This window comes from Rhinopithecus roxellana, chromosome 1 (assembly GCF_007565055.1).
Source record: "Rhinopithecus roxellana isolate Shanxi Qingling chromosome 1, ASM756505v1, whole genome shotgun sequence".
Lineage (NCBI taxonomy): Eukaryota > Metazoa > Chordata > Mammalia > Primates > Cercopithecidae > Rhinopithecus > Rhinopithecus roxellana.
In genome coordinates, this window is record NC_044549.1 from 126,616,053 (window position 1) to 127,131,544 (window position 515,492).

The following is a 515,492-nucleotide window of genomic DNA, read 5'->3' on the forward strand; positions in this document are numbered from 1 at the left end:
AAACACTGAATACTAGCTAGATCGCAAACAATTAGGCAACCTGCTGAGCACATTTAATCCTCACAATGATGCTGGGAAGTAGGTAATATTATCTCCACTTTTAAAACTTTTTAAATAAAGGTATCTAATCTAATAAAGGTAACTAACTAATCTAATTAAGATTACATTACTGCATTTTAATCTAATCTTAACTGCTTGATGACTTTTTTTTTTTTTTTTGACAGAGTTTCGCTCTTGTCACCCAGGCTGGAGTGCAGTGGCGTGATCTCCGCTCACTGCAACCTCCACCTCCCAGGTTCAAGTGATTCTTCTGCCTCAGCCTCCCATGTAGCTGGGATTATAGGCGCCCACCACCATGCCTAGCTAACTTTTTTTGTTTTTTGAAACAGAGTTTCACTCTTGTTGCCCAGGCTGGAGTGCAATGGCGCAATCTCAGCTCATCGAAAACTCCGCCTCCCGGGTTCAAGTGATTCTCCTGCCTCAGCCTCTCAAGTAGCTGGGATTACAAGAGTGAACCACTGCGCCTGGCTCTAATTTTGAATTTTTAGTAGAGACGGGGTTTCAACATGTTGGTCAGGCTGGTCTCGAACTCCGACCTCATGTGATCCACCTGCCTTGGTCTCCCAAAGTGCTGGGATTACAGGCGTGAGTCACCATGCCTGGCCAATGATTTTTTTAAAATGTATGTATATACCCATATAAACATTGAGATCAAAACAGAACATTTCCACCACTCCAGAAGTTTGCTTCATGATCCTTCCCAATCATTAACTCCCAAGGCAATCACTATTCTGATGTCTGCCGGTATAAACTCACTTTGAACTTTGTATAACTTACCATCTTCGTTTTACAGAGTGAGAAACTGAGGTGTAGAGAAGTTAATTAACATGGCCTAATGAAATTGCCATTGTGAAATTATAACTGAGAGAGTGAAAGAGATCTGACTTAACCAACTCCATCTTGCTTCTAGTCTCCAAGCTGTCATTGTTCATTCCTGGGCATAGGCAGAAATAACTTTGGGAAGAACTTACTTTATAGTTTAAAACAAAGATGATAACAGCATCCCCTTCTTGCCTGTGACTAGACTGCCTTTATAGGGCTAACAAATTAGCTACAAGATTAGAAATTAAGGTTTAGGAGTCATGCAGCTGAAGACTACAAGACTCTGACCATCTCCAAATTGCTCCTGGGGATAACATCACTATTGTGCTCGAGGTATTTTAGAGACCCTGCACTTGATGGATCAGCTGGCCTCACCCAGATCCATAAGCTGGCTCATATGATCTTGTGGCCTCCACCCAGGAACTGACTCAGTGCAAGAAGATAGCTTGAAATTTCTGAGTTCATTTCCAACCCAACCAATCAGCACTCCCAACTCACTGGCCTCCACCCACCTACCAAATTATCCTTAAAATCTCTGATTCCCAAATACTCTGGGAGACTGATTTGAGTAATAATAAAACTCTGGTCTCCTACACAGCTGGCTCTGTGTGAATTACTCTTTCTCTATTGCAGTCCCCGTCTTGATAAATTGGCTCCTTCTAGATAGTGGGCAAGGTAAACCTGTTGGGCACTTATACCTCCTTTGCTCAGATTGTTGGACCACTCCTTCCTTTGTACAGAATGAGGTGTTGCCCAATTCTAGAATCACAAATAAAATCCATTTAGTATCTTTAAACTAAATTTGTTGTAATTTTGTCTTTTGACAGGAGATATCAGCTCCCAATAAGAGTGGGTTAGATTGCACAGAAAGGGCTCAGAGTGGACAGATGAACCCCCATATGGAGCTGTGAAGGCTATCAAAGACACAGAAAGAGATCATGAGAGGGGCATAATGGTGGAATTCACTAGACTGAGCTTGTCCAACCTGCAGCCCATGGGCCACATGTGGCCCAGGATGGCTTTGAATGCAGCCCAACACAAATCAGTAAACTTTCTTAAAACATTGAAGATTTTGGGGGGGATTTTTATTGTAGCTCATCAGCCATCATTGGTATATTTTATGTGTGGCTCAGTGTGGCCCAGGAAGTGAAAAGATTGGACACTCCTGCACTAGAACCTTCCTGGGATGTGGGGCTTTTGACAGGGTCACATGCTGCCTAGGAGCCTCTCCCTCAGGCTTAGCAGTAAAGAGGACAGGTCATTGAAACAGCAAGAGCAGGACCACAGACCTTACTTTGTGCTTTTTGGCCTGAGCTGCTTTCACAAATTGCCACAGATTGATGGCGTAAATGACAGGTATTTATTTCCCACAGTTCTGGAGGCTGGGAATTTTGACATCTGGAGGCTGGCAAATTCAGTTTCTGGTGAGGGCTCTTTTCTTGGCTTGTAGACAGCAGCCTTCTTAATGTATACTCACATACAGCCTTATCTCCAAGTGTGCATGTGGGGAAAGGGAAAACTCTCTTATCTTTTCCTCTTCTTAAAATTTAATAATTTCATCATGAGGTCCCCACCCTCCTGACCTAATCTAGATCTAATTACCTCCCAAAGACCCCATCTCCTAATACCATCGCATTGGGGGTTAGGACTTCAGTGAATTTTGGAGAGACACAAACATTCAGCCCATAACAGTTTAAGTACTTATAAAATTCAGCACCGTTTTGAAGATTTATTAATATTCATGTATATATCTAATCCTGTGGTTCCCAAACTGTGCACAAACATGCTCTGGGTAGCTGCAGGGAGCCTATAGAGGTGCTCTGGGATACTTTCCATTTTGGTGGGAAACACAGTGATGCAAAACATCTGTCAGGCATCATGTGAACCACTAACTTGAGGCAGTTCACAGTTCCAGCATTAGACTGCTACATTCCTTTCCATGATATCTTATTTTTGCAAAGCTGTATTTTCAGCAGTTGCAGTGACAAGCAGATACTACATGAAAATCAAGGAGAAACAAAATAAGGGCACAGTGTCCAATCTGACCCCAACATTTGAGAAGCCACACGGTGCCCAACAGGCACACACATCACATCCCCTCAGTAAATAATTCTGGTTATTTAAGAATGAAATATTATTTTTTCCTCCATGTATGTGTATACATTTCTTCAAAGAGGTACTAGTGTGTTGGTACATAAATACGTATTAAGCTATTTGGACCATCTACTTAATAACAGAACAGAATGGCTAGCCAGAGCTGTTAGCCATTTCTTTTGGCCTAGGAACACTGTGAAGACATTGGTGCATGAAGTGAGAATGTTTGGGAACCCCTGGTCTAGTTGATCATATTCGTTGGTGAGCCAACACCACATTTTATTATCCAGGCCCCCAGTGAGCGACACCTGGGTGGAGTCCATTTCCATGCAAACAGCATTGCATGGAACGTCCTCCCCCATGGCCCTATGGACCTGTGTAAGAGAATGTTTCTGGACTTTATGTCTGAGAGTAGGATTTATGTGATGTATGCGTGACTGATTGGACCAGAGAGTGCTGGAGTACTCCTGAGAATGGCTGTGCCAGTCAACGCTCCCGCCTGGAATGCATGAGGCTACCCCATTCCTACCCCATATATTTAGCACTTGGCACTTCCATCCTTCTGATTTTTTGCCAGTTTAATAGATGAGAAGTGATTTCCCTTACTGTTGTAATTTGCATTTTTTTCTCATTATTGATGAATTGGAGCATTTCTTCATATAGACTCATTGGCCACTCAGGATTTCTCATTCAGTGAATCCCGTACTTATCCTTTGCTCATTTCTCAGTTGAGTATTTTTGTCTCTTTCTTGTGGATTTGCAGGAATTTCTGGATGTTTCAAGATGTAAACCCTCTGTTCATTTTAGATGTTGCAACTCTCTTCTCCCAATATGTCATTTATCTGTTAACTTATTCCAACTAACCTTTTGTTGACTGGAAATCTTTAAATTGAATATAATAAAATCCATCAATTTTTTTGCCTTATTGTCCAAGTTATTTGATCTTAAGAAGTGCTTCCCCACCCTCAGTTCACAAAGATATAATCCTATATTTTCTACGAAGACATTAGCCTACATTTTTTTCTATTAACAAGATCTTTGAATTTCACATTATTGAATTTTCTTTGAATCTAGGCATTTTTCAGCTGAATAAATTACCATCATAACAAACCAGTGAAAATGAATTCAAGGATAAGCACTAGGTGTAAGCTTTTCAGAGAAAGAAAAAACTTTTCATTTAGTAAATATAATAATGAAAATGTATCAAACATCAATCCAATTCTTACACACTGGTCTCCAATCAAACATCAGAACACTTCTTTGAGGTTTGTCACCATGTGAAACATGAATTTTTCTCAAAGTAAAACTTTATCTTGGCAAAGATCCTTAAGAAAATATGCTTTCTTCATAAAGATGCATTATTTTCAAATTCCAGTATGCTTTATTCTGTTCTTTATTATACTTTATTCTATTAATTGTAGGCTAGCTGTTTTTAGCTCACACATTCCTAAATCTGCATTCATTAACATCGAAAACTATTGAAACCACTCAGGCTTGCATATATTTTTCAGAATGAGTAATTTTATCTTATTTATTTTTACTTATTGTTTTTGAGACAGAGTCTATTGCCCAGACTGGAGTGCAGTGGTATGATCTTGGCTCACTGCAACCTCCACCTCCCAGGCTCAAGTGATTCTCCTGCCTCAGCCTCCCGAGTAGCTGGGATTACAGGCGCGCACCACTACCACCCAGCTAATTTTTAGTAGAGACGGAGTTTCACCATGTTGGGCAGGCTGGTCTCGAACTCCTGACCTCAAATGATCCACCCACCTCAGCCTCCCAAAGTGCTGGGATTACAGGCATGAGCCACCACGATGGGCCAGAATGAGTAATTTTAAAAGTAAAAAGTTGGCAATATATTAGTAGCTTAAATTTTATCCCTTCTACTTCCAAGTCAAAGATAAAATTACTGAGTTAAAAATAATCAGAGGGCAGGCATGGTGACTCATGCCTGTAATCCCAGCACTTTGGGAGGTATATGTGGGAGGATTGCTTGAACCCAGGAGTTCAAGACCACTCTGGATAACATAGTGAGACCCCACCTCTAAAAAATGAAATAAAAATAAATAAGTAATAAAAATAATCCGAAATTAGGGAATGAATTAGACAAATCAATTATAATTAGATTCACTAATTGATTGTATATATCTGAAATTCTATAACACATACACATATAGAAGATTTCATCTTGTGATACGTTGGAAATGAATATTTCTTCTGTCCTTTCTATACCAGAGGCAGTAAAATTCTTTGTAAGATCAGTGGGATGCTCTTACAAGTGAAAATAAATGTTTCGCACTACAGCCCACAGCAGGTCAAATGTTTGAGGGTGGGGGTAGGTCTGCCTCCAGTTAAATAAGTAACTCATGCAGCTGAGGTTAAAATTTTTTAAAGCTGAGTTTGGGTTTGTATCTGGAGAAAAGTTTAATGGACTTTGATATTTAAGCAAACAGATTCCAAAGAGCTCTTAGGAGAAATGTTTTTATTTTCACCAAAGTGTGAATATATCTGCTGTTAATTTGTTTGTACTCACTTTAGGAGCAAATTTGGTTTAGGAAAATTAGATGTGAATATCTTCCATTTTTTTCGTGGTTTTACTGCATTCACTCCTTGGGATCTGCCCTTCTCCCACTCCATGAGTATTTGAAGGACATAATTCAGCCAAGTACTTCTTTTGTTTTGTTTTTTAAAATAAATTGAAGGTATACAAGTGCAGTTTTGTGACATGAATGTATCGAGTGGTGATTGAGTCTGGGCTTTTAGTGTAATCATTATCTGAAGAGTATACAGTATCATTAGGTAATTCCTCATCCCTCACCCCCGTCGCACTGTCCCTAAGCCAAGTACTTCTGTATACATGAACGAAAAGTTTGCAAATATAAACTCCAAGTTATCAATAACAATGATCTGTGAGAGTGGGATTGAGAAACTGTTAGTTAGGGGATGACTTTGCATTTTAATGTATTCTGTATTAATGAATTTTTGTGAACTAAAAGAATAAAGAAGAAGAAAATAAACAAATTAATAATAATTGAAGGACTCTCAAGCTGCTTAGAGCATTTAAATCATTCTTTTAAATAATTAATGGCTCAAAGAGGCAATGATAATACAACACTCTAGTTAGAAAGCAGGAAAATGAAAACATTCTTATCAGAACTTTTAAGATATCCTCAAAGATAAATGCATATTCTTGAATGCTTTCATTAAAGAGTGAAAGTAAATTAACCCCATGTAGTGAGTAGAACTGTGTATCCCAAAAAGATGTTCTCAGGTCCTAACTCTCAGTATCTGGGAGTGTGACTTACTTGGAAATAGGGTCTTTGCAAGTGTAATCAAGTTAAGATGATGTCGTACTGGATTGGGGGGCTCCAATCCAGTGACCAGTGTCCTTATAAGAAGAGGAAAATTGGCTGGGCATGGTGGCTCACGCCTGTAACCTTAGCACTTTGGGAGGCCGAGGTGGGTGGATCACCTGAGGTCGTGAGTTCGAGACCAGCTTGACGGACATGGAGAAACCCCATCTCTGCTAAAAATACAAAATTAGCTGGGAGGAGTGGTACATGCCCGTAATCCCAGCTACTTGGGAGGCTGAGGCAGGAGAATCGCTTGAACCTGGGAGGTGGAGGTCGCAGTGAGCTGAGATCCCGTCATTGCACTCCAGCCTGGGCAACAAGAGCGAAACTCCGTCTCAAAAAAAAAAAAAAGAAGAAGAAGAAGAGGAAAATGTGGACACAGACACATGGGGGGAAGGCCATGTGAAGGTGAAAGCAGAGACTAGAGTTTTGCATCTGCAAACTAAGGAACCCCAAGAATTGCTGGCAACCACCAGAAGCAGGGAGAGTCAAGGAAGGACTTTACCCAGGATCCTTCAGAGAGCGCATGGCCCTGCTGATGCCTGATTTGGGACTTCTAAACTCCAGAACTGTGAGAGAATCAACTTCCTTTTTAAACCACCTAGTTGGTGGTACTTTTCAAATGGAAGCCCTAGGAAATTAATACACTCCGTAATCCAGAAGGTTAGAACAAACAAAGCCAAGACTGGGCATGATGGCTCATGCCTGTAATCTCAGCACTTTGGGAGGCCAAGGTGGGAGGATTGCTTGAGCCCAGGAGTTTGAGACCAACCTGGGCAACACAGTGAGACCCTGTCTCTACCCAAAATCAAAAATAAACTCAGTGCAGCAGTGTGTGCCAGTAGTCCTAGCTACTTGGGAGGCTGAGGCAGGAGGATTGCTTCAGCCCAGGACGTTGAAGCTGCAGTGAGCTGTGACTGCACCGCTGCACTCCAGCCTGAGACCCTGTATCAAAAAGTGAAGATAAAGAAGAGGAGGAGGAGAAAGAGGAAGAAGAAAATGAGGGGAGGAGGAGGAGAAGAAGGATGAGGAGGAGGAGGAGGAGAGGAAGGATGAGGAGGAGGAGGAGGAATAAAAACAAAAGCAGGAAAGCAGAAAGAAGAAGACAAGAAAGGCAAAAACATGAGAAAACAGTAAAAGCACCAAAATGAAATAATAATAAATAACTACAAGAGCTGATCTTTGAAACCAGAGAAAAAGATATCTAGAAGAAAACAAAAACAAAAATTAAAACAAAAAAAACTCATAAAAATAAACCTGTAATGCACAATGTTGAACCCAAGCCCTGACCTAACGGTACTTGGGCCCTTTTACCATGTAGGTCTCTAGAGGAGGCAAAATCAGCTGCTGGGCTTCTGCAGGGCTGCAGAATCCAGTCTAAAGTGACACTGGCCTCAGGTGTCCAGGATACAGGTCACCCAGGCCCTGTCAAGGCTCTGGGAAGTCTGGTAGCTCCACACAGGGCCCTGGATCCAATGCCACATGAGGATGTTTCCTTCAGCTCTTCATCTGGGACATGTTCTGAAGCATCCAGATGTGGAACTTCATAATCCCATCCATGGAAATACAGCACCTTGATGTCTGTAGCTCCTTTGCCTTTGTCTTATCCCTACTTTAGCCCTTTGCTCCCAGATTTTACCATCACTGCCCTACCTCTGAAGCATAGCATCCTCTGCCCCACGCTGTGCCCACCCTTCCACCTCCCCACCCCATTGCATGAGCTTTGAGACCTTATCAAGACCTGTTTAGTGTTTCCTCAACTCACTCCTTTCGGCACTACTTCCTTTTCTAACCAGCCCGTCACTTTAACCACTCTGTTGACATCACACTCAACTCCTGGTGCTTTACAGGCAGTGGAAAAACCCTAACTTGGCATCAACCCAGCCAGGTTTCCCTTTTGAAGCCCACACTACTGGATAATGCTAAAGAAAATTGCACACCCTCCTGGCCTCCAGCCCTACCCAGGGCTTAGGGCTAGTACACTCTGCTCAGCTGCTTCTCCGGTCCCCCACTGCAGCTCTGTCCAGCCTTCACCACAGTCCTCAGGCTCCTGTCCAACATGCTTGCTGGTCATACTCAGCAGAATTGCCTCCTTCTTCTCAGAAAAATGTGGAAGGCATCAAATTCCCCACATCCTCACAACAAACCTATGAGCATCAATACTCACCCACATTTATGCATGCAACAAAAACATTATGGGGCAACCAATTACATGCCGATTTCTGTGCTAAGGCTGGGCTAGAGAGATGAATGGCAGAGTCATTGTTCCTTCCTCAGAGGGGGTGTCAGCAGCTGAGGACAATAGGATGCTATTGAGAGACTTGAGCTGGGGAGTGACTGGTCAGGTCGTGTTTATTTGTTTATAATTGGGAACTTATTTGTTAAAAAACATTTTTTGGCTTTTTTTCCCCAAGGCCGCTTCATGGTTTATGGTGTTCAGATTTGTTTTTGGAAGATCACTCTGGATGGGTGAAGGAGGGGCAGAAACAAGGCAGTGACAGGACTTGTGAAGCTGTTGTGGGTGGGAGGTGATGGTGGTCGGGACCAGGGAGTTCAGTAACAGAGGAAGAGATCAGAACCAAGAGATATATTGGGAGGAAGACTTGACAGGTCTTGGAGATTGAATGCGGAAACATGAAGGAGAGGAAGATGCAAAACTGGGCATCACCCACCTGCCCTCCCAGTTGCAGGGATGGAGGGGTCCTCCGGGTTCTGTGTTTCATGGGAGTCATCTCCGCCCACCTTTCTTCATCTCTGCCCACCTTTCTTCATTATTTTCTGTCTCTTTAACAGCTTTATTTAAGTTGAGCTCTTAACATCTCAGTGAAGTTTTGTAAACCTTGCAAGATCTTCACTTTGTGCCTTGAAATATGGGGACCTCTTCTTACACTCCATGCTCTCCTGGAGGTTTCCTAATAAGAGTACTGCTTGGCATTATCCCCAGGTGAAAGACCAGCTCCTTAGTCTGGGCATCAGTTAGGCCTGGACATGAAAAAGGAGTGTTGCCGCCTTAGCTAACATGCTCCAACGAACTTCACAAGCAGTGTGTGAATTCAGACTGAAAACATTCCTGGAGACTAGCTAAGTCTATCATTTATTTTATTTATGTATAGAGTTTTACATATTTTCTGCAGAGACCATCATGTTGTCTGCAATTATAATTATATTTTAACTTCCTGCCTGATGCTTATACTCTATTTCTCTTATTTCTTTTTCTTGTGTTACTCCACCAGCTTCGATGTCTAGTACTTGTGGAACAGAAGTAGTGAGGGAACAGTACCTGGTCTCAAAGGAAATGCTTTCAACATCTTAACATGAAGTATAATCTTTGCTGTTTTAAGTATAATCAATTTTATATAGATGCCCTTTATTAGGTTAAATAAATTATTTCCCATCTTGAGTTTTCTCTAAGACAGGAAAAAATTAATGTATGTTGAATTTTAAATGATAAATTTAAAGGTATTAATATGATTAACTATATTACTCTATTTTATAACATTAAACCAATCTTATATTTCAGGAAGAAACTCAATCTGGTCACACGTTTTTTTTTCAAAATGTATTTTTTTTAAGTAAATATTCTGCACATTACCAGGGCTTAGGAATAATTTTTATTTATTTATTTATTTATTTTTTTTTTTTTGAGACCGGGTCTCACTGTGTCACCCAGGCTGGAGTGCAGTGACACTATCTTGGCTCACTGCAACCTCCGCCTCTCAGGTTCAAGGGATTCTCCTGCCTCAGCCTCCCAAGTAGCTGGGATTACAGGCATGTGATACCACACCCAGCTAATTTTTGTATTTTTAGTAGAGATGGTGTTTCACCTTGTTGGCCAGGCTGGTCTCGAACTCCTGGCTTCAAGTGATCCACTTGTCTCAGCCTCCCAAAGTACTGAGATTACAGGCATGAGCCACCACACCTAGCCTTGTACTTTTAATAGAGACAGAGTTTTGCTATGTTGGCCAGGCTGTCAAAATGTATTTTTATTTTTTATTTTTTATTTTTATTTTTTTTTATTTTTTTTATTTTTTTTTTGAGACGGAGTCTCACTCTGTCGCCCAGGCTGGAGTGCAGTGGCCAGATCTCAGCTCACTGCAAGCTCCGCCTCCCGGGTTTAGCCATTCTCCTGCCTCAGCCTCCCAAGTAGCTGGGACTACAGGCGCCCGCCCCCTCGCCCAGCTAGTTTTTTGTATTTTTTAGTAGAGACGGGGTTTCACTGGGTTAGCCAGGATGGTCTCGATCTCCTGACCTCGTGATCCGCCCGTCTCGGCCTCCCAAAGTGCTGGGATTACAGGCTTGAGCCACCGCGCCCGGCCTATGTATTTTTATTTTTAAATATCTTTCTGGCTTTGATTTATCATATGTTGCTTAGGATTTTTATAATTATGTTAGTAAATGAAATTAACATCCATTTTTCCTTTATTAAACTGTCCTAATCTGTGTGTGTGTTTTATTCAAGGCTTTGCAAGATTCATAAATTAGAAGTACTTCCTTTTTTTTTTTTTTTGGAGACAGAGTCTTGCTCCAGAAAAATTTCTGTAAGGTTGGATTATATAGAACTTGCCCTTTTACCCATTTTTTTTTGTTTTGTTTTGTTTTTTTGGTCTTGCTCTGTCACCCAAGCTGAAGTGTAGTGGCACCATCATAGCTCACTGTAACCTCGAACTTGTGGGCTCAAGTGATCTTCCTGCCTCAGCCTCTCAGGTAGCTGGGACTTGTCCTCTTTCTTTTTTTTTTTTATTTCCCCTCTTTGGGAATAAGTTTAATGTCTTTGTAAACATGATACATACCTATTTTTTAAAATTCCAACACTACCTTAAAAAACAAATAAGAAAACATTTAAATATTTTCATGAAACCATCTGGTGGAAATCAGTCAACATTTTGATGAATGTAATTCTGAACATCCCTCTATGTAAAAATAAATTTCTGAATTTTACATAAATGGTGTACATACATTACATGTGAGGTTCTGCTAAACTGCTTTCTTCCATTGTGTCATGGACACCTTTTCTTTTTTCTTTTTCTTTTTTTACAGATAGGGTCTCACTCTGTTGCCCAGGCCGGAATGCAGTGGTGCAATCATAGCTCACTGCAGCCTTGAATTTCTAAGCTCAAGCGATCCTTCCACCTTAGCCCCAAAAGTGCTAGGATTACAGGCACGAGCCACTGTGCTCAGCCATGGACGTCTTTTCATGTCAGTAAATATGGAGCTTTCTCGTAAATCATACTGATTACTTCATCTAAACAACAGTGCCTCCTAGCAATGACAAAGTTACTTACAATTTTTCTTTATTTTTACTGTAACAAAGCAATTATGAACATCCTTGTGCACACATATTTTTATATTTGGGTAATTATTCAGGTAAATATGAAAGGGTATACAAATCTTAACTATTCATACATATTTCCAAACTCCCATCTAGAAATGTTGCACAATTTGCACTCCTACACCATTGCAGAGAGAATACCTTACTCTCCACTTCTCCAACCTCTGACTCCTATTCTTACTTTCTTTAAAACTGATGTCCAGGCCAGGTGCGGTGGCTCATGACTGTAATCCCAGCACTTCGGGAGGCCAAAACAGGACAGTCACTTGAATCCAGGAGTTAGAGACCAGCCTGGGCACCATAGGGAAACCCTGTCTCTACCAAAAAAAAATGTTAAATTAACTAGGTCTGATGGTGTGGGCCTGTAGTCCCAGCTATTGGGAGGCTGAGGAGGGAGGATCCCCTGAATCAGGGAGGGTGAGGCTGCAGTGAGCCGTGATCACGCCAGTGCACATTAGGGAAAGACCCTGTCTCAAAAACAAAATAAAACAACAAAACTAATATCCCTATTGACATATGTCACATGCCACATAATTAACCTATTTATAGCATATACAGTTCAATTATTTTTGGTGTATTCACAGAATTGTGCAACTATCATCACAACCAATTTTAGAACATATTTATCACCCCCAAAAGAATCTCCATACCGCATAGCGTCATTCTTATTATTACCAAACCCCAGTATCTGACAACCATCAATCTACTTTCTATCTCTATAGATTTACCTATTCTGGGTATTTCAAATAAATGGAATCACACAATATGTGGTCTTTTGTGGTTGGTATATTTAACTTAACATAATGCTTTCAAGATTCATCCATATTACAGAATGTGTTAATACATCTTTCCCTTTTTTATACCAAAAATATTCTATGGTATGGATATAGCACATTTTATTTATCCATTCGTCAGTTGATGAACATTTGAGTTGTTTTAATTTTTTGCTATTGTGAATAATGCTGCTATGAACATTCATGTACAAGTTTTTGTGTGAACATCGGTTTTTATTTCTCTTGGGTATATACCTAGGAGTGGAATTGCTGGACCGTACAATAATTATGTTTGACATTTTGAGGAACCACGTTCCCTCTTAATTGCTAATATTATTCATTTGTACCTTCTCTCTTTTTAGAAAGAATTAATATTGGCAGGTCCATATAATTAATCTCTCAAGTAATTACCTTTCGGCCTTCTTTATCTCCTGTATTACATTTTTGTTTTCTAGTTCACTGATCTCTGCACTTACCTTTATCACTTCATTTTCTACATGTGTGATGAGTATATTTAACCACTCTAACTTCTTAAACTAAAATACCTAGCTCGTTAATTTTCAGCCTTTTTCTTTGTTAATATAATCATTAAGACTAAGTTTGCCTTCTTAGTATTGTTTTAACTGTAATCCACAAATTTGTACACAATCATTTTGTTATCGTTCAGTTTCAAATATTTTCTAATTTCTGTAGTGATTTCCTCTTAGACCAGCATTGCTTGGAAATATTTCAAAATCTCCAAATCTTGTGGAGGTGTTACGTTTATCTCCTTGTTATTGAACTCTAACTTAGTGAGTCTCAAACTTGAGCCTTATCAAGATCACCTTATTAAAGCACAGACTTCCAGGCCCTGCTCCTAGAGTTTCTGATTCACTATGTCCGGGTAGGAGTCTGCATTACAGTAGCCACTAGCCACATGTGGCCATTTGAATTAAACTTAAGCTAAATAAATTTTAAAATTCAACTCCTCAGTCATATTATCCACACTTTAAGTGTTCAATAACCACATGTGGCTAGTGGCTACCGCATTAAACAACGTTAATATAGAACAATACCACAGAAGCTCCTATTAAACTATCAGTCTAGTTGAAAGGGCCCTGGAGGCATAGTCAAATCTAAGGTCTTAATACAGGGTCTGACTGACTTGCTCGTAACCCTGTATTTCCAACAGGTGCCTTGGGTAAATCTGTTGAGCCAGATCTGCAGGCCTGTGTCTGGGAGCCAGGAGTCCAAGCTCCATCCTGTCCAGCCTCAATTACAATCTTAGCCTCCATTCTGGCAACCTCACACCTATGCATGCTTCTGTAGCCCCTCTCTCCACAGAGCCAAGGACCGCTGTGCAAGCAAAAGCTGACTTGAATGTACACCTGCTTAAAACCTGTCAGAGGCTCCTTGCTGTCCTCAGCATAGGGACCTCTGAGCCTGACCAGAGCCCTGGGCATCCGAGATGGTAAAGGGTGGTTTGTTCATGTCCCTTCTCCTCTAGCCTGTGATCCCTGAGGGCAGGTGCAGCTCATCCCTGGCACTAGCAGGGTGCTGGGCAGAGTAGGTGCTGAGCATCACTTGTGGAATGAAAGTACCAGGTTGGGGAGCGGCTGGGCTGCTGGGCTACTGGCTGGGCAATGCTGGGCCAGTCCCAGCCTGCAGGGGCTGGGCTTCGGAGGGAAGGAGGATGGAGCTCCAGGTAAGGAAGTGGCCACCTGCCCTCTGCAGCCGGAGTTGACAGCATGTCCACATCTGCTCAGGTGAACGTGTCCTTCTCGCTCTCCCTGGAGCTGCTCTCCTATCCAAAGCTCCCAGCCAACCAGATGCTGCCTGGGGTGGACATTCAGCAGAGCACGAATGGAGAGAGAGATGGTGTTCACTCAGAACCTGCTCCTGGAATACGCAAACCAGACCACTCAGGCCCGCCCAAGTCCCGCCCAACATGGAGAGGAGGGCCAAAGTAGGCTGGTTTCTGTTCTGCTGGGGCCAGAGAAGGAAAGACCTGGCAGGGCCCTCAGAAATAAGGAGCCCCTGCCCCTGTCCTGGGGCTCAGTCTCCCCTAGAAGAGGCCCTGTGTGCAGAGAGATGAGGGCCATCCACCCTTACCTGCCTCATGAGCCCAAAGCTGGGTGAGGAGCCAGAGTGTGGGAAATCAGGGAAGACTACCTGCAGGAGTCTTCCCTGGCAGTGGCATGTGAAGCCTGTATACTTTTTAATCAGAGGAGAAGGTAAACACATTGATAGGCTGAGGGAACGCCTGATGGGTGGAAACAGTGAGAGTACCTGACACAGTTGTAAGGAATGAGCACCATGGGCCAGAAGGTCACTAGGCTGTGGTGTGGAGGCTAAGGTGGGATGCAGATGAGGAGTGTGAAGGAGTGGTCCAGGGGAGTGTTGCCTACACAGCTGAAATCACCTTTATGAAGATTATGACAGTGAGAGAAATCTAACAAAGCTGACTCCATCCTGGTTGTAACCGCACAGGCTAACTGTCCCCGTTCATTCCTGGGCATAGGCCAAGCTAACTATGAGAGGAATATAGCTTATAGGTTTTTTGTTGTTGTTTTTGAGAAAGGGTCTTGCTCTGTCACCCAGGTTGCCTCACTGGGACTACAGGCATGCACTCTCATGCCCGGTTAGTTTATTTTTATTTTTATTCTTTGTTGTTTTTTTTTTTTTTTTTTTTTTTTTTTTTTTTTTGAGACGGGGTCTCACTCTGTCACCCAGGCTGGAGTGCAGTGGCGGGACCTTGGCTCACTGCAAGCTCCACCTCCCGGGTTCACACCATTCTCCTTCCTCAGCCTCTGGAGTAACTGGAACTACAGGCACCCGCCACCACACCCAGCTAATTTTTTGTATTTTTAGTAGAGATGGGGTTTCACTGTGTTAGCCAGGATGGTCTTGATCTCCTGACCTCATGATCTGTCCGCCTCGGCCTCCCAAAGTGCTGGGATTACAGGCGTGAGCCAGCACGTCTGGCCTATTTTTATTCTTATAGAGACAGGGTCTCACTATGTTACCCAGACTGGCCTCAAACTCCTGAACTCAAGTGATTCTCCTGCCTCAGCCTCCCAAAATGCTGGGATCACAAGTAAGCCACTGTGCCTGGCCTTATAGTTTAACTTTAAAGCAAGGACGATAATAGCCCCTTCTCAAAACTTGCCCCCTGCTTGTTTGGGGACCAAATCCACCTTTGTAAAACTAACGAAAGACCACAAGGTTAGAATTATGGTAGGGACCTGAATCCTGCTAAGCTCTAAGCATAGTAAAGTGATAACCAGCCATTGTTCCCTAGTTTGCTTACTGCTCAGGAGTCATGTAGCTGGAGGCCACAAGATTTATAACTTTCCCAATTGCTCCTATAGGTAACATCACTATTGTTAAAACCTAGGATTGGTCTTTGAGATATTTTTCTGACTTTTGCATTCAGGCAGACCAAATGACACCACCTAGACCCACGACTAATACCAAGGAGCTGACTCAACAAGTCCTATGACCCCCCACCCAGAAAATGACTCAGCATGTGAAGACAGTTTAGACGCTCTTATGGTTTCATCCCCAAACAATCAGTAGGACCCATTCCCTATCCCCCTGCCAGCCTAATTATGCTTTAAAGCCCTAGCCTCTGAGCTCTGGGGGAGGCAGAGTTGAGAAATATCTCCCATCCTTCTGCTTGACCATCTTGCAATAATTAAACTCTTTCTCTGCTGCAATTCTGCTGACTCAATGTATCGGCTTTTCTGTGCAGTGGTCAAGAATAACCCATTGGATTGTAATACAATGGATGGGTTTGGTCACTTGGCAGGTGACAGTCCAATGACCACAATCAAGGAGGATTTAACAAAGGGACTTTATTACTTGCAACAATTAAGGAGGATGCCAGGGATAGCACCCAAGAACAATGCCTCCCCAAATAATGGTGAAAACAGGGCTTTTATTAGGTAGATTAGCCAAGTCATTGTATGTAAAGGCAGTGCAGATGCAGTCACCGTTCATGCTTCTACATACATAGCATGTATAGAAAATGGCAAATAAGCTCCCCTCTGGGTGGGTGGGGTTTTTAGTATGATAATGAGGACAGTTCATCAAAATTCATCTCCAACTCAAGTATCTCTGGATCCAAGTGATTTTTGTTTTTCCCCAGGAGCTGAGCTACTTCCTAGAATTTTCTGAAACAACAAGATCTCAGGATGCAACAGTTACATGTGGGTACTTTTCCAGAAGGACTCCAGAGAGGCCAGAAACAAGAGACTGAGCAATGGAGCTCGGGGTTTCCAGCCTGGCACCTGGGCAGCTGCTGGGGCTGAGAAGCTGGGGCTCAGGTGATGAGGTTGTACATGCCTGAGGTGCCTGAGGGTGATGCAGGGACTGCCATGAGCTACAGAAGGCAGGGCACAGATAAGGCATAAGGCTGAGGGATGGGGCCAGGTGGCTCAGGGCCTGAGAGGAACTGAAGGCTGAGCCCTGTGGGCCCCATAGAGGCGAAAGGAGGAAGAGGAGGGCAGCCTAATTGACCAGGGAGCAGAGAGCAGAGCTTGGGGGGAGTGAGGGAGGCAGGGATGACAGGGGGAGTAGATGGCATATCATCCTGGTCCTTTGCCTGCACAGACTCCCACCAGCAGCCCTGGCCTTTAAAGGTGGCACTAGCCCCCGGCCATCTTTTGGGCACTTCCCCTGTTCTCCTCAGGAGCATCAGCACTTGGGGTCAGCAGGGTTCCCTGTGTCCCAGAGGCCTTGACTCAGAGCCCACCCAGAATGGACAAGGTTCCCTGGTCCCCCAAGGGTGCTGCTCCTGCAAGCCACAGTGGCCGTGCCTCAGCTGCAGCTCTCCACCAGCTGGGTGGACTTTGGGACCTGCTTTGTGAGCCAGCAACGAGTCTGGGAGGTTTCCCTGAGGCACCTGAGCAGCTGCCGAAGTTACTGGGCCACAGAAACTGGAGAGAAGATGATCCCGCAGGAAGGGTCCTGTCTTAGTCCATTTTCTGTTGCTTAGAATACCTGAAAGTGGGTAATTTATTTAAAAAATAATTTGTTTCTTACAGTTATGGAGAATGAGCAGTCCAAGGCTGAGGGGCTGCATTTGGTGAGTGCCTTCTTGTTGGTGGGGGCTGTTTGCCTGAGTGAACACAGGGTATCGCATGGTGAGGGAGAAAAGTGTTCTAGCTCAGGTCTCTCTTCTTATAAAGCCAGCATCCCCACTCACATAATAACCTGTTAATCCAGTAATCCATGAATGGATTAATTTATTCATAAGGGCAGAGCCTCCATGACCTAATCATCTCTTAAAGGCCCAGCTCTCAATACTGCCACATCGGAGATTTAATTTCACCATGAGTTTTGGAAGAGACAAATGTTTAAACGATAGTGGAGCTCATGTATCATGTCCCTGTGAGGTGGCTCCCCAGGGCTGGCACCATTTGGAATTCCTGCAGAGCAGTCAGTTCTCTAATCCCACGTGATCTCAGGGTTGTCCTGCCCTGTGGTGCTGAGCAAGACCGGAGGTGCACACCTGAGATGCAGGCAAGCCTGGGGGTGACTGAAATCTTTCTGTAGTGGTACATGGGGCCACCTGTGCTCATGTTTGTCCTCCCTTCCTCTTGGAGCTGGCCAAAGACACAGTGACCTTCAAGGTCTCTCCAAACAGTGGGCTGCTGGAGGTGTGACCCACCAATGCACTCCCAACCTCCATCACCTTGTAGGTTTTCTTCACTGCCAGTTACAGCCCCTCCCAGAGTCCCCTGCACTGCCCACAGAGCCTGGACATCCTGCCCAGGGCCCTTCCTAACCTGCTACCTATAGGAGCAGTAAGCTACCACATTGGTGGTACAAGATGTGCTTGGCAGGAAGGCTTGTACCCTGTGGTTCTGGGGCCAAGGGTCTTATGATGATGAGAGATACCTGTCCCCTCACCAGCTCTGAGGCTCTGCCCTATCCCTCAGCCCCAGCCCACAGCTATGGAATAAACATGGCCCAGGGCCGAAGAACAGGTCTGCTGGGCAGGGGGCTGTACCAGGTGACAGACTAGGGTGGTGGGGTGGAAACTGGAGAGGGGATAGGCTGGCACCTCAGGTCTCCAACTACTCTAGAACACCCCCCTGGGATGGAGGAGGCTCTTTTCCAAAACTGCAATATTTGATACAATTTAATATCAAAAGGAGAAGAAAAACTCCTGGAAATATAGAAACAGTAAAGCACTTCCTTAATCTGATCATGGCTATGTACAATACAACAAACTTACAAAAAACATCATGCAATGTTGAAATGGTGAGTGATTTCCCTTTAAAATCAGAGTCAAGACAAGAATTCCTACACATATCACTTCTTTTCCATGTTGTACTGGAGGAACTAGCTAGTATAGCAAAGCAAGGAAGAGAAATATAAGACAAACGTTGGAAAGGAAGAGACACTATTTAACAAGACTGTGGATATAAAAATCAACATGCAAAATTACAATTCTCAATACCAGCAATTAATGGAAAATGAAATTAAGAAAACAAAAACAAAAGACAGTATTTACAAAAGCTTAAAATTGTAAGGCACCCATACATAAGTAAAAACATACAAGGGCTCTAATGAGAAAACTGTAAACTAAAAGTTTACCAATGGACTTTGGAGAAGACAAATAAATGTAGAGATGATTTAACATGTTCTTGGTTTGGAAGACTCAATATTGCAAACTGTCCTTTAGAGTCACCACAACTCTGATCAAAATTCCATCACATTATTTGTTGTTGTGGAACTTCACAAGCTGACTCTAAGATTTAAATGGAAATGCAAAGAGCCAAGAAAAGCCAAGACAGTCTTAAAGAAAAAACAACATGGGAGAACTTGCTGTGCTAGATACCAAGAGGTTAACACACTAGAGCCCTTAAGAAAGTGTGGTATTGACAGAAGAATGGCCAGGTGACTGAAACAGAACAGACAACCAGAACCAGACCCACATGTACAGTCACTTGATTTATGATGGCACTGAGACAAGTAGGGGGAAGACCATCTTTCCAATAAAGGATCCTGGAAAAATCAGGCATCCATATAAAAAAAAAAATGAAGATGAAAGCCTTCTTCACATCATATCTGCACACAAAAAAACCAGTCTCAGGCAGATTAGATATGTAAATGTGAAAGGCAAAAAAAATTAGGTGAAAAGGCAAGCCAAAGGAGGGCAAGATGTTTGCAAAACAGGTAAGATGATAATGGACTCATGGCAAGAATACATAAGGCACTCCAGTGAACCTCTAAGGACAAGAACAGACAACTCAATACAAAAATGGGGCTAGGCATGGTGGCTCATGCCTGTAATCCCAGCACATTGGGAGGCCAGGGTGGGCAGATCACCTGAGGCCAGGGATTTGAGATCAGCCTGGCCAACATGGTGAAACCCTGTCTCTACTAAAAATACAAAAATTAGTCAAGTGTGGTGGTGGCATGCTTGCGATCCCAGCTACTTGGGAGGCTAAAGTGGGAGGATCACTTGAACCCAGGAGGTGGAGGTTGCAGTTTGCCAAGATTGTGCCACTGTACTCTAACCTGGGTGACAGAGCAAGACTCCGTCTCAAAACAACAACAACAACAATAACAACAACAAAATCCAAAAAACAAAAATGGGTGCAAGACTTGACTAGGTACTTCACAAAACAGAAAATCCAAGTGGCCAATGCATTTATGAAAAAGTTCTCAACCTCCTTAGGAAGGGGGGAAATGCAGTTTTAAACTCAAGATACATCACTACACAGCCATAGATTGTGTAAAACTTACATCTGAAAAAAATCAGGTATTATCAAAGATGTGACATGCATGAAGTCTTCTACCCTGCTTTTGAAAAGTGTACATTGAAACACCACTTTGGATAATGGCTTGGCATATCTAGTAAAGTTGAGTGATGTATTCTGACTCAGCATTCTTGCTCCCAGGTAAAAACTCTAGAGAAACCAGGGTGTCTGTTCTCCAGGACACAGTTACAAGAAGGTTCGTACAGGTATTATTCATCATAGCACATTTTCACCATTTGGAAAGCACCAAAGGTTTATCACTTTGGATATGGACGAATAACCTGTGGCCCATTCATACAACAGAATATAGCATAAAAACAAACGACTTGCTGGGCATGGTGGCTTGCACCTGTAACCTCAGCTGCTTGGGAGATGGAGATGGCCAGATCACTTGAGATCAGGAGTTCAAGACCAACTAGAGTGACATAGCAAGATCTTGTCTCTAAAAAAAAAAAAAATTTGAGATGGAGTTTCACTCTGACGCCCAGGCTGGGGTATAGTGGCACCATCTCGGCTCACTGCAACCTCTGCCTCCCAGGTTCAAGCCATCCTCTCACCTCAGCCTCCCAGGTAGCTGGGATTACAGGCATGCATCACCATGCCAGGCTAATTTTTTTATGTTTAGTAGAGAGGGGGTTTCTCCCTGTTGGCCAAGCTGGTCTTGAACTGCTGACCTCAAGTGATCCAGTCACCTCAGCCTCCCAAAGTGCTGGGATTACAGGCATGAACCACTGTGCCCAGCCTCCAATTTTTTTTTAATTAACCAGATATGGTGGCATGTGCCTGTAGCCCCAGCTACTCTGGAGGCTGAAGCAGGAGGATTGTTTGAGCCCAGGAGTTTGAGGCTGCAGTGAGCTATGATGGATGAATCTCAGAGTTGAGTGAAAGAAGCAAGAGTTCAAACTGTGACTGCTCTTATAAAGTTCAAAAACCAGTAAAAGTAACCTATATTGTTAGAAATGAGTAATTACCTTGAAGGAAGGGGAGATGGTGACTGAGAGAGGAAGGAGGGAGCTTTGGGATGCTGATAATTTCCTGTTTCTTGATAAGGGCAATGGGTACCCAGTATGTGCTTTGTGATATTCAAAAAAACAGGGCTGGGCATGGTGGCTCACACCTGTAATCTCAGCACTTTGGGAGGCTGAGGCAGGAGGATCACTTGAGCCCAGGAAATCGAGGATGCAGTGAGCTATGATTGCACCACTGTATTTCGGCTTGGGAAAGAGAGCGAGACCCTGTCTCTAAAAACAAATAAACAAAAACACATTAAATGATTTATGCACTTCTACATGTGTTATTCTTCAATTAAAAAGTTTAAAAGATTACTGTAAGAATGTCAGGTGAAATAAAACTTATGGCAAAAAGCATTAATAGAGACAGGGGAGTTATATTTAATAATAAAAGAATCGAGCAACTCACTCCCTCTTGGGCAGTATCTTATTCTGATTTTACTTCTCTATTGTGTTCTTTAATTCAGCCACTATAGTGTTCATTTCTAGGATTTATGGGTGTCTTTTTCCAAGTTTGTGTCTTAGGAGTTATGTGACTTTATCTCTGAACATTTTAAACAAAGTCTTTTCAGAAAGAGCACTATCACCACTAGTCCACTGATGGCAAACTCTCCAGTGTATTCCTTCTGTTTTCATGCCATTTTGTTTCTTCGTGTGCTCAGTAATTTTTACTTACAAGTTCATTTTCATTGAGATTCATCTTCCTTAGAAGCCCTATAAGTCTTGAGTTGCTGTGGCAACCTTGTTGTGGATTGCTTTAGTGTTTGCTTCTGCCAAGGCCTTACAAGATTCACAACTGTTTGTTTCTGGGCTTGGGGCTTGCATTCATGGGGGGCTAAGTTTTCTACTCATGGTCTGGGGGCCTCATCCTGTACCGAGCTGCTTCACACTCACCCCAGGCATCCCTTCAACATGACCTCAAGGCCTTTGGTAAATGGTCAGCAGCATCCCATGTCAAGGATGGGGATGAAAGGGGATAACCTAGGACAAGAGGCTGCTGCCACATTTAGGCCAGTGCTTGAACAATGGTAGAAATATACAAACAGCTAAAAGAAGCAGGTGAGAATTCCACAAAGGCAAGTAGTCAGTGACCAGGAAATTAGAGCTCCAGAATTCACAGTTCGCAGGCATCCACGGGTACCATCACAAGCTGCCAGATTACTGACTTCTCTCTCTCTCTTTCTGCACACAGGGAGGCCCCTGCCGACATGTCGACACTGTCTATTGTATCATAAAAATATCACATGTGTGAGAAAGAGAATTTATTGACAGCAGACAATTTCATACAATTTTGGCATTTTAGTCATTACAACAAGATACCTGTGTGATAAGAATGATGTGTGAGACCAACAAAAGGAATGTTCTAGTCTAGTACTGTGTAATAGAACTATAATGTGAGACACAGAAGCAAGTCATGTATAGTTTTAAAATTTTTGTTAGTCACATTTCAAAACATTTTTAAGAATAGGTGCAGTTCGTATACATCATGGAATACTATGCAGCCATAAAAAAGAATGAGTTCATGTCGTTTGCAGGGAAATGGATGAAGTTGGAGACCATCATCCTTGCAAACTAACACAAGGAACAGAAAACCAAACACCGCATATTATCAAAATAATAATCATGTTCTCACTCATAAGTGGGAGTTGAACAATGAGAACACATAGACAAAGAAAGGGGAACATCACACACTGGGGCCGGTGAGGGGATGGGAGGAAAGAGGAAGGAGAGCATTAGGACAAATACCTAATGCATTCAGGGCTTACAACCTAGATCATGGGTTGACGGGTGCAGCAAACCACCATGGCACATGTATACCTACGTAACAAGCCTGCACCTTCAGCACATGTATCCCAGAACTTAAAGTAAAATTAAAATAGATAAATAAGAATAGGTGCAATTAATTTTAATGCTTTATTTGCTCAATATATCCAAAATGCTGCCATTTTTACATATGATCTATATTACTGAGATATACTGAAAAATAAGTTCGTGAAGCGTTCCATATTTTTAAAAAAAAAAAATATATATATATATATATAGAGAGAGAGAGAGAGAGAGAGAGAGATGTTTTATGTTTTATGTTGTACTAAGCCTTTGAAATCCAGTGTGTTTTTCACAGTTACAGCACATCTCAAATCAGACTAGCAACATTTGTTGTTGTTGTTTGTTTTGAGACAGAGCCTCGCTCAAGGCTGGAGTGCAATGGCGCGATCTCGGCTCACTTCAAGCTCCGCCTCCAGGGTTCAAGTGATTCTGCGCCTCAGCCTCCCGAGTAGCTAGGACTACAGGCGCCCACCACGCCTGGCTAATTCTTGTATTTTTAGTAGAGAGGGGGTTTCACCATGTTGGCCAGGCTGGTCTCGAGCTCCCAACTTCAGATGATCCGCCCACCTTGGCCTCCCAGACTAGGCACATTTTAAGCCCTCGATACCTACGTCTGGTTAGTGGCTGCTATATGGGACAGCATGGGTCTAGTCCAATAAAATACGTAATGTCAAACTCTAAATAATATTAGCCAGGCCGGGTGTGGTGGCTCACGCCTGTAATCCTAGCATTTTGGGAGGCTGAGATGGGCGGATCACGAGGTCAGGCGATTGAGACCATCCTGGCTAACACGGTGAAATCCCATCTCTACTAAAAACACAAAAAATTAGCCGGGCGAGGTGGCGGGTGCCTGTGGTCTCAGCTATTTGGGAGGCTGAGGCAGGAGAATGGTGTGAACCCAGGAGGCGGAGCTTGCAGTGAGCTGAGATCCAGTCACTGCACTCCAGCCTGGGAAACAGAGAGAGACTCCGTCTCAAATTAATAATAATAGCCATTGATTCAGTAAACAACTAGATAGGTCCTATCTGGAACTGACTGACAAGCCTTGGCCACCTAAGAAAAATTGAAAGCATGTAGGAGTGCAGTTGGTCTTGCCGACAGCCACAGCCTGTACAACCAGCTCCTTCACACCCACACAGCCCCATCGGTTTTCTGTCCTGGCCCCCTTCTTCCTCCTGTCCCCTGTGGCACTAGGTGATTCCTGGCAAAGTAACTTGAGGAGAGGTGTTTAAATAAGGCTAATATGTTGGCATCACAGCTCACACACAGGCCTCTGCCAGAAAGAGCAACAGTGACTTCTCAAGCATCCTGTGGTCCTATGGACAGATACTTCGCGAGATCCCTTTCTGGGCCCTTCAAACCCCACTTTGGAGACCATACTAGGAAACCCAGTTAAGAACAGTAGGCACAGAAAATGACACTGAAAGGGAAAGGCGTGGACACCAGCTTCTTGGTGCCCCAAAGCTTGGGAGCACATGCGCAAAGCAGTGTGCTGGGCCAGAGTGCCAGGAATGCTGGAGGCCACTCCCTGCTTCACTGGACTCCAACCTGCCTGGGAGATCTATGGCCTTGCTGCCCTGTCTCCATGAGAACTGACATGCTTATCTGTCTTCCTCCCTCAGAGGCTACAAGGAGTCGAACCAGAGCTATTCTCTGCAAGCCCATGATCTTCCAATAAACTAGGCAAGCATGGAGGAGGTAAGACAGGCTCCGACTCCTCCTCTCGCAGGGAGAGAGGGGGTAGTGCCGAGGGCCTGACCCAAGGACTTCACAGTCTGGTTGAGGAGTCCTGGGCCCTGCCTGGCAGAGCCCCCATGCCAGCTGAGAAGGGCAGAATCACCTGCAGGGCAGTTAGGATGTGAGCTGGGATATGGGGGCTTATCCTCAGAGTGGTGGAGGCCAGAGGTCAGCTAGGATGGAGCCATCAGGAAACATCCCCAGGGATGTGGACTGATTTGGGTAATTCCCGAGGCCATGCTTATTTGCAGCATCAGTGAAAAGATGGTAAGAAAGCCCTGTACAATGGGACAAATGAGAGAAGTTCTCATTGTTCCTTTACATTCCATCCCTGCCCTGACTAGTGCATAAAATGGAGCTTTGAAATCTGTCCTCAGCCTGTGCTTCAGGTGGAAACCCGCCATGCTAGCGGATGCGTGGGCTAGCAGGTGTGGTTGGTGTGCAGGCACAGTCTTGCCCTCGCTCCACCTCTGGCCCTCATTGACATTGCCCTCCCCACTCCCCTGCCCCCATCCAGAGAGCTCCTTACTGTCCCTGAGTGATTAGACAAAGACACTAAGGAGTCTGTCTAACCCATCCTCCTACAGGCCAAGGGCCTCTGCATTCTCCACGCATGGCCAACTTTGACCCAGCTATCTCAAGACCAACATTGTACCTTTATTGGAATGAATCACAGCAGAGCTCCCGCAGAAGGGGGGCCATTTTTTTTAATGTCAAGGGCTGGTCCGGGAGCAGGACTGATCCTGCCCCACAGACTGAACTGGGCCTGGAATCTGTGGCCTGGAATCCACAACCCCATACTTGGCCACTCAATTCCAACCCAAGATGGTCTGGGGGCCTGGCCCTTGGGGAGCCTGAATGTTTGCTTCCTCTTTATTGCTCCAAGGCAGGTTTGGAGACAGGGTATGGGTCCAATCTCAGGATCTGGGCATTGAGAATGACGTTCTTGGCCGCTTCCTCAGACATATCATCAGACGACATATCATCAGATGACGTATCCTCAGTCGTCATGTCCTTGACCTTATTCCTGAAAGAGCCATCAGAGGATGAGTCCAGGGCCACATCTTTCCAGAAGCTGAGAAAAGCAGCGGCTTGTGCCTTCAGCAGCACCCAACCCTGCGTTCCCAAGAGGTGAACCTTTCTCACTCCGGCAGGTCCCCAGTCGAGCTTTGCCAGGAGCCTCCAGAATCAGGCCTGCTCCAGCTCCCAACCCTCTCGAGACCCTTCTCTTTCCTGTGTCTTTGAAGTTGGTCCACCATCTTCACTGCTAGCATTTACTGAGCACTTGCCACATGCCAGACCCTGTGCCAGCTGCTTTATGTAGCTTTAATCCTCTCAAAAAACCCCATGGGGGATGGCTGGGCTACATGGCCTTACCTCTCTGTGCCCCAGTGTTCTCATCTGTAAAATGGGGATAGTGATAGGACCTACCTTGCATTTGATTGTTTTGGGGATAGAGAGAGATAAGGTATGTATAGAACAGGGTCTAACACATAGCAAATGCTCAATACATCTTAGCTATTGTTATTACTCTGTTCTCATTCCACTTTTCAAATGAAGAAACTGAGTCTCAGAGGTATGAGGTAACTTCTCCACGCACACACTAGGAGATTGCGGCACATGGAATCTGTGCCCATAACCACTATCTGCTCTCCCTGTGCGGCGCTGAACTTCCTCTCTCTACGGTGGGGCAAGTTTCTATCCATCCTTCAAAGCTCTACTCAGATGTCACTGTGACATTTTCCCCGACTCCCCAAATGAACATTCTTCCCTTGTTAGGTTCCTATAGATCCTGTACATCCCACTGTCAGAGTCTGCTAGCAGTAGCTGTTTGCATTATCTGTCTTCACATAAGCTATGGCTTTCTCAAGGGTGGGGAGTGCTGACCTCTGACCTTTGACAGTCAAGCCCTGGCACAGTGCCTAGATGTGTGATTCGAATGAGAGCAGGGCGGGAGGGCAGGAGGAAGATGGTAGGGAGGAGGGCAGAGAAAGGCCAGAGGCAGTGACTCCTGTGGCACAGAGCAGAGGACACTCTAGGGCCTTGGCAACTTCTGCTCCATACTGCTGCTCGGGTCCCCTCAGGTCCAGGGAGAGCATGTTCATTGACCCAAATCCCAGAAGGGATGGTTCTGCCAATCATGACAAGTCTTTTCCAGGGGACACTTGGGAGATCAGAGGCCAGAAGTGCCCACGGAGGTGTTGGGTGGAGCCTAGTTCCCAAATGGGGTCCTGGGCTGCTGGGGTCAAGAGGCCAGAGTCCTTCATCAAGACTGGGTTTTTCATGAGGAACTAGGAGTTCAGACAGGAAAAGAGATGTACTCAGAGTTGGTTCCAAGCCAGTCCTCTGTCCCTGGGAGGAGAGTGAGCCTCTGGGAGGAGTGCCCCTGGAGGGTATGCCCAAAAGCAATGCCCCCATCCAGACAGGCAGGCAGGGGCAAGGAAAGGAGACGACATGGCCCAGCCCGGGTCAGGAGGGGCAGCAAGATGGGAGCTGGCAGAGGCTGGGTAGGAGCAGGTAGGCAGCAGCAGCCAGAGGAGCAGGAAGACTGCTGCAGACATGGCAGCCTTCGGGTCACAGGCTCTCTGGCAGAGGAGCGGGGATGGACAATGCCCCACATGCTCTCTGTACCAAGGCTTCAGAGCCAGGCCCCGTGCTGGCACAGCCCAGGAGGCTCCCACACCTACCTCATCTGTGGGGAGTGCTCCAGGCTGTGGAAGAGGGGCTGATCTCGCGTTTCCGGTAGCAGGAAGGAGAGGGAAAAGGCCACGATGGCTAAGATGCAGCAGAGAAAGATGGGCAGGAGGGAGGGGGTCTGGTTGATGATTGTCAGAGACAAGATGGCTCCAGCCGCCGAGGCCAGAAACACCAGCCCCAGACCTGTCGCCCTGAAAGTGGAGGTGAGAGCTCCTCTGAGAGGTCTGTCGGGTTCAGAGGCTGGGCCAGGCCAGCAGCTATATGAAACCCCACACCCTCCAAGTCTCCACCCTGTCCCGTCCTCACTGTGTGATTCCAAGTAGACAATAATTTCTTCTGGGCCTCTTCAAGGGAGATGAGGAGGGGGAGAGGCAGAAACCATGCAGCATTGTATGGAAGTGCAGGGAGAGGACACAGGCAGTGATGCCAGCCAGGCAGGAAGATAGTGCTCCCATCACCAACCTCAGGGAAGGATCTGAGCCTCCGAGTGGCCCAAACACTTTGCAGGCAGTGAGTGCAAGGCAGGGGCTAGAGTCAGGCTGCCTGGGTCCAAATCCCAGCTCTGCTGCTTGCTCTGTCTGCCCTTAATTGAGTGCCTTCATCTATCTGGTCTTGCATCTGAAATGGGGTTAGCGATGGCATTTGGGGGATTTTGTGGGGTGTTTAAATGAGATCACTTATGTAAACTGTTTAGCACAGTGCTTGTCACCAGGTGAATGCTTGTCTTACTTGCTGCATTAATCTTGTCATTGTCAGTCCCTGCCCATGCCGCCATGGCCCCCTCACCCACCAGACCGCATACCTGAGCACGGTGGGGAGGAGCTCAGCGGTGTAGAGGAAGAACACGGTGACAGTGGCAGCCAGGCTGAACTCTCCAAGTGTGAGCATCAAGATCGTCATGGATTTCCGCTCTGTGGCCGGACAACGTGGCCGCCTGAGTCTGAAGCCATCCTCCCCTGGGGCGGGTGAAGGAGGCCCGCCCATCAGCCCTCCCTTGACCCCTCCTAGAAGGCATCTGAACAGCCTTCCCCACCACCTGCCCAGCTGGCCAGCAGGCTCAGGCATTCCATCAGAGGAGGGGCAAGCTGTCAGAGGCCCAGTCAGTCCAGAAGGCAGGACAGAGTTGGTCAGTCCAGAAGTCCTGCAGAGTTGGTCAGCAGGGGTGGGGAGGTCCCCTGGGACCCCCATGGCCTCTCAGGCCACTGTCTCCCATGCTACACCCAACACCCCCATCTCCGCCTCCAAGGCTGTGTCTTCGCTCCACCTCCTCACCCAACTGCAGCTTCCTCACCCCACTGGGGATCCACTTAGGGCCAGGCCTGTGTCCTCTGGGTTGGAACCCCTGCTCAGGGCTGTACCACCAGGGCTCTGCAAGGTGGTCAGAGTAAGGGGGTGTTTGGTTCCTGGGGCCTGAATGGCTGGGATAGGTCCCAAACATTCCAGGATGTTTTCTGGCCAGCTAGACAGGCACAATGAAGGGGAAACCGGAGAAAGCCCATTCCTCAGACCTGGTGAAGCTGGGGGCTTCAGCTCCTGCCTGCCTGCCTGGCAGCCTCTGCAGGACCCTGCCCCAGCCTCACTCCCATTCCAGTCCTGGCTTTTCTTGTCTCTGGGATGAAATCAGAGATCCAGTTTGATCTACTGGGGAGTCCATTCCTAGTTTATCTCACACTTCCGAGTTTACATATTTCTGCTTGACTCAGCGTAGACCCGCGTTTTTAAAAACCACGAGGCAATAAACGTTCAATAATAAATTTGTTTCCACATTTTGTGTTACCCAATCTACACTGCCAGCATCTGGGAGTGGAAAGGTCCTAATCCAGACACACACAATTCCAGCCCTGGAGAAAGGGAGGGAACCCTTCCAGCAGGCCTGGATCTAGCCTCCGCTGCCCTTGCTGGACTGTGAAAAGGCTCCGCAGGCAGTCATTCTAAGCGAGTGTGCTGCACAGATCGCTCCAGCTCTAGGACCTGTGGCGTATCCACTGTTTAGGGCTCTTTGAGATTCTGAAGATAACACCAGCCCTTCCTGTTTCCTTTTCTAGTGCTGAGCCCGCAGGAACGCAGCACTCAGCCCCTCTGGAAAGGAGGGGCCTCCATACAAAAGCTGTTCCTGAGTGCTGAGCCCCACATTACACTCAGTTTTCAGTGGGCAGGTTATTCCTGGTGAAGCTACAGAGAACAACAGGCATTTCCCAGTCAAAGGGGCTACAGATGACAGATGGGTCCGGGCAGCAGTTGAAGGAATATTTTTGCCATCATCTATTCACATGTAACCATTAGACCTACTTCTAAGGTGGATTGGAATCTGGTGGAAGAAGGCTGCTGCCTGCTGTCCTCTGGAAAGTACACCCTCCTTCCTCAGGTCTCTGAGAGAGTGTGGGTGCCCTGTCTGGGAGACCCCACCCAGGAAGGGCAGTGCTCCAGGGATTGGAGGTGCTGGGGCCTCTGTGGGGTGGGTGGGCTATAGGTGCAGGAGGCTGATTCCCAGGGTGTCTAGGTGGCCAGCCAGGGCAGGTGGCAGTGGGGAGGGGTTTTGAAAAGCAGGAAGGCTGTGGGCAACCCACAGGGGAAGGATGAGCTGTACCTTCAGAGAGGAAAAGGAGAAGCAAGCACCAGATGATGGTTTGGAGGAGAGTCACAGCCAGGCTCCACTTCCTCCCAATCTGCTGGAGAAGAAAGATGCAGCACAGCCGGGCAGACACCTCCATGATGCTGGGGACCACATGTCTGAAGTGGACGCTCACGCCCAGCTCTCTCATTCTCAGGCTCAACGTAAAATAGGTGTAACTGACGGTAAACCTGGATGAAGCCAGGAGGCACGTGCGCGTGCATACATGCACACACACACACACACACACACACACACACACACACACACAGAGCCAGGAATAAAGACAGAGGCAGAGCAGCAAGGGTCAGGGTAGGAACAGAGGAGAGAAGTAAGCACAGAGACCTGTGATCTGTGTCCTTGGGCTGCCTCCCTTGCAGCCTGACCATTCCCATCCTCTCCCTAAAGTTTCCAGCCTGCGCACCTGTTTGCAGTCCCTGCCAGCGAGCCCTGGATACTCACCACACGCAGCTCATCACCAAGATCACCTTGCAGAGCTGCCTATTCTTACAGAAGTCCAGGACAGAGGCCTGAGTCACCTTCTTTCTGGGCAGCTGCACCTACAGAACAAGCAGAACCAGTCAGAGGCAGAGCCAAGACCCCAGCTTGCTCCCCAGCCCCACAGCACCCACAAGGCCTGCCTGTCCCTGAAAGTGCCAGCTGGCTGTCTGGCCTTCCCTGGCAGGGTTCAATTTTGCTGTCACCATTGTCCTTAAGAAGAGGACTGGGGGCACCCTCTGGACCAATGTCCCACCTGAAGGGATGAGGAGGGAAGGGGCCCTTCCACAGCCCACTACTCCGGCCCCACTCCTGGCTGGAAGCCCTTTACCTCGTCCAGCAGATTTGAAGGAATGGTCTTCTTGTTCACACTTGCAGCGTAGCACAGCATCTGCTTGGCCTCCTTCACCTTCCCTTTCATCATCAGCCACCGTGGGGACTCTGGGAGAATCCTGTGTGGCCAGTCCCTCTCTTATCTCATTGTTCTATGATGCCCAGAGACCCCTGCTGGCCCTCTCGTGGCCTCATCTGTGGCCATCCTGTGCCAGCATGAGGTGATTCAGATGTCGGGGCCTTGAAGGCCACCACTGACCTTGAGCTGCCCTCTGCTCCTCCCCGGCAGTCAGGCCTTCCCCTGTCTAAGCCTCACATGGCCTCCACTGCTGCTAAGTGACACCCTGACCACTGGCTGCCTCTGTCTCCAGCCTCCTTGATTTGCCCTCGGTTATCACTGAGAGTTCTCTCCTTTTCTATCTAGGGGGGCCATCCCTATCTGCTCAGGCACGCTGAGGGCTCCGATCTCCATGCCACAGCCTCCTGTAGAGCTCCCATGCTTTTAGTTGGGATTTCTCCTGTTCCCTGTCTCCCCAACAGCCTGAGGAGTGTGAGGGGGCAGGACCCTGGGTCTGACCCCAGTGCGCAGCACTCTGCCTGGGTGAATGGAGGGGTGAGTGAAGGTCTCTACTCTGTCCCATCTCTCCCCAGCCACATCTCTATTGCCTTTGACCTCAGAATAAGTCCTCTCTGTTTTTTCCCATCCTCTCAGGCTGTCAGAATCCACACAGATTGGCATAAAAAGCACTTATGTGTGAAAAATAATGGTGCTCGGTGCCCTTGTATATATAGTCTTGTTTAATCTTCATCCAAACCTGGACCTAGTGTGATTATCCCCATTTTACTCTCAGGCTCGAGGAGTAGAGGCTTGCCCAAGAACACAGAGGCAGAGCTATGTACTTGGGACTGGTACAGCCTCAGTCCCCTAAGGTGGTATAACTTTTTGATAAAACTATGCCTGCTGATTTCTTACACCACCACTCCCTCCCTGACCACGATTCTGGCTGGTTGCCATAAACACACACTCAAGACACTAGAGACAACTTCATTTCTTATACCTGCCCTGCTCCTCCTCTCTCCCACCAGGGTTCAGCAGTCATCATTTTCCACTCTAAGGCTGTCAAACTCTCCTAAAGAAAGTCATTAAACTGAGACTTCTTCAAAAAGATGGGGGATTGGCCTCATGTCCACTGAAAAAACAGGAATAAAAAAAGGATACCAACTCTCAAGGACAAAGAGAATGGGAGGGAGGACACAATGGGAGAGATGTAACAAATGCACTGAAGAGGTCATGAACGGAATGTTGACATAAATATGGACAATAAAGACTTTCTGATGAGGTCTCAGATGCAAATGAAGAACTAGTAGAAACTGGAGAAATGGCAATCCTTGCTACAAAATGGCAAAGAACTTGGCTGAACTGTATTCATGCCCTAGTGTTTGTGAAAGAAGGAACTCGTAAGTGATGAAATAGGACATTTGGTGGAAGAAGTCTCTAAGCAAAGTGCTGAGGGTGTGGTATGGCTTCTCTTGACTACTTACAGTAAAATGTAAGAAGAGAGAAACAAATTAGAATTTATAATTAAAAGGGTAGCAGAACTTAAAGATTTGTCAAATGCTCATGTTAGCCATGTTGTTTATTCATTTTCCATGAATGACAAAGTGTGTTTGGGAGAAAACACCAAGGATGTGGCCAAGCTACTGCTTGAAAAGGAGGCTAGTACAAATCAGCAGAACTATCCATGAAGACACTAAAAGAATAACCCCAAAGATACATTAGAGATCATTGGTACTGCCCCTCCTATCACAGGCCCAGAGTGCCAAAGCCTAGGGGACCTAACTATGTCAAAAGAGGGACCTTGAGCACCCATAGCACATTGGTGCTCATTGCTAACAGCCTACCAATAGAGGCTGGAAATCCAGTTCATGGAAGGGACAGGGTCTTGAATCTCTCCTCCTCACTCCCCATACAGCTCTCATCTACTCAAGCTAGGCAAAGGGGAGTTCAAGAGAACTCCTTAGATAGATGAGGGGACTGCCTTTTAAAAAGGACATCTACCATCCCACTCTGGCTGGAACTTGCTAATTCAGAAACATGGGGGCTTGCGCTGGTATTCCAGACAGTGAGAGAGATTATAGGAGAGTTAATATGTGTCACCTGGAGTTTGAGGGCCTACATAAACCCAGAGAATGATGCCCATCTCTCATCTGGGTATAATGAAGGCAGGAGGTTGAATGGAGCAGCCCACCACAACAGGGTGGAGGCTGGGGAACAGTGGGGTTTTTTGGCCAAGTGGACCCTGCTGTCTTAAAGGCACCCCATGTGCTAGGATGAGGAGACCCCTACACAAAGAGGCTGTGGGGTGAACTGCCAGGGACAGGAGCTGAGGGAGGTCACAAACAGAGCACTGGGCGCATTAGGAAATTCCAGTGCTCAGAAGACCCACGAATGGACCCAAGAGTGATGGCATTTGAATATCTACCCTACAGAGGACCCTGAGAGACTATAATAGCCCCTGCCATGTCAGTCTTTGGTCTATTTTATCTGATGTCCCTATCCCATGCCTAGAACCTGGAAAATCAGAACAAGGAGATAGGAGGAAGAACAATAGGTCAGAACAGACCTCATCCCCCTTGGTCACTATCCTGAGCGAGGAGCCAGGAAAAAGCTGTGGATCTGATGTAAGATTAAAGTTTTTAATTGAACTGGACTGAATTTTTTTTTTTTGAAACAGGGTCTCACTCTTCTGCCCAGGCTGGAGTGCAATGATGCAATCATAACTCACTGCAGCCATGATCTCCTGGGCTCAAGTGATCCTCCACCTCAGCCTCCCAAGTAGCTGGGACTACAAGTGTGTGCCACCAGGTCTGGCTAATTTTAAAATTTTGTGTAGAGGTAGGGTCTTGCTGTGTTGCCCAGGCTGGTCTCAAACTCCTAGCCTCAAGCGCGCCTCCCACCTCAGCCTCCCAAAGTGTTGGGATTATAGGCATGAGCCATTGCTTCCAGCTCCCATGCTGTTAACCCCATCTTTTATCATCCTTACTACATATGGTACAGTTAAAATGCAGGGGCTTTGGAGACAGCCCCTGAGTTCAAATCCCAGGTGCCCCACTTTCTAGCTGTGTGATGTTGGACAAGTTATTTCCACCCTCAGAAGCCTCAGTTCTCCCTCCTCCCCAGCTCCCATGACATGGGAGTAGTGTACTTCTTCTAGAGGGGTCAAGATTAAATGTAATAATGTCAAGATTAAATATGATCATTGTTTCATGCAGAACTGCCTAACCCTTTACACGTGGGTTCTTTCAGCTTCTTCTCACCTCCCTCTCGGCCTTCTCTTTTGTCCCTCTCTTTTCCCCACCTGCCCAAGATTAGCTGTGGCATCTCACTTTTGTTCTCAACCCTTATTCCTCCAACTTTTGCCCCATCAGTTGTCCTCTCCCAGCTTCAATCTCTTAGGTTCCTGTCTGTGACTCCCCTACATTCAAAACATCTGATACTCTTCCCTGACTCTGTCTTAGTTGCCCACGTAAATCATCCCTTTCTCCCTCTTTCTATGAAAGTCTCTCCTGGCTGAATTTCTTCTGCTCCTAGTCACTCCTTAACCCTCTGCCACTGCAGTGAAGCTACCTCAAGAAGGTCACCAAGGCTGGCAGACCCTTTCCCAGCCTCACTCCTCTTGCCTTCAACACTGACCCTTCCCTTGTCCTTAAACCCTTGGTCTTCAACACTCTTCCTCCCGGTTTTCTGACCACCTGTCTGACATCTCTTTAGGGTCTTCTCTGGGTCAGGGAGGAGATTAATGCTGAGGTTCAGAGGCTCTGCCCTTGGTGCCTTCCTATCTCATCCCATCCACAGGCACTTTCTCCCAGGGGAAATCCCACCCATTCCCACAGTTTCAAGGACCCTCCACTCTCATCGACATCCAGCCCATCAGACCCAGACCTGTACATGCCCTGTACTCGCTTGCTCACCAGATATAGGAGATGAGGGGGACCGCAAGTACCCCACCCACCAGAAACAGCAGCCGCCAGTGGGGAAGACTGTAGGCGATCCCCGTCAGCAACATGGCCCCAACAGCGAAAAAGCAGTGTTCCAGGATAATGGCATGGGCCCGGTGCTCGCCCACTAACCACTCAGTGGCTGTGCAGAAGCCAAGAGGACAAAACCATAGTCACTTCAGGGTCCCCAGGGCTGCCCTTGCATTCAGCCTTCCTGGGTATCCCCACCTCCTCTGGACAGTTGAGATCAGGCAAAGCTTCTTCTGCTTGTCTCTGCACTGGGTCCAGAGACAGCCCCTCAGAGCCTGGTAGAGCACTTCTGTTCCCACCAGGGCACACCCTTGTCTCCTAATCATACACACAGCTTCCTTCCCACTCCACCTGGCTGCTCCCTCTGCACACCCCCTGTCTGACCATGTGCCTCTCATAGAAAAGACACAATACCAGACACGTGGCCCGACACATGGTCAGGCAAGGAACCACTGTCCTTGTCTTTGTTCTGAGTGTATTCGTGCTTTGGCCACCTAGGCCTAAGGATCCCAATGAGAAGAGGTTCTCCTGCCAGGAAACCCCGAGCAACTAGGCAGCTGCAGCTATAAGACTGCACTGGGTGCTTTAGTATCTCACAGGCCTGGGTTGAAGTCCCAGCTTCTTCACTTAGTTGCTGTGTGACCCTGTGTGAGTTGGTTAACTTCCCTGAGGCTCAAGAGTCCTCCTCAGCTGAAGGAGTAATAGAATACTGCCTGCTGAAGAGAGTCGCATCAGGAGGAAATGAGGCAATGCATATAAAGGGCTTAGCAGATGCCTGGCTCTTCTTCTTAGCAGCTACCTGGTTCTTTCTTCTTCTTCTCCTTCTCTTTCTTCTTCTCTTCCTCCTCCTCCTCTCCTCCTCCTCCTGCTCCTTTTTTCTTTTCTTCTTCTTTCTTCTTTCCTCCTCCTCCTCCTCCTTCTTCTTCTTCCTCTTTTTTTTTTTCTGCATGGCCTTTCTTAAGGGCTCAATAAATGTAACTCATGGGGCTTGGGGGTACGCAAGGAGTGTGCAGTGGAAGGTGTGGGGTATGAGGGAGTTAGGAAGGAGATGAAGGTGGAAGAGCAGTCAGGGTACTGATTCTCTGGCATCTCCGGGCAGCCAGGAATGGAGATCCCTTCCACTTCTGCCTGTCCAATTAGGCCCCTGACTCTGTGTCCTGTGGGCTCCCAGCAGGTGCTCACGCCACCACACACCTGCAACGCCCTCTTGCAGCCATGCCACGCCCCCTTGCCATCTGGCTATGACATCACGCCCCCTGCCACTACTTCCCCTTGTCACCCGCCTATGCCACCATGTCCCTGTGCCACCCCACCCTGCCCCATTGAGGCCCAGTCTCACCCAGAGAAATGCTGCTGATGGCGTAGCCCACCACTGACTGTGAGATGCCAAAGCGAAATAACAAATACAGGTGAAAGCTGTTCACGAAGGCTGTCCCAAAGCCGAAGATGATCAGCCCCAGCAGTGACAGCAGGATGGCAGGGTAGCGGCCTATCCTACAGGAGTCAAAGGGAGGCTGCACCAAGTGCTGGGATCTCGCTGGCTGGCCCCAGCCTGATATACCTGGGCCAGGCCCTGAGCCATCTATGGGTCCCTGGAGAACCCCAATCCTCACCTCCCTCAGCCTGACACACTCCAACCCTGAATGCCCATGAGGAGGAGGTGGGATGGCTTGAGGGCCAGCAGAAACTCCTGGGGACTCACTTGTCAGTTATGAGCCCGAAGATGAGAGAGCCTATCAGGGGTCCTGCCATGAACATGATATGTGCAGTGTCCTTCTTTGTCTCCGCGCCACATACCAAGTCAAACTGTGGGTCAGACACAGGGATTGGTCACGGGCGCCCACCTTTGGGTCCGGAGACTGAGCCTCATCCCAGGGTGGAACCTATAGGCCAAGGAGACCTGGGGTAGGGGCAGGTAACTGTGTGCAGCGTACCTCAGCTGTTGCCTCTGCTCTGTTACCTCTGCAACCCCTCCGGCACCTGCTCCACCCTGAGAGCTGAGCCTGGAGAGATTGACAAGAGGCACAGGCCAAGATGTGTGTGGGGGACAGGTGGTAACTGAGCAAAGGTAGGAATCAGTGCAGACTCTTTCCCAAAGGCAGATGCCAGGCCCATCCTGCAGATTCATGCTAGTGTGGTCTGTGTTGTAAAGGGCCTAGATTGCAGCTCGGGTTGGGAACCCCCGTACAGATGCCTGATCAAAGCTGCTTCTTTCCCCGAGCCCCACGTTTTGTGAGTTCTAAGGTCAGAGCCACAACTACAGGAGCGATTTCTTGGACAGATGGAAGGAAATCTTGCCATGCAGCACCCATCTCTACCCCAAATTTACTCTACAGATAGGCAGGGCCAGCACTGGGCAGCAGGAATCCTAATTTTCTGCCCAGGCCCTGCCTCTGCAGGGTGACTTCAGGCCAATGGCTTCCCATCTCTGAGCCTCGGTTTCCCCACCTGTTCAGTGAGGGTGGGAGGCACAACTCTGAGCCTGTAGGGTAATTACAGACAACCCATGACACGACATACCTCATTGATCAGCGATCTCTTCTTAGCGTCAGGATAGATCCACCCATCTCGGCATTTGTCTGTGTCGTTGAGGCCAAAGTGGATGATAGAATCCAGATTCCAAGGCACAGGAAGGTACATGAGGCACATCAGGAAACTGCCGTTGGGTGCTCGGGGTATGGTCAGATTCAGCTGCTCAGCTTCAGACAGGTTGGGGCCCACTGCCAGGATCCAGCTGGTGTTGCAATAGGGCTTTTGGGCTGTGAACACGAAGTAGTCAGCAAACATGAAGAAGGCTGACATGATGCTGGGGATAAAGGTGAGGGCCACTAGCCTCTGCTGGAATGTGCCAAACTCCCCCACCGCATCCAGGAGGTTGGCAAACTTGTCATCCTGCTTGGTGTGGTCAGCCCTCAATCTGTGTAACAGCATCTCCAGAGACCAGGAATGTGGATGCCCTGCTGCCTCATGCTGGTTCAAGTTCCTGGAAGCATCCTGGGATCTGAGCTCTTCCTTGAAGTTCTCTTCTCCTGCCATCTGTCCAAAGAAAGGGTGCAGCTCAGTCTCTGCTGACACCACTTCCTGAACATCGGAGACCAGCATGGGAGCCACCGACCAGGAACTGGCCTCTGGCTGGAAGCAATATGGATTCCAACCTTGATATTCTCAGTAGCTCCCTCCCTTGCTTTCTTAGTTAACATGATTTATTCCCCACTGGCCCAACCATCCTGGAGTTTTAGTGTAATTAAGATTTTTAATGTTTTAGAAAATGCTGTGCTTCTGTTGTCATGAAGGTCTGACTAATTCTGAGGAACTCTCCTACAACTTCCCTGTAACTCAGACTTCTTGTTTACACACACACTGAGACACCAATGGTCTGGCAAAAGGTAGGAGAGGTCTCTAGGGACCTTTTCTTCCAAATGAAACAAAGATCTGCATCGGCAGTGGCCAGGAGCTGGGCCCGAGGTGGGGGCTGGAAGCCTGGGCCACAGAGATGGGGCGCCAAGGCTGGGGCAGTGGTGAGGTGGTGCAGCATGGAGCCAAACTGGAAAGACAGGTGGGCGGAAGGAGGAAGGTGAGCAGTACTGACTGTGAGCATATTACCTTGCAACAGCAGCGAGGAGAGGAAACTAAGCTTAAAACTCTGTTTTGAGCCAAAACTCTCAGAAGGGGTAACAGTTCCTGGTGCGGGGCACCCCTTGGCTCAGAGCAGAGGCAGAAGCAAGCCTTCTCTGAAGGAAAATTTCTTCAAGTTGACTCTGCAAGACTCTCACGGATGTACATCAAGCAAAGAGATGACAGCTTGAGAAGACAAGCCACTCTAAGAGTCAACAGAACCCAGCAACCACAGACTTTTAGACTGCAGATGTTGAAACTGTCAGATACAAAATTTAGAACAGCTATTGCATGAACTTTTTAAGGATTTAAAGGTTGTAATTACAAAAATGAACTTACAACAACAATCAGGAAAAAGCAGACACTTTTGGAAGGAAGATTAGGAACTTTCAAAAATGAAAGCTTATTGAATGACAAATTGATGTTGAGATAAAAACACTAAGAGAAACGTTAAACAGATTTGACACAAAGAATCAGTGAACTGGAATAAACTGCTGAAATGTGAGAGAGAGGTAAAGAGACTTGGTAGATAGAAGATTTAACATGTATCAAATTGGAACTCCACAAGGAAAAATGGAGATGAAATAAAAACAATACGTTTTCTAAAACTTTTAAAACAAATTCTTAGATCCAGGAAACGCAACTTATCTCAGGGAAGATAAATAAAAAAGAAAACCATGGCTAGACACATTGCCGTGAAGCTGCAGGGCACCAATGACAAAGAAAAGATCTTGAAAATCAGCTGGAGAGAAGACAGGCCACTGACTAATGAACAGCCTCAGCAGTCTCCTGTTAGAAGCAGGCGCAGGCGCGTAGATCACTTGAGCCCAGGGGTTCAAGACCAGCCTAGACAATACAGTGAAACCCCGTCTCTACAAGAATATACAAAAAAAAATTAGCCAGGCTTGGTGGCATGTGCCTGTAGTCGCAGCTACTCAGGAGGCTGGGAGGTTGAGGCTGCAGTGAGCCATGATCACGCCACCGCACTCCAGCCTGGGTAACAGAGAGAGATCCTGTCTCAAAAAAAGAAAAAAAGAAGATCAAAGTTAAGCAACAAGGAAACCAGGAGAGTGAAGAATATTTTCAAAATGTGGATGGAAAATTATATATCACATAGAATTGTATACCCAGCAAAACTGTCTGTCAAGAACTAGGGTAAAATAAATATAATTATAGAGATAATCAGAAATTGAGAGAACACACAGCGAGAGACCTGATTTGATTGAACGTTTAAAAGATACAAAGGGTGCTGGCTTTGGCAGCACATATACTAAAATTGGAACGACGTAGAGAAGATTAGCATGACCTCTGCACAAGGATGACACACAAATTTGTAAACTGTTCCATATTTAAATAAATAAAGACTAGAAGGAAAATGATCTCTGGAGGACAGCCGGAGATGCAATAATGAATGGGAAAAATGGGAAAAATGTAAGCAAATTCAAATATTGATTGCATTAAATAAATATAATCATTGAGATTGTATTGAATTGATAGTAGAGAAGAATTTATATCTTAAGAAAAATATTGAGTCTTCTAACCCATGAGGATGGAATGAAGACAGATATAGAGATGATAGAGATAGTGATAGCTCCATATGTTTTTAAGTTAAAAAGTTAAAGAAGAAATCATGGTGGGAGTTTAAAAAGATTTATAAATGAATGATAGTAAGAACCACAACATATCAAAACTTATGGGTGGTATAAAAAGTGGTACTTGTAGGAACTTTATAGCTTTAAGTGCTTTATAATAGAAAATCAGAAAGACTGAAAATTAATCAACTAAACAACCGTCATAAGTGGGAAAAAACACAAAAGAATAAATCTAAAGAAAGTAAAGGAAGAAGGTAATAAAGTTAAGACAAAAATAAAGGAACTAGAAACAAAAGTATAAGAAAAAGAATCAACAAAGTTCAAAATCAGTTCCTTGAATAGATTAATAAGATAGACAAACCTTTAGTGAAATTATGCAAAAAAATAAAATAAAAAAGACAGAAGATACAAATAAGTCTTTTAGATATGCATAAAGGAATATACAGATATAGCAAGACTGAAAATATAATTGGATATGAACATCAACTTTATGCCAATGAATTTAAAAACTTAGGTGAATTAAATTTCTAAAACAAAATTACTCAAAACAGATTTAAGAATAAATAGAAAGTCTTAAAAGTTCTATAATGACTAAATTAAAGTAGAAGTAAAAAATCTTCCAACAAAGGAAGTCCAATTTATTTAATTTTTTTTCAGGGAATAGGCAAAGATACATACTCCCAAAGATTTTTAACTTTGATAGCACAACTAGAAAATTACAGTACAAAAAGGAAATGACAGATATGTTTCATTCATAAAAATGGATGCAAAAAACTCTAAATACAATGTTAGTAAATCAAATTTAATAGTGCATTAAGAGAAAATATATCACAGTAAATACAGTTTTATTTTATCTTTGAGACAGTGTCTCACTTGGTCACCTAGGCTAGGATGCGGTGGCACAATCTCGGCTCACAGCAGCCTTGACCTCCCAGGCACAAGCAATCTTCCCACCTCAGCCTCCTTGAATAGCTGAGACTACAGGTGCACCCACCACACTCAGCTAATTTCTATATTTTTTGTAGAGATGAGGTCTTGTTATGTTGCCCAGGTTGGTCTGGAACTCCTGAGCTCAAACAATCTGCCTGTCTTGGGAATCTGCCACCATGCACGGCCAGTTAAAAACAGTTTTAAACAGAAATGCAAAGATGGTTTTACTATTAGAAAATATAAATATGTATATATACATATACATATATGTATACTTTTTTTTGAAACAGAGTCTCACTCTTGTTGCCCAGGCTGGAGTGCAGTGGCATCATGTCAGCTCACTGCAACCTCCGTCTCCTGGGTTCAAGCAATTCTCCTGCCTCAGCCTCCCGAGTAGCTGGGATTACAGGTATGTGCCACCATGCCTGGCTAATTTTTGTATTTTTTAGTAGAGACAGGGTTTCACCATGTTGGCCAGGTTGGTCGAGACCTCGAGATGATCCGCCCGCCCTGGCCTCCCAAAGTGCTGGGATTACAGCCTCCTGAGCCACTGCGCCTCGCCTAGATAATATATAAATACTTATATTTATACAAGTAATAAATCAATACTTAACAGATCAATGGAGAAAACCATATAATCATGTTTATAGATGCAGAAAATGCATTTGATAAAATTCAACAATTTGTGATTTTTAAAGAAAAATCCTAAGAAAAGTGAGAAATTATTTGATTTAATAACAACAAAAAAAACTATCTCTCCCCCCAACAACAACAAAAAAATCCTGAAAATAAAACATTAAAAGTATCCCTTTTAAAATCAGAGGGAAGACAAAGATGCTCACAATTACTTATTTGACATTACACTGGTGGCCCTAGCCAGTGCAATGAGATAAGAAAGAGAAATTAAAGGCGTAAAGATTGAAAAGAAAATAAAACCCCAAAGAATCTACAGAGAATTAGAAACAATAGGAGAGCTTAGCAAGGTAGCTGCGTATAATGTGAATACATAAAAGTCAGTTGCATTTCTCCCAAAACAATTAGAAAATATAATTTGTAAAAGTATTCCATTCAATAAAAAATTCTTCAAACTCACTCAAAATTTGCGGAAATGCTAATTACAGCAATACTGTGATAACATTTCTCACCTATCACATGGGCACATTTTGTTGATGAGGCTGTGGGGAAACAAGCTCTTTCGTACATTGCTGATGGGAATGCAAACCAGCACAACCTTTCTGAAGGACAATTCGGCAATACCTGTTATTAAAGAACGAATTAACCCAGACACCCTGATTTGTTTACGTCTTGCACATGTTAAGAAAGGACTACTTGAGTGATTAGTCTTTGGCTGGCTTCCGGAATTGAACTTTTGGAGTGTTCCCTCTGCTACCATTAAGAGTGTTTGGGGCCAGGTGCAGTGGCACATGCCTATAATCCCAGCATTTGGGGAGGCTGAGGGGGGAGAATTGCTTGAGGCCAGGAGTTCAAGACCAGCCTAGGCAATATAGCGAGACCCACCCCGCATCTCTAAAGAAACAAACAAACAAAAAATTAGCCAGCCATGGTGGAATACACTTGTAGTCCTAGCCCCTTGGGAGGTTGAGACACTCCTGATAGCTTGAGCCCAGGAGTTTAAGGCTGCACTGTGCAAGACCTTATCTCTAAAAAAATGTTTTAAAAGAGTGTTTGGCATGCTTGGAACCTTGAACCACATTGTACCAGCTTGTCTAGATAGCTTGTGCCTTATGTTGAACATCTTTCCTTCTTGGGGTCTGAAATTGGGCAATGCAGTTTCAGTCATGGAAGTTTTAGTCATGAAGGCACTGTGTGGCTTCATGTTCAACCCCCAATAACAATGCTGGGCTCTTAGGCTCAGGGAGATTCCCTGGCAGAAAAGACTTCACACATGTTGCTGCAGTTCATTGTTGAGGGAGTAAGGGCATCCCATGTACTTTCATTGGGAGAAGATGGGAAGATTGTACCCAGTATCCTCTAGACTCCACCCACTGTGCCTTTTCCCTTTATTGACCCTGCATTGTGCACATTTGTTGTAATAAGTTGTAGCAGTGTGTATAATAACTTTTTTTTTTTTTTTTTTTTTTGAGATGAAGTCTCGCCGTGTTCCCCAGGCTGGAGTGCAGTGGTGTGAACCTTCAACCTCCACCTCCCAGGTTCAAGTGATGCTCCTGCCTCAGGCTCCCAAGTAGCTGGGACAACAGGCGCACACCACCACACCCGGCTAATTTTTGTATTTTTGGTAGATATAGAGTTTTACCATATTGGCTAGGGTGGTCTTGAACTCCTGACCTTAGGTGATCCTCCCACCTTGGCCTCCCAAAATGCTGGGATTATAGGCGTGAGCCAGTGCACCCAGCCCTAGAATAACTTTTGAGGCCCATAAATGCTTCTGGTGAATTGCAGAGCCTGGGAGTAGTCTTACAGACCACTGATACACCTAAAAAACTATGTAGACACTTGCTTTTTGATTTAGCAATCCCACTTTGGGAATTTACCCTGGAGATACACTTCCAACAGTAAGAAAATACATGTGTACAAGGTTATTCACACTGCAGCAATGATTGTGTGCAAAATATTGGAAAAAAATAAATATCCATATACATAGGAGACTGGCTGAATAAACAGTGGTATAGCCACTCAGTGCAATACAAGAACTGGCGCGGTGCCTCACACCTGTAATCCTGGCACTTTGGGAGGCTGAGGCAGGAGGATTGCTTGAGCCCAGGAGATTGAAGCTGCCGTGAGCTATGAATGCTCCACTGCACTCCAGCCTGGGTGACAGGGTGAGACTATCTCAAAAATAAAAAAGTGACATTATGCAACTGTAAAAAACAATTAGGAAAATGTCTATTCATTGATATGGAATGATTTCCAGACCATATTGGTAAGTGAAGAAAGCAAAATGCTCGAGTATCTCTAGTAAGCTGCTGTTCATGTAATAAAAGGGGATATAAGAATATACATGTATTACTCATTTGTGAAAAAAATACAGGAGAACAAGTCACAAACTAATGAGACTAATTATCTCTGAGGGTGAGTGGGTGGGAATGGGTGAAAAGAATGAGGGAATGGAATGGGGTAGATGGGATGGGAGGGGAGGGACCATTCTCTGAGTATAGCTTTTTGTGTAATTCTGATTTTAGAATCTTAGTAAGGCTTCACAGACACCCCATCCCCAAATAGGTAATTAAAACCAACCTGTACAAAGAAGTAATCCAACAGCAGCAAATAAACCTAATGTGATACAAATAAACATCATAACTGCATTGAAGAGGATGGGGAAGGAAAGGACTAATCTAAGTAACCGAAAAATAGCATATTGACCACATATTGTAAAGCTAAAGATGAAAAGAACTGTACACAAGTATTGTTATCCTAGTTAGTGAATTTGTTTTTCACAGAAATGGAATTGCAGTTCTGAAACTATGTGTATACTATATTTAAGTAAACGAGTAACTATATTGTAGATAATAAGAGCTAGGTTTTTGTCAGAGAAAGGAGTTACAACAAAGGACAGGGGAAACTGGGCACGGTGGCTCACACCTGTAATCCCAGCACTTTGGAGGCCAAGGCAGGTGGATCACCTGAGGTCAGGAGTTCAAAACCAGCCTAGCCAACATGGTGAAACCCCGTCTCTACTAAAAAATACAAAAACTAGCTGGATATGGTGGCACCTGCCTGTAATCCCAGCTACTCCAGAGGCTGAGGCAGGAGAATTGCTTGAACCCAGGAGGTGGAGGTTGCAGTGAGCTGAGATGGCACCACTGTACTCCAGCCTGGGTGACAGAGCGAGACTCTGTCTAAAACACATGCACAAACACACACACACACACACACACACACACACACACACACACAAGACAGGGAAGACTAGAATGAAGACTGTGGTGTTTGGATTGGAACCAAAGATACCAGAATGAACTCATGATTGATAGATAGATAGATAGATAGATAGATAGATAGATAGATAGATAGATAGAGTGTGCATGTCTATTTTCTAGCTCTGTCCACTAGATGGCCTAGAAAAAATAACAACTTAGTAGCAATGAGCACACCTAGTACTCAGATCTTGGTTCCTAAACAAAAGAATGAGGGTTCGTTGGAGAAATGGTTGATTCCAGCGTTGGAGCAGGAGATGATTATAAAATATCTTGTGGTGCCAGAAAGCAAGAAAGCACCCTAAAATGATGGAGGCACATCAAAAGAACACAGGAGCCAAACTGAAGGCATCCCCAGGGGACAAATCTGGGACAATTTTAGCAACAAAATAAATAATTATAGTAATAGGTTGTAACCCATAGAATAAATATGAGTCCATAATGATATAAATAAATAACTGACTAAGTAGTATCCAAGGGAGAGCTCTTCCTTACTGAAGAATCCCACAGTAACAAGTGTAGAAAAAATGATGAAAATACAAAAATCACCATTTGGCAAGCACCAGTTATAACTGTTACAGGCAAGAATCATTGATGAATATTAAAATTAGAGGATGAAGTTATGAGAAACAGATATTTACATAGTATCAAAGTGTATCTTACCATAAGATACTTATCATTTACAAAGGGGAAAATAATAATTTCATAGTGAAGAAATTTGGCAGATACCATTTTAACCAAGTAATCAAAATTAAAATCACCAGTAAGGGGATGTGATGACATCATACACCCCTGCATATGATGTACTAAGGGTACAACAGCACTTCTGAGGTATTCTTGCCGGAAATACATGCCTTAATATAATCATAAGAAAACACCAAACAAGGGTGGGTGGGGAAGGGAGAGCATCAGGAAGAATAGCTAACGGATGCTGGGCTTAATACTTGGGTGTTGGTTTGATCCGTGCAGCAAACCACCACAGGACACATTTATCTGTGTAACAATGTGCACAGGTACCCCTGAACTTAAAAGTGGAAGAAAAATAAAAACCCACCACCAAACAGATTTAGGGGCATTCTACAAAATAACTGCCAAGTACTTTTCAAGTATTAAAGCATGAAGAAGGCTGAGGAACTTTCCGAGACTGTAGGAGACTAAGAGGACATTGAGAGACAGGACTAGCTGGATTTTCTAGGCCAAATAAGAATCCCTAAGCCTAGCTGGGAAGGTGACCACACCCACTTAAACACGGGGCTGCAACTTAGCCCACACCCTACCAAACAGGTGGTAAAAAGAGCTCACTAAAATGCTAATTAGGCAAAAACAGGAGGTAAAGAATCATCTATCGCCTGAGAGCACAGCGGGAGGGACAATGATCAGGATATAAACCCAGGCATTCAAGCCTGCAACAGCTACCCCCTTTGGGTCCCCTCCCATTTTATGGGAGCTCTGTTTTCACTCTATAAAATCTTGCAACTGCACACTCTACTGGTCCGTGTTTGTTATCGCTCGAGTCGAGCTTTCGCTCGCCGTCCACCACTGCTGTTTGTCGTCGTCGCAGACCCACCACTGACTTCCACCCCTCCGGATCCGGCAGGGTGTCTGCTGTGCTCCTGATCCAGTGAGGTGCCCATTGCCGCTCTGGATTGGGCTAAAGGCTTGCCATTGTTCCTGCAAGGCGAAGTGCTTGGATTCATCCTAATCGAACTGAACACTAGTCGCTGGATTCCATGGCTCTCTTCCGTGACCCACAGCTTCTAATAGAGCTGTAGCACTCATTTCATGGCCCAAGATTCCATTCCTTGGAATCCGTGAGGCCAAGAACCCCAGGTCAGAGCACAAGAGGCTTGCTGCCATCTTGGAAGTGGCCCCCCACCATCTTGGGAGCTCTGGGAGCAAGGACCCCCTGGTAACATTTTGGCAACCACAAAGGGACCTCCAAAGTGGTGAGTAATATTGGACCACTTTCACTTGCTATTCTGTCCTATCATTCCTTAGAATTGGAGGAAAATACCGGGCACCTGTCAGCCAGTTAAAAATGATTAGCATGACCACCAGACTTAAGAGTCAGGTGTGAGGCTGTCTGGGGAAGGGCTTTATAACAACCCCCAAGCCTTCTGGGTTGGGAACATTGATCTGCCTGGAACCAGCTTCCACTTTAAATTTTCCTGGGGAATCCTGGGGCTGACTAGAGGCAGAAAGTTATTGTCCCAAACTCCTGGTCCTACAGCCAGAAGTCTCTATTCAACAGTCGCCCATGTATGCGCCCCTGCCTTTCCTTCTGACCCATACCTCCTGGGTCCTGACCACGACTTTTTTGAAAGTGTAGCCCCAAAATTCTCCTTACCTCTGAATCTACTTCCTCCCATCGCTGCCTCCTAGGTACTAATGGTTCAGACTTTCATTTCCTCTAGCAAGTTGTATCTCCAAAGGGATCTAAGGAAGCTCTACACTGCGTCCTTAGGTATTTAGGCTATAAACACAGGGAGTCTTGTCCCTGGTGTCCCTCCTGATTTAAGGGTACAGCTCTCGACATGGGCAGTTATATGTGGGACCCATTCCCCATCACCCTTGCCAGGGCCCCAAGTTTGTAAATGGCTAAGAGAAGAGAGAGAGAAAGAGAGAGAGACAGAGAGGAGAGACAGAGAGATAGAGAGGAGAGACAGAGAGATAGAGAGGATAAAGAGGCAGAGAGACAAAAAGGGAGTCAAAGAGAGAAAGAAAGAGAAAGATAGAAATAGTAAAAATAATAATAATAATAATAATAATGATGATGTGCCCTATTCCTTTAAAAGTGCCCTATTCCTTTAAAAGCCAGGGTAAACTTAAACCTATAATTGATAATTGAAGGCCTTCTCTGTGACCCTATAACACTCCAATACTACCTTGTTGTCAGTGTAAACAAGGATGTAGCCTGAAAACACTGAGACCACTGACGACCTGTAGCCTTCCTATCAAAAATCCTTAACCCAGTAACCCACAGATGGCCCAAATGCATTCAGTCTGTAGCAGCAACTGCCTTGCTAACAGAAGAAAGTAGAAAAGTAACTTTTAGAGGAAACCTCATTGTGAGCACATTTCACCAGTTCAGAATTATTCTAAGTCAAAAAATCAAAAAGGTAGCTTACTAACTCAAAAATCTAAAAGTATGGGGCTATTGTGTTAGAAAAAGGTGATTTAACATTAACCACTGAAAATTCCCTTAACCCAGCAGGTTTCCTAACAGGGGATTTAAATCTTAATTACCATACAAAGATCCGACCACACCTAGGAGGAACTCCCTTCAGGACAGGTGATTGAGAAAAAACCACAATGGGTATTCAGTAATGGATAGGGAGACTCTTGTGGAAGCAGAGACAGGAGAATTGCCTAATAATTGGTCTGCTCAAACATTGGAGCTGTTTACATTCAGCCAAGCCTTAAAGTACTTACAGAATCAAAAAACTCTATCTCAATCCTGACTCAAAAAGTTACCTAAACCCTCTCTGAAACGAATTTGCATAAGAACTGTTTATGGGAATGCATCTTGATGGGGCAGCTGGGTTGTTATGAAATAGGAACCCAGCCCAGCTCTAGGACTCACCCCTGAGCACAAAGGCAATGTTGGACGAGTTGGTAAAGAACCACTAGAATCCAGCAGCCCAGACCCCTTTCTTTGTGGTCAAGAAAGGCGGGAAAACAGGTGCAGGACTGCTACATCAGTGAGCGTAACTAATCCGATAAGCAGAATTCCATGGGTGGTTACGCACCCTGGAAAGGAATAAACATTAGGACCATAGAGGACGCTCTAGGACTAATGCTCATCGGAAAATGACTAGGGGTGCTGACATCCCTCTGTTCTTTTTTCAGATGGGAAACGTTCCCCCCAAGGCAAAAACGCCCGTAAGATGTAGTCTGGAGAATTAGGACCAATCTGACCCTCAGACACTAAGAAAGAAACAACATATTCTTCTGCAGTACCGCCTGGCCACAATATCCTCTTCAAGGGGGAGAAACCTGGCCTCCTGAGGAAAGCATAAATTATAACACCACCTTACAGCTAGACCTTTTTGCAGAAAAGAAGGCAAATGGAGTGAAGTGCCATATGTACAAACTTTCTTTTCATTAAGAGACAACTCGCAATTATGTCAAAAGTGTGATTTATGCCCTACAGGAAGCCTCAGAGTCTACCTCCTACCCTGGTGTCCCCCCGACTCCTTCCCCAACTAATAAGGACCCCCCTTCAACCCAAACGGTCCAAAAGGAGGTAGACAAAGGGGTAAACAATGAACCAAAGCGTGCCAATATTCCCCGATTATGCCCCCTCCAAGCAGTAGAAGGAGGAGAATTCAGCCCAGCCAGAGTGCATGTACCTTTTTCTCTCTCAGACTTAAAGCAAATTAAAATAGACGTAGGTAAATTCTCAGATAACCCTGATGGCTAAAGTGATATTTTACAAGGGTTAGGGCAATCCTTTGATCTGACATGGAGAGAAATAATGTTACTGCTAAATCAGACAGTAACCCCAAATGAGAGATAGGATGACAACAGAGGAAAGAACAATTCCCCACAGGCCAGCAGGCAGTTCCCATTGTAGACCGTCACTGGGACACAGGATCCAAACATGGAAATTGGTGCTGCAGACATTTGCTAACTTGCGTGCCAAAAGGACTAAGGAAAACTAGAAAGAAGCCTATGAATTATCAAAGGATGTCCACTGTAACACAGAGAAAGGAAGAAAATCCCACTGCCTTTCTGGAGAGACTAAGGGAGGCATTGAGGAAGCATACCTCCCTGTGACCTGACTCTATTGAAGGCCAACTAACCTTAAAGGATAAGTTTATCACTCAGTCAGCTGCAGACATTAGAAAGAAAGTTCTAAAGTCCGTCTTAGGCCTGGAGCAAAACTTGGAAACCCTATTGAACTTGGCAACCTCGGTTTTTTATAACAGAGATCAGGAGGAGCAGGCAGAATGGGACAAACAGGATAAAGAAAGGCCACCGCTTTAGTCATGGCCCTCAGGCAAGCAGACTTTGGAGGCTCTGGAAAGGGGAAAACCTGGGCAAATCGAATGCCTAATAGAGCTTGCTTCCAGTGCGGTCTACAAGGACACTTTAAAAAAGATTGTCCAAATAGAAATAAGCTGCCTCAGCACTATTCACAATAGCAAATACTTGGAACCAACCCAAATGTCCATCAATGACAGACTGGATTAAGAAAATGTGGCACATACACACCATGGAATACTATGCAGCCATAAAAAAGGATGAGTTCATGTCCTTTGTAGGGACATGGATGAAGCTGGAAACCATCATTCTCAGCAAACTGTCACAAGGACAAAAAAAAAACAAACACTGCATGTTCTTACTGATAGATGAGAATTGAACAATGAGAACACTAGGACACAGGAAGGGGAACATCACACACCAGCGCCTATTGTGGGGGTGGGGGAGGGGGAAGGGATAGCATTAGGAGATATACCTAATGTAAATGATGAGTTAATGGGTGCAGCACAGCAACATGGCACATGTATACATATGTAACAAACCTGCACGTTGTGCACATGTACCCTAGAACTTAAAGCATAATAATAAAATAAAATACTTTAGAACAAAACACACAAACAAAATATTATGTAAATTTTCAAAAGCTGTATTGGCTCATAATTGCCCATGTGTAGAAGATAACTTGTCAGTTTTGATCATCCAAACTCCATTTACCATTTCAAATAGAACCACCATTTTCTTTCTTACTCCCTAGTAAATGATCTATACTTCCACAATTGGATTCTATCTTTTGGGGATTTAAATATTGAAACTGTTATGCAAGGATAGAAGAAACACCACTGCTCGTACAAAGTGGCAGCATCCAGTCCGTGTTGTTATGGATCTCTTCCTGGAATTTCTGATTCTTGGGTCCCCAAAATGCCTTGATTGCAATTAATTTTTAAACCTTGCTCTCTAACATTTTCAGTAATTCTATAACGCCCTTAGGTTTTCAACAAATTCACTTATTGTTTAAGTTAGCCAAAAATGAGTTTCACTTGCTTGGAAAGATCCGAACTGATACAGATATTGGTACAAAAATGAGAACGGATAATATCTAGGGAACTGTAGGGTGTTTGGGACTGTGCTGTTGAGACAGGGTAGAAGAGAAATACTTTCCATTAATATATGCATATATGATTCCATGAAAAAAAAATTTGGAGTCTTATGACAAAATAGTCAATTAAATATGTACTTATTATGATCTAGAACAATGTCTTACTGAGAGTAAGTTTCAGGAGGAAAAAGTTGTGGGTACCTTAAAATATTTTGAAGAGCACAAGAAATGTAAGTACCCCTCTGGTAGGGTGGCTGATTTCTATGACATTGCAAAAGAATGGCAGGCTTAAAACCCCAAACTACCAAATTAAAACATGAACTGATGCGCATGCAAAAGTAAGAATTCAACTGATTCTGTAGTTTAGCAAAATATAGCCTAACTCTTTGCTTTTTGTTTGTGGCCATAAGGCAATGATCACAAAATCAGTACTCTTAAGAGGGGAAGTGAAACAGGAGGGAATGACTCACTGCACCATCTCCTATGAGGCACTCTACACCGTCATTACCTAAGGAAGGAATTTTATTATTTGGAAGTTGCTCTTCTTCCCTGGCTTTAAAAAAAAAAAGCTGTTGTTTCCTTGCCTGAGGAGGCTCCCTTATATGTGGTCATTATTCCTTTTCTGCCTTAAATCATTGTCATTAAACCAGTAACTAGAACCAGACTCAAGAATGCCAGGGTGTATATGTAAAATCAAACTTGTATAGAGAAGACTAACAAACCAAAAGAATGGCAAGAATTTGCTGGTTTATACTGTTATAAATCAGCTATTTTGGCCTTTGAGAGTACATGACCAAGGACGGCAAGGTAAATTTAGATTGGTCTGAATTTCTCAAAATCCAGGTACTTTCCAAAAACATATACCTACCATATGTCTTCTGAAACACCAAGTATGTTCCTAAACTTCGTTAGTATTTTTTAATGAACCTAGACTTAACATTGACATTTTCTAAAGAAATGTGACATTCCAGAAATCCTATGGCATACAGGCCAGAATTCAAAGGAATTTAAAAATAATAAAAATGGAGTTTTGCTTTAAAAAAAATAAATAATAAGCTGCCCCCTCGTTCATGCCCCTTATGTCACGGGAATCACTGGAAGGCCCACTGCCCCAGGGGACAAAGGTCCTGAGGCAGAACCACTAACCAGATGATCCAGCAGCAGGACTGAGGGTGTCTGGGGCAAGCGCCAGCCCATGCCATCACCCTCACAGAGCCCCGTGTATGCTTGACCATTGAGGGCCAGGAGGTTAACTGTCTTTCTGGACACTGGCGCGGCCTTCTCAGTCTTACTCTCCTGTCCTGGACAACTGTCCTCCAGATCTGTCATCCGAAGGGTCCTAGGACAGCCAGTCACTGTCTGATTGTAACTGGGGAACAACTTAGTGGCTGATATTTCTCCTAGCCACTAAGTTGTGACTGTGGAACTTTACTCTTTCACATGCTTTTCTAATTATGCCTGAAAGCCCCACTCCCTTGTTAGGGAGAGATATTCTAGCAAAAGCAGGAGCCATTATACACCTGAACATAGGAGAAGGAACACCCGTTTGTTGTCCCCTGCTTGAGGAAGGAATTAATCCTGAAGTCTTGGCAAGAGAAGGACAATATGGACGAGCAAAGAATGCCCATCCTGTTCAAGTTAAACTAAAGGATTCCACCTCCTTTCCCCACCAAAGCAGTACCCACTTAGAATCAAGGCCCAACAAGGACTCCAAAAGATTGTTAAGGACTTAAAAGTCCAAGGCTTAGTAAAACCAAGCAATAGCCCTTGCAATACTCCAATCTTAGGAATACAGAAACCCAACGGACAGTGGAGGTTATTGCAGGATCTCAAGATTATCAATGAGGCCATTGTCCCCCTATACCCAGCTGTACCTAACCCTTACACTCTGCTTTCCCAAATACTAGAGGAAGAAGAGTGGTTTACAGTCCTAGACCTTAAAGATGCCTTTTTCTGCATCCCTGTACATCCTGACTCTCAATTCTTGTTTGCCTTTGAAGATCCTTTGAACCCAACATCTCAACTCACCTGGACTGTTTTACCCCAAGGGTTCAGGGATAGCCCCCATCTATTTGGCCAGGCATTAGCCCAAGACTTGAGCCAGTTCTCATACCTGGACACTCTTGTCCTTTGGTACATGGATGATTTACTTTTAGCCGCCTGTTCAGAAACCTTGTGCCATCAAGCCACCCAAGTGTTCTTAAATTTCCTCACCACCTATGGCTACAAGGTTTCCAAACCAAAGACTCAGCTCTGCTCACAGCAGGTTAAATACTTAGGGCTAAAATTATCCAAGGTGACCAGGGCCTCAGTGAGGAACGTATCCAGCCTATACTGGCTTATCCTCAACCCAAAACCCTAAAGCAAATAAGAGGGTTCCTTGGCATAACAGGCTTCTGCAGAATATGGATTCCCAAGTACGGCGAAATAGCCAGACCATTATATACACTAATTAAGGAAACTCAAAAAGCCAATACCCATTTAGTAAGATGGACACCTGAAGCAGAAGCAGCTTTCCAGACCCTAAAGACGGCCCTAACTCAAGCCCCAGTGTTAAGCTTGCCAACGGGGCAAGATTTTTCTTAATACATCACAGAAGAAACAGGAATAGCTCTAGGAGTACTTACACAGGTCCAAGGGACGAGCTTGCAACCCGTGGCATACCTGAGTAAGGAAATTGATGTAGTGGCAAAGGGTTGGCCTCATTGTTTACGGGTAGTGGCGGCAGTAGCAGTCTTAGTATCTGAAGCAGTTAAAATAATAAAAGGAAGAAATCTTACTCTGTGGACATCTCATGATGTGAACGGCATACTCACTGCTAAAGGAGACTTGTGGCTGTCAGACAATCATTTGCTTAAATATCAGGCTCTATTACTTGAAGGGCCAGTGCTGTGACTGCGCACTTTTGCAACTCTTAATCCAGCCACATTTCTTCTAGACAAGGAAGAAAAGATAGACCATAACTGTCAATAGGTGATTGCTCAAACCTATGCCACTCGAGGGAACTTTTCAGAGGTTCCCTTGACTGATCCCGACCTCAACTTGTACACTGATGGAAGTTCCTTTGTAGAAAAAGGACTTCGAAAAGCGGGGTATGCAGTGGTCAGTGATAATGGAATACTTGAAAGTAATCTCCTCACTCCAGGAACTAGTGCTCAGCTGGAAAAACTAATAGCCCTTACTTGGGCACTAAAATTAGGAGAAGGAAAAAGGGTAAATCTATATACAGACTCTAAGTATGCTTACCTAGTCCTCCATGCCCACGCAGCAATATGGAGAGAAAGGGAATTCGTAACTTCTGAGGGAACACCTACCAAACATCAGGAAGCCATTAGCAGATTATTATTGGCAGTAGAGAAACCTGAAGAGGTAGCAGTCTTCCACTACCGGGGTCATCAGAAAGGAAAGGAAAGGGAAATAGAGGGAACCACCAAGCAGATATTGAAGCCAAAAGAACCACAAGGCAGGACCCTCCATTAGAAATGCTCATAGAAGGACCCCTAGTATGGGGCAATCCTCTGCGGGAAACCAAGCCCCAGTACTCAACAGGAGAAATAGAATAGGGAACCTCACAAGGACGTAGTTTCCTCCCCTCAGGATGGCTAGCCACCGAAGAAGGAAAAACACTTTTGTCTGCAGCCAACCAATGAAAATTACTCGAAATCCTTCACCAAACCTTTCATTTAGGCATTGATACCATCCATCAGATGGCCAAATTATTGTTTACTGGACGAGACCTTTTTAAAACTATCAAGCAGATAGTCAGGGCCTGTAAAGTGTGCCAAAGAAATAATCCCCTACATTGCAGGCCATACATTTCAATCCCTGTCTCTTGTTAAGTTTGTCTCTCCCAGAATCAAAGCTGTAAAACTACAAACTGTTCTTCAAATGGAGCCCCAGATGCAGTCCACGACTAAGACCTACTGTGGACCCCTGGACCGGCCTGCTAGCCCATGCTCCGATGTTGATGATATCGAAGGCACCCCTCCCGAGGAAATCTCAACTGCACAACCCCTACTTCACCCCAATTCAGCAGGAAGCAGTTAGAGCAGTCCTTTTCAGACTGCCACTGCTGTTTCATAATCCAGGGAAGAGGTCTCCAGCTCACCGTCCATGGGACAAATCCAGCCTCCAGACACATTTCCCTTGGCCAGCCCATTTGGTGCCACACTGTATCTTGGAATGTGATTTAACTGCCAAAAGATGATTTCACATAAATGCAACATTTTCTTTTTGAAGTTTGGCCAATAGGACAGCATTCCCATCTGGCAACAATTAGCAAACCTGAGCAGGGGCCCCTCCTTTAGACTGAGAGTTTGCTCTGTTTGTTGTTGTTGTTGTTGTTTGTTTGTTTTTGAGACAGAGCCTCGCTCTGTCACCCAGGCTGGAATGTAGTGGTATGATCTCGGCTCACTGCACCCTCTGCTTCCTGGGTTCAAGCGATTCTCCTGCCTCAGCCTCCTGAGTAGCTGGTACTATAGGTGCACGCCACCATGCCTGGCTAATTTTTGTATTTTTAGTAGAAATGGGATTTCAGCCACTGCACCCGGCTCCCGCTACTTCTGATTTGTGCATGCAGGAGGCCCAGCAGGGTCCGGCACCATTTGCCCTTTTCACTTGTCTTTGCCTCCTGCCTGGCCCCAAGTTCGGGATCCCTTATCCCAGCAGAATTTCGGGTACATAAGAGGCAGGGAACACAGAGGGGGAGCATGCTCAGATGTGTGTGTGCTGGGAGGTCGGGGAGGCTGCATAAGCGCCCCCAGAGGGATCTATGCCTAATCCTCAGAACTCGTAAACGTTTCCTTGTATGGCAAGGGGGGGTTAAAGTTGCAGATGAAGTTAAGGTTACTACTTAGCTGACTTTAAAATAGATTATCTTGGATTGTCCGGGTAGGTCCTATTAATCCCAGGATCCTTAAATTCATAAGACCCAAAGAAACACAGCTTGATAAAGATTTGGGCAGCCCTCGGTGGCTTTGAAGATGCGAGGGGTCCCAGAGCCAAGGAATGCAGGAGGCTCTAGAAGCTGGAAAAGGCAAGGAAGGAAATGAACTCTGCCCTAGAGCCTCCAGAAAGGAAGGCAACCCTTCTGACACCTTGATCTTAACCTGCTGAGGCCCATGTGTTCTTCTGACCCCCAAAACCGTAAGGTAATAAGTCTCTGCTGTTTCAAGCCACTAAGTGTGGGCATTTGTTATAGCAGTGATAGGAAACCAATACAGGATGTATGTGTGTAAGGTTGGAGAGGGCGGAGGTGGATAAAGGAGACTTTCCAGGGAGGGAGGGAGGGAGGGAGAAAGCCTCCGCTCTCCTCTCAGAGATGTGGCTTCTGGACCAGAGCCATCTGTACCAGTCTCCCTCTGCAGGGACTGCTTCAGCATCCCCCAGCACCACCTGATACCCCAAGGCCCTGGAGCACTCACTCCCTCTACCCTTCCCAAAGGTCCTCTGCCAGGTGGACAGACCCCAGGCAATTGGCTGTCAATGTGCCAGAGAGGTAACTGAGGCCTGGGAGAGGCATAGCCAGGAGCAGCACTCCAGCTGCCGCAGGAGATGGCCAGATGCCACACCTGAGAACTCACGCTTTCTGAGAGGGCAGCCCGCTCCTTCCACAGACTCCCCACAGCCAAACAGGCCCAGGCAGGCTCCTGTCCACACCCGTGCTGAGAACGTGGCCGCACAATTGCCAGGTGTCATCATAATTTCCACCCTCCACACCCTCCCAGCCCTGCCTGCCTGGAGGCAGGACCACAAGCCAAAGCCAGGACCCACCTGACCACAATCCAGGCCCAGCCAGACCCTTGGAAGCAGAACCTTTGAGTTCCACTGGTGTCCAGGAAGTAGTGTCACAATGGGGTGGGGAGGTCCTTGGGGTGGGCTGGGAATGGTGAGGGGCAGCATTCTACTCCAGGGGCACAACTGGCCGCAGCCTCCGGGGCAAGGCAGGTCAGGAAAACTGCCAAACGGCAACCCCCGTCCGCCCGTTCCTTTGTGCAGGCTGTTTCCTCCACGTGAGGGCTCCACCTCCACTCACGGAAATTCTCCTGTCCTTGCAGATATCACTCATTTGTCAACTATCCTTCAAGCCTTCCTGAGCCCACAGCTGGAAACAGCTTGGCTCTACCCCACTCACCTCTGCTCTGCCTCTCTGTGACACTTCCCTACCAACCATCCTTGGTCAGAGCTGCTGGTGTCTGATCCATCTCTCCCATAAACTAGAAGCTTCCTCTGCTAGATTGCAGGAACAGGGCTTCAAGCTTCATGCTTGGGGGAAGGGAGGCCAAAGTGGCAGGACAGGAAAATCAGCACAGGGCCTGGTACAAGGCAGACCGTCCTTGTACCAGTATAGCATGTACTCACTCAGGACCTCAGCAAAATTAGGGCATTGCTATGGTTTAATATTTGTCCTCTCCAAAACTCATGTTGAAACTTCATCTCCAGTGTGGTAGTGTGTTGGGGCCTTTAAGATGTAATTGGGTCATGAGGGTAATCTGTTAATCCCTGAATCACCATTCATGGATTAATAGATTAATGGGTTAATGAGTTATGAGAATGGGACTGGTGACTTTATAACAAGAGGAAGAAAGACAAGCTAGCTTGCTCAGTTCCCTCACCTGCGCCCCCTTGGGACTCCCCAACAGCAAGAAGGCCCTTACCAGATGTATCCCCTAAACCCTGGACTTTCCAGCCTCCAGAACTGTAAGAAATACATTTCTTTTCTTTATAAATAACTCAGTTTCAAGTAGTCTGTTATAAGCAACAGAAAATGGACTAACACAGACACTAAGACACAAAAAAACTTAAAAGAATTTCATATATTTGGAAAAAAACAATGAAGTATTAATCACAGGGAAGCCTACTTACAGCTATTTTGCAGTTTCCTGTGACTCAATCTTCACTTGTTTGGGGGCAGGGCACTGCAATCTTATTGGTATCTGGGGCATCAGATCCTTCCGCTTTCACCAAACCTCCCTCAGGGTGTCTCAGTGGCTGGTCCAAGCCCCTCACCCCCCTCAGAGTTCCCCACTCTTGAGCAGCAGCAACTGGGGGCCACAGGGACCAAGCAGACAGCACAGTGAGCACCCAGCAGCCATCAGTGAGACTGAAGAGCAGGGAGGGAGCACCCCTTTGTTTTGGTTTTTTTTGGTTACATAAAATCCCAGAACTCAGCTGGGCATGGTGGCTCACGCCTGTAATCCCAGCAATTTGGGAGGCTGAGGCAGACGGATCACCTGAGGTCGGGAGTTCAAGACCAGCCTGGCCAACATGGCAAAACCCCATCTCTACTGAAAATACAAAAATTAGTCAGGTGCAGTGGTGCACACCTGCAATCCCAGCTACTCGGGAAGCTGAGGCAGGAGAATCTCTTGAACCCAGGAGGCAGAAGTTGCAGTGAGCAGAGAATTGCACCACTACACTTCAGCCTGGGAGACAGAGTGAGACTCCTTTTCCAAAAAAAAAGATCCCAGAACTCTCTGGCCCAATCTGTGAGTAGAGAAGAGCCCCAGTAACAGCTGAGATGAATTTCCAATCAGCTTAATGAGATGGAGGCTCATAGTCTAAAGAAACACTGTGTTTCTTGCAGATATGAGTTTACAGAACAAATATTCATACCAGCTACAAATGTTGATTGCCTTTGTTAAAAATTTAGGAGGTCATTTTTGTTTCCCTTGGTTACAGGTTGATAAAACTCATAAATATGAGGGTCAAATTGTTTCTAGGCAAAAGGGACTTGCTATTCAATGTGCTAGAAGCCAATACTATGACACTGGGTTTTTGAGAAAAGAAAAGCTTTTAATTATAGGCCGGCCGACACGGAGACCGGAGTGCAGCTCGAATCTGTCTCCCTGGGCTGGTGCTAAGGCAGTGTTTTTATTAGAAAAGGTGTCGGGATTCTGAGATTAGCAGGTGATTGGCGGAAGGAAAGAGGAGGTCTGGAAAGTCCTTGGGCATGTGCGGTTCTGTTCATGACACCTCATAGATCACATGTGCAGGTACGGGGGGAGTGAGTATGAAACACGCAGTGGAAATTCAGGCTGTGATGTCAGCTAGCAGGTTCTGCACAGACTCTAGTTGGCCCCATTGGTTCCAACCTATTTTAGCCAGTTTTGTTTTACAAGTCGAGGGAGTTTCAGAGTCTCAGCAAGTTGTTTCTTTTCTTATCTGCCATCCTGCAAACTCAAGAATTTCTGTTAGTCACTAGTGTCTAACTGTTTGGGGCATAGTTGCGCTTTCACACACCTAGACTAAATGTTCAGGACTGATAGTCACCATTGCCCTAAACTTTGAGGAGCAAAATCAAAGAGATACACAACCAGGGTCCAGTGAAGCCACCATCTCTACCCCACAGAGCTAGGGCCAGCCCCAGGGAGGCCCTGGGCACCTGGGAAGCTGGCTTCTTCCTGGTTCCCAGACTAATAACTGTCAAGGCCTGTCCTGGCTCAGACCCCAGACACCTCTGTAGAAAAACGGCGTGGACCATCCATAGATGACACCAATCCTGCTTCATCTGAAGACATCTGGGAGCAGGAAAACCCCAGAAGGAGCGATACTCTTTCATCTCCACAGAAACTTAAGAGGCAAAAGCAAATTCAGTTCAGAGGCTCCCCACCCACATGCCTGCTCCCTAGTCTCCTTGCCTAAGGCAGAGAAAATGGAGAAGAGAGCTGAAGGAGGAAAAGGCCCGACCTTCAGCAGCAACTCCCAGCACTTATAGGGGTAGAGTTAATGGCCTTGCTCAGTGGCTTCACTGCTGTCTCTGAGCAGCAAAAGGGCGGGTGAAGGAGTAGGTTGAAGATTTGGTGGTGGGAAGTTTGGGGAGCTGCCACAGGATGGCTTCTCCGATTTCTAAAAGGAGGAGGAGAAGCGATCCGCTAAAAGGTGGGAGGATGGGAGGTGTGCAGAGTGGAGGGTAGAAATAGCCACGGAGGAGGGCTGGAAAACAAGTGGACTAGAAAGAGCTGGCAGGAACGCTGGGCACTGTTAAAGACCCAGCTGAGGCTGGTGATCATTAATTCATAGCAGAACCGACTTGTCCAGCATGTGACTCTCTGTAGCAATGGCCAGCAGTCTGGGAGGCAGGGAAAGAAAAGGCAGATCACTGGGCTCATTTGCTGCTGTGACTTTGCTAGTTGGGCACAACCAAATGGTAAAAGGTAGAGTATTGGCAACAGAGGCAGAAATAATTGCCATCTCTTAATGGAAATTAAATGATGGCTTTTTAATTTTAAAAAGGGTCAACAGACCATAGGGGCCAATGAGGCTAAGGATGGTATCATGGAAAGAATGTTCATGTCCCTTTCAAATTTACCTATTAAAGCCCTACCCCTCAATATGATGGTATTTGGTGATGGGGCCATTGGCAGGTAAGTAAAATTACACTAGGTCAGGAGCATGGGACCCTCAGGATGGAATTAGCAGCCTCATAAACAGAGGATGAGATGTCAGATATGACTGTGCACGCCTGAAGTCCCAGCTATTCAGGAGGCTAAGGCAGAGCCCAGGAGTTCTGGTCCAGCAGAGAGAAATTCTTTCTCCCTCCACGTGTGTGCACTGAGTAAAGGTCATGTGAGGCACAGAGAGACCAGGCCATCTGAAGCCAGGGAGAAGGGAGAGGGCCCTCACCAGAACCTGACCGTGCCGGCACCTGATCTTGGACTTCCAGCTTCCAGAATTGTAAAAAAAAAAAATTAATTTCTGTTTTTCAGCCACCCAGTCAGAGGTATTTCATTATGGGGGGCCCGACTGACTAAGACAAATGAGCCAGAAGGACAGGGTGCTAGAGTCAGAGCATGAGAAGTCAGTTAGAGATTCATTCATCTATGCACTCATATGCCAGAAATTCTTGAGATTTTGGAGGTGGAGATGGATTTCCCTAAGCTGATGGCAGGGTTGGAGTGGAAAGGACAACTATGAGACAGGTAGTGGAGTTCTGGATGGATGAGGCTGTGATCTGGAGGCCAAGAGGTGGGAGCAGGAAGAGAGACAGGTTTCCATGAGAGGAGATGTCACAAGTGGGAGGGTAGTGGTTGAGAAGCTATAATGGTGGGGAGCAGCCTCCCCATCACCCTCTCTCCTGTGTGAGAGAGGAAGAGGCAGGAGGTAGAGCACCTTCCAAGCAGTGCTGAGGACATGGGAGCCCCTGCCGGCGTTGGAGCCACTGTTCCAGTGACACAGGGTATCGCCTGTGGTGGAAGTGGCTGAGATGGGGGATAGGTCAGTATTGCTGGAGTCAGTGGGGACTGTGTCAATGCAGAAGAGCAGCCAGCTGGGGAAGTGTGGGGGCATCTTAGACTTTAGAATTGAAGTAGAGAATGCAGATGCACAGTACAGTGGTCTTCATCTCAGAGGGTCCTGAAGGGGGTGGCCACTGGGCTGCTCTTGGGGAGAGCCAAGGGAGCCCCAGGGCCAAGCTCTTTACCCAGGACACAGGCCAAGAGAGCAGCCAATCAAAGGGCTTTCTTCCAAACCTGCTCTCAGATCCAGCCACTGCCCGGTTCCACTGCCGCCAGCCCACTTTGTTGTCAGAATGTTGTGAGGATAAAATAAGGTAATAAATGCTTGCTATTAATTAATTTTATAATTGTAATTATGTCCTGCCTGGTTCATCTGCCTCCACTTTCACCCTCCTCCAACTCATTCTTCAGATAGAGAGTGATTTTTAAAATACAAATCTATGGCTGGGCACAGTGGCTCACACCTGGAATCCCAGTACTTTGGGAGGCCCAGGCAGGAGGATCCCTTGAGCCCAGGAGTTTCAGACACGCCTGGGCAACATAGCATCTCTGTCCCTAAGAAAAATTAAAAATTAAAAAAAATACAAATCTTAATGGACCTGCTTAAAGAAAAAAGAAAAGCAGTGGCTTTATTGTCCTCAAAACAAAGTCCAAAATTAAGGCTATGGTCTCACAAGCCCCACCTGTGTCTGATTCCTCAAACTCCCAGGATTCCTTCCAGCTACAGCACCTGCCCACTGCTGGTCATCACCTCAAAAGCTCTTCTGCACCCCCTGCCCACCTTCTCTTCACCTGGTCTCTGGTTCTGTTCTTAGATGCCTGTCCTCAGGGGGCTTTCTGCCCCCATACACTGGGTCAGCTGCCTTGTTTAACACCACGATGTCCTCTCCTCTTCATGTATGGCACTTCTCCCAAAGTTCTGCAGAGCAGTTTGATGGCTACAGAAGAAGTGGCATCTTTGGGTCCAGCATGCAGGGCATGGGATGTGGGATCTCCCTGGCAGATCGGTGGGCCCATGAACAGGTAAGCGAGTGAGCCACAGCCCAGGAGAGCATGAGCCAGGACCAAGCTTGAAGACAGCCTTTTTCTGTGTCTGGCAGTGAGCTGGGGGTTGTTGGGATTTGGGTGCAGGTTGGCATGCCTCTCCTATCTTCTTTGAACTTGGGGGCAGATTGCTGGGCCCCTTTGCCTTTCATCCCCAGCCAGAGTACATGAGATTAGAATTATCATGGATCCATGTAAAGGGAATTATGAAATCATCCATTCTAACATGGAAAGGCTGAGGCCCAGAGTAGGAGGGCTCCCGCTCCCAAGGCCTGAAATCTGAGTCCTCCACTGACCCCACAAAGCTAACCATAGCACTGAGTAATGGGTCCACTGCTAGCAGGTCCCTCAGATCCGAGCTGTTCTGTGTTCTGTAACACCCTCTGGGGGATGGTGGTTCAATATGTGCCGGCCACTGCCTGGCCCAGTAAGGCCCCTTTTCTGTTGTGCTTCTCAGAGTACAGTCAAGAGCAGGCTGCATATCTTCTCCTTTGGGGTCCCAGAGGCCTCAGCAGCTGACCTCCCATTAGTGACTGCTAAAGGACACTTACCCATTCATCAGAGCAAACCACAGGACACTTTTAAATACACACAGAAAAAAAAAATCTTTCTCCCCAACCAACCATAAACCTCCCAAAAAGAAAAGAAAAAGTCTCCAGGGGCCAGGCGCAGTGGCTCATGCCTGTAATTCCAATACTTTGGGAGGCCGAGGTGGGCGGATCACGAGGTCAGGAGCCTGGCCAACATGGCGAAACCCCATCTCTACCAAAAATACAAAAATTAGCCAGACTTGGCCGTTTCGATCTCTTCCTGGGAATGACAATCATTCCGTCTTAAAGGGAGCAAGTGTCCACATCTTAGAGAAGGAAATTGCCTTTAGCTGGGAAACGGCCCTTTCCCCACTTCTATCTGGTTTTCCCCATCCCTTGGCAGTTTCAGCCTGGGAGACATATTGTGCCCAGAAAGACTTGCTAGTATTCCCCAAGAGGACGCCATGAATGGGCACACAGTAGGAAGCTAAATAGAGCTTCTGTCCAGCACTTCAAAGCTGAGAACCGTGAGTGAGAAATATCCACGTGTTTGGAAGAGAGGTGCTGGACACTTCCATGCTGGGTTTACAGGAAACTGGTCCAGCACCTACGCCCAACCCCGACCCAGCCATGTAGGAGAAGGTGAGCAAGCATGAGGGGCTGGGGCGCCTGTGAGAAGAGAGACTGGATCCTTCTGCCTAGTGGGAGGTTCGCTGGGGCAAGGCGGGCGCAGTGGCCAGGCAAGCTCTTTTTCTACCATTTGGTGACACAATTATATATGGTGTTCTTGCGGGCTAAGGAGGTGCTGAGGAAGGCAGTCTGGCTTGAGGTCTCTTTATGGGCGCCCATCCAAGAAGGCCATCTTTTTTTTTTTGAGATAGAGTCTCTTTCTGTTGTCCAGGCTGGAGTGCAGTGGTGCGATTTCGGCTCACTGCAAACTCTGCCTCCAAGGTTCAAGTGATTCTCCTGCCTCAGCCTCCTGAGTAGCTGGGATTACAGGCATGCACCACCACATCAGGCTAATTTTTGTATTTTTAGTAGAGACAGCGTTTTGCCATGCTGGCCAGGCTGGTCTCAAATTCCTGACCTGAGATAATCTGCCCACCTCAGACTCCCAAAGTGTGTGAACCACCACACCCAGCCAAGAAGGTCATCTTCTAAGGTCGGGGCTTCCAGCTGTAGGAGAGGTTGTGGGAGCAATGCTGGGTGGGGCTGGAGAAGGGTCCCAAGAGGAGTGCATTGGGAGCATATTGCTCATTCTAAGGAACAATACCAAGGCCTGAGAAGATCTCTGAGAAGCCCATGAAGATGCCCTGTGGAAAAGGCAGCTTTCAGAATCCTGACAAAATGCGCCAAATGGCATCAGCCAATGTGCACCAGAAAGAACTGCAACCAGCAGCAGCTCGGTGAAAAGACCTCTGCCCTTTCCCTCACCCTGCATGGGCCCTGGAAGGTCCAGAAGCAGCTGAGCATGAGCAGGAGGAGGCGGGGTAAGAGGGGGAGCAGAACAAACCTCCTCTCCTTCCCCAAGCTGGTCCCTGAGCCACACATAGGTTAGGCATGAGCTGAGTGTAGGGCGGGGGTTGGGCGATCTTTGAAGTGAATGCACGGTAGAAATTTTGATTTAGGCTGAGCTGAAATCTTCTCTCTGTACGACCCAGTGACCTATGGGGCCATACCTTAGCCAGAGGGATCTGGTCCATCCCCTAGAAGGAACCATAACCTTCCCTTTTTCCACAGCCTTTCCACCCACGTGCCTGGGTAGAGTCTACAACTTCACATTTGTTTCCTCTCCCCTCCTGTCCCCACAACTTGGAAAGGGCTTACCTTGTGTTCTGTTCTGAGCATCACTGTGTTTTGAGGGCAGGGGACTCCAGATTGAGGAGATCAAGAGAGCCATACCCCGTGAAGATTGTTAGAGGACAAGTTAAGCCCAAGACATACCCAAGATCCTAACCCAGACAGAGTATTGGGGGCGGGGCTCCAGAGATGAGAAACTCAAAGGAGGCCGAGAGGTCCTGTCCCAGATACCTCCGGGATTGGGCTCAGCAGGAGGTGACAGCCATGGGCCAGGTTGTGGTGTGCTGCCTCCATAAGCAAGGCTGGTCTTGCCCTGTGTCCCTGTGGGTCCTGGCCGTATCCAAGGAGGTGTTTAGGCAGCTCCCTGATGCTGACAGTCCAGCTCTTAGAGACCTCAATCAGAAGTATGTACTGCTCACAAAGGTCACTCCTGGGCTGGAAGTTCTTCCTGTGGCTTCTGTTTCCTTCTCTGAGGGCACTGATTTGGCGGACCTAGAGGGAACAGAAGGCTGTCATTGGCTGCCCAGGAATTGGTCCCATGACAGTGTCCCTCATCACCCCCCTCCTCAAGGTAAGGGGAATCTGAACTAAAGCCAGCTAGATGTCTGTGGTTCTGGAGGACCTCATATTAGCCTCTAGGCAACAGTGGACAAGTGATGAGGTGGAGGCCTGGGCATACAGTGTGCATGGCCAATGTGAGACCCAGGTCGTGGTTTCAGAGCAAGCAAGCAGCTCACTGTGGGTGAGGCCCCAGCTCCAGGTCCTGGAGGGTATCTTTCAGGGCCTGGCCACGTGTCTCTGGCAGCAGGGTGCAGAGCAGGCCGGCCACAACGGGGAGGCTGCCGTAGATGAGCATGGGGAGGGCAGCGTGGTACTCTCCCAGCAGGATCACTAGTGGTGCGAGGATGCCCCCGATCCGTGAGAAGATGCCCACCAGCCCCATGGCTGTTTGCCTGGGGGAAGACCAGGGCAAGCTAAGTAGACCTGGGCCCAACTCTGGGCCTCAGCTTCACCCCAGTATATTTTCTCGGGAGAGCCCAGACCCCAAAGGTCTGCAGGGTCTCCAGCCTCACCCACCCCATTCAGCGCTCCTGCTATCTGCTCCTGCCTCCAGCTCCTGCTTTCTGCCTGCTACACCCCTGCTCATCTGTCAACTCTCAAGTCAGGAGGCTGTACATCCTTACCACCCTCCCACCCCAAGACATCCTTCTCTGGGGCCATTCATTCTTAGATGTGTCCCATATTCCTGTCCCGACCGCCAGGGTGTGGCCTACTTGCCTATCCTCCATTATCCTGGGGACAGCTTGGGGGCTTGGTCTAGATTTCTAGTTGTCCTGGACCCCGCCCAGCACTGCTGCCCCAGAGCCAGCCCTGTCAGCTATTTGTGGAACGGGGTGAGGGCCGAGGAGGGACAGCCAAATCAGAGTCTCAGCAGCAGAGGAGCAGGAGTCACACTGCAGCTCTTACCGGAGGATGGTGGGGAAAAGCTCGGCAGAGTACACATAGGAGATGGTGAAGGCGGCAGCTGTGGCCATCTTCGCCACCACAGCCAGCACGGTGACCACCACGGGCAGATCTGGCAGAGGGTAGACAGTCCCATCACCTGGGCCCTGCTGCCAGCCCCATCCACTGAAGCTCCCCACCCCTTCTGTACCCAAACCCCAGGGAAGCCTTTACTCCTGGAAGCGGAACAATGGCCACCGGTCTAGCCCCTGACAGCCGGTGGGTGAGGGGGAATGGGGTGGTACCTGCTGGGATGAAGATGATGATGATACACATAAAGCCACCCAAGACCAAGGTCCCCAACTGGCTCCACTTGCAGCCAAACCTCTGCATCATGAAGATGCTGGAACAGCGGGCAGGCACCTCAACAGCTCCAAAGATGAGCTGCGTCAGATAGATGTCCAGGCCAAAGTCCCCCACTTGGAGGCTCAGGCCGTAGTACCCCAGACTGTCCATAAACCTACAAGGTAATGAAGGGCTCCTGTCGCTGCTGGGTGACGAGACACCACCCAGAGGGAGAGCCTGCCTTGGTCAGCAGTCACAGCAGGGGACACTGGCACAGCCAGGGAGAGACCATCCCATCCAGACAGCCACGAGCCCACCTCTCTGACAACACACACCAGGGAGGCTGCAGCCCTGTGTTTCTGTTCTTGGGCTCTGGGCACTCACCAGACACAGGAGATAATCAGGGTCACCTTCTGGAGCTGGGGGGTGTCTGAACAGATCCAGGGCATTCCCTGAGGGGCCTGTCTTCTCTGGGACCAGCTGGGAGGAAGAAGCAGAGTGAGAGGCCAGGCAGGAAGGTCCATGTGGGTCTGATTCTGGGCCTGGGCCTGCTGGAAGTACCTGGTTCATGAGCTCCGGAGAGAGTTTCCGCCTGTTGACCGAGGCTGCCCTCTGAATCAGTTGTTTCGCCTCGTCCATCCTCTCATGGGTCAGGAGCCACCGTGCAGATTCTGGCAGAGCCCTGTGGGTCAGCAACAGCTATGACCTTGGGGCCTGGAGTCCTAGGGAGCTTTCTGGCTTGTTCCAGTGCAAACTGAATCCCACACCCAGCTGTGACAGGCTTCCTCTCCCAGACTCGCCTCTGACTGTCCCGTGAACGTGGGCGCTGCACTCCAATCCCACCACAACACAACTAACTTGGGGGGGCTTGCTCCTGGCATGTATTTTCCTCACCAGAAGTAGAAGAAGAGCAGTAAGCCAGGTGCAGTGCCAGTGATCTGAAGGAGCCTCCAGTTGCGGAAACCATAGGCGAGTCCCGCAAGCAATATCTGCCCAAGGGAGTAGGCGCACTGGGCCAGGACCACGGCCTGCGTCCTCCATGTGGGCCCCACCCACTCTGTCACTGTGGGAATGGAGAGGTTGAGACAGGGCTAATCCCTGCCATTCACTCCCCATTACTCCCAGGTGCCACCCTGTGGGGGGTGGGCCTCAGGGCCAACACAGGAAGCACCAGTGTGACCACTTCAGATGTGGGGTACCTGACAAGACTTCCACAGGCCATTTGGGGCCATGGCCCTCCCAGACCCCTGGGCCTCACCCTGTGACTGAAGGCTCCAAGGACCAGACACTCACATAGGGTGACATTGCTGAAGGCAAATCCAGCGATGGCAGTAGCCACAGCAAAGTGCAGGGCCATGTAGAGCTCAAAGCTGGGCACAAAGGCTGTGACCAGGCCGATGAGGGTGAAGAGGAGCAGCTGCGCCAGGATCGTGGCCTTGCGGCCAATCCTGAGGAAACAGGGCAGGTCCGTGGGAAGTGTCCCTCCTGGAAGGCATCTGAGGAGAAGGCCGCAAGGGGGTCCAGCCCTGTCCCGGGGTCTCTTTCTGAGGGAGGAGACACGGGCCTTCCCTGAGCCCCATTTGAGGGTAGGGGGAAGAGGGCCTTGCCCTAAAGGCCAGTGTGAGGGGCATAAGGGGGACTTGGGCCTGTGCCAGAGCTGACGAGCTTGCTAGGCAGGGAGTGGGCAGGGCAAGGTTCTTACCAGTCCCAGAGGGGCCCAAACATGAGGGTGCCAACAAGGAGCCCAGCCATGAACACTGACTGTGTCGTGTCCTTCAGATGCTTCCGATCACAAACCAGGTTAAACTGAAGGAGACACAGGCAGATGTGAGTCCAGGGGCTGCACGGAGGGCAAGCCCTACACCACCTGGCCCACTACAAACCCTTCAGGGAAGGAGCTCATGGTTCCCAAACTGTGTACTGAGGCATTCCAGGGCACCATGGTGAACTCACTGAGCATGGCAGGGCATTTCAGGTTTTAAAGGGAAATACAAGTTGACATCTCTCTGACATCACACAAACTACTAGCTCAGGATAGTTCACACTTTCAACGTCAGACCACGCTACTTCCCTTCCAATGACATCATATGTATGTGAAATCTGACATCATAGCTCTAGGAAAGTGCTTTTGGCAGTTTTTGTGAAAGCAAATGCCACAGAAAATCAATGTGGAAGAGAAAGTGAGGGCGGCAGTGTTTAAGGACTGAGAAGTTGTACAATGCCCAGTAAGTGTATACAGCCTATCAGTAAGTTATTGTGTTTAAGAATAAAATTAAAATATTTTTTCCATCAATGTATGTGTTTATTCCAAAAAATAACTACTAAGTTGTTAGGACATAACACTTGTTTGAACTTAATGACTTAATACATAGAGCTGTTAGGTATTTCTTTTGGCCTGGAGATGCCATGTAAAATTATTGACACACTAAAGATGCAAATTTTGGGACCCCGTGACAGACCATTAATTGCTGTTTCCTAACAAATGGGGCTGCTTCCCCATAGCCAGGGCACCCCTGGGACACATTTGGGCCTCTCTATGTTTTTCTACCTGGCTGCAAAATCCCCCTGAAATACCCACCATTAACAGGCAATCAGAATCCTAAGAAGCCCTCACACATGCCTTGAGGAAGGTGATTATATGAGAGGAACACACGCACATATACACGTACAGTCAGAGGGAGGGAGGGAGTGAGAGAATGTGCAGGTGTGAGACAGAGAGAGACACAGAGAATGCTAATCCACCCGAGATCTATAGAGAGAATCTCACAGCCTGAGAAACCAAGAGGAGAAGATATTTAGGTCCATACCACTCTGTATGTGCACTTGACTCACTTGACTGACTCCCATCCCGCCAGGTTGTGGGCCCCTCAGGGAGTCCCACCACGCCTCTTGCACACAGCTCAGTTCCACAAATGTTTGTTGGGGAACCATCATGCAAGCTCTCCTCCAGCTTCCCAGCAGCAACCACTGAGCGCTCACCCTGTGCTAGGTGCTTGCTAAATGCTTTACATGCATGATCTCACAGAATTCTAATAATAATCCTTCACTTATCATTTTCCCGAGAAAGGAAATGTTAAGCAGCTAACCCTCGGTCCCACAGCTGGATGGCAGCTGGTGGGGTTGAGACATCTCTCTTGCCCTAGACAGGGAATGAATCTGAGTGAAGGCTAAGAGGATGTCTGCTGAATGAATGAATAAATGAAGAAATAAACTAATGCCTACAGCTAACTAATTAACCAATCACCATCGGTTAAATACCTTTTGGCAAGAAATTAACCAGTCCAGGAGTTACTGTTGTGCTCATACTTCTGTTCTCAAGGACAGCTATTAATTTTCAAGAACTTTCAACATGTATCAAGTGATGAACTGTTCCTGGGAATGAAGTGGAGAAGGACAGGGGACTTGAAATTGTTGCTCCAGCCAGTTCTATCCTGTTTAGTTTTTGTCTAGCAGCCACAGATTGCCTTTTAGTAAGATGGCATTTAAAATAACTAGTAATAAAGGCCTCCTGTTGCCAGGCTCAGGAGTCAGAATTGAGTGGCTTTGTGTGACCTTAACCCTGTTAGCCCATCTGTCTGTGTCTTGATTTCCCACTTACAAAATGTGAATAAAATATGCTACATAGTATGACCTGATACAGTGAAAGGAACTAACACTTGTAACATGGTTAGCTCAGTGGCTGTGTCACAGGAAGCTCTCAGCACCTGTTATCTAGGGTGAGGCTGTGCTTTGGCCTCTGTGCTCACAGAGCTCTCAGCTGGTGGCCGACAGCTCAGACACAAGGGGGTGAAGTGCTCTCTGGGCATGAGCACCAAGCCACGGAGTCTTCTAAGGCTGGCACCCTGGTCAACAGCCACTATTCACTACCTCTCTTCAGTTTATATACCTGCTATGGCATTAAATCCTCATTCTAACCCAATAATGGCTTATCACTCCCTTTGTGCAGCAGCAGAGGCTGAGGCTTGGAGAGGCGCCGAGATGTGCCCAAGCTCTCATGGTGTTATCATGTTGCAGGTGGTAGAGATGAAGAGGGTTCCAACTTGGGATGCCAGTCATCCTCCTCAGCCCTAACTCCCACAGTGGATGGTTCTGCAGTCTGCCATGGTGGTCTGCAGAATCCCAACCTCATTTCTTGGAGCACTCCCCAGCCTGGATCCCTCCCCTATTCTAAAACCTTCAACAGCTCCCTTTGGTCTCTAGGAGAAAGCCCAAATTCCTTAGCACTATATCTAAGGCCCTTGAAGAGCTAGCTGTTGCCTATTTCCCAGCCTCTTTTGCTATGTCAGCATTCCTAAATATGCCAGGCATTTTCAAGCCTCCAGAACCCAGAAATGGTTGTTCTCTCCGCTTCCCCTTCCCTCCCATTCCTACTTCTTTGGTCCCAGAACAGATCACATGATTGTTGCTATTCACTGATGGTCTTCCCACCTTCCCATTCCAAGGTCCATGTAGACAGGGGAGTCATTTTTCTCTTTTTTTTTTTTTTTGAGAAAGCATCTCCCTAGGCTGGAGTGCAGTGGCATGAATATGGCTCACTACCAGCTGAAATGATCATCCCACTTCAGCCTCTGGAGTAGCTGAGACTATAGGCATGTGCCATCATGTCTGGCTGATTATTTTATTTTTTGTAGAGATGAGGTCTCACTATATTGCCCAGGCTAGTCTCGAACTCCTGGGCTCAAGTGATCCTCCTGCCTCAACCTCCCAAAGTGTTGGGATTACAGGCACGAGCCACTGCACCCAGCCCATTTTTTTTTCTTTTACCAAGGATGGACACGCAGGAAATGTAGGTTGAAAGGAGAAACATTCTGACCTTCAAGAGCACACAGCCTATATGGAAATATACTTTTTTCTTTTCAAATTAGTATTGTTTGCATTTAAGTTTAAATATGAAGTCACCATTTATAATAAGGAAGCTTAGGTGTCAGCTCAGAGAGAGTCTTCTGGGTCAATGGGCAGAACCTTCCTCATGGATGAAAACCAGAGATAGAAGATCTCACACCAAGCCGACTGCACTCTGGAACTAAGCTTGGGATTATCATGTGGTTCAGGGCACAAAGCGTACATTTCCTTGGGACTCACAGTCTTTGGAAGAGTAGGGGTGAGGACAGCATGATAGGGTAGGGCAAGAGGCCCAAGGTCCACCACAGTGCCAGCACTGTCTAGGAAAGAGGTCCTGAGTGCCGCCATGCCCCAGGGAGAGGCTGAGGTCAACATTGAGTTTGAAATATTTAAAGTAAATACAAAACTATTTCAGCAATGCAGATCATTAAGTGTGCTGTTGTGAGCAATGATGCCATTGGTAAAACAGATCTACCGATATCCTACATAACAAACAAATTTACATCTGAAAATATACCAACTACTTCTAACAACTATGCAGTCATGGTTATGGTTGTGGAGAGTCAGATGCTCTTGGACTTTTTGACGCTTCTGGGCAAGAGGGTTATAAAAGATTACAATCGCTAAGTATCCACAAACAGATGTTTTTCTAGTCAGTTTTTCAGTGGTATCTCTGTCCTCATTCAAAAATGTGAAAGAAAAGTGGATGCCTGTTCTAACTCACCACTGTCCAAAGATTCCTTTCTCGCTTGTCAAGGCCCAAATTCATCTCAGAGATGATCCCTCTACTCTTGTGAAACTTGCCAAGAACAAAAAATGGAAGCCTATCACTCCAGACTGGCCTCAGACTGGAAGGCTATTGAGTATGCAGAGCATTCTGCACTCACAGAGAAGGGCCTAAAGAATGCAGTTACTCAAGCCTTCAGAGCCAAAGAAGAGCCTCAGGCGTGTGCTGCTATGAACAGCTCTCCGGAGCCCTTTCAGCTCAGCTTGTGTCGCCATCACAGTAAAAGTAAGGTTTAAGTCAAAATAAGGATTAAAAATTAGGGCGGGCATGGTGGCTCACGCCTGTAATCTCAGCACTTTGCGAGGCTGAGGTGGGTGGATCACCTGAGGTCAGGAGTTCAAGACCACCCTGGCCAACATGGCAAAACCCCATCCCTACTAAAAATACAAAACTTAGCCGGGTGTGGTGGTGCATGCCTGTAATCCCAGTTACTTGGGAGGCTGAGGTAGGAGAATCACTTGAACCCAGGAGGCAGAGGTTGCAGTGAGCTCAGATCTCACCACTGCACTCCAGCCTGGGTGACAGAGCAAGATCCTATCTCAAAAAAAAAAAAAAAAAAAAAAAAAAAATTGAAGTTTATTCTCTGCAATAATGCCAAATGCCTAATCCTACCAACATATACTCTTGCAAGACAAGGCTCATAGGTGTGGTTCCCCTTCCCCATCCCAATACTAGTTACTTAAGTCATTGTTTATCGTCAGAAAAGTGATCAGTACTCGTTTGTTTTGTTGCTTCAAAAAATTTTTTTGTTTGCATAAAAGCAAGGCATGTTTGTGATGACTCTCTAGCACACTAATGCCAATTGTTAAGCTGCTCCTTGGTTCCCCTCAAGAGTAATGTGGGACATCTTAGTGCTGTTCTTTTTTTTTTTTTTCTTGTTTTTGTTTGTTTGTTTGTTTTTTGCAGGTGTTTGTGTGTGAGGAGTTTATTTTTGAGTCTTTTAAAAAATGTATTCACCAGTGGACAGTCCTTAAGGGGAGGAGGACAGATTGATTCCACATTCCACTTCCTAGATCTAGTTTAGAAAACACATTCCCCCCCTGCCTCGTTCCATAACACAGTCCTTTCTGAAAGCTGCCTTTTCTCTCCACCCTTGGGTGTTTGATGAAACTCAAGAATGGGGGTACAGTCTGTCTTGCCCTTCCTCATTTCTTGCACTGTACATGTGACTGTGACTTTTGAGAAAATGTGCTACTTGCTGATTTATTTTTCGAAGTTAATTTCCAACTTCTTTCACTGATAAATGAAGAGAAGTATTGCACCTTTTGAAATACACTAAATGGAGTGAGTTCATAATCTGAAAAAAAAAAGTCTTTCCTGTCATTCTCCCATAAGCTTAGCATAAATGTGCAGCTTAAGAGTGTGTGACATGGTGTTCCCAGAATGCAGCTGAAGACCCAGCATGTAGAAGAAATGTGAGGGTGATGGTATCTATAAGACAGATGTCTACGGAATGATAACACACTCTTTCAAGTTACGCAGGTCTGCTTCATCGAGGAGCTGAGGTTGGAGAAGGAGTGGGGAGAACACTTAAGAACACGGGAACCAGTCAAGGGACTCCCCTTGTTTCTGTTTTGCATTTGAGGAGCCTTCCAACAGCCAATGGAGGCTCTCTAGTTTACCAGATGTCATGAATGAAGGCTCTTCCTAAGTGTTAACAGGGATGTTATCGGCTTATTTTGGTTGCAGTTCCCAATTGCTAAAAATGTTTAGGTAACTTTTTTCCACCTTCTGCAAATCTTAATTATTACCTTAGTGTCAACTAATGCTTTCTCACATGATAATTCTTTGTGTACGCATTCTTTTCAGGTGTGTCAAACAATAACCAAAGAAAAGAGGTCCCAAATCCTTGAAAACATCCATCTAATTCTATACTCCTGCCCCTCCACCCTGACCCCATTGCAGGCACACCCACTGCTCTCCAGACATCCTGCCTGCTTCCTGCTGCCAGGCCTTTTCTGTGCTATTCTTATTCTCTGCCTACAAAGGCCTTCCCCTCTTCTCTAGCAACATTTTTCTAGTATCCTGGTGTCTAGTTCACACATATCACCTCCTTCAGAAAGTTGCCTGCCCATTCCTCCCAACCAGAAGGAAGCAAATTCTGGGCCTTAGGACCGACCCAGCCCTTTATTCCTCTGCAAGGGGCCCAGAACTTTCCTGACCACTAGAGGAATAAGGTACCTTTCCCCTCTGACTTCCCTGCACAGTTAATTCTCAGGGGGCTTTGGCTGAATATGGTTGCATGAAGAGTCCAGCATGGGGTGTGAACAAGACCTAGAGTAGTCTGTGAGCAATCTGGAAGGTTTTCTGGGCTTTGAGAATGATGATATTTGGCCAGACGGGCAGAGAGTTTAATACATATAGGCATACCACAACACGTTAGGGCTGGTGAAGCTGGGACTGGCCATGGACGTGATGCTGGGGAGATGATGGAGAGGACAGTAAGCGTCAGAAGGGGCTAGGCTGACCAGTCCCAGAGCCTGGGAGCATGCATAGGCTCCCCAGAGGTCCTTGTGGGGTGGAGTGGGGTGGAGTTGGGGAGAGTCGGGAGAAGGACAGGCAGGACATATCCACAGGCTATCAGGCTTCTGGGAGCAGTTTTATGGTCACATATTAAAAAGTGAAAGTTAAACTTTGGTTAACACATTGGCCTCTGAAAACCTCTAAAAATAAATACTTTTTCAGCCACGGGCTGGGGGAGAAGTGAATGTTTAATCCCAGATTTTCCACCATAAAGAAGATGAGAATTATATGGATCCCCTCAAGCACCCATGCCCCTCAGGTTTCTGGACTATCTGTGCTGCCTCCCACTCCTGTGGGAATCTAGACAGCAGGTATCTGGCATGAGAGCCGCAGCTCCATGATCAACTCACTGCATTGCCCTGGCTAAGCCATCTCCTCATTCTGTGCCTCAGCCCCACCATCTGGGAAGCAACAGAGTGGGACTGGATGCTTTCACAGGGCCCCTCTTGCTCAGAGGTGGCTAGGGTGGGAAGTTTTCTGCCTGCATCTCTCCTAAAAGAAGGAAGTTAGCAAGAATGAATGCTCAGTTATCCACTGGACAAGTCCTAGAGTCCTGGATGTTCTCCAGCATCCCAAAGGCAGGCTGGCAGAGATCTAGAGAGAAAAACGGAAAGGTTTGAAGCCCAGCAAGCAGGAAGGTAGTGAAATGGACAGGGAAAGTGATGGCATTAGAGAGTTAGGAAAACAGGAACGTAGGCAGACATGCAGGGACAGACTGAAAGACAAAGAGAACTGGACAGACAGATGAGAACACTGGGTAGAGAGAAAGGCACAAAGACGGGAAAACAGGAGAGGACACCAACTGGGTAGATAGCCAGAGAGACAAGGAAAGAGAGGGACAACAAAAGGATGGGCAAAAATGGGCAGATGGGCAGACAGACTGGACAGAGAAGATGACAGGCAGTTGGGTCAATAGGCAGAGGACAAAGAGGAAAATGAGACTGACAAAGTGAAAAACATATGTGCCCATGGTTGACCATATGGGCATGGGGCAGATACAGAGCCAGTGACTGAGGGTGAAGAGTCAGGCACAAGACCTGACAGACCCACAACTGGTGGAGAGACCAGCAAAAGGAAAAGCCTACCTCATTCTTTAGGGATGGGAGCCTGTTCTCAGGATATTCCCAGCCCATATCACAAGGCTGCGTCTCATTGAACTGGTGGCTGAGGATATCCTGCAGGCTGGCATTGGCGGCGGCTGGCCGGAACATGAGGCAGGGCTCTGGGTGGCCTGCAGTGTCCAGGGGCACGCTCAGTGCCAGCTGTTCAGCAGCACTCAGGTTGAAAGTGTGGTTCTTCACCCAGGCCACTGCACAGTGGTGGGGCTCATCTAGGACCATGAAGACATGGGCAAAAAAGTAGAAGGGAGACAGGAAGTTGAGAACACACAGCAGTATCAATAGTTGTATCTGGAAGCGACCAAAGTCACCTATTTCAGCCAGGACCTGGACAAATTGAGCCATGTCTGCCACTTACCACCTCCTCAGCCTGGGAATACTAGGGTAGCTCTGCAGCTTGGCTCTGGGAACTTGCTCCTCTGGGCAGTGGTGATAGCTGCATTAATGTTTAATCCAGCCTTGCCCTGCTCCACCTGTCACTCCTCAGCCCCCTATGTGTGACCTGGGAAGGGTAGAGTATGATGAAAAAATAGTCCACATGGATGAAGCTGGAAACCATTATCCTCAGCAAATTAACACAGGAACAGAAAACCAAACACCACATGTTCTCACTCATAAGTGGGAGTTGAACAATGAGAACACATGGACACAGGGAGGGGAACATCACACACTGGGGCCTGTCAGGGGGTGGGGGACAAGGAGAGGGAGAGCATTAGGACAAATATCTAATGCATGTAGGGCTTAAAACCTAGATGATGGGTTGATGGGTACAACAAACCACCATGGCACATGTATACCTATGTAACAAGCCTGCACATTCAGCACATGTATCCCAGAACTTAAATTAAAATTTTAAAAAATAGAAAAATAAATAGTCCACTCCAGCCCGTACCACCTCTAATTGCAACATCCTAAACAATTCACACTCAACTCAAATGAAACAGGTAGATGGGTCAATCAACAGGCAGAGGTAAAACCACTATAGTAAAACGCTGACAGTAGTTGCAGCACTCAGACGGACACATAATTCCCTTCTAGGGACAGCCCACACTAGGCAGCATGGATAAGCAGGAGAGCAGCAAGCACCTAGCCTGCAGATAAACTTTGCCAGCAGCCCACTCTGGCCTCTTGATCCTGATGATTTTTCTCTCCTGTGGGTGTCTGGTATGTGGTGATATGCAATACCTGTCAATCCTAGGAGGCAGCATGCAGACCAGGAGCCCCACCAAAAGCACAAGTGCACTGCCTTTTCAACACCAAAGACAAACCAAGAATGCAGAGCAACGACAGAGTTGCATTTTGAGCTCTGCTTTCATGAAGAAGGAAACCATTAACACACTCTAAAGATGAAAACAAATGCAAGTAGCCCAGCCTTCCTGAGCAATCTCAGTGACAATGAACACAGGACAAAGTATGCCTCCACCACAGCCCACACACACACCAGGTGCATACACATATACATGTCTGCTTGTGTATGCATAAGAGAGCATTTTCATGTTCTGAATTTTGAACTGTTTTAAGGGATAAGCAGAGGAACATCACTGAAGGGAATGCGAGGAAGCAATGTTGTGTAAAGCAGCCCTGGCCGCCTGACTGGCACAGCTGCTGGTAGCCTGTTAATCAGTCAGCCTGCAGTACAGGTCAAGACAGGGCAGACAGTGGAGGGCAGAAGCAAGGCCTGACATGCTGCTCAGGGAGCATGCTTTGCTCTTTGCCCCACCCCAAGCTCTCCCGCCAGGATCCCCACTGTCCCCGGCTCTTTTTTCCTTCACTTAGCTTCCTTGAGTGTTCTTATTCTCATTGTCTCTATTGAATAAACAGTTGCTACCAGTCACCGCTGCCTAGTCTGGTATTCCCCTTATGGGGAAGAACTGAGGTGGAGACAAGCCTTGTCCTCTGCCCTCATCATCTCCTCACTCCAGTCAGAAAAGGAATTTTTGCTTTGTTTGGCTCCAAGCAACCAAGGAAGCTAGAGCTGGGAGGTAGGAAACGTGAGCTCTGCCAGTGATTCACCCTGAGAATCTGTTCCTTCCTGGCTCTGGCCCTCAGTTGCCCCATCTGGGTAAAGGATGGTCTCTAAAGATTCTTCCACTTCTTGGTGTACAGTTCTAAAGCAGAGAAAGAAAGAATGATTAGCAGACTCCTGACAAGAGTGAGGCCTGATCAAAGACCTTCGTAGAGTCAGTCTCCAGCTGAACGATGATCCCCAAACCTTGGAACTGAGGCACTGAATGTCACTGGTCTCACGTTACCTTACGTTCCCCAAATCCTAATGTTTTGCTTTACTTCTTTCTCCCCTTAACTTTGTCCTCCCTTCCTCCCCACCATATCCTGTAAAGACTGCCAAAGGCTCTCTGTAATGCTTCAAGGCCCATGACCAGGTATCCTCTTTGAAGCTGTCTTCCTCATTTTCCTCTTTGTACCTGCCTTCATTCAAGGCCACAGCTAAGACCAAAGAGGGGTGTAACAAGAGTTTTCTAACCAGCCGAGCAGTTTTAAGTGGAATGAATACACTCTCCATATGGGAAGTATCAGGAAGATCACTGGCAACCATGTCCAGGGAGCAGAGGGAGGTGTCCGTGTGTGGGCTGGAGGGAGAGGGAAGTATTCCTCAAAGATCCCCTGCAGGGATGGACTAGATGATGTCTCAAATCTTTTTCAAATTTGCAATTTAATGATTCTATTAAATAAAAAGTTGTGGTAAGACTTCTGGTTTCTGGTCTGGCACATAAGGAGCTTGGAAATTGCCACTCCTTTTTAACAAGTAAAATGTTGAACAAACTGAAAAATGAATACTCTTCTTAGATCTGTCAGTGAAGTGAAGTCACAAGGCAAAAGACTGCCCCAAAAGTTAGAGACACACAGGTGAATACAGAGAATTACAATTTAGGCCAGGCGCGGTGGCTCATGCCTGCAATCCCAGGAGTTTGTGAGGCTGAGCGGGTAAGATCACTTGAGGTCAGGAGCTTGAGACCAGCCTGGCAACATGGGGAAACCCTGTCTCTACTAAAAATACAAAAATTAGCTGGGCGTGGTGATGCATACCTGTAATCCCAGCTACTCAGGAGGCTGAGGTTCAAGAATTGTTTGAACCTGGGAGGCAGAGGTTGCTGTGAGCCAAGATCGCAACACTGCACTCCAGCCTGGGCAACAGACTGAGACTTTGTCTCAAAAAAAAAAAGAATTACAATTTACTGGACCAGAAATCCACAAGAAACCTCTGCAGGAACCAGTACCAGGATAAGAAAACCTGAACTTTAACTGACAAATTGCTGGAGACGCAATGTAGATTACTTTGAGAGTTAAGAACTCCAGAGAAAGGCCTCCATATTTCTGTGGCTTTTACTTCCAAGAGCTCTATTGGGTTCACACAGTGAATATCAGAGAAAAATTCTCTTATGCTTCCAGCAGGGAAAGGCAAGTAACCATTTGAAATAAGCCAGAGTGTTCTGGTTTTTTTTTTTTTTTTTTTTTTTTTTTTGAGACAGAGTCTCGCACTGTCGCCCGGACTGGAGTGCAACGGCGCAATCTCGTCTCACTGCAATCTCTGCCCCCCGGGTTCAAGCGATTCTCCTGCCTCAGCCTCCCGATTAGCTGGGATTGCAGGTCCCTGCCACCATGCCTGGCTAATTTTTTGTACACTCTCCATATGGGAAGTATCAGGAAGATCACTGGCAACCATGTCCAGGGAGCAGAGGGAGGTGTCCGTGTGTGGGGTGGAGGGAGAGGGAAGTATTATTCCTCAAAGATCCCCTGCAGGGATGGACTAGATGATGTCTCAAATCTTTTTCAAATTTGCAATTTAAAGAGAGGGTGGGAGACTGAGAAGCACTTGTAACGTTCACAGTGCAGAGACACAGGCTCACTAAAAGACCGAGACCTAATCACAGGACCATAGACTGCTTTCCCTCTCCCCACAATTTACCACATCATTAAAGGCCTATTTACTGTAATTCCCTTTACCCAGTATACATCATGTCTAGCTTTCAACAACAGATTATAAGGCATACTAAAAGGCAAAAACACAGTTTGCAGAGACAGAGCAGAGATCAGAACCAGACTTAAATCTAGCAGTGTTTTGCCCTGTGACTTCACTTCTTTGACAGATCTAAGAAGAGTTATTCATGTTGGAATTACCAGACTGGGAATTTAAAGCAATGATGATTGACATGCTCTTAGGAAAAACTCAATTTTTCCTCTGCTCTCACACCAACAAAATAATCAAAAATGGAGACCTCTGTGACCCCCAAATATGTGGGAATTTCTCCCCACCAGCTAGGAAGCAATTAATTCTGTAGCCAACACCAGCTGGGTTTCTTCCAATTCAATTCCAACACTATCTACTTGCAGATAGCATCAGACCCCACAGGTTGAGGGCTAGGTCTCCAAGACTGGTGTTCCCACTTTCAGATACCAGTCACAAGTCTGGGACTCTGGAACTTCTGACAGACCCACTTAAGGTGGGGTTCCCCTGACACCTCTTTGGGTTAATTTGCTAGAGCAGCTCACAGAACTCAAGAAAATGCTTAGGTTTACCAATTTATTATAAATAATATTTAAAAGGATAGAAATAAACAACTAGATGAAGAGATACATAGGGTGAGGTCTGAAAGAGTCCCAAGCACAGGAACTTCTGTCCCTGTGGAATTGGGGTGCACTACCCCCCTAGCATGTGGATTTTTTTTTAAGACAGGGTCTTGCTGTTTTGCCCAGGCTGGAGTGCAGTGCACAATCATAGTTCATTGCAGCTTCATACTCCTGGGCTCCAACGATCCTCCCACCTCTGCTTCCTGAGGTCGCTGGGATTACAAGTGTGTGCTACTGCACCTAGCTTCCTGCACATGGATGAATTATTGTTCACCTTCCCTGTCACCCTCCATGTGTTCAGCTCCCTAGAAGCCCCCAGTCCTGTCCTCTTGGGCTTTTTTGTGGAGACTTCATTCAATAGGCATGATATGAATAGAAGCATGGACAGCCATGTCAAAATGTGATTGTACGAAAAGGGTATGATCTAAACCCAGCAAGCCCTGTCTGTTCAGATTCTTTTTGGCCACTCTGTGTAGCATTCCTTCCTCCAGGATACAGGGCAGGTCCCCCCTCTGGAATGAGGGCCTTTTATGACCCACAATCAGATTAGAGTCCTGCCTTGGGCAGAGAAAAGGAGACTGGAGAAGGTAAGAAAGAGAGATTCTGTTTACTGTAACAAGGGTTTATGGGAGTTATGGGCCAGGAACTATGGACAAAACATACACACATACATACATACACACACACACACACACACACTCCAAAGATGCTAAGGGCTCTAATGGAAAGTAGACAGCATACAAGAACAGATGGGCAATGTAAGCAGAGAGATGAACATTCTAAGAAAGAACCAAATAGAAATGCTAGGGATCAAAAACACTGCAACAGAAATGAAGAATGCCTTTGATGGGCCTATTGGTAGACTGGACATGCCTGAGGAGAGAATCTCTGAGCTTGAGGATATCGCATAAAAACTGCCAAAACTGAAAAGCAACAAGAACAAAAACTGAAAGGTGAAAAACAGAGAATAACCAAGAACTAAAGAAAAACTATGAAAGGTATAACATGTGCAATGGGAATTCTAGGAGAAGAAAGAAAAAGGAACAAATGAAATATTTGAAATAATAATGATTGAGGATTTCCCCAAATTAATGTTGGTCACCAAACCACAGACCCAGGAAGCTCAGAGAACACCAAGTAGAATAAATGCCAAAAACTACACCTAGGCATCTCATTTTCAAACTACAGAAAATAAAAGATAAACTCCTGAAAAAGCCAGAGGGAAAAAACACACCTTACCTGTAGAGGAGTAAGAATTACATCTTTGGGAGGCTGAGGCGGGCGGATCACGAGGTCAGGAGATCGAGACCATCCTGACTAACATAGTGAAATCCCATCTCTACTAAATATACAAAAAATTAGCTGGGCATGGTGGCACGTGCCTGTAGTCCCAGCTACTCGGGAGGATGAGGCAGAACTGCTTGAACCTGGGAGGCAGAGGTTGCAGTGAGCCGAGAGCACGCCACTGCACTCCAGCCGGGCAACAGAGTGAGACTCTGTCTCAAAAAAAAAAAAAAAAAAAGAATTACATCAGCTTCTCAGAAACCACATAAGCAAGAAGAAAGTGGAGTGAAATATTTAAAGTGCTCAGAGAAAAAAGCCCCACCAACTTAGAATCCTGTATCCTGTGTAATTATCCCCCCAAAATGGTAGAGAAATAGAGACTTTCTCAGGCAAACAAAAACTGGGGGAATTTGTTACAAGTAGACCTGTCTTGCAAGAAATGTTAAAAGAAGATCTTCAGAGAGTAGGAAAATTACATAGGTCAGAAACTCGGAAGTACATATAGAAATGAAGAGTATCAGAGAAGAAATAAGTGAAGGTAAAAAAAAAAAAAAAAAAAAGTTTATTTTACTTAAACATAATTGACCTAAAAGATAACATTTTCTTCAAAATAACAGCAGCAAATTAGATTATCTTTGCTTGTGTATATATATATACACACATATATAATATATATGCTTATGTATAACTGAAATGAATGACAGCAATAATATAAAGGATGAGAGGGAGGAAACAGGATTATTTTGTATTGGTACTACCTGTGAAACAGTATAGTGTTATTTGAAAAAAGACTTAAATTAGTTAGAAATATACATTGCAAACTCTAGTCAACTACTAAACAAAGATAAAAAAGGAAGTAAAATTGGTATGCTAAGAAAGGGGAGAAAATAAAATCATATAAAATTCTCAATTAAAACTACAAAAGGCAGAAAAAGAGTAGAAGACAAAAATAAGTTTGAGGAACAAGGGCAACAAATAGAAAACTATAACAAGTGTTAGTCCAACTGTATCAATAGCAGATCACTTTACATGCCATCAGTATTAAAAACATCAACAAAAACGCAGAGGTAGTCAGTGTGGATCAAAAAAACCCAAGACTCAACTGTATGTTTTCAACAAGACACCCCCTTTAAACATAGACACATATAGATTAAAAGTAAAGAAATGGAGAAAAATATACCATGCAACACTGATCAAAAGATAGTAGGAGTCGCTCAGACCAAGTAAAGTTACCAGGGATAAAGAGGGACATTACTTAATGGAGTCAATTTTCCAAGAAGATGTAACAATCCTTAATGTGTATGTACCTAAAAACAGAGCATCAAAACATGTCAGGCAAAAACTGATAGAAGTGGAAGGAGAAACAGATGAGTCCACTATTACAGTGGACACCCATATGCAAAAAAACTTACTCTACAAACAATCTTACACCCTTCACAAAAATTAACTCAAAATGAATCACAGACCCAAACAGAAAATGCAAAACTATAAAATCCTTAGAAGACAACAGGAGAAAACCTTGATGACCTTGGGCATAGTAATGATTTTTTAGTTACAACACCAAAGACGTGCTCCATGAAAGAAATAATTGGTAAGCTGGACTTTATTACAGTTAAATACATCTGCTCTGTGAAAGACACTGTTAAGAGAACAAGAAGATAAGACACAGACTGGGAGAAAATATTTGCAAAAGGCATATCTCATAAAAGACTAACAAAACTATACAAAGAACTGTTAAAACTCAATAAGAAAATTAACTTAATTTTAAAATGAGCAAGTCTATTAACTATAAATGACTCTTTAACCTTCCAACCTCACATATAGAGAAACCAACACCAGGATATAATTTCTCCCCTATCAGTTCAGCAAAAATTAACACGTATAATATATTCTGTTGGCAAGTCATGCTTACATAAGTAAATAATTGAACTCACACATAGTGAGGGAAAAGGGAAAACTCTTCCTTACAGTAGAATTCCAATTAATAAATTTAGAATAAGTGATGGAAACAGAAAATCTTCATTTAGTCAGAATCTGGGACAGTTAATTTAAAACAAAAAAGAAAAAAATTATTTAGCAAATATCACAGTTATAATTGAGCTACGTAAGAATCATCAAAGAATGCTAACGTTTTTGAGCAAAGTTATGAGTAATAAGATTTATATAATCTCAAACTACCTCATCACAAAACATTAATTATAAGAGGAAAAATAGTAACTTTACAGTGGAGAAATCCAGCAAACACACCTTAACCAAGTGATCAGTTAACATAACCACTAATGAGATGTTTACATGGTGTGCTTCCTGATGATCAATTGCAAAGAGCCTGACATCAATTCAGTGGTTTTCTTTCTCTAAATGCATAGCCTGAATTTAATCATGAGACAACATCAGATAAATCCAAATTGAGTCATTCTGCAAAACAACTAGCCATCATTTTTCAAGTGTGAAGGCCATGAGAACAAAGACTAGGAGCTATCCCAGATTGAAAAAGTCTAAGGAATTATAACAATTAAATACAATGTGAGATCCTGAATTGAATCGTGGGACCAGAAATAGTAGTAGTGGGGCAATTGACAACTTTTACATAACATCTGTAGACTAGTCAATAATGTATCAACGTTAATTTCCTGATTTTGATCATTGTAAGTGGTTATGTAAGATGTTAACATTTGGGGAAGTTGGGAGATGGGTATAGGGGAATTCTTTGTACTGTTTTTGTAAATTTTTTTGTAAGTCTGAGATTATTTCAAAACAAAAAGTTAAAATTAGGGGGGAAGTGGGGAGGGCTAAAGACCTGAACACACACCTCACCAAAGATACACAGATAGCAGATAAGCATATGAAAAGATGCAAATGTCATTAGGAAGTTGCAAATTAAAAAGAGGTATCACTACACACCTATTAGAATGGCCAAATCCAAAATACCAGTAACAGCAAATGCTGTTAAAGATGTGGAGTAACAGGAACTCTCATCCACTGCTGGAGGGAATACAAAACGGTACAGCCACAAGGTTTGGTAGTTTCTTACAAAACATAGCCTTACCCACGATCCAGTAATCGCACACCTTGGAGTTTACCCAAATAAGCTGTTGCTGTTTTCAACTGTCTACACAAATATCTGCCCTCAGATGTTTACTACAGCTGTATTCATAATTGCCAAAATTTGGCAATAATCAAGGTGTCCTTCAGTGGGTGAATAAACTGAGGTACAGACTATGGAATATTATTCTGTTAAAAAGAAATGTGCTATCAAGCTATGAAAAATCACTGAGGAAACTGAAATGCATATTACTAAGTAAAAGGAAAATTTGAAAAGGCTACATACTCTTTGATTCTAACTATATGACACTTTGGAAAAGGCAAAAGACAGTAAAAAGATCAGCGGTTCTCACAGGCTAGTGGGGGAGGGAGGAACAGGTAGCACAGAAGTTTAGAGCAGTGAAACTATTCTGTGTGATACTGTAATGGTGGATATATGTCATCACATATTTGTCAAAACCCATAGAATGTACACCACCAAGAGTGAACCCTAATGTAAACTATGGACTTTGGGTGATAATGGTGTGTCAATGTACATTCATCAATTGTATCAAATGTACCACTCTAGTGGGGGATGTAGTGGAGGCTGTTTGTGGGTGGAGTCAGGAGGTGTGTGGGAACTCTTTGTATCTTCTACTCAATTTTATTGTGAAACTAAAACTGCTCTAAAAACTAAAGTCCATTAAAGAAAAAAACAAAACAAAACAAAACAAAACGAAAAACCTTGGGGTAGATGACCTGACTCAAAGGAGGAATCCCTGAATGGATGCACTGAGTATTGCTGCCGAACAAATAAAGCTAAGGAACCAAGCCTAGTGATACGACCTATCTTGTCAGAAATGGGCAAGTGAAGGCTCAATTTGCCCTTGACCCTTTCACTTCCCTCCAGATATACCATGGTCACTTACGAGTAACCAGTACCTCCTTCCTATCCCCATGATAGTTTGATTCCACTTTTATAACTTGCTTATCTTGAAAGCAAAATCAACTAGCTGCAGGCCAAACAGTACTGTCAACTCCAAGGCTCCACAGCCCTGAGCTCTGAAATACCAGGACCCACAAGCAGTGTTATCATGGATCAAAAGCCACTGCCGTTGGGAAGGATGGATGATGAGGGAAGATTCCTCCTGCAGTTGGGAGGACAACAGGAATACAAAGGAGCCTAGAATCTTATATGTAACTTCACCATTGCAATATCAAAGCCAAGAAGAGATAAGTTCAGCCCTGTTCTGAACTTTCAAAAGAGACTCCCAAGGGCTTGAATCTGGCATCCTTCCTTGCCCAACAGCACGAGCAAAATCAAAGATTTAAAAAGATCAAAAGATAAGAAAAGGAGTTCCATATCCCACCCTAATTCCTTGGGCTGACCTCATCCCTCCCTTTTAGGGTTGCAGTTTCCCCAACTATATAATGGCTTTAACGGTTCTAGGTAATTTGTAGATCAACAGACACACTTTATAGTTTATATGTACTTTGGCTTCTATTCACATGAAAAATTAAAGTTGATGGTGATTCCCTGACCCACAACCCACAGCTCTCTGCCAACGGCCACTAAAATAAAGCATCCATACACCACTACGGACAATTTACTCTTTATTGATTAAAAATGAAGAAAACATGCAGTAAAATACAAAGTCCAAAAAAAGGAAGAAAAAGTTGAATATTTTACATCTTCCATAACCTAGCATACATCATAAGGAGGAATCTCCACTTATTGGTACATCATTCTATCCTCCAGATTATTAAATATTATCAGCTGGCTCTAGGGTTTGGTTCAAAACTTAAGCAAAAACCCAAACAAATCCATTAGTCATTTAGAAAGACCAAACATTTCACAAATAGCATTGGCACATATTACTTTGTGCTATAGTTAGTCCCTACTCCAGGGATAAGGGGATCCTGGGACCTAGTGACAGAGGTGCACTCTGAACCAGCATTCCTAGAAAGGAGTACAGTCACTCACTAGGTTACATGCTGTTCCACCTGGGCAGTTTCTGTTCATGTATTTTCTCAGTATCACTGCACAAGCCAGCAAAGGGAGTCTACCACACATCATGCAGAAGAAATAACACTGTCCTGGGACATGGTGTCTGTCTTCTAATTCCTAGCAGGGCAAACAATGAACTGAAAAGAAGGAGAAACCCCAGCCCAATTCTATTTGCCATGACTGCCCCACTGCAGTTCACAGGTAATGATGGGCTAGAGAAAGTGAACAGGGGATGGGCTGCTGCTCACTCCCAGCTGGGCACCAGACCATCTCCACACAGAATGCTAGAACAGAGTGATACTACCACCCCTTGAATTCATAAATAAGTAGATTATGATGGGTTTGTTTGAAACAAACAAACAGAAAGACTCTAAGGTAAGCCACTAGTCTTGTGCCAAAGAGGATGCTATCTCTTTTCTATACCTCATTCCCACCTCCCTGTCCTTTTTCCTCTCCATCCCCCCCCCCCCACCCAAAAAAAGAGAAAGAAAAGCTAAATATTTTTCTAGCAAGCTAGTCAATCTTCTTTTCTCCCTTCTGGCTCAGCAGGCTCCCTCCTTTTACCAAGACTGCTGGGACATTGAACTTTGGTGTCTGATTTTCTCACCTACTCTCCTCCCAACTCCCATCTGAAATTCATCCCCTCTTCCTCCCCAACATCCATCTCTTTCCCAACATGCCTTTGCACCTAGGGCAGGTGAAGAAAGCCCATGACTAAAACTAAAGGCTCAGAATGAAACAAAAGGTGTGACAAGTTATTTGTGGGGAAGGCTTTCAGATATGTTCCAAGAGAAAATAAGGTAAAACAACCTTGTTCATCAGACCAACACTTCTGGAAAGGGCTCGAGTGATTCTGTAAAGGGCAACTCTCCCCCTTTCCAGGGACCCATAGCCCATCTTTGTGTATCTTTTTAAGGCCAGATTGAGTATCCCACTCATATATAAAACTCGACAGGGTTACTAGCAGTTAGACAAAGACTATGAAACGGTAGGAAAAAAGAAAAATCAACCTCACTGATTATTCACATATTGCATTATGAGTGCTCTTTTTAAACCTAAAGAATAATTTATATTATTTCTGTAGAAAATCAAATGAACACTGTCTACTCATAAAACCTAAAAGTCACGGCACATGTGGTTTCACTTTCCATCTTGAGTTAGCTTCAGCACACAGAGACCCCCTCCAAAGGGTCAGTGCAGGAGAGCAGGCAGAAGGCAGGCCTCTCCGGCCCAGTGTGTCTCCTTTATTGCTGTAGAAATCTCAGCCTTGTATACCCATTTCCTCATGACTTGGAGGCCAGGCGAACTGATTTTCATGGGAGGATTGAGTTTTTCTTCAATTTAATATTTGAAAATAAATACTTCTCCAATGATATGAATTATGATTTTCCTGTTCAAAAACCACCTCTTGCAAAATTCACATTTACAAGCCATTACTCGATGTTGTCTGTAAAAACAATCCAAAGTTCCACTTTGAAGGATCCGATGGCTGAAGTTCGGCTACAGTCAGATGTTTTGCACCAGCTGAAGTTAAGGCTAGCAACCCTTTCTGGAGAGAGCAATGAAGAAGGGGGTGCCTGAGGGCAGCTTCAGCAAAACGCTTAGAAACACCATGAACAAAACAAGAACACAGTTTAGGCTGCCTCCATCTGAGGCTGTGCTTTTTCCTAACAAAGGTTGCTAGAATTCACATCAGGTACAAAGAAAAAACACTAAATTAAATTCTCTGGGCTCCAGCTGAACAATCAATTCTACTTCAGTGGTAAAGAGATATCCCAAGATGTCCATATCCTGGCAGGTGTGGGGGAACAGGCGGGATGAGGAAGCCCGATACAGCTGCTACTTTTCCACCTGGGCCATCATTGGAGTAAGGCAAGAATGAGCTGACAGATCTCCCTCCTGGGCCTTGAAGCACATGGGCCACTTCTCAGATGGAGGAAGACAGGGGACATATGAAGTAAGTTTACTAACGGAACTCTGGGGATGCTGGCCACTAGTGATCCAACTTTTCTTTTCCTGTGGGAAAAGGAGGAATGATGGCAGGAAGAACATAAAGACTTCTAAAGCTCCTAGCCGGGAGGTTTGTTGCTGGGTTCTTTGGCAGTAGTGGGTTTAGGCCAATAGAAGCAACAGAGATACGCATGTGTGGAATCTCCTTAGGCCGCCTCTTCCAGGGTTGTGGTTTAGCTGATGCTGAGCTGGGCAAATCCTATCAGTTTACCATCATCAGGAATATCCGAGCCTTCGACACCAGATGCCTAAGAACCAAACAAAATGAGAAACTGTGATTATTTATAAACAAACTTGCAGGTAGCAAATAAAACTGACATGGGATAGTGGGAAGGTAGGCAGTGGGCAACAGGTCCCTAGGATACACATATGAGACTGACGAAAGTATTTATTCCAGAAAAGAAGGGGGCTGGGTAAACAGCTAGAGTCAGACTGGCTAATAGTTTCTCTTATGAATAGCCAAGGGGCTGGGGTCAGAGGTTTCCTGGCATGGACAGAGGAAGAGTGGCCACTCAAAGGGAAACATCAGCCCAGGGCACTGGGGAGGCTAAATGAACACAATCCACCACATTTTAATATTCTCATCACTCAGGGCACATAGAAGCTGGTCTGGAGAAGCTGCCAGTGTGTAAAAGGCAAGATGTTTTCATAAGGAAGAAGGGATGAGTACCAGTTTGAAAGTGACAGATCGATTTGACTGAGGTTCTTCCACAATTTTCTGCAAATTAGCTGCCACTGTAATCATACAGAGAAGGTAATGAATGAGAAGTTACATACATCCACTTTCAACCGTATTTTAAAAGCTTAAATGGTAGTTAAGAATATGCTCTGTACAATCAAAATGGAAGCAGACAGATCAAATAATCACTCCCCAAATGAAAGTGTCTTTTAAACTGATTTCTAAGTAGTACACCTTGAGCCACTGTCAAATTAATTTTCTTTAAAATGTTCTATTGGCCAGGCGCGGTGGCTCAAGCCTGTAATCCCAGCACTTTGGGAGGCCGATACGGGCGGATCACGAGGTCAGGAGATCGAGACCATCCTGGCGAACATGGTGAAACCCCGTCTCTACTAAAAAAATACAAAAAAACTAGCCAGGCAAGGTGGCGGGCGCCTGTAATCGCAGCTACTCGGGAGGCTGAGGCAGGAGAATGGCGTAAACCCGGGAGGCGGAGCTGGCAGTGAGCTGAGATCCGGCCACTGCACTCCAGCCTGGGCGACAGAGCGAGACTCCGTCTTAAAAAAAAAAAAAAATTGTTGTATTAAGCTAGGAAAGACATGCAGGTAAAAGAGGTATGATTTCCTGATTTACGTATCAGAAACCCCAAGGCCAGAAGTCAACAAACTAGCCTGTGGTCTGTTTTTGTTCTCCGGCAAGCTACGAGTGGTTTAAAAGCGACAGACACTGTACATGGCCCGCAAGGCCTAAACTATTTACTATCTGGTCTTTCATGGAAAACTGTGCCTAAGGACATGGTCTTTTCCTTCAGTAACAAGGACCTGTGGCCTCATTGGGCCTTCTCTCTTCCTTCCTGCTTTTCTAGGACTAAATCTCTAATGACTTTTGTTCAACTGGGGCCACAAAAATTAGGTATCCAAAACAGCTCAGATATGGCCAAGCTTACTTTAACTTATTACTTTTGCCATAATTTCTATTAGTCTCCTAAAGACATTGGGTGTGCTTTCACTTACTATCATTGGAGGTCACAAAGCAAACTCAGAGGTGAAATTTTGTGTGTGTGTAAGGAACTATCCCATTACCTATAATTTCAGCAAAGTCAAGAACCATTTCAAGAACCATCAGACCTAGTCAGTGAAATTAAAAACCTGCTTTTCTATGTACTAAGTATACAGAGACACAGGAGCACATGGGCAGAACGCAATGGAGTTACCTATTACTAAATCCCTTCCGTCGACCAGGCCAGCAGAAATGAGTTCCTGAGAGACACCCTCCGCTGTATCTGCAAGGACAAAGAAGACAGTGCTCTGTTTTTTGTGCATACTTGACGCTGTTAACTCTCACAGCTAGTGTGGGTGTCAGTGTGCCATGCTAGGCCCAAGCTGGCTGCTAAATCCACAGAACCAAGAAGGCAGGCAGGGTCTTCCTCCCAAAGACTTTTCCTACCACTGGGATTATCTCAAGTGAGGAATTCTCACAGATCTAGCTAGAGGGCAGAATCTGTATAAACCAGGTGGCAAATATCTGGTTTATACAGCTCAATGTAAAGATAACTTTCTAAATGGTGTAATGTAGATGGGTTCCGGCCCAGTCAGAAGAGCACCTGACACTGATGTTGCAGGGGAAATTCCTATTTCGAGTACAATTCTGGACTGAGCTCTCAGAGCTCTGAGACATGATGTTGAATACTGAGCATCTCTAGGGCTAAAAAACCAAAATGATTTATTCTCAAAAACTGAGGCAACAATTTTTGTCTCAAAAAATTTTTGTCTCTTCTCTTTGGGAATCACACTCCAAGTTTTTTACTAAATTCATTTACTTTTTTATTCTGGTGGGCTTTTCTTCTTATCTAGTTATCCCAGGTGGTACAATCTGAGCAATGGGTATAACTAGAAAGTAAAAAGATGAGGATAGAATATCCCCAATTAACCTCATCTTCAACCGACTCAGTAGTACTGGTTCCCAAGGGCTTGAAAATGAGCACCTCAGAAGAACAGGAGGACTGCTGCAGAGAGTGTCCACACATTCACACAGGCAACCAGCAATTTGAATTAATTCCTGAAAATGTGATGTTGCCTGGTTTTTAAAAAGTAAAACTGGTAACACCTCTGTACACCTGCATCTTTTCTCTTTAGTGGTTAGTTGCTGATGATAGTGAGACAGCAAGAAGAATAAGCATGATACACAGAACAGATACTTGCTGGCTACTCCCCAAATTAGAATCCTGAGTAATAAAGGCAAGAAACAAAACATGCCTTGTTCAAGGTGAAGTTCGACAGCCAGAAACAGTACATGACAGGCCTCAGCTTCTGTCTGAGGAGAGAGGAGACTGCAGACCTTGTTTCTTTACCATCATGAAGGACAACCATGTATAAAGCAAGAACTCTGGATTCTGACAGACCTGGTTTGAATTCCAGCTCTACCTCTTTCCAGCTGTGTGACCTTGAACAAGTTACTTTGCCTCTCTCTAAGTCTTGATTTCATCATCGATAATATGGGGATAATAATTTTTCCTTAGTAGGCTGCTGTGAGAATTTAATACGATAACGCTTAAGACAATGCCTGGCCTATACTAAGCTGTAAAGAGCTATTATATATTTATTACTGTTTGTGTTATTATATAAGGTTTTCTAAATGTGTTTAGTAGTCTACAAACTGCATTTTTATCTCACTTATATGCTCCCCAAAACCGGGAAAATTTTTATTATCCTTTAAAAGCAAAACTTCACAAAGGACAGAAACTTCACAACACATTTCATTGAATCACAAATTAGAAGCTATTTTGTTTTCAATCCGTTTGATGCCTCACCTCTCCCAGGAGTAAATTCAAATCGAATATCATTTAGTTCTTTTTTGGAATTCCTATGAAAGAAAGCAGAAGGCATAAAATAAGAATTTCTAAATTTATGCAAAGAGATTTTGCCAACATGTATTAAGAAAGCTGTGCCTCAAGAAAGACTGTTTTGTTCCCATAGATCATACGATGTATTCAGATATGTTCACACTGCAGAGCTCAGAGCAAAACCAATTTAGAATGACCATCTAATTGTCCTACAACCCTTTGAATCTACGTCCCTTACTGATCAATATAAAAATTTCATGCCTTTGAGTAGATTCTTATATGCCCACTCCCATCCTTATTCCCACTAAGAACATATAGAACTAACAGGAAAATTGTATGAGCACAGGGAGGTGTGATTAAAATGATACAGGATGCCTTTTTCATCCCTATCCCCATTCCTACATGCCCACAATTCATTGCCTACCACTGGTGATCAGTCTTGGCAGACTCATAAAATGAAATACACAATACTCCCTCAAATTCCATAGGAATTCAAACAATATACGAGAGATGGGGATAATAAAGAAAAATTTTAGAAGTAGTTTTTATATAGGACTTAACAGATATGCAGGATTTGGGTAGGCAGAGAAGATAGGGAAAGGAATTGGGTCCATACTGATAGCAGAGTTAATACATGACTCCAGAAATTCAAACATGACTGGTGAGGTACAATTTCAGTGATGACCACACCACGTACTGAGATAAAGCAGGATCCCTGGAGGTTATAAGGTTTAAAGACAGAGAAATGAGAGCATTATATATCTAAGGGCAGATATGCCTGCTCACTTAGGACTCAAATCTATTTTATATAAATAATGGAGAGGGTTTACTTCTATTTGAAGAATAATATACTTGAGGATGTTACTGAAATTGTGCTTAAAATAGAACTACCCATTTCAAATATAACCTGCCCCAAATGATTTTCCCTTGCATTGCATTCTATCTACACAGGTACATACAAACTTATACTTTTGCTTATATACACTACCTGAAATTTGCTTTTAGCTGTGTCAGTACATAGTTCAAATCAACTTCCAACCTAGACTTGATTATTAAGGGAGTCATTTAATTTTCTCTTTTCTCAGTATCCATCTTTCCACAGTACCAAAGAGTGCTATACATAATCTGTGCTTAATACATTTCACAATAATTTTCTTAAAGTGTTATTCTTTATGTAGAATTAAAACAGCATGAGGTTGTCAAGACATCCTAGTAATTCAGAATTTTTGAGATGAGACCAGGTATACTGAGTAGGCTTCTGTAAAGGAAAGGTAACCAAATCTGCTTTTCACATTTATGGCATAAATGCATTGCTCCTAGTAGCAGGGAGCAATAAGATTCTCCTTACCACATTCTCTTAAATAGCTCTTGCTGCCTCTATCTCCAATTATGACCTTACCGAAAGATGACTAGGAATTCATATGTGCAAGGGGAATGCGTTAACGGTAATTCAGTGGAACTCTTTTTTAAAACATGTTAGTTTTAAAAGACCTGAGTTGCCTCAAGTGATACTTTAATACTAATGTTTTTTCAAAGGCATTTATGAGTAGAAAGAGACCTAACTAGAGCAATCCAACAGCCATAGTTATTCTGACAAGAAAGCTCTGGAATTTGAATCCAGCCACTAGTGCTGGTGGTAGCGGTGGAGGAGGCGGGGACGGGGGGCAGGGAGTTAAAATGAACAGATTGCTACCTATGGTACTTCCTGCTGAGCAATCTGTCAGGACCTCTCTATATGTTCCCACCAAGAACCACCAATTTAGGGTACTGGCTGCAAAACAGAAACAGACTACAAAAACATTTAGAGGTTTCCTTTTAATCTTCTAAAAACAAGGCCTTTATTTGATCTATCACAATCAAAAAGTCCTCCCCTCTTGGGTTAGTTGATCTCAGAGTCCAAGGTGCTTACCTGGTCACAATTATAAGACTGATCTTCAGATAAACCAGTTAGTGCTGCTCCCCTAAAAACTGTTCCTCAGTTACAGGCTACACTTCCTGACCCAAACTAGCTACACTGCAAATACACAAACTCATCACCAATTAGCATAGAAACAACTAAGAGAACATGTGCATCAGTTAGTTACAACACCCATTGACATCCAGGTCCTCACTGTTGCTATTATTTCTGAGGAAAATAATATACCATGAAGCAAACAGAGCTTGATGCTGGAGAACATACAATCCTATCCAGTTACTCTCAGGCACAGACTATTACAGCACATGCAGAGTATTCAGAAAACAAAACAAAACAAAAAATGTCTACTTACCTTAATCTTAGTACTAGACTGATTGGGATCTTGGTTTCTTGTGAACCTGATCCTGAAGACAAAGCCTAAAAAGCATTGAAAGGTATACAGTCATTGCCTGAAACATTAAGTGGGGAGGTGACTAATGGTCACTGGCAGAGGAATCATGTACTTGGCAGCAATTTTCTTCATCTCCAGCTGAGGTCGTACTAATCCCCAGGACATTCCCTGCTGGAGGAGGACATGCACTCCAAGGCAGCAACAAAAGCTGAATGTCAGTTTAAGTCCAACACAATGAGAAAGACAATTCTCAAGCCCAGATGAAATTTCACATATAGCCACATTTACATTTTATATTTCTGAGACCCCTGTTCCCCTCTACAAGACTGAAAAACACGAAGCTACATTTCTCATTTTTTAAAAATCTGCCAGTGCACCATAAGGCAATACAAAAGGTAGAGCCTGAACCAGCAGCCTTTCAGGAATCCATCCAACCCATACATAGGTTCCATCTTTTTACGGCTAAACTAATCCTCTCTGAAAATTGTACAGCTATCGCTTGCTTATGGGAGGACATGCATTCAATTTAAGTTGTTTATAAAATGAATCTAATTTTTCCATCAGTTTTCCTAAGACAACTGTATCTTTTCCCATATGCAGGACAGAGATGGAAAGCTTGAGGGATGAAAAAGTTAAATGAAGTAAGTGCCATGACTAATTGGAAACGCTCAAAGCAGTGATCTCCAAAGGCAGAACACAAGATGATCTACTGGGGTGCAAAGAAAAAAAAAAAAATCAGACCGTTAATTTCTATTTCTTTTCATCTAAAACTTTAGACAAGAAAATGGAACTTCTAATATTTAATAAATGAATGGATGCTGAAAGTCTTACTTTAACCATGTACCATAGGGGCCACATGTTGTATGCAGTGTCTGAGGTTCATTGAAGGGAGAGTAGGAGTTACACAGCATGTAGTAGCCCACTGCAGGGCCTTCATTCACTTGGCTGCTCTTAATGAAGTATGATTTGATAAAGTTTGTGTGCACCTGGATAAATGAGGTTACAGATTATAATACCCAGACTTAACAAACCAACCCTCACAAAATTGACAAATAACTTAAAAAGAGTAATAGAGAAAAACCACAGATAACAGAGTATTAATAAAAAGTATAAGCCTGAGTGAACAACAAAAATAGTACAGCCATTGATTCTCCTAGTCTCTGTTGAACTTCATGAACTGCATTCTGAAGTTAAATGTATTATCTAATACAAAGCTGACAAGAAATTAGCCCAAAATTTTTGATGTTTGAAATATTTCCATCATTAACTTATTCTGTTGCGTAAAAACCTGCATGTGATCCTTGTAAAATTCTCTTACCTGTACATGCTTAAAAATGTGAAGACAGAATTTCTAACTTGTTTCAAAATCTAACAAGACATTAACCTGATTACATTACGTTGTGTTCCATATTAATATCTGCTCTTTTCATCTACCCAAAGGAATGACCATGAAAGCATATCCCCGGCTTCACCTGTGCTGTTTTTGCTGGCTCTGCGGTGGGTGGGAGAGAGACTTGAGTTGGCTGTGTAGGCATCTGCCCAGCTGGCTGAGGTAGATGAGCAGAGATCTGTTCTGGAACTTGGAGCAAAGTACCCACAGGATCAGTTGTTGGAAAAAGCTACAACAAAAACACACATACAGTGCTTCTTAAGTTGTGTGGAAAGGGAGGCAGGTCTGCTGACGGCAAGCGCAGCCTTTCAGGGTGATATTTTCAAAGTAGTTTCTGGGTAGTGTACAGGTTTTGTGTCTACTCCGAATACATCTATTCCAAATGGAAGTCAAATATTTTTAGGCTTTTAAACTTTTAACAACTCTGTGAGGTATAATTTATATTCCTCTACATTTATCCACTGTAACTATACAATTTAGCGATTTTTGTACAATATATAGAATTGTGCAACCATCACCACAATCATTTTAGAACACTTCCATCACCCCCAAAAAGTCCTCTCGTGTCTATAGTTAGTTCCTGCTTCCACACCCAGCCGCTATAGGCAACAACTGATCTAATTTCTATAAATTCGCTCTTCTGGGTACTTCACATAAATGGAATCAGATAATACATAGTCTTTTGTGTCTGTCTTCTTTCACTTTGCATTATATTTATTTTTAACGAAATCTATTCCATTCCTTTGCCCAGCAAAACAGCACCTCCAAAATACAGATTTAAGTATGTAATACAAAATTACAGAAGCTATATTTTTCCATGCATGGGGACTTTGTATTTCTTACAAAGACAATCAACCAATAATTCCTTAACATATCTGAAATGCATTTTAAAAGTGAATGTGATGCTTTAAAACTAAAAAAATATATTTTATATATGTTATTCTATATGTCTGAAATAGTTCATAAATTTTAATTATGTAGTTTGGGGGGAAATGACTGACTGTGAGTATAAAAACAAGTTAAACATATTCAAAATTATGCAGTTAGTTGGGGGAAAAACGATGCAACAGCCAAAATGTAAAGTTGAAAGAGAAAAACATTCCAACAGTAGTAATAGAGGCCGAATAGGTGATATTATATAAGCAAAATCAAGGAGACAAGGAATAAAATTTTGTGTTCATTTAACTTCATACATAAGAAGTCATAAGTTACTCACTGGTTCTAGATTTTTATAGAAAAGTAGGCCTTTAAGAGTACTTTTGAAAATGTTAGGCCGGGCGCGGTGGCTCAAGCCTGTAATCCCAGCACTTTGGGAGGCCGAGACGGGCGGATCACGAGGTCAGGAGATCGAGACCATCCTGGCTAACACGGTGAAACCCCGTCTCTACTAAAAAATACAAAAAAAAAACTAGCCGAGCGAGGTGGCGGGCGCCTGTAGTCCCAGCTACTCCGGAGGCTGAGGCAGGAGAATGGCGTAAACCCGGTAGGCGGAGCTTGCCCGGAGGCTGAGGCAGGAGAATGGCGTAAACCCGGAAGGCGGAGCTTGCAGTGAGCCGAGATCCGGCCACTGCACTCCAGCCCGGGCTAGAGCGAGACTCCGTCTCAAAAAAAAAAAAAAAAAAAAAAAAAAAAAAAAAAAAAAAAAAAAAAAAAAAAAGAAAATGTTAATTATTAATACTATTTCAAAAGACTATTTAGCTTCCAAACTGTATGTACTTACATTTATCTATAGTAAAGACGGAAAGGATATATTTTTAAAAGTAATGACAGAATGCACAGGAATTGGAACCCTTGTTGATGAGCACGTAAAATGGTGCAGGCTCTATGGAAAACAGTATGATGGTCCTTCAAAAAATTACAAATAGAAGTACCATATACCCAGCAATTCCACTTCTAGGTATATACCCCAAAGAATTGAAAGCAGGGTCTCAAAGAGATACTTGTACACCTATGTTGACAATGGCATAATGGACCACAGCTAAAAGGCAGAAGCAAACCAAGTGTCCACTAACAGATGAATAAAATGTGGTACGTGTACACACACACACACACACACACACACAGTGGAATATTACTGACCCTTAAAAAGTAAGGACATTCTGACATATGCTACAACACTGATGAACCTCAGAACATTATGCTAAGTGAAATAGACTGGTCACAAAATGACAAATACTGTATAATTCCACTTATATGAGGTACCTAGAGTAGGCAAATTCATAGACAGAAAATAGAATGGTGGTTGCCAGCGACTGGGGAGAATGCAGTTACTGTTTAATAGCCACAGAGTTTTAGTTTGGGAAGATAAAATAGTTCTGAAGATGGATGGTGGTGATGGTTGTACTACCGTGTGAATATACTTAATACCACTGGACTATATATTTGAAAATGATTAGGATGGTAAATTTTACGTCATGTGAATTTTATCACAAATGTAAAAACGAAGTAATGAGCATGAGAATATGAGTATGCAAGAGTTCATGTGGAGATACTTAGGCAAAGGAACAAGGAGAAGACTAAAAATAAAAACTAGATAATCTGTAAAATAGCCTCTCATTCAACTTCTGAGAAATCAAGTATTAGTCAACATAGGTTAAATTAGAAGTAAAAAATAATCCTGAAGTGTCAGTGGATTAAAACAACAAAAGTTGTTTCTTGGACACACTTCAAGTCTATCTCTCACCAGCAGGGGCTAACAAACTCGGTATCATCCTCACTCAGGAATGCAGGTCATAGTAGCAGGAGTAAGGAGACAAAGGGAATCATGAGTGATTCTCACTTCTGCTAACATGTCACTGGCCAGAGTAACTGACATGGCCATATGTAATTTCAAGGGACAGGAAAATGCAATTCCCTTACCAAGAAGAGGAGCCACACATATAGGTGAACAACAGTTCTAATATAAGTTGACAGATATTGGCCTGTTAATATGTGAAAGAAGTAATTTGTTTTTACTCTTAATACAGTTCTATGTAAACAAATGTACATAATCACATACAGAAATGTACTTTATATATACAAAATAAATGAAAAAAAGGTTACTTTTCAGCAAAGAGGCAAAAATAGAATTGGTTTAAGAGCAGGAGATGCGTTTAAACCAAATACTGAGCTCAGAATGAAGATGCTGCCAAAAGTAAGAGTGTATGACAGAATAGACCATAGAAATGATTGTTTTCTCCAGTAATGAGAACAGGGAAACCAACCCAATAAATATCTGCTTAACAGGATTTCCTATCATACTGACGCAGTAACCACAGAAAATAGAATTTATTTCACAAGAGAAGCGGCTGAAAGAAAAAAATTCAAAAAGGACAGGTGGCATATGACAAATTCGCAAACAAATTAACGCAAAAACACTACTTTTTAGCAGGGCACAGTGGCACATGCCTGTAATTCCAGCACTTTGGAAGGCCAAGGCAGGGAGATTGCCTGAGCCCAGGAGCTTGAGACCAGCCTGGGCAACATGGTGAGAGCCCATCTCTACAAAAAACAGGCATGGTGGTGTATGCCTGTGGTTCCAGCTATCCAGGAGGCTGAGGTGGGAGGATCACTTGAGCCCCAGGAGGTCAAGGCTGAAAGTGAGCCGTGATCGCGCCACTGCACTCCAGCATGGGTGACAGAGCGAGACCCTGTCTCAAAAAAATAAATAAATAACTTTTCATTTCAAGTAGCCCAAGCCAAAAATAAAAATAAAAAATTCACAAAATCAAGAAAGCAAGGAAGAACATTCTGAGCCCTTAGCCCAACTTTTAAAATTTGATTGGTATAAAGCTGCATTCCCATTTAAGCACACATATGCACAAAAAAAAAGTGCTTAAAATTGAAACCAAAACAAAAGCACATATACTTTAACAAGGATTCAATAATCACAATTACTTACCTCAGAATTTGATATTGATTCTTTCACTCGGGGAGACTAAAAGAAATACAAAAAGGATGGTTGTTAAGTCACAACTCAGGTTACTTGTAGTCAGTCCCAAACGGCAAATGATGTTAAAAGCAAGTCAACTCCATTTAATTCTGATCCATATATTAACTCACCAGCAAGTCTACTGAAAGTTTTCTGGAAAAAATAACTGTCATGATAGTATTGTATTTTTTGCCCAGGTAGCCTGTAACAAATACATCAATGTACTTATCAATTTTAAAATTCTGTATTTTAAAATTGTAAGCTTTATAAGCATACATAATGGGACTGTCACATTCTCCAAAGTAAAATCTTTCTACTAATGGTGAACATATTATATATATAAGATCCCAGACCAGGCCGGGCGCGGTGGCTCAAGCCTGTAATCCCAGCACTTTGGGAGGCCGAGACGGGCGGATCATGAGGTCAGGAGATCGAGACCATCCTGGCTAATACGATGAAACCCCGTCTCTACTAAAAAATACAAAAAACTAGCCGGGCGACGAGGCGGGCGCCTGTAGTCCCAGCTACTCGGGAGGCTGAGACAGGAGAATGGCGTGAACCCGGGAGGCGGAGCTTGCAGTGAGCTGAGATCCGGCCACTGCACTCCAGCCTGGGTGGCAGAGCAAGACTCCGTCTCAAAAAAAAAAAAAAAAAAAAAAAAAAGATCCCAGACCAAACTTAAACTTTTAAGCTAATTATCCAATATACATTCTCAAAGCAGAGTAATTTTGTTTACAGGCTTTAATGGAGAGAACTCTTGAGCCAAAATTGATCTGAAAGCTGCATGTCAAGAGTCTACTACCCTTATTCTTGGTGTTGGATATTCAAGAATCTGGTATGTAAAGAAACATGGGTGGTCCAAAAATAAAACATGAACCACTAGCAAAAATAAAGGCAGTGGAAATAAAATGATACTTGAGGTGAGGTCTCAAATATCTGGTATAAACCACATTTATTAGGAAATGACCAATTATAATCTGCCATATGAAAATTTAAGCTGTTTATTTGGTAAAATAGTAAAAGTTAGCAGTAATTCTGGATACAGGCACTGTAGTTTACCAAAAAACTTACCTCTAAACAAATAACAATTTATGGTAAATTCTGCCAAGGATGGACTTAGTCAGAATATGTCAAAGATCAACTGACGGTTTTTTTTACACTTTTATCACCATTTCATTAAGGAGTAATCAGAGTTCAGGTAATAGCTAATGTAGCATACCAAGTAAGTGGCCAACCCAAAAGGTTTTTTTTAAAAAAAAAAAAAACAATTTTGTAAATACTGCATTCATCCAGACCACAAGAAAAAAAACTTGTGTAAATAATTTCAAACTTACAAAAAAGGTGCTAGAATAACAATACAAGAACATAAGTATACCCTTTACCCCAATTCATCTATTATTAACCTTTTTTCTCCTTATCTGCTTTATCATTTGGGTGCTCACTTTCTCTTTCTTTCTAAATATATTTTTCCTATACCATTTGAGAATAAGTTGCATATATCATGACTGTTTACCACTTAATACAGAGTGTACATTTCCTAAGAATGAGATGTTTTCTTATATAACTTCACACTATAGTTCTCATTGAATTTAACATGATATAATACTTTTATCTAATTTATAGTGTAAATGTCAGTTGACACTAATGTCCTTTGTAGCCTTTTGTTTTTCCTCCAGTATAGGATAGTCTAGGATCATGTATTGCAGGTAGTTTTCACGTTTCTTAAGATTTTTAAAATCTGGAACATCAACATTTTTGGAAAATACAGTCCCTCCACTCCCACCACATACTTTATTTTAATATACGTCCCTCACTTGGGGTTTATCTGATGTTTCCTTATTATTATATTTACACGAATTCCCACTTGGAATTCTACATACTGATGTGTCCTTCTTACTGTATTACATGTTCATCTGCCCCTTGTTGGTGATGTTAATTTTAATCACTTGGTCAAGGAATTTTCCTACTTCTCCAGTATAAAAAAACCCGATTTTTTTCCCTTGTGGTGAATAGGTAATATGTGGGGACACACTTTAAGACCTTGAAAATATCCTGCTTATCAAAACTTCCCCCTATATTTAGCTTCATTGATGATTCCTGCCTAGTCCTATCCTTACAACAATGATTGTAAAATGATGATTTTCCATCTCCAATACTCGTCCATATTTACTGGTCAGCACTTGGTAGTCTACTGTAATGAAGAACCATTCATTTTCCACCATTTGTTTATCTATTTGCTATTGGTATAGACTCAAAGATACCTATTTTCTAAATTATTTATAATTAATTATTGCACTTTATTTTGGTGGTTAAATTGTCCCAGATTTTGCCAGTAGGAGTAACTTCGAGCTGGCGCTTGTGTCCTTATGAGTTTTTTTTTTTTTTTTTTTTTGAGTATCTTTTCCTTCTGGCAAAAGAAGATAATACTCAAGATTCCTCTTACATTTTCCCTGCCCAAGCCCTGGAATCAACCATTCTCAAAGGAGCCCTGGTTCCCTTTAGTGGGGAATGGTATTAGAGACCATTATCTGGATACAAGGCATGTCATTATTGGGGTTTCTTTGCTTCCGGGTCGTTCAGTAGACAAAGCTGAGAAATATATGCAAGTATAGACATACATATATACATACACGTGCACGCATACATTCACACACACACATACTTTACAAAGCTTGAATTCACACCAATGTCTCCAAACCCATTCCCACCAGATTCTTTCTTACCTTGCCCTGCTCCGTACCTGTGTATATCTTCTTCTATAGTGAGAATCCTGGTTCCCAAGAACATTGAGACATTTACTTATTTTCTCAATCCTACATCTACGAGAGTTTCTGAACTGCTCTGCATATGCAACTATGAAAAATAATCCTAATAAAAGGAATCAAGGTTTATCTTAAGTTTTCTCTTTCCCCCATCAACTCCACCTGAGAACATACAGTCAAATACTATATTCATAGGTTACTTGGATTCTTTCTTTTTATATTCCCCTTCAGTACAGTTACATATTCACTTAAAATATAACTATAGACTTCCACTTCAGGCCATGATGAATAAACAGGGACCAGATTTATCTTTCTGCCTGAAACAACCCCACCTCTGCAAAAAAGACAAAATATATGAAACAAAAATTTTCAAGACATTGGGCACTTGTCAAAGAAAAACAGTGATCCCTGAAAGACAGGGGAAAAAAGTGGTGGGCCTTGTCCCTATATACTGCCTTGAAAGCTTCCAAGCTGTGGCATAGGGAGATAGAACCTAGATGAAATCCAAGGAACTGCCTGACTTGAGGAAACAGAGCTAACAGTCTGGGAGACCAAGGCAGATTAAGTTGATAAAACCGTACAAGGAAGGATAAAGCTAGAAAGAGAGTGAACCCTAGAAAGTTGCAGAGGGTCACTTTCGAATGTTTAACAGAATACTTATCAACGAATGCATGTGAGCAAATGCCTGAGAATAGGGGGGAAAACATCAAAAATGATGAGAGGGAAGAGTGCACAGCACTCACACAGAGCCAGGAACAGTGCCTATTTCCACCAGTCCAACTGGAAAAACTAATAACTCACAGGGGATTGGGTAGTGTTCTCAAAAAGGTCTTATCTCAGTAGTGGGGAATAAATGGCTGTAGGCTGAACACTACTCCAGACCCAACTAACAAATCATAAAAGCAAGATCTAAAAGCATTAAACTATTTCCAACTAACTTTAATGTATCCCAGAACAAAGCTCAAGAAGACTTACAGAAATACAAAATTGTCAGCAAGCAATAAGGTGAAAATTACAATGTTTGGCATATAATCAGATTACTAGATATGAAGAGGCAGGAAAACACTCCTCAAGCCATAATGAAGAGAATAATTAACCAAACAAAACCAATTCAGAATTGACATGGATATTAGAATTAGAAGAGAAGGATGTTAAAATAGTTATCATAGCTGTATTACATATCTCCAAAAAGTTAAGTAGAGACACAGAAGATGGGAAAAAAATTAAACTTCTAGACTACTACAATGCCTGAGATGAAACAGGAACTGGATGGGATTAGCAGAAGATTAGATATTGCAGAAGATGAATAAATTTGAAAGCTAGCATAAAAACTACACAAAATAGACAGAAAAAAAGAATTAAAAAAAATTAAGAGAACCAGTGGCCTGTGAGACAACTTTGAGCTGCCTAATATATATGTTACTGGGGGACAGAAAAAAAAGTTTGAAAATATAATGGCTGAAAAATTTCCAAACTTGATAAAAACCTATAAACCCAAAGATCCAAGCTCAACAAAACCCAAGCACAAGAAACATGAAGAAAAATATACCTAGACATATCACAATCAAATTTTCCAAAACCATCTGTAAAGACGAAATCTTAAAAGCAGCCAGGGAAAAAAGACATGTTACTTATAAAGGAACAAGAATAAGAATATCACAAAATTTCTCAGTGGAAAGATGCAAGCAAGATGATGGTGAAGAAACATCTTTAAAATGCTGAAAGAAAAAAACCTGTCAACCTGGAATTCTATACCCTGAAAACATATCTTCTCAAAACAAAGACATTTTCAGACATAAAACCTTAAAGAAATCACCACCAAAAGATTTACAACACAAAAAATATTAAGGAAAGTTTTTCAGGCATAGGAAAATAATATAAATATGGAAATCTAGATCTACATAAGAGCATTATGAATACTGGAAGAATTCTGTCAAAGCCTTTTTCAGAGTCTATGAAAATAAAAATATGATTTTTCTCCTTAGATCTATCAATATTATGAGATTTCCTAATACTGAACCATCATTGCACCCTACCCCGTTTGGTCATGGTATATTCTTTTCTTAACATAGTTCAATTTAGTTTTAAAAGATTCATGTTCTTAAAAAGAATTCATGGTCTCAAAAATGCTATAAAGATAACATGAAAAATACTGGACAGAAAACTGCTTATTCTGTGGCCAAAGTATGTAAGTTTCTGTGTTGTTTAGATACCAATGTATTAGGGTTATAAGAAAGCTACTATAACTATTTCAGAACTACCAAATTTATCTATAGATAGCTAGAGAGTAATAATTAGATACTGAAAAGCTATAATGTATATCTCCAAATATTTGTTAGTCAGAAGAAAAATAGAACCATCATCCCTTTCACAGGAAGCTAGAGAACTACAAAATTCATGCAGCTTTAGCTTCCTCTGGTAGCTTTAATATAACAATACATGACAGTATCAATTCAGAGAGGAGTCACATGAAAAAGGAAGGATGCCATAGTCTCACATTTATAAAGAAACATTAAACTCATAATTGTATGTAAACAATATTTGCATTTATCTTCTAAACAGTGTTTCCAAGCTTAGAGCTTAATAGATTTGTGCCAACTTCCATGGGCAAGGCCTTTACAAACTTAGCTCTGCAAAAGGACTAGACTCAAAGACCTCATTAGATAAACAAGGTCAACAAATATTCAATGTTGATCAACAGAGAGTCGTAAGTGCTTTCACCAAAGCAGATCCTAAAAGCAGGAAGTGATATACCAGTATACTCACTATTCATCCCACAAAAACAGTCCTAAGCAGTCAAAGGTATAATACCCTCAAATATTTATATTTCCTTATAAGCACTTCCAGTCTTAGGAATGAGTCCTGACAACCTGAGGCAGTGCTTTCAGGCAAGAGTGATGAAATGAACCAAAAGGAAGACTCTTGTCTTCACTGTTTTTAGGAAACACACATACATGTGCACAACAGATATCTAGGATGCACCAACTGAATAAGAGATACACCATTCATCCTTAGAAGGATAACAGACTTCAGGGGAAAAGCTTCCATTACTGCACCTTCAAGTTCACTAACCTTTTCTTCTGCAATCTCTAATTGGCCATTAATCCTATCCAGTGTATTTTGCATCTCAGACATTTGCAGCTTTCATCTCTAGATTTGGGTCACTTTTATATACTCTAAATATTATCATATTCAAACAGATGTCTAAGTCCAACTTTTCATGCAGAATTAACTGAGCTCCTATTATTAATAAGCTGTTCAAGGAAATTCTGTCACAATTGTATTCTTTACATTTTAGGTGGTTAAGCTGAACAAGAACCACACAAAGTTCTAGCTAAAGTACACAGTTTAATAAAATTTACCCTGAGTTGTGAAATTGCTGCTTTCCCTTCCTCACTTTCTTCATCAAATTCATCATCACTCCACTCCCAGCCTCCATCCTCTGTCTTATGGAGGCGGCCACTGGAACCTGGTACTCTCCGAACCTGCTCATTAGAAAAAGAAGTGGGTTATGGTGGTGTTTCATGCTTCCTAAGTATGAAACTCCGTATTTCTCTCTTCTTCTATCACTTCAATCCATTAAGTAGATAATCATTTTCCCCATAAATGTTTCCATACAAATTCATATCCTCCAACCATCACCTGCTCTACTACCTGTCTTTAGTAACAACCACTATACTTCTATACTCTTGAGCCCAAACATCAAAATCCTTCCTATGTAAAATCACAGGTAAAAATCCGATTTTAAATGTCCTGAGACATTTAAGGAAAAAAAAAGAAAAAAAAGGTTTTGGGTGCTCAAAATGAATAAACCCAAGATTTAAAATCTGTTATTTTTTCTTTTTAATTTGTTAAGTCAAAACTATACTTGCCTATGATTTCAAGAGTACTAGAGCTGTGCATGTTGTATTAAGAAAAACAGCAACCTCCTAACCTTCAGCTTCATCTCCACTGGCAACCCTTTCAACTCATTTTAGCTTATCCTTTTGGACATTCATCTCTCGAATATGTGTTCCTATCATTACTTACTGATTTTTTGATTTTAGGAGTTAACTGTGGGACTTCCCACAATAGAAGATGAAAATTTAACTCTGTTATGAACTCTCTATTCTTTTCTCAAGATATACTATAATTTTGGTTAGGTCAATAGTCAGTGTTTACATAACATGATTATATGTATCATATTCAGACCTGAGCCTTGTGTATTACCACTTCTATTTCCCCTGTAGTTAGTATTTATTCTCTCAGCTGTTTATATCTCCTTTTACCAAATTCAAATGGGTATTCTGTCGGTATCATCTTCTTGAAGAAGACTCTCACCAGAACCTCCTGATCTGTTCCATCCTAGACTGGTTTCACAGCACGTCTCCTATTTCAGATCAAATTCTACCATCAGCCAGAGGATTGTGCGTCCTGGATCACATGACTTCTTAGTTTAAGCACCATCTCCACTATTAGCATGTATATTAAAGCCATGCATTTCTGAACTTATCTTGATTCCATCTTCACACTTCATTCATTGTTTGGTTAAAAAGAAAAGGCTGCATCAGTAATTATTTTCTTTCATACCTTTGAAGAAAACTGCCTCGCTGTATTTGGCTTCCAGAAGTGCTACTGAGGTCATCATGACTCCTGATCCTGTCTGTGACATTTCCCCCTCCCTGGAAGACTACAGATTCTTCTTTTTGCCTTCAGTATTCTGACTTATCATGGTAATGTGTGTTAGCATTAGTCTATTTTTATTAATTGTGTTGAGTACTTAAGACTCTTTCAATCTGGAAATTCATGACCATCCAATTTGGATATTTTTCTTGTATTATTTTGTCAATGATTTACTTTCTTCTGTTTTTCTCAGTTCTCCTTTTCTGGAATTCTCTTTACTCAAATGCTGAACCTTCTCAAATGGTCCTCTAATATTCTCAGCTTTTTTGTTTTCTGTATCTGGGCCTTTTGAACTCTTTTCTGGGAAATTTCCTCAACCTTTGTATTGAATTTTTCATTTCTTCTACGTTTTCAATTTCCAAAAGCTTTTTGTTGGTACTGGTCCTGGTTCTCCGAAAGCTCCCTTATAATTCATACACCATACAACTGAACCATTCAACGTATACAGTTCAATGATTTTTAGTATATTCAAAGTTGTGCAACCATCACTACCATCAAATTTAGAACATTTTTATCACTCCCCACAAGACATGCCATACTCTTTAGCAGTAACTGCCCATTTCTCTCCAAAACCCCCAGTCCTAAGTTACCACTAATCTACTTTCTGTTTCTTTATATTTGCCTGTTTTCAACATTTCACATAAACTGAATCATACAACATGTGGTCTTTTGTGATGGGCTTTTTAAACTAGCATAATGTTTGAAAGGGTCATCCACGCTGTAGCATGTATCAGTACTTCATTCCTTTTTATTGTCAAATAATATTCTACTGTATGAATATACCACATTTTATAAATCTAATCATCAGCTGATGAACATGTGGGTTGTTTACACTTTCTGGTTTTTATGAATAATGCTGCTATGAGCAGTGTACACATTTTTGTGTGGACTTACGTTTTCAATTCTCTGGCGTGTGCCTAGGAGTAGAATTGCTGGGTCACATGGTGACTCTGTTTAGGCTTCTGAGGAACTGCCAGACTGCTTTCCAAAGTGGCTGCACCATTTCACATTCCCATCACCAGTGCAGAAGTGTTCCAATCTCTCCACATCTTTACCAACAGTTGTTACTGTCTTTTTGATTATAGCCATCCTAGTGGGTGTGAAGTGGTATCTCTTTGTTATTTTGATTTGCATTTCTCTGATGGCTAATAACACTGAGTATCTTTTCATGTGTTTATTGGCCATTTATATATCTTCAAGAGGTTTCTATTCAGATCCTTTGCTCATTTTTAAAAATGTGTTGTCTTTTTATTATTGAGTTGTAAAAGTTCTTTATATATTCTAGATACAAGTCCCTTATCACATATATGATTTGTAAATATTTATTCCCATTTTGTAGGTTGTCTTTTCACTTTCTTGCCAGTGTCTATTGAAGCACAAAAGTCTTAACTTTTAATAAAACCAATTTACCTACTTTTTCCTTTTATTGCTTGTATTCTTGGTGTCATATCTAAGGAAGCTTTGCCTAGCTCAAATTCCCAAAGATTTATAGTTACATTTTCTTGCAACAGTATTATAACTTTAGCTCTTATATTTAGGTCGACAATCCATTTTGAGTTAATTTTTTGTAGGATGAGAGTAAAAGACCCAACTTCATTCTTCTGCATGTGAATATTCAGTTGTACCAAGGCCATTTGAAGATGATTCTTTAGTCTTCACTGAATTGTCATGACAAAAATGCTTCTTTAATAGTATCATGTTCACTTTTTGTGCATGTAACCTATTTTTTTTTTTCTTTTGAGACAGGGTCTTGCTCTGTCACCCAGGCTGAAGTGCAGTGGCGCGAACATGGCTCCCTGCAGCCTCTACCTTCTGGGTTCAAGCAATCCTCCTGCCTCAGCCTCCTGAGCAGCTGGAACCACAGGCACATGCCACCATGCCCAGCTTTTTTTTTTTTTGGTAGAGTCTGGTCTTGCCTTGTTACCCAGGATGGTCTAGACCTCCTGGGCTCAAGCGATCCTCCTGACTTGTCCTCCTAATGTGTTGGATTTACAGGCATGGACTACCACTCCTGGCAAATATAAACTCTTATCTCTAAAGACAGTCATCATTTTACTTAAATTATCTTCCTATATAGTCTATTTCCTGTAAGTTTCTTTTTTTCCTTCTGTTTATTTTGTCCTCTATTTTTCTCATTAAGAGGTTTTCCTCAGGTATCCTGTGATCCTAGATCTATGCTCATATTTAAGAACAAAGAACTAAAGCACTGGGAAGCACGGAGCTTTTAAGTGGGTGGAGTTTGCTTCACTGCAGAGTGATGTGGGTGAGCATTTCCCACCTCCAATTTCCTGTTAGGCTAGTCAGATTTTCCTCTTAGGCTAGTCAGATTGATCAAATAAGGATTTTTCAATGTCTTGCCTAGGGGGTAATAAGCCTTAATGTTTATGTTCCGGGAGTTGAATGAAGTGATATAAATAGATTCTTAATATTCAGTGTGTAAACAATTACTTAAATGCCCTTTTCAGTAAGTTATTTCCATCTTTAACTGTGCCTGGTGTCCTTCAGACAGAGACCATTTCTTTTACCCTTCTGCAGAATAAACCTCCAGACATCTCCTGGAGTGCTGCATGGAGTAGGGGAGGGAAACCAGAGTCTAACTCTATCTTAAGACTTTCAACCAATCTTCCTGTTTTTAGCCCTACTTTCACTCTCATTTCTGCAGGTACCCGGCACTGTTAATTCCCTTACCTTTTGGGGTTCTGTTGTATATGGTAGCTTCCAAGCTTTTCTTGATACTGGCTTAGCAATTATAGTCCTCTGATTTGCCAAGACTCTTACCACTGATTTATGGGCGTTACAGTTTTGAAAATTTGGTTGCAGCTTTCACTTCTCCCATTTTTTGTCCGCTAGAGGTTTATGCCTTTTTTTTTAATTCTCTTTTTTCTTTTCTTTTTGAGACAGAGTCTCACTCTGTCACCCAGGCTGGAATGCAGTGGCATGATCTTGGCTCACTACAACTTCTTCCCTGCAGGCTCAAACAATCTTCCCACCTCAGCCTCCTGAGTAGCTGGGACCACAGGCACGCACCACCATGCCTGGCTAATTTTAATTTTTGTATTTTTAGTAGAGATAGCGTCTGCCATGTTGCCCAGGCTGGTCTTGAAATCCTGAGCTCAAGCAATCCATCTGCCTCAGCCTCCCAAAGTGTTGGGATTACAGGCATGAGCCACTGTGCCTGATCTTTTTATTCTCTTAACAGTTCTTTTAGTAAATACTTTTTTGGCAGGAGGTATTCACCTAGGCTGGAGTGCAATGGTATGATCACAGTTCACTACAGCTTCAACCTGCCAGGCTCAAGTGATCCTCCCACCTCAACATCCTGAATAGCCGGGACCAGAGGTCTATGCCACCACACCTCATTAATGTTTTAATTATTTTTGTAGATATGGGGTCTCACTACGTTGCTCAGGCTGGCCTTCAACTCCTGGGTTCAAGCTATCCTCCCACCTCAGCCTCCCAGAGGTGCTGGGATTACAAGCATGAGTCATCATGTCCCTGGTATGAGGCTCACTCTTCTTATTTTTTTTTTGAGACAGAGTCTTGCTCTATTGCCCAGGCTGGAGTACAGTGGCACAATCTCAGATCACTGCAACCTCCCTCTTCTGCGTTCAAATGATTCTTATGCCTCAGCCTCCCGAGTAACTGGAATTACAGACATGTACTACCATGCCCAGCTAAGTTTTGTATTTTTAGTAGAGACGAGGTTTCACCATGTTGGCCAGGCTGGTCACGAACTCCTGGCCCCAAGTGATCCACCTGCCTTGGCGTCCCAAAGTGCTGTGATTACAGGCGTGAGCCACTGTACCCAACCTAGTCTTCTTAAATTAATCAGATTTCAGATACTAAATCAACATGTATCTCAGATGGGATTTATTATAAACAATAATAAGCATAGAAATTTTATACATATTATTAATAAGTACAGAAATATATACATATTATTTAAGAATATCCTGTGTGTCAGGAACTATTCTAGGCACACTGAAGATACAGCAATGAAAAAAAGTCCCTGTTCTCATTAAGCTTTTATTCTAATGGTACAGAAAGACTGTAAAATGTCAGATGGTGATAAGTAGGGTAAAGGGATAGAGTCATGGAGGGTACTATTTTAGTAATCAGAGAGTATTATTCTGAGGAAAGGCCACTTGAGTAGACGTGACATAAAGTGAAGGAATGAGCCAAGTGAATTTTTAACCTAGTAGCTATCCATGAGAATAATCTTCCAGATCTCACCCACTAAAGACATGACTTTAATTGGTTTGGGATGACACTGTCTATGTTTCTTTCTTTTTTTTTTTAAGTCCCCAAGTGATTCTGACATGAAACGATGGATTATAGCCACTGAAAAAGATATATCTCTAAAATAGAGACAAGTTAACTGTTTTATCAGTGCTTATTAAGAATATCATTTCCAAGTATTTAATATACATTTCTGGTTCTTTGTTGTGTTAAATTCTCAGAATAATATCAAAATTCCCAAGCAGTGAGATCTACGGAAGAGAATAAGCCACTGCTAGACATAATACTTCTGACTTCTTGAACAGGCCTACCACTGTATTATATAAGGTATAAGACCTTTTACCTTCTTCAAGTCTATCATCAACAGAAGCCCAAACTGCCTCTTTTCCTTCACATTGGATAAGTATGCTTGAGCAGAGAAGTAAGAGTGGGGAAAAGGGAGGATTTTCTTCTCTCTGCTCTCACAGAGGTTCATAAAAGTATCATGGACAGGAAAATTAATATATTCTGCCCAAACTGAGATATTAAAGCATTCTCCATGCTCACATCATGACCAAACTTCTTAGAAATTACATATGCATAATAAGGTTCTTTCAGTCTTTCTGTAAAAGCAGTAGCAAATTTGGAGTTCCAAAAAGGGTACTGTGATTTATACCCAAAGCTATAAATGCTATGTAAAATCACAACTCATTCTGGTAGCTAGAAACAGTTATCAAACAGAGTTTAGAATTAATTTACCAATTACTGTCTAGCATCCCCTTTCATCCTAATAGACAGCAGAGTAATACAAAGGCATACAGTAAACCAAAGATATTTGCTGAATGAATGTATCAAAGAATGCTTTAGATAGGATTGAAAGAAAACCAGTAATTCTCATATACTACTAACAATGTATTACTTAACATATTTTCAAAATGCAAAAATAATTTTTTCAGGAAAAGTGAGTTAAATTCCGATTTACCTTTTTTGCTCTTTCAGAAATGGTTGGTGCTCTCTGCAATATTTTTTCTTGAAGAAATTCTTTATTCTGGAGAGGAAGAGTAAGTATTTTGTTCTCATAAGTTTTTAAGGTACCAAAAAAACCCCACAAAAATGTTCACCATAATCAAAATGTGATATAGTAACTGTTTTGTAATGAAGTGTGAGAAAAACTTTCATTTGTTTACTCTGAAGTTCCTTTAGTACGTTACTACCACAATTTTATAAATTGAGACAGAAAATTAAGATGTAGTACACTGTATGAACCATTGTCTATGAAGAGTTTGCTGTACTGTATGTTCTTTGAGATCATGGTCCTAGATTTCCAACTACAGTAACATCCTACTATCTGATATATTTGGGAAATGAGATGTTTACAAATTCAGTAGTAAACCTTAAAATCAGAGTTTGGTATTTTTCACAAATTATATTTATAATGGCAAAATTTAATAATCATTATTCCTATGACCAGTTTAACCTAATATTTAAAAATTGATTTACTAAATTCTGAAGCAAGCATCTTAATTATCAAAGGCTGTATACATACTGCTTTCCACAATTATTTTATTTACCATCATTTTTCCAAACATAATCATCCAACTTCTAAGCAGTGAACATAATCTGAGTAACTGAGGACCATCCTATAACACACATAATCAAAAGCTGGAATTTCCTACCTTTGCTTTCTGGAAAAATTTGTGCCTTAACAGTTCTGCTGCTGTTGGTCTAAAACCAGGGAGGGAGGGAAGAAAAGTTTTTACAGTTAATTCAAGTGTAATGTAAGATTCCATCATCAAAAATCAGAAAAAAATTTTTTAAACAGCAAAATTAAAACTCAGTATACTCTACTTTCCTTAAACTGCTAAAAAGCAAAACAAACTTGATACAAGACATTGAATAAAATAAAAATCTCAAAACAAATATTCTGATAATAATTATTAATATTCTTTGAAAGAGTCATTAGTGAAATGTTTTTTCTGGAAGCATGATTTCTTAATAGAGTCTAATATATTTGCTAATTAATAATATTAATTTAATATTTAATATTATTTCCCAATAAGTAAGCTAGACAAAATCTATCTAACATTTTTAGCAAGGCATAAAAATATATTTAAACACTCAAAGAGGAAATGGACCAAATCAAGACCTTCACTTCTTGCCACATGGTAGCCTGCCAGCCTTCAATTTAAGGATCTGTGGTTACCACAGATCCTTAAAAATAGATTTCACAATCTCCCTTTAAAAATGAAAATTCTAAAAGTAAAGTATATTCCCCAAATTTAACAAAACTCAGTTTACCGCATTTCTTCATGGTCTTATTTCCTTTTAAGCAAAGACATGACTGTCAATTTTACAAGCTTTTAAAAGAGTAACATGCAGAATATAGAACTTAACATTTAAGAAACTGGACCTGATTTTTTGCCACACACCTACCTGATCCTGAGCAAATCACAACCTCTCTAAGGTTCAGTATTACTTGGCCAAGTCCCTAAGAGCAGTAGTTCTTAAACACTGCTGTGCATTAAACTATCTGGGAAGAATGTAAAAATCCCAATGACCAGTCGGGCACCATGGCTCACACCTGTAATCTCAGAACTTTGGGAGGCCAGGTGGGTGGATCACAAGGTCAGGAGTTCGAGACCAGCCTGGCCAATATGGTGACACCCCATCTCTACTAAAAAAACACAAAAATTAGCAGGGCAAGGTGGCGTGCACCTGTAGTCCCAGCAACTCGGGAGACTGAGAAAGGAGAATCACTTGAACCCATGAGGCGGAGGTTGCAGTAAGCTGAGATTGTGCCACTGTACTCCAGCCTGGGCGACAGAGCAAGACTGTCTCAAACAAACAAACAAACAAAAACCCAATGACCAGGCTGTACCTCATACCAATTAAAGCAGAACCTTTAATTGGCTTTAGTAATTTTTAAAACTCCCCAGGTAATTCCAATATGCATTCAAGTTTAAGAACCAGCACCTCCGATGATTATTATAAAGATTTAAAAACTGAATAAATGTGAAAGTTTCAATTTGCATAGCAAACTGAAATCCTACATTATCACTTTTATTTTTCTATTCACTCAAGATTCCAATATGCTCAACAATGTGATTGCTCAACATTGCTTATTATTCATTCCTTTCTTCCGACTTCATTTCCTTCTTTCTAAAGTACAATTTATGGGTTCTTTAAGTGATAGAATGAGACTGGAAAACTCTATTTCCGTGTGCAAAATAATTTCATACTCATTCTTGAATGATAGTTTGACTAGCTGGAGAACTCTGGGTTAAAGTCACAGTTATGAGCCTCTTAATGCTTTGGCCAACAACATACTATGAGTCTGACAGTAGAGCAACAGGTTACACTAAATAGCCTAGGTATGCAGTAGGCTGTACCATCAAACTTTGTATAAGTACACTCCATGAGGTTCACACAATGACAAAACTGCCTAATACACATATCAAAGAATGTATCCTGTGTCATTTTAAGTGACATAAGACTGCATTTTCTCTGAACATTTCACTAAATGCTGGCCTCAACTGTTGTGTTATTGGGGAAGTGGCTGTCAAGTCTACCTGCTGATCCTCAGTAGGTAATCTTTTCCCTGAGATTGCCTGTAGAAGCTTCTCTTTGTTTCGTGTCCAGTAGTTTCACAACAACGTGTACAAGTGGAAGAAGGGAGATACTGCTTGGAATTCTACAGCGATAGTTCTTTACTCTGAGAATATAGGTCTTTCATCAATTCTGGAAAATTCTCAGCCATTATTTCTTTGAATATCGCTTCTACCACATTCTCTCTAGTCTTTCCTAGTAAGTTCATGTATACGTATACATACATTTGTGTGTGTGTGTGTGTGTGGATGTGCATACACACAGACATATTGAACCTTCTCAGTCTACCCTCCAAATGTTAGTATTTCTTTCATATTTCCCTCTTTGATCCTTCTGTGCTACATTCTGAGCAGTTTCCTCCGTATACTTACTGTAGTCTGATTAAAATGAGCACTCTAGTCCAGTTGTATGGGTCAGAATTCTGATTCCATTTATTAGCTGTGTGACTTTGGGGAAGGTTATTTAACCTCTCTGTGATTCAGTTTCTTCATTTGTAAGATAAAGAAATTAACAGTGCTATCCTCAAAGAATTACTGTAAACAATATATGTTAAGTGTTTACCACAGTGCCTGGTACTTGATGAGTAAATAAATAATCTCCTTTTTGTTTTATTGGTTGTTCTGTTTAACCAGTCCATTGTGTGTGTTATTTTAACTTAGCAATGTTCTAAACAAAGTTTAATTTTGGTTTACAAACTGGAAGAGATTCTCTATAGCTTCCAGTTTTCTTACTTTAAAAGAAAGTTTTACAATAATTTTAGACTTAAAGAGCTGCAAAGCTAGTACAGAGTTCCTACATGCCCTTCACCACCTTCTGCTATTGTTAACCTTTTACATAACCACAGTATAATAATAAAGAAATCAACTAAAATATCAACACTGGTACAACACTATTAACTAAACAACAGACTTCATTCCATTTCTCCAGTTTTTCCACTAATGTCCTTTTTCTGTCCCAGGATATAGTACAGGATACTCTGTTGCTTTCAGTCTTCATGTCTTCTTAATTTCCTCCAATCTGTGACAGTTTCTTAGTCTCTCTTCCTTGGCAGTTTTGAAGAGTGCTGGTCGGGTATTTTGCTGCATATTCCTCGATTTGGGTTTGTCTGATGTTTTCTCATTACAGACTGAAGTTACAGATTTAGAGGAAGAATACCTCACAGGTTATATGCCCTTCTCATTTCATCATATTAAGAGCTGAATCAGTCTTATCAATGTCTTATTAATAGTGATGTTAACCTTGGTCATTGGGTAGAGGAGGTGCATTGTGAAGTTGCTATTTTTCCTTTTTCATACTCTACTCATCAGAAGTGAGTCAGTAAGTCCAGCTCACACTCAAGGAAAGTTTGAAATATTAATCACTGTATTTTTCATTTCTGGCATTGCTATTTGGTTCTTCTGTCACAGTCACAGTCTTTTCTTGTGGGTTTGATTTCTTCTAATTGTAATTATTTTCAATATACTTAATTTTATATCTTTTCAGATTATCACTGCATTACCTAAATCTTTTGGAGCACTAATCCTTCTGTTTGTGTCTGCTAACTAGTTCATAATGTATTGTTTCACTGTGTGTTTCTTAATTTTGGATTGTGACCTTATTTCAGTGGGGTATTATGTTCAGGAATCCAATGGGAGCTAGAGTTGAAAGTGTTCTTCCAGTACAGCTCTGTGATGGCTTCTGTCAAAAATAAAAAGCGATTTGGTGAAGCTTTTTTAACTTTCTAATCCTGTGGGTTCCTGGATAACATAGATAGTATAGACTAAACCTGTGGAATATTCAGGTTGAAGGGCTTGATTATTCAGGAGAGGTTTTTGTTGTCTCTTGGTGATGACATTTTTTATTCTTGTCTATCCTTTTACTAAGGATATAGACATCTGAAGTTCTTAGCTTTAAGAAGAAGAATCTCTGTTTAAACTCCCCACTGGGTAGACCCAAGATCTCAAGTCCAGTCTTCACATGGGAGTTACAAATCCAAATTAGTAGGTTATCAGAATGAATAGTGACCCACTGAAGACAGCCACAGGATTAGTTCACAATATTTCTTCTTTAACTTTGGGGTTCCTCATTATTTCTGGTATCTGAGAATCTTTAAATAGGATAGATTTTATCTGGCATTTCTAGGTATTTGTAACAAGAAAATTTTGTTCCTTTAATCAACTAATTTGGTAAAAGAAAAGTGTTTCCTGTCTTTTTTAAGTGTTTACTCAGAAACAGAAAAAAAATTATAAAAACGCAGGTATAACTTTTGATACCTGTTTTTCTTACCCTTTCCAATATTTCCAACAATAAACTCTGAAGCCCTATTACATATACTAGAGATGTGATCAAGAACATGAAAGTCTTTCCCTTTTAATGATCTTTAGAGAAACAAAAATTAAAGAACTCAGCGCTAAGTAGCTGAGTGGAATATATATGTGAAACAGACAAATAAGATTCAGAAGGAACAGAGCCCTAAATTAGGAATCAGGACTTTTTGAGATTCAAGTCCTACTCCTATGACTAAGTATCAAGTGACCTCAAAAATAAAAGGTTGTACTCAATGATCCCCAACATTCTACGATTCTGTTTAATTCATGAAGTTACTCATATTGGATGTTCTTATTTATTTGCTCACTTGTCATTCAATCTGTCTAATAATGATAAGGAAGCTATTTGAATTTTTGGTCCACTTACTAAAATATCTTTCTAACATGGAAATAAGTGTGATTATTAGACACTAAACCTAATTTTTCTATGTGTCTTGCCTTTATTAATACTGTAAATGCCATTAAGACATTCATTTATAAATTTTAAATGCAAATTAAAAACAAACCTCTCCACTAACTTGGCACTTATTAATGCAGAATTCACAATGTACAACTTTGTAAGAAATTAACAAGAAAAAGGCTGAACTATTTAGGGTATACTGTATACTACAAAGAAGGCAGAAATCAATTCATTTCTGTATACCACAGTATAATGGTCTCTGTATACTTCTTTAAAGTTTATATTTAGTTCTTTTGAAAATAATTTCCTGTACATACAAGTATGTGACTCTTAGACTTCTCATGATGTTTTATTAGAGAGAAAAGTAGATGTTTTCTCATATTTTACCTTTTTTCTGGATCTTTTTGAAGGCACAATGAAATCATTTTTCTAAATGATTTTCCATATTTTTTCAGCATTTCTTTATCTTGAACACCAGTTTCCAAAGAAGGAGGATCATTCTGCAGTGTCAGCATTAAAACCTGTAAGAATTTTCAATATACTGTAAACTTGTGATGACTCAGTAAAGTTTAACTATTGTGGTCAAGATTTTTCAATATAGGCACCCCCCCACCAACATACAAACATTTTATTTTCTTTAAGTTCATATCTGAATCAGTTGTTTAAAATTCAGAGTCATTATGTGTATTTCACATAAATAATATGCTGTAGATGGTTACCTTCTTAACACACACACACACACACAATGGGTATTATTCAGCCTTAAAAAGCAAGAAAATTCTGCAATATGCTACAACATGGATGAACCTTGGGGACATTATGCTAGCCATGCAAAGATAAACACTGTGGGATTCTACTTATGTGAGGTATTAACAGCAGTCAAAATCATAGAGACAAAAATGATTGCCAAGGGGCTAAGAATGGGAATCAAGAGTTACTATTTAATGGGTATAGAGTTCCAGTTTTAAAACGAAAAGTGCTTGGATACAGATGGTGGTGACAACTACACAACATTATGAATGCATTTAATACCATTGAACTATATACTCCAAATGGTTAAAGACGATGGTCAATTTTATGATCTGTGTATTTTACCACAATAAAAAAAATTTAAAAGACTTGCAAATGGCTCTGAAAAGGAACTGGGACTTGAGCTGGGGTAGTATTTGGAATACAAGCCTCACCTTCATTGGTGGATATTTATGATAAGGAGCTGCCCCAGTGGCCAATTCAATTGCTGTAATTCCAAAACTCCAAATATCAGCTTTGAAATCATAACCTCGGACCTGCAAAACAGATTTGCATCATTATTTTTACCAGCACAAAAGGATTTTTAAAAGTTAGCTTCTGGCCAGGCACAGAGGCTCACGCCTGTAATCCCAGCACTTTGGGAGGCTGAGGCAGGCAAATCACCTGAGGTTGGGAGTTCAAGACCAGCCTCACCAACATGGAGAAACTCCATCACTATTAAAAAAAAAAAAAAAATTAGCCAGGCACAGTGGTGCGTGCCTGTAATTCCAAATATTCGGGAGGCTGAGGCAGGAGAATCACTTGAACCCGGGAGGTGGAGGTTGTGGTGAGCCGAGATCATGCCACTGCACTCCAGCCTGGGCAACAAGAGCGAAACTCCGCCTCAAAAAAAAAAAAAAAGGCCGGATGCGGTGGCTCACGCCTGTAATCCCAGCACTTTGGGAGGCCGAGGTGGGCGGATCACAAGGTCAGGAGATCGAGACCACAGTGAAACCCCGTCTCTATTAAAAATACAAAAAAAAAAAAAAAAAAACTAGCCAGGCGCGGTGGCGGGCGCCTGTAGTCCCAGCTACTCAGGAGGCTGAGGCAGGAGAATGGCGTGAACTCGGGAGGTGGAGCTTGCAGTGAGCCAAGATCGCGCCACTGCACTCCAGCCAGGGGGACAGAGCGAGACTCTGTCTCAAAAAAAAAAAAAAAAAAGTTAGCTTGAGGCCGGGTACAGTGGCTCCTGCCTAATCCCAGCACTTTGAGAGGCTGAGGTGGGAGGATGATGTGGGCTTGAGGCCAGGAGTTCAAGACCAGCCTGGGCAACATGGTGAGACCCCATCTCCACACAGAAAAAGCTGTTTTAATTAGCTAGGAGCGGTGACGTACACCTGCAGTCCAGCTGCTCAGGAGGCTAGCTTGAGCCCAGGAGTTCAAGGCTGCAGTAAGCCATGATGGCACCACAGTACTCCAGACTGGGTGACAGAGCAAGACTCTGTCTCTACAAATAAACAAAAAAGCTACCTCTAATGTGTACCAAGAACAATGAAAGTGTTCATAAGCTTTAAACCAATAAAATAAAGTAGGCAAACTCTAAACATATTTGGTAATACAAAAAATACACAACCTGAATGTTCACCAACAGTGAAGAAATTGTTAAGTATATTTTAAAAACTACAGTCAATTAAAAGCAATATTTACTAATTCTATGTGAACATATAAAAAACATTTCTGATAAAACATGAAGAAAAAAAACACAAAATTGCTCATACGTCCTGAAACTTTTACAAACAGTAAAATACTAGAAAGAATTAAAACAAAATGTTTTGTAGTGCAGTAGCTTTTTTGTTTTCCAAAGGATCTGTATTGTGGTATTATCACCTTAATTTCTATAATGAAAAAGTTACAAAGGTTGTGAATACTTTTAAACTTTTTACAGTGAATATGTTGCCAAATTTCTCTACTTATATACTGTCACCAGCACATTACATGGCTATAAATTTTAATTTTCTATCCTAAGCAATATAGGAGAAACAGGTTTGGGGAGTGTGTAGTGTGTAAGACCTAAAATTAAGGATCAATAGTATGAGCTGCCTTGCCATCTGGTAAAACGGAAGGGCCTCTAGTGACCTAAGTACAAGTTCCCCTCCCCACTCTGCTCTTGCAGATAATGTCTCCTAGTTCAACAATCCTCCTTATCAAATGACCAGGTACAGTTCCTGCTTGCCCGACAAGCAGATTTCGGTTCCCTGTCAGCCAGTCTTATCTTCTCAAGGAAACCAAGGGGCATCGCAATCTGCTGGTACTACAAAGCCTGTCTCCAAAGCCCCTTCTCGTTCATTCTGTTAGTGAGTGCAACTCTGCTGGTCCTGCATGGCATGCAGTATCCTACTCCCCTAGGCTGTGAGTATATGTGACTAATAGACAGCTGTCAATCTCATCTGCCCAGTGTCAGGTGTTGTATGTTCAGCCATTCCCATAACTTTACAGTGGGAATCCTTTCCTCACCAACAGAGTGAATACAGCTGATTGAAACAGAGTAAAAATGAATTCGGTTTGTAGCATACTGAGTTTGATATACCTATAAGGCATTTATGTGAAGCATCTATTAAGAACTAGAAACAAGGCCAGGCGCGGTGGCTCACGCCTGTAATCCCAGCACTTTGGGAGGCCAAGATGGGCGGATCACGAGGTCAGGAGATCAAGACCATCCTGGCTAACATGGTGAAACCCCGTCTCTACTAAAAAATACAAAAAACTAGTCGGGCGAGGTGGTGGGCGCCTATAGTCCCAGCTACTCGGGAGGCTAAGGCAGGAGAATGGCGTAAACCCAGGAGGCGGAGCTTGCAGTGAGCTGAGATCCGGCCACTGCACTCCAGCCCGGGCGACAGAGCGAGACTCCGTCTCAAAAAAAAAAAAAAAAAAAGAACTAGAAACAACTATATGGAGGCTTAGGAAACAAAACTGGACATAATTTAGAAATCATTAAACCAATAAATCTGTATGTAAAAATTGGTATAATTTGTACTAACAAAATTATTAAAACAAACCTCAATTATATTATTCCTGAGTTTCATATATCCTTTGCAAAGTTCTAGAGTTTTTGTTTTCAAGGGTGGACTAAAATCCCACCCAAGGAACAGGGACATGTTTCCCAAAGCTAACCTGGTATGCCAAAGAAAAGCAAACACTATTAAGTTTTTTGAGTTTCAAAACAAAGCCCTAACCCATTTAAAATTGAAAAAAGACACGGTACCTGTTCCATAACTTCAGGTGCCATCCAACAAGGGGTGCCAACAAAGGTCTTTCTCACTTTATTTCGAGTAATATCACCACCAGTTGCTAAAAAAGCACTAACCCCAAAGTCTGAAATAGAATACAACAGCAAGGTATTTAAAGTGCATCAACTATCATAAATGAATAGGAAAACAACATAATGTAGTGACCATCCTATATATAAATAAAAAGCATGATAATTTCTTATCTTTTTGCTGAACTTCTTGACTAAATTAAGACATAGCTTAGACTAGGAACAGTGGCTCACACCTATAATCCCAACACTCTGGGAGGCCAAGGCAGGAGGCTCACTTGAGCCCGGGAGTTCAAGAACAGCCTAGGCAACATAGGGAGACCTCATCTTTACAAAACAAAAAAACAAAAAAGACATAGCTTAGCAGGTGCCTCACTCCATTCCTCTCCACCCCCACATATCATCATCATCTCAGATTTTCCCCCTTGCTCTAATCCATTCTACATACCACTATCAGATTCATTCATCCATTCATTTTTAAATTATCACTTTGACATGGCCCTTTCAGCTCAGAAACTCCTACAGAATGAAATCCAACCTTTTTAGCTTAGTATTCAAAAAGAGCTCTCAAGAACTCAGCCCCAAATAAATTAGAGTTCATAATTCTAAATACATATCCTAACTACACCTCTTAGTAGATGTATGACATTGGTAAACTTAGTTCACCTCTCTAAGCCTCAGGATTTTCTCTACAAAGATTTTATCCCACAATGCTGATGCCAAAGTACCAGTCACCGATGAGGAGGACTGCCTGCCTCACCATGATCCCCCCTTTTCTGTAAATAGCCCTGGGTGTGTATCTGTACTCCCTCACCTTGACCCTGGGCATACCTGATTTGAGCCAGGGTTAGACACCTTAATCCAAGGTAGGCCTATCTTAGTCTCCTAGAAATGTGAAGCTTGAATGGAAAGACAAAGAAATTAAGGGTCACTGGAGCTGAGCCATGCTAACAGCATCCTGAAGGTCACCAGCACAACTGGGTTCCTGCCTATTCTGAGGCTTAGCTGTTCAGCTGATTTTTTTAATTCTGTGTACTTCCTAGTGTATTTTTAAAATTCCTGCTTTGTTAAGTCAGCCATTGATAATTCCCAATACAACCAAAAGAACTTTAACTAATATACTGAGGCACACCTTATCCAACTCTTACACACCTTTTCTGATTCCCCTTTTGTTTTGTGTCCATTCCAGAATACTCTGCATTATGTAAAATGAGTGTGTATTTGTCCGTAATTTATTGTATTTTCAACCTGAAAACATAATTATAAAACAGAAATTATGAAATTAGAAATAAATTTGAAAATACAATAAATTATGGACAACCCGATTGTGAGGAGGATAATTTCAGAATGGCAAACTTTAAAATTCCAGATTCAGAAGTCTATGAATTCTGCCATTTTCAAGCAATTATTTAAAATAATTGCTTGTCTATACAGTAGTTTAAAAATAGCAAGTCTATACAGTACAGTTTTAAAAACAATTATCTTGTCTGAATGTACATAGAATTATGGAAAAAAAAACATAATAATCTTGACTGGGCACAGTGGCTCATTTCTGTAATCCCAATACTTTGGGAAGCTGAAGCAGGAGGATCACTTGAGGCCAAGAGATCAAGACCAGCCTGGGCAACACAGTGAGACCCCATCTCTAAAAAAACCAGAAAATTAGCTGGGCGTGGTGGAGTCACCTATAGTCCTAGCTACTTGGGTGGCTGAGGTAGGAGGACTGCTTGAGCCTACGAGTTTGAGGCTGCAGTGAGCCACATTCGCACCACTGCACTCTGGCCTGGGTGACAGAGCAAGACACTTTCTCTAAAATATAATAATCATCATCATCATAACAGTTTTCAATACTCCTAAACCAGCAAATATCTAAGAACTTTAAAATGTTGTTCCATTTGTAATAACAGTAACAAAGTAAACAATCTGAAGTGCATCTGAAGGGGAAAAAAGTACATTTAGTGCATTCAGCTCTGCCACTAGTCAGTTGAACTTGGGCAGGTATTTTCAATCTTTGTGCTACAATTTCTTCATCTGTAAAAAGGAGGCAACAACAGTACTTACTAACAAGGTTGTTGTTAAGGATTAAATGAGTTAATAATATACTTGGAGCAGTCCCTGTAATATATTTTAATACTAAACACTCAACAAGTATTAGGTATTCTTATCACCAACCAGAGAGGCAAAGCCATGCCTTAAAATACTTAAATATGATAAAGACTCAAACAGCTTATGTATATACAACATATTTTTTAGGTTCAATTATGAAGAGTTTTTACTTTTTAAAACCTACTAAAAACCTTCAGGTAGCTTTAAAATAGTCAGAATTTTAAATCCAGAACTTAATAATGATCCAGAATTTTTGTATCTTCAGCTGGTATACCTCCGCTTGTTTCCAAATGAACCCTGAAGACTAGTTAAAACATTTAGCTAAGGAATGTAAGTGAGAATATCCACTTTACCAAAATATTCTTGTTAAATAACCTGCACAGCCACAACACCAAGGAGACATAATCAATCCAACCATAAAGTTAAAAACAGAAACCAAAGAGCAAAAATGCCATTTGCCTTTCGTTTTAAATTGCCAACTAAAGAGAAAGAGTAACTTCGATGTGAAAAAAATCATTTAGTTCCTCCGTTAACAAAATTTCAATTAAAGTACAAGGTGGACTTTGGTGCCTACTATGTGACAGGATCAAAAGTAATGATCAAGGAAGAAAATGTCCCCCAATTTGTGCAACTTCTAATATAGAAGGTGGAATCAGGCAATTATAATACATTAAAATAAGTGTTATCTGTAATAAGGTATGAAAAAACTAGAAGCCCCTAAACTATAAAACACTTAAAACATAGGAGAAAAGCTTCATGACACTGGAGTTAGCAATGATTTCTGAGATATAATACCAAATTTCAGGCAACAAAAGAAAAAGTAGATAATCAAAAATTTAAAACTTTTGTGCGTCAAAGGTTACTATCAACAGAATGAAAGGCAACCCACAGACTGGGAGAAAATATTTTGCAAATCATACATTTGATAAGGGATTGACATCCAAAATACGTAAAGAACTTCTGCAATTCAACAACAACAACAAAAACAAACACTCCAATTTAAAAATGGGCAAAGGAATTAAGGAGTTATTCCTTCAAAGAAGATACACAAATGGCCAATAAGTACATGAAAAGACATTCAACATCACTTAATCAATAGGGAAACAGAAATCAAAACCACAATGAGATAGATACCACCTTACATCCCTTAGAATGGCTACCACCTGAAAAAACAAAAAACCCAGAAACTAACAAGTGTTGGCGAGGATGTGGAGAAATTGGATTCTTGTGCACTCTTGGTGGGAATGTAAAATGGTACAGTTGCTATAAAAAATAATACGGCAATTCCTCAAAAACGTAAACATAGAATAGCTATATGATCCAGCAATTCTACTTATGAGGATATACCCAAAAGAAATGAAAGCAAGAAACTCAGATGGATATTTGGACACTTGTGTTCACAGCAGCATTATTCACAATGACCAAAAGGTGGAAGCAATTCAAATGTCCATTGATGAATGAATGGATAAACAAAATGCAGCATATAAATACAATGGAATTATTATTCAGCTTTAAAAAGTAATGAAATTCTGACACTGCAACATGAACCTTAAAGACATTATACAAAATGAAATAAAGTCAAAAGGACAAATACTGTGTGAGTTCACTTAGGTACTTAAAGTAGTTAAATTCATGGAGACAAAAAGAAGAATGGTGGTCACCCATGGCTGGGGTGAGAGGTGGAATGAAGAATTATTTTTTAGTGGGTACAGTTTCAGTCAAGGAAGATGAACTAGTTCTGAAGACAGATGGCGGTGATAGTTGCACAACAGGAATGTATTTAATGCCACAGAACCATACACTTAAAAACTGTTAAAATGGTAAATTTTATGTTATGTATATTTTACCACTACAAAAAAATAAAAATAAAAGACTGAGCCAGGAGGCAAAGTTGTTCCCAAATTCTTGTTTTGTGCAGGTGGCACGCTATGGTGCCATTCATACTAGACAAGGAAACCCATGTCCATTCCATCTCCTATATTTTTATGATTAATACTTTTGTATGTAGCTGTAGTTCTATTCATTTTCATCATTATATAGTACTCCATTATACAGGCTGGGCATGGTGGCTCACACCTATAATCCCAGCACTCTGGGAAGCCAAGGTGGGAGAATCACTTGAGGCCAGGAGTTCGGGACCAGCCTGGCCAACATGGAGAAACACTGTCTCTACTACAAATACAAAAATTAGTCGGGTGGGGTGGTGCATGCCTGTAATCCCAGCTACTTGGGAAGCTGAGGCACAAGAATCTTTGAACCTGGAAGGCAGAGGCTGCAGTGAGCCAAGAGTGCACCACTGCACTCCAGCCTAGGAAACAGAGCGAGACTGTCACCAAAAATAAAAAATAAAAAAAAAAAGGTATATTCCAGTATATAAATTAACCACAATTTATTTATCCATTCTACTAATAAAGGGCATCGGGATTATTTCAAACTTGTCATGATTATGAACACTGTGGCACACATATGGGTGAGTTTCTCTAGGCTATACACCTAGGAGCCAAAGTCTTACAGCATGTGTATCTTCAAATGTAATAAAATGGTTGTACCAATTTATATTCCCATCATCAGAAATGAGACTTTTTTCCTTGCTTTACACCCACACCAACAATTAGTACTGTCAAGATGTTTTTGCCAGGCCAATCAATTTAACGTGTTATCACAATGTGATTTTACTTTGCATTTAACAAGTTACTAGTGTAAGCTTGAACATCTTTCACTACATTTATATTTGGATACCTTCATTTGAGAAGTGCCTATGCCAGTTTTCTGCCCACTTTTTTAGAGTTTTTTTTTTCCTCAATGAGTTCTTTATACACTCTACACTTGAGCCCTTTAACAATTATTCATGCTGCAAATATCTTCTCTACTCTGTGGTTTACCTTTTTCCTCTGTTAATAGTAATAAACCATTTGTTCCTCTTTTGATAACTAGAAGTTGCTAATTTTAAAGGAGTCAAATTTATCAATCTTTCCCTTTATATTAGAGCTTTATGTGACTTGGTTAAAATATTTCCTTACCTCATGGACATGAAGATGTTCGCCTAAATTATCTTCTTAAAGTTGAAGAAATAATTTAAGATTTGGGTGATTATCTTCCTCCTGCCAAACACCTGACTGTTCTAGCAGTCTGGGACCAAGCTGAGGTTTTCTCAGATGATCTGCTTGCTAGACAATCCCTGGGTACAGTCGTTCTGGAGTCTCAGCCTGGAGGAGGGGGTGTTTCATCAGGATAGCCACTTTTGGCAGGCCCTGGACTGCAACTCTTATCCCTTCAGCTCTGAAACTGCCAAAAGTGCACTTCTACTTCTCAGGCGCTTTTTCCTAATTGACAAATACTCCGTTTCCCCCAAGACAGAAGCAGCTCTGTATAGCCTCTATATAATATATTTATTCTTAAACACAATGAAGATCCTTGACTACTTTTCCTTTAAAGGAAAGTACAGAATGCTACGAGAACCCATAGCAGAAGACCTTAATGGAAGTAAGAGGTGGATAGCTGGAAGGAAACAAGTAATGGTCAGAAAAAAATGTCTAAGAGCAGAAATGAAGGATGAGTATGAGAAGATATCTTGGGAGTCGGTGGCATCCTATGATGTGTTAACAGAGGATCTTGAATAGAGACGGTCCAGGGAACAGGAGAGAATGCTGATTCAGGAAACATAAAAGATAAGTAACGTGGTTCTACTGACCATTACATCAAATAAAAAGAAATACTTATCATTACCTGCAATCTGTACTGAGCCATCTTCTCCAAGAAGAATGTTTCCAGCTTTCACATCTCTTAAAAAAAAAAAAAAAAAGTTATGTATCAAAAAATACCTATTCTTTGAAGTAACATAATTTAAGCAATTGTTGACTTTATTCATGTAATACTAGCAATATTTAAATGTTCTATTTTATATTAAAGGATATTAAGACTAATAGTAAAATTTTAGTCACTGGTACTAGGAACCCAAATATTAAAAAGAAAGCTAGAAAGGTTCTTATCATAATATCTGGAAAACACAAGTGATTAAATATTCTTGATTGTGATAAAAGTGGCCAAAGAATGTGACCCTCGCCTAATTCTACATTTTGAAATATATTTTTTGCTACACCCCAATGAATTATCAAATTTTTAAAATCATCAGTATGCAACTGAAAACAGGGAATATTCTATGCCTGTAACAAAAAGATGGAAACTACTCAGGCATCTCTATAGTTTTAACTACTCATAACAAGTAATATATAAAAACATTCTTGTTTTGAAAACCTAAACACAACTAAAAAAGCCAAAATCCCTTTGACCATCATTCTCATATCTAAGTACACTCTCCAAAGTTTTCAACTGTTATCAGTCTGGTTAACAGAATATATACCGATGACATATCTGGGCTTTTCTCCCAATGTAAACAATATTATACTATCCATTCAAATCTACAACTTAGTTTTTTTTTTTTTTTTTTTTTTTTTTTTTTTTTTCAGCAAAAACAAGTTTTTGGCAAAATTTAAAATCCCCAAATCCTAAGAGTAGCAAAACCATCTCTTCATAACCTAGGATCTCTCACAATTTACAGGGAAAGTACAAGAGGGTTCTACTGCAGCATTATTTGGAATAAAAAACAAAAACTAGTAACAGCCAGCAACAGTAGAAAGGTTAAATTAATTCTATTACATCCATGGAATAATGTCAATCAACATGTTGTGACATGAAATGCTAACATACATTATTAAATGAACAAATCAAAGAGACCAGTGCATTTTATACAACACCATTAATGTTGCACAAACACACCCCTTTCCCTTGCCAAATGGGATTTTTGTGGCGATTAATGGAATTGAAGTCTAGGGAACAGTATTTGAATAACTTGTGGGAATACAGTCATTTTGTAATTAAAAGTAAACGTAATCAAATAAGCAAAAGAAAGGCAGCCCTTGAAGCTACACAAGAAAAGCAAGGCCTGCTCATGGAAGAATGTCTTGTCATGAAAAGGAGCCAGTGAAAAGCACAGCACTTCATCCTATTCCTGTCCCTGTTTTCCTCCATGTTTAGATATAACCATTCCTTGGCAAACAATGAATAAGTTTCACAACTGTGTGCAGAAGCAGCATCATACCACAGTATACAATGCCTTTCCTGAATAAACACTGAAGCATAAGGAAAACATGTTACTGAATATTCTGTACTGCTTATAAACCCAAGCAATTTATAGGTAGTTCTCCCAGAGGCTGACTAAGCAGAGTGCAGGCCAGTCTGTTTTAGTCCATGAATCTAGTCTCAGATTCTAATCACTACAAACAGGAGAGAATAGAGGACATTCTCTTTCCTCTGTGACAAAGATCATCCAACTGAGTCAACCACTAACTTCCAGTTCCCTTTTCTGAGCTCACCTAAAACCCAATGGGGGAAGAAAAGTATAGTGTAGTCACTCCCTCCTCTGTGTTTTTGCAGAAGGCTGTACTATAACGTTAGCAAGGTGTATTATATGATCATATTTCTAGGTCTGTCTCCCTTTCGTATTTCACCACGAGCTAGATCTGGGCCTGTATCTTAATATACTACTATAGTCACCTGTACTTATTTAGCATTATTATTAGTACATAGGTGGCATTATTCAAATAGGAGGAGCTATTCTTCAAATAGATTTAAATAACTATTTAAATTTGTAACAAATATTATATAACCATTGAGGAGATGACCTGCCTCAAATCCTCTTCTGGGGAAAAAAACAAAAAAAGTAGTGTATAAAATAAGAAAGAAAAAATGCCAACCAAACACTAAAAAATACTAGACTATTCCCTCCCTGCTTCCCCAATCCCCACTCCCCACCTCCTAACTCTGTTCCAAACATTAGGGTTATAAACGAATACGTTACGGTAAAAAATGGGAACAATCTAATTTTCCGTCAAAAGGAGACCAGTTATACATCTAAACTATAAATTACTATGAATACTAATGAACATACATGTTGACATGGAACTATCTCCAAATACATTATTAAGTGAAAAATGAATGCTAAATATAGTATGTGGCCATTTGTATTTTCTTTAAAAGAAAAACATGACACAGAGACATACATTATGTTTATATTGACAGAAAATAATCTCTCAAAGGAGTCACAAGAAAATGGCAACAAGTGATTCCCTTTGGACCAGGGTATTGTGGATTCATAAAAGGAAGAAGACTTAATAGTTTATGTTTGAGGACAGTTTCAGATTTACATAAAAGTTGAGATGCTAGTGCATAGGAGTTCCTACACACCTCACACTTAGTTTCCCTTATTATTAACATCTCATATTAGTACAGTACTTTTGCTACAATAAATGAACCAGTATTCATATATCATGATTAGATAAAGTCCACAGTTTACTCAGATTTCTTTACTTTTTACCTAATGTCCTTTTTCGGTCCCAGGATCCTGCCCAGGATACCATACTATATTATATTCAGTGGCCATGTCTCCTTAGGCTCCTTTTGGTTGTGAGTTTTTCACATTTTCTTTGCTTTTGAGAATCTTGACAGTTTTGAGGAGTAATGGTCAAGTATTTTGTAGAATGCCCCTCTACTGGAATGTATACAATGTTTTTCTCATGGTTAGATTGGTGTCAGGGGATTTTGTAAGGAAAACCATAAAAGTAAGGTGCCATTTTCATCACATCATAGGAAAGGTATATTGTATCAATATAATTTAACATCAGTGATGCTGAGAAGACTTATTTTGTACCATACACCATTTTGTGCTGTTTGAATTTTTAAACCCATATATACATATTACTTACTCAAATCATGTTTTACAAGTTTTAGTCTTTTGTAAATGAAGAGACAATAATCCATTTTCAGCAGAGCCTAAAATTCGAGTGACTACTTTTCCTGATCAATTCCCCAGATAATCAATCCATGTTTCCTTTTGAAACCAAAAGTGTAATCTGTAGAACAGCTTCCAGGAGTAAAAGCAGAATAGCACAATTTACTGGACAATAAAAAACACCACAGCCTGCCATCAAACAGGACAACTAACCTTTCAAGGAAAAGATTTGTAACTAAATATCTGGAAATCAATATAGTCCCCAGTTAAAGAACTTTCTTACTCAGCCACAAAGAGTATCAAGCAAACCAGTAGCTCCAAAAGCTAAATCCTCCATCCACTCTTAAGTAGCAAGAAAAGTTTTGCTTTTTACTGCTTAATGTCATTTCTCACATGTCACTGTTGCCCCAAAGTTACACATTCCTTCTAAAATTAAAAGGAATATCGTAGACATGCTTGACTTTTCATTAATACAGAACACAAGTTTCTGCCCATAACATTTTTATTACTCATCAATAGGCACCATTTATGGAAAACTTGAAAAAGGTCAAGAAAAGCAATGAATCAAAACCAAAGGTGTAAACACACTACATTTAAGCATCTTAAACTGACAAAATATTCAACATTTCTGTTACAACCAGCCTCTCTAACGGGAAAAATATTTGGGTAGATACAGAGAGAAAAGTCTGATTTAGAGACCTATTCATCCTACTCAAAACCTCTAAAGCCTAGAAGTCAAAGAGAAAACACAGCAGAGATACAGGAAAATTACTTTACCTAATCCACTAGGGCTGACATACAAATCCACCTGAAATCACAAGTGGACTTTGAAGATATGAGAAGTAGCAAGACATACTAAAAATATCTGCCTCTGCTTCCCAATACAACAACTTTCTCCTAAGCCTAGGTCTCACTGTATTACAGAGCTGGTTACCGCTAAAGTTTAAGTAATGGTCAGCCTTGGCTGCACATTAGAATTACCTAGGTAACTTTTAAAAGTCCCAATGCCAAGGCCTCACTCCAAACCAATTAAATAAATTTCTGGCAGTGGACCCAGGTATCAATACTTCTTAAAGTTTCCCATATTCCAATATGCAGCCCGGGTTGAAAGTCTATGATTTAAAGTATCAGAGAATTCCCATTCCAGCTAAATGGCAACCTGTGCATTGGAAAACAAACTTTCATCACTACTATACAGGCCCTTGACCCAAAACACACTCTTCCCTAGCTACAAGCACAAAGAGATGCTAGATAAATTAGGGGAAAAATACCACACAGCTAGACGCAAAGTAAAGAAAAAATTCTCAAGGTTCAGAAATGAAAGAGACACTTAAGAGGCAGAGCAGTAGGTAAGCCCTGGGAGACAGAACAGCGAAACTGGCCAAATGGCTAGGGGGCTCAGGTTTTCAAATCCACAGGTAATAGAAAACATGGCACTGGGCCGATATAAGGTTAGGAGCTAAAACTGAAACCCCCTAATAAAACCAAGAGCCTCGAAAGATTAGGCCACAATGAAAGATATGCTTACCAAAGGTTAGACTAAGTATAGCTATAGTAAAATAAGATCTTAATTATCTTTATAAAACATTTAAGACCTAATTGTCTTTACAACAAATAAGATCTAATTATCTATAAAACAAAAACATTTCTAGGAGTAAAAAAGGTCATTTTATAGGAGTAAAAAGGTCACTTTATAGGAGTAAAAATGTCATTTTATAGGAACAAAAGGAATAATTCACCAGGAAAATAACAATCCTGAACCTGTATGTACCTACAACATCTATCACAGTGTTCAAAGGAGTCATTATAGCGGTTCCTGGGACCGTGCCACAGATAGCTGGACAAGTTCCAATGCAACCTGATACTTAGAGCCCCGCTCAAAGGATGCTGATTTACAGGTTAGCTGATATGAAGGACCAGACAGAATGCCCAAGTGAGGTACATACTGTCTAATGCCCAATGAGTCCAAATAGAGTGCTAGGCCTCCTTTTTGGTGGCGTGGTGAGGGTAGCAGAGGGTCAAAGAGACAGCAGTTTTTCCTCAACTGTCAAAGGGACTAAACATTGTGAATCTGCCCAAATAGTCTCAGGAAAGTTTATTTGGCAAGCAGGCCTTTGAATTTTGTTGCATCTAACAACTACCCCTGCTGGCAGAGGTGTAATAACAGTACAAGTCAGGGCCACTATCTTGCTAATAAACAGGACATCAAGAGATCATCTATACAGGAAAAGCTTTGGACATCAGAAGGTAAAGGAATTTTAGGATGTAATCTTATCCAGTTCAGTATGTAAGGAGCTTGTCACTTCTGTCTTCACAACAGGAAAAAAGTCTGAAAATCAACAATTCTTCTTAGATACATCAGAGACTGAGGTCACAGGGCAAACTCCTGCCTCCAAAAATGTAGACAGGAAGATAGACTTGCAGTTTAATGGAGCAGATGCCCAGCAGCAGAAGACTATTGCTGGAGTCAGTACTGGGGTATAAAAACTTAAACTGTAATTGACAAATGCCTGGAGGCTCAGTGTGGACCAGTTTGAGAGTTAAAAACCCCAAGGGGACCCAGTCTAAGGGAGACTCATACACTTGGATGGGTTGGATGAGCTTTACCTCCTACAGCCCCACAAGGTTCTCGGGGTATACAGGAGAAAATTCCCCTAATTTCACACAGGAGAAAGAACTAAGTAATTAATTTGAAATATGCCCTGAGCATTCTATTCTCCTTAACGAAAACCTGTCCTCAAGGGAAACTATTTTATCAGGGCTTAATCACCTTGGTTTTACCAGAACTTAACCCATCTATGGGAAGGGAGATACCCAGTCTCAGTCCCATCAAGCCTTCCTGTCTCACCTTGAGGGGGAACTGAGAAGCACTTGTGCAGGTGACAGCCCAGGAGCAGAGGCTCACTAAAAACAGTGAGCTGGGTAGGGGAGATAAAAATCTTCACAGAAAGTCAGAGGAAAAAGAACACCCTACCTATAGAGGAACAAAGGTATGAATTAACATCCCACATCTCAGAAACCATGCAAACAAGCAGAGTGGAGTGAACTGTTTAAAGTGTCAAGAGAAAAAAAAAAACCTAGAATTTTGTATCCAGAAAAACTATCCTTCAAAAGTAAAGAAGTACTTCTCTCAGACAAATAAAAAACTGAGGGACTTTGCGGTGGGCAGAACTGCCTTGCAAGAAATGTTAAAAGAACTTCTTGAGAGAGAAGATAAAACTTGGATCCACATGAACAATGGAAGAGCATTACAGAAAGAATAAATGAAAATAAAATGAAATCTTTTATTCTCTTATTCTTAATTGATCTAACAGTCAACAATTTCTTCAAAATAATAACAACAACAATGTATATAATGATTACAGCTTGTGTGTAAGTGAAATAAATGACAATATTTTAAGGGAGGAATTAGGAATATTCTGTTATAAAGCACTTGTGCTACCCATGAAGGGACAGAGTGCTATTTGAAAGTGGACTTAGATTTCCTGTAAAATGTATACTGTACAGGGCAACTACTAAAAAAGGTTTTTTAAAAAGTATAATTGGGCCGGGCGCGGTGGCTCACGCCTGTAATCCCAGGACTTTGGGAGGCCCAGACGGGCAGATCATGAGGTCGGGAGATTGAGACCACCCTGGCTAACACCGTGAAACCCCGCTCTACTAAAAATACAAAAATTAGCCAGGCGCGGTGGCGGGTGCCTGTAGTCCCGGCTACTCGGGAGGCTGAGGCAGGAGAATGGCGTGAATCCCGGAGGCGGAGCTTGCAGTGAGTGGAGATGGCACCACTGCACTCCAGCCTGGGCGAAAGAGCGAGACTCCGTCTCAAAAAAAAAAAAAGTATAATTGAGGCCAGGCACGGTGGCTCATGCCTGTAATCCCAGCACTTTGGAAGGCCCAGGCAGGCAGATCACGAGGTCAGGAGATCGAGACCATTCTAACATGGTGAAACCCCGTCTCTACTAAAAACACACACAAAAAATTAGCCGGGCGTCGTAGCGGGCGCCTGTAGTCCCAGCTACTCAGGAGGCTGAGGCAGGAGAATGGCATGAATCTGGGAGGCGGAGCTTGCAGTGAGCCGAGATCGCGCCACTGCACTCCAGCCTGGGCGACAGAGCGAGACTCCGTCTCAAAAAAAAAAAGTATAATTGAGGCCAGGCACGGTGGCTCATGCCTGTAATCCCAGCACTTTGGAAGGCCCAGGCAGGCAGATCACGAGGTCAGGAGATCGAGACCATTCTGGCTAACATGGTGAAACCCCGTCTCTACTAAAAACATACACAAAAAATTAGCCGGGCGTCGTAGCGGGCGCCTGTAGTCCCAGCTACTCAGGAGGCTGAGGCAGGAGAATGGCATGAATCTGGGAGGCGGAGCTTGCAGTGAGCCGAGATCGCGCCACTGCACTCCAGCGTGGGCGACAGAGCGAGACTCTGTGTCTCAAAAAAAAAGAAAAAGTATAATTGATAACCTAAGAGAGGAAAGGAAATGGAATCATATGAAATGCTCAATTGAAACCAAAGAGGCCAGATGTGGCAGTTCATGCCTGTAATCCCAGCACTTTGGAAGGCTGAGGCAGAAGGACTGCGTGAACCCAGGAGTTTGAGACCAGCCTAGGCAACATTAGAATTACCTGGGGAACTTTTAAAAAGGTCCCAATGCCAGAGCGTAGGACCCTGTCTCTACAAAAATAAAAAACAATAGCCAGCCATAATAGTGAGCGCCTGTGGGCCAGCTATTTGGGAGTCTGAGGCAGGAGAATGACTTGAGCCCAAGAGGTCAAGGCTGCAGTGAGCCGTGTTCACGCTGCTGCACTCCAGCCTGAGTGACACAGTGAGCCCCTGTCAATCAATCAATCAATAACCAAATAAGGCAAAAAAAGAAAGACACAAAAAGATGTAATCTTAAAAATTAACTATTTAACCCTAATCCTAGAGCAAATAGGAAAGCAAAGGCCCAGAAAAGTAACTGATAAAAGAAAAAAAAAAAAAAATCAGACAACTACAAATTGTAAAGCTGAGGTTTCAATAAGTAATCAGAATATGTTGAAAAAAGCAAGGTACCATACCTCACCAAACATGCACATGCACACGCACGTGCGCGCACACACACACACACACACTCCTTAACTGGGTTACTCTTAGAATAACAGCATTTTTTAAATTTAAATTTAAATTTTTTTGAGATGGAGTCTCGCTCTGTCGCCCAGGCTGGAGTGCAGTGGCGTGATCTCGGCTCACTACAACCTCCACCTCCCACGTTCAGGCGATTCTCCTGCCTCAGCCTCCTGAGTAGCTGGGACTACAGGTGTGTGCCACCACGCCCAGCTAATTTTTTGTATTTTTAGTAGAGACAGGGTTTCACCATGTTAGTCAGGATGGTGTCCATCTCCTGCCCTCATGATCCACCCGCCTCAGCCTCCCAAAGTGCTGGGATTACAGGCATGAGTCACCATGACCAGCCTAGAATAACAGCATTTTAAAAAAATCCATATATGATAGGTAAAAATCAGTCATCTACAGAACCATTCCACTCTAGGAAAAAAATGAGTTATTAATTTCTAGTTGTCTAAATTTTCTAACCTGCTTCAGTCTTACAAAGAAAAAGAAACTTCTAAAAAAAAAAAAAAGAAAAAGAAACTTCTTTTTATGAGGATGAATGAGAACAATTGACTCTAAGGAATAATGTATAAACTAGGAATCCTGGAAACATCGAGGGTCCCCAATTTATGATGGTTCAGTTTTGACTTAATTATATTTTCTACTTGCAATGGAGTTGTGTCCCAATAAACCCATCCTAAGTTGAGAAGCATCTGTACTCTTAAAACAATAAGAATTTCCATCTAAAACTGTACCTAAGCAATTGCTCTTGTACCTGGTTAACATGTTAACAGATCACTAAAAATGAGGTACGGCCAAAGAGGAAACATTTGGGAATATTTTTTCCGGCACTGTTAAGTAGAAAAAAAAGTCCTGAAAAACAGAAAATTCCAGTCCTCTGGATTATGATAAATCTATGTATGCATACCTTGATATTAGCAATTAACATAATTCAATTAACTACCTCAGTTCTGATTCCATGTTCATCAAGTAATCTTGGGGGAAAAAAGTGCCACAGACTACCAAATACTAAATGGCTCTCAATGTCTGGAAGGAAGGAAGAAAGGACGGAAGGAAGGGAGGGAAGGAGGGAGGGAGGAAGGCAGAAGGGAAAGGGAGGGGAGTGGAGGGGAGAGGAGCGGAGTGGGGGAAGGGAGGGGAGGGGAGGGGGGAGGGAGAGGAAAGCAAAGAAAGCAAGAAATTTTTACTGCAGACGTGACCATCCTGATGAAAGGCAACATTTCACAGCCTTCCATGCAAAGTAGATATAACCATGTGACTAAAGTTCTAGCCACTGTGATGTGAACAAAAGTGGTTTCCACAACTTCCTAGTTGTTCCCTTAACCAGGTGTTCTTGATCCCAGCACTACTGATATTTGGGCTGGGTAATTCTGTCGTAAGGGGTTTCCTGGACATGATAGGATAAATTTAGCAGCATCCCTGGCCTCCACCCATTACATGTCAGTAGCACATTCCACTCCCCAACTCCAGCCCCTGTTATGACAACCAAAAATGGCTCCAGGTATTGCTAAATGTCCTGAGAACCACTGCTAATAGGAAATGGCATAACCTCTATTTCCCCTTTCCTTCCTTCCTTCCGCTGGAATGTGGATGTGGTGGAAATCAACTTGGGTCATGAAGCAAGAACTTAGAGCTAGTAGAGCAATAATATCAGAGCCTGAGTCCCTGACTCCATGGAGTCATCATACTGGACTGATGTCATTTATGCTCAGACTATTATGTGAAAGAAAAACAATAATCTTCTATAGCCCTGTAAATCAGAGGTTGGCAAACTACAGCCCACAAACTGAATCCAGTCCACTGCCTGTTTCTGTAAAAGACGCAACCATACCTATTCAGCTACAGATTGTCTATAGCTGCTTTCATACCAGAAAAACAAAGCAGTGGTGACAGAGAACATCTCACCCACAAAGTCTTAAATATTTGCTATCTGGCCCTTTACAGAAAAGGTTTGCCACCCTCTGGTGTACAAAATAATGACAATGACTGTTCACTGATTCTTGTGTGCTAAATACTATTCTAAGTGCACTGTATATATTACCTCATTTAATCTTCACAACTACTTTATGAGATAGATACTATTGCATCCCTATGTTATAGATGAGAAAATAAGGCAAAAGAGATTAAGTAACTTGCCAGAGGTTACCCAATTAGTGACAGGGTTGGGATCTGAATCTAGGCAGTCTGCTTCTAAAGACTGCTAAGAAAGACTGTGCTAATCAATGAAGCTGAGTATCCATCGACTTAATATCTGTTACATTTTTTTGGTCACTAACTCAATACAATTTTAGTCTGCCACTGAGATTAATTTTAAATATATTGTGTTGTCCTCTTTTATTTAGCATATCCATATATCTATTTTTTCAAGTCAAAGTTTTTTTTTTTTTTTTTTTTTTTTTTTGAGGCGGAGTCTCGCTGTCGCCCGGACTGGAGTGCAGTGGCCAGATCTCAGCTCACTGCAAGCTCCGCCTCCCGGGTTTACGCCATTCTCCTGCCTCAGCCTCCCGAGTAGCTGGGACTACAGGCGCCCGCCACCTCGCCCGGCTAGTTTTTGTATTTTTAGTAGAGACGGGGTTTCACCGTGTTAGCCAGGATGGTCTCAATCTCCTGACCTCGTGATCCGCCCGTCTCGGCCTCCCAAAGTGCTGGGATTACAGGCTTGAGCCACCGCGCCCGGCCGAGTCAAAGTTTTTACTTCAGAACACTGATGAAAGTATCTTTTTCCTAAACCTTTACAAATCTAGAATTTCTATAATGAATAGCAAAATTAACCCAAAATACATTTAGGGTCATTGTCTTTTTTTTTTCTTTTTAAGAATGCAATGAGTGGATTCATATCAATTTCAGGCACAAACAAATTCAGTTTCTGCTTTACTTTGTATGACTATAACATCTACTTTGCATAATGTATCAACTCTCATTTAACTAAGTGAGTAACATCCTTTTTAAAAGTGGCCTAAAATGCTGCCATTTCAAAAACATTACCTTGACATAATGTCACTGTTAAAACTGTCCTGGGAATTCCCATTCAGAATTGCCCTCAGTTAGCTTATAAGCCACTGAAAAACTCTATAGACCCATTGTATAAGCTCAGCAAATCCCCTAATAAGACCTCTTTTTTCACCAGCAAAGTAAGATTAATAACAACAATGTATTACCCATGCATGTGATAATATATAAAGTTTTTTGTTTCAAAATTAATTTTACAAATACAAAATATAATAACTTTTTTTTTTTTTTTTTTTTTTTTTTTTTGAGACGGAGTCTCGCTCTGTCGCCCAGGCTGGAGTGCAGTGGCCGGATCTCAGCTCACTGCAAGTTCCGCCCCACCTCCCGGGTTTACGCCATTCTCCTGCCTCAGCCTCCGGAGTAGCTAGGACTACAGGCGCCCGCCACCTCGCCCGGCTAGTGTTTTGTATCTTTTAGTAGAGACGGGGTTTCACCATGTTAGCCAGGATGGTCTCGATCTCCTGACCTTGTGATCCGCCCGTCTCGGCCTCCCAAAGTGCTGGGATTACAGGCTTGAGCCACTGCGCCCGGCAACTTTTTTTCTTTAGAGATTTTCTTTAGGAATTTCTTTAGATAGAACAAAAATGTATTTATTTCTTATGACAATCTCAAGGCAACCAAATGCACATGAAGAGTGGAGTCTTTCAGCTACAGCTGAGTGAAGAAAACAGATAAATCTTCCCCCTTAAAAAGCAATCTTAAAGCTGGACAAATATGATAACACAACCATTTCAGTGCTCTGGAAATCAACCTGAGAAACATTTTATGCTTGAAAAACAGCTGCACTTCAGGTAAGAACACTGAGACTCTATGGTGTTCTGCTCTGGAACTAGCCCCAACACTTCCTAGCCCAGCTCAGTCAGCATGGAGGTTCTAAGGCAGACAGACCATGAAGACTGGCAGCTTCTCTGTCACAGTTAAAAGAGGCTCCTTTGATTGGACATGGTAGGCAACATCTATAGCCAGTGACACTGTCAACTAAAGTGACATTCTGAAGGGTGACTAGCAGGAGCAGGTCAACAGTGGCTCTACTAGCCTGTCATAGCAGTCTAGATAGAGACAAACATATTCTTGGCCAAAGGTACACAGTGGAGACAAAGAGGCCCCTGCTATGGCCTATCCAAAAATGAAACCCAGGCAAACTGGAAAACAGAAACTGAACTTAGAAAATGTTCATTTCTAAACCCACAGAAAAATCCAATGGAAGACAGCCAAACAGAACCCTCTGATCATCTTCCTCACAGAAACACCAAATTGAACAACTACCTACATGAAAAAGCACCTTCCTAAGAACCAAAACTCAGGTGAATGATCACAGTACCTGATTTCAACTTCACATCACTGTTAGAGACACTAACGGTGATAGGAAAGACAGTCTTGAATTGTCAATGCCACCCCTTCCCCACCCCCTGGCAGTAGCTGCAGGACACAGAGGGAGAATCTGTGCTTGCATTGGAACTCAGTGCTGTTCTGTCACAGCAGAAAGCAACGCCAGGTAGAACTTAGCCAGCACCCATGGAGGAAGCACTTAGACTGGCTCTAGCCAGGGGGAATTACCCATCTCAGCAGTCAGAACCTGAGTTCTGTCAAGTCGTGCCTCTGCAGGCTAAAGTGCTCTGGGGTCCTAAATAAATTTGTAAGGCAGTCAAGGCTACAAAGAATGCAATTCCTGGGCAAGTTCTGGTGCTGTACTGGACTTGGAGCCAATGGACTTGCAGAGCACACAACCCAGTGCGACACCAGTGGGGCAGCCAAGGGACTGCTTGTGCCACCCCTTCCCCCCACCCCAGGCAGCACACTTGCAGCTCTGGGAGAGACTCCTTTCTTCTGCTTGAAGAGAATAAAGGGAAGAGTAGAGGACTTTGTTGTGCAACTTGAATATCAGCTCAGCCACAGTGGAACAGGGTACCAGGCAGAGTGTAGCTCCTAGATGACATTTCTAGACACACCCTGGGCCAAAAGGGAACTCATTGCCTTAAAGAAAAGGACCTAGTTCTGGTAGGATTCATCACCTGCTAACTAAGGAAACTTTGGTCCCTGTATAATTAGCAGTGGCAACCAAGCAGTAGTTGCTGTGGACCTTAGGTGAGACTCAGAGACATGCTGGCTTCAGGTGTGACCCAACACATTCCAAGCTATGGTGGCTATACGGAGGGACTCCTTCTGTTTGAGAAAAGAGGGAAGAGTAAAGGGAACTTTGTCTCACAGCTTAGTTACCAACTGGACCATGGTTGGGTAGAGCACCAAGCAGACTCTTGGGGTCCCCAATTCCTTGGCTCTTGGATGGCATTTCTGGACCTGCCCTGGGCCAGAGGGGAGCCAGCTGCCCTGAAGGGAGAGTCCTAGGACTGGCAGCATTCACCCCAAGCTGACTGAAGAGCTCTTGGGCCCCAACTGAACACTGGGGGTAGCCAGGCAGTACTTGCCATGAGCTTGGGGCAGTGGTGGCCACGGGGAGAGACTCCTCTACTTGTGGAAAGGGGAGGGGAGAGTGGGAAGGACTCTGTCTTGTGGTTTGGATGCCAGCTTAGCTGCAGTAGAACAGAGGACCAGGTAGATTCCTAAGGTTTCTGACTCCAGGCCCTGGCTCTCTGATGGCATCTCTGCACCCACCCAGGGCAAGGGTAAAATCACTGCCTTGAAAGGAGGAACACAGGCCTGGCTGGCTTTGCCATCTGCTGATTGCAGAGCCCTAAGGCCTTGAACAACATAAGAAATAACTGGGTAGTGGTTACCATGGGCCCTGGGGGAGACCCAGAGCTGTGATGTCTTCAAGTCTGATCCAGGACAGTCCCAGTGGTGGTGGCCACAGGGGTGCTTGTGTCACCCCTCCCCCAGCTCCAGACAACTCTGCCCAGAGACAGAGAGACCACATTTGCTTGGGAGAAAGCAAGGAAAGAGAAGAAGAGTCTCTGCCTGGTAATCAGAGAATTCCGCAGGATCTTATCCAAGACCACCAAGGTGGTTCCCCTATGAGTCTGTAAGAGTCCAAGACTAGTCTGGGCAACACAAGAAGACCCAATCTCTACAAAAAAATTTTTTTTTAATTAACCAGGTGTAGGGTCCAGCCCTACAGGGCTTAGAGGGTATTCTCCCTGTGCGTGGAGAAGAGAGATTGTAATAAATAAAGACATAAGACAAACAGATAAAAAGAAAACAGCTGGGCCTGGGGGACCACTACCATCAAGATGCAGAGACCGAAAGGCTGGGTGCACTGATATTTACTGCATACAAGACAAGGGGGGCAGGGAAAGCAGGGTGAATCTTCTAAGTGATAAGGTGAAGCAAGTCACGTGATCATAGGATAGAGGGCCCTTCCCTTTTAGGTAGCCAAAGCAGAGAGAGAAGGCAGCATACATCAGCGTTTTCTTCTATGCACTTATAAGAAAGATCAAAGACTTTAAGACTTTCACTATTCCTTCTACCGCTATCTGCTATCTACTACGAACTTCAAAGAGAAACCAGGAGTACGGGAGGAACATGAAAATGGACAAGGAGCATGACTACTGAAGCACAACACCACAGTGAGGGGTTTAGGCCTCCGGATGACTGCGGGCAGGCCTGGATAATATCTAGCCTTCCACAAGAAGCTGGTGGAGCACAGTGTCCCCTGACTCTTCCTAGGAAAGGAGACTCCCTTTCGTGGTCTGCTAAGTAATGGGTGTCCTCCCAGACACTGGCATTACCGCTTGATCAAGGAGCCCTCAAGTGGCCCTTATGGGGGCGTGACAGAGGGCTCACTTCTTGCCTTCTAGGTCACTTCTCACATGCCCCTTCAGCACCTGACCCTATACTCGCCGGTTATTCCTAGATTATATTAGTAATGTAACAAAGAGTAATATTAAAAGCTAATGATTAATAATGTTTATAAAAATAATTGATAGTTGTCCATGATCATCTCTATATCTAATTTGTATTATGACTATTCTTATTCTAACTATGTTCTTTATTATACTGAAACAGTTTGTGCCTTCAGTCTCTTGCCTTGGCACGTAGGTACTCTTTCGCCCACAACCAGGCATGGTGGCACATGCCTGTAGTCCCAGCTACTGTAGGAGAGGCTGGGGCAGGACGATTGCTTGAGCTGAGGAGTTTCAGCTGCAAGTGAGCTACAATCATGCCACTACATTCCAGCCTGGGTGACAGAGAGAGAATCTGTCTCTAAAAAGGAAAAAGAAAAGTCAGTTCCCTTCAAACTCATGCCATCCAGCTTTAATATTATACTTTCTGTCTCTCTTTGTTGTTCATTAAGTCTTGCTTTCCAAGTCATCTTGCCTTATCTCAAGAAACTTTAACAATCACAGAGACAATCCATGTAATATCCTGCCTCTGAGTTCACTGATGCCATCTCTAAAGACCCCCTCCTCCACTCTACCTGGGTCATCTACTTCCTCCGTTTTTTATCTTGTTATCACCAAAACTGACCCAATTATGAAATTACTAATTCAGACACCCCACTCTCCTATCTTTCGAGATAACTGTTCAACTACTCTACTATGACTACTCTGATTTCAAAGATCACTAGTCCACTGACCTGTCTTGATTTTCCATCAGCCTCATCCAGTTTTCAAGATTTTAATCATGCTCTAATAACCTGACTCCCTCTTGTCCCTTTGTTCCACAAGTTGCCTGTTTGGAGCCCAAGTCCCAAACAGTATCTTTAGCAAAACTAAAAGACAAAAACGGAGAGAGTAATTTTTTTTTTCTTTTTGACACAGAGTCTTGCTCTGTTGCCCCAGCTGGAGTGTAATGGCATGATCACAGCTCACTGCAGATTCAACCTTTGGGGCTCACTTGATCCTCCCACCTCAGTCTCCTGAGTAGCTGAGACCACAGGCGTGCGCCACCATACCTGGATAAATTTTTTTTTTTTTTGAGACAGTCTCGCTCTGTCGCCCAGGCTGGAGTGCACTGGTGCAATCTTGGCTTACTACAAGCTCCTGCCTCAGCCTCCAGAGTAGCTAGGACTACAGGCACCCACCACCACACCCAGCTAAATTTTTGTATTTTTAGTAGAGACGGGATTTTACCGTGTTAGCCAGGATGGTCTCAATTCCCTGACCTTGTGATCCGCCTGCCTCGGCCTCCCAAAGTGCTGGGATTACAAGCGTGAGCGACCATGCCCGGCCCATATCTGAATAATTTTTAAAAACTTTTTTGTAGAGACAAGGTCTGTGTTGCCCAGGCTGGTATTAAACTCCTGCGCTCAAGTAATCCGCCCGCTTCAGCCTCTCAAAGTGCTGGGATTATAGGCATAAGCCACTATGCCAAGCTGAAAGAGTAATTTTTAATATATAAAAAGCTCAGGATAAAAAAAGGCAGGAAGATACCAGTAGAAAAACAGGCAAAAGTTGAGCTGGGCTCAGTAACATGTGCCTGTAATCCCTGCTACTTGTGAGACTGAGGTGGGAGGAATGCCTGAGCCCAGGAGTTCAAGACCAGCCTGGGCAACACAGCACGACCCCATTTCAAAATAAAAGAAAAATAGGCAAAAATCACAAGCAGATGAGTCACAACAGGAAATACCAATTGCTTCACATAAATCTGTGTCCAACCTCACTAATAATCCAAGATGTCAAAATTGATACTACTCTTCATATATCAAAATGTGTAAATTAAAAATTTTAATAGGCAAGGCTAGCAAGGGACCAGTGAATCTACATTCTTATGCACTGCTAATAGATGCACAAATCACTACATTTCTGAAAAGCACTTTGGCAACGTCTTTTAAGATTCTTTAAAATGTGTTTTATGGAAAGCCAGATCTTTAAAAATTATAAAAATCACAGAGGAAAGTGTTCATCACAATGTTAAAAGCAATATAAACATAAAATATTTGGAGAATGGTTCCATGTATCATATGAAAACATGTCACACTACACACTCAGAATCTGAACCCAGGAACAAAATAGATTTAAATAAAATTGTCTCCATTCCAAATCCAGGGACTAGTTCTGGTCCCGAACCAAATGGTGTAGGTTTATACTTCCCTGTTCCTCCCCTTTAAATATATCTAAAATTCTCAGAAATAATCCAACAGACAATCATAAAAGAACTCTGAAAGGAGAAAGGAGGAAAGCAGAGTGCCTACGGGCCTTAGAACTTGAACGACAACATGGCATTACGTTTCCTGAGTTTTTCAGCATCATAGGAAAGGTTTAAAAAAAAAGTTTCCTGAGCTTTCCTTTAATCTGCTAAGCCCTGAAATCCAGAACTATTGACTGACATATATCAAAAAGAGCCCCAAGCCTGTTCTCTCTCTGCCTAAAGGAGCAGAAAAGGGGCAGTCTAGCAGAAATCTAATAGGTGGTCCCATCCCTAACTCCATACTTGGAGTTGCAGGAGAGCCCACCATGCCTAAAGAGCAGACAGGGGACTTCATCCCCTCCCCCATATGCAGTATAGCCAGTGGGCCCACATTACCCACATCAGCAGTACCAGTTGGCACAGCTGGCATCTCTTAGCCCTCCACCCAGCAGCAAAGGACTACGCAGGTCCAGTGTTTCCCAACTCCCTACCCAGGAGCAAAGAGTGGTCCAAGGGAATAGCCTTCCATCCCCATAGGCAATATCAACAGGGACTGAATGGAAGCCCCACTGGCACCAGGTGGGAGTCCACATGATGGGGACTAGGAGAATGCTCACAGATCCATGAGTCCTGAGTCCAGCATCTACCACGTATTCTCTACTTGGCAGCAACCGGCCCAGGGAAATCCACTCCACTCCCATAGATGGCATGATCAAGGATTGAATGGAAGTTCCCACAGTGCCAGGAGAAAAAAAAATCAGACTAGAAAAGCACTGCAAGGGCTCTAAAAATCAAATTATCATTGGAATCACAGCTCACAATAGTATGCCAGGGCCTATACACAAAACCTAAACAGAGCACTTAGCTACTAAGACAGATCATTTAGATAGAATCATGAAATATTAAAATGTTCTTATTTATTAAAGAAGAAAAAAAAAGGGCTGGGCACAGTGGCTTATGCCTGTAACCCCAGCACTTTAGAAGGCCATGGCAGGAAGATCGCTTTGAGACCAGGCGTTCAAGAACAGCCTGGGCAACATAGCGAGACCCCATCTTTATGAAAATTACAAATTAGCCTGAGGAGGCTGAAGTGGGAGGATCACTTGAGCCCAGGAGTTTGAGGTTGCAGTGAGCTATGATCATGCCACTCCAGCCTGGGTGACTAAGACAGACACTGTTTAAAAAGAAAAAAAAAAAAGAAAAAAAGGCTGTAATTAAAAAAATGTTATTTTACAAAAAGTTTTTAATAATTTAGGGAAATACTGAAGATATAATGTAAAATTTTAAAAGCAACAGACAAAATCACATATACAGTATTGTTTTAGATATTTTTTAACCATATAAAAGAAAATGGAAAGCAATATTCCAAAATGTTATCAAGTGATTGCCTTTTGATAAGAAATTATGAATTTTTCCTGTTTTTACATTTTCTGGTTTCACTAAAGTACTTGTTTAATGTTTACCAGCTGTATAATTAAGACTCTAACCACAGTGTACTAAAACTAGTGATACAAAGAGCTATGATAACACTCAGAGATCATGATTCTGTAAAAGAGTGGGAATGGCCTTAATAAGATGATATAACACAAGAGTGTTGTCTTTTACATACCTGTGGATCTGTCCATTTTTATGCAGATATTCCAGTCCTTCCAGTACTTCTCGGAGTATCGTAGCAATGGTAGATTCATCTAGGACTCCACTTTTGTGTTCCCCTTTTGCCACAATGTGCTTAATAATATCCAGAACAGAACCTGAAAACAGAAGACATAATTTTCTAAAAATCTCTAAATCATTCAATATAATTCAGATCCATTTTAGAATCAAAACACATGTAAACCTTTTCATAAACTTAATTGTGTAGGAATGAAAAAAACAGCAAATATGAGGAAATACAGAAGTTTAAAATTAGTAACTTATTTTCAATTCCAATCTAAAACAAAAAGTAGCCTGCTAATATTCAAATAGTATATTATGCCAGCATCTCCTCTGGATGTATAGAGAGAATCTGAAGAGGTAGTAGAGAATATTTAACTGCCCCTAAATAATCCCTAAGTAAACCATGCTCGTCAGTACTATTATAAGATACCACAAACCAATGCAGGCTTCTGACACCAGATTAGAATATGCACTGCTGTATGACTAAAGATATAAAAATACAATTGAAATGCCAATCAAATCAGGAGCGAAATACTTGGAGGGTAAGGATCACATACATACACAAACTAACTTAGGACTAAAATTATTTTTCAGGTTAATAAATTATAGAAATAAACTAGCTAAGGCAAAGACAAATACAAAAAGAATAAAAATTACAGTTCTTTTAAAGTAACAGTCCAGACGTGTTATCAATCCTAAACTTTCCAGGATAAGAAATAATGCTCCCACTAAAGGTTGAAGGCAGAGGAGGAAAAGACACCTATATGGTAATTAAAAACACAGTGCTGACTACCAAAACTGAAGATTATAATCAGTAAAAAGTTTGGTGAAAATTTGTAAGATTTCTGGCCGTATAATGGCCCATAACAATCACAGAACCAAAACAAAACAACATTAGCAACTGTGCCAAGAAGTTTAGAACATTACATAGACTGCACAGAAAATATTCAATACCCATTCCTTGGTACAAGACTGCACAGAAATATTCAATATCCATTTCTTGGTACAAGACCTCAATGATCAAGACTAAAATCAAAACAACCACTTACACAGTTCTCTTAAAAACTTGCCCTACTGGGTACTTTTGCTTCACACACTTAACAAGAAAAAATATACTTCCAAATACATAGAAAGAAGATGGAATTCTCAAAAACATGAAGGACTGAACACAAGCTTATTTTAGCTCCTACTTAAAATCCACTAACTTGGTAAACTTAGTTAAAAAGGCATAAACCCATAATTTAAAAAGAGAACAGGAAAGATAACAGAAGAGAGATGGCAACAATATTCTGGAAGATAGCAGAAAAAGAAAAAGTAAATAAGCACAGTGGAGAAATCTGAACTTCAGTGCTTGCAGAGGAGCTATGCCATTTAGGACAAAGTGATCCCTACCCAGAGCTCCAGAAAGGCTCAGAACTACACACACCAAGTACCCTATGTGAGGAAGGAGTGAAGGAAAGGGTTGAAAACAGAGAAACCGGTTGAAAGTTCAGATAAGAGAGAATAAGATTCTCAGATCCCTCTTCCTCCCTGAGGCTTGCCCACTAATACTTTCCACCTCCAATAGAACATAGGCAGTTTATTCTCTGAAGAGAGTGAACCAGAGAGGCTCACTCTCCAGACAGGTCTTCCTAACACATTATTACAGTGGTTCTTTCCCCTCTCCATTACTGGAATTCATAAGTTTGTGATCCAGAAGGGGAGAGACCTCAGGAAGAAGTTTGTTCTGCTTAATCAACCACACATTAATCCCCAAAGCAAAGCGATTATACCAAAGGGCCACATGTTTCACTGTTCAAGAAATCCAGGTCACATAAGTACTGCTTAGTAAGAAAACAATTATATTAACACTGATCATAAACACTGTTTATAATGTAATACCTAAAATTATCATAAACACTGTTTATAACATAATATCTAAAATAGGGAATGCAAAGGAAAACCAATTCCTACTGGAAATGAAAAATTAACACAACTTATTCACTTAACAATTAAGCCATATTACATTACATGTGAGATCTAAGACTGGGTGCCACCAAATATGACAAGATAGACAAGATATACATGACATGATTGCTGACTTTAAGGGAACTTCCAGTCTGGTAGATCAAATAAATGCAGCATCAAATATCTTGGGGCACATAAAAAGTGACTAAGTCTGTAAAGAGTTTGAAGCAGGAACTCCTTTTCAAACTTTTAGATTTTTATTGATTTCACATCATCCAATGATCAATGGGGAGATTAAAGCAATGCACATCTCTAGTGTATATCCAGAACAGACATTGTGAACAAAGTTTATGTAAGAAACCCTTCTTTGGCGTAACAATTTATCTTCAGTTTCAAACTCCTCCCAACAATGTAATTCTCATGGGTGGAGGAATCGTCACTAAGACCTTCATCCTTAACTGAGAGATAATGGTCCTGTAAGATCCCCCGCTTCTTATCCATTTGGTTTTCTAAGTCTCTTGTAGTCTCTAACTCGATGACGGTGTTTATAATCCTCCATCCTCAAACATCAAAATTATGAAGAATTCATGTCAGCTAAGAGAAAGGTGAAGAGAAAATACGCTAAGCAAAAGGGGGCAGATTATCACTGAATGACTCAATTAATACCTAAAGTAGGAATAACAAGAAAAATTTATAACCGCGTATGTAGTATCTTGTCCTCATGCACAATTTGTAAGAAATAGTACATAGGGATAATCTGTTCTCAAACTTTAATGTGTGAAGGAATTACTTGGCAAGCTAGTAAAAATGCATATTCCTAGGCCCTATAAGACAGTTATTCAAGGGAACTGAGGTAGGGCCCAAGAAGCTGGATTTTAAAAGGCATTCAACAACTTACATTACTTTGATGAAAGTTGTTCATTAAAATCCAAACATTTTTCAGAGTAAAAGTAAATAAATCAAATAATGGGAAACAGGGTATTTGGTACAAATTTTGTAACAAAGCAAAAAGTTTAAATGTAGATTATCTATTCCCAAAAAATAATTCCCTGTCAGGCCTGTGGCATGGAACATTTAAAAAGCAATGCAAAACTTTAATTGTCCAATAAAATCATTATAGAATATAAAAATAATATTGACAAAGTAGTGAAGTGGCTGCTGTCTTCAGACACTTGTTAAGTCTGAAAATTATAACTCAAACTAATGACCTCATCAACAAATTAATTTCCTCACTTTACTAGTATGAAAAGATACTCTTTAAATATAAAATCAACTCGTTCAATTTAGTTACTGGTATCTCTAAGAAGTTTTAATCAATCTTTAGCCACTACTATGTCTTCCTAAGCCTCAGAAGGTTTCAAAGGGGCCAAAGTTTGCTTGGTCTGAATATTCCATTTTAGACCAAAAGATGTTATACAAATTTTAAAACCCTGCCATTGTTGCTTGAACATCCAAAGGTGGTCACTATTAATATCAGACATTTTATCTGGGTCCTCCTTTAGATCAAGGAAGTCCCCATGCACTTTATCTCTTAGAAAAAGACAAAGTTGAGGGCAGCCTTAAACAACTATCTCAGACAGTGAATTTACCTTAGATTTCTGCATTTCTACACTTCCTCCCTTTAAGTACTATAGGTAACTCTTTTTTCCTCTCAGAAGTTTTCTTAATTACTTTGATTTCTAAAAAGCTTACATTTGCAGTTTGGTGCTAATAAACTGGAAATAGCTATTTATACCAAAAGTGCTTCTAACTTCTAAAGCTTAACTTCCTGTAGTAATAAATCCCAACATTCAACATGAGAGTTTTAATTAGCAAAGATAGGAATATTACAGTTATAAGGAAGCATCATTAAATGATTATAATATTGACACAATTAAACTTATTTTATCCAGGATGTACACCTGGTTGGTGGGATAAAAGTGACACTCACTATTCATTTTATGATTTAACTAACTTATTAAAGTCTACATCAGTACAATGTTCCTAAATCAAAACTACGCTTTTGTTTTCAATATTCTGACTGAAAAAGTTGATGTGAAAGAAGGTACCCTATACATATTTCTGTTAACTCTGGTTATTTAAATTTTTTAATTTTGGGAGCCTTTGCTTATCAGTAAGCCTCTTCCAAGAGTCCTCTTCTCTCATTCTCTCTGCTCCAACTGTGAATCTGTCAGTTCTCAAGACATATACACACTCCATCCTGTCTTCATTCCCGTTTCCACAGTATTCTCTCTAGCTGAATCACATCTCCCATCCTTCTCCAGCCTCTATTTCACCTGGCTAATTATTAGTTATTCTTTTTAATTTTAATTTTTTTTTAGAGAAGGAGTCTCACTCTGTCACCCAGGCTAGACTGTAGTGGCAAGATCATGGCTTGCCGTAACCTCAAACTCCTGGCCTCAAGCTATCCTCCAGCCTCCCAAGTAGCCAGGGCTACAGGTCCAAACTTAGCTAGTTGTTTTATTTTTGGTAGAGACAGGGTCTTGCCATATTGCCCAGGCTGGGCTGTTGAACTCCTAGCCTAAAGCAATCCTTCTGCCTTGGCCTCCCAAAGCACTGGGATAGCAGGCATGAGCCACCTCACCCAGCCAATTATTACTTATTCTTTAGATCTCAGGTGGACATCATCTCCAGAGGCAAATCTTAGTTAATCCCACTGCAACTGTTCTCCCTCAATAAGGTTAAGTTCTCCTGGAATTTGTTCCCATAGCCCACAAGAGCAAGGATCTGATGGCTTTATTCACCAATGTACTGGAGATCAATAAGTATTTGATGAATGTCATTTTAATTAAGCTATAATCCTGACACATCTTCTTCCTGTTTAAAAAAAAAAAATGTAAGCTGTGCTTAGTTCTAACTTTTGTTTTCTAAATGTTGCCTAATGTATCACCTTGGTTTAAATGTTTATTCATTTTATAACAACAAAAGCAAGATTTCATTTTCCTAAAAAGTGCAAAATTTTTAATATTTAAAAGGTTTAGATGTAATGATCATGTTGACTCATAAAAATATAAGCACTTATAAAAAGAGTTATGACTAACTGGAACACATTAGAAAATTATCCTCCAGGAAATCTCCTGAGGGCTAGGCCAGAAAAATTGGGTAATGTCCCAGAAAACCTAAGACCAAGAGGGACAAAGAGCTACATTTAAAAGACATCCCACCCATCTACATGTCCTGCCCCTTCTATGATCAAAACATATACTCACTGAGAGAGGGACAGGAATTCTAAAAAAAAAAAAAAAAAAAAAAAAAAAAAAAAAAAAAACACACACAAACAAAAAAACAAAACAAAACAAAACAAAAAAAAACAGTCGTTCTGCCTAGGAGTAGCAGAAAGCATAGGCTGGCATACAGGTATGGATGAGAGAATTAAGCAGCAATTTATTCCCACTCATCAGAGGACTTTTTTGCAAAACATTACAAATTTTGTATTACATATTCTTGTAAATTACAAATAAAGAAAATTATGCTATAGGTGATCAATAACGAAAGACACAGTATTACCTAATACTCCCATATCTCTCCATACTGAAAGAACCATGCTTGACCACCATCTTGAAAGGTGGTAGGTGTTAGCAAGGCTTCCAACCATCATATGAACAGGGCCTTTAACAAAGCAATCCAGTTTCTCCAGTGTGTCACTAATGGGATTGAAACAAAAAGGTGATTCTGGCTACACTGAAAAGCATCAAATGGCAAGGGCTTATTACTATTAATGACTAAAATTTCTTGTGCACCTGTTACATGTCAGTACAGCACATGATACATGATTTACATGTATCATCTCATATACTCCTCATCAATACCCTGAAATGCAGAAAGGTATCCCCATTTAACAGACAAGTAAAAAGTTTCAAAGAGCTGAAAGAGTTTTCCCAATGACATACAATTGCTAAGTAGAAAAACTGAAATTTAATTCTAAAGCCTTATGTTGTTTACAGTCTTTCTGGGGAAGTGTGGTGTTCAGTGAGATATAGCAATAAAATTGCAAACTAAACAAATATGGATTATCTTTTCTGTAACTCTACATTCTAAGATGGAAAATCATACTCCCCACAAAATACACATGCAAGCAAAAACCAACCAGCATAGTGATAGGAAGGCCAGTGTGGCTCCATCACTCACTAGTCCTACCAGTCTTGCCATGTGATTCAAATCCATGCCTTGGCAAAATGACTAATTTACCAAATGGCATGAGCTTTTGGGTAACCAAAACAAATGTTCGATCTATACATGCCAAGGTTTCACAGTTTGCAATCAGCAATATTTATATTTTATTGTAAGAATAAAGTAGAAATAATTGTACATATACTGCAAGATAAAGCACTTAAGTAATTATGGTAATATTGGGTAGCAAAATTTTCTGTGTAAAGGAAAAGAGATTCAAGCTTAAAAAATCTATGACATTAAACTTGTATTGGAAACTTGTATTAATGTCAAATTATAATTTTATTTTTAATATACTGTATTTCCAAGCTCTAGAAGCAATTACACTAGAGTAGTAATGAGCACTCCAAGCATCCAAGTTATGCTTTCTAAGTACCATTCCAGAGGAAAAAATACCAAAGCTCATTAGAGTACTGGCTGATTCAGGGTCTGAATAAATGAATACAAATATAACCCTAGGGAATCTTGAACTAAAAAGTTAAGGATGTAATGAAAGACTGATGAGTTCAGGTCAAGAGGACACAAGAGTGACTCTGAAAGGGCTCCCACTGACAATTTTGGACAACCTGCATACCAAAAAGAATAGAGTATAACTGATGGAAAGACACTGAATACATAAAAATCCTTGGATCTATAATAATACTCAAAAAAGTGAAGGTCCTAACCAACTGGAAAAAGGAAAATTTTTAAACCCTCTCTACTACTGGAGACGATTACTAAACAAAATTTTTACTCTAAAACTTGATCCTTAAAAAAGACTCAATTATTTATCTTGCCTTTTCGGTAGGAACTAGAGTACAGATTAATCAGTGTCCCAGTTGATATGGAAAAGTTCTTCATATAAGGATGTCAGTTTATAAATATAAAAGAAATGATGCTGTAAGAAAACTCACCGTTTTACAACCCCTGATGAAATAACTGACTCAAACAAGGATTCAAACAACGAATGTGAAAACCATTAAGATAAAAGACTTATGGAGAACTGGACACTCACTGGATACTCACAAAGTAAAATGTCACAGATTACCTGCTAGCTACAAAGGGGAAAATGTTACCTTTTCCATGGAGAGGCCTGGCTGTCCTAATCTTAAGCAAACAAAACTAACATCACTATTAAAGATACAACCAGATAGCAAATATTTCCTGATGTTATGCAATATGAAATACACAGCATCACTAAGAAGTATCCTCCCACAAAATATTTAACTTGAATTTAACCAAGAATTTAGATCTAATTTTCAATATACAAAAAATAGAGGACTACAGATAAAGTTAAATACCACCAAGAAGAAATAATCAGATAAATCCAGAATATGGCATATTCTACAAGATAACTGGCCTAGACTCTTCAGTAAGTTTACATCATGGAAGGGAGGAAGCAAGAAGGAAGCACCCTAAAATAAGAGAGACTTAGACCAGGCACAATGGCTCACACCTGTAATCCCAGCACTTTGGGAGGCCAAGGTGGAAGGATCTCTTGAAGACAGGAGTTAGAGATGAGCCTGGGCAACAAAGTGAGACCCCATCTCCAAAAAAAATTATATTAAATTAAATAATAAAATTAGCTGAGCATGGTGGTATATGCCTGTTGTCTCAGCTACTTGGGAGGCTGAGACGGGAGGATCACTTGAACCCAACAGTTTGAGGCTGCAGTGAGCCATGATTGCACCACTGCACTCCAGCCTGGGTGACAGAGCTAGCCAGTCTCTAAAAAAAATTAAGAGAGATTTAAGCAGCATGACAACGAAATGAAGCAAATGCAATGTGTGAAACCTGTCTTGGCTCATAGATTAGCATCTTCAGCAGATACTATATTTTCAGTATGTCCTCAAATGCAAATGTCCATGAAAACGAAATCATAATAGAAAAGGAAACTTTTATTAACTTTTCAAACCATGGTACTTATAGCATTTCCTTGTACTCTACTCACCTCCACTTAGCAGCTTCATGACAAGCCACAGCTCATCTTTTACCACAAAAGACGTGTAGTAAGATACAATATTAGGATGATGGCATTGACTCATGGCTTGAATTTCTTTCTACAAAGAAGAGAAAACATGATAATTCACTATATGCAAGCCTAAAACAAATGTTGTGAGTTAGCAAATCCAGATTTTGAAATCTCAAGATTTTGTCACACCTTTCTGGGATCTCCATGACTCTGATTTCTTCAAGAATGGTTAAACCAATAAAACCACTTTGTCTCCCTCAGTCCACTCTGATTCAACTTCTTCCTCCACTCATTACACTAGTAATCTTTCAAACTAGAAACATTCTATTTAACACACCCTGGCACAACACTCCAGGAGGCCTCCTTTGGGACATGTATTTTTGCTTCAAGGTGCCCTTGAAGAACCATCTTGGGAAATCTGGTTTTATAGCTATAAAGGATATTAACTAATAAACAGGTTTTTTTATAGTTTGTGTAGGGACTTTTTTTTTCTTTGCAAAATATTACTTCATTCTGTTTTTGTGAAATGATTAACAATTCTCACACTAAAGATAAACAAAATGAAATAGGACAATGTCAAAAACTAAATCCAGAGTAGAAATCTGAGCCAAAAGTCTAAGCTTACTGTATCTCAGCTTATGATTTTAAATTAGATTTGGTATGACAAAATGCCTTATAAAGCGTTGTGTGATGAGAGCTCTGTTTACCTGCTTCTTTTAACTCTGGACATTTAACCCAACCCTATCGTGCCTCAGTCTCAAATACACTTCCCCTATCATCTCTGCCTAGCTAACTCCAATTCTTCCTTCTGATCTCAGTCTAGACAGAATTTCCTCCCAGCTTCCCGGATTTAGTTAGATGCTCCTTCTCTTAGCTTCCAAGCACCCTGTATATCTCCTCCCATCATGGTACATAAAATACCGGATAGTACATTGTGTGCTTATCTGTCTGTCTCTCCCTTCTAGGCTGAGAGCTCCATGAAGGCAAGTACTTAAAAGTAGATTCTCAATCACTGTGAAACTTATCTGACCATACTATAATTGCGTATTTCTTTTCACATCCCCCACAAAACTGTAAGCTCAGTGAGAACTAAAACTGTTCTTAGCACATATCATTATGCCCGGCACACAGTACACCTTTAATAAATATTTGTTGAATGAATGAAATACTACAGCACTTTATATGGCCTTTCACCTATTAATGTACCTGCGCTATGCCCTTGGGATTTGTTCAGTAAGATCAATTGTGTGAAAGTCATTCATAATCCCTGATTCATGAGGAGTACTCAATAAATGCTAACTTCCAATTTCTCATCTTCTTTACTTGAATTCAACTTCCTTTATGGCAAGGATCTTGTCATATATATCTTGCAACCCCAAAGTCACCAGCACAGTCTTCTGTACTAAAAGCTAAGTAAATATGAAAGAAAAGGAAGAAAGAACTTGATAGCACCTTGCTATCAACAAAGTTATACAGAATTTCAAAGATAAGGTAAGTACATATAAGAGGAAACAGATAAGAGAGCATACAGGTACCAAATGAGTAGTAAAGATGTTAAATGTTGCAAGATGATTCTGCTGAGAAAAAGCATAAAGGAAAAAAAGATAAATGTTAAAAGAATCTATAGGAAAGAACCATTAAGGTAGGCAAGTGTGAACAAAAAAAGCCTTTACAGAAGAGGTGGGAACCAGGTTTAATTCTATAGGATGGGAGAAATAACAGTACAAGATGGTAGGCACATATGATTTTCATAAATGATGAAATACATAAGACATCCAATGAGTAAATCTGTCTAGGATAAGAAGTTCATGTTTTCAACAGATATTTACAATACTAAGCGCCTACTATAATACCTAGTATGTGCCAAGCATAGTGCTAGGTACTCGATCACCATGGGGAGTCCTCATGAAACTTACAGTTTGGTAAAGAAGTTAGACAAATACTACTTTACAATACAGACTAATAAACAGCTTGACAGGGCAAGAACTAGACACTACATGATTTCATTGGAGAGGCACATTAAAAAATAGGAGTCATAACATGGAAGGCTTGGAAGTTTCCTACATTAACACTCCAACAGGAAAGGAAGTAGGTTTTTAAGATTTTTGATTGTTTAATTACCTAGGACTAGATCATAAAGGACCTTGAAAGTATATTAAAAAATTAGGCTTCATCCTAACAGCAATGGAAAGATATCAAAGGTTTAACTATATTATACATTTTCATAAATCACCCTTGGATGCCACATAGAAAATCAATGAAGAAGACAAGACTAGAGACAAGGCTTCTGTTTAGGTTGTTGCCACCACGTGAGTGAGAGATGACGGAGAAATGATAAACAGCTAATTTATCAGTTCTGATTACTGTACTACAGTTATATTAATATCTATAAGTACATATAAGAGGAAACAGATAAGAGAGCATACAGGTACCAAATGAGTAGTAAAGATGCTAAATGTTGCAAGATGATTCTGCTGAGAAAAAGCATAAAGGAAAAAAAGATAAATGTTGAAAGAATCTATAGGAAAGAACCATTAAGGTAGGCAAGTCTGAAAAAAAAAAAAGGGCAAGTTGGGTGGATAGCAGAAGGAAACTCTGTACTACTTTTGCAATTCTTCTGTAAGTTTTAAGTTATCTCAAAATAAAAGGTCAAAAAATTAGTGGCAGTATGAATGAAAAGGGAAGAGTCAAGAGATAATAATAGAGAGGTACAAACAATAGGATTTGGTGACTAACTGATAGGGAAGGTGAAGGAAAGAAAAATCACATGACAGAGTGACAATGCAAAGAGTTAGGGTCAAATTGTGGAAGGTCTTAAATGTTAAGCTAAGGGTTTTGAGCTTTAATCTGGAAAGGGGAGTACTACAAAGGGTTTTCTAGCAGGAGACTATCAAAAAAACACAAAATTCAAAGATGAAAAGGGGCTTAAATATTCTTTTTCTTGCTTCTATTCCTTTAAAGGGGAAGGGGAAATCTTCTTGTACCTTAACTACCAGTAGAGTTATCCTTTCCTCCTTTCAAAAAGAAAAATAAATACATAAATGATTCACAAGAGTGGTATATGAATACTGACTTAAATGACCCAGCAGCTTCCTCAACCACCTAGAAGTGAATTCCTGGGCAGGTACAGTGGCTCACCCCTGTAATCCCAGTACTTTGGGAGGCTGAAGTAGGAAGATCCCTTAAGCCCAGGAGTTTGAGACCAGCCTGGGCAACAGAGTGAGACTCTGTCGCTATTTAAAAAATAAATTAATAAAATAAATAAATAAAGTGAATTCTACCCCTTCTAATGAAACTGCTTTCCTGAAAATCTCTTATTGTCTGCTAGAGCCAGATTTTTTGTTTGAACTATACAGTTCTCCACCTCAAGCTTTCTGAAGCCTTTTTTTTCTTAATGGTAACTTTTTATTCCTTCCTGAAATTCACTCACCATCATTTCTACCATTACTTTCTGGTTTTCTAATTCCCTAAATGTAGTCAGTTTTCCTCCATTTCACACACCCAAATAAAGTTAATTTATTCATTCATTCATATACGATAAACAAAATAAAGTCTCTGCCTTAACTGAGTGCTCATTCTAGTACTAACGTATTTTCCATCCAGGAAATCTGTGTTTTCCTTTCCATTACCACCATCACTGCCTGAATTTAGAGTCTCGATATCTCTGTATAGCCCAGTGTACCTCAAACTATGTGTTATAATTTATATGGGTCATGAAATAAATTTAGTGGATTGTATTTTTAAAAGATGAATAAATAGGATAGAAAATGAGAGTACATTCTACATAATATGAAAATGTTGGCCGGGCATGGTGGCTCAAGCCTGTAATCCCAGCACTTTGGGAGGCTGAGGCGGGCGGATCACGAGGTCAGGAGATCGAGACCATCCTGGCTAACACGGTGAAACCCCGTCTCTACTAAAAAATACAAAAAAAACTAGCCGGGCGAGGTCGGAGCTTACAGTGAGCCGAGATCCGGCCACCGCACTCCAGCCTGGGCGACACAGCGAGACTCCACCTCAAAAAAAAGAAAAGAAAATGTTTCAGTTATAATATTTATGAATATATATCTTTAAATACCAGGTAATGATAAAATATATCTTTCTTAGTGAGGGTCTTATTTTCAAAGTTTTACAAAGTTGTTGGTCTAGACTACAGCAAAGCCTACTAACTAGTCTCTTTGCCACTGATCTCTTACTCCTTTGCAATTCACTTTGCCAAATATTACAGAATTAATCTACTGGGATGGCTATGACAAAAAAGATGAACAATAGCAAGTATTGGTGAGGATACAGAGAAACTGAAACCCTCATACATTGCTGGTGAGAATGTAAAACGGTACATCTACTTTGGAAAATAGCTTGGCAATTTTTCAAAAAGTTAAACACAGAGTTACCATATTACCCAGCAATTCTACTCTTAGGTATACATCCAAGATAATAAAACTAAAATGTACACATGAAGACTTGCACAAAGATGTTCATCACGACATTACTGATAAAAGCCAAGAAGCAGAAACAGCCCAGATGCCCAACAACTGATGAAAGGACAAACAATATGTGGTATATCTATATAATGGACTGTTATTCACCAATAAGAAAGGAAAAAAGAACTGATACATGCTACAATATGAATGAACTTTGGAAACATGCTAAATGAAAGCCAGACACAAAAGGCTACACATTGTATGAACCTATTTATATGAAATGTCCAGAATAGGTAAATCTATGCAGACAGACAGTAGATTAGTTATTGCCTAGGGCTGAAGGGAGGAAAGAATAAAGAATGAGTGGTCATGGGTATGGAGTTTCTTTTTGGGGTGATGGTGATGGTTGCACAACTTTGCGAATATACTAAAAAACATAGCATTATACATTTTTAAATGGTAATTTATGATACATGAATTTTATATCAATAAGGTTATTATGTTTTAAAAAGTATTACAAAACTAAACTTCCTAAAACTCGGTTCTAATGAAGTCATTTTCCTTTAAAAAAAAAAAAAAAAAAAAAAAAAAAACTTCGAAGACATTTGCCTCTATTTCTGCAGCTATCAACATTTCCTATCAAATAAAATCCTAATTCTTTTTACCTATTATTTCTTCTTTATGGTCTCTAGGCTGTCTACTATTCTTTCCTGATTTTAAACCCCTGCCAGGCAGAGTTGCCATCTATGCCTGTTTAAAGTCTACACAGCCCTGGTGGCCCAGGCCACAAACATTTCCACAAAGCCCTCCATTTTCACAATTAGAAGCTCTCTTCCTCCCCTTTCTTTCACACTGCTTTTTTTTTTTTTTTTTTTTTTGGAGACAGGGCCTCACTCTGTGTCACCCAGGCTGGAGTGCAGTGCCATGAACATGACTCACTGCAGCACTGACATCCGAGGCTCAAGCAATCTTCCCACCTTAGCCTCCTAAGTAGCTGTGGTAACAGGCGTATACCACTATGCCCAGCTAATTTTTTTATTTCCCATTCTAGAGACGAGGTCTCACCATGTTACCCAGGCTAATCTCGAACTCCTAGCCTGAAGTGATCCTCCTGCCTCAGCCTCCCAAAGTGCTGGGATTACAGGCGTGAGCAACCGTCCCCAGCAGTAGGTTCTTAAATACTGGATTTTATTTTAAATTTTGTATTATATAAGTTTTGTGCCATTTCTTGTTTGTTTTCTGAGACACAGTCTTACTCTGTCACCCAAGCTGGAGTGCAGTGGCACAATCTTGGCCCACCATAACCTCCGCCTCCCAGGGTTCAAGCAATTCTCCCGCCTCAGCCTCCTGTGTAGCTGGGACTACAAGCGCGTGCCACCACGTCTGGCTAATTTCTGCATTTTTAGTAAAGACGGGGTTTCACCATGTTGGCCAGGCTGGTCTCAAACTCGACCTCAGGTGATCCGCCTGCCTCTGCCTCCCAAAGTGCTGGGATTACACGTATGAGCTACCATGCCTGGCCCTCTTTCAAATTACTTTATACCTCCCCTGAGACATTTGTCACACTCTGCCTTGGTACGACAGGCAAGAACCTTAACTCTTTAACTAGATGTGAAACACCTGATAGAAGGAACATTTTAAGCCTCTTGATGTTCCCCACAGATGTCCAATGACTTTAGTCCTAGCATCTGTCAGACAAGAGAAATATTTCAAAATACTACAATGTGTCTTTCTTAGAGAAAAGCATAGGAGTACAATCTCTGGAAAAAAATAAATGCAGTAAGATTTGATAGCTGATTTTCCCCTCACACTTAGCAAAGGTCATCAGATAGAAAATACATGACAAGAGAAAGAAGCAATACACTGACCCCTCACTAGTAATTGTTATACATGATACACACCTGTTAGCCCAGTTTACATCAGCACTCTTTGGAGAACCCAAAGAGTGTTGCATTATAATAAAGATGGCTTTGAAAATAAATTTTAATATTACATCAAAAGTTTAGTACACTGATCTCACAGACTTTTTTTTAAGAAAACTGAAGGATTTCACATCTCTCAGGAATAGAGCCCCTGGCACTCAGATATCAGTATCCTGTAGAACAGGTCCTGGTATCACAAACAAATCAGGTATTCTCTGCATTCCTGATGTTTCTTCAGTATGTAGTGAGATCTTACCTGCTTACTTCCCCCACCCCCAAAAACCCAAGTATCTTAAACTTGCTTTACTAAAATGTACTTTCCCCCCCTTTACTTATTTGCCAAGTATTAATATATGCAAACTATATTTGCAACACAAAGCTTATTGAAACATGAGCAAAATGTACACATATCTAATCAATTTTCTTTTTAATAAAATATAACAAATTCGCATGTCTTTAAAAGGCCCTAATGTAAGAACAAAAATATTGCTTTCAAGAATGTCAAATGATATTTAAAAGGAAATGTCCAGCCAGGCACACTGGCTCATGCCTGTAATCCCAGCACTTTGGGAGGCTGAGGCAGGCGGATCACCTGAGGTCAGGAGTTCGAGACCAGCCTGGCCAACATGGTGAAACCCCATCTCTACTAAAAATTGAAAAATTAGCTGGGTGTGGTGTCGTGCACCTGTAATCCCAGCTACTCGAGAGGCTGAGGTAGAAGAATTGCTTGAACCTGGGAGGCAGAGGTCGCAGTGAGCCAATATCATGCCACTGCATTCCAGCCTGGGAGACAAAGCGAGACTCCATCTCAAAAAAAAACAAAAAAAAAAAAAAAAAAGAAAAGAAAAGAAGTGTCCTACTTTTGAACTAAGATTATAATCATTTTATTAGTACTATACTAAGTAGACAATAATAGACTTAAGTCAGAAAGACCTGATTTTTAATCCAGACTCTGTCACTTATTATATGATTTACTTCCTTCATCTATAAAACAGAGCTACTACTTAGCTCATGGAGATGTGTGTGAGGTTAAAGCACACTGAAGTGCCTAGCACTGAAAGATGTTTGCTATTATCATCAAGTGAACTTAAGTTATTTAAACTTTGAGCCTCAGCTTAATCATGAAGCAGTAAATAATAAGACTTTCATTTTACTCTATCCTTATCGATTAAATAACTGGCAAATTATAGGTTTTCATACTGGACTTCTCAAGTTCTAGTCTTAATATGTAGGTTAAAATTTTTGTTTTTCTTTAACAGAATTAGTTTGCAGTTTATCAACTTCTTTTATCATCACTGCAGTTCAAGTGTCCAAATGGTGCTCTAAAGTATTATGGTATGTATCAATCCGAGATCTTCAAATAAGATCTTCAAATAAGATTTCAATCAGCATTTCCTTCCAAGAAAGCGTTCTCTCACCAAAGATGGCTCAAGATCATTCCAGCAACCCACTCCTTCAGGTCCTGCTCGTACATTACCAATTGCTAAAGAAATACATTTGTCTTGTCCATCTCACATATAATTATATATTATGCTATATATAATTCCATTACCTCTTTTTCTTTAATTCCAATTATTCCCTAATGCTCAGTACAGACACCACCAGAAATAAAATACAATTTGGGACAGCGAAAAAAACTTCTGGATGGGCAGGTCATGCCAGTCCTAATACCTGATCTTTCTAGCACTAGCTGTACATGCTCTTAAAGAAATTACTTAATAAAATAACAATATTAGTTCATATTTGTATGGCAGTTTAGAGTTTTCAAATACTGTATCATTTGAGCCTCAAGAAAAAGCTCATAAGGTATCCAAAGCAAGCATTATTATTTTTGTTAAGCCAAAGAAACTGAAAATTTTGAAACAATAATAAGTAATTTTAAAAACTAGTTTCCCTTGCTGAGCACTGACTATATACTTAAAACTATTCTGGGTATCACAATGCATAAAAGAAGTACAATACAATCCCTGTATGGTTACATTCTAATGTCACAGAACATCTTACAGCTATTGCTTGGAACTTCCTTTTCTTCTTCCTTTCCCTAGCCTTTGAAGAAGCTAATGCTGCTTGGGGGTTGTTCTATATCTTATATCAACTATCAGAATAAAAGTTTAAAAGGCTAGAGCGTTTTAAAGGATATTCCTTTTGACCCAGGAATCACAATTCCATGGTATTATTTTAAGGGAACACAGAAGTAAGCACTGTTTGTAACAATAAAAAACAGGAAACAGGATAATTAGCAAATATCAGAGAACAGTTAATAAACTGTGGTCTGTTCAACAGAATACTATACACATATTGTAAATGATACTGATCCGTATTTACAGACACAGAAGCAGTTCTATGATAAATGATTAAATGAAAAGAGCAAGCATCTGATTACATATCATAAAAATACAAATATATTCAAATGTTCACTCTGAAAGGTTATATATTAAATGTTAATCTCAGAGTAAGAATATCGTAACTTTTTTCTTTCTACTTCTCCAGACTTTATAAATTTTACAATGAATATTATTTATTAATGAAGAAATCATAAATCTTTTTTTAAAAAAGAAATAAATCAAAAACTTCAAGTTATTTCCCATTGTAATGTGAATATATCTCTCCATTTCAGAAGAATGAGATGTGCATACCAGGAGTTCATCCATGCTAGTTTGACATTTCTCAAGGTTTATCCGTTTGATTGCCACTTTCTCCTTTTTAGGGGCACAATAAGCTGCTTGGACCACAGCAGTTGCTCCACTCCCTAAAAACAAATACATAAAAGAGTAAATAAGTAGATGAATATATAAGAATATGACATTTCTAATTCCCATACAATTTAAACAAGAGTAATCCTTACCTTGTTCCTACAATGCCTAAAAGATACAGAAAAACACTCTAAAGAGTGTCAGTTAAAACAAAAGCCTCAACCATTTCATACGTATTGCCAATAAATACCAGTGCAAAAAAAATGTCAAAACTGCTAGTATTCCAGTTCCAGGATACAATGGCATAGGCTCACATTTCCTCACTCTTCCCCTCCAAATGCAACTAAATAGCCTAAAAATAATTCAACAATCAAAAGAGGACTCCGAAAGGTAGAAAGAGAGAGGCAGACTAGTTAGGGATCTCAAGACTTCAAGAAAACACCACAGTAAGTTCACTGGGTTTTCCCTTTGTCTCCCAAATATCCCAGACTGGACACAAGAGAGGCTTGTAAACTGGAATGAACACTACGAATGGATGGATCAGGCAGATAAAGACAAATAAATAAATGAGAAAACTCTGCTGTCTCTGGCCAACAGTCTATGAAAGGGGCAGCTCAGCAGAGACCTAGTGGAGAGATACATTTTCCAGTCCCCACCCAGGACAGTGGTGAACCCAATCCACCCCAACATCAGCAGGGTCTCCACACTATGCTTCAAACAGTAGCAGGCCAGATTCACCACAGTGCCAGTCAGGTGTCTGCCCCACACACATGGCAATGTCAAGCCAATCTGCCCTTAGCAGCAGCAGAGCCAGGACCCCACATCCACAGGTCAGTCCAGGCAGCTGCAGAGATAGAACGGGAGCTCTAGCGGTGCCAAAAGAATAAAACAGAAAAAAATAGCATTGCAAGAGATCTGAAAACTGAATTACCATAGGATTACAGCTCACAAAAATAGGACAGGAGCTATACACTAAACTTAAATAGGGTAACTGCCTATTAAAAGAGAAGAATAAAAGAGGATCAAGAGTCTCAGCCAGGTGCGGTGGCATGCACCTGTAATCCTAGCTAATCAGGAGGCTGAGGAAAGAGGATCATCTAAGGCCAGGAGTTAGAAACCAGCCTGGGAACATAGCAAGACCCTTTCTCATTAACGAAAAACAAAACAAAAGAGTCTCCTAACATAATAACCTAAATGCCCAAAGTACAATTAAAAAAAAAAAAAAAATGACGTGTCATACCAAGAACCAGGAAAAGCACACTTGAATGAGAAAAGAAAAAAGACGACCATACGATCATACTGATGCCAACACCAAGATAAATCAGATGTTGGAATTATCTGACAAGAATTTTAAAGCAGCCATCATAAAGGTGCTTCTACAAACAACTACAAAATCTTCTGAAACAGGCCGGGCGCGGTGGCTCACGCCTGTAATCCCAGCACTTTGGGAGGCCAAGGTGGGCGGATCACGAGGTCAGGAGATCGAGACCATCCTGGCCAACATAGGTAAAACCCCATCTCTACTAAAAATACAAAAATTAGCTGGGCGTGGTGGTGCACACTTATAGTCCTAGCTACTTGGGAGGTTGAGGTGGGAGATCACTTGAGCCTGGGAGGCAGAGGTTGCAGTGAACCAAGAACAGGCCACTGCACTCCAGCCTGGGAGACACAGTGATACTCTGTCTCAAAAAAAAAAAAAAAAAAAAAAGTTGGAGTTATACAGACATGAGCCAGGGAGCAAATACTGACATATGCTTAAAAACACTGTTTTCATTATGAAAACATACTAAGTGACGCCAGGCACAAAAATCCATATATAGTATGATTTCAATTATATGAAATACCAAGATTATAAAAATCCATTGAAGCAGAAAGTAGATCAGTGGTTACCAGGGTCTGGAGGGAAGGAGAAATGGGGAGTACAGCTAATGGGTACAGTTGACCCATGAACAATGTGAATTTGAACTGCATGAGTCCACTTACATAAGATTTTTTCCAGCCAGGAACAGTGTTTCACGCCTGTAATCCCAGCACTTCAGGAGGCTAAGGCTGGCGGATCACTTGAAACCGGAGTTCGAGACCAGGCTGGCCAACATGGCGGAACCCTGCCTTTACTAAAAATATAAAAATTAGGCTGGGCGCAGTGGCACGCCTGTAATCCCAACACTTTGGGAAGCCGAGGTGGGCAGATCATAGTGGGTCAGGAGATCAACACCATCTGGCCAACATAGTGAAAACCTGTCTCTACTAAAAATACAAAAATTACCCAGGCATGGTGGCATACGCCTGTAGTCCCTGCTACTTGGGAGGGTGAGGCAGGAAAATCACTTGAACCCGGAAGGCGGAGGTTACAGTGAGCTGAGATTGCACCACTGCCCTCCAGCCTGGGCAACAGAGCAAAACTCCATTTCAAAAAAGAAGATTATTTCCAATCAAATGCAGATGAAAAATACAGTATTCACAGGATGAGAAACTCATATATGGAGGGCTGACTTTTCACACAATGAGGGTTCTGCAGGACTAACTGCAGGACTTAAGTATGCATGAATTTGGGTATACTTGGGATTCCTGGAACCAGTCACCCACATATACTGAGGGACAACTGTACACTGTTTCTTTTGGAGTTATGAAAACATTCTGGAATTAATGGTGATGGTTGTACAACTCTGTAAGGATGCTGAATTGTACACTTTAAAAGGGTAAATTTTATGGTGTGTGAATTGTATCTCAATAAAGCTGTTATAGGCCAGAAATAATGGCTCACGCCTGTAATCCTAACACTTTGGGAGGCCAAGGTGAGAGGACTGCTTGAGTTCAGGAATTTGAGACCAGCATGGGCAACATAGCAAGACCCTGTCTATGAAAAATTTTAAAATTAGCCAGGCCAGGGGTGGGATGTGAGTCCAGTACTTTGGGAGGCCAAAGTGGATGGATCGCTTGAGCCCAGGAGTTCAAGACCAGCCTGGGCAACATAGTGGGACTCCATCCCTACAAAAATACAAAATTTAGCCAGGCGTGGTGGTGCACATGTGTAGTCCCAGCTACTAGGGAGACTGAGGTAGGAGGATCGCCTGAGCCTGGGAGGTTGAGGCTGCAGCCACTGCACTCCAGCCTGGGTGACAAAGCAGGACCCTGTCTCAAAAAAAAAAAAAAAAGCCACGTGTGGTGGTGCACGTCTGTAGTCCCACCTAGTCTGGAGCCTAAGGTGGGGAGGATCACTTGAGCCTGGGAGTTTGAGGCTGCAGTGGGCCATAATCACACCACTGCACTCCAGCCTGAATGACAGAGAGAGACTCCATCTCGAAAGTAAAAGAAAATAAAATAAAGCTGTTATTTAAAAATCCTTTCAAATGTGCCAACACATTTCTAATACTAATGTGCTACAAACATTAAAAATTTAACATGAGGCCGGTGTGGTGGCTCATGCCTACAGACCTAGCACTTTGGGAGGTCAAGGCAGGCAGATCACTTGGGCTCAGGAGTTTGAGACCAGCCTGGGCCACATGGCAAAACTTCATCTCTACAAAAAAAAAAAAAAAAAAAAAAATAGCTGGATATGGTGATGCAGGCCTGTAGTCCCAGCTACTTGGGAGGCTGAAGCAGGAGAATCGCTTGAACCCAGGAGGCAGAGGTTGCAGTGAGCTGAGACTGCCCCACTGCACTCCGCCTGGGTGACAGAGCAAGACTCTGTCTCCAAAATATATATATATGTATGTGTATATATATGTATATATGTGTACATATGCGTGTATATGTATGATTTACACATATAACTATATAATTCAACAGAATTTGTGTTTGTTACATTTAAATTCATTTGAAAATCTCTCAGTAAAGCCACACAAACACAACCATAGGCAACACCAACATGGATAAATCCAAATCACAGTTCTGACAAACTAAGTAAAAACTCTGCACACAGCTGGGCGCAGTGGCTCACACCTGTAATAACAGCACTTTGGGAGGCCGAGGCAGGCGGCTCACTTGAGCCAAGGAGTTTGAAACCAGCCTGGCCAACATGGTGCATCCCCGTCTCTATTAAAACAATACAAAAATTAGCTGGGTGTCGTCGCACACGTCTGTACTGCCCATTATTCAGGAGGCCGAGACACAAGAATTGCTTGAAACTGGGAGGCAGAGGTTGCAGTGAGCTGAGATTGCACCACTGCCCTCCAGCCTGGGCAACAGAATAAGGCTCTGTCTCAAAAACGAAACAAAGAAGTAATGGCACAAAACTCACATAATGAAAAATTTTAAATAAAATTCAATATTTAAGAACACACTTCTGGCAGTGGTGGCTCACATGTATAATCTCAGCACTTTGGGAAGCTGAAGCAGGAGGACCATTTGGGGCCAGGAGTTCGAGACCAGCCTGGGCAACACGGTAAGACCCCGTCTCTAAAATGAAAAATAAAAATATTAGCCGGGTGTGGTGGTGCACACCTGTAGTCCCAGCTACTTGGCAGGCTGAGGTGGAAGAGTGCATGGGCCCAGGAGATCAATGCTACAGTGAGCCATGTTCGCACCACTACACTCCAGCCTGGGTGACAGAGTGAGACCTTGCCAAAAATAAAAATAAAAAAAGACAGAGAAAGAAAGGAAATAAAAAAGAAAAGAACATATTTAGCATTCAATAACATCATCCCATAGCGTACATAAACAACTCTGACAACAGTTTAGGAACATTAACTTTTACTGGATAAAAAATCATCCAACAGGCTACTATTGAAATAGTTTGCAGTTGATCTGTTTCTTGGCTGAGCTCCCTTTGTTATGTGTATAAAACAGAGAGACAGAATGGTAGTGCTTGCCATTAAGTTCCATCCCTCTCACATCCTATCCTCTTAATTATTTCTGAATAGAAACCCTGAAGAAAGTTTAACTGCTTTCTCCTGCCTTCAGTGAGATGCCACTGGCTGATTCTTGGAAACACCAGGAATAGGAGAAGTAAGCTAATCATGCTGGTCACAAATCTACAAGAAAGGCATTTCTCAAGTCACAGGAGACATAACATGACCTCTGCAAGGTACCTTTGGGCCCAGATAACAGACATCTTCTAATATGTAAATGTGTTCATTGATTCTTTACAATATTTTTACAAATGTACTATCCAGTGGTATTCTTTTTAACCAGTATTAGTTCTCAAACCAGCTATTCTACCCCTGAATAATCTAACGCTGATTGATTTAACTTACATATACAAAACCTGAAATATATTAATAGCACGTCCTATGTAAACCAAAACCATGCTGGGGTTAAAAATGTAGATAAAGAAATGTTTGATTTTAACTTTAGTTATTATTTTCTAGTCATCAGTAAACACAATCAATTTCACTAATAACAAAATACCAAACATACGTATTAGCAATCATAATTGTTTAGATACTAAAGTATCTTTCTTTCACTCAAAGATTCATTCACTTAATGAACAAATCTTCTCACGAGCAAGATATTACGCTCTGGTGTGATTTAACAAATGGTCAGATGACAAGATGCTAATGTTTCCCACACCCATTGATAAACAGGAACTTGCAGGCTTCAGTTCTTCTATGCTAACAGTCACTTTCATCCATCTTCACATTATCTTCCCAAAACAAATGTTAAAATAATCTTCAGCAATTGAAAAATATTTTAAGGTTCTAACATAAAAGATTTTGGTAACACGGTAAAAACTCACTACTTTCAACACTAATTCAGAATAATCAATGATGTTCTCTCATTAGAAAAAAATTTACTTCATAGAAAATAGCAATTAGTAATGTAAATAAGATATGGAAGAATATCTAAAAGTTTTATCATAATTATTTTAACTATTTTCCAATATTTTTCAATAATCTAATAATATAAAAGGATTAAAGATACAAATAAAAAATTTCATCTCTTCTTCAAAGCAGGGTTCCTTAATACACTTTTTTAACAATTTACTGGGTTTACCATCATTTTTATTGATGTAAATAGGATCAAATAGAAAATATTAGTATACACTGCACACAACAAAAACAGAAGTTATCTGTAAAACTGTTACTTCAGTATAAATATTCATACATACCGGTAAAAGGTATCTGTTAGGAATGGTTTAGTCTGCTATAACAGGATGTTTTAGAAAAAAAAGATTTTAAAAAGAACAAAAGGAATGGTTTAGTCAAAGTGTGAAATGCCCTTGACTAAGCAGTGGCCTAATCTGAATACTAATACCATGGAAAATTTTAAACAATTTGCAATAAAACAACGTAATTCAGCCTTTCACTATTTCACATTGGCACGCATCCTCAATGCCCCATCCTACATCCTCACTTCTTCCTCTCTTCTGTCCTCTCCTAGTTAGTTCTTTAACTGCAACCAACGTTAGCATACATCACACAGCAGAATAAATTAATGTGCGGAAAATATGGATGAACCTTCTCTTTAAATCTTTCAAACTAAGTAACTCTACTTCTTGAGACAGAGAAGGATCTGCCCAAGCATGAGCAGGACTAAGAAAAAATTTCAGTCTCTCTCCGCTTTACTAGACTTAGAAATTTGAGAGAGAACCGGGCCAGGCACTGTGGCTCCCGCCTGTAGTCTCAGTGCTTTGGGAGGCCAAGTCAGGCAGATCACTTGAGCTGAGAAGTTTGACACCAGCCTGGCCAACATGGTAAAACTTACAAAATCTACAAAAACTACAAAAATTAGCTGGGCGTGGTGGCACACACCTGTAGTCCCAGCTACTTGGGAAGCTAAAGTGGGAGGATGGCTGGAACCTGGGAGGCAGAGGTTGCAGTGAGCCATGAACATGCTGCTGCACTCCAGTCTGGGCAACAGAGCGAGACCCCAGCTCAAAAATAATTTTTTTTAAAAAAGAGAGAAATAATGTAAAAATAGATATTCCTGTGAGGATAAAAATGAATTAAATGAATCAAATCAAATGAACACATTTTCCCCAAAATTGTGTCCAGCCATCACTATAATAGGCTTATAGTCTAAAGATTTTAAAGTACATTTTAGGAAGGTTTTGCATTCACTAAAGAAAAGCACTAGCCCAGGCTGTTTGTTTTGAAAGATGACTAAAGCATTGTCACCTGAACCATGCAAAACATCAGAATTTACAATTTTGTTAACCCCTTTTCTAAACAGGGTCTCTTGTCAGAGTCATGTTGAAAATTAACTAGCAAAACAGCTGTAAGAATAGTCATCATCATAAAAATCATGCTATTCTGTCCATACAAAGATGAAAATAAAGACACACTGCCATATGCTTCAAGTAATTATTCAAGCAGCCTGATGGTTTTGCAATGAATCATCACTCACTCTCCTGTTCACTCTGGTGATCTCCCATCTGAGCGGATGACAACTCCATTCTTCTAGATGCTCTAGCCAAAAATCTTGGAATCATCTCATCTTTCCTTTCTCTCACATCTAATCCAAGAGCAAATCCTCTAACTTCAAAAAATATGCTATATCCAGAATCTGATCTCTTCTCACCATCTCCACTACTGCTTCTCTCCCCTGGATAACCTCCTTCCACCCTTGTGCCCTTATAAAACTATTCTTCATATTGCAGCCTGAGGTGTTTGTTTGTTTGTTTGTTTTTGAGACAGTGTCTCATTCTGTCACCCAGGCTGGAGTGCAATGGCACAATCTCGGCTCACTGCAACCTCTCACCCAAGTTCAAGTGATTCTCATGCCTCAACCTCCCAAGTAGCTGGGATTACAGACATGCACCACCAAACCCAGCTAATTTTTGTATTTTTATAGAGATGGGGTTTCACCATGTTGGCCAGGCTGGTCTCAAACTCCTGGAATCATGGGATCCACCCGCCTCCGCCTCCCGAAGTGCTGGAATTACAGACAAGGCACCTCGCCCGGCCTGCAGCCTGAGTTTTAAAATGTAAGTCAGGTCATGTTAAATCTCTGTTCAAGGCCAGGCGCGGTGGCTCAAGCCTGTAATCCCAGCACTTTGGGAGGCCGAGACGGGCGGATCACAAGGTCAGGAGATCGAGACCATCCTGGTTAACATGGTGAAACTCCATCTCTACTAAAAAAAATACAAAAAATTAGCCGGGTGTGGTGGTGGGCGCCTGTAGTCCCAGCTACTCTGGAGGCTGAGCCAGGAGAATGGCGTGAACCTGGGAGGTAGAGTTTGCAGTGAGCCGAGATCACGCCACTGCACTCCAGCCTGGGCAACAGAGCAAGACTCCTTCTCAAAAAAAAAAAAAAAAAAAAAAAAAAAATCTCTGTTCAAAACCCTGCAACGATTTTCAATCTTACTCAAAGCAAAAGCCAAGTTCCTACAATAACTTACAACCTGACAATCAGGACCACGCATCCATACCACCTTACCTTTCTAACCTCTTCACACCTATCTGTCTCTTCACCTTCTGATATACTCTGCTCTAGCTGCCCTCACACCTCCTTAGCATTCCTTAATCCCATCAGCATGCTTCTACTTCAGAACATTTGTTCTTGTTGTCTTCTGCTTGGAACAAACTTCCTGCAGATAACCACGTCATTCACTTCTTCACCTTCTTTGGGTCTTTCCTCAACTGTCACCTTCTCAGAGAGGTTTTCCCTGACCTAAAACTGAAACCCCACCTCCATTCCTAGCAGTCCCTAACCGCTTTCCTGCTTTTTCTTCTTCTTTAGAGTTTCTAGATTATAAACTCTGTAAAAGCAGGCATTTTTTGTGTTTGCTTCACTGTTTTATCTCCAGCATCCAGAACAGTGCCTGGTACATAACAGGAGTTCAATAAATATTTGCTGAATGAATTAATCAAATAGTGGGGTATATTTTCAAGGAAAAAAAAAATCTTGTTTGGGAAAGAACAAACACAGAAATAGCCCAGTCTTCATGGGTGTTATTTCATTGTCACCATCATGTACATTAACATTCACTGAGCATCCATTCTGTGTGCCAAGTCTATGCTGAGTACTTTCTTTACTTACATTTCTTCTTTTCATCTAATCATTACAATAATCCCATGCGATAGGTTCATGGTCTTACAAGGCAATGTAAGTAAAGCAATGTAATTAAGGTAAAACTTAGGTCATACAATTAGTTAGGCAGAGTAGGGCCTAGAAATAAGAACTACCTGAGTTTCAATACTTTGCTCTTAATTGGTAGGCATCTGCCTCTTCAGATTAAAGCTAACATTTATTAATTGAATTTTATGCATCAAGTTAAATTATTTACTTGCAATACCCTATTTAACTATTATCATTTAAAAAAAAAAAAAGAGGCCAATATTCTTAGTTGCTTAGCCAACATACAATTTCCCCTTCTTTAGTAAGAGAATCCTGACCTATTTTGTTTGAAGTAATAATGTGTCCAGCTAAAGCTTCATTTCCCAGCCCCCCTTGCAAATGACCAAATTATATAGTTCTGGCCAGTAAAATAGAAGTGGAAGTCACTGAGAAAGGACTCCAGGAAAGAAAGTCTTTTGAAAGAAAGCCAACTCAGCTTCATGTGTCTTTGTCCTTTTGCCATATTCTTCTGGACTAGAACACAAGCATGAGTCTAGAGGTGGAACAACCATCTTCCAACTATGAGAAGGAGAGTCACCTGCTAAGTGTGGTGGCATGAAAAAAAACTAGGAGCCTGGGTGCCTGACAGCACCTAGGCTGCCACCTCCAGTCTTCTTGTTATATAAGGGGGGAAAAAGATTTTATTAAGCCACTATTATTTCTATTTTCCCCACATGCAGAGAAATGTAAGCCCTAGTTGATAGAACACTATGAGGTTGTTGGCCCAATGCTGGCCTCATAGAAAATGTCACCTTAGCTGAGTCTCCCAATAAGCGGAAAAATACACTATTAAGCACCACTCTATTGAAAGCATGAAGTCCTTCACATTTATGGAGGCGCTAAAGGTAAGGCCCTGGAATCTGTACTTGAAAACCACAACTTTAGACTCAAAATGTGTGGCTAGTAAACAATTAATGAAAATAAAAAGGGAACGTCAAGAATAGAAATATATTGCACTGCCTTCACCAAAGTGTCAAAACTAGGTGAATCATACCTTAAACCTAGTATGAAGTTTTCAATTTTCTAGTCTGAGGTAAACAGTGAATACTCATTGAGACTTTTCACAGTGCAGGGCAATAAAAGCTAACTGGCACAGCCCTCTCTGCCATTATATTGTATTATTAGCAATATCATGGTTACAGTTATACTACCATGTCCAACATAAATCCCTAAATCCATCTAAACCTGAATGAGGCCTGGACTAAGAAAAAAAAAAAGATGCAAAAATAAAATAAAATAAATGCAATAATATTCCAATAAGTATTAAAAACAGATTCAAAATATTGTGTTACAAGATTTCACATCACATAGGATTTCATATTTCATGGCAATACCAAAAATTGGGAAATATGAGGACAAGAGAAAGGGTAAAAAAAGGTCAGAGATAATAACAACTATCATTTTATACAAGCTAAACACTTCCCACAAATAATGACACTCAACCTATATAACAACCCCAATGACAGAGGTGCTATTCTCCCCAGTATACAAAAAGCTGACATGGAAACTAATTACATAATTTGTCTAAGATCACATAACTAGTAAGAGGCAATGCCAGAATTTGAATCTGGGTCAGTCTAACCCCAAAGCCCAAATTGTTACAGCTGCTTCAACACATGCCAAATACAGTATAACACATGCTCAGAAATTCTAATCTAAGACTAAGGGCTCAAAAATACTGAAAGATCAATGATTAATTGTGAGAAGGACACTAACATCTTTTACACATAATCATACTTAAAGAACTTCAAATCTTGCCAAAGCATGCTTAAGGCGATACGATTCTTAAAAAAAAAAAAAAAAGCCCTTGAATTTTCAGTCTACAGGCTTTTAGTATGTTCCCAGGAGGAGATTCTGTTCTCTGTAGGACTTTACCAGAAAGACGAAGAACAAAACAGAATGTGAGAAACAATCCCATAAATAGTATAGTGCTAAGAAGCAAATGTGAAAGAAATTACAGTTCAAATAAACAGATTACAGTTCAAATAAATGTATGTGTTTTGATGGAGATGACACCATTACACTGATTTCTCTAGAAAAAATCCTTTGAAAACAAAATTTAAATGATCCCAAAACCTTTTTTCTAGATTTTAATCATTTGTTTCCTGAAAAAGTTGAGTGTAACCTGAAATCGCAAAGATTCATTTTGAAGACCACAGCTTATTACAAATTACTATGTACCAAACATTTTGGTGTGGAAGCAAAGTTAGAATAAGAATACAACGCTTTACTGAAACTTGCTACTTGTACTAGGCTGTAGATCAAGGAAAAAAATTTTTTTCTCCCTGTTGGGAAAATGGAGAGAGGCTGTAAGGAGTAGACTGGAAGGATGTGACAGGTGTGGAATATCTATCAGATTTTTTTCACTCTAAGGATAGATACTTCCCTTGGCCAGGCACAGTGCTTCATACCTGTAAATCCCAACACTTTAGGAGGCTAAGGTGGGAGGATCGCTTGAGCCCAGAAGTAGAGACCAGCCTGGACAACATATCAGACCCTGTCTCTACAAAAAATAAAACTATGAGGCGGGCATGGTGGCACGTGTCTGTAGACCAGCTACTGGGGAGGCCAAGGCAAGAGGATCACTTGAGCCAGGAGTTCGAACAGTGAGACAGTGAGCTGTGATTGCATTTCAGCCTGGGTGACAGAGTGAGACACTGTCTCAAAAAAAAAAAAGCAGGGCAGATATTTCCCTTAATCTGTGAGACAATGTCCCCCATCTTCTAGTTTATATCCAAGAACCAATGTAGATACAGGAACAAAGATCCTGAATTAGGCTACAAGGAGACATAGATGCCAGTATTGGCTCTGCCTCTAATTAGCTATATGGCTTCAGGCAGTCATTTTACCTTTCTGTCTCTGTGTCTTCAACTGTAAAACAAGGTGGTTCACCTTATTTCACACCATACACAAAAATTAACTCAATTTGTATTAGAGGCTTAAATGCAAGAGCTAAAACTAACACTTAAAAGAAACTATAGGATAAAAAAATCTTCACAATGCTGGGTTAGTAAAGATTTCTTAGATACAACACCAACGGCAAAATAAATAAAAGAAAAAAAGTGATAAACATCAAAATTCAAAACTTTTGTACTTTAAAAGACACCATTAAGTAAATGAAAGAGGTCAAGCGCGGGGGCTCACACCTGTAACCCCAACACTTTGGGAGGCTAAAAATACAAAAAATTAGCTGGGTGTGGTGGCACGCACATGTAATCCCACCTACTCGGGAGGCTGAGACAGGAGAATTGCTTGAACCCAGGAAGCAGAGGTTGCAGTGAGCCAAGATCATGGCACTGCACTCCAGCCTGGGTGACAGAGTAAGACTGCAACTCAAAAAAAAAAAAAAGTTAAAATTAAAGAAGGCTAGGCACAGTGGCTCACGCCTGTAATCCTAGCACTTTGGAAGGCTGAGGCAGGCGGATCGCTTGAGCCCAGGAATTTGAGATCATCCTGGGAAATGTGGCGACACTTGGTCTCTACAAAAAACACAAAACTTAGCCAAACGTGGTGGCATGCACCTGTAGTCCCATCTACCAGGGAGGCAGGGGTGGGAGGATCACTTGAGCCCAGGAGGTGGAGGTTGCACTGAATTTGAGATCATCCTGGGAAATGTGGCAAAACTCGGTCTCTACAAAAGACACAAAAATTAGCCAAACATGGTGGCACGCATCTGTACTGCCAGCTACCAGGGAGGCAGGTGTGGGAGGATCACTTGAGGCCAGGAGGTGGAGGTTGCAGTGAGCCCTGTTCATGCCACTGCACTCCACCCTAGGTGACAGAGTAAGACTCAAAAAAAAAAAAAAAAAAAGGAAATGAAAAGAAAAAAAAAATACTACAGATGGGAAAATATTTAAATTAAATCATATATCAGATAAAGGACACATACCCAGAATGAATACATATACCCACACTTCTATAACTCAAAATAAAAAAAAAAAAACCAGCCAGGCACAGTGGCTCACCCCTGTAATCCCAGCACTTTGGGAGGCCAAGGCAGGCGGATCACCTGAGGTCAGGAGTTTGAGATCAGCCTGCCCAACATGGTGAAACCCCATCGCTACTAAAAATACAAAAATTAGCTGGGCATGGTGGCGAACACCTATAATCCCAGCTACTCAGGAGGCTGAGACAGGAGAATTGCTTGAACCCAAGAGGCAGAGTTTGCAGTGAGCTGAGATCTCACCACTGTACTCCAGCCTGGGCAACAGAGCAAGACTCCATCTCAAAAAAAAAAGAAAAGAAAAGAAAAAAGAAAACAACCCAATGGGCAGTCCAACTGGACAAAAGATTTGAACAGATATTTCACCAAAGAAGATCTATGAAAGCCTAATAAATAAGCACATGAAAGGATGTTCGTCATCATTAGTCATTAGGGCAATGCAAATCCAAACAACAATGAGATACCACTTCATAACCACTAGGATGGTTACATGCAAAAAGACAACAAATGTAGAGAAATGAGAACTCTTATAATTACTAGTAGGAACATAAAATGGTACAGTTACTTTGAAAAACAGTTTGGCAGTTTCTTAAACAGTTAAATTTGTGATACAACCCAGCAATTCCACTCCTGGGTATACATCCAAGGAAAACGAAACAAATTCATGGGATGACTTGATGCGAATACTCAAAGCAGCCTTATTCCAAACATCCAAAAAGCAGAAACAATCCAATGCCTATTAACTGGTGTCCAATAAAAAGGAACCATGTACTGCATGGCAGATGGATGAACCTCAAAAAGCATTATGGGAAGTAAAAGAAGCCAAACGCAAAGGACCACATATTATATGATTACATGTATATGAAATGTCCAGAAAGGGCAAATCTATAGAGACAGAAAGTATATTTGTGATTGCCTGGGGCTGGGGGTGGGAACAGGGAGTGACTGCAAATGGACATGAGGCATCTTTCTGGAATGATGGAAATGTTCTAAAATTGGATTGTGGTGATGACTGAACAATTATGTAAATTTACTAAAAGATTATTGAATTGTACATTTTAATCAGGTAAATCTTACGGTATGTAAACTATATCTCAAATTTGTTTTTTTCAAATGAAAAAATGTTTATGCTAAGCGAAAGAAACCAAACATAAAAGACCACATGTTATATGATCCCATTTACACAAATGTCCAAAAAAGGCAAGTCTATAGAGACAAAAAGTAGATTTATGGTTGCCTAAGGCTGGGGGTGGAAAAGGGGATTAACTGTAAGAAAGCACAAGAGATCTCATGGGGATGTTGGAAATACTCTAAAACTGGATTATGGTGAAGACAGTTGTACAACACAGGGAATTTACTAAAAATCACTAAACGTTACACTTAAAATGGGTCAATTTTATATTAAATTATACCTCAGTAAAGCTGTTTTAAATCTATGAAAGATGGTCAAATCACACTGGAGTTCCTAACCATGGACCACTTTGTGAATGTGAGGAACACTAACCCTATCCAGAAGACTGAGAGGCTACCTTTTGCCCACTCACAGACATCCTTAGGGTCTGAGGACACCAAATTAACAAATCACCAAATCTCTAGCGCCTTTGCAACTCTGAAATTCTTTGCCATCTTAACACCAAAGGCTTTGAGAATGACTACAACCACCCTCTTCACCCTAGAAAGATGGACACACTACCAGAAAAAAAATAAAAATAAAAAATAAAAACTCTTTTAAAATGACGATAGGGAACCTCGTCTTTACTTCTCTGGCATCATTTTGGAATCTTCCATTTAATCCTTTTCTTCAATATGAAACTGACTGGCGGAACCAGAAGCAATCAGTTCAGACCGGGAACCAGCTGTCTTTAGAATCAACGAATACACGTCAAAGACCCAATAAATACGTAGCAAGTACACAGGCCCATGAAGTGGCTTAAACAAAGATGTGATGTCTTTATTTAGTCCAGGTTTTTTTTGTTTTGTTTTGTTTTTGTTTTTCCTACACAAACCAATACTGCTTTAAGCCCAGATTGTCTTAAAACAAGAGGCAAGTAAAAAAAATTTTTTTTCACAAAGTTTTTTTAAACCCACAGTGAAATAAACACCGACACTCCCAAGGCAGCTAAGAAGTCTTCAGTTGGTCTTTGTTATAAAACTAATTTTAGGGCAGGATGCTGGCAAAGTAGACAATTCTCCTTCCTCCAATACACAGGTGTCTGCTCATGTCAGTTTGATTGAGCCTGTATAGCTAAACTCACCCCCCCTTTTGATTTCCAAGGTCACTGGGTTATTGTTGTCCAACAAATACTCCCCTCATCCCCAGTCCCCAGCCTCCTCCCAATCCCTAGGCTTCTGTGAGAATTCCAATCTATGTTTGTGCAAGTTTTGGTCTCTGCCAACTGGTATTCCTGGACCCCCTTCAAATCTTTTCACACACCAGCCCAATTTATCGGATCACGTCAAGGCACTATTTGAGGGCCTCCAGTGATACACAAAATTCCAAAATCTGTAGGAAGTCTGAGAAGATCCCTAAGCTCTGGCTCCTCCCTTCCCTCTCTATCCTTGCCAACCTTCCTTCAGGTCCTAAAACATATGAAGCTTTTCCCCTACTCAAGGCCACTGCATCTCCTCATCCCTCTGTAAGGAAAAATCTTGCTGAGGCTCTTAATCCTCACTTCTCATCCTTCAGGGCTCAATTGAAATGTCATCGCCTCTGAAAAAGAATTTTCCTTGAAATCACCCTACCTAGATCTCCAGGTTATTCTCTATCAGAACATCTTGTTTATCTCCTTCATGGCACTTGCCAAAACCTCTTCTTTTTAATTCCGCCCCACCCCCACCCCCCCACCACAGACAGAGTCTCGCTCTGTCGCTCAGGCTGGAGTGCTGTGGTGCGATCTAGGCTTGCTGCAACCTCCACCTCCCGGGTTTAAGGATTCTTCTGCCTCAGCCTCCCAGGTAGCTGGGACTACGGGCGAGCCCCACCACATCCAACTAATTTTTGTATTTTTAGTAGAGACAGGCTTTCACCATATTGGCCAGGCTGGTCTCAATCTCCTGACCTCGTGACCCGCACGCCTCGGCCTCCCAAAGTGCTGGGATTACAGGCGTGAGCCACCACGCCCGGCCCTTTTTAATTCTTTTTGTCTACTTATTTAATGTCTACCTCCTCGACTGGAAAGTCACTCGAAAGGAGTCAGAAGCTGGGTCTCTGTTGCTCAGCGTGGTTCCTGCAGCTTCACCTGGAGGATCCCCAGCTCGCCCCAGCACGGACCGGGAGGAAAAAACTAAAGCAGAAATCGATGGCTGTGCCCACAACTTCAAGATCCCATTTCTCACACAGCCTCGGTAAGGCCTGTCCCACACCTGCAGTTTCCTTCTCTACAAGACACATGGGTCGCTCCTGTCCACACATCGGAGAATGCTGTACACAAATCTCTCCTGAGCCCCCTCAAGCCCCACCCCATCCCACGCCGCCTCACAGGCGCGCGCCTCAAAACCCCCTTCCCGTCTCACACGCGCTCGACACAAGCGTCCCACGAATTTCTGTGAGGGCTGCGCTCCCCGAGCTTCCGCGGATCCCCACGTTCCCGCGTCCCCCGCCGCCCAGCGCCGCGCCTTCCCCCTCCGCGGCGCGTGCTCTCACCGATCACCTCCTGCAGCTCGTAATCGTCCCTGTTGATGGACCAGGGCAGGGCGCTCGAGTCCTCGGACATGACGGCGGCAGCGGCTCGCGGTCCTCCCTCAAACTCGCTGACCTCGCTTGTCTCCTCGCCGCGCGTCTCCCCACCCCCAACAGCCGCCGCCGCGCCCCCACCAATCGTCTCGGAACAGCCACTGGTCGGACGGCGCCAGGGCGCGGGGTCACCGCGCGGCAGAGCGGCGGGGGCTCAGAGCTCCGGCGGACCTCGCCTCCTGCTCCTCTGCGTCCGGCACTGCCCGGCCCAGCCCACGTCCTGTCCTCGGCCTCCGCAGCAGCAGCGACAGAAGCTTTGCCTGGGCCCAGCCCCTCTGTCCCGCCCTCCACCCCAGCCCCACGCACGGGCCAAACTTTCCCTTCTCCCTCCACCTGCCGACACGCAGCGCGCTGACGTCACCGCGCTGGTCACGCCCCACCTCGGGCTCGCCTCCGGCCGCCATCTCCAGTGTGGCTGGATACAAAGTGAGCGAGCTAGAAACCCGAGAAGATGGGAGTTGGCGGTGAAAGGAAAGAAATGCTTAGGTAGAGGTTCATCGAAGGCATCGAAAAGCCTTACGAGAGCCTCAAATAGCACAGAGGCAGTAGCCACACTAAGCATGGCGACCAAAGGGCCGCAAAGTAGAAGGGGCGGAGCCACTTCTAGCGCCTGGAGCGCGTTGCTGGCTCCGTCGTCGCATTCATTGGTTTGTTTGAGAAGGAATCAGAAAAGCAATGGGTGTAGGTAGACGTCAGTCATAAGTTGGTCCCGCCTCCAGGCTCTTAGAGCGCTTCTCCTTGTTAGGGCTGCAGCCCTTCAAGAGCCCCATTACCCCGCTCGTCTTACCACTTCCTCTGGAGTGACGTCACGGCGTAACCGTCACACCCTCGAGACGTGCGAAAGGCTCCACGGGGTGTGGAGAAGCCCTGAGGGAGCGGCTGGGTGGGGTGGCCTTCGGGTGTGGACCACTGCCAACTAGGATAAAAGGCCTTAGGCCACCGGTCGGAGTGAAACTGGAAGTTTGCCTGGTGACATTTTTTTCAAGGCGGACGTTCTCTCTAAGGCATGCCGTGGCGCTGTCTCTCGCGGTTCCCTCCTGCATTAGGCGGGTTCTGTCCATTCGCAGCTTTAGATCTGCAGCTCAAGCACCTGCCTTGAGGGCCTCGGAAGGTTTTTTCCCCCGAACAGGGCTTGAGCTATTTAAACAAGTCAGATCGACCCACGGATCTGGGGGTTGTCTCACGAGCCTTGGCTTTTGTCACCCCCACTGAACAGTTTTCTCAGTTTGACTTCGTAGTGCCATTGGAGAAATTAGCGAGCTGAAGACAACACGCTTGGTAATTTGGATTTTAAAAAATAAAGAGCATCTAACAGGAATAGGGCTAGGTGCGAAACTGTTCTAGGTTGGACACCTTTCAGTCCAATGGCAATTATTAAGGAAGAGACCTTAGGCCGGGTGCAGTGGCTCAACTTTGAGAGGCCGAGGCGGGCGGATCACCTGAGGTCAGGAGTTCGAGACCATCCTGACCAACATGGTGAAACCCCGTCTCTACTAAAAATACAAAAATTAGCCAGGCGTGGTGGTACTCGCCTGTAATCCCAGCTACTAGGGAGGCTGAGGCAGGAGAATCGCTTGAACCTAGGAGGCAGAGGTTGCAGTGACCCGAGAGCATGCTGCATGCCACTGCACTCCAGCCGGCAACAGACCGAGACTCTAAAAGAAAAAAAAAAAGACTGGGTGCGGTGGCTAACGCCTGTAATCTCAGCACTTTGAGAAGCGGGGGAGGGGGGCCGGCGGCGGGGGTGGATCACAAGGTCAGGAGTTCGAGACCAGCCTGGCCAATATGGTGAAACCCCCGTCTCTACTAAAAAAATACAAAAAATTAGCCAGGTGTGGCAGCACGGGACTATTCGGGAGGCTGAAGCAGGAGAATGGCTTGAACCCAGGAAGCGGAAGTTGCAGTGAACGTTGATCGTGCCACGGCACTCCAGACTGGGTGACAGAGCCAGACTCCATCTCCAAGAAAAAAAAAATTCTTTTCCTGCAAGCCATGGGAAGTTCAGAGGTTTTTTTGTTTTGTTTTGTTTTGTTTTTTGTGGGAGACGGAGTCTCCCTCTGTCGCACAGGCTGGAGTGCGGTGGCATGATCTCGGCTCACTGCAACCTCTGCATCCCATGTTCAAGTGATCCTCCTGCCTCAGCCTCCCAGTAGCTGGGACTACAGGCGCGTGCCACCACGCCCAGCTAATTTTTGTATTTTTAGTAGAGACGGGAGTTTCACCATATTGGCCAGGCTGGTCTCAAACTCCTGACCTTGTGATCCACCCACCTCAGCTTCTCAAAGTGCTGAGATTACAAGGGTGAGCCACTGCGCCTAGACTTTTTTTTTTTTTTTTTTTTTGAGACGAAACCTCGGTCTGTCACCCAAGCTAGAGTGCAGTGGTACTATCTGGGCTTACTGCAACCTCTGCCTCCCAGGTGCAAGCGATTCTTCTGCCTCAGCCTCCTGAGTAGCTGGGATTACAGGCGCCTGCCACCACGCCTGGCTAATTTTTGTATTTTTGGTAGAGGCGGGTTTCACCATGTTGGTCAGGCTGGGGAAGTTTAGGTCTTAAGCTTGAGCACACCAATTCTCCTCTCCTTGCTAGGAGTCCTGCCTTTCTACTGCAGCAAAACCTGTGTGGCAATCTGGCGTTACTGCACTGGGCAAGTAGATCTTAATTTGGTTCTAAAACACCTCCAAGCACTGGAAGCTCTGCGTGAGCTCTGCTGTGGGAGGTCCAACTGACCATGAAACCGGTCAACTAGAAGCTACTAGTGGGTTTCCACCTAGTTGGTAGGATTGGAGAATGTTTCATGAAGAAGGAAGCATTTGTACCAGACCTTGCAAAGTTAACATGATTTCAATACATGCACATTTAGAGGATAAAATAGTCCAGGCCCAGCAAAGGTGCCACAGTTCCAGAAAGCATAGCACAGGCCTTGCTGTAAGTGGTTTCAGCTATTACTACTGACACTTTCTTTACCGTATGTTCTGCCTTTTTCTTTTTGCAGGGAGGAGAGGGATGGGATCAAATGTATCAGAAAGGAGCTAAATCTGATGGTAAGTATTAGCTTCAAGGTTTGTACCAATAGAAAGGTCTACAAATCAGAAATTCTTAAGTTGGGGTTGTTGAGCTGTATGACCCATGGACATACTTCAGTTTTTTTTTGTTTTTTGTTTTTCTCCCTGGCATGGTGGCTCAAACCTGTAATCCCAGCATTTTGGGAGGCCCAGGCAGGTGAATCACGTGAGGTCAGGAGTTCGAGACCACCCTGGCCAATACGGTAAAATCCCATCTCTACTAAAAATACAAAAATTAGCCAGCCATGGTGGCTGGCGCCTGTAATCCCAGCTACTCAGGAGGTTGAGGCAGGAGAATCGCTTGAACCCAGGAGGCAGAGGTTGTAGTGAGCCAAGATCATGCCACTGCACTCCAGCCTCAGCAAAAGAATGTGAGACTCCGTCTCAAAAAAGAAATTATATATATATATATATAATATATAAAAATATATATATAGAAATATAATAGGGTATACTTCAGGGAGAGATTTTGGTAACCTTCCTCCTTTCTTCCCCTTCCCCAGTGAAAAGGAGCTACTAATCTAATAGTGAAAATTCAAGATGTTAATTGGCCCATGTTCTTGGCAGACAGGGTCACCAATGGATTCTGTTCTGCCTCCTCCACAAGCATAGCTTGATGGATTAGTTGAGTCAGAACCAGCTCTGCAGATCTGCTCATTTCATTTATCCTTTCTCCTTGATTTTCTCCATGTAGCCTGATAGAGGTAGGGATTCTGTGATTTTAATATGCAAGGAATTGGCGGCTCTTTGAGGTCAGAATCCAAACCTCAACCTCATTCTCAGCCTGTGGAGTACCTTCCATGTGAAAGAGAGTATTGTCATAAACACTGAGTATAAAGTGGTGACCAAAGCAGACTCAGTTTCTGTTTTCAGGGAACAGTCTCGTAGAAAACAGTAAACAACTAAGCAAATCGTGTAGGAAAAGGCAAGTATACTGTGACAGAGAATAGTTAGGAAGCCAGCCATGTGGTGAGTACAGTTGTCCCTTGAACAACACAGATTTGGACTATGGGGCCTACTCGTAATGATACATGGATTTTCTTCTGTTTCTGCTACCCCAAGACAGCAAGACCAACCAGCCACTCCTTTTCCTCCTTGTCCTCAGCCTACTCAATGTGAAAACAATGAGAAGCCCTTTGTGATGATCCACGTCCACCTAATGAATAGGAAATATATTTTCTCTTCCTTAGATTTTTAAAATTTTCTTTTCTGTAGCTTTATTGTGAGAATACAGTATATAATACATGTAACTACAAAATATGTGTTAATCTAGTTTATGTTATCAGTAAGACTTCCAATCAACAGTAGGCTATTAGTAATTAAGTTTTGGAGGACCCAAAGTTATATATGGATTTTTGACTGTGTAGGTGGTCGGTAACCCTAATGTCCTCATTTTTCAAGGGTCAATTGTATTTTAAACAGGGTACAGTGGGGATTTGGGGCACTTTTGAAACTTTTAATAAATGCTTTTATTCCTGTTATATTATGCTGCTGCTTTTTGTATATAGCTCTGTCAGTAGTCTTCAGGGTATGGGGAAGAGGGAAGGTAGGATGATTCTGGAACTGTGGCCCTTTTATCAGAATTTCACCAAATCCTACCTAGGTTTCTTGTAAGTATGGCATATTTTCCTGAGGCGAGGGACCTTGTTTTTCCTTACATTTTCAAAGGAGCCCTTGTCTTAGTTTGGGTTCCCCTAACATCAGACTCTGAGACCAGGATTTGGGTACAAATAGTTTGTTTAGAAGGTGCCTCCAAGAGGCAACTCCACTTTTGAAGGAGTGGAGAAGTAAGACAGGAAAGGAAGGATAGTCATTAAGGGTGTGTTAATGAGGGGTCACTGTGTGGGCAACCAGGCTTAACCTGCTGTGATCCATCTGGGAAACTATCGAACATACTTCAGAATTGTCTCACTAACAGGTAAGGAAGCTGAGCTATTATCCCACCAACTCTATTCCTCTTTAGGGTGTTAACACTCCTGCACCTCTATCCAGCTCAGTGCTTGGAAAAGCATGCTCCTAAGGTCAGAGAATGCACTCATGCAGACATAGGCAGTCCTCCTCTTGTATTGGAACTCTCTAAAAGCAAACTCCAGAGTAGGCCCAAAGGATATGAGCCCAGTATAGACAGCATCTGCTGCTGTGCATAAACCCAAAAGTTGAGACTCACTGTCTGAACTGAGAAACGGGGAACAAAAGTATATTCATGCTTCTCCTTCTTACTTTATTACCCTTAAGTAACTTACTTGCATTGGGCTTTGCTTTTAGTGCCTGCAGAATAGAGGAAAAAAGACTGATTTCAAGACTAGTGATGTTTTGAAGTGGGGGATTATAGCTGTAACAATTCAAGTTTTATAGGCTCCTGTGATTCAAGTCTAAAAATTAATGTGTACTCTATGTGAGAAACCCGAATATAAAGAAAAACACAACCTTATACCTCTGACCTGAGCTGATTTTCTTAGCAGTTTCATGTCAGTACCAGGACCAATTATAGACTGCTAGAATTTATTCCCTCCCATCTATCTCTTATCACGTGTCACACTTAATGTGATGGGAGGGCGATAACAGCCAAACCCCCTTAGGTGTGCTTTTCACTTTGTGCCTAGAATAGTACCCTGCAGAGGCATGCATTCAGGCATGGTGTTGATTAAACAGATGAAGTGTGAGAGTAGAGGGGACATGCGCAAGCTAGGAGTCTGGAGCCTGGTGACAAACTGACGGCTTGGCAATCCCAGAAAATGAATGTCTAAAGTGATGGGCACTCAAGACCTGCAGAAATGCCTATGTATAAATGTTATTGTAGGGAAAAAAAATCTGTCCATGAAGAAAGTACAGTCTCAGCATCAAGCTGGATTCTGAGCCAGAAAGGAGCTTCAGATTCTCCCAGGCTGGCACCATGCCAATTAGATGAGCTCAAGCTAAACTGAGCAAAAGATGGGAAATACCTGACTGGGGTGGAGCAGATTTCTAAGTGCCTGCAATATTTCAAACACTCTTAAAGGTTTAATATGTCTGATAACCCAATTAATTAGGATGTTTATTGTGGCATTATTGTAAGAGAGAAAATTTAGAAACAGCCTATGTGTTCTTTGATAGAGGACTGGTAATTGCTTGTGTATATTATGTGGAACATCTCAGGACACGTAAGACATTTTCTGTGTTAATGTAATTGATGCTGGCTGAAGCAACAACCTGAAAATCTGGATGGCTTAACCCAAAAGCTTTTTTCTAAAACACATAAAGTCCAGTGCAGAGGTCTCTGGTCCCTCTCCTTCAAGAGGAGAATGAAAGATTTTGGCTGTCTCCATCTTGTGGCACCACCATCTTCTGGGGCCTTCTTGGAGTCTTTGCTGGATCCTCTGCCTTCAGCCAGCCAGTCAGTTGAGAGAACACCACAAAGTGGGCCAAGATTCAGCTGTATCTGTTACCTCTTCCCATATTGTATTGGTCAGACCAAGTCATCTGACTCCAACGTAACTCTAGGAAACTGAGAAATGGCTTCTGTGTGCTCAGGAAGAAGAAACAGATGGGACTGGTGAGCATCTAGCCAATTTCTACCACAAATGGTCATTTTGGCTGCCTCCAGGCCAAAGGCAATAACTTGTTGAGGAAAAGGAGTGAGAGGGATATATCCTTTTTGACATTTTGGATATTATAAATCCATATTACTTGTTTAAAAATTACTTAATTGAGAAAGTGTGGACTGGTAAAATTATGGCTCATCCATACCATGAAACATTACACAACAGTTAGAAGAATGAAGTAGGCCAGGTGCAGTGGCTCATGCCTTTAATCCTGGCAGTTTGGGAGGCCAAGGCAAGCAGATCGCCTGAGCCTAGGAATTCAAGATTAGCCTGGGCAACATGGCAAAACCACGTCTCTACAAAAAATATAAATGTTAGCTGGGCATGGTGATGTGCACCTGTGGTCCCAGACACTTGGGAGGCTGAGGTGGGAGAATCACGAGGTTGCAGCTGCAGTGAGCTGTGATTATGCCACTGCAGTACAGCCTGGACAACAGGGTGAGACCTGTCTCAAAAAACAAAAAAAAAAGAAAGAAAGAAAGCGGGGGGGAGGGAGGGAGGGAGGGAGGAAAGGAAAGAAGGAAGGAAGGAAGGAAGGAAGGAAGGGAGGAAGGACTGTACATACTGAAATAGTATGATCTATGCTAAGGTAAACAAGCAACTTGTAAAATAAATTCAATTTTTACCTGTACATAAATATATAGAATAAGTTCTGGAAGGTACATGGAGGTGTAATACACATTTGCTTTCTGTGTATTGTTGGAGCTCTTTATAAGGAGAAATACCAAAGAACACAACATGACTTAAATTGCTGAAAGCAATTCTCCAAGATTGATTCCACAAAAATATTTTGAGAGCCCATAAACATAAACTTCAGCTGCATTAATCAGGAAAATGCAAACGAAAACTAAAATGTGATATCACTTGACTCTTCACCAATAGGTAAAAACTAAAAAGCTGGAGAATACTAAATGTTGGCCAAAATGAGGAAAACAGAAACTCATCTTCTGACAGTTGGAATGAAAATTGATACAACGTCCCTGAAAAACAGTTTGGTGTTAACTAGCAAAGTAGAACCTGTGCCTCCCCTACAACCCAGCAATTCCACTCCTGGTATACAACCAAAATAAACTTTGTACTTGTATTCCAAATAATATATACTAGAATACCTACATCAGCATATTTTGTAATGGCTAAGTAGAGGAAGTCACCCAAATAGAATGTAAAAGTATTCATACAATGAACAGTATACAGCAGCAGAATTTACCTACAGCTGTATAAAATAGATGAGTCCCAAAACAGGCCAGGCGCAGTGGCTCACACCTGTAATCCCAGATCTTTGGGAGGCTGAGGTGGGTGGATCACCTGAGGTCAGGAATTCAAGACCAGCCTGGCCAACATGGTGAAACTCCATCTCTACTAAAAATACAAAAATTAGCCAGGCGAGGTGGCAGGCACCTGTAATTCCAGCTACTAGGGAGGCTGAGACACGAAAATCACTTGAATCCAGGAGGCAGAGGTTGCAGTGAGCCAAGATCATGCCACAGCACTCCAGCCTGGGTGACAAAGTGAGACTGCCTGAAAAACAAAACAACTACCCCCCAACACACACACACACACACACACACACAGCAATGCTGATAGAAACAAAGTAACAGAAAAATTCATAGAGTATGATTGCATTCACAAAAAATCAAAGTACAATTGAATAAACTTATTGCAAGGAGACAACAAAAAAATTCAAGTTAGTGATTAGCTCTAGGGGGAAGGAGAAAGCTGCAGCCCAGGTAGGGCACATGGAGGACTTAGTAGGTATGGGTCATGTTCAATATCTAAACCTGGATGATGGGTACACACATGCTCAACTATTCATAAATGTTCATGTGCTCTTTCTAAGTATGTTTCAAAATTTAAATACCAGTGTTTATGGCACCCCCACCCCAGCCCTTCCTCTCTTTCACTCTGAGGAGACTCCAACATGATCCATTCCCACCTGGTCTCATTGTGCCTCCCTCAGCCCTTGTGCTCAGCTTATTACTCCTTCCAGGAATGCCACTTTTCTTTGGCTCCACCTGTCCAGATCTTACCTGCTTTGCCCAGTTCAATGGATGACCCACCCTCCCTGCTCCACCCACACCCCTTGGAATGCTTTTTCTGAGATTGTTCCAGCCCTGAGGGCAGTTGTATATGCTTACCACCTCCCTCAGACCATTTCTGGGTACTTAGCCTATGGTGCCATGTACCCATAGTCTTCTCTTTTTGTGAATATTCTGTATTTCAGATTAGGTTGTAGGTCCCCTGTGAGGAGTGGAAATACCCTATGACTAGAAAGGAAGTAAAGCATTTTTCTGGGGTTTTCATTTTTTGCCCACCTTAAGTCCTGTCAGCATAATGACAATCTGAAAACTTATGAAGAGCTGATTTTCTTCCCTTTTTAGGAAAATTTGCGAAAAGATATGCTAGTCAACTCTCAACCTTGGGCAGGAGTATCTCTGAGGGGCAGCTGTAATTTATAAAACATTCAAAACTACAGGTATCCATCACTATCAAACCCAGGAACTGGATATTCATATTTATGTTCAGATAATTTGGTATCCCCCACTCTCTGAACTCAGGATCTGAATAGATTCAGACAGCATGTAATATAATGCCTACTTTCATAACATGAATTCAGATAAAAAGCCCTGAGCAGCCATTAGATTTAAGTGCTAGGCAACACACTAAGGGATATAAACACCTCATTTAATCAGTAAAATAGCCTTGTGAGGTTTTATGCCAGTTTTACAGATGAGAAAACTCAGAAAAGTTAAGAAACTTGTTCCAGAAATTCCTGGAAATGCTTAGCACAGTGCCTGGCTTATTTTAAGTGTTGAATAAGGGATAGCCGGTAATTATAGGTTGATGGAAATAGAATAAAGCATTACAGAGACAGAGATTGGGCAACAATGCTGAATGGTTTGACTCAGGTCTGCTTACTCAGGAAAAACAGGAAAAACAGACATCTGTGTAATGTCATTCACACCATACCACTGCTGCATCATTGCTTGCCCATGGCACTGCCTAATTTATTATTGCAAAATCTGATTATGGAAATAAAAGCTTTCTATTTGATTCCCAGTGGATTGTGGAGCTTTCTTTGCCTTGTTTTCCTTTAGTGCCCAACCTGAACAAATGAATTAGGGTTCAGGGTCTACCAAATTAGAGAGGGCTCTGCCTGTGTAAGCTTTGAATTGGAATTTTTAAGACATCAGGAAATGGGAACTAAAGTGCCCCTTAGTCTCTATCAAATGTAATTCACAATATTTATGAACAATTCTCTGTGTGCACAGCTGTGAGCAATCTACCTAAACAGGAGATCATCTTCCAATGTCCAAAGAGGCCTGGGCCCCTAGAACTGATGCTGTTTTCCTGGTGAATGCCAGTGGACCCCATCCAGCAGGCAGTGAAGACATTATCCTCCTATGATGGGTAACCTGGTCTCTCTTAGGTAAATGCTAATTCAGTTAGCTCTGCAGTGCCTAGTTGAGCATGAGTGTAATAAAGTTCCACATTGACCCCTTACATAGAATTACATATAACTGTCCTACAGAATGCCCTGCCCAAGAACTTAACCCCTACTAATCCTAGATAGAAAAAGAGCTTCCTGTGCCCCATGAAGGTATGGGGAGGTATTGTAGAGGCCTGTACAGAGAGTTGGAATGAAAGCCTACAGAGGTGAGACTTTGTGACTGAAAGAAAATGATTGGAACTGTAGACTTCAGTGCTGGATGCTGGCATCACATTCCTAAGGCCATATGAGGCCCGCTGCATCTCAGCAGGTGACACATAGCAAGTCAGGAATAAAATCAGGTCGGGCACTCCATGGCAGAGCCAGAGGACAGTACAAGGACCTGCTCACAGAGATCCAAGGCAACCCTTTCTTTCCACCACAAGGTCACATGAGCCTTCTCTTTCCCAGACTCCCAGACACCATCTTGGCAAGATGAAGGGAGAAGAGAAGGAGGCCTAAAAAACAGTGTTTGCCTAAGAGTGATCAAGTTACCCACAAAGACACCAAAAAAATCTGATAATATTATTATTGGCAAGCTAAATTTTCCCCGTCCCACCCAGCAGGGCAGGGGTTCACGCAAAAGATTCAATTATAGAAAACAAGCTGCACTGTCTTCACACCTCTGAGTTATAATGTGCATACCTACTCTAATGATTTTTGTGCTTTAAATTAGCAGACATTTGAATTGTCCGGTTACAGCCAGCCCTTCGGTGAAGCTGGATACACCCACAGTTATCAGTAGAGCAGGAAAGGGGACCCTTGTGACAGGAGCAGTAGTGATTCAGGGCAGACTACGGATGGGCCCAGTGTTCAACAGCAAAGTGGGCAGGACCCACAGCAGAACAGGAAGTAGACTATCATGGACATGGAGGGACTGGGGTTGCAGGAGCACTCCGAGGGACTTGCAGCAAACCCATTTTGTCTCGGTTGCTCGTGGCAGAAACCCCAAAGTTCATTAGGATGCCAGCATTCCTGCTGTAACAATGGCCAGATAGAAATCCATTTCACTCTGGCTGGGTGCCTTGACTCATGCCTATAATCCCAGCACTTTGGGAGGCCGAAGTGGATGGACTGCTTGACCTCAGGAGTTTGAGACCAGCCTGGCCAACATGGTGAAACCCTGTCTCTACTAAAAATACAAAAATTAGCCAGGTGTGGTGGTATGCACCTGTAATCCCAGCTACTCGAGAAGCTGAGGCAGGAGAATTGCATGAACCTGGGAGGCAGAGGTTGCAGTGAGCTGAGATTGCACCACTGTGCACCAGCCTGGGTGACAGAGTGGGACCCTGCCTAAAAGAAAAAAAAAAAAAAAAAGGAAATCACTCTGACATAAAAGTCTGAGTGTAAGCAGTCCTGACTGATAGTTCAACTCTGTAGTATCAGGGACCCAGGCTCCACACTTCTGCAGCATGAGATGAGAAGGTTTTAAAAATAAAAGGCACACACCTTTCTGTTGAGGTCACAAACTAAGAGTTGAATATATCACTTCCTCTTACATACCATTGCTCATGACTTAATCACATGACCATACAAAGGGCGTTGGTTAGTTATTGCCACAAAGATGCTATGTGACAAACAACCACAAAATATCAGTGGTAGATAACAATAAGCATTTACTTCTTGTTCAAGTGTTTGCAGATCAGATTGTATTTGGTTAATCTATGTTGGACTCAGCTGGACTTGGCTCCAGGCTATTCCTGATACCAATTACTATGCCAGTCAGGTCCTAACAGGAAACAAATGGCACACTCAAAATGGACAATTTGAGGACAGTTTAATAAAGGAAGTATTCTCTTCCTGCTCTCTGATCTCCCACTGATGCCTCCCATTGGCCAAGCCCAAGAGGAAACCTGTGGGCAAGGGGAGCCAGTCAATACCTTGGGTCACAAAACCTGGTGCAAAGAGCCATGCAGTCATGGGCAAGGAATAGGAAAACCAAATGGAATAGTGCAGTACTCTAGGGCCAGCCACCTCCAGGAGCCATTATCATTCCTAGGCCTGACAGAGCAAGAGGACTAAGGCCTACTAGAAGCAGAGGAAGTAGGAGAGAGAGAAGACTGCCTGAAAGTAGCTGTAGCCTTTTGTAGAGAGGTATAATCAGCCCTCAGCAATCCCACAAGAAGAGAGCCAAGGGAATAAATACCCTCACATTGTTCTCTTCCTGCTCTCTCATCTCCCACTGGTGCCTCCCATTGGCCAAGCCCAACAGGAAATCAGTGGGCAAGGGGAACCTGTTGATGTAATCCTTGAAGGTCATTATCTTGGGGCACAGAGCCTGGTGGAGAACAAGGGAAGATGTGGAGGAGAAGACAGATAATCTAGCACACAACCCAAACTATTTTAAACAGAGAATTTGCTGGCTCACATATCTGAAAATTCTGGCAGTAAGGCTTGAAGCAGGGGCTCACATTGATGTCATCAGTATCTGGTTTTCTCTATTTACAGGTTTTATACAGAAACCTTCATACACAAATATAAATTCTGGAGCCACTTTGGAGCCTGATGGCTCTGCTCCCATCACTCTTCAAAGTGGCTCCAGAATTTATAACCTTTTAGATTCAATCACAGTCGGAGCTACCAAAGGAATCATTGTGTCTCACGTGACGTACCTGAACCAATCATAGTGCTCAGAAAAAGAGAGAGGCGCTCTTTGGTTTTAGTCTGTGTCTGGAGGGAAATCATAGCATGGAATCTAAATGAGGAGATGGAATGTTGATGGTGGGTAGCCAAAAACACTATTATCCTAGGTCTCTCTTCCCAAATGCATGGGGCAACATTTCTTAACCTTTCTATGTCTGTTAATCACTTGGGGCTCCTATCAAAGTACAGAACGTGATGAATTAGGTTTGGAGTAGGGCCTGAGAGTCTTTATTTCTAATAAATGCTGTCAATATTTCTGGTCCAGGGATCACACTTTGAGTAGCAGCGTTCTTTAGAAGCACAATCCAATATATAGTAGCCACTAGCCACATGTAGTGATTGAGCACTTGAAATGTGGCTAGTCCAAATTGAGATATGCGCTGTAAGTGTAAAATACGCAGTGCCTTTTTAAGACTCAATGTGAAAACAATGTAAAATATCATCAATAGTTTTTATATTGATTACATGTTGAAATAATATTTTAGAGATATAATTTTTATGTAAATGATATTTTATATATATTTTATATGTTTTAGATCCTTAGGTTAAATAAAATATGTTATTAAAATTAATTTTGCCTGCTTCTTACTACCTTTTCTAATGTGGTTGCTAGAAATTTTTCAATTATATATGTGGCTCAGATTATCTTTCTGTTGGATAGCCCTGCTTTAGAAAGAGGTAACACCTGAAGCAGCTGAACTTGGTGTTTTTAAAACACATTCATTTTCACTTATGGATGAGCAACCAGAGGAATCTGGTTGAACCAGAGCCACATGAGACCTACCTCATATGGCCTTGGCCTTGGCCCACCCTCATGACCTCAGGGATAGGTCATTGCAAGTTGAATTAATGCATGAGTGTTTAGGACAAGGAACACTGGAATGAGTCATTTGATCTGAGGAAGGAGGAAATTCTGGAGACTACGGATTCTCCTTCCTATCCAGCAGCCACTTCATTTCTCATTTTTGTTTGAGCAGCTGCCTGAAGCAGAAACTACTACTGTGCTTATCAACTTCCTTCATCTATCTTGCATACGACCACTAAACTAATTTTCTCCACACACTGGTTTTAACAATTCCCTCCTAACCAGACACAATCGATGATCCCTGTTGCAGCCTGAGTTCCAGTGCCCCCAGTCATTCCTACTGAACCTGAAGTCTTGTCCTACCAGTCTACTCCCTGCTCCTAAATATGCTTCTCACTTGCCCCTTCTGCTTAAATTATTTCCTTACTGCTTGAATCTCCTTCCTCTCTTGGTGTCTACCTACCAGTTCTGCCACCTTCGAAAGCACCTAAATGTCATCTTTTCAAGACCTCTGTCCCACAGAGGCCTGTCTGCAAGACTTGTAGGACATACTGTTTTTGGAACCAGCCAGCGCATCTGTTATAGAGGACTCTGTTGTCTAACTCTTGAGTTCTTCAAATCTTCTGTGTTTGTGCTTCAATTATTCCACTGGGTTTTAAGTTTCTTGAGAACAGAGCCATGCCTAGCTTAGCTTCATATGCTGCTTTTGACCTGGACCAATATAATAAGTAGGTCCTCAAAAGCCAAGTTGGTCAGTTTTTTCAACATAAAATGAAATTGTGGTTGAAAATACATATTCTTTTACATATGCATATAGTTATCAGCAATCACTTTTTTAATGAAAAATATTCTTCCTTTAAAAAACAAGATGGAAAATTAAGCTTTGGTCATTTCATAAGCACCCAGGGGCTTTTGTTTCTACTTTTAAAATATGTTTAATTAAAATATTTAACATTAATTACATGTTATTAATATAAAATATTATTATTAAATATTAGTAAGCTTCAGTATCAATATTAATAAATTTACTTCTGGTTGGGCACAGTGGTTCATGCTTATAATCCCAGCAGCACTTTGGGAGGCTGAGACAGGTGGATCACCTGAGCCCAGGAGTTTGGAGTTTGAGACCAGCCTGGGTAACATGGTGAAACCCTGTCTCTACAAAAAAAAAAAAAAAAAAAAAAGTAGCCTGGTGTGGTGGTGTGCACCTGTAATCCCAACTACTCAGGTTGCTGAACTGGGAGGACTGCTTGAGCCCAGGAGGCAGAGGTTGCAGTTGCAGTGAGCCATGGCCATGCCGCTGCATTCCAGCCCAGGCAACAGAGCAAGACCCCATCTCAAAAAAAAAAATTTACTTATATATTTACTTATTAATTAATAAATTAAAATTTAATGTTAATACAGTATTAAACTATATTAATTATATTAAATTAAAAATTGTTTGAATTTTTTATTTTGAAATAATTGTAGATTTACAGGAAGTTACAAAAATAGTACAGGGAAGTTCCTATATCCTCAGCACAATTTCCCACAATGAACACATCTTACATAACTATAGTACAATATCAAAACCAGGAACTTGACATTGGTATAACGTGTGTAGAGTCCTGTGCCATTTTATCACATGTATAGATTTGTGTAACCACCACCAAAATCAAGATACAGAGCTACTTGAAAAAAATAAACATCTTTTTTTTTTTTTTGGGATGGAGTCTCGCTCTGTCACCCAGGCTGGAGTGTAGTGACGCAATCGCGGCTCACTGCAACCTCCACCTCCTGGGTTCAAGCGATTCTCCTGCCTCAGTCTCCCGAATAGCTGGGATTACGAGTGTGTGCCACCATACCCAGCTAATTTTTTGTATTTTTAGTAGAAACGGAGTTTCACCATGTTGGGCAGGATGGTCTCAATCTCCTGACCCTGTGATCCGCCCGCTTCAGCCCCCAAAGTGCTAGGATTACAGGCGTGAGCCTCCTCACCCGGCCTGTACTGCAACATCTTAAAGCTCTGCCTCTTTGTAGTCACACCCACTTCCCTCCCTCACCCTATCAAAACACTGGCAGCCACTGATCTATTCTCCAGCTCTATAATTTGGGCACTTCCAAATGAAATGAGAATTTCGTTTTGATTTATTTATAGTGTTTGAGAGTAACTGTTTGAACAGATTTTTTAGTAGGTGCTCTAGGTGTAACATTATACATATGTTAACTTATCACAGTTCTACTTGTGTTGACATTTTATCAGTTTCAGTGAGATATAGAGGCCTTCCCTTGTTTAAGTGCCTTGACTCTCCCTCATTTATAGCTGTCTCAAATATTTCCTGTACATAAGTTGAAAACTACATCAGACAATGCATGGAGTGTTTAAGAGAGGAAGTAACCTGGTGGATTAGATATTTTGAGGAAAGAGGAAATTGTGGGGATCCCAGAGTTTCTTCTCCCAGCCAGTAGTCATTACATTTCTCTTTTCTGTCTGTGAAATTGCCTGAAGCAGAAATTACCACTATGCTTATCAACTTCCTTAATCTGTCCTGCACATAACCACTAAACTGATCTTTTGCTTAAACCATCAGATATAATTTTGGCAATTCAAGAAAATGAAAGCTTACTCAATTTACACATTTTTACTGGTTCTCTTGTTTTTCTTTCTTAGTATTCCAAGATTTTTTTCTTGTATTTCTTTCTTTTTCAAAAACTTCGTTTAGCTATTCTTTTAGGGTAGGCCTGCTGTTGACAAATTCTCATGGTTTTTCTTCATCTGAGAATGTCTTGATTTCCTCCTCATTCCTGAGTAATATTTTAACTGGATATAGAATTTTGAGTTGACAGTTTTTTTTTTTCAGTCTTTGAAAAATGTTGTGCCAATGTCTTCTGACCTCTATGGCTTCCGATGAAAGAAATCTACTGCCATTCAAAAATTTTTTCATTATTGGTAAGGCATCATTTCTCTCTGGCTGCTTGCAATATTTGTTTCTTTGTCTTTAATTCTCAGAGGTTAGACTATGAGGTACCTTGGTGTGGATTTCTTGGGGTTTATAATGGTTGGGGTTTGCTCACCTTCTTGGCTCTATAGGTTTATGGGTTTTGTTGGTGGTGGTGGTGGTTTTTTTTTTTTTTTTTTTGCCATATTGGGCAGATTTTCAACCATGTTTATTTTAATACTTTTTTAGCTCCAAATTATTTCTCCTCTCCTTTTGGGACTCTGATGACATACATGTTAGACTTTTTTTATTGTCCCACAAGTTACTGAGACTTAATTTTTTTCCAGTCTGTTTTCTCTCTTTTGTTCAGATTGGGTGGTTCCTATTGGTTTGTCTTCAAGTTCACTGATTCTTTGCTATCGACATCTTACAACAGAACCCATCCAGTAAGTTTTTTCTTTTCTTTTTTTTTTTCAGTGCTAACATTTCAATTTAATTGTTTATGTCTTCTATTTCTTTTCTGAGACTTTAAAAAAATTTGTTTCAAGCATGTTTACAATTACTTATTGAAGCATTTTTACACTGGCTGCTTTAAAGTTCTTTTCAGAAAATTTTAACATCTGTGTCATTTTGGTGTTAGCATCTGTTGATTGTCTTTTCTTGCTTAAGTTGAGATTTTCCTGGTTCTTGGTATGTTGACTGATTTTCAGCCTTGGACATTTTGGATGCTATGTTATGAGGCTGGATCTCCTTTAGATCTTCTGTTTTAGTTAGCCTTCTTTGACATCAAAACAATGCTGTCTGGTGGAGGTAGAAGTGCAGGTTACTCTATTGACATCCCAGGGTAGAGGTGAGGGAGAACAAGGGAGAGAGTGCCTAGTTACTGCTGGGTCAGGATGAGAGTTCAGGCTGCCCACTAAGCCTCCCCTGATACAGCCTTGGCTGGGAAGGAGAAGGATGCCTTGTTACTACTCCCCATCTGGCTTCCACTGACATGATAGAGGACATTACTGCTGGGCAGTGGTGAAAGTGTTGACTCTCTGCTAGACTCCCTCTGACACCCAAGTGGGTGAGAGTGGAAGTTTAGGTTCCCCATTTGGCCTTTGCTGGCAGGGTGTAGGTAATACTACAATTTTTTCTATGTTTTAGCTGGAGTGGTTATTTTCTACAAATTTTCTTTCTTGCAAGACTGTCCCTTTCTGGTCCTTTGGCTAGTAAGTGCAGGTTTTCCTTTTTTTTTTTTCCTTTGCCTGTACTCATTAGTTTATAGTTTTCTGCCTTCTCCATACTTAATCTGAGATCTATTAGGCATAGGCAAAAACAAAACCCTAGGCCAGTGCCATGTGATTCCACAGGTCCTAAGGTCCCTAACCATTCTATCTTCTTCTTTCCACGCTTCAGAGTCTCCTTATATTTGTATTTTATATAATATCCAGGGTGTTTTGCCTGTACTTAGCAGAGGGAATAAGCAGAAGTGTTTTTACTCTATATTGTCTCAGAACCAGACATCCCCAAGGGCATTTAAAACATTTTGTATCATCTGGCAAATAGCAGCCAGTGGGGACAATGTTCCCCTAAATTGATGATGCGGTCCCTCATCTTCCACCCTTACCCGCCCAGTGTTCTGCTGTGTGAATTTTTTTTTTTTTTTTTGAGACAGAGTTTTGCTCTATTAGTGCAGTGGCATGATCGCAGCTCACTGATGTTCAAGTGAGCTCAGTGTGTTCAAGTGATTCTCCTGTGTTCACTTGTGTGAACTCAGCCTCCTGTGTTCAAGTGATTCTCCTGCCTCAGCCTCCCAAGTAGCTGGGATTACAGGAATGCACCACCATGCCTGGCAAATTTTTGTATTTTTTGTAGAGACAGGGTTTCACCATGTGTGCCAGGCTGGTCTTGAACTCCTGACCTCAAATGATCCACCCGCCTCAGCCTCCCAAAGTGCTAGGATTACAGGCATGAGCCACTGTGCCCAGCCTGTCTTATTTCACTTAGCATTATTATGCGATATTGCAGCATATGTCAGAATGTCTTTCATTTTTAAGGCTAAGTAAAATTCTGTTGTACATATATACCACATTTCATTTACCCATTTATCTGTTGATAGATGTTGGCTTGGTTATACCTTTTGTCTATTGTGAATAATGCTGCTACAAACATGGGTGTACAAACATGTCTTCAAGACCCTGCTTTCAATTCTTTGGGGTATATACTTCCAAGTGGAATCACTGGATCATATGGTAATTCTGTTTGTAAGTTTTTGAGGAATTGCCATACTGTTTACTATAGCAGCTATACCATTTTATATTCCCATCAAAAGTGTACAAAGGTTCCAATTTCTCCACATCTTCAGCAATGCTTGGTGTATATATATATATATATATATATACACATATATATATATATATTTTTTTTTTTTATAGTAGCCATCCTAATGGGTATAAAGTGGTATCTATCTCATGGTGGTTCTGATTTGCTTTCCCTAATTAATGATATTGAACATATTTTTATGTTCTCATTGGCCACTTGTATATTTTTTTCTTTTTGTTTGTTTCTTCTTTTTTTTTTTTAGACAGGGTCTCACTCTGTTGCCCAAGCTAGAGTGCAGTGGCGCAATCTTAGCTCGTGGCAACCTTCGTCTCCTAGGCGATCTTCCCACCTCAGCCTCCCGAGTGGCTGGGACTACAGGTTCATGCCACTACGCCTGGCTAATTTTTGTATTTTTTGTAGAGACAGGGTTTTGCCATGTAGCCCAGGCTGGTCCGCAACTTCTAGGCTCAAGCAATCCACCCACCTCAGCCTCCCAAAGTACTGAGATCACAGACGTGAGCCACCACACCCGTCCCTCATTTGTATATCTTCTTTGGAGAAACGTCTGTCTAGGTCTTTAGCCCATTTTTGAGTTAGGTTGTTTGTTTCTTTTGTTGTTGAGTTGTAAGAGTTTTTTTTAATACATTCCAGATATTAACCCCTTATCAGATATATGACCCAGTATTGTCTTTTTATAATTGGTCAGTTTGAACCAGCAACCAACAAAGTCATACTATATTAGTACATTTGATCTTTATGACCCAAGTCTTACCTCATCTAGAGGAAATCCCTCTCCCCAGTTCTCTCCCTGGTCATTAACTTGTGGTGAAATCCATGTCCATCATCATGCAGAATCGTAGTTTTGAATTTCAACTATGCTGCTGCCCTCCAAAGTTTCCTGCTTTGCCTTTGATAATTTCAGCAGTAAATTTTCCTTATTGATAAAGGAAAGTTCTCTTTTAAATGCTCCTAGAGGACTAAAACTGAAAATGAGAAGAGGAAACTTTATTCACATTTGGGAACCCAGCTAATGGGAAGGAAGGCACTGGAGACAGGCAGGTGTGAGGAGTGTGAGGGTCAGATAGGAGTGGGGAGCGCACATTTGGGTCAACAGCCTGGCCTGAGAGAAGAGAGGCTTTTCCCAAGAGGGGACTGGCCCAGGACTGTCTCCCCAGCCATGGGCAGCACATGGCAGACCCTGGGGGCACCGCCAGGGCCACACTGTGGCTCTGCTCCCCAAGGGATGCTGGAGAGAAAGGTTCAGCCTCAGGAGTTTTCTGAGTACATAGGGCCTTCCCAGGAGTACTTGAGGGCACAGGGGCAAGGCTGGGGAGGCTCCAGCATCCAGGTGGCTCGAGAGCCAGGACATGGCAGCAGATAGACCACTGAGACAAAAGCTACTGTCACTGACAATGTCTGAGCACTCTGAAATGTCACTAGAGTTCTCTCTGGGATTATTATGAGTTTTTTTCTTTATATTTTCCAAATTTTCTTAAACAGTGAAAAAGCAATACATTTGCTTTAAAAATAGATCAGGGCCAGGCGCAGTGGCTTAAGCCTGTAATCCCGGCACTTTGGGAGGCCGAGACGGGCGGATCACGAGGTCAGGAGATCGAGACCATCCTGGCTAACACGGTGAAACCCCGTCTCTACTAAAAAAATACAAAAAACTAGCCAGACGAGGTGGCGGGCGCCTGTAGTCCCAGCTACTCGGGAGGCTGAGGCAGGAGAATGGCGTGAACCCGGGAGGCGGAGTTTGCAGTGAGCCGAGATCCGGCCACTGCACTCCAGCCTGGGCGACAAAGCGAGACTCCGCCTCAAAAAAAAAATAAATAAATACAAAAAAACTAGCCGGGCGAGGTGGCGGGCGCCTGTAGTCCCAGCTACTCGGAAGGCTGAGGCGGGAGAATGGCGTGAACCCAGGAGGCGGAGCTTGCAGTGAGCTGAGACTCCGTCTCAAAAAAAAAAAAAAAAAAAAAAAAAGATCAGTACCTTTAGGATTAACATAGATGTGCCCAGAGAAGATTAATAGGAATAACAGTGTAGTGCTCAGTGGCTAGAGTTGGGGGGTCCTCCAGACTCTTTGGAGCATAGATTAGCCTCTACTCAAAGACTGGGCCAGGGCCCAGGAGCATGGCACAACCCAGAAAAGATTGAACATGGCCGGAGGAGGGCAGTCTCCTGAGTGTCTTTAGCTGAGATCAGTATTCCTGGTTCTGCCTGCAGCCCTGCTGAGGACTTAACCTATGAGGAGGGGGCCCAGCTTTCACTGGAAAGCTGCTGGAACCCACCAAATCCACTGGAACCCACCCAGTGGACCAGCTTCTCTTACCCACATTACTGCTTCCAAACCTCTTCCGCTCAACACACAAAAGATTCCAAGGTAGAATATTCTTTATTATGATAAACTCAGGATGCAGGATGTATTCCAGGATACAGAAGAATGGCAAATATAGGCTTTTCTCAGATATCTTTGAAATTATTATAATGCATACAAAACATGTAGAATATGCTTCTTGAGATTGCTCTAAAATTCCCAATATTAAAGGGGGACAGGTGCATGGCAGCTAAACGCCTCAACAAGATCATGCATAGAGGGGCCTCCATTCCCTCCCAAGATCCTGAGAAAAGACACCTTGCTTCAGCCTGGCTGAAAGTGGAGCAAAGAGATGCATTTTCTATTGGATTTAGGGTCCTAAGGTCTGCCCTGGGGCACAGACACTTAAGACCATGACACCTTCTCCCCAAAGGACAGCTTGAGAGTAATGTACAAATCACTCTGGGAAGGAGAGAGGGACAGAACAGCTGTGTCTGTAGTTCATTGTTGTGTGAGTTTACGCAGCTCTCCCGTCTCTGTGCTTCATTAGAGGTATAAATACCAGTTCACTGGGTCCTTTCCAGAGTTTGGTTTCAATGAGTAGGGACACAAGAGAAAAGGAATACAAGAGTGCCCAATTTTTGTTCAGGGACATGGTTAGGCTCCCTCAATGATGGAACTTTCCCACCTAGCTGTTCTGGGAGCTGTACCTAGAGAAACGTGTGTATGCAGCTGCCTGTGTGTGTGAGAGTGCACGTCTGTACATATGTGTGTGTCTGTGTGTGAGTTTGTATGTGCCCATGTGCCCACAAGCTTTGGGGCAGGAGGCTCTTATATGGTCACTGTTTGTAAACAAATAACTTTGTAAGGCAATCAAGGTACAAAGTTGGTGGGAAAGCTCTCAGCGGGTGGCCCAGGGAGGAAGGCTCCCTGCTCACATCATTACAGTGACTCATCCCCAGAACTCATACTTGATGAATATGCCAGAGGCCAGGATCCCTTCTCATGCCAGGTGGAGCTGAGAGCATGACCACAGGCATCCTGACAGGCGGAAATGAAAAGCAGCTCAAGCTGCTCAGGCAAGTCTCTTGGGGACTCATCACTGCTGAAGGTTGGGCAGAAGCTGGGAGGTGTCCAAGATGCAGATGAGAGGTGGACCCATTAAGAAATAAGGCTCAAGGTGGGATCTCCTTGTGCTGGGCCAACCTGCTTCCCCACCTGCCCTGTGGGGAAGTGGAATGGGAGGTGTGCAGAGAGGCACTGAAGCATCAGTAGGCATCATTGTGGAAGAAGCTGCCCCAGCAGTGTCGTGGTCACAGCAGTGGCCAACATGTAGTCCAGCAACAGCCAGCTCTCCCGCAACCAAGACTGCCCTCCCCCAGGAGACCCAGAGCTATGCTTCACCTTTTCCTACAGGAATTCAAACGTAGCTACTCTCTGTTCTCCCCATCCTACTCCTCAAGTGGGGAAACTGAAGCTGAAGATGTATGAATGGCTCAGAGCAGAGCTGGCTCTGCTGGTCCTTCTCCTAGTCCCAGCTGGTCCTGTTCTATACTGTCCTGGCTGATAATCCAGCAAGTGGACATGCCGCTCACAGCTACTGGTTCCATGCAGAACATGAAATGTGACGTTCAGCTGCTGCAGATGTGTCTGTGAAGTTGGCCTCTCCAGGAATTGAGAGGCAAGTAGAGCACAGATTCTTCCTACAACCAAAGGAGGAGGCAGGGCAGAAGTACATGGATAGGCAGACAGATACACGCACACCCAGGACCTCAGAACAGTCTTCAGGGCAGGGACAAGGCCTTGGCAAGGCGAGTCCAGAACCAAGATTTGGTGCAGGGGTTGGTGTAATCGCAGACAGTGATGAACCTCAGGATGCTGGGGAACTCTTTCTTCATTGCCTTGTACTTGATGGGGATCAGTCGCTTCTGATGGGCACCTGCAAGCCAAGGGGTGCCATGCTGGCATCAGGCCCTTGCCCCATGGTGGGACAAGCCCAGTCTTCAACACAGGGGTTAACAACAGCCATCCCCCATCTAAGCACCCTGGCACACATTCACTCACACAAAAGGCACACACATGTACACATGCTCAGGTGTGCAGAGATCTTCAGCAGTTCTTTGGTACTGCATCCACAGTCCTTGTGGGGGGAAGGCTGACAATCCAGAGGCCCCAACTACACATTCCCTCATTATCTTGCCAGAGCAGGGTTGAGCTTACCTGGAGAGAGGCTGAGTGCAAATTTGGTCTGGAAGTCACATTCCTTGCTTTGCAGGTAATCATCAGAGACAACCACCACCATCCGGCGGCACCTAGGGAAGAGTGGGCAGGCTGCAGGTCCCGTGGCAAATTAGTCACTCCAGATATGCTGGAGCATATCCCCTGGGAATAGCTTCAGGAAGAGCCTACTGTGCCCAGGCTGGACAGCGCACAGCTAGGAGGAGATGCCCAATATCTGGACCCCAGGGCAGGGCTTCATGCATCCACCCACCCACCCCATGGCCTTCTAGCCAACCTCTTTTCGATGAGTTCACTAGCAATGGACCAGACACAGGTGCCAGGCAGGACATCACGGTCAGACACACACAACTTCAGTCGATAGTTTGTCTGTTCCAGTTGCCGGATCATCTCCTGCACAAACTGGATGTCGCTGGGGCAATAGCAGATGAAGGCATCGAAACGCTCAGGCATATGCCCTGTGTGCACAGCACAAGGGTGGTAGTCAGAGCTCCATGGGAAGTCTTGGGAGTGGTCCAGCCAAGAGTCCCCTGCCTAGGCAACCCTGGGCCCTGCACCCTTCCCAAGATGATACTCCTCAGAGAAAGTGCCCTTCCCGGGAGAGGAAAGATGAGTACCTCAGGGGCTAAGCTCTGGATTAACCACGAGACAGACATGAGCATCTCACAGCAATCCAGATGTAAGACTATTATCTCCATTTCTCAGGTGAGGAAACTGAGGCTCAGAAAGATTAAGTGACTTGCCCAAGGTCCCACTGCCCATCTGCTTCCAACACCCATGCTCTTAACGCCACAATGTCCTATTCCACCTATCCCATGGGAACAGTATTGGACCCTTACCCAGGGGGTCGTCAAGTGTGGTGATGCCCGCCAGTTCTGCTGTCCGTGGGACACTGCTGTCTACAGCGGCCACCTGTAAAGGCTTCTCAGCCTCCTCCTGCTGCTGCTTCAAGATATACTTTTGGCAATCTTCCTCTGTGGGGAAGACACAGGGTAAAGCAGGCTCCCTGGGAGTGCCCACTTCTCTACCCGCAGTCAGGATCCAGGCGCTGTCCCACCTCCTCTGGCTGGGTTCTTCTAGAGGGCTTCCCCAGCTCACTGGTGCCATGAGCAGCTCAACAACTCTAAGAAGTTGAGCTCCCACTGGCTCTCACTGACCCAAAGGGATGTCAGTGGTGTTCTGGCTTTCTGGAAGGCCATCAAGGTCAGGTTTGTATCTCTGTCCCTTCCTAGGGATCCTGAGAATGGTACCAAGGTGGTAGGTCTGCTTCTTCTGGGATCCAGGGCAGATGTGAGCAAGGCGCTGGGCATGCTAGAAAGGCTCAGGAGACCCACTGGTTATGGTGCAGTGAGGGCAGTGATTCCAACCCAGCAAGGTGTGCCTGTCTGTGGGCAGCTGTACCCAACGCCTATGCATGTATATTATGTAAGTGCCAGTGAGGAGAAAGAAGGGCTGCATTTCCCCAGGACCTGAGATTTCTAAGAGAGTCCACTGTCAGTCGCCCCACCTGTCCTGTTGCTCTACTTGAAACAGCCCAGATGCCCCCACAGAAGCCTGATTCTGACTCCTGGTCCTACCTGAAAGCCTCTGCCTAAGCTGCTTCCTTCCCATCTCCGCCTCTCCGGACCTTTCTCCAGTCCTTCTTAATAACCGGGACCAGTTATTAAGAAGGAACGGGACCCGCATGGTTCTCCCTCTGCAGGCTTCTCCGGCCCCCGAGGCAGGAAATGGGGTCTCTCCACGGGAGACAGGATGCTGAGGCCGCGGAAAGTCAGCCTCCTCACCCCCCAGGTACGAGGCAAGGAAGGGGACGTCCTCACCAATGCTGGGTCCCAGCTCCAGCAGCACGTCGTCGCGGCCCAGCTTGGTAAGCAGCTCCAGCAGTCGGCCTACCGAGGCGCCAGGGCGTCCCTGCCAGGCGTCCAGCAGCCTGCCAGTGGGGTCGGCGTGCGTCTCCAGTTGCCGGATCTCCAAGTACTCAAAGTCCATCTCCTCTGCCAGCGCGGTCCAGTCGGCCGCCACCTGTGTCCGCACGTTCAAGAACAGAGATAGGCGGCGCCGCACTCGCATGTTGAGAGCAGCCAGGGGAAGGGAGGATGTGGAGGAGACCGGGGCCGCAGACTCAGCGCCGGGACCTCCTGCAGCCATGGCGGGCTGTCCTGGAGCCTCCGCGCGGTCGGGTCGCATTGTCTGCCAGCGCTTCCTCTTTCTCCTACAGCACCCGCCCCGCCCCGCCGGCTTTCGCTTTCCGAGAAGCGCCGCCCTGCCCTACAATCCGGAGCCCCGCGCAAAAGTGCGGAGGCGGGGACGCCCACCTCTACCCTTGAGGTCTCGAGGCGGGCGATGTGGGGGCGTGAGAAGTAGGAATCTGCCTTTTGAGATCTGGAAAGGTCCACAGCACTGCCCTCGAGGGTCTGATGATGGTAGTAGTAGGTAGGCGGCGGAGTGAGAACGACCCTCCTTCAGAGGTTGTAGGAAACGGGCCTTGCTTTCTGGGATCTGGTGGAGCCACAATTCTTCCACCGGGGAATCTGAGGGGTTCATACGGTCCTGCCCTCGAGGATGGCGAGGAGGGGACAGGCGGGAAGGCACCAGCTGTGCCCTCCACTGTCTCTGGGGAACAGGCAATCCTGCCAGTAGGGGTAAGGGAAGACCCCTGCTGTGCTCCCCAGGTGGGAGTGGGAAAGGGACAGCTGCCTTCTGGAGCCTGAGGCATGCCGTGGCCCTGCCATCGAAATGGTTGGGGACGTCATGACACTAGGTTGGGGACCACAAGGCACCCTGTCCTTTGGTGTCTGTGGGAAGCCCAGCACTACTCTCCAGGGTCTCAGGTAAAGACATGGCCCTGCTATTGGGAGTCAAGGGGGCACGTGGCCTTGCTCTTTAGGTTTAGGGACACAGTCCTGACCTAGGGAGCCCTGGTTCATTCATTTACTCATTCAACAAGTACTTATTGATCATCTACTAAGTGTCAAGCCTGTCGCAGGCTCCCCGGATACAAGGTACCTCTCTGCCTTGGCGGAGCCCCCAGCCTAGCACGGGAAATGGGCACTAATAAAATCATTCCAATTGGGTGTAAAACTGGTAAAAGTGTGAAACGTTTATTCTCCAGTTAGAGAGCTTGTCACACCCCGGCACCTCTGTAAAATCTGTTCTCCCGGCCAGTCCGGAAGCCTAAATTCCCTGTCTTCTCGAAAGAATGGGAAAGCCCAACCACGTCGGAGTAGGACTCGGGCGTCTTGGAAGTATTTAGGTCCCCTAGCTCGGGTACTGGGACCGGAGGGATAGCAGAGCCGACTAGGAAGTGGGTAGAGGAATTAGAGCCCCGGCTTCCATCTCCATCCCGCAAGCAGAAAGCGGTCCTAGCGCTCCAGCCTTCCGTTTGGCTGCGGGTAGGAGGCATAGGTTTGGGGGTCGGGTCTCGAGTTTGGCTACAAAAGGTGGAAAGGCTTCCGCTCTGCATTTCTGGGCGGGGATTCGTAAAGATCCACCGTTTGGTTGGCTGCGGTAGGCTAAGGTAGGCGGGGCATTGAGTGGAAAGCTCGGCTGGGCGGTGACTGTGGGCCCTCCTATAGAGGGTTCGGTAGGCGGTGGCGGGGAGGGGCGGGCTCCCAGGTCGACTCACCTTGTGGTTGGCTGCGGCGGGAGGTGGGCGGGACTTTTGGAGGGTCGCTCGCGTCTGTTCTCAGGGCTGTGGGCGGAGTTGAGGCCTTGGAGGCTGAGATGTGGTTCTGCGCGTGCGCGGACGGCTGCCTGTTAACTCCGGCGGTCGGTTCCGGGACTGGTGGCTGATCTGTGGGGTTGAGCTGCGCAATGCAGAGGCTGCAGGTAGTGCTGGGCCACCTGACAGGCCGGCCGGGTTCCGGCTGGATGCCGCAGGCTGCGCTTTGCCTGAGCGGCTCCCCGCAGGCCTCTGCCGCGGACGTGGTGGTGGTGCACGGGCGGCGCACGGCCATCTGTCGGGCAGGCCGCGGCGGCTTCAAGGTGAGGCCCGAGGGTCTGGGTGCCGAGTGTGGGAAGACGCCAGCGCGGGCCGGGGTCCGATTCGTATGTTTGGTTACCCTGCACGCCGGAGGCAGCTCCTCATCCAGCTGTGGTCGCTTTGTCTCCCTGGGGTGAGCATGGGGCACTGGGGGTCACCGCGGCTGCTCTTCCTGCTGCAGGACACCACCCCCGACGAGCTTCTCTCGGCCGTCATGACCGCGGTTCTCAAGGACGTGAATCTGAGGCCGGAAGAGCTGGGGGACATCTGTGTCGGTGAGCGCACCACCCAGGCCCTGCGCTGGGCCCTCCCCGTTTTTCCGTTCGTCCAGAGCTCTCCTCACCTCCCCACCCCGAGTTTTCACTGGGGGAACCTCCATGGCCTTGACCTTTGAAGGGGCCCTGCCCCTCCACACCTGTGGGTATTTCTCGTCAGATGGGACTGAGAAAAGAAATAAGACACATAGACAAAGTATAGAGAAATAACGGTGGGCCCAGGAGGCCAGGACACTAGGCATGGGAGGACCTGCACCAGCACCGCTCTCCGAGTTCTCTCAGTATTTCTTGATTACTATTTTCACTATCTCGGAAAGGGGAGTCCGGCAGTGTGGGGGAAAGGAAGAGAGATCAGACTGTTACTATGTCTGTGTAGAAAAAGAAGATATAAAAAACTCCATTTTGATCTGTACTAAGAAAAATTCTGCTTTGAGATGCTGTTAATCTGTAGCCTTAGCCCCAACCCTGTCCTCATAGAAACGTGCTGTATTGACTTAAGGTTTAATGGATTTAGGGCTGTGCAGGATGTGCCTTGTTAACAATTTGTTTGCAGGCAGTATGCTTGGTAAAAGTCATCACCATTCTCCATTCTCTATTAACCAGGCACACAATGCACTGCGGAAGGCCACAGGGACCTCTGCCCAAGAAAGACTGGGTATTGTCCAGGTTTCCCCCAACTGAGATAGTCTGAGATATGGCCTCATGGGAAGGGAAAGACCTTACAGTCCCCCAGCCCAACACCCATAAAGGGTCTGTGCTGAGGAGGATTAGTAAAAGAGGAAGGCCTCTTTGCAGTTGAGATAATAGGAAAGCATCTGTCTCCTGCTTGTCCCTGGGAATGGAATGTCTCGGTGTAAAACCCGACCATACATTCTATTTACTGAGTTTGGAGAAAACTGCCTTATGGCTGGAGGTGAGACATGCTGGCGGCAATACTGCTCTTTACTGCACTGAGATGTTTGTGTAAAGTCAAACATAAATCTGGCCTACATGCACATCCAGGCACAGCACCTTTCCTTAAACTTATTTAGGACACAGAGTTCTTTGTTCATATGTTTTCCTGCTGACCCTCTCCCCACCATTACCCTGTAGTCCTGCCACATCCCCGTCGTCGAGATAGTAGAGAGAGTGATCAATAAACACTGAGGGAACTCAGAGACTGGTGCCGGTGCAGGTCCTCAATTGCTGAGCACCGGTTCCCTGGGCCCACTTTTCTTCCTCTATACTTTGTTTCTGTGTCTTATTTTCTCAGTCGTCTCCGCCTTGTGACAAATACCCACAGGTGTGGAGGGGCAGGACCTCTTAGGCAGGAGAACAGGGTGAACAGGATGGTGGGGAGAAGGTCAGCAGGAAAACATGTGAGTAAAGGAATCTGCATCATAAATAAGTTCAAGGGAAGGTACTATGCCCAGATGTGCATAGTAGGCTGGATTTATGTTTCTCTTTACCCAAATATCTCAGTGTAGCAAAGAGTAACAGCAGTATTGCTGCCAGCGTATTTTGCCTCCATCCACAGGGTGGTTTTCTCCTGTTTCAGAATAGAACCAATAGTCTTTACACTGAGACATTCCCTTCCCAGGGACGTGCGGGAAACAGAGGCCTTCCTCTTTTACTAATCTTCCTCAGCACAGACTCTTTACGGGTGTCGGGCTGGGGAACGGTAAGGTCTTTTCCTTCCCACGGGATATGGCCACGAGGCCATATCTCAGGCTGTCTCAGTGGGGGGAAATCTTAGACAATACCCAGGCTTTCTTGGGCAGAGGTCCCTGCGGCTTTCCACAGTGCATCGTGTCCCTGGTTAATAGAGAATGGAGAATGGCTATGACTTTTACCAAGCATACTGTCTGCAAACACATTGTTAACAAGACATATCCTGCACAGCCCTAAATCCCTTAAAACATTGATTCAGTACAGCACATGTTTCTGTGAGCACAGGGTTGGGGCTAAAGTTACAGATAACAGCTTCTCAAAGCAGAAACAAAGTTTCTTAGTACAGATCAACATGGAGTTTCTTATGTCTTCCTTTTCTACATAGACACAGTAAAAATCTGATCTTTCTTTTCCCCACAACCTGCAGTCTGTCACACCCCTCACCTTGAAATACTCAACATAATATGGCAAGAGTCTTATCCAGCGGATGCCACCCCTAGGTCAGCAATCACTGTTCCACCTCTCTGGGGTGACAACAGGGCTCAGAGGAGGATACCTGGGGAGATGTGCATTTTCAGAAACTCCCATTTCACTTTTAAGGGCAGACAACCTGCCCATCTCTGCTGATGTGGAAAAGCTGGGTGCGTGGGCAAGTGAGCGTGGGACCCTTAGCGACAGGAGCTGGTGGATGACCAGGACAAGCTGTTGTATGGCTGGCTCTCCCTGCCCCAAACCCTGATGTTCCAGAGCTGCAAGTGAGCCTGCCAAGGGCTAGTGTCCCAAATAAAGATCTGGAATGCCTCATCTCTGGTTTTCACAGCTATATCTTAGTGCCCAGAATACCACCACCTGGCACTGAATGAAAGTTTATTGTCCACAGGAAATGTGCTGCAGCCTGGGGCCGGGGCAATCATGGCCCGAATCGCCCAGTTTCTGAGGTAAACTTTTCTAGTTCTAGCCATGGGTTGGCCGTTTTGATGCTTTGCTGGGCCTAGGCCCCAGGGAACTCAGTCTGCAGGTTGGGGAGGATAAGGTTGGACACCAGAATGAGGCAACCAAAGTCCCTGATTCCCTGCTCTTGTGGACTCAACCTCTCTCCTACTTTAAATTGCTGAGCCAGGATACACAAGACCTTTGGGACTGGAGCAGAAGTTCTCTGTGGCTTGATTTTTAGCCAAAGCCAGGTTGTTACTTGCCTTTTGTAAGTGTGGATTCTGCCCTCATTTGTCAGGTGAGTAACCAAGTAAGCATGCTGAAAAGTGACTTTCAGCCTTTTTACTAGTTGAGCTAACTCCAGTCATATCCCACTAGCAAAGACTTTGGGATAGGGCAGAACCATGGGGAAGGGGGACACTCAGGAAGAGACCTGGTAAACTTTCCTTTAAGCGCCTGCAGGGGAAAGAGTGCTTAAATTATTTTCGTGTGTAGATTTAAGAACTGCTTAGCTTTGTACTTCTAGATGTATGGAGAAGAATAAATAGGAACATTAGCTAGTGAAGGAACAGGAAAACAAAAACCCTCTAGGAACTGGGAGAGGTTTAGACTGCCCAGCCTGTAGTTCAAGGCCCCCTACAATCTGGCTCCAGACTTACCTTCCAGCCTCATCTCCTAGCTGCTTACTCACCTTGACTTTTCTTCGTTCAGCCAGCTGTCAGCCTACTGTCTTCCCTGATATCGTCATTCTGTCTCCTTGAAGTGCTAGCCCTACCTCCTCTTTCTGCCCTAGACAGAAAGACAAACCCTGCCCAAACATAGTCTCACCGTTTTGGCATGACTTATCCAGGCTCTCAGGCTGAAAATGAGAGCCCCTTCCTCTCCAGTAGTAGCTAGCCATGTACTTCCTTCTGATGTGGTTTGCCTTCTTGGCCTATTATTTCAGTCTCTGCTAGTTGATTCGTTTTCTGTGTGTTGGTTGGGCATCCTCCAGGGCACAGTGTTATAAGCATCTCAGCATCCCTCAGATGATGCCTTGTGGTAAGTAGGTATTTAGTGAACACTTGGTGGATTGAGTGAAGGAATGGTAACTACCTACTAGGGAGTTAAGGGACCCTGGAGAGATCAAACAGGCTGCACAGGAGGCTATCCACCTGAGAGAGTCTCTGCAGAGCCTGGCCTGGGCACTAGTTCAGAGACTCCCAAATCTGGCCGTACACCAGAATCACCAGAATGCTTCCACTCCCTCAGGTTCTGAGTCTCTGGGTCTGAGGAGGTCTGGAAATTTCCCTAGGACTTTTTACTGTTGGCTAAGGCAGGTAAATCAAGAGGGGAAGCCCTACTAGCTTCCAGGGCTAAGACCAGTGTGAGAGTCTTGGGGAACCTACCAGAGCAATGGATGTTAGAACACATGATTCTCATCAGAGTGCTTCGTCTAGGTGGGATCAGGCTTTCAAGAGTCCATGGGAACGTGCACGGTTAGCTATATGATTACTGGTAAGGTTGAGGGTCCCTGGCCTCAGACTTTAGGCATTTCTTTTGCTCTGGTGCTCTGTCCTAGCAGCAGTTCCTTTTCTCTGTTCTTTGGGGGAAACAGAGTACACAGTTTTCATTTTTGAATCTTCAAAGGGAGAGAGAGAAGGATCCCTGTGGCCCAAACAGGCTTCCCTTGCCTTTCGGCTGTGCTTGGTCATTGATTGAAGATACTCACAGGAATGGAAGGGAATGTGCTTGGTGGCCCTGGGGAGCAAGTGCCTGCAGAGATGGGGTCTGTCCAGTAGCTGCCCACCCCCATTCCATGTATCTGGCCTGGCATGGGGGCAGGGCTGCTGGGTTTGTTTCCCTGCCCTTTACATCCCTTGAGGGGGGCCAGTTAGAAGCATAGGACTGCTTTCCATGAGAGCCTGGCATGGAATTGGGGGCTGATTCTACTCTCTCACCTTCTGTTTCAGTGACATCCCGGAGACTGTGCCTTTGTCCACTGTCAACAGACAGTGTTCGTCGGGACTGCAGGCAGTGGCCAGCATAGCAGGTAAGTTATGACTGGGTGGGCACCTTGGTCCTGGACCTGTGGGTTTGGGTCAGCAAAGTCGCTGTCTGCTGGGCAAGCAATAACGATTTCTGAGAGGACTCTAACCACAGAAAGAGTGCAAGAGTGCCCCTACCACTGCCCAAAGCCTTTTCTGAACATTCCTGGGTCTTCCATTTCTGAGGCTGGGGCTGAGTCCCATCTAGAGACCAGGTGGGGAAGAGGCTCCACTGCTTCCAGAACAGGTGGACTCTGGCAAAGGATGTTTATGAAATGCTTTTGTTGCAGGTGGCATCAGAAATGGGTCTTATGACATTGGCATGGCCTGTGGGTAAGAATTTTTTTCTGCCGGAGCTTATTAACCAACTTGTGACAATAAAACTAATTTTCATCTGAGTTCTCAGAGGCCATGATTTCAGGATTCCCCCCATCCCCATTAGGCAGCTGGCCGGGAGTGGGTTCTCACAAATGCAGGTTAAGAGTGGCTACCAACTCTGGCTGCTCAGGAATCACTCATACCTCTCAGCACTAGCAGGGGAGGGGAATTGGCCTCTAAAAGCTTACTTTCTTGGAAGTATTTCAGGCTGGAAAATGTGAGCAAGCATTTTGAGAAAATCCAGCATTTGGGTTTCCTTTTGGGGCCCTTGTTGATTCATGATGCTGCTGAGAGAAGTTGCAGTTTGGGTTCTCTAAAGCCAGGGACAGCTGCCTACTGTATAACTAGTTTGTTCATTTTACTAGGCTGTCTGTCCCTTTGTCTCCCTACCCTGGTACCAATGTGGAAACTTCCAGCTGCCTATGGGCTGTGAGGGACAAAATGAGATCTGTGGTGGTTTGGTCACTGTCACCTCCACCTAGACTGTGGCTCCATCGTTGGCTGCAGCAAATGGAGCTGCAGAAGTTGTATTTGGCAGTGCCTCCAGGGAAGGGCAGGGCACTGGTGCCCAGGCTTGGGTGGGCATCTGGTGCTGGGAGGGCAGGGGAGTAAGGGCTTTGGCAGGCTGGGGGAAGTGAGCAACCCCAGGGTTCTGAAATACCCCTGCTGCCTTTTGCATCCTCTTTAGAGTATTTCTATACACATTGCTGGCCCCTGTTCCAGGGCTGTGGCAGCTGGCACTGAGTTGTACTGACCTATGTCTACAGTTGTAAATAAAGCCAAAGACCACTCTACAAGGACTTTGGCTGGGCACGGGCCACTGCCCTTTGATTTCTGTCATGTTCTTCTATTTTACTGGGTGAAAGGTGGTGTGGATAACTTGAGAAGGGCTGGAGCTTTTATGAGTTTCTTAGAGAGTATCTGATTCCCAAGCAGGTTAAGGACCATGGTACTAGGATATTAAGATCTGGGTCGGGCTTGACACCCACATCATAGCCTGACTGTTCTCCATAGGCTTTGATCAGCAAGTATGTAGCACAGGGCACTCTAGTTGGAAGTGGGCTCTGAGGCCAGACTACTTAAATGTGGATCCAGGCTGGGTGACAATTGGACAAGTTATACAGTCTCCCTAGACCTCAGTCTCCTGATCTATAAAATGGGGATACCTAGCTCAGCTCTGTTGAAGTTGAGAAGAATAAATGGAGTAATACCAACAGCTTACACTGTGGAGTATTTGTCTGTCATGTGACTGACACTGAAGCACTCTTAACATCTGAAAAGAATTCAGAATAGTGCTGGGCACAAGAAAAGCACTCAGTCAAGGTTATCTGTTAGCATCCCTTGAGGCGTTAGGGTCCCCCATCGCCTCAAAACCCTTTTTTGACCACACTACGCTGCCGTCTCCTTCCTCTCAGCTCGTAGCACTTCCTTGTCTATGCAGGTCTGATCGCCCTTTGAGCTCAGCTTTGTGGTTACTTTAATTTTATTTTATTTATTTATTTTTGAGATGGAGTCTCGCTCTGTCGCCCAGGCTAGAGTGCAGTGGTGCAATCTCGGCTCACTGCAAGCTCTGCCTCCTAGGTTCACACCATTCTCCTGCCTCAGCTTCCCGCCCTGGCGCCCGCCACCATGCCCGGCTAATATTTTGTATTTTTAGAGAGGCGGGGTTTCACCGTGCTGGCCAGGACGGTCTCGATCTCCTGACCTCGTGATCCACCCGCCTCAGCCTCCCAAAGTGCTGGGATTACAGGCGTGAGCCACCACGGCCAGCCTGTGGTTACTTTCAAATTGTCTCTTCTCCCTTCTGAATTTGTGGGCCCTGAGGGCAGGTCCTGGCTTGTGGATGTGTTTCCTCCTCTGTGGCTGACACCAGAAGGCTTTTCTCTGGAACTGCCAGTTGGCTGATTTAGCAGTTGTATAGGGAAGCATAGCCCTGCCCCCAGGAGTGTTTATTGTGCAGTGCTGTGTCCTGGGGTGGGGGGTGAAATAGAGACAGGGCTCAGTAGCCCTGTACTCACAGCTGGGCCTTGCTGGCCAGGTGCCCTGCCTGTGGCTCCGAGAGGCCCACTGGACTTCCTAGGGCTCCCTGGCTATTTCCTAGCACTTGCCAAGTGTTCAGCTATCTCTGGAGGAGTCCTGCTAGAGCCCAGTTCACCTTACCTTCTCCTCTTCCTCCTCCCCAGGGTGGAGTCCATGTCCCTGGCTGACAGAGGGAACCCTGGAAATATTACTTCACGCTTGATGGACAAGGAGAAGGCCAGAGATTGCCTGATTCCTATGGGGTGAGTGCTCCCATAGCTCTGTGTGCTTGTGCCCTCTCAGCCTGGAGCAGGGAGCCAAGGAACTTTATCATCTCGGCTGGCGGTGCCAAGCCTTGGCCTCCTTCCTTTGGGCATGGTCTGCTCCGCAGGGACTTTGGGGATGACACTTGATGTTGCCCTTGACTTCCATTTCCTGAAGCCCCCAGGTCCTCTCTGTGCCCCCTAGTTTCCAAACATCACCTACCTTGTCACTCCTACACTGAGGTGCTCAGTCATAGGAAGGACGATGGTAGCTCCACTCCAAAGCCTTGGGGGCCTAGAAGGTTGAGAAGGCAGTGGGAAGCTTGTGATGATTGAACATGCTGGTGGGGGGAATTGTGCCCTGTCAGGTGCAACATGAAAAGTATGTGGCATTTGGCCAGGTGTGGTGGCTCACACCTGTAATCCCAGCACTTTGGGAGACTGAGGTGGGCAGATCACGAGGTCAGAAGATTGAGACCATCCTGGCTAACACAGTGAAACCCCGTCTCTACTGAAAATACAAAAAATTAGCCAGGCATGGTGGCGGGCACCTGTAGTCCCAGCTACTTGGGAGGCTGAGGCAGGAGAATGGCGTGAACCTGGGAGGCAGAGGTTGCAGTGAGCCGAGATCGCGCCACTGTACTCCAGCTTGGGTGACAGAGCGAGCCTCTGTCTCCAAAAAAAAAAAAAAAAGAAGAAAAGAAAAGTATGTGGCATTTGTATGGCTTAGCTTCTCTGAGCCTCTGGGCCATCCCCAGGGTCTGTGGGCCAAGAGTCCTGGATCCACTAGATATATGAGGAGACTAAGGCTTGGAGAGGGGCAGTGCCGTGGCTTCTTTCACATACTGTATCTTCAAGGGAAGCCTATAAAGCCAGAAGCCCAGGCTGGAAGGCCTAGCTGTGGCTCTAGGTTCTCAGGATAAGCATAGACCCCAGCCAAGGTGACCAGGAAGCCTAGGTTTGGCCTTTCCGGAGGAGATTTGGGAGTCCTCATCTCCCTACATTGCAGCAGTTTTCCTTGAGGCATAGAAGAAGCTGGCCAGGAGTAGCCAGTTAGTGCCCCCACCCAAGCCCTCCCCTGCTCCTTTTCTCCCCTGCGCTGAGGCAGCTCACCCAGGGAACAAACTCTTTTCTGCAACTGCCCCTATGCAGGCTGCCCTATCTCTTGGAGGAAGTCTCTTTGGTGTATGAGCTTCTCAGGATCTGGCCAGCATTGCTGACTTCCCTATCTGTGCCTTTATATCCACCCTCAGGACAGGCTGTACCATATCCTGAGTCATCACTACTGTGTGTCATGGACTGCCCTTACATCCTCTCCTGCTTAGAGCCTTGGGAATCCAGAGTTCTAAGCACAGCTCTACAGCCTGGTCCCTTCCTCTAGGCTATCAGACCAATGCCCACACTATCTGCTGTTTGTGTTCTAGGATAACCTCTGAGAATGTGGCTGAGCGGTTTGGCATTTCACGGGAGAAGCAGGATACCTTTGCCCTGGCTTCCCAGCAGAAGTGAGTACTGCTTGGGGAGGAATGTTTAAAGGGCTGGAGAGTGAGGTTTTGAGTCTATCCTAAGTGGTCTGAAGTGGCACCGTTTTGTAGTTACCGCTGGGCAGTGAGTGCTTTCCAGGCCTCGTGCCACCCAGGTTGTGGGTGGGAAGTGGGAAGTGTCAGGGCCACTGTGAGTTGGTAGTACTTCCAGGTTCTATTACTGTCTGTTCACCCTGACTTTGCCCTAGCTAGGCCTCAGTTTCCCCCTGTGTTCTTTTCTGGCTGTGGTTTGCAGATTGGACATTGTAGCCTGGAGTGTGGGGCCAGCAATGTTAGGGACCCTGGTCCTAGCTTCTGGACTATGCTGGGTCTGTGGCAGCATCCTGAGGCAAGAACTGGGGATGATATCAGAGAAACCCCAGGGGCTCAGGCAGGCTAAGATTGGCAAGTCCTGCCTGTCCAGAGAGAGGACAGCAAAAGCAGGAGTGGTATCTGGGCCAGGTTGGCTTCCCTGAGGCAGTGATTCTTAGCCACTTTGGGTCACATACCATTTGAAAATGTGTTGGAAGCCTTAGATTCCTTCCACTGGAATGTCCCTGGGCACTTAATATGCTGCACATGTTTGCAAGGGTCACCCTTAAATACCTTGTGCTTTAAAACTGCTTAAATAAAAAATACATGAGTAGTTTAGTATATGTCACTTTAAATAGGTGGAAACTGGGGAGTAGATGACATCGAACTGTTGAGTTTGAGCAGAAAAGTTGGCAGAACCCAGCACAAATATTTCTGGGGTTCCATCCTCAGTTCAGCAGAGAGAGCCAAGCAGGCTTAGTCCCTCTCGGACAAAGGGCTCTAAGTGGAGGCACCACCTCCAAACACCCTTGCCCCTTTTGAGGCTGGGATTGGCCACGATCTGGAGGTCTAGGGCTGATGGTGAAGTAGGCCCTGTAAGGCCTTGGCCATGCCCTCAGAGCTCCCCCAAAGTCCAGCATGTCCCTGAATTTAGCAGCCTAAGCTTGCATCTACCCAAATGGATAGGGGTTGGCGGCAGGGAGGAAGGGAACCCCAAGGGAGCTGAGCCTGGCTGTCCATGGTGCTGGCAGGGCAGCAAGAGCCCAGAGCAAGGGCTGTTTCCAAGCTGAAATTGTACCTGTGACCACCACGGTCCATGATGACAAGGGCACCAAGAGGAGCATCACTGTGACCCAGGATGAGGGTATCCGCCCCAGCACCACCATGGAGGGCCTGGCCAAACTGAAGCCTGCCTTCAAGAAGGATGGTTCTACCACAGCTGGTGAGACTGGTCCGGGGTGCGGTATGAGAAAGGAGGCCATGGCCATGCTGGGTGCTGTACTCTGGGAACCTGGAATAGACCCCTCTGCAAAGTAGAAGTGGGAGGGCTGGGATCTCCTCAGCCCCACCCCGATGCCTTCTTACCCAACAATTTGCCCCTAGGAAACTCTAGCCAGGTGAGTGATGGGGCAGCTGCCATCCTGCTGGCCCGGAGGTCCAAGGCAGAAGAGTTGGGCCTTCCCATCCTTGGGGTCCTGAGGTCCTATGCAGTGGTTGGGGTCCCACCTGACATCATGGGCATCGGACCTGCCTACGCCATCCCTATAGCTTTGCAAAAAGCAGGTAAGGTGGCTCCTTCACATCGTATCTGGGTCCCACCTGGATCCTGCAGCTGCCCTGCATGCTGTTGCCAGGGCCATGAGGGTGGTCCTGTGGGTGCTGCAGAGTGGAGGTGGGGCAGGCTAGTGTCCCATACTCCAAGCCCTTCCTGACCCCACAGCTGAGACTGGCTCACCCTTTTGGAAGAGACACATACCAGGCAGCCTGTAGGCCCATGGATGGGGCGGGTCCCAGGGGAGACAGACTGCCAGTGTGTCAGTTCAGGTCTCTCTACCTTGCCTGCAGGGCTGACAGTGAGTGACGTGGACATCTTCGAGATCAATGAGGCCTTTGCAAGCCAGGTGAGCCCTTGTTTCTCAATGTTGCCTTGGCCCTGGACAGCCGAGGTGGAGTGAGCAGGCAAGTGGTGCAGGGGAGGGGTAAGAGGGCTGTAACTGATGATCTGCCTCCTTCCAGGCTGCCTACTGTGTGGAGAAGCTACGACTCCCCTCTGAGAAGGTGAACCCTCTGGGGGGTGCAGTGGCCTTAGGGCACCCACTGGGCTGCACTGGAGCACGGCAGGTCATCACGCTGCTCAACGAGCTGAAGCGCCGTGGGAAGAGGTAAGGCTTTGCTCCTGGCAGTGGGGTCGTGGGGGGATACCCAAGTCAGGGCACCTGAAGGGCAGGGGATAGAGGTAGGTGGGCTTTGGATCATAATTTCAACAGACACAGTCCTGAGCGCCGTAATCCCAAATGTTGAAATCCCAAAAGATCAAAGTCCCTAAGGTCTTGGCTGGTCCAAAGGTAGTGAGTTATCTTGATTGTTCAGTTACAGATCAAACTCCTTATTCTACTCTTTACCTCCTTCTTACTTCTACACTTGACTAGTCAAGCAGAAAGATCCTTACTGTCTAAAATCCCAAAAAATCACAATCTGAAAAGATTAAAATCTTGAATGTTGAAATCCTAATGTTGAATTCATGTTACGAATTCTAGAGAAGGGATTAGTGCAATTTCCACCGTATGTAGAATAGAACCATTACCTTGTTATTGTCTTTATTTGGAAATTAAGTATGGTTTAAGGAGATGTGAATGGGTGCTAAGTTGACAAGGAATGGACTTAATTTTGGGAATACCTAGAAACCTGACAAAGTAATGTTTTGGGTGTGTCTGTGAGGGTGTTTGCAGAGGAGGTTAGAGTATGCATCTGAGTGGACCAGGTGGGGAAGATCCGCCCTCAGTGTTGGCAGGCACCATCTAATTGCCTAGGGCCCTGGAGAGAACAAATGCAGAAGGTGAACTGTCTCTCTCAGAGCTGGGACACACTTTCTGCCTTGGGCATCAGAAATCTGATTCCATGAAAGTGCATTATGACATTGACTTTGTAAGCCTTGTGCATGTACATAAAAATGTTGAAACTTCCTCAGTAAATGAAGAAGTGTGCTGTTTGTGCACCTGCATTTGTGAAAGATAAAATTTCTCAAGATCTTGGTTCTTTGGGTGACTACTTATGCAGTGCTGACCCATCCCAGGTTGGTTTGTTTTTTGAGACAGGGTCTTACTCCGTTGCCCAAGCTGGAGTGGAGTGACTCCATCTCAGGCTCACTGCAACCTCTGCTTGCCTGGCTCAAGCAATCCTCCCACCTCAGCCTCCTAAGTAGCTGAGACTATATGTGTGTGCCACCACACCCAGCTAATTTTTTGTATTTTTTGTAGAGACAGGGTTTTGCTATGTTGTCCAGGCTGGTCTCGAACTCCAGGGCTCAAGTGATCCTCCCACCTTAGCTTCCAAAGTGCTGGGATTACAGGTGTGAGCCATAGTGCCTGGCTCCGTCAGTTTTTGATCAATCTCATTAAAAGACATAGGTTGTCCTTCATGGTATTCATATGACTGCAGTTATAAAGCTGGGTGCACACGATTACCAGCCATTTATACAGTTTGCTTTTTAACCTATTTATGAATACAGTTTGTCTGTTTATAATTGTTATACTCCTGTGACTATTGTTAGCATACTTGAGTGTTTATGCCTGCAAAAATTTGTAATTATTGCCTATTTTATTGTGTAAAGTAGCCTGTGAAGTGTCCTGTTGTTTTTGTTCCTCAAATAAGTCTGCTTTTAAAAATGTACATTTTTTTTTTTTTTTGACATGGAGTCTCACTCCGTTGTCCAGGCTGGAGTGCAGTGGTGTGATCTCGGCTCACTGTAACCTCTGCCTTTTGGGTTCAAGCAATTTTCCTGCCTCAGCCTCCCGAGTATCTGGGATTATAGGTGTCTGCCACCACACCCAGTTAAATTTTGTATTTTTAGTGGAGACAGGGTTTCACCATGTTGGCCAGGCTGGTCTTGAACTCCTGACCTCGTGATCCACCTGCCTCAGCCTCCAAAAGTGTTGGGATTACAGGTTTGAGCCACTGCACCTGGTCTAAAAATGTAAATATCTTTTAAATCAATCTTTTAAAAAAAGTTTTTTTCTAAAATGGGGGTCTTGCTATATTGGCTGGTCTTGAACTCCTAGCCACAAGTGATCCTCTTGCCTCAGCCTGCTGAATAGCTGGGACTACAAGTAGGTGCCACCATGCCAGGCTTCCAAATTATTTTTTCCAGAATTATATTTTCTGGATTTTGGTCTTTTAGGATTGTGATTTTCAGGATTTTAGACTTTAGGGATTTTGTTCTTCCAGGATTTCAACATTTGGGATGATTGTGTTTGGAATTGTGTCTTTTGGGATTATGATCGGTCCCTGGGGAGGAGAACATGCACACAGAAACACCCTGAACTGAGGATGTAGGGGTATGATCCCTGTTTCCCTGAGGGCCAGCCTTGAAAGGGATACTAGCCTGCAGTGGGCATCTGCCACCGTGTGTATGCCCAAGTGGGAGGCCAGGGTACTGCTTGCCCACAGATCTGGTCTGATGGTTTTGCATCCTACTTGTCCATGAAGTCCTTCTGGCTCAGCCTGGTCTGGAGGTAACTTGATGGGTGCCTTTGCCCAGCCAATTAAGTTTTGTTTTCATAGGGCATATGGAGTGGTATCCATGTGCATCGGGACTGGAATGGGAGCCGCTGCTGTCTTTGAATACCCTGGGAACTGAGTGAGGTCCCAGGCTGGAGGCGCTACGCAGACAGTCCTGCTGCTGTAGCAGCAAGGCAGCAACACTACAGAAGCAAAACCACATGAGAAAACTCAGCACTGGTGGTGGTGGCAGTGGACAGATCAAGGCACTTCAACTCATTTGGAAAATGTGAACACTGATGACATGGTATAGGAGTGGGTAGGGTGTTGAGCCACGCATCAGACCCTCTTTAGCTGTGCAAGACAAAAGCAGCCTGGGTCACCCAGGCCACAAGGTTAATTCTTAGGGCAAGGCGAATTCATGGATGAGAAGTGCAATGGGCATAGTAAAACTGCATGAATTTATCTTAGTGGCTGTGGTTTTTTTCCAAGGCTAATTTTGCCATACTGGTCTGCACTGTGCAATGAGTAGTGATTCTCAATGCGGTGGTCTCTACTGTGGTGTGGCCTATCCTTTGTGTTAGCTCTGAGGACATATCATGAAGGCCTAGGCTGAGACCATTGTGGAAGGGGGTTCTTCCATTCCAGGAGCTGCCTAGAGGTCCCCAAGTCTGTGTCTTTGTGCTGAAGATATGCTCCTAATCCCTGGGCAATGTTTATTTTCCAGCTGGGGCCTAGGGCTGAGGGCTGGGGCGGAGCCTCAGGGCTGGTGAGGCAACATGTATCTCTCATCATAAGAGCCTTGGCCCCGGAGCCGCAGGGTGCAGGACTTCTCACCAAGCACACCTTCCACCACCATCGTGGACTCGTACAGCTCACTACTCCTGTGGGGAGCATGTGGGGGCTGAGGTTAGGAAGGGCCTGGGCAGGGGGTCCAGGCCCTGTGGGCAGTTTGGGGGAGGTTGGAAGGGGCTGTACCTGGCAGTGAAGAAAACCTGCAAGGCGATGGAGGTTGGGGGTGCATTGGCGGATCGTGCTTCTAGCAGCCCACTGTTTGGGGAGACCCCGAAGGCCACAGCGGCCTTGGGTGGCTCCTGCTGGCCTGCACCAAAGGGAAGGGAAGACACATGAGTGCAGGCAGCCCCATGTACTGCCACAGGAACACTTCACCCTCCCCCAGGCCTGTACCTCTGGTCTTGCTCAGCACTGCAGGGCAGGGCAAGCCTGAGATCATGTGGAATTGGGGGACTGGCTGTTCTGTGGAAATTCCAAGTGGTGCCTGCCCTGGGAGCCAGCATGCAAGGACAGGGCACAGGGGCCCCCTTCCTGGGGGTCTTCTCTTGTCACAACCCTGTAGGGGAACAGTGGGTAGGTGGGAGAGTAGGACATACCCATCAGCATAGTCCAGTAGCTTCGGCAGCCGCTCAGGTTCATCAGGTAGACCTCCCGAACTCGCTGCTGGCTCACAAAGCAGGTCCCAAAGTCCACCCAGCTGGTGGAGAGCTGCAGCTCAGGCACGGCCACCACAGCCCGCAGGGGCACCACCTGTGGGAGACCAGACAACCTTGTCCATTCTGGGTGGGCTCTGAGCCAGGGCCTCTGGGACACAGGGAACCCTGCTGACCCCAAGTGCTGATGCTCCTGAGGAAAACGGGAAGTGGCCAGCGCCACCTTCGAAGGCCACAGGCTGCTACTGGGAGTCTGCGCAGGGAAAGGGCCAGGGTGATGCCATCTATTCCCCCGCTGTCCCTGCCTCCCTAACTCATAAAGCTCCAGTCCCTGCGCCCTGGCTGGTTGGGCTGCCCTCCTTCACCCCTCCTCCTCCTACAGTGGCCCCCAAGGCCCATCCCTCAGCTCCTCTCAGGACCTGGACCATTTGTTTGTGTCCCTTGGCTGCAGGCCTCACCTGTGCCCTGCTCTATCTCCTGGCAGCCCCTGCATCACACTCGGGCGCTGCCATGCACGATCCCACGGCCTCAGCCCCAGCAGCTGCCTGGGTGCCAGGCTGGAGCGCCTCTGCTCCACTGCTCAGCCTCCTGTCCCCGGCGTCTCTGGAGTCCTCCCCAGCCCACTCCTTCACTCCTTACCAGTAGCCCCTGCTTAGCCTCCACACAACGACCTGGTGACCTTCTGGTCCGTGGTACTCGCCCTGGTGCTTGAAATCTGGCAAGCCCCAGGGCTGCCCCTCGCAGCTGCCTCAGGTGCTCACTGTCCCCACCCATCAGGCCTTTCTTTTGGCCTGGCCGTCAACCTGTTTCCCTTCCTTGATTAATCGGTGTACAGGCTTCATGTGCTACCTCCTGCAGGGAGCCTTCCCTGATTTCCCACACTCAGGCCCTCACCTGGCTTTGGGCTCATGAGGCAGGTGAGGGTGGATGGCCCTCATCTCTCTGCACACAGGTCTTCTCCTAGGGGAGACTGAGCACTAGGACAGAGGCAGGGGTTCCTTATTTCTAAGGGCCCTGCTAGGGCTTTCTCCTCTGGCCCCAGCAGAACAGAGCCCAGCCTACTTCCACCCTCCTCCACATGTGGGTGGGCCGGGGGCATGCCTGAGTGGTCTGGTTGGTGTACTCCAGGAGCAGATTCTGAGTAAACACCATCTCTCTCTCTCCACTCGCGCTCTGCTGAATGTCCACCCCAGGCAGCATCTGGTCGGCCGGGAGCTTCTGATAGGAGAGCAGCTCCAGGGAGAGTGAGAAGGATACATTCACCTGAGCAGATGTGGACATGCTGTAAACTCCGGCTGCAGAGGGCAGGTGGCCACTTCCCCACCTGGAGCTCCATCCTCCTTCCCTCCCAGGCCCAGCCCCCGAAGGCCCGGACTGGCCCAGCCCTGCTCAGCCAACAGCCCAGCAGCTCCCCAACCTGGTGCTTTTCATTCCACAAGTGCTGCCCAGCACCTACTCTGCCCAGCACCCTGCTAGTGTCAGGGACAAGTCACGTCTGCCCTCAGAGGTCAGAGGCTAGAGGGGAAGGTACATGAGCAAGCTGCCCTTTACCACTTCAAATTCCCAGAGCTGTGGTTGGACTCAGAGGCAGAGGAAGGACTTGGTCTGTGTGCTGAGGACAGTGAAGAGCCTCTGACAGGTCACTGACCTGGCGGGGAGGTAGGCTGCAGACCACACATGAGTGTGATGATGCCATACCAGGGGCTGAGGCTGGACAGGATGGAGCTTGGACTCCTGGCTCCCAGCACAGGTCCTTGGTACAAGTTTATTAGAATCAACTGTGAGGCACTTGTTAAAAATACAGATTCTTAGGCCTCACCCAGACCTTCACATCTCTGGAGGTGGGGTCTGGGAGCTGCTGCCTTAATAAGTTTTGTCAAGGGTACTAATTTGCTGGGAGTAGTGGCTCACATCCGTAATCCCTCCTTCCCTCCCAGGCCCAGCCCCTGAAGGGAGGTTTTGGGAGGCTGAGGTGGGAGGATCGCTTGAGCCCAGGAGTTCAAGACCAGCCTGGGCAACGTAATGAGACCTTGTCTCTGCAAATAATAGCTGGGCATGGTGGCATGTGCCTCTGGTCCCAGCTACTTGGGAGGCTGAGGTGGGAGGATTGCTTGAACCCCCAGGCAGTTGAGGCTTCAGTGAACCATGATCATGCCACTGCACTCTAGCCTGAGTGACACAGCAAGACCCAATCTTAAAAAATAGGCCACTGATTTATTGGCAGGCTTAGAAACCGCTGTCCTAAACCAAGATATGGGTGTAGGGATAAAGAAAAGAGAATAGTGTTGGGAGAACTTTAGGAGGGGGCATCCGCGGGCTTGGTGGCGTGGTCAGAGATCGGTCTACGACAAGGGGTGCCAGAGCTCTGGGCATGAGCAAGGGGGTTGGGAGTGGTATTTGCTGAGACAAAATGCCACCTCAAAAAGGAGGCACAGGTGTGGGGGCAGGACAAGGTGGGGGAGGGGATGGGGAGTTCACTTTGGACAGGCTGAGTTTGGCTCTAGAGCCTGGGAGATAATTCTGGCCAGGAGCCAGAAACCTGAGCATTGTTAGCTCATGGAGGGTGAGATGCAGCACCATTATGTGATGTCCTTTTTGTGGAACCTTTGGGCTTCCCCAGAGCTGCCAAGGACTTTTAAATGCCTGGTGGCTAACTGCCATATCTGCTGGGAAGCTCTGGTGGAATGGAACCTCTGCCTGTGCTCTGAGCCTTCCCCTCCATTTAACTTGTTGAAGGGAGCAAATGCAAAGTGGGTCAAGGGTGCCATTCTGTCTTCTGCAGATCCGTGTGTGTCCCTGACCTCCATGATGAGGTCCTCGGGGAGTTCCATCACCTAGCCCAGCATCTAGTACACAGCAGGCTCTCGCTACACAGTGGAGTATACATTGGATAGAGAGAATATGGCTGTTCACTGAGGCTCTGGAAATGGATGAGACAACTCAGAAATGTGCAGAGTGAGGCTAGAGCCTGGCAGAGCTCAAGGGAGCACAGTATAAAGAGAAGCCCTCCAAGGAGAGGAAGAAAGAGGACCTCTGAAGCAGGAGGGGAAGTAGGAGACAGGGCAGGGCTGTCTACCCTCAGCCTGCCTCTGCACACCCTGGAAGCCCACTGTGCAGATATGGGTGTGCACACACTCAGCCTCCTTCCAGTTGCCTCAGAGACCAGAGGAAGAAGTTGATGGTTTCCACTGAGGTCCTGACATTCCCAAGACCTTCCCCTACCCAACCAACTCTGAAAATACAGGATCCAATTATCACTAAGAATTAGTTAGAAGAGGAAAATTTACATTAGAATCTGGAGTGTCTTACAATTACAGCAACCCCATGGGCTCACCTGAGCTGGGACACAAACCCTGAGCTTGCATAGGAGGACGGAGTCTGTGTGGGAAGGGGAGGTACTCGCAGGAATGCATCAGCCTCCACCAGCATCTCAGCAGTGGGGACTAAGAGGGAAAGGGAAGTCTGGGGACATTTCTGGAACAAGTACATGCATGTTTGTGAACACAATGTCTGGTGTGTCCATGCCCATGTCAGCCACTTGTGCAGCGGTGCTGAATGTGGTGTCTCTGGTGTGAGCACACCCCCGAGTGTTCATGCAGGGTATGGCAGGGTCAGGCATGCAGTTTGCATCTGGGTACAAGCATGTTAGGGTGGCATGCAGGGGTGCTGTCTATACGCATGCGAGGGTGTGCCGTCAAGGCAAGGGCTGCAGACGCCCCCACTGACCAGCATGTTCTCCTGTGCTGGGAGCACCAGCTGCTTGTCTGCTGAGGCTGTCTCCTCCTCACACTCCTGCTTCTGGCCAGGGCCAGGAGCTCTGTGGTCCCGGCTCGCCCCATCTTGGGAAACAGAGAAGGGCCTGGAGACCATGAGCCGGAAGTAGTGTGGGATCTCTGTAGTGTTGGTGAGCTTCAGGTGGTGGGTGATCACCAGCTCACTCAGCACCTGGGCAGCCACAGAGGTAGGAGGCAGGGAATGCATCTTGTCTCTCTCTTCAACCTCACGGCTCTAGGGTAGGGCTGGGAAGGCTGGGGGAGGGGACTTGGACTCAGACTATAAGGCCTGAATCCCAGAAGGGCACACAGAGACATCTGAGGTCCAGGTAAGCTGGCAGGGCCAGAGGGTGGCAGCACACTCACCCCAGAGCAGGGCTGCTCGGGAATGAGGTCACTGGCCTGGCACTGGAATTCCATGTTGCCGCCATAGTCCAGCTCCACACTTAGCCTGCCCAGCAATAGGCATTGTTGGGGCAAGCCAGGCACCTGGGACCTCCTGGCTGCCCTGACTCTGCTCATCCAGCCTCAGGCCAGCCTTTCCCCGGGCTCCTTTGCTGACTTCTCCCACCCATGCCTGCCCTTTTGCTCTGAGAGTCCTGCCTGGCTCCACCAGTGCCTGGTGAGGGTGCACCCCATGGGGATGAAAGGAGATGGGGCACCCCAGCTGACTCACTGTGCAGGCCTCACGTAGCTATGCAGGTCCAGTTTCAGGGGTCCCACCGCAAAGTCCTGCAGGCGATGCCTCTTCCCTGGAATCTCCCTTTCCACCTACTGAGCCCAAGTCTGATCACAGCTGATCCCTGGGCTGAGCAGGCAGCATGCTACCCAGGAGGGAGCAGTGGCTGCAGCCCCCAACCCAGGCCAGAAGAGCTCACCTTGCTGTCCAAGCTCATGAAACCCAGGGCGTAGCCAGTACACTCCACCTTGTGCAGGATCTCAGGGCTGAGCACCATGGGGGTGAAGGAGATGTAGATGGTGCTGCTGCCCCCAGCAGGGACCACCTGGCATGGACACAGCAGCCTTAGCACTGTCCCATGCCACTGGCTGGCCAATGCAGACAGCTCCCAGCCCCTACCCCAACTCACCACCTGCTTGGGGCTGATAGAGTACAGGTGGCCGGATGGCACCCCCTCATGTGCCTGCAGGATGACTGAGATGAGCTTCTGTGACACTCTATTGCTGGCACTGGAGCTGCCCTCAACCTGTCACCAAGGAGTCACTGAGGTTCACGCAGTCACTGAGGTTCAACTAGCCTACTAGCCACACCTCAGTGACCCTCAGTAGCCAGCCTGCCCCGCCCCTCCACCCCTGCTCACCGATGAGTCAGTTTCATGGCTGAATTCTGATGAATTGGAGGGGCTTGGGGACCAGAGGAGGCAGCCACCCTCAGAGGTATCAGGGCACACAAGCTCGTTCCCGGCTTGGTCCCGCAGCGGGAAAGGTGGCCCATAAAACACCAGCAGCTCCACCAGCTGGTCTTCCTTGTCATCTGGAACATAGGTCTCCCAATCCAGGCGGATGTCTGGGGCAGATGTGGGGGGCAGGGTGAGGAATTAGGGAGGTACAGACAACCCCCCCGGGCCCCCTCCTCCTCGTACTCCCAGACAGCGATGACCCGTTCTCCCATACCTGGGTGGAGGGGGTGCCTCTCTGCCTCTCTAATGCCACTTCCAGGCAATTCTCATTTAAAATTTTATAAAAGGCTTTGCAGGCTTATGCCGTCTGGTTCTATCACCTGAAGTCCTCATGGTCACAAGACCAGGTCTCCATGTCCAGATGCCTGAATGCAGGTGCTCTGCTCTCTCCCCACAACTGCTTCTCCTTCTAGCCTGTTTTTGGGCAGGCTGGGCTCTCTAACCCCCATACGCCCTTCCTTCTCCCCATCTATCCATCAGCCTATGTCAGCTTTTACGTCCTTCCCCAGCTAGACTAGTCTTTGGGGGCCGCCATCTCCACCTCTGTCTTGCCAGCATCCTTATCTCTCCTTTTGCACCCACCTGGCAATCCCTGAAAGAACTGAACTGCGCCATCCCTCTGAGTACCACTGCAGGAGGTCCCCCAACTGAACAGATTGCCACCCCCATCAATCTGTCCCCAACTTAAACTGGGGCTCCCCATTGCTCTCTCTCCAGCCTGCACCATGACAATGTCAAGCTGTCCCTGCCCTCCTCCGACACCTCCATCTGCCTCCCCACACCCAGTTGGTGGCCCCACCTCATCTCCCAGAAGCCCCTAAACTGAGAAGTCCCCGAAGTCCTGTCCCAAACATAGACATCTGCCTGCATCGAACCCATCTTCCCCTCCCCTCCTGCCTTCAGTCCTGCTCCCAGCCCTCCTCAGGGGCCAGCGTGGCCAGGGCCCTCTTCAGTGTCACCAGCTCCCTCTCCTAACCCTTCCTCAGGCCCAGAGCACTCTTTGTTCCCACATGCTCCCCTGGCCCACATGGGCTTACCCTTCCTCTTAGACTCAGCCTACACTCTGCCTCCCCTCCGCAGGGCAGTCTGGCCCCTCAACACCTTCCCCCAGCACTCCGGCCTCCCCTTCAGTTGTACACCACACACTCCACACACTGCTCTTCCACACACTGCAGCCTACAGTCACGTCTGTCCCCCCCGTCAGGAGGGAAGCCCCTTGGCAAAGACCCTGCTGTCCTGTCCCCGCTGTATCCCCAGCAGCTCTCAGGCAGCTCAGGTTCTGCCAGCTGGAGGAATGAGAAAGGGATCCCCTCTTATCGTCTGTTCCTCCACACAGCAACCCTGATGAGAGCAGGGCATCCGTGGGCCCATCCACACCTCCATAACTACAGGCCCCCTGGACACCTGGGTCCTGTTCATGGGCCATCGGCTTCCCTCCCACCTTCCCTCCTAGCCTGGCTCACCACAAGTCACAGCCTGTGGCGAGAGTCCTGCTTTCTCTCATGCATGTCTTACCACAGGGACTGGAGTTATTCAGGCGAAGGGTGCGGGTAACTGTGTCTCCTCCGGAGACCTGGGTGCCGAACCTGGAGGCGGACAGACTGGATTCAGTACAGCCACAGCCAGCGTACACCTTGCAGGTAGGGAAGAGGGCTGGGGCTGGGGGCTCAGGCAGGGGGAAACACCACAGTGGTCTGGTCTCACTCAAGAATTAATGAGACCCAGGGCTGGGCTTCCCCAGGTGGCACCAGGTGAGCCGGGCTCTGGGGCTGCCCTGTGCCCTGGCAATCCAACCACCCGCCCTGAGCAGACTATGCTGATTCCAGTTCAGCTGTGCCAGGGGCCCCAGGGCTGATGCTGACCTCGGGCCACACTGACTACTCGCCACTTCTGCCCCCCGAAATGGTGGTGGCCATGTCCCCCGAAGCCACCTTCCCCCAGGGAAACCCTGGCCTGGAACCTTCTTGTAGGTGGCACCAATGGCCCTAGGCCAGCTGGAGAATAACAAGCCGATGTGGGCAGCCCAGCCCGGAGGCCGGAGGGTTTCAGGGGCTACCAGGGAGCAGAGGCTCAGGCTGAGCATGGAGCACCTGATGGCTGGTTCCTTCTGGGCCTGGTCAGTAGTGTAGGAGGTGGTCCTCAGGGAGCTGACAGGGCAGCCCACCACTGCCATATGCACTGGGATGACTGCCAGCGGCAGGTCTCCCACCTGCAAACACACCCCAGCCCTTTGTCACTCCTGTCACCAGTTGCTACCACATCCCCTCTGGGCAGGGCCTCCACTTGTCCAGCCAGCCCAGGAGGGGCTCCACAGTTTGGTCCCAGCCTCACTGTGTACCACTCTGGCTTCTCTCCCACTTCCCGCCATCTGTACTCTCCCTCCCAGCCAGGCAGCCTGCACAAAGCTCCCAGCCTGAGAACTTTTTTTTTTCTTTTCTTTTTTTTAATAGACACAGGGTCTTACTATGTTGCCCAGGCTGGTCTCAAACTCCTGGCCTCAAGCAATCTTCCTGCCTCAGCCTCCTAAAGTGTTGGAACTACAAGTGTGAGCCACTGTGCCTGGCAAGCCTGAGGCTCTTCGGCCTCTGGTATTCCCTTTGACCAAATTTCTGTCTTTTAAATGAAAAGAACTTTATTACTTTTCTCTGCTAATCAAAAGTAATAAATCTTATTTTTTTTAAATATGAGTGTGATAATCACCTCCAATCCCACCTCTGCAGCATGACTTGCTGTTAGCATTTCAGTGTACAAGTATCTACACTTCTTTCCTGTAGACTCAGATATAAATGGGGAGCATGCTGCACGTGCCTTTCTTTAATAATCTTTTCTTTTAACAATATAGGATTATTATTATTATTATTACTGTTATTATTGAGACAGAGTCTTGCTCCATTGCCCAGGCTGGAGTGCAGTGGCATGATCTCAGTTGACTGTAACCTCTACCTCCTGGGCACAAGCAATCCTCCCAACTTGGCCTCCTGAATAGCTGGGACCAGAGATATGTGCCATCACGCCCAGCTAATTTTTGTATTTTTTGTAGAGAAGGGGTTTTGCCATGTTGCCCAGGCTGCTCTCAAACTCCTGAGCTCAAGACATCCACCCACCTCACCTTCCAAAGTGCTGGGATTACAGGCATGAACCACTGCACCCAGCCAACAATATAGGATTAATTTTTACTAATAAAGAGTTTGTGGCATCATGTAACAGGCTGTGCAGAATTCCCTTAGGGATGTGGCCCAATGTCTGTATCCACTCCTCTACTGACAGACATGGAGAAGGGGGCTTAAAGCACCCGTTCCCCTGTACCTTCACCAACAACTTTTAAACCTTGCTAATGTGTCAAAACCAGTATTTTGTGGCTCTTTTATTTTGCATTTCTTTAATCATCAGTGGTGGTGACAGATTTTAATATGTTTATTGGCCGTCTGTATTTGTCTTTCTTGGAGTTGTTTATTCAAATCTTGCCCCCTTGGGATACCTTTCCCCAGCTTCCTGTTATTTAAGATCCCTTTTTATATTAACATGATCAATTCTTTGTCACACATAATACACAATTTAAAGCAAATATCTACTACAATTAATCTGTTCAATTTACTAAATAGTTCATGAAAATCTTCTATTTAAGAACTTAACGGTAGGATAACGTGTGCATGTTTCATCCCTCCAGACTAAATTAGGGGCGCCTTGCTGGTTACCTTATTCTTCCCTGTATCCTCCACAGTACAGTGGCCCACATAGGAACCCACACACAGTAGATGCTCCATTTATGCTGAGTGCTGGAGCAATTAAATGGACCCCTGGGTGAGCCCCACTGAGGGCGGGGCAAGGACGTGGCTCTGGGAGGCTGCTACTGTCCCTACACTCCATACTCCCTACTCCAGGTCTTGGGTCCTAGCCCAGGCAGGCAGCCTACTTACTGTCTCCTCTTCCCTCCTCGATATGGCCCCAGCCCTGCACCTCCTGGGAAAAGGTGTGGAAAGTTCTACTGCTTATGAGGACCCCTCCTGCCTAAAATGCCTCAGCTAGAACACCAGAGGCTGCCTCAGACACGAACGCCTAGCCCAAGCTCGGTGGGCATTGTGTTTCAACCTGGTGAGGTTTGAGAGTCTGAGGGCCAGGTGTTGGAGGGGAGAGAGGCTGAAGGCCAGGGCTGGGCAGACTCCCCACCCCCCCAGGCCACTGCCCTCCTGCGTGCCCTTACCATGCAGATGAGGTTGTCCCAGTACTCGCCCCACATGTTGGCACAGCCTGTGATGTCAATGCACAGCTGCTGGTAGGGCCCCAGCATGCCCTGGGAAATGTGAGGGAAGAAAGCAGCTCCTTTCCCGTGGGACAGCATGCTCTCCATAAAATCTGGGAAAGAACCATGACTCTGGGGGATTCACAGGACTGGGGCTGGGAGTGAGGTCCAAACTCTCGGGTGTGAGCAAAGAACTGCCCCCGACAAGCCATCCTTCAGCCTCTCCTTGGTCAGGCTATATGTGCCCTCCTCCTGGGAACCCGGAATCCAGGGGCAAGCTACTCAAAGTCCTGTGCGGTCAGCCTCTCTATTCCGAGAGGCCAGGTCCCGATGGGAGCCCTCCCTCATGAGCCACTGCCCATCCCAGATGGAGTCCAGGCCCTGTGCATAAGCCTGTGCCCTAGAAGGGAAGTGGCCTCAACAGGAAGAGGCACTGTCAGGTGGAGAGCCTTGGCCATCTGAGAGCGGTCTCTGGTCCTGGTCCTGCTCCCTGGCAGCCTCTGGCCCACATCCACAGAAGGCCATTGCTCTAACCGTGGCCTGGGCCCCAAAGCCCCACCCTGGTGGCGCTTACCCAGCTGCTCTCGCTTGGCCAGATGCTCTTGCATCCGCGCTGTCTTTAGCAGGGCAGGAGGCATGTCGGGACTTTACAAGTGGAGACACAGAAATAGTATCAAGTCAGACAAGCCTGTCCCAAGACCTGAGCCAGGTTCTAGAGCAACCAGCATTCTACCACGTGCCCAGCAGAGGAAGGTGGCCCTGCCTGCTCTTCCCAGGGGAGGGTGGGCCAGTTCTTTCCTTTACCTCCTTCTCTGGTCTTTGCTCCCACTGTACCCCTACCATTCAAACATCCCCAGCTGTAGGCCACCCGCCAGCTGCAGGGATTACCTCCCCAGAAACCCAGGCAGGCTCTGAAGCAGGACTCTTTGCCCACAGGCTCTGTGCCATGGTTACTCCTGGACGCAAACCCAGCCCAGACTCCCCATTTCTAGCCCAGAATTCTGCAACAGGCCCATTTCCAGTTTTTCTTGCTGACATCTGTCCAGCACTGGGTACACACTAGCTTTTCACAATAGAAAGTTAATGCCTTATAAACTGTTCATGGCTCCCCTTCCACCCATAGCAGTGGTTTTGAAGTTGGGCCCTCTTGCTTCACTAGATTAGGTGGTGAGGTGTCCACACAGTGGGGATTCCAGAAAAAAAAGTCCTAAATTATAATGTTTGATTTCAAGTTAGAGATTTGCAAAATTCCTGAATATTTAACAATCAGTTCTCCTGAACCAGTGCTAGCTGGTTCTGGCACACCTCTGTGTGTGTGTGTGTGTGTCTGTGTGTGTGTATGAGCATGTATGTGTGTGCATGTGTGTGTGTATATTTGTGTCTGTGTATGCATGTGTATGTATATGTGTATATACATGTGTGTACATGCACACACGTGTGTATATGTGTGTGTGTGTATATGTATGTGTGGGTATATGTACATGTGTATGTGTGTGTGTGTGTCTGTGTATGTGTAAGCAGCACTCTAGATCTTGCCTCTGTCCTTAAACATAGCAGCATTGCTGATCACTGTCTTATCTACAGGGCACCCTATCTCACTCTCCACATCTCAGCCCAAACATGCTATCAGTGGTCCCTGAAGACTCCCTGCTCCTAAACTCTTCCTCCCACCCCTTGGCCTGCACAGTTCCTTCTGTCTACAGTAACCGCTCCCTCACCACAGGCCCATCTGCCCGGTCCATCAGAAGCCTCCACTCCAGCAGGCCAGGCTTAGGACAGGGGGCCACAATCCCAGCCTCTCCCACAGGCCCACTCTGGGCCTGAGAGGTGGACAGCAGGAGCCATTTCCTCTCTGCCTGTCCCTAAGTCTACCTATAAAAACACACACTCCCATCTCTCACACCGTCTAGCCACTGGCCACCTAAGCCACAGAGAGGCTCAACAGGGTACACCCCATCCAGCTTCATCTGCCCTGGGAAATAAAAGCAGCAAGACTTACAGGCTGGTCTTTTTGCTCAGGCTGTTTTGGGGGCTCCCGAAGTACTCAAACTCGAGGGAGAAAGGGGTCTGTATTGGGGAGTGATTGGTGAGAATGAGCTGGCGATTCACACGGGTCCTCAGTGGCACCGTTGAGCCAAAGTCCAGGCGGAGCTCCTTCGGGTGGTCTGGCCACTGCTCTGTGCTGAAAACACTGTCCTGTGTCCACTGGTACTATGTAACATGCCACCCTTGGCCCTGCCCAGAGCGCTATCTTGGGTGGGTGTGCAGAAGCTGCCCAGACACCAGGCTTCATCCTCAGACTCCTGTTTCATTGAGCTGCCAATCACAGACCCACCTTTCCTGCCCGCCCATGATGCTGAGAGAGGCCTCAAACTGCACAAACTGTCCCTGGCCAGGGGCGGGCTGGCATGGCTCCCAGTTGCTGGGCCTCATGTGGGCAAGCCCAGGATACCTACAGCCCTGTCCCCTGCCATCTCCTGCCTGTCTGGGCACCATGCCTCCAAGTGTGTGGAGGGAGACCACACAGAGGGCAGGGACGGGGTAAAGGGAGCTGTCCCCACAGGAGTGGTGAATGGCCGCAATAACGCTGTGGCGTTTTCCTGGCTGCAGGAATTGGATGGGCGCAGACTGACACCACAGTGCATGCTGGTCCCAGGCGCAGTTGCCTCATTTCTCAGGCCACTGCCACCCCCAGACCCCCAACCCTGGGCTCACCTGCAATCAGAGCTCTCCTTAGAGATGGCGATGGCCACGTGCAGTCCCTGGGGCTTCCCAGAAATGCCTAGAACCAGCGGCTTCTTCATGCCTGACACGTGACAAGGGAGGGCCAGATGGGTCAGCTGTTCCTGTAAGAAAGCCCATACAGGGGTCAGACCAGGGCTGGGGCCTCTGAAGATGAGCCCAGATGGTCTTCCGCAGCACAGGGAATTGCTGTGGGGGGTTCAACGTGAAGGCCTTGACCTCTGGCCAGGCTCATCTCCAGTCCCTCCAGTGAGCCCAGCCAGTCGGCCCGCCCTCGGCCCCAGGAGGCCTGGCCCTTTCCTCAAGGGCTTATGGCTGTCTGAGTCTGCCCCAAATATCTGGTTATGCCCATGTGAAGGGAGATCCCTCAGAGAGGGCCTCTGGAGAAGCTACACACTTCCTCTGATGAAGCTGCTACCCTAGAAATCAAACCCTCCCTGAGCAAGATCTGTTCCACACCCGGGCCTGCCTGTCTGTTGTCCCAGAGCTCAGGCCGGCCATCCCATATTTGCCAGTGGGAACTGAGACCTGAGTCTGCAAGTCTCTGCAAGGAGGAAGTTTCTTTTCCCACAAGAACCACAAAGGGACAGATAGGAACGGCCCTAGGACTGAGCATATTCCACCCTGCTGGCCTTCTTCTGGGCCACTCCAGGGGGAAACCTCTGTACCAGTTAGCCTCCAAGCAGTACCTGGCACAGTGCCTGCTGTGAGCAACAGTTCTGCTCTGGAATCTGGGCAAATCAGAAAGTTAGGCCCACCTGTGGCCACAGAGAATGGCCTGGGGAGGGCAAAAGCTCATGCCAAAGGCCAGGCATGGCCAGTGGGTCTCAGGGCACATCCAGGCCTGCTCCAGGCTCTCTGACCATGTGTCCCTAGCGAGCAGACACAGCAGGAATGGGGACCCCAGAACCAAATGCAAGAAATCTCTTCCCCACCCACAAGAACCAGCAGTGCGGCCTAAGCTAGGGCCTCCCTGGGGGCACAGGTGCGTAAGGTTGGCAGGGTGCCTTCCCAGTCACTCGGGCCCTACATTGCCTTACTCACCTGGGTATGAGCAGTCAACTCCAACTTCAGCTGGCACTCCTCGCTGGGGCCCAGCAGGCCATGTCTAGGGGAGACTGTCACCATGCAGAAATCTGCTTGGTGCCCTAGGAGCTGGCAGACATGAGTGAGACTGTTGGCACTTACTGGGCTCCCAGAATGGACCAGTATCCAGATAGCGCTCAGCACTGCTGCATGCAATGCTAGAGACTGGCAGACTGGGGCCCACAGCAAAACTGACAGGGCTGGGTGCTCACTTCTGGGGATAAACCAGGGGTCCCTTCTCCTCTCCTCCCCAACCCTGGATGGAATTTACCACTTGTTGGGAGGTTGTCTGGACTAAAGAAACTGCCCTTGAAGGCCCCGAGGGATGGGGAGCAGAAGGCAGATGCTTCTGGTGCACATGGACGTGGTCTTATGTCCCACAACACTCAGAGCTCCCCAGTCAGCCACAGGCAGGAGCAGCACCACAACTGGGCTCCAACAGCTACCTGGGCCAGTCATGGGCTATGCTGGCTGGGAGGCTCTAGCTGTGTTCACCAGAAACTCCTTCTTGGGCAGGGAACTGGAATTCCCTAGAGGCAGGGCAAGAAAAAGCTGGACCAGATACCCTGCTCCTTTGAGGAGCTTTTACGCACACTATGGAACAAGGGACAGGCTGTGGGAGGGAGGCTGAGTATCTCTGTTCTGCGAGGACATTTGGGGGACAATGCCCCTCCTCTACATGGGCCTCTGTTGCTGAGGGCTGCAGACTGCTGCCTGATGCTGTGGGCTCACTCACCTTGCCCCAGTGGAACTGGGTGGGCAGGAGGGTGCCATTGATAAGTGTGATGGTTGTCCTCGTGGGCACACCCACGTAGAGATTGCTAACCTCCACCTGGCTGCTCTGTAGGTACACATGGGGCTTCTGTACCTCAGCATACACAGGAAGGTAGCTGGAACACAAGGAAACAAAAGGCATACTGATCAGAAAAGAAGTAAAGCTGTCCCTATTTCTAGATGACATGCAGTCTATGTAGAAAATCCCAAGGTATCTGTATTTTTAGAAACTCTAGAACTAATGAGTGGGTTTGGCAAAGTTTCAGGGTATAAGATCAATATACAAAAATCAATCACATTTTTATACACTAACAACGAACACATGGAAACCGAAATTTAAAATACAGTACCATTTATAATTGCTCACAAAGTAGAAATCTCGGGTGTAAGAGAAATTGTTGCAAGAACACTGTAGGCTTATTTCAAAGTGGCTGAATTTCACTTTTCCTCTGGGCATATTTCAGAATGGTTACTTCCCCTCCCCATCCCACCCTGGCTAAACAAGAGAGAATTTTTTTTCCAGTTTTCATCATGAGAACCTACTGAGCCCCCAGGATTTTTAAACTCTTAAGCTAGCCTATACTCAGCCACCAGGAATTTGTTGAAGCAACCATTTAAGTGCTCTTCTGCTTCAGGTAAACTGATCTGTATTCTCAGTATTTTCCTATATCTCCAGCTTTTGGAATGGCCATTTGTCCTGTAACCTCAATTCTCTGATAGATCTAAGAAAAATCATCGTTTCAGTTTGTTCAGTCTTTTCTTGTTGTGAGAGCAGGAGCTTGATGGGCAAGCTCTTTACATGTCTGAATGGCTGAAGGTATTTTGTAGGTATGATTAATGTTCATAATCAGTTAAGTTTAAGTAAAGGAGATTATCCTAGATAATCTAGATGGGCCTGATTCAATTAGTTGAAAGGTCCTTTTTTTGTTCGTTTGTTTGAGACAGAGTCTCACTCTGTCACTCAGTCTGGAGTGCAGTGGTACGATCTTGGCTCACTGCAACCTCTGCCCCCCGGGTTCAAGTGATTCTCCTGCCTCAGCCTCCCGAGTATCTGGGACTACAGGCATGTGTCACCGTGCCCTGTGAGTTTTTGCATTTTTACTAGAGATGAGGTTTCACTGTGTTGGCCAGGCTGGTCTCAAACTCTTGACCTCAAGTGATCTGTCCACCTTGGCCTCCCAAAGTGCTGGGATTACAAAGGTGAGCTATCATCCCTGGCTACTAAAAGGTCTTAAAAGCAGGAATGGGTTTACCCAGACAAAGAAATTCCATGTGTTTATAACGGGTTCATCTTGTCCCCAAAAATGCCAGCATGCCCTTCCTGAAAACCTGCCCTACAGATTTTAGGCTTGCCTGGCTAGTCCCTATAGTTGTGTAAACTGATTCTTTGTAATAAATTTCTTAATAGGTTATTAAGAAATAAGTATTAAGCATTGACTGATACAATCATATCAAGGTAAATTCAAATGTAAATACAAAAGACAGAATAAATGTATTTTTGCATACTTTTCTATCTGATTTAAAGGGCAACTATAACAACCAATAACTATAAAACTGTCTTGATAGGCCTATAATATATAAATATGTAATTTGTATGACAATAATAGTACAAAGGAAGGGGAGAGAATAGAGCTGAGCTATATTACAGTAACATTTCAGACTATTGAAATTAAGTTGGTATTAATCTAAACCAGACTGTTTGGAAATTAAGATATTAACTATAAAGCCTTAGACAAGCAGTAAGAAAATAACTTTTTAAAAAGTAAAAGAAACATGGAGACTAAAATGGCATACTAGAAAATACCTATCTAACAAAGGAGAAGGCAATAATGGAGGAATGCGGGAACAAAAACACAAAATACATACAGAAAACAAATAGCAAAATGGGAGATGTAGGTTCTACTTTATCAGTATTTACATTAAATATAAATGGATTAAACAGTCCAATCAAAAGGTGGAGATTAGCAAAATTTATTTTTAAAAAATGATCCAAGTATATGCTGTTTACAAGAGACATTTTAGATTCAAAGACACAAATAATTTAAAAGAAAAAGGATGGAAAAATATATATCATGCAAACAGTACCCAAAAGAGAGCTCCAGGAGATATATGAATGTTAGATAAAATAGGCTTTAAGACAAAAATTATTATTAGAGACAAGGAAGGATATTTTATAATTATAAAAAGATCAATTAGAAAGATATAACAATTATAAACATGTATGTATCTAACAACAGCACCCCAAAATACATGAAGCAAAAACTGACAGAATTGAAGGAGAAGTCAACAATTCAACAATAATGGTTGGAGACTTCAACAGCCCATTTTTTAATAATGGAAAAACAACTAACCAGAAGATAAACATTGAAATAGAAGATTTAAACAACACTATGAACCAAACAGAACTAGCAAGCAACACTCTACACAGTAACAGCAGAATACATATTTTTCTCGAGTGCACAAGGAATATTCTCTAGAATAGCCCGTAAAACAAGCCTCAATAAGTTTTAAAGGACTATAATTATATAAAGTGGGTTCTCCTACAACAATAGAATCAAATTAGGATTCAACAGAAAGAAATTTGTGAAACAAAATATGTGCAAATTAAATAACACATTCATAAACAACTCAAATAAGAAACCACAAGAAAAATTAGAAAATACTTTTATATCAATGAAAATGAAAATACGATATATGAAAAGTTATAGGATACAGCTAAGGCAGTGGTAAGAGGAAAATTTATATTTGTAAATACCACTTGCTTTAAACAATAAAAAAAGAAAGAAAGATTGCAAATCAAAAACCTAAGATTTCACCTTAGGAAACTAGAAAGAGCAAACTAAAACCAAAGCAACTGGAAGGACAGAAATAATAAAGACAAGAAAGCAGAGATAAATGAAATAGAAAACAGAAAAACATTACAGAAAATCAACAAAAGCAAAAGCTGGTTCTTTGAAAATAACAACATTGATAAACCTTTAGCTAGACTAGACTGACCAAGACAAATTTGCTCAAGATTCAAATTAGAGAAATCAGGAATCAAAGTGGGGACATCACTACTGATCATACAGAAATTAAAATAATTATCAGAGAACACCACTAACAACTATGTACCAACAAATTACATACCAGGTAAAACTGACAAATTCTTGAATTCCTAGAGTGATGCAAACTACCAAAACTGAGTAAAGAAAAACATCTTTTTCTGGGGAGGTGGGGGGTGGGGTACAGAGTCTTGCTCTGTTGCCCAGGCTGGAGTGCAGTGGCACAATCTCGGCTCACTGCAGACTCCGCCTCCCAGGTTCAAGCTATTCTCATGCCTCAGCCTCCTGAGTAGCTGGGATTACAGGGGCACACCACCACACTGAGCTAATTTTTGTATTTTTGGTAGAAATGGGGTTTCACCATGTTGGCTAGCCTGGTCTTGAACTCCTGACCTTAGGAGATCCACCAACCTCAGCCTCCCAAAGTGCTGGGATTCCAGGAATGAGCCACTGTGCCCAGCCAAGAAAAAAGTCTAAATTGACCTATAATAAGAAATTCAGTTACAGACATACCTCATGTTTATTATGCTCTGCCTTATTGCACTTCACAGATACTGTGATTTTTACAAATTGAAGGTTTGTGACAACGCTGCATTGAGTAAGCCTATCAATGTCATTTTTCCAATTGCATGTCCTCATTTCATGTCTCTGTGTCATGTCTTGCAAACTTTTTTGTTATAGCTGTTATGGTAACCTGTGATCAGTGATCTTTGACGTTACTACTGTAATTGTTTTGGGGTGCCATAAACAGCAACCATATAAGACAATGGGCTCAACTGGTAAATGCAGTGTGTGTTTTGACTCTCTACTTACTGGTCATTCCCCTGTCTCTCTCCGTCTCCTCAGGCCTCCCTATTCTTGAGACACAACAATATTGAAATTAGACCAACTAATAACCCTACAATAGCCTCTAAGTCTTCAAGTGAAAAGAAGAGTCATATGTATCTCACTTTTGATCAATGATTAAGCTAAAAATGATCAAGCTTAGTGAGGAAGGCACATCCAAAGCTGACACAGGCAGAAAGCTAGCTTTGTGCCAAACAGACAAATCGTGAATGCAAAGAAATGTAATATCTAGCAAATGCCCTATTTGTGAAAATTTTCAAATAAAAGATAATAAAGCAAATATAATGCTATGCAAACAAGGAAAAGAAAACAGGAGAAAGAAAGAATGTGATCAGGTTAACTGATAAAACAGAGGAGAACAAAACTGCTGCTTGTAATCCCTGCACAGGTTACATGCAATGCAATCTTTAACGATGGAATGAGGGCATCAAAGGGTAGGGGAGCTGAGCAAAACACTGCTGAAGATCGATTGGCTTAGCCATGTCAGGGCTCCAGCCCCAGAGCTCAGAGCAACACACGGAATAGTGAGCTGCCTCAGGCACAGAAGTCAAATATCACATGATCTCACTCTTAAGGGGGTGCTAAAAATGTGTACATATGGACATAGAGATTGGAATGATAGACAATGGAGACTTGGAAGGGTGAGGGCGTAGGAGCGAAATGGGTGATGAGAACTTCGTTCATGGGTACAATGTATGCTATTTGGGTGATGGATACCCTAAAGCCCTGACTTGACCACTATATAATCTATGCATGTAACAGAATTGCACATGTACCCCATACATTTGTACAAATAATAAAAATTAAAATTGAAAATTAAGAAAAAGACTGGGCTGCCACAGCATTTGCCCCCACTGAAGACTGTAGGTGTCATGCTGGAGAGAGGCCAGGGCAGAGCCTGCAGTAACACTGGACCTCTCAACTGTCACGAGGAAGAAACAACCAAAAAGATGCTATTCCTTCATTCTTATTTATGAATGAAGGCACAGATTGATTTGTGTAGCTGGCCAGTGTGGGTTTTCTCCACTGTTTGTTTAGGGCTGTTTTCCCCAAAGGTCCCTTTCTCTGATGGATTCAGGCTAGCTGTGTGCTCTGAGGGTGGTGACTCACATGTACTTCACCCCTTAGAAGAGGGGTGCTCTCCACATCTACCCCCTTTTACTCAGAAGAAACTTACACCACCAGCTCCTTATGCAAATCACTTTCCTCCTCCATTCAAAAACAGGACTGGACAGAAGCAGAAGAAAGCTCAAAAAGTAAAGGAGAAGCACTCCAACATCTGGGAAAACAGAAATTAGTTTTCTTGGGGGAATCTGAGAGGCTGCTGCATTGATAAGACTATAACAGATTATTATAGAAAAGGAAAGACCCAAGACCAACAAAGCTTGACATTTCAAAGCGTGATTGCTACTTCTGGAGACAGATCCTCCTGCCACCCAGTAGAGGAAGGGGCGGGCACACAACCCACACAAGAGCAAGCAGGGCCTATCTCTGGAAAGAGCCAGATTCGCTTTCAGAGGTTGTTAAGCTGGGAGTGTGTGAGCCTGGAGCTCTAAGTGGCCTTTCCCTGAGGCAGAGTACTAAGGGCCCTTGTTGACAGGGGAGAGAAAGACCCACAAAGAAAGAGCAGCAGATGTGAGCGTTGGGACTGGGATGGAGGTAGGGAAGTGGGAAAGAGGGTAGAGAAAGAGAGAAAGCAGAAGACCAGACAAAGGGAAAGGGTTGGGCCCTTGGATTCAGCAAGGTGGGAATGCCCAGTTACGTGAGCCAGTGCTTCCTCTTTTTTGCCTAAGTTGGTAATGTCTGTGTTTCCATCACCTGCTACTATAAACATTCTGATAATACAAGGTCCTTTCAGAAGAAAGAACAGAGACAGAAAAGGAAAGGAAATAAGCAAAGACTTAATAGAAAGCCCTTCCCCTGAGCAGCAGGCAGACTTAGCCTTCACATCTAATGCCCGCAAAGTGCCCTGAAGGACCAGTGCAAAGACTCATATCTAGACCTGTATTTGTTATCACAGGAGAGGACATTCGAACAACTGTCAACTGTCAGATAGTCAAGTATACAAAGTCCGACAACATTTGTCATGGTAAGAGTGTGGGGTAGTGGCTAGTCTCACACACTGTAGGCAGAAGTATAAAATGATACAGTCTTTTTGGAGGATAATTCAAGAACATCCATAAATATTTAAACGAGCATTTAAATGTTTTTACAATGAAACACCAAATATATGCAAAAATGAGAATAAAACATATATACAGTTTAAACATGTATATAGTTTAACTAATAATAAAACAACATCTATGTACTACCTCCACACAACTTCAGAAACAAAATATTATCACCAGCCAGCTTAAGAAAATGTATGTGTATGTGTATATATATATATATATATATATATTTTTTTTTTTTTTTTTTTTTTTTTTTTGAGATGGAGCCTCGCTCTGTTGCCCAGGCTGGAGTGCAGTGGCATGATCTCGGCTCACTGCAACCTCCGCCTCCAGGGTTCAAGTGATCCTTCTGCCTCAGCCTACCAAGTAGCTGGGACTACAGGCGAGCACCACCACACCTGGCTAATTTTTGTATTTTTAGTAGAGACGGGGTTTCACCATATTGGTCAGGCTGATCTCAAACTCCTGACCTCGTGATCCGCTTGCCTTGGCCTCTCAAAGTGCTAAGATTACAAGTGTGAGCCCCCACGCCCAGCAGGAAAATGAATATTTTATTTGAAAATAATTTGGGAAGGAGTAGGGAGAAGGAGATAGGGGATATGGGTGAAACAGTACTTGCAGTGAGTTGACAATTATTGAAGGGAGAAAAGAGTATGTGGGGGTTTATTACACTATTCTCTTTGTTTTTATATATGTGAGAAGTTTTCCACTAGAAAGAGAGAGAAGGAGGGAAGTGGGGGAGCGGAGGGAGAATAAAGAAGAAAAAAAGGAATACTACTAAAACCTTTGAAACCTCTAGCATGTTCCTCCCAGAATATAATGGTGTGTGCTCATCTAAATATGTCACACTTCTTTTAATGTCCATTCTCCCGTTGACAGTGTTTTTTTCTAGTTTATCCTGTAGGAACAGTCCAGCCTGAGCATTCCTACATGAGCACACATCTCCCACTGTGCAGGTATAAGGATTTCCCTGGGAGTATACTCAGAAGGGCAAACACTAGCTAATGCTAAAGTAGTTTCGAAAGTGATTATACTAATTTACATCCCTTTAGTACACACACCCTAGAAAGATATATACATAATATAATCAGTGGATCATCTCTAGGTCATTTTGAGTTTCTTTTCTGTAATTTACAAATTTTATAGAATGCTAATTTTCTGGATTCAATAGTTTTAAATCCAGAACATCTCTAGATAAATATATAATATAGATAAATACACCACAAATATGCATAGAGTTTGTTGTAGTGGCTCTTCCCACGGCCCCCTTACCTCCAGGCCCCATTTTCCACCTCCAGCTCCAGGACGGTCTCCAGATGCTGGCAGTGCCGGGCCTCCAAGGTGATGTCCACCCTGCACTCCCCCAGAGAGTGAAGCTGGCCACTTGAAGGCTCAATGTCGAAGGGAGACACCTGCCCCGGAGAACACTCAGGAGGATGAGCACTGAGGACACTTGGAATTGCAGAGGAACTGGGGGCTGGCCATGCCCAACCAAGGTCGCCCCTAAGCTGCCCCAGCTCTTCCAAGAACCATCTGGGATCCAGAAACATGCAAGCAGGTGGGGGACCAGAGCCACAAGAGTCTCGGGATTAAGAGCACAGAAACCGAGTCTCCAAGTAAAGGAATACGTAAGCCAGAGGGCCCCATGCCCTGGCCCAGATCTGAGAGATAGAAGGTGGAGGGAGGTGCTCCAGGGAAAATGGGGAGAGCTAGGGAGCCAGAGGAGAGCTGGTGAGCCAAACTAGGGGTGTGGCCCTCTGAGCATCTTCAACTGAGGAAAGCCACCAGGTCACTAGTTTGGGGGTGGGGAGAGGCTGCTGTGGCCACAGATTTCTCCTTTGCACCCACATGGTCTTTCCCCTACCCCCTCCTTCTGTCCCCCACTGCAGGTTCAGCCTCATTTACCACCCCCCTGCCCCACTGTCTGCCCCTCCTCCCATGCCAGGCACACACACAAAGGCAGAGGGGAAGGGAAAGAGCAGGAAGAAAAGTGTCCCCATCTGGGGAGGGCTCTTTACATTCCATTCTTCCTGCCCTGACTGAGAAAGGACACTTGTCCCTGTAAGGAAGGAGCCACTTTGCTTTATTTTGTCTTTGTTGCTCATGTGCATCTCCCTTGGAGCTCTGGAGCTCTGGGGGTGGCTGTAGTCTGGGGTTGGGTTTCAGCAGCTCTGTGTCCCCTAATCTGAGACCATCTAACAAACCCCAACTCCCAACACTCTTTTGAGAACTCAAAAGAATAGAGTGCAGAGAACTGTAGAGACGGGATTCCCATCAGCCTTGCTTATGACATAAATCTTACAATACTATAACATTGGCAATTATTTCCATTATAAAACACAACTATTCTTCACAGTGGGAAAACACCACAGACTGGAAACTAGAGAAGAGGGATCAGGTGTGATGCCGCTACCCATCAGCCGTACACTCTGGGGAACCCCTGCCCCTTCCAGTCTCTCCTCTATCAAATAAGGAGGCTGACTGGGGTCTGTAAGCTTCCAACTGTGCTCTGGAAAATCCCAGGAAATCCCTGGAAGTGCAGGGGACTGGAATGTGGGGAGAAGCAGGATGGGGCAGAGGTGCCTAACAAGGGGGTCTCTGGGTGGCTACAGCATTCACACTTTATTCTATGTACTGGGCTTTTGCATAAAGTTTCATTTGAAGAAAGGGTTCAAACGCCTTGGCTAAGCATAACGTGGACACTAAAGATACTGATGCCACCCTGCCCCCAGCCCCATCCCAGCCCCATCCCAGCCTTAGTCTTCTGTGGGTTCAGGATCCATGGTGGGAGATTAATGAGCCCTGAGGGGGAGAGCATTGAACTCCAAGCCTGTATAACAGGTACTTGGCAATGGCGTTGGCAATTCGATGCATACTGTCATAAACTCTAGGTTTCAGAGTGCCCAGCTATAGGCCATCAGGCAAAGGAGCGAGGCCTCCCCGGAATGGAAAGGAAAGTCCACTTCCCTGGAGAAAGGGAATGTACATTAGCAAAATAAGGTATATGCATGGCTTGGATTGTCTTCCCTGGGCTCCCTAATACAGAAGGAGAAGTGTGCGGTGTTCTGACTTGGAAGGCAAGTGGGCAAGCAGGATGGGGACCTTGGTGGAAAGCAGCCAGAAGGAGAGTGCAGTCACCAAACAGACATGGCCAGGGTCTCACATGTGTGGTCCACCAGGGAGCTGCAGCCATACCATGGTGAAGGCGCAGTGATGTACGACTCACTGTGGACACTTTGTGAGTAGCTGGTGCTTTGTGTGACTTATGTCTTGTTCCAGATCACCCATTGCATTTAAATATGATTATGATAATACTTAGCTGCTTTTTTTTTTTCTACTTTTATCATGAAAAGAAAAGTGCTATTTGAATGGAAATAAATCTTGAATTTTCTTTTTGGAGCCTTGGGTTTGGGCTGCCAGCCTGTGACCAGATGCCATCTGGTAGCAGATTTCTGGGAGGATCCGAACCTTTCAGAGAGTGGGGAGGAGGTGGGAATGTGGCCGGAGCAGCAGCAGCCTTGGAGGCTTCCTGCCCAACCTAGCTGCCCATTTCTTCCTGCCTCGGGCGGTTCTGATGAGGCAGAAACCCATGCCCTATTTCTGAATCCGATTGTAACAAAAGGCACAGGAAATGTTGGTGGGGGATTACATTTGGCTGTAGAGAGGAGCTGAGCTGCCTCAGCGATGGGGAGAACTGGAGGCACCACCAGGCGGAAGTCACCAGGCAGGCTTTTCCTCCCCCAGCCTCGAAGTTCTGATCTAAATGCACCAGGGCAAGTTTGACCAGGGCAAGCTAAACGGGCTCATTGTGGGGGCACCAGAGGAACCAGCAGTGCCCGACTTACATCCTCAGGCCTTTCTTGGAGGCAGACTGGGCTCTCCTTCATGCGCCATGTGGCTGGGAGCTGGCTGATGTTCCGGATCTGGATGGAGTTTGTGGCTTTCTGCCCCAGGCGGAGCAGACCAAACTGAAGGGCTGAGACGTTGATGATGAGGGCAGGCCCCTGAGACACCCAGAGGGCCTGTCACTGGGCCACCTGGGCATGGCTCTGTGTCCCAGCCCTGCCACCTCCCTGGGCCCACCCCGCTGCCCAGCTCCACCTGCAGCACCTTAAAGGCTGCCTCAATGTGTAACACCACTGGCGAGGGTGAGTCTTCGATTTCACACAGCAGGTCCTGGCTTGTGGGGCCAGGGACACCCCCAGTAAAGTTCAACTCAAAATCGCCGACCTCACTGGGCTCTGAGAGAGAGAGAGGGAAAGGGAGAGGCGGAGAGGAGAAGCAGGGACAGTTTCCTCCTATGGCTGGGCCCAGACATCTGGCTTGCAAGGACTTCTCATCTCCCTCACATCCCAGGCCTCAGCCAGAGCAGTCACAGGACACCAAGAGCCCTGCACAAGCCCCTTTAACTCTGAAGATTTCTACCTGAGCCAGCAGGTCACAACCCCTCCTGCAGTCCCCAGGGTACCTATGACCCCCGTGCCGGGCTCCACTTCAACGATGTGGCAGTCGCTGATCTTCCCCCACAGGTATCTGATGGGTGACTTGCTGTTGTTCCACATCTGAAAGACACCCGAGACCGGGCTGCCCATTTACTGCCCCTTCATGTCAAGTCTGTACCTGCTGAAGGACTGTAGGGTTGTGGGCTCGTAAAGAGTCCACATGACACTTCCTGGCTAATTCCTGGCCACCCAAAGCGATGGGCCTCCCAATCCAAAAGCACCCTCCCTCCACACTGCAGTACACGTGGCTGACATATTCTACCAAAGACGGGAATGCGCTCCATATCCCTAACTTTTAGAGGATTCTGGGAGGCTGATAAAATAAGACAGCCATGCCTGGCCTACACATCTGTGCAAGTCAAGTTGGGTTCAAGGCCCTGAGAACAGCCTTAGCCTTCATGCAGTGGCTGCTGCCATCTGTCCCTCCTGCTACATCCTCCCTACACTCGCACCCATGTCAGCACAGCCTCGGCCAGCCTAGGCAGGAGAGAGACAATGACCTACCTTAAAAGTCTTCTTCACATTTATGCCAATGTAGTTCTCCCCTGGGATGATGAGGGCGTATGGCTCTAAGAGAACCTGGAAAGGTTCTACTGAGCCTTTCACCTCGATTTCCAGGACGATCACATCATCCACAGAGTAGGAGGAGTGCCCCAGGTTCTCTGCTTCTGAACTAAACACAAACCCACCATGAGCTAGGAGCCGACACACCTGGAAGCACGTCCTAGCGTGTCCCTGTCCCTGTCCCACATGTTTGGCCTTGTGAAAAGAAAACACTCCCTAACCCACAGCTCCTGAGTCCCCTAAATCAGAGGCATTAGCCAGTGCCTGAAAGGTGATGAGCACCAATAGCTGTGACAGTGGGTTAGCCGAAGGACTGGGACAGGGGCACTCCCCTGCTGCCTTCAGGGACCACTCTGCAGCCTCCAGCCTGGGATCTCTGCACCGGGCTGGCTGGAGCCCCAGCCTGAAGGTTTACACTGTGGGGGCAAAGACTTCCCTCCACACTCACCACCCCCCCATTTGGTTCCCCAAGAGCAGCAATGGGCCTGGAGCACACCTCCAAAGTTCCTGGGGTGGCCTCATAGTGAGTTTAGCGAGCTTAGTGTGCTCAGCCCATTGCAGGGCTGGGTTGCAGGGCAAGGCAGAAAAATGCTCCCACTCCCCAAAGCCTGCGGAGGCCAGGCTGCCCACTTCCCCTCACCTGATACCTTCCCCAGGAGAACCCCCAAGGTGGGGGAAGGCCCAGCTGAACACTTCTCATCCAGGGCCCAGTTTCTCTCACCTTACAGGCTCTGGGACTTCCTCTAGAACCATCTGGAGCACACTGTGAAAATCTCTCAGCTGCAAGGCAAACACAGTGCCCTGAAAACACCACCGCGTTCCAGCAGGTTGTCCTGGAGAAGGCTGGGGCATGGCAGGAATTCTTCCTCCCCTTAGCCTAGAAGGACCTTCTGAAAACCCAAGAATGCTTCCCTGCTGCCTCTTCCCCTCCTTAGGAAAAGTGAAGTTGCTGCCAGAACATGAGCCAGGACTCACGGGCCTGTCTCAGCTGGGCCTGGGGGCAAGAAGGAAAGGAAAGGCCTTCCTGATGCTGACAAAGCCCCTCAATGTGTCTGAAGCACCACACCTTCCCAGGACAGACAATGAGGCAGCTGGATGCTGGGACTAGAGGCAGAATCACTCATCTCAGCCCCAAACCCACTAACAATGGCCCTGGAGCATCCTTTTCATGCCCAGCTTGAATTCCCCCCTAGCCTAACTGTGGCCCACAGGGCTTCACTCCACGTTGGGGCCAGCGCTGTGCTAACCTGGCCCTCAGGTCCCTGCAGCTCACTCTGTCTAGTGGCTGCTGTGGTATGGGTGGGGATGGTAATGTTTTTTGCCATAGTAGACATGTGGGAGACACCCAGAGCTGAGGAAACTGGCCCAGGGTCTTGCTGCAGACAGGGTGGGTCTGGGATCAGGACCAGACAAAATGAGCTGCTTTGCCCCGCACACCAGGTGTGTACTCCAGCCCAACTCAGCCAAGTGCTGGCCTGGGCAGGACGGCACCTCAGTGGGCCCAGCTGTGGCTTCAGTATGATTAAAGAACACAGGTTGGGGGTCTAAATACACAATCCAACCACGTGTGGCTACTGAGATGACACCATTTGAACCTCATGAGGAGAAAAGCTCAGGATGAACTCGTGGTCTGTGTGGGGGCTGAGAACCCCCTTCCTGGGCATGATGGAGAAGGCAGTCTCCTTGTCGGGGTGGCACTTGATGCTGTCCATGCTGAAGGATTCTCCAGGCATGAGGGGCTGCAGGTTGGGCTTCATGATCTGCCAGTAGAAGGCCAGCTCCACGTGCCTGTGGAGGCAATGCATCCAAGGCCATGTCCCAGTTCTGCTGGGAACAGGTCCCTCCACCCCATGCCTCCCCACCCTGCTCCAGGAGGGAGCAGCAAAGGACCTAGGAACAGGAAGAGACCAGGTCAGCCTTCACACCCTTCCAACGGAGGAGCCTGGGGTGGGGGGAGCCGGGTGAGGGGTAGCAGGTGGGTGAAGGAGTCTAAGACAGAGACTATGTAGGAGAGTCCCTCACTTTCCAGCCATGGCAGCTGGAGGTTGGAACTACCATGACTCAGAGGACATGGTAAGTCAGGAATTCATGCTCCAGTCATTAAAGTGGAGGAGCCTATGCATCACCCCCTAATATTGGGAATATCTTCTGCAGTGTCTCTCACCACATGAGTTTCCAAGGTTTGCCACATCAACCCCACCCCTACCCTCTGCCTTTCCTGCTGTGGGCTCCCAGGACACTGTATCCAGAAAGATATGTGCCTACTGGCTGCCAATAGGAACAGTGGCAACTCCACAGCATGGGAGGGGCAGGACTTGCAGCTATCCTGGGTGACAAGAGTCCTGTGTAATGCCTGGGGTCCCAGGGCAGCCCTGGTTGAGAGGCTCCCTGAGATTTGTCCTGGTGTCATGGTGGTGCTCAGAGGTGGGTCAAGAAATAAATGGCAAGGAGAATGAAACGCACAGACCACAGTCTGTCTGCCCCTGGGACTTGGATGGATTCCCCTACACGGCATGGTATGTCCTCTCTGGAAAGCTGTGGCTGGCTAGGGAGGGTCCAGGATGATTTGGGGCAGCACTGTCTAACCTAACTTCCTGAAAGGATAGAGATCTCATAGATCTGCACTGTCCAATATGACAGCCACTAGCTACATGTGGCTCGTGGCACTGAGGAAGTGAGCTCTTAATTTAATTTTAATTGATTTAAATGTAAGTAGCGAAGAGTGGCTACTGGTTTCCATGATAGACTGTCAATCTGGATCCCTCAATTGAATCTGGATATCCATTCTGTGCCCAGTCTTCCCTAGGCCCTTGGAAGGACCTCCTGTCTCACTGGGACTCAGGGCCAGGTAAGCAAGGAGAAGGGTTGGGTATTGGGGCAGACACAGGGGTTACCCACGTAGCATTTCTAATAATCAGCTGCTTCCTAGCTGTGGACCGAAGGTTTTCAGGCTCAAATCGTATGAAGTGCTGGGCTGTTAAGTCTGTGAGCTCTCCAGGGTCTGGTTGGCTTTTTTCACCAGAAATATAGATCAGATCCAAAGCAATCAGCTGCCCAATTCCTGCCAAAGTAGGGTAAGTGAAGTTAGTGAAGGCTCACTAGGGCTGAAATCTGGCCAAGGCTGCTGCAGGACCCGTGCCTCCATCCACATGCAGCTGGCCTTGACCATGATTCTTGCAAGCCCACACTGGAGGGAAAAGGAGGATATCCGCACACAGGTTAACATTCTCACATCTTTGAAGACCAAAAGGAGGCGATTTTGAGAACCTAGCATATAGCAGGCACTCAATGAGGAAGGGAGAGAAGGGAGAAAAGGAGGGAGGGAAGGAGTAAGGAAGGAGGGAGGAAAGGAGGGAGGGAGGGAGGGAGGGAAGAAGGAAGGAAGGGAGGGAGGGAGGGAGGAAGAAAGGGAGGGAGGGAGGGAGGGAGGGAGGGAGGGAGGGAGGGAGGGAAGGAGGGAGGAGCGACCGGGGCATTTTGTTGCAATTCCTAGGATGCCTCTTTTAACCCTACAGAAATCTAGAGGTGGCTCTGGCTGTTTATGTGTGAGTCACTGGCAACTCCCCAAAGGAGATCAAAGTGACTTTCAAAATGAAACAATGAAAGATTTCACCCCAGGTTTCCATCTGTCTCTTGCTAGAAGGCTCCTTGGACTGTCTTGGAGGCCACACTGGCTTGGGTCTCCAAAGTCAGACCAGAGCAAGGGGCCCAAAACTAGACTCTGGCACCTGGAGGTTGCAGCATTCTCAATGTGCGCTCCTGACACAGAGAGGGAACAGCTTGGCTGCTGCCAATGCTAGTGTGGTCAGTGGCCCCTGGAGCTGGGGCAGCCCCTCCAGCCCTGCCCCTGGGAGTGCACTCAAGCCCACCTATGGTCACCAGCTCCTTTATCTGGCAGTTGTCGCACACGATGATGAAGGTCTGCTCTGCCTTTCCTAGGCTCTTTGGGCAAAACAAAACCTGGCGGAGAGAAGGGTTGTTCTGTTACCTCCCATTAAAGGGCTTCCACCCTCCCTGCCTCCCCCCCTCCTCCTCTCAGACACACACTCCTTTCTTTGCTCTTCACTCTCTGCTCCCCTCCCTGCCACCTCCCACCTTACTCCTCAGGCGGAGTGTTTGACTCTGGCTCCACCCCAGAGAAAAGCAGGGAGCAAGCTGAAAGGATATGAAGATAAAGTTCACAGAGACCAAAATACAAATGGTCCTTAAATGAATGACAACACATACCCTCGTTCATAATAAGAGAAATGTCAATGAAAACCATCCAGAAGAATGGCTTTTTTACCCCTCATTACTGGCAAAGAGCAGAAGGTGAGCTGTCATAAATGCAATGATTTGTTTTCTATTTTTTTCCCCAATTCCCCCAACTTCCAGCCCCAGTAACTACCATTCTACCCTCTGCTTTTATGAGTTCAATTATTTAAGGTTCAACATATAGGTGCAATCATGCAGTATTTGTCTTTCTGTGCTTGGCTTAACATAATATCCTCCAGACTTATCCATGTTGTCGCAAACGACAGGATTTCCTTCTTTTGAAAGGCTGTTATTCCATTGTGTACATATACCTCATTTTCTTTATCCTCTATCAACAGGCACTTTGGGTGATTCCATAGCTTGCCTATCGTGAATGATGCAATGAACATAGGAGTGTGGATATCTTTTAAATGGTATCTTTTGAGCCCAGGAGTTAGAGGCTGCAGTGAGCAATGATCACATCACTGCACTCCAGCCAGATTTCATTTGTATATACACCCAGTAGTAGGACTGCTGAATCACAAGGTAGTTCTATTTTTAATTTTTTGAGGGAACTCCATATTATTTTCCATAACAGCTGTACTAATTTACATTCCCATCAACAGTGGGCAACGGTTCCCTTCTCTCCACATCCTCGCCATCACATACCTTTCATCTTTCTGATAATAGCCATCTAACGGGTGTCAGGTGAGAGCTCACTGTGGTTTTAATTTGCATTTCCTTGATGATTAATTATGTTGAGAATGTTTTCATATACTCGTTGACCATTTATACGTCTTCTTTTGAGGAATGTCTATTTGGTCTTTTGCCCATTAGAAAAAGCAGGTTGTTTTCTTGCTATTGAGTTAGGTTCCTTATCTATTTTGGGAATTTACCCCTCCTCAGATGTGATAGTATTTTCTCCCATTTCACAGATTGTCTCTTCACTCTGTTGCTTGTTTCCTTTGCTGTGTAGAAGCTTTTTAGTTTGAGGTAATCCCATTTGTCTACTCATGTTTTTTGTTTGTTTGTTTTGTTTTTTGAGACAGGGTCTCACTCTGTCACCGAGGCTGGAGTGCAGTGGTGTGATTGTTTCTCACTGCAGCCTCTAACACCTGAGCTCAAGCGATCCTCCCACTTCAGCTGCCCAAGCAGCTGAGACCACAGGGGCATGCCGCCACACCTGGCTAGTTTTTAAAATTTTTTCTAGAGATGGGGTCTCCTTATGTTGCCCAGGCTGGTCTCAAATTCCTGGGCTCAAGCAGTCTTCCCACCTCAACCTCCCAAAGTGTGAAGCCACCAAACCTGGCCCCTATTTTCACTTTTGTTGCCAGTGCTTTTGAAATCATATACAAAAAATTCATTGCCCAGACCAATGTCATAGAGATTTCCCCCATTTTCTTCTAGGAGTTTTATATTTTCAAGTCTTACATTTAAATCTTTAATCCATTTTATTAATAAGTAAATTTTTGTATACAGTGAGAGATATGGGTCTAGTTTCATTCTGATACATGCAATGATATTTTGTCTTGATTTTCTTCAAAATCATCTAGAAGAGCAGAGTGGGGATTGGCTGAGGGAAATGGAGGGGTAGAGATGTAATAAGATTGGCCAAGAGTTGATAATTGCTGAAGATGAGTAATGAATACATGGGTGATCATTGTTCTATTTTTCTGTATGTTTTAATATATAATGTCCATGAACAGTTCCTAAGTTTGATAATATACTGTATTGGCAAAGGTGTAAGGAAACAGACACCCTTACATATTGCTGTTGAAAGTATAACTTGGTACAATCCGCATGGTAAGGATTTTGGCAACATGCATTACAATTATGAGGGCACAAAGCCCTGGATCAGCAAATCTACTTTAAGGACTGTATCCTGTGGGTAGACTCATCCTTGGACAGAGTGATGTATGTATAATTTATACATAATTTGTAGCCAGAGATCAGAAAAAATTCTTCATGTCCATCAGCAGGACACTGCTGAACTAAATTATGGTCCATTCACACAGTAGGATACTATGCAGTTATTAAAACATATGAGAATGATCTCTAAGATATAGAGTTAAGTAGAAAACACAAAGCAAAGAACAGAGTATAGAGTGGGCAACTTTGTGTGTGAAGAAAAAAAAATGGGGAAAAAAACATGTGCAGTTGCTTAATTGGGCATAGACTATCTCTGGAAGGGCATTCAGAAAACTGGCCAGGTGTGGCCTCTGGATGGCTGAGGAAGTGGAGTGAAAGGGAGCATTTCACTGTTTACCTATGTGCATCTTTTGAATGTTTTATTTTTATTTATTTATTTTTAGAGACAGGGTTTCACTCTGTTGCCCAGGCTGGAGTACAGTGGCTCAATCACAGTTCACTGTAACCTCAAACTCCTGGCCTCAAGTGATCCTCCTATCTTGACCTCCCAAAGTGCTGAGATTATAGGCGTGAGCCACTACACCTGGCTCTTTTGAATTTATTTCTTACTTTAAAAATTGTCTATACAGACAGTATGTCACTATGTTGCCCAGGCTGGTCTTTAACTTCCAGACTCAAGCAGTTCTCTTGCTTTAGCCTCCCAAAGTGCTACGAGTACAGACCTGAGCCACTGCGCCCAGCCTCTCTTTTGAATTTTTTTTATTTTTTTTATTTTTTGAGATGGAGTCTCGCTCTGTCACCCAGGCTGGAGTGCAGTGGCCACATCTCAGCTCACTGCAAGCTCCGCCCCCCCAGGTTTACGCCATTCTCCCGCCTCAGCCTCCCGAGTAGCTGGGACTACAGGGGCCCGCCACCTCGCCTGGCTAGTTTTTTGTATTTTTTTTTAGTAGAGACAAGGTTTCACCGTGTTAGCCAGGATGGTCTCGATCTCCTGACCTCGTGATCCGCCTGTCTTGGCCTCCCAAAGTGCTGGGATTACAGGCTTGAGCCATCTTTTGAATTTTTAATCATGCAAATGTATTTCTTATTTGGAACTATGAATACATTTTGGAACAGACAAAACCCCAAACAATCAATAAACAAAATACGCAAGAAAGGCAAAGGGGAAAGCCTCCCCTGGCTCCCTCGCTGCTCCCCTAAGAGTCCTGCTGCTACCCTCTTCCTTTACTTGGAGATCCCAGGAGGACGGGATGAGGGGGATGTCCAGGGCAGAGCAGCTCCAATTCCTTAATGCTTTGATGAGCCTGTGACAAGGCCTGGACTACACCAAGAGAACAGGGAACTTGGCCTTGTGGACCCAACCTGCCCCTCAGCAGTTGATGAGGCCTGACAAAGCCCTTGAACTGGCTCAGTCTCAATCCCAAGAACTAGGTTCTCATCAGGGATTAGATCAGCAGGGACATGAATAAGAGAGCCACATCCTAGGGCTCCAGAACCCACTGGGCGCTTGAAACTGGAAAGCAGCTGGTAAGAGGAAGCCCTTCCTGAGAGCATGGCAGTCGAACTCCACCTTGGCTGCACACCAGCCTTCCCTGGGGGACTTTAGAAGTCCTGTACCCAGGCCACAGCCCAGTCCAGTGAACTCAGAACCTCAGGGGTGGGGCCTTGGTGTTGTTTCCAGGTCTCTCAGGTGATTGCAATGTGCAGTTGAGTTTAAGAGCTAATAAGGGCTGCTGGATCTCACTACCTGGTGATATGGCATAAGCCAAATCCACCCCCGAGAAGCCAGACAGTTTTTGCTCCTGAATGTTAGGTGCCTCCCTTGGCAGGCTAGTGTGAAAGGCCAAGCATGTCTGTGGCAGCCCCACACCCAGTCACCTGCAGTGGAACTAGACTCTTAGACCAGGAGTTGGGGAGAATGGCAGTGTGCCGCAACAGGGACAGGAAGCATCACCATTTCTCATGGGCACCTCTGGGGACCAGCAAGCAGGTGTGACCAGCTGAAGGGGGGCGGCAAAAGGGTCCAGTTAGGAAAGGAGACGCCCATAGCCAGGGGCAGACCGCTGAGAGCTTCTGAGAGGTTCAGGATGAGGCCTAAGGGAGGTGGGCCTTGTTGACCATACAAACTGGGGATGAAGCAGGAAAGTGAGAACAAAGCCACAATAACCACAAAAATCAGGTACCAGATGATAGAGAGGCATGGGGGACGGAAGGCCCAGTAGAGACTGAAGAACCAAGGGAAGATCTTGGAGGCAGCTTGGGCATTGGTGGAGGTGGCTCCCAGACTAAAGGTGTGGACTAGTGAGGTTCAGGTTTGTGATGCAATGCTAGGGCTATCTGCATTTGCTTTGTGAAAATGCTCATAAGACAGTCAAATGACATCTGACATCACCCTACAGAATGCAAGAATATGCGTCTCCCCAGAAGTCACTAAGGCTGGCATATGGGATGGGACTGGACACTTGAGTCATGAAAATGGAGACAAATGCAAGCATGCAAGCAGTTGAGGAAATATATGCCAATGTCTGATTACCTACCTCCACTAATACAGCATGTCCCGGGGCCAGCTCAAACACCGAAGGCAGGATTCCAAAAGGAGGTTGTTCAACAAAGCCGACAGTTGCAATGGCCTTAAAGAAAAGCAGATTACACAACCGTGTGGAAGAAATTGTAAAAGCCAGCATTCAGATTGTAAACTTCTCTCCTTCAAACATCCATTTTGCAATGTGAAGGAACTTAAGGATCATCCAGTCACGTGGTAATGCAGAAACTGAGGCTTATTCATTCCGCAAGCATTTACTCAGCCATCACCAGGTACCAGGTGAGGTTCTGAAGGTTAAGGAGAGTAAGTCTTAGACCATCTGTGAAGAGCTGACCACTGGCAGGAGGTACAAGGAACACCATCACCAAGAGATTGGGACACAAAGTGACAGGCATGTGAGAAGGTCTCACTCAGGAGGTGAGCTGAGTGGGCAGGCCCTCCCCTGGGCTCCCAAAGCACATTGTCCTTTCCCTACAGTAACACCCTGTGTCATGGGTACTAGCATATGTGTCTGCCTCCAACCCTGACCCACCCCTGGCTACAAGCCCTTAAGTCATGAGAGATGCAGCCCCAGTGCCTACACAAGAAGCCACTTAGCATGCCAGGGACACAAACCCATGCTTACAAGACCCTGGTCAGTAACAGAAAAGGGTGAAATGTCTTTCTTGGAACATCTTGAAATGCCGTCCTCTGGATATAGCCCTTGTTTTCTGGGTACAAATAAATATCTTTGTTATGAGAAAAATAATGGTGTGAGCATGCTGATGGATGGTGTCAGTGCTGGGATGCTCTTGGGACTGGTGGAGCAGGGCACTCAGGACAAGATATACAGGGCCTGCCCCCAGCCCTGGCCAACAGGCTCACAGTGAATCCCGGTCCTGGCCTGCATATCTTCCAGTTTTTCAAAGGACTGGAAATGTAGAACTTTATGTAAAATCTCCTTTTTTTTTTTTTTGAGACAGAGTCTCACTCTGTCACCCAGGCTGGAATGTAGTGGTACGATCTTGGCTCACTGCAAACTCCACCTCCCGGGTTCCAGTGATTCTCCTTCCTCAGCCTCCTGAGTAGCTGGGACTACAGATGCATGCCACCGCACCCAGCTAATTTTTTATTTTTAGTAGAGACAGTGTTTCACCATACTGGTCACACTGGTCTCGAACTCCTGACCTCAGGTGATCTGCCCAACTCGGCCTCCCAAAGTGCTGGGATTACAGGTGTGAGCCACTGAGCCCAGCCAAATCTCCTTATTTTTAAATGTTGGCTCAAAAAATATTAAGTGCTGTGCCAAATAAATACCAGCAGAATTTGGCCAAAGGGCAGCCAATTTGTAACCTCTGAACTATTCAGTCATGTGCTACAATAAAGAAGGACTGAATGAGTGAATGCAGTCACATCTGAGCCAGGGCTTAAAGGATAAGAGAGGTGGTACTGCTTGCCCAGCGTGGTACAGGTTTTTTTTTGTTTTTTTTTTGTTTTTTTTTTTTTGAGACAGAGTCTCGCTTTGTTGCCCAGGCTGGAGTGCAGTGGCGCGGTCTGGGCTCACTGCAAGCTCCGCCTCCTGGGTTCACGCCATTCTCCTGCCTCAGCCTCCGGAATAGCTGGGACTACAGGAGCGTGCCACCCCGCCTGGCTAATTTTTTTGTATTTTTTTAGTAGAGACAGGGTTTCACCATGTTAGCCGGGATGGTCTCGATTCCCTGACCTCGCAATCCGTCCGCCTCGGCCTCGCAAAGTGCTTGGATTACAGGTGTGAGCCACTGCGCCCAGCTGTGGTACAGATATTACTGACATAACCAGGACTGTAACACTGGTCCCCTTGTACATCCATTCTCATTCAGGTTGTGGCAGTTGCATAGAGAGTTTACAACACTCTGCATTCTGTGTGTTTCCAATCATAGGTATACTCTAGCAAGTTCCTCTGGGGGTTATTTCCTTTGATAGATTTGTAATTTTTCCAGTTAGCAACCTGTGATCACTCACCTTGAAACTTAGTGGTGGCCAGCTTGTTTTGGGAATAATGCAGAACCTGCCAACACTGAAACCCACATTTTTGCAGATGAATCTGGTCATCTTGACTCCCCCAGTGAGGCAGTAACCACAGTCCAACACCGGTGACACTGTATCCACAGAAGAATATATACAAGAGAAACAACAGGTCACTCTGAATGGGCCCTAATGTCATGGTTCTCCTGAGGTCCAGCCAGAGATCAGGACAGCTGGTCCCAGCCCAGCACCCTACACAGAGAGGATGAGTGGGGACATGTCCTGACCCTGCACCCACTTGGGCTCTGCCCAGGCTGCTGCTGGCCACATGGCAATAGTGCCATGGGACTCTACTCACTCCTGGCTAGAGCAGCAGAAGTCAGTGTCCATTGTGGATTAATGCTCAGCCAGGGCCATCCAGCATGGCCCTTGAGGACCATGGCAGAAGTAAGGGGGATCACAGTCCCAAATTCCAGCTTACACCCAGTTGGAGAAGCTTGTCACTGAGGGAGCCCAGCTGAAGCCAGCTTTGCTAAGGACGCCTACCCCTACAGCCACGAGGACAACACCTGTTAGGACTCCTCAGGGTGCACAGGCACTTATTCCTTGCCCACTGTGACACAGGTCCTCTCAGGGGTATTCATAAGTCAGCAAAACCTATGGTGGGGTTAGCTGGACTGTTGGCCTCCTCTCCTGCTGTGAGTCAACCTCCACTGAGAAAACCCAAAAGCAAGCAGGACAATCATGGCTTGACACTGTGGATAGCTACAGAAGCTGCTAGCAGTTTCCTCTGTAGGACCCACGGCCCCTGCCCAAGAGAATCAAGCTGCATGCTGTTACAAAGGGAACGTGAGAGGCAGGCAGTCCTCATGGGGACTCTCCAACCTTAACTGAATCTGTGGGAAGAAACGGTGCACACTCACATGTCAGCACGGGGGGTGGCCTCCGGGCCTGCAGCGGGATCAGAAGTGTGTGAGCTGACTGGGTCTCCACTAAAATAAAATCATCAAAATCCCCAAGGCAGTCAGGAAAAAACTGGACAATGTACTGGCAGGTCATTCCAGGAGCCACCATTCCACCTTTTCCTGGGAACATCCCTGTGCATGACAAAAGTGACAAATGAGGATCCAGGGAGCAGCCAGCCACCAGGGCTTGAGCTCAGCTGGTAGAGGCCCCAGCCACAACCGGGGCTGGCTCTGTAAGTGCCTTCTGGGCCAAAGCAGTGCTGACGGCAGGATAAGGGCACCCAACGGGAGCAGGCTGAAAGGGTGGCAACTCCAGGTAAGCACGCCAGAGCCTGGGGGAAGATGACCCTATCCATCCGGAAAGGTCAGGCGGGGCCATGCCTGGCCCTATGGCTTAGAATTTCTATGGTGGGCAGCAGATAAACTTTTGAGATTTCTGAACAGGGGTGATATGATCAGAGTTGTTCTTGAGACAAACACTGTGACACTAAAGTAGGAAGGCTGACTGGGGGCTGCTGCCGGCACTTAAGTGAGGAATGGAGAGGGCCTGATTGAGGAGAGCGGCAGCACAAGGAGTGGGGAGACAGCAGCACCAGTGCCTGTGTGGAGGCGGTCAGAAGAATGGAGCTGTCAAGGCTCTGAGGACGCATTGCTGGTGGAACATGAAGGGCCCTCAGGGACTGCTGATGGGAGGAGTCTGGACTGGGCTCTGGACTCAGGGCAGGAGTCAGCAACTGTTAGCAAGCTCAGCAAGTGACTTTGAGGCAATCTACACTACTACTACTACTGCTACTGCTACTGCTACCACTACCACCACCACCACCACTACTACTACTACTATTACCACCACCACCACTACTACTACTACCACTACTACTACCATCATTACTACCACCACTACCACTACTACCAGTACTACTAATACCACCACTACTACTACCACTACTATTACTGAACTTACTGATACTGAACTTACCCAGTCCTAGAGCAAAGTATGGCGTGGAAGGTGGGAGGACTCGCAGGTAGCGACTGGTCGTGGTGGTGTTCTGCAGCGCGATTACCATCTGTTGAAAGGTAAGATGATCTATTTTAGACACCAACACTTATGGATGAAATGATACAATGTTCAGGATTTACTCTAATATGGAAAGGGGGAAGAAGTAGAAATGAAACAGGCTTGGCCACATGTTGGTAATGGTTGAAGCTGGCTGAGGGGTACATGGGGATTCATTACGCCATCCTATGTACTTTAGTTTGTTTTGGGAAGTTTCCATAGTAAAAAATAAAATACAGGCCAGGTGCGGTGACTCACGCCTGTAATCCCAGCACTTTGGGAGGCTGGGGCAAGTGGATCAGCTGAGGTCAGAAGTTTGAGACCTGCCTGGACAACGTGAAGAGACTCTGTCTCTACAAAAAAAAAAAAAAAAAAAAAAAAAAGGTTTAAAATTTTAAAAATAAATAAATAAAATGCAAGGTAAAAATGAAAGCAGGAATAGATCTGACCTATTGTTTAAAATAACAACTAATATTTATGAGCATCTGCTCTGTGCCTCCTCAACCTCACAACAACCAGGAAATGTGGGAACTGTTTCTATCTCACAGCTGAAGAAACTGGAGTTCAAAGAGGCACCAGTGAGGTGTGAGCCTAGGATATCTGGTTCCAAAGTTTTGCTCACCTCACCTCTTACTTACTATCTTCCTCACCACGTATCTCTTTGAACCATTCTTCCCATGGACACGAAGGGTGTTATGGCACCTCTATGTCAGGATGTAACTGGGCCTCTTATGTAACCCATTCACCCCCTTTAAACGCCACTTTCTTTTCTCCCACCCCAGATTGGGAGACCACCAAGGACAAGGTCTAGACCTAACCCTCCAACGGCACCCAACACGGTGTGTAGCACAGCAATACAGGTACACTGTTGCAGGAAGTCAGGGACCCTGAATGGAGGGACCGGCTGAAGCCGCACCAGAAGAACATAAATTGTGAAGATTTCATGGACACTTATCACTTCCCCAATCAATACTCTTGTGTTTTCCTATGCCTGTCTTTACTGTAATCTCTCAATCCCATCATCTTCTTTGTAAGCTGAGGAGGATGAATGTCACCTTAGGACCCTGTGATTGTGTCAACTGCACAAATTGTTTGTAGAGCGTGTGTCTTTGAATAATATGAAATCTGGGCATCTTAAAATAAGAACAGGATAACAGCGATGTTCAGGGAACAAGAGAGGTAACTTTGAACTGGCCACCGGTGAGCCGGATGGAACAGAGCTGTATTTCTCCTCTTTCATAAGCAAATAGGAGAAATATCGCTGAATTCTTTTTCTCAGCAAGGAATATCCCTGAGAAAGAGAATGCGCCCTGAAGGTAGGCTTATAGACGGCCCCTTTTAAGGTGTCCAGTCTTTTATGGTCAAAGCCGAAGGGATGAAATCAGCCTGGGTCTCCTGTAGCGCTCCCAGGCTTATTAGGACGAGGAAAATTCCCACCTAATTCTGGTCATACAGGTAATCTGCTCTCAAACCCTGTTTCCTGATAAGATGTTATCAATGACAATGCGTGCTGAAACTTCATTAGCAATCTTAATTTCACCTCACCTGGTGGTCCTGTGATCTCACCCTGCCTCCATTTGCTTTGTGATATTTTATTACCTTATGAAGTATGTGATCTCTGTGACCCACATCCTATTCATGCACTCCCTCCCCTTTTGAAAATCGCTAATAAACCTTGCTGGTTTTACGACTCTGGGAACATCACGGATCCTGCCGACATGTGATGTCTGCCCTGGACACCCAGCTTTAAATTTCTCTCTCTTGTGCTCTTTCCCTTTATTTCTCAACCCAGTCGAGACACTTAGGAAATAGAAAAGAACCCATGTGAAACATCGGGAGCGGGTTCTCCCAATAGTACACATCTTTTGTTAATGTTTTGTGACATGTTACACTAGAAAACAATGTATAAATTATAACATGACAGAAGCCACGTTTCCATCAGCCAGCTTAAGAAATAAAATATTGCCGGGCGCGGTGGCTCAAGCCTGTAATCCCAGCACTTTGGGAGGCCGAGATGGACGGATCACGAGGTCAGGAGATCAAGACCATCCTGGCTAACACGGTGAAACCCCGTCTCTACAAAAAATACAAAAAACTAGCCCGGCGAGGTGGCGGGCACCTGTAGTCCCAGCTACTTGGGAGGCTGAGGCAGGAGAATGGCGTAAACCCGGGAGGCGGAGCTTGCAGTGAGCTGAGATGCCGCCACTGCACTCCAGCCCGGGTGAGAGCGAGACTCCGTCTCAAAAAAAAAAAGAAATAAAATATTACAGATAAAGTTGAAATCCTCTACCAGCGCCCCCCCGCCAGATAAAAATTGACATAAATATGAAGTATGTCTTCGTATTTTTATTTACAGGTTTGAATCCTAAATCAGCATTTACATCAATTTTTGGCCAACACTACATATTACACTAATCCACCTGTGAAGCAGCTGGTGGGAACTAGGGTGTGAGCACCATGGGATGGTATCGTCACAATCACCAAGGCTTTCACTAGTGGTCAACTGAAATGAGGAGCAGGTGGAAGGCCAGGCAGTGAAACATGGTAGCTGTGGTGGCTGCAAGGTTTGGGACAGTGATCATTATAAGGATTGTGGCATGGGCTGGCTTTCCTTAACTGCACTGGAAGCTTTGGAGGAAAAAAAAATAATAGGCTTAGGAAAGCCAACTGCCAACTCAAGGCCTGCTGTGAAGACATTCCTTGCATTCCTGGGTTTCAAATTGACTGTGTGTGTGTGTGTGTGTGTGTGTGTGTGTGTGTGTGTGTGTGTGTGTGTTGTTCCTTACTGTTTGGTTTGGTTTGCTGTTTTTTACCCAGTATTTCTGCACCTATGTTCTTAAGCAAGACTGTTATATGTTTTTATTTGGTGTCAAGGTAATTAGGCTTATTACCTAATAATGATGGTACATTCCCTCTTTTTCTAGTCTCTGAAACAGTTTCATAAATAGAGAATAGCTTGAATGTTTCATAGTCTGTACCCGCAAAATGATCTGGGCCTGGTGTTTCTTTTGGTGGAAAGTTTTTTGGTTTTTTAAGTTGTTTTCTTCTAAGTTGGACAGCCACGTGGTTTAAAGAGTCAGAGTTTGACAAGGTTTTGAAAATAGAAATACTGCCCTCTTCCCCTGGCCCCACCCTGCCATTTCCCACTCCCCAAAGATAAACACTTTTTCCTCCTTTAGCTGATTATTTTGGTATTTATTTCCATGTCTCCAAATAGTATACTACTTTTGTTCAGTTTTAGGTATTAGTTATGGATGGAGGATATGGATAGTCTCTCTTCCCTCTCCCATATCTGACTCACCATATGACACGCCCTTCCTATCCCCCATCTTTCCAATATAGTTATATCATACTACTGGTTAGATTAGTAATTCATGTTATATTCAAGTTACTAAGTAATGCTATTCACAGTTGAGCACGAGGTCATTCCTTTCCCTGCCTTGTACAATTTTTGGTTTTCCTGGAGTAAATAATCAACTAATTATTTTGTTTGCTTTGTACTTACCAATAAGTCAATCCTTCTCCACCACCCTACGAATATCTCCCCCAAATATCCAGATGTATCAGGGACTCTTCCCAACGTCATCTCCATAAATCAACCTCTCCTAGAGCCTTCTGGCCTCTTCTAATCTGGGCTAGTTGTCCACTACACCTACTGCTATCATATAGGATAACTCCTGTAGCAGTTTTAAGACACATCCATAAGTTCTTTGACACTGTTCTCATTAGAGATGAAGTCTAGGCTGGACACTGGTTCCCACCTGTAATCCTAGCACTTTAGGAGGCTGAGGCAGGTGGATTGCTTGAGCTCAGGAATTTGAGACCACCTGGGCAACATAGCAAAAACCCTTCTGTACAAAATATACAAAAATTAGCCAGGTGTGGTGGCATGCACCTGTAGCCCCAGCTTCTCGGGAGGCTGAGTTGGGAGGAGTTGCTTGAGCCCAGGAGGCAGACGTTGCAGTGAGCCAAGATCATGCCACTGCACTCCAGCCTGGGCAACAGCCAGACCTTATTTCAAAAAAAAAAAGAAAAAGAAAAAGGTTTAAAAAAAAAGAGATGAAGTCTACATATCTTCCCTTGAATCTGGACCAACCTTAGTGACTTGTTTGTAATCTACGGCATGCAAAGAATGTAGTGCTGTGCAACTTACAAAATTAGGTCATAAAATGTGATGCAATCTCCTTCTTGCTTGCTAGGATACTCACTTAGAAGTACAGATCCTTGGCCAGGTACAATGGCTCACGCCTGTAATCCCAGGACTTTGGGAGCCTGAGGCAGGTGAATCATCTGAAGTCAGAAGTTCAACACCAGCCTGGCCAACTTGGCAAAACCCTCTCTCTATCAAAAATATAAAAAATTAGGCAGGCGTGGTGGTGCGTACCTGTAATCCCAGCTACTCAGGAGGCTGAAGTGGGAGAATTGCTTGAACCCAAGAGGCAGAGGTTGCAGTAAGCCAAGATCCTGCAACTGTACTCCAGCCTGGGCCACAGAGCAAGATTCCATCTTGGAAAAAAAAAAAAAAAGAAGAAGTGCAGATACTCACTTGCATTGTCATGTAAAAGTCTGATTAACCTGAGATTGCCATACTGTAAGGAAGCCCAGCCCACATAGAGAAGCTATGCGGTGTAGACAGATGTTCTGGTAGACAGCCTCAGCAGTCTATCTACAACAGCATCAGCAGCATCAACCCCAACTTTTATGTCACTCCTAAGCACTGACTCTCTCCAACAATGGCCTCAGACATTGTGGAACAAGCCATTCCCATTGTGCTCTGTCTGAATTTTTCACCCAAGGAATTTGTAAACATGATAAAATGATTGTTTTAAGTTGCTGAGCTTTGAGAAATTTTGCTTTGCAGCAATATTAACTGCAAAATCTCTTAAGTTATTAACCTGGAGATTTCCTTCACCTCTCCCCTATGTTGGATCTCTTGGTACCACATTCCATGCCTCTCTCTTCTTTGGTTTCCTCATTTCTACTAGAGAAGAATGTTCCCTGGGAGGCTCCTGAGAAAGGGTACGTGGGACATAAATTTTTAAGGACTGAAAATCTGTAATGTTTTTATCCTTACACTTTATAGTTTATGTGGGTAAATAACTGTTATGAACATCAAAGGGATGAGAAGTAGGCAAAGATCAGAGGAAAGACTGTTCCATGGCAGTCTATATCTACCTCATCTACAGCCTCAGGATCTCCAGGCTCTGAGCACAGGCATCTGCAAGCCCTGAAGAAGAATATCTTCCATATGTCCATAAGCAGCTCTCCCTTTTCCCTGTTCTACTCCCTGACATGATTTTAGCTCCCTTCCTCTGGGTGTTTGTCGGCTTCTACAACTGTCCTTAAAATGTGATGGCCAGACACAGAAGTCCCAGACACAGAAGTACAAAAGACAACACATTACTGTTAAGTCCATGGAGTAAGCAAAATGCTTCCTCTAATGTTCAGCATGTAGAGCTACCATATTGGTCTGCTTTTTGCCATGAGTGGTTGAGACATTCCTAAAGAATTATGGATATGCAAGTGTTCTTTAAACTGTAAAGTGCAATCCGTGTGTGTGTGAAGGGATTGTTATCATTAGGCCTAGTTGTCTTTGCACCTGGAGCAGAGTTGGCGACTGCTAAGCTTGGTCTCCACCTGATTCCCCAAGATGGTGGGAGGCTTTTAAAAGAAAGAAGCTGGGAAAAAGGAACGCAGAAAGTCTCTGCTCTTGCAGGCATTACTGGATACACTGTTAAGATGTAGAGGACAGTAAGAAGGAAAGGGGGTTCAAATATGTATACGTATTTGCTTATGGCTCAAAAAGAAACAATGGAAGAACACAAACTAATAGAAATAGTTACCTATAGCTATCAGGAGAGTGTAAAAGAGAGGAGGCGATAGGAATCAAAGTTAGAGGGAAATTTTGTTTCTGTTTTTTAAATGGAAAATCAAGCTAATAAATGTAAATGGAATAATAAAATTAGAAATTACCATTTTGTAAGCCCTTTGGCAGTCATCTAGACTGTTAACTATTAAGTGCAAGTTTGATAAGAACTTTATAGGGAATGAATCAGACTTTCAACACCTGATGCCATTCATAACTGACCATGGGAAACCCAGATCCCACGTGTCCTCCTAATGGAATGCAATAAGAAATACACAGTACCATCAAAGAAGTATTCTTGTCAAAAAAGAGGAAAAGTGGAACTTGAATCTCATTAAATCTCTATATATAGTGACCAGTTTGTGGAAAATATAGAAGATAAAAGAACACGTGTAATGTCACCACAATAATGCAATTAGCCAAATCCAGGGTGTATGGAATTGCAGTTTCTTCAACAAATAAATGGCATTTTTAAAAAGCAGGAGGTGGGAGAGGAATTATTATCAACTAAAGGAGAATTAAGAGATACTTTAATCAAATGCAATGTTTAGATTTCTGATGCAAAGAAACCAAATATAAATTGACTTTTTTTAAAAACAAATGAAGATCAGACATAGATGGGTATTAGTTGATATTAAGGAATCATTATTAATATGGCTGAGGGTGACAGTGGTACTATGGTTACCTTTTAAAACGCTTATCTGTCAGAGATACTAATTGATGTATTAACTGAAGAATGACGTGATATCATATTTTCCTTACATGACTCCAGCACATACATGTGCATATAGATGCACACATGAAGAGGTTGTAGGAGTAATAGATAAAACCACATTGGCAAAATGTAGATAACTGTTGAAGCTGTATGTTGGGCACATGAGGAGTCGTTAGAGTCTTTTCCCTAGTTTTGTGTACAGTTGAAAATTGCCATAATAAAGACTTTTTAAAAATAAGAAAGCAGATGGGGTGGGAGCTGTAAAGAAACAAGATGTCTACCTCATAAACTGGACCAACTTCATAATCTGTGAAAAACCCAATTGGTGGCTTAGCTAGAAACACTGGAGTATCAGCACAACTGTGGGATGAAAAAAGAGGGGGAGAAAGGCTGTTAGTTTCATCCATACAATGAAATAGTAGGCAGTGACTGATTAATGTAAAAATAAATACATAAAGGTCATCAAAGGTATTCACAATATGCCATCTGTTGGGGTTTTCTTGGATCTTATTGTTAATCCAGGTTATAAAATAATTTTACAGTATGATCCAATCTTTATGAAGACATATTTCATTTTCAATATGCACAGGAAAAACGCTACATGTTTAAACACTAATAGGTAAGTGGGTTTTTAATGTAGGTATCTCAAATATTAGTCTTCTCTAATCTTTTCCTCTTCTCTCCCCTCCCCTCCCCTCCCTTCCCCTCCCCTCCTCTCCTCTCCTCTCTCCTCTTCTCTTCCTGACGAGGTCTCACTCTGTCACCTAGGCTGGAGTACAGTGGCACAATCCTGGCTCACTGCAGCTTCTACATCCCTTTGCTCAGGTGATCCTCCCACTTCCGCCTCCCAAGTGGCTGGGATCACAGGTGCATACCACCACACCCAGCTAGTTTTTGTATCTAATTTTCCTTAATAAAAAAAAATTACTTGTCTAATAAAGAAATGTTAATAGTTTTAGGCTTATTAAAATTATGAACCCATGAAGCAACTCATTACTTTCATAAGGACAATTACTTATATATAGGCAAAGGCACTCTTAAAGAAAAATCAGTTTACACTAATTATTTATAATTAATCAAATTTCAAAGGCTGTTATTATTCAAGACCTATGCCTCTAATGGGATTGCTTCCATTTGACCCAGATTGCTCCAATGTAAATAAAAGGCCAACACCCACCCCTATTTCTCAAGACCCCTGGCAGGTCAGAAAAGCATAAAACCAGGACTCTGGGGAAGGTCCAAAGGCCACACCTGTAGGTGACCCTGCAGCCCTGCTCTGTTCTGATACTGCTATTCTGCCTCGAAAGTCTAGGGACCTCTACAGCCAGACCAAACAGAGGACCATCTAGGTTAACTCTAAAGGGTCAGGTTTTCTGAGAGTTCAAGTCAGGGAAAGATACCTCTGTTCTGGCTCTGTACTCTGGAATTCTCCTCTCCGTGCTGGCTTCTTTGGAGGAAAAACAAGAGACTTGCCTCCATATGGAGTATTAGGAGGAAAAAAACGGGGGTTTTTTAGGAAGTGGTTCCGACTCTCCATTCTGGCAAGCAGAAGTCGATCTAGTTCTCTCTGTGGCACACGTAAGTGGTTCATCCAGTTTTTATTCTTTGGTTGACTTGTTTTCTTTGAAACATACAAAAGCATACAGTCAATGACAGGCAAAGGAACTGTGCATGTTGACATCTTGACCAACTGCATGACCCATAGATGGCCAACAGAAGCTCTACTCTATTTCGCGATGGATTCATCACAGCTTCTCATGTCATCTGAATGCCTGCCCCTTCACTGCCTCTCTGTCCCCCCAAACATTGCTGTGCACAGGCTTCCAAATTTACCTTGAGAGGTTCTCTGGTCCTTTGTTTGGCCTTAGGAGTTAAATTCCACGTCAGGCTGTCCACAGTGTGATCTAACTCATCTTCGAACTCAGCAAGCTTCTTCCTGCATGAATCTTCAAGCTTCTTGTTTAGCTCTTTCTTTGGGACGGAACGCTTCTCACAGCTAAATGTCAGTTTGGAATATCCAGGTAGGGAGATGCCTACAGCATCAAGGAAACAAATTGAATTACTGTAGCAAGGTGAGGAGGTGGGCATTCCTAAGATGACAAAATAAAACCACCAAAACCACAGTTAGCTTGATCTTTCTCTAAACTTTCACATTTACCACACTAGCTATAATTGCTCTTCAACATATGAATTACTCCTGGAACTTATTCTATGTATTCAAAATGGCCGGGCATGGTGGCTCACACCTATCATCCCAGCACTTTGGGAGGCCAAGGTGGGAGCATCACTTGAGCCCAGGAGTTGATACCAGACTTGGCAACACAGTGAGAGTGAGACCCCATCTCTACCAAAAATAAATTGAAAAATGTGTTGGGTATGGTAGTGCATGCCTGTGGCCCCACATGCTCAGGAGGCTGAGTGGGGAGAATTACTTCAGCCCAGGAGGCCAAGGCTGCAGTGAGTTAAGGTTGCGTTCTGCACTCCAGCCTGGGCAACAAAGCAAGACTCGGTCTCAAAAACAAACAAACAAACAACAACAAAAGTTAGGACTAGAGTGTTAGAATATTTTCCAACATGGTCAAAGAACATGAGTAGACCACTGTCACACACACATGCATGTACACACACCCCACATATGAGCATGCTTTCTGAAGAGCTCACATGTACCCACACCCCATACATGAGCTTTCTGAAGAGCCCACAGAAGGAATGAAAGTTTGTATGAGCTTTTTACACCCTTAAGATCATCCCCCGCCCCCTGGCTGAGCGCAGTGGCTCATGCCTGTAATCCTGGCAATTTGGGAGGCTGAGGCAGGTGGATCATTTGAGGTCAGGAGTTCAAAACCAGCCTGGCCAACATGGTGAAACCCTGTCTCTACTAAAAATACAAAAAAAATTATCCAGGCATGATGGAGGGCACCTGTAATCCCAGTTACTCAGGAGGCTGAGGCTGTGGCTGAGGCAGGAGAATTGCTTGAACCCAGAAGGCAGAGGTTGCAGTAGATCATGCCACTATACTCAAGCCTGGGTGATGGAGCAAGACTCCGTCTCAAGACAAAAGAAAAAAAAAAAATCCCCCCAAAGGTTAAATGAGAACATTCATTGCTAGCAAGAATGCAATCAAATGGATACCATCATAAATCTCTTAGCACAATGCTTGGTTACTTCTCAATACGTGTTAGCCCTATTCTTACTGACCTGCATAAGATAGTGAGTTTCCAACTAACTTTAAAATCCTAAGTGGTGGCCAGGCACAGTGGCTCACGCCTGTAACCCAGCACTTTGGGAGGCCGAGGCAGGTGGATCACCTGAGGTCAGGAGTTCGAGACCAGCCTGACCAGTATGGAGAAACCCCATCTCTACTAAAAATACACAATTAGCTGGGCACAGTGGTGCATGCCTGTAATCCCAGCTACTTGGGAGGCTGAGGCAGGAGAATCGCTTGAACCTGGGAGATGGAGGTTGCGGTGAGCCGAGATCGTGCCATTGCACTCCAGCCTGGGCGACAAAAGCGAAACTCTGCCTCAAAAAAAAAAAAAAAAAAAAAAAAAAAAAAAAAAAACTAAGTGGCTTAGTACTCCATGACACTTGATTCTGCTACCTCTTTCTTGCCTTACTTCCCTACGCAGCTCAGACCATCAGTGGAACTCTCCCCAGGAGCACCCTCAATTTTCTAGATCCCAAGCCTCCCACCCCAAACACCTTCTCAGCCCCAGAAAATCAAACAGTCCCTCAACCGGAGTTGTGGGAGAGCTTGTCTTCTGAGCCCAGCATGCTAGGCAATCCTGATATCTGTCCACAGAATCCACATAGGGACTTCTCCCTATCCACGTGGGGACTCTTCCAAAAGTCTAACTCCCTGCTTAAGCCCACATCACAGCCTCCCACCCCACTCATTCTCAGAATATCTTGCCTCCCATATCACAGGTAACTGGCCCAATGTCACATACACGTGCATACCCTCTCTGCCTCTCTACCTAGCCTTCCCTATATTCTGAGAGGATGAGAAGCTGCACTCTTCATGCATGGGAAAACCCATAGGTCCATGTTCCAACTCATCAGGAACATGCTCCCTTGCTTATCTATGTCTTCAGTTTTTCCTTCTCTTGGTTTTTCAACTACAACTCCAAACACTTACATAACTCTTGGTGTTGGGCAGCAGATGTGGGCATCATAGTCCACATGGAGAAGACTGGGCTTCAGTCATACAGGCTGGGGAGCACTAGCGAGAAACTGGCATGCTCAGATGCTCAGATTTGACTTTCCCAACAGTCACCATCGAAATTAAAGAAAAGGAGGAAAAAACCTCTGAGCCAGGAAATGGCAGCAGAGGTGCCCAGTGTGGCCCTGCTACTGCAGAACTTCCCCCGAATGATATCAGAGGTGCTGAGAGCACAGAAGCATTACCTTTAGGTGCAGAGTGAAACGGCACTGTATCAGTGTAGTAATCTTCTGGGGAGATCAAACGATGTTTCTGTAGCAACTCGCTGTCTATACACCATCTGAAGACACTCTTCACTTCATAGAAGGGAAGGGGAGAACAAGGTGTTTCCAGACAGACTGACCTTGAAGAACCCACACCCAAACTGTCTTCATCCTCCAAATCTAAACTATCTAACGAAATTCCTTCTCAGAACCCTGTGGGAATGTTGAGATTTAAGAAGCTAATCAAGTATCTATCAGTCACTTACAAGAGGCCAGCCATTGGGCAAAGCTGTGTTGTATTATCTGAGCTAAAATACTGTTGCAGAGAAGTCTACAAGAAAATAGAATTATGAGAAATATGGTAGATTGAATAAATGGTCCCAATTCTTCATTCCTGTCTGTATCCAGGCCCTTGACTGTGTGACTCTGCAGTGCCTGCTACTAGAGATAGTGCACTTCTTCACCCCGACTGGCCATGTGATGTGCTTTGGCCAATGAGTTGTTGGCAAAGGCTTGAAATGCACTTGTGCAGCTGAGCCTTCCCTCTTGTGGCTTTGCCATCATTATGACAAGAGCTTCCCTGTCTCTTCATCTTAGACGCCAGAGGGAATCCAGAGCAGACCTGAGCCTGACCTACACAAGGAGACACGCCTAGCTGGACCCACAGCTTAGAGCCAGTCCAGCCAGCCAAGCCCAGCCAGCTCGGCCAATTCCCCACTGACCCGCAGACACAGGAGAGAGAAAATCTCAAGAGAGGGAAGGTGATAATTAACGTCTATGGGTGATGAGCCCAGAAACAGTAGCAAACACGTTATTTTTATAACATATAAATAACATTATTTATAAGTATTCCAAAGAATTAAAACTAGCAATGGCTACCTTTGGCAAGTGGACTGAGGTTGGAGAGGTGAGGTGGAAAAGGCTTTTTTAAAAATAGACTTTATTTTTTAGACCAGTTATAGGTTTGCAGCAAAATTGAGAGGAAGGTGCAAAGATTCCCCATATACCTCCTGCATGCACAAGGTTCCCCATTATCAACATCCCCCACCAGAGTGATACATTTGTTACTCCTGAAGAACCTACATGGACACGTTACTATCACCCGAAGTCCTTGTTTATATTACAGGTCACTCTTGGTGGTGTACATTCCGTGCATTTGTGCAAATTTATAATGTACAGGTGGAGGCTTTTTATTCTTCATTAGAAGTTCTTCTAAACTGTTTGATTTTTAAAAACCATATATATTTATTACTTTGATAAAAATTAAAGAAAAAATAGGAAGAATATAAGACTTTTTTAGCTTTTATACAGTTTTATTATCACTTATCAATTCTTGATAGGCAATGCCAACCTGGGAGTGGGCATTTCCACACTGCAAACAAGAGAGCCGCCTAGCCGCCCGCATCGGTCCTGGCCTCAGGTAGGGGACAGTGCAGCCACGCTCAAGAGCAAGCGGCTATGACCAGTTTTGCGGGGCAACCTAGAGCACCAGAAAGTGGTGTCACACAGGGGATCAGGACTGGGCAGAGACAGCACTGAAAAATCTCATTCCCCTTCATCCCATCCCTCAACAGATGTTCCCAAAAAAGAAGATATGAGAGTGTTTGTAAGAGTGAATGGAGTAAGCAAATATTACCAGGAGAGCTTTTAGATATTCTTAGGGATGTATAATTTAAGTATACTTCACAATATTTCAGATACATCAAGAGGAATAAAGAATAATACAGTGAATATCCATGTACCCATAAGTCATTGCTAAGATAGTTAACCCCCACCATATTTTGAAGTCACAGATTCTTAAAAACAAAACTTCACCTGGCCAACATGGTGAAACCCCGTCTCTAAAAAAACAAAAAACAAAAAACAAAACTTCCGCATGTCTTAAATATAACATGTCATACGTCATCACACCTATGTGATCCATGTAGTTCTAATAATCGATTCTTACCGCTTTTTAGTATACGATAGACAATAACCTACCTGTCCATTCCTCTAGTGATGCACCCCTGAGCTGTCTCCAGGTGTTTGCTGTTTCAAGCTTCTGAATACATTTTCTTGTCTGTACATACAAGAAGCTCCCTACTGGACTTGCTGTCACCAAGGAGGCCCACAAAAGGCAGTGGTCTCGCCCACTGACCTTCACCCCTTTCCCTGACATCATCATCATCATTCTGTGTGAAAGGACATCCCTCTGGCTGTAATTTGCTGATCAGTAAGAATGAGCATTTTTATTTATTTTTCCATTTCTGCAAATTCCCATTCATGGTTTTTGCTCTTTCCTAAGTGAGCTGTTTGCCACTTTCTTATTGACTCCTAATTCTTTATGTATTCTGGATACTGAATCTGTTCGCTATATTTGCTTTTGTGGATTTTGTTTTCACTTTTTTTTTTTTTTTTTAAGGTGAAAGCAAGTTTATTAAGAAAGTAAAGGAATAAAAGAATGGCTACTCTATAGGCAGAGCAGCCTGCTTTTATTTTTTATTTCAAAATAAAGAAGTTTAAAATTTAATGCAGTTGGCCGGGCATGGTGGCTCACATCTGTAATCTCAGCACTTTGGGAGGCTGAGGAGGGCAGATCACTTGAGGTCAAGAGTTCGAGATCAGCCTGGCCAACATGGTAAAACCACATCTCTATTAAAAATATAAAAACTAGCCAGGCGTGGTGGTGCATGCCTGTAATCCCAGTTACTCAGGAGGCTGAGGCAGGAGAATCACTTGAACCCGGGAGAGAGAGGTTGCAGTGGGCCGAGACTGAGCCACTGCACTCCAGCCTGGGTAACAGAGTGAGACCCTGTCTCAAAAAACAAAAACCAAAAACCACTAAATTTAACTACATTAATTTTTTTTTTTTTTTTTTGAGACAGGGTCTCGCTCTGTTGCCCAGGCTGGAGTGTGGTGGCACGATCTCAGCTTATTACAACCTCCACCTCCCTAGCTCAGGTGATCCTCCCATCTCAGCCTGCCAAGTAGCTGGGAGGCGCATGACACCACACTCAGCTATTTGTGTGTGTGTGTATGTGTGTATTTTTTTTTTTTTTTTTTTTTTGTATAGAGATGAGGTGTCACCATTTTGCCCAGGCTGGTCTCAAACTCCTGGGCTCAAGTGATCCACCCAACTCGGTCTCCCGAAGTGCTGGAATTACAGGCGTGAGCCAGCACGATCAGCCTGAATTTCTTAATGTTTTCTTCACTATTTGGGCTTTTAGGACCTTGTTCAAGAAGTCCTTTTGTCTCCAGAGCTCATGAAGATGCTTTCTCATAGCATCTTCTAGGCTTTAAAACATTCAGAGCTTATTTGCTGTGTGGTGTTGGCGAGGGCTCTAATTTTTCTCCCCGCAACCCAGATAACCAGGGTCACCCAGTTAACAGAGCTTTAGAGTCCATATTGCTTTCCGTTGCTCACACCTTCACTGACTGCTCTGTTCATCTGCCTATCTCAGACTCACACCCTTTCTCCAGGACCACTCTCCTTCTGCTGGAAGTATGTTCATTAGTGTGTTCCTTGAGTCTCACTCTCCTGAGTTTCTTGTTGTGATAAATTCTGTTTCCCATCTGGAAATGCCTTTACCATGAGCAGATTCTTGAACAACCATCTATTTCAATGCCTGATTCTAAGCTGACGGTGAAGAGTTCCAAGTCACACTCACTGTATCACGTGGCTTCCAGCTCCTACTGTGGCCACTACAAAGTCTACTCTCAGTCTCAGCATCTGCTCTCTGTAATTTGTGTTTTTTCCTTGGCTGCATTTAAGATCTTCTCTTTGCGCTTAGTGTCCTGCAGTTTCATTATGATATGGATGTGGATTTCTGTGCTTCCTGATTCTCTGTGTTCAGGCTTTCATAAGTTACAGAAAATTCCTGGCCATTGTCACTTCAAGCCTCACGTCCCCACACTTCGCTGTTTAAATGTGTGCAATGACTCTTCCTGATCTCCACACTTCTTATGTTTCATGTTTTCTATCTCTTTGGCTCTCTAGTCTGCATTTCTTCTGATTTTCTTTTCCATCTACTAATTCAAAATCTCTGTAGCCAAAATAGACCTGTTGTTAAACCCACAGTTTCATCTATTGTACTTGTCATTTCCAGATGTTCTCTTTGATTCCTCCCCAGTCTGCTAGGTCATTTTTAGTGGTCTTGTGCCTCCTGGTTCAGGCTGTTTCCTTCCTTTAGTCTACAAATATCTCAAGCATTCTTAGTTTAATTTAGGATGTCAAAGGCTGGGTTCTCAGAGGTTCAGTTCTGCTGTGGTTCTGCTGACTTACTCATGGTGGCTTTTTCTGTATGTGCTTGGTAATTTTACCTGTGAGCTCATGTTTAGCTGGTTTTAACCTGGGAAAATCCAGAGAGACCTGGGTGTGCTGGGAGCAGCCACCCACCATGCATGTTGTCACTAAGTTTGCAAAGAACACCATTCTTTTAACCTGGGCCACTTCTCAGGGCTGTGCTCATAGCAAGTGGCCTAGAGGAATGAGCTCATGTTTATTCTGGTCAAAGTGTAGGTTTGTTGATTGTCCACCGAAAAAGCAGTGAATTCTCCAACTCAGCATGCATCGGCCATGACACCAGCCCCACTGCTTGCACAGCATCTGCCTGGGCCCCTTGTATCACCCCGTGGGAAACCTGTGCCAGCAAGAGGCTCATGCTGCTTGCTGTGCTCCAAGGACCCAGGAATCTCATATCTTCAGTCAACATCTGTGAAACACTAGGCTGGCAGGTTAGTCTGTAAACAGAGTAGAAGCCAGACCCAGAAAAACGTCAGTCTCTCCAGGTGCCTGCATGCTGCCCTCATGGAGGCAGGAGAGCTCCTCAATGTGAGTTTTCCAGATCATGCACCAACACAAATTTCAAACCTTTGTAATGGGAAGCTATGCTTACACATCTCAAGGGGAGCTTTGGCCACCCCAATGCAAGATCTCAGAAAAACTTCCCTCCGGACTCCAGTGGACAGAGGCCTCATCGTCTTTGAGTGCGCAGTTCCAACTCCACACCTCATGTGGTTCAAGGCTTCAGCTCTGTGCCACAAGTTGCTGGTCACAGGAAGCAGTGGTTCCTGCTTTTGGCTGATGTACCCAAGGCCAGCCAGGGGTGTGGGGTTTTCCTCGGAATAAACGCCTTTAGAGGCTATGGTTCTGGTTTCAGCTCCCTCTTCGTTTCTGGCCGTTGGGAGATTTCCCTTGCTTATTTGTGAGTTCAACGATGCACCTATCTGAACCGTTCCAGCAACATTCAAAGCTATCAAAGATTCTGCATTTCTCATAGAGAGAGCAGAGCTTGCTGTGCAGGTACTCGTGGTCCTGGTGGGTCTCCACCAACCTGCTGTCTATGTTGAGGTCCCACACCTTCACCAACAGGTAGTCTCTGGTCATCAGGTACTGCCCACTATGGCTAAATCTTACATTGAGTATGGATGAAATTATTTGTGAGAAGAAGGACCTACTGCTGGGATCTTGAGGCTCTTCAAAAAACTTGGGAGTGCCTGTTGCACAGGGCCAAGGAGCCATGCTGCTCGGTCGATGGTCCCTTTGCTGCTACTGTAGACAAGCACGTTGCACTGGTGTGAGTGGAACTTGGCTGCCACAAAGACTTCCGTCAGCTCCTCTATGTTAGCAGGTTTGATGTCTACCACGTCAAAATGTCTATCTGTGATTTCTAAGTGTCATAAATTAATTCTCAGGTCATTGATAGTGCATAATTCTAAGTGGATCTTGAAGTCGTCCATCTTCATCATTCAAGTTATAACTTTCTGCTCTTTTATCTCATCCACTTCTTTTCCATAATTTTATAGTTTTATCATTTGTAGAGAGTAGAAAATGAGCAGTATTCTCTTGTAACCATCTAATTTTATTTTTTCCTCAATTTCTAGACTTTCCTAATAGCCAAACCCTGGTTCATGACCTTTAAAGGTACTGTAAACATTATATTCTCCCCTAGAATGAGGGCGGCTTTTATTCTCCCCTTCCTGCTGAAAAATAACTCTGCCATCCTTGTCTCCTGCCACAGGAGCTCCAGAGTAATTAAACTCAACGGTGGAAATGATATCTGCTGCAGAGTGAGGCTATGTAGCCCCCTGGTCACTCACTGCTGGTCATCAAAGCCTCTTCTGGCCTCTCCCCTGCGGCGGATCTTCAGTCATGTCCTCCTCGATGGCCCCATCGACTTGTGAGAAGCACCACTGGAACTCATTGCCCACCAGCAGCAGCCACCTCCAGCTCCTGTTATGGCAGCAGGCAGCGGGGACAGGTGGGGTTGGGCGGGGACAATGGTGGACTAGGGAGGAGGCTTCTGTGCCACTGCCGCTGAGCGAACAGTCCTGGCTGTCACCACCGCCCAAACAGAAGACTTGTTGGAAGTTTTCAAACTTTGTTGTTTGCCCCATTAGCCAAGATTGCTCCATGTCATAAGACATGGTGCCAGCCAGGTGCGGTAGCTCACACCTATAATCCTAGCACTGTGGGAGGCCAAGGTGGGCAGATTGCTTGAGCTCTGGCGTTCAAGACAAGCCTGGGCAACACAGTGAAACCTCATCTCTACAAAAAATACAAAAATTAGTGGAGGTGGTGGTGCCCAGCTACTCCGGAGGCTGAGGTGGGAGGAACCCTTGGGAGGTAGAGGTTGCAGTGAGCCAGGATGGAGCCAATGCCCTCCAGTAAAAAAAAAAAAAAAAAAAAAGAGAGAGAGAGAGAGAGAGACATGGTGCCTTTGAATGGTCTTTCCTTTTGGAGATCTCCTATAACCAACCTATCAGTGAAGACACACCCTCCCCCATCACATATGTTCATTGAGAGTTCCATCAGGAAAACAGAAACCAATCTATGTATATCAAATATTAAAGGTTTTAATACAGAGGATTGCAGACTGAGGGAAATAATGTCAGGGAAGCCATCTGCTATAGTTTAGGAGTTTGTTCCCTCAAATCTTATATTGAAATTTGTTCCTAAGGTTGGAGGTGGGGCCCAATGGGAAGTGTTGGGTCATGGGAGTGGACCCCTCATGCGTAGATGAATGCCCTGGGTGCGGGCAGGCAGGGAGTGAGTCCTCACTATATTAGCTCACCTGGACCCCCCGGGCCTCCCACTCACACTTGTCTTCTCGCCATGTGATGCCTGCATGGCTCCCCTTTGCCTTCCCCCATGAGTGGAAGCAGACTGAGGCTTTCACCAGATGCCCAGTATTCCAGCCTGCAGAATGATGAGCCAAATCAACCTCTTTTCTTTATAAATTACCCAGTCTCAGGTATTCCTTTACAACAACACAAATGGACTAAGACATCATCATTAACAACTTCAGCCAGCAGCACTGAAGCAGGGCTTTTGTAAGACGTTATCTGGAAACTCAGCCTGCGCAACATGGCAAGACCCTGTCTCTACTAAAAATACAAAAAACTAGCCGGGTGTGGTGCTATGTGCCTGTGGTCCCAGCTACTAGGGAGGCTGAGGTGGGAAGATCACTTGAGCCCAGGAGTCAGGGGTTGCAGTGAGCTAAGAGTTGCACCGCTGCACTCCAGCCTGGGTGACGAAGTGAGACCCTGTCTCCAAAAAAAAAAAAAAGTTATCTGGAAGCTGTTTTGAAACTCACAGCCACTCAATCATGTGCCTACTACTGCTTTTTGAAATAAATGGCCTTCCTTTCCAAAACTCACCAAGGGCCTCTCATCAGTTGACCTACCCTGGAAGCACAAGGGGAGGTGCCTTCTGGGAAATGTACTCCCTGATCTCTCCTTGGCAACAGAGACTTTAGCAGGGAGTAACAGCAATACCAAGTTGACACAAGCTAGCCCAGTTCCCAAGGACTTTGGTGATGGCCTATTTAAAATATCAAAAGATAAGACTTCTATACAAAGGATAAAGGCCATGTGACAAGAAGATGTATCCTCTCTCTTCTGATACAATTCTTTCCACAGTCCTGCCCCAGGGTATGGGTGGCTATGTGCTGTGTCTGCAGGAGCTGTCAGGCCTGTGAGCCTTGGAAAAGCCTGTTCTGGCCTTGTGACCATCTTTTCTCCTCTGGGAAGGGTGGGCTTCCTATGCTAACACTGTGGCTCCTAGGCATGGCTCTGCGAGGTCTTGGATAATGTGGACAAGTTTCCAGCAAGGGACAAGAAAGAATGAAAGCACAAGATGTTCTACAGCATTCTGATCTTTCTCCCTCACTTTTGAGAATTTACATATGCTTGCCACTTTGTCACATTTGTATCAGCAAACAGAGAAAGGTTGCCTCTGTGCCTCAAATAAGAAACTTTTAGGGGAACTTCCTCATTGCCAGTTATCTAAGTAATAAAAATAAGTTACCTTGCCCTTCTCTGAGAAGCAGACACCAGAGGGGTACCCATGGAACTGGATTAGGGTGTCTACTTCTTCACTTCTTAAACAAAAGAAAGACACATTACCAGCAGAGACCTGAGAAACCAGGGCAGATAATATCTGATTAGAACTTAATATCGTTCTTGGGTAAAAATAAAATGAAAGTCATTGAAAAATTCTCCAAACTGACATTTGTCTCCTGGTTCTCAATGTTTTATTTCACTTTAATTAAACAAACAAACAAACAAACAAAATCAAAGTAGTTAATTATTTAATCTCTAGCCAACAACAACACAAAAGGGATAGTAGCTGACTCCCAGAACTCAAGGAACATCAGGCAACCAGTAAAGACTCTGGAAATTTGCTACCAATAATCTCTGCCAAAATCCACATTATCTGGGCCACCATTGAGGGAGGGGTCCTTGCAGCTACACTCTGCTGTGGTGGAGGAGGAAACAGGAAGAGATACAAATCCTGTGCCAGAGTGTTACCGTTTAATGGGACTTGAGTCTCAGAGGTCTGGCAGGCCTAACGAAGGATAGGGCTTCTGCTGCTCAGAGCTACACTCTAAGAGAAGTCATCAACACTCCTGAGACACTGTGGCTGATCAACAATCCTTCCTCCTCCGGACAGAAGAAAGCCATGGGTTTTGACAGCAGACACACCCAGGTTCAAATCTAAGTCCCACCCCTTCCAAGTTGTGGGGCTTCAGGGAAGTCGTTTGATCATCTAAGTTTAGTTCCTACACCTGTAAGATAGAAAGAAAACCTACCTTACAGGGTTGTCGGGAGGATTTAGTGGGATAACCTGTGCAAAGCATATTAGCATCTGGTCCCTAGTAGGTCCTCATAAGTTTAAATGCCCTTCTAAGGCACTGTATTTTCCACTTCTTCCTCCCTCTAGATCTTTCCCTCTCGGCCACAGATATAACAGGTCTTCTAAATATACTGTCTTTTCTGTCTACTGCACTGAAAAATGATAATTTTCAAGAATTCAGGAGAATAGGTCAAAGTCTTTGAGGGGAGTGGTGGAGGGAATAAAAGGAATCAGGGTTTCTTGAAGAAATGGCTGATTCCAGGTCTGGGGCCAGAAATACCCAAGATGAACCTGGAACATCTCACCAGCTCAGAAAGCAAGGAAGTTATCAAAGACAGCTGGTTGTCAAATGAATCAGCAGCTTGAAAAGGCTCTCTGCCAAAGATGGAACAATTTGAGCACCAAAAGGATAATAAATAATTTGCAGTCATGAAATCCAAGAGTCCACAATGATACTAAAACAACCAAATAAACCTCATTAGTCACCTTTGGCAGATGTTAGGGGAACCAACTCAGTATTTTAAACACTGGCAAATAAAGGGAAAGAATTAATGCTGCCCATACTTTGGGGTAATCAAAGTAGTTTCCCAAAAGTTTATCTTTATAGAAGTACTTCAGCTGACAAATAAAGAATGATAGAATTATTATTACCATTAGCATTTCATTATAATTTGTAACCCCTAATAAAATAACAAATAAAAAGGCTGCCAGCATCATGAAAAAAGAGATATCAACCACATATCACGTACCTCCTGAGGGAAACACACAGCATCACCTATGAAGTGCTCTTTCCCCACCACCCAGTCTGCATTGAACCTAAGCCTCATAAAGTCTCAAGAACTAACTACAGATTTATAGGAAATACAAGGAAGAACAGGTTAAATGACACCATGATGCTGATATCAGTAAAATTCAGACTACGGGCAAGTCTATAGGGAAAACAACCCAATTTTGATTATAGGTAGTTAATTGCCCCCTAAGAGCATTGTTAACATTCTGAGATACAAGTTTTCAGCTTTTTTTCATGCATAGATACTATAAAAATGGGATTATCCTACCATTGTTCTGTGACTTTTTTGCTAAATTAATAAATAGCAGACAGCCATCTATATCTACAACACAGGTATAATTCATTCTTTTAAACAACTTTGTAGTATTCCATAGTGTAGATATGCCATAATTCATAAAGTCAACTTTATCTCTGCATAGCTGTATTTCTAAAGGATCACTCTTTAAACTTCTGCATTAAGAAAAGAGTTTTCAGTGAATGCTGGTGGTTTGGCGATGGAGCTTTCATGAGGAACAAGATATTGGTGTAATCTGAGAATACCTCTCTACAAAATGCTAATCAATTATAATCTGATTTGGAGAATTTAATGCAGAAAATCCTGGCAGACACCAACCCACTCAGGGGATGGAGGTTAACACCACGTGACCCTCCTGGTGTGCAGCAGTGAGATGAACAAGGAATAACTTTATGTGGTGTTGTTGCCCAGAATGTGTGCCTAAGTCTGGTCATGGGGAAGCATCAGACAGAACCATCTCCACCCTACAGAATATAAGTCTGGTCAAGAACTGTCAGGAAGATGAAAGACAAGAAAAGATCAAGGAATTGTTCCCAATGAAGGCATCTAAACAACAGATATGACAATTGCATGTGACATGACTTCCTGGACAGGATCCTGGGCCTGAGAGGGGAAAAAGCCACAGTGGGACAGTCGGTAAAATTTGAATGGGATGTAAAAGTTGTCCAAATCAAAATGGAGTCACTTGTGTTAAAAAAAAAAATACCCTGACAAATGGAGCTGGGGAAGGCCAAGCATAAATGCCTGATAACAAGAATTACCATAAAAGGCACCTTGTATTAGTCCATTTTCATACTGCTATGAATAAGTATCTGAGACTGTGTAATTTATAAAGAAAAAGAAGTTTAATGGACTCACAGTTCCCCATGGCTGGGGAGGCCTCACAATCATGGTAGAAGGCGAAGGAGGAGCAAAGGCATGTCTTACATGACAGTAAGCAAGAGAGTGTGTGCAGGGGAACTGCCCTTTATAAAACCATCAGATCTCATCAGACTTATTCACTATCATGAGAATAGCAAGGGAAAAACCTGCCCCCTGATTCAGTACCTCCCACCAGGTCCCTCCCATGACACGTGGGGATTACAGGAGCTATAATTCAAGGTGAGATTTGGGTGGGGATGCAGATAAACCATATCATGCCACAAAAATCACAGCCTCACAAAATGTCATTGCAACCTTACACACACACAAAAATCTGCCCGGCAACTGCTTGTTTAACCTCAGACTGGTACTACTCTTGTTAATGATTCTTTAGCCAAGGATAATTACTTCAAAACCATCGTATAATCCTCCTCACGTTTCCTTTAAAAACCTTTGTCTTCCTTTACCTCCCTGAATATGCACACAGTTTACAATGTGTATTCCCGTTGCAGTGCCCATCATTTTCTTTTAGAGAGTCTCTCTCTGCTATTTAGGTTGATAAGCATCTGTGGGTCAGAGGTTAGTGTTGCACAGAAACTGATTTCCAGGTTGTGGGGATTACATGCTGGTTATGTAGGACAGCGTCCCTGTTTTGGAGATACACATACTGAAGTGTTTTGTGGTAATGAAATATTCTTTTGTGGTAATATTCATATTATCATGTCTGCAACTTGCTCTTCAAATACCCAGAAAAAGCCTAGAGAGTGGGCGATGGAGCAAACACAGTAAAATATCAACAGCCCGGGAATTGGGCGGGCATATGGGAGTTCTTTATACACACCTGGAGGCAACTTGACAAGGCTCTCAAGGTCCTGTACTCCAACCTGGCTCATGACCCGCTCGTTTTCCGCAATAGCCCGTGCTTGGGCCTGAGTGATATGTCTCTCCAACATTTCAAACTCATCCAGCCGCTGCTTATAGAGCTCCCGAATCTGGCAGGGGGATGATCAAATGCACAGAAATATGGTGAGACTACTTACCATTACTTAGCTTTACTCAGCCCTACCCCAGGATCAGGGCTTCCAGTGAAGCACAGAATAGTCAGAGAACTATTGCAACCACCTGGTCTGACCTACTAGATCTGAAAACTGAGACCCATAGAGGGGAAAGGTTTAAAGGTTTCATAGTAAGGCCAGTAACAGACTCGAGCTTGGTTACCTGTCTCCTGGCTTCACAGTAAAGAGAGCTGCCATCCAAACAGTGAAATACCAAATACAAGTTAGCACACTTCCTGTGGTGCCACCCAGATCCCCATTCAAGGAAGGACTTGTTCCCTAGCTACAGGTAATGTCATCAGCAGACAGCCCCTTCACAGTCCACCTAAGCTGCTGGAAAGGAGTCACCTGAGACCATGTCTTTTCTGCAGCACCCACATCCTGTGTCTGAGAGAGGCAGGGGTATAAAGGCCTGGCCATTTTGACCCAAAGAGAGAAACTCTGACAGGCAATACTCTCTCCAGGGCAACCTGCTGCATTTGTCAAAGCTTGTTGACAAATGCATCATCAGAGTTCAGCTTCTTCCATGGCTCACTCCTTCTTCCGTTCCCTTCCCCTCACAGGTGTTGATAGCTAACAAACACCTGTAGTCCAAACTCTGTCACAGTACTTGTGCCCAGAGAGTCCACTTGGATGCCCAACATACTCCTCAAGACTAATTACAGATTGACTAGTCAATCAGCCAAACTTCTGATCCATATTTTCTGGTTCAGACTTCTCGAGGCAAGAAGCAGAGAACTCATCGGTGCGGGTAATATGAAAGAGTTTGCATTAGCCAGGCATGGTGGTGTGCACCTGTAGTCCCAGCTACTTGGCAGGCAAGAGAATTACTTGAGCCTAGGAGTGCAAGATCAGACTGGGCAACACGGTGCAACCCTGTTTCTTTCTTTTCCTTTCTTTTTTTTTTTTTGAGACAGAGTTTTGCTCTTGTTGCCCAGGCTGGAGTGCAATGGCATGACCTCGGCTCACTGAAACCTCTGCCTCCCAGGTTCAGGCGATTCTCCTGCCTCAGCCTCTGAAGCAGCTAGGATTACAGGCGCCCACCATGCTGCCCAGCAAATTTTTTGTATATTTTTTAGTAAAGATGGGGTTTCACCATGTTGGTCAGGCTGGTCTTGAACTCCTGACCTCAGGTGATCCACCCACCTCAGCCTCCCAAAGTGCTGGGATTGCAGACATGAGCCCCTGCGCCCAGTCTTATTTTCCTTTCTTATTTATTTATATTTTAGAACTGGAGTCTTGCTTTGTGGCTTAGCCTGGAGTACAGTAGTGCAATCACAGCTCACCCCTGCCTGCTCTTCCTGGGGTCAAAGGATCCTCCTGCCTCAGCCTCCAAGTAGCTGGGACTACAGGCATACACCACCATATCCAGCTAATTTTTAAATTTTTTGTAGAGATGGGGTCTCAAACTCCTGGACTCAAGTAATCCTCCCATCTCAGCCTCCCAAAGTGCTGGGATTACAGGCATGAGCCACCATGCTCGGCCAACCCCATTTCTTTTAAAGAAAAAGAAAAAAACAGTTTATGTAGGAAGACAGTGTTCCTTATTGTATTCTTAAAGTTGGTGGGGTCGCAAAGATGTTTACTTAGTCATTCTTTTAATAAAGATTTATTGTGTACCCAGGCGTGGTGGCGGGCACTTGTAATCCCAGCTATTCGGGAGGCTGAGGCAGGAGAATCACTTGAACCCAGGAGGCAGAGGTTGCAGTGAGTTGAGACTGCACCATTGCACTCCAGCCTGGGCAACAGGAGCGAAATTCCATCTTAAAAAAAAAGATTTATTGTGTAATTACCATTTACATTTGGGGAAATGAATCAGATATGGTTTCTGCCCTTAAAGAGTTTACAGTTTAGCAGGAGGGGCCTGGCAAGGATACAAATAGGTGAAATCAACTCTTAAAAGTGCTATGATAGCATATGAATGAGGATATAAGGAAGGCTAAGAGGAAGTAACTAAATCTTTCTGGGGTCAGGAAACGCCTTTCAGGAGACAGTGGCCTAGGACAGTTCCTCAGATATAAAGTACTATGTTCTATGTCATGTGTTTTATTATTTGGGTCTGCTGACAATCTCTGACCCTAATTTTTGGATGTAGGAATTAGCATCTTATCCAAATAACAAGGCCAACTATCACTTACTGAGGGCTTACCGTGTTGTAAATACTCAATATTGTAAATGCTTTACTGTATTGACTTATTTAATCCTCAAAACAACCAACCCATGGGGTGAATATTATTATCTGCATTTTAAAGATAAGGAAATTGAGGCATATAGAAGTAAATACCACCCAAGGTCATATAGATGGTATGTGCAGGAGCCAGGACTTGAACCCAGAGTGTATGGTTCCAGAGCATTTGCTCTTAATCATTAGACCATGCGATATTTCTATAGGTGGGCCTGGGGAAGATCAGCTGCCAAGGGGGTTATCTGAGGGAAAACTCAGGCAATGCAGACACTCATACGGAAGAGTGATTATTGCTTCTCCCAGGGAGAACGAATTTGAGTCCTGTACAGACAGTCATATGGCAGTGACATCTAGAGACAAGTGAGGAAAAGGAAAGAACAACAGATGACAAAAAAGGAAAGAGGGAGAGGAACATAGGTATAAGAACAGCAACATTGCCAGGCATGTTGGCTCACGTCTGTAATCCCAGCACTTTGGGAGGCCAAGGCAGGTGGATCATGAGGTAAGGAGTTCAAGACCAGTCTGGCCAACATAGTGAAACCCTGTCTTTACTAAAAACACAAAAAATTAGCCTGGTGTGGTGGTGTGCGCTTGTAATCCCAGCTACTTGGGAGGCTGAGGCAGGAGAATCACATGAACCCAGGAGGTGGAGGTTGCAGTGAGCTGACATCACTCCACTGCACTCCAGCCCAGGCGACAGTGCGAGACTCTGTCTCAAAAGAAAAAAAAAAAAAAATCTATCAACATTACAGAAGTGGAATAACAGATGCCTGCTCTTTTCAAAGTTTCTTTTTTTGTAATTACAAAATTAATTCATGTACATTGCAAAATTCAGACAATACAGAAATGTGCAAAAAAAAGTTAAATGTCCCATAAGAGTATTGTTAACATTTTGTTGTAAAAGTTTTCAGCTTTTTTCCCATGCATATATATTATAAAAAATGAAATTATCCTAACATTGTTCTATGGCTTTTTTGCTAAATTAATAAATGGCAGGCCAGGCACGGTGACACACGCTTGTAATCCTAGCACTTTGGGAGGCTGAGGTGGGCAGATAACTTGAGATCAGGAGTTGGAGACCAGCCTGGCCAACATGGTGAAACCCCATCTCTACTAAAAATACAAAAATTAGCCAGGCATGGTGGCGCATGCCTGTAATCCCAGCTACTTGGGAGGCTGAGGCAGGAGAATTGCTTGAACCCAGGAGACGGAAGTTGTAGTGAGCCAAGATCGCGCCACTGCACTCCAGACTGGGTGGTATAGTGGCTACTTACAGGACAGATACTGAGAAGATAGAATCCAATGAACTGGGTGACTGGTCATGGGGTTTATAGGTTTATAATGCTCCATATATTCTGGCTCATGTGAATGACAGGGATGTGAGTCCGAAGTTCGAGGGCAAGGTCTGGCTGGGTAGGCTGAAGTCTTAGCAGAGTGAATGTGGTGACCCATGAATCACAGAGTACAGGGTCCCAGCCAGGGGCTCTGGCTGCACTTGAGGAAGCCTATAATCCATGGAGGAGGCGAGGCTGGTCCTATAAGTATCTCATATACTGTATGGGTCTTCATTTTGTTAATGTCTATCTGCCTCAGCTAGGTTGAAAGCTACAGAGGACAGGTTGCATGTGTGAGGGTGGGTGTGCCCGAACACTGGCGTTTTTATTCACTGCTGAATCCCCACTGCCTAGAACAGAGTATGACATACAGCAGACATTCAACAAATGTATTAAGTGAAGGAATGACTCAAGTTAAGGACGTGGGATGCATGTCACTTAAGGGGCAGGTAGAGGACAGAACAGAAAGGAGAAGAAGAAGATCTGAGAGGCAGGAGGCACACCGGGGTAAAGGATCGGGTATGGGAGAAGTGCCCACAAGTTTAAGGGAGTCCTCAGTAGTGTGGCCAGCAGAGGCGGACTCAGCACAGAGGCCCCAAGTCAGCTGGTTTTCTCCTTACACAGACGAGGAAGCAGAGTTGCTGTTCTAGAGACTAGACACGCTTCCTAAAATCTGCGCATGAATGGCCAGTCAAGATTGTGATTTGTGATACAAAGGCACCCCAAAGCCGGGTGACTTTTGGCTTTATCACCTCCATGGAACAACTATTCAGCGGTCTGCCACAGTCATTCACTGATATACGCAATATATAACGTATGTGTCTAGAGAAATACAGACAGGTGCTATAGATATATGCCGCACGTTGTGTGGTATGTGTGGTATTTGCATATGTGTGTGTATGGATAGAGCGTCCTTCCACTAGAATGTCGGGCCCACGGACACTTCGGCATGATGGGCTGTTTCTCAGCTGCAGCCCCAGATCCTGGAATAGCGCCTGGCACCTGGCCGGCGCTGAGGCGTGCCAAGCGCTGAGTCCCCGGCACCGCCGCGTTACCTGCTGCAGCTGGTCCACGAACTCCTCGTGGCGTTTATTTTCGCTGCCGCGGGCCTTGATCAAACTTGCGCTCACTTCGTCGCCGATGACCTCGGCAGAGTACAAGTTGCGGAAGACACCGGTGAGCAAGTGCGAGATATCTTGGGTGCGCAGCGAGGAGGGGCGCAGACGAAGCAGCTGAGGCTCGGGACGCGCCGCCAGCGCAAGCTGCGTGAAGCGACGTGGCCGGGCTGCGAAGTTGTAGTGGAAGCCCTCGGAGTAGGAGGAATACAAGGACTTCCAGGTGGGCTGGCTGGGGCTGCTGGACCCGGCTGGTGGCGAAGTTGGCGCCCACATTGTCCCCTGGCACTCGTTGGTCCGGGACGCTAAAGATCCTCGCGTTATGGAGCTCCTGGTCTCCATGGCAACTGAGACGCGGCTAACTCCCTGCTGCACTTCAGCTTCCGGCCCTACCCCTTCCGCCTTGCCTTTCTCTCGGATCACGTCATCGCTGTGGTCATCGTAAACATTCGCATCTTCAGCATCGTCCTTTTAAAAGTGAGCTTACTAAGTGTGAGGACCCATGGAGAAAGGTTTAATTGACACAGCCAGGCCTGTCTGCAAAACCTTGTACCTAACTACCTACCTTCATCCATTCTTGAATTTGTTAAGCAACTGTTCCATTCACTCATCATATTTATTGTGTAAAGATTGTGTTTCAGGTCTGTGCTGGTAGCTGAAGATACTAAAGAAGTATGATGCTGCTTCTGCCTTCAGGAAGTGCGCAGTTGTGTATGTGTGTGTTTGTGATGAGGGCGGTGGGTGTGGAGGTAACAGTAAAACAACTGTACTTTAGTGGATTAAGGCTAAGGTGGAGATAAATATTGGTTGTCATGGAACTACAAAGGAGGACAGGAACTTAGTCTGTAGGAGGAGTGATTACTTCTTGGAACAAATGAAAACCAAGCAGAGATTTCAAAGAATGAGTAGACTGAACATCATTAGTCATCAGGGAAGTGGAAATTAAAACCACAATGCAGTACTACAGTTAGTAGAATGATAAAAAACAAAAAAGTACTTAAATAAGAGCCAGGTGTGTGTGGTGGCTCACACCTGTAATCCCAACACTTTGGGAGGCTGAGGCAGGAGGATCACTTGAAACCAGGAGTTTGAGACCAGCCTGGGCAACACAGGGAGACCCCATCTCTACAAAATATTTACAAATGTGGGAAGGGCTGAAAGAAATTCAGGAGGAGTGGAACTTAAAAGAGTGTGAGGGTGGAGGAATGGCACTGATAGGTTAGGGCCAGATCATAAGCGGGTTGTTAGGCCACAATAGGGAATTTGGACTTTATTTTGAGGGCAGTAGGAGGTTCATCAAGGGTCTTAAGCTGGGGCATGTCGTGGTCAGCTCTGTTTTACTAAGATCATCCTGATTGCTATGAGAATAGACAAGAGAGGCAAGAGGCATCAGAAAGTTCAGTGAGGAAACTAGCACAGAGGTTAGGAAAGAGATGAAGGGAGATTGGATGAGAGAGAGAGGGAACTGAATTGGAGATAGATCCAAAAAGTAGAATTGACAAGACTTGCTGGTGGATAATGGGAGGTAAGAAACAGGCACCAAGAATAACTCCCAGGTATCCTGTGTGTGCAATCAGTGGGGTGATTACAGCATCACTGAGATGGAGAAGAGGACTGCATTTGTCCAGGGCAGCAGCATGACATCACATTGACTGTTGTCATTTGCACAGCATGGCTTTTGCTCACAGGTGATACAACCAACCACTTTATACTCCACGGTGAGTTTGCTTGCCTTACATCCTGAAACTCACTTCCAGAGATGATTGCTAAGATGCTTGCCCACACACCTGGGCTGCTTCCACTTCTATTTCTCTTGGTTGGTCTTGGCTCTCTCTTTTGTCCTTTCCAGTACTTTTCTGTCCCGAGAGCTGAGAAGCCAGGGCCGCCTGCCCTGGACTGCATACTTGAGAGGCCCATCTCTGGCTGTCCCCCAACTGCACTCTTTCCCACAGAGTAAAAGACCACAGGGCCAAGATGATGTGCCCCATGCCCCCTCTCCAGGTACATGGGACCCCGAAAGTATGTGCCCACATGTCCTGAGTTCATTCCAGGGCCTATGCAGGCCTCTTCTTTAAGTCAGCCGCTCAGGGCTGACTTAAAAGGGTAGCTATGGTGAGGGGAGGAGGAGGGAAGTGGAGGGAGCTTTGGCAAACAGACATTTCTCCAATTTTCCACAAGCATGCAAGGCCCCCAGTGGTGCAGGAAGGAGCTGTGGGTAGGAAGAGGGGTGTAACAGTCTGGGGCCTCCATTGTTCTAATGTGGCAAATGGAGCCCCAGTTGGGTGGTCTTGTCAGTTAGGAGCAGTTCCGCTTGTGGAGGCTCCCTGGCCCCCTTCCCTGTTATAGGGAAGGACAGGACAATGGACTCTTGCCATTACTTTTGGCTTCTCCATCCTGCCTCTAGACAGCCTCAGAGACAGTCACAGTGTCTGACTAGCCTGGGAGAGGTCTCCCTTTGCATGACCCCTCCCACCCTCTGGCTCCAGGCTAAGGTCACCAGCAACCCTCCTGTCTCTCCAGTGGCAACAGCCACCCCTCAGTCCTCATCTCAGCAGCCTCTGGTGCTGCTACCCATTCCCTCCAACTGATGCACTCTCTTCCTTGCCTCCCTATTTCTTCTGTGCATCACCTATCTCCACCCTCGGGTCCCTGTTCTACCAATATCTCTCTGCTTGATAAAGTGGATTCATCCCTGATTCCACCATGCCTGGCATTCAATTTCTGTTTGCTCCCTGGCTAACTGGAGAAATGAATGACTGCAACCCTGCACTGGTAACAGGGCTCAGGTCACTTTTGGAACCACTCTTCAGCTGCCCTCCCCTGGGGACTTCATCAGCATAAAGGGAATTCCTTGTGAGTCACTGTCTTCATTTTATAACCTGTTCTATTGACCACGTTTTTGTTTGTTTGTTTACCTCTGGGTTCCCACACACATTTTTGGCCTTTACATTTTTTTTCACTGCTTTTTTCTTTTTGAGAGAGGTTCTCACTCCATCACCCAGGCTGGGGTGCAGGGGTATGATCATGGCTCATTGCAGCCTCAACCTCCTGGGCTCAGGCAATCCCCCTGCCTCGGCCTCCTGAGTAGCTGGGACCACAGGTGTGCACCACCATGCCCAGCTAATATTTAAAATTATTTGTAGAGACAAGGTCTTCCTATGTTGCCCAGGCTGGTCTCAAACACCTGGATTCAAGCAATCCTCCTGCCTTCACCTCCTGAAATGTTGGGATTACAGGCATGAGCCACTGCACCTGGCGTTTGGCTTTTTTTTTTTTTTTTTCTTGAGATGGAGTCTTGCCCTGTCCCCCAAGCTAGAGTGCAGTGTTGTAATCTTGGCTCACTGCAAACTCCCCCTCTCAGGTTCAAGCGATTCTCCTGCCTCAGCCTCCTGAGTAGCTGGGATTACAGGCACACACCACCATGCCCGGCTAATTTTTGTATTTTTAGTAGAGATGGGGTTTCACCATGTTGGCCAGACTGGTCTCGAACTCCTGACCTCGTGATCCACCCACCTCAGCCTCCCAAAGTGTTGGGATTACAGGCGTGAGACACCGCGCCCAGCCAGATGTCCAACGTTTTGATTGCAAGGAAATTTTTGCTTATCTGTGGTGGTGGATATAATGAACATTATGCATGGACCCTTTTTTTTTTAAAGCTTATCAGCTATTATTAGTGTTAGCGTATTTGATGTGTGGCCCAAGACAATTCTTCTTCAGGTGTGGCCCAGGGAAGCCAAAAGATTGGAGACCTGTGTATAAAAACAAATTCAAATAGTACATAAATAATGAAAAGGAAGTGTCTTCCTCTCAGTCCTTTCCCCCAAATTATTAGAGTATGTCTGCATACTTTCAGCTGTTTTTTCTGCCTGCATGAACACTGATATTTGTCAAGACATTTAAAAAATTGTTTAAAAACAGGCCAGGCATGGTGGCTTATGCCTGTAATCCCAGCACTTTGGAAGGCTGAGCAGGTGGATTGCTTGAGACCAGGAGTCTAAGACCAGCCTGGCCAACATGACGAACCCTGTCACTGCTAAAAATACAAAAATTAGCCAGACATGGTGGCACATGCCTGTAATCCCAGCTACTTGGGAAGCCAAGACACAAGAATTGCTTGAACCTGGGAGGCAGAGGTTGTAGTGAGCTGAGATAGTGCCACTGCACTCCAGCCTAGGTGACAGAGTAAGACTCTGTCTCAAAAAAAAAAAAAAAAAAAAAAAAAAAAAAAAAATTAATAACACAAGTGAAATAATGTTATACATGGATATTGTCCTGTCGTTTGTATTTTTCACTTATTATATCCTATGGCAACTCATGGAGAACTATTTTTTTTTTTGCTCCTATAAATAATGCTGTAATGAGCAACCTTGTTCATGTTTGTATATACTTTGCATAGCTATACAATGTTTCTGTGGAATAATATCATAGAAGTGCTTGGCCAAAGGTGTGTACATTTTAGTAGCTGAGATACTGCCAAAATGCCCTTCAAAAAGATTATACCAGAATATAATCCCATATGCAAAATGTAAGAGTTCATGGACATTTTAAACATGTTTTGAACCATATCCCAGATTTTATCCCTAGCTCACATCTCCCTCCCAAACTCTGGACTTGTACATCCATCATGTTCTTGACATCTGGATGGTACCTCAAACTTAATGTGTCCGAAATCGAGTGCCTGCTCCTCCTCAGCCTTCCCCATTTCAGTTAATGGGAGCTCCATTCTTCAGGTGTCCAGGTCCAAAATTTGGAGTCATCCTTGACTCCTCTCTTTCTCTCACAGCCCCCACCAGTAGTTCCTGTTGACTCTACCTTCAAAATATATCTGGAATCCTATCAATTTCTACACTCAACTCCTACCTCCAAGGTCTGAGCCACCATCCACTCCCACCTGAATTGGGTATTACAAGAGTCTCCTTACTGGGCTCTTGCTTTAGCCCTTGTCCCTCCATGGTGACTTCCAGTAGTCAGAGGATTCTTTTTACATTAGTCAGATTATGTCCCTCCCTGGCTTGAAGCCTTGCAAGTGCTCCCCATTTTGCCCAGAGTAAAAGTTGAATTTTTTTTTTTTTTTTTTTTTTTTTTTGAGACAGAGTCTCGCTTTTGTTGCCCAGGCTGGAGTGCAGTGGCGCAATCTCAGCTCACCGCAACCTCTGCCTCCCAGATTCAAGCGATTCTCCTACCTCAGCCTCCAGAGTAGCTGGGATTACAGGCATGTGCCATCACGGCTGGCTAATTCTGTATTTTTAGTAGAGATGGGGTTTCACCACGTTGGTCAGGCAGGTCTTGAACTTTTGACCTCAGGCAATCTGCCTGCCTCAGCCTCCCAAAGTGCTGGAGCGCCCGGCCAAGTTGAATTCTTTGTTGTTGTTGTTGTTGTTGTTTGAGACAGAGTCTTGCTCCATTGCCCAGGCTAGAGTGCAATGGTGCAATCTCAGCTCACTGCAACCTCCTCCTCCCGGGTTCAAGTAATTCTCCTGCCTCAGCCTCCCAAGTAACTGGTATTACAGGTGCCCACCACCAACCACTCCCAGCTAATTGCGTGTGTGTGTGTGTGTGTGTGTGTGTGTGTGTGTGTGTATGTGTATTTTTAGTAGAGACAGGGTTTCACCATGTTGGCCAGCCTGGTCTTGAACTTCTGACCTCAGGTGATCCACCAGCCTCAGCCTCCCAAAGTATTGGAATTACAGGCATGAGCCACCATGCCCAGCTGTAAAACGTGAATTCTTACAAGGCCCAACAGGACTTGGTCCCGGTTACTTCTCTTTCTCCTCCCATGATCACCCCACCCCCCACTTCCCGGTTCCCTTGCTCGCACAGCTCCAGCCACACTGGCCTTGTCCTCCTTGCTCCTCCTCCAGCATGCTAATGCCCTCCTGCCTCAGGGTGTATTTCCTGTGCCTGGAATCTTCTGTCCAGATATCTCTAAATGTCTCAGTCCCTCACTTCTGTCAAGGCTTTGCTTGAATGTCACCTTTCCCATAAGATCCAGCCTGATCAACCCCTTTAAAATTTAATTGGCAGGCGGGGCGGTTCACTTGGCGTCAAGAGTTCAAGAGTACCCTGGCCAACATGGTAAAACCCCGTCTCTATTCAAAATACAAAAATTAGGCGGGCGTGGTGCCACACACCTGCAATCCTAGCTACTCAGGAGGCTGAGGCAGGAGAATCACTCAAATTTGGGGGGCAGAGATTGCAGTGAGCTGAGATCACACCACTGCACTCCAGCCTGGGCAACAGAGCGAGACTCTGTCTAAACAAAAAAAAAAAAAAAAAAAAAATTAACCCTATCCCATTCCTGAAATCCTTTATCCGACTTTTTTCATTTTGCTTATTATCTGCTAATATCCTATACAATTCATTTCTTACGTTTGTTAAAATATCTCTTTTCTTTCCATTAGAATTTGGGCTCCAAGAGGGCAGGGGTTTTTGGTGTGTTTTGTTCACAGATGATTCCCAAGCCTCTAGAACAGTGCCCAGTACACAGGAGCTGCTCAATAAATATTTGTTGAATAAGTGACATAGCAGAACAGTTTTCAAATGTGGGTCTCTTCAGTTCACACACCCCTTAAGTGTGCTTCCTCCCTCAGGTGAGTTAGCCTCTGCCTCCTCCTTCAGAAAAGGGTCTGAGGGCAAGTTTCCTGACTGTTCCCCACACCAAGCACTATATTCTGCCTCTGGGGTGGAGGTGAGCATTGGGACAGTCCACAGTGAAATGAACATCACAGTTACATTTACAAATGAATACACAATAAAATCCCACAAATATAATTATGGAATAGTAACCCCAAATAATCCCATACTGTCCTGGGACTACCAGCAAGTCCAGTTCATTATGTTATGCCATAGTTCACTATGGCATCCTGGATCCCTGCAAGGTCAGGACCTGAGGATCTGACCCTGCATGACCTGAGGACTCTCACTTTGCCACAGCTGCTCCCTTGAGAGGAGCAGCCTTCACTTCACTTTTCCTCCTGATGCATCTGGACTTGGGCCCATGACCCTCTGGAGGGAGCTCCTTTGGGAGTTTTGCAGCCCTCAAAAGCAGCAGGGGCATGAGCTTAGACCAACAGCCTCAGGCTGGGCTCTGGCCACCTGGATCTGTAGAGGAGGCCAGGCAGAGGATGGCTGTGGGAATATGAGATTCTGGTGGCCTTCTAGCAGGTACTTATTTGTGCCCTGTACTTGCCATCCATTATTTCTGCCAGTTCTAAGGATGATTATAGCTCCTGATTGAGGAGCTCAGAGAAGTGAAGTCACTTTTCCAAAGTCTTAACAGCAGGAAGCTGCAGAGCCAAGATTTAAACAACCCCTTCACCCCGTATTCTGGAGCAGGGGCTCTTAAGACAGGGAGGGGGCAGAATAAACCCCATCTACCTCACCTACCCAAGCTGGGCTAGGTTTGCATTTCATGGGGCAGGGACTTGAAAGGGTCAGCCCTGAAGCACGCTTGTAGCCTGACCATCCTGAAAATTGTCATTCTTGGGTTGATAATACCCCCTCCTTAGGCCTCCAGAGAAAGTCGTGGTGGAGAGGCCAAGGGAAGTGGCTTGAGGCAGGCACTGGCACCAACACTAGGTCTCTCTTTCCTGTCTCCAGTGATCCCAGAAACTCCATCACCCCATCCACCCTCACACAGACATGGAAGACTGGGCATGGTCAGGAGAGTAAGATGCCAGAAACTCCCCCATTAAAGAACTAGTCTTTGGGGCATGTGTGGGCCCTCTGTGCACCCAACTAAGCCTGCCAAATAGCCCTCTGAGTCACCGGGATCTCAGGGGATCTTGCACAGGCAACTGAGAACTGGGTTTTGAGGAGGGTAATTTAGGCACCTGGCCAGGGCTGGGCCCACAGACAGCCCTGGGAGTTGAAGGCAGAGGGAGTGAAGCAAAGGGAATGGAATCCAGCAAATTTGTGGCTTGGAGCAAAGCCTCTTTGCCTCCGCTGAGCTTCAGTCCCTCCACACATGTTCCATCGTACCGCATAGGCTTACCCCCAGCAGGAACCAGCAGAGCACCTCCCAGCCTGTGAGAGCCAGGAGGGGCCGACAGACAGGGGAGGAGAGGAGAGGAGAGGAGAGGTCTGGAGTGAGGGCTGACCCACAGCTCCGAGCAGCCGTTGGGTTTCTTTATGAGCAGGGCAGGGCCCAGCCCTCCTGTCTGGCAGAACCTGGTTGCTTGTGCCAGCTCTGAGTCAGCAGTGCCCATCCTGCCCAAGAACCCTGGGCTAGGGAGGAGGCTGCAGCTCCTATGTCTGTGTCAGGGGCCAGAGGAGGGATTCTGTGAGGTGGGTTTGGAGCATGCAAAGAAAGAGCCTGGCTGCAGCCCCCACCATGGTACAGAGATAGAGGGAAAAGAGAGGCTCCCAGGTAATGTCCTGGCTTGGGGCCTGGGGCTCAGAGTTGGGAGATGATGTGAATACATAGGAATGATGACTGAGATGAAGCCATGTCCACTCCTGGTGTCAGAGTTTCATTGTGACGCTGCCTAGGAAGAGGAGGGGGACTTGAGGAGGCCTGACTTGCTGAGTACAGGGGCTTGCAGGCTCCAGGAGTATCAGAGGTGCAGGTGGTAGGCTCCAAGGCCTGAGGAGGCCCCCAGAGGGCAGAGAAGGGGACTCTTCTTCCCCGCTGGTCCCCTGTATGGAGGTCCAAAGCAAGGCCTGCCAGTATGGATTTGCTCATCCCTCAGCAAACATGGGGTACGGCCCTGGGTGGAAGGGAAACCAAGGAGGGACCTGACAGGTCTGCCCGAGGCAGGGGTGTTCACACTGCAGGACAGGATTTGAGCTGAGTGCCAGGTAAGGGGTGAAGCCCCATCTGTGGAGAAGGGGCATGCAGAGCATGGGGCTCTCCAAAGCCCGGAAGTCCTGGTCCACTTTTAACTCCCAGAACCAGAAGACTGACCTTCAGCTGTTCCACATCCCTTATTCAAGGCCACCCAGGCATAGTAGGGCCCAGATGAGGAGGGATTGGGGTAAGCCCTGCCCCCTCCCCCCAGAGCTGGTCCGACTAGCTTTGCCTGACTCTCACATTAGCCTTATCAGCCCAGAAGGCCTGGGTGGCTTCACTAGGGGGCCTAGCACCCCATCCTGGGAGGCCCTCTGGGGGCTCTCTGACACCAAGAGCCCAGTTTTCCCAAGGGACTCTCCAAAGGGGTGGTGGGCAACAGGATCCAGGGATCCTCCCAGGGTCTATAGTGGGAGGGGTCTCTGGGCAACATATAAAGGGGGTTTTCTGGGTCCCAAGAGTTAGGGGGTGGGTCTGCATAGGGACCTTGCCCAGACAGCCCCTTGGGAGGCCACCTGAAGAAGGGACCCTGGGGATCCTCACCCTCGGCTGCATGGATCGCTGGGGTTTTGGGATATGAGGGACTCAAAAGTGAATTCCGTGCACCTGCTTGCTTCCCCCTCCACCCCCAACACTCCATCAAAGGCACTCTTGGGGTTAGAAACCTCCCAGCGAGAGGGAAGGGGACCCTCCTCCAGACAAGGTCCAGGTATTGCTCTCTGAAGACCTTCTAATCGTGTCCGTGCCCACATTTCGCAGAAGGGAAAGCGAACACTGGGGAGCTGCGGCTGGAAGCCTGGACGCCGCGTCTCCCTAGCGCAGCAGCCCGGCTGGGCGTGGGACCTTACACGATCCCTTCCCCGGGATGACGCCGGATTCTTTCCAGCATCACCCCGACCCCAGCGAGGCGCCCACAAACAGGGCGTGGGGCCCGGCCGCCCGCGGTAATGACAGGGCCCGCGGCCCGTGGGTGGCGGCGGCGGAGGAAGCTGGAGGGATCTGGCTATTTCTGGTCGGGGCGCACCCGCTGGCCCGGGCCAGGGTTGGCCAGTCGTCCGGGCCCCCAGCTCTGCCCTCCCTCTCGCGTCCCCACGAGGGGGCGGGGAGAGACGCGGGTTGGCGGGCTCAGGGGGCGGGGGCGCAGGCCGGCGGGGGCGGGGCGGTGTCCCGGGACCACCCCCGGCCTCCTCCCACCGCGATCCATTCAGGTCCCTCCACCGCACTCTGTTTGGACCCCAGGCCGCCGGTGCTGTCTCCACTCACGTAAGTCCCGCGGTGCCCCTCCCGCCGCGCCGCCCGTCGGGCATGGACTCGGGCCGGGACTTCCTGACCCTGCACGGTGAGTGCCTGGCCCGCGCGAGCGGGAGACCCTGCAGGGGCTGACGCCTGGAAAGCCGTTCCGGGCACTGGCCAGGGAGCCCCCAGCTCCTTCGGCCGCCTCCACACCACCCCAGGCCCTCCTCTCTGCTCCTTCACCGGACTGGGAAAATCTCAGCCCCCGGCTCCCTGGGTGGGACTGCCGGGCACGACCCTGGGCGTTTCCAAGCTTGTCCGAGATCTAGCCTGGGGGGTGGGCGGGCGGTACGGGTCTGAAGACTTCTCTCCGCCTCGCGGACCCCCTTGTCCTGGTCATGAAAGTCTGAGCTCTACGATCCCGCTCGCACGGAGGGGCGGAGAAGGAAGGAAACAGCATCCGAGAACGACCAAATTCTCCTTGCCCCATCCGGGCCGCCCCAGAGGCTCCCCAAAGCCTGGGCGTGCCTGGACCGCGTCAGGCCGCGCGGGTGTGGAGGAGTAGGGGCTAAGGGGGTGGGGCGAGGAGGTGTGCAAGGTTAACCGTGGTCGGGCCGTGCAGCCTTAACTGCCCAGCGCAGAATAGTCAGCGATGCCCAGGCTGGGAGAAGCAGCCTGATCCCCTCATCTGCAATCCTCCTGGGGGGACAGGGCCAGGTCTCAGCTGGAGCTGCCTGCTCCATCCTTTGTCCAGCAGAGCTTTGTTTCCTCTGATAGGAGCCAGCTCTTTGCCCTTTCGCTGTCCCTCCAGCGCCAGGGAAGCCTGGGCTCCTGAATGCAGATCTGGAGGCCTTCTGGGAGGCAGGAGGATGGGGAGGGTAACTTTGACTGGGCGCCTCTTTGCTCCAGGACAGGCACTCACCCACTCTTGGTGAGCCTGCCCTCCTGCCCCTCCAGATCACTTGCCAGCTCAGCAAACTCTGCTCCTTTCATACCAATTACTGCTTTACTGTATATCCCTCACTTTTTTAGTACCCTTGGGGTTGGAGACTTTAGTGGCCACCACCCATCCATCTAAACTGTTCATGGACATAATAGATGGGAAAGAGAAGGGCAGAGTCTTCTAGCCTTCCACTAGAGTCCCCCTGGAATTTAGAGGTACTTAGAGATGTTCCCATCAGCCAGCAGCCTCCAGTCTATCTCGTGTTCCCCAGTTGGCACAGACCCGGTCCTCCTGGCCCAGAGAGACCTTGCTCTGTGCCCAGAGCTGTTGCTTTTACACCAATAGCCTAGGCTCCTTAAAGCCACCTTGTCTAGATGAGTCATGGAGTCCCTGCCCCTTCCAGTGCCCCCTCTTCTTTCTTCAGGCCAGTGGTGTCTTTAGTGCGCCTGCCAGACTAGCAAGAAGGGAGGCTGGGCAGCTGAGAGGACACAGCAGAGACCTCTGCTTTCTCTCTGACACAGCGTCATTCCTTGGCTCCTGTTGGAACAGGCTTCATCCTCAGTGCCTGTGCCTTTGTTCAGTTTCTCTCCTGAGGCAGCCCTGGTATCTTTTCCATGGAGGAAGACACACGGAGGCTCAGTCAGGACCTCCCAGTCCTGTGGCATAGGCTTGGCTGCCCTGGCCCACCACATTTGAGACCAGTCTCCCAAATGCCTAACTCAGTCCAGCCTTTCCTGAAGGGTTGACATGAACACTGTGACCCCAAACTATTTTCCCTGAAGGCCCTGGCACTTTTGGCTCATCACCCAAAATTACCTCCTCAACTGCCATCTGTCTACACTGCAAACCAGACAGGGAAATAAGAACCTGTCAAGGAGGATGGTTGGTGGGAGGGGGTGGTCACTGTGCCCTGTGCTGTTCCAGGTTGTCTACACTTGCATTGGAGAGTCTGTATCTGTTTCACAGTGTGGGTGCCCCAGCACTGGATGTGCTGCCGGACCACACTCTCTGGCTTAGGGCTCCACACTCTCTGGAAGGAGCCCAGAGGGACTCCTCCTATTGGCCTGGGGAGCTATGGTGCTCACCTAGATGTGACATGTCCCTTCTGTCCTCACCCCAGATGCATGCAGAGGTAATGTAGTTTACTGGCATAGATTCTGAAAGCAAAGTACCTGGGTTCAAGCCTTGGCTTTCTCATCTCAGACGAATCCCTTGACTTCTCTGTGTGTCAGTTTCCTCATCTGTAAGATGGGGGATAATACCATCTACCTCATAGGGTTGCTATGAAGATTGAATGAGATATCTACACAGCAGTTAGAACAGTGCCTGGTACTCAGTGAGAACTATGTTCCTGCAGGAGTCCCCCTCCCCAAGTTTCTATGCCTTATGAGTTGCCATCTATAGTTCTTTGGGAGATAATGGGGGCATCATAAGGTAGTTCCTAGTCAGGGAAAATAGGACCAGAACTAGATTCAAGAGTGAGCCAGCCAGCTCTTTCTAGTGCCTCTGAAGCCCTCAGACTGATACGACAGCTTCCATTCTCCTTCCTTCACCTACTTCCTCCACTCACTATGTCTGGACTGGCTTCTCTAGCAGGTTCCCCGAGGTGCCCAAAAGGACATCACCTCCCAGGGCCCTCCCCTCACTGAACACCTCCTACATACACACTAACTTTTCCTACACCCAATCCCTTTTGCCCACCGCCCCCCTGCCCCGCGACAGGTGCCATTTGTAAAAATAGAAAATAGAGGGACCTCATCTTGGCCCCAGGAGACCTGGGCTCCAGTCCTATCTTTGCTTCTACTTACTGTGGGTCTGAGAATCATCCATGGGATAGCAATACATATTTCACAGTAGGTGTTGTGAACATAAATACCAATGGGCATAGGAATTCTAGGTTGCCCCAAAACCAGTCCTCCAAGAGATGATGATTCCAGAACTTTTAGTAAGTTGGGGTGGCCAGCTCCTCACCTACGTATGTTCCAAAGCTGTCTGTCCCTAGGCTTCCAGGCCCATGCTACACAGGCACACACTGATCCACACCAATCTTAACTTTTTGTGCCACAGACCACTTTGGCAGTCAGGTGAAGCCTGTAGACCCTTTCTCAGGATCATGTTTTTATTTATTTATTTATTTATTTATTTATTTATTTATTTATGAGACAGAATCTCACTGTCACCCAGGCTGGAGTGCAGTTTGCACCATCTTGGCTTACCGCAACCTCCGCCTCCCGTGTTCAAGGGATTGTCTTGCCTCAGCCTCCGGAGTAGCTGGGATTACAGGCGCCCACTGCCATGCCCAGCTAATTTTTGTATTTTTAGCAGAGACGGGGTTTCTCCATGTTGGCCAGGCTGATCCCAAACTCCCGACCTTAAGTGATTCTCCCACCTTGGCCTCCTAAAGTGCTGGGATTACAGGTGTGAGGCACTGCGCCTGGCCAGGATCATGTTTTTAAACACAGAAAATAAAATACATAAGAATTCAAAGGAAGCCAATTATTTTGAGATGTTATTCTATCTACAGGTACTTGAGGGGTCTTTGGTCTGGTTAAGAACCCCTGCACAGTTTCTCCATAACACAGGCTCCCTTTGCACTCTGCTTCCTCTCTCCAAAGAAGAATAACTTTTCCGTGTTCATATTTCAGTTCATCTACCTTGTCCATCTATTCACCTTGCTAATGATTTATTCTCTCTGGTATGACTTAGGCAAGTTACTCTGCGCTTCAGTTTCTTGTTATTACTGCTGTGCTTGTCTATGCCAATAACCGGCTTTGCCAGTGACTCACTGTCAATGCTGGTGACTGGAGCTGCAGTGAAGCGAACTGGGGGAACTACTCAGAGGCTGAGAGTAAACGAGTGAGTCAGGCCTCTGGGTGGTGTCCTGACCTTGGCACACAGTAGGGGCTCAATAAATAATTACTGGGTGAATGAAAGGGAATTTGTGATGTACACGAAAGGACCCACTGTTCCCGAGCATATTGGCAGCAAAGTTTTGTGCAAAGTTACAGTCGTTCTCATGTATTCATGAAAGCCAGCTTGGGTTAATGGGCTCATTTTAAGATTAGCATTTTTTCAAGAATTTCGTTTGCATCCGGCACCTTGGGGACGATCACTTTGGTGGTCAAACCGAGAGAAGCAAACAAGCCCACCTGAGGTTCACAAATGAGGCAACAGCAAGCTGAGTCGTAATGAATTAGTTGAGCAATTGAAGTAACACACTTGGGGGGGCTCGGTGTCTGGCCCAGGCTCTATCCTCGGTCCCGCCTGGCCTCGCTCCATTCAGGTCCCCGCTAGACTGCCGCCCTCCTCCCACTGGGACTCCCCTCAGCTCTTTCTCCCCAGACTCAGCCCTTCGGTTCTGCGCCAGCCTCCAAGGTGGCCTTAGAATTGGCCGCTCAGGCTCCCTGGTCAGACTCCGCCCACACTGCCTCCAGGGCCCTGGCTCCGCCCCCGCACCGCCTCCAAAGCCGAGGGCCCGCCCCTCCCTGCCTGGACACCGCCCTTCCAGTGCGGGATCCTCCCAAGCTCGCCTCCTGGGCCCCGGCCCCGCCCCCGGACTGCTTCCTGGGTGTGGCTCTGCCTCCACGTCGCCTCTGGAGCAGAGGCTCCCGGCCTGAGCTCCGCCTCTGGGCCTGACCCCTCCCTCGTCCCCTACCTTGGCTCTGGTCCCGCCCCCAGTCCGTTTTCTGGCCTCTGGCCCTCGACACAGATTTGCTTCCTGGGTTATGGATTTGTCCCACTACGCCTCCGCGGGTCCCGGCACCTCCTCGGTCCCGCCTCCTGGGTTCTGGATCCACCCCCTATCCCCACCCACGCCTCGACGCTGCTCTCTCACCACCTCCAGGGGGCATTGTCCCACACCTCTTGGATGGCCCAGCCTTTTGGGGTCTGACTCCGCCCTCCCTTAGTCCAGATTTTCTTCTCGTCCCGCCTCCTGTGTTCTGACTCCCCCCACCCCCACACTTTGCCTGGGTTTCCCACTCGCCTCACCTTCAGGGGGCATAGGTCCCGCCCCTCGTGGACTAGCTCCGCCTCCTATGGTCTGACTACCCCCCATCCCGGATTTCCCTCTCGTCCCGCCCCTCCGGAGTGAGCCTCTCCTCTCGAAGTCTAGCTCCTCCCTCCCACTCCTGGACTCCGCTCCTGCTCCCCTCCAGGGCGACAGTTCCGCCCCCTAGACCAAAGCAGTGGGTGTCGTGAGCATAAAACACTGGAGGCAGCACTCACTGTCCTGGATCCTGCTCCACGCAGGCAGGGGCACTGTGGAGCGCCATGCAGTGCCTGGGGATCCGGAGCCGGAGCCGCTCCAGGGAGCTCTACCTGCAGGAGCAGAGCCTTAAGGTGGCGGCGCTCAATGGACAGAGGCTGGGTAAGGGGCGCAGAGCACTCTGAGATCTGCGGGGAATGGGCAGGCAGCTGGAGCAAGACGCCGACCACTTGTCCCTTAACTTGGGGCCTTTTGCCTTGGAGTCTTTAATTGGACATGTTTAGTACTTATGTGAGTGTGTGGCCCACTGTGGGGCAGTGTTTGCAGTGGTAGCACGTCGGGGTGAGTACTAGGGTAATAAGACACCCCTTCTCATGATTTAACTCAGCCCTTCCAAAGCTCCCCATCCCTTGTCACCTGATGCCCTCCTGTTTACAAATTTCTGAGGCACTGAGTGTGTGGCCTGGTGTGTTACAGGTATGACTGTGTAACCAATGAGGTGATCTGCAAGAGTTTGTGCTTCAATTTGATCCTGTGCGAAAGTGTGCCTGTATGTGATGAGTGTGACAGTGGTGATCTAGCATGGGACCCAGTGCCGACTAAGTAGTTCTGTCACGACTGTGGTCTGTGGTGGGGCAGTGTGTAATGATGGTGATGGTGTGTAATGTTGTGAAACAAAGTGTGTGACATTGTGGCACTGAGGGTGGCTGCTTGTAACCCAGTGTGACAGCGTGTGATCTGTTGTGATACCGTTCAACTGAGTGTGACTGTATAACCAGTGTGACAGTGGGTGACCCAGGGTGACTGAGTGGTTTTGTCATTCCGTTATGGTGTGTGTGTTATATGGATTTTCTGATGTTCTTACTCTGTGGCAGTGTATCCCTTCACAGTGGCTGCATAAAGTTTCATAGTGCTGACCCTGTGGGTAAGCTACCTGCTTCTGAGTCCTGACTCCACTATGCAACTTCCTTGAGCCTCAATTTCCTCTTGTGTAAAATGGGAATAATGACAGTGCCTTCCTCAGAGGGTTATTGAGAGAATTAGGTGCATGTGCTAAGAACAGTATCTTATTTAAATATTAACTATTATTATGGGAGCCTCTATCATCATCATCATGTTCTGGCACTGTATGTTGTGTGGCTATGCGTGACTAAGTGTGACACTGTGCAACTCCCTGTGACAGTGTGTAATTTTGGGGGGCAGTGTGTCATTGTGTGTGGCTCATTGTCTCTTTGAGGTTGTGTGTGTGTGTGTCTGTGTATTTGTGTGGCCATATCTGTGTAGCTCTGTATCGCTGTGGGTCCCAGTCCCAGTGTGTGCATCACCCTAGGTATAGGGACAGGACTCCTGGCACCTCCCTCAGCTTCCCACTGGCACCTGCAACACCCTGTATGCCCCACCACATGGCAGTCTCACTGTGCACAGCTAGCCTGAGCAGGCTACAAGGTCAACCCAGGGTCAGCTCAAAGGCCCCTCACCACCACCCTCCCACAGGAGGAGAAGCTATTAGGTTGATGCAAAAGTAATCACAGTTTTTGCTATTGAAAGTAATAGCAAAAACCACAATTACTTTTGCACCAAACTAATACTATGACTGGGTTGAGTAGGGCTGGGTGAGGGGTGCCACAGACTTTCTGGGTACTAAGGGAGCAAGGGTGGTGGGGCAGGCAGTCCAGAAGGTTCAGAAACAGAAGGGCCCCAAATGAGGCTAAGAGATGAGGGCACCTGCCCAGGTTTCCTAATGGTCCAGAGGGGTGTGGCTATCGCCTTTCTGGAATTATCACTCTGGAACTGATATCCACCTTTTAGAAACTATTGTTGGCAGCTGGAGGTTTATCTCTGCCTGACTGTAGATAGGGCCACAGCCTGGCTCCAGGACAGGATGAGTATGTCATCTCTTTCATGGTGTTTTCCAGAACAGGAGGGTGGTGCTCAACTTCTACTTCCTGGCTCCCAGCACATCCCCATATGTGCTGTCAGCAGTGGCTTGCCCTGATGTATGCCCAGCAGGGTGCTGGCAGAGGGTAAGGAGATGTCCCTCTCAGCTTTAGAGGGACATCAGTCTTAGAAGGGATAGTGGAATTCCCCACTGGAGGCCGGAGGTGGCCCTGTCCTCTGGCAGCCTGGGAACTCCCTTCTCCCTCCTCTTGTCTCAGGCTCCTCAGACACAGTCAGTAGTTGGGAATATTCTATCAGAGCCCCCTTCTTTTCCACTGGGACTCCCCTTGGGCTAAGAGGGAGCTGCTCACAGTAAGGCAGAACAACTCATCAAGTGGGTAGACAGACCTGGGAGAAAGGTGGAGGAAGGTCACATCAGACTGTCACCCCAAGGAGGCCCAGGGATGCCTCCCCCACGCTGTTATTAGCCCAGTGCTGATGGGGGAACAAAAGCAGAAAGAGGGAAGGGAGTTGCCTAAAGCTATAGGAGGTGGATGTTAGCACTGGCCTCTGTTCTGACTCGAAGCAGGAGACTGGGGAGGGCTAGAGATGTGTGAGCGATTGAAGGCTGGGGAAGTGGTCCAGAGGGTTCTGTGAGCCCTGAAGATATGTGGGACAGGCTGGCTGGAGGAGGGGGCATGGATAAAATGGGAGAGGCCATCCATTGTTGGGGATCTGGGCTCAGAAAAGAAAAGGCCTGTGGCTTTGTGAGGGCTTTCCCACATAGGCTTAGGCTTAAGACCCTCAGACTAGACACTTGAAGTCCGGAGGCTGCCACTGTGCTGGAGCAAAGGACAGAGATTGCTGATGGGTCACATAGCTCTGGGGAGAGAAGTGAAGTGGCTGATTGACTCTCAACAGAGCTGGCTGCTGGACTATACGTGGCTAGGGTGATACACGCACACATACGCCCTTATAGATGTTTCTATATTACACCAGTGGGTTACTAAGGGTTGGGGTCACTTTTATCAACTTTATCAGTTGGTGCAGGACCTGCTGGGTGGTGAAGGCTCTGGCATCCTTTTGTGCCTCCAGTCTGGGCCTGGTAGGACTGAGGGCATCGCATCTTTGGGAGCCCACGGCTCTGAGAGCAGCAAAAGAGTGGGGCAGTACTGGGGCAAGCAGCCAGGTTCCTCTCTGTGGGCTCTGGGACAGGACCTGTTCAGCTTCGGAAAGGGATGCACTGTGCCTTAAAGCTGCTGTATCCTGGCCAGGCGTGGTGGGTCTCACCTGTAATCCAAGCACTTTGGGAGGCCAAGGCGGGTGGATCACGAGGTCAGGAGATTGAGACCATCCTGGCTAACACGGTGAAACCCCATCTCTACTAAAAATACAAAAAATTAGCCGGGCGTGGTGGTGGGCGCCTGTAGTCCCAGCTACTCGGGAGGCTGAGGCAGGAGAATGGTGTGAACCCGGGAGGCGGAGTTTGCAGTGAGCCGAGATTGCGCCACCGTACTCTAGCCTGGGTGACACAGCGAGACTCCGTCTCAAAAAAAAAAAAAAAAAAGCTGTTGTATCCTGAGGGGTCCCAGACCCTGGGCACTCTGAGATGGGGCTGGGGCAGCGAGGGACAGGGCCATCCCAGCAGGCCAAACACAGGCTACAGTGGACTCATCTGTCTCTTCTTGGGGCAAGGATCAGAGATCCACCATGTGGGCTCAAGTCAGAGGTGGAGGGGACAGCAAGGGTAAGGGTGGCAGAGATGGGCACAAGGGTCCCACAGTAACCACAATGTTGACACCAAGAACCCCAACTGCCATTAGCTCAGGGCCTGCACAGATTCAGGCATCATCTCATTGAACCTAGAACTTCCCGTTGAGGTGGTTGCTATTATTATCTCCATTTCATAGACAGGAAAGCAGAGGCCCAGCAGCATGAAGTCCCTTGCCCAGGTCACACAGCTTGTTGGGAAGGGCACCTGAACCTAGGCACAAATGATTCTGGAGCTATTGGAGTTGGGACATCGTTTGGCTCCATGACGCTCTGGGGTCCGTTTCCCTCTGGGGACCGTTTCCCTCTGTGTCTGTCCCCCTTTTGTCTCCCTGCTTTGCCTAACCTTTTGATCCCAGCTTCCTTCAGTTCACTCTGACCCCTAAGTGTGACCAGGAGGGGCTCACCTAATCTTTCAAAACCATCTTTCAGAACATTTCTTAGGGGCCTGGTCCTCTAGGAACCAGGGGTTCTTGAATTAGCTGCCTTTCTTTTGTTCATTCAGCTGTGGGTGGTAGGTCACAGTGTATAAGTATGGTCTTGGGTGGGCAGGTGTCCTGTTTGCATGGTCACCTTAGCTGGCAATCAGGGACGACTTCCTGGAGGAAGACAGGCACTGGGAGCAGGTTGGAGCGTGGGTGGAGGAGGGAGGAGTAAACAGAGCTGAGGATGAGGCTGGGTGAAAAGTGGGCTCTGAGAGGGTCCAGAGGTGGGCACGGCCAGTGAGGGGCCTAGGGCATCAGGGAAACCAGCGGAGAAGGTGGCATCTTACTGGCTTTGATCCCCAGGCCTGCAGGATGATGAGGATCTACAGGCCCTGCTGAAGGGCAGCCAGCTCCTGAAGGTGAAGTCCAGCTCATGGAGGAGAGAGCGCTTCTACAAGTTGCAGGAGGACTGCAAGACCATCTGGCAGGAGTCCCGCAAGGTCATGCGGACCCCGGAGTCCCAGCTGTGTAAGTGCCCTGGGGTCACAGGGGAGGGGATAGAGTGTGGAATTTGCTCAGGTCTGGGTAAATATAAACGTCACTCATGGATCAAAACCACAGATGGGGAAACTGAGGCCTGGCCTGGTGGGGCATAGGTCATTTGTACAACCTGGACAGGCAATGGGGAAACTGAGGTTGGCTGGGGTTGGGGAGCGGGGCCAGTTAAATTGCCTGTTGGGAAATTGAAGCCTAGTCTGGGTTGGGAAGGGCAGTCATGGAACGAGGACCACAGATGGAAATGGCAAAGCTTTTGAGGGATGGGGATACTTAACCATGACCACAGATGGGGACAGCCAGGCTCAGAAGCAGGGAGAGAGCTGGACGGTATTGCCTGAACTCACAGGTTTCCGCCCAGGCATTTGTGAGGAGGGAAATTGGGCGGATTAGGACTCCAGGTGTGGTGAAGGCAAAAGCCAGGCCCAAGGTCCAGGCAGATAAGGTACTTCTGGGGTTGAGTGGCCAGGGTGGGAGCTGGGGCCGCAGGAGGCAGCTCCTTCCTGGGACTGGAGCTGCAGGAGGGGTGTTAGGGCAGAGCAGGACTGGGACACACAGACAGAGGAAACTGCTGGGGAGCCCTTGTGGGTCTGAGAGCTTTCTGGAAGCTTCTAAAAAGTCCAAGGAACCCAAGTCTCAGGCCACAAATAGAGCCTCCTGCAACGCCTCAGAGAGAAGAAAGCTCTGCTCACTTCTGCCCTTTAAGGGAGAGAATTCCCTAAAGATCCTATAAAGTGAGATGTCTTCTTCTATACCTTTACTTGGTGAGGAAATTTTAGGCTGATGCTATACAATTGAACAATGATGGAAATGTTCTGTATCTGCACTGTCTAGCATGGGAGCCACTAGCCACTTGTGGCTATTGATCGAGACCTTGAAATGTGGCTAGTGTGACTGCCAAACTGAATTCTCACTCTTATTTAATTTTAACTAATTTATATTTAAATAGCCCCAGATGGCTGGTGGCTACTGAATTAGTGCATATAAATCATTGCAGCCTGGGTTTCATATAGTCAAGAACCCTGGAGATCCCTCGCCTGTTCTCCTGCCATTGACTGAGGTGTGGGTGGGGAGATGGGGGCAGGTCTATGGGGAGTGAGACTGGACAATGGGTGATAAGCCCAGGTAGGAGGAGAGCATAAGGAAGGGGAGGATCCACCCACCGAGGGTGGCCCAGGAGGGTGCCTTTTACCCAGAAAGGGTCTGCCTGGCCTCAGGATACTGGACAGGACCTTGAGAAGGTATGGCCTGGCAGCCTGTAGCCTGTGGAGGGGCTGAAGGTAAGGCAGGACGGGAGCAGGACCAGTTGCGGAGAGCCTTGGGGCTCTCCACACAGTCCTTGGGGCTGTGTGCCATGGAAGATTTCCGAGCAGGGCAGGGCAGGGGAGGGTCTGAGGGGTAGGGGCTCCAGAACATTCTGAGGAAACCACACACATACACGGAGCCCCAGCTCAGCCTGCTGCCACACAATACAGGAGTGACCGCCTGACCTTTTCTCTGTCTGTGGCGCCAGACAGGCTCCTTCGTGGGGCTCTTGCCCTGATATGGGATTTCCTGTTAGATGCTGGTGGGTGGGAGCACAGTGAGAACGAGATCTTACACTCTGAGCCCTGGGGGTTCCTTGGAGCCCACCTACCTACCGATACATATGCATGACTCCCAGTGTGTACCTAGCTCTTGGGAAGCATGAAGCGGGAGACGGAGGAGTGGAAGACCCAGGCCTTTCCTTGCAGGAACCACATTTGGGCTGGCGAGAGGAGGACCTTGTATTGCGACAGCTGTGAGCAGATGGGCAGGAAGGGCATTGCAGGCAGGAGGCCCAGTGTGAGCCAAGGTGCAGGGTGAGGAGGAGGAACAGGCACGAATGGGAGGCTGAGGGGCTGCGTCCTGCCAGGAGGAGGGGCTGCAGGGAGCCAGGTCCAGGGTCAGGGAGCCAGGTGTGCACAGGTATGGAGCAAGGCCTGAGGGGGCTTTCTGCCAGTCAGACGCCTGAGACGGGTCTCGTGCTACGCCTGCTTTGTTGGCTGCCTCCCTTCTCTGGGTGAGCGGTGAGACTGTTGTCTTCAATTGCTCTTTACCCTCTGGGAAACAGAGGCCAGGTGAGGCAGGCCTGGAATAGCCTCCCCTTCTGCCCAGTTTTCTTTGGCTCTGCTTCCAGCTTTTTAAGTCTCCCCAATCCTGCCACTACTACCCACCCCCATAACTCTGGTTCCCAGAGGCCAAAGGTGTTATCAGAAGTGAAGGCATCTGGAGTTTCTCTCTGTGCGGGTGAGGGCGCTGGCCTTGGGGGGTTCCATGGCTCAGGCTTCCTGTTTTCATTCCTGACCCAGGCAGCTGCAGCTGCACCCTGTGTGTGACCGTGTGGGTCACCAGGGGCTGCAGGCAGAGGGATTAAGCAGTGCTATCCTCTGTCCCTGAGATGGCCCTGGCTCATGTGTCCCACTCCTCAAAGCCTGCAGCCCGGGCTGGCACATGGTACATTTGTGGGCACTGCAGGTGGCTAGGAGGCCCCTGGACACTCAGAGTGGGTGGGCACAGGGAGGGACAGGTGGACTTCAGCTAGAACCATCTAGGAGCCTGGACACATGGATGAGGATGGCTCAGGATGGGGGCATGGCAGGGGCAGAGCCTGGATCCTGCTGCTGGGAGGTGCAGCATGAGCCTGGCTGGAAGAACTGGCTCCTGGCCAGGCCATGGAGGGCACATTGGAAGCGGGGGTAGACAGGACCTGGCATCTCCCTGACGCTTGAAAGGCTGGGGTGTGAGGGGAGGGCCCTCCCCTTGGCTTTTCTAAGGGCAGATTGATGTAATCTCTTAGATCCCTTCAGGGCACCCTCCAGTTTGCCTCTTGGGATTGGGGAAGGCAGAGTCTTCCTGTATCCCCTGCCAAGGGGCTCCCTGAAGTCAGGATACACACAGCTGCACAGAGGGCATGACTCTGTCTCCTCTCCCATTCAGGGTTTCTCCCTCTGTCTTCAGCCTTCTGTCTATAGACCCCAGGGCTGGGGCTAACTGAGGGTGGTTCCAGTCTCTTGAATGTCTGGGAGAGGGGCCCGGTGGCTCTTGTGGCTTTGTCGGGTCAGGACAGACCCAAAGTCCAATACAGTCAGAAGGGTGTGTGGCCCTTCTCTGTCATGGGCCCCATACTCCAGAGTGGTCTATCTGCATCTCTAAGAGCCCTGCCCTGCCCTAGTCCTCTCCCTGGGGCCCTGTACCCCCCATCACTGAGAGAGCAGGCCTGGGGTCCCAGGTACCCTTTCCGCCGCTAAAGTCTGTCTTTCTTTCACCCTCTGTCCCTCCCTGTGCGTCTCCATTGTGCCTGCAATGACTGTGTCTCATGCTCTGGCTCCCCCTCAGTTTCTGTCTTCCTTTCTTCTTTTTGTCCCCCCTTATCTGACCTGCTGCCCCTCTCCTTTCCCTCTGGACTCAAGGCCTGAACTCTGGCCCTGACTCTGTGTCTCCAAGCCATGCCCCTCTCCACTGTGGCCTTGGCCATGTCAGGGTCAGGGACTGACCTCACAGCATTCTCTCCCTCTCTCCTCCACTGTCCCCCTCTCGCAGTCTCCATCGAGGACATTCAGGAGGTGCGAATGGGGCACCGCACGGAGGGTCTGGAGAAGTTCGCCCGTGATGTGCCTGAGGACCGCTGCTTCTCCATTGTCTTCAAGGACCAGCGCAATACACTAGACCTCATCGCCCCATCGCCAGCTGATGCCCAGCACTGGGTGCTGGGGCTGCGCAAGATCATCCACCACTCAGGCTCCATGGACCAGCGGCAAAAGCTACGGCAGTATCCTTTTGGTGGCAGTGGGTCCAGGCCTGGCTTGTGGGCACTGGCTGTGGTTATCCCCAGGGTAACCTGGGTATGGAAGGTGGTTTAGGTATTTTGGGCTGCCATAACAAAATATCATAGACAGAGGCTGGAAGTCCAAGGTCAGGGTGCCAGTGCAGTCAGAGCCTGGTGAGGGCTGTCTCCTTTGCTGGCAGATGACTGTCTTCTTGCTGTGTCCTCACATGGTGGGGAGAGAGACTAGGTTCTCTGCCATCTCTTCTTGAAAGGGCACTAATCCCAGCCCGGGTGCCCCACCCTCATGACCTCATCTCAACCAAGTTATCTTCCAAAGGCCTTGTCTCCAAATATCACGTTGGGCATTCGGGCTTCAACATACGAATTTGGTGAGTTGGGGGGTTGGGTATACATTTCAGAAGGGAAGGAGGGAAGGTACATGAAGCCCGCTTTGGTCTAGTCTGACCAGAGCCCAAATAGCTCTGGTGCTCCTGATGCTCCCTGTGTCCCCATCTGTCACCAGCATGGAGTTGGGGGTCTGGGGAGCCTGAGGGGAGCAGCCTGCTGCAATGGGAGACCAGTCTTGGGTGTTTTAATCATGTTTTCTAGAGTTACTACATGATTTCCCTCTGGGAGTTGGGAGGCCATGGTACCCTCCTGTGCCATTATTTGGGGAGTGATCAAGTTCCCCTGGGTCTGGTGTGTAGGCCAGTCTGTGGGCTCAAAACAAATTAACTTCAACATTTAGTTACACAGTGACACACTGGTTTATGATTCCAAATGGTCAGGCTTCTGGCATGTACGGATTAGGGTGGAGCCCGCTCTCTCCATTTTTTATGGTACCTTTATTGAGTATAATTCACATACCATATAATTAACCAATTTAAAGTGCTGAACCTGATTCAGTGCTTTTTAGTATATTCACAGAGTTGTGCAGCCATCACCACAATCAATTTTAGCACATTTCCATCACCCCAGAAAGAAATCCTGTACCCCTTAGCAGTCACTCCCCATTTCGCCTCAACCACCAGCCCTCGACAGCCACTTACCTACTTTCTGCCTCTATACTTTCCTGTTCTGGGCATGTTACAGAAACGGAATCATGGAGTCTTTTGTGACTGGCTTCTTTCATTTAGCATGATATTTGCAATGTTCATCTGTATCGTAGCCTGTGTCAGTATTTCATTGCGTCTAGTAATATGCTATTGTATGGATAGACCACATTTTATTTATCTCTTCACCAGGTGATGGACATTTAGACTGTTTCCACTTTGGGGCTTTTACGAAGAATGCTGATATTAACATTTGTGTATAAGTTTTGGTGTGTGTATATGTTTTCATTTCTCTTGGAGTAGAATCACTGGGTCATATGGTAACTATGTTTAACCTTTTAAGAAACTGCCAAACTGTTTTCCAAACAGGCTGCATCAATTTACATTCCCACCAGCAGTATACGAGGGTTTCAGTTTTCTATGTCCTTGACAACACTACATCTTTCTTTTTGATTATAGACACCCTGTGGGTATGAAGTGGTATCTCATTGTGATTTTGATTTGCATTTCCCTAATGATTAGTGATATTGAGCATTTTTCCATGTATGTTTATGTATCTTCTTTGGAGAAATATCTATTCAGGTCCTTTGCCCATTTTTTGGATCATTTATCTTTTTATTATTGAGTTGTAAGAGCTCTTTATATATTCTAGATACAAATCTTTTATGAGATTTATGCTTGCAAATAATTTCTCCATTCTGTGGGTTGTCTTTTCTCTTTCTTGATGGGTTTTTGTTTTAGATAGAAAAGTGAAACAGTGAAAGTGGAGAAGAAATAAAGAAGTCTGGAACTGCTTGTGATCAGTTAGTTGTAAACACCCCTACACTCAGACCAGACTCTTCATATTCTTTGAAGCATAAAAGTTTTTGGTTTTGATGAAGTGTAATTCATATACTTTATTTCTTTTGTTATTTACATTTTTTGCCATCATCTTCAGGAAGGCTTTGCCTAATCCAAAGTGCTGGGATTACAGCAGTGAGCCACTGCGCCCGGCCTGAATTCTCAATTTTACTCTGTTTGTCTAGATGTCTGTCCTTGCACCACTACCACAATATTTTGGTTTCTGTAACTTTGTAGTAAGTTTTGAAATAAGGAAGTGTGAGTTCTCTAAATTTGTTTCTGTTTTTTTTTTTTTTTCAATATTGCTTTAGCTATTCTGGGTCCCTTGAGTTTCTGTATGAATTTTAGGATTAGCGTGTCAATTTCTGCAAAGAAGCCAGCAAGATTTTGATAGGGATTATATTGAATGTATAGATCAATTTGGAGCATATTCCCAGTATAGTAATGTCAAGTCTTCTGATCCATGAACATGTAATGTCTTTCCATTTATTTATGTCTTCTTTCATTTTTTTCAACAGCACCTTATGGTTTTCCAGGTTTTGCCCTTAAACAATTTCTTTTTTTTTTTTTTTTTTTTTTTTTTTTGAGGCGAAGTCTCGCTCTGTCGCCCGGACTGGAGTGCAGTGGCCGGATCTCAGCTCACTGAAAGCTCCGCCTCCCGGGTTTGCGCCATTCTCCCGCCTCAGCCTCCCGAGTAGCTGGGACTACAGGCGCCCGCCACCTCACCCGGCTAGTTTTTTTTTTGTATTTTTAGTAGAGACGGGGTTTCACTGTGTTAGTCAGGATGGTCTCGATCTCCTGACCTCGTGATCCGCCCGTCTCGGCCTCCCAAAGTGCTGGGATTACAGGCTTGAGCCACCGCGCCCGGCCAAACAATTTCTTTAAAAGTATTTTATTCACTTTGCTGCTACTGTAAATGGAAATGTTTTCTTAATTTCACTTTAAATTTTTCATTGCTGGTGTGTATCCACTCCTTAGGGGACACATTTTGAGCCCTGTTAATTTCCTTTTCTGTGTGCTTTTGAGCATTTGAAAAACTTTTAAGTGTTATTTCTCAATGGCACATCTGCCTGATTCTGAGCTTTTTAAAAAGCCCAATTCTATGGCATTTTTGTCATAATCACACCTTTGGCAGAGCCTTGACCTTAGACAATCTCATGCCCTCAGCAGAGTCCTGCTGCCTAGATCTTAAGATCATAAAGCCATTCTAATTTATAGTGCCTATACTCAGTGAAACATTATACAGCCATTAAAGCTGTTTATGGAGACTACGCTAACACAGGGAAATAATTATGATATAATGTTACACAGAAAATGGACTACAAATGTATGATTTCCACTATTTTTGGCAGATGCATCATTAGGCAAATTAAAATCCAGAAAGGCTGGGCTCAGTGTCTCACACCTCTAGTCCTAGCACTTTGGGAGGCTGAGGCAGGTGGATAGCTTGAGCTCAGGAGTTCAAAACTAGTCTGGGCAACATGGCAAAACCCCATCTCTACAAAAAACACAAAAATTAGCCAGCCATAGTGGCATGCACCTGTAGTTCCAGCTACTTAGGAGACTGAGGTGGGAGGATTGTTTGAGGCTGCAGTGAGCCATAATCATGCCACTGCATTCCAGCCTGGGCAACAGAGTGAGACCCTGTCTCAAAAAACCAAATAAATAAATAAAATTGCAGAAAAATATATTAGGAGGAAAATGCAAATATCAGAAGCTTCTGGAGGAGGTAGGTGGATCTTTAAAACTTCATTCTAGGCCAGGCACAGTGGCTCACACCTATAATCCCAGCACTTTGAGATGCCAGGTGGATCACTTGAGGTCAGGAGTTCAAGACCAGCTTGGCCAAATGCTGAAACCCCATCTCCACTAAAAATACAAAAATAGCCAGGCATGGTAGCATATGCCTGTAATCCTAGCTCCTCAGGAGGTTGGAGCAGGAGAATTGCTTGAACCCAGGGGGCAGAGGTTGCAATGAGCCGAGATCGCACCAGTGCACTCTAGCCTGGGCGACACAGCAAGACTCCGTCTCCAAAAAACAACAACAACAACAACAACAACAACAACAAAAATTCTAACATGTTTTCCAAATTGTATATATGGGTATATATGTGGAAAAGAATAATTATGACAGAAAGCCAGGTGAAAAAAATTCAAGTTCAGAATGGTCCAGCCAAGCACAAGATTCATGTGCTGAAGGTTATTCAGCAGGTGGAATATCCATTTCTTTAGTGTTGGATATTTATTATTATATATTGTATGTTGAAAACCAGTCCAGTTGGCTGACATCTGTAATCCCAGCACTTTGGGAGACCAAAGCAGGAGGATTGCTTGGGCCTAGGAGTTTGAGACTAGCCTGGGCAACATAGGGAGACCCTGTCTCTACCAAAAAAAAAAAAAGCCAGGTGTGGTGGTATGGTGCACACCTGTAGCGGTAGAATCACTTGAGCCTGAGAGGTCAAGGCTGCAATGAGCTGTGATTGTGCCACTGCACTCCAACCTGGGCGACAGAGTGAGATCTTGTAAAAAAAAAAAGAAAAAGAAAAAAAAAAAAAAAGAAAAGGAAACAGAAAGGAAGGAAGGAAGGAAGGAAGGAAGGAAGGAAGGAAGGAAGGAAGGAAAAGAAAAGAAAAGAAAAGAAAGAGAGAAAAGGAAAACCAGAAGGATACACTTTGGAATGTTAATAGTACTTATCCCTAGGTGATAGACTATGGGGGATTTGTTTGCTTGTTTACTTTTCTGCATTTTCTAAATTGTCTACAGTGGGCCCTTTTATAGTAAGAAAATAAATGTTTTTAAAAATTTGAAAGGTTTGAAAACAAGCAAATAGAAAAAGATCCCTTAATGGGATGTAACATTTTCCTCTGAAGAGGCCACTGAAACGTGGATGTGTAGTAAGTCAGGCCTGCAGGGAGCTGTGGCTATAGGTGGCTTCAGCTGGAGTCATCCATGGCTCTGGCTGGGACCTTGGTGGGTTCCAGGACTCCTGGGTTCTTTCCTTACTTCTTGCCCAGCTGGATTCACTCCTGCTTGCGAAAAGCTGACAAGAACAAGGACAACAAGATGAGCTTCAAGGAGCTGCAGAACTTCCTGAAGGAGCTCAACATCCAGGTGGACGACAGCTATGCCCGGAAGATCTTCCGGGTGAGGCAGGAAGTGGGGACTGGGGCTGCCTGTCCATGGGGCCCTTGACCCCGGCTCAAGGCCTGCTCTGAGCCCACCCGGCTGTCCTGGCTCTGCAGGAGTGTGACCGCTCCCAGACAGACTCCCTGGAGGACGAGGAGATTGAGGCCTTCTACAAGATGCTGACCCAGCGGGTGGAGATCGACCGCACCTTCGCTGAGGCCGCGGGCTCAGGGGAGACTCTGTCGGTGGATCAGTTAGTGACGTTCCTGCAGCACCAGCAGCGGGAGGAGGCGGCAGGGCCTGCGCTGGCCCTCTCCCTCATTGAGCGCTACGAACCCAGTGAGACTGGTGAGAGCCTGACCAGGGCCTGCCACCTGCAGTCGCAGTGCCGCACTGGGCCGGGAGACCCCTGGGGAGACTGCAGCCAGAAAGAAGGGAGCCGGAGGGAAGGGGCTGCCTCAGCCAGCCCCGCGCCCCTGCTCAGCACTTTCCAGTCCCATGAAAGCCGGCAGATGAGAGACAGGGCTCCCGCATCCCTGCCCTTCCCTGGTCCTGTTTCCCTCTTAGCACCTCCTTCAGGGGGCTTTGAGAACCTCTTCTTCAAGAAACCAGAGAGATGGCTGAAAAGCAGCTGCTACTCCTACTTCCTTTTTTGTGCTCATGCTGGGCCAGCTTTGAGATGTGATAGTGCAGAGAAGATGGGGCCCTGCTCTGGAGGGGGCTCCAGTCTGGGGGTACAGAGAACGGGGAGATGACACCCTGTCCTCAGGGGTCTTAGAGTGTGCAGACAGGGGCAGAGGAGGAGACGGGGCCCCACTCTGGAGTAGCCACAGTCTGGTTGAGAGCCTCAGACTTATCCTAATTCCAAGAGCTCTGGAAGACTGGCTCAGGACAGGCAGGCAAGCGGGTTCAGAGGGCTCCTCTGTCCAGATGGGTGGGCAGCCGGAGGCTGGCTCTGACTGGCAGTGGCCTCCTCCCTCCTAGCCAAGGCGCAGCGGCAGATGACCAAGGATGGCTTCCTCATGTACTTACTGTCAGCCGACGGCAGTGCCTTCAGCCTGGCACACCGCCGCGTCTACCAGGATATGGGCCAGCCGCTTAGCCACTACCTGGTGTCCTCTTCGCACAACACCTACCTGCTGGAGGACCAGCTCGCCGGGCCCAGCAGCACTGAGGCCTACATCCGGTGCTGTCCAGGGAAGCCTTGGGGCGGGAGTCTGGGTGGGACCCAGGACGGGACTTGGAGGGTCCTAGCTGCCACCCTCCCCTCAGGGCACTGTGCAAAGGCTGCCGCTGCCTAGAGCTTGACTGCTGGGACGGACCCAACCAGGAACCAATCATCTACCACGGCTATACTTTCACTTCCAAGATCCTCTTCTGCGATGTGCTCAGGGCCATCCGGGACTATGCCTTCAAGGTGGGCGTGCCCCTGGCAGGCGAGGAATGGGATGCTAGGGGTGTCCCACCACTCCTAATGTGCCCTTGGGCCTGCAGGCATCCCCCTACCCCGTCATCCTGTCCCTGGAGAACCACTGCACCCTGGAGCAGCAGCGCGTGATGGCACGGCACCTGCAAGCCATCCTGGGCCCCATGTTGTTGAACCGGCAGCTGGATGGGGTCACCAACAGCCTGCCCTCCCCTGAGGTGTGTGGTGGGGATGTGGGATCCCAGGGGGAGGGTGGAGAGCCTGGCCGGGAGGCTAGGTGTGTCTTGACCAGTTGCCCCTCCACCCCTAGCAACTGAAGGGGAAGATCCTGCTGAAGGGGAAGAAGCTCGGGGGGCTCCTGCCTCCTGGAGGGGAGGGTGGCCCTGAGGCCGCTGTGGTGTCAGACGAAGATGAGGCTGCTGAGATGGAGGATGAGGCAGTGAGAAGCCGCGTGCAGCACAAGCCCAAGGTTTGAAGGGGAGCTGTGGGGTGGGGCAGCCCGGGCCTTCCCCACCCCCTAAACCCTGGGAGGTCTGCCTTGTCTCAGTTCTCTGTGGCTGCCACTCAGACCCTCTGCCCCGCTCTGTCTGTCTGTCTCCTTCTATCTCTCCATGCCTGGGTTTCTGGCTTTCTCAGTGCCTACCCTGCCCCAACCACTGAATCTAACCCGGGCCTCCCCGTGGCCCCCAGGAGGACAAGCTCAGGCTAGCACAGGAGCTCTCTGACATGGTCATTTACTGCAAGAGCATCCACTTTGAGGGCTTTGCCAGTCCTGGCACCCCTGGACAGGCCTTCTACGAGATGGCGTCCTTCTCTGAGAACCGTGCCCTTCGACTGCTCCAGGAATCAGGTGAGGCCTGGCTCCGCACTACTCCTCTGCTCTGTTACAGAGAGAACTGGCAGGGCAGTGCTCGGGCCTCACCAGGAGGCCTCCACTGCGACTGAATCACACCTCCCCTCAGGAAATGGCTTTGTCCGCCACAACGTGGGGCACCTGAGCAGAATCTACCCGGCTGGATGGAGAACAGACTCCTCCAACTACAGCCCCGTGGAGATGTGGAACGGGGGCTGCCAGATCGGTATGGGCTGGCTGGGGCTGGAGGAGGCCTGGAGGAGGGTTTCAGTCCCAAGGTGGGGGGCCTGGAGCCTCGAAGGCCATGCAGTGGAGCTCTGAGGACCCAAGCAGGGTCAAATGCAGGGGCTTGTGGAGCTGGTAATATCCGTCTGGAAATATCTGCCCACCAGCACGTCCCAGTGTCTGAAACCTCATTAGCACACTAGCCCTTTGATTTCTGACACGAGAAATGGAAGGTGTGGTTAGCGTGGTGGGTCACTGAGGGTGACAGGTGGGCAGCAGGCATTGGAGTGATGCTGTGCCCTGATAACTCACCATGTGACCCTAGTCCTCAGTGTACCCTGAGCAGGCTGTGCTCTAGGGCCCCAGGGCCAACCCACAGCCTGCGACTGCTCTGTCCTGCCTGTAGTGGCCCTGAACTTCCAGACACCTGGGCCAGAGATGGACGTGTACCAGGGCCGCTTCCAGGACAACGGGGCCTGTGGGTACGTGCTGAAGCCAGCCTTCCTGCGAGACCCCAACGCCACCTTTAACCCCCGCGCCCTGGCTCAGGGGCCCTGGTGGGCACGGAAGCGGCTCAACATCAGGGTACGCCGGACCCAGGAGGGATAGGTGCCGATGGGCCTCCCTTCCCCGCTATCACTCCTGAACTGTCCATTGTCCCCTGCCTTTCCTCAGGTCATTTCGGGGCAGCAGCTGCCAAAAGTCAACAAGAATAAGAATTCAATTGTGGACCCCAAGGTAACAGTGGAGATCCATGGCGTGAGCCGGGACGTGGCCAGCCGCCAGACTGCTGTCATCACCAACAATGGTAGGTGCTGGGCCCGGGCTGGGCTACTAGGCTGGTGTCATGCTGTTGATATGGTGCCTGTCCCTCTAGGTTTCAACCCATGGTGGGACACAGAGTTTGCGTTTGAGGTCGTTGTGCCTGACCTTGCCCTCGTCCGCTTCTTGGTGGAAGATTATGATGCCTCCTCCAAGAACGACTTCATTGGCCAGAGTACCATCCCCTTGAACAGCCTCAAGCAAGGTGAGTGTCAAGAGAAGGGGACGGCCAGGTTGGCGGGAAGCAGGGCCTGGTATCTCTTGGGCTGGGGCTGGCTGTCCCTTGAAGCATCCCCCGAGTGACCAAAACTCTCTGTGTTCCCTCCTGCCTGTCCACCCACCAGGATACCGCCATGTCCACCTCTTGTCTAAGAACGGGGACCAGCATCCGTCAGCCACCCTCTTTGTGAAGATCTCCCTCCAGGAGTAGGCTGGAGGAAGCCAGGAGGGTCCCCCCTGAGTGGGCTGGGCCCTCTGTCTGCACGTGGGGACAGGGCTGGTGTGGCTGTTCCCAGCCTCTTGCTCAGAGCTAGGCCCCCAAACTGCCTTCAGCTCTAACATAGTGTCTGCTGCTGCCTCCCTGGGGACCAGGAGCTAGCCCAGTCCCTGGAGCTGTCCTTCATTCCGTTAGGAACAACACTGCAGCCCTCTCCACCCTCTGGCCGGCCGGTGGTCAAGGGTTTTTATAAAAATCACGATAAGATTAAGCCTTGTGGTCTCTTTACCTGGATGCCAGAAAAATCCCCTGTGAAGCGTGTGTGTGTGTGTGTGTGTGTCCCCATGTCCTAGAGTGCTGGAGCCTCAGCACCTCACTCTCCACCTTCCTTGCACACAGTTGAGTAGGGCGGGGGGTATCTGGAGAGACCAATGAGAAATAAACCCCTCTGTGGGGGTGGCACCGAGAGCTCACACTCGCCAGCCCCGGAGGCCCCTTCCCCTGAGAGGTGGCTGAGTGGCCCGGGCTTGAAAGCATGCATACCACACCTTGTATGGGCTCCCTGCTTTTACTGACAAGCAGAGGATGACCAGAAGCCTCTGAGGGGAGTGGAAGCAGGGCCTCCCCAGCTTTGTAGGTATGTTGGGGTGGGGGGTAGGGGCAGTCGAGAGGGCTTGGGGTCAGAAGAAGCCCAGCTGCTTTTTCTCCTGCTGCTGCCTCCACGTGGCCATGCTGTAGAATTCCTCCTTGGATTTCCCAAAGATATCTTGGAAGTCAGAGTCTGAGAGATAGAACTGGGCAGGGGAGAGAGGGGGAGGTACAGGGGAGGGTGTCATCTGAGCCCAGAATCCTGCCCCACTCAGGAGCGTCATCCAGGGCTTAGGACTCCTGCATCTGTCTGCCCACCACCCCAGCTAGAAGACACATCTCCCGGGGCAGCTGCCCACTGCACGCCACCAGTGGATCCTGCCTCGGGCTCCTCCAGCTCAGTGTCAGATGCACTGGTGCTGGGGCAGTGAGTGATGGGGGTCTTGGGCACTCACCTCCCTGCGGGCAGGGTCCACGCCCTCTGGCAGGTCCTCAGCGGCCTGGTGCATCAGTTGTTCCCGGCGCAGGCCCCTGTTGATTGTGGCGCTGGTGCTGCTGACAGAGCTGCTGGTTCTGGTGCCACCCGACTTGGGGCCCCGCATCAGCTCATTCTCTGAGCTGTCCTGGGAGCCCTTGAGGGCCTGCAGGGCCACGGCACCTGCCCTGCCATTGCCCGGCCATCTGGATAGCCGGAAGTTGTTGACTTCCTGTCCAGAGAGGAGCCTCAGGCTGGGGAAGATGGGGAATCGGTAGCCCACAGGGAGGCTGCACTGAACCCACAGGCCTCTTGCCTCCAACTGCAGCCCCTCCCACCTACCAGGGCCTGGCACTTCCCCTGCCTATCAGGACCATGCGGTCAGAGCCCAGGTCACTGTGGGGAAGGCTAGGGGCCTCGGGACTCACTGCTGTTATCTCAGAGATGGTTGATGTTGCTGCTGGGCTGCCCTCCACCACTTCCTTGTGGGACAGGTGGCTCTGGAGCAAGAATAGGGGCAAGTGTCAGGGCCAGGGCAGGAGGAGGGGGCACCAGTAGGAGTCAGGAGGGGCCTGAGGACAAGACCAGGTCTCTTACACACACTGGCAATCCCCAGCCAGGGCAGTGCCTCCTCATTCCATTGGCCCAGGTCAGGCTCCTCTCCTCCCAAATTAGGGTGGGGCTGGGGGTTTCAGGCCTCACTCACGGTCCACTTGTAGGGGTCCCAAGTGAAGAACCATCCAGTGAAGGTGGGAGGCTCATGGCCCTGCTTGACCAGCACGATGGGTGTGGCCGGGCTCCTCCCTGCTGGGTGGGTCTTCAGGTACTCCTGGCCCCAGGCCACCGCCTCCTTCCACTCACTTGCAGCTTCCCCAAGCCACAGGAAGATCTGGGCCACAGAGGGGGCCTGGCCTTGGGCAGGTGGAGGGGCTGCCCAGAGCAGACCCCTTCCTGTCCACTCCCTGTCTATCAGTTGTCCCAGACAGGACCCCACATACAGATCCCTGGCCAAGCAGACACATCCAGCAAGCGGCCATACCCACACATCCGTGAACACACGAGAAAGTCACAGGAATGCATGCATGCACACATATTCAACCCACACATCTTTTTTTTCTTGCATGGTTTACCTGGAGATCAATCCACAAATACTTACTGAGCACCTACTGTGTGCTGGGCCTTGGTCTAGACTCTGGGGCGTCAACAATGAAAGTAAATGGACAAAAATCCCTGCTCTTATAGAGCTTTCATGAGAGAGCAAGTCACATGCATGTCTGGAGGAAAAGTGCCCTAACCAGAAGAAACAACCAGTGTAAAAGCCCCGAGGTGGCCGTGTGCCCAGCATGTTCAGGGAACACAAGGAGGCCATTGTAGCTGCAGCAGAAGCAGTGCGGGGGTGCGGGGGGAAACTGGGTCAAAGAGTTGGGGCTGGCCAGGTCACGAAGGGCTGTGGTAAGAGCTCTGGGTTTGTTCTGAGTGAGATGGGAGCACACAGCTTCATCACCAATTCAAACAGTGCTGCAGACATGGCCCCACAGAGACGCAGAGAACACACATTATTGCAGCTTACACAGTCATACAGTCATCCATCGCCACACAGCGAGACAGCAAACCATAGCCACACAGTCATCCACTGTTGTCAGACACAGCTGCACGTAAACACAACAGCCCTTGTTTACACAGCCACGCACACCCAGCCAGTTACACCGCTGTGCACAGAAACACAGACCCACAAACACACCCATCCATCACGCACCCACAGCCAGTCACAGTCTCTCACAGACGCATTTTCACCAGTTGCCACTGGTCTGGTCAGTTCTACCATCATGTGACCTCACAGTCACTAACAAAGTGTCACACACAGGTGCACGAAGGCAAACGCTCACACCAAGCCACACACAAATGACTGATGTGACTGGGCATTCCACTCACAGTCACTCATGCAGCACTGACACATGCTTGGCCGCAGGTACTGTCGCTGGAGCCACACACAGTATCATAAGGCACACAGAGCCGCACACAACTGCAAACATGGTCTCAGTTACCCCTGAGTTCCAACACACTCCTAGTCTCCCAGAGTCTCAGTGCTGCCACCTGGTGACACACACTCATCCATGGTCTCATATGCACCGCAATGCAATTGCTCAGTGACAGGGTCACACAGACTCACCCACAACCCTATGTACAGAGTCAGATGGCTAGATACACACACACCCAGTTACACAAACAGATACACTCCCATTCACAGCCCCACCAGGCAGGGGTGGCCACTTTACCTCCTGCCAGGTGTCCAGTAACATGATGTCATACTCGTCCAGGTCCTCCTGGCTGAAGAACACCACTTCTGCCAGGACCAGGCAGCCCATCTGCCTGGAGCACTCAAACAGTCGTGGCTGGAATCTGGGGACCTCCTCAGGGAGCCTGGCCAGCACGGACAGCAAGGCTGTGAGCCACGCAGAGAGGCACCCCAGCCCATGGCACAAGTGCCCCAGCCCGGGGGCTGGGAAGCCACTTCTCAGGAGTGGGAGCCCTGGGCCCTCCTCTGAGCCCCATGGTCCGCTCCCCGAGCACTCTGCTCTGCTCTGGGTGCAGGGCCCCTCTCTGCTCATGGAGAAAGCTTTCGCCCCACCCAGCTGTGATACAAGATGTCCCATGAATTCCCCTAGGAGAGGGCTGCAGGGGAAGGGGAGGGCCTGAGCTGGAGTCTCACCCTCCCTGGGATGGGAGGAGCTCCTCAGCCCACCCCTGGCAGAGAGTAGGTCTCCAGCCCAAAGTGGAAGGAGGGGAAGCCAGGCTGGGAGAAGGAGGCGGGAGTACTGAGCTCAGGAGAATTGCGGGGAGTGCAGCACATAAACTAAGCCCCACAGGCAGACCAAGAGTGACCAGGACTCAGCTCCCTCCTCCCCTTGAGGCCTCACTCCTACCTGCCACACAAACCCTGTCCATTTACACACCACACACACAACACCCAGAATAGACCTGTTCTTGCACATCCACATGCATTATATACTGATACATCATATGACACTGTATACACACACACTGGGCACTGTGACCCCTGAGGACTGTAGGGTGCTTTGTCCCCTGGCCCAGGACCAGGACAATGCAGGGAGGGGATTCTGCCAGCAGAGAGCGCCACTGCCCCCACCCTCCCCAGCATCTTCGAGACCCAAGTTACCCAGGCCTGGGAGTGAAGGGCTGGCTGTGCTCGTGGGAGTCTCTGTGAGTGGGAAGCTGAGAGTCCCCAGTTCTAGTCTTGTCTCTCCAGCTCTCTGTGTGAACCCCAGTCACCCACCCTCCTCTCTGGGCCTCAATTCCTCCTCTGCATAAGAATACTCTCCTCCCAACCCTGTTACCTCTTCTTGCTGGGGTAGGGGGCCCGGCCTCCCAGGGCCTCCCAGAAGTGGGGAGGCTCCTGACCCTCCAGCACTGTTTCCTCATTCTTCTTGGAAATGACAGTGACCACCACCCGTGCCATCTCACGTTGATCACCATTACACCCCTAGCAGGCAAAGAGATGGCTCAGGCCCTGTATGAGGAGGGGCCTTCACCTCCAGCCCCATATCCCATTTACGGGGTGTATGGGATGGGGCTGGGCCCAAGTCACAGGAGGCCTAAGCTGACGGCAGGGCACTGGTGAACAAGGCATCTTCCTCACCCTCCAGGCCTGTGTCCCCAGCTGATCTGGATCACAGGGTCTGGGACCCTCGCAAGGTCCAGAGCATGGGATGGGAGGCTCCCAGGCTTAGAGGGTCAGTCATAGTTCGTGCTGAAAATTAGAGAAAATTCCAGCAAACTGGCATAGGCCTCCCCTTTTCCCAAGAGACCTGGGAAGGGACATGCCCTGTGCTCCAGGCAGTAAGGAGGCGGCGGCCTGGGCCTGGCTCTGACCTGTAGACGCTCAGGTCCACCTGTAACTTTGTAACTTTCCCCAAGTTCCAGAGGGGACACTGTGGCTTCTTCCCCTCCCCATTCCCCCCATCAGCCTATCTGAGGCTGGACTCAAAGTCTGCATCCCCTATGGAGAGGACCCACCCCCAGCCTGGCACCACTACCTCTGGGCATGAGTCAAGTGGTCAGTGCTGTGGGTACCTTCCCAAACCAGAGGTAGCAGATGCCGGCTGTGACCAGCAAGAAGATGTCATTGGAGTTGAGGGACGAGGCACGGGCTGGCACCTCCATGGTCTTGGTGTTTTGGCCGTCAGTGCCTTGCACATGGAAAAGCCTCGTGGTGGACGCTGACTGCCCCTTTCCATGGTGCCCAGCTCTCTCCTACAGGAGAGCAAGGCCTCAGGCTGGGCAAGGGCTCCCGGGGGCGCCTTCCTGTCCCAGTGTGGGACATATTACCTCAGAGCTCAGGGACCCTTGCTTGAAGCTACCACAGCCCTCACTGGTGATTTCACATGAGGAGTATAGGACCCTCTACTCTCTAAGCATGGAGTGCAGGAATACCATCAGTCTGGGATAGGGACAGACCCTTTCTAAATGAACCTTCCCCCCCATCTCTGAGTGGTAGGGGCATGGGTGCTCAGGCCTTGGAGGTGGAAAGTGGGGACCAGGTTTGCCAGTGTGCGGCCCCAGGCAAGCCTCTGGCTCCCTTTCAACTCAAATTCCTCATCTGGCTCTGGGACTGGGGAGGGTAAGTCAGGCAGGGGCCAACCTTGGAGCTCCTGGGCCTTAGACAAGCTCTGGGAAACTAGGGGATGAGAAGCAGGCCCCAGGCCCAAAGAGAAAGTGCTTAGAAGTGTGTGCAAGGGGCCATGGCCCATGCAGAACTGGGCAGGCTGTGGCCAGAGGGGCAAGGTGAGACCTACCTGGAAGATCACCAGCTGGCCCTGGAAGATGGCGAGGAAGTGAGGGGGCTCGCTGCCCATGGTCACATGCTCCTGCACTAGGGCGCCACCATACGTTACATCCAGCTCCTCAGCGTTGCTGTTTAGGGCCTTGATCTCATCTGCCGTGGCCTGGTGGCCCTGCAGGTAGAGGCAGTGAGTGAGGGCGTGGCCCAGCTCTCACATCTCACTCCCAGAGCCCAGCCCTTGGGCTTTAAGGTGAGTGCCGCCTCCCTCAGGCTGGCTCACCTGCCATAGGTACAGGATGTACTGGACACGGCCCAGCCTTTGGTACGTGTAGAGCACAAGGTAGCAGTTGCCTGCACACAACTGTCCATGATGTTTGGAGTCCACGGGTTGCCTGTGTAAGTCCTCCATGCACCACACCTGGGGAATAAGGGACCGATGGGCACAGATGGCTGCTCTTCCTGAACCAGCCCACCCATCCTGCACCCAACCGGAAAGCTCTCCCCAGCCTCCGAGGCCTTCCTCATCCACAAAGGCCAGGGGCCCACCCTCAGCTCCAGGCCCATTCCGGGCTTTGTGCTGGGCTTGAACAAGGATCTGCAGGCGACCCTTTCCCCATGGACCTCTGAAACCCACCACACTTGGGAGATGGACCCAATCCCAGCCACATGCCCAGCCCCAGTCCCGACCCCACCAGCCACAGCCCTGGTTAGAGGCAGTTCGGTCCCCTCCCAGCTGCTTGCTGCTCAGGCCAGGGCAACAGAAGCCAGGCGGAAAGGGAAGCCTTGGAGCTCTTGAATGAATTCCCTTTTTTCAAGTGTCATTTAGAAAACACAAAGCCTGTTCAAAGACTGAAGGGCAAACACTGTCTCACATCTGTTAGTGTAGTTTCTTCTTCCTGTGGGTGGCAGAGCCTGGAGCCAGGCAGACTCTGGTCAAATCCCAGATAGGCCCTGTGTTAGCAGTGACATTGTTCTAAGCTTCAGGCCTTTCCCACCTGTATATTGGGGACGATGACACCTCCCTTACCTCACCTCTGCATGGCAGGAGACAAGGCCTGGGTGTCCTTTCCCACACTGACCCTAACAGTTGTCCCTGGGGAGCTGACCTCCAGCCCAGAGCAGCCAGAGCCCTGTCTTTCACAAAAGGGGCTGACCTGACCACAGGCCACTTGGCACTTACCGGACAGCCAGGACCCCTGGCTCAGGCCCTCTCTCTGCCTGCCTGTCCACTGTCTGCCAGGAGAGATCCCCTCCCTGACTTTGTGCTTGGCGCCTGAATTCCGGAGCTCTCTTTCCCTCCGTCCTTCACCTTTCCCTCTGCTTTCCTGTCTCCCTCTCCCACTGTCTGGCTCTCTGTCTCTCTCTCTCTGTATCCCATCTATTCCTGACCCCCCTTCTCTTCTCCCTGTACCCCATCTCTCCCTGCTCTTCCTCCACCCCACCTCCTCCTCCCTTCCCTCTGTCTCCTCGTCATCACCTGTCCTTCCCAGTCTTTTTTTCTCTGTCTCTCATTGTGCTCCTTCCCTGTCTTCCTCTTTCCCTGTCTCCCCTTTCTTCCCCCTTGCCCATCTTCTCTTCTTTCAGTCTCTTCTCACTCATCGCTTCTGTCCATCCATATTAGGGCAAAGGAAAAAGAAATCTTGGTTTTCTCTGACCTCCACCTACCTCGAGAACTAGGACCCCTTGCACACGCCCAGCAGTTCTGTTCCCACAATTCCACAGGATGCCCACATCAGCCTTGGGGCCAGATGGGACCACAGTTTCTGACTCCATTTTATTTAAAAACTAGGGCCTAAAAAATTCAGGGCTCTGCCTAGGGGGTCAGCCAACAAGTCAAGATACAACCCCACACTATACAGAGCCTGGAAGTGGCCCTCAACCCTGTGTCTCGCAGGTCACTGGACTGAGACCAGATGAGTGGTTGACAGTGTATGGCTATGAGCTGGGGTTGGGTGTGTGGGGCTGTGATTGATTATGTGTGATCATGTGTCTGTGTTGGTGTGTCTCTGTGGATTGATGGTTGTGTGTGACTGTGGTCATGTCTGATGTAGAGTTTTTGCAGCTTCATATTTGCGGTTGTGTACTTGGCTGTGACTATGTATGTGTGTATGTGTGTCTGTATAAGCATATGTTTGATTTTGTCCTACATGTGACTACAGGGCGAATTTAAGGGTCCAAGTGTTACTCTACTGTGTGTCTGTGTTATGTGAGTGCCCATGGCTGTATATGATTAGCTATGACTATGAACTGCCTGTTAGAAGAGTGTGTAAATGTACACGTGTCCGTTGGTGTCCCTGATTGTGTATATGGATATGGACCTGGGTCACGTTAGATAGCAGTCATACTGTTTACCTGTAGGCAAAGCTTACCCCTGTGTGCCCATCTTCCCCCAGCTAACCCAGTGCCCCTCACCTCCACCTTCCCAGAGCCGTCGTCCACCATCCTGAGCTGGGCTGCTAACTCAGGCTGGGTGTGCAGCTTGCTCACGTCCAGCTTTACATGAATCAATTTATCTGAAGGTGGAGGAGCAGGCGTCAGTTGCGCCCTCGGCCCCATCCCCTCCCACACCATCCCTGCCCCGCCCACTCCTCAACCATCCCTCCCAGATTCCAGGTCCCGCCCCGTCCTCCGCCGCCCACGCCCCTTTGCTCATCCTGAGAAGGTTCTGTTCCGCCCCGTGCAGGCCAGGCCCCGCCCCCTCCGGCCCCGCCCCGCCCGCTCACCCATCCCGCCGAGTTGCCGGTTCCTGCCAGGCCGCGCCCCCGCTAGTCCCGCCCCCGTCAGCCCCGCCCCGCCCGCTCACCCTTCCCGCCGAGCTTCTGGTTCCTGCTCCGCTTCTCAGACCAAGTCCGGAAGAGCTGCTTGAACGCGGCCGACTCGGCACCGTCGTTCAGCACCTCCACGTTGGTGTAGGTTGGGTAGCCCTTGGCCTGGATGAAGCCCTGGGGCAGAAGGCACCGTCAGTCCTGCGACCCGAGAGTCCACTGCTCCACTCCCGCCCCTGGGGACCTACAGCTCTGGGACAGCCGAGCTCCAAGAAGCGTTAATTAACCGAGCTCATGACCCACTTAACGAACTGACTGTGTCACCACCAACTTCTCTGAGGTCCCTGAGGGCAGGCAGGGTCCCCTTAGTCCAGGCCTCGGGCAGGACAGGCCATGTCAACCCTCATGGACCCCAGACAGAGCCCCGTCTCCTCCCCAGCCCCACCCTCAGAAAGCAGGGCCGCCCAGTCAGTAAGGCCCCACACCTGAAGGCAGGGCCACGTGCCCCTTTTATATATGGTTTCTCAGTGGCCACCTGGTCTTCAATCTCAGGGCTCCCAAGGCAGGGCTACCTCCCCTTTAAGACTCCAGCATAGGATTTCCCAACTCAAACTCCAGGGGAGGGCTGATTCCTCCCTTAGACCCCGGGGCAGCGCTGCGTCCCCACTCAGACAGCAGGACAGTGCTCTGTTCCTCTCAAACAGAGCCCCGGGGCTCACCACAGCCCGGCTGAAGGCAGCCTTTCTCTCCTGGAGGCTAGACATGCGTCCCTGCCACACATAGATCTTGAAGCCACCCTGGTCCAGGATGTAGACGTCCTGGGAGCAAGGGTGGGGCTGGTCAGTAGGTGGTCCAGACTGGGCTGGGGTTGTGGGTGGGGAAGGATGCGAATAGCTGGGGCCAGGACTTCCTCACCTCCTCCTGCAGCAGGTCCTGGGTCAGTGGGGGGGTCGCCAACTCCACGACCACCAAGTCTTTGCCCTTCTCATAGACACTGGGGGAACAGGAACCCAGGAGTGACCAGCCCAGCCCCTCCCTGACCTGGCTCCACTCCAGCCCCTCTTAGGACCCCACCCCAGCCCCTCAGAGACAGAAGGCATGGGGGCTGGAGCCCTGAGTTGTAGTCTTGACTTGACCGCAGCCTTGCTGTGGAGCTTTAGGCAGCTCCCTGACCCTAGCAGGGCACCACAGTCCCCCGTATGTACAATAGGTTTCTCAGCAAGGCAGCCGCACACCATGGAAGAGTACAGGCTGGGCCCATGGTCCATATGACATGTCCCAGAAACCCAGCAGCCTTTGCTGGAGGACTTTCTAGGGATGCCGTGTTATTGCAGTAGTGATGGACACGGAGTCCTGGACTGTCCCATCCACTCCTGCCCACCCCAAGGGTACTTACTGGTACAGGCGAACACTGGCCTTCTGCAGCTGGTTGATATCTTTGCTGGGTGTGGCGGCACGCAGGCTGCCCACCCTGCGGCCCAGCACAGCTTCCATGATCTGCATGAGGTCTGGGGCTTTGGCCTCATCATCCACCACACCAATCTGTGCACGACCACCACGTTCCCTGTCCCGGAGGCTGTAGGTCAAGGCCAGCCCCTGCGGGAGAGAACCTGGCAGTCAGGGTGTCACCAGTGTGCCCCCTCACAGCACAGCTTTCTCCTGTCACTGCTCAGCTCCCAGAGGCTGGTGGGGAGAAGGGCTGGTGTCCCCTCATCCTGGCATCCAGGGGGACACCAACAGTGCAGGGTCTGAACTCAGCTTGTAACTCGTAGATGTTTCTTGGATTGTAGCAGAGAGCCAAGCCCACCTCTTGGGGTGCTGAAGGATGGGCACCTGGAGGACCATTCCCCCCCAAGCCCCGTACTCCCCAGTTCCTTGGGCAGACACTTACCCGAGCCTTCTCAGAAATGCTGGTCTTGGGCCCATTCCACTGGATCATCATCTTGCCTAGGTCCAGCAGGAAGATGTCACCCTTATTAAAGCTGTTCCAGGAGAGCTCCACCTGCCAGAGCCAGGAGGAGCAGGGAGGGAGACAGGGTGTCATACCACCAGCATCCGCTAGAGGGGAGCATAGCTGGGATGTGTCGCGTGTGCATGAAGCTGTATGCAACTGGGTGTACTAGGCATGTGTGACTGTAGATAATGCTGCATTTCACAGGGTGTACACGACTTATGACATTTCTCAGTGCATATCTGTTGCTGTACATGTGTACATGTACACATGTATACAGGTGGAGTGTATCTGTTTATCTTTTGTGTGTGTGCATATACACACGTATGTATGTGGGCACATCACATGTGAAGAAGTGTGTGTGCTCATGGTGACAGTGTATACGTATGGATGAAGAGTCTCCAAACGGACACACTTTTGAGAGTAAAAGGGAGTACTTTAGATAATTATGCCAGGATAATAGGAGAAACATGGGGCTTCATGGTGTCCCTGAACGACCAGAGATGTATGGTCACTGGGTCTGTGGGTGACATGCAGAGCCTATGTGGGATTGTCTGTGTGTCACAGGCTGCCTATGCAGACTCACTTGCATACCTCAAGGGTTACCATTCACACTGTAGATGTTGTACACCTGAATGTTCATTACACCAAATTCTGGCCAGATGGCAGTAAAATGTTTTGTTCTAACAAAACCAGTACTTTCCTGTAATTTCCTGACAGATGGAAGAAAGGGACACTGTGTTCTGATTTGCACAAGGGCACTCAATGGACCAGAGGAGCACCTGGGGATAACAGTGGGAGACAGTGTGTGTGCATATGTGTGACAATGACAACGTGTGTGAGAGAGTGTGAGGTTAGGCACTCCCCAAGTTTTGCACCACCTCTCACTGTGTTGCTAACAAGGACCATTCACAGGTGCCGTATCGTCTGCCCCATCTGCCCAAGTTCTTTTTTTGGTTTTAGAGACAGGGTTGGGTCTTTCTCTGTCACCCAAGCTGCTGGAGTACAGTGGTGTCATCATGAATCACTCCTGGGCTCAGGTGATCCTGCTGCCTTAGCCTCCCAAGTAGCTGTGCCCAGGTTCTCAATATGTCCATGTGACAGATGCAGAAACATAAGGTCCGGGGAGCAGAGGCAGAAGTGGGGCTAGAAGCCTGGTGTCCTCTCCATTCTCTTCGTTCAAGACCATCTGGGAATGCTGACAGCTCCTTGTTCCCCACACCCCCAGCCAATTTCCAACTTCCTTATACCTCAGTACACCCAGTCTGAGCCGAGTCCAGAGGTCAAGAGGCTCCCCTGGCAGCCTCACCTCAGTGGCAGACACGTGCTTCCTCCCTTTGATGTGCAGCAGTCGCTGGATGTTGAAAAAGTTGGTCTCCACATGCTTGAGGTCAGACGCTAGGCCTCCCTTCCTGTAGCTGAGGAGGGAATAGCAGGAGGGTATATACATTCTGTGTATGTGAGAACACAGTCTGCCATATGCACGAATGACTGCAGATGTGAGCACATGCACATACGTGCCTGCTTCATACATGCACGGGAGTCTGTGTGAACACATGTATGTATAAGTACATGGGTGCACACATAGGGCATGAGTGTGCATTCGTTTCCATGTGTAGTGCACTTCCATGCAGTCATGTGGACACATACATATATGTGTACATGTACATACATTTGGGGGCACAGTGTCTATTTGTTTATCCCTGTAAGTCTAGATGGTGAGTACATGAAAATGGGCAACAGTATATATGTGTGTAGGTGAACATGGATATTCACACATGTCCATCTATAGGTGGACTTACATGGGGGTGGTGTTTCTGCATCTGTGCATATGCTTGTGTGCATGTGTTCATGTATATGCTATATGCATATATAGGTTCAACTGTATGAAATGGAAATGATCAAATAGCAGCAATTTCCTATACTGCCAAATATATTGCAAATGTTAATTTAAAACACCTGTGAAGCAATTTACAGCAAAAGACATATTCCCACCAGCACGGTAATATAAAAGTAAACTCAAAGCAACATTGGTGTCTGCTCCTAGGTATATACCAAGGGAAATGAAAACATTTGTCCACACGAAAACTTGTATACAAATGTTCATAGAAACACATTCATAGCAGCCAAAAAGTGGAAACAACCCAAATGTCCATTAAGTGATGAATGGATAAATAAAATGTAGTATATTCATAAAATGCAATATTACTTGGTAATAAAAAGAAGTCATAACACATGCTACAACATGGATAAACCTCGAAAACAGTGTGTTAAGCAAAAAGAGTCCGTCAGGGAAGACCACTTGTTGAATGATTCCATTTCTATGACATGCCTGGAAGAGGCAAATGTATAGACAAAGTAGATGAGTAGTTGCCTAGGGCAGGGGATGGGGGTGTTGGAGGGAAATGGGGAGTGATTGCAAAGGGGTATGGGACTTCTTTTTAGGGTGATGAAAATGTTCTAAAATTGATTGTGGTGATGGTTGCACACAACTGTTAAAAATCACTGACATGTATGTGTACTTTAAATGGGTGAATCGTATGGTGTATGAGTTGTATCTCAATAAAGTGTTACCTAACCCCTCCCGGCTTTCCCCATTCAGGGATGTGGACGATGGCCACCCTAAGACTGCCCCAGCCCAGGCACCGCCTCCACGGCTCCGTCCTGCCCCCGGCCGCCCCTGCACTCACATGATTCCCGAGCGGAAGTAGCTGCAGAAGCAGTCGGACTCGTGGGCCTGCGCCTCGCAGTGTAGCACGGTCTGGGCCCCCAGCTCCTCCTGTAGGCACTGCTGGAAGGCTGCCGCAGTGCCCTGCGCCTCCGCACCTGCCTGCTTCCCGACCCAGTAGTGCAGGTCGCTGGACGCCCCCTGCGTGGCCTTCGGGCTCTGGGGAACCTAGAGTCCGGGTGTTTGTGTATATGTGTTGCGGGGAAGGCGGAGGTGCGGGTGAAGAAGGGGAGGATGTACCAAGGGCCATGGGGCTTCCGCAGAGATCAGGAAGGGGGAGGGAAGGGCTAAGAAGCCTCAACGGTAACCGCCCCATTGTGGGATGTGATTCTCGGGCTCTCAACTTGCCGCTTCCCAGGGGCAGAGTTTATGTCTGTGCCACGGTCTCCCCAATGCTGGGCCATGTCACCCCTCTCAGACAGACTTCCCCAAGCGACTCACGTGGAGGATGACATAGCAGTGTTCCTCAAAAAAGTTCCCGTAAGCCCCCTCGGGTACCGGCACCATCTTCTGGTTCTGGGAGAGGAGAGTGCCCTGTAACAACTCAGGAGATCCCTACCCATGACACCCGCTAGGGTGGGGTGGAGGAGGACGCTCTGAGTTGGGGGCGGGAGAAGCCTGGTGTGGGAAACCCCACGCTCTTCCATGTCACCAACTCTCCTATCTGGTCGTGCCTCTCACCTCAGTGATCCATATGTGGAGGCCTCCCTGGATGGCTGGGAGGCCCTTGCTGATGTCCATCCTAGGCCAGGCAGGAATATGGGATGACACAAGGAACAAGAGCCAGAGTTCTCAGGTTGGAGACCAACGCCTGGCTACCTGTACAACTTCATTATAGAACATGACTTTTATTAGGAGGGCTCTGTAAACACACAAATGTCAGCACACAGACTATGAAGACTGACAGATTCTGCAGCAAGTGACAGGCTCAGTTGATATGAGTGGGTTGGGCAGATTAGGCATAAACACTTGACAATTTTTTTTTTCAGTTTTTTCGAGACAGGGTCTTGCTCTGTCACCTAGCCTGCAGTGCATGATTCGAACACACTTCACTGCAACCTCCACCTTCTGGGTTCAAGTGATGCTCCTGCTTCAGTTGACAAATTCTTGAAACAGAGCTGAACTCTGTATAAACACAGGCTCTGCAAACAGCCACAGGCTCTGCAAATAGCGATTTAGCTTGCTTGAGTCTGTGCTGTGTGGTTCTGCGTGTGCAGAGGAGGGAGAGAGTGAGAGGGCAGTGAGTGACAGTGACATGGAATGAGAAGTACCTGGGGGAAGGAAGGGACCCTCACTTCTGTCGATTTTGTTATGTCTCGGCACTTCATACTCAATTACCTGAGGCTTCCCTGCACCACGCCTTCAGAAACCTGTGTGTGAGGTTTGGTCCAAAAGTCACTTCTTTCTGAATCTCTCACTCAGGGTGACCCTGGTGTGTTAGTCCTTCCCCCTCCCCCTCCACTCCCACTATGTCTTATCAATAGCAGGAACAGCCTTGGCTCCAGGCAGAACAAGGCAAGGGGACAGAGTTACAGAATCAGGCGTGGTACAATAGGTGGCATAGAGTGGCTCACATTCCTTACACCTTTGTTAGGGCCCTTGGTTTGGCCCTGGTGAGTTCACAGTACACTGTGGCAACACCCAACAGGTAGCCAAGGAAATGTGGTGGGAGCGGAGGAGGCTGTGGGGCAGCAGGGGCAGAGTGGGCGGTCCTTCTAGGGGGTTAGAGCTGGGTTTAGCTCACAGCTCCTCCCGCACCCTGTGGAAACCATAGGATGGTTGTTGGCTGCTGTCTCCCTCACCAGAGCATCAGATTCCTGAAGGCAGGGGTTTGTCCTCTTGTTTACTGTGGGATCCCAGCTGCCTGGCCCCCAGCAGGTACTCGGTAAGTAGTTGTTGAATGAGTGAAGCGTGCTGTCCTGTGACAGGACTGAGTGAAAGTGAATGGAGAAGGGAGCCGTCCCACACCCTAACTGCCCCAGGATCTGTTGCCACAATTGATGGCCTATTGGTGTGACAATGACATGAGTGACAGGCAGACATAGTGACCATGAAAAGGTGATCTCAAGCAACAGAAAACGTGAGGACGTTGGGTGGCAAGCAGGATGACATGCAATGGTGGCCATGTAGGACACTGAGTAACAGGCAGAAATAGTAACCAGTGACAATTACCAGAGGCCCAGGCAGGCAGTGACCAGAGGTGCAGACAGAAACTGTGAGCTGTACGTAGCTCATGGAAGAGTGCAACTCGGTGACAGAGTGTCAGAAAGACTACTGGATGGCCTCAGAACAGTGGCAACCAGGGCCCATGGGGGACAGGAAAGTCAAACTGGCAGCCAGAATGTTGGGACTCAGCTGATGTCACTGGGAGGGGCAGCATCGCCCCCAGGGGGCCAGGAGCCTGTCTGATATCCAGCCCCAGCCTGTGGAGCCAGACCCTCAGCCACGAGGGCTGAGGTCCCACTCCCATGGCATCTGTGTTCACTCTCTTCCACCTGGGCTTCAATGGGGAATGGGTGCTCAAAGATCGGGGGCCTCCTACCTCTCCACAGTGCCGCCTCCAGCCTTCCAAGCCCTCCTGCCCTCTTTCCTCTGGGGAACTCCCCACAGTGCCCCCTCCAGCCTCCCAAACCCTTCTGCCCTCTTTCCTCTGGGGAACTCCCTTTCACCACCTTCCCAAGTGGGAACCCTCCTACCCCTGGTCCTCTCCTTCCTCCTGGAAGCCCCTCCTTCTCTTCCCTGGGGGTGCGCTTCCTCCACCCAGGGCTCCTTTCTCTTCCAGATGCCCAGTTCCTTCTCTGGTTTCCCTTTCTCTCCCCATGCCCCACGCCTCCCCTTTTCCAAGATTTCCCTCTGTCCCTGCCTGGTGCCCCTGCCTCTGCCTGGCTCTTCCTTCTCCCTGTTGGTTTCCCCTCTCCCCTGGGATCCTTCCCTTTTTCTCCCATTTTTCCTTCCCAGGCACTTCCTCCTTTCCTGGTTCCCTGTTTTCCCCTACACCCTTTCCTGTCTCCCTCCCCGCCCTCCCTACCCAGGTCTTCCCTTCTCTTCCCCGGGTTCCCCTGTCTTTCCCGGGGCACTCCCTACCCCCTTCACACACACCCTCTTCTCTCCTCCTGCCCCTCATGTCCCTGGGTGCCTCCACTCTCCTAGCTCTCTCCCTCCTCCAGCGCCTCCTTCTCTCCCTACAGGAGCCCTTCCTTCCTTTGTGGGTACCGTTGAAGGGAGCCAGAGATTACCTTGCCCAACTTCCAGGGAGCAGGGAGTGGTGCCGCCCTCTAGAATGAGGGGAAAGGATGGGGCCAGGGTTGGGGGCAGGCACACTCAGTCTGTGGGCCACAGACCTCCCTGCCCTTCTACAAAATCTGCCACTTTCTTCCCCTTGGGCTGCCTGCCACAGTTGCCCTGCCCCATCAGTGTTTTCACCTGCTGGGCTGCTGCTGCCTCCCAATTCTGCCGCCAAAGCTCTGTGGCCCTGAGCCCTGCAACCCTGTGCTCTATGCCCTTGAGTTGAATAGCCCACTCTCTGCCCTACTGGTTCCCTGGAACCCCCCCCACACACACACCCTGCCCAGGCCTACCTGCTGGAAACTGCTCCCGCGCCTTCACCCTGCCTGTGAGCAGTGCTGGGCCTGGCACAGGGCCAGTCTCTGCCTCCCAACTCCTGGCCCCTGCCACTGTAACTGAATCCCAGCTCCTGCCCTGCAGGACACACCCCACCACACAGCACTCAGCGGGCTGGGCATTCACTTAGTTAGTCAGTCAACAAATATTGAGCAAGCCATCTGGGGGCCAGCGCCCTCCCCAGGGCTATGGCTAAGTCTCCCAGGTCTCACTGCCTGGGTACCAGTGGCCAGAGAGAGCAGGGGATGGAGGCCTGGACTGGGCTAAGTGGTGAAGTGTGGAAGATACTGGAATTTCCTTCTCTGGAGTACTAGATGGGCCCCTGATCCCTCACCCAGGGTGGTGGGCTCCCCCTGGACCAAGAGGGCCAGGCCACTCCAGCAAACTTTAGGAGGAAGTAGGACTGAGGGTGGGGGCTGTGGGATTAGGCTCTGTAGGACCCAGCTCACTTCAGGAAGGGAAGGTGGCCAGGGCTCCCTCTAGATATTTCTGCTGTCCCTACCCAAATGTGAGCTCACTGCCTGGCACAGCCCTCCTCAGGGAACCCCGCTACCCATCATGGGAGAGGCCAGTCCAGCTCTTGCAGCAGACACCTCTCGCTCACCTCAGCTGCCACCCACTGCCACTCTCTGTCTCTCACTGTGGGGTGGAGGGGCTGCAAATAGAGCCTTCCAGAAACTCCAGGGGCACAACCTCCTCTTGGCAGCTTAGGGCAAGGCCTCAGTCCGAGCCAAGGACCAGCCAGCATGGGCTGTCCCATCAAAGCCACGCTGCTAAAGCCTGCCCACTGCCCACTGCCCAAGACCCTCTCCCTGTGCTGTCTTCACCCCACAAAGGTCTCTGTCACAGGGGTCCGAGGATTTGGGGACTCGGGGCAGTCTGTGCCCAGCAGGACCTATAGCTAGTGTGTGACTGTGTTTAATAGACACAATGCAGGGTCCCTGTGTGTGAAGGGATGCCTGTGTCACAGGCACTTGGTCTGTCCCCATGTGTGCCATTGCCTGTCTGATGTCATATATGTGCCTGTGTCCTGGCATGCCTGTCTAATCCCCACTTGGGACAGGGACCCTGTGTGTGACAGTGGCAGTGTATCCGCCGCAGCTGTGCATACCTTTTTCCCTGTCTCCTTTTGTCCCGGTGCCCAGGAAGACTCTGTGTCCTCACTTCTTCCCACTGACTCTTCCCCCATCTCCCCTCAGCCCACCCACTCTGTTGGTCTTGGTTCTTGAATTCCCTGGTAATGGCTCTTTCCTAAGTCACCAATGTCCACTCTCATCCAAGCGGCAGTCGGTTCAGTCACCATTGTTCCTTCCCTCTTACTCCACCCATCTCCCTCAGTCCTCTAAATGGCAGCAGGTGCAGAGCTCGGGCCTTCACTCCTGTTTGTTTTCTAGTTACCTTCCCAGTTCCAGTCTGAAGGATGCAAATACCATGGAAACACAAGCGTCTCCCTGACCCAACTCCCCTGAACTTGCCCCAGCCTAGGTCTCCATCTTCCATCTGGTCATATCTCTCCCGGCACGTTTGGCCTCACACTTAACATTGCCTCAGGCCCCTCCCAGATCTACCCTTTCTGAGCCCCAGGAACATGTTCATCGTGAACATCCAGTGGGTGCTTAGGCCCCAAACCTGCAGTTGCCTTAGTTTCTCTCTCCCCCAAGCCACTGGCCAGTCTGCGGCTGGTTCATGGTGGATCCTGGCTCTGGCCCTCCCTCTCATGCCTCCTGCGTGCTCCGGAGCCAGCCTCCCTCTGTGTCTCTGGGTCTGCCTGGCCACTGCGGCCATCCTCCCACAGTATCCAGAGGGATCTTTTTTCCTAAGATTTAAAAAATTGTGGTAAAATATAAAAAATCTTTTTTTCACAAGATGTAAAAAATTGTAGTAAGATATACTTAAAATTTACCATTGCATCCCCTTTTTATTTATTTATTTGAGACGGAGTTTCGCTTTTGTTGCCCAGGCTGGAGTTGCAATGGCGCAATCTTGGCTCACTGCAGCCTCCGCCTCCTGGGTTCAAGTGATTCTCCTGCCTCAGCCCCCTGAGAAGTTGGGATTACAGGTATGCACCACCACATCCGGCTAATTTTGTATTTTTAGTAGAGACGGGGTTTCACTATGTTGGTCAGGCTGGTGGTGAACTCCTGACCTCCAGTGATCCACCCACCTCAGCCTCCCAAAGTGTTGAGATGACAGGCATGAGCCACAACGCCCGACGTGTATCCACTTTTAAGTATATGGTTCTGTGGTGTGAAGGACACTCATATTGTTGTGCAACCGCTGCCACTATTTCCAGAATTCTTTCATCTTACAAAACTGAAACCCTGCACTCATTAAACAGAGACTCCCCATTGCCCCCAGCCCCTTGCAACCACCATTCTATTTTCTGTCTATGATTTTCACTAACTAGAGGGAAAATTTAACCTCAGAATTTAACCATAAACCCGCTCACACCATCCCCCTCTCCAAACCTTCCAGTGGCTTCCACTAAAACTGGGATGAAATTCTCAATGGCCGTTCCCAGCTGCCTCTCCCATCACTCTTCGAATGGCTCACTGCGTTCTGGCAATATGATTCCTCGTGTCCCTTGAAGACGCCCAGGTCGTTGTCTGCAGACCTTTGCACTGCAGTCTTCTCTGCCTGGAAGTCCCACTCTGTATCTTCCCGTAGCTGCTCCTTTACTGCATTTAGGCCCCAGCCAAAATGGCAGCCCTGCAGAGGGCCCTTCCTGCCCTCCTTAGCCACAGCAGTCTCCCTCCTCAGACATCACCACTTTCCTCATCATGGTGCTCCAAGAAGCTGGTCTTGCTAAGTGGGATCTTTGGTTAGTCTCTGTGTCCCAGCTGGACTGTGAGTCACTGTGGGCGGGGCCTTGCTCACGTCCACCTGTGTGTAGAATGGTGCCCGGCATACTGCAGTTGCTTAATAAAATGTTTGCTGACATGTTTCTGTGGCCTGCACCTGACCCAGTGTGTGTGTGTGTGTGTATGTATGTATGTGTGTCTGGATCCTTTACTGGGCTCAGTCCTCCTCCTCTGAGAAGCTGAGGGGGTGACTCCTCTCCACTTTGGTTGTGGGCCAGATACCCCAGCTGGCACAATCCAGTGTCAGCAGCTTAGTGGGGGGCACGAGAACTTCTCCAAGGCCTCACCCCTCAGAATTGTCTCGGTGTCTGCAAACCAGAAGATGTCACCTGGGCAGAACTGCCCTGTCCAGAACCACCTACTCTGTAACCTGTGATCCCAGGCCCAGGAGAGATGGCAGTCTGGCCTTAGAACCTGTCCTCAGGCCACGATGAGCAGCACTGCCTTGAGTCTGGCCTGGGCAGCCTCCGGCTCATGGCTGTCACACCCCAGACACACAGAGGGGAAACTGAGGCCCAGGGCAGGCTCACAGGCAGCCAGGTGCTACAAGAATGGGAGGGTGGGATGCCTAGCCTTTCCCTCCCTCCTCCCCCTAGCAGGAAAGGGGTCCCACCACCCCACCCCCATCCCTACCTCCGCCCCTCTTCAAGGGGGCCTGCCGGGAGTAAAACGGGCCCTGAGCAGAGTTTGCCTTGCTAGCAAAGCCCTGCCCTCTTCCTGCCCCAGCCCCCCTTAATCTACCACCTCCTCACTCAGCAAGTTTCCAGGGCTTGGGGCCTACTTTGTTCCTGCCTGGCTTGTCTCCAAGGCCCAGCCCGCTCCATGTCAATATTGACCCAGGTGAAGGAGTGGCCCCAAGCTAAGTCCAGGCTCCGCCCTGGTTTCTCTGGGCTCAGGCATCCTCTCCCAGGCTTCATCCCCCAGGCGTTCTCCAGTCTCTCCCAGGCAGGTGCAGAATATTGCCTCTGTGGAGTCTGGGCTCTGTAAGGAGCGTCCCTCCCTGAGGGCAGACAGAGAAGTGAGGACTGGAGCCCACTGCTGGAGATGCCCTGGCTCCTCATGCTGGAGGGGAGCAGCCATGGGCCGGCGTGTGTCCCCACATCTGGTGGTCCCGCCTTGGGCTGTAGGATGTGGAAGGAGCTGTGGCAGTGGTCACTGGGGCTTGCATAGGCTGGAAGTGACTCCTCCCAAGGACACCACAGGAACCGCTGGGTGAGAGGACAGACCAAACACCAACCCTGGACCCCTGCAAACAGGTGTCACTGCCTTGCCCACTGTGGTCCTGCTCAGCAGCACGCCCACCCATTAGGACCCAGCTTGGGTCAGGAAAGACCCTGGCCTGTTGGAAGGGTGGTGGTGCAAGGCTGGGGTCCGTGCCTAGTGGCAGTGTGACCCTTCCAATGTGCAGTGGGGGGCTCCACTCTGCTCCCCACCTGTGTGAAAGCAGGTGCTGTCAGCCAGGCTGGGGTCTTATCAGGCCTCCCTCCTCACTCCTGCCTTGGGAAAGGCTCCCAGTGCCCAGGTGGGCTTTTCTCTATACTTTTCTGGATTTTCCAAGTTTTTGGCAATGAACATGTATATGGCTGATCTTTCAGGTAAAGCAACATGTCATTTTCCGCAAAGCTCTGGCCACAGCTCCTTTGCCACACCTGGGCATCAGGCCTGGAACAGTTTTGGAGGACTTGCCTTTCCTCTGTAGCCAGTCAGAGCAGGGGGTCTCAGCCCTGGCTGCCCTTTCCAGTCTTCTTGACACTTAAAAACATGGTGCAGGTCCCCATCTGCTGAGATCGGAAATGGTCTGGGGTGGACTTGAGGGATGTATGTTCGAGACCCCTCAGGTAATTCTAGTGTACAGCTGCAGCCAGAGCTGAGAACCACTACGCCAGGAGAGGGAGCTATAATAGAGGCTTGGGGTGGAAAGCTCTGGGGCCATGTCCTCCTCCCGATGGCCTCTGTTCTCAGAGGTCAGGCTGGTGGCCATGCCAGTTGGTGGCTCTGGGCCTTGAACAGCCTGCTGACCCATGGCCAACCCTGGCACAGATTTATCGTGCAAGCATTCCGGTTACTCCACAACTCGGCCACAAGCCCTCAATGCACTCATCCATAAGCTCAACAGAATGTTCATCAGCTGATGTGCCACTGTTCCCAGACTGACTTTTCCCAGCCACTCCTTCCCACCCTCCTGAGCTTCCTGCCCATTCCTTGGTCGTGTAACACACACAGATGACATGTGCTCAAACTAGAAAACACGGAAGGCATATCTCAGCATGTCTAAGTCCCCAAATAAGTGCCCTCTTGACGCCCCGTGTGTCCTTCCCACCTATTTCAGAGATCGGTGGACACTCATGAGGATACCTCAGCCTCAGGCACTGCCACAATTCTCAGCCTTTTATCTGTTTGCCTATTTGCAAAGGTGTGAAGCAGTGGGGTACAGGGTTGATGCCAGAGAAAGTGAGAGGGACAGAGAGGGCTGGGGAGCAGAATGAAGGACACAGCCTAGGAGTCTGGAACCAGGGGAGGAAGCTGTGGTGACTTCTCTCTGGCTGGCTAGCTGCTCCACTGTGACGACAAGGAACCTAGAAGCATGGGACAGGCTTAGCTGTGGGGTATTTGGGGTTTTGTCTCTGGGTAAATATTAGGTCTCCTGGGCTGATACACATACTGTGTCCTGAGTTATTTGGGATGAATATATGTGCCTGGTAGAATCCTGTATCTTGTGATAGAGCAGACTGCAGAGCTTTGTCTCACTGGCGTGTTTTCTCATCCACAAAATGGGGATAAGACCTACCTTATGAAATTGACACTGGTACTATCTGAATCAGATATCATTATGAACAGAAAGAGTCCTGAGAGTGGCGAAGCCATGTCCAAGACCCTGCCAGGAGTCCCTAGCAGAGGAGGACTCACTGCCTCTCTCACCTGCATGTACAGAGGGACTGGGGTCAGGACACTGGTGACAGAATGTCTCATTGCAATAAACTGCCTGGGACATCCTGACTCCTCTTCCGACTCCTTGCCGTGCTTCGTCTGGCAATCATCTCAGTCACTGTGCCCATGGGGATGGGGATGGGTTTAGGCACCACATATAATGTCTGTGGCTCTTATGGAATGGGAGGTCCCAGTTCTCTCAGGCTGAATTTTCAAGTCTGCTGGGAGGGCTGGAATCCTTGTGGGAGGACAGTGAGCCATACCGCTTCTGAAGAGAGGAAGCCAGGAGGCTGAACAGCAGTCACCCTTGGAGTGACAGGCAATTTGGGTGGGATGGAGGAGCTAGAAGATCAGTCTGTGGCTCCTGGAGTGCTGCAGCCTGACTCCCGTCCAACCCTGTTCCCCAGAAGTGGGGATAGCAGGAGACCCAAGGTGATGGCATGAGGCTGCGCAGGAGGTGGGGAAGGGAGGGAGGAGAGGCGCTGCTGGTAGAAAAGCAGTCCATCCACAAGAGAGCGCAGTTTCACATGTTTATTTTTGGCAGGAAAGAAATCATTGCAAACCTTTTGATTGACAATACTCGCCCCTGGAAACATGCACATTCCACATGTAGCATTTCCCAAGTAATGCTGGATTGTTTATAACATTCAAATGTCCAACAGATATCCATGACTACCCAGACACCAGCATCTCCACTACCTGGGGTGGGGGAGGGTGTGTCAGTCTGCAAAGAAGCTCCTGGGAGAATGGAATAGGAACAGACATGATCAAATTTACAGTACAGTAGGAACAGAGGCAGCCAGTCAATTATGAACAGTTAACTGCAAGTACGTCAAGCCATCCACTCTTCTCAAACCCTGGCATGCCAACTGTCCAGCACAGCACCTTTAAGAGCAGAGGCACAAACGTAGGAGTGTTTGACCATAGGGCTGTGTGGTTCTGGATTTTTTATTAGAAAGCCATCTTTAAAAATACAGGGTTGTAAAATGTTGCCAGGTTATAGACTTAACGAATTTTTTTTTTTTTTTTTAAACACCAAAAATTCAAATGCTGCAACCATGACAAGTCAGCATCATTAGGGCATCCTCGTGTCCCCAGAGACATCTCATCAAAATTGCACCACGTGAAAGGACCTTCCTCACCATCAACTGTGGCAGGTGGCATTCCTTTTTCAGTATGCAAATGCATTACTTACAAACAGCTAATGCATGGAACCACAGACCAACACACAGGATTCCAGAACAAATGGAAGACAGAGCATTAACAACATTGGGAGTGCCCGTGCACTTCCACCAGAGGCCTGGCCAGAGAAGTCATAACATCATAGTGGGCTGGAGTCCACAAACCCAAGGTGTCCTGTCCCAGAGCTTAATGTCAAAAATACTTCTCCAGAAGACTAGTTTTAAACCTGGTACAGAAAGAACCATGGAAACTCAGGAGGTCAGGGTTCTCTTTTGACTAAAGAGTTGGGGGTATTTTGGTAACATGGGAAGTATATGGCACAGAGAAGTGGCTAACAGGTTTCATTAGGTTTCAAAGCCCACAATTTAATAAATGGTAATAATTAAAAACAATACCCGTATTTACCTTAAAAAACATAAACCCCAAACATTCATCTCATTTCTTGGCCTTATGCTAGAATTCTATTGCTTCATTTACATGTAGATGATAAAAAATATATATAGATATAGATATAGATATTTTGATTATATACATAAAGCAGGTTCAAGGGTTAAAATAAAAACAGAATTTTGGAGTGTGATCAAATAAGGTGCACAGATTCCAGAACCCTCAGAGGGCCTGCTGGCCCTCCCAAGACATTCTGTGTCTGTGGTAGCAGGAGCTGGGCCCCGTCCCTAACAGCTCTGCACTGGCTTAGTGCAACGGTGCTCACAGTTTCAGGAACTACTAGGTGAAGTGTCTGGCTCAAGCCTGCCAAGTGTCTTCACTCCATCATCAGAAGTGGAGCACTATTCCTAGGTTCGATTCCCCTGCAATATTTTACGATTTCCATCCTCTTTGCCCCCTCTTCCAAATAAGGCCCTGTGATGCCAACGAAGGGGGCATGGTTGAGGGTCTAAGGCTCTCATTAGGGCCTAATTCTGTGTGGATATCAACACATGACAGACACTTGACTGCAACATTCAAGACATTTAAGGCAGTGGGTTCATTTAATGACTATTTTTCCAAATAATAAAGGTTTGTGGCATGGGCAGCTCTACCACGTAACTGTCATTATCTGTGGTAATACCTAGCAAGGAGCTGTTCTATTTGAATTGGCAAGTGGATTACTGGGTTTGGAACACTCAGAATGCTGGGAGACCTGTTTATCCCCGAATACTTACTTCCCTTCTGAATATTCACACAGTAGTCCACAGACAAAAAGTGCTGTTGGGAGGACGTAATTGGCAGCTGGCTTCATTACTTTGTGAATGAAAACAAAGCAAAGATATTTTACTTTGACCCCCGATTTCCAGTCTTGTTAATGCCAGTCACTCCCGCCAGAACGCTGGCTGAAGACCAACCCACAGAGGACTAAGGCAATGGTGCCAACATGAAAGGGTCCTTTTAAATTGTTTTTAAGAGCAATACTTTACAGACTGTCTTGTTGTCAAACAAGGAACATGGCACTGCTTAAACACCAAACTGGGAAAGGTTGCAGAGAGCCTGGGCTCTCCCTGCGGGGGGGCAGGCTTTCCTCTCCCCGGTTTGGGGCATTGAGTCCCACATCTAGACAGGCTTCCCCAACCCTTGGCTCAGAAATAGGCTGTGCTTCAAAGGAGAAGACCAAGAGATGGACTTGGGCCACATCAGCTTGGTGGCTGGTTGAGGCCACAGGTTCTCAAGAGAGAACAGTCAGCTTATTTATCAAACAGGATCTGTTACTGACTGCAGTTTAAAATCCATGCCACACCTAAGTGGTGCTTTGGCCCTTTTGCCTTTGTACCCTTCAGTGGCCAATGCCAGGAAAGGGTTACAGGTGGTGGAGGCTGCAATGGGGTGGGACACCTCTGTTTTTGACCCTGTCCGAGTTTGTAGCTTAGCAGTGAGCATATTCTGAGCATAGGCACAGTGGCAAAGAACAGTGTAACAGCCGCTGGTCAATTCCATTTGGTGGCAGCGCGGTAGCAGCAAGGAAAATTCCCAAACAGCTCCATGTGTATCCAGCTTTTGGAAAGGAAAGATTTAAAAATCAATAAACAGATTTCTTTTATATCCAAAGGTTTTAGGGTTTCTTGTAACTGCTCTACCCCAAACAATAACAACAAAAAACATAAATGTATGGCAGTAGTGTGAGAGAAGGGACAGGATGTCACTTTTCAAGGGGAAAATGTGACCTCAAGACAAACTTGTCACCATCAGAAATAATAATATAAAAGAATCTATTGTTTCCTAAAGTGTTGAGCTACACAATTGCAGATACATTCCAAACTGGGTCAAAAATGAGTGGAGACAATGACATAGTCATGAAATCCTCCTATCAGGAGCCTGACCCTGCAGCATGCCACAGGTTGTCAGAGCAAAGTCACACCTGTTGGGGGACAGGCTCCTGTGACTCACTCCCCTCCCTCAGCACCCCCCGCCACACACACACACACTACCAGGTTCTAGAAAATTGTCATGTTCATCTTCTTATAGTATCTAAGACAATAAAAGACTAAACATGTCTGGAAATATGTTGTGTAGAAAAATTAACTCTCAGCTTAAAATAACATTCAAAAGGCACTTCATCCTGTAGGAAAGAGATTCTGAGTTGGGTCAGCTGCTCCGAGCTGGGACAGAAGGGGACAGGTGGTCTGCTTGGAAGGGAGGACAGTTGAAAGGAAGTCTGATAGAGATCAAGCTTTTTTTTTCTATTTTTTTCTTTTTGGTATGTTTTAAGAAAAGCAAATCCAGTAAAATGCATGTCCCTTTATGAAATTTGTTAAAAGAGTTCTTTTAAAATAGTTGTTTCTGTTCTTAAAAAAACAAAACAGGTAGGCATGGCCACATTCACCCTGTGGCCTGGAGCACGGAGTATCCTCACTTTCAGCTTCCAGGGAGCTGAGGACAGGCAGGTCCCCTGAGGCCAGAGGTTCCAGAGTGCACAGGCGGGAGGCAGGCAGAGGCTGGGGCTACCTATTGCAGAGTCTGTGCAGCATGCTGTACACGTCGTCCTCTCGGCTCAGGCCCTCAAAGAAGGGGATGAGGTCCAGCAGCTCCGTGTCCGTCATGTCATCAAACCAGGACTGCACAGGCACCTGGAAGACAGTGCATGGAGGAGGCAGCAGGACTGCATCTAGCGCTGGGGGCTGCTCCTAACCTAAGTGGGTACCTGGACTTTGAGCATTTTTTTTGGTAAGGACAACTGGTGTCATCATCGTTATCATCATCATTTTGTTTGTTCCCTTGTTCAAATCGAGGCCAATCCAAAGCTAAATGGCTTGGGAGATGGCTCAGGGAGGCAAAGTTAAATGTACCCAGTTTGTATGCATTTGCCTGTTTTGTTTTCCTGCTACAGAAAACGTGGCCAGAGCATAGCATAGAATGTATGAGAACTAGCCTTGCTACTTGCCAACTTCCAAAAGCTCTTTCTACTGCACAAGTCGGCTCCTTGCACCTCAGAGCACTTGGAGTCAGAGGTTACATGCTAACCACTGACAGCGGGGAGCTCACATCCAGGACACAGGAAGGCTTCCACTTAGGGTCATTGTGCAATATTACATCACAAAGAGAAGTGGTAAATTTCCTCCCTTGCTTAACAGTGATTAGTTAAAAGCAGAAGTCTAAAACTGTAGAACATTTTGAAGCTACGGGCAAAGACAGGATTTTCCCTTAGTTTCAGGCACAGGAGTGGCGAGGGGTGGTAGCCAGGGGTACAAAGAAGAGATTTATAAACAAATTTGAATAAACCAAACATGTTTAAAAGTAACATTTTAGCCCTTTTCCAAATCTAAAGATAGCTTAGAAACACAGATATTTATTACATAATTTTGAAAAATAAAGTAAGGGTTAATAAAGAAATGACTACGCCTAGGGGATGGGGAGAGAGTGGAGGAGAGTGCAGAAAAGAACGGACTTCTCTATCTTTATTTATAGGTTTGATGTCGGAACCATGTAAATGTGTTATAAATTAAAATACAATTAAACCATTCAGAAAAAAAGCAATAAAAGTCAATCTAAGTGTATATAAAATTGGTGACACAACCACACAATTACTTCAAGTGATTTGTGTGCATGTGTGAGACAGGGTCACACACTGTCACCCATGCTGGAGTGCAGCGGTACAATCATAGCTCTGCAGCCTTGACCTCCTGGGCTCAAGTGATCCTTCCACTCAGCCTCCCAAGTAGCTGGGACTATAGGCATGTGACACCATGCTTGGCTCATTTTTTCTTTTTGAGACGGAGTTTTGCTCTTGTTGCCCAGGCTGGAGTGCAATGGCATGATCTCGGCTCACTGCAACCTCCACCTCCTGGGTTCTCCTGCTTCAGCCTCCTGAGTAGCTGGGATTACATGCGCCTGCTGCCATGCCCAGCTAGTTTTTGTATTTTAGTAGAGACAGGGTTTCGCCATGTTGGTCAGGCTGGTCTCCAACTCCTGACCTCAGGTGATCCACCCCCTCGGCCTCCCAAAGTGCTGGGATTACAGGCGTGAGCCACCACCCCCAGCCTTTCTTTCTTCTTTTTTTTTTTTTTTAGTAGCGATGGGATCTTGCTTTGTTGCCCAGGGTGGTTTCAAACTCCTGAGCTCAAGCAATCCTCCCTCCTCAGCCTCCCAAAGTGCTGGGATTACAGGCAGCCAGGTAAGCCACCAAGCCTGGTATTCAAGTGATTTTAAAACATGGTGTTATAACTGTACATCTCTCTAAAAATTCCTAAGCTGCATACAGTTGTCTTATTATTAGTCATAATTTAGTACTGCTACTGAAATTATTCAACATATACTACAGAATAAATCAAATATATAATTATGTTAATATCTTTAGAAATCAAGAGTTGCAGCATAAGATAAAGAGATACAAATACAAAACAAAGAAGCGAAGAAGTTACATAAAAACTTATCTTAACATTAAATTGGAAAAACCAGTATGAACTTATGATTTAGTTTTCTTTCTAAAAATATGTCATTTTTAGCTCTGCCCTGTAGTATGGGCTAGAAGTAAAGTATATCCCATTAGCAATGAAAATTCACCTAAACTGTGGTCTCTAAATACCACTTCCACTAATAGGAACCAGGCAACATACAAAAATGGGTGGTTCCAGGGCTGAGGCAAGAAATGTTCATGATGAGCCTGGAACATCTTGTTGTTTAAGAAAGCAAGGAAGCTACAGGTTGAGCATCCCTAATCTGAAAAAATCTGAGTTCCAAAATGCCCCCAAAATCCAAAATTTTTTGAGCACTGACATGGCACCACAAGTGGAAAATTCTATACCTGACCTCATGTGCCAGGTGGTAGTGAAAATGCAGGCACATGATACATGGTTTATTTAGTGTCCCCAAATTATAAAAAAAATTGTATAAAATTACCTTTAGGCTATGTGTACAAGCTGTACATAAAATAGAAATGAATTTCATGTTTAGACTTGGTTCCATGCCCAAGATATCCAATTATGTATATGCAAATATTCCCAAATCCTAAAAAATCCAAAATCCAAAACACTTCTGGTGCCAAGCATTTTAGATAAAGAATATTCAACCTATATCAAAGACTTGTTATTTTAAGGGATCTCCATAGCCAAAGGTGAAAATTTGAGAATGCAAAAGAATAACAAATGGGCTGAAACTACAACAAATCCGTGAGTTCATAATGATACTAAAAAAAAATTATTGGCTACTTTTGGAGGCCGCTAGGACACCAACTCATTAGTCTGAAAATAGAAATTGCCATTTTGCAATTCCTCATGAAATAGTGGGTATAGACAATGATCACCAACAACTGCTAAAATTATGAGGTGAGAGGTTGATGGGGAATTTTATAATAGATGGATCAGGCTAACACCACCTGAACCCAATGATCAATTTTAAATCTTTAAAAGTGGGGTAACCTGACATTTTATGCCTCCTGATATATCTTCATAAGCATATAATACCTATGATGTATTCTTTTTTCTTCTTTTTTTTTGACATAGGGTCTTGCTCTGTCACTCAGGCTGAAGTGCAGTGGCATGAACATGGCTCACTGCAGCCTCGACCTCCTGGGCTCAAGAGATCTTCCCACCTCAGCCTCCCAAGTAGCTGGAACCACAGTGGAACCACAGGTGTGTGCCACCCCATCTGGCTAATTTTTCTTTTTTTAAGAGATAGGGTCTTGCCATGTTGCTCAGGCTGGTCTCAAATTCCTGGGCTCAAGTGATCACCTGCCTTGGCTTCCCAAAGTGCTGGGATTATAGGTGTGAGCCATTGCACCTGGCCTCTATGATATATTCTTGCAAAAAAAAAAAAAAAAAAAAAAAAAAAATCTAATCAAGCAATAGAGCTCTAATTACTTGTTTAGAGGATATAAGGTGGCTATAAAAACATATTAAACATCATCACAAGGCAGCAGCTGGACAAATCCAGAATGTAGGAGATTTCTACAAGACAAAACACCAGGGCTTCTTCAACAAATAAATGGCATAAAAGAGAAAAGGAGAGGAAAGGGAGATGTTAAGTTTACAAAAGAATGAAGAGACATGGTAACCAAAGCAATGCATGGATCTTTTTGGATCCCCATTGAAATACTCCAAATGCACGACACTTTGAGATGACAGGGACAATGTGACCACAGTCTGGATATCAGACAATGTAAGAAACTATTACTTTGTCAAATCTGACCACGACTTGTGATTATATTAAAAAGGAATCCTTATCCGTTAGAGACACATTACCAAATATATTATGTTGAATTTGATTTACTCAGTAAAATGAACATATTTACATATAAATACATTTGGAGTATTTATTCAAATAACGATTCCACACTAGCCAAATGAATCGCGTTTGAATTGTTTTTGGTTACAAGCAGGACTGCAGAGTTCTGGATTCAAGGAAAGGACTTTTGCAGGCTTTTGTAGAATCTGAGAAGCCTGTGCTTGAGAGGAAGCATCCTCTCCAGGGAAACACGCCTGGTCTAGGGGCCTGATGTGGCAGTGACTGAGGGGTCAGCAGTCACCAGAGGCCCTGGTTGGCCTCTCTTCCCCTGGAAGTGTCGGGCAGCAGGGAGGAAGGCAGTCCCTCTTGCCCTGAGAGTTGTACTGCACCCAGTGAGTAGGCACCGAGAGCTGCCATGGTCCAGGGAGCTTTATGTAGGAAATGTTCCCAATGGGTGCTTTTTAGACATCATGATGAGGTAGCAAAGCTTGGTAGTCTCATTTGAAGACCTTATTGAAGTGTTTTATTCATTTTTTTTTTTTTGAGACGAAGTCTCCCTCTGTCACCAGGCTGGAGTGCAGTGGTGGGATCTCAGCTCACTGCAACCTCTGCCTCCTGGGTTCAAGTGATTGCCCTGCCTCAGCCTCCCGAGTAGCTGGGACTATAGGTGCACGCCACCACGCCCAGCTAATTTTTTGTATTTTAGTAGAGACGGGGTTTTACCATGTTGGCCAGGATGGTCTCGATCGCCTGACCTCGTGATCCATCTGCCTCGGCCTCCCAAAGGACTGGGATTACAGGCATGAGCCACCACACCCGGCCTATTCATTCTTAAGAAATACTTCTGTTAAAGAGATCAATCAGGCCTCCTTAGCCTACAGGGGTCATGAAGTCCTAGGCAGTAGCTGGCTCCAGGAGGTTAATGCCAACAGAACCCTTGTCAATAACAATACTAAAAATATTGATAAGACGATACAGGCTTACAGCATTTATCAGTCTCTAGCACTGTTCTAAGTGCTTTTTGTATATTGCCACACTGCAACCTCCAATAATCCTATGAGATCAGCATTCCTATAATTCCCATTTGACAGATGAGGCAACCGAGGCTCAATGAGGTTACATAACTTGCTCAATGACGTGCAACTGCTAAATGGCAGAGCTGGGATTTCATTAGGAAAAGACCCAGAGACCTTCTTTTGTAGGTGCTTAAAAGTGGTGCTTGCCTGGCAAGACAGAGGGCTCAGATGGAGCATGACATTTTCTTTCTTTGGGGCCACTTACTGCATTCTCAGGATGGAAGATGTATGAGGCAGGGGAATTGTCGACAATGATCACTTTGCTCAGCTCCCGCCCAAGGCGACTCAGGTCCTTCACATAGTTCCCACGATGAAAAACACAGGATTCTCTGAAGAGCCGGGCCCGGAACACACCCCAGCGGTCTAGGAGGTCAGCCACAGGGTCTGCATACTGGAAAAGAGGTGTCACAATGAAGGCTGCGTGCCTAAAAGAGTCCCCAAACCCTGACCTACAGCAACAAGATCCAGATTATGTTTTTTAAAAAGGAATTTAATAATTAGATGTGTTTTAGGATCCTGGTTATTTTCCTCTCTGTGTACATAAGATGGCACTGGATTCTTCCATTTCTCTCACATCCAACCCATCAGAAATTGTCAGTTTCATCTCCAAAAATAGCCTGACTCCATTTGCATCTCTCTATTTATATTGCCACCACCCTTAGCCCGGGCCTCGAATCTCTGGCCTGGGATGGCTGTGTGAGCCTCGTGAAAAACCTGTCTTTCTAGCCCATTCACCTAGAAGCTGTCAGAGTGGCCACTGGAAAACATATGTGCGATCGTGTCACTCCTCTGCTGAAAACTCCACTGTCTACACACTGCACTTGGAGTAAAGCCCACGTTCCTCACTGCCGCGTCCCACATGGCCACAGCTGAATGATCTCCATCTGGAGCTCCTGGAGCCACACTGGCTTTAAGCATGGTCAGGACCTTTGTACCAGTGTTCTCCCTGCATGCGTTCTCTCCCAGCTCTTTGCAGAACATTTGTCTCCTGGTTTTTCGGTCTTGACTTCCTCTCCCATCCATCTAGAGCCACCTCTATCTTCCTTTGTGGGTCGTTTCCCTCACAGAGTGGAGCACCACATGGGATTGCTTGATTTCCTCTCTACTTGTCAGGGCCCAGGCCTGAAACATCCCACCACCACATCCCTAGTACCTCCAAGAGTACCTACCACAACAGGGGCTCAGTAAACACGAATTTCACCACTGAATGAATGAGCTGGCTCCAATGTGTCTTGAATGGCATGACACTGCCCCCTAGAGGTCCCGTGGGCACTTGGGCCAGACCAGCTGCTGAGTGACAGGATGGTGCCCAGCCATCCACTCCCATGGGTGCCCATCCACTTCCTTGAAGCCCAGGAGCTGGGTGGGAATTTGAGCCCAGATTACAGTTGGGGATCATCCTGCCTGACCCTCTCTCATGACCTAGGGAATTTCCCCCAAAGCAGGCTTGGATAAAGAAATAAAGGGGTTTCTGAGAGAAAATCCTCGTAACTGAAGATACCTAAAAGAGTGGACCATACTGAGTGGCTGGGCCTGGAAGAAAGAGGAGCAGTTTCCAAGCCTGACACGAGGCCAGGCCCCTGCACAAAGACCAAGTAAGGGGTACAACCAGGCATCAGCGGGACCCAGTGACTCTGCCAGGGAGGCAGAGAGCACCTGTGGCTGGTGGCGCTGGGAAGGCCAGCAGTGGAGTGCAGAGCAAGTGCCGGCACAGCTGTGGGACGTGGGCTGCAGAGCTGCAGGCAGCAGCTGTGATTCCATGGGAACATCCTCTCCTCTCCAAGGACATCCTGTAGAAGGCAGAGTCCAGAAGCAGCTGTGTTTCCTACTGGCCAAGGGAGGTGAGAGCTTAGGGCACTGGAGGTGAACGCTCAGGGCACTACAGCTACCTGCTGGTGAGGCTAGCCAGGGGCCACGTGGGTGGGTTGTGGGCAACTGAGTCCAGATCAGGGGTATCCCATCTTTCAGCTTCCCTGGGCCACATTGGAAGAACTGTCTTGGGTCACACATAAAACACCACCACTAACAATAGGTGACGAGCTTTCAAAAAATCTCATGTTTTAAGAAAGTTTACGAATTTGTGTTGGGCCACATCTAAAGCTGTTCTGGGCTATACACAGCCTGTGGGTCACAGGTTGGACAAGCTTGCTCTAAATGGAAAAAGATGATCCATTTCCTCATAATCATGAACACTTGTGGTGGCACCTATCTTTCAAGAAAGTGTCTGAGTCTGAGGCCTAGAGGATGAATGTGAAGAATGTAAGCTTCACAAGGGCAGGGACTTTGTCTCTTTTTTTCTTTGCTATATCCCCAGGATTTAGTACTGTGCCTGATACATAATGGGTACTAAGTAAGTATTTGCTGGGTGAATGAGGGAGAAATGACAAAGAAGCAGATACTGAAAGGCTATGACAGTCAGCTTGAGGTTCCTGCAGGCTCCTGGGCAGCAGGCAAGGAGGTCCACTGCACCACTACTGCTGGCCGGGAGCCAAGCCCAGAGCCAAGGACAGGGACATGACTACCCATCAGCAGGACATGTGCATCAGGGAGGAAAGAGGGTGGAAGGCTGCACTTGGAAGCTGATTCGGCTCAGCTAGGCTGGAGTAGCAGCAAGAGAAGGGTTGAAGAGACAGATGGAGGGGCAGGTGGGAGCCATCCAGGAAGAGAAACCGAACAAGGATGTTTAAGCAAATGCTGGGGACAATGCCAAGGAAGAGTGTTTTCAATTTTCCCAAACAAAAACCAGCTCTCACTTCACTGCTACCGGTGCAGTCTTCTTGTTTATTTCTTTGGTTATTACTTCAGGCTCTTCAGCATCTCAGAGCACTGTTGGAAGAGCCACTGACGCCACAGATAACAATTAGTCTTGGTACCACTCATCTGAAAGATTACCCACTGGGAAAGATTCTATTTTCCCTGAGGCCTTGTTCTCTTTTTGACAAGCAAAAATAAGGGCCAGGATTTTGAATCCCACTCCACTGGCTTATGCTCTAAGGCCTGGTGATGAGTCTGGCAGCATTTGTGCAAGTGGGGCTCTCGCTCCCCTCCATCATCACAAAGAGGGACCCAACCAGCAATGGCCAGGCCAGCAAAGCAGTGGAACACACAGAGGAAGAGAAGGGAGTGTGGGCACTAGGGCACCATCCAGAAGCAGGACATGGCAGAGGAAGCTACTGTGTGATATCCTGGAGACAGGCAAATGGCTAACCTGAGCCCCAGAAAACTCATCTTTGGGACCACTCAGGGTTCCTGAGATGCCCATGGAGACAACTGTGGTGCTACCAACAAATGGATGGTGTCAGCCCCATCAAAGTCAAGAGTTTGGGAAATGGTCAAGGCAAGGATCTTCCGGGAGGAGCAAGGCCTATCCTGCCTGCCCACACAGCACAGGCACCCTGCCACACCTGTGAAGAGGAAGACTAAACCATACTGGGAGGCTTGGGAATCTGCTAGTTTCCTTAAACAGTGGAGAGGACAAAGAAACCATTCTTTTTGGTCAGAGGCAGTGTAGATTTTAGGTCAGATTCATATCAAGCTTTAGGATCAAGACATGTCTGAATGATTTTATTACCATCAACAAATATACATATACATATTTTTGAGATGGAGTCACTGTTGCTCAGGGTGGAGTGCAGTGGTGCGACCTCAGCTCATTGCAACCTCTGCCTTCTGGGTTCAAGCAATTCTCGTGCCTCAGCCTCCCGAGTATGTCAGGCTGGTCTTGAACTCCTGACTTCAAGTGATACACCCTCCTTGGCCTCCCAAAGTGTTGGGATTACAGGCGTGAGCAATCATGCCTGGCCTATCATCATCAATAAATAACTGTAACACAAAATAATGAACATCAGCAGTGTTTACCACGTGACAATGCCCACCACAGTATGTGGAACACAGCAAGTGCTCAATGAATACTTGCTGTACGTGAGTCAGACACTGTGCTAAGTCGTTTACATCTGTTATTTCATGTGATCTAGCCACAGGGTGAATGGAATTATCCCCAATTTATAGAAGAAGCCGACATGAGAAGTGAAGTAACTTGCCTCAGATCATACAGCTCATTAGGGCAGTCGGAACTCTCATTCAGTCCATGCATGTGGGTGAGTGCCCAATATTTATCTCTCACTTGCTTCTCCCTCAAATCTGTGGAAGCAAAACCCAAGGACACAGGGGCCTCTAGCATTTGGTGGACAGTCAATGGTTGAGGGGTCACCATCCTTTGTCTGTTACACTGGACCTGTTTGTGATTCTCTGGACTGTGGATACCCAGCTTCAGGTGGCTGCACACAGCAACATCATGGAGCATTTGTTCTAAGTGCTCCCTGTCACCATGGTAACCCAGAAGGCTTTCAGGCTGGCACCATGCACATGGCCTCCATCCATCCCATCTGGGGTGGGAACCTGTCACCATAGAAATAGCTTCCCCCACCAAAACAAAGGGCTGCTTGACAGATTGGGGGTAGGGGTGGAGGGGCTGGGAGTACCAGGTTTCGAGTGTGGAGCTGGGAAGCAGGACTCACCTTGGCCAAGCTGGCAGTAAAGAGCACACATTCAAAAAGCTGCCCCATCCTCTGGAGGAACTCATCCACATGTGGCCGCTTCAGCACATACACCTGCAATGGCAGGAGACAGCAGGCTGGTCAGGTGTGGCAGTTGTTGGGGATGGCCTGGGGCCCAAATGCCCACTGTAGGAAGAACTGCTACTAAGGTTCCTGCCTCCCTCCTCCAGGTCTATGCGCAGCAGGCAGAGGCCCAGACTTTATGAGGGGCTATGGAGTCAGACATGGCACTCCTCGGACAGGGCTCCAGGTCTGAGTTCACTGCAGACGCCTCTCCTAAGGGAAAAAGAGAAGCTGACCATGGTGTGAGGGTCTTGTGGATATTCAGGGCCAGCAAGTAGAAGGGTTGTACCATGTTTGTGTGTAATGACTGATTCATTTCACGTGTGTTTCTTGGCATCTGCTGAAGGTCAGGACCTATGTGGGCACAGGCCATGGTCTGGGTGTTGTCCTTTTAGAGGTCCAGGCCCAGCCTACTGCCCAGCAGGTCTGGGATTGCTCTGGTTGCCACCTTCTGTTCTGGATGGACATCCCCCTTACTAGGAAGGTCTGGGGCTGAAGCATAGGCCCAGCAAAGCTGCAAGAAGGGGCTTCCTTGTCAGCTTGGGAAGATGTCTATGACACCATAAAGGTTGGGCTTGGTACATTTCAGGGGATATGAAACCATTCTATTTCTGGACCCCAGACATAACCCATCAGGAGGGGTCTCTGAGCAGAGGGGTGCAAAGAGTAGCCTTTTCTAGAATGGCTGGGCTCTGTGTACCCTTTTGACCAGGCTAGGCCGGGGGTAGAAGTGAGGAGGCCAAGCTTCAGACTATACATTGGCTCCTGATTAGGGAGCCTGAATGAATCTGGGGAAACAAGGGAGATGGGAGAGAAGGCAAAGCTAGTGAGAGAAGACATAGGAAGTGGGAGGAGGGAAAAACTAATTCAAACTTGAATAAATTCCGCTTGAAATTAGCCACTTCACTAAAATAAATCAAACTCTTTAAAATTCAATTCAGCATATTTACTGAGCCCCAGCTCTGAGCTTAGTCTGATGTAGTTGCAAAGATGAATAAAACACAGGCCTTGCCCTTGAAGAGCTCACACTCTAGAACAGACATACGCAAAAACATATAAAAATAAACATGACATAATGAAAGTTGTAGTAGAGGGATAAATTAAGGACAATTAACTCCCCTCACAAGGAGAGGGGATTATAGAAGATAACATTTGGCCTGGACCTTGAAGGATAAATAGGAGTTCACCAGGCCAATAAGGATGAGAAGAAGTGGGCTTCCAGGCAGAGGAAACAGTAGAGCGCGAGACCCGAGGCCTGAGAATACTTGAGATGTTACAGAGTAGCCAGGCTGTGTGCCCAGCCATCAGAGGCAGTGAGAGAAGCAGGAGCAGCAGGGGCTGGGAGAGGAAGTGGCTGAAGATGAAGTGAGAGGCAGGTCATGGTGGGCACGTTAGGGCCTTGAATGGCAGATGGAGCAGGTGAGGATGGCAGGAGGAGCAGCAGAGGGGAGATAGATGGGGGCTCTGCACCACATGCTGGGCGTGCTGCTGGCCGAGGAATTCTACACAGAACCAAGGCATTTTCAAGGTGCCAGAAGCAGGAGCTCAGGAGGGCCAGGACTCAGGGAGAAATTCATGGATGACTGAAAGAAGGAGGTCAACATGGGTTTGTGGCTGAGGGTGGAGTGAGGGGCTGGAGGAACAGGATGTCATAGCATGGGTACCAGCACAGCTCTGAGGAGCTGGGAGGCTGGGGAAGGGCTGAGGGCAGGGCCTGTGGCTGCAACAGCTCCAGACTCCCACTCTGCCCACAAGACTCCTCGTTGCCAGCAAACGGGTCAGCAAACGGTGGCCTGTAGTCCTCTGTCTCCCTGGGAGTCCTGCTTGGAAAGCAAGCTTTGCTACATGCAAAGGGCAGGAGACTGATTTGGGAACTCTGGTGTTGGTGCCTCTGGCAGAGACGTGGGTCCTGAGCCCGGATGCCGGCGTCCAGGCCCGCGTCCCCGTGCAAGTAACCAAGAATAGGCCCATTGGGACCTGCACAGCCTATCCTGGATTACTTGAACGAGGCCACGGCCTTCGCCAGGGCCTTGGTCCTCCTGCTCTTGGCTCCTGTGGCTTCATTCCCTCGGGAGAGAATTTCTGACCCCAGCCCTGGGACCTTGTGATATCACAGCACAGCCCCAAGATGGAGGGTGGGGGAGCTACAGTGGCTCCTGCAAGAATGGGTCAGCAGTGGGCAGGCTGGTCATGCTTACAGTCACGTGGTACAGAGGATTAATTTCTCTCCTAATTCTTGACATGCCATTGGGCAGCCTCTCCTTTGTCTCATCATGAGCACTATGTAACACAAGCCAAGATGATAAATGCAGAAGCCTTAACTGCTTCTCAGATGCTGAATTAATTCAGTTGATGCTTTTGCAAATGTTAAATGCCCAAGTGCCTGCCGTTTTGGCTCTGTGATGGCTTTTAAAAGCATGAAGTGTGGAAACACTAGGGAAAAAGTTGCCTCTCCTGGGGACTGTTTCCTGGCAGGACATCCTGGAGAATAAGCAAGAAAGCAAGGACACGGGAGGGAAGGGACTTGAGTATCAGGAAAAGTGCCCTGGGCCAGGAGGCAGGAGACTGGAATTTTCATTTTAATTCTTCCCATTGCATGACCTTGAACCAACCCCTTCCCTGGCAAAGCCTCAGTTTCACCATCTAGACAATGAGGCAGCTGATTCCCAAGCTTTCACCAGTTCTGACACCTTGCACTCAAGAACCAAAGACTACTGACATTGCTAAGGAAAGATATCCCATTGTGGCTCAAGTACCAGGAAAGTCTTTCCTGGGATATCAGGCCAGATACGCTCCCTTTAAGACCTTGGACTTGACAAGGAATATGGTTAGATCATCCCTGTGGAAAACCTGACAAAAGCTCCCCGGCTTCAACCTCTAAGGCTAGTTTTCCTACAACGTTTTCAATTTGTTCATAAATGAAGCTATTTCCGGAAGAGCTTTATGCAGATAAGGAAAAAAAACAGAAGCAATGAAGATGCATGCCAACTGACTACGACATCTTTATTCATAGCAGCCTGCGGATCCGAAAACTTACACCCTTCCCCCTTTTTCTTTTGGGTTGGGTATTTGCTAAAGATTCTCTGGAGAAAACGATGCGGGAATGATAAGATCAGTCTGGAGCAGCTGGCATTGAAAATGGATACTTTTTCCCGAGAATCCACCATAAGTGGGTGACTTGTGGCATTTTCCTGTTGCCTGCTAGGAGAGTAGCCGAAAGCAATTACACAAGGAAGTTAATTAGACCATCAAGCTAGGCCAGTGGGGGATATGGAAACTTCTGAAAGTCTGCTTCAAATCAAAGAACTATCTGAACTTGTAACCACATCTAATATTTACGACTATAGTTTTCCTTATAATCTCAGTATAAAATAAATTCATTGCAGTGAAAAAAAGAAAAATATTGTATTTATTACAGTATGCTTCCTTTTGATTCAGTAATAAGGAATTATTACTGAAATGAGAATTTAAAAATAAAGTTCATAGGAAATTTAATTACTAAAAAATTTTAATTGTAACTCAAATTTAGCTTCAATTTCTTACCTGATGTATAGTTCCATCGATTTCAACCGGAACAATAAAATCAGCATTACTAATAGGCTAGAGAAAAAAGAGACTATAATTAATATGTCTGAAGGAACAAAAAAGCCTGGAAATTTTAGCAAGAAAAAAGCTTGCCTGGACCAATGTTTTGGTTATTGGAAAAAACAGTTCAGGAGGAGGATGCTGAAGCATGCCTTGGTTCCTTAAAATAAGCACAAGCAGGAAAGCACATTATTTTCCATTGTGAATGTCATTACATTTTCAGCATCTTGGTCCAATGTCACCTGCCTGGCCTCAACCAAAAAGTGTGGCACTGCCTGGCTAGAGGATGGGGCTCCTGAAAACTCCAGTTCTTGCCCAGAGTCCTGCTGGGGTGATGCGGAATCACTGCTAGCCACCAGGGGGAGGAGCTGAGCATGTGATGGGCTCAGAGGACAGTGCTGCTTGAGGGAAAACTATTTGTACTTGGACCCACGACTGGGGGCTGCCCTGTGATGGGCTGCTCAGCAGGAGAAGATGGCCACATGGACTCAAAACAGTGCCAAGGCCATGTGGGGGTAAAGTCAGAGGCCACAGGCCATGCCCTTGGGCAGGCTCTTCTTCTCCCTGGACCTCAGTTTCTCCTCTCTTCCTTAGCTATTGTGATGGGTCTGATGCATGCCCATGGCCCCAGTCAGTCCTGAGAATCAGTGATTTCAGGCCCTCCCAGGTAGCCTGGCACCAGCTCCTGCCTTGGGTGGAGGTACAAAGCCAGCCCACCCTATGCCTGCTGTGCTCCAAGGAACACAACATCCAGCACACCCACAAACTTCTGGATATTTTAAATAACTCTCTGACAATATTAATGACATTTAAAATTCAAATATGATTCTTCAGCAGTCACTATGTTCTCAATGATGAACTTACACACAGTTCTCAATGAAATTCCACAAATTAGGTACAAAACTACTTAAATGAACAGGCCCAACTGAATCATCAGCCTGCAAACCCCTGGACAAGAGAACAGAGACAGAAGGAAGGAGAAGGTGTGTGTGGTAGCCACTGGGCAGGAGTGGGAGTACAGCGTCTCTGGTCAGACTCTGAACTGAGGTCTGCTTTTAAGCCCATCACAGTACACACAAACCCTCTTCATTGATATATAAACTAAAAAATAAAAACAAGAAAAACAAAAAACCATGGACAATGCTATGTCATAGCACCGTTACTAAGCACTTAGCTTGTGATCACTGTTTATTTACTCCCAGAGTTGGAAGGCCAAGGATGAGTTCGGTGTCATATAATTTCACAACTAAAATCAGAATCATGCTAAAAAACAAAAGGAAAGACTGAAGGAAGAAACTCTCCCAAGGCATTAGATTATGGAATCACATTCCACGGAGTATATTAAAAGAGAAAAACGATTCCCCAGCTTACAGCAAGCACCATCCTTACTCTCCTCTCTCCTGCTGGTGTAAAGGAGTCTCTGCTACAGCTAGGGTTCTTCACTTGGAATCTATGAACCTATGCATTGTACAAACGTACATTTTTGAAGGGAAGAGGGTTCATAGCTTTCAGATTCTCAAAAGACTTTGAAATGCCCAGAACTCTAAAAACCATCAAGAATATTCTGGTTGCAAATGTAGGCAGGCCAGGGGAGGGAAGAAATGAGGAAATGCCATTCACATTAGCTTGTGGCATCAATGACCTCTGAGCAGGTGCTAGAGACACTGGGGGCTACCAAGGCCCTGCCTTTGGAGCAAGGAACCCTCAGTAACATCGGGTGATCTGGCCAGTGTTGCCCACATTCCCATAGCTGCTTAGGAGGGAGTTCTCTATGCTGTGATGGCAACCGACCCCTGCTCTGAAGGGCTTTCCTTTACAGAGACTTGGAAAAGTCTTGAGCAACTTGCCCATGGGGGAGAAACGGCTTCCAGTGCTATCTAGGGTTAAGCTGGGACACAAGGTCACCATATCCCCTGGACCAACTCTGGAAGGGCCTGGCCCTCAAGTGCTAGGGAATAAGGTGGTCCCTGCATGCCCCAGTGGCCAGAATAAGGCCATTTCTCACTGCTAGAGGTCAGTATGGTCTCTTCTCCACTCTCCAAAGGACTCAAAGACAATTTTCTGGCTTTGCCCTACCAGAAAGGTCTCTGTTTAGTGAGAAGAACAAAGAAGGATGTTTCTGGTAGAAAGGTGTTCAGGCATATTTGACAGCTCTTCTGCTTCCTACAACTTGTAAGGAATGACTGTGGTTCATGTGAGACACATGCCCCATCATGGATGGTGACCCTCATGTCTCTCAGTGAAGGGGAGTCCTAGGCTGGAGGGGGAAATAGGAATGCAGTATAATGATAGAGCAGTCCCATCACCAGAAATAACCCAAGGAAAACAAGACCAGAATCCTAAACACCTGCTTCTTCTCCCCAAACTACCAATCTCTTATTTCCAAACTTTTCATCATTTGCCTCTTTTAAACAATTTATTTCACGTCAAAAAAAAAAAAAAAAAAAAGGTTAACTAACTCATTTCTTAACAGTGTCACCACAGCTCTTCCTGCATGGAGGCCACTTCTGCTGTTTTTCCAGCAGGAAGATGGAGATCAGGAAAGGTGACAGGAAGGAAGAGTGTCTGACCTCCACACCCTTCAGGAGGGAAGTCCTGATGGTAGGTACTCATTTAGCTGTGAAGCTTGCAAAAAACCCCAGCCACCTCTTGTCATGAAGATGCTCAAACTAAATGGCTGAATCTGTTCAGATGCCCTGAAGTCTGGAAAGTCTTCTTCAGAGTTGGGCATCTTTCAAAAATCGATCCGGGAAAATCTCCAGGATACCAGGTCATTTGACAGTTTCCAACAGAGCCTCCCTTCCTTGTCCCAATAAAATACATAGCACTCTGGTCATCTTGACAAATATAAACAGTGTCCTGGGGGCACTGAGTGCCTTGTGCCACCTGAAAAGTATTTCTGCAGGGGTTAGAGTGTTGGAAAATGCAAACCTCCTAAGTAAGAATGAAGTCCCAGTGATGTTGGTAGCTTAGTGGTTTCTTTCCAAACTAACTATGTTAATATTCAACTACTTTAATGTTCACCTGGGTTAATAAGCAGCTCCTGGGATTTCTACATGAAGAGTGAAGTTACACACTAACCACCATAAGCTTTCATCCTTTCTGTTTTCCCTTTTCCAATACAATTGTTATCAAATCACAAAGATCACAGATTTTTATGTTGATTTACCTTAAACGAACTGTGCACCAATGTTTCATCCAAATCAATGACCACGCATTTCTTTCCATAGTCAAGCACCGTCACCTCTGGAAGAAGGTACTTAGCAGGTGGCTAAAGGGCAAAAATAAACCAATATTACCTTTATGTAAAAGACAAACCAATCAGTATTGTATTATACTACTTTCAAACATTTAAATGCCTGGTCAATAAGTAGTTTGCAACTGAAGCTTTATCAAATACTGTGCCACGATATGAATGACTACTATGAAGTCCTAGGCTTTGGAACCAGACAAACCTGGTTTCAATTATCAGCTCTGTCACTTTCTTGGTTGTAAATTGGGATAATAACACCTACCATGAAAGGTTGTTGTTATCAGTTATAATGGCAATAAAACACCCAGCATTTTGCCTCGCACATATATTGGTGGCTACAGTTATTATTAAAATGGATTACACAAGAATGAGTATTTAATTATAATAGGTACTGTAACAACGGAGGTGTGTTTCGTGGGGTCATATTTTGCCTGAAATTCACTGTGGCACATAAGTAGATTTTAGAGCTATGTTGGAACCACAGAATTTTTATTTCTTTAGTGACTGAGATTTTTAAAAAACTTGAAGAGAAACTATAGGCCCACCAGCAAAATGCGGTCCACAGTTATCCCCAACACTAGGAAACAGAAATAAAACTAATCCAGGTACAGTGCCACCTTGTGCCACCACACTGTGGTATAATACTGAGCAAATGTGGTATTTTTACCCCTTGGATTCTCCGCCTCTGAAAGTTATATTTTAATCCACATGTTATTTGTTGACCAAACAATCTATTTATGTCTTAGTAGCAGGTGACTCAAATCTCATGATAAAGAAGTCATAAAGAGTTAATAAAATGCTAGGTATCTTCAGTCAACCATAAAATGCTAGGCATCTTTGGCCAATCTCACTCGACTTAGAGGATTTATTTCTTTAGGCCTTGCCTCATTCTAGAAATGATCTGAAGTATTTTAGTCTACTTTGTGATATATTCAATATCCAGTGTTAACTAATTTTCTGACCTGCACAGAAGGTCAAACTCTCTTTAATATTTCATACAAAAGAAAATACAAGGAAATATCTATTCTGAGCTCCCGAAGAATGGACAATTTAGTTCATCAAATAAAACAAGAAAAAAATGAAATCAAGCAGTATTTCCTTTTACGTGGCCATTTCCTCTTTTTATTTTTTTTGGTTCAAACTGAAAGTCAGTTAATGATCAAAAGTTAATTTTGAACTTTAGCTGGTTCATAGTAAATGTAACACAGGCAGTCAACAGGTTAGGTAAATTTGCAAGTACAATGGTCACCTTGGCAGAGAGAGACTGTCCAGGGTTGCCCAGGAAGGGGCTACGTGTGGAGAAATAAACATTTCTAACTCCATGTTTCTTCCTTCCCAACGTCATCCAAAAGAAAGAGCCTTCATGGCCTCCCACCTCTCTCTGCTGGAAGCAATCCTCCCTAATCCTGCAGCACTGTGAAGGGATGTGGGGATGTGCCTTGGAGACAGGCATGGAATTCGAGGATCTAGAAAGGACTTTGTCCTCTATTACAAACCAGTGAGTCAGCAGGTTATTTAAAAAAAATTAAATTTGCAAAAAGTTTTGTATCAAAAGGTGTTTTAAAAAGGCAGAGTGTGATGAGCTAAGTGAACATGATAGAGAGAATGTGAGTCATTTCTGTTGTTTGGGACAGAGCAGAAAGCATGCTTGTGACCAGAATAAAATTTGTTTGAATTTTTATTACACAATTATTTAATATAAAACACATTCTCATTATAAAGATTATAGACACCAGAGAGATAAAACACAATCATTCTCTTTTCTCTGTCTCCCTTTTGACATTAGTGTCTATCCAGTCCTTTTCCTACGCGTTTATAAACTACTAAAACGTTATAACTTATTAATTTAATTGTTAGCCTGGAAAATAAGGATCTAGAAATTCTAACCCTAGCATCTCTGAAAACATCAAAGATCTGCCAAAAGTAGTTCATTTTCCAAACTCAAGAATAAAGATTACTTTCTTAGCACAGTTAGCCCACACTTTACAAGCATTCTTTAACAGTAAGTAAAACCCCTCATGGTGTTATCTAAGACAGAAAAGTTAACAGTAAGTAAAACCCCTCATGATAAGATCTAAGAAAGAAAATATGGAGAAGGGTGAGAAGGGTGAGACTCATATTAAGCAAGCTATTGATTTTAATTTGTGCTGTAGGGAACAAGGCCAAGTTGGGAGGCAGCAGGCTAGGAGGTTCCATTAATCCTCTGATGTTTCCTAAATGCACACAGCTTCCCTGAGAGCTTGGCTTTAGATTAATGCAAATTCTTCAGCCCGTGGTTAAGAATTCTTTGGGACAGCTGCGTCCTTGGAAGTGTAAGGATGCTATAAAATGGCAATCCGGTGCTTTGTTACTTCAGTTGATCTGTTCAGGTGATGCTTGAATCATTAACTAAGAAATGTCCTGAACCAAGTTTTCTCTGAGGTTTTCATAAAGCTGAAGAACAAGAGAAATACCAGTCATATCAAGAAAGGTCTTTCTTATACAAAATGACTTGCTCAAATGTACACAAAGCACATTGCTGGGGCGTGGGTGGAGGAGGGCCACGGCTTGCCATCCACGGTTTGGGAATGGTATTCGTTCCTGTTCCTTTCCTGGGAGTAAATCTGCAATTTCCTGTCCTTGGCAGAGAACTGGCAGTCATGAAGAGTTAACACTAAGCTTATTTCCTCTTGGAGTACCCACCCCACAAACCCTCATAAATCTTACAGATGTAGTACCTCTTCCTAGTACATTGGATTACTGTTTCCTTACTTAAGATTTCTCAGACTCAAGGTCTGCACGCTGTGCTCCCCAAGCCCTCAGAGCTCCGGGTGGATGTCGGGGCCTAATGCAGGAGGGGAGCAAGAGGATCTCTAGACTGCTTTTAATCAGAATAGCTGTCCTGCTTGTATATTCTTTATAATGTTTTCGTGGAAAGAAGTGTACTATTGCTGTATTAAAAGCCTTAAGCAAATAGCATAGAAACATAGCTGTTAGAAAACAAATCCTCTCCTCTTTCACCACGTTTATGGCTTGGTTACACTGCAAGCCTCATGTTTGTGAGCATCAGTGTGGTGTGTAATTTAAGCAAAAGTGTGGGATCGGTAGGACTCAGGACACAGCCTCAGTGGCGTTCCTCACTGGGGTCAAGGCATTCGAGTGCTCACCTCAAGTCATGACCACCCATACATCAGCAGTTTCAAACTTTCGTTCCCTCTGCACCTTTTTCCTTATCTTTCAATACCCGATGTTCACCAAACAGCCCATGAAGCTTCCCACTAAGAAGGCCCTAAATCCTGGCCCATAGTTGGGAGATGAATGATACTAATGGTAAGGATAAAAATGTCATTTCCAATAGGCATGCAAAACATGATTACTCACTAAATGGTGCTGGGACAACTGAGTAGCCACTTGGAAAAAAAGACAGTTTCCTACTTCATGCCTTACACCAACAAACATTCCAAATGGATCAAAGATATAAAGGTGTAATGGTGAAACTACTAAAAACGATTAAAATACTAGAAGAAAATATACAATCAATGAGCATAAAGGATGACATTAATATTTACTTATATAAAACTAAAACTTCCTTGTGGCCAAAATAATTATAAACAAACAAGGCCAAAAGATATATCATATATTTGGGAAAAGTACTAATTTCCTTAAAATTTAAAACGACAAGCAACACAGCATAAAAAACTAGAGGAAATGAATAGAGAAGAAGAAAGATAGCCAATGATCTTATGAAAAGCTGTTCAAATTCACTGATAAAGAAATGAGATAGGGTCTGGCTCTGTAGCCCAGGCTGGAGTGCAGTGGCGCCATCTCAGCTCACTGCAACCTCCGCCTACTGGGCTCAGGTGATCCTCCCAAGTAGCTGGGACTATAGGCATGCACTACTACGCCTGGTTAATTTTTTTTTTTTTTTTTGAGACTGAGTTTTGCTCTTGTTGCCCAGGCTGGAGTGCAATGGTGCGATCTTGGCTCACGGCAACCTCCGCTTCCCAGGTTCAAGCGATTCTCCTGCCTCAGCTTCCCGAGTTACCTGGGATTAAAGGCATGTACCACCACACCCAGCTAATTGTATTTTTTTTTTTGAGACAGAGTTTTGCTTTTGTTGCCCAGGCTGGAGTGCAATGGCATGATCTCAGCTCACCGCAACCTCCCCTCCCGGGTTCAAGCAATTCTCCTGCCTCAGCCTTCCAAGTAGCTGGGATTACAGGCATGTGCCACCACACCCGGCTAATTTTGTATTTTTAGTAGAAACGGGGTTTCTCCATATTGGTCAGGCGGGTCTGGAACTCCCAACCTCAGGTGATCCACCCGCCTCAGCCTCCCGAAGTGCTGGGATTACAGGCGTGAGCCACCGCGCCCAGCTGCCATGCCCAGTTAATTTTGTGTATATTTTATAGAGATGGGGTTTCACCACATTGCCCAGGCTGGTTGTGAACTCCTGAGCTGAAGCCATCTGCCTGCCTCGGTCTCTCCAAGTGCTTGGGTTATAGGTGTGAGCCACTGCTACCATTCTTTACTTTCAGATTAGCAAAGATTGAAACATTTGATAATCATTTTCAGTAAGGGTATGAGGCAATCTCATAGATACTTCATGGGAATGTAAATTAGCATAGGCTTTTGGAGGACAATTTGGCTTTAATGTACCAATACTGCAATATTATATCCTTTGACCTAGCATTTCCACAAATAGAAACTGATCACAAAGAACTATCACACAAGTCCATAAGCACACAGAAAAGAGGATATTTTTAAGAGAAATATCTGTAATAGCACAGAAGTGGAAACAAAGTAAATGCCATCAATGAAATATAAAACAATGAGGCAGATATATACCTACTAATATTTGGAAAGATGTTCAAGGCATCTTGTTAGAAAGTAACAAGCAATTTGCAGAATGGTGAATACAACACAACTTCATTTATATAACTATGTTTGTGTTTGGAAAACTTCTGGAAGGATAAATGACATATATTAAAAGTGGTACTACCTAGAAGGCAGTAGGACTACATTGAGAGATATTTTCTTTTTGCTTTAATCTTTCAACTTCATGTATGTATGGTATGTATATATGTATTTCCACAGGTGTTAATCCCAAATCCTTCAATATTTAATAATTAACCATGAGCTTGAATTATTGTTTAGCAAAAAATTAAAAGACCAAACCTACACATACAAACAGAGCAGCATGCGAATGAAAAAAGAGGGGTGAAGTGACAGGCACAGATGGGGACCCCAGCTGCAGTTGCTCTGGTCATCACAGGCTTAGAGGATTCTTTACCTTCAGGGCCTGAAGAAGGCTTTCAGGAGGTTGTGGGATCCGGTTTGGAGGCTCAGCACAAGCCCGGATTTCTGGTTCTATGTATGGAACCCTAAGATCTCAGGGCTCCCAGCACTGACCAGGTCCCCCCGAGGTCCAGAAAAGCCAGGACCACGCTGCTTATGTAACCTGCAGCCTTTTCAGGTAGGTGCAAATTTTGCAGGGGCTCCCAAGACTTGATTCCAGGGCTGAGCTGGCCTCAGATGGACTTGGGATCAGTCCTATAATGCTAAGCAGGCAGTGGAAATCACACTGTGCCCACTAGTGGAACTACTTTTCTGGAGGTCATCATTCAAAAATGCAAGTTTCTTTAGCTCAGCTGTTTCTTTGGGCAAGATAGTTCATAGGTTCACATGATCTGACCCAACACCTCACATGTAGGACACAGTCAGCAGTTTATTGATCCATCACCAGGATCCATTACATAAGGAATTTTCTTGTTTCTCTTATTCCAGAATTCTATACATGGCTGAGTCTAGATTTGTGGGAAAAGGGTCTGTTTCTTCAGTGGGGTTTTTATACTGACAAGTGCTTTTGTTCTGCACTTAACTTTGCACATGGCTGCCAATTAGCTTTAAGAAAAAACAGTAATAGTGCCATTGAAGGTGGAAGGAGAGATGCTACCTGCCATCATTTAATGTAGGTACCTTTGTAGGAAAAAAAAATGTCAAAAACTACTTTGTATAAAGGTTAAAGAGTCTTCTGGTATTAACTCTGCTGGGCATCTCCCTCAAACTCTGGATAAAAAGTTGGGTTGCTAGGTCAATCTTTTTGATCAAAGCCAGTTTTCCCAACAAAGCCCAACCCTCAGGCACATGGGCAGTCAGAATCACTACACAGACTCTTGCAACTCGTTAGTCAATCAAGAGTTAGAGTTTTGAGAAAAAATGAAATTACTGTAAACTTTTTGGGCAATCTGTAAGTGACATGTACTACCAAAGCCTTTGGAGTCAACCTGTATGCATGAAATCCATCTACTCCTTCTATGTAAGATTGCTGTGTCTATCGGATGTTCCCAGAAAATATGTGAAAGACTCCAAGGAAAGAGAGATGAACAGATTTGAACCAAGTAATCTGAATCTGATCATCTTTACAGACTAAAAAATTAATTTATAGACACATTTTGAAACCTAAATCCTTCTCTAAGGACATAAGACTATTTGAAAGGTCTGTTTGATATAGACATCTCAACTGTAAGTTTCTTTTGCGAGTCAGTCTTCAGTTTACTTCTTGCTGACTGGCCTCAGGCTGGGTGGCTCTGCTGGCAGAACAGGAGGAAGAGAAGGGACAGCGGATGGCTGAGGGGTGGCTGGTGCAGGACTGTGCTGGGGTGGAACAAATTTCAGGGCTGACAACAGAAGTGAGGGTGGCCTCAGGGAGTGCCCAGCTGGGCAGAGTTGCAGCACAGCAGGCCTGTGGGATGGGTCCTGCAACTCCAGAGAATATAGTTAGGGTGACTTCTCTGATCTCGGAGCTACAGCCATACTACCACTGATAAGTTAGAAACGGTCCGGTCACCGGGGACCTGGGGCTTGGTGAGCCCAGTTCCACTGGGACTGAACGTGCTGCAAAGAACTGTGTCTGGGCAAAAGAATGTTCCTGCCAATCTATGGAGTTGAGGCTAAGATGGTGGGGTGTGGGTGAGGGTTCTGGGCAACCTCAGCTTGTTCAGCTTGGAGGTCCTTCCCAGAGAAGAGAGAAAGGGAAAATGAGAATTGGGTAAATGGATGCTGGCTGCTTTGCTGTTCCTGAGAAAGGAAACTGTCTCTGTAGAGAACTTCCTGCTCACAGTTTAAAATGTAGCTTCAGTTTTCTTTGTAACAGAACAGAGCTGTTCACACCACATGATAAACTCAACATAAGCAATAACATTAAAAAAATCCTTTATATCAGTAGGCCCAAAGCCACAAGATTTTATGACCGTTTTAATAAATAAAATTAGATAAATATACATACACTTGGTATGGGAATGACCTGCCTCTGGTCACCCTGAGGAAAAAGAAAAAAAAAATCATTGTCAGGTTTGAAGAGAAGATCATATTCTCAAAAGAAACTTCAGAGCCCTCTCGAGCACAGCAGCTGCATGATCTGCCATTCTCTGTACCTTGGTGGTGTTTAATGAACAGGAGGAATCCGAAAATTTTCCACAGTTAAGGCATGAGGCTCCTTCTGTCTCTCAGACACCCGTTCTGCTAACAAGCCAGGCTGGGCTTCTGAGGCTCACCAACCATTTTGTGTATTTAAATAGTGCCTCCCTTACTCCCAGGAATTCAATCCTTAATTAAAAAACAAAAATAAAAACTCATACTTTATTTTAATCCTTGATTCTTTCTAATAACTGTTTGTTTTTTCTTTTAAGCAAGTTTTTCCCTAAAAAGACTAAGTCAATATCATATGCAGGGAATGGGAGACGTGTTCATCAGATTACAATGACCTCCTGGTCATTCCAGGAGCTCCTCTAGGGGAAGACTGGGGAGAGGGGACAAGGCAAGGTACAAGAAGTTCCCTCCCAGGCAACAGACAAGGGGACAGCTTTCTCCTTTAAGGGAAATACAACCTGTATTCACAGGGAGTGTTAAGAAAACCTAGGCCCCAAGGAAAGGCCTCAATTATTCCTCAGCCCCAAATGCCAGCCATTCCATACCTAATTGATGGAAACACTTCATTATAGCATTGTTAAGAAATGCTAATAAAAAAGTTTATTTCCACTGAGCATTTCCAGTTTCTGTTTCTTCTTTTTTAGATGGCCTAATAAGGCGATGCACTGCTTCATGCCTTGTACACTGAAGAATTTGTGAAAATATGTGTCCATTTTTATTAAGAGGGTTACAGTGATAACGAGGTCTCACATGAAGGGGCCAAACCTGATGGCTGGCAATGGCAGCTGGCTGGCACCTTTCTGAGCTCTGTTTTGACACTGAGAACAATTTAGCAACTTCTTGATTATCTCTAACCCCTAGTCATCACCTCCGCAGTATAAGAGCAAGTATCATTTCCTCTTGAGATGATCTCCACAGTTCCTTCCTTTTTCAGGTTTTGGGCTTGTCTTAAAGACTGTAAGCTTCCTTGTGACATCACTCAAGGCAGAGCTATTCTGCTCTCCAACAGACAATGCAATCAAATAAATCAAAGTTTTCAAGAACTTGCACAGATAAATTCATTTAAGAAGCTTTTAAATAATATTATTCCTAATACTGGGACTCAAGAGTAGGTCACTGCTCCTACAGACATACTTGGTGGAGGACATACTTTTAAAAAAACTTTTATTTTAGGTTCAGAGGTACACGTGCAGGTTTGTTATATAGGTAAATTGCATGTCATTTACCTATGGGGTAAATGGGGGTTTAGTGCACAGATTATTTCGTCACCCAGGTAATACGCACTGTACCCAAGAGATAGTCTTTTCATCCTCACCCTCCTCCTAATCTCCACCCTCAAGTAGGCCCCAGTGTCTGTTGTTCCCTTTGTTGTCCATGAGTATTCAGTGTTTAGCTCCCACTTATAAGTGAGAATGTACGGTATTTGGTTTTCTGTTCCTGCATTAGTTTGCTTAGATTAATGGCCTCTAGCTCCATCCATGTTGCTGCAAATTACATGACTTCTTCTTTTTCACGGCTGCATAGTATTTGTTGGAGGAGATTTTAACCAGAAGTTCACAGCCTATTTGGGTTTCCTTATTTTTATTTTATTTTACTTTACAGACGGGGTCTTGCTCTGTCACCGAGGTTGGAGTGCAGTGGTGTGATCATGGCTCACTGTGGCCTCAAACTCCCGGCTCAAGACACCCTTCTGACTCGGCCTCCTGAGTACCTGGGACTATAGGTATGTGCTGCCATACCCAGCTGGGCCACTTCAGAGTAGGGTTTCTCAACCTCAGCACTGGTGACATTCTGGGCTGGGTAACTCTGTTGTGAGGGATGTCCTATTTGTTGCAGGATGTTTAACAGCATCCTTGGCCTCTACTCACCAGATGTCAGCAGATGCTCTCTCCCCCTCTAGTGACAATCTGTCTTCAGACATTGCCACATGTTCCCTGGAGGGCAAATTATCCCAAGTTGAGAAGCTCGGCTCTAGTAGGAGAGTGCAGACAGCCCCTGCACACAGGTGCACCTTCAGAACACACTTTTGATGAGATGAGCACGTCCATAATGCAAGAGATCACAACAATGCATCTGAAAGGCCTGACAAAATGTCCACTATGAGCAAGCAAAAGTGCTGATCTAGAAGGATATTTGGGCTTGAAAATTACCCTAGAAGCTTACATGTATGTATGTGTGTGTATACAGCATGAGGTATGCATGTATTTGTGAGTGTCCAACAATCCGTTTTATGCTGTCTTTGCCCTTAAAAGTCCTCCATGGTCTTTGCCATTGGGGTGCTGACTCCTCCCAGCCTCTGGAGGCTTCTGGTCTGTAGGTCCAGGTTGTGGCTGTGATGGTGGCAATGGCTGCTACTCCAAGCTGCTGCTGCAGAAGCAGCTGGAAACTCAAAGGCTCCAAATCCTCATTTCTCCAGGGCAAAAGTAAATATGCAGGGTAGATAGAACCCTAGAGGTCATCTGTCCCATTCTGTCCATAGCCTTCCCTCTTCCTCTGGCATGCTGAATTTCGAGAGGCACAGATACTTAAGGAATCAGCAGTAGAAATGGGCCTGGAATCTGCTTCCACATCTAATAGGCCCGGGCTTTGTGTTCTGAATGTCCTGAGCAAGCTAGGGGCAAGAGGCAGAGGGTCCTCTTCTGGGAATTCACTCTCCCACTCTGAGAGGGCTCTTTCTCTGGTGTCTGGTCTCCCGGATTGACAAGTGTTATGGAAATAATGTATCACCCCACTTTGGATTAACTAAATTAACTCAAAGTTAACATAATTCTTTAAAAAGCCATTTTGACAAATGTTAATAGAAGTTCATGAATGAACAGTAAGTCCAAGTGAGCTCAGCTCTGCTGGAGGAACTGCCTTTAAAGGCTTCTATTTCCTGATAGATACAGCTGAGCACCCCAGGAAAGCTTCCAAGGCTGCCATGCCATTTCCTCATATCATTTCATCTACAAAGATACCAAACTGTCTTCCTTATTTTCTTTCTAAAAATTTCTCGGTTCTTCTTTGACATTTTTTGTCCCAGAAGAACTTAAGCCTTTCTATCCAGAAACAGCATACACATTTCTCATAAACATGAGAAATCAAAATCTTTTATGATTTGAACCAACTTTGGTGGAGTCTTTTGGGTTTTCTATGTAAACAATCATGTCATCTGCAAATAAGACTAACTTTGTATCTTTTCCATGTTTATAACAATTGTCTCATTTTCTTGGCTTATTCCATTAGCCAGAACCTACCATTGATTTTTCTGTGTTGTTTGCTGTTTATTTTTTGAAGACAGCTTTTTATCATGTATAGTTTTCTTCTTTGGTGGCATTGTTGATTTTATATATAAAGGTTTATGGGCTACTATACGGTTCATGTATTAGACCATTTGTCATAAAGTACCCCTATTTATCCTGTTTAATGCTTTTGAATTTGAATTCTGCTTTATCTGATATTAATATTGCCACTCTTGCTTTCTGTTTGATCTGCTTTGTATATTTTGCCCATTTCTTTATTTTCCACCTTTCTTTATCTGTATGTTAGATGTTATGTCAGAAACTGTCACCTACTGTAATTGTCATTAGCACTGTCCACCAAATAATTCCAGTTTTCTTTCTGAATATGTGGGAGGATTACGCTTCCATTCCCCTTGAACTTAATGCAGTCATGTGACTTACTTTAGCCAATAAAATGTCAGCTGAAATGAGGCATGCTTTTCTGAGTTTTCTGAGTGAAAACTTTAAGAGCCAATGTGATTTGTCACATTTCCTTTGTCCTGCTGTGACAGTCATGGAAGCAAAGAGATGGGGTATAGGCATGTGAATGAGGATAAGATGGTTATACTGTCCAGTACGGTAGCTACTAGTCACATGTGGCTACTGAGCACACAAAATGTGCCTGGTCCAAATTAAGACGTGCTGTAAGTGTAAAATACACATCAGATTTTGAAGGATTAGTAAGATAAAAAGAATATAAATTGTCTCACTAATATTTTTTTCTATTGATTACATATCGAGAGAATATTTCGGATATAGTGATTAAATAACATGTTATTAAAATTAATTTCACTTGTTTTAAAAATATTTTCATTAATGTGGCTACTGGAAAAAATTAAATTATACATGCGACTCACATTATATTTCTGTTGGATAGTGCCACAGAACAAAAGGCTCAGCCTCAGCCAACCCATTATAAAGAAGTAGCATGAGTGAAAAATAGACTTTTATTGTTTAAGCCTCTGAGGTTTTGAGGTTGTTACTGAAGCATAAACAAACCCACACTGACTAGTGTATCTACTCATGAGTCATTCTTCCCTTCTCCTGATTTTGTTGAGAGCAAGAATATGCTGGGCTAAATTCCTCCCCTGTTGCTATTGGATAGCCATGTGACAAATGGCTATACCCAACTGGTTTGACTAATTCAACTGTACGCTGTTTCCAAGAACATATCTGCCATCAGATAGAAATGATTTTGGCAGTAAGTAAAAGAAATCTGCCAGGCACTATGTCAGGCCAATAAGACATAAGCAGAAGTCTCCTGGGTTTTTCTGTGAAAGCATTTACTTTTCATAAAAGGACAGACATGGCCAGTGTCACCCCTCCCTATCTTTTTCCTTTAAATGTGGATAGGATATCTAAAGCTTGTGACTTTGAGATCATAAATAGCAAGCATGAGGATGAAGGCAAACACACAAAGGATAGGGGAGCAGAAAGACAGAAAAACATGTTCTTGATGGCATCATCAGAAATCTAAACCCCAGTAACTACCTGACCCAGGCTTTTTATGTGAGAAAAATAATCCCCTATTTGTCTAAGCTATTATTTGTCAGCTTTCTTCCTTTTCTTTTCTTTCTTTCACACTTTCTCTCTCTCTCTCCTTTCATTCCCTCTCTCTTTTTTTCTTTCTTTCAAGACAGTATCTTGCTCTGGCACCCAGGCTGGAGGACAATGGAGCGATTAAGGCTCACTGCAGCCTCAACCTCCAGGCCTCAAGTGATCCTCCTGCCTCGGCTTCCCAAAGTGCAGGTATTATAGGCGTTAGCCACCATGCCCAGCAGTTTTCTTTTACTTACTGACAAAATCATTCCTATTTGATGACAGGCATATTCTTGGAAATATCATACAGCTGAGTTTGTCAAACCAATCTGATGTAGTCTTGGTCTTTGTTAGAAGAATCTGGTTCATCAAACTAGGTTTTATGCCTATTCTTTATGTTATGTTTGCTATTTATTATTTTTTCTTTTTCCCTTTCCTTAATATTGATGGCTTGTTCAATTTGTTTATTTCTCCTTTACTCCCTCTGTGAATTTTAAAGATCTATTTTCTAATTGTGCCACTTACTACAGTTCTAGTATTAGTTCTATTCCTAAAAATCATGTTTGTTTCTACATTGGGGGTTTTTTTAGACAGGGTCTTGCTGTCACCCAGGCTGGAGGGCAGTGGTGCGATCATGGCTCACTGCAGCCTCGACCTCCTGGGTGCAAGCAATTCTCCCACTTCAGCCTCCAGAGTAGCTGGGACTACAAGTGCACACCTCCACATCTAGCTAATTATTTATTATTTATTTTGTAGAGATGGGGGTTTCCCTATGTTGCCCAGGCTGGTCTCAAACTTCTGGGCTGAAGTGATCTTTCTGCCTTAGCCTCCCAAAGTGCTGGGATTATAGGAATGAGCCACTGCACCCAGCTTATTTCTAACCCTTTTTTTTTTTTTTGAGACTGAGTCTCGCTCTGTCACCCAGGCTGCAGTGCAGTGGTGCAATCTTGGCTCACTGCAAGCTCCGCTTCCTGTGTTCATGCCATTCTCCTGCCTCAGCCTCCCAAGTAGCTGGGACTACAGGCACCCGCCACCAGGCCAGGCTAATTTTTTGTATTTTTTAGTAGAGATGGGGTTTCACTGTGTTAGCCAGGATGGTCTCGATCTCCCAACCTCGTGATCCACCCACCTCGGCCTCCCAAAGTGCTGGGATTATGGGAATTAGCCACTGCATCCAGCCTATTTCTAACATTTTTAACAATTATATCATAACTGAGTATCAATCTCACCCAGATTTTTATGTTTTGTTCCCTCTCTGAATCATTACATATCTAAGAAACTTTTGTCTCAACAGATAAATGATATCTTGGTCACATACAAAATTTTTGGTTTCCATTTTTTTCCCTCAGTAGCCTATAAATATTTTTTCATAGTCTTCTGGCTTTTAGTGTTGCTGATGAGAAGTCTGATACTAATATAACTGTTTTCCTTGAAAATAACTTATTCTAGTATCTTGTAAGACTTTCTCTTTGTCCTTAAACTTCAGAATTTCAACAGATACATCTAGGCATGCGCTCCTCTACTGATCCTGCTGTCCACTTGGTAAGCTCCTTCAATCCACAGATTCAAGCTTTGTTTTTAGCTCAAGAAAATTTTCTTCTACTACTTTTTCTCTTTCTGGAACTCTTAACATTTGCATGTTTCATCTCCTAGATGCCTGCTGTCCCCTCTCACAATTACCATCTCTGTGTTTCTGGTCTGAATTGTAAGATATTTCATCTTCCACTTGCCTTTCCAGAACATGAATTCAGTTCCCAGCAGTGACCATTCTCCTTCTGTTTATTTACTGAATTTTTATATTTAGAAATCATGAGTTTTTAAATTCCAAATGTTACTTTTGTACTCATAATTCATTTCCTGAGTTGTCCGTTAAAGTTCTCTTCCATCTCTTCCCTTAGTTTTACCGCAGTGGGAGTCTCATCACAGTTTTTTCAACTTGGACTTTCTCAGTGGAGGCTGCATTTTTCTTTGCTTGCACCAGGTTGTGGGTTCTCTTAGTGTCTGTGCAGGTCAGTCTATGAGGCTCTCTGGGAAGTGGCAAATGAGTGAGTACTGCAAGGCCCAGCAAGGAATGCTGTTTTCATGGCCCAGCAGAGCCCAAGTTAACAAACCTCAGAGATGAAGAAAGCCCCTATACTACTGGCTCCTCCTAGGCAAAAGCACTGGAAGCAATCCAGCTCACCAGGGCAGCCCCTCAAAGGACCACACACATTGTGTGGGCAGTGTGAGCCCTTTCTAAGGCGATCCGCCAGCTCCTTCTGGCTAGTGGACCTCATGGGACTATACTTTTGAGTGTTTGTCTAAGGACTCAGGGAGATGTAAGCATTTTCCTCTGTTGGTGGTTCCCTGCTTCTTACTGAGTAACAGAGAGAATAAATCCTGTGCCTGCTCTCTACCCTGAAGGTGTCAGGGAAACTGGGGGCCTTAATGCACTTTCCAGGCTCCAACAGCAGGCCCACCTGGGTTTATCCTGGGAGGGAATTTTAACAGTCAGAGCCATGTGCTCAGGCTGTCATCTTCCCAGAATTCCCTTCTATACATCCATATGTGGTTTTAAAATAATTTTTTAAATCATAAAAGTAATTTAAGCTCATTTTCTGAAAACTGAGGAAAGTATGGAGGGAAGGAGAAAATCCTAGCTATAATTCCACCAGTGTGAGTAATAGGAGATAACCTCTTCATATTTCAGCATACATCCTTCTAGTCTTATAAATGCTTGTGTGTGTATGTGTGTGAGAGAACAAGAGAGACACTCTATCCATTTCTTTATATCAGCAATATTTACGACATATCATTTTGAAGGGCTGTATGCTATTTGATTGCACAGTTATTCTATAGTTTTTTTTTTAACCAACTGCCTATTGTTGAACATCAGGTTGCTTATAATTTTTCGGTATTATAATCTATGCTGGGTGGGACCTCATGGTTAAATCTTTGCACATTCATAATTATGTCCATAAAGGGTAACTGCCTGCATCAACAAATAGGGATATTTTTAAGGCTTTAAGATCATATTGCCAAATTTTCCTCCAGAAAGGTGTCATCAAGTAACATTGTTAGCAGCAACTTATTTACATTCTCTATCCTCCCTCCTACCACTCCATGCTACAACCAAATATTGTGTTTAAAAATATGTTTAATAAGTTGAAAGCTGGAAAATGGTATCTCATTATTTAGTTTGTGTTTCTTCGATTACTAAACAAGTAAAATATTTTTCATGTATTTATACGTGCAACATTCTTATTTTTTCATATGTTTGACCATATGAAAACCTTCAGCCTAATTCCTATGCTTCTACACTCCAAGCCTGTGAGACAAATCAGGCAACAGCAGTGTTCTCAGTCTTGCAGAAGCAATGTGGCTACTGTCACAGCCCACAGCCACTCCTGGTCTATGATATCAACAAGACTGAACCATCTGTATTTCTTATTTTGTGAATTACCTGTTTGTGTCCTTTGCTCATGTTATTTGGAATATAAAGCTTTATGACTTTTGTGTCCTCAAATGTCAACTATCTTCATGATGAATAATCTTCTTTCAGTGAATTTTTCCCTGAAATTCCATTTTGACTGAGATTAATATTATAACCCTTATTTTCTTTAATTTATACTTGTATGAGGTCTCTTTGCTCATCCTTATTCCTTATACTTTTTTTGGGGGGGGGGGATGGAGTTTCACTCTTGTCACTCAGCTGGAGTACAGTGGCGTGATTTTGGCTCACTGCAATCTCCGTCTCCCAGGTTCAAGCGATTCTCCAGCCTCAGCCTCCCAAGTAGCTGGGATTACAGGTGCCCACCACCATGCCCAGCTAAGTTTGTATTTTTTCTAGAGAAGGGGTTTCGCCATGTTGGCCAGGCTGGTCTCAAACTCCTGACGTCAGGTGATCTGCCTGCCTTGGCCTCCCAAAGTGCTGGGATTACAGGCATGAGTCACCATGCCTGGCCTCATCCTTATACTTTTAACTGTTCTGAGTAACTTTGTTTCAGATGCGTTTGTTAGACAGCATGTTGGTAGACTTTGGTTTTTGACCTATTGTGACAATCTGACATATTTTATTTGATACATACAAAAGAATATATAACATGCTTATTATTAAACAAGGTAGTTAAACTCAATTATTTTATTGTTAGCTCTTCTCTATGTCTGTTTCTCTTTTTATCTATTTGTGAGTCTGCTACTGGTTGTTTAACTGTTTCATGCATTCAACTTCCCAAGAGAGAATGTTATAAAAATGTGAAGTGACTCCCGTAACTCCCATCAAATATGATCTTTAGTTGCTAAATGAGATATCCTTTATCAAAAAAGGTTACTTTTCTTGGTAATTTCAAATCTTTAAGTAAATGGCTGTACACATACTATCACATATTCTTTTCTTTTTGTTTTTTGTTTTTGAGACATAGTTTTGCTCTTGTTGCCCAGGCTACAGTGCAATGGCACGATGTTGGCTCACTGCAACCTCCGCCTCCCAGGTTCAAGCGATTCTCCTGCCTCAGCCTCCCTAGTAGCTGGGATTACAGGCGCCTGCCACCAAGCCCAGCTAATTTTTTGTATTTTTAGTAGAGACGGAGTTTCACTATGTTGGCTAGGCTGGTCTCGAACTCCTGACCTCAGGGAATCTACCTGTCTCAGCCTCCCAAAGTGCTGAGATTACAGGCGTGAGCCATCGCGCCCGGCTCTGCATATTCTTATTAAGGATATTCATCAAGGATGGGACAGATATGCCGCTGCTGCAGTTCTATGGAGTGCACAGTTCCTCGCCAGTACTGACCTTCTGAAGTCCACCATTCTCCTCCACCAGTGGCGGAAGCACACTGGGGCTGTTGGGTGGAGGGGCCTCCACATTGTAATCACGGAAGCAGCAGAAGAAGGAGCTAAGGATGCTGCGGCTCCTCTGCTTCTTTAAGCTGACGTTGCACTGGGAAGCTGGAAACAAAAACAGAGCACACTGTGGCCAACTGCAGCATGTACTGATAGTTGTAATATAATGCAAAAATCTGAGTGTGCAGTTGCCCCCCCAGACCCCAGATTTCTGCCCCGAGGGCCAGCTCAGGAGGAGAAGATGAGGGGCTCCTGGAAGTTACTCTAAAGAACTGTGAATCCAATGTGAGAATCCCAGGAGCCAGCTAGTCGATGGAGTCCAATCCCTCTGGTTGGACAGGATCCCTTTGACCTCAGCCCAGCAGGGGCTGCTTGCTTATTAACTGACTCACCCTCAGGGTCAGTCCCCATCTGCATTCCTGAACTCAGCAGATGAAGTATTCCCACCCTGCACCAAGCACTACTTCAAAATAAACATCCTTTCAGGCACAAATCAGACTTGACACTCTCTGGGAAGCATCTCTCCATTATGGATACCAATAAAAAATCACTTTGAATCTAGGTTCTTGGACATCCCCTGCTCACTATGGAAATGACTTAACTTCGTGGGTTAAGAAATAAGATATGTAAAGGCACAAAAGAACCGCCTGCTTAAACTCGCCAAGAGTTTGTCCAGAAGTTGGTGAGGGCCTGGATCCACAGAGCTTAGGGCTGAAGGCTTCCATTTCACTTAAAAAACATAAACAGCAGGAGATGTTGGATGGAGAACACGTGTTCCTGCCCCAGTAGGGCCAGCCAGGGCAAAGCCCATCTTCATGAGATCCAGGGCAATACTGTGCCCTGGCCTGTCCTGAACTAAGACACTGGAGGGAGTGACACATCCTTTCTGTTTATCTAAGGCTCACGACAAGCTGCCACAAGTCAGGAATAAAAGGTGAAAATTAGTATAGATGAAAAACACCCCTCAGGGAAGGGCTCACAACTTCGAGGGGCAGGAGTATTTGCCTGGGAATGCAGCCGGGACTGTCCCACCACATGCCATGCCTAGGTGGGTCAGTGGTGCTCTGAGAAGAGGCCGCAGGCAAGGGACCATGCTTAGGGTTAATGGGAAAATTGCCAGTGCAGGAAATGATTTAAGTCCACATGATAACTGTTGGAGCTTATCTCTTCTCCCAAAAAGCAATTCTGGCACAATTCCTCTTTTTGTGCACTTAGGAGTGATTTGTGTAACACCTTTCCTCCCAAGAGATCATAAAACCTTTGCTGAATGTTTTGGGGGTACTCTTCTGCCAGCAGCAAAACTAAGTGCATTCAGATGGAAATTCTGAAAAGGGACTGAAAAGCTATTCTTCCAGCAACTCCACAGATATGAATGGTTTCTACCCTGGGTTTGGGCAAATGGCCCAGTGAGTATGAATTTAAGATCAGCACTTACTAAAGATGAACTTCAGAACCATAAATCTCTGAGAAAGCTGGCTGTTTTTATCTTCCTCAAGCATCCTTAGGTACATGCATAGAGCACCAGCCATCACATTTCAGGCATCTCATTTCAAGGGCAGGTCAGGCCAGACCAGGCCATTGGGACTGCCAGGCATGTGGGCCTCCTAAGTGGTAGTGTGGGAAGAGATAATAACCACTGTTCACCAAGGGCCAACGCTGTAGGTCCCAATAGTTCACAAACCTCACCTTGCATAGTCCTAAGGAGATAGGTGTTACTGCTTCCATCTTACTGCTGAGAATATACAACTATTGAGAAAATACAGCAGGATTGTGTTGGTTCCTTTGCCAGATTCAAACCCAAGTGGGCCTGTTTCCAAACTGTGTGATTTCCCCATGTGCCATGCTGAATACAATCTTGAAACAATTTAGGTTAGATTAAGAAGGTGGAACACACCAAATAGGGAGAGAAAAGCATTGCAATAAACTTGTATTTAATATAAATGATACGTTAAACCGTTTCATTGTTACTCTGAATGTCTTAATTTTTATCCCACACTCAGAAAATTTAGTCAGGGGAAGAAAAAAAATCTTTTCCCTAGCTGATAGCACGTTCCTCTGCAAGTAAACAAGCTATCTGTTCATGTCTCAGAGAAACTGAGCAGTCTGCAGAAAGCACCTTTCCAGGTCCTATTTTCATCCTTGGATGACATGAATCTTCCCCACAACTAACTAGCCAACTAATTAACAAATGAACTTACATACTAAAAAAATCATAAACCTGGAACCAGTACACTACTCATAATTTCTACCACATGCTTACTTACTCTACAGAAGGTACACACAGCTAACGGAGTCAGTAAATTAGTTATCCGAGCACCTGGGAGGCCATCGTGCCTCCAGACAGGGAAAGGCAGCTTACCCAGGTCTTTCCTTCTCTGTATAAAGAGTGCAGCAGTTAAAGTGGTCTCATTTTCATAGGTGTGGGAGGTTCCAGGATTCTTCCTTTCAAATAAGGTTAGTTCTAGGGCCTGCAGGAACTTCTTGGAGGCTCGGTGGCTAATTTTCTAATCACTCTTGGATTGGTCTAGAACTCTCAAAATCAGGAGAGGTGTACTTGTATGAGGTCTCTTTGCTCATAAAGAGCAAAGGGTAAATGGAAGGATTTCCTCAGGACCAGCACTGGCCTCACCCACACTCAGCATTCACTTCTTCCTGAATAGGGCTCCAGACGTGGGTGCTCTGGACTAATGACCCTACTGCCTTCCAGCCCCAGTTGCTGCTTCTCTCCCCCAGCTATCATCCAGAAGATCCTTGACTTGCTCATAAACTGGTAAGGGAGTTTTGGTCGACACATGAAATAAAAATTCAGTTTGATGGACAAATGTTGACGTTAGAGCATTAGATGAAAAAGTTAATATATATTCTTGTATATCTGATTTGATCATAACTAAGCAAAGCAAACTAAAAAAGATTACAATTAAGAAAACATTTGGAAGAAATATGTCAAAAAGTTAACAGTAATTAATTGTCGGACCATAAGTGTTTACATTTCTTCCACATTTTCCAAATGTTTTCTGGTAATTATGTATTGCTCTAATAATGGGGGGGGGAGGAAGTAAACAGTCTTGTTAAACTCTCTTTCGGCAACTTTGTGCTATTTCTAAACCATATCCTTCTTCTAATTCTCAACCGTTAGCCTAATTCCTATGCTTCTACACTCCAAGCCCGTGAGACAAACCAGGCAACAGCAGTGTTCTCAGCCTTGCAGAAGCAATGTGGCTACTGCCACGGCCCACAGCCACTCCTGGTCTATGATATCAACAAGACTGAATATATCCACTAAACTCAAAACCAGAGGAGGCCCATGTGAAAAGGTACCAAAGAAGTGTCCTTTGCCTGGTAGAATGCTCCTGCTGGCTTTCTCATCTGGCATCCATGCTCCACTGCTCACCCTCCTTGTACACACAAAAGGGGTCTTGCTGTTTCTCTGCTTTGATCAAGACTTTACCTCTCACCACCTTTCCTCCCTTGCCCCCTTTACATGTTTCTACTGATAAGACACATGAGAGGTCTCCTGGTGGCCCAGGTATCCAAGAACAAGGTCTTTTAGGATATTAAAGATAGCTGAATGCATACATCTCCCCATAACACTGGTTTTAAGAAATTACTTTGGAAGAGCAAAGGAGGGAGTAGCAACTATGAACATCAGTTTAAAATATTCCATAACGATTTTCATTTTAAAAAATCAGACTTAGGAGGAGGAAGTCATCAAAAGTCATTCCAAAGCTTTCTGTCACTTTTCCCTGATAACCTCCCCTATCCAAACCCAGCACCTGCCCACCTTACTCCCTAGCTTCCTCCATGGTAGACTCCTCATCACACTGACATCCCTTCTCCCACTCCTCCTCCCCCCATTTCCCCACTTCTCAGAGCATCCTGCTTTTCAGAGCCTGGCTCAAAGCCAACCTCACCCAGGAAGCCTTTGCCAACCTCCCTGTGGAGATCGTTTTTTTCTTTGGCCACCAAACTCCCAAATGAATGTGTGTATGACTGAGTTGTGCCTTTGGGCCGGGCCAGTTCATCCACCTGTCTGCTGGACATCTCCTCTGGATGCCTCTGACTTGGCATATCTAAATGGGGCTCACCACTCCCCTCTTCACTCAGGGTACCAATATCCTAAGCTAGACATCTGTCCTTCTCCCTCATTAAGTTGTTGGTTCTGACATCCTAATCGATTCTTAAATGTGTCCTTAGCAACCCCTTGTCCCTGCCCTATCCTGACTCAGGTCCTCATCATTTTGTCCCTTGACCACTACAATTGCTTTTTGACTTGTCTTTCTGCTGTTGATTTTGCATCTCAACATGTCTTGACAGGTAAAGCCCATCAAGTTACAAGAACGTGTGGTGGTTAGGAGTGTGGGTTCCGATGCCAACTTGCCTAGGTGCAAAATCTGGCTCAACCAGCAATAGCACAGGACCTGGGCAAGTTGTGTGATTTCTTTGTGCCTCAGTTTATCTATAAAATGAGGATAATAAATATCCATCTTATGGGTCTGTTGTGAGAATTAAATGAGTTATTACAACAGTGTCTAACATAGAACAAGCACTCCATAATTTTTGTTTGTTTTTTAAAGACAGGTTCTCACTCTGCCACCCAGGCTGGAGTACAGTGGTGCAATCTTGGCTCACTGCAACCTTTACCTCCAGGGCTCAAGACATCCTCCCACCTCAGTCTCCTAAGAAGCTGGGACTACAGGCATGTGCCACTATACCCAGCCAATTTTTCTATTTTTAGTAGAGACAGGGTCTTGTCATGCTGCTCAGGCAAGTCTCGAACTCCTGAGCTCAAGTGATCTGCTTGCCTTGGCCTCCCAAAGTGCTGGAATTACAGTTGTGAGCCACCACACCCGGTCTAGACATTTTAGCTTTTATTATTATAGTCTCGTAAAAGCTTTTGCTTCATAAATGAGGGGGGTTCTCCAGGAACATTGGATCAAAGGCTGGATTCTGCGGGCATACATTTTTTTCTCTGATATCTGACAACTAGGAGAAACAACTCACTATAACAGATCTTGGTTACATAAACTGTAATTCAGAAAGCAAAACTAGAAAAATCTCAGGAAGTGATTCTAATCAATTGCTCTAAAAAGTAGACATAGACATGGGGAAGGAAAAGGGAGGGGTTGCGTGTCCCAGTGAGCTCTGCTGGGGGCTGTTTTCCCTTAGGAAAAGAACAATGCTTTCAAGTGGAGGGCAGGAAGCATACACTCTCCCTCCTTAATCCCCTTACTTAATTCCCTCTGTGGCTGAAGCTTAGCTCTCTTCTGCACAGCATTCTGCCTGCTGGGTCTGTATCTGGTTCCAGGGACTTCTTGCCTCAAGACTTGCCTCAAGTCTCCCCTGCTGGATCCCCCTATAGGCTACTACATGCTGCCATTTTCCCAAGGCTCAGCCCGGGGCAGGCCTGCTTAGAAGGACCACCCTCTTTCTCCTCCTTATCCCTGTCAATGAAAACATGCCCAGCTGGGTGCGGTGGCTCATTCCTGTAATCCCAGCACTTGGGGAGGCCGAGGCGGGCAGATCACGTGAGGTCAGGAGTTTGAGACCAGCCTGGGCAACATGGCGAAACCCTGTCTCTACTAAAAATACAAAAATTAGCGGAGTGTGGTGGCCGGCGCCTGTAATTCCAGCTACTCAGGAGGCTGAGGCACAAGTTGCGGTGAGCTGACAGAACACCACTGCACACCAGCCTGGGTGACAGGGCGAGACTCTGTCTTAAAAAAAAAAAAAAGAGGCTGGGCGTGGTGGCTCACACCTGTAATCCCAGCACTTCGGGAGGCCAAGGTGGGTGAATCACCAGGTCAGGAGATCGAGACCATCCTGGCTAACACTGTGAAACCCCATCTCTACTAAAAATACAAAAAATTAGCCAGGTGTGGTGGCGGGCGCCTATAGTCCCAGCTACTTGGGAGGCTGAGGCAGGAGAATGGCGTGAACCCTGGAGGCAGAGCTTACAGTGAAAAAGGCCGGGCGCGGTGGCTCAAGCCTGTAATCCCAGCACTTTGGGAGGCCGAGACGGGCGGATCACGAGGTCAGGAGATCGAGACCATCCTGGCTAACACGGTGAAACCCCGTCTCTACTAAAAAAATACAAAAAACTAGCCAGGCGTGGTGGCGGGCGCCTGTAGTCCCAGCTACTAGGGAGGCTGAGGCAGGAGAATGGCGTAAACCCGGGAGGCGGAGCTTGCAGTGAGCTGAGATCGGGCCACTGCACTCCAGCCTGGGCAACAGAGCAAGACTCCGTCTCAAAAAAAAAAAAAAAAGCAAGCAAGCATGCCCACAGCCAGTCCCAGCACACAAACATGCCATGGGCACAGATACCCCACAGGGAGAGTAAAGGGAAATCCTTGATACAGGTAGCCGAGGTGATCCTAAGACTTAACTTTCTCCATTTCTCTGAGCAAACCTGGGTGAAGCAGAAACCTGGAGAGGGTTGTAAAGAGCTGGAGATGTGGGGCATGGGCCTTATTCCTGGTCCTTGTGTATCCACTGGAGGAACAGGGTAACACGTGGCTCTGTTTTCCTGGATATGCCCTTAGAGCTAATGCTTCTCCCTAAGCCCCTGGTCCTGGTGTCATTGCAGCCCAGCAAATTAAGACCTTGTTTCTCACTCATACACATTTCTCCCTTGCCCCTTCCCATGGGCTGGGGACCTCCCATCTGCCAGCAACAGGCTTACAAACGGTCTATGAATGGTGCAGCTTAAAGTGCCCATATAGACAATTGCCTTCCTCTCTAAAGACAAGACAGGAAGCCTTCCAAATGCCTCCCTGGTCTTCTAAGCAGAGTGCTGGCCCAGCAGCAAGAACCAGTATCTTCAAAGCACCAATTATAGATGGGGAGCGTAGTGGACATCTGACAGTTTTTGCCTGCCAGAATCCATTACTCTTCTTTCTGGTAAAAGTTCCTCTATTTTCCTCTGGGGAACCACTCTCACTCTATCAGTACTCTGTCCTTTATCATGGGCTGGCCAATCTGAGCCACATGACTGGCTTAGGGACAGGCACATGACCCACCCTGAGCCAAAGACTCTGCAAGGATTCATGTAAGCCCTATTGGAAAAGATGTTCTCCTTTTGCTGGGTTTCTTAACATGGCTGGATGTAAGCCTGGAGCAACTGGTAGTCATCTTTGCACCTGGTAAGAAATACCTACCTGAGCATGAAGTCAAAACTGAGGAAAAAGGAGCTGGGTTATAAAGAGGGACAGATTTCTGACGACATTGTCTGAGGACTTGATTTTATTAAAACCAGACCCTTCTGGAATTTTCAATTATGTAAGTAAACAAATTCCCTTTTGCTCCTAAGCCAATATAATTGGGTTTACGTGATTTGAAATGGAAAGGATTGTCTCTGAAAATGTAAGCTCCAATGCTAGGTGGTACAGAAACATTGACCAACAACATAGGCAGGGGTCCGACCTCACGAAGCCCACATCTAGCAGGAGAGACGTTTGAATATGTACTTCTGGTACACAATGAGTCTTGTTAGGATAGGAAAGTGCAGGGTACTCCTGGGGCCCAAAGAAGAGCACATAGCCTAGACTGGGGACTGTGAATAGGGAGGGGTACAGAAATGACTTTTTTTTTTTTTTTTTTTGAGACAGAGTCTCGCTCTGTCACCCAGGCTGGAGTACAGTGGTGCGATCTTGGCACAATGCAAACTCTGCCTCCCGGGTTCAAGTGATTCTCCTGCCTCAGCCTCCCGAGTAGCTGGGACTACAGGTGCCCGCCATCACGCCCAGCTAATTTTTGTATTTTTAGTAGAGATGGGGTTTCACCATATTGGCCAGGCTGGTCTTGAACTCCTGACCTTGTGATCCATCCACCTTGGCCTTCCGAAGTGCTAGGATTACAGGCATGAGCCACTGTGCCCAGTCCAGAAATGGCTTCTTGAAAGAAGCTGGCTGAAAGTTTCATTAATTTTTTTGTGGTGGGAGGAGCAGGGAAGTGGGGAAACAGCATGTGTAAAAGGCATGGTGTGAGAGAGAGCATGAAACATTTAAGAAATCAAAGGAGTAGCAAGGAGTATGAGATGGGAGTAATGACAGCAAGGGCCTTGCAAGCCAAGGAGATGAATTTGGATTTGATGTTATGGAAAAGGGGAGTGATGGGATCAGATTTGTATCATGAATGTCATGTCTTAGCTCTGTAATTAAAACTACTGAGTTTAAATGTTAAATTATGACCAATGCAGCCAAGATCCAGGATATTTGCAAATTACACATGTGGGCCATTTAAGAGCCTAGAGTGAAATTTTTTATTTAGAAATTGACTTTAAATATGTTACATGGAAAGAACACAGGCTCTGGAATTACATTTGGGTTCAAGTCCCAGCCTTGCCACTTGTTAGCTGGTGTGACCTCACCTACCTCCATAGCAATAATAATACAGGAACGATAATCCCTACCCCACAGGACTGTTGTATGGGCACAGTGAAAACATGTATGTTTGTGTAAGAGAGAAAATCTACCAGCAGCTTCAAATATAACAAAAAACTGTGACTGGTTTAGGTACAGTGCAGGGTCTCGCTGTGAACATGGAGAATTTAGCTTGTATCCAGACAACGGTCCTCACAAAAACAGCCTGGCTTTATGAAAAAACATGTAGGCAGATCCATTTTGTTTTAGGTTACGTGAAGTCTAAAGTTAGAACATTAAGTAGCTCTTTAAAACTTTACCTCCTATCCAGTAAAGTTTTCTCTGTATAATAATAACAGTAATGATGATAGAAACTAAACAAACAAAAAGCAGCTACACACGTGGGGCTTAAAACAAACCTTAGGACTCAAGTCTTTTCTACAAAATCTCATATTAAATACGGTTAGAAAGAAAGTGTTATAATTAAAAACATGAAACGGTGGCAGGCACCTGTAGTCCCAGCTACTTGGGAGGCTGAGGGAGGAGAATCGTTTGAACCCGGGAGGTGGAGGTTGCAGTGAGCTGAGATCGCGCCACTGCACTCCAGCCTGGGCAACAGAGCAAGACACCATTTCAAAAAAAAGAAAAAAGAAAAACCATGAAATGTTCAGGGGAAAGTCTACTGAGGCTGATAGTGGGGCTTGGACCTTCAGTGGCCCAAGAAGACTGGTCTAAAGAGCTACCCAACAGATGTTTATGTTTATGCCAACAAATGGAGGCACAACAGGGTCCACATCCAGCTCATATCGTAGGCTGAGGGTGCATTTCTCTTGTACTTCCTGACCTAACTGGTTCCCTTCAGTATCCAGAAGTTGAAATGTTGACCCCCAAACAGCCAGCATTTCTTAATTAGTGTGATATCTGCCCATGCCATAAAACCAGTGACCTTTTATAATTCTTTCTTTCTTTCTTTTTTTTTTTTTTTGAGACGGAGTCTCGCTGTGTCGCCCAGGCTGGAGTGCAGTGGCGCGATCTCGGCTCACTGCAAGCTCCGCCTCCTGGGTTCCCGCCATTCTCCCGCCTCAGCCTCCGAGTAGCTGCGACTACAGGCGCCCGCCACCGCGCCCGGCTAGTTTTTTGTATTTTTAGTAGAGACGGGGGTTTCACCGTGTTAGCCAGGAGGGTCTCGATCTCCTGACCTCGTGATCCACTCGCCTCGGCCTCCCAAAGTGCTGGGATTACAGGCTTGAGCCACCGCGCCCGGCCACCTTTTATAATTCTTTATATCTTGAATCTGGTTTAGATTCAAGGTGTGGGGAGGCTTTGGAACCATCCTTAACCCCTGGCTTCAGGACCCAAACCTCTGAGGTCTGCACCGATTCAGAGCTTCACATACGTTCCTGAGCACATCCACCCACGCATACACAGCTTCCATCTCTCCTTATCTCCCAGCACCCCACACAACTCTACACAATCAAAGGAGTTCAGGACGAAGATCAGAGTAGCTGGAATGTAGATGGAAATGTCTGCTACTCACTATGAATCCATCCCTAATCATTCAAGTTTCTACTCAAGTGAAGAAACTACAACTTGGTAGCTACAAAAAACAAAGGCTTGCCTTTCATTTCTATGGTGCCGAGCCAGCCTCTCACAACATAAATGTGCTAGTACAGGGGCCGGATCTCTGAAGACCCAGCATGATATAATTTTCAGAAAAAAACTGCCTTAACACTGACCAAGACTCTTTGCTTGACCGAACTTCAGTCAGATTCCTGAACTCCTAGGTCCACCTGTGTACCTCCTTGTAAAATCCAAATTTAGCAAGATCCCTGCTAAGTCAGTTTAGTAAGAATCCCCCATCCTCTGTATCTGACTGCTCTTCATATCTAATTGGGTTCCTCACCCTCTACCATCTCCCAGGTGATGTCTGATCTACCCTGGCCTGTCTTCATCAAGAATTCTGTTAGTTCAGTGCCTCAATCCATTTAGCGTTGCTGTAATAGAATACCTGAAACTGGGTAATTTATAAAGAAAAGAAGTTTATTTGGCTCATGATTCTGGAGGTTGAGAAGTCCAAGATTGGGTAGCCCAGCTGGCGAGGGTCTCGTGCTGCTTCAACTTACGGTGGAAAGCACAAAGCGGAAGGGGTATGCACAAAAGGAGGGCGAACGTGAGGAGGAGCCTTGCGTTATAACAACCTACTCTCAAGGTAACTAATCCAGTCCCACAAGGGCAAGAACTCACTCGGGCCAGATGGCATTTACCTATTCATGAGAGATCTGCCCCTAGGACTCAGACAGCTCCCATTAGGCCCCATCTCCCAACACCACTACAATGGCAACTGCACACCAATATGAGTTTTGGTGGGGACAAACCACGTCTAAACCATAGCAGTTGGTTAAGCCACAAGCCTCCCTACCTCTGATGTTTCTTCTTAGCAATTTTCTATCCACCGATTCCCACTCTACCCGTTGGCTGTGAGTACTCACTTAATCATGCTGTGTTCAGAATTAAGCCTGGTTTTGGACTGAGGTCTCTTTCCCTCTAATGCAACAGTTTTCAATAAAATCTGCTTTTGCTGTTTTAACTACTGCCCAGGTCTGGTTTTCTCTGACAACACACCAAATGTACTGCTAATGACTCAAAGCACCAAAAGTCTTCCCTCAAACTAGCTTCTTTCTTGTTACAAGAGCAGAACTAAGAAGGTAATCCATCGCAGATTTATATTGTTCAAGTATTTATAGCAGAACATTAAACATAGGCTCTGTACCAAGCATCAATGGGGACATCAATGCTGTTAATGCTACAAAACTGAACACTGAAATTGCCCAAGTGAAGGCTATTTCTTCACATGTGGGAATGTCAGAGCCATTACAACCCTGAAGAGATCTTAGAGTTGAATTCACAACTATATTATTATGGAATAAGCTAAACACCTTTTTCTTTTTTTAAACTGGGGAGAGGAGGAATTCTTTCTGAAGGCCAGGGACATTTAAATGAATGCGCCATTTCTTCTTTTTGAGAATTGGGCTGTAATCTCTGGAATGCATCCCAGGGCTGAGGTTTGGAATGGGTGTCTAACAGGAAATTCTGGGCAGTCTATGCATACATTACATTCCTTTCCCACCCTGAAAGAGTGGTCAACAAACACAACTTTCCTCTGTTCGAATAAAAGGGGGAGTGTTGGGAGTGGTGAGAGGCCAGGGCACAGACCGCACAGAGTTCAAAAGCAGATGTGGCTGCTGAGAATCCAAACATCCTTTTCTTCTAGAAAAGAGACTCAGTCACTAAAAGAGTCACCTTTTGAGATATCCAGTCAGTCCTTCTCCTATTTCCATGAGATAAATTTCCCCAAGGAATTCCTACCGGACACTCTATAAAAGAAACGTACCTTTGAAAGCTCATTTTCCCACTGCAGGACTGGCAGTAGTCCCTCCAGCAGTGACAAACCAAGGGAAGGAGCAAGGCTGGTGGCTTAACAATGGCCAGGAGGAATTCTGCTCTCATCTTCCACAATGGCAGTTGTGTTTCCCCATCCACTGTGGGTTCATAACAACCCACATTTGTTGAGTGCCTTAATTGTGTGTGCAAGGCCCCTGACATAAATTGTCTCTGGTCTTCACAGTATGTGGTACTGACATGACCATTCCATTTTCTGATGAGAAAACGGAGACTCAAAGTACATATTCTCAACTATGCATTGGGAGTGCTGGGGTTCAAAGCCAGAACAGGCTGACTCCGGGGCTTCCAGCTTTCCCACTGCCCCTCCCTACCTTTCCCTGGCACTCTTGTAAGTTTTGATCTAATTTCCATAGAGAAACTCTGAATCTGAGGCCCAATGCTGACTGCCTTCACTGCAAATGCCACATTTGAAAACCACTCCAGAACGAACCAAAAATACTCATGGTAGCCTTATTAGATGAAGCCAGACAAGGTCCCACCACACCTTAAATGTATCCAGGCCACCAACCTCTCGCTAATTCAGCTTCTCAGGAGAGCCCCTATGCTGGAAATGCCCTTCCTTGCCTCAGCATTTCCCTAAACCCCTGTGACCAAGGTCACATAGCTTCTAAGTAGCAGGGCTGGACATAAACCAGATTTGTGTGAGTCTAGAATCTGAGCCCTTAGCCATCACTGCACAGAGTCTGTTTATAACATTTAGAGCCAAAATAAGTAACAGAACAAAGGATGTGAGCAGATAATGCACTTAAGAGGAGGAAGTAAAGGTTAAAATTTAACAATAATCAAATAAAAGAAGTTTAAACAACAAGGCCCCCCTTTTTTTTAACCTATTAAATGAATAGAAATGGCAAAAACATATAGGCGATGGTGGTGAGATTTTCATGGCACAGGCCCATTCATTCACATGTCACTGGTCACTCTGTAAACTGGGACAATTCATTTGAAAAGCAGTTGAGTAATGTCTCAAAGACTATGAAGTATTCATGCAAACAATATGGATGTCCAACAGAGTAGGAATAGTTAATAAAATCAGCACATAGCAACTGGAGAGAACACTGTGCAGCCACAATAGATGATCATTATGAAGACATGCGGTGAAGTGTCTGTGGTCAGTATTAGATGAAGCATCTCAGGCACATGCACATATACCCTATGTCTGTAAGTCGGTAATGAATGTCTGTACAAGCTCTGGAGGGTAGGCTCCAAGGGTACAGGGACCTTACCTATCTTGTTCATATCTGAGTCCCCTTACAGTCATTCTGTGCCTATGAGGTAGGGACTACTATATCCATTTTACAGATGAAGAACTTAAGGTCCAGAGAAGTTAAAAAACTTGCCCAAGATGACTTTGCTAGTAAAGAGTGGAGTTTGTTCAAACCCAGTGGTCTGTGCTCTCAACCTCTGCACTATATTGCCTACTGAGAATGGAGCACACTCCGAAAGACAGGAAATGAGAAAAGCAAGGTGCATACAGTAGCTTGCTAGGTCTATGTAGCATGCTACCATTAACCTCTAAATAGAAAATTAAATAAAATTGTAAAACACATGTATATGTATAATCTTATATGGGTAAAGAGTATCTCTGGGAATATTTATAACTAACTGGTTGTCTCCTGGGAGAGAAATCGGGAAAATAGAAGACAGACTGGAAGGGAGAGGAGAATGATTTTTCCCTCTAATCCCTTTTACATCTTTTGAATTTTATATAATGTATTAAAATAATAATTCTGTATCATGCATTATTTTAAACTCCAAAAATAATACTGCAATAAGCATCAGTGAACATAATCTTTTTTTTTTTTTTTTTTTTTTTTTTTTAAGACAGAGTATCTCACTGTGTTACCCAGGCTGAAGCACAGTGGAGCGGTCTCAACTCACTGCAGCCTCCACTCACTGGTTCAAGCGATTCTCCTGCCTCAGTCTCCTGAGTAGCTGGGATTACAGGTGCCCGCCACCACGCCTGGCTAATTTTTGTATTTCTAGTAGAGATAGGGTTTCACCTTGTTGGCCAGGCTGGTCTCGAACTCCCGAGCTCAACTAATCCACACGCCTCGGCCTCCCAAAGTGCTGGAATTACAGGCGTGAGCCACAGTGCCCAGCCAGTGCACATAATCTTTATGTGCATGTCAGATTATCCCCTTAGAATAAATTTCTAGACATGTAATGGCTGAGACTAAAGTCTGAAAAAATGTCAAGCCTCTTGATACCTATGGACAATCTGCCACCTAGGAAGACAGTGCCAGTGTGCACTCCCACCCATGGGGTGTTCCATTAAAGCTGTGCCAATCGAAGCACTGATGCCAAGACAGAGACTTAATGGCCTTTGCCAATCTGAAAGGTGAAAACAGCAACTCAGTGTTGTTTTAATTTGCATTTCTTGGACTGCCATCCCAGTTCTACATCTCTTGTATGCTTTTTGGTCATTTCTATTTCTTCTTTTGAGAACTGTGCTTATATACTTTTTTGCCCATTTTTAATTTTTTTCTTTGATTTATAAGAGTTTCTTTGACATGTATTAGCAATATAATCCCTTGACTGTTCTGTATGTTGGAACTATTGTCTCAGTTTGCTATAGGCCTTTTACTTTTGTTTATAGTTGTTATGGATGTGCAGAAGTTTTAAGTTTTTAGGAAGTCACATCTAATAATCTTTTTTAGAAATGGTTCCTTCCCATTCTAATATGATATACTATTCACTTATATTTTCTTCTAGTAAATATCTTTTAAAGTAAATATTTAACTGTTTGGGGTTTGTTCTGGTATACGGTAGGATGTATGAATCTGCCCTTTTTCTCCAAAAGATTAATCAAATATCCTAATATTTACTGAACAATTTATCCTCATACAGTGATTTGGGCATCCTGTTCAAATCTATCCTGTTCTCTTCCATTCCATTCTCCTGCTTGTGCCAGTAAAACACAGCTTTGCTACCGTAGATTTATTGTTTTATGTTTAATAGTACTAGACTCCCTTTTACTTTTTTTTTCCAAAAATTTCTTGGCTAGTCTAACACTTTGCACTTACAAATGAATGTTAGAGTCACTTTATCAAGCCCTAAAACAACCCGTGGAACTTAGTTTATCGACTTGTAAAACATACATCTACTAACTCTAGTTAATTCTTTTTTAAAGCAGTTAAATGTAAGTTAAAATGAAAAAGTAAAAAAAAAAAAAATTGTTATAGCTTAGACCTAAAAACTGTGCCAAGATTAAGATTGGCCCTGTTTATCAGCTTAAAATTGATTATTATTACTACAAAATGTTTCATGTAAGCACCATAGTAATCACAAAGAAAATACCTATAGGAGATAAATGAAAACGAGAAAGGAATCAAAGCATGTCACTACAAAAAATTAATGAACCACAAAGGAAGACAGAAAGAGAGGAAACAAGGACAAAAGGACTGCAAGATAAATAAAAAACAGTTAACAAAATGGCAATAGTAAGTCCTTTCCTACCATAATTAAGCACAAATGGATTAAACTCTCCAATCAAGAGACACAGAGGGGGCTGGGTGTGATGGCTCACATCTATAATCCCAGTGCTTTGGGAGGCTGAGGCTGAGGCAGGAGGCTCACCTGAGGCCAGGAGTTTGAGATCAGCCTGGGAAGCACAGTGAGATCTCATCTCTTCAAAAACTAAAAAAGTTGGCCAGTTGTAGTGGCATGCGCTTGTAGTCCCAGCTACCTGAAAGGGTGAGGTGGGAGGATTGCTTAAGCCCAGGAGTTCAAGGCTGCAATAAGCTGTGATTGCACCACTGCACTCCAGTCTGAATGATACAGTGAAACCTTGTCTCGAAGGAAAAAAAAAAAGAAAGACACAGAGGAGCTGAAGAGGGGGAAAAAGGCAAGACCCAATTATACACTGTCTAAAAGAGACTCACTTTAGATTTAAAGACACACACAGGCTGAAAGTGAAAGGATGGAAAAAGATATTCCATGTAAATGGTACAAAAAGAGAGCAAAAGTGGCCATACTTATATCAGACCAAAAAGACTTTAAGTCAAAAAGCTGTCACAAGAGACAAACAAAGATACTACATAATGATAAAAAGGAGTTATGTGTTCACCAGGAAGATATAACATCAGAACACCCAAATATATGAAGCAAGCACCGATAGAACTGAAGAGAGAAACAGCAATACAACAATAGTAGATTTCAACAATGATCAACAAGGATGCAGAAGACCTGAATAATACTATAGGCCAAATGAACCTAAGAGACACAGAATATTCCATCCAACAGCAGTAGAATATACATTCTTCTCAAATATGCAAAATACTCTTCAGGATATATCACATGTTAAGTCGCAAAACAAGTCTTTAAAAATTTAAGAAGAGACTAATTATCTAAGTGTGGTGGCTTATGCCTGTAATCCCAACTTTTCGGGAGGCTGAAGTGAGAGCACTGCTTGAGGCCCGGAGTTTGAGACCAAGCCTGGGAAACACAGCAAGACCTCATCTCAATAATAGTAGTAGTAGTAGTAGTAGTAGTAGTAGTAGTAGTCGTAGTAGTAGTAATAATAATAATAATAAAGAAAAAGAAAAAAATTAGCTGGGCATGGTGTAGTCCCAGCTAGTTGGGAGACCAGAGTAGCAGGAGGACTGCCTGAGCCTGGGAGCCTGAGGATGCTGTGAACTATGATTGCACTGCTGCACTCCAGCCTGGGTGACAGAGTGAAACTGTATCTGAAAATAAATCTAAAATAAAAATAAAAATTTTAAAAGGCCGAAATCATACCAAGCGTCTTTTCTGACCATGAAATGAAACTAGAAATCTATACAAAGAAAACTAGAAAATTCACAAATATGTAGAAGGTAAACACCATACCCTTCTTCTTCTTCTTTCTTTTTTTTTTTTTTTTTTTTTTTTGAGATGGAGTCTCACTCTGTTGCCCAGGCTGTAGTGCAGTGGTGCGATCTCGGCTCACTGCAACCTCCACCTCCCGGGTTCAAGCTATTCTCCTGCCTCAGCCTCCTGAGTAGCTGGGATTACAGGATGCACCACCACGCCTGGCTAATTTTTGTATTTTTAGTAGAGACGGGGTTTCACCATGTTGGTCAGGCTGGTATCAAACTCCTGACCTCAAGTGATCCGCCTGCATCGGCCTCCGCAAGTACTGGGATTATAGGCGTGAGCCACCACACCACCCTTGCCATTTCTACTGAACACATTACGGGAAATTCTAGTCAAAGCAATTAGACAGGGAAAAGATATAAAAGGCATACAAATGAGAAAGGAAGAAGTAAAATTATCACAGTGACATGATCTTATATGTAGAAACCCTAAAGATTGCACGGAAAAGCTGTTAGAACTAATAAATGAATTCAGCCAAGTTGCAAGATAAAAATCAACATGCAAAAGACAGATCTGCTTCTATACACTGACAACGAGCAAACCAAAAAGGAAATTAAGAAAACAATCTCATTTACAAATCTCATTTACAATAGCATTAAAAAGAATAAAATACTTGGGAATAAACTTAACTAAGGGGGTGAAAAATATGTACATTGGAAACTATAAAACATTGCTGGAAGAAATAAAGAAGACCTAATAAATGGAAAGACATTTGTGTTCACGGAGTGGAAGACTTAATATTGTAAAAATGTCTGCATTACCCAAAGCAATCTACAGATTCAATGCAATCCCTTTCAAAATCCAAATGGCTTTTGTTTTTGTTGGAGAAATGGGAAAAATAATCCTAAAATTCATATGGAGCCACAAAAGACCCTGAATAGCCAAAACAATCATGATAAAGAACAAAGCTGGAGTCCTTACACTTCCTGACTTCAAAACAGATTACAAAGCTATGGTAATTAAAATAGTATGGTACTGGCATAAAGACAGACACATAGACCAATGGAACAGAATAGAGGGCCCAGAAATAAACCTATGCATGTACGGTCAAATGATCTTTGACAAGGGCGCCAAGATAACACAATGGGGAAAGGATAGTCTCTTCAACACATGGTGCTGGCAAAATGACACCCACATGCAAAAGAATGAAGTTGGACCTTTATCTTATGCCATACACAAAAGTCAACTCAAAATGGATTAAAGACTTCAGCATAAGACCTGAAACTGTAAAAAGCCCAGAAGAAAACACAGGGGAAAAACTTAATAACATTGGTCTTAGCAATGATTTCTTGGATATGACACTAAAAACATAGGCAATGAAAGCAAAAATAGATAAGTGGCACTACATCAAACTAAATAGCTTCCCTGCAGCAAAGGAACAGCACAGTGAAAAGGCAACCTAAAGCATGGGAGAAAATATATGCAAACAATATATCCAATAAGAGAATAAGATCCAAAAAATATAAAGAACTCTTACAATGCAGAACAAAAACAAAAACCAAACCACAACCCAAAAAACCTGATTAAAAAATGGTCATTTGCAACCACTGAAGTACAGAAAAAAATAAAAAATGGGCAAAGGACTTGCATAGATATTTCTCTAAAGACATACAAGTGGCCAACAGGTATATGAGAAGATGCTTGACATCACTAACCATCAGGGAAATGCAAATCAAAACCACAATGGGATATCACTTCACATCTATTAGGCTGGCCACCATCAAAAAAAGAAAAAGAAAAATAAGTTTTGCCTAAGATGTGGAGGAACTGAAATGCTTGTGCATTGTTAGTGAAAATGTAAAATGGTATAGCTGCTGTGGAAAACAGTATGGAGTTTCTGCAAAAAGTTAAAAGTAGAACTACCATGTAATCCAGCAATTCCACTTCTAGGTATTCATGCAAAATAACTGAAAACAGAATCCTGAAGAGCTATTTGTACTCCATGTTTACTGCAGCACTATTTACAATAAGCAACTGAAACATCCATTGACAGATGAATGGATAAAGAAAAAGTGGTCCATGCATACAATGGAATATTATTCAGCCTTAAAAAGGAAAGAAATTTTGACATGTGCCACAGCATAGATGAAGGATTATACAAAGAGAAATAAGCCAGTCACAGGACAAATATTGTATGATTCCACTTACATGAGGTATCTAATGTAGGCAAACTCACAGAAGCATAAAGCAGAATGGTGGTTGCCAAGGGTTGGGAGAAGGGGGAAATGAGGAGTTACTGTTCAATGAGTCTAGAGTTTCAGTCAATGAAATGAAAAAATTCTAGAGATTTGCTGTACAACAATGTGCAATATAGATAAGACTGTACTGTTCACTTAAAAACTTAAGAGGGTAGATTTCATTACATATATACATACATACATACACGCACACACACACACACATATATATATATATATTTTTCTTTTAAATACGGTTAAAAAAAGACTGACCTTGGGAGAAGCCACAATTACTGCTGATGGAATGCCTGCTGTACTCATGTCAGTGGCTCACATGCCAACCTTATGCAATCTTCACCACACATGGTACCCTGAAGATCCCTTATCCAAAATAATTGGGACCAGAAGTGTTTTGGTGTTCAAACTTTTTTGGATTTTGGAATATTTGCATATACATAATGAGTTATCTGGGGGATGGGACCCAAATCTAAACATAAAATTCATTTATGTTATATATATACCCTAAACACATAGCCCGAAGGCAATTTTACACAATATGTTTAATGATTTTGTGCATGAAACAAAGTTTTGACTTTGACCCATCATATCTTTGAGCATCTTTTCACATACCTGTTGGTCACTTGTATGTCTTTGGAGAAATAGCTTTTCAAGCCCACGAGGTCAGGTGCGGAATTTTCCACTCGTGGCTTCATATCAGCATTCAAAAATATTTGGATTTTAGAGTAATTGGACTTTGGATTCGGGATACTCAGCCTGTACCATTACCCCCATTTTACTGGACAAGATGTGACCAAGAAGTGAAGTACCTAGACCTCGCCCAAGGATGCACTAAGTAGTAGAATTGGAATTTGAACTCAGGTTTGTTGGACTGCAAAGCTTATAGTTTTCTGCCCTCTGTCATTATCATCATCACCCTGTGGGATATCTTTCCCACTCACTCTGGCCTGTGAGTGACCCAAGTGGAGGAGCTTGTTCACTCCTGGCTCACTACCACTATTGCCTAGCACTGAGTACTGCAAGCCTCCTCCAGATAATAAATGCATTTGCTTCTTATACTTATCTATGGACAAAAGTCACAATTCAGTGATAAAATTCATCTAAAATCTGCCATAATTGGATCAAACTTCTTCCCATGATGTTTAATTAGAATGATTTGTTAAAGTAGCAAGCCAGTTCATCCAGAATATTCCACATTGGTTTTGCAATGAAAATGTAACCATATCTAAAGTCTGCTCTCAGTTCACTCACACCAAAAACTGGTTCACAACTGAATACAGGAATAATCACCTCCAAGAATGCCTCAAGAGTCCTCCATAATCCTTTTCAAAGGACTGACATCACCTAGGCCAAAAAGAAAAATAATTCCTTAATAAATAATTTATTTGCTAGCACTGACCCATGGTTCATGGTTGGGGCAGGAATGAAAAAAATAACAGTGTTTCTTACGTGGGCTGGAAACCTATGATCTTACCATCCACCTTAGCTGTTGCTCTCAGTTCCCTGGCATGGCTTTGATGAAGATCTCTGACTAGCTTCTGCTGCTCTGCTCACTTGGGCTCTGCTAGTATTTGCCCCACTTAATTGTGTGGTACCTTTTAATTTCCCTTTGTCAGCTGGCCTGCCGTCTCCTCTGTGACTTTCCCATGGCCTCACAGACCTCTCCCCAGCTGCCACTGATCACCCCATGTAGCAGGAATGCCAGTCCCCAAAGGGCAGTGAATTCATCCAACACTTGCTTATTTGGCATTTACTATGTGTCAAGTACTGTGGAATAGATACGTGCACAACACTTACAAAAATTCCTGCCCTTATTGAGCTTAGATTCCAGTGGGAAGAGACGGACAATAAATAAACATGTAAAATATAGAGTATGTCACATAGTGTTAAGTATTGTGGATCAAAGCAAAGCAGGGAAGAGGTTAAAGAGTGGTGTGTTTGTGTGTATGTGTGTGTGTACTGGAGAACTGTCACGCGTGTAAGAAAAGTGCTTCACAACTAGTGCATCTCTTCCATTCCTCTTTTTCCCATTCTCAATCACACACCCTTCACCGGCCTCTACACGTACCCCAACCAGCAACCCTTCTGCTTACCTGCTCTGTTCCCAGGTTTGGGTATATACTTTGTGGGACCATTTGTTAAAAATGCAGGGCCCTTTGTTCAAAAAGTAAGAAGGTCGGAGTATTAAAACAAGTTTGAGGCCTCTGCAGGGCCTACGCTGCAAGCCCAGGAAGACAGCCCTGCTTGTTCCTATGCTACCCAAGATGATAGGTGAAGGCAAGGCCCTGTGAATGCAGGCCCCACACCCTCCAACAAGCCCCAGTGGGAGGTGAAGGGTAGCTGCTGCCACTGCTAAGTTCTATAGAAAGCTCAATGAGTCTGGGCGGAGGAGAAAGACAAGCCCAGGAACCAATGCTTGGAGGGTATGCCTTTTACAGGACAAGAACAGCTTCTAGAAGGGGGAAACCTCATGCCAAAAGGGAGGGCTACACAGAAATGTCTACTGAGTACCTCCTTTGCAGTGGACATTGAGGGAAAGAGACAGTGATGGATGGTGCAGGCAAATATTCAGAGGGGTGGGCTTCCCTGGGCAGGGAAGTCTTCTATTGTGGGGAGAGGGGATGGGGGCAACTACAACTGAGCAGGGAAGGATGGACAGAGGGGACAGGGAAGGATGTTTATGAGCAAGAAATGGAAAGTTACAGGAGACAACAAGGAGGACAGTTTGGCTGGTGGCAGAGGATGTACCACCAGGTGAGACCAGAGTGGGGAAGGGCCTCTAGCCTGAAAGCAGTTGAGGGAGGGGGTGGTCAGTGAATGCTTTGAGGAGAAACAGGGACAGGATGAGAGCTGTGCTCTTGGAAGACCTATCTGGCGGTGTATGAAGGACAGACAGCAGGCTCAGAGCGGCATCTAAGAAGAGGTCATGCTGGTGAGGGCAGGACAGCAAGAGCCTACCAAAATTAGCTGGGTAGAGCTTTCCTACCTGCACAGATGGGCAGACGTGAGGGAAGGTTTAGATGCACATTTCCAAGCAAGCAACAACACATAAGAAACTGCATATCCCTGAGACAAAGTTCTCCGGCAGGATGCTCCAAACCACGTGCACTCCATAGAATCCCTAATTTTAGAAACCAGACTGGAACTTATCTGACCAAAATAAGCCTGGCCCCAAATATTTACTTTTGTTATTTTCCTGTTGTGGAGGAAGGAAGATCAATATGGACCTCAGGACATTTTACATGTTCCTCATGAAGATAATTTCTTAGGGTGCCCTCTTGTACACCCTTGTTGGAAAAGCTGGCAATTACAAAACAAGGACGTCTCCCAGTAAAAGTAAAAGCTTTTGGCATTTTTATCGCACGTCACTGTTTTTCAGTTTCTCAAATATCAACTGTGCACTTCATAACCCTTTGATTTCCTTGTACACATGGTTAAAAAAAAGTCTTCCAATTGTGGGATAGTAACCATAATGAACAGAAAAGCAAACGGCAGGCCTAGAAAAATTTACTTTCATCATATAAACAGGACACACAATATTATTCTCTCTTTAGGCTGAATAATGGAAACAGCCTTAGTATGAATCATAATAAACTGAATTCTCACCTCAAGAGTTTTAGGACGAAGAAACTCTCACCTTGGACTGGGTTGAATGCCATATGGCAAGACGCCTGTTGTCCTCACTCCCAGTTTTCAAACATAGAAACTCTTCTCTGTTTCGTTTTGTTTTAATGAGAAGAGTAAAATAGAAGAGTTTATGCTTGCAACATTCTGCTCCAAACAGACATCAGCTCTCATGCATACTCACAGATGTTCTGGGATTAATGGTGAAGATGTCATCCAATTGTATGTTTGTGTTGTTCCCTTCCTGCTATCATGGCTCTGATAGCCTAAATGAGTGATTTAATACTGTGTGAATTTTGTATTGGTTTATAAGTCTGTTGTTTCATTTTAAAAAAAACAGAGAAAAGCAAGGAATACTTAGAAGGCTTGTTTGTATCAACTGACAGTTAATCATTCAGATGGAAATATGCACGTTAAAATGTCATTGCCGACAGCCTATGGTTTTTAACTGTACAATTTGAATTCCCACAACAGTATATGGCTTTATAAGAAATGTTTAAGAAATGCTCTGAAGTTATTTGTTCCTTAACCTGGAATTTTATAGACTATATAATACCTTTATAAATGGAAAAATATTAACAAATGACCCTAAGAAACCTCTCAATAAAATTGCATAAACCACATATTTCAAAATAGACACCACACGCTGGGGACTGAACATGGAATAAGAAGTACCATGTGATTCTTCCTACACAGAGTCCCACTCTGCCAAGATCAGATATTTTAAGAACATGTTTGAACTATCAGTTGGGATGGCAGTTCTCTGGAAGTCTTTACAGCATTTTCAGGGTTTCCCAAAAGAAGAGCTCAAGGCTCCTCTCTCCAGCTGACTACTTCAATGTCACTCCAAGAACACCAGAAATGTGGATACCACCCTCAGCTTTTCCTCCTGCGTCTCCTACAGCCAGCCAGCTGCCAGGCCCAGGCTCTTCTCCCCATATGCTCAGCAGTCATTCTGTCCCATGCCACTGTCCCTCCCTCCACGGAACCTTTGCAACAGTCTGATTACAGGTTTCTCCTCCCCTAGAACGATCTTTTCTGAAATGCAGATGTGGTTAGGCCCCCTTCCTGCTTACAGCCCCTCGGTAGCTCTGCACGGCTCAGACTGGGTTCTTGTCATGTTACACAAGATAAAGTAACACAGGGCAGTGAAGGAAGCTTGGTGAACTCACCCTTACTGTCCCCAGTGGAAACACTGCCCTGCTTGTCAAACATCCACAGGCCTGAATGCCAAGCCTGTGGGCTCTGAGCCTATGCTGGACTGCAGCCTTGAAGGTAGCCCTCACACAGAAACACACTTAGTGCTTCAGACCAGGAGTGGCAAAGCCCTTGTTGGTGAGTCAACTGTGTTCCCAAGCTTCCCTTGCCAATCCCTTGTTTGGAACCTGAAATGCTATTTCCTACAAATATCATGTAATAAGGAGTGACAAAGTGTCCATGCTAGCCCATAAGGGCTGATTTAATCTGTAACTCAACAGAGCCACATTTGCAAGGAAAAAGAATGGTGGTCTATTTAGTAAAGACTTATCTGGCATCTAATGTAAGGAAGCCTGCTAGCTGCTTTAATAAAAAGACACTCTGAGCACAGAAGGGAGAATCTCCCCATGGAATGGAGCAGTAGGAGATCCTGGCCCAGTTGTTTTCCTGACATCTATCTTCCCATTAGGAATCTTACTGGTCACTCCTGTCCCTCAATTGGGGGTCTCAGAGTACTGCTTCCCAGGTCACACAGGCTCAGTCTTTAGGTCACCTGGCAGGGCCTCTGCAGCCTCCCACCCTGATGTTAAACCATCAGGGCAGATGGTGGCCTGGGGAAACACAGCTGATCTGCGGTGCAGTGAAGCTACAGAACTACCAAAGATGCCAATTAAAAGGAGGAGAACTGTTTCCTCCTAATGCAGTTGCAGCGGCTCACATTCCTGCTTCTAGCACCAGACAAGTCAACTCCGGAGAGGCTGCCCCCACAATGCTCAGTCTCACCAAGACCTGGTGCATACCAGGGCACATTCAATCTGCTGAAAGGAAGGTCTAGGGATCTCATCTCTGGCAACAGTCCAGGCTGGTTCTGCCCTCAAGACAAGGTACCCAAGCACATCCTCAAAGGCCTCAAGTGGAGACCACGAATCCCTGCCTTTATCTAGCAATTGTTCCTCTGAACAATTTCAGAGCCTCCAAAGGAACTAGCCCTGACAACATCTTGACTTTAACCCAGTGAGACTGGTTTACTTCCACCCTCTAGAACTGCAAGAGAATAAATTTGTATTATTTAAAAGCCACTGAGTTTGTGGTGGTTTTTTTATAGCATACATAGGAAGCAAATAGAAGCCCCCATCAGAGACTAAGAGACGAAAACATCCCCAGGGCTTCCATAATTCCCCATTCTTTAAAACTAGCTCTCTGGGCTCCTGACCTTCTAGCCAGTTCCCTTCTCCAGCTATCCTGTGGGCTTTCACTTGGCTTACTCATGCAAACCCAACTTCCTTCTCTGTTTCCCCCAGGGCCCAGCCAAGCACAACTCCTAGAATCCAGGAGAGGCCCCCGGAACAGATGCTGATGGAGACTCCACTATCCTGAGGAAGGGAAACCCTGACCCCCTTTCCCATTTCATCTCTGCTGATCCTTCCTCCGCTGTAGGCTTTTTCTGGCTAACCAATTCTCCAGCTCTTGAAACTGCAGCCTTCCACCAATTCCTCACCTTCTCTAGGACCTGGTTTTGGATTAGAAAACACCTGCTATTATTAAGTAAACCTTTCTGGAAATGGCCCTCAACACCTGCCTCACCTATTTCCTATTCTGGTTTCTACCTTACACTTCACTTTTTAAAAAAAGTTGGAGGTGAAAATATATTCAGAGAACCTGTCCTTCTGGGCCGGGCGCGGTGGCTCAAGCCTGTAATCCCAGCACTTTGGGAGGCCGAGACGGGCGGATCACGAGGTCAGGAGATCCAGACCATCCTGGCTAGCATGGTGAAACCCCGTCTCTACTAAAAAATACAAAAAACTAGCCGGGCGAGGTGGCGGGCGCCTGTAGTCCCAGCTACTCGGGAGGCTGAGGCAGGAGAATGGCGTAAACCCGGGAGGCGGAGCTTGCAGTGAGCTGAGATCCAGCCACTGCACCCCAGCCTGGGCGACACAGCGAGACTCCGTCTCAACAAACAAAAAAAAAAAAAAAAAAAAAAGAACCTGTCCTTCTGTCATGTTGTGTTAATGATCAACTTGAGGCAAAATTCCAATACTGTTCCTGAGAAGGGAAAGCTGTAAACTCTATGCTGGAAACTGTTCTAAATATTCCAAGGAGAGGGGTCCCATCTCAGAGCAGCTTCTTGAGAAGGAAAATCCTCTGCTTAGAAGATCCCAAAATGCAGCTTCTCAACAGAGTCCAGGAGTCTATGATGAAGCATCTTCTATAGTATAGTTTCCAAACTTTAAAATATCAATAGATAGCCTTTTTAAACAGTAATTCTTATAAGGACAGTTAATATAAAACACAAATTAAAAAGAGCTGCTTGGTGGGGGTTGGGGGAAGGCCCTGGTAGCGACTAGGGGTCAGGAAGAACTGCATGGAATCCATTCAGTCAATGAGAGATTTTCAGAGCCATTTAACAACCACTATTACACAGAACTTACTTATTATATTACATATAATCTTTTTAATGATAAATAATCCCATTGCCATAAATTCTATTACAATTAAAGGCAAACACGACTCTCCACAATGTCCCTTAGTGTTTTCTTATGCTGCAGGGCCTGTTTCCCCTCCTAGGCGGGGAGTCCTGGGGTAGAGAACAGTGTTCTCAGCAGGGGGCCCAGATCCCATACAGTTTGAATGTTTGTTGGGTGAAGGAATCAAATTGTTTCCAAGCTCCAGGCACTGTCCTTTATTTAAGCCTGTATCAGATACAAACAAGCACAAAACAAAACTCTACCACAATTAAAGAATACAATCCCTTAGAGTCACTGTAAGGAAACATCAGTTTTGCTTTACCCAGATGAAGTCTGTGATCATATTTAATCAAGAGAACATGTCATGGGAGAACTACTGTAAGAACCAATTAATATGAACATAGAAGGTGATTGAAGGATAGAATGAAAGCGTTCTCTAGAAATGCCAGCCCAGATGACAATTCTAGAGGCAGACCACATTTATAGGCTAGAGAGCTCCAAGAAATACAGAAAGTGCAAGAAGGCATGGGAAATATTTCACATGAGGCCACAAGGACCCCAGCTTTCTGGAGCAGACACAGAGACTTCCAAAGCTGGCAAAGGCATTGGCTGGATGAGACAGGCAATGGGGACAGGCTGAGTGGGTACAGAAGGGGATTCACAAATTAGATTTTGCAGAATTTCCTGACACTAGATAGATTTTTGAGTTCTTTAATAAAGTTGCAGAGAAATGAAGTGACCTGCACAATATCAAGAGTTGGCTGGTTAGAGGCAAAGAGAAGACTGTATCTTAGGCCCAGGTCCTTAGATTTGTTATCTTATTCAGTGAGCAAGCATGCATATAACTGGGTTTATTTAGCATATGCCCCTCCTGGGGCACCCTTCTGTATGCTTCCTGTTTCCTCCTTGTCTCTGCTCCCCGTCTCCCCTCAATTAGAATTCCCTCAGATCTTCCTTTATCCCCTACTTGTTCTTATCTTTTAAGAACTATTAATAATTCTACGAAACTTGGAAATTCTTTGTGAAAACTCTAACCCATACTTCTCCTTCCTAAATCCTGCTATGCCCTTGGGGTCCTTGGCTCATTCAGCAATTTTCTTCGATATCTGCTGTCAAACACAATCGCAATAAATTTTATACTTTACTTATTTATATACTATTCAGCACATGAATGCTCATATCCCCAGTGCCTGGATACTCAAATTATGGTTGAAGGAATTAAAGAACAAACGTTTCATTGCTGATAGTTTGTGGCTGAGGGCAGCAGCTGCCTGATGCTTCCTTTATATCCCTCTGAAAAGTTCTAAATAAAAATTTGATGAGTGAGTGACACTGTGCACTAAATGGAAACGTTTAATAGTAAAACTATATCAGCACATTATGGTCTGGCATTTGCTGTAAGGCTACATTTCCAACTAGATGACATCAACGTAATACGATCTAAATTTATTCATCTATATTGGGATATAATTTAGGACAATTTATCAGCAGATAATTTTCTAAATAATTACAACGAAAGTGTTAACACCTTAGGGCAAAAGATGTGCCATAAATATTAAACAGAACATACAAATGCTTTCTTAGTTTTCATTTGTATATAAACCAGGAGGGAAGCTCACTTTACATTAGCAAGATTATTCATACCCTGCTAAATTCTACTATAAACATGTACATGTGAACATGTATCCTCTCGACCACTGGATTGTGAGCTCCTGAGGGAGGGGACTGAGTTCTTGCTCTGTCCCTCTTGTGTTTGTCCCTCTCTGTACTGTTCTCGCACCCAGGTGTAGGACCTCAGCGCTCAGTTAAGTGTCTGCTGAACAAATGAATGAACAGATGAATATGTGCACAGCCCATTCAATAAAATACTCTGTCCTTTTCACCTATAAAGCAACAGTCATCAGTACAGGGTGACTTGGAATTTCCTTATACCTACGACACTAGAAAGATGTGAGGAAGCTGGAGAAAACCTGCAGCATGTCAGTGGAGTAGAAAGCAGCAGGACACCCAGGTACCATCCAAACTGCCAGTGACTCATGGCACCCAGATTGTTGATGCCTCCTCTCTAGGCCTCAGTTTCTCTAACTCTGATCCCATCTAGCATCACCTGTCCTTCTGCCTCCCTGCCAGGAGGGTTGTGCAGAACAAACAATGGGGTTATGGGAAAGTACTCTGTACATTACAAAGCACTGTATTAGTTTTCTAGGGCTGCCATATCAAAGTACCACAAGTTGGATAGCTTAAAACAACAGAAATTTATTGTCTCTCAATTCTGAAGGCTGGAAGTGTGAAATCAAGCTGTCAGGAGGGCCATGCCTCTACCTTGCCACTCCCGGTTTCTGGTGTTTGCCAGCAATCCTTGGTGTTCCTTGACTTGTAGATGCATTACTCTAATCTCTGCCTCTATCATCTTCTCCCTGTGTGTGTCTGTGTCTCTTCTTCTCTTCTTATAAGGGCAGCAGTCATATTGGATTAAGGGCTCACCCTCCTCCAGTATGACCTTACCTTAACTACTTACATTTGCAATGACTCTGTTTCCAAATAAGGTAACACTTTGAAGTACTAGGAGCTAGGACTTCAACGTATCTTTTTGGGGGACAAGATTCAATCAACAAGTACCATGTGCATAAAAGCACCACAGCAAAAAACCCCTGAAATAATGTTATAGCTCGGACAAACTCTAAAGTTAGAAAAATACTTAAAAAATTCTCCTTCAAGTTATGGAGAATTAGCAGGTAGTAAGGAATAATGGGGCCAAGATTCTGATGAAGAGAGAAATCCAGAGAGGTCTGCCTGGGATTTAGGGACACTCTTTCTGTTGGGATACCTGCCACTTCTGAAAGAGTCTGAGAAGCTGAGCAGCACTTTGGACAGCTTGTGAGTGAGGCAGACTGAAATTGGAGTTCCATTCTCCAAGGGTTATACCCTAAGACTAAAGGTAAACCACAAAAAGTGGACTGGTTCTCAGAAGCCCTCTCAATCTCTGAAAATGAGATCACAGTCATACCAGATTCATAGTGCCCCAGGTGCCTGCCAGAGACAAGTATAAATTCTCCCTAAAGAAAGATAACATCATCCAAGGCCTCAGATTATTTCTAGAAGTTTTCACCTATCATGTCTGACACTTAATAAAAAAATAATTAGGTATATGAGGATATAAGACAAGATGAATGTATTATATTCCAAGTAAAACAACAGGCAACAGAAACAGCTCACAAAGGCTACAAATAAAGGTGTTATTAGATATGGGATTTTTTTTTTTTTTTTTTAACTATGCTTAAAGAGTCCAGGTCGGGCGCGGTGGCTCAAGCCTGTAATTCCAGCACTTTGGGAGGCCGAGACGGGTGGATCACGAGGTCAGGAGATCGAGACCATCCTGGCTAACATGGTGAAACCCTGTCTCTACTAAAAAACACACACAAAAAAAAAAAAAAAAAAAAAAAAACTAGCCGGGCGAGGTGGCGGGCGCCTGTAGCCCCAGCTACTCAGGAGGCTGAGGCAGGAGAATGGCGTAAACCCGGGAGGCGGAGTTTGCAGTGAGCTGAGATCCGGCCATTGCACTCCAGCCTGGGCGACAGAGCGAGACTCCGCCTCAAAAAAAAAAAAAAAAAAAAAAAAGAGTCCAAAGAGGTAAAAGATAAAATTGAAGTTTCTCAGAGAACTAGAAACAAAACAAAACCCAGCAATTCTAGACTTTAAAAATAAAATAACTAAAATTAAGAATTCAATATGGAGGTTTAATAGCACTTTATAGCTTGAAGAAAAATTAGTGAACTAAATGATAGGTCAAAAGCAAAATCTAGTTTGAAACTCAGAAAGACACAAGGATAGAAAATAAAGATGAAAGGGTAAAAGATAAAGAGGTAGTGAGCAGGACTAATAGATATATAATTAGAGTCACAGGAGAGGAGAGAATTGAGTAGAAGACATAGCCAAGAATTTTTTAAAACTGAAGACATCAAACACAGATTCAAGATCTTAAATGGATGAACCTCAAACAGGTAAATAAAAATAAAACTATACGTAAGCACATCATAGTAAACTGCTCAGCACCAAAGACAAACAGAAAATCTTAAAAGCAGCCAGAGGGGAGGAAAAACAGATTATCATCAATGGAGTAACAATTAGATCAACAATTCATTTAATGAAAATACTAACAGCCAGAAGGCACTAGAATATCATCAAAATACCAAGAGAAAATATCAAAACATGTAAAGAACAAATAACAACAAGGTTCAACAAACTCTTGGGAAAGAAATAACACTGGCTGGGCATGGTGGCTCATGCCTGTAATCACAGCACTTTGGGAGGCCAAGGCAGGAGGACTGCTTGAGGGCAGGAGGAGGCTGAGGCTGCAGTGAGCCTTGATCACACCACTGCACTCCAGCCTAAGCAATAGAGTGAGACCCTGTCTCTAAAAAAAAAAAAAAAAAAAGAACATATATATCTTATATAAACTCTTCCAGAGAACAACAACAACAACAACAACAACAACAACAAAACACTTCCCAACTCATTTTGCGAGTCTAACCAAACCATGACACAAAAATCTGACAAGGACATTACAAAAAAGTGAAATTATAGTAAAAAATCCTTCTTAGGAGTAAAACCTTGAATAAAATAGGAGGAAACTGAATCCAGAAAAGTATATGAAAATGATAATATATCACTAGCAAATTAATTTTATTGCAGGAATGCAAGTCATCATATTAACAGAATAAAGGGGGGAATCAAATGATCATATCCATAGATTCAGAAAAATAATGATAAAATTCAAGGACCGTTTATAATAAAACTCCTTGCAAACTAAGCCTAGATAGGACCTTCCTAAATCTGATATGGTATTTACAAATAATTACAGCACATATCATACTTGATGGTGAAATACTGAAGGCTTCCTGCTAAGATCAAGGATAAGACAAGAATGCCTGCATCACTACCTCTATTTAACATCAAACAGGGAAAAATGACGTAGGGGAAAGGAGAAAAGAAACCCTAATTCACAGATATTTTGATGATATATGTAGAAAATCCAAAAGAATCTGCAGATAAATTTCTAAGCTAAACAGTTGGGAGATACATAGTTTGCAAATATAATAAACATTTGGAAAAGGAAAAATTTTCAGCTGCAATTTACAATAAAACCAAAATATAAAATATATAGGAGTAAATAAAAATATGTAACAAGACGTCTACACAGAAAATTCTAAAATGTTATTTGGAGAAATTTTTAAAGCCCATAAATAATAGAGGGATATACTATGTTCATGGTTTTAAAGATTCTATACTGTGAAGACGTCAATTCTTCCAAACTTGCCTATAGATTCCATGCAATCTCAATGAAAACCATAGCGGTTTTTGTTTATTCATTTTGTAGAAACTGGAAACAGATAAGCTGATTTTAAAATCTATATGGAAATGCAAAAGACCAATAATAGACTTGTCCTGCTAGATAGTGAAACTTATTATACAGCAACAGTAATTAAGAAAGTGTCATTTTGGCAAAAGAGCAATGTAATGGAAAAGAAAGTCCAGAAACTCAGGCACATATATATTCACCAGAGGGAGATCAACATTGGTAGATTCCTGGAGCAATATCCTCACTCTCTGTCTAATCCCAGAGAAGGTTCTTCCCCTTTTTGGACCTCAATTTCTTCATCTATAACATGAGGCAGATAGACTAGGTCACTCAAATTCTGATTTGAAATTAGAATAAACAGATTAATAAATCCTTTCAGACTGCAAGTCTCCCCAATTTTCATTTCTACTCAAAAGCAAGACAATCTTCTAAGGAAATCAAACAACATCCCCTCTCTGCTTTCCAGGTTAAAAAGGCAGGGATTTAGGCACTGTGTCTTGCTACCTACTGATTTTAGTCCAAAATATTCCAGCCAGCCTGAATATAGAGGTCATAGCCAGAGTCTTGCATTGTTTGCTCATTGAGAAGGCAAGTAAGGTAGTGGATAAATCAGGTAGAACTAGGTTTTAAATTTTTTTTTTTTCTTTTTTGAGACAGTCTCACTCTGTCACCCAGGCTGGAGTGCAGTGGCACAATCTTGGTTCATTGCAGCCTCCACCTCCTGGGCTCAAGTGATCCTCCCACCTCAGCCTCCTAAGTAGCCGGGACGACAGGTACATGCCACCACACCTGGCTAATTTATGCATTTTTGTAGAAATGGGGTTTTGCCCTGTTGCCCAGGCTGGTCTCAAACTCCTGGGCTCAAGCAATTTGCCCACCTCAGCCTCCTGAAGTGCTGCAATTACAGGTGTAAGCTGCCACATCTGGCCAAATACCGTTTTTCATTTATACACTTATCTAACTACTTCTAATCAAACTATCTAAGATCTCTGAGCCTCAGTTTCCTTATATGTGAAAGGAAAATTTTTGTGAAGATTAAATGGAATAATGCTTGTAATACACTTAGGACAGTATCTAGCAGATAACAATTATTTAATAAATGGAAGCCATTGCTAGCAATATACTGGAGCTGGGTATTGGGGCTATGAGGATGAGAAGACAGGATGACAGAAAAAGCAAACTAGACTTGTGAGGGTTTAACACATAGTGCCTAATGTGTAGCTGATGCTCAATAAATATTAAGGGAATAGGCAAGTTACTAACTTGCCAGGCTCTCACAAAATCCTTAAGAGTCAAGGTCCCCTTGTTTATAGTGCCAAGTTCCCTTCAAAATAACTGGATTCCAGTGCATTTTTGCCCTTGTTATTACTGAAGACAGAGCTCACTCCCACGTACCCAGCACCACGTGCCCCCCCAACACACACCTGGCCTCAGCTAGCATCATTTCCCTTCTTTCCCATCCTGAACACACAGGGGTGCCTCAGCCTCGTGTGGTCATCTTGTGCCTGGGTAGCTTGCAGGCTGCGTAACATCTAGTTTGTTTACTGAGCCTCTCCTTCACCCAGAGACTCCTTAAATCAAAATGGCCTATAAAGAAAAGATTTCAAAAGCAACAAGAGGGTGAGTACTACAAATCCTGTTACTTCAGACCTTACACTTCAGGCCTGAAAACGCATGCCTGGAAGGTAGGAGTGGCCAGGGTTGAATGCAGGAAGGAACCGGCCTCCTCTCCACTAGGGGGAGCCATGCCACTCTTACTCACTCCTGGGTGGACCCCACTTGGGCTGTGAAAGGAGGTTAGTTAGGTCCCCTCACTCCCTCCAAAGACAATATAAATTGGGATGCTTTTAGAGTCACAGATGAATATGCAGAACTGTAGTTAACTGAAGAGGTTTCCCTAATGACGGTTTTTGACTTCTAAGTGTATCAGGACCAGGCTGGAGTGCAGTGGCAGAAACTTGGCTGACAGCAACCTCTGCCTCCTGGGTTCAAGCGATTCTCCTGCCTCAGCCTCCCGAGTAGCTGGGACTGCAGGCGCCTGCCACTATGCCCAGCTAATACATTTTTGTATTTTAGTAGAGACGGGGTTTCACCATGTTGCCCAGGCTGGTCTTGAACCCCCGAACTCAAGTGATCCACCCACCTTGGCCTCCCAAAGTGCTGGGATCATAGGCGTGAACCACCGCGCCTGGCTGTGCTCCTTCTCTCTCTAGCGAGGGCTACACCTGCCACCCAGGTGTGTAGACAACGTCCTGATTCTTCTGCCACTCATCTTCTTGCCCTTCTCAGAAAGAGAATCGGAAATGGAAACCCACTAAAACGTTCAACTAGACAAACATTTTTCTCCAACAAAAATCCCTGTTATTTGCCAAAGGTTCTTGTTGGGGGTTCAGTGGAATTAGAAACAGCTACTCTGTAGCTAATCCAGATAAAGAACGCTTCATTATTCCCTCACCCCTCAGCCTTCTCTGTGTAAGCTCCAGGGCTCTGCTTCCCTCAAGGCTCTGCGCTCCCACATCTTGCAGGCCCTGCTCTTAATTCTCTCTCAGTTTTCAGAGAGTAACAAAAGGGAAGTCACCACTCTGCAGCCTTGACTCAGTTCTGAAGTTCCAAAGGCACTGAAAACTGTTACTCAAAGGTGTGAGCTTCCCTAGTTTGTAAAACCTGAAGAGTACTATCCTCTTAACTTAGAACTCAGTCACTGGCAAACCACCGCACTGTGGAAAAGCTAATGCAGCAGTCACTGTAATCCCATCTGGGGCTTGCCCTCAGCTTTGATTTCCTGAGTACAGCAATAAACCAAGTCAATCTCCTATGAGAACTGTTTTGAAGGAAGCAAGGGCATTAAGTGACTTAAATGACTGCATGTGCACACTCTAAGGTGTGCATTTCTTTTTGTTTGTTTGTTTGTTTGCTTTTTGTAAGGTCTACCTTTCTGTTAGTACCCCTGAAATACAGGACAACAACATCCTCCAGCAAATCCATTTACAGTCATAAACCAGGGGCAGATGCCTGCCTTCCCACTGCAGGGGAAGCAGGAGCCTCAACCTTGGAACCCCTAGAGCTTGGGAAGAGCTGTAACCCAGGGTCTTACCTCCCCCAGACAGCAGGGACCACATTCACATGTGGTGAGCTCACACCTCTCTCCATGACTCCCTGGCCCCCACCCTGTGGAATGGAGTAATTCAGACTCTATGTGTTTCCCTGGGACAAAGAGGCATTTATTTCAGTGGGAAGCAAACTTTTTTCATGGGAATACAGCCCTGAATTTTAGAATCAAAGCAGATAAAAAGAAAAGCTTAATTTTACAATATTTTATAGCTAACTTTTAAGAAATACATTTAAATATACACTTCATGCAGATTATTCATAAATACTGTCTACTTCTAATGAACTGAGAAATTTTACCAAATTACCTTTACCATGAATTCAACTGGAGTTAAGCAAGTATAATATTCAGACTTTGTTTGCTTGTTTGTTTTTGAGATAGAGTTTTGCTCTTGTTGCCCAGACTGGAGTGCAATGGCACCATCTTGGCTCACTGCAATCTCCGCCTCCCAGGTTCAAGCAATTCTCCTGCCTCGGCCTCCTGAGTAACTGGGATTACAGGTGCCCACCACCATGCCCAGCTGATTTTTTGTATTTTTATTAGAGACAAGGGTTCACCATGTTGGCCAGGCTGGTCTCGAACTCCTAACCTCAGGTGACCCACCCACCTCGGCCTCCCAAAGTGCTGGGATTACAGGTGTAAGCCACTGGGCCAGGCCAAAATATTCAGACTTTCTACAAACTATTGTGTGGTTACTATGTGGCCTAGAACACTGCTAATACTTCACTCACATTACCTCATTGAATCCTTACAACAACCCTCTGAGGGAGGTACTATTATTCTCCCCGTTTTACAGATGAGAAAATTGAAGCATAGAAGTTAAGTCACTTGCCTAAAGTCATAGGCTAAAAATGGTGGAGCTGGGATTTGAATTCAGGCAGTCTAGCCCCAGTGATCATGTCCTAATTATTCTTCCTAGAATGTGAGAACGCGAATGTGTGATACCATTCACTTTGTGGGAAATAATAGTTTAATGTTTAATCAACATACATTTACATTAGCCATTAGTTCACGGGCACCACAATCCTGAATTACAAGCAATAGTGACTCGCTGTCTCCTCATTCCCTCCCCAAATGTGGGACTTGGCCTTATGCCCCAGCTCAAGGTCACGAAGCCTCGTGATCACAGAGTCCATGGTGGAAAGGGCCAACATTTCTTCCTGCAAAAGGATTACAAAACTGAGGTTACCCATCCAGGACTATTTCTTTCCCTCCTACTGCTGACTAAAGGACCACCACCACACTGGGAAAAATAGGAAGCTGGTTACCAGATATGCCAGAACAACAGCTCCACTATTCAGAGCTACTAGCAAGAAGCACAGTCACTGCCATGTCCCTGGGCCTCCAGCCTGAAAGGAAATGGCCAGCCCCAGGGCAGTGCTGGGCAAGCCACAGGCAGTCTGGGGTGAGCCCTGAAGCCCATTTCTCTGAAACAGCCACTTGGCCACCCTGAAAGACCTGCTCAGCCCTAGGATCTGGAAAACAGGGAGTGGGAAGAGCACCCAGGTTTATTGGGCATCTGCTATGCCAGTGTTTGTTCATGATCCCAGTCCCACAAACGGAAGTTGGATATCATTTCCATGGCAGAAATGAATTCAGCAAGGCTTGGAGAGCTTCGATGATTTCCTCAGCCAGGATACCACAGGGGCAGGGACTGGAACCTGGCTTTGTCTACCTTCAAAGCCTTCAATTTGATGCATTTTTCATCATGCCATGCTGTGAACTTTCTTTCTTGAATTTAGCAAAAAGGGTATCTTCATTTTCATTTAGCCCAACAAAGTAAACAGAAACACCAATGAATTGGTATCGGTTTATTTAAAGAAAAACACTTTATGTAAAATTTCAAATTCTAAAAGGGAAAACAAAATAGTTGTAGTAATTATGACAAAGACTAAATATCGATATTGAGTAAACGCTGCATATATATGGAAAAGAATAACCCAAGACCACTCCAACAGCAACATGAACAGAAATACCAATCTCTAACCAACTTGGACAATTTTCAACCTCACTATTAATCAAAGAAATGCAAAAATAAAAACAATGTACATTAGCTCTTAAATTGGCAATTAAGAACTTACAGAACACAATGCTGGTCCAAGAACACACTACTAGTGGAAGTGTAAATTGTTACTATCCTTCTGGAAAGTAATTTAGTAATTTGCACCAAGAGTCATAGATGTGTTTGCACACTCCTTTACCCAGTAATTCAATTTCCTGTCTATCCTCAGGGTCCTCGGAGATTAATTTAAAATATGAAGAAGCTGCACGTGCAGCATAGATACCTTCCTCTCTGCACTGCTTGTAAGTGGCATAAGCAGAAAGCAGCCTAAATGTCATACAAAAAGGGAATGGCTAATAAATGTTGGTACATTTAGTCAATAAAATATTACCCAGTCATTAAAAATAATGGTGACAGAGTCTACGTAGCAAAATGAAAAAAATATAGTTAACTGCAACATTAGGATAGAATAACTGAGATAAAGATGTTAAAATGTTATAAAGGATATATCAATCAAAATACTGTATGCAGTCTCTTTTTATAGGTTTAACATGCATTTGCCATAGCTTCCACTTTCTATTAGGCGATTTTTTAAAAAAAAGAAACACATTTGGAATACTCTCGCCTGCTGTGATGGACATTCGCCCACTTGGCGGGTGCTCCCAGGTGGTCAGAGTTTCCAGAAGTGAGCCTGAAGGGCGGCTCACAGCATCCCTTCTTTCATGCAGTTTCTAGGCAGCGTTTGTGCTGTTTGTGTTCTAACCCTACAAAGGGTACTTTTGTTCCATTAACCACTTGTGGTTTAGCTGCTACACTGAGGGTTATGGGGAAGACTATGCAAACCGAACTGTAGAAGCTTTCAGACTTCATAAAAACAAAAACCTGCAGACTTTGTTTGTTTTGCATCTCAGGCACATAGGGTTGCATTTACCATATGTGATAGTTCCTGGCACACCACTAGCACTATCTAGGCAAATGCCCTGTATGTATACATGCTTTTATGTCCCTTTATCCTCACAGCCCACCTCCATTCCTCTCAACCCACAGGCAAACTTTCTAACGGGCTTAAAGTATATCTTTATGTTTACAGGAGTGCTAGAAAAATGTGCATTGTACTTTTCTGAGCACTTATTTTTAACTTATAGAAATATTAGTCTGTGTATCTCATTCTTATTTTTTCCACTAAGTGCTATATTCTTAACATCCCCCCACACTGATACACGCACAGTTCCTAACTGCTGTGTGATAAATACACTGTGGTACCCTCCCCCACCCAGGGCATTTAATGCTCTGTCCTCTCCCAGCCTGTCACTCTTTCATCCTTTTCTCCTTCACCTCCTCCACTCGTCCTGCACATGTGCCCTATATGCATATGGATGAACAATATCAACAGTGTCAAGTGAACAAGACTCAAGTTCTTTAAGTCTCTTAATTTTTTCCTTAGAGAGAAAATTGCACTTGACATTTGTAGTTTTCAAGAATGTATTTTGCAGGTATTTCAAGAAGTCTCTGTGATAACTTTAATAATTAAGAATGTATAGGCTTAAACATGCCTTTAATTTCCTTCATTCTCCTCCCTTAGACCTATTTTGAAGCAGCTGCTTTCAGAAGGGCCATAAATGGCCACCTAAGACCCTCAAGGTCAGAGTCTAAATTCCAGAGATGTCAGAAGGCGGCTGCTGCAGTTTGATGGCATGATTTTGTAATTTGGTATCACTTAGGTCATGCTTTGATCCTAAAATTGACACTCAAAGAGCCATGTATGTCTCAGCAAGTGCACATACCAGGAAAGAACGAAGGGAAGTGGGGCTTTTTGGCAGGGACAGGAGCAGGGGTAATGTCCCCACTGGGCTCTGTGCCCTAGCTGTGACCCCTACCACAATAAAAGCTGTTTATGACTGTAACTCTCTTTAGTCTTGCATTTTATATTCGACAAAGCAGTTTGACACAGACGCCTTCATTTGTACCTCATAACCACTGTGTGTGGGCCACAGTGGGTATTCTCAGCTTTGGTTTAGGAGGGAAGGAAAGGCTCAGAGGGCCTTCTCAGTCACAAAGGCAGATAGGAGTGGCAGTGACAGTCCAGCCTCAGTTGATGAGATTGTCCCTTGCCCTCTCCCCACTACTAGAGTGGGCAGCACACTTTGCACTTTGGGAATCACGTTCCTAGCAGTCTGTGTCTACCAGGGCAACAGTGCCTCTTGACCTAGGGACTCTGTGCCCTGGAGATCGTACTGCTACCAGTTCCTCCCTCCCATGACCTTGGGGAACCATTAAGGGAGGCACCAATGAAAAACAGGGGCCCCAAAGGGCTGGCTCCTCCCTGCTTGTGGTCATCTTTTTACAGAGCTGGAAAAGATCTTAGGAACCTTATCCAGCAGGGTTCTGGCAGGAAACAGATGGCACTCTCAAAATGAGTAATTTGAGGAGACTTTAATAAGGGAACCATTTATAGAAGGGACCAAAGTGCAGTGGTCTGGGACCAGTAACAGTGGCACATTTACATGCCTAGGCCCAAAAGGGTGAGGAAGGAGAGGCTGCTAGACCCGAGACAGAGCGCCCTGCAGAGAGGGCTGCCTGCCAGGTGCTCAGACCTTTGGTGATGCCACAGGGTGAAGCCAGGAGAAATCAATACTTCCTCCGATCTCCTGTTAGTGCTCCCCACTGGGAAAAGCACACAATAGGAGCCAGGAAGCAAAGGAGCCCATTCATAGTGTCCCCACTGGTCGACTTCCAGGGCACAGGGTAGGACAGAGAGTAGATGTGGAGGGCAAAAAGAAAACATCCGGCACAAGAACTAACTAACCAAACCCTCCTGACTTGAAAGGTACTGCGCCTCTGCAGGGGAAAGGCCTGGCCCAGGAAAATTAATGGCGATTTGCAGAGCTGAGCTGAGAACTCAATCCCTGGGTGCCAGTCCATATTCTTCTCTCCTCTTCATTGGATTTGAGAATATCTTCTCCTATAAGCATGACTCAACCCTTAAAAAATATCAGGCTTTCAAATCAGCTGGAAGTTGTTTATATCTCTTTTATGAATGGTGTATTCCAAAGCTACTTCTCCATGTTACAGTTCCCAATGCCTGTGTTGTTCAGATCTGGACATGGGAGCCAAAGTTCTCACAATCTAAAGAAACCACAACTCGGAATAAAACACCTTGCAGCTGGTAAAGGTATGCAAACACAAGTAGGTCTGGAGAACATGTCTGCACTTCTGCAGTGCCCAGCTGTGGCACAAGGGGGTGGGGGCGGGGAAGGAAGCCTAGTTCAGCCAGTCAGGCCCCTGGCCTTTGTGAACCCACAGAGTACTCTCCCAGCCTACTTACATACAGAAATAGCTGTGCATTGACCCACGAGTTGCCCAGGCCTGGAAAAATACTCCAGGATATTTTAAAAATCACATGTTCTTCCAAGCCTTTTAAAACTTGACTGGAGAACTGGCTGGCTAAAAAAAGAATGAATCATTGAGATCCTTTTTGTAGGCATTATCCGAGATGAATTCAAAATCAAAGATCAAAATGTTATTTGACTCTTAATTTCCTTTATATATTCTATAAACCTTGCCCCCTTTATGAAGTAAGGCAGGCATCCCAATAATGGATAACAGGCTTGTATCAGGGAAACTGTGAAAACACTAACAATGATTAATCTTATGTAGATATTAGCATGATAGCTCTGTAACCACAAAATTAAAAACACCAGAGCACTTTTGCTCAGGTTTTTACTTTTTATATTCATTCATTCCATCTCTAAATGTTTTCTGAGTCCCCACGTTTGAAGCTGTGGGCAGAACAAAGTGTAGCAAGACTCGGAGAGGCAGTGGGGGTCAAATCACAAAGGAAGGTTCTCCCACCTTCTTGTTTCTTGTAGGCAGTGAGGAGGCACTGAAGGCTTCCAAACAGAGGAGTGATTAGACTGAGTCATGTTTTGGCTAGTTACTTGGAAAGATGGATAGGGTGATGATGAGGAGACCTAGAGGCAGGAAATCTAGTTAGGAGGCTGTTGTAACATTGCATTTAAGAGGCAAGGATGGGCAGGAAAATGACTTTCCCAGATCAGAGAATGAAGTAGCAGAGATTTGGATCAGGTCTGCCTGATGCAACAGGGAGATATGTCCTGGCCATGTGGGAAGAAAGGGACTCCTGGCCACTTTATATGCTTTCTCTATAAAAAGGGGGCTGAGCAGAGAGCCACAGGCTGAGCACCAAGGCTCTGGTGGGCTATGTCATTCCCAGCGTCTAGTCTCAGTCTGGTACTCACAGATACTGATCTTTGGGAGCCCGGAGTGGGCTAGGTCTCTAGCCAGGGAGTTGGAAGGGGGACTCTTGCCCTTGACAGGTGCACCCATTTCTCATCCAGTGGGTCACCACCTCCCGGTGAGCCAGTTCTCCCTTGTACAGCTCTTCACACTGCGAAGTTCTTTCTCTTTTCAGGTGAGATCAGTACCCTAGGGTCTCCCATCCACTGGGTGGGTCCTTTCCTCAATGCCTGACAGAGTGCCCCACTCCTCCTTCTCCTGGATGCCTAAGAAGGGGCCAAGTGCAGACCCTTCCCCAAAGGGAACTAGTGTAAATAGCCAAGAAAAGAACCCTAAGCGGCTTGGCTCTTCTCAGCAATCTGGCTTTCTTCTCTGATTCAGGTGCAAATGTCACATAATTAAGTTCAAAGTTTCAGTGAAAGGCTGCTCTGTTCTTCTGGCAGTCTGACAGGCAGCCAGCCCACAGAGCCAACTTTATCCTATAGAATTCTTCATGTTAAGGAGATTTACTATCCAGCCTTCCAGCCTTGGACAGGTTGAAGGAGGAGAAGTCCTGAAGCCACAAGAGCGTGTGGCAGTGATCTTGTGAGGAGGGGAGTGCCATCTGGTTATTTTCTGCTTACACCATAATAGCCGCTGCATGAACTGCTTGAATAAGTCAGTAACCTGGTGGCAGTGGCAGTAAAGGCTGGCCTGGTGAACTGGTACCAGCCAGAAGCAACTGCACATGGACTTGGCAGGAACCCTGTCCTGACAGTGGCAGTCGCTTGACCCACTGCAGCTTCTCTAGGGAAGAGCAGAAATGCAAGGTGGACAAGAAGAGGGACTACTGGGCTTTTGTCGCCAAGAAGCTCTGAGCTTATGCCGGTACTATGAAGCCACCTCACAGCTCAAATTGAGAGGAGTCTGGTGGGGGTGTGGCAGAGTGCGGTACATCCTTTGGGGACTGTTTGCCTGGACATGTTTGTGATAACCCTTGTGATAGCAAGGACATTCTTGTTTGCCTCCTACATTTGACCCTAAGGTCCCAAGAATTACATAATAACCTAAAGTCACTACTACTGAGGAGACAAAAGACCCTTATTCATCAGTCCTGCTCAGGTCCTGGTCGATGAACATAAGTTCTCATATCCTGTGTTGCCAGAATCTCTCCCCCACCCCCTGCCCCGGCTTCCAAAATCAGTCTCATACCTCAGGGTTCAAAGCTGTTTTGCTGCAGCAGCAGCTGTAGTAACAGCAACAAGAAGGCCTCTCAAGTGGGCCGCTGTTTCAAAGTATGTGCACACACATTCCCTCATTTGTCCTGACAACTGTCCCTCACCTCTTACTAGCTAGGAATGAAAGGTGTAGCTAACAGCAGCCTCCTTTTCTAACAACAAAGTCTGCCTCAGGAATTCCGGCAATCAGACCTGCTGCCCCTTCCCAAGTCCTCTCCTGCATCTTTTCATAGAACCCATACTTTCCACTGTGCCCTTGCCCTTAGCTTAGAATACCAGTGGGCCAAGGCTTGTGCTTGGCTCTCTAGCTGCCAGATAATGAGAAGCCCACCACCATCTCAAACAGCCTCAAACAGTCTCAAACAACTGAAGCCCACCTGGTACCAGCATCACCATGCTATTCAACTTCAGAACGGTGTTTCTTGGAGCACAGCTCACATACCTTTCACTGTAGATGTTGCCCCCTAGAGTTGTGCAATACTCTGCACCTGAAACTCTCTGAGTAACATATTGGAGAGAATGTGGGATCCAGTGAGCACCTGAAACAGCCACAGGCCTGTGCTGAGGAAAGCAGCCACAATGTGTCCTGTAGTTAACTGGTGACTGGTGACCCCTGGCCTGGTGAACTGGTACCAGCCAGAAGCAACTGCACATGGACTTGGCAGGAACCCTGTCCTGACAGTGGCAGTCGCTTGACCCACTGCAGCTTCTCTAGGGAAGAGCAGAAATGCAAGGTGGACAAGAAGAGGGACTACTGGGCTTTTGTCGCCAAGAAGCTCTGAGCTTATGCCGGTACTATGAAGCCACCTCACAGCTCAAATTGAGAGGAGTCTGGTGGGGGTGTAAGCTTATGCCGGTACTATGAAGCCACCTCACAGCTCAAATTGAGAGGAGTCTGGTGGGGGTGCCTGGTGTAAGACTCTTTCTGACGGCATTGTTGCTCAATGGGAGGCCACTGACCCACCCAAGATGTTGCCTCTTTGTTGGTGGTTTGAATGTGAGATGCAGCAGAAGCAGCAGAGACAGCAGTTGGGGTGAGAATACAGACAGAGAAGGAGACACAAGAGGAAGAAGCAGGAAAAGAGATTAGCTTTCCACACCTGGAGGAATCCCTAAGGAGGGGAGCCATGGATGCCCAATTCTAAAATGATGGCATGATGGTAGGTCCTGAGGAGGACTCCTGGCACATCCTGAACAATGAGGTGCCCCCAAGCCCACTGGGAAGTACAGAGACCCCTGGGGAATGGACTATTTGTTGCTATGACCCATACCAAGTTTTCCTCTGTCCTTAGAGATCTACACAAGGAGCTCCCATCCCCTGGGGCAAACTAGGTAACCTTTTGTAGGTTGAAAGAGCCTGACTAGAATAGGGAGATATTATTACCAGAGGAAACTGAGCTTCAAAGAAATGCAATGACTTGCTGACACAGACACTGATGGCTGCTGACCCATCAAACACTCACTCTTCTCCCTTCCTAATAGAACTCTGATTCCTCAGGGATGACAATGTGCCCAGCTAAAGCTTTTCCCTGGCTTACAGACAGATGACAATGAGACATAGTCCTGGCCAATGACATATAAGCTCAGAGTTTCAAGAACAGCACTTGCTCTTCTGAAATAGGAATTGCTCCTTCCTCCTTCTCTACTTCTTCCTCCTGCTTGGGCCCCTCAGAGGAGAGGCCTCAGAATGCAGCAGCCATCTTGCAATCATGAAGATGAAAGCCACATGCCAAGGATAGTACAGGCAGGAAGATAAGAGACTGAGTCCCTGTTGTCACCATATCAGCCCTGGACTGACTCCATCCAGAATTATCACTATGTCAGAAAGATACTATCTACATATTTAAGCTACCTGTGGTTGGGTTTTCTGATTTTTGTGTAGCTGAATACCTTTCTGGTTGGATACACTTGCCCAAGTCAGAGTTGCTGGTAATGGCAGAGCTGCAGATCTAACCAAGGTCTGTTCAACTCTAGAGCCTTCCCTGCATATTTCTACTGGATGGTACTACCTCCTGCTCTCAGAACAAGAGGTCTGCAAAGTAATAAGATGCTGCGGGTAAAGCACATGACATACCATAGTAAATGCATAATAAATATGAGCCATTGTTATTTAGGTCAAGTATTACTATTATTAGGTCTAAGCCACTAATTGCTCATCTGTTTTAGTGCCTCAGACTACAGAGAAATGGCAGCTCACAAAGAGGTGTCTCTGTTTCTGAGGCAGGGAGAATGAGGAAGGGCTAGGTTTTTTGGTTTATAGAGTGACTGGGAGCACAGGGGTTGTGTACTGAGATGGACTACCATTCCCAGAAGCTGCTTGTCTCCCTGGGAAGAACAGCACAGACACAGAGGCCAGAGTGAACACTGGCATGATCAGTGGATCTGAGTTCTCCCTTCCTGTTCTTGACCTGGACCCAGGTCCCTTTGGAGCATACATAGAAAGGCCTGAGTCCCTGAGATGGGGGCTGAGCAGGTCCAGCTGGGGGCATCAGGCACTCTTGCAAACTCACACATTTCTCTTCCCGCCCAGACTACTAATGATTACTAATATTCTGTAGTCATTAAATATGATGTTCTCAGGCTGGGCGCGGTGGCTCACACCTGTAATCCCAGCATTTTGGGAGGCCGAGGCAGGAGGATCACCTGAGGTCCGGAGTTTGAGACCAGCCTGGCCAACATGGCAAACCCTGTCTCTACTATAAATACAAAAATTAGCCGGCGTGGTGATGTGCGCCTGTAATCCCGGCTACTAGGGAGGCTGAGGCAGGAGAATTGCTTGAACAGGGAGATGGAGGTTGCAGTAAGCCGAGATTGCGCCACTGTACTCCAGACAGGACAACAGAGCGAGACTTTGTTTAAAAAAAATAGTAATAGTAATAATAAATAAATATTATGTTCTCTAAGGACTTCTAATGACATGTGAAAATTCTCATGGTACATTAAAAAACAGCTGGCATATTAAGCTATAATTGTGAGATAGGTCCCATGGTCTCTTCATGATATTTATCCGTATATATATATATAAGAAATTAAAAGCCAAGAAAACTCTTAAAAAGCCAATGATGGTTAACAGTATTATGGATGACTTGTCTTGATCGTTCTATATTTCATAAGATTTCTACAGTTCCTTTAATAACCTTAAGTCCTTATAAATACATTTTTCAAACAATATCACAACTTGTCACATCTTCCCTTTCTTTCTTCAAATCTTTGTATCAATAGAAGCCAAACATTTTCTTCACTGTCAAATTGTGACCCTTACTAACTCCTATAAATATTATTCTAAAACTTTGAAGCTGATTTGAAGAATTGCTAGTGCTAGTTGTGAATAATGTCAGTTCAGGGGTTGTATACATGCTTCATATTAGATATTTCCTCAGCTTAATTCTATTGCCTTCAGTCTGGCCAAACAATTTCCACAATTTGAGTAGATGTATAACATCCTCAGCTAACCAACCTCCAGCTCCACTCCCTCCCTGCTCACACTCAAGCCTTCCTCTCAAGAATGGTGATGATGACATGAACTTCCTTCCTTGGTGCTAACCCAAGGTGTAATTCAATGATAAAGCTCAAAGGCAACAAAAACTCTCATTTTCATGGGAGGCAATATTTCACTGTGATTAAAGACCTCAAGCTGTTTAACCTCTCAGAGTCTCAGTCTTCTCACGGGGAAAACGGAATGACACGACGTACTTCATGATCTCTCCACTGGTCCAAGCTTTCTACAAGTATAAACTTGTAGGTACCATTATTATCTCCATTTTACAGATGAGGAAACTGAGACCCAGAGAAGTTAACTAATTCACCTAAGGTTATTTAGAGATAAGCAGCAAAGCTAAGATCTGAGTTCAAAAAGTGTGATTCCAGAGCCCACTCTTTTAACAACTATACCTACTTTGCAATACTCCATTGTAATTGCCTACATGGCCTGTGACTGCAATTGAAGAGTCTTTGAGACTCAAGGCTCCCTCTGAGTCCTTGCTTGTTTGAGAACATCTGCAATGTCCTGGCCTCCTCACTTTCTTCTCTGCTATCTTCTCTGATCCTCATGCCTTCAGTTTGAGCTTGTCTTCTGACTTTCTGAGCTCAGAATTCTCACTCACCACCACATCATCAGTCTCTCAGTTTCTCAACGCCAAACTCCAGAGGAAGCAGCCTGATTGGCTCCTGTTTTTTGCCTCTGACCACAGATGGTCATAGTTCAGGCTATGAGTTGGCAGCTCCTGCACATGGGGCTTTCCTTGGACCAGACCCCTGTGGTGGGTAAGAGTGGTTATGTGCTACAGACTGCAGCATGACCCCTTGACCCACAGGAACAGATTTCCTACCATCTCTGGCTTTAGGATGGGCTAGTTACTGAAGGCATGAAAAGTCACTTACAATTTAAATGATGGCATTCTTCAAGAATGTTTACTCTCTCTCCCTAGGTGAGCTCCTCCATTCCCACGAGTTTAAATATCATCTATAAGCCGGTGGGTCTCAAGTTTACATCTCCAGCCAAGACTATTCCTCTGGGTTCCAGCCCAGGACTTCACTGCCTACTTAGCACTTCTCCCTGGAAGTCCCACAGACATTTCAAACTCTATTTTTCCAAAACAGAAGGGTTGGTATGGCTCTCCATATATGACCTGATCCTGCTTACTTTTCCAAGTTCATCTCAAGTTTCTTTCCTCCTCATTCACTCACTGGGATCCTGTTGACTCCTGGATCATGCCAAGCATTTTCCTGTTGCAGGACTTTGGTACCTGCTGTTTTCTTTGCCTAGAATGCTCCTTAATGGTATCTCTCCCCATAAGGTATGAGGCTTCTCTGACCACACATAAAACTAGGCCCACCCTGAAATTTTCTATCATAGTTCCCTATTTATAGCTTTCCTACACCTACATAATCTGTAATTAATTATTTTTTTGGTTCACTTGTGATTGTCTGCCCTTCTCACTATATAGTAAAGCATATGAGGGCAGGAACTCTGTTGTATATCATTGTTGTATGTTACTTGGCACATTAGCAGGTCCTCAGTAAATATCTGCCGAGTGACCAAATAGAATGGGAGTCAAGCAAGCAACAAAAAACATTTTATAAATGGAATACATGCGATCATGTGTGTAAAGCTCTTGGCATGGGGCTTGTAGTAAGCACTCAATAGATGGCACTAGTAATATTATTATTACTATTGCTAGGTTAAACCATGTGGTATTGCTAATATTTGAACTCTCTTTACCTGCAAAACAGCAACTTAACATGGTCCAACTAATATTGGTATTATTTGGACATGATATGTAGCTTTTAAACATGTGTCTGCCAACAGCCAGAAAGCATACATTTCGGTACAGTATTCTTAAAATGGAACAAAGTTTCTGATGCAGCACTCTCCATTTTCCAGCTAACACAAAGAAGTACCTTTCTCCTCTCACTGGGGCCTAGGCCTAGGGATATATCCTTATCTCTTTGAAGCAGCTCTGATCTGAGATCTTTCATTCTGGGGTTCCCTGAGAGAAGACCCTCTTTGTAAAAGACCCTGGTGCTTCTAAAATTACTCTGGACTCATTCCAGCAATAAATGCGAATATTGACCATCTTTGCCCCAGTTCTCAGATGACAAATACATGAAGCACTTGAAGAGTTGTGGCTTTGTGTTCAAATGCTTTTTATGAGGTCAGGGCATGGTCTCTCCCTAATAAGATGAAAAGTGAATAAAAGATAAACACATTTTCTCTATGACAGAGTTCTCTAGTGTATAACCAGCACTCCAAAAATAATCCCACTTGGACTTCTGGAACTAAGTCTAAGTCAGTTATCACACACAACGGCAATAGCAAACTTACTAATGGGAATGCTCTGTGCTACTTTTCTTTCTGTTTTTCTCACAAAAAGTTTGCATTCCCATATCACACAACTTTTTCAGCTTATCAGTCCTTTCTCACTTCAGATGCTTGACCCTAGTCGTCTGAAAATAACAATTTTCCAGCATCCTGCCTTCACTCTTCACACAAGCAGATGTCCATCTAGGCCTGGATGCTTAGAGATGAAAAGTTAACTTTTCACCACTCACCCAATGGTTCGATACATTGTTTGGGATTTTTATTTCTGAGACAAAGATTAACACACTTACTACATCAGAGATAATAGAAAGATGGCTGAAAACTCATACAGTAAGAGATTTTCTTTTCAAGAAATGAAATTGTACTGTCCCATAAAATTTTAAGATCCTACTTGCATTTGGAAATTAGCAGAATGATGTAAACATTCTGTGAAGAGTATCATTTTAAATTGGGAAAAAAATCAATAAGTAAAATAAATTGGGATTATCCAAACTTACCTGCGACTTGTGCAGAACTACTAGATCTTCTTGAGAAACTTGGTAAACTTCCCCCATAGCTGCCATCTAGCTTAACAGCACAGTCATTTTTTTCATAATGTGAAAGTTCAATAGCTTAAAATGTTACAGCTGTGAAAAACAACATCACCACACAGCAACAGCTCATGAGCTCTGACACTCTGAATATCGAATCTGTATTACTGTATATCTTACAGTACAATCCAGACTTTATGAAGAAGAGTTGGCTAACAGAGCAAAATAACACTGCAAGAGGAAATATTTAATCTGTGCAAGAAACAACTCTTTCAAGCAGCCATCAGATCACAGAATGCTGAGCTGAAAGAACTGTGGAGATCCTCTAGTCTAACTCCTTCAAATTAAAGCGCCGGCCTGGGCCCTCTACCAAGACGATGTGTCTGAAATAAAGACTCACAGTGAAGGGGAGAGGGGGCTGAGGGGGCAGGGTCCCACCTGAAAGTCCTGCATTTCTAAGTATCACACAAATAACCGAATGTAGGCCGGGCATGGTGACTCACACCTGTAATCTCAATACTCGGGGAGGTTGAGGCAGGAGGACTGCTTGAACCCAGGAGTTCAAGACCAGCCTGGGAAACAAAGTAAGGCTCTGCTTCTACAGAAAATTTTAAAATTAGCTAGGTGTGGTGGTATGTGACTGTAGTTCCAGCTACTCAGGGGGTGCTGAGATGGGAAAAACCCTTGAGCCCGGGAGGTTGAAGCTGCAGTAAGCTATGATCACACTACTGCACTCCAGCCTGGGCCACAAAGGAAGACCCTGTCTCAAAAAAAATTAAAAATAACAAAATAACACAATGTTAAAGCATTCACCTCCCACCCTTGCTGAAAGACACAATGTCTCCTACCTATCTATTGAATAAAACCCAAAACTGGTTTTCAAGGCCCTGGTCCTACCTTTCTAGCTCTTTTTCACATCACTCTAAACATCTACACAGACTCCTTCCTGCACCTTGGATATCCTCCCGCCCCCTTGGTGATGCCCTCTGGCTGGCTGTTCTAAGATACTCCTCTTTCATGCAGCCTCCGTGACTTCTCGAACTTAATATGCACTTACTCTACTGAACAACACCCCAGCATGTCTGTACCTCTCTTAGAGGATGTATCATATTCTGCATTCAATCATTTGTATGTTTTTATTATATCCTTCATTAGGCTGCAAGTTTCCAGAAGGCAGGGAAAACATCTGATTCTTACTGATTGATTATTCCACAGCCCTTTGTTTATAGGAGCTCTCAAGAAACTGAGAACAAATGTGTTCACATTTTTCTTGTCTGTTTATAAAAGCAGATCCCAATGAGGACTCAACTAACTGCATTTCAGGGATTCTGTGTACACGGAATCAAAAAGTACAATTTCACTTCACTTTTTCTGCTCAATATTTTATTCTGTAAATTTCAAATATACGCCTGTCATTAACTACAGTTCACTATTACTTTTTTTTGAGGTGAAATTTATATTCAGTGAAGTGCCCAAATCTTAAGTGTACATTCACTGAGTTTTGACAAATATATACACCTGGGTAAAAACTCTTACTTCTCTATAGGAAACCAGTGTTTTGATTATTTTTCCTCTGCCATAGACTAGGTTTTCTATCCTAGATTGATTCTCCTGGAGAAAATTATAAACTATTAACAAAATACAAAAAATAACTATCTGGAGGCACTGTAAAAAGACAGATAGTAAGCGGATTTCAGAGGGGTGAGAATGACATTTGGAAAATGGAAAAAGATCTAGATATGTTTTTCAATTTTATGGCTTTTAGCCTGGTGTCAGGCTGCTGCCAGTGCCATGCTGCATGGCTAAATCTCCAATAGAGAGCATGTAGTGCTCGGGTGACAGATTTTGGTACAATCACAGCCACTACAAAGTGAAAGGGGGGGATCCAGAAAGTACAGAGCCAGAAAGGGAGAGCCCCAAATTCTATGTAAAAACTGCCCAAATCTTTGGCTGACCCCTGAACTATGCATGCATGGAGCAGACGCTAAGCAACCTAGCTAAGGATAAAATAACTAAGCCAAGAATTGAGGTAGTGCCTTGATTCAGAGGCAGAGTTTGTGGTTTTAGCTCAACCAAGCTGAATGCTGGCTAAGGCAAAAAACAAAATAAACAATAATAAACAACAACCCCTCACTACCCAGAAAACCTGTACAGAGGAATATAATAGAATCCAGAGTCTCCACAATGTAATATGCACAATGTCAAAATAAAATCCAGAATTATTTAACATACAAATAGGAAAATACAACCCATCCTCAAGAAAAAAGACAATCAATAGAGATTCCAAGATAACCTAGACGGTGCAATTAGCAGACAAGATTTTTTAAAATAGCTATTATAATTGTGCTCAATGGCATAAAGGAATATAAGAAATATACAGGAAACCTTGGCAGAGAAAGTGTAAGAGAGAACCAACTGCAAGTTCCAGAATTTAAAATATGTGAAAAATGTTAAAAATCACTGGATGAGCTTAACAGAATAGTGATAACAGAAAAGGTCAGTGAACTTGAAGATAGATTCATAGAAATTATCCAATCTGAACAGAAAGGAAAAAAAGATTGAAAATGAATGAACAGAACCTCAGACCCGTAGGACAACATTGAAAGGTCTATCATAGGTTTAACTGTAGTCCCAGAAGGCAAAAAGAGAGAGAATGGGACAGAAAAAAAAACGTATTTTTTTTTTAATGGCTGCAAAGTCTTTAAATTTACAGATTTAAGAAGTTCAATAAAGTCTAAGCAACATAAAGAAAACCAAAGATAAAGAGTAGAAAATCTTGAAAGTAGCCAAAGGAAAATTATACATTACATAAAAGTAACAATTCCAGTGACCACTCACTTTGCATCAGAAACCAAGGATGCCAGGAGATCATTATAATAGCATCTGGAAAAAAAAATCTTGGCTGGGCCTGGTGGTTCACACCTGTAATCCCAGTGCTTTGGGAGGCTGAGGTGGGAGAATTGCTTGAGGCTAAGAGTTTGAGATCAGCCTGGGCAATATAGCTAGACTCCCATCTCCACAAAAAAAAATTTTTTTTTAAGTTAGCTGGATATGGTGGTGTGTGCCCATAGTCCCAGCTACTTGAGAGGCTGAGGCAGGTGAATCACTTGAGCCCAGGGGTTCAAGGCTGCAGTGAGTTACGACTGTGCTACTGTACTCCAGCCTGGGTGACACCGTAGGACTTTTTCTCCTAAAACAAAACAAAAGAGAACTTCATTCCAGAATTCCATATCCAGCGAAAATACCCTTCAAGTATAAAGGTGAACTTTACATTAAGTTTGCATTACCTTTACATTATCTTTTAGTCAAAACTTTTAATTTTATTCTAATGGTCAGCCATGTAGCAGTTTGCAAACCAATTCATACAAACTTCAAAACACGTTTAAGAGTTAAGAGTAATTAAAAATACAGTGTGGGCTGGGGGAAAAAATCAACAAAACAATCTGTCATCCATTTTTCTTTAATACTGAATAGTGTGCAAGAAGTTACTTTTCTGTAATCTGCTCTAAGACTTAGAATCATTTATACTGGTCTATACTGTCCTGGCTATCTCTTCTTCCTCCTTTTCCACAATTATACCACTAAGAAAATCAAGGAATATTTATACTTACTCCTCTAAACATTATTGAGATACCAAGAAAATCAAGGAATATTTATACTTACTCCTCTAGACATTATTGAGACCTAGAGATAGAATGTAGAACTGACCACTAAACAACCACCTGCTAACCACCTTCAAAATGAAGGGTAGGCAAATGATTAGGCATAAAGAAAGAAAACAGGCAAGGTATCCTGAAAGAACACATTCAAGTTGGAGAATTAACTGCAAAGGTTGAGATTGAGTCAATATTTGCATTAGAAATCTCAACCTGAATTAACACATTTGTTGAACTTGTTAGCCCAGAAGTAGTTCCCCAGAGAGCTCTGGATCTCCAGCACATCTGCTCTGACTTTTATGAGTTCTCCTAATACTTTTTAAAGCTGCTATGAAGTGTTAATTTTTGTTCAAAGAAAGATTACCAAAGAACCTGTTGGTAACACAAAGATTCCCTTCATACTGTTCTTCTGGCCTTCCTTAAACCTAGAAGCTGTTAACATCCCGAGCTGATTGCCAAACACAGTTATTAACTAGCCTCTGACATCCAAACAACAGCTGTGTTCTGTCCTGCTAAAGGGCAGCCTCACTCAGACAGTGACTCTCCAAAGGTCAGCTGTGTCCTGCAGCAGGAAGTCCACTCCACGGTTGGTGGCACATGCCAGCACAATGGAACAGTCTATGTTTGTCCCAATTCCCTTTCCTCCCTCTTGGCTAATCTTCACTGGTCGTAAATGTTCAGCTTGCCTTGCACAGGAAGTGGGGGCCTTAAACTTCATCCTGCATGTTCACCACTGCTCTCACTCTCAAACTCTTTTCCCTAAAGATCACCTTAGAGCTGCTACTGAAAATGGTGCTGAAGACAAAGGACTAGAAGATAAATTTAAAACACCTGCCTCAAAAGCATGCACACTTATTAAGTATTTATTGTCAGGCATTGTTCCAGCTTTCTTATACTATCCCCCCATTCCCATAAGGATTGACCCTCCCATTTACAGGTACAGAAAGCACAGCTGCTCAGAGAGTTTAAATAAACTGCTTATGGTCACGTGGCTTTGGAGGGACACCATAAGAACATTCAGTTCTCTCTGACTCAAGCTTAAGGGTCTTTCTACTCTGGCAACCTTCAGAAGTAGAGACACCCTTTAGAATTCCAACTGGATTAAAAAAAAAAAAAAAAAAAACTTGTCATATTGATGAGAGGTAGGTGGAAAGTTGGTTTTAAAATTTACTGGAGGAGTAAATGCATTGGAATAGCTAATGCCATTTTAATGATGATGATGATGCCTTTACAGGTATTAAAAAATATGTTATAATACTAAAGCATGAAACAGTTGGTATTTGTTTACACACAGTACCTGGCTGATAGTAAGTACTCAATAAATGTTAACTATCATTATTATAATATGTTAGGTGCATTTATATGTATTCCCTCATTTAGCTTTTTTAAATAGTAACACTGTGAGAGCAATTTTATTCCCATTTAACAAATCAGGAAATTGAGGCACAGAGAGTTTAAATAACTTGCTAAAGTAAGTAACTGAATATCTAGAACCTGAACTAAGTCTGTCTGACTTCAGAGTTAAGGGTGTTAATGCAGCACTGATACTAATTATCAAAAGTCTGGGGAACCTAAGTGTTCATCAGTAGGGAAATGCATAGATGAATTAAGGTGCATTCATATAAAGAATATTCCTGAAAATGTGGCAGATCTATAGGTTCTGAAATTAAAAGATGTTTACAATGTATGTCAACAGAAAAAAAAAGTTGTATTGATCTCATTTTTATTAAATGATTATATATGTATTGTTATAGCTGTTTGTAAAGTACATTAGCACATATATATGTGTGTATACATGTATGTACACACATATATATGTTGTACAAAGTTGTACAGACAGACATACACGTACACCATCCTTATTCTCTATGGATGGAATTAGGGTGAGGGATGGCAATCCTTTTTAAAACATTTTTTATTGTTTCAACCTGTTACAAGCATGTACTACTTCTATAATAAACAAACAAATTTTAAGAAACTGACTCAGTATCTGAAAAATGAAAGATATTCTTTTAAGAAATACTTCCATTAACGGGTTAAATAACCACTAATTCAAAGTGCAAATGGGTCCTTCCCTACTAGGAGCTCGGTACAACAGTTTCTACTATAAAATGGTACTCTAAGCCTGCAGTAGAAGAGGACAGTCTGGGTTTTAATGCACACAGTCTCCACAAACAGCTGTGTCCTCGCCTGCAGCTGGCCTGGTGCCCCGCACACCTGTGCGTAGGAGTAGAAAGGCCCTTTCCTTCACAACCACTGCTTTCAGCCAGTGCTGGTCAACACAGGTAGGGTACAGAGAAGTGAATGGTTGCTTGAATATCACTGTGGTCTGGGTGGTCCAGTTATAACCAGACACACAGTGAGCCCAGACATGGATTCATCTGGTCTAGGGTAGATCCCAGATGTATAAGGTACTGTAGGTCAGCGGTGGTGACATATGGAGAGAGGTCACTCCCTGGGTAACAGGTAGGGATGGAAGGAAATCTGGTTTATTCTCTGTTCTCTAGACTGATTACTGGATCAAGTAAGCCTAGAACCATATCCTAACCCCAATGTGGAACAGAGTAGGCATGGGAGAGCCTAGTGTGCCCACTGGTCAACTCTACCCTGGGGCTGGCCTAGAGATATACTCTTGTGTTATACTAGGCAAGCTTCAGACAGTGAAGTGGAATTGTCATTTGATGCCATATTCAGCTGGTGGGTGGATTTCAGATAGAATTTCCTTGGAGTTGTCTCAATAACAAGGTGGCAAAACCGTTTTCTAAATCCATCTATGAAGGAAATTTTCTCCTTCCTTCCTCTTTCCTCCCTTCCTGTTATTAGGTATACACCCCCGCTCAGCCTTATAACCTCATCTGAAACTTGGTATGGCTCTGGCAGGAGACAGCCCAGTTACCTGCCAACAGACAGGGAGGACATCCTGTGATGGGGAGCCTCGGGGCACAAAGCCTGGATCTGATTGAGACTCTGTGCTCCATCTAACACACTGGCGATGCCTGTGGCGGCAAAAGCTTCTTGGATGATACCGGTTTGAGTATTCTATTCACAGTCAAACTTTTAACTTTTACTTTTTTATCAAAACAAACAAAATCCCATGGTTTAAATCAAATTGCTGAAAAAAATTTTTAAAACCCACTACTTTGAGGCAAACACTTTCAAAGCTTTTAGCTTTTTTTAAACCAAACAATATGCTAATACTGTCATTTCTTGATTTCTCTATTTTATCCTTCAACTATTAATTTCCTGTTTAATTGTTTACATTTTAGCTCTTTTGCACCACATTTTCCCTTCCCTTACATATTATAAGAATTCTTCATTAAAAAGCCAAGTTTTGTTTTATTTTCTCTTGCACAACTCCCTTACAGTTAACATTCCCTCTTTATTTCATTTGCTTAATTTTCTATGCATCTATATTCGAATTTTTCCAAATATCCTGCCTTAACTCTGTGTGTGTGTGTGTGTGTGCGCGCGCGCGCATGCATCCATGCATGTATGATTTTCCAAATGGTTGGGTATATCAGATCATTTCGGAATTCCCAAGTAGCTGGGCCTACACCACTGGGCTTCTCCTGGCTGTTTTCCTGTGTTGGTTTTCTGGCTCCTGGGTTCTGTTTCTCTGTTTTTGATTTATTTCCTCATTCTGATGAAGTACTTATTCTGGTTGTTTCCTAGAAAAAAATCCGCAGGAAGCAAAATTTTCAGTGCTTGCAGATTTTTAAATGTCTTTGTTCTATCTTTACACTTGATTGAAAGTTCAACTGTATATAAAATTCTAAATGGAAAATAACTTTCCCTATGAATTTTACTGACTTTATTCTTTCTAGCTTTCAGTATTGATGTTTAAAAACCTGGTAGCATTCAGATTTTCACCAGTTTGCTTGGGACAAGTTTTCCCCCTCCAAAAGCTTTTATGATTATTTCTGGCATTTTGGATGTTGATTATAATGTGCCTAGGTGTGGGTAATTTTTTCCATTCATTGTACTGGGCTCTAGATTGAAAACATCTTTCAAAATAGAGTGTCTTGACCTTCAGTTCTGAAAATTCTCTCACATTATTTCTTTGATAATTTCCTTTTCTCTATTTTCTGTGTTCTTTCTCCCTGGAACTCCTATTAGCCAGATATTGAACCTCCTGGATATGCCATTTAAAGTTTTTATTTGTTGTTTCTCCCCTATTTTCTGTCTCTTCATGTTTTCATTCTACCTTTTGGAAACCCCCGATTTCATTTTCTAGCCCTTCTATTACATTTTATAATTGTTTAGGGATATTTTTATTTTCCAAGATCTCCTTCTTATCCTCAAACGTGCTAAGTTTTAAAACCTTTATTACAAAAAACTTCAAACAGTTTGATATCCAAATTAATGCCTTATATATAAGGGCTTGAGGTAAGATCCTGTTATGTCAACATCCTCTCTCTACGGCACGGTGTGGTCCACGTCCTGTAATGAGGAGGGAGTACATGAATAAATAAAGGTCGCAGCTAGCTAAGGCCTCCTTGCCTACTGCCTGGTACTCAGCCATCAAGCTAACATTCTGATCTCCCATGCTGCCTGGACAGGCAGCAATAAAAAGAAAATCTTCATTCCAAATTCTGTTATCATTTGTAAATATTAAAATTTCATTTATTTTAAAAGACCCAGAGGTAAGATTATACACTTCAATCCAACAAGGCTTACCTGGGCCTCATCCACTCCCAGGAACTCATTCCATAGCAGCTTCTTGCTAAGGAAAATGGTAGGCTAACAAGTGCTGAGGCAGAACCAAAGCTTTTAGCCTGCCCTGGCTGGTGGCAGTGCCCTTTAGCACTCTCCTTACCCCTGGATCTAAAGGCCCCCAGCTACGGTGTCATATCCCAAAAGGTTGGGCAACAACCAACCTATTCTGGCCACTTCTAGGAGATGAGGATGATGCTAGGCCTAAAGATGGTCCCCCAAACAAACTGGCTTTCTGGTCTCTAAAAGTCTGAGCATTATGTTATGATAAATACTATGTAATCTATGTAAACCAGTCAGTCCTCTTTTAAAGAGATATCATACGACTCAAACAGGGTGGTCTAAGTATTTTAGTGGTTAGCACACAGGATCACTTGCTGAGTGCTCACGGACCAGCATCTCCTACCCAAAAACAGAAGTAAGCTACTGCAACCTGCTTTCCGGGCTCTCCTTCTTGGGCTTCTAGGGCTCTCCTATACTTGGAATTTGGAGAATGGCACCACTATGTCTGAGCATCAAGGAAAGCTGACTTGGCAACGTGATACAGGAAGGTGATGCTTTGGCGACACTCTAAGTTGAGTCTTTTACAAAAGTTTGACAAAACATATAAATTCCAGGGCCGAATTCAGCTTTGTATCACCTTAGAGACTGATGCAATCTTACTTTTGGCTTAAAAACATTATCAAGGAATAAGAAAACATTGGTAATATGACAAATATAAGGCAAACTTTCATTCCTCCCATTGGTGTTAGCCTGACAGTAAATGTCAGGAGATGTTTTTCCTGCTGTCAAGCCATTTATAATGTCACAGGGCATGCGTGGATCCTTCAGACCCAAACTTTATGAAGACTGTAACTGCTGCCATGTCTTTCATCTCACACAGCCTTCACTCCAACACTCACACATCTTTTCAGAACACCCTCTCCCCCACCTTTGGCTCTGCTCATCTGCGTGGTTGCAGCCTGTTATGTAACTGCCACCTTATCAAAGCACCAAAATGTGGAATTGCTGTATATTTCTTAAATTATGCAAGGCTTGACCTTATTGCTGGGAAATACCTAGCATTTTTAAATTGTCTTTAGAGGTCCAGGCAGCATTTGGAGGAGCTATTACTATATCGCTTGTCATTCTTCTGATCTATGCTCATGCAACAAGAAGAGAATTGATAACTTTTAGATTGATAACTGCACAGATGCATAGTGAATCATCTCTTTATAGTCTAAGTATTTCATCCCAGTTTTCAAGAAATAATTGTAACAATAGCAAGCCCTTACTGAACACTTACTATGCGCCAAACACTATTTTAAGCGCTTCACATGCATAGAAGTTTGAGTTCTTGTTTTACAGATGAGGAAACATGTTAAAGGTCACACAGCTAGAAATCGTGGAACTGGGATACAAACCCAGGCAGTGTGCCCCAGAGCCTTGCCCTCATCACTACAAAAACTGCCTCTCTACCTCCTAATCCTGGCCCAGGGCTCCGTGTGCTGGGGTTTGGCAAGCTCAAGGCACATGTTTGGATTGGGTTTACTTGGGTGCAGACAGTTTGGGTTTGGTTTACCTGTGGCGCAGACAGTTGGCAAGCCACAGAGGCTAGGCATCCACACTTCAGAAGGTGCTCACAAACACCTTGACAAACAGAGCGTTTCCCACAAGAATTCCACTATGCTCAATATTGTGCCACAGTATGCCCAAGAGTACTTTGAAAAATAACTTGGCCCAAGCTTGGGCCCAAGCCAGTTTGGCTGAGAAGGTACACAGGCTGCAGTACTGAGCCACTGCCGTGACATCCTGAATGGAAATCTGGTTGTAGAGTGATCCAAACCTATTCCTGAGATGAGAAAGTTTCAGAAAAGCTTCAGTGTCCACAGGGGTGATACCAGCGAGCTCAAAAGAGAAAGCCAAACCAAAGAACGAGTTCTAAAGCAGATTTTCTCAAAGGATGATCTGAAAGCTCTGTGTATCAGGATCATCCAGGGAGGTTTTCTTGGAAATACTCAGGTCTTATCCTAAACCTGCCAAATCAGAGTTTCCCCTTATTGGGCTTAGGAGTGTGGATTTTGAAAATCTCCCCAGGTAAATCTGATATATTCTAAATACTAAGACCCATTGTTTTGGTCTCTGGGGCTTCCTGGCCAGGAATCAGTGAAGAGATATATATTATGTATGCAATTTTCAATTCAACAAGTAGCATTCATGTCTGAGAATCAAGGTTCCAGCCTCAGCTCTAATGGATTGCTGGTTGACTTTGGGGATGTCCCTTGGTCTCTCTGAATATCAGGCACCTCATTAGTAAGATCAGGGGAATAGGTTCCACTCAGCTCTACATCCTGTGCTTCTTACCTAAGCCTTTACTGGAACAGAACTAATGTAAATCCTAAAAGGGGTGATCAGATGAGTAACTGGAAGGGCAAAAATCACTATGGGCTAAAGCAAGGTATGGGACCTCAACAACTGGGAGAATCCAGAGGGGACTGGTCATTGCAATAGGGCAGACATTCTAGTGAGGGGACAGAGACCCAGATGTGAGGCTGTGAGGAAAGTGAGTCGGGAGGGAAATGGGAAAGCATGTCTAAGTAAAGGGGAAGGTTTGGAAAAAAGGGTGGGAAGGTAAGATGGTTCTAGGTTACAGGCACCCTTGAGGGCCAGGGAAGGGATGTGGAATATGATACAATCTAAGAAGAAAAGTGACTAAGGAAAAGTCATGTTTTGGGAAGATGACTTTGGCAGCCCTTGTAGGATGTAAAGGGTGGTGTTCAGGCAGCACTGGGGGCTCAGTTAGAGATACTTGGGAACCAGAGCACAAGCTTATTCTAAAAGCAATGTGGCCTTTGTGGCCTTGACCTGAAGCTGTGGCAGTGGGAAATGGAGGGGAGGAACACGTCAACTGGAAAAGCTCCAGGACCCTGAGATTGTGAGTAGTTCTTACGGTTCTTTTGTTTACTTGTTCTGGTTGTTTGCTTGGCTGTAGTTTCAGTTCTCTCTGTAGTAAGCAGACACTACTTTGTGATTAAAAGAAATATACCATTCGGCATTTCCTTTGGAAAAACTGCATATAAATCTCTACTTCTTTGCAGATCAGCCCTTCCTAGCACTAGTCTGTCTCTCTTCAGAACCTACTTTCTCACATCTTTTTTCCTGCTCATCTGTACTCCAGACCCCTTGTCCTTTTGCTAAGAAGCTTCTGCAGAGCACTCTTCTTTGTTTCCAGATCATTCTTCCTGCCAGTCTCTGGTACTGCAAACCTGGTTCTGCCCTTCAGCCTCTAAGGGAGACTTCTGCCAGGGTCCAGGTTCCTAGCCTTGGGAGAGAGGGTCAGCAAACTTCCTGCTACCCCACAGTGGCTCACACCATGACACTACTAGTTCTCTTCATCAAGCCTTCTCTGAGGAGTCAACCTTCTTTCCATCCCTGAAGACAATCTTTACCTGCCTCAAAATCTTCTTCTCCAAAAGAATTCCTGTCACCTCCCTAGGAAATGCTCCCATCCATGAGGAAGAACACTGAACCTTCCAGCATCACAACCCTCTGACCTTCCCAAATTCTATGATCGTTCCTTTACTTCCATGGTTACCTATTAAACTCCAGGTCGCCCAGAATCCTATAACATGTCAAACTCTGAAACCCCACTTTGACCACGAACTCCTATTCTTTGGCCTCCTGGATATCCATATTCCAACTAATTAATTATCCAGTCCTTGGCACTGTCTCTAATTCACTCTTTTCCCAAGGATTTGGATTCTAAGGCCAATCATTTAAATTGCCCTCATCAATATCCTGAATTCTCTCATCCTCTGAAGCTCTGTAAAGCCTGCTGGGCCACCCTCCAACTCCATACCAATCATGCTCTGTTGGGCTCCCTTATAAATGCAGGGCTTATAGTTCCAGTAAGGCCTCTGATCAACTCAGCTGCCCACACCCCATCAAATCCCTTTCCTGTTGTCAGTTCTATTGCAGACTCTTATCACTTTCCTCAAGACCCCTGTTCTACTCTGATTTCCCCCACCTCCTGGCAAATGGTCTTACCTCTGATTTCACCAAGAAATTAGAAGCCGTGAGTTATGAACACTCTAATTTTCCCTTCTCTCCAGCTCTGAACTTCTCCATATCTTCAATCATCTTTTCCTCCTTTCTGGAAAGAAATACTGTCCTGCTCCTTTAAGGCTAACTTCTGTGTCTGAGTACAGGCCCTCCTATCTTTCCAAGGGCTTTACTTAGCCGATTACCGCTTCTTTCTTACAGCTCCAAATTCTCCTTCCCTGACTGTTCCTCATGAGGCAACAAAAACGCTTTGACACTCTCCTCCCCTACCACCCTCTCATCTTGCTACTGCTAAGATCTTTAGAAAGTTTTGCTATTTTGGTAGGAATGATGCATGCTCATGCAAACATCTTAAACAATACAGAAGAGCAAAAAGAAAATAACTACTACCCAACATCCTACCATTCACAGATAACTGCTGTTAGAATTTTGATAACCATGGTTCCAAACCATTCTCTAGGTACATAATCATTTATATTGATGTATACGCTTCAACACAGAAGAGCCTACACTGTATATGCTCTTCTGCAACCCGCTTTTTATAACAATACGTCCCTTGCATTTTTCCATGTCAATATGCTATGTTTTATAACATGCAGGCATTCTAGTGAATTTAATTACTTCCTTGCCCCCTATTGATTTTTTTTCAATATTCTTTGCTATTATAGGTAATCCTGTATTGAACATTTCTGCATTTGTGACATTATTTACTTATGGCAAATTCCTTAAAAGGGGTTGTTGGATGAAACATACTCACATTTTATGTTTGATATACACTGTTTTCTAGAAAAGATGTGTAACTTGGAATTCTATCAATAGTGACCATTTCCCTAATCCCTTAAGAACCCTGAGTTTTGTTAAAGTTTACAATTTTTACCTAACTAATATCAAGAATGAAGAAGAAAACACTGTTATAGATTCTATAGACATTATAAAGATAAGAGGATATTTTGAGCAACTTTCACTCATTATTTTGAAAAGAGATGAAACGGGCAAATTTCTAGGAAGAAGAAACTTGTCAAAACAAATACAAGAAGAAACAGAAGATCTGAACAATCATGTATCTATTAAGTAAATTAAATCTATATTTGAAAACTCTCCCACAAAGAAACTCCAGGCCCCAAAGGGCTCCACTAAAGTATTCTACTAAGTATTTAAAGAAGAAATAACACCACCCATTCACAAATTCTGCCAGAGAATAAAATTCCCCAACCTGTTTGAGGCCAGCATAACCTTGCTACCAAGATCTCACAACAACATTTAAAGAGAGGAAAATCACAGGTCAACCTCTTTTGAACATGATGATAAAGTCACCAGGACTGTTAAGTACTACAGTGGTTTGTTGCCTACCTTCATAACTGAGAAAAATGCTACGTTTTAGTTAGAGGTCAATGAAAATTAAGATGTAATATTTTCCTAAGTTCATGGACTCCCTGAATTCTATTCATGGACCACTTGGGGACCTGTGGACTCCAGGTTAAAAATTCCTACACTAAAGACACAGCAGGCCGGGCGCGGTGGCTCAAGCCTGTAATCCCAGCACGCCTGTAATCCCAGCACTTTGGGAGGCCGAGACAGGCGGATCACGAGGTCAGGAGTTTGAGACCATCCTGGCTAACACGGTGAAACCCCGTCTCTACTAAAAAATACAAAAAACTAGCCGGGCGAGGTGGCGGGCGCCTGTAGTCCCAGCTACTCGGGAGGCTGAGGCAGGAGAATGGCGTAAACCCGGGAGGCGGAGCTTGCAGTGAGCTGAGATCCGGCCACTGCACTCCAGCCCGGGCAACAGCGAGACTCGGTCTCTAAAAAAAAAAAAAAAAAAAAAAAAAAAAAGACGCAGCAATAGTGGCAGCCTAGACCACTGGGGAGCCAGTGCTCCAGCCCAAGTGGAAATCTCAACAGTTTAAAGCCTCAGTGGAGCTTCTGTGCTGGGGATGCCACAGGTCTTCAATCACTTTTTCCAACTGGATTTCTTTTAAGATGACTCCTCTTAATATTGCATTTCACATAGTTCTTTGTTCTCTTTCCAATATGATTTTACTTTGCTTTGTATAAAGGCCCTGACTAAGCATTCAGTTTCTTTATTCCCAAAATAAATTCCCATGATAACAAGGTAGAACAGGCAAATCATTGCTTTGATGAAACTCATACTATTTGGCTACACGTTTGTAAATAGAACATGTTAAACCATTTGTGGTTAGAGCACTACACAAAACCAACATGGCTCCAAATCAAGCACGGAGAACACCGTTTGGAAGGTCATCTTAGAGAAAAAATATATAGTAAGACTGGGGTCTGACATGGCTCCAGCTTACATACCTGGCACAGCCTGAACTGTCATTGAGCATCACTTGAACCCCCTTTGGAAAGCTCAATTACCAAGTTTTTTGGCAATCTTCTTGAATACTCTCCTACTGGAGGAAAGAACCAACTAAATGTAATACTGCATTTTTACCTCTTCTTTTGAGTTCATCTCTATGTGAAGGCAGTAATATTTTTAAAATTTTATCCTAATACTCAGCTAGAGTCCAGGATTAATTTTGGTTTTTTTAGAGATGGAGTCTTGCTCTGTCGCCCAGACCAGAGTGCAGTGGCACGATCTCAGCTCACTGCAAGCTCTGTCTCCCAGGTTCATGCCATTCTCCTGCCTCAGCCTCCCGAGTAGCTGGGACTACAGGCACCCACCACCATGCCCGGCTAATTTTTTGTATTTTTAGTAGAGACGGGGTTTCACCGTGTTAGCCAGGATGGTCTTGATCTCCTAACCTCGGGATCTGCCTGCCTCAGCCTCCCAAAGTGCTGGGATTATAGGCGTGAACCACCGCATCTGGCCAGGATTTTGTATTTATATGATCTCTTCTAAACAGGTCTCAGTGCAGCTCCTCAAGAGAGTATATACCTAAAGAGAATCAAAGGACCTATAAGAACTGGCCTCTTTTTATTTCTAATACTTCCTAGAAAATGTGCACCAAGTTTAATTAAAGAAAGTATCTTATGAAGCTGCTTCTAAGCTGAATCATGAGCAGGTGGGAGCCACAGTACATTTCTTTTTTTTTCACCCCTTGACAGCAAGTAAGCTGCAGTATGTTTCACTAGAATAGTTCCACGGTGTAGCTGAGCATTTTTCCTGCTGTGAAACGGCCAAATCTGATTCTTAGGCTATACCACAGGGTCCATAAGCCACTAACATCTTTTGACAAACTCCTTTCTTTCTAAAATAGTTTAAGTGGATTCTCTGGTTTGCAACTAAGAACTCTGACCAATACAATGAGATTCAAGCATCTTTAAGAGCCTCCTTAGCACATTTTCCTTCTAAAAAATCTCAAAACTCCATTTTTATTTGGTTATACACCTAGATATAGTGTGTAAGTGGTAAGAGTGAGGTCTACCAGAATTTCACAGATAAATACTATTGGATTCTTGACGTTTACTACAAATTTTTTCTCTCACTTCTACTATTCGTAGTACACAAGTGATTATGAAAACGGTCAAGGGTTAACAGCAAGACTCAAGGAAACAGGATGTGTTCTATAAACAACAAAATAACGTGCATTATAAGAAAATGTGGACTGTCATCTTGGGTGAGTTTAGAATTTGTTCTATTAAATGTGCTGCCCATGATAGAGGCAAAAGTGGCATCTTTTGGAAAAATACATCTTTTGAGATGTAAATCTGAAAGGGCTTGTAATAGTCTCCAAATACTATCTAAGCTTCATTTTTACACTGTAGTCAGACAGACTAGGTTTGCCTCCTGGCTCTACTATTTGTTAGGTGCATATCTACATCCCAAGCAAGTTACTTAACCTCTTTGAGACTGTTTGCTCAGCTGTAAAATGGAGAAAATAATACCTATATCTTAAGGCTTTTGGAAGATGAAATAAGATATATATATAATATATATATTACTTGGTACACTGTAGTCATAAAACATGATAGCTTCCATGGCACTTTGCATATATCCTTTTCTTAAAGCACTGTGCTTAAATACCTCAAATACAATGGCAAGGTCTCATTCACACATGCATCCCAAGCACTTGGAATGAATGAATAGCACAGTGGTGCTCAAGAAATGCTTACTGAATAAATAAGAGATAGTATTAACAATCATTAATGTTTATTAAATGCTCATATACTTTGAATGTACTATATATGTATACATGTAATGTTATTTAATATTCATATTAACCCTATAAGGTATTTACTACCATGAAATCAAGGCTCAAGGCTCAGAGAGATTAAATAACTTGTCAGAGTTCACGTAATTCTTAAGTGATATAGCTGGGATTCAAATCCAAGCCCGTGTCCTTAAATATTATACTCTACTTGCTGCATCCTGCACAAGCACTGCAGGAAGGTGTCAAGAGAAGGTGACACTTGAGGGGGATCTCAGAGGAAAACTAAGCATCTATCAGGTATATAAGGGAAAAGGCATCCCAGTAAGAGGAACCATTATATGTACAGTATACAGTGAAGTGAAAAAACAGTGTTCAGGCTCAGCAAGTGGCACAGAAAGAGAATCCCGCATAGGAGGCTCAAAAGGTGGCCTTTGGCCAGACTATGAAGGGTTACGGGCTGTGAAACTCATGTTCTTGGGGTCAGTGAGAAACACCTTTAATCTAACATTTCAGAGCTGTGCTTTAGAAATTTACATCAACAGCCCCTTGGAGATCGTCTGGAATGAGAGACCTGATGAGACAGGCAGATAGGTAGAAAAGGATGTTAGCCACTTGTCCAGTCTTTGGCCAACTCTGGGACTCTGGGCATCTCTACATTATTTTCTACATGACGTCTTGAAATTATTGGCAATCAGAGTTGTGATCTCTATATGAACTGGGTTATACTTCCTGAATGAAGACTTCACTCTCAGGAAAGTTTCACCTGATTTATTCACCTGGTGGTGATAGAACTCAAGCCACTGAGAGAAAAAGCTTGGCTCTTCCCTTTTGTTTTCGGTAGTGTAACCACTCTTTGTTTTCTGTAGATTTTTTTTGGATGGCCAGAAAGGTGTCCCACACACCTTCAAGACCCTAGGCTCTCTCTGCAGAGCTGGGGCTTCAGTATGTTTATTTTTGTTTCAGTGACATTCAACTCCCTCATTCTCTTAGATACCCTATCAAGACAGTCATTATTTTTATACTATTGTATAACTATAGTTTAAACTCAAATGCTTATTTATCTTATTTTATGCTTTTGTATTAACTTTCTGCGTAAGTATACTCAGTATTAGAAGAAATTCTCAGCCCCAATTTTAAACCTGGAAAAAAGATACACGATACAAAATCTGTTTAGGTGACTAAAATAAAGAGTGAAGAAAGTCCTAGGTCTTGCCTTTCAGAGTCCCCCTAACTGCAAAATGTAAAATAAATCTGCCCTGACAGATTGTCAAATGCTTTCATCTTCTCTTCTGTTTAAATCATAACCAAAAATTTACTTCTGAGGGAAAGCTGGTACTATCCCACGTTTAACACTGCTTCATATTAAGGAAAGAGGTCAAAATTTAAGGAGAGACTAGAATCCAGAAATAGGCCCACACATATATATAGTCATTGATTTTTAATAAAAGTTCAAAGGCAAAACAATGAAGAAAGGATGGTCTTTTCAGTAAATGATACAGAAACTGGACATCCACGTATGCAAATAAACTTCAATCCATGCCTTTTACTTTATCCAAAAGCTAATCCAAAATAGAAACCTCCCTTTCCTCCCTCAAAAAAGCTCCCGGAGAAAACACAGGAGAAAATATTTGTAACCTTGGGCTCACAAAGATTTCTCACATATGACACCATAAGTATGATCCCAGAAAAGAAAAAAAAAAGATAAACTGGACTTCACCAAATTAGAAATTTCTGATCTTCAAAAGACACTGCTAATACCTCACACTCATGAGAATGGCTACTATTAAAAAAAAAAAAAAACAGAAGATACCAAGTGTGATGAGGATGTGGAGACACTGAAACCCCTGTGCCCTGTGCGCTATTGGTGGGAATGCTGTGGAAAACAGGATGGAGGTGATATAGTTTGGACGTCTGTCCCCTCCAGATTTCATGTCGAAATGTGATCCTTAGTGTTGATGGCGGGGGGCCTGGTGGGAGCTGTTTGGGTCATGGGAGCAGATCCCTCATGAATGGTGCCCTCCCGATGGAAATGAGTTATCAGGAGATCTGATTATTAAAGACAGTCTGGGACCTCCTCGCTCTCTCTCTTGCTTCCTCTCTTGCCATCTCCCTTTGTCTTCTGCTGTGACTATAAGCTTCCTGAGGCTACATCAGAAGCCAAGCTGATGTTGGTGCCATGCCTGGACTGCCCGCAGAGCCACAAGCCAAATAAAGTGTGTTTCTTTATAAATTACCCATCTCAGATATTCCTTTACAGCAATGCAAAACAGACTAATACAGGAGGTTACTCAAAACAGTACAAACAGAATTACCATATCCAGCAATTCTACTTCTGGATATATACCCTGAAAATGGAAAGCAGAGACTCAAACACCTGTGTTCATAGGAGTATAATTCACAATCACTAAAACGTGGAGGCAACACAAGTGTCCATCAACCAATGAATGGATAAGCAAAGGTGGCATACATATACAATGGACCACTATTCAGCTTTAAAAAGGAAGATAATTCTAACACCTGACACAACACGGATGAACCTTGAGGGCAGTATGCTAAGTGAAATAAGCCTGTCACAAAAAAAATACTATATGATTCCACTTACATGAGGTATCTGGAGTAGGCAAATTCACAAAGACAGAAAGCAGAATGGTGGTTGTCAGGGGTTTGGGGCAAGGAGGGAATGGGAGTTATTGTTTAATGAGTAGTTTTGTTTTTACAATACGAAAAGAGTTCTGGAGACGAATGGTGGTGATAGCTGCATGGCAATATGAATGTACTTAATATTAATGAATTGTATACTTAAAGTAGTTAAGATGATCAATTTTTTTTTTTTTTTTTTTGAGACGGAGTCTTGATCTGTCACCCAAGCTGGAGTGTAGTGGGGCGATCTCGGCTCACTGCAACCTCTGCCTCCTGGGTTCAAGTGATTCTCCTGCCTCAGCCTCCTGAGTAGCTGGGATTACAGGCGTGTACCACCAAGCAAGCCTGGCTAATTTTTGTATTTTTAGTAGAGACGGGGTTTCATCATGTTGGTCAGGCTGGTCTCAAACTCCTGACCTTGTGATCCACCCGTCTCAGCCTCCCAAAGTGCTGGGATTACAGGTGTGAGCCACTGCTAAATTTAATGTTACATGTATTTTATCATAATAAGAATTTTTGAAAAAAAGACATAGCTAAGAGAATAAAAATATAAACCATAGACTGGGAAAAATGTTTGCAAAACACATATTCAACAAAGTACTTGTAAACAGAATTACATAAAAAACCCACAATAATAAGCACTCAAACAATTTGGTTTTTTAAAAATGGCAGCAGTTTGAACACTTCACCAAGGAAGTTATTTGGACAGCAAATAAACACATAAAAAGAAGTTTAGCATCATCAGAGATTTAGGAAACACAAAATGAAACTATGATGAGCCACTATAATGGCTAAAATTTTAAAACTGACAAAATCAAGTGCTGTCAAGGACGTAGATCAACTAGAAGTACCATACATTGCTGGTGGGAGTCAAAATGGTACCACCACAGAGAATATTTTGGGGATGATGGAAATATTCTCTATCTTGATTGTGGTAGTGGTTATACAGCTGTATGAGTTTGCTAAAACTCATGAAACTTTTTAACCTGGGTTACACTGAAAGAGTAATTTTTACCGTATGCAAATTTGCCTTAATAATTTTTTTTTTTTTAACGAGACATGGTCTTGCTCTGTCACTCAGGCTGGAGTGCCTCGTGCAATGATGGCTCACTGCAGCCTCCACTTCCCAGGCTCAAGCAATCCTCCATCTCAGCTTCCTAAAGTGCTGAGAACCACAGGCGTGCATCACCATGCCCTGCTAATTTTTTTAATTTTTTGTAGAGATGGGGTCCCACCATGTTTTCAAGGCTGGTCTCTAACTCCTGGGCCCCAGTGATCCTCCCACCTCAGCCTCCTAAAGTGCTGGGATTACAGGTGTGAGCCACCACACCCAGTCAATAAAAAATTAAACTTAAAAAAATTCAAGGACAGAAGATAGGCCTATGTAGTGATACAAGGTCTAATACAGAGTAGAAAAACTAACGCTTACCAATAAGTGCTCATACATTAGACAGAATTAAAAGCAACTCAAATGTCATACTTATTTCATGATTGCTATGAAACGTATAGTTCTAACTAAAATAAAAATGAATATGTTCAGCTATATCCTCAAAAAGAGAAAATAAAATATGACTCTAACTGAAGTCTTTGGAATTAAAGTCAAAGGTTTCTGACTTGTATATAAGGCAGCCAGATACTTAGAACAAATGTATGATAGGCTAAGCATAAGAGCTAAATCTTGATCGGAATACAGAGAGAAAGATTATGTACAATTTAAAGTACAGTATGAATTCTTATTGGTACTAAAAGGCCACATTTATTCAAGCCATGTTGACAAGGCAGTGCAGTCTGTTCAAGAAAGCCTGAAACACTGAAAGCTTAAATACTAATTTTGAAAGGTAAGAATAGCATCAGTCATCAAATATTAAGCTGCTTCTCTTCAATTTTTAAAGTGCTTTCAATACCAGGATTTTAAAACATTTTGGCAAATAGCCTTAATATAAATTATAATTACAAAGAACGCTTTCAGTTTTTAACTAGAAGCAGCTACTCAGAATCAAAATGAGCTATTACTTAAGTGATTACATAATCCCTAGTATCCAGAAAGGCCAGTGTTTATTAGGTCCTGGTTTCAGAGGACTATACCACCAGTGTTTCCAGTCCTGATCCCAAAAATGTCCATATCCCAACCCAGTGCTACAAACAGTTCCTGAGACTTTGCTCCATTATTTGATATTTCAGAGCCATAAAGACAAGTATTTGCTTAGTTTTATTTCAAATAAAGCACTGAATATGCATCCCCATTTTTTTAATATAGGAAAATATATGTTAAGAAATTAAAGGGAAGAATTATTTAAAGGTAGTGGATTTTTAAGATAAAGATAGGTCACTAAAATACTGAACTTTAAACGTCTGGTAAGTCAAGATTTAAGATCTGCAAAGTAAGTTCTAAGATATATAATTATTTCAACATTACCCAAGAGAATCCCTTCACTCCCTTTTTCAATAGCTAGATGCTGCTTCCCTTGGCACCATATGTTACCATCAAAGCAAATAAAGAAACCTGTGTGTGTGTGTCTGTCTGTCTGTATTTATTAATTATTATTATTATTATTATTATTATTATTACATTATTATTTGAGACAGAGTCTCGCTCTGTCACCAGGCTAGAGTGCAGTGGCGTGATTTCGGCTCACTGCAACCTCCGCCTTCCAGATTCAAGCGATTCTCCTGCCTCAGCCTCCTGAGTAGCTGGGACTACAGGCGTGCGCCACCATGCCCAGATAATTTTTGTATTTTTAGTAGAGACAGGGTTTCACCATGTTGGTCAGGATGGTCTCAATCTCTTGACCTCACAATCTGCCTGCCTCAGCCTCCCAAAGGGCTGGGATTACAGGCGTTGAGCCACCGCGCCTGGCCTTGTGTCTGTATTTAAATCTAGACTCATTTATGGCCAGAGTATTTCCTGACCACAGCCAACACCTAGCTGAACAGCCTGGTGAACCCACTGGCACTTTTATGTATCCCCTCAATCCACACCCTCAACATCACCAAAAGGGAAAAAGCCATTTACTTCAGAATTAAACTTGAAGTGGTGTGGTCACTTCTGAACACCCAGTGCTGCCATGCCAAATGGGGTTCTTCCCCAACCTGGGATGCTACAGTCAACTACAGCTTGGGGCAAGTTTCTGGAGTCCACAGACCTACTTTCAGGGTAGCCCAGACTAGAAGCAGACTCTTCTAACTGGCCAGCAAGCCCTGTCTACGCACCATGAGTGCTAAATCCAGATATAAGGTCCTTTGTGTTTGCCCCAAGAAGACATTTCTGCTTACTTAAATGGATGCTTTCTGAACTGAGAAACAAAGTGAAAGCTATCAGGTTAAACGTGCTTGCTAACCAAACAGAATATTAGATTTAAAATATATTTAAGTTAGGACACTCATGAACTTGAAGTTAAAATTTTGATATTAAGACCAAAGTTTATGAATGCATGCCATTAAGGTTGGTTAAATCACAGTTGTCACTGATGCCCTCCTGCTCTAGACTTGGTTTCACAGTGAATTATCTTTTCTCTTTTTAAGGGACAATTAAGATTTTCAAAGCTCTAACTGAATGTGACTTTTACATCAGTCATTAGCATAATATTGAAATAAACCTTTAAAATGATAACTTTCTAATTCTAGTCTTCCTTAAAATACTTAATTTGGATAGGTCTAAAAATGAATCAGGGGACTTCTGCCTCCAAGAAGATGGACTAGACATATTTCTTCTTCTGTTTCCCACTAAGTACAACTGAAAAGCCTGGACATTATATATAAAATAAACATCAAAAGACTGTAAAGATGGAGAGAAAAAAGCAGATCAGCTAGGGATCTTGAATCCTAAAGAACAATAGGGTGGTGATTTCCCTGGGTTTTCTTTTTGCCTGGTAGATCCTAGACTTGGAGGTAAAGAAGCTGGCTATGGGAGAAAACTGACAGTTGCAGACAGAGAGTCCCAATAAAAGCCTACTCTCTGTAACCAAAGGACCAGAAAAGGGGCAGTCTAGCAAGACAGAAGTCTTTCAGATAAAACTGCTCTACTATAGCCTAATATCACCCCCATCCCTCCTACCACACACCTACTCATGCCAGAGAAAACCTAATGGCTACCTCGAATTCCACCCTCATAGAGTGTAATGAGGCATCCTACCACCCATGCTGGAGTGGTGTTAAAGGTGACCAAATATGAAGCGGGGACTCATCCCTGAAAGCTGGTAATGAGCTCCCTCTTCTCCCAGTGGTCAGGGGAGACCACATGGCCACCTTGGACTTCTACCCCTATCCAGCAGTAATGAGGTGCTCCCCTTCCCAGTGAGGTGGTATCAGAGGAGGCACAGGAAGAGTCAGGGCTCTTACTCACAGCCAGTGGTAATGAACACTCCCATTGTAGTACAGTAGAGACCACACAGAAGCCGAACTCCCTTCCTGCCCAGCAGTAGGTCAAAAGAAGCCAAGTGGGGGTTGAGCGCAGTGGCTCACGCCTATAATCCCGGTACTTTGGGAGGCCGGGGCGGGCGGATCACGAGGTCAAGAGATTGAGACCATCCTGGCCAACATGGTGAAACCCCGCCTTTACTAAAAATTCAAAAATTGGCTGGTCACGCTGGCACGCGCCTGTAGTCCCAGCTACTCAGGACACTGAGGTAGAAGAATCACTTGAACCCAGGAGGCGGAGGTTGCAGTGAGCCGAGATCATGCCACTGCATTCCAGCCTAGGCAACAGAGTGACTCTGTCTCAAAAAAAAAAAAGAAAAGAGCCTAAGTAGGGAGGCTTGACATCCACCTCCACCTGATATTAACAAGGCAGGGCTTCCCCTTTCCTGCTGGGGGTATGTCAGAGAAAACCAACCAAAACAGAAGGCTTAAATAAGACCCAGAGTCTCATAACATAATACAAAAATGTCCAGGTTTCAATTGTAATTTGCTTGTTATACGAAGAACAAGGACTTCCCAAACTGAATGAAAAAAAATCAATACATGTCAACACCAAGATGACAGAGATCCTACACTTATCAGATAAAGATTTTAAAGCAGCCATGATTAAAAAAAAAAAAAAATGCTTCGACAAGCAATTAGGAGCATGTTTAAAGCCTGGGCAACACAGGCTGACTCCGACTCTACAAAAAATACAAAACATTAAGCCAGGCAAAACAAAACACGTGCCTACAGTTGCAGCTACTCAGGAGGCTGAGATGGGAGGATCACTTGAGCCCACGAGGTTGAGGCTGCAGTAAGCCATGACTGTACCACTGCACTCCGCTCCAGCCTGGGTGACACAGAGCCTCAGCAAAGAAATAGTCTCAGCAGAGAAGAAGAAGATATAAAGAAAAACCAAATGGGAAATTTAGAACTAAAAAATATAATAATTGAGATAAAAATCTCAGTAGATGTGCTCAATAGCAGAATAGAAGAAATAAGGAAAAAAACCAACAAACTTGAAGACAGAACAACAGAAATTACCCAACTGAACAACACAGGGGAGAAAAGGCTGAAAACCAAAAAAGCTCAATATGGATAAACCTGTGGGACTATAACAAAAGATCTAACATTTATGTCATCATAGTCTCAGAAGGAGAAGAGAAAGAGCAGAGCTGAAAAAGTACTCAAGAAAATAGTGCCTGAAAACTCCCCCAATTTAGCAAAGACATAAACCAAGAATGAACTGCAAACAGAATAAGCTAAAATAAATCCATGCCAAGACATATCATAACTAAACTTCTGAAAGCTAAAGATGGTAGAGCCACTTTGGAACACAGTTTGGCAGTTTCCAACAAAATACTCTCACCATACAATCCAGCAATCATGTTCCTTAGTATTTACGCTAAAGAGCTGAAAACTTACATCTACACAAAGATCTCCACACATATGTTTATAGTAGCTTTATTCATAAGGGGGCTAAAACTTGGAAGCAACCAACATGCCCTTCAGTAGGTGAATGGATAAACTGTAGTACAGACAGACTATGAAATATTCAGTATTAAAAAGAAATAAGTTAACAAGCCATGAAAAGACATGGAGGAAATGCAAATGCATATCACTAAGTGAAGGAAGCAAATCTGAAATGACTACATACTATATGATTCCAAGTATATGACATCCTAGAAAAGGCAAACCTATGGTGACAGTAAAAAGATCAGTGGTTGCCAGGGATTGGGCAGGGGAGACAGACAGGAATAAGTGGAGCACAGAGGATGTTTAGGGCAATGAAATTATTCTGTATAATACTATAATGGTGGGTATATGTCATTATACATTTGTCCAAACTCACAGAATATAAAACTCCAGGAGTGAACCCTTATGTTCTTGGACCTTGGGTGATGATGACATGTCGACATAGGTTCATCAATTGTAATAAATGGGCCACTCTGGTGTGGGATGTTGACAGTATGGGGAGCTATGCATCTGTGCGGTCAGGGAATATATGGAAATTCTTTGTGTTTTCTGCTCAGTTTGGCTGTGAACCTAAAACTGCTTTCAAAAATAAAGTATATTTTTAAAAAGTATTGAACTGAATGAAAACCAAAAATGCAAAATATCAAAATTTGTGGGACACAGCTAAGGCAGTCTTGAGAGAGAAACTTGTAGCACTAAATGCATACATTAGGAAAGGGAGAAAGTCTCAAATCATTCATCTAAGTGCCCCTTCAAGAACCTAGAAAAAGAAGAGCAAAATAAACCCAAATAAAGCAGAAGGAAGGAAATAAAGATAAGAACAGAAATCAACAAAGTTGAAAACAGAAAAGCAATTTAAAAAATCAATGCAACAAAGAACTGGTTATTTGTAAAGAATAAGAAAATTGAGAAACCTCCAGCAAGATTGATACACAAAAAATAAGATGGAAGACACACATTGTCAGTATCAGGAATGAAACAGGGCATAACACTACAGATTCTGCAGGCATCAAAAAGATAATAAGCGAATAATGCTATGAATAGTTCCATACACACCAATTTGACAACTTAGATGAAATGAATCAAATCTCAGAAAAATTAAAAACTTCCCAAGTTACCCAATCCGAAAGAGATAATTTGAATAGCTCTATAACTATTAAGAAAATTCAATTTGTAGTTTAAAAATTCCCCCCAACCCCCATCTCCCTGAAAAAAAGTCCAGGTCCAGATGATTTCACTGGAAAATTCACAACAATTCTACACAATCTCTTAACACCAGATAAAGACAACACAAAAAAAAGAAAACTGCAGACCAACATCACTTACAGAAAAAAAAAATCCTTAACAAAATATTAGCAAATAGAAGTCACCAATATATAGAAAGAATTATATACCACAGCCAAGTAAGGTTTATTCCATGGGTGCAAGTCTGGTTCAATATTCAAAAATCAGTTTAATCTATCACATTAACAGACTAAAGGAGAAAAATCACATGATTACAATAATTGTTGCAGAAAAAGCATAAGACAAAAGTCAACATCCATTCTTGATTAAAAACTCTCAGAAGTGCCGGGCGCGGTGGCTCAAGCCTGTAATCCCAGCACTTTGGGAGGCCGAGATGGGCGGATCACGAGGTCAGGAGATCGAGACCATCCTGGCTAACATGGTGAAACCCCGTCTCTACTAAAAAATACAAAAAAAAAAAAAAAAAAAAAAACTAGCCGGGCGAGGTGGCGGGCGCCTGTAGTCCCAGCTACTCGGGAGGCTGAGGCAGGAGAATGGCGTAAACCCGGGAGGCGGAGCTTGCAGTGAGCTGAGATCCGGCCACTGCGCTCCAGCCTGGGCGACAGAGCGAGACTCCGTCTCAACAAAACAAAAACAAACAAACAAAAAAAAAAAACAACTCTCAGAAGAATTGAATTAGAAGGTTACTTTCAACCTGTTAAAGACTTCTATTAAAAAACCTACAGCTGACCTTATACTAACGATAAAAGACTGGAAATGCTTTCCCCCAAGACTGGGAACAACGCAAGGATGTCCATTCTCACCACTCTTGTTCAATATACTACTAAAGTTCCAGTCAGTGCAATAAAGCAAGAAAAAGAAATAAAAAGTATACAAGTCAGAAATGAAGACATATAAGTGTTCTTATTTGATGACATGTTTGTCTATGTAAAAAACCTCAGAGAATCTATAAAAAGTCTCTTAACAACTAATAAGTGAGCTCAGCAAGGTCATAGGATACACGATAAGTATTCAAAAATCTTTTGTATGTCTATGTATTAGCACTGAACACGTGAGCACCAAAATAAAAAATAAATACAATTGACAGTTGCTTAAAAAATAAACACTCTACAGCATTGTAGGATAACTATGGGCGGGCAACAATACTATAGTTTTAAATAACTAAAAGGAGGATAATAAATGCACCCAACACAAAGAAATGATAAATATTTGAGATGATGGATATGCTAATTACTCTGATCTGATCACTATGCAATGTATGTATATCATCATTATATACTCTATAAATATGTATAATTATGATGTAGCAATTAAAATACGTATAGTTTAAAAAGAACACTCAGATGTAAATCTAATAAAATATTAATAGGACTTGTATGCTGAAAGCCTGATGGCAGAATCAAAGATCTAAATAAATAGAGAGACATACTGTGTTCATGGATTGGAAGACTTAATCTAGAAAAGATGTCAATTCTCCTCAAATTGACACACAGGTTTAATTCAATTCCTTTCAAAATCTCAGGAAGCTTTTTTGTAGATATAAACAAGAGTATTGTAAAATTTATATAATGCAGCAACAAAACTAGAACAGCTAAAACAATTTTGAAAAAGAACAAAAGTTGGAAGGATCAGTCTACTCTATATAATGACTTATTATTTAGCTACAGTAATCAAGACTATATAGTATAGGCGGGGGATGGACATATAGATCAGTGGAACAAAAAAACAAACCCAGAAACAGACTCACGTAAATATGCCCAACTAATTTTTGACAAAGATGCAAAAGAAATTCAAAGCAGGAAGAACAGATAACTTTTGCAACAAATGTAGCTGAAGCAACCAGACACTCAGAGACAAAAAACCAAACCAAAGTTTCACGCCTTATTAAAAAATGGACTCAGAATGGATCATGAACGTAAATTTAATGTAAAATCATAAAACTTGGAAAAAGCGTAGGAGAAAACCTTTGGGATCCAGTGCCAGGCAAAGCGTTCTTAGATTTGACCTCAAAAGCACAATCAATAAAAGGAAATACTTATATATTGCATCTTATCAAAATTTAAAACTTTTGCTCTGCAAAAGGCTCTTAAGAGGATGAAAAGCCAAGCTATAGGCTAGAAGAAATACTTGCAAACCACATAACTGAAAAAGGACTAATATCTATCATACATAAAAATTCTCAAAACTTGACAGTTTAAAAAAATCCAATCAGAACATGGGCAAAAGACATGAAGGGGGCCGGGCGCGGTGGCTCAAGCCTGTAATCCCAGCACTTTGGGAGGCCGAGACGGGCGGATCACGAGGTCAGGAGATAGAGACCATCCTGGCTAACCCGGTGAAACCCCGTCTCTACTAAAAAATACAAAAAACTAGCCGGGCGAGGTGGCGGGCGCCTGTAGTCCCAGCTACTCGGGAGGCTGAGGCAGGAGAATGGCGTAAACCCGGGAGGCGGAGCTTGCAGTGAGCTGAGATCCGGCCACTGCACTCCAGCCTGGGCGACAGAGCGAGACTCCGTCTCAAAAAAAAAAAAAAAAAAGACATGAAGGGATAGCTCATCAAAGAAGATATACAGAAGAAAAATAAGCACATGAAAAGATGTTCAACATCATTAGCCATCAGGGAAATGCAAATTAAAACCATAATAAGCTACCACTACATACCAGAATGGCTAATATGAAAAATAGTGAAGTGATAATTACTCAAGGTGATGGATACCCTAAATACCCTGACTTGATCATTACATTATTCTATGGATATAAAATATCATATGTACCTCAGAAAAATGTACAAATATTATATATCAGTTTTTAAAAAAGAAATGGAAAAGGTAACTCAAAGGAGTTCTTTTTAAAAAAGAAATGAAAAAGGTACCTCAAAGGTGACAAAAGAGTTCTGTAGCTTGTGATGGTGGTTATACAAATATAAATGTGTTAAAGATGCATAAAGCTATAAAAATGAATTCATGCAAAACCTGGTGAAATGTAAGGTCTGTAGTCTAAAAAACTGTATTTGCCAATGTCAATTTCCTGGTTTTGATAATGAAATATACAATTATATAAGATGTTAGCATTAGGGGACACTAGGTGATGGGTACATGGCACCTCTCTGTATTATTTTTGCAACTTCAAGTCTATAATTATTTCAAAATAAAAAATTTTAAAAATAGTGACAACACCAAATGCTGGTGAGGATGCAGAGAAACCGGATCACTTATACATTGCTGGTGGGTATATAAAATGCTACATTTACTCAAGAAAACAGTTTGGCAGTTTCTTTAAAAAGTAAATATGAAACTACCATATGATCCAGCAATTGCACACTGGGCATTTATCCCAGAGAAATGAAGACTTAGGTTCAAACAAAAACATGTATACCAATGTTTATTGCAGCTTTATTCATAATACTCAAAATCTAGAAACAATCTACATATCATTCAAAGCGTGAATGGTTAAACAAACTCTGGTATATCCATATCATGGAATACAATTGAACAATTAAAAAATATATATGAATATAAGGAACGACCTGGATGAATCTCCAGATAATTATGTTGAGTGAAAAAAAGCAATTCCAAAAGATCACATACTGTTTGATTCCATTTAGATAATGTTCCTAAAAATGTAAAATTTTAGAAATGTAGAGTGGATTAGTGGTCACCAGTGGGCTAAGGACCAGGGTGGGCATGGGAGGGAAGCAGTGTGACTCTAAAGGGCAACAGGACGGATCCTCCTGGTGATGAAATTTTTCTGTACCTTGACTACATCAATGTCAACATCCTGATGTGATATTATACAGTTTTACAAGATGTCAGTAATAAGAGAAGCTGGGTAGAGGGCATAGAAAGTCTCTGTGATTTCTTAAAACTGCGTGTAAATTTACAGTTATCTCCAAATAAAAAGTTTAATATAAAAAAGTTAATCTGAATCTACTTCAAATCTGTTTCTGTCATCTGAAATAATTACTGCTTCCAAAAGTCTTCTCTTTGCTATAATTTTGTTATCAGCCCAAAGCTTAAAGTTTCTGAGTTAACACTGAGTATTACAAACATTTAAAGGAAACATACCTAGCACCTTAAGCCAAAATATCTGCTCAAACAAAATTTCCTGCAGAAATCTCATCAAGGACACAAATTAGCTTACAAAATAATTAACTGCTTAGATATCATTGATATGTTCTTGCTAATACTGCATACTAATTGAGATTTTTTTGGTTTTTTTATTGTTAAATTCCCTCAAATTATTTATTTCCCTTCAAAGAGCTATGGGAAATTTCTTTTTTTAGTTAAAAAATTTCATCTGTAAAATGAGTATATCTCATTAATAGTTAAACAAAAGGCAAAGTTTCCTCTCCCTAGAGGAATCTTTGTTGTCCAGTCCTCTCCCAGAGGAATATTTGTTGTCAGTTTATTTCCTTCCATATTACCTTTTCTGTATTTCTAAACAAATACACAGTTGTGTGTGTGCGTGTGTGATTTCTTTTTTTACCAAGGTAGGAACCATACTGTTTATACTGTTCTTCAAAATTTTTCCTGCTTTAAAATGTCTTGAAAATTCACATATCGATCGGTATGTTTAGATTTAATTTAGCTCATTCTTTTCAACTGCCTCACAGCATTCTGCTATTGATGTATCATAGCCTAACCATTCACCTACTGACACTTAGGATGGTTCTAATACTTGCTATTGCAAGCAATGTAGTCATTAAGTGAAAATCCTTGTACGTGATTCTTTGAGCACAAATGAGGTTATTTCTCTAGGACAGAAACTTAGAAGTAGAACAGGAGCTTTCAATGCGTGGTCAATACTGCTGTTTGGCTGAACCAATACCTGTTTCCATCTATTTTCAATCTTCTCCCCTTCTGCCTCCCACAGCAAAGGCTGGAAAAGCTGGAAACTCACTTTCCTCACTCTGTTTGCAGCAAGAGGTGGCCATGTGGCCTGGTTCTGGCCAATTAAACATCAGCAAAGTTTTCTGGGTGGTCCCTAGGAATGTTTTTGTGTTTTTGCTTTCCAGGTAAAAGGAATACACAAGACTAGCACTGTTTCTTTTTCCTGCCCTAAAGGTGGCTGTGGTGTTTGGAGGGGTGGCAGTCATGGTATAACATGAGGGAAAACCAGGAGAATCACTATGATGTTGGCCCTAGTACCAATGAGTTGCTGAACCAAAGCTATCAGCAGCCTACCTCAGACAGCTTATTATGTGGGAAGAACAAACTCCTATTTTTTTTTTTTTTTTTTTTTTTGAGACGGAGTCTTGCTCTGTCGCCCGGGCTGGAGTGCAGTGGCCGGATCTCAGCTCACTGCAAGCTCCGCCTCCCGGGTTTACGCCATTCTCCTGCCTCAGCCTCCTGAGTAGCTGGGACTACAGGCGCCTGCCACCTCGCCCGGCTAGTTTTTTGTATTTTTTAGTAGAGACGGGGTTTCACAGTGTTAGCCAGGATGGTCTCGATCTCCTGACCTCGTGATCCGCCTGTCTCGGCCTCCCAAAGTGCTAGGATTACAGGCTTGAGCCACGGCACCCGGCCAACAAAATCCTATTGGTTTAAGCTGCAGCTAATCTGGTTTTGTTACTTGCAGCCAAATGTATTCCTAATTGATTCAGTATTAAATTACTCTCTAAAAACTCTGTACTCACCTTATTCTCTCACAAAAGTCTATTAAGTCATTTTTCAAACTTTTGTCTACTTTGAATATTGGCAGGCATTTAAATGTTCAACCAAGCTGATGCATGAAAAGGTTTCACATGAAGTAGAGCACCATTTCATATATTTATTGGCCATTCAGATTTCTTCCTCTATGACTTTCTTGTTCCTAACTGTTGTCCACTTTTCTACTGTACTGTTGGACATTTTCTTATTAATGTGTAACAGGAAACTTCCAGATTGCAAAGTAGGCTGGGTTAAACTTACAGGGAAATTTGTCTCTTTATCTTGACATTATCAACCAAATCAAACACAATTGTAAGATATGAGCATTCTGTGACAGGCCAGGCTGGCAGTGACAGTCATCTCTGAGTTGTGCACCACCACGTGGCAATGTGTCAAGAAGGAATTCAACTTGGTGCAAAACACCACAGCCCATGCTTAGTACTTCCTTTGTAAATCTGTATCTAAAGAAAGATTTATGGAATCACGACACACTGTTGGACCAGGCAGAGACTTTAATGTACATCATCTCTTTGAACCCTCAGGTCACACCCTAGAGGTAGTCATTACTATTCCTATTTTAGAGAATAAATGATGAAAGTAAACATGTAAAAGCAATAGTTTCTTTCCTATTATAAAACTTAAAATATTCCAGGCCCCAAAAAAATTTGTTTAAATTTTTTAAAACAAAGTAATTGTTTATCTCAAAATAAATTATGTAAAATAATGTAAAATTATGCAAAAATGTATTTTACATAATTTTATGGGCCCATCTGAAGATATCAACACGCTTAAGCTAGAAACATTGCTGAACCTATTTACTGGTTTATAAATCTGAAGAAACTGTTCCAACATTTGGCTCTAGGTCTAGAGTCTATTGCCACATTATAGGTAATCAAAATTATTTCCATTTTTTTAAGTGAATAACTAAATTGAGTAGGATTTCAATGCTTCAGCAAGAAGGACCTACTAGCCAACCACCCCACCCCAGGGCTGCAGGTAAAGAATTCCTCTAATCAGTTAACAAACAACCAATCTGACACTGGCAAACAAAAATAGGCTGCTAAAGATAATAAAAGATTGTCATGGGCCGGGCGCGGTGGCTCAAGCCTGTAATCCCAGCACTTTGGGAGGCCGAGATGGGCGGATCACAAGGTCAGGAGATCGTGACCACCCTGGCTAACCCGGTGAAACCCCGTCTCTACTAAAAAATAACAAAAAAAAAACTAGCCGGGCAAGGTGGCGGGCGCCTGTAGTCCCAGCTACTCAGGAGGCTGAGGCAGGAGAATGGCGTAAACCCGGGAGGCGGAGCTTGCAGTGAGCTGAGATCCGGCCACTGCACTCCAGCCTGGGCGACAGAGCGAGACTCCGTCTCAAAAAAAAAAAAAAAGATGTCATGAAAAGTAATGTAAACAAGTTGAATAGAACAAGCACTATCCTGGAGTATTTGTATATGGTTTGGATTTTGGATAGATTGATTCTTTGTTTTAAAAATCCTAGCCGCTAGAGGAAAAGGGAAAGTTGGCAGAGCTCCTGCTCCTGGAGTCAGGTGGGGGGCAGCAGGAGGTCTGAGGCTCTGAAAAATATTTCCCTGCTTTGTGCCACACCTCTCCTCAAAGAGCTGTGGATTCTCTTCTGGCAAAGCATCACACAAAGCATTCAATCTACAGCTGGTGAGGAGCACAGGCAGCAAACCTCCTTGATGCCTCCAACCAAATGCTCCCTGAGGGCACACACCCAGCCAGGGCTCCAAGAACTAACAGCCCCTATGGCAGGAAGGCCAGATCACCAAGCAGCTGCCCACTTGGGTCCCAGAGAAATACGGGGATTTACCTGGAGCACTCTCTTGCAGAATTTTTTAGACCATCTGAAAGGCACAGAAAAATGCCTGAGAGAGTTTGAGTTCTTTATTTTACATAAAAGAAATCCAGTCTGCAGACGCATACAATGTTTGTGGTCTACGAAAACTGCAAACAGGTTAACAAATGCCCAACCTGAGGGTACCTGCTGGTTCCTTCCATTTTTCTGATGGGCTTGCCCAGTGGCCTCTGCCTGGGGAGAGGCAGAATATTCCCCTCACTCCCACCCAGATTTCTAGCAGGGGCTGCACACCTCACCCACTGGTTCAGCAAAGGCAGGAGCCCCTAGAAAATCTGACTCGTCCCCAAAGCCGGCTGTGGCCAGCTCTGGCCTGGAGAGGGGTCAGGGGTCCTGGCGGGCTGCACCTGACCTCAGTCCAGGTGTTCACGAGGCGCATGACAGGAAGAGAATGAGGCAAGCTTTAGTCACCAGAACAAAACAAGCCAGATTCCTTGACCCTTCAAAACAGTCTGTCCAAGCCCCAACACACTAGAGGCACAGAAAGCTCCAGGCATGCAAGAGAGGGGGACACGCCAAGTCTCTAAGTGGGAATATAGACACCAAGAGAAAGAGCCAAAAGGAAACAGAATGGGTGGCTGGGGTCAAAATGTGCCAAAATCAAACCAGGCACAGAAGCACAGTGCTGGCTGAGCCCTTGGCCAGCTCTCTGGGAGGGGACACTCCTGGCACCATAAGGACTCCACAAGTGCCCTTTAAAGCTGGGTCCTGAGAGGGTCCTGGAAGGGCCAGGCCTTGTAAGTCCTCCCAACAGGCTGGTGGCCCCGAGACAGCCAAGAGTGGAAAAGGGAGAAAGTGGGGATGGCTCCGAACTGCCTCTTCTCCCCCACAGACTCCAGCACTTGCACAACCAACTAAACACACACAGACACATGGCTTCATTGTCTGATACACAGGAAAGCACACACATCTGTATACACAGGTTCGTGGTTAGGTGCACAGCCTCATTGTGTGTAATTTACACATACACATCCTCCCAGTAGAGGTACACAACACATTCAATCTGCCAGTTGGGTGGTGTAGTCACACGATCATACACACACACAAACTCTGTCAGGAGTGAACAGACATAGAACCTCTCCAGGCTCACGCTCACGCACACACATTCCACAACTCCTCAGTCAGGCCCATACAAACCTCTAATACACATAACACAAACTCACAGCCTGTCAGGAAAAAAAGCACTCAACAACGTCTCCGTTAGGTTCGCAAACCCTTACAATCTCACAACCTCTCTGTGAGATGCACACACACCCTTACAATCGCTCTGTCCGCGTGTGCGCACACACACACACATAACACACGTCTGTGTTAGGTGTACACACAGGCTCACAACTTCTCTGCGGGCGTGCGCGCACACAAACTCACAACCTCCCGGGTAGATGAACACTCGCTCCCAGTCTCTCCGCCAGCCCCTGCACACTCACACTGGCTCGGTCGGCACACGCACTCTGGCAGCCTCGCTCTCCTCCGGGCGCACCCCACACCCACGCACCCTCCGGGCCCTGTGCACCCCTCCCCCAGGCCCGTGCCGGCGCCCGGCAGTGAACTCCAGCGACGCGGGGTGTGCGCACGCCCCCGGCCAGCGGCCGCCTGCGGCCCTCCTCACCTTTCTCGCCCGCGCCCGGCACCCGGCCCTCGTCCTCCTTGGGGTTGGTCACCTGGGTGATGATGGCCGGGCCGTCCATGGGTGAGCGGCGCGGCGGCCGCCCGCAGGCCCGGCCCCCCGCAAGCCAAGCGCGCGGGGGCGCGGCGCGGGGGGCGCGGGGGCGCGGCGCGTGGGGGCGCTCGCAGCCGCCGCCTGGGCGCGCCCGCCGCCCGGCCCCGCGCTCTGGGAGAGGCGGCCCGGGCCCGCGCCCCAGCTCCCGCCGCCGCCGCCGCCGCTGGGCTCGAGCGGCCGCCGCCTCGTCACCATGAACCCCGGAGCCGCGCCCGGGAGAGCAGCGCACGGGGAGGCGGAGCGGGAGGCCCGGCGCCGCTGGAAGCGGGAGCGGGAGGGCGAGGGGGAAGGAGCGAGCGAGGGCGGGAGGGCGGGAGAGAGGGAGGGAAGGAGAAAGGAAGGGAGGGAAAGAAGAAGGGCGGGCGAGTGGGTGTGTCCCGGCCCGGGGACCGGCCTCCGCCGCGGGCTCTGCCCCCTCGCCTGCTCGCCTGGTGGGGGAGAGGGGAGCGGGGCCGACACGGGGTGAGTGGAGGGCGGAAGGGGGCTGCCGCGCGCGCGGGGGCCCGGGGCAGTTGAGTGGGGTGAGGGGTGAGGGGTGTAGCAGACGGCACGGGGGCTGGGGGGGTAGAAGTGAGGGGTGTCAGGGAGGCCTGGGAGAATGAGTGAGGTGAGAGGCCTGGGGTGTGAGAGACGTGGGGAGGAGTCTGAGGCAGATGGGTGGGGTGAGGGGAGCGGGGGAATTCGCGGGGGCCCGCGGGGGACAATGGCAGGATTCGGAAGGGTGAGGTGTGGGAGCCCAGGGGCCGAGGGGGCATGGCATGGAGGCAGGAGCGAGGAAGGAGGCCCGAGGAGGGATATTTACCGCGAGGAGGCGCGGGAAGGGCTGGGCGGAGGTGCTGGGCGAGGGGCGTCCCGGCGAGGGAACCGAGGGGCCTGGGGCGTGAGTGCGGAGGGAAGTGGTGTGCAGAAGTGGGGGCTGCCCAGAAGCGGTCTTGACAGCCAGACGGCCCGCAGAGGGGCCCGGGCGCGGCGCTGCTGTGATGGAGGCCAGGAACGTGGGGAAGGTTCGGAGAGGCCCAGGGCTGCGCTGCCCGGCCTCAGGGGTCCCAGGAGTGGGTGAAATCGGGAGTGATCTGTGCAGAGAGGGGATCTGCGGACTGGGCCAGCGGCTCAGGTTGTGCGGATGCTGGCGGGACTCGCATCAGCGTTCGGCCCCAGAGCCCGCGTGAGGGGCTGCGGGTCCTGAAGGACCAACCTCCTGTACGTGAGGGTGTCATGACTGAGGGGGCCCTGGGCAGTGGGCATTTTCGGGTGCCGTGCAGCAAGGGGACCGGGGGAGTCCGTCGAGGGCACAAGAGCGGAAGGCGCTGGTGGCAAACCGAGCCTGGCAGAGACTGTGCTTGTGCAAGGCAGCCGGCCACTGTCAGGCCTAGGACGACGGCCAGAGCGTGGGAGAGACAACAAAGTGCCCCCTCAGCCTGGGAGCGTCGGGGCCCTTTGGCTCCCGCGTCCTCAGCTTCCAACTTACAGGCCACACTCAGCACAGTAAGCCAGGGGGCGGGGTAGTGCCGCAGGAGGGCGGGTCCGGGGGCGGGGCAGGAGAACTCGCGCGCGCTCTCCACCAATCAGGAGGGCCTGGGAGGGTCTACAGGGCGCGACGTTGGTGGGCAGGGTTCAGTGGGCGGCCTCAGGCGAAGAGCTGCCTGCCTCCCCCTGCCAGGTTGCGCGCGCACTTCAGACCTTGCGGTCATGTCCAGCTCTTCTGTGGCTTCCAGCAGGCGAGGCCAAACAGGATCTTTCTCACATCCCCACATCTCCTGGATCCTGGAGCTGGATGCAGTCAGGTCCCGTGCTCACCGGGGGAACCGGCGAGCCGCTCCAAAGTATTAAAGGACACTTCCGGAAGAGCCTTTGGCCTGTGGTCAGCCTGCAGACCTCGGTGGTCTCTGTACCTGTAGGAGCCCCATGAGGGTCCAGGTGTGGGAGACAGTCCTGGGACAGGGCTCCTGCGGCCGAGGCAGGTGGGAAGGCACTCCAGGGGAGCTGCTGTAAAAGGTAGTTGGTAGGCAAGAGGTGGGCGTTCTGCTCCAAATCCAGGACCTCCACTGGCATTCTGGCTGTGTGTGTGTGTGGGCGGGACCGGGTGCCAGTTGCCCTTGGGGCGTACTTACGTGTGTGTAGCTGCTTTTCCAAGGGCACCTTTGGGACCCCAGTGAATCACCTCATGGGGTTGATCCATGATGGTGGAAGAAGTGCCCTTTTAGTCAGTAAGGCAAGCCCCAGTGTAATAGCCCAGGCTCCAGGGCATGCCCTTCTTAATTCTCCCAAGTACAGATCACATTAGGGCCCCATGGCACGCAGCATTTCCCTTGTTCTGACTTCTAACGCTCTTCACATTTGTTATGAGGATGTGACTGGCCTGGGACCAGGTGAACTCAATTTCCTAGAAAATAAAAAATAAAAAGACTTCTGAATTTTAAGGGGTCAGAGAAGGATCTTCCAGAGATTGCTGAGTGGGGAGGGCCTGGGGATATGGTTCTACAGTTTTTGGTCATAACCAAAAAGATTAGCATCTCTGCTGCCTGGTTGATGAAGCATCCCAAATAGTCCATCAGCAAAGGCAAAGGGATGGGAACATTTGGAGTCACTGATTCACATGCTTGAGGGCTCGATCCCTTATTTGGGAGGTGGGAGGTACTTCCAGAGCTTCTGTTCACTTAGGCTGGGAAGCTCAGAGCTCAGTGGAACAGGGCTAGAGGAAGTCATTTTCATATATAGTGTCTTTCCTGTTTGGCCTCTTTTGTAGCAATGACTCCCCAGGACCCTCCAGTAACAATTTTCCCTTATCTGCATCCCCCACCATCCTCAGAATCCTAAGATCACCTTGAAAAAAAACCCTTACCTTCGCCCAAGTCTTTGTTTCAGGCTCAAGTAAGAAAACAACTTGCTATCTTTTAAGTCCTTGTTCCCCTCAGTTATGCTGTTTGATTTATTGTTTATCAATATTAATTGAATCAAATAAAAATATCACCTATAGCCCTATCACCATCCCTTAGTCAATCCCAAATTTCCTCCATTTCTCCCTGTCTTTGCCTATATGCTGACATAATTTTATGTAGCTATAAAAAAGCCATGTTTAAAATTATAAGGTGTGGTGACATAATTGCTGTAACTACCATTATAAGTGATTGCATAATACCTTACTGAAACAGTCTTAGATAACACAGTATTTTGGTTTTATACATGAAAGAAAGATTCAAAAATTGTTGGGACAAGTGACTATCCATGAGGAGAAAATATATTTTTATCCCAGTGCTTACGGCGTATTCAAGATAGATTGAATAATTAAATATGAAAAATTAACATAAATAAATACACCAGAACAAATATGGGTGTATTTGCTTTTTGATCTCGGATGGGAAAGGCCTAAGAGTGACAAAAACTTAAGAAATTGCCAGGATAAGATTGATAAATTTGGCTGTATTCATTGAACAAACATTTATTGAGTACCTTCTATATGCAAGGTTCTGCTCTAGTCACGGGATCTCAGAGTTATCTAAAATGACAAGTAGGGAGTTGAGCTATCATACTCTCACACAAGTCAGTCAGTCGTAGCCAAAGGCTGTCCCTGGGGGCCTTAAGTCCGTGGGCACTCTGGGGCTCTCTGGGAATAGGAGCAAAGCAGCCCCGATGTCCTGAGGACAGGTGCCAGCCATGGGAGGCCAGAGCACATCAAGCCCCAGTAGGGGACGTCCAGAAACAGTGAAAGGGGCCCAAGCAGACCTAGACAGAGCACCAAAGTGTTGGTTGAAGTCACATTTCCCAAATTCCCATCATACAGTGTCCTTGTACCACCTGTACAAGAACAGGTTTAATACTTTTCTTGAATTTTTATTTAAATATAATTATTTTAATAGAACACTAGTGGATTAGGTTTGTTTGTTTGTTTGAGGTGGAGTCTTGCTCTGCTGCCCAGGCTGGAGTGCAGTGGCGCAATCTCGGCTCACTATAACCCCCACCTCCCAGGTTCAAGGGATTCTGCCTCAGCCCCCTGAGTAGCTGGGATTACAGGCACGCACCACCACACTTGGCTGATTTTTGTATTTTTAATAGAGATGGGGTTTCACCATGCTGGCCAGGCTGGTCTCAAACTCCTGACCTCAAGTGATCCGCCCACCTCTGCCTCCCGAAGTGCTGGGATTACAGGTGTGACCCACCACGCGCAGCTTAGATTTTTTTTTTTTTTTTTAACATACAAATGAGACATGTAGAAAGGACCATAACCCTAGAATGAAGGTGCTACATAGAGTGAGGGGGTAAAGATTGGGATGCCAAGGGTAGGAGGACATGAGGCTAGGGCTGACGAACCCAGCCCCAAGGGACCAAGGACAGGAGCAGATAGGAAGAGGGAAGAAATTGCCCAGGGCAGCCTAACCTGGAGTCTGGTAGAGCTCTAGGAGGGGGTGGTTGGAGTTGGACTCAGGTGGCACATATGGGTGGCACTGCTCTGCGAGTGCAAGGGTAAGGAGTGAGGCCAGAGAGAGGCTGCCCCTGAGGAAGGAACAGTGGGCATTGAGATCAAAGTGAGATGGTGATTTGAGGAAAGGAACTGGGGAGTGGACATCACAGATGGGTGTTCAGCTAGAAGGAGCAGCAGCATGTTCCAGACCTAGAGGCGAGGGACATCACATGCTCTGGAAAGGTCTGCAATGGCTGGGATTTTGGACTCTGGTGCTGGGTAGCTCTCAGATCAAGCAAAGCCTTGTAAAGCAGGAAAAGCATCTGGGCTTTATCTGGGGGGCTGTGGGAATGACATAATCAGATATGTGTTTAGAATATTTCTGCTGAGGTATTGCAAGAGGCAAGGAGACCTACAGAAGATATTGCATTAATACAGAAAGAGGATGATGGTAGTTGTGAGGATTAAGGGGGCTAGACAGATTCCAGATACATTTTGGAAGGAGGTTGGACAAGTCTTGGCTACTGCTTGGACTTGAGGAGTGAGGGATGAGCAAGGAGGAAATGGCCTCCAAATTTCTGGCTTGTGGGCCCAGGCAGAGTTGAGGGCCCTTTGCAATTGCTGTCTACCTCCATCATCGCAGCCTGCCCCTGCCCTGCTCTCCACCTTTGAATCTCTCCCTGCAGGCACAGTTTCTTGGTCTGCTTTTTCTCCTCTTTGTAGGCATCTCAGTCTCAAGTTTTGTGTGTCTGTGACTCAGACTCTGTCTCTTGCTCTCTGTCTCAGGTATTTTTCTATGTCTCTGTCTCTTTCTGAGTCTAGCTTCACATGTCTCTAGCTCAGTCTTCCCAGCCCTTTCTTTCAGGAGCTGGGCCTGAGAGTGGTAGGTGTCCTATTGTCCTATTGTCCTATTGGGAAAGAAGTGGAAGTTGGATCTGGGCAGAGATTCCTGGTGGTTAGTAAAGTGGATATGAACCTGAGCCCACCCACAGATCTCTCCCTTGGGGTCACCTTGGGACCTAGATGAGGTTCCTCCAGGCAGCAGCCCTTCTTTCCTACTGGGAACTAGGCCCAGAGTCTGAAATCAGTTCCAAAGAGCCCTGTGCTAGCCTAGGCAGGCCAAACCACTCCCACACCAAGTATGTATTGGGTGCCCTTATTGTGCCAGACTAGGGCCACATGCGGTGGACAAAGTACCCTTAAGGGGCTCACAGCCTAAGGGAGGAAGCAGAAGAGCAATCAGAGGGTGGCACAGAGTAGAACTGATTTATTCTCCAGGGAGTCCCCACAGAGATGATGCTAACATCATCATTTCTGGAGACTTCAGTTCCCTGATGAGAGGACTTTTTCATCTACAATCTCCACAGAGAAGCCTGTATTTGAGGAGAAGAAGGACATAATGATGGAGGAAGAGGTGGAGGTCTTGAAGACCAGGCTGAGTTTGGGATTTAACCTAAGGGTAATCTGGAGCCACTGAGACTTCTTGAGCAAGGAACAGGCACCAGTTCAGAAACTAGTTAAGATCTGAAGGTTAAAGTCAAAACTCAGACCAGCTTAAGCAACAGTGGGGGCTCTACTGGATCATGTAATCAAATCACAGTTACATACCTGGGCTGGAGTAGCATCTGAAACAAGGGGGTAGAGGTCTCTAGGGGAAGGGTGTGACCTTCAGCTACTACTTTTCTCCATAACCGGGATGATCAAGCTGTTAGGAAAGGCAGAGGACATCCTTACACCTCAAGACACTCTGTATTCCCCACTCACTTTGTTCCAGGACACCATCCCTAAGGGGTCTCCAACAGCTCATCCTTTTGCCTTCAACACCCATAACTCCCATGCTTCCTCAACATCCTGATCCTTTCTTACCAAGACCCACTCTCCCCCATCCACATGGATTCTTCCAATCAAATGCCTATGTCCACTGACAACTGGGGCTTCCTAGCCATCTTCTACCTCTACCCTTGTCCCCAGGGATGTTCTCTACTTGTCCCCAGGTAGGACCTGGGTACAGCATCCTTCCCATCTAAAGATACTTCACTCCCAAGAATAAGGCTTTCAAACCGGTCAGTGGTCCAGCAGGTGCAGCCCGCCCCCTGGTGGCCACGATGTTGTGTGGTCCTTTTCATGAGCCCAGCCGGATGTGGAAGGCCTCTCTCCCTGCCAGTTCCTCAGTGTACACCACAGTCAGAGTGGGCTCAGTCGTGTCTCTTACCTTACCAGTCATGATTTGCACTCTTGTTCAGTTTTCCCCAGAGTATTAGCAGAAATGCCCTCAGGAGGCCAGGCGCGGTGGCTCACCCCTGTAATCCCAGCACTTTGGGAGGCCAAGGTGGACGGATCATTTGAGATCAGGAGTTCAAGACCAGACTGGCCAATGTGGTGAAACGCCCGTCTCTACTAAAAATACAAAAATTAGCTGGGCACGATGGCACAGGCCTGTAATCCCAGCTACTCGGGGGGCTGAGGCAGGAGAATCGCTTGAACCTGGGAGGCGGAGGCTGTAGTGAGCCGAGATTGCGCCACTGCCCTCCAGCCTGGCAACAGAGTGAGACTCCGTCTCAAAAAAAAAAAAAAAAGAAACGCCCTCAGGAATATGAAGGCCTGAGTGTCTGTCTGGAGAGGGTAGAAAGCAGGGGAACTGGAGCGATGTGCCCTACTTGGCAGCCAGTCTTGGAGGAGGAAAATGAAAGGCAAAGTGGATGCAAGCCATTGGTGAAGGAAAAAAGGGCAGTCAACCGGGGGTCCTGGGCACACAGAGAAAAAGACATCTGGCATAAAGCTGGTGTTGTTTGGGGAATTTGAGAACAAGACACAGCCTGATCTGAGACAGACTCTAGGACCTTGGGAATGAGCTGAAACATTCTTAGGGTACCCAGAAACCCAAGAAACCTTCCTGGAGGGGGACATGCCTGCCACCACATCTGTACATCCAAAATTACAGGCCTGCCTTACCCAGAGAATTTGGGTGCAAAAAGGGGATATGGCCTCAAGCTTGGGCTCTCTCTGACAGCCCTGGTTAGGGGAGGACATGGCCCTACCCTGAAACCCTGTCACAATAGACTAGCTCCCACAGCAGAGTAGACAGGGTAGCTCTGTGTGCCCTCAGCCCACTAACAGGAGTGGCTTTGGCTCCTGAAAGGGCAGAGAGTCACAGAGTCTCAGGTTGATTTAGTGACTCTGGAGCCATGGAGGCCCTTGAGGTGGAACCCCACACTTAGCCCTCGTGTGGATTGTCCCTTGGATGACTCCCCTGTATCTCAGCTAGCATGTTTCATGTGGCCCGGCTGATGGAGGTTACTTTTGCTTGGCTGCTGTCATCCGCGGTCTCTCTCACTTAGGCTCCCCAGGCCCTGGACTCTGGCCCAACCACAGGTACCCCCTTTATTCCCTGGCCTGTGCCTACACAGGCTGTATTGGAGCTGAGGTGAGCAGACCCAGACGTGGCCACAGTCTGTGGTGTGAATTCTATGTTGCCTGTCATCCCAAGGTTGCCTGCTGATAAAGAGGAAGGGCCAACCCATGTGTGCATCACTGCATGCACACATGTATGTATATTAGGGGGTCCGTGTGCATGTGTATGCAGCCCCTTCTGGGAAGGTGGTTGCCCTTCACATCTTTTACAGCATCAGCTTTGACAGGCAGCTGCCATGACAGACCTCCTGCTGGCACCATTCACATGGGCAGTGCCTTGGCTGGGCAAGGGAGATATTTCATAGGCAGGTCTGGTCACAGACACACACCTTGGTACATGCAGCTACATGCTCATTTGTACACGGGCTCACACACATGCCAGGACACAGGGCTCACATGTGACAAGGCTGTCTCTGTCCAGGCTGGTTTCTCTAAGTTGGCACTGCCTGTTTCTCCCTCCCTCCCGCTCTGGCCCTCCAAGTCTCAGCCCTGACAAGCACTGCCCTCCCCTTTCAGCTCCTCTGGAACCCGGCCTCCTACCCTCTTGGTCTTGGAAGGTTCTCAGAGCCTCCCTCATGAACATGATCACAGATGAGCATTAGTAGGCAATTTCTACTTTTCACACTAACTTCCCAGAGGCTTGGGTAGAGAGACAGCTGGACTCTGTCCTCTGGAACAGGGGTCGGGGTGTGGGAAGGCAGAATACAAGGAGGTGGCCAGGCGCGGTGGCTCATGCTTGTAATCCTAGTACTTTGGGAGGCCGAGACGGGTGGATTGCCTGAGCTCAGGAGTTTGAGACTAGCCTGGGCAACACAGTGAACCCCATCTCTACTAAAATACAAAAGATTAGCCAGGTGTGCCAGCGTGCACCTGTAGGCCCAGCTACTCGGGAGGCTGAGGCAGGAGAATTGCTTGAACCTTGAGTCTGGCAGTGAGCCGAGACTGCACCACTGCACTCCAGCCTGGGTGACTGAGTGAGAGTCCTTCTCCAAAAAGAAAAAAAGGAATACAAGGAGGTAAAAATAATAATAATAATAACATCTTAGTAAATTAGTCAGTCTGTCTCCTGACTCCACTCTCCTTCACTCTCTCCTGCCTCCCCCTCCCCCGCCACATACCCCTGCACACAGCACTCCTTGGTTGCTGCTAACAAACACTCAGGCACCCAATGCACACTGTTCCCCTTCCCCATACACTGGCAACCCACATTCCTAAATGGGGCTCTTAACCCCAGCGAACTGACCCATCTACCCTATCTGGCTCTGATCCCACCATGGCCATGGGAGGCACTCCCTGTGATCCACACGTGAGTGTCTGACTGGGGTGGGTGGAGAAGGAGGCCCTATCTTAGCTGAAAAAGGCAACAGGCAAGTGGCCTCCTCTCTCTGGAGCTTCCTTTCTAGGCAAGAACACACAGATGATGGTTTGTTGCCAGAAGGCTCTGGAATGGGTTCAAACCAGAAGGGGTTCCGTGTCCTGGTCTGAGTTTAGGGATGGGACCAAAGAAGTAAAATTTCTGGACATTCTAGTAAAAATTATTTTTAAAATATCAAAAACAAAAAATATTTTGGGGAAATGGATACTAGCCACATGAAATTGACTAGACTTTGAGAGTTCACACAGCTTGTTAACGTTTAGTGTCTTTCTGACTCCCTGATGGCCCTTGGTAAGAGAAAAGAAGGAGGGTGGTTGTCACCCATCCCGCCTGTTTACCGCACACCAAGCTGCGGCTGGGTACCGTGTTTCCCAAGGCGAGAGGCTCCCTTGGGTCCAGGAAATGGAGACCATGTCAGGGAAGGATCAGCATGAGGGTCCTGGATTGGGAGTCTGCCCATCCAAGGCCTCACAGGAACTCAGCTCAGACCATAAAGAAAGCTGTTATATCACCTGGCAGGCCTTAGGGATGACCTCAGGAAACTGGGTCTGTTCAGGAGCAAGGCCACTCCAGACTGAACTCCTGTTACTCCAGACAGGTCATTTGTCATGAATATGACTCGGCTGCACCTTTCATCACTGCTTCAGTTTGGGTCTAACCATTTGTCCTCTTGTTAACAACTCACTAATTTTCATAAGTCCCAGTTTAAATCTGGGAGAGAGACAATCTGTTTGCCTTAGTTCATTCCGATTTTTCAAGTTACTATAGTTATGTACAAAATTACCCCCAATTTTAGTGACTTTTAAAAAATCAAAAAATACTTATATGCTTATGAATCTGCAGTTTGGGCAGGGCTTGGCAGGCTTAGCTCATCTGTGCTTTCTATGGAGTCACCTGGGCTGCTTGAAAGTGGGAGCTGGACTGACCTGGAGGCTTACTTTCCTGCACGTCACAGTTGATGCTGGCTGTCGGCTGAGGCTTTGGGCTGTTGACTGGAAAACCTACAAACGGTATTGACCATGTCTTTTATTTTCTGTACTCTGACGTTTTGACATCTTGTTGCCTTGTTTTTGGCATCGTGGGGCCTTGTTGACCTTGGAGGGACTGCCCCTTTGATAGCAGATTCCTAGAGATAGCAAATAACTGACCTGTGAGGGTGTCTTTCATATGCAAACCAGTCAATCCAGTGCCCACATTCCCAACCACTCCCTTTATCCAGCAATTACAGGCCCCTATTCCCCTGCCCTAGTCACCCAGGGGCCAACTGCCAGACAACTGGGGCCAGCCACTACACCTCAGAGCCCACCCAAATTATTTAAACTAGTTAAGCCTGAACCTGCTACCCTGTTCTTTTTTGTAGCAACCACACTAAAGGCCTTTGCCATAGTTTCCCTTTCTCCCTCAGCTTCCTGACCAACCTGGTGCTTCTGCGTGCGTTCCTGCATGACTTGGTATGTCCCCTTCTCTTGGATCTGTGAGTAACAAACTATCTTTTCTTTTTTTCTTTTGAGACAGAGTCTTGCTGTGTCACCGAGGCTGGGGTGCAGTGATGCAATCTCAGGTCACTGTACCTCCACCTCCTGAGTTCAAGTGATTCTCCTGCCTCAGCCTCCCGAGTAGCTGGGATTACAAGCATGCACCATCACACCTAGCTAATTTTTGTATTTTTAGTAGAGACAGGGTTTCACCATGTTGGCCAGGCTGGTGTTGAACTCCTGACCTCAGGTGATCTGCCCGCCTTGGCCTCCCAAAATTGATTGGAAGTTTCCAGATCTTAACTCTAAGCTCCCACCACTCCTGCATGCTGTGCTTAAAGTAGGATGGTATAGGAAATGATTATACTGGATTTATCTGAGGAAGGGAAGGTGTTGACAAAAATCTAGAAAATTATTCTGGGATAAGCATAATCATTAGTCAAACCTCCTCAGCCTCATTTTTCTGGAGATGTGGTTATCTGGATGAGTAGCACGTGATCAGGGGCTAAGACGGGCACTTTTCCTGCGTGCTGGATAGGGAGGCCTGAAACCCAGAATCTACTAGATCTGTGCTCCTTGGGCTTCCCTGTCCTTAGGAAGTTAAATTTACAACTCGAAACTGCATATCTATTGGACTATTCCCAGAGAGATGTTAAGAGATACAGATAAATGGCAAGAGATTAAGACACAGGCCCAGGACAGGTGCAGTGACTCATGCCTATAATCTCAGCACTTTGGGAGGCTAAGGTGGGCAGATTGCTTGAGCCCAGGAGTTCATGACCAGCCTGGGCAACATGGTAAAACCTCATTTCTATTAAAAAAAAAAAAATGCTAAAAATTAGCCAGGCATGGTGGTGCATGCCTGTAGTCTCAACTACCTGGGAGACTGAAGTGGGAGGATCACCTGAGCCTGGGAGGTCGAGGCTACAGTGAGCCGAGATCGTGCGACTGCACTCCAGCCTGGGCAACAGAGAGTGAGACCCTGTCTCAAAAAATATATATATATAGAGTTCGTGACCAGCCTGGCCAACATGGTGAAACCGCATCTCCACTAAAAAAATACCAAAAAAAATTAGCTGGGAGTGGTGGCACGCACCTGTAATCCCAGCTACTCAGGAGGCCGAGGCACAAGAATCGCTTGAACCCGGGAGGCGGAGGTTGCAGTGATCCGAGATGGAGCCACTACACTGCAGCCTGGGTGAGAGTGAGACTCTATTTCAAAAAAAAAAAAAAAAACCCACAGGCCCAAAGTTATGTCATATCTGTCATGCTTCTCCTTTGCTTGTGCTTTTCCTCTGCCAAGAATGTTGTTCTTTGCTGCTCCCTTGAGTTACCCTTGCCTGCTTCCCAAGACCCAGTTTAGAGGGAGCCGCCTCCTCTAAGTTTAGTACTGTTGGTCTGTGTCTTGAGACTTATTAATGGCCTTTGGATTTATTAATAAGCAGGAAACAGTGATTGTAGGCTGAGAAGGGAGAGGTGGCGTGAATGTCCTGAGATCAGTCTGTGAACTGATTTAACACATCCTGGCTCTGGCACATTGGGCTGCACCCTCAGATGTGACCCTCCCATATGCCAGACGAGGTCCCTGGGGGAAACCCTGATGCTTACCTGGCTTCTCCTTCTTACACAGAAAAGCTTGATATGCCAACAATAACATTTCTGTTTCCAAAACTGAAACAGATTTTTCTTTCTTTATAACTTGACTCATTCAACTTTAGAGTTTCTTTTTTCCCTTTATTTATGCAAACAATTTTTCTTCAACAGTGGGGTTCTAAAAGATAATTAGATACCCCTCTAGCATCGTGTATGGTTGAGGCCAGAAACCAGGAAGTCAGAGTACTTGCACTTCTCCAAGGCAGCTGTTGAAATGCAGGACTTCTGTGGTGGGAAGGACTGGACCACGGTCCCCCAGCCATCTTGGAAGACTGGGGCTGCCTTCGGATTTAAACTGTTTTATTGTCAAATTATCAAATTGGTTATTTATGTAAGGGCTGTCTGCATATCTGGTGCTGAGCTGGTTTAGAAGTCCCACATGCAGCAAAAGCATTCTCCAGCACTGGAAACAGTTATCAGCAAGACCACACTCAAAATCAACTTAAGAAAACAGCTCTAAACCGGAGATTGCAAACTGGCAGCCCAGGAGTGAAATCCAGCCCACTGGCTCATGCTGGTAGCAAGCGTGGTTTGTTATTATTCTTGTTGTTTTTTTGTTTTTGCCTGTATAGAGCAGACTGTCACTACAGTGTTTTGTTTTGTTTTGTTTTTAAATAGAGACTTACAGAAACATCATAAGAATAAAGAATTTCTATATACCCTTTAACCAGATGCCCCAAATACTAACTTTTTACTCCCCCCTTGTATTATTTGAATCATTTGAAAGTAAACTTCAGGCCTATCCTCAACATTTCAAAATTTATTTAAAAAGGATAATCTCTTATATAACCATGACACAATGATCAAATCAGTAAATTAACATTGATACAGTATTATCAACTAATCCACAGACCTTATGCTTATAAATATCAATGTACCTATTTTGTCTTTTATAGTAAAGGGGAATATTTGTGTTTTCTGGTCTAGGATCCAATTTAAGATTATGTTTCCCTGTTTCTCTAGTTTCCTTTAATCTGGTACAGCCCAGTGATTTTGTAGAATACTCCTTAACATGGGTTTGTCTGTTGTTTCCTCATGATTAGATTCAGATTATGCATTTTTGGTGAGTACTCTAGGAGTGATGTTGTATCCTCACCAGTGCCTCATATGAGGAGGCACTTGACATTGCTTTGTGGCATTATTGATAATGTTAAGTTTGATTACTTGGTTAAGGCAGTGTCTCTAAGGTTTCTTCACTGTAAATTTTGTCCTTTGTATTTTTCCCATTGTAATTAAAAAGCATTTTGTGGCCGGACGCCGTGGCTCACGCCTGTAATCCCAACACTTTGGGAGGCCGAGGCAGGTGGATCACCTGAGGTCGGGAATTCGAGACCAGCCTGACCAACATGGAGAAACCCTGTTTCTACTAAAAATACAAAATTAGCTGGGCGTGGTGGCACATGCCTATAATCCCAGCTACTAGGGAGGCTGAGGCAGGAGAATTGCTTGAACTTGGGAGGCGGAGGTTGTGGTGAGCCGAGATCGTGCCATTGCACTCCAGCCTGGGCAACAAGAGTGAAACTCTGCCTCAAAAAAAAAAAAAAAAAAAAAAAAAAAAAGCATTTTGTGTATGAGGGAGATACTTTGAGATGATGTAAATACCCTCATTCTCATAAAACATTTACCCTCTAGTTTTAGCATCTGTTGATGACTCTTGCCTTAATCAGTTATTGCTGTTAAATTTTGGTCAGTGAGAGATTGTTCAAGGTGGGTTTTGAGTGCTTTTGACACATCCCTATTATTCTAGAGCTCTTCCTTGCTCTGGTACAACAAAATGCTTTGGGCTCATAGGGTCTTTTTCTTGTACCAGCCCTGGAATCAGTTATTTCTCTAAGCAGCCCTGCTTCTTTTTAGTGGAGAATAGTGTTTAGAAGCCAAGATCTGGGGCCAGATGTGCTCATTGCTGCTGCAGTGTCATTGATCCTAGGCTCCCTTGGTGGACACAGCTAAATAAATATTTCTATATTTACCTATCTATCATTTATCAATATCAATTAATCTATCTACATCTATATTATTAATCAACCTATCAATCATCTATTTATATTCAATCTACTAAAGCCTGGAGTTTATAATGACACCCCGGATTCCTAACACCGCACAATTCAGTATATTTCCTTCTCCTCTTGCCGTATTTGTAACTGCCCTCTCTGACGGTGAGAAACTTGACTCCCATTATCCACAATACATTATTTGTATACAACGCTCAATCTTAGAATGCCCAGAAAGTAGCTTCAGAATTGCTATCCCATTCTACTGCAAAAACCCAACTCAGTAAGTAGAGTTCAATATTTTTTTACACTGTCTTTGCCTTTTGTCAAAATACTTTATTCAAATGTTACTTGGGTTAGTTCCTCCACCTCCAATTAGGGTCATTTTTTTTCTGTTTGTATTTTTTGTTAGTGTTTTTTCCCCACCTTTGTTTGTTTGTTTGTTTGTTTGTTTGTTTGTTTGTTTGTTTTAGGCAAGTGAAACACTAACATTGTTCTAAAAGTCAGAACTACACAGAAAGGTATCCTCAGAGAAGTGTCACTGTCCTTTGTAACTTACCCCCAACCCCACTTCCTACCTACCAGGCTTGGATCCTACAACTTTAGGTAATCGCTGTCATTACTTTCTGGCTTATCCTTCCTATGGTTTTTTTGTTGTTGTTGCTGTTGTTGTTGTTCTATATAAATTGTCGACACAAGTATATATTATGATTTCTCGCTTCTTACATGATAAGTAGCATATGATAGATACTCATTTGTACCTCTCCTTTTCACTTCACAATACAGCCTGCAAATCACTCCATTTCAGTTCACAGAGATATTCCTAATAATATTTTTTTAAGCCACTGTATAGTATTTCATTGCGTGGACTTATTATCATTTCTTCAGCTACCCTTCCGTGTATGGCATTTAGTATATTTCCAGAATTTTGCACTACAAACAATGCTATAATACTTTTTATGTTGTTGGAGAAGTATCTTAAGATACGTTCCTGGATAACTGGATCAAAAGAAAGACACTTGTGGTTTTGTTAGGAATGGCAAATTTCCTCCCAGAAAGTTTGTATCAATTTGCATTTTCACCAGCAACGTATGAGAGTACCTCTTTCCCCACAGCCTCACCAACAGAATGTGTTGTTATATTAAACATGTTTTGCCAATCTGCTAGGAGAGAAATGGTATCTCAGCACAGTTTAAATTTGTATTTCTCTTATAATGTGAATTGAACATATTTTTAAATGTTTAAGCCCATTTTAATGTCTTTTTTAGTGACTTATCCATCATGTGTTTTGCCTATTTTTCTATGGACTTATAAAATATCTCACATCTCACTTTTTTAAAGTTTGTTTCTTTATTAAGGACATTGGCTCTTTATCTGTGACGTAAATGCAAATATTTTCTCCCATTTTGTCATTTGTCTTTCGACTTTGCTTATGGTGTCTTTTACCAAGAAAACATTTTTTTTTGTTTTTGTTTTTTTTGTTGTTGTTGTTGTGTTTTGTTTTGTTTTGAGACAGAGTCTCGCTCTGTCGCCCAGGCTAGAGTGCAGTGGCATGGTCTCGGCTCACTGCAACCTCCACCTCTTGGGTTCAAGCAATTCTTCTGCCTCAGCCTCCGAGTAGCTGGGACTACAGGTGCGCACCACCACATCAGGGTAATTTTTGTATTTTTAGTAGAGATGGGGTTTCACCATATGGCCAGGCTGGTCTTGATCTCCTGACCTTGTGATCCACCAGCCTTGGACTCCCAGAGTGCTGGGATTACAGGTGTGAGCCACCGTGCCCAGCCTCTTTTTAGTTTTATGTAGTCAAATATATCAATCTGTTCTTTTATTGCCACTGGATTTTGAGTCAGAGTTGGAAAACTTTTCTCTACAACCAGACTATGCAAGACCACCCGTGTTTTCTTCTAGTGCCTGTATGGTTTCATCTTTTACAGTTAGACCTCTGATTCATTTGCAATTGCTTCTCTCGTATGGTATGAGATAAGGATCCGGATTTTTTAATTATTTTTTTAAATTATATTTTAAGTTCTAGGGTACATGTGCACAATGTGCAGGTTTGTTACATAGGTTTACACGTGCCATGTTGGTTTGCTGCACCCATCGGCTCATCATTTACATTAGGTATTTCTCCTAACGCTATCCCTCCCCCAGCACCCCACCCACCAACAGGCCCTGGTGTGTGATGTTCCCCTCCCTGTGTCCATGTGTTCTCATTGTTCAGCTCCCACTTATGAGTGAGAACATGCAGTGTTTGGTTTTCTGTCCTTGTGATAATTTGCTGAGAATGATGATTTCCAGCTTCATCCATGTCCCTGCAAAGGACATGAACTCATCCTTTTTTCTGGCTGCATAGTATTCCATGGTGTATATGTGCCACATTTTCTTTAGCCAGTCTATCATTGATGGACATTTGAGTTGGTTCCAAGTCTTTGCTATTGTGAATAGTGCCACAATAAACATACGTGTGCATGTGTCTTTATAGTAGAATGATTTATAATCCTTTGGGTATATACCCCGTAATGGGATTGCTGGGTCAAATGGTATTTCTAGTTCTAGATCCTTGAGGAATCACCACACTGTCTTCCACAATGGTTGAAATAATTTACACTCCCACTGACAGTGTAAAAAGCGTTCCTATTTCTCCACATCCTCTCCAGCATCTGTTGTTTCCTGACTTTTTAATGATTGCCATTGTAACTGGCATGAGATGGTATGTCATTATGGTTTTGATTTGCATTTCTCTGATAACCAGTGATGATGAGCATTTTTTCATCTGTCTGTTGGCTGCATAAATGTCTTCTTTTGGGAAGTGTCTGTTGATATCCTTTGCCCAGTTTTTGATGAGGTTGTTTTTTTCTTGTAAATTTGTTTAAGTTCTTTGTAGATTCTGGATATTAGCCCTTTGTCAGATGGATAGATTGCAAAAATTTTCTCCCATTCTGTAGGGTGCTTGTTCACTCTGATGATAGTTTATTTTGCTGTGCAGAAGCTCTTCAGTTTAATTAGATTCTATTTGTCTATTTTGGCTTTTGTTGCCATTGCTTTTGGTGTTTTAGTCATGAAGTCTTTGCCCATGCCTATGTCCTAAATGGTGTATAGGAATGCTTGTGATTTTTGCACATTGATTTTGTATCCTGAGACTTTGCTGAAGTTGCTTATCAGCTTAAGGAGATTTTGGGCTGAGATGATGGGGTTTTCTAAATATACAATCATGTCATCTGCAAACAGAGACAATTTGACTTCCTCTTTTCCAAATTGAACACCCGTTATTTCTTTCTCTTGCCTAATTGCCCTGGCCAAAACTTCCAACACTGTGTTGAATAGGAGTGGTGAGAGAGGGCATCTTTGTCTTGTGCCAGTTTTCAAAGGGAATGCTTCCAGTTTTTGCCATTCAGTATGATATTGGCTGTGGGTTTGTGGTAAATAGCTCTTATTATTTTGAGATAAGTTCCATCAATACCTAGCTTATTGAGAGTTTTTAGCATTAAAAGGCTGTCGAATTTTGTCAAAGGCCATTTCTGCAGCTATTGAGGTAATCATGTGGTTTTTTTCATTGGTTCTGTTTATGTGATGGATTATGTTTATTGATTTGCATACGTTGAACCAGCCTTGCATCCCAGGGATGAAGTTGACTGGATCGTGGTGGATAAGCTTTTTGATGTGCTGCTGGATTCAGTTTGCCAGTATTTTATTGAGGATTTTTGCATCGATGTTCATCAGGGATATTGGCCTGAAATTCTCTTTTTTTGTTGTGTCTCTGCCAGGCTTTGGTATCACGATGATGCTGGCCTCATAAAATGAGTTAAGGAGGATCCCCTCTTTTTCTGTTGATTGGAATAGTTTCAGGAGGAATGGTACCAGCTCCTCTTTGTACCTCTGGTAGAATTCAGCTGTGAATCTGCCTGGTTCTGCACTTTTTTGATTGGTAGGCTATTCATTATTGCCTCAATTTCAGAACCTGTTATTGTTCTATTCAGAGATTCAACTTCTTCCTAGTTTAGTCTTGGGAGGGTGCAGGTGTCCGAGAATTTATCCATTTCTTCTAGATTTTCCAGTTTATTTGCATAGAGGTGGTTATAGTATTCTCTGATGATAGTTTGTATTTCTGTGGGATTGGTGATGATATCCCCTTCATCACTTTTTATTGTGTCTATTTGATTCCTCTCTCTTTTCTTCATTATTAGTCTTGCTAGCGGTCTATCTGTTTTGTTGATCTTTTCAAAAAACCAGCTCCTGGATTCATTGATTTTTTTGAAGGGCTTTTTGTGTCCCTATCTCCTTCAGTTCTGTTCTGATCTTAGTTATTTCTTGTCTTCTGCTAGCTTTTGAATTTGTTTGCTCTTACCTCTCTAGTTCTTTTAATTGTTATGTTAGGGTGTTAATTTTAAATATTTCCTGCTTTCTGTTGTGGGCATTTAGTGCTATAAATTTCCCTCTACACACTGTTTTAAATGTGTCCCAGAGATTCTGACACGTTGTGTCTTTGTTCTCATTGGTTTCAAAGAACATCTTTATTTCTGCCTTCATTTCATTATGTACCCAGTAGTCATTCAGGAGCAGGTTGTTCAGTTTCCATATAGTTGTGTGGTTTTGAGTGAGCTTCTTAATCCTGAGTTCTAATTTGATTGCACTGTGGTCTGAGAGACAGTTTGTAGTGATTTCTTTTCTTTTACATTTGCTGAGGAGTGTTTTACTTCCAATTATGTGGTCAATTTTAGAATAAGTACGATGTGGTGCTGAGAAGAATGTATATTCTGTTGATTTGGGGTGGAGAGTTCTGTAGATATCTGTTAGGCTCACTTGGTCCAGAGCTGAGTTCAAGTCCTGGATATCCTTGTTAACCTTCTGTCTTGTTGGTCTGTCTAATACTGACAGTGGAGTGTTAAAGTTTCCCATTATTACTGTGTGGGAGTCTAAGTCTCTGTAGGTCTCTAAGGACTTGCTTTAAGAATCTGGGTGCTCCTGTATTGGGTGCATATATATTTAGGATAGTTAGCTCTTCTTGTTGAATTGATCCCTTTACCGTTATGCAATGGCCTTCTTTGTCTCTTTTGATCTTTGTTGGTTTAAAGTCCATTTTATCAGAGACCAGGATTGCAACCCCTGCTTTTTTTTTTTTTTTTTTTTTTTTTTTCTCTTCATTTGCTTGGTAGATCTTCCTCCATCCCTTTATTTTGAGCCCATGTGTGTCTTTGAATGTGAGATGGGTCTTGTGAATACAGCACACTGATGGGTCTCGACCCTTTATCCAATTTGCCAGTCCTTGTCTTTTAATTGGGGCATTTAGCCCATGTATATTTAAGGCTAATATTGTTATGTGTGAATTTGATCCTTTCATTATGATGCTAGCTGGTTATTTAGCCCGTTAATTGATGCAGTTTCTTCATAGCATCGATGGTCTTTACAATTTGGCATGTTTTTGCAATGGCTGGTACTGGCTGTTCCTTTCCATGTTTAGTGCTTCCTTCAGGAGCTCTTGTAAGGCAGACCTGGTGCTGACAAAATCTCTTAGCATTTGCTTGTCTGTAAAGGATTTTATTTCTCTTTCTCTTATGAAGCTTAGTTTGGCTGGATATGATATTCTGGGTTGAAAATTCTTTTCTTTAAGAATGTTGAATATTGGCCCCCATTCTCTTCTGGCTTGTAGGGTTTCTGCTGAGAGATCTGCTATTAGTCTGATGGGCTTCCCTTTGTGGGTAACCCTACCTTTCTCTCTGGCTACCCTTAACATTTTTTCCTTCATTTCAACATTCGTGAATCTGACAGTTATGTGTCTTGGGGTTGCTCTTCTCGAGGAGTATCTTTGTGTTGTTTTCTGTATTTCTTGAATTTGAATGTTGACCTGCCTTGCTGGGTTGGGGAAGTTCTCCTGGATAATATTCTGAAGAGTGTCTTCTAACTTGGTTCCATTCTTTCTGTCACTTTCAGGTACACCAATCAAACATAGATTTGGTCTTTACACATAGTCCCATATTTCTTGGAGGCTTTGTTCATTTCCTTTCACTGTTTTTTCTCTAATCTTGTCTTCTTACTTTATTTCATTAACTTGATCTTTAATCACTGATATCCTTTCTTCTGCTTGAATGAATCAGCTATTGATACTTGTGTATGCTTCACGAAGTTCTCATACTGTGGTTTTTAGCTCCATCAGGTCATTTAAGCTCTTCTCTACGCTGGTTATTCTAGTCTAACCTTTTCTCAAGGTTTTTAGCTTCATTGCAATGGGTTAGAACATGCTTCTTTAGCTCAGAGAAGTTTGTTATTACTGACCTTCTGAAGCCTACTTCTGTCAACTCGTCAAACTCATTCTCCGTCCAGGAGAACACAACAGGAGTCATGTTCCTTTGGAGGAGAAAGGGCGTTCTGTTTTTTGGAATTTTCAACCTCCCTGCTCTAGTTTCTCCCCATCTTTGTGGTTTTATCTACCTTTGGTCTTTGATGCTGGTGACCTACAGATGGGGTTTTTGTGTGGACATCCTTTTTGTTGATGTTGATGCTATTCCTTTCTGTTTGTTAGTTTTCCTTCTAACAGACAGGCCCCTCAGCTGCAGTTCTGTTGGAGTTTGCTGGAGGTCCACTTCAGACACTGTTTGCTTGGGTATGACCAGTGGAGGCTGCAGAACAGCAAATATTGCTGCCTGATCATTCCTCTGGAAGGTTTGTCCCAGAGGGCACCCACCTGTATGAGAAATCTGTCAGCCCCTACTGGGAGGTGTCTCCCAGTCAGGCTACACGGGGGTCAGGGACCCACTGAAGGAGGCAGTCTGTCCATTATCAGAGCTCGAATGCTGTGCTAGGAGAACCACTGCTGTCTTCAGAGCGGTCAGGCAGGGATGTTTAAGTCTGCAGAGTTTCTGCTGTCTTTTCTTCAGATATGCCCTGTCCCCACAGGTGGAATCTAGAGAGGCAGTAGACCTTGCTGAGCTGTGGTGGACTCCGCCCAGTTCGAGCTTCCCTGCTGCTTTGTTTACACTGTGAAGGTAGAACCGACTACTTAAGTCTCAGCAATGGCAGACACCCCTCCCCCACCAAGCTCCAGCATCCCTGGTCGATCTCAGACTGCTGCACTAACAGCGACCAAGGCTCCATGGGCGTGGCACCCACTGAGCCAGGCACAGGAGGGAATCTCCTGGTCTGCTGGTTGTGAAGACCATGGGAAAAGTGCAGTATTTGGGTAGAAGTGTACTGTTCCTCCAGGTACAGTCACTCATGGCTTCCCTTGGCTAGGAAAGGGAAATCCCCCAATCCCTTGTGCTTCCCAGATGAAGCAATGCCCTGCCCTGCTTCGGCTCACCCTCCATGGGCTGCACCCACTGTCCAACCATTCCCAGTGAGATGAACCATGTACCCCAGTTGGAAATGCAGAAATCACCCACCTTTTGCATCAATCTCACTGGGAGCTGTAGATCAGAGCTGTTCCTATTTGGCCATCTTGGAAGTGACTCCCAGGATCCGGTTTTATCTTTGTTCCATGGCTAACCACTGTTGCAGCACCACTTCATAAAAAGTCAATCTTGGTGGGGCGGAGCAAGATGGCCGAATAGGAACAGCTCCAGTCTCCAACTCCCAGTGTGAGTGACACAGAAGACCGATGATTTCTGCATTTTCAACTGAGGTACTGAGGTCATCTCACTAGGGAGTGCCGGACAGTCGATGCTGGTCAGCTGCTGCAGCCTGACCAGCGAGAGCTGAAGCAGGGCAAGGCATCGCCTCACCTGGGAAGCGCAAGGGGGAGGGAATCCCTTTTCCTAGCCAGGGGAACTGAGACACATAACACCTGGAAAATCGGGTGACTCCCACCCCAATACTGCGCTTTAAGCAAACGGGCACACCAGAAGAATATATCCCACACCTGGCCGGGAGGGTCCCACGCCCGTGGAGCCTCCCTCATTGCTAACACAGCAGTCTGCGATCTAACCACAAGTCAGCAGTGAGGCTGGGGGAGGGGCGCCCACCGTAGCTGAGGCTTAAGTAGGTAAACAAAGCCTCTGGGAAGCTCGAACTGGGTGGAGCTCACAGCAGCTCAAGGAAACCTGCCTGTCTCTGTAGACTCCACCTCTGGGGACAGGGCACAGCTAAAAAACAACAGGGGAAGCAGCAGAGGCCTGAGCAGACGCGAACGACTCTGTCTGACAGCTTTGAAGAGAGCAGTGGATCTCCCAACACGGAGGTTGAGATCTGAGAACGGACAGACTGCCTGCTCAAGTGGGTCCCTGACCCCTGAGTAGCCTAACTGGGAGACATCCCCCACTAGGGGCAGTCTGACACCCCACACCTCACATGGTGGAGTACACTGCTGAGAGGAAGCTTCCAAAGTAAGAATCAGACAGGTACACTCGCTGTTCAGCAATATTCTATCTTCTGCAACCTCTGCTGCTGATACCCAGGCAAACAGGGTCTGGAGTGGCCCTCAAGCAATCTCCAACAGACCTACAGCTGAGGGTCCTGACTGTTAGAAGGAAAACTATCAAACAGGAAGGACACCTATACCAAAACCCCATCAGTACGTCACCATCATCAAAGACCAGAGGCAGATAAAACCACAAAGATGGGGAAAAAGCAGGGCAGAAAAGCTGGAAATTCAAAAAATAAGAGCGCATCTCCCCCTGCAAAGGAGCGCAGCCCATTGCCGGCAACGGATCAAAGCTGGTCAGAGAATGACTTTGACGAGATGAGAGAAGAAGGCTTCAGTCCATCAAACTTCTCAGAGCTAAAGGAGGAATTACGTACCAGCGCAAAGAAACTAAAAATCTTGAAAAAAGAGTGGAAGAATTGACAGCTAGACTAATTAATGCAGAGAAGGTCATAAACGAAATGACAGAGATGAAAACCATGACACGAGAAATATGTGACAAATGCACAAGCTTCAGTAACCGACTCGATCAACTGGAAGAAAGAGTATCAGCGATTGAGGATCAAATGAATGAAATGAAGTGAGAAGAGAAACCAAAAGAAAAAAGAAGAAAAAGAAATGAGCAAAGCCTGCAAGAAGTATGGGATTATGTAAAAAGACCAAATCTACGTCTGATTGGGGTGCCTGAAAGTGAGGGGGAAAATGGAACCAAGTTGGAAAACACTCTTCAGGATATCATCCAGGAGAACTTCCCCAACCTAGTAGGGCAGGCCAACATTCAAATTCAGGAAATACAGAGAACGCCACAAAGATACTCCTCGAGAAGTGCAACTCCAAGACACATAATTGCCAGATTCACCAAAGTTGAAATGAAGGAAAGAATCTTAAGGGCAGCCAGAGAGAAAGGTCGGGTTACCCACAAAGGGAAGCCCATCAGACTAACAGCAGATCTCTCGGCAGAAACTCTACAAGCCAGAAGAGAGTGGGGACCAATATTCAACATTCTTAAAGAAAAGAATTTTCAACCCAGAATTTCATATCCAGCCAAACTAAGTTTCATAAGTGAAGGAGAAATAAAATCCGTTACAGATAAGCAAATGCTTAGAAATTTTGTCACTACCAGGCCTGCCTTACAAGAGACCCTGAAGGAAGCCCTAAACATGGAAAGGAACAACCGGTACCAGCCATTGCAAAAACATGCCAAAATGTAAAGACCATCGAGGCTAGGTAGAAACTGCATCAACTAACGAGCAAAATAACCAGTTAATATCATAATGGCAGGATCAAGTTCACACATAACAATATTAACCTTAAATGTAAATGGACTAAATGCTCCAATTAAAAGACACAGACTGGCAAACTGGATAAAGAGTCAAGACCCATCAGTCTGCTGTATTCAGGAGACCCATCTCACATACAGAGACATACATAGGCTCAAAATAAAGGGATGGAGGAAGATCTACCAAGCAAATGGAGAACAAAAAAAAGCAGGGGTTGCAATCCTAGTCTCTGATAAAATAGACTTTAAACCATCAAAGATCAAAACAGACAAAGAAGGCCATTACATAATGGTAAAGGGATCAATTCAACAGGAAGAGCTAACTATCCTAAATATATATGCACCCAATACAGGAGCACCCAGATTCATAAAGCAAGTCCTTAGAGACTTACAAAGAGACTTAGACTCCCATACAATAATAATGGGAGACTTCAACACTCCACTGTCAACATTAGACAGATCAACGAGACAGAAAGTTAACAAGGATATCCAGGAATTGAACTCATCTCTGCACCAAGAAGACCTAATAGACATCTATAGATCTCTCCACCCCAAATCAACAGAATATACATTCTTCTCAGCACCACATCGCACTTATTCCAAAATTGACCACATAATTGGAAGTAAAGCACTCCTCAGCAAATGTAAAAGAACAGAAATTATAACAAACTGTCTCTCAGACCACAGTGCAATCAAACTAGAACTCAGGACTAAGAAACTCAATCAAAACCGCTCAACTACATGGAAACTGAACAACCTGCTCCTGAATGACTACTGGGTACATAACAAAATGAAGGCAGAAATAAAGATGTTCTTTGAAACCAATGAGAACAAAGATACAACATACCAGAATCTCTGGCACACATTTAAAGCAGTGTGTAGAGGGAAATTTATAGCACTAAATGCCCACAAGAGAAAGCAGGAAAGATCTAAAATTGACACTCTAACATCACAATTGAAAGAACTAGAGAAGCAAGAGCAAACACATTCAAAAGCTAGCAGAAGGCAAGAAATAACTAAGATCAGAGCAGAACTGAAGGAGATAGAGACACAAAAAACCCTCCAAAAAATCAATGAATCCAGGAGTTGGTTTTTTGAAAAGATGAACAAAATTGACAGACCGCTAGCAAGACTAATAAAGAAGAAAAGAGAGAGGAATCAAATAGACGCAATAAAAAATGATAAAGGGGATATCACCACCGACCCCACAGAAATACAAACTACCATCAGAGAATACTATAAACACCTCTATGCAAATCAACTAGAATATCTAGAAGAAATGGATAATTTCCTGGACACTTACACTCTTCCAAGACTAAACCAGCAAGAAGTTGAATCCCTGAATAGACCAATAGCAGGCTCTGAAATTGAGGCAATAATTAATAGCCTACCAACCAAAAAAAGTCCAAGACCAGATGGATTCACAGCTGAATTCTACCAGAGGTACAAGGAGGAGCTGGTACCATTCCTTCTGAAACTATTCCAATCAATAGAAAAAGAGGGAATCCTCCCTAACTCATTTTATGAGGCCAGCATCATCCTGATACCAAAGCCTGGCAGAGAAACAACAAAAAAAGAGAATTTTAGTCCAATATCCCTGATGAACATCGATGCAAAAATCCTCAATAAAATACTGGCAAATCGGATTCAGCAGCACATCAAAAAGCTTATCCACCATGATCAAGTGGGCTTCATCCCTGGGATGCAAGGCTGGTTCAACATTTGCAAATCAATAAACGTAATCCAGCATATAAACAGAACCAAAGACAAGAACCACATGATTATCTCAATAGATGCAGAAAAGGCTTTTGACAAAATTCAACAGCCCTTCATGCTAAAAACGCTCAATAAATTCGGTATTGATGGAACGTACCTCAAAATAATAAGAGCTATTTATGACAAACCCACAGCTAATATCATAGTGAATGGGCAAAAACTGGAAAAATTCCCTTTGAAAACTGGCACAAGACAGGGATGCCCTCTCTCACCACTCCTATTCAACATAGTGTTGGAAGTTCTGGCTAGGGCAATCAGGCAAGAGAAAAAAATCAAGGGTATTCAGTTAGGAAAAGAAGAAGTCAAATTGTCCCTGTTTGCAGATGACATGATTGTATATTTAGAAAACCCCATTGTCTCAGCCCAAAATCTCCTTAAGCTGATAAGCAACTTCAGCAAAGTCTCAGGATACAAAATTAATGTGCAAAAATCACAAGCATTCTTATACACCAGTAACAGACAAACAGAGAGCCAAATCATGAATGAACTTCCATTCACAATTGCTTCAAAGAGAATAAAATACCTAGGAATCCAACTTACAAGGGATGTCAAGGACCTCTTCAAGGAGAACTACAAACCACTGCTCAGTGAAATAAAAGAGGACACAAACAAATGGAAGAACATACCATGCTCATGGATAGGAAGAATCAATATCATGAAAATGGCCATACTGCCCAAGGTTATTTATAGATTCAATGCCATCCCCATCAAGCTACCAAAGAGTTTCTTCACAGAATTGGAAAAAACTGCTTTAAAGTTCATATGGAACCAAAAAAGAGCCCGCATTGCCAAGACAATCCTAAGTCAAAAGGACAAAGCTGGAGGTGTCACGCTACCTGACTTCAAACTATACTACAAGGCTACAGTAACCAAAACAGCATGGTACTGGTACCAAAACAGAGATATAGACCAATGGAACAGAACAGAGTCCTCAGAAATAATACCACACATCTACAGCCATCTGATCTTTGACAAACCTGAGAGAAACAAGAAATGGGGAAAGGATTCCCTATTTAATAAATGGTGCTGGGAAAATTGGCTAGCCATAAGTAGAAAGCTGAAACTGGATCCTTTCCTTACTCCTTATACGAAGATTAATTCAAGATGGATTAGAGACTTAAATGTTAGACCTAATACCATAAAAACCCTAGAAGAAAACCTACGTAGTACCATTCAGGACATAGGCATGGGCAAGGACTTCATGTCTAAAACACCAAAAGCAACGGCAGCAAAAGCCAAAATTGACAAATGGGATCTCATTAAACTAAAGAGCTTCTGCACAGCAAAAGAAACTACCATCAGAGTGAACAGGCAACCTACAGAATGGGAGAAAATTTTTGCAATGTACTCATCTGACAAAGGGCTGATATCCAGAATCTACAAAGAACTCAAACAAATTTACAAGAAATAAACAAACAACCCCATCAAAAAGTGGGCAAAGGATATGAACAGACATTTCTCAAAAGAAGACATTCATACAGCCAACAGACACATGAAAAAATGCTCATCATCACTTGCCATCGGAGAAATGCAAATCAAAACCACAATGAGATACCATCTCACACCAGTTAGAATGGCAATCATTAAAAAGTCAGGAAAGAACAGGTATTGGAGAGGATGTGGAGAAATAGGAACACTTTTACACTGTTGGTGGGATTGTAAACTAGTTCAACCATTATGGAAAACAGTATGGCAATTCCTCAAGGATCTAGAACTAGATGTACCATATGACCCAGCCATCCCACTACTGGGTATATACCCCAAGGATTATAAATCATGCTGCTATAAAGACACATGCACATGTATGTTAATTGCGGCACTATTCACAATAGCAAAGACTTGGAATCAACCCAAATGTCCATCTGTGACAGACTGGATTAAGAAAATGTGGCACATATACACCATGGAATACTATGCAGCCATAAAAAAGGATGAGTTTGCGTCCTTTGTAGGGACATGGATGCAGCTGGAAACCATCATTCTTAGCAAACTATCACAAGAACAGAAAACCAAACACCGCATGTTCTCCCTCATAGGTGGGAACTGAACAATGAGATCACTTGGACTCGGGAAGGGGAACATCACACACCGGGGCCTATCATGGGGAGGGGGGAGGGATTGCATTGGGAGTTATACCTGATATAAATGATGAATTGATGGGTGCTGACGAGTTGATGGGTGCAGCACACCAACATGGCACAAGTATACATATGTAACAAACCTGCACATTATACACATGTACCCTAGAACTTAATGTATAATAAAAAAATAAAAAAATAAAGTCAATCTTTGTCCCAATGTTTTGAAATGCCATCTTTGGCCAGGCGCGGTGGCTCAAGCCTGTAATCCCAGCACTTTGGGAGGCCGAGACGGGTGGATCACGAGGTCAGGAGATCGAGACCATCCTGGCTAACACGGTGAAACCCCGTCTCTACTAAAAAATACAAAAATCTAGCCGGGCGAGGTGGCGGGTTCCTGTAGTCCCCGCTACTCGGGAAGCTGAGGCAGGAGAATGGCAGGAACCCGGGAGGCGGAGCTTGCAGTGAGCTGAGATCGCGCCACTGCACTCCAGCCTGGGCGACAGCATGACTCCGTCTCAAAAAAAAAAAAAAAAAAAAAAAAAAAGAAATGCCATCTTGAATGTATACCTCTTTTCCATATGCACTTAGGTTGATTTCTGTCCTTTTTATTCTGTTCTGCTGGTCCATCTATTCATGCAACAGTACCACACGGTTTTAATTATGGAGGCTTTATAGTACGTTTTAATGTTTATTAGTGCTAGTCTCCAACACCCACTATAGTTTTTTCCCCCTCAGTATTTTCCTAGATATTCCTGCATGTTTCTTTTTCCATATAAACTGTAGTATCAACTTGCCTAGTCCCAGTAACAAAAACTGTCCTCAAAGTGTTCTTAAAATTTAGAATGACTTCTCAGCATTAAAGGTGGGGAGATATCACATGAAAATCTGTATTTCCGGTTTCTCTTGAAAATTGGGAAGCACTGTCACATGGGCCTTTTTTTTCCCACATGACCTATTGCTGTAGGTCAGCCTGCATGCAGGCCTGTGCTCTTCGAGACCATGCAGGCCTCACCACTCCCTCTGACAGCTCACTGCTGCCCTTCTTCACACATGCAAGTTCCCTGTGTGACATCTGAGTTGGTGACTGTGGCTTCAAATGATCAGGAAAGTATGTTTCAGGCCCATCCTCCACCCTCTATTTCTCTGTCTCACAATACAAATGTTAAGAAATGGATTTGTGTTTCTTTGTTCACTGCTGTATTTCCAGGACCTGAGAAGAGCGTGTGGGGCGTGGTTGGCACTAGGTAAGTCTTTGTTCAATGAATGCATGTCATGGATAGGAAACAAGAAATGATCAGAACATGTCATGTCTTCAGAAAACCATTGAAAATACATCAAATGGATCCACACACTGTGGGTGGGAGTGACTTGGTACAGCCATTATAGAGAACAATTTGGCAATATTTGTCAAAATTACAAACACATAGATTAGTTGTTCCTGCAGTTCCATTTCTAGAAATTTGTCCTAAAGTATATTTGCACACAGGGAAGGTGACGGTGTACAGAGTTAATTATTGCAGTAATAATAGATTGAAAAAACCTAAATTTCCCTCAAAAGGGGACTGATTATATAAATTATGGTTTATCCATACATTGGAAGAATGGAATGTTATACAGCTATAAAAAGAATAAGGGGCTGGTCACAGTGGCTCATGCCTGTAGTCCTAGCACTTTGGGAGGCCAAGACAGGTGGGTCACTTGAGGTCAGGAATTTGAGACCAGCCTGGCCAACTTGGTGAAATCCCATCTCTACTAAAAATACAAAAATTATCCAGGTGTTGTGACAGTTACTGGTCATCCCAGCTACTTGGGAGGCTGAGACAGGAGAATCGCTTGAACCCAGGAGGTGGAGGTTGCAATAAACCAAGATTGCACCACTGTACTCCAGCCTTGGTGACAGAGCGAAACTCTGCCTCAAAACAAAACAAAGAATAAGGGTGCTACCTATGAAATAAGAGGGAAAACACAAGGTGCAGAATAATGTAGGTAGTGGGCTACCTTTTATGTATAAAAGGAAAATATCCCAAAGCAAGTATGTAAAGAAAATCTGTATGAACTCATAAGAAAATAGTAACAATGGTTAGTGGGAGGGTGGAGTAGGTATGGTGAAGAAACTGGACAGATGAGGACAGGGTGGGAAGGAAAATGCTAATTCTCACTCTCTTTCCATGACTTTGAAGAGCAGGTTTTAAAGCAAATATTTATGTATAGTGTATGCATACACACATACACATATAGTAATAACAAATATGAAACTAAAGTGACAGTAGAAGAAGCCATCAGACCCTGGAGACCGTAACTATCCACAGGACACTCTATGGCTACCATCTGATGGAAGCTCTAGGTCACTCAATGGAATTTTCATCCACTCTTGCTAGAAGATGATTTATTGGGTATGCTCCTTTCAACTTGACAGAAAAGACAATGAAATATGTTTCCACTCCTACTGTCTTGCACTCAGATAATCCCAGAGAGCACTTTACAAATTGACAGCCAATAAACCACTTCACCCAGTGGAGAAATAGAGCAAATTCCAAGATGGAATTGGTGACATCCATGCCATAGGGGATGGCCCACCAAATGCTTCATGATAAATAAGTGAAATAGCCCAGCTAGTGAAATCTGCACTGAGAATTTAGCAAAGAAAAAATTTATCTGTTACTATTATTCTAGAATGTTAGAAAGCAAAATCTTCTAAACTATTGAAATACAAATTCAGGAAGTCTTCCAAGAATAACTCAGATCTTATATATAGAGTCTGGCACATGGCATATGATCAATGTAAAATGAATTTTAAAATAGAAAATTTATTAAACAGAGTGCTGTTACTCAAATAAATTAAATGGATGAATCTGTTTCTGTCATAGTGTATATAAAAGTATTTTAAACTAGGGAGCCCAGCGAATAATTAAAACTGGCCAGGTGCAGTGGCTCACGCCTGTAATCCCAGCACTTTGGGAGGCCGAGGCGGATGGATCACCTGATATCAGGAGTTTGAGACCAGCTTGGTCAACATGGTGAAACCGTGTTTCTACTAAAAATACAAAAAAATTAGCCAGTCGTGGTGGCGGGTGCCTGTAATCCCAGCTACTAGGGAGGCTGAGGCAGGAGAATCACTTGAACCCAGGAGGAGGCGGTTACAGTGAACCAAGATCATGCTACTGTACTCCAGCCTGGACAACAGAGTGAGAATCTGTCTAAAAAAAATTTACTGTGGTAGATTATATTTTTGTATATATGTATATTTCAATAACTTTGTGCTTTTTTGATCTATAGTTTAATTTTTTTCTGGGATTGCCACTGTGTCTTTGGAGTTATTAGTTTCTGTTTTTTTAAAAAAATTCTCAAATGGTAAGCCATTCTATTTACGCCTTTGCAGGTATCTGATAAAAGCAAATTTCAACATTTTTGGTAGGCTAAATATTGTTGTTTTAATTCCGTATGACACAGCTCAGAGTCACATTGTCACAGTAGAATATTCATTTTCAAAAATCTTTAGCATAAATACCTCAGACTAAAGATATTTATATCCAGTGAAAAATGTTCTAAACTGTTAAGCTAAGAGCATACAGTTAAGCATTCATACAGACTTACATGAACATAGACATGAAAGGAATCTATATTAAACAGTACAAGAGGAATATAACAGCTTAGAATCAAAATATGCCTCTGTTGCCTTTATGTGTTTAAAATTGATATTTTTTAGCAGCTGAAATTGTAGAGAAAATGTTGCCCAGAAGTACCCATTGATTTGAGGGCATTTCACTCATTGTTACAAGGATGTGAGGAGTGAATCTCCTTGGCAATGATATCATTTCGGAGGGAGAGTAGGGAAAATAGGTTACAAAACAGTGCATAGAGAATGGTTCCATTTCAGTAAGGATCATCTTCTATGCTTCATCATAATTCTCAATTTCTCAAGAGTTCTGAAACCTGAGGTGAATACAGTAGTCCCCTCTTTTTCATGGGGTATACTTTCTGAGACCCCTCTCTTATCCATGGGGAATACTTTCTGAGAACTCCCTCCCCTTATCCATGGGGGATACTTTCTGAGATCCCCACCCCCAGTGGATACCTGAAACTGCGATAGTACCGAACTCTGTATATACCATGTTTTTCCCTATACATACATATCTATGATAAAGTTTAATTTATAAACTAGGCACAGTAATAGAGTAACACAAAATAAAATAGAACAATTATAACAATACGCCAGCGTCGCTTCTCTTCTGCTTTGGGGCCATTATTTGTTAAAGTAAGGGTGACTTAAACCCAAGCACCATAATATCACTGCAGTCGAGCTGGTAACCAAGACGAAGTGACTAAGGGACAGGTAGCGTGGATGATTCACATCCCAGGTGGGACGGAGCAGGACGTGTAAGATTTCATCACGCTACTCACAACAGCATGCAACTTAACACTTATAAAATATTTATTTCTGGAATTTTCCAGTTAACATTTTCAGACTGCAGTTGACAGCAGATAACTGAAAGCTCAGAAAGTGAAACTGTGGATGGGGGCGGGGGGGAACTATGGCATCCCATTTAAAATTGCTTCTGTAAGTTTATGTTTGAAGTATTTTGTTCCTTGAAAATATGCTTGTCTTTTTTCTTTTCTCATTGTTCTTACTAATTGCATAACTTAATTTCTCATACATTGTTGCCCCTCAGCGCTACGTCACTGAAGTTTTAGGAAGTTAAATGTTATGTTCCTGTAAAGATAAAAAGTGTCGCCGGGCGCGGTGGTTCACGCCTGTAATCCCAGCACTTTCGGAGGCTGAGGCGGGCAGATCACAAGGTCAGCAGATCAAGGCCATCCTGGCTAACACAGTGAAACCCGTCTCCACTAAAAATACAAAAAATTAGCCGGGCGTGGTGGCGGGCAACTGTAGTCCCAGCTACTCGGGAGGCTGAGGCAGGAGAATGGCTTGAACCCGGGAGGCGGAGCTTGCAGTGAGCCAAGATTGAGCCACTGCACTCCAGCCTAGGCGACAGAGCGAGACTCCATTTCAAATAAATAAATAAATAAATAAATAAATAAAAGACCAAAAGTGTCACACTTTTAAAGCAATTGCTAGAAAAGCTACACTGATGTGTCCTGAGTACCTGGGAACAGCTGGCAGCCCAATTATTTGATATTCTTCCAATTAATTCAGACTTATGGGCACAGTGCTGCCTTCACCTTGGGCCTTCCTTTTAGCTTTTGAAGGCACAGAGGGCCACTGTCCTGGCAGCCACCTGCCAGCAGGGTGCCCTCCTGCCTCACCTCATGGCTGTGCTTCTTGGTTCCTGCTCTCTGGCCACTGGGCCCTCCTCAAGTTCTTGAACAGTCCAGGCTCCCACCTGCCATTAGGTCTTTGCAAATACTGTTCCCTTGCCTGGAATGCTTTCTTCACCTAGTTAGTCCTGCTTTTTGGTCATCTCTTCCTTAGGGACGCCTGCCCTGATAATCCAGAAGAGGCAGGCCCTTTCATTTCATGCCCTTACAACACCCTTCATTTACACGGTCATCGTTAGTGACTGTCTTCCTTTTTAAACTGTATTCTCTTTAGGGTAGAACCCTTTTTTGTTTTTGCTCATCACGACATTCTGGTTCTTAGTGGATTTTTTGTAATTATTGCTGTATGAATGAATGTATTATTTTAATAATTTATTCATTGCCAGAGATTAGTAAAATGCGAACCCTATATACCCAGTCTTGTTGCAGTTTGCTGAGCGGGTGGAGTGTTACCTTGGGAGGCCCTGATCCCTCCCTGGGCAGACATTCTCCTACAGCCAAACTCTCAAGAAATGTACGGGCTGATATAGGATATTTTACAGCGAGAGCTGTGACTACCAGTAGCTTCTTCGGTGACCATGAACGTTAGGGGTGGGGCTTGAGGCCGGATGTATCTGTTGCCACTGCAGGGCTGCACATCCGGGGTTCAGATGCTGTGGTAATGAGCCAGGTCCTGTATCGGCTACCTCCTCTGCATGGTCCTTTCAGACTCATCTTGGGGCCTTGGCTCGTTCTTGTAGCCCACACCTCTGTGGGCTCTGCTGCATCCTGCAGTGACTGCGAGGGCCTTGCCCTGCTGTTACTGGTGCTTCCCACCACTTTTGGACTCAGACAAAGCCCCAGATGCAGGGCTCGGGATCTGGCTCTCTAGCAGCTGGTGAGGGAGCACATATCATCCTTTACACTCTGGAAGTGCAGGAGAGTTAACTTCCATGGAGGCAAATTTTGACCACTGGGATCCAGGAGATGAAGGAGAACCAGCAGATAAATGATATTTTTGTCCTTTGCTTGGATGCAGAGGTTCAGCCCTACGAAGTCCATGATTAATTAGCTGAGCAGAGGCCAGCTCTGCAGCGCACCTCCTGCTTGCTCTCACTCTTTCTTTGCTCCACACCTCACTTTTCTTCCTCACTTTTGCTTCCCTGGGATTGCATTCCCAATAAAGTGTTCATACATAAACCTTTGCCTCAAGCTCTGTTTCCTAGGAAGCCCAGGCTGGGCTGGGCCCTTCCCTCCTGCCAGTCCTGGACACACACTGCAAATGTTCCCTCCTAGAATTCTCGTGACTGTTGTCCAGGCTTCACCACTGCACTGCACCCCCACCAGCCAGGCATTCTTTCTTTACACAGAGCACAGAGCAGTCGATTAGATTGAACCTTTCTTCATTATGTGATATTAGCCTTTACAAATGATTTTTAAATTTACATTTTTTCTTTTATTGAAATTACAAAGTTTAAAGAGTCAAGTAATTCTATAAGGCTTGGTACAGAAGTCTACACCCCCTCCGACATCCACTTGTATTACCCATTCTTGGGGGGTAACCACTTTTAACTGATTACTTGGGTATTTATGTTCATTTCTCCAAACAACAAATGTTGCTGTATCTTTATCCTTTCATTTTAGGCATGACCTATTGATTTTTCTCAATGAAAGATGAATATTTAGCTCATTTTAACAAACCTAATATTCACCTCTACTTCAAACGCATACTTCCTGTCCCCTCTCCTCCTAATGTTGTAGCATAATTTAGTTTAAAACTCAGTGTTTACTTTATTATAAATATATAAGGCTGTTCATAGTTGAGCCATGTGGTAAACCATGATTATTTTCCATTTTCTGTTCAACTTTTGTTTTCTCTGAAATTAGTAATTGTCTTTTTTCCCCTTTACTTAGTACTATGGTCTGAATGTTTGTGCACCCACCACAGCCCCCATCATTCATACGTTGAAATCCAAAGCCCCAAGGTGATGATATTAGGAGGTGGAGCTTTTGGGAGGTGATTAGGTCATGAGAGTGGAGACTTCACTAATTGGATCAATGCTCTTATGAAAGAGGTTTGAGTTGCCTTCTTGGTGCAGTCAGCAGCACGTCAGTCTCATAAGAGGTTTGAAGGAAACTGTTTGCCCTTTCCTTTCCACATGTAGGACACAGCATGAAGGTGCCATCTATGGGCTGGGTGTGGTGACTCACGCTTGTAATCCTAGCACGTTGGGAGGCTGAGGCAGGTGGATCATTTGAGGTCGGGAATTTAAGACCAGCTCGACCAACATGGTGAAACCCTGTCTCTACTAAAAATACAAAAATTAGCTGGGTGTGGTGGTGGGTGCCTGTAATCCCAGCTGCTCGAGAAGCTGAGGCAGGAGAATTGCTTGAACTCGGGAGGCGGAGGTTGCAGTGAGCCGAGATCGCACCATTGCACTCCAGCCTGGGCAACAGAGTGAGACTCCGTCTCAAAAAAAAAAAAAAAAAGAAGGTGCCATCTATAAACCAGAAAGCAGGCCCTCGCCAGATACCAAACCTGTTGGAGGCTTGGTCTTGGACTTCCTAGCCTCCAGAACTGTGAGAAATAAATTTCTGAGTTTTTGTGTTTTTGTTTTGGGACAGGGTCTGGCTATGTCACCCAGACTGGGAGTGTAGTGGCACGATCATGGCTCACTGCAGCCTCGACCTCCTGCGCTCAAGCGACCCTCCTGCCTCAACTGCCCCCACAACTATCCCCCAGTAGCTGGGACTATAAGCACATGCCACCAGCCTGGCTAATTTTTTTTATCTTTTGTAGAGACAAAGTCTCATTATGTTGCCCAGGCTGGTCTTGAACTCCTGGGCTCAAGTGATTCTCCTGCCTTGGCCTCCCAAAGTGCTGGGATCACAGGTGTGAGCCACTGTGCCTGGCCTTTCTGGTTTTTGTTTTCTTGTTTTATAAGCCACACAGTTTATGGCCTGAATGAATTAAGATATTTGGTTTTCTCTGTTTTTCTCACTAATTTATCTCTAAACCTAGCTCAAGATGTATTAATACACATCTCCTTCCCTTACATCTGAACATGTTAGGTGCTCTTCAGCATTGATTTCTTGATAGTGCAGCATCTCCCAGAACCTTCCTACCTGCTCAGTGCTACTGGGCTCACCTCAGTGCCTACCACACTGCTGAGTGAGGTGCTGGTCCTTCCTTACCATGCTGGGCTGGCCTTCCCTAAACCATCTTCTATGATTTGTTGACGTGATCAGCCCCTTGGTGGGTCTTACTTTTCCAATAGATCTGAAAGCATTGATGAGGTGAGGGAAATGGGGCATATAGAGAATAGGCATCTCCCTTAAGGTGATTACCTTGTTATTTCAGGGTCTTTAAGTAAGGCAAGAGCAGCCTCGTTAGATGGAGGCAAAGGAGAGGCTCATGGAATCCTCCCTTATCTCTCCATTCCAATTCCTGGCTCCTACGCATTTCCTTATCAATGCCCTACATTTCACATAAGGGATCTGATGATCTGTGGATTTAATGGATTTTATAATTTGACAACCCACAGGATTCAGTCTGACTTTTGGCAAACTTAGTCCTGTGGCTGCACAAGATAAAGGTTTTTTTTGTTTTGTTTTTGTTTTTTTTTTTGAGTCTCACTCTGTCACCCAGGCTGGAGTACAGTGGCATGATCTTGGCTCACTGCAACCTTCACCTCCCTGGTTCAAGGAATTCCCCTGCCTCAGCCTCCCAAGTAGCTGGGATTACAGGCACATGCCACCACTCCCAGCTAATTTTTTTGTGTTTTTAGTAGAGACGGGGTTTCACCATGTTGGCCAGACTGGTCTTGAACTCCTGACCTCAGGCAATCTGCCCGCCTCGGCCTCCCAATGTGCTGGGATTACAGGCGTGAGCCACTGTGCCCGGCCAATTAAAGATTCTTTTAGCCCCATCATAGACAGTATCTTGTTGCACAAACTTACCTTGAACCAAAAATGTAGAATTTGAGCTGCTTGTTCTTTTTCATTAAGCTGTCCCGTGTCAGTTAGAAATGGCCAGCTTTCCTCCCAGTCCTTTAGTTCTTCATACTCTCCCTAGAGTTCAGGGCAATGGCTGTTCCATCTCCTGCAAGACTTGTCTTCATTCTAAGGGCCCCCTGTTTTGACAACCTGCCTTGGACTTGAGTATCACCCTTTAACACCTCCAGGGTAGTCACTGCTCTCAGGTTCCACCAGATGGGAAAACAGTCCAGATCCTCATCTCTTTGAGGCCTGCCATTTCCAATCACTGCTGGTGCTTGTATCTAGATCAGGCAGGAATCTTAGTTGCAACAAAGCAGAACACACCTTGGCTAGTTTAAGCACAAAATGAATGTAGATGCCCAGAGAATGAGGCTGGATGGTTCCACAGCCAGAAACAAGACCCTGATTATGCTGGTGAAGAGCTCTAGGGGGTTTCTGTTTTTGCCATAGGGCACGGAGCCTGTGGCTCATGTTGCCAATGCTGGGTATGTGGTTCCACCTCCAGGGCCTCTGCCAGTGCTGACTCTGAAGACTTGGTGTTTCTCCACTGTGGCCTCCCTTTCTCTGTCACTCATTTCTGAATCAAAGCCTTGTGCAGCTATATTTCACTGTCAGTGCCTGGGTCCTACAGCTGCCAAGGAGACTGAAAAAAGTGAGTTTCCGGTTTCTATGTTTTAGGCAGCATTATGAGATGAGAAATTCCCAAACTACATCAAGAGATATTACAAGTTCCAGAGTGGCTGGAAATAATAACAAATCTCCCCTACAAAGTATAAATGTTTAGGCATGATGTAGATTCCAAAAAATCAATTGTGTGACTGTAACATGGAGATTAGAAGCTAAATGTGCACTAAAAATGGAATGAATAAGTAAAACCTGGCAAAATCATATACTGAAATACTACATAATTGTTTCTAAAATGAATGAACAAATAGATATAATTATATATTTTTTCAATTATATATGTATCATATATAATTATATATATTTATGTATCATATAATTATATATATTTATATATCATATGTATGAGAGAGATATATATACCAGTGGAGAAAGATGGTTGCTTCTGACTACTGTAGAGTACTTAATGAAAAAGTCTTGCAAACAAAATGTTTAGCAAAACCAGCAGAAATGATGCATGTAAGATGGTAGCATTTATGTAAATTTAAAACATATAAAACAGCAGTCTATATTGTGCATAGATACATATTTATATGTCTGTTAAAGTGTAAAAAAGGACTGGAAAGATGCACTCTAAATTCATGGTAGTGGTTCCCTCACAGGAGAAGGGGACTAGAGATTAGGGACAAAGGGCCTTCAACTTCATCAATAATGTTTTATTTTTATGTTAAAATAGTTGGAGTGCTAGAGCAGTTAGACTTTCACAGGCAAGAAAAGATGAACCTCAGGTGAAAAAATGAGATACCACTAAACTTCTGCTAGAATGGCCAAAATCCATAACAGGATGTGGAGCAACAGGAACTCTCGTTCATTGCTAGTAGGCATGCAAAATGGCACAGCACCTTTGGAAGACAGCTGGAGATTTCTTACAAAACTAAACCTACTCTTAACCTATGATCCAGTGATTTCACTCATTAGTATTTACCCAAATGAGCTGAAAACTTATGTCTACACAAAAGCCTACTCATAGACATTTATAGCAGCTTTATTCATAATTGCTAAATCTTTGAAGCAGCCAAGATGTCCTTCAATAGGTAAATTAACAAATGAACTGTGGTACATCCACACAATGAAATATTATTTAGCACTGAAAAGAAATGGCTATCAAGTAATGAAAAGACGTGGAAGAAACATAAATGCATATTACTAAGTGAAAGATGCCAATCAGAAAAGGCTACATATGGTATGATTCCAACTATATGACATGCTGAAAAAGGCAAAATTATAGAGACAGTAAAAAGATCAGTGGTTTCCGAGGGATTGGGAGGAGGGAGGAATGAATGGGCAGGATTTTTAGGGCCGTGAAACTATTCTGTGTAATGTGATAATGGATACATGTCATACATTTGTCCAAACCCATAGAACGTGTAATACTGGGAGCAAACGCTTATGTATGCTGTGGTTTTGGGTGATGATGACAAGTCAATGTAGGTTCATCAATTATAACAAATGAACTATTCTGGTGGGGGATGTTGATAGTGGGGGAGGCTGAGTGTGTGTGTGTGTTGCGGGTAGGGGGTATTTGAGAATTTTACTTTCTGCTCAATTTTACAGTGAACCTAAAATTGCTCCAGAAATGAAATTTATTTAAAAAGCAAGCAAACAAAAACCTTGCCATAAGCCTCACACTTTATAAAAAATAACTTAAAATGGGTCACAGATGTAAATATAAAATGTAAAACTATAAAACTTTCAGAAAAAAAGTAGGAGAAAATCTTCATGATCTTTGATTAGTAGAGTTTTTAGACCTGACCCAAAAAAATGATCCATAAATCATTGATAAATTGATAAATGAAAACACAAGTTATAGACCAAGAGAAAATATTTCCAAACCACATATCCAACCAAAGACTAGTACCTAGAATATATAAAGAACTCTCAAAACTCTACAGTAAAACATCAAACAGTCTAATTAGAAAATGAACAAATGACATGGAGAGACATTTCTCTAAAGAGGTTATATGAATGGCAAATAAGGACATGAAAAGATATTTGGCATAATTAACCATTAGGGAAACGCAAATTAAAGCCAACAAGAAGATATCACACCTCTTAGGTAAAATAAATGGTTGTAACAATAACAAAAACTGATGGAATGTAGAGAAATGGAATTTGTTTTTTTTTTTTTTTTTTTTTTTTTTTTTTTTTTTTTGCTGTTGTTTGTTTGTTCGTTTGTTTTTAGACAGGGTCTCACTCTGCCACCCAGGCTGGAGTGCGGTGGCGCAATCTCAGCTCCCTGCACCCTTGACTTCTGGGCTCAAGTGATCCTCCTACCTCAGCCTCCCAAGTAGCTGGGACTACAGGTGTGTGCCACCATGTCCAGCTAATGTTTGTATTTTTTGTGGAGATGGGGTTTCACTATGTTATCTATGCTGTTGAGAAACTGGATCTTTTATACATTGCTGGTAGGAATGTAATATGTTATAGTCACTGGAAAATAATATGACTGTTTCTTATTAAATGAAGTATATACTTACCATACAACTCAGCAATCACATTTTTTGGCATTTATCATAGAGAAATGAAAACTTGTGTACCACAAAACCTGAATGAAAGGCTAATTATATAATACCATTATGTGAAGTAGCCCCAAACTGGAAACAACCCAAATGGCCTTCAGTGGATGAGTGGTCGAATAAACTGTGGTACCTCCATATGATGGAATACTATAGAAATAAAAAGGAGCAAACTCTCAATACATGCAACAATCTGGAACTTGGATGAATCACAAGGGAATCACACTGGCTGAAAAAAGCAAAAGGTTTTATGGCCAGGTATGGTGGCTCAGGCCTGTAATCCCAGCACATTGGGAGGCCACGGCAGGAGGACTGCTTGAGCCCAGGAGTTCGAGACCAGCCTGGGCAACATAGCGAGACCTTGTCTCTAGAAAAAATCAAAAAAATTAGCTGGGTGTGGTGGCATGCTCCTATAGTCCCAGCTATTTGGGAGGCTGAGGAGTGGGGACTGTCTGAGCCTAGAAGGTCAAGGCTGCAGTAAGCTGTGATCATACTACTGCACTCCAACCTGGACAACAGAGCAAGACCCTATCTCAATAAAAGGGAGGAGGGTTATACTATTTTTATCACAATTTAAAACATTCTAGTATTATTGTTTCTCTGACCCTGGTCAGAGAAAAGTTACCCCAAGTCCACGTGATGTTTGGTAAAGCAAAATTTGGCCACACAGTTTTAACACAGTATTCACAAATACCAACTAACAGGATGTTTTCCAATCTGGGTTTTGGAATATATTTCCTCATAGAACAATGTAATGAATAGCAGTGGTCCAGTTAAGAAGCTTATTGAACCCATAATGTGTCTATAGTATAGTACTAGAACACCAGTGCTACCACTGTGGAAACTACCTACCAAATATATTTTCTCTGAGAAGATAAATTCAAAGTTTCAACTTCAGATGCCAACAATTGCTTTCCCAATAGCAGAGGCAGACATTAGGAATCCCCCCTCCTCCCACTCTTCCCACGTAGCTGAAGAGGGCTTTCCATACACGTACAAAAGGCAAATATATTAATATAAGTTAGGAACTGCCTGCAGAGAGAAAAATGGGACAATTTCTGTGAATAGAAAATACATCTGGCCGGGTGCAGTGCCTCACTCCTATAATCCCAGCACTTTGGGAGGCTGAGGTGGGTGGATCACCTGAGGTCAGGAGTTTGAGACCAGCCTGGCCAACATGTAGTGAAACCCCATCTCTACTAAAAAATACAAAACTTATCTGGGTATGGTGGCACATGCCTGTAGTCCCAACGACCTGGGAAGCTGAGGCAGGAGAATCACTTGAACCCGGGAGGCAGAGGTTGCAGTGAGCCCAGATCATGCCACTGCACTCCAGCCTGGGCAACAGAGCACTCTCAAAAATCAATCAATCAATAAAAATTTAAAAAAGAAAAGAAAAAAAGAAAAAAATACATGTGACTAGAATCAACACGTGAAAAGAAAAAAGACTATATACTGTATAGTCCTATTTATGTAATATTCTCTATATCCAAAATTATAGAGATGGAGAATAGATTAATGGTTGTCAAAGAGTAGGAATGGCAGGGGAGGGGTTGGTATGAGGGAGTACCTTTGCGATGATTAATCTTGATTCTGGTAGTGGTTCTGGGAATCTACACATGTGATCAAATTGCATAAAACTATAGACCACATGCATGTATGTACGCATACACACAGGTGAGTGCATGTATTTAAAAACTGGTTAAATCTGAATGAAGTCTGTAGAGTGTATCAATTTCACTTTTTTTATATTATATTACAGTTACGCTAGCCATTACCATTGGGGGAAGCTGGGTGAAGGGTACATGGGACTTCTTTGTATTATTTTTCAGCTGCCTATGAGTCTATAATTATTTTCAAAAAAAGCTTTAAAAAGCCCAACAAAATACTTGAAGCAAACATAAAAAGGTGGTGATAGATTCCCAAGCATTTGTTATAATATTGTCTGTTCTTTCCTGAAACATTGCTGAGAATTAAAACAAGTGGCATGAAAAGATTTTTTTTAAACAGCAGCAGATTAAAAAAATACCTAGGAGTTGCCCACATGCTTGAAATGAATCAACGGGATATCAAGGCTGCCAAAAAAAAACATGGATACAGATACTTACTGAATTTAGCTCTATACTGGCAGCTCAAGGCAAGAAGGGAAAGTTGAGCTTTCATTACAGGGTGATAGCTATTTTCTTCCTTTTTATCAACTTATGTCTTCTCTTTGCAGGATATGGAAACTGTTGTGAAGAATAATTTCAGGAACTGGAGATTTCTTTATCCAGGGAAGATAAATCTTGTAGGTTATATAGCAGCTCACTTTATATACTTTGAATGCTGTCATCGGGATGAAACAGACATTGATTTAAAAAAAAAAAGGCAGGGATAGACTTGGGACAGGTGGTTGGTTGAGAGGGTTAGGGAGATGGAGGGGGCACCGAGGTTCAGGCAGTGCTGACCAGTGAGGTGGGGAAGTATGGTGAATGCTCCATCTAAGGGAAAGTTAGAGCAGAGGCTGGAAGAAGGCAATTTCAGGGATGCTGAAGAAAAATTTCCATAGTGAGTGAGCTCTAGAATAGGTGACAATTCCAAGGTTCAGATTCCAGATATGGGCCAGTGCTTGCTGTTATGAAAGCACAGACAGCCCATAATCACACAATACTCAAGCATCTATATTCTAGCTGGAATCACCCAAGAAAACATTCCTGAACTCTCCTCCTTGGCCCTGATCATGATTATATGCAACTGCATTATTCCCTGTGTCCTAGAGTCCCTTAAGTGAAGCTCTGGGACATGGAGGGGTGGCAGTGGTCATAAGGATTATCTCACAGCAGTGTATAGCAACAGCAGAGGTACTGCTCCTTGCAGAGCAGGGCTACCCCATAGGCAGTGTGTCCAGAGCAGCAGCTCAGAGTCAGGTCTGCACTCATATTAATACTCTCTTTTCATGATATGCAAATTAAAGGGTGGTTTATGCAGAAATTTCTAGGATGAGGGTGGTAACTTCTGGGTCATCAGATCATTGCCATGGAAAGGGATGGTAACTCCTGGGTTTTGTCATGGCAATGGTAAACGGACATGGCACACTGGTGGGTTTGTCTTATGGAAAACTGCATCCACCCTGGACTTGTTTTAGCTACTCCTCAATTTGGTCTTGTGTCTGAGCCCTGCCTCCAGAATTGAGTCCCACCTCCTACCTCAAAACTATTTAAAAAATGCTCAAGTTGATATTATAAAGGGATCAAATAGAACTTACAGAAATGAAAAATATAACTGAACTAACAACTCAAACATACAAAAACTGACATTCAAGTGAAAATGTACTCATATCTGTAACCTACTTCAAAATCCATAAAAATGAGATATGAATGGATAGATATGTGTATATATTTTATATATATATATTTTTAAGATTTTTTAAAAAAAGCAGCAGATTAAAAAAATACCTACGAGTTGCCCACACCCTTCATATGAATCAACGGGATATCAAGGCTGCCAATAAAACATGGATAAAGATATTAGTTACTGAATTTAGCTCTATACTGGCAGCTCAAGGCAAGGAGGGAAAGTTGAGCTTTCATTACAGGGTGATAGCTATTTTCTTCTTTTATGTCAACTTACATCTTCTCTTTGCAGGATATGGAAACTGTCGTGAAGAATAATTTCAGGAACTGGAGATTCCTTTATCCAGAGATAAAAAAAGACATACATACATACATATATGTGTGGGGGTGTGTGTATATATATACACACACATATATATACATATAAAAAAAGACATACATATATACATATATATATTTTTTTTTTAAAATCTTAGACGGAGTCTTGGTCTGTCACCCAGGCTGGAGTGCAATGACGTGATCTCAGCTCACTGCAGCCTCCACCTCCCGGTTCAAGCAATTCTCCTGCCTCAGCCTCCCAAGTAGCTGGGATTACAGGCGCCCGCCACCACACCCGGCTAATTTTTGTATTTTTAGTAGAGGTGGGGTTTCTCCATGTTGTCCAGGCTAGTCTCAAACTCCGGGCCTCAGGTGATCTGCCTCCCAAAGTGCTGGGATTACAGGTGTGAGTCACGGCACCTGGCCTGAATAGGTAGATACGTGATAAACCCAATATAGAAAAAATTTAATGGTAGAATCTAGATGGTGAATATATAGGTGGTTCATTGTAGAATTCTTTCAACTTTTCTGTACACTTGAAAAGTTTTATAATAAAAATGTTATACACACAGAGAGAGAGAGACAGAGAGAGAGAGATGAGGAGACTAGATACGTAGAAAGCAGATATCTAGACTTCTGATCCAGGAAGAAAAGTACACTAATTCTCCCAACAACCACCATAACAAAACACTAAAAATGGAGAATAAAATACTGTAAATGACATATTCTTAAATGCATCAAAAAATAATGTTTCACGTGTCCATGTGAAGAGATCACCAAACAGGCTTTGTGTGAGCAACATGGTTGTTTATTTCAGCTGGTTGCAGGTGGGCTGAGTCCTAAAAAGGAGTCAGCAAAGGTGATGGGATTATCATGAATTCTTATAGGTTTCGGGATAGGCGGTGGAGTTAAGAGCAATGTTTTGGGGGCAGGGGTGGATCTCACAAAGTACATTCTCAAGGGTGGGGAGAATTACAAACAAACTTCTTAAGGGTGGGGGAGATTATAAAGAACATTGATCGGCCGGGCGCGGTGGCTCAAACCTGTAATCCCAGCACTTTGGGAGGCCGAGGCGGGCGGATCACGAGGTCAGGAGATCGAGACCATCCTGGCTAACACAGTGAAACCCCGTCTCCACTAAAAAATACAAAAAAAAACTAGCCGGGCGAGGTGGCCGGCGCCTGTAGTCCCAGCTACTCGGGAGGCTGAGGCAGGAGAATGGCATAAACCCGGGAGGCAGAGCTTGCAGTGAGCTGAGATCTGGCCACTGCACTCCAGCCTGGGCGACAGAGCCAGACTCCGTCTCCAAAAAAAAAAAAAAAAAAAAAAAAAAAGAACATTGATCAGTTAGAGTGGGGTAGAAACAAATCACAATGGTGGACTGTCATCAGTTAAGCTATTTTCACTTCTGTGGATCTTCAGTTGCTTCAGGCCATCTGGATGTACACGTGCAGGTCACTGGGGATGTGATGGCCTAGCTCGGGCTCAGAGGCCTGACAAGTAAAAGTATGAAATTATCAAGCCAAAGTGGGAATGAAGTTTGCAAGGCAGAGAGATAAGTGGAGGGCTGCAGTCATTTCAGTCCTGAGCATGTGGCAAGCCGTACAACAAGTGAAGTTTGGTTTTCATGGCCTCAAAGGGTTCTGGACCCATAAAGCAGGATATCCAAGGGCTACAACCTCAACATAAGATTCAACCACATGCAGAAACACTATTCCTACTAGTACTCCTGGAGGACCAAGGAAAGCTTTGAAGAAAGTTGCCATGGTGCAGAGCAGATCACAGGAGTCGACAGGGATGGTGATGGAAATACTATTGCTGAGAAGTGGCAACCACAAGCTGGCCTTTCACATGGCTGTGTTGTTCAAATTTGTGTTATTTGGGTGGTCCATAAAACCTCAAGGTATGGCCCTAGACTGGTGCCTGGCAGAGGTGAAAGCAAAGGCTCTCTATAGGAACATATTTCATCCTGGGCCTCAAAGAATTACCACAAGTAATTTTCCAAGGAAAATAAGGAGCTAACAATAAACAAACCAACAAACCACTAGTTGCACAAGGAAACCAAGCACCAAGAGTGACGCTCGTCAGGGGAAAAAAGCCTAGAAAGCAGAAACAGCCATAAAAGCTTCACTGCACTTATCAGAAACAAAATGGAAACTATGATTTTTATGTTTAAAGAAATAAATTTGAAATTATATGCAATAAACAAGAAAATACAGAGAAGTGCCCATCATATTTGAGGGAGAACTAAAAGCCTTTGGATATAAGACTATAATAATTGAAACCCAAATCTTAATAAACAAGTCTCAAAGCAGATTTGACACAGTTGAAAAGATAGTGAATACAGAAATAGGCTAGAAGAGATAGTCCAGAATGCTGCACAGAGGGATGATGGGATGGAAATGGGAGTGGTAGACAGAGGCAAGGATAAAACGAGAGGAAAGAGAATGGAGCAGAGATAATATTTAAACATACGAAGAGAACTGATGAAAGACATCAAACCACAGATGTACAGCAAATTGCAAGCAGAAAAAGTAAGAATAAATGCCATATAACTCTTCAGAGGAAAACTGCAGCACACAAAATCAAAGAGAAAATCTTCACAGAAACCTAAGAGAAAAGACAGGACTCCTTTAAAGGAGTGACAAATGGGCTGACTGCTGACTTCTTTATAATAACAACAGGAACCAGAGGAAAATGAAATGTTATATTCATCCACTGAGAGAAAGTAACTGCTGATCTAGAATTCTGTACCAGCAAAGAGTCAAGAATATGGGCAATTAAAGACAGCTTCAGATAAAACAAAATGGAAACATTTGCCATCAGCAGATTCTTACTAAAGGAAATTCTAAAGGATGTATTAGGCACAAGGAAAATGATCCCACGAGAAAATATCTGAGATGCAAGAAGCAATTAAGAACCAAGAACGTGGCAAATATAGGGGTAAATCTAGACTAGCATTCATTAAAGAAAACAGTATAAACAATGACTTATGTGGTTAAAATATAAAATTAAAATACATTAAAAGATAGTGACTAGTGACTAACTCTAGATTGTGATATGTTAAATAAGTAAGATATTGTAAGTCTTTTTTTTTTTTTTGAGACAGGGGCTCACTCTTCCTTAGACTAGATAGAGTACAGTGGTACAACCACAGCTCACTGCAGCCTCGACCTCCTGGGCTCAAGCAGTCCTCCCACTTCAGCCTCCCAACTAGCTGGAACTACGGGTGTGCACCACCACACCCAGTTAAAATATTTTTGTAGATATGGGGGTCTCTCTGTGTTGCTCAGGCTGGTCTTGAACCCCTGGGCTCAAGCAATCCTCCCACCTCGGCCTCCCAAAGTGCTGGGATTACAGGCCTGAGCCACTGTGCCTGGCTATTGTAAGGCTTAAAGTTTTAAAGTATCTGTTATCTGCACAAAGAATAAAAGAAAAGTGAATAAAGGAGGGGAAGAATGGAATGTGAAAACGAAGAAAAGAAAGGAGAGAAAAACATAAAACGGTGGACAAAATAAAACACAAAAGATGATAGAAATAAATCCAATTATTTCCTTAATAACAATAAATAAATAAATGTTCCAGTAAAATGATAAAGATTGTGTTAGAATGGATTTTTAACATTCAGCTGTATGATGTTTACAAATGACACATCCAAAGCACATGGATATAGAAAGATTATAATAAAAGGATGGAAAAAGATATGTTGTGCAAATACTAATCAAAATAGACTTTAAGACAAGAAAGTATTACTAGAGATAAAAAAGGATCAGTGCATAATGATAGAATGCTCAGTTTCATCAGGAAAAGATAAGTAATTCTAACATTTTAGGTCAGATAATTCCATTTTGGGCAAGGATGTGGGAATATACACCGTTGCTGGGAGTGTCCAGTCTGTGGTCATTTTAGAGAGAATTTAGCAGCAAAATGAGAACGTAATCAAACACCTTCAGATGTAATATATATGATAGATACCATGAGATTCTAGCTCTGCCCATAAAGGGCCATGCGAGTGTTCACTGCAGCAGGCAGTGAAAGCAGCAAAGGCTTCCTTCAGAGGGGCTGGAGAAGTGAAATGTGCTGAAAACATAATGTAGAATTTAATGCTGTAGCCGGAAACAATGAACCAAATGTAAACACAGCAACATCAATACAACTTGGAAAAATAAAACAGTGTGTCCTCAATACCATTTAAGTGAAACACAAAAAATAATATGATGTACATCCATGTTTAAGGACATGTATTTATTAGACTTGGTTCCTCTGGGAGAGAGGGGAATGTGAGTGAGGTTGGGGGACACAAAGGAGAAACGTCACATAAAAGAAGAAAGGGCTTTGTATGGACATGAATATGATTAACCAACTCCATGCATCCACCCCATCCCTGACTCCAGCCTAAATAAAAGTTTGCCTCTTGCTTAAATACAGCCAGACTTAAGATTTGAAGCGTACAAGTTTAGAGCTCAAGGTGGCTATAAAGTCTGAGTATATTCTCAATGGAGGGTGTGGCAACTGGTAGTTGTCTCCAACATTTACTTTCCTCTTACTCCTTTATAATGCATTCCCAAGCCTCCTTAGTGGGTGGGTATATCTACATAATTAATTTCTGGCCAGCGTTAGGTGGAACTTCTAGGAAGGATAGTTAAAAGGGAGGGGGCATATGTCATTCTGTCCTCTTCTTTTTTTTTTTTTTTTTTTTTTTTTGAGACGGAGTCTCGCTCTGTCACCTAGACTGGAGTGCAGTGGCCTGATCTCAGCTCACTGCAAGCTCCGCCTCCCGGGTTCACATCATTCTCCTGCCTCAGCCTCCCGAGTAGCTGTGACTACAGGCGCCCGCCACCACGCCCGGCTAGTTTTTTGTATTTTTTAGTAGAGACGGGGTTTCACCGTGTTAGCCAGGATGGTCTCAATCTCCTGACCTCGTGATCCGCCCGTCTCGGCCTCCCAAAGTGCTGGGATTACAGGCTTGAGCCACCGCGCCTGGCCCTCTTCTATTTTTGGCTTGGAATATGGACATGATAGCTGGTTCCCTGGTAGTCATCTGGGACCATGATGCAACCTTGAGGGTGCTGAGAAAGACAGGAGCTGGATTCCTGATGCCCATGGAGCTGCTGTACCAGAGCTTCTTTTTTTGGGAGAGAGAAGCACACTTTTATCGTGTTTAAGGCCTTATTATTTCGGAGTTTTCTATTATATGGAGCCAAATATTCTCCTGATAAGGTGGGGTTAGAGTAGATGTGGAATTGGAGATAATTTCATTTTTTCCTAATCAGTCACCTTCTAGAAGAAACATTTCCTGGAGATTTTTTCAAATGCCAACTTTTTAAAATACCAACTTGTTGCCTTCAAAGGATAGTAGTTATACCTTCATGGAGGTTTAATTTTTAGAATTAAAAAAATTGATTTAAAATAAAATATAAAATAATTTGGACTTTGAAGCAAAGCAGAGATTTGGCAGCAGGCAGCCTTAAGAGTTCAGCTCAGGGATAGCAATATATCATTATACACACTTTAGTTGCATATATACATAGAGTGAAGGGACATGATCTTAGGGACTGGTGGTTTGGCCAATGGATAGCTGCCAGTCGGTCTGATTGTGCAGCCTGAACTCTAAGTAAGCACTTACATTAATTCTATTACTAAACAGTAACCTTATGACCAGACAGACTTTAAGGATGAGAGGTAATCTGGTGAGCTGTAAAACTCCTGATTGAATAGGAAGCAGACTTTACTAATTAGTGATTTTTCTTCCTCTTAAGTTTGTATCTTTTGATTCTTTTGAGTTTGTCGAGTCCATTTCCTGGCTTAGGAAAACAGGCTGGGCAACCTCAGAGAAACCTATTTAATTAGCATTAGTAATGGTGGCAGTTTTGTTAAGCCAGGAAGCACTGGAATTAAATGCTTGAAATTACTCACTGGACCATTGTCATAGTGTCAGGCTCATCAATGCTCTTTGCTCCAACAAATCTCTTTGCAGACCTACAATTTGGCATCTCTTTTGGCTAACCAATTTATAGTCTCCCAGTTATAATTTCATTTTCAAGTAATTTGTGTATGTTTCATTGTTGCAAAAGAGACGCTCACTGTAGAGAACGGATATTCAGACAAATAAGAACAAAATAAAACAAAGTAAAAGCCTGCCAATCTCACTTACCTAAAGACAATCATTCTTAACCCATTGGTGTGTATTTTTTCATAACTCTTTTACACTATGTGGTGTCTATGTGTATGAGTTTTAACCATCAAGGCAGTAGAAGAAATTTTAATAAATCTAAAAGCAGTAATGAAATAGAAAGCAAAAACCAGTAGATTTGATTGGTACAGCCAAAGGCTTACTCTTGAAAAAGACCAAGAAAATACATAGATCTTTACTGGTCTTGCCAGAGGCATATGAACCAGAGCAACTCCATCTTGACTTGAATAGGGCCTGGGTAAAATAAGGCTGAGAGCCACTGGGCTGCACTCCCAGGAGGTTAGGCATTCTAAGTCACAGGATGAGATAGGAGGTCTGCACAAGATACAGGTCATAACGACCTTGTTGCTAAAACAGGCTGTTATAAAAAAGTCAGCCAAAATCATTAAAAAATCAGGAAACAACAGGTGCTGGAGAGGATGTGGAGAAATAGGAACACTTTTACACGGCTGGTGGGACTGTAAACTAGTTCAACCATTGTGGAAAACAGTGTGGCAATTTCTCAAGGATCTAGAACTAGAAATACCATTTGACCTAGCCATTCCATTAGTGGGTGTATACCTAAAGGATTATAAATCATGCTGCTATAAAGACACATGCACACATATGTTTATTGTGGCACTATTCACAATAGCAAAGACTTGGAGTCAACCCAAATGTCCATCAGTGATAGACTGGATTAAGAAAATGCGGCAAATATACACCATGGAATACTATGCAGCCATAAAAAAGGATGAGTTTGCGTCCTTTGTAGGGACATGGATGCAG

General features: G+C 44.8%; 9 protein-coding genes, 1 non-coding gene and 2 pseudogenes across 21 annotated transcripts; 4 read left to right on the forward strand and 8 right to left on the reverse strand.

Annotated features, from left to right (window-relative positions):
• Positions 1-25,396: 25,396 nt before the first annotated feature.
• SLC22A14 (solute carrier family 22 member 14) lies at positions 25,397-56,854 on the reverse strand. 3 transcript variants are annotated; one of them, XM_010357245.2, is made up of 11 exons: positions 56,815-56,854; positions 37,448-37,963; positions 36,630-36,733; positions 36,267-36,421; positions 34,871-35,039; positions 30,897-31,017; positions 30,530-30,627; positions 30,044-30,258; positions 28,259-28,412; positions 27,447-27,647; positions 25,397-25,786 (listed from the first exon to the last, which is right to left on the reverse strand). In XM_010357245.2, the coding sequence occupies exons 2-11, from the start codon at positions 37,961-37,963 to the stop codon at positions 25,633-25,635; spliced, it is 1,887 nt and encodes a 628-aa protein (XP_010355547.2). In that variant the 5' UTR covers positions 56,815-56,854; the 3' UTR covers positions 25,397-25,632. The 3 variants fall into 3 exon arrangements, with proteins under 3 accessions (XP_010355547.2, XP_030794504.1, XP_030794509.1); XM_030938644.1 differs by lacking the exon at positions 56,815-56,854 and having other exon boundaries at positions 37,448-38,048; XM_030938649.1 differs by lacking the exon at positions 56,815-56,854 and having other exon boundaries at positions 28,259-28,367.
• LOC115900836 lies at positions 39,789-39,895 on the forward strand. The gene has a single exon (XR_004060485.1). It is a non-coding gene; the product is annotated as a U6 spliceosomal RNA (small nuclear RNA).
• Positions 56,855-65,049: 8,195 nt separating the features above from the next.
• On the reverse strand, positions 65,050-76,054 carry SLC22A13 (solute carrier family 22 member 13). The gene is given in 11 exon segments (XM_010357246.2): positions 65,050-65,143; positions 65,389-65,604; positions 66,119-66,227; positions 66,400-66,614; positions 66,824-66,864; positions 66,866-66,919; positions 67,001-67,121; positions 67,334-67,502; positions 67,733-67,887; positions 68,142-68,245; positions 75,677-76,054. Coding segments are annotated over 11 exon segments (1,656 nt in total).
• Positions 71,699-72,304, forward strand: LOC104657455 (annotated as a pseudogene).
• A 10,148-nt stretch (positions 76,055-86,202) lies between the features above and the next one.
• OXSR1 (oxidative stress responsive kinase 1) lies at positions 86,203-180,552 on the reverse strand. 2 transcript variants are annotated; one of them, XM_030930698.1, is made up of 19 exons: positions 180,138-180,428; positions 163,495-163,607; positions 154,492-154,600; positions 151,899-152,035; positions 146,398-146,539; positions 127,578-127,633; positions 121,692-121,801; positions 118,885-118,986; positions 118,088-118,221; positions 113,065-113,113; positions 112,371-112,436; positions 105,871-105,993; positions 99,717-99,752; positions 95,919-96,065; positions 94,408-94,472; positions 92,108-92,160; positions 90,512-90,580; positions 89,290-89,354; positions 88,579-88,867 (listed from the first exon to the last, which is right to left on the reverse strand). In XM_030930698.1, the coding sequence occupies exons 4-19, from the start codon at positions 151,987-151,989 to the stop codon at positions 88,793-88,795; spliced, it is 1,383 nt and encodes a 460-aa protein (XP_030786558.1). In that variant the 5' UTR covers positions 151,990-152,035; positions 154,492-154,600; positions 163,495-163,607; positions 180,138-180,428; the 3' UTR covers positions 88,579-88,792. The 2 variants fall into 2 exon arrangements, with proteins under 2 accessions (XP_010355550.1, XP_030786558.1); XM_010357248.2 differs by lacking the exon at positions 151,899-152,035 and having other exon boundaries at positions 86,203-88,867; positions 180,138-180,552.
• A 20,857-nt stretch (positions 180,553-201,409) lies between these two features.
• On the reverse strand, positions 201,410-205,953 carry MYD88 (MYD88 innate immune signal transduction adaptor). 2 transcript variants are annotated; one of them, XM_010357249.2, is made up of 5 exons: positions 205,409-205,953; positions 204,428-204,562; positions 203,866-204,046; positions 203,571-203,662; positions 201,410-203,289 (listed from the first exon to the last, which is right to left on the reverse strand). In XM_010357249.2, exons 1-5 carry the CDS (start codon positions 205,773-205,775, stop codon positions 203,135-203,137), a joined length of 930 nt encoding a protein of 309 aa, XP_010355551.1. In that variant the 5' UTR covers positions 205,776-205,953; the 3' UTR covers positions 201,410-203,134. The 2 variants fall into 2 exon arrangements, with proteins under 2 accessions (XP_010355551.1, XP_030786568.1); XM_030930708.1 differs by having other exon boundaries at positions 203,269-203,289; positions 203,885-204,046.
• A 1,240-nt stretch (positions 205,954-207,193) lies between these two features.
• ACAA1 (acetyl-CoA acyltransferase 1) lies at positions 207,194-221,638 on the forward strand. Of its 2 annotated transcripts, XM_010357256.2 has the most exons (12): positions 207,194-207,572; positions 207,752-207,845; positions 210,376-210,433; positions 212,381-212,460; positions 212,746-212,788; positions 215,017-215,115; positions 216,540-216,620; positions 217,703-217,893; positions 218,055-218,234; positions 218,517-218,572; positions 218,688-218,833; positions 221,232-221,638. In XM_010357256.2, exons 1-12 carry the CDS (start codon positions 207,402-207,404, stop codon positions 221,305-221,307), a joined length of 1,275 nt encoding a protein of 424 aa, XP_010355558.1. In that variant the 5' UTR covers positions 207,194-207,401; the 3' UTR covers positions 221,308-221,638. The 2 variants fall into 2 exon arrangements, with proteins under 2 accessions (XP_010355558.1, XP_030786570.1); XM_030930710.1 differs by lacking the exon at positions 207,752-207,845 and having other exon boundaries at positions 207,451-207,572.
• DLEC1 (DLEC1 cilia and flagella associated protein) lies at positions 221,616-288,520 on the reverse strand. Its single transcript, XM_030930711.1, has 37 exons — positions 288,119-288,520; positions 283,331-283,481; positions 271,411-271,521; positions 268,837-269,036; positions 268,404-268,624; positions 267,285-267,363; positions 260,345-260,432; positions 259,327-259,500; positions 258,401-258,537; positions 256,416-256,508; positions 251,646-251,736; positions 250,675-250,837; positions 249,372-249,564; positions 248,498-248,556; positions 247,717-247,885; positions 247,179-247,272; positions 246,821-246,951; positions 246,556-246,714; positions 243,983-244,122; positions 236,612-236,765; positions 235,834-235,944; positions 234,763-234,893; positions 234,047-234,238; positions 232,622-232,692; positions 232,009-232,160; positions 229,898-230,016; positions 229,323-229,393; positions 227,709-227,914; positions 227,478-227,594; positions 227,268-227,393; positions 227,066-227,160; positions 226,756-226,840; positions 226,343-226,561; positions 223,718-223,879; positions 222,560-222,713; positions 222,147-222,270; positions 221,616-222,052 (listed from the first exon to the last, which is right to left on the reverse strand). The coding sequence occupies exons 1-37, from the start codon at positions 288,518-288,520 to the stop codon at positions 221,929-221,931; spliced, it is 5,268 nt and encodes a 1,755-aa protein (XP_030786571.1). The 3' UTR covers positions 221,616-221,928.
• On the reverse strand, positions 272,845-280,371 carry LOC104657456 (annotated as a pseudogene).
• Positions 288,521-298,100: 9,580 nt separating the features above from the next.
• Positions 298,101-320,815, forward strand: PLCD1 (phospholipase C delta 1). Of its 5 annotated transcripts, none has more exons than XM_010357260.2 (15): positions 298,108-298,305; positions 307,786-307,950; positions 311,539-311,767; positions 316,671-316,800; positions 316,899-317,130; positions 317,767-317,968; positions 318,055-318,199; positions 318,277-318,426; positions 318,519-318,677; positions 318,899-319,058; positions 319,171-319,287; positions 319,693-319,871; positions 319,962-320,094; positions 320,164-320,313; positions 320,453-320,815. In XM_010357260.2, the coding sequence occupies exons 1-15, from the start codon at positions 298,272-298,274 to the stop codon at positions 320,536-320,538; spliced, it is 2,271 nt and encodes a 756-aa protein (XP_010355562.1). In that variant the 5' UTR covers positions 298,108-298,271; the 3' UTR covers positions 320,539-320,815. The 5 variants fall into 5 exon arrangements, 4 of the variants coding, with proteins under 4 accessions (XP_010355560.1, XP_010355562.1, XP_010355561.1 ...); XR_004057331.1 differs by lacking the exon at positions 298,108-298,305 and adding an exon at positions 303,164-303,511 and having other exon boundaries at positions 319,693-319,768; XM_010357259.2 differs by lacking the exon at positions 298,108-298,305 and adding an exon at positions 303,164-303,511.
• A 281-nt stretch (positions 320,816-321,096) lies between these two features.
• Positions 321,097-334,679, reverse strand: VILL (villin like). Of its 2 annotated transcripts, XM_030930719.1 has the most exons (19): positions 334,534-334,679; positions 334,294-334,368; positions 333,815-334,020; positions 332,434-332,542; positions 331,065-331,175; positions 330,570-330,769; positions 330,089-330,167; positions 329,893-329,991; positions 329,212-329,350; positions 328,821-328,921; positions 326,689-326,826; positions 326,422-326,580; positions 325,700-325,879; positions 324,964-325,109; positions 323,884-324,028; positions 322,314-322,496; positions 322,036-322,107; positions 321,588-321,839; positions 321,097-321,338 (listed from the first exon to the last, which is right to left on the reverse strand). In XM_030930719.1, exons 1-19 carry the CDS (start codon positions 334,591-334,593, stop codon positions 321,225-321,227), a joined length of 2,568 nt encoding a protein of 855 aa, XP_030786579.1. In that variant the 5' UTR covers positions 334,594-334,679; the 3' UTR covers positions 321,097-321,224. The 2 variants fall into 2 exon arrangements, with proteins under 2 accessions (XP_030786579.1, XP_030786575.1); XM_030930715.1 differs by lacking the exons at positions 334,294-334,368; positions 334,534-334,679 and having other exon boundaries at positions 321,588-321,861; positions 321,950-322,107; positions 333,815-334,106.
• Positions 334,680-343,779: 9,100 nt separating this feature from the next.
• CTDSPL (CTD small phosphatase like) lies at positions 343,780-464,915 on the reverse strand. 2 transcript variants are annotated; one of them, XM_010357262.2, is made up of 9 exons: positions 464,520-464,695; positions 380,606-380,760; positions 370,896-370,928; positions 363,545-363,646; positions 360,334-360,390; positions 356,689-356,781; positions 352,377-352,562; positions 347,382-347,503; positions 343,780-346,430 (listed from the first exon to the last, which is right to left on the reverse strand). In XM_010357262.2, exons 1-9 carry the CDS (start codon positions 464,596-464,598, stop codon positions 346,364-346,366), a joined length of 894 nt encoding a protein of 297 aa, XP_010355564.1. In that variant the 5' UTR covers positions 464,599-464,695; the 3' UTR covers positions 343,780-346,363. The 2 variants fall into 2 exon arrangements, with proteins under 2 accessions (XP_010355564.1, XP_010355568.1); XM_010357266.2 differs by having other exon boundaries at positions 343,780-347,503; positions 464,520-464,915.
• Between the last annotated feature and the right edge of the window lie 50,577 nt (positions 464,916-515,492).

Coding starts and splice junctions, on each gene's coding strand:
- OXSR1 (XM_010357248.2), bottom strand. CDS start 180,207: ATGTCCGAGGACTCGAGCGCCCTGCCCTGGTCCATCAACAGGGACGAT. Junction 121,802..127,577: donor TGGCTCAGTACAGATTGCAG/GTAATGATAAGT, acceptor ATTCTATTTCAG/ACTTTGGGGTTAGTGCTTTT. Junction 89,355..90,511: donor CGGAAGGGATTTAGTAATAG/GTAACTCCATTG, acceptor GTATGATTACAG/TGGCAGCTAATTTGCAGAAA.
- CTDSPL (XM_010357262.2), bottom strand. CDS start 464,598: ATGGACGGCCCGGCCATCATCACCCAGGTGACCAACCCCAAGGAGGAC. Junction 380,761..464,519: donor GCCGGGCGCGGGCGAGAAAG/GTGAGGAGGGCC, acceptor TTTTGTTTCCAG/CTTCCCAGTGCAACGTCAGC. Junction 346,431..347,381: donor CTGCACAGACTCTGCAATAG/GTAGCCCCAGCC, acceptor CCTTTCCAAAAG/CTGGATACACATGGAGCTGT.
- DLEC1 (XM_030930711.1), bottom strand. CDS start 288,520: ATGGAGACCAGGAGCTCCATAACGCGAGGATCTTTAGCGTCCCGGACC. Junction 247,886..248,497: donor GAAGTCCCAGAGCCTGTAAG/GTGAGAGAAACT, acceptor GTTTGTGTTTAG/TTCAGAAGCAGAGAACCTGG. Junction 232,161..232,621: donor GGCCAAGCGAGAGCAGCTGG/GTAAGCGCCACC, acceptor GTTCTTTCCCAG/ATTTTATGGAGAGCATGCTG.
- PLCD1 (XM_010357257.2), top strand. CDS start 303,415: ATGCAGTGCCTGGGGATCCGGAGCCGGAGCCGCTCCAGGGAGCTCTAC. Junction 317,969..318,054: donor AGCACTGAGGCCTACATCCG/GTGCTGTCCAGG, acceptor CCCTCCCCTCAG/GGCACTGTGCAAAGGCTGCC. Junction 319,872..319,961: donor GGAAGCGGCTCAACATCAGG/GTACGCCGGACC, acceptor GCCTTTCCTCAG/GTCATTTCGGGGCAGCAGCT.
- SLC22A14 (XM_030938644.1), bottom strand. CDS start 38,029: ATGCTGGTCTCCGATGTTCAGGAAGTGGTGTCAGCAGAGACTGAGCTG. Junction 36,734..37,447: donor AGAGATCGCTGATCAATGAG/GTATGTCGTGTC, acceptor TCTGACCCACAG/TTTGACTTGGTATGTGGCGC. Junction 28,413..30,043: donor TCTCCTTTTCCTCTCTGAAG/GTACAGCTCATC, acceptor CACCCGCCCCAG/GGGAGGATGGCTTCAGACTC.
- VILL (XM_030930719.1), bottom strand. CDS start 334,593: ATGGACATCAGCAAGGGCCTCCCAGCCATCCAGGGAGGCCTCCACATA. Junction 332,543..333,814: donor TACTTCCGCTCGGGAATCAT/GTGAGTGCAGGG, acceptor TTCCCTCCTCAG/CTACAGGAAGGGAGGCCTAG. Junction 321,840..322,035: donor CCATCTCTGAGATAACAGCA/GTGAGTCCCGAG, acceptor CTCTCTGGACAG/GAAGTCAACAACTTCCGGCT.
- ACAA1 (XM_010357256.2), top strand. CDS start 207,402: ATGCAGAGGCTGCAGGTAGTGCTGGGCCACCTGACAGGCCGGCCGGGT. Junction 207,573..207,751: donor CAGGCCGCGGCGGCTTCAAG/GTGAGGCCCGAG, acceptor TTCCTGCTGCAG/GACACCACCCCCGACGAGCT. Junction 218,573..218,687: donor ATGAGGCCTTTGCAAGCCAG/GTGAGCCCTTGT, acceptor GCCTCCTTCCAG/GCTGCCTACTGTGTGGAGAA.
- MYD88 (XM_010357249.2), bottom strand. CDS start 205,775: ATGCGACCCGACCGCGCGGAGGCTCCAGGACAGCCCGCCATGGCTGCA. Junction 204,047..204,427: donor CACACTTGACGACCCCCTGG/GTAAGGGTCCAA, acceptor CTGTGCACACAG/GGCATATGCCTGAGCGTTTC. Junction 203,290..203,570: donor TGCACTCAGCCTCTCTCCAG/GTAAGCTCAACC, acceptor CTTGGCTTGCAG/GTGCCCATCAGAAGCGACTG.